The sequence below is a fragment of the Heterodontus francisci genome, chromosome 2, assembly GCF_036365525.1.
Source record: "Heterodontus francisci isolate sHetFra1 chromosome 2, sHetFra1.hap1, whole genome shotgun sequence".
NCBI lineage: Eukaryota > Metazoa > Chordata > Chondrichthyes > Heterodontiformes > Heterodontidae > Heterodontus > Heterodontus francisci.
The window spans coordinates 116,821,660-117,398,375 of NC_090372.1; the positions used below are offsets into that span (position 1 = coordinate 116,821,660).

At 43.7% G+C, this 576,716-nt stretch overlaps 2 protein-coding genes and 1 long non-coding RNA gene across 13 annotated transcripts; 2 read left to right on the top strand and 1 right to left on the bottom strand.

Moving 5' to 3' along the window:
- Window positions 1–1,536: 1,536 nt before the first annotated feature.
- LOC137346436 (serum paraoxonase/arylesterase 2-like) lies at window positions 1,537–71,157 on the top strand. 2 transcript variants are annotated; one of them, XM_068009889.1, is made up of 9 exons: window positions 1,537–1,674; window positions 12,023–12,093; window positions 15,527–15,582; window positions 17,294–17,459; window positions 32,194–32,320; window positions 39,896–40,096; window positions 57,164–57,245; window positions 70,167–70,295; window positions 70,891–71,157. In XM_068009889.1, the coding sequence occupies exons 2-9, from the start codon at window positions 12,030–12,032 to the stop codon at window positions 71,053–71,055; spliced, it is 990 nt and encodes a 329-aa protein (XP_067865990.1). In that variant the 5' UTR covers window positions 1,537–1,674; window positions 12,023–12,029; the 3' UTR covers window positions 71,056–71,157. The 2 variants fall into 2 exon arrangements, with proteins under 2 accessions (XP_067865990.1, XP_067865998.1); XM_068009897.1 differs by lacking the exon at window positions 12,023–12,093.
- Window positions 71,158–74,368: 3,211 nt separating this feature from the next.
- ppp1r9a (protein phosphatase 1, regulatory subunit 9A) lies at window positions 74,369–432,514 on the bottom strand. Of its 10 annotated transcripts, none has more exons than XM_068009859.1 (22): window positions 430,628–432,514; window positions 326,323–326,455; window positions 304,713–304,833; window positions 296,044–296,148; window positions 270,587–270,722; window positions 192,503–192,658; window positions 177,935–177,988; window positions 169,852–170,081; window positions 169,670–169,766; window positions 147,081–147,273; window positions 133,413–133,460; window positions 119,755–119,912; window positions 117,234–117,552; window positions 116,649–116,736; window positions 113,084–113,167; window positions 110,303–110,501; window positions 101,580–101,624; window positions 87,217–87,246; window positions 86,558–86,677; window positions 83,993–84,016; window positions 81,626–81,808; window positions 74,369–78,665 (listed from the first exon to the last, which is right to left on the bottom strand). In XM_068009859.1, the coding sequence occupies exons 1-22, from the start codon at window positions 432,119–432,121 to the stop codon at window positions 78,456–78,458; spliced, it is 4,227 nt and encodes a 1,408-aa protein (XP_067865960.1). In that variant the 5' UTR covers window positions 432,122–432,514; the 3' UTR covers window positions 74,369–78,455. The 10 variants fall into 10 exon arrangements, with proteins under 10 accessions (XP_067865960.1, XP_067865954.1, XP_067865964.1 ...); XM_068009853.1 differs by having other exon boundaries at window positions 133,413–133,463; XM_068009863.1 differs by lacking the exon at window positions 87,217–87,246 and having other exon boundaries at window positions 133,413–133,463.
- A 57,752-nt stretch (window positions 432,515–490,266) lies between these two features.
- Window positions 490,267–506,857, top strand: LOC137379911 (uncharacterized). Its single transcript, XR_010976937.1, has 3 exons — window positions 490,267–490,486; window positions 498,964–499,050; window positions 506,489–506,857. It is a non-coding gene; the product is annotated as an uncharacterized lncRNA (long non-coding RNA).
- The last annotated feature ends 69,859 nt before the right edge of the window (window positions 506,858–576,716 follow it).

The following is a 576,716-nucleotide window of genomic DNA, read 5'->3' on the forward strand; positions in this document are numbered from 1 at the left end:
TCCTCCTCCTCTTCCTTTCCCCTCCTCCTCCTCCTCCTATTCCTTTCCCCTCCTCCTCCTCCTCCTCTTCCTTTCCCCTCCTCCTCCTCCTCCTTTCTCCTCCTCCTCCTTTCCCCTCCTCCTCCTCCTCCTCCTCCTCCTCCTCCTCCTCCTTTCCCCTCCTCCTCCTCCTCCTCCTCCTCCTTTCCCTCCTCCTCCTCCTCCTCCTCCTCCTTTCCCCTCCTCCTCCTCCTCCTTTCCCCTCCTCCTCCTCCTCCTTTCCCTCCTCCTCCTCCTCCTTTCCCCTCCTCCTCCTCCTCCTTTCCCCTCCTCCTCCTCCTCCTCCTTTCCCCTCCTCCTCCTCCTCCTCCTTTCCCCTCCTCCTCCTCCTCCTCCTTTCCCCTCCTCCTCCTCCTCCTTTCCCCTCCTCTCCTCCTCCTCCTTCTCCTCCTCCTTTCCCCTCCTCCTCCTCCTCCTCCTCCTTTCCCCTCCTCCTCCTCCTCCTCCTTTCCCCTCCTCCTCCTCCTCCTTTCCCCTCCTCCTCCTCCTCCTCCTTTCCCCTCCTCCTCCTCCTCCTCCTTTCCCCTCCTCCTCCTCCTCCTTTCCCCTCCTCCTCCTCCTCCTCCTTTCCCCTCCTCCTCCTCCTTTCCCCTCCTCCTCCTCCTCCTCCTCCTCCTCTCCCCTCCTCCTCCTCCTCCTCCTCTCCCCTCCTCCTCCTCCTCCTCCTCTCCCCTCCTCCTCCTCCTCCTCCTTTCCCCTCCTCCTCCTCCTTTCCCTCCTCCTCCTCCTCCTCTCCCCTCCTCCTCCTCCTCCTCCTTTCCCCTCCTCCTCCTCCTCCTCCTTTCCCCTCCTCCTCCTCCTCCTCCTTTCCCCTCCTCCTCCTCCTCCTCCTTTCCCCTCCTCCTCCTCCTCCTCCTTTCCCCTCCTCCTCCCTCCTCCTCCTCCTTTCCCCTCCTCCTCCTCCTCCTCCTCCTTTCCCCTCCTCCTCCTCCTCCTCCTCCTCCTCCTTTCCCCTCCTCCTCCTTTCCCCTCCTCCTCCTCCTCCTCCTTTCCCCTCCTCCTCCTCCTCCTCCTCCTTTCCCCTCCTCCTCCTCCTTTCCCCTCCTCCTCCTCCTCCTCCTCCTCCTTTCCCTCCTCCTCCTCCTCCTCCTCCTCCTTTCCCCTCCTCCTCCTCCTTTCCCCTCCTCCTCCTCCTCCTCCTCCTTTCCCCTCCTCCTCCTCCTCCTCCTCCTCCTTTCCCCTCCTCCTCCTCCTCCTCCTTTCCCCTCCTCCTCCTCCTCCTCCTCCTCCTCCTTTCCCCTCCTCCTCCTCCTTTCCCCTCCTCCTCCTCCTCCTCCTCCTCCTCCTCTCCCCTCCTCCTCCTCCTCCTCTCCCCTCCTCCTCCTCCTCCTCCTCTCCCCTCCTCCTCCTCCTCCTCCTCTCCCCTCCTCCTCCTCCTCTCCCCTCCTCCTCCTCCTCTCCCCCCCTCCTCCTCCTCCTCTCCCCTCCTCCTCCCTCCTCCTTTCCCCTCCTCTCCTCTCCCACAGGCAGTGTCCCTTTAACTGTCAATCTCCAACGTTGAGGCGGTCTCTCCGCCAGTGAGAAGTTGCTTTCGTTTTGTCCGAGTTTCTCACTGATTGGGGATGGGAAAGTGTTCGTCCTGGCCGTTTTTACGGTGATATTCGCCGTGTTGGCGGACCGGCTATTCGAGTTCTGGTAAGTTATGCAAACTGGGCGGAATTGAAAGCGAGTTGACGGGAGACTGGGAAATAAGTGGAGTTTATTTTTATTTTGAATATTTGTGAAGTCCGGTTTCCGATACCAGAGAGGGGCGTGGCCAGCGTCCGACTGTCGCTGTCAGGTTCTTCCTGTCCTTCGCAGCCGCATCACCTTTCCAAAGCCTGAGAGGCGAGTGACTGCCTTGCACACACACACCACAGCCCAAACTCAAACACACCACAGCCCAAACTCAAACACACACACACACCACAGCCCAAACTCAAACACACACACCACAGCCCAAACTCAAACACACACACACACACACACCACAGCCCAAACTCAAACACACACACACACACACACACCACAGCCAACTCAAACACACACACACCACAGCCCAAACTCAAACACACACACACCACAGCCCAAACTCAAACACACACACACACACCACAGCCCAACTCAAACACACACACACCACAGCCCAAACTCAAACACACACACACCACAGCCCAAACTCAAACACACACACACACACCACAGCCCAAACTCAAACACACACACACACACCACAGCCCAAACTCAAACACACACACACACACACACACACCACAGCCCAAACTCAAACACACACACACACCACAGCCCAAACACACACACACACCACAGCCCAAACTCAAACACACACACACCACAGCCCAAACTCAAACACACACACACACCACAGCCAAACTCAAACACACACACACACCACAGCCCAAACTCAAACACACACACACACACCACAGCCCAAACTCAAACACACACACACACACCACAGCCCAAACTCAAACACACACACACACACCACAGCCCAAACTCAAACACACACACACACACCACAGCCCAAACTCAAACACACACACACACACCACAGCCCAAACTCAAACACACACCACAGCCCAAACTCAAACACACACCACAGCCCAAACTCAACACACACCACAGCCCAAACTCAAACACACACCCACAGCCCAAACTCAAACACACACCACAGCCCAAACTCAAACACACACCACAGCCCAAACTCAAACACACACCACAGCCCAAACTCAAACACACACACACACACACCACAGCCCAAACTCAAACACACACACACACCACAGCCCAAACTCAACACACACACACCACAGCCCAAACTCAAACACACACCACAGCCCAAACTCAAACACACACCACAGCCCAAACTCAAACACACACACACACAGCCCACCAAACTCAAACACACACACACACAGCCCAAACTCAAACACACACACACCACAGCCCAAACTCAAACACACACACACCACAGCCCAAACTCAAACACACACACACCACAGCCCAAACCACACACACACACCACAGCCCAAACTCAAACACACACACACCACAGCCCAAACTCAAACACACACACACCACAGCCCAAACTCAAACACACACACACCACAGCCCAAACACACACACACACCACAGCCCAAACTCAAACACACACACACACACCACAGCCCAAACACACACACACACCACAGCCCAAACTCAAACACACACACACACACACCACAGCCCAAACTCAAACACACACACACACACCACAGCCCAAACTCAAACACACACCACAGCCCAAACTCAAACACACACCACAGCCCAAACTCAAACACACACCACAGCCCAAACTCAAACACACACCACAGCCCAAACTCAAACACACACACACACCACAGCCCAAACTCAAACACACACACACACCACAGCCCAAACTCAAACACACACACACACACCACAGCCCAAACTCAAACACACACACACACACCACAGCCCAAACTCAAACACACACACACACACCACAGCCCAAACTCAAACACACACACACACACCACAGCCCAAACTCAAACACACACACACACCACAGCCCAAACTCAAACACACACACACACACACACCACAGCCCAAACTCAAACACACACACACACCACAGCCCAAACTCAAACACACACACACACACACACCACAGCCCAAACTCAAACACACACACACACACACACACCACAGCCCAAACTCAAACACACACCACAGCCCAAACTCAAACACACACCACAGCCCAAACTCAAACACACACCACAGCCCAAACTCAAACACACACACACACCACAGCCCAAACTCAAACACACACACACACCACAGCCCAAACTCAAACACACACACACACCACAGCCCAAACTCAAACACACACACACACCACAGCCCAAACTCAAACACACACACACACCACAGCCCAAACTCAAACACACACACACACCACAGCCCAAACTCAAACACACACACACACCACAGCCCAAACTCAAACACACACATACCACAGCCCAAACTCAAACACACACACACACACACACACCACAGCCCAAACTCAAACACACACACACACCACAGCCCAAACTCAAACACACACACACACACCACAGCCCAAACTCAAACACACACACACACACACCACAGCCCAAACTCAAACACACACACACACACCACAGCCCAAACTCAAACACACACACACACACCACAGCCCAAACTCAAACACACACACACACCACAGCCCAAACTCAAACACACACACACACACCACAGCCCAAACTCAAACACACACACACACCACAGCCCAAACTCAAACACACACACACACACACACACACCACAGCCCAAACTCAAACACACACCACAGCCCAAACTCAAACACACACCACAGCCCAAACTCAAACACACACCACAGCCCAAACTCAAACACACACCACAGCCCAAACTCAAACACACACCACAGCCCAAACTCAAACACACACACACACCACAGCCCAAACTCAAACACACACACACACCACAGCCCAAACTCAAACACACACACACACCACAGCCCAAACTCAAACACACACACACACCACAGCCCAAACTCAAACACACACACACACCACAGCCCAAACTCAAACACACACACACACCACAGCCCAAACTCAAACACACACACACACCACAGCCCAAACTCAAACACACACATACCACAGCCCAAACTCAAACACACACACACACACACACACACACCACAGCCCAAACTCAAACACACACACACACACCACAGCCCAAACTCAAACACACACACACACACCACAGCCCAAACTCAAACACGCACACACACACACACCACAGCCCAAACTCAAACACACACACACACACCACAGCCCAAACTCAAACACACACACACACACACCACAGCCCAAACTCAAACACACACACACACACACCACAGCCCAAACTCAAACACACACCACAGCCCAAACTCAAACACACACACACACACCCCAAACTCAAACACACACACACACACACCCCAAACTCAAACACACACACACACACCACAGCCCAAACACTCACACTGATATGGGATAGTTGACTAAGGCTCTGAAAACATTTAGGATTGTTGTGGCAGAGTTTGTGAACATTGAGGAGGCATTGCTGTTTGTTCGAGTCCTGGAGGTTGCAAGGTGTTAATAATAAACGCTGGTTTTCGGGAACCAGTTTAAAGCTTTTCGAGCGCAAAAAGTGTTTTTAAAATCAATGCGCGGTATGTTGATGCTGTGAGGGGGGCAGATCCCAAATCTCCCAGAGCCAGTGCAGAACAATGTCGCCCCATTTCGAGAGAGAGAGCTGTGTGTGGCATTGGAGACAGGCATGCCAAGATCGTTACTTATTGAGGAGTCACGGTAAATGAAATGAATATGTGGTGGATTTAAAAACAGTAACTTGATCATAGGTAGGTTTTCAGATTTTACTTAAAAGATCTGAAGTTATTGTGTAAGGGAAGCCAATGGCTGTTGGGAGATTTGTCATTCGATTATACGACTTTGATTTCTTTTAAACAGTGCGAATCCTGTATAAGTGAAAAGGGATATTGAAGATAAGCTTATTTGTTTATTGTTAGAGCCCAGGGCATTTGAGATAATTAAAGCTTTACCTCTGGAAAAGGAGGCAAAGATGTAGTTGAATAATTACAATTATATTTAGGGCTCCATTTGCCAGAGAATAGATTTTAGGGGGTGCGGAGGAGGTGAATGGAAAACCGAGGCAGTGCCTCTTTCATTTTGATCTGACTAACAAATTTGAGGACAAGCGATCCCACAACCAACGGATCAGATCTAAGCTCTGCAGTCCTGCCACATCCAGTTGTGAATGATAGTGGGCAATTAAACAACTAACAGAATGAAGAGGCTCCACAAATATCCCCATCTTCAGTGATGAGGGAGCCCAGCAAAAGACTAGGCTGAAGCATTTGCATCCATCCTCAGTTGGAAGTGCCGAGTGGATGATCCATCTCGGCCTCCTGCTGAAGTCCCCAGCATCACAAATGCTAGTCTTCAGCCAATTCGATTCACTCCACCTGTTATCAAGAAATGACTGAAGGCACTGGATACTGCAAAGGCTATGGGCCCCGACAACATTCCGGCAATAGTACTGAAGACTTGTGCTCCAGAACAAGCTGCGCCCCTAACCAAGCTGTTCCAGTACAGCTCCAACACTGGCATCTACCTGGCAATGTGGAAAATTGCTCAAGTATGTCTTGTACACAAAAACAGGACAAATCCAACCTGTCCAATTAATGCCAGACCGTCAGTCTACTCTCGATCATCAGTAAAGTGATGGAAGGGGTCGTCGACAGTGCTATCAAGCAGCACTTACTCAGCAATAACCTGTTTGCTGACACTTAGTATGTGTTCTACCAGGGCCACTCAGCTCCTGACCTCATTACAGTCTTGGTCCAAGCATGGACAAAAGAGCTGAACTCCAGAGGTGAGGTGAGAGTGACTGCCCTTGGCATCAAGGCAGCATTTGACCGAGTATGGCATCAAGGAGCCCTAGCAAAACTGGAGTCAATGGGAATCAGGGAAAACTCTGCTGGTTGGAATCATACCTAGCACAAAGGAAGATGGCTGTGGCTGTTGGAGTGTCAATCATCTCAGTCCCAGGATATCACTACCGGATAGTGTCCGAAGCCCAACTGTTTTCAACTGCTTCATCATAGACCTCTCGCCATCATAAGGTCAGAAGTGGGGAAATTCGCTGATGATTGCACGATGTTCAGCACCATTCGTGACACCTCAGATAATGAAGCAGCTCGTATTGAGGTGCAGCAAGACCTGGACAGCATCCAGGCTATGGCTGATGTATGGTGCACATGTTACTTGCCTCTTAAGTGCCAGGCAATGACCATCTCAAACAAGAGAGAATCTAACCATCTCCCCTTGATAAATGGCATTACCATTGCCAAATCCCCCACTATCAACATCTTGGGGGTTACCATTGAGCAGAAAACTGAACTGGACTGGCCACACACATACTGTGGATACAAGAGTAGGTCAGAGGCTGGGAATTCCGCAGCGAGTAACTCGCCTCCTGACTCCCCAATGCTTGTCCACCATCTACAAAGCACAAGTCAGGAGTGTGATGGAATACTCTCCACTTGCCTGGATGGGTGCAGCTCCAACAACACTCATGAAGCTTGACACCATCCAGGACAAAGCAGCCCACTTGATTGACACCCCACCTTCAACATGCACTCCCTTCATGACCGAAGCAGAGTGGCAGCAGTGTGTACCATCTACAAGATGCACTGCAGCAACTCAAGACTCCTTTGACAGCACCTTCCAAACCTGTGACCTCTACCACCTAGAAGGACAAAGGCAGCAGGTGCAGGGGAACACCTCCACTTGCAAGTTCCCTTCCAAGGCACGCACCATCCTGACTTGGAACTATATCGCCTTTCCTTCACTGTCGCTGGGTCAAAATCCTGGAACTTCCTTCCTAACAGCACTGTGGGTGTACCTACACTTGGGGCTGCAGCGGTTCAAGAATGCAGCTCACCACCACCTTCTCAACGGCAATTGGGATGGGCAATAAATGCTGGCCTAGACAGCAGCACCCGCATCCCATGAAAAATTAAAAAAAAACTAATGAAATCTGATAGGATTTCGACATCAGCTATTTGAACAAACTGATTAAGTTGTAAAAAGTGATATGTGACGACTGCTGGAATATTTTGCCCAGTAATAAAAACAAAAATACTGGCAATGTGGGAGGTCTGTCAACTTTTGTGACGAGAAGATAGGTTAACATTTCAAGTGCAGACTTTAAAAAAAAATCAACAAAGATTAAAAAAGCTCCTAAATTGGGCATAAAAGGAAGAGGGAGATGACATGGATTTTGGAATCCGAAGCAGCTAATGGACTTATAAGCAAGATGCTAATCTGAAAACTGGGAAACTCTGATGGTGCGAAAGATCATCTTAAAGAATAAATTAATGTCAAAATAGCCAGGAAAATAAAAAAGAAAAAATGTCTGTACTATTTATCTTTGCAAATGCTAGTGAACCTGCTGTTTGTTTCCAACATTTTTGTTTCAGATTTCTAGCACTTATGATAAAAAGTGTGCACTTTGTTCATTGGTTATAACAAAGTGATCATTATTATCTGATTGTGCTCTTGCATGTTATTTCGTAATGTGCTTGCTCTATATTTGCTCTGTCATCTTGTTTAAGCTTTGGGAAACAAGTAGCTGTTCCATGGCTAGACTCTGAAACATGACCTGCATTGGGCAACTCTGCATTGTGTTTATTTGCTCTTGGGTACAAATTCCACTGTGGTTCTACCACTATGTTGCAAATGGAAACATTAACATTAAACATTTTAATCTCAGCTGTTTCCACCTGATCAATATCTGTTAAGTAATATTGTATGGTATTTCTGTCCATTATTGATGTGAGAAGTGAACTCATGATTTTTGGGTTTTTGCACTATACTCTGTTTTAGTGTCTCCTGTAAGTAGGCAAAGAACAGTACAGCACGGGAACAGGCTATTCGGCCCTCTAAGCCTGCGCAAATCTTGTTGCCTGCCTAAACTAAAACCTTCTGCACTTCCAGGGCCCATATCTCTCTATTCCCATCCTATTCATGTATTTGTCAAGATGCCTCTTAAACGTCGCTATCGTACCTGCTTCCACAACCTCCCCCGGCAGCAAGTTCCAGGCACTCACCACCCTCTGTGTAAAGAACTTGCCTCGCACATCCCCTCTAAACTTTGCCCCTCTCACCTTAAACCTATGTCCCCTAGTAACTGACTCTTCCACCCTGGGAAAAAGCTTCTGACTATCCACTCTGTCCATGCCGCTCATAACTTTGTAAACCTCTATCATGTCGCCTCTCCACCTCCGTCGTTTCAGTGAAAACAATCCGAGTTTATCGAACCGCTCCTCATAGCTAATGCCCTCCAGACCAGGCAACATCCTAGACCTATGAACATTTTCCTGCCTGAAATGTCATTAAACAATAGCACAACCTAGGGAATCAAAACTGAGAACTAATGTTCCATACAGTACACTGAAACTTCATGTCCTGTCACATACATTCCACTAGACAGTGGATTGAAAGGCACTCTTATCAAGGAAAGGAACATCAAATGGAAATTGGTTTATTTGATCTAAAATCCACACTTTGAATTAGCTATGATGCTTGTTAATTAACATGGCCAGCCAGTTATCAAAGACATAATGAAACCGATACAATATGAATAAATCACAGCTGAGAAGTTTAAGACCTGGTTAATATTTTGAACATTGTTGGGTCGCGATTACTGTTGTGCTCATAGGAATCAGTAAATTTTACAGGTTCATAATAAGGTCATAGTTAATGGTGGTTGGTTCAAACTTGAGAAAGAAATCAATGAGGTCCAAACCCCTGAGAGAATGAGGATGTGGCAGCAGTTGGAGCTATCAGAAAGCAAGGAGTGGGTTACATTCATGAACAGCCATAAAGAAAAGCACTAGAAAAAGCTGTAAGAGAGATTTTAAGCAATCGGTTTCATCAGAAGTGACACTCAGGAAGAACAGTCAATGGCATTAAGGCAGAGAGGATTGGTGGAAAAGGAAATGCTGCCAGCTGAAGATGCTTGCTGTTTGTCATCATGATGGTTCAATGGTGGATTTGTGAATAGTTTCTTTTGTGGAAAAGAATGGGTGGTTTTGCTATCAGCGATGAACTCTGCTTTGAGGTATCCATAATAGGTTTGAGTCGAATGGAAAGTAAAGGGCTCTGGGGTGTCTCCTGGGATGTTGGCAATCTTTGGTAGAAGTAATGAGTTCTTAAGCAGAGTTCTGGTGGTAAATAGCATAGGTAGGTCAAATGATCTTTATAAAGAGCTTGGCTGTTTTGTGGGTAAAGTTGGTTGTCACATGAAGAATGGTTCAAGTAAGTAAGGCAGGATGAAGTTGCCTGAGCTACTATTATGGAGAAGGGAGTTAAGTCTTTTTAAGCAGAGTTGGAGTGCTGTCAAGGGAAAGAAGAAAATACCATAAAGTACAAAATAAATTCAGGTATATTAAAGAAGTGTGTATTTGGAAGCTTTTGAAGATGAGTATAGCTAGGAAGGTGAGAAATGCAAAGTTGGCTGAGCAGAGGGCATGTGTTCAAACTTGAAATTGGAACGGCTCCAGAGGCTGGGTATAGAAAAGTTGCAGAAGGATTTTGAAAATTAAGTCCAGCATTTTAAAGTTTGTGCTGGAGTTGGGGATAAGAAACAATGTGAAGTTTATGAGGAAAGATAATGTACTATAGAAGTCTGGAGTGAGTTGTAATGAAGTCTTGAGTCCATATAAGCTCGAGGGGAGATAGGGCTGGTTGTATTTGGGAACTTTGGCAAATTCTAAAGTAAAATGCATCTTGAATTCAAAACCCTGTAAAACGAAAGGTGCCATTGGGCCCGGGTGTGGGGGTGGTGGGTGGTGGTGGTGTGGGGAAATCCCTGGGTTAAACAAGTCACTTGTTTTGTCGGGCAAACCCCCCATGTATGCCTCAGTCTTGGCACATGATGTTGCCACATGAACATTAAAACTTAAAATTGCAAGCCCCTGGCTGTAAGGATATTTGCACAGTACCAGACAGTATTGAAACAAAGGAACCAGTCCCCACCCTATTACACACGAGAGACCTAGTCAAACCAGTCAGCCATGTGACCACCTGCTGGCCAACTAGGGGAGTTTTAAACTGGAAGAACAGAATTTGAACTCCGAATGCCCTGTGCTCCTGGAACAGAAGCAAGAATTACAGCCTCTCCTGTCTGCCTGCTCATCTCTCAGGGAACTGAATCTTGTAAAGACACGTGAACCTCAAAGAGAGAAAAGTTTCCTATGTGAACAAGGTTAAAGCAGATTACTGGGCCCCAACGAAAAGCAAGAATTGCCTATAAAAGGACTATACCATCAGCGAAGCACAGTAACAAGATATTGCCTCAAACTCTTCCACTTTATCTTTTCTTTTCTGACCCTATCTGCATGTGTATATCACGTGTGCATGCTAGCATAGGTGCGTTGTATATCTGTAGTCTTGAACCGTATTAGAGTTTAAGTAAGTTTAATAAATTTCACTTTTCTTCTTTAGACCAAAGAAAGCCTATTTGTGCTCATTTCTTTGCCTTATAATTGGAAAGCTGTGAACAAGGATTCACAAAGGGGGAGCTCAAAACACTGTGTTTAAAATAAAACCCTGTTACAATAAGACCAGGTAAAGACAGCAAAAGACCCCTAGACATTGCTCACCTGGTCGTAACAGATTATAAACATTAACGTATGCTGGTAAATGCTGATTCTGTGTGAAATTAAATGTGCTACAACTTTGTGTTGGTCTGCTTGAGCACAATGCAGCTACTTTAATACATTTATCTATTGTACACAAGCATATTTAGTGCCTGAAAGACTTGACTGGAAACTGCTATTCCATCTAATGCTGTAGATTTTCAACTTGAGTTGGCATCCTTCCATCTACGAAAGCTAATGGACACTGCAGCAAACAATCCATTGAGGTGGAGTGTCTTGGTGCACCTTTGCTGATGGCTGTGAAGGCCAATCCTTGAGAGGCAGTTTCTGCCACAAGTGCTGCATGTGAAGCTGCCAGTTGATGCTGTGAGTTATTGTTTTTGACATTGGCACCTGTTGCCAAGCTGCTGTAGCAACTGGTCATTGTGGCAGTGCACATTTCCCTCTTTTGCCAGCTAGTGACTCCCAAGTGTGATAGTCGACATTTGGGACCTTCATGCCATGCGTGCAAGCATCCTTGAAGTGGAGGTTCACAACTTGCACATAAAACTGATTTAATCAAAATAAGAATCAGGCTGTCTCCATAGGGGGCAGCTGATCTGCAAAGCCAGTTTTATGCCAGTGCAGCAATTTGAAAATCTACTCCACTGTGTTTTAACAGATTGTTAAATTGATTATGTTGTTTCCATTGGTTTGCAGCAATAAGATGGGTGTATTCAGAGAACTGGATCCAATTAAACCTGCTAATTGCCATCTGATCAAAGGAATTGGTACGTAGTTCCATTGTTTACATGAAAACAGCTGTAAAAAGAGAAGTTACAAAAATTGAAAGGTAAAATTTCATGCAACGAACATGGATTATACCAATATAATTGGTTTCTCTGATGCATTTAATATAGATAGGTGAATGTAGCAGTAGTTGGCAAAAATTGGTTTGAAAAGACTATTTCCCTATTCCCAAGCAGCAGCTCATCGACATAGATAGTGATGCACAGTAGAAAATAAGACAGGGAAATAGTGCATGAGAATAGGGTAGCAGACAAATATAAAAGGGAATCTAAAAGTTATTATAAACGTATATAAATAGTAAGGGTAATCAAAGGAAGAGTGGAATTGATTAGGAACAAAAGAGATCTTGTGGAGACTGAGACCATAGCTGAGGTACTAAATGAGTATTTTTCATCTGTCTTTAATAGAGAATACTGTCAATGTTACAGTAAAGGAGGAAGTACTAGAGAAATTGGACAAGATAAAAATAAAGAGGTACTTCAAAAGTTGGTACTGCTCAAACTGGCAAAGTCACCAGGTCCAGATGGGATGCATCCTGGGTTGCGGAGGGAAGCAAGGGTGGAGGTAAAGGGTCTGGCTGCGTTCTTCCAATTCTCCTAGGATATGGGTGTGGTACCAGAAGACAGCTCTGCTCAATAAAGGTGAGAGAGATAAACATGACAGCTATAGGCCAGTTAGTTTATTGTCTGTGATGAACAAAAGTTTAACAATAAGCATACAAAAAGAACACTTTAAAAAATAATAAACGACAGCTAGCACGTGTTTATTAAAGGCAAGTTTACTAACTTGAGCTTTTTGAAGTAATGGAGTGGGTTGATATAGGTAGTGAAATTGATGTGCATACGATCTTTGAAAAGGCTTTTGATAAAGTACCACATAAAGGACTTGTTGGCAAAATTAAAGCCCATGAGACTAATGGGGAGCTAGTAGCGTGGATGCAAAATTGGCTACAAGACAAAAAGCAGAGAGTAGTGGTGCAGCTTTTTTGTACTGGAGGGAATAATACAGTGCTGTTCCCATAGGGGTTGGTATTAGGACTACTTTGATATTTTTGTAGAGTGTCTTCTGACAACACATAGCGATTGCCAACGTCATCAGTGCGTCTGAACATTTGCCAGTTTGCTCGTATGGGCATGCGCATGTGAGCGCCAACATCACCACGTAATGATGTAAGATGTAATGAAGTCTTGAGTATTGTTTCACCCCTCAATGGCCACAATCGCCACCTCCATCCCCTCCACCAGTAACCCGCTCCCTCCTGCAGTTGGTGCCTCAATCGCCACTTCTCTTCCCTGATCCCTCCTGCAGTTCTCTCCGCATCTGCCTGCTCAAGACTTCTCGCTACTGCTCTTTGTCGCTCGCTTCCTGTCTCACCGCTAGCACACTGCTCACTTTTTTTTCCCCCTGCACCGTCACATCTCCAAGCGGCGAAGTGGGGAGCAAGTGACAGGGTGGAATGGCAAGCAGGAGGGTGTGGGATGCAGCAGTGAGCAGTCTGAAATGGCAGGATGGAGCGTGGATGAGAAGTGGCAATTGCAGGAGGGAGCGGAAAACTGACTGATTGAGGCAGCGATCAGAGAGGGGAATAGAAGTGGCGATCGCGAGAGGGAGCGGGTTACTGTTGTGTGGCGCGAATGTTATTTGCTGCTTATCAACCCAAGCCTGGATATTGTCCAGGTCTTGCTGCATTTCTACATGGACCACTTCAGAATCTGAGGCGTTGCGAATGGTGCTGAACATTGCGCAATCGTCAGTGAACATCCCCACTTCTGACCTTATGATTGAAGGAAGGTCATTGAAGTAACTGAAGATGGTTGGGCCTAGGACACTACCCTCCTGCAGTGATGTCCTGGAGCTTAGATGATTGACCTCCAGTAACCACAACCATATTCCTTTGTGCTTGGTATGACTCCAACCAGCGAAGAGTTTTTCCCCTGATTCCCATTGACTCCAGTTTTGCTAGGGCTCCTTGATGCCGTACTCGGTCAGATGCTGACTTGATGTCAAGGGCAGTCACTCTCTCCTCACCTCTTCAGTTCAGCTCTTTTGTCCATGTTTGAATCAAGGTTGTAATGAGGTCAGGAGCGGAGTGGCTCTGACGGAACCCAAACTGCGTGTCACTGAGCAGGTTATTGCTAAGCAAGTGCTGCTTGATTCCATCACTTTGCTGCTGATTGAGAGTAGACTGATGGGGCGGTAATTGACCGGGTTGGACTTGTCCTGCTTTTCATGTACAGGACATAGCTGGGCAATTTTCCACATTGTCAGGTAGATGCTAGTGTTGTAGCTGTACTGAAACAGCTTGTCTAGGGACGCCGCAAGTTCTGATGGAAGGTCACAGAGCTGAAACATTAACTCTGTTTCTTTTTCCACAGATGCTGCCAGATCTGCTGAGTATTTTTAGCACTTTCTGTTTTTATTGTAGGAGAGATCTGAGTTGTACATGCACAAATTGTTGAAGGTGGCAAGACAAGTTGAAAAACCTTTTTATTAAAAGAAAATTCTGGATCCTAGGCTTTGGTGGTGGGGGGGGGGGGGGTGGGGGTGGTGGGTGGTGTGGGTGGGAGGGAGGGAGGGAGAAAGTAAGTAAGTTGTGCTAAACTTTTATAAACCACTGCTTATGCCCCAGCTGGAGTATTGTATCTAATTCTGGGTACCACACTTTAGGAAGAATGTTAAGACCTTATTGAGGGTGCAGAGTAGATTTAGAATGGCAACAGCGAGACACTTAGTTATGTGCAGAGACTAGAGAAACTGGCGTTGTTCTCCTTGGAGCAGAGAAGGTTAAGGGGCGAGGAGAATATTTTGTCCTACTGGCTCCATCAAGGTAATTTTGAATACCTCTATTTTTTTTTCTCCACTTAACCTTTACTGCTCTAAGGAGAATAGTCCCAGCTTTGTATTCAATGCCAAGTGTCCCATACACTTTCTTAACTGGCATGTCAACTTGTCTTGCATGTCAAAGATTTGTGAATATACACCCCCAGGCTCCTCTGCTCTTGCACCCTCAAAATTGTACCATTTATACTGTCTCTCCATGTTCTTCCTCTCAAAGTGCCTCACTTTGCACTGATCCACATTAGATTGCATCTGCTATATGTCTCCCCATTTCACCAGTCCATCTTGTGTCCTTCCGAAGTCTGCTACGATGCTCCTCACTATTTACTACATTGCCAAGTTTTGTAATAATTCTATGATTCAGTACTGGCTGATGCTGAGCACTCTCTGGAAGCAACTCCTTTGCTCAATGTCTGTTTCCATTCTGCTTCAATTTGTCATCAGATTGGTTCTTTGGAAGAACCCTTTTGATGATTATAGCTGGTAGGTAACATTTTAAAAAAAAGTTCTGGTTGTGGGACTGATGTATCGCTTTCATTGACTGATAGAAACTGCACTGAATATTTTCCATTCCAGAGTATGGTTCCGAAGACATTAACATTCTCCCTGGAGGATTGGCCCTTATCAGCTCTGTGAGTATGCATTTGATATTTATCTAATAAATAATTTTTAAAAAAGTTGTAATTGGCAAACTAAACAGTCTTTGTTCAAGACCTTTTAAGTGCTAGCATGTTTTACTTTTCATAGGGCAACGATTAATAATAGTGCAAATATATTTTAATGTAATGTAGATTTTAATTTGAATGTCCATATAATGTCATTCATTCACTTTATAAAAGTAATGTACTTAAATCTCTAAAGAGATACTGTTTCACTCCAACACCCATAAATTGTAAAACAGTACAAGAGCACCATTTAAAAAAAAAAAATTCTAATCAGGTTTTTACATTAATCTGACATTTGTGAGGGGGCTGGAATCATAGAATTTTACAACACAGGAGGTCATTTAGCCCAATGTTAGCCCTCTCAAATGTTTTTCATTTCGTGCTATTCTCCTGCCATTTCCCTATACCACTTTAAAAAAAAAAAATTCCTTTTGAAAAGTCAATTGCATTGATTTCTGCTGCTTCTGTTTCTAGTAGGACATTGTGTTCCAACATACATATATCCCTTAACTACTCCACGGTTAAGGTCTTAAATTTGAGCAATTAAATTATTGGCTCACTGACCAGTGGAAATAGTTTTCCCCAGCGTGCTTTTCCACAAGGCTGTGTTTGCTGACAATGCAACCACTCGGTGGTGCAGTACTGGTACATGTGTAAATGCAGCCTCGTCCACTGAAACATCATTGACTGCGATGTCTCAGGCAACTGCCAGTAAAAAAAAAGCGCTGCTCAATTTGACACAAAAGCGAGTTAAACCCAAACCCCCTCCCTCCTCAGTGGCCACGATCGCAGCTACCACACCCATCACCAACAATACCCCGCTCCCTGTCTGTCGATGAGGCTGCATTTGCACATGTGTCAGTACTGCGCCACCTAGTGGTTGCATTGTCAGCAAACGCAGCCTATTTGAACAAGTGTATCGAATCCCCTCTTAACCTGAAACAGGATTTCAACATTTCATGTGTCTTGCACTTAAAAAAAAAAATATAGTGGCCAGGAACTATTTTTTTTTCAGTTAGTGTATCAAATTTTTTAAGCCTATTTCAAGATGTCTCTGCTTTACAGCTAAATTGAGGGTTTTATATAAAATTTTTGTAATTCAATTGAAAGTGGTACACAGATCGCCTAGTAGCATAGTTTGAATCTGTAGATCACCATCAATGTTGCCTCTGGGATGTGGCGACACTGCAACCCGCAAGTCCCCACACGGGTGTACATGTCTGCCCCTTAATGTGCCTGTGCAGTTGCATAAACAAATTTAAAGGGGCCACGCACTTAAATATATTACCCATGCCCTCCAAAAAAAAAAGAGGTGTGTTGCTCACCATACTGTGCTTTAACAAAGCTTTGACGTAAGCCTCCGTTAGTTGGTGTAATGTGTGAGCTATGGTGCATTTATACTCCAGATACTGCTTGATACCAGTACCCAGTTTACAGCACCAAGTTACACTGTTACTTGTATCTGTCAAAGACCAGCTAAGTGCTCATGCAAAATGACAAAACTACTTTGTAGTAATGTGTGAAGAGGAACTGTATTTTAAAATTCTGAAAAATACATATTATTGTAAGCCTCTAGTTTAAGTTCCTTATCTTCACAATGAACATGCTTTATTTCTGTTACTGCAAGACAAAACCTGTTCTGTATGGTTCCCTATTTTTGTTTACACTTGCTTTTAAGGGTCTGAAATTCCCAATGGTGCATAACTTTGATCCTGATCGACCAGGGCAGATTCTCCTAGTGGATCTAAATAAACCAGTCCTGACAGCTGTTGAACTGAGAATTAGTCATGGCTTTGATGTGGACTCCTTTGTGCCGCATGGATTGAGTACATTTTTAGATGAAGGTAAGTAGCATGGTAGTTACTGTTTACTTGGGAGAACTCCAGATCAGAGAAGTAATATTGATGTGAGAGTGGAAAATCCTTTTGGTTTGCCAATTAAATGTAGGATTTATTTTGACATTTTCCTGTTCCTTAGCAGTAGGAGCTTTTAACTCTTGAACTAGTAAATCAAACTTTCTGGTGGGTGCGAGAGTGGAAAAAAGGGGCGTAATATCAATCCCAGATGGCTGAGATCGCGTTTGCATGTATATTTTCTTTCTAAGTGGAGTGAGAGTGGGACTAGGTGAGTTGCTGTTCCAGAGAATCAGCACAGTTATGACTCGTTGAGTGGCCTCCTTCTGTGCTATAACCATTCTATAAACTCGCAAAATGTTAGGATTTGATTGACAGTGAAGCAGACTAGAGCTTAATATGGTCATAAATAAAAGCAAAATACTGCAGATGCTGGAAATCTGAACTAAAAACAAAGTGCTGGAAATGCTCAGCAGGTCTGGCAGCATGTGTCGAGAGAAGTAGAGTTAATGATTCAGTGATCTCATTAGAACTGGCAAAGGTTAGAAATGTAATTGGTTTCAAGCAATTAAAGTGGGGGTGGGGAACAAGAGAACAAAAGGAAAGGTGTTGATAGGACAGAGGGTCAGAGAGATTAACTGACTAGGAGGTCATGGGGCGAAGGCAAAGAGTGTGGTGAAAGACAAAGCATTAGTGCAGAGAGGGTATTAAATGACAGAATAATGAACAGCCCTAGCCAAAAACGCAAACATGAAAAACACAGTGGGCAGGCACATGGTCGAAAAAAAAAAGAATGATGAAACAAACTAAAATAAAATAAAAATAAATAAGAAAGGGCAGTCATGTTCTGAAATTATTGAACTCGATGTTCAGTCCAGTGGGCTGCAGTGTGCCTAATTGGTAAACGAGGTGCTGTTCCTCAAGCTCGTGTTGATGTTCACTGGAACACTGCAGCATGCCCAGGGCAGATGTTGGCATGAGAGCAGGGGGGTGTGTTGAAATGGCAAGTGACAGGAAGCTCTGAGTCATGTTTGCGGACTGAGCGGAGGTGTTCCGCAAAGCAGTCACCCAGTCTGCGTTTGGTCTCCCCAGTGTAGAGGAGACCACATTGTGAGCAGCAAATACAGTATACTACATTGAAAGAAGTACAAGTAAATCGCTGCTTCACCTGAAAGGAGTGTTTGGGGCCTTGGATAGTGAGGAGAGAGGAGGTAAAAGGGCAGGTATTACACTTCCTGCGATTGCAGGGGAAGGTGCCGTGGAAAGGCGACGAGGTGTTTGGGGTATTGGAGGAGTGGATGAGGGTGTCGCAGCAGGAACAATCCCTTCGGAATGCTTACAGGGGAAGAGAAGATGAGTTTGGTAGTGGCATCACACTGGAGGTGGCGGAGGATGATCCTTTGGATATGGAGGCTGTTGGGGTGGAAAGTGAGGACAAGGGGAACCCTGTCGCAGTTCTGGGAGGGAGGGAGAGGGGTGAGAGTAGAGGTACGGGAAATGGGCCGGACACAGTTGAGGGCCCTGTCAACTACAGTGGGGGGGGGGAATCCTCGCGTGAGGAAAAAGGAAGACATATCAGAAGCACTGTCGTGGAAGTTGGCATTATCAGAGCAGATGCGTCGGAGACTGAGAAACTGGGAGAATGGAATGGAGTCCTTACAGGAGGCAGGGTGTGAAGAAGTGTAGTCGAGATAGCTGTGGGAGTCGGTGGGCTTCTAATGGATATTAGTGGATGGCAATATGGTCAGTCGAGATCTTATGTTGATTGACTGACTGGGCCAGTTATGCAGTTGCTTGAGTTTGTGGCCTTTGGACTCAACAACCTGTATTTATATAGCACCTTTAGGAAAGTGAAGATGGGAACTGGAGGAATAATGAATGACTTAGTGGGAACAAGGGTGTCCAAAGCAGAGACAGTGGAACAGATGAGATTAATAGCAACAGTGGTGTTGTACTGAGTAGAAGCCAGAGGAGAGAGCGAGCTGGGGGCTTTTGTGAAGCAGTAATGGTGAGGTAGCTTGAGATGGTGAGGTGAAAGGGCTGGCTGTGAGCATGGGTGGAAGAGTTTGTGAAAGTGAGACTGGAAGAGAATTGGAGGGAGCCATGTTGGAGAGGGAGTTAAGGGATTTGGGCCTTGGGTGTTATTGTAAAGGCTGAGAGGGATCTCTGAAGCTGCTGTATAGCAGGGAAGCAGAAAATGATTTTAAATGAGATGAGAGAAGGGTAAGATAGTGGAGTGAGAAGAACATGCCGGAGGAGTAGGTAGATAGCCATATCACCACTATGACAGTTTGCCATGACAATTTGGGGAGGTAAGTGACGATTTGTAGGCGGCCAGCAGAGTTGTGAATGGGGAGGGATTATTGGCTATAACTCATATTTCTGTCGAGGCCAGGTCAACAGTAGATTAATCCATGCTGTTATGGATGGTGAAGGACTTTTTTGTGAATGAGTAAACTTTCTAGAGGGCCGTGGGGGGAGTTGGATCAGTGATTGACATACACTAGCAGGGTTGGGATAATTTAGGATGCGGTTAGCGAGGTTAAACTGTTGGGAATAAGCTGGGTGGGGTGGTGGCCAGGAATGGATAAGATCGTTGAAGTTCTTGCTCTGAGTTAGCCAGAAATGAGTATCATGATGGGTATGGTGAAGAATACAAAAAGAGAAGCAGAGGGTATGGGCTCATTTCAAGAGAAAGCTTAGCATGGAATGGTAAGAGAAGTAGGCTGGGAAATAGTATTAAGTGGGGATTGGAATCAAAAGGAACATATTTCTGAAAAAATTGGAGTTGGAAAGCTGCATAGTTGGATGAGATAAAAATAGCAGAGCCAGACCACTAGCACATGGATACTTCAGTTAAATGAACCAGTTGTGGAGAGTTAGCCATGATGAGAGTGATTCTCAATGAGTTTGAAAGCTGTATAGTATCCTGAGAGGCTGTCTTAAGAGGGTGGTTAATTCTTCGTCTCAGTGCCAAAACTATGTCACTATGAGTTCTGTTTCCTAGAACAGCCACCTTGATCTGAGAATTCCTGTTTAGCGCCAATCTGTGTTGAAACTGCAAGAGGGAAAAGAATTTCCATCAGTCTGTGCCAGAGCAGGACCTAGGTTACTTATTCAAAAATGAACCTTGTGCTGATCTTTGATGCAGGCTCACTTGCTCCACTAGCTTGAAGACTTTGCCAGCTTTTGCAATGGGATTCCTTCCTTTTTAATTGGAATAAGTTACAGGCATTGGAAAAGCCACCTTGGCGCATTCATCTTTGGCAGAAAATCTGGTGAGGCAGAAACTCTTTAAAAACTGCAGATTGCCATAAAGCGGTGGTTGTGCTGGCAGAAAAATGCTGGCTAATTGTTCATGATACACTGAGCTATGTGGGTAGCACTGCTCCCTCTGAGTTTGGAGGCTCAAGAAGATGCTAAAAGCAATCCTCTAGTAAAAGCATTAGTGCCAGCTACATGAAGGAACATTGCTGACTCAGTGAGTGAGTCATTCTGTTCTGTATCTGGCTGTAAGTGAGGTTTATGGTATTAGGAGCAAGGTGAAGGTGAATGTTCTTATCAGTTTTTCTCACATTTCTTGGGTTTGTCGCAAGCTTAGCGGGCAGTATGAAGCCTGTGTGGCCTGTCAGAAAATTACAGCATTTATTGTTCCCAAATTGTCTATTGGTTTCTCGGAAAATTGAGGCTGCTGCATCATCTTGCTACTTTGACCAATTCCTGATGTTGTGATGATCCACTCCAATGATGTAAATGAGAAGGTTACAATATGGGAAGAACTTTCTACTGGAATAGAATCAAAAATCTGCATCAGGCATTTTTGTTCCTAGACTGGCTCCACACAGGAAATTTTAATGCATGAAACCTGGTTAAAGGGTGACTAAGATTCTGGGTTATGGAGCAATTGATTACAATACACTTAATCATTAAAAAAAAAAATAATGCTGGTCACCTTAAGGCATTGATGACTTTCTGACTAGAAAATGAAAAGTTGAATGTGTTCATTGCCATAATAGTCAATCTTTCAACATTCGACAGCTTGTTTTAAGTATATTATATGTTCACTGTGTTACGACCAAGGCGGGAGTAATGCACTGTTAATTCAGTCCCACTACTCCACAGGTCACAGCATATCAAGAAAGTTTTTTAACCTACCAAAGAATAGCCAAATTAGACATCCTATTTGTCCCCCAGAATAAAGCACACTAAAATCTGGTTTCTTTAAACAACAACAGCATTTATTATTTCTTTTCTAATAATTAATTAGTCTAATATATAGATTTATCTCATTATTAATGAAAAACTCCTTATTACCTTAACCCTCATGCACACACACATACATTAAAAAAAATTGGTTAACCAGGGAGAAAGGATCTTGGTTTACCGCTGTTGCTTAGCAATAGAAGGAATAATAAAAATAATTCAGTTTATCATGTTCTGGTAGTATGTTTTCAGTACGGTGAGGTGTCAGAGTCGACTAGTCGGATGCCACTCGCAGTCTCTCCAGGCAAGGTTGATGAACAGTCTGTGATGGATAGGTGTTCACAGCAGTTTAACTGCAGCAGGCATCTCATAAATCTTCCATCGGGGTGTAGCGACAGGTCTGCTTGGGTCAGCAGCAGTCTAGCAGTAGAAGGATTCTTTAGATTTCAGGATTTCTTAGTGCACAGGAGGCAACAGGAATCTCATTGGATGCAGGAATTCTTCGGAGACAGGAGGCAACTGGAATCTGCCATCTTTCAAATGCAGGATTCCTTTTCAAGAGATGCAAGTCTCCTTTACAGAGAGAGGTAACACTTTTCTGGGTCTTCCTCTCTTGCTCTAGGCAGGTCCAAACACAGATTTCAAATGCTTGTCCTTTGTCCAACTCACTGCCTTTTTAAAGGATCCAAAGTTGAAAAAATCTTCCTGAATATGGTCACATGTCCAGACACGGTGTCTTTTGTCATTCAAAAAAAACTGCTCTGAGGAAGGCCAAACTTCCGTGGTTTCCTTGAAATTGCCTGCTTTCCTGTCCTTGTACAAGTTCAACTTCTTTTCAAAGAACTCAAAGTTTAACTTTTGTTATCAACTTCCTTTCAAAACATTGCAGGAATTCCAACTATTTGCAGGCGTCTTCCACCGAGCAAAAACCCTTTACTCAGTTTTTAAAGCACACAGAATTCTACGTTCTGATTACAAAAATAAAACCTCTTGTAACAACTGACACTCATAACTCCAAGCATATCATCCAACAAAATTTGTAACCGAGCCTATCAATGTGAATTTCAAAAGTTTTGATTCAGGTATTTAGTTGAAATTTCTCTTTCCATCTTTCTCAGAGGGGAGGTTGTATCTTGTATTTGTGGGGGTTTGTGGGCCTAGCAGCTTGTGGGGATAGAGATCCAAGAGAATGGTACCCAAACTGTGTTTGCCCTTTTGGACCATCAGGTGTCATCCTCCTACCATATTCCCATCCTTCAACCTCTTATCCTGACCCATCCACAGCTTCTTTGTGCATTCAAGTACCCAATTCCACTTATTCTGCTGTCAGTGATACCTCTTTATATTCCTACATATGAGGGTTAAGAGTACTGGCATATCTTGAGAGCACATGGAAAGAAATTACGAACCACCTGCCTGTATGTTCAATCTGGTAAAACTAATGAATGGGAAATTGCAGGCTTGGGGTTTGCAATTCCCCAGTGTGCATGCTCCCAATGTGCTCTGGTAGCACAGAGTGGAAAATGCATCTCTTTGTACAGTTAAGTTACCTGAAGAACATTATGAAATAATTGCAAAATACTGCGGATGCTGGAAATCTCAAATAAAAACAAGAAATGCTGGAACCACTCAGCAGGTCTGGCAGCATCTGTGGAAAGAGAAGCAGAGTTAGCATTTCGGGTCAGTGACCCTTCTTCGGAACTGACAAATATTAAAAATGTCACAGGTTACAAGCAAGTGAGGTGGGGGTGGGGCAAGAGATAACAAAGGAGGTGGTGTAGATTGGACAAGGCCACATAGCTGACCAAAAGGTCATGGAGCAAAGGCAAACAATATGTTAATGGTGTGTTGAAAGACAAAGCATTAGTACAGAAAAGGTGTTAACGGACTGAATATTGAACAGCAGCAAGTGCAAACATGAAAAAAAAACAGTGGGTAAGCAAACTGAACAAACTAAGATGAAATGAAATAAATGCAAAAAAATGTTGTAAAAAATGTAAAAAAAGAAAAAATAACTAAAAATGAAAGTAAAATGGGGGGCTGTCATACTCTGAAATTATTGAACTCAATGTTCAGTCCGGCAGGCTGTAGTGTGCCTAATCGGTAGATGAGATGTTGTTTCTCGAGCTTGCGTTGATGTTCACTGGAACACTGCAGCAATCCCAAGACAGAGATGTGAGCATGAGAGCAGGGGGGAGTGTTGAAATGGCAAGCAACCGGAAGCTCTGGGTCCTGCTTGCGGACTGAGCGGAGGTGTTCCGCAAAGCGGTCACCCAGTCTGCGCTTGGTCTCCCCAATGTAGAGGAGACCACATTGTGAGCAGCGAATACAGTACACTACATTGAAAGAAGTACAAGTAAATTGCTGCTTCACCTGAAAGGAGTGTTTGGGGCCTGGGATAGTGAGGAGAGAGGAGGTAAATGGGCAGGTATTACACCTCCTGCGATTGCAGGGGAAGTTGCCATGGGACGGGGACAAGGTGGTGAGGGTAATGGAGGAGTGGACCAGGGTGTCGCGGAGGGAACGATCCCTCCGGAATGCTGACGGGAAGGGAGGGGAAGATGCGTTTGGTAGTGGCATCACACTGGAGGTGGCGGAGGATGATCCTTCGGATATGGAGGCTGATGGGTTGGAAAGTGAGGACAAGGGGAACCCTGTCATGGTTCTGGGAGGGAGGGGAAGGGTTGAGGGCAGAGGTACGGGAAATGGGCCGGACACGGTTGAGGGCCCTGTCAACAACAGTGGGGAGGAATCCTCGGTTGAGGAAAAAGGAGGTCATACCAGAAGCACCGTCATGGAAGGTAGCATCATCAGAGCAGATGCGTCGAAGACGGAGAAACTGGGAGAATGGAATGGAGTCCTTACAGGAGGTAGGGTGTGAAGAAGTGTAGTCGAGGTAGCTGTGGGAGTCGGTGGGCTTATAATGGATATTAGTAGACAACCTATCCCCAGAGATGGAGACACAGAAGTCGAGGAAGGGAAGGGAAGTGTCAGAGATGGACCATGTAAAGGTGGAGAAGGGTGGAAATTGGAAGCAAAGTTGATACAGTTTTCCAGTTCGGGGCGGGAGCAGGAAACGGCACCGATACAGTCATCAAGAAAGGGGTGGGGGGAGCCTGAGTAGGACTGGAACAAAGAATGCTTGACATATCCCACAAAAAGACAGGCATAACTAGGACCCATGCAGGTACCCATAGCGACACCTTTTACTTGAAGGAAGCGTGTGGAGTTGAAGGAGAAGTTGTTCAATGTGAGAACAAGTTCAGCCAGGCAGAGGAGGGTGGTGGTGGATGGGGACTGGTTGGGCCTCTGTTCCAGGATGAAGCGGAGAGCCCTCAAACCATCCTGGTGGGGGATGGAGGTGTAGAGAGACTGGACATCCACAGTGAAGAGGAGGCGGTTGTGGCCAGGAAACTGGAAATTGTCAAAATAACGTAGGGCGTCAGAAGAGTCATGGATGTAGGTGGGAAGAGACTGGACCAGCGGAGAAAAGATAGTCAAGATAGGAAGAAATAAGTTCAGTGGGGCAGGAGCAGGCTGACACAATGGGTCTGCCAGGACAGTCCCGTTTGTGGATTTTGGGAAGGAGGTCGAAGCGGCTTTCCGGGGTTGCAGGACTATGAGGTTGAAAGCTGTAGGGGGAAAATCTCCAGAGGAGATGAGGTCAGTGACAGTCCTTTGGACGGTGGCTTGATGTTCGGTGGTTGGGTCATGGTCCAGAGGGAGGTAGGAAGAAGTGTCTGTGAGTTGGCGTTCAGCTTCTGCAAGGTAGAGGTCGGTACGCCATACAACAACAGCACCACACTTGTCTGCAGGTTTGATGACCATGTCGGGGTTAGACGTGAGAGTTCAGAGGGGGACAGGTTAGAGTGAGTGAGGGGGGCAGAGAAATTGAGGTGACCAATGTCTCGCCGACAGTTTTCAATGAAGAGATCAAGAGCGAGTAAGTGGCCAGAGGGAGGGGTCCAGGTAGAGGGAGAATGCTGGAGGCGGGTGAATGGGTCTGCTGGTCGGGAGGAGGACTCCTGGTCAAAGAAGTGAGCCCGGAGGCGGAGGCGACGGAAGAAGAGCTCAACGTCATGCCGAGGGGAGACCAAGCGCAGACTGGGTGACCGCTTTGCGGAACACCTCCGCTCAGTCCGCAAGCAGGACCCTGAGCTTCCGGTTGCTTGCCATTTCAACACTCCCCCCTGCTCACATCTCTGTCCTGGGATTGCTGCAGTGTTCCAGTGAACATCAACGCAAGCTCGAGGAACAGCATCTCATCTGCAGATTAGGCACATTACAGCCTGCCGGACTGAACATTGAGTTCAATAATTTCAGAGCATGACAGCCCCCCATTTTACTTTCATTTTTAGTTGTTTTTTCTTTTTTCTTTTTCTTTTTTACAACATTTTTTTGCATTTATTTCATTTCATCTTAGTTTGTTCAGTTTGCTTACCCACTTTTTTTTCATGTTTGAACTTGCTGCTGTTCAGTATTCAGTCCGTTCACACCTTTTCTGTACTAATGCTTTGTCTTTCAACACACCATTAACATATTGTTTGCCTTTGCTCCATGACCTTTTGGTCAGCTATGTGGCCTTGTCCAATCTACACCACCTCCTTTTGTTATCTCTTGCCCCACCCCCACCTCACTTGCTTATAACCTGTGACATTTTTAATATTTGTCAGTTCCGAAGAAGGGTCACTGACCCGAAATGTTAACTCTGCTTCTCTTTCCACAGATGCTGCCAGTCCTGCTGAGTGGTTCCAGCATTTCTTGTTTTTATTATGAAATAATTGTTGGTTAAGGTCAACTTTTGCAGTTTCCTTATAGAAAGAAAGAAAAAACCTGCACTTATGTAGCACATTTCATGACCTTAGGAGTCCAAAGTGCTTTAAGTGTGGTCATTGGTGTAATACAGGAAAATGTCACAGCCAATTCTCTCACAGCAAGGTCCCTCAAACAGCAATGAGATGCTAAAACAGATTACGGTTGAGGAATACGTATTGGCCAGGACACTGGGAGAACATCCCTGTTCCTCTTTGAATAGTGTTGTGGGGTCTTTTATATTCACCTGAGAGGGTAGATAGGGTCTGTGAAATAGTTCAGAAGTTTTTTTAAAAACTGAATTTGTTACAGACATGTTATGCGTACAAGAAGCGCGAAAAAGAAAAATTCTCGACAAAATCTGAAGTTATAAAAATTGACTTTTTAAAAAAAAAAGTGAACTATGTACTCCAAATGGCCACTGAAGGATAGGACTTGGCCTTTGTATATTCAAACTGACTGGAAAATCTTCAACGCTAAAAGGTGTCAATTGCACCCATCCTACACCCCTCCAGAAATAATCATGAATTGATTGGGTTTTTCTGAAACAAAGAAGGTTTGAAGTGGAAACATCATAACTGGACAAGAAACCCTTTTGCATTGAATGGGTTCTTCTGAAATAAAGAAGGTGTGAAATAGCCATATCCTAGGCCATTATCGATCACAACAGGGAAGAAAATATCTGTCTTTTTCCAGCAGAGGTGAGATGTAATGCATCTTTCTCCATCGGCTGCTTTTTAAGTTAGAGGCGTGCAGAAAACAGCATCCAAGGAGCTTGTTTATAGCAAACCCGAAGGGATGCACCCTGCTGTAGAATTCCACATCTACGCTTTATACAGCAGTGAATTAGAAATGAGTGATCCGCTGTCTTCAACTGAACTTTTAACCAAGAGAGAAATCTACAAACACCTCAGGCAACCAGTGAGAAATTGATTTTCAAGTGAATTCAACAGGTTCACCGCGACCAACCCCCCCTCCCCCCTCCCACTTATCACTTACCCCTTTTTCCTGTGTGCACGTGTGCGTCTGACAATAACACGCCAAGGGATTAAACACTAATAACAAAACACACCTGCTGTGGTCAGGTGATAGTTGAACAGTGGGAACTGCCCAAATCCCTCACCACATGGCCGTAACAAAGAAATGGGGGATTAAAAAAAAAACTATTGATAAACTGTCAATTTGTTGGCTACTTGAGGGAAATAAACTTGCAGGGCTACGGAGGGTAGGGCAGGGGAATGGCATTGATTAGATTGTTCGACAGAGAGCTGGCATGGACTTGATAGCCTCCTTCTCTGCTATTAAGACTCTGTTTTCTAATCATTAACAAAGGAAACACAATCACAGTTATTGCTGATCTGTGAGCATTTCATAACAAAATAGTTGTTAAATTTAAATTTGCTTGAACTAAAGTCATAGAAATCCAGTCAGCTTTGTTTGACTTTTTTTTTTAGTAAAAGCATCCTGTGAAGTTGTACTGTTATGACATGTGTTTAGATATGGTTTTGCCATTATAAACATATGTAGATTTTCAATCCAATCCATTTTGTTTCTTCTCTGTCTACCCATTGCTGGTATCCTAAATCTGGATATCTTCTGAAAATCCATATACACTGCACCTTCCCTCCCTCATAAGGTCAGAAGTGGGGATGTTCACTGATTTTACAATGTTCAGTACCATTCGCAACTCCTCAGATACTGTTCGTGTCCATATGCAGTAAGACCTTGAGATTAGTGGCAAGTAAGATTTGTGCCATGCAATTGCCAGGCACTGCGATCTCCAATAAGAGAAAATCCAACCATCCTTCTTTGACATTCAACAGCATTACCATTGCTGAATTCCCCCACTATCAACACCAATCTTGGGCATCGCTGGCAAGGCCAGCATTTCTTTCCCATCCCTAATTACACTTGAGAAGGTGGTGGTGAGCTGCTGCCTTGAACCACTGCAGTCCATCTGGTGTGCATACACCCACAGTGATGTTAGGGAGTGATTTCCAGGATGTTGATCCAGCGTTAGTGAAGGAACGGCAATAAATCTCCAAGTCAGGATGGTATGTGACTTGGAAGGGAGCTTGCAGGTGTTGGTGTTCCCGTACGTCTGCTGCCCTTGTTCTTCTAGGTGGAAGAAGTCATCGCGGGTTTGAAAGGTGCTGTTTAAGGAGGTGCGGTGAGTTGCTGCAGTGCATCTTGTATATGGTACACTCTGCTGCCACTGTGCACTGGTGGTGGAGAGAGCGATGGATGGGGTGCCTATCAAGCGGGCTGCTTTGTCCTTACTCTCCAGGCAAGTGGAGAGTATTCCATCACACTCCTGGCTTATGCCTTGTAGATGGTGGACAGGATTTGGGGCGTCAGGAGATGAGTTACTCACCCCAGAATTCCCAGTCTCTGACCTGCTCTTGCAGTGACAGTATTTATATGGATGATCCAGTTCAATTTCTGGTCAATGGTAACCCCCAGGATGTTGATAGTGGGGGATTTAGTGATGGTGATGCTGTTGAATGTCAAGGGGGGATGGTTGAATTCTCTCTTATTGGATATCGTCATTGCCTGGCACTTGTGTGGCACGAATGTTGCTTGCCACTTATCTGTCTAGGTCTTGCTGCATATGGACACAATCTGCTTCAGTATCTGAGGAGTCATGAATGGTGCTGAACATTGTGCAATCATCAGCGAATGTCCCCACTTCTGACTTTATGATGGAGGAAGGTCATTGATGAAGCAGCTGAAGATAGTTGGGCCTAGGACACTACCTTGAGGAACTCCTGGAACAATGTCCTGGAGCTGAGATGATTGACCTCCAACAACCACAACCATCTTCCTTTGTGCTCGGTATGACTCCACCCAGTGGAGAGTTTTTCCCTTGATTCCTATTGACTTCAGTTTGGCTAGGGCTCCTTGTTGTTGCACTCGGTCAAATGTTGTCTTGATATCCAGAGCAATCACTCTCTCTTCACCTCACCTCTTGAGTTCAGCTCTTTTGCGAAGTGGCCCTGGTGGAACCCAAACTGAGCATCAGTAAGCAGGTTATTGTTGAGTAAGTGGCACTTGATAGCCCTGTTGACGACACCTTCCATCACTTTGCTGATGATCGAGAGTAGACTGATGGGACGGTATATTGGCCGGATTCGATTTGTCCTTTTTTGTGGACAGGACCTACCTGGGCAATTTTGCCCAGTGTTGTAGTTGTACTGGAACAGCTTGGCTAGGGACATGGCTAGTTCTGGAGCTCTACAGCTGGGATGTTGTCAGGACCCATAGCCTTTGCTGTATCCAGTGCCTTCAGCTGTTTCTATTGCGTGGAATGAATCGAATTGGCTGAACTCTGGCATCCTGTGTTTCTGGGGACCTGAAGGAGGCTGAGGGGGAATCATCTATTCGGCATTTCTGGCTGAAGATTGTTGCAAATGTATCAGCCTTATCTTTTGCACTGATGTACTGGGCTCCCCCATCATTTGAGGATGGGAGATATTTTGTGGAACCTTTGTCTGTTAGTTGTTTAATTGTCCACCATTGATGAGGACTACAGAGCTTTGATCTGATCCGTTGGTTGTGGGATCGCTTAGCTCTGTCTATCGCATGCTGCTTCCACTGTTTGGTACGCATGTAGTCCTGTGCAGCTTCACAAGGTTGACACTTCATTTTGAGGTATGCTTGGTGTTGCTCCTGGCATGCTCTCCTATGCTGCTCATTGAACCAGGGTTGGTCCCCTGGCTTGATAGTAATGGTAGAGTGTGGGATATGGCAGGCCATGAGGTTACAGATTCTGGTTGAATATAATTCTGCTGCTGCTGCTTACGGTCCACAGCACCTCATGGATGCCCAGTTTTGAGCTGCCAGATCTGTTCTGCGTCTGTCCTATTTAGCATAGTGGTAGTGCCACACAACATAGAGGGTATCCTCAGTGTAAAGATGGGACTTGGTTTTCACAAGGATTGTGCGGTGGTCACTCCTACCAATACTATCATAGATGCATTTGCAATAGGTAGATTGGTGAGGACAAGATCTAGTAGGTGGTTCCCTCACCACCTGCCGCAGGCCCAGTCTGGCAGCTATGTCCTGCAGGACTCTGCCAACTCGGTGTGTAGTGGTGCTATTGAGCCACTCTTGGTGATGGACATTGAAGTTCCCCACACACTGCACGTCTTTGATCTGTTCAGTTGATCACTTTGAAAAATCTCGTTAGTCATGACTTTCCTGTTAACTGATTTATGCTGGCTGTCCTTGATTAACCTCCATACTTTTAAATGTTTCTATCTTTGTAATTTGAAATGAAGGTTTCTTAATTTAAGATGTTCAACTTGCTGGTCTATAGTTACCAGATTAATCCATTTCCATCATCTTGAGAAAATATTTTACATAGTTACTCTCCATTCCATCGCAAAATTTTAGTACTTAAGAATTGAATAATTCAGGCCTGAGCATCTGCTATCTCCTCTCTGACTTAATCTAGGGTACATACCATCAAGGACTAGTGACTTGTCTACCTTGGGTTTTTTTTCAGAACCAATTCTTCTACTGTTTCCAACAATTGTTCTATCTCTTCCTTGTGCTCATTTGCACTTCCATTTGTTAAAAACCAATTCCTCACCATACTTTTATCCTCCACAATTCGATTTCCCCCGACGTGTTACGACTGAGGTTGGAGGAGTACAGCGTCTCCCTCTAGTCCCACTGGTCACAACATGTATTTCAGAATATTTTAACCAGTTATGGATATGGCCGATTATATACTTTTATTTATCCATTTTTAGAATACAAATCCACCAACCAGATTTCTTCACTAAACGTCAGAATTGCTAACTTATTATAAAACTAGACTCATTCAATAAAGATGCAAAGTTTATTAATGCACAGGTTGAAACATGAAAGTATAAATATATTCCCTTCTAAATAACCCAGCACACACACACCGGTTAAAGAAAAATAAAGAAGCTTTCTCTGCAGAGATCAACTTTACAAAAACAAAAAATACTTTGGCCAAATACTTGTTAACTCTTGAAGAAAAAAAGATAAGATATGAAATGTTCCAGGTGACATTTGGTCTAGCATCTGTGTACATGTAGACAGCTGTCACTGGAATCTTTTCAGAAGCAACATGCTCAGATGTTGAGGAGTAGTCTTGCAGGATTTTTGGGAGAATTACTGCATCAGTGGATTCAGCTATCACACTGGGTTCTCCAGAAGATTTTTCAACACAGGTGGCAAAGAATGAGTTGGGTGGCTTCTCTCTCTCAGCAGGATACACACCAACTGCCCATTCAAACAGTGCAGAAACAAAACAAAACTTGACCACCATAAATCTAGACATGTGACTTCTCTGTAAACAACTCCAAATAGTTCCATGGTCCATAAGACTCCAGCTGTTTACTTAGCTTAAGACATGTGACTTCCAATAAGTGTTTTTAAACAAAGTCCCAAGTGTCCTTCCAGTGACCCTTTTCAAAAAAAAAAAAGTCCTGCATCTCAGGTATTTTCCACAGTCTTTTAAACACAAGTCCTCAAAAATAGATTAATCTGGGAAGCGTGTTCATGACACATGGTATATTGTATCAAAGTATCATGCAGTGTTTAGAATTCTGAAATTAAACACATACCAATCAGAATTTTAATCATTTTTGTACAACACCCAAATTCTGTCAATATATTTAACGCCTGTGTTCTTCGCTTTACATGGACTCACTAATGCTGTTTCCTTTATTTCTAGATGGTACTGTGTATGTTTTTGTTGTGAATCATCCACGGTATACCAGCACAGTGGAGATCTTTAAGTTTGAAGAGGAACAAAATAGTCTGATTCATTTAAAGACCATCCAGCACGAACTGTTACACAGGTACAACATGAGAGCCTGAAGCTATCTGGTGCTGAATGACAGGCAATTTGATGTGAAGAGAAATTTAAAAAAATGAATGAATCAAAAATTTGCTTAAACAGAAATAATTAAACACATCCAACCATGTAGGCTAATAGTGACAGAAATGTATGAATCATCTAAGTGTTTTGAAGGAGGATGTACAGCCCTCATGGGGGTGGGGGAGACATTAGCGACATATCCTAAATCAATGACCATTATAAATGATTTTTTAATTTGAAGGTAATGGGTACATTGTTCTGTCCACTTGCATATCTTGTCCAATTCATTCTGTAGTTTCTCAGCTGCCTCCTGATTCCACTGCCCCTCCTGGTTTTATATCATCTGCAAATTTGACTACTTGGCAATAATTTCTGAATCCAGGTCATATTGATATAAAATCAGAAACTGTCGCGGATCTAGTACATATCCTGCTCCAAAATTGCTTCTCACACTGGTGTAACTCCTCATGAATACTTGTTTGCTATCCTTCAGCTCACTTCTTATCCATTCTCAGAGTTTACCCTGAATACTCCAACTTCCGATTTCAATTAATGGCCATTTGTGCACAACTTTATCGAGAGTGTTTTGGGAGCTGCAGTAAACCATACCCTTAGGGCTTCCCACAGTCCACATGAATTGTCTTTCTCAAAGTTGGAAATTTAGTCAGGCAGCATCTTCCCTTTCTGAATTGTACTGACTGCTGTTTAAAAATTTTATTGTTTTGATTACTCCTGATAATCAGAGATGTTCAGAGAGAGATACAGCACTGAAACAGGCCCTTCAGCCCACCGAGTCTGTGCTGACCAACAACCACCCATTTATACTAATCCTACATTAATCCCATGTTCCCTACCACATCCCCACAATTCTCCTACCACCTACCTACACTAGGGGCAATTTACAATGGCCAATTTACCTATCAACCTGCAAGTCTTTGGCTGTGGGAGGAAACCGGAGCACCCGACGGAAACCCACGCTGTCACAGGGAGAACTTGCAAACTCCACACAGGCAGTACCCAGAACCGAACCCGGGTTGTTGGAGCTGTGAGGTTGCGGTGCTAACCACCGCGCCACTGTTCCGCCCTATCAGTTCTATGATTTTGCTTGTAACAGACGTAAGATCAATGGGTCTGTAGTTGTCTGTTTTGTCACACGTTTTGAATATGGGCCCTCATTAGTCTGTTTCCAATTTTGTATTTCCAAATGTCCATGGTCTCCTTCAATGATAGCCAGTGCCTCACGGGTATCCTATTTAGTCCCTCACAGCATTCTAGGATAAATACTGTGAAGACTTATTTGGCTTGAACCCATTAAGCCTGTCTAGAACTTCCATTTCATTTATAATGATCATTGATTTAGGATATGTCGCTAATGTCTCCCCCACCCCCACCCCCTCCCCCATGCACCCCCCCCTCAACCTCCCACCGAATACTTGGGGAAAGTTGTCATTCAGAATATTTGCTACATTATGCTCGTCCTCAATTTCAAGCCTGTATGTGGTTTTTAATATTTACTCTGTAGATGTTATGTCCTGAGAATTTCAGCTGCAATGCTTAGCTTCAGCTGCAATGCCTTTTTATAGGCCTGCCTTTGCCCTTTTGATCACATATTAACTTCTAACCAAATCTGTGATTAAAACTGTCTAGAGATGTGTATCACACTAACACTGAATAGATGAGTTTACAGGCTGGATCTATTTTGATGTTGATACGAGCACTTCAGAATGATGAACTTCAAGAGAGTGGATTTTCATTTTGGTTTACCTGTGGCACTTTCAGGAAAAGAACATGTTATTTGGCAGTGCATTTTCTGAAAATGTGAGATAATGGAAACAATAATTTTGCATAACCATATATGGTGGTAATTGATTATTGGAAAGACCACTTTAAATTGATTCACTGTCAGATTGTTGATCAATACACAATGCTAGGTAGGAGGATATGCCTTCCATGCCTATACTTCACGCAAGTTCCTAATGTTCCTGGGGTGTTGGAAGACATCTATAAGAGACTGTCCAGATAAGTTACAGAACAAGAGTAGAGGTCTTGGATTAATGCACGTGCTTGCCCTCTGAGCAGGGGTATTTCATACATTTATTGGTATTGCTTTCTCAATTGTAATGGTATTAATCTCAAAACACATTTCTACAGCAACTCCCCATTTCTTGTATGCTGGTGTTTGGTGGGGGAATGTGAACTGAAACTACTAAAGAATGTGTGGGAAGACAAAAATTATACAAATGTTTTCATTATTTAAATATAGTCCTTCAGCCAAGTTGGAACAAAATTTATTAAAAGCAAATAGCAAGATTAACTAAGAAAATCGTCCTTACCTGCTTCACTCAAGTGTAATTCAGATAAAAATTGACACCAAGCTGGAGGAGATATTAGGAGAGGTGACTAAAAGCTTTGTCAGAGATAGATTTTACGGAAGACCTGGAGAGGTTTAAGGAGGGAATTCCCGGGATTACTGCCTAAATGGTTGAAGGCATAATAAGGTGGGGCAAAAGAAACGATGGATGTATGTGCAGCCTGAGTTGAAGAAATGCAGAGTTCTGAGTTGTAGGTGAAGGTTGCAGAGATGGGGAGGGATGAGGCCATGGAGAGATTTAAATACAAGGATGAGAATTTTAAAGGAGACGGGGAACTGATGTAGATTAGCGAGTACAGGAGTTCTCTACTGTCCTTCCCCATATAACTTTCTTAAGGCTATATCTTCTTTCCTCCCTCAGCCTCTCCACTGAACAACTTATCATCCTCTGATTTCAACCTCCATCTCAACTCATCATGCTCTCCTCACAGTTCACTGCCCTCTTATTCTCCCTAAATTTCTCCCTCTAGGTGAACTCCCCTAACCCATATTCACAGACGCCACCTTCACCTTGCCATCTCATGTGGTCTTGCTAGTTCCATCATGTCAATCAGAGATAAAGCCATCTCTGATCACTTCCATGTATCATTCTCCATCCACATCCCCCTATCTGCCCCTAGAAAAACTAATACCCAATTCACTTACAACTGCACTTTCAAAATTTCAACTCTTTAGTCTTTGGCCCTCCATTCGACACATTTCTGCAGCTACTGATTTGCTGAACCGCACCCTGGCCTCCACCTGTGATGCCCAAGTCCCCAGTAGAACCATTACTCTTTCACCCTGGCTGTTTCCCCAGTACAGCCCTCATCTCCGCTGCCTGAAGTCCAAGAGAAGCAGACTTATGGTGAACAACTGGATGGATCTGGCTGGACTGCCTAAAGCACCATCTGGTCCTGCTCTTGTCTGCTAAAACTGCTCATTATTCCAGGATCATCCTGAAATGTAAAGATAGCCCCCTGCTTTTCTGCACTGAAAACTATCTTCATAAACACTTGTCTCCTCCGCCCTCACTAACCGTAAGTACAAGCAGCTCATGGACGACTTTGTCACCTAAGATTGAGACCATCAAATCAGCTGCCTCTGCTGCGTCCCTCCCTTCCACTAGCCCATTGGGCCAAATTTCCTCTAAAGATCCCTCTGCCCTAGTCCTGAGCTCTCATCTTTCTCTAGTTTCTCTCCTATCTCCTCTCATGCCCTCTCTGAGCTTATCTTGTCTCTGAGACCCACTTCCTGTTCCCTTGACTCTACTCCCACTAAACTTCTGATCACCCAACTTCCCGCTTGTTAACACCCAGCTGTACTGAACCACCATCTCTCTCAACTCCTCCACTGTTGCTAAACTATCAGACTGCTTTTCCAATATTCAGTACAGGATGAGCAGAAATCTTCTCCAATTAAATATTGGAAAGTCCAAAGTCATTGTTTTTAATCCCTGTTCCAAACTGGTTCCCTGGATACTGATTCCATCCCTCTCCTTGGCAACTGTCTGAGATGAAACCAGTCTGTTGCAACTTTGGTGTCATATTTGACCCCGAGATGAGCTTCGTGCCGTCACTAAGACTGCCTATTTCCACCTTGTAACATCGTTTGATTTCACCACTGCCTCAGCTAATGCTGAAGCCCTGATTTATGTTGTTACCACTAGACTTAACTAACTATTCCACATACTCCTGACTGATCTCCCATATTCCACCCTCCGTAAACTTGAGGTCATCCAGAGCTCTGCTGCCTGTGTCCTGTTCACCTATTACCTCTGTGCTTGCTGACCTATATTGGCTTCCAATTCAACAACGCCTTGATTTTAAAATTTTCATCCTTTTGTCTTCAAACCCCTCCATAACCTTCCCACTCCCTATCTCCGTAATCTCCTCCAACTCCACAACTCTCTGATACCTGGGCTCATCTAATTCTGGTCTCTTGAGCATCCTCGATTTTAATCACTCCACCATTGGTGTCTGCACCTTCAGTTGCCAAGGCCTTAAACTCTGGAATTCCCTCCCTATGCCTCTCTACCTCGAATTCCTCCTTTAAGATACTCATTAAAACCTACCTCTTTGTGACCAAGATTTTGGTCATCTGACCTAATATCTCCTTATGTGGCTCAGTGTCATATTTGTTTTATAAAGTTGTTGTGAAGCACCTTGGGATATTATATTTACCTAGCACCTTTAACATAACAACAGTTGCTGTGATGGATGAGTGGGACCTGGTATGGGGGCAGCAGAGTTTTGAATGAGCTGATGCTTATGGATGGTGGAAGATGCGAATAGTCAAATCTGGAGGGGACAAAGGGATGGCTGAGGGTTTTAGCAGATAGACTTGGGTAGGGACAGAGACAGACAATATTGTAGACATAGAAGTAGTTGGTCTGTCCAGTGGATAGAATATTGAGTCAGAACCTCAACTTGGGGTCACATGGGATATTGATGTTGTGAACAGTAGTCTTCAAATTGTGTTAAGTGCTTGGGAGGGGGATAATATGGAGTTTGTGGTAGGAGCTGAAGATGATGGCTTCAGACTCCTAGTGTTTAACTGGAGGGAATTGAAACTCACCTACAACTGGATTTCAGACAAGGCAGAATAGTCCGGAGTCAGGAGAGGTGGAGCAGGATGTAGTCAGTGTCTGTGCAGAACCTGATGCTATGTCTTCAGATGTCACTGAGTCACAAGGGGCAAAGAAACCACAGAGATCTTTGGCATAAAAAAGGTAATAGTGTGGGATGAGAAAAGAAACAATTGCTGGAGATGCTCTGGTTGCAATTTGAATAGGAAGAGTGGAACCAAGTGAAGGCAATTAGGATAATGGCAGAGAGGCATTCAGGTTTGCATAAACAAGGGGAGATAAAGCATCATTGTCATGGAAGATGCCATTTGTGACTTTGTTTGATTAGGACAGTTTCAATGCGATGGGCAGAAACTGGAGACAGTCAATCATGGCCCTGCAGGAAAGATGGCTGCACTTTTGGAAGGTGACAACACATTCAAAGACTTTGCAGAGGAAAGGTTGAAGAAGGGATGATAATTAGGAAGGGTGGGGGATATATTTTTTAGAATGAGGATAATGACAGTAGTTTTGAAAAAGTGGGTAGTTCCTGAGTAGAAGGAACCATTTACAATGTCAGTTAATATTGGGGGTCAGGAAGGAACGTTGGTGGTCAGCAGTTTAATGCAAATGGGTTGAAAGATCAGGAGCTAGGTCTCGTGGACAAGATGAGCTCTTGAGAGAGCATCAGAGGAGATGGGAGGGAAACTAAAATCTTGAAGTAATTGAAGGAGGTTGAAAGAGAAAAAAATCTTCACAAAGTTGAAATTTATAGCATACATGTTTCCTGCTTTCACCTTCAATATTGTGTTTCATTTCCTTGCCTGCCTTTGGACTCTGCCAACTTCCTCATTTCAGAAAAAAACTCTAGTATGGGTAAAGTATCCAGAAAATGAATAGAGCTAAACAATGTGTACAGTGTGCTCTACCCCACCTATACAAACTGAGGATTAAATATATTCTCTTAAATAGGATGTACAGTAAGCTACTATTGCATTTGCTGTGGAAGAAAGTTCAGTTTCTGCCTCCTTATATCTGTACCTTTTTAAAGATTTTTTTTTAACTTTTTCTAATATTTGTTGACAATTCTTTAATTCAAAGATCAAATGAAACGTGTTGTTTGTCACTAACTGGGGCGTAAACCAATTGGGCAAAAACAAAATACTGTGGATGCTGGAAATCTGAAATAAAACAACATGCTCGAAGTGACTCAGCAGATCAGGCCATATTTGTGAAGAGACAAAGTTGATGTTTCAAGTTGATGACCTTGTATTTCTAACTTCATTCAGTTCTGATGAATAGGTTTTAAGCAAGTACAAGGGCAGGGAGGGGAGGATCATTAACCAAGGATTCACCTCCACTGTGGTTGACGGGTCCCTCGATTTGTGTCCGTCCCATTTTCCACGCATACTCTCGCCCTACCCCACCATCCCAGAATCATGATAGAGTTCTCCTAGTCCTCCCCTCCCCACCAACCTCCATGTTCAATGGATCATTTTCTACCACCTCCAGTGTGATGCCAATCACATCTTACCCTCCCCTTTCAGCATTCTCCGCAACACCCTGGTCCACTGTTCAATCGCTGCCTCCTTTCCCACTGCACCTTCACTTGCAAGCACAGAAGATACAACATCTGCCCTGTTCCCTCCTCTGTTCCTACCGTCCAGGTCCCCAAGCATTCCTTCCAGGTGAAATGTGTACCACTTGAAATTTAGTGCACTGGATTTGCTGCTCCTAATGATGCAGTCTCCTTTACCTTGGAGACAAAATGTAAATTGGGTGATTGCTTTGCAACACACCTCCATTCAGTCAGCAAGCTTCCAGCCGCTTTTCATTTTAATTCTCTGTGCTCTCCCACTCTGACCTCTCTTGTTCTCTGCTTTCTATGCTGTTTGAATGAAACTCGAGAAACAACATCTCTATCTTTCGGCTCGGCACTTTACAGCCTTCTGGACTCAACATTTTGAGTTCAATAATTTCAGATCATAACCACTACTCCCCTTTTTTTTTGGACAGCAGTTATTGGTTATGATTCTTTGTCATTTTCAGTTCTTCTGGGCCCAAGTTTGTTTGTTCTCCCATTAGCACCCCATTTTACCTTGAATCTCATCATGTCATTTAATCTCTCCTGCATTCCACCCCATGACAAACCTTCCATTTTAGTTCTGCCCTTGCCTCACCTCTCTACTTGTTTAAAATCTGTTACATTTCTAACTTCTTTCAGTTTCGATGAAAGGTCATTTGGCCTGAAACATTAACTGTTTCTCTTTCCAAAGATGCTGCCTGACCTGAGTATCTCCGCATTTTCTGTTTTTATTAGTAAAGCAATTGGGCATCATTTTAGCACTTTGACCTGAAGAGAAGTAAGCCTATAAATGCTGAGCTCCAATAGCACTTAAAACGTCAAAGCAAACTGTTCTATACTCTGCCCCGTTTACAAGCATTATAGTTCTCCTTACAGTAAGTTTGTGTGCAATGGTGCAAAAAGATATATCCTGTCACTACAATTTAGGCATTTTTGATATTTTGTTCTTTGCAGATTAACACCCAAAAATAGTGCGAAACCAATTGGGGTACAACTAAAAGAATGTAATTTGTTCCCAGTTTTATAAATGCATTTCTTTATTTTTCACTTCTAGTGTGAATGATATTGTAGCAGTAAGCTCTGACAGTTTCTATGCCACCAATGACCACTACTTTTCTCATCAACACCTGAAGATCTGGGAGCTTGTTCTTGGCTTGTCGTGGTGCAATGTTGTTTACTACAGTCCCTCTGAGGTGAAAGAAGTGGCAACAGGATTTAAAGTGGCCAATGGGATTAATGTTTCCCCTGATCGAAGGTACGTTCTGACAGTTTTATTTGTTAACGACTGACTGTGATCAAGGGAATTTTTTGTAACAATCATTATTTTATACACCTACGTGGAGCAAGAGTGCTATAGTTCTTCATTGAGAGTTTACCCAATCACTTAATACTTTCTGTCTGCCCTTTTTTTCTAAAATTGCTAAATAATTGTTATCCTGGCACTAGAAATTATTCCAGCATGCAGTTGCAGCAACTATTTCTCTGACCTGTTACTTTGCTCCGATTAAGGAGTGCTGAAAGAGGAGATTTTGCCTGAATTAGGTGTAGACAGAGTGTGAAAGTGGGAATTTGGTTCATGTGGGAATTCGGTGTTAAGGGGAAAGAGGTGCTCCTTTTTTCAGCCCCCAGTAGTTCTAGACGGCACACGTTGCTTCCCAGAAATAGAGGGTAACCTAGAGACAGCAGCTAGAGTTTGAAGAGCTGGGGTTGAGTCGGTGGGTTCAGAGCATTCCAAAGAAAATTGACGTGTGACATTACATCAAAGATGATATGCAGTTGGTGAACATTTTCTCTTTCTCTTATCTAAACTACGGAATGTTAATTGAGGTCAGTATAACATTACTTGAAATAATCTTCTGAAACTCGGATAATTTATTAAGGTTTTATTCGTAAGCTTTACTAGCAGTAGTAAAACTTATTAGTAGTGGGGTTTATTAATTGTAAGTTAACTAAGAAGAATAAATTAATTAACAATAATAAAGATGGCAAGACAGATGATGTGTTGTGGCTGCAGAATATGGGAGCTCCCAGACACAAGTGTGATCCAGAGCAAACACGTCTGCAGTAAGTGTCTGCTGCTTGAGGAACTTCAGCTCCGGATCATTGACACTGCAATGCATCAGGGAGGGGGAGAATTACCTGAACAATTTGGTGGTTGAAATAAAAATGCACTAAGAGTCACTCCTACTGACCAGTTATTCAAACTTCTTCATTTTGAAGACTGCACCGAGATGGTGATGAAATGTCCTCATTATTAACTGTTAATCACAGTAATCAATTCTCATTTCTTTCAAACTTGGCGATTGTTTACCTAGATGGATATCTGGGAAGTAATCAACTATAGTGCCCTGAGTCTTTGTGTATTCTCGCCTTCCCTATTCCAAGACACAAGGCAGGAGAAATCTTCCCAATTCTGATGAAGGGACATCGACCTGCACCATTAACTCTGCTTCTCTCTCCATAGATGCTCCCAGCCCTGCTGAGTATTTCCAGCACTTTGTTTTTATTGCAGTTCCAGTGTCCATTTTAATGTAGCTAAATGTTGAGCTGCAAATTCCCTTAAAGAAATAAAGCAAGCTTTTTCAATAACAAGAAAACACCAATCTCCTACCTGTCACAAACATACCACATGTTAATCATTCTGGCCAGTTGCTTCCCTTCCCATCATTTTATTCTGCTCCATTTAATTGCTATATTTCGGCTTTATAACACTCCTGTTCCAAACAGGAGATTCTTCCTTCACTTTAAAAAAAAAAGTGACGTAAGTTACGTTGGAGTCTAGTCCACATATCGAGAATCATAGAATGATGCAACACAGGGCATTCAGCCCATTGTGCTTGTGCCAGCTTTTCTAAAGAGCTGTCCAGTTAGTCCCACTCACTTGCTGTTTTTTCAATGTCTGCAAATTTTTCCCCATGTATTTATCCAATTTCCTCTGAAAGTAGTTATTGAATTTGATTCCATCACCCTTTTAGGCAGCATTCCAGATCATCGTAACAGTGTATATTCCTTTTTATCTTCTCCAAACCCCCTGCCCCCCCACCTCATGTTGCCTCTGGTTCCTTTGCCATCAGAATCTGTGTTCTTTGCTTATTGACCCTTCTGCAAGTTTCTCCTTATTTAATCTATTAAAACCTTTAATGAATTTGAACCGATGTCAAATTTCCCCTAACCCTTCTCTGTTTGAAGGAGAACAACTCCAGTTTCTCCATATAACTGAAGTCCCTTGTTCCTTTCTAGTACATCTCTTCTGCACCCTCTCTCTGGCTGTGGGATCCTTCTCACAGGCTTTCTGTAATGTTGGCTTGATCTCTCTGTCTCTTTCTCTCTCTGTCTCTCTGTCTTGCCCTCGCTTTGGTATATTTGGAGTATTGTGTGCAGTTTTGGTCTCCTTATCTGAGGAAGGATGTTCTTGCCATGGAGGGAGCGCAAAAAAGATTTACTAGGTTGATTCCTGGGATGGCAGGACTGTCGTATGAGGAGGGATTGGGTTGACTAGGCCTATATTCACTAGAGTTTAGAAGAATGAGAGGGGATCTCATTGAAACCTATAAAATTCTAACAGGACTAGACAGGCTAGATTTGGGGAGGATGTTCCCGATGGCTGGGGAGTCCAGAACCAGGGGTCACAGTCTCAGGATACGGGGTATGCCATTTAGAACCGAGATGAGGAAATTTCTTCACTCAGAGGATGGTGAACCTGTGGAATTCTCTACCGCAGAAGCAGTGGAGGCCATGTCATGAAATATATTCAAGAAGGAGATAGATATATTTCTTAATGCCAAAGGGATCAAGGGATATGGGGAGAAAGTGGGAACAGGGGACTGAATTAGACGATCAGCCATGATCTTTTTTGAATGGCGGAGCAGGGCTGAATGGCCTACTCCTGCTCCTATTTTCTATGTTTCTGTGTTTTGTTGAGCTGTTTTTAGGTGTTCTTTTGCTACAGGCTTTAAAAGGTCTCTTGCGAAAGATGGATACGTAATTTAGCAGTGAGGTTTCCTCCGTTTGATCCAGGAAGTGTTCTTTAGTCAGTTTCAGGGGGGGCCTGTCATCTCGTGTCCAAAATCTAGTTCAAATGGGCTGAAACCTGTGGATTCATTTGGTGAATCTTTAGTAGCAAACCGGAAGAAAGCTATTCCTTTACCCCAGTCATGGGGGTAATCACAGCAATATGTCCTGATCATGGTTTACGGGTTTGATGGTTTCGTTCCAGAGTCCCTTGAGACTGTGGGTGGTATGCTGAAGATTTCAGCTGTGTTATACTTCTTGGAATGTTCAGGACATGGAATTAGTTCCTTGATTGGATAGAATTTCTTTGGACAAGCTGTATCACGCAAAGTTCCATCAGCCCCTTGACTACAGCTTTAGTGATCATTTTCCTTAAGGGTTTGGCTTCTGGGAATTGGGTGGCCATATCCATGATGGTTAATAGGTATTGATAGCCTGTCCTGGTTTTGGACAATCGATTGGAATTCTGCTGAAAGGTTCCTCGAAAGCAGGAATGGGGATTGGAACAGTTTTGATTGTAGGTTGTGATTTCCCAACAACCTGGCAGTTCTGATAAAAATTTAACCACGTCTTTGTGGATTTGCGGCCAGTAAAAGTGCTGGCTTATGCAGGCCTGGGTCTTTTTTTAACCAAATGCCCAGCTATAGGGATTTCATGGGAAATCCTCAATCTTCCTACGATATTTGGGGGAACGACAGTTTGGTGAACTACTGTCACTGTGCGGGTCCCCACTTCCCCATTAGGATTTCATTTTTTTAAATAGTAACACTCGGGCATTTTCTTTGCTTCTGTCTCAGAATGGGTTGTCTGGGTTATCCTTTTTAAATCCGGGTCTGTCTGCTGGGCTTCAATTAAGCAGGGCCTTTGTATACCTGGTTTATAAGACCTGTATTCTCAGCATCTATGGCTGTGAAACATGGGTGACTGACAGCTACCAGGAAAAGAAGCTCAATAATTTCCATCTTCGCTGTCTGCGGCACATTATGGGTATATCCTGGCAGGGAAAAATCACATGTAGCAGTCCTCTCAAAGGCAGAGCTCCCAAGTGTGTTGGCACTAATCAAACAGAAGCGGCTTCGGCGGATCGGACACGTCCGCAGGATGGAAGATGGTCGCATACCCAAGGACCTTCTATATGGTGAGGTAGCCAGAGCTAGACGAGCAGTGGGCTCCCAAAGCTCTGCTTCAAGGATGCTCGAAAGCATGACATGAAGGCCCTAAATGTCGACTATCACACCTGGGAGTCACTAGCTGGCAAAAGAGGAAAATGGCGACACATCCTGTGGACTGGTGTCCACTACCATGATGACCAGTTGCTACAGCAGCTTGGCAACGGATGCCAACGTCAAAAACAACAACTCACAGCATCACTTGGCAGCTTCACGTGCAGCACTTGTGGCAGAATCAGCCTCTCGGGGATTGACCTTCACAGCCATCAGCAAAGGTGCACCAAGAGAAGACACCCTACCTAAATGGATTGTTTGCTGCAGTGTCCATCAGCTTTCGTAGATGGAAGGATGCCAACCTCCCATTGTATACTTCCCTTAAATCTCCAAAAAAAATGTTTCAGCCAGCCAGACCTCTGAGTCATCTGACTGAGTTTCTGGCTCAGCAGGCTCTGTTGGAGCTAGCTTAGCCATGGATCAGGTTACTACACAGGCAGGAAAGATTCCAGGGACTTCCTCCTGTACTTGTGCTATCTCCCTGGCCTCATTTGGCTTGTCTAGGACCAGTGGAGCTGCTACCACTTTACCTCCAGCCAAATTATTGCCTAGCAGCAAATCTATTCTGGCCACAGGCAGACTAGGAACAATCCCTACTGTAACTGGTCCAGATATGAGGTCACACTGCAGGTGGACCTGGTACAAGGGCACTGACCTGTATCCTCCTTCAATGACTCTCACCAGAACTTTACTACTTTTCTTTGGTACCCTATGGTTCTATTTATAAAAATACAATTTTAAATGGTTTGATCTACTTGCACTTGCATTTTCAAGGAATTATATATTGGAATGCCTCAGCCACTCTTCAACACCTTTTAGATCTTGGGCTAACAATGATTAAGTCTTGCTTTTCTGAAATTTGAGTAATTGACTGTCCTCCAGTTGCTCAGTTATAGATCAATTTAGGGAATTCCTAAGTATATCAATCGGTTAAAGAATATTAATAAGGCATTCATGAGATGTGGGTGTCACTAGCAAGGCCAGCATTTATTGCCCATCCTAATTGCCCTTGCAAGTGCTGGCTAACCATCTTGAAGTGCTGCAGTCTGTGTGGTGTACGTACACCCACAGTGCTGTTCGGTCATGAGTTCCAGGATGTTGACAGTGTCTGTGAAGGAACGATGACCTATTTCCAAGTCAGGATGGTGGGTAACCTGGTCATATGTTCCCTTGTGCCTTCTGCACATCATTGTAAGTGGTAGAGATTGTGGGTTTGGGAGGTGCTGATGAAGCTCTGCTGGAGTGCATCCTGTAGATGGTACACATTGCAACCACATTGTAGCAGTACTGGAAGCAGTGAATATTTTAAGGTGGTGGATGGGGTGCTGATCAAGCGGGTTGCTTTGTCCTGGATGGTGTCGAGCTTCTTGTGTTGTTGGAGCTGCACCCATCCAGGCAAGTGGAGAGTATTCCATGACATTCCTGACTTGCGCCTTGTAGATGCAGAAAGGCATGTCGGGAGGTGGATCACTCGCAGCAGAATACCCAGCCTCTGACCTGCTTTTGTAGCCGCAGTATTTATATGCCTGGTCCAGTTAAATTTTTGGTTGATAATGGGGGATTCGGCAATGCTAGTGCCATTGAATGTCAAGGGGAGATGGTTAGACTCTTGTTGGAGATGATCGTTGCCTGACACTTGCGTGTTGCCAAGGTTGTGCTGCATGCAGGCACAGATTGCTTCATTATCTAAGGAGTTGGTAATGGTGCTGAGCACTGTAATCACCAGCAAGTAGCCCCATTTCTGACCTTATGGAGGGAAGGTCATTAAATCTGCTAAAGGTGATTGGACATAGCACACTGCCTTGAGGAACTCTTGGAGCTGAGGTGGTTGGCCTGCAGCAACCACAACTATCTCCCTTGTGCTAGGTATGGCTTCACTCTGGTGAATTTCTCCCCACTTCCTATTGCCTTAAATTTTACGAGGGCTCCTTGAGGCCACACTCGGTCAAATGCTGCCTTTTAGTCAAGGGCAATCTATCGCACCTCGTGTCTGGAATTCAGCTGTTTTGCCCATGTTTGGATCAAGGCTGAAATGAGCCCAATAATCCTGAGAACCAAACTGAGCATTGGTAAATAGGTTATTGGTAAGAAAGTGCTGCTTGATAGTACTGTTGATGATGCCTTGTATCACTTGGCAATTGAGTAGACTGATTGAATTTGTCCTGCTTTTTGTTGACAGGACATAACTGGACAATTCTCCACTTTGTCTGTGAGATGCCAGTGGTGTAGCTGTACTGGAACAGCTTGGCTCCCAGTGCAGCTAGTTCTGGAGCACAAACTTTAGCATTGCAGTTGGGATATTGTTGGGACCTGTAGCCTTTGTATCCAGTGTGCTTGTCCATTTTTGTTGATATCCTGTGTAGTGAATTGAATTGATTGAAGACTGGCATCTGCTGGTAGGGACCCCAAGAGGAGGCTGAGATGAATTATCCACTCAGCATTTCTGGCGGTAGATGGATGGAAATGCTTCAGCCTTGTCTTTTGCACTCATGTGCTGGGCTGCACCATTGTTGAGGATGGGTATCTTCATAGTCTCCTACTCATGTTAGTTGTGGCAGGACTGAGGAGTTTTGATCTTTTCCATTGGTTGTGGGATTGCTTAGCTCTTTATCGCATGCTGTTTCTGCTGTTTAGCATGAACATAGAACATTACAGCGCAGTACAGGCCCTTCAGCCCTCGATGTTGCGCCGACCTGTGAAACCATCTGACCTACACTATTCCATTTTCATCCATATGTCTATCCAATGACCACTTAAATGCCCTTAAAGTTGGCGAGTCTACTACTGTTGCAGGCAGGGCGTTCCACGCCCCTACTACTCTCTGTGTAAAGAAACTACCTCTGACATCTGTCCTATATCTATCACCCCTCAACTTAAAGCTATGTCCCCTCGTGTTTGCCATCACCATCCGAGGAAAAAGGCTCTCACTATCCACCCTGTCCAACCCTCTGATTATCTTATATGTCTCTATTAAGTCACCTCTTCTCCTCCTTCTCTCTAACGAAAACAACCTCAAGTCCCTCAGCCTTTCCTCGTAAGACCTTCCCTCCATACCAGGCAACATCCTAGTAAATCTCCTCTGCACCTTTTCCAAAGCTTCCACATCCTTCCTATAATGCGGTGACCAGAACTGCACGCAATACTCCAGGTGCGGCCGCACCAGAGTTCTGTACAGCTGCAGCATGACCTCGTGGCTCCTAAACTCGATCCCCCTACTAATAAAAGCTAACACACCATATGCCTTCTTAACAGCTCTATTAACCTGGGTGGCAACTTTCAGGGATTTATGTACCTGGACACCAAGATCTCTGCTCATCTACACTGCCAAGAATCTTCCCATTAGCCCAGTATTCTGCAATCCTGTTACTCCTTCCGAAGTGAATCACCTCACACTTTTCCGCATTAAACTCCATTTGCCATCTCTCAGCCCAGCTCTGCAGCCTATCTATGTCCCTCTGTAACCTACAACATCCTTCGGCACTATCCACAACTCCACCGACCTTCGTGTCATCCGCAAATTTACTAACCCACTCTTCTACACCCTCATCCAGGTCATTTATAAAAATGACAAACAGCAGTGGCCCCAAAACAGATCCTTGCGGTACACCACTAGAAACTATACTCCAGGATGAACATTTACCATCAACCACCACCCTCTGTCTTCTTTCAGCTAGCCAATTTCTGATCCAAAGCACTAATTCACCTTCAACCCCATACTTCTGTATTTTCTGCAATAGCCTACCGTGGGGAACTTTATCAAACGCCTTACTGAAATCCATATAGACCACATCCACGGCTTTACCCTCATCCACCTGTTTGGTCACCTTGTCAAAAAACTCAATAAGGTTTGTGAGGCACGATCTACCCTTCACAAAACCGTGCTGACTATCGCTAATGAACTTATTCTTTTCAAGATGATTATAAATCCTATCTCTTATAACCTTTTCCAACATTTTACCCACAACCGAAGTAAGGCTCACAGGTCTATAATTACCAGGGCTGTCTCTACTCCCCTTCTTGAACAAGGGGACAACATTTGCTATCCTCCAGTCTTCCGGCACTATTCCTGTCGACAATGACGACATAAAAATCAAGGACAAAGGCTCTGCAATCTCTTCCCTGGCTTCCCAGAGAATCCTAGGATAAATCCCATCTGGCCCAGGGGACTTATCTATTTTCACACTTTCCAAAATTGCCAACACCACCTCCTTGTGAACCTCAATCCCATCTAGCCTAGTAGTCTGTATCTCAGTATTCTCCTCGACAACATTTTCTTTCTCCACTGTAAATACTGACGAAAAATATTCATTTAACACTTCCCCTATCTCCTCCGATTCCACACACAACTTCCCACTACTATCTTTGATTGGCCCTAACCTATCTCTAGTCATTCTTTTATTCCTGATATACCTATAGAAAGCCTTAGGGTTTTCTTTGATCCTATCCGCCAGTGACTTCTCGTGTCCTCTCCTTGCTCTTCTTATCTCTCCCTTTAGATCCTTCCTGGCTAGCTTGTAACTCTCAAGCGCCCTAACTGAGCCTTCACGTCTCATCCTAACATAAGCCGCCTTCTTCCTCTTGACAAGCTCTTCAACTTCTTTAGTAAACCACGGCTCCCTCGCTTGACAACTTCCTCCCTGCCTGACAGGTACATACTTATCAAGGACACGCAGTAGCTGCTCCTTGAATAAGCTCCACATTTCGATTGTGCCCATCCCCTGCAGTTTCCTTCCCCATCCTACGCATCCTAAATCTTGCCTAATCGCATCATAATTTCCTTTCCCCCAGCTATAATTCTTGCCCTGCTGTATATGCCTGTCCCTGCCCATCGCTAAGGTAAACCTAACCGAATTGTGATCACTATCACCAAAGTGCTCACCAACTTCTAAATCTAACACCTGGCCGGGTTCATTACCCAGTACCAAATCCAATGTGGCATCGCCCCTGGTTGGCCTGTCTACGTACTGTCAGAAAACCCTCCTGCACACACTGGACAAAAACAGACCCATCTAAAGTACTCGAACTATAGTATTTCCAGTCAATATTTGGAAAGTTAAAGTCCCCCATAACCACTACCCTGTTACTCTCGCTCCTGACAAGAATCATCTTTGCAATCCTTTCCTCTACATCTCTGGAACTATTTGGAGGTCTATAGAAAACTCCCAACAGGGTGACCTCTCCTATCCTGTTTCTAACCTCGGCCCAGACTACCTCAGTAGACGAGTCCTCAAACGTCCTTTCTGCCGCTGTAATACTTTCCTTGATTTACAATGCCACACCCCCCCCTCTTTTACCATCTTCTCTGTTCTTAGTGAAACATCTAAATCCCGGAACCGGCAACATCCATTCCTGTCCCTGCTCTACCCATGTCTCTGAAATGGCCACAACATCGAGATCCCAGGTATCAACCCATGCTGCAAGCTCACCCACCTTATTCCGGATGCTCCTGCCGTTGAAGTAGACACATTTTAAACCAAGCTCTTGCTTGCCAGTGCCCTCTTGTGTCCTTATAACCTTATCCCTGACCTCACTACTCTCAACATCCTGCACACTGGAACTACAATTTAGGTTCCCATCCCCCTGCTGAATTAGTTTAAACCCCCCCCCCCCCCCCCCGAAGAGCACTAGCAAATCTCCCCCCCAGGATATTGGTACCCCTCTGGTTCAGGTGAAGACCATCCTGTTTGTAGAGGTCCCACCTACCCCAGAAAGAGCCCCAATTATCCAGGAAACCAAAACCCTCCCTCCTGCACATCCCTGCAGCCACGTGTTCAACTCCTCTCTCTCCCTATTCCTCACTTCGCTAGCACGTGGCACGGGCAACAACCCAGAGATAACAACTCTAATGTAATTCTGAACTATGTAGCTTCACCAAATGGCACCTCATTTTTTTTTTTAAGTATGTCTGGTGCTTCTCCTGCATTCCTCATTGAACTAGAGTTGGTTCCCTGGCTTGATGGTAATCATAGAGTGAGGGGTATGTCAGGCCATGAAGTTACAGATTGTGGTGGAATGCAATTCTGCTGATGGCCCAGAGCATCTCATGGATATCCAATTCTGAGCAGCTATATCTGTTCTGAATCCGTATAGCACAGGTGGTGCCATAGAGCATAACAAAAGGTGTCCTTGGTGAAGGTGGTCCTTTGAGACAAAGAACTGTGCAAATGGTTGCTAATACCAATATTGTCTTGAACAGATGCATCTGTTACAGGTAGATTGGGGAGGGCAAAATTAATTATGCTTTTTCCTCATGTTGGTTTGCTCACCACCTGCTGCAGCCCAGCTTAGTCAATAGTGGTGCTACCAAGCCATTCTTGGTGATGGACGCCCACCCAGAGTACCTTCGGTGCTTTTTTTCAAGTGGTGTTCAAAATCATTCATCAGCTGAAGAAGGGCAGTAAGTGGTAATCAACAGGAGGTTTCTTTGCCAATTTTTGACCTAATGCCATGAGACTTCATTGGATTGAGGACTCCCAGGGCCATTCCCTTCTGACTGTATATCACTGTCCCACCACCTCTGGTGGAGCTGTCCTGCCAGTGGGGTAGGACATAACTAGGGATTGTGATGGAACAATCTAAAGTGTTAGCCGAAGGTGATTCTTTGAGTGTGACCATGGGGCAGCTCTCAATTTTGGCACGTCCCCAGATGTTAGTGAGGAGGACTTTTCAGGCTTGACTGGACTGAGTGTGCCTTTGTCATGTGCAGTGCCCAGGTTGGTACCAGGTAGTGTCTGATTTTTGCAGTGGTTTTATGCAACTGAGTGTCTTGCTAGGCCATCTTAGATTGCTGTGGGTTCAAAGTCCCACGTAGACCAGACTGGATAAGGACAGGAGATTTCCTTTCCAAATGGGCTTTTATGATGATCTAGTAGTTTCATGGTGACCATTACTGGTGCTAGCTTTTTACTCCAGATTTATTAAATTAACTGATTTTAAATTTCCCACCTGCCATAATTTTTTTAAATTCTTATAACTACCCTAATATCAACTGGATACAAACAGTGTGAAGGGCACAGAGGACATGACATTCTTGAATTGCATTCAAGAGAACTTTTTTAGCTAGCATAACCTGCAAGGCTCAGGACCAGGTGCTGGAAAGTGGGATTAGATTGGGCAGCAAGTTTTTTCAGCTGGTGCAGACATGATGGGCTGAATGGCCTCTTTCTGTGCTGTAACTTTGCTATGGTTCCATGGTTCTTTCATGGGATGTGGGCGTTGCTGGCTAGGTCAGCATTTGTTGTCCCACCCTAGTTGTCCTTGAGAAGGTGGTGGTTATCTGTAGTCCATGTCGGATAGGTACACCCACAGTGCTGTTAGGAAGAGTGTTCCAGGTTTTGGACGCGTCGGCACTGAAGGAACAGTGATTATAGTTCCATGTCGGGATGGTGTGTAGCATGGAGGGGTACCTGCAGGTAGTGGTGTACTGATGCGACTGCTGCCCTTGTCCTTCTACGTGTAGAGGTCAGGGTTTGGAAGGTGCTGTCGAAGGAACCTTGGCAAGTTGCTGCGTTGCATCTTGTATATGGTGTACACTGCTCCTACTGAGCACCAGTGGTGGAGGGAATGAATGTTTAAGGTGGTTGACGGGGTACTGATCAAGCAGGCTGCTTTGTCCTGGATGTTGTTGAGTTTCTTGAGTGTTGGAGCTGTACTCGTCCAGGAAAGTGGGGAGTGTTCCACCACACTCCTGGCTTGTGCCTTGTAGGTGGTGGGCAGGCTTTGTGGAGTCAGGAGGTGAGTTACTCACTGAAGAATTTCCAGCCTCTAACCTGTTCTTGTAGCTACTCAATATTTATATGCCTGGTCCAGTTCAGTTTCTGGTCAATGGTAAACCCAAGGGTGATGTTGGGAGCGGATTCAGTGATGGTACTGCCGTTAAATGTCAAGGGTGATTGTTAGATTCATTCATTCTTGTTGGAGATGGACATTGCTTGCCATTTATCAGCCCAAACCTGAACGTTGTCCAGGTCTTGCTGCACATGGACACCGACTACTTCAGTATCTGAACATTGTGCAGTCATGAGTGAACATCCCCACTTCTGACCTTATGATTGAAAGAAGGTCATTGATGAAGCAGCTGAAGATGGTTGGGCCTAGGACAATACCCTAAGGAACTCCCTGCAGTGATGTCCTGGAGCTCAGATGATTGACCTCCAACAACCACAACCATCTTCCTTTGCTCCAGGTACGATTCCAATCAGTGGAGAGTTTTCCCCCTGATTCCCATGAACTTCAATTTTGCTAGGACTCCTTGATGTCATGGGCAATTATACTCACCTCACCTTGAGCTCAGCTCTTTTGTCCATATTTGGACTAAGGTTGCAATGAGGTCTGGAGCTGAGTGGCCCTGGCAGAACCTAAACTGAGCATCGGTGAGCAGGTTAATGCTGAGCAAGTGCTGTTTAAAAGTACTGTTGACGACACCTTCCATCCATGTCACTGACCCGAAACGTTAACTCTGCTTCTCTTTCCACAGATGCTGCCAGACCTGCTGAGTGGTTCCAGCATTTCTTGTTTTTATTTCAGATTTTCAGCATCCGCAGTATTTTGCTTTTATTCTGGTATCTGTGATGTTGGGGAGGAGGAGGTCGAGATGGATCATCCAGCCGGCACTTCTGGCTGAAGGTCGTTGCAGATGCTTCAGCCTCGTCTTTTGCACTGATGTGCTGGGTTCCCCATCGTTGAGGATGGGGATGTTTGTGGAGCTTCCTCCTTCCATTAGTTGTATAATTGTCCACACAAGAACACAAGAAATAGAAGCAGAAGTAGACCATATGGCCCATCGAGCCTGCTCTGCCACTCAATACGATGATGGCTGATCTTAGACTTCAACTCCACCTTCCTGCCCGCTCCCCATATCCGTTGATTCCCTGCGAACCAAAAATCTATCTATCCCAGCCTTAAATGTATTCAATGATGGAGCATCCACAACCCTCTGGGTTAGAGAATTCCAAAGATTCACAACCCTTTGAGTGAAGTAATTTCTCCTCATCTCAGTCCTGAATGATCGGTCCCTTATCCTGAGACTGTCCCCTGTGATTTAGATTCCCAGTGGAAACAATCTCTCAATGTTTACCCTATCCAGCCCCTTCCGAATCTTGTATGTTTCAATGAAATCACCTCTCATTCTTCTAACCTCTGGAGAATATAGGCCCAGTTTGCTCAGTCTCTCATCATAGGACAGCTCCCTAGAGAACAGGCTATTTTAGATCAAGTATGATGTAATGAGAAGGGGTTAATTAATAATCTTGTTGTAAAAGAACTTTTAAGGATGAGAGACCATAATATGATAGAATGTTACATTATGTTGAAAGTGAGGTAATTCAATCTGCAACCAGGGTGTTCGATTTGAACAAAGAAAATTATGAAAGTATGAGGGGCAAATTGGCTGAGGTGGATTGGGAAAAAACATTAAAAGGTATGACAGTACATTGGCATTGGATAGTCTTTAAAGAACTATTATAGTTTACAGCAACTATACATTCCTTCAAGGCGCAAAAACTCCAAAAGAAAAGGCAGTCAACCATGGCTAACAAAGGAAGTTAAGGATTGTACAAGATTAAAAGAAAAGGCCTATAAAGTTGTCCGAAATTGTAGTAAACCTGAGGATTGGGAGGATTTTAGAATACAACAAAGGAGGGCCAGGAAACTGATAAAGGGAGAATAAAATATGAATGTAAACTTGAAAAACATAAAAACGGACTGTAAAAGCTTCTATAATACATAAAAAGGAAACATTTGGCTAAGAAAAATGTGGGTCCATTACAGGCAGAATCAGGAGAATTTATAATGGGGTTAGAGAAATGGCAGAGAAGCTAAATGATTACTTTGTGTCTGTCTTCACTGAGGAAGATACAAGAAATCCCCCAGAATTAGAGATCCAAGGGATTAGGGAGAATGAGGAATTGAAGGAAATTAGTATTAGTAAGAAGGTTGTATTAGAGAAATGAATGGGGCTGAAGGTTGATAAGTCCCCAGGACCTGATATTCTACATCCCAGAGTGTTGAAAGAGGTAGCCATGGAGACAGTGGATGCATTGGCAATCATCTTCCAAAATTCTATAGATTCTGGAATGGTTCCTGCAGATTGGAAGGTCACAAATGTCACCCCACTATTTAAGAAGGAAGGGAGAGAGAAAACAGGAAGTACAGACCTGTTAGCCTTACATCATAGTAGGGAAAATGCTAGAATCTATTCTAAAGGATGTGATAAATGGACGCTTGGATAATCGGATTGGGCATAGTCAACATGGATTTATGAATAGGAAATCATATTTGACGAATCTGTTGGGAGTTTTTTGAGGATGTTACTAACAGAATTGATAAAGGGGAGTTGGTGGATGTAATATACTTGGAGTTTCAGAAGGCTTTTGATAAAGTCCCCCACAGGAGGTTGGTTAGCCAAATTGAAACACATGGGATAGGAGCTAATATACTGGCATGGATGGTTAACAGGCAGAAAACAGAGTAGGAATAAGTGGGTCATTCTCGCATTGGCAATCTGTGACTAGTGAGGTACCACAGGGATCAGTGCTTGGGCCCCAGCTGTTCACAATATATATCAATGATTTGGATGTGGGGACCAAATGTTGTATTTCTAGGTTCGCAGATGACACAAAACTAGGTGGGAATGTGTGTTGTGAGGAAGATGCAAAGTAGTTTCAAGGGGATTTGGACAGACTTAGTGAGTGGGCAAGAGCATGGCAGATGGAATATAATGCGGAAAAATGTGAGGTTATCCACTTTGGAAGGAGGAATAGATGTGCAGAGTATTTCTTAAATGGTAAGAGATTAGAAAGTGTAGATATACAAAGGCATTTGGGTGTCATTGTCAATAAGTCACTGAAAGCTAACATGCAGGTGCAGCAGGCAATTAGGAAGCCTTTATCGTAAGAGGATTTGAGTACAGGAGTAGCGAAGTCTTGCTTCAATTGTATAGTACCTTGGTTAGACTGCACCTGGAGTACTGTGTGCAATTTTGGTCCCCTTACCTTAGGGAGGATATTATTGCCAGAGAGGGAGTGCAACGAAGGTTCACCAGACTTGTTTGAGGGATGGCGGGACTGTCCTATGAAGAGAGATTGGGGAAACTGGGCTTGTATTCTCTAGAGTTTTGAATAATGAGAGGTGATCTCATTGGAACCTAGAAAATACTTAAAAGGGATAGGCAGGGTAGATGCAGGTAAGATGTTTACCCTGGTTGGGGAGTCTAGAACCAAGGGACACAATTTCAAAATAAGGGGGAAGCCACTTAGGACCAAGATAAGGAGAAATGTCTTTACTCAGAGGGTTGTGAATCTTTGGAATTCTCTACCCCAGAGGGCTATGGAAGCTCAGTCATTTTTAAAGCATATTTAAAGCAGAGATTTACAGATTTCTAAATACCAATGACTTAAAGGGATATGGGGATAATTTGGGAATAAGGCATTGATCAGCCATGATTGTATTGAATGGCGGAGCAGGCTTGATGGGCTGAATGGCCTATTCCTCTTCCTATGTTCCCTCATCCCAGGAGCCAATGTAGTGAACCTTTGCTGTACCACCTCCAATACAAGTATATCCTTTCTTAAATGTGGGGAGCAAAACTGCACACACTACTCCAGATGAGGTCTCACCAAAACCCTTTACAATTATAGCAAGACTTCTTTATTCCTGTCCTCCAAACCCCTTGTAATAAAGGCCAACATGCCATTTGCCTTCCTAATTGCTTGCTGCACCTGCATGTTAGCTATCAGTGAGTTATTGACAAGGACACCAGTATGGTAACTTTCTGCATTCCTTGTACAAGCACACCCAAGCCTCTCTGAACAGCAACACTTACAAGTTTCACACCTTTTAAAAATCTTTGGTTTTTCTATTATGACTAAAGTGAATATTTTTATTTATTTATTTAGAGATACAGCACTGAAACAGGCCCTTCGGCCCACTGAGTCTGTGCCGACCAACAACCACCCATTGATACTAATCCTACATTAATCCCATATTCTCTACCGCATCCCCACCATTCTCCTACCACTTACCTACACTAGGGGCAATTTACAATGGCCAATTTACCATTGGGAGAAAACCGGAGCACCCGGCGGAAACCCACGCAGCCACAGGGAGAACTTGCAAACTCCGCACAGGCAGTACCCAGAACTGAACCCGGGTTGCTGGAGCTGTGAGGCTGCGGTGCTAACCACTGCGCCACTGTGTGAATAACTTCACACTTCCCTACATTATACTCCATCTGCCATCTTGTTGCCCACTCACTTAACCTGTCTTTATCTCTTTGCAGCCTCTCTGTCCTCCCACAGCTTACTTTTCCACCTACCTTTGCATCTGAGTTTGCTGATGATGCATTACTCCATCTCTTCATCTAAGTCATTGATATAGATTGTAAGTAGCTGAGGTCCAACACTCCACTATTCACAACTGGATGTGGCGGGACTGCAAGAATTTGAACTCTTTCTCCGGATCATTGATCCAAGTCTCTGGATAACTAATCCAGTAACATAACCCCTGCTACTGTACCCAGTGCTTTGTGATTTGTGTAGATGTCTCTGTTCCTGCACTCAGTTGAGAGGTTTACTGTTATAGTTTCAGTTCTTTTCCTAAAAGGTGGTACATCATATTTGTCTTTGTTGAAACATATTTTCCATTTATCTGCTTGCTGTCCCATGTCCACCTGCAATTAATAACAAATTGTATTTACATAGAACTTTTTTTTTAAGTGGAAGAATGTCCCGTGGTGATTAGCTTGGTCAAAAGAATGGGTTTTAAGAGGGAGGTCTAAACTTCCTATTTAACCTCCTGGTACTAATACTGAGTGTATGGACCCTATGTTACCAGTTCATTAACCAGTTCAAAATGATTTTTCATTGTTTACTCCTTGTATCTTTGCAACATTTTGGTCTTCCACATCCTTCTTTCAGTTTACCCATATACCAACACAAGTGCTTTTCTCATAGTTAAAAAAAAACAGAAACAGAAAATATCCCATTCTGTACTATATCTTTTCAGTACAAGGTGATTAACACCACAGTTTAAAAGGTTTGTACAGAAAAATGTTTCTCCAATGTAAATTGAGTTCCTTTTTTGCATTTCAGATATATCTTTATTGCAGAAAGTTTAGGTCATAACATCCATGTTATGGAAATACATGCGAACAATACTCTGACTCCAGTGAAGGTAAGGGTATGAAACAACCAAGGTCCTTGAATACTGTAATGACATTGCCTATAAATTTAGACGCTATTTTAGTGTCAAAAATAAAATCTGGATGAAATTTCAAGAAAAATAACTTCAACAGACTTTTAATGCTTCCGAAGAAGGGTCATTGACCCAAAACGTTTACTCTGCTTCTCTCTCCATGGATGCTGCCAGACCTCCTGAGTATTTCCAGCATTTCTTGTTTTTATTTTAATGCTTGAAGTCATTTTGAATAATTCTATAACTGCCATTGCGAGTGTATCTGGGAGATTGAATTTTTCTTGGCTTTTGAATACTTTCAGCTCTCACGCTGGCAAATGAAATGAATGCTAACATTGTAGTAATGCTCAACAAATATCAAAATTGTGCTTTAACTGTTCATTTTAATTAAAATTGAGCAGCTTCCACAATGGGTTTGTACTCTGCCAGATCTCACCAAAGGGTTGATTTTGAACAATAACTACTAGCAGAAAAACATCAAAGCACTTCAGGGGTATAATCAGATTTTAAAAAAACTGAGCCACAGAAGGAGATATTAGCATGGATTTTTTTTTTTTTTAAAAAAAGCTTCGTCAAAGAAGTGGGTTTTGAGGAGAATGTTAAGAGGGGTGGGAGGCAGAGGGCTTGAGGCATGGCATTTCAGAGCCTGGGGTCTAGAGGGATGAAGGCATGACCATCAATGGTGTGTGTGGGGGGTGCATGGGAGAGGCGGGGTAAAGGGTGGCTGGTGAATGCACAAATGACTGGTCAGAAGAAGGGTTCAGATGTTTTGCAGGGTTGGGGGAGGTTGCAGAGATGGGGCAGGACAAGATTATGATGGAATTATAAACAGGAGGAGAATTTTAAATTGAAATACTTTGGTGGCGGGAGTGGGGGGGGGGGGGGGGGTGCGTTGGGTGGAGGTGTACAACGTAGATTATCAAAGACAGGTAATGAGCGAGTGAAACTTGGTGTGGGATATGACACGGGCAGCTGAAGTTTATGAAGGGTGAAGGATGGAAGACCAGGAGAGCATTGACATAGTTGAGTCCAAAGATGACCAAGGCATGTGTTGGATGCGCAAGGCATGTGATGTTATCAAGGTAGAAGGAGGTGGTCTTTATGAAGAGTATATGGAGTCTGAAACTCAGCTGAAAGTCGTATAAAAAGCCAGGGTTGTGAAGTCTGGCTCAGTCTGAGATAATGGCTGAGGAGGGTGGAATGGAATCGGTGGTAAGGTTACTGAGTTTGTTGCAAGTTGCTGGCTTCAGTCTTTTCAGTGTTTAACTGGAAGACATTGTGGCTCATCCAAGACTGAGTGTAGGAGTAGGTAATGGATGGATTGATGGAGGTAGAGCTTGGTGTCTTCAGTGTACATGTGAAAGCTGATCCGATGTCTGCAGTTGACACTGCCAAGAGGGGCTTGTGGACTGGGGGCCCAGGATGGATCGTTGGGATCTCTGGAAGTAATGATATGAGGATGGGAGGCGAAGCTATTGCCAGAGAAACTCTGGTTCCACTCTTATCTGCCCAGCCATAATCAGAGCTGAACCAATGAGGGTAATCCCACTGAACTGGACAATGGAAGAAAGGCATTGGAGGATGGTGTTGACCATGTCAAAGTTTGGAGAGAGTTCAAGGGGGACATTACATTCTAAGTTGATGGGTGTATTGATCCAGTATTGTGACTTATTAAAATTTGTTAGCATTCTAACTGATATTTTTAATGTTGCTTTTAATGGCCAGTTGGTTGGCTGAGTTTATTACTGTTATCGTCATGGAGACATTTATGGCATAGAAGGAGGCCATTTGGCCCATCGAGTCCATACCAGTTCTCCACTGAGCTATGCTGTCAGTCCCACTCCCCGGCTTGATCCACAGAGCCCTGCAAGTCTATTTTTCTCAGTTGGCCATCCAACTTCCTCTTGAAGTGAGTGAGGGTCTCTGCTTCCACTACCCTTGTGGGCAGAGAGTTTCAGGTCATTACCACCCACTGCGTTAAAAAAAAAAGTGCTTCCTCATAGTCCCGCAGCATCTTTTGCCCAAAAACTTAAATCTGTGTCTCCTAATTAATTAATAATTAATGGGATTAATTAATCTCATAGTTAAGGATCCTGTAGGGAAGAGTGACCACAGCATGCTAGAATTTCAAATTCAGTTTGAGAGTGAGAAACTGGAGTCCCACACTAGCATTCTGGAGTTAAACAAAGATAATTACATAGGCGTGAGGACAGATTTGGCCCTAGTGGACTGGGCAGGAAAACTAAAAGGTAGGACTGTTGATGAGCAGTGGTAGATGTTTAAGGAGACATTCAATTCCTCCCAACTAAAATATATTCCAGAGATGAAGAAAGATTCTAAGAGGGGGAATAACATCCATGGCTAAGCAAGGAAGTTAAGGATAACATAAAGACAAAAACTAAGGCATACCATTTTGCAAAGGCCAGTGGCAGGCTGGAAGATTAGGAAACTTCTAAAGATCAACAAAGGGTTACTAAAAAAGTAATAAAAAGAGCAAAGGTAAATTATGAAAGAAAACTAACGCAATATAAAAATGGATAGCAAAAGCTTCTATAAGTATATAAAAGGGAAGAGAGTAGCTAAAGTGAATGTTGGTCCCTTGGAGGATGAGACTGGAGAGTTAATAGAGGGGAACACAGAAATGGCGGAGACACCATCAGTATTTTGCCTCAAGTTTTCTCGGTGGAGGACACTAGTACCATCCCAATAGTAACGGGTAATGCAGAGGTTATAGAAAGAGAGGAACTTAGAAAAATCATCATCACTAGGGAAAAAGTACTGAGCAAACTATTGCGGTTGATGGCCTACATCCTAGGGTCTTAAAGGAAGTGGCAGCGGAGATCGGATCCATTGGTTATAATATTCCAACGTTCCCTGGATGCGGGAAAGGTTCCAGTGGATTGGAAAAAAGCTAATATAATGCCGTTATTCAAAAAGGGAGGGAGGCAGAAAGTAGGAAACTATAGACCAGTTAGTTTTGCATCTGTTGGGAAATTGTTAGAATCCATTATTAAGGAAGTAATAATAGGACATTTAGAAAGTCAAAATGCAATCTATCGGAGTCAGCATAGTTACACTTTATGAAGGGTAAACTATGTTTGACTAATTTGCTAGAGTTCTTCGTAGTTGTGACAAGTAAAGTGGATAATGGGGATCCTGTAGATGTATATCTGGACTTCCAGAAGGCATTTGATAAGGTGCCGCATAAAAGGTTAATACACAAGGTAAGATCACATGAGGTTAGGGGCAATTTATTAGCTTGGATAGAGGATTGGCTAACCAACAGAAAACAGAGAGTCAGGGTAAATGGGTCTTTTTCTGGTTGGCAAGATGTGACTAGTGGGGTGCCACAGGGTTCGGTCCTCGGGCCCCAACTATTTACAATCTATATTAATGACTTGGATGCAGGAATAGAAGGTACTATAGCCAAATTTGCAGATGACACTAAAATAGGTGGGATAGTAAGTTGCAATAAAGAAATAAGAAATTTACAAATGGATATGGATAGGTTAGGTGAATGAGCCAAAATTTGGCTGATGGAGTTTAATGTGGATAAGTGTGAGGTTATCCATTTTGGTCAGAAGAATAGAAAGGCAAATTATTATCTAAATGGAGAGAAACTTCAGAGTGCTTCGGTGCAGAGGGATCTGGGTGTCCTTATGCATGAATCACAGAAAGCTAGTATGCAGGTACAGCAAATAATAAGGCAAATGGAATTTTGGCATTTATTGCTAAAGGAATAGAGTATAAAAGTAGGGAACTGTTGCTGCAACTGTACAAGGCATTAGTGAGACCTCACCTGGAGTACTGTGTACAGTTTTTGTCCCCTTACTTGAGGAGGGATGTCGTTGCATTGGAGGAAATTCAGAGGAGGTTCACTAGTTTGATTCCAGGGATTGGGGGGGTTTGTCTTTTTATTTATTTTTTTTATTTTAGGGATACAGCACTGAAACAGGCCCTTCGGCCCACCGAGTCTGTGCCGACCAAGAAACACCCATTTATACTAATCCTACATTATACCACATCCCCACCTTCCCTCAATTCTCCTACCACCTACCTACACTGGGGGCAATTTATAATGGCCAATTTACCTATCAACCTGCAAGTCTTTGGCTGTGGGAGGAAACCGGAGCACCCGGCAGAAACCCACGCGGTCACAGGGAGAACTTGCAAATTCCGCACAGGCAGTACCCAGAACTGAACCCGGGTCGCTGGAGCTGTGAGGCTGCGGTGCTAACCACTGTGCCGCCCTGCCGTCTTATGAAGAGAGATTGAGCAGTTTAGCCCTGTACTCTCTAGAGTTTAGAAGAATTAGAGCAGATCTAATTGAGATATATAAGATGATTAAGGGGATTGACAAAGTAGACGTAGAGAGGATGTTTTCTCTTGTGAGGCAATCTCGAATGAGAGGTGGTAGTTTTAGGATAAGGGGTAGCAGATTTAAAACCGAGATGAGGAGAAATGACTTCTCTCAAAGGTTGTGAGTCTGTGGAATTCACTACCCCAGAATGCAGTAGATGCCGTGACATTGAGTAAATTTAAGGAGGAGATAGACAGATTTTTAATTAGTAATGGGTTGAAGGGTTTTGGAGAACGGGCAGAAAAGTGCAGTTGAGGCCGAGATGAGATCAGCAATGATCGTATTGAATGGCGGAGCAGGCTCGAGGGACTGAATTGTCCACTCCTGCTCCTAGTTCTTATGTTCTTAATGGGAGCCATCTATGACTCAGCAATGACCACCTATGGCAATTGTGTGAAGCAGAATGCAGACTGGTTTCAATCTTGCATTGAAGAGCTGGAACCTGTCTTAGCCGCTAAGAGCATTGCACTGCTGAACTACAAGAAAGCCCCCAAAGAGTTAACATCCGTAGCACTTAAAGCTGCCAGAAGTGCTGCACAAAGAACAGCCAGGCGCTGCGCAAATGACTACTGGCAACAGGTATAGATAGAGGATCTGGATCGACGCAGGCTTGGAGGGCCGAAGGGCTTGTTCCTGTGCTGTAATTTTCTTTGTTCTTTGTTCTCTTTGTTCTATGCAGTCATATTCAGCTGGCCTCTGACACAGGGAATATCAGAGGAATGCATGATGGCATTAAGAGAACTTTTGGGCCAACCATCAAGACGATTGCCCCCCTCAAATCTAAATCAGGGGACATAATCACTGACCAACGCAAGCAAATGGACCGCTGGGTGGAACACTACCTAGAACTGTACTCCAGGGAAAATGTTGTCACTGAGACCGCCCTCAATGCAGCCCAGTCTCTGCCAATCATGGGTGAGCTGGACATACAGCCAACAAAATCGGAACTCAGTGATGCCATCGATTCTCTAGCCAGCGGAAAAGCCCGTGGGACGGACGGCATTACCCCTGAAATCATCAAGAGTGCCAAGCCTGCTATACTTTCAGCACTCTATGAACTGCTATGCCTGTGCTGGGACGAGGGAGCAGTACCACAGGACATGCGCGATGCCAATATCATCACCCTCTATAAGAACAAGGGTGACCGCGGTGACTGCAACAACTACCGTGGAATCTCCCTGCTCAGCATAGTGGGGAGTCTTTGCTCGTGACGCTTTAAACAGGCTCCAGAAGCTGGCTGAGCGTGTCTATCCTGAAGCACAGTGAGGCTTTCGAGCAAAGAGATCCGCCATTGACATGCTGTTCTCCCTTCGCCAGCTACAGGAGAAATGCCGTGAACAACAGATGCCCCTCTACGTTGCTTTCATTGATCTCACCAAAGCCTTTGACCTCGTCAGCAGACGTGGTCTTTTCAAACTACTAGAAAAGATTGGATGCCCACCAAAGCTACTAAGTATCATCACCTCATTCCATAACAATATGAAAGGCACAATTCAGCATAGCGGCGCCTCATCAGACCCCTTTCCAATCCTGAGTGGTGTGAAACAGGGCTGTGTTCTCGCACCTACACTGTTTGGGATTTTCTTCTCCCTGCTGCTCTCACATGCGTTCAAGTCTTCAGAAGAAGGAATTTTCCTCCACACAAGATCAGGTGGCAAGTTGTTCAACCTTGCCCTTCTTAGAGCGAAGACCAAAGTACGGAAAGTCCTCATTAGGGAACTCCTCTTTGCTGACGATGCTGCTTTAACATCTCACACTGAAGAGTGTCTGCAGAGTCTCATCGACAGGATTGCGGCTGCCTGCAATGAATTTGACCTAACCATCAGCCTCAAGAAAACGAACATCATGGGACAGGACGTCAGAAATGCCCCATCCATCAATATCGACGACCACACTCTGGAAGTGGTTCAAGAGTTCACCCACCTAGGCTCAACTATCACCAGTAACCTGTCTCTCGATGCAGAATTGAACAAGCGCATAGGAAAGGCTTCCTCTGCTATGTCCAGACTGGCCAAGAGAGTGTGGGAAAATGGTGCACTGACACAGAACACAACAGTCCAAGTGTATCAAACCTGTGTCCTCAGTACCTTGCTGTACGGCAGCGAGGCCTGGACAACGTACGTCAGCCAAGAGCGACGTCTCAATTCATTCCCTCTTCGCTGCCTCCGGAGAATCCTTGGCATCAGGTGGCAGGACCGTATCTCCAACACAGAAGTCCTCGAGGCAGCCAACATCCCCAGCATATACACACTACTGAGCCAGCGGTGCTTGAGATGGCTTGGCCATGTGAGCCGCATGGAAGATGGCAGGATCCCCAAGGACACATTGTACAGCGAGCTCGTCACTGGTACCAGACCCACCGGCTGTCCATGTCTCCGCTTTAAAGACGTCTGCAAATGTGACATGAAGTCCTGTGACATTGATCACAAGTCGTGGGAGTCGGTTGCCAGCGATCGCCAGAGCTGGCAAGCAGCCATAAAGGCGGGGCTAAAGCGTGGCGAGTCGGAGACTTAGCAGTTGGCAGGAAAAACGACAGAAGAGCAAGGAGAGAGCCAACTGTGTAACAGCCCCAACAACCAATTTTATCTGCAGAACCTGTGGAAGAGTCTGTCACTCTAGAACTGGCCTTTATAGCCACTCCAGGTGCTGCTACACAAACCTTTGACCACCTCCAGGCGCTTACCCATTGTCTCGAGACAAGGAGGCCAAAGGAAGGAATGGGAACAGCTTTTCCTTGTCTAACTTATCTAAGCCTGTCATAATCTTGTAGACTTCTATTAAATCTCCCCTCAATCTCCTTTGTTCCAAGGGGAACAAACCCAGCTTTTCTAACCTAACTTTGTAACTAAAATCCCTCATCCCTGGAACCATTCTGGTAAATTCCTCTGCGCCCTCTCAAGGACCATCTCGTCCTTCCTGTGGTGTGGTGACCAGAACTGGACGCAGTACTCCAGTTGGGGCCTAACCAGAGCTTTATAAAGGTTCAGCATAACTTCCCTGCTTTTGTACTCAATACCTCTATTTAAAAAGCACAAGAGTCAGAGAAAGTAGCAGATATACAAAAACAGTATTTCGTGCACAGAGTGCATCATAAACAATGTATACATTGAGAGTTTGAGAGTGGAATGGTGAGTCGGTCTCGGTGAAATTTAGAATTGAGCTTTGAACTTAAAACTGGAATAGAAACTGCAGGTTAGTTAACAGAAATTGTCTGTCAGTGGCAGTTAACAGCTAAGTCAGTCAGCTGTAGGTGCCTGAAGAAGGGCTAATTACTGTGTTGGAAGCTGAATGAGCACTTGTGACTTGGATGTGGCTCTGTGTCTTTCAAAGTAAACAGTACCTGCTGACGCACAGTCATAAACTGCATCATAAATGGCATAAGAGTTGGAAATTTGTTAAGGGGGAAGGAGATGCTGCTTTTTGTCTCCAGTATGTTTAGTAGTTCGTGTAAGCTTGAGGCAGTAAGTCTTGAAAATTTTGGCTACCGTTTCAGTTCTTAGTGCATGTAGAAAAAGAAAAAACGTGCAACAAACTAAAAGATATAAATAATCTCCACTAAGATATGGCAGAGCACATTGTGTGCCTGAACTGTAGTTTGTAGACAGCAAGACTGTCATGAGCAGAGACATCTGCAGAAGATATGTCTCAAATCTCTCTGGCTCAGTTATGAAGCTGGAGTGCGAATTGGAGACACTCTGACACATAAGGAAGGGGAAGAAGTATCCAGGCAATTTGCACGACTTTGGTAACACCTCATAGAGATATAGTATCAGAACGGGGTTGGTGTGACTGATAGCGTGCAGCGTAAGAGGAACCCAGGTAAGATAGAGAATGAGAATCTGCAGAAACTGATCCTATCCAACAAGTACAATGTACTTGCCACCTGCAAGGATAAGGGTAAAGGCTATCGGAAGGGCAGCCAGAATGTTGACTATGGCACCTTGGACCAGGTGGCTGTCCGAAAGAGGGAGGAGGAAAGGAAACTTCATGTGGTAGTTGTCGGGGATTCAGTCAATAGGGGGACAGATAGAATCCTCTATAAGCAGGATCAAGTGTCCCAGACGGTATGCTGCCTACCTAATGCCAGGATGAGGGACATCTCGAACAGTTCAAAAAGATAATGGAGGGGCAGGATCCATCATTAAGATCCATGTTGGGACCAACAACATGGGGAAGAGTAGGCAAGAGGTCCTGTTTGGAGATTACTGGGAGCTAAATTAAAGACCAGGACCTCCAGGGCTTCCCTCTAAGTTGCACATCATTCTGACTTGGATCTGTATCGCTGTTCCTTCACTGTCACTGGGTCAAAAACCTGAACTCTCTCCCTAACAGTACTGTGGGTGTACCTACACCACATGGCCTGCAGTGGTTCAAGAAGGCGGCTTACCACTACCTCGAGGGCAATTAGGGATGGGCAACAAATGTTGCCAGCAACGCTCACATCCCATGAAGGAATAAAAAAACATCTCTGTGTTATTACCCAAGCCATGTGTAAATTGACGTAGGGATAAACAGATTCAGGAGGTAAACATGTGGCTGAAGTAGTGATGTGGGAAAGAGGGGATTCATTGCATGGGGCACTGGCGCTAATACTAGGATAGGAAGGAACTGTACTGTTGGACGGGCTGCACCTGAACTGGACTGGGACCAGAGTCCTAGTGGAAAGGATAAAAGGACTTTAAACTAATAAATGTAGAGGGGGACGAGTAGCCTTAACGATTAACGATGAAATCACTTCAGTGATGAAAGATGTGACTAGAGTAAGCAGGCAGTGGAGACTTTATGGGTAGAATTTAAGAAATAGAAAAGGATTTAAAACTAGTGGGAGTTGTGTATGTCTGGTGTTAGTAGATGTGAAGTGGTAGACTGTATAAATGCAGAGATTAGGTGAGCATATAGCAAAGGTAGTGGTTTTGATTTCCATCTGGATTGGGATAAGCAAAGTAGCTCATACCAGAAAGGTGGAGAATTTCTTGTGCGTTCAGGATAGTTTTCTGCAACAATCTGCTCCAGAGCTAACAAGGGAGTACGCCATATTAGATTTAATTAATAGCCTAATAGTGCATGAACATTCATTTAATAGCAATCAAGTTCAACGTAGTATTTGAAAGGGGAAAATGCAAACCACCATTAAGATTCCAGATTTAGTTAAGGCTGACTTCAACACGATGAGGCACATAAATTGGGCAAATCCGTTAATGGGTAAAATGACCAGATCAATGGGAGTTGTTAACACAGAATTTGTGATACAGAACCAGTTAATGCGCCTGAGGGGCAAGAGTTCCACTTGCCAAAAACAGCCATGGGCGATTGAAGAAATAAGACAACATAAAATTAAGAGAAAGCACACAAAAAGCATAGATTCTGGTGAATGGGAAAGTTACAAAGAACAGCAAAGGGTAACAAAACAGATAGTAAGAACTACAAAAGGATTTTGAAAGGAAACTTGCAAGGAATATCAAAACAAATCCAAAAATCTTTACTGCTTTATTAGGGGGAAGAAAAGAGGGTGGTAAGGAGCAATGTGAGCCCCTTGGAAACTGATTATTGTCAGAGAAAAAGGAAAGTTGATTAATTACTTGCAGTAGTATTCACAATAGAGGAAAAGGATAGCACGTCAGACATCCCAAGGAAACTAATATTGAATCAGGGATGTTGGGGGGGCGGGGGGCGGGGGGGGGAGGGTGGTGGGTGCGGGAGGAGGAGAGGTGTCACACCACAATTAACATAAGCAAATCAACAACAATGAAGAAAATAATGGCACGAGACTGACAAATCACCAGGACCCGATATTTCCTTCCTTCCTTCCTTAAAGTAGGTGAATGCATTTCGGGTGCCCTAACTGTAAACTTGCAAAGTTCTTTCAATTCAGGAACTGTTTCTTTAGATTGGGAAAATTGCATTTTTTCACTCTATTTAGGGAAGGTAATAGAGGGAAACCAGAGAATGATAGATCAGTCAGCCTAACAACTGTGTCAGGAAATTACCAGAGTATATACTTGAGGATCAAGTGACTGAACATCTTGAAAATTAGAGATTGCCAGCTTGGATTTGTAAAAGGTATGCCATGACTGATGAACCTAATGATTTTTTTTTTGAAGAGTTGACTGAATTCCACAGGGGAATGTCTATGGATGTTATTTATAAGGACTTCCAGAAGGTACTTGATAAAGTCCCTCATAAGAGACAGTTGGCTAAAGTTGAAGCTCATGGAATTGGAGGCAAGTTATTGAACTGGTTGTAAATTAGCTGAGTGGCAGGAAAGAGTAGGGGTAATGGGCAGGTGATCTAATTGGCAAGATGTGACTAGGAGCCTGCAAGGATCTATTTTGGGATCTCAACTATGCAGCACTGTATTGTTAATGACTTAGATGATGGGAGAGAAAGCCACAGAACAATGTTTGCCAATGAAACAATGATGGGCAACATTATAAACAGCATAGATGGAAGCACAAAATTATAAAGAAAGATTGAAAGATTATGAATGGGCAAAACAGTGGCAAATGGAACTCAGTGTAGGCAAATGTGAGGTCATCTACTTTGGACTTAAAAAGGATAGAACAGGATATTTCTAAATGGTGAAAAGCTAGAAACAGTGGTGGTCCAAAGAAACTGGGGGGGGGGGGGGGGGTGTCTGGGTACACATCAATAAAATGTCTCAAACAGGTGTAGAAAATAATCAAAAAGTTAATGGAATGCCTCCCTTTATTTCTAGAAAAGTAGAATGCAAGGGGGTAGAAGTTATTCTTCAGCTGTACTAAGCCCTAGTTAGACCACACCTGGAGTACTGCAAGCAATTCTGGGCACCACACCTGACAGTCATACTTGCTGAATCTTGCATTACAGCCGATGTTTCAGACCCCTGCATCACCATCCCTGGGTATGCCCTGACCCAGCAGAGGTGGTGGCACAGTGGTATACAGACCCTTGGAGTCTTCAACCTAGACTCTGGACCCCATGAAGTCTCTTGCTATCTGGTCAAACTTCAAGAAAGCCTCCTGCTGATTACCATCTACTGCCCTCCTTCAGTGGATGAATCAGTACTCCTCCATGTTGAACGTCACTTGGAAGAAGCACTGAGGGTGGCAAGGGAACAGAATATACTTTGGGTGGGTGACCTCAATGTGCATCACCAGGAGTGGCTCAGTAGCACTACTGACTGAGCTGGCTAAGTTCTGAAGGACATACCTGTTGGACTGACTCTGTGGCAGGTGGTGAGAGCCAACAAGAGGGAAGAATGTACTTGACCTCTCCGTCACCAGTCTGCCTTTGTCGATGTATCTGTCCTTAATGGTATTGGTAGAAGTGACCACCGCACAGTCCTTGTGGAGGCCAAGACCCGTCTTCACAGTGAGGATACCCCTCATCGTGTTGTGTCACTCCCGACGTGCTAAATGGGAAAATTTTAAGAACAGGTCTAGCAGCTCAAAACTAGACATCCATGAGGTCCTGAGGCCATCAGCAGAAGAATTGTATTAAACCACAATCTAATAATAATGGCCCAACATCAAGCCAGGGCATCAACATTGGTTCAATGAGGAGTGCAGGAGAGCATGCCAGGAGCAGCATCAAGCATACCTAAAAAAGAAAATGAGGTGGTGGTGGTGGGTGGGGTTTGTTGGTGTGGGCATGGTGGGGTCTTTGTACAAATTTAACTGTAAAAGATTACTATATCCATAAAATGCCACCCCAATTATGCAACATCGATATTGGATTAACATATTTGTGCATGGCTCCAAATAGCCAAATTAATACCTTTTTTTTTAGAAATTTGTTTCTCCTTTTTGAAGTTCCATAATTACCTGACAGTTTTTGGATATTTTTCATTGCAAGGCTCAAGTCATATTCAGAGATGTTGATGTCATTTGAAGTTTAGGAGAAAAATTTGTAGCTTAGAAGTGGATTCCATATGTGTTTTAGTTGAATTCTTGAAGGTTAGTGGTATATAGTGGTTAGTGGGGCGGCGCAGTGGTTAGCACCGCAGCCTCACAGCTCCAGGGACCCGGGTTCGATTCTGGGTACTGCCTGTGTGGAGTTTGCAAGTTCTCCCTGTGTCTGCGTGGGTTTCCTCCGGGTGCTCCGGTTTCCTCCCACATGCCAAAGACTTGCAGGTTGATAGGTTAATTGGCTATTATAAAATTGCCCCTAGTATAGGTAGGTGGTAGGGAAATAGAGGGACAGGTGGGGATGTAGTAGGAATCTGGGATTAGTGTAGGATTAGTATAAATGGGTGGTTGATGGTCGGCACAGACTTGGTGGGCCGAAGGGCCTGTTTCAGTGCTGTATCTCTAAACTATATGAGGGCAGAAATTACAATCAGCACTGTTCTGGTACAGATGTTTTAACATAGTTCCTCTTTTGGCACATTTAAATCATTTTCTTTTGAACAGATTGGCATCTGTTAAGAGTGTAGATGAATTTTCTATGTTGAGCATTCATATGACAACAGCAAAAATCATTTTTAGCCTATAATGTACAAGAATACATAGTATTAACCTTGAAGATGTAATTAAATTGCACATGTTGATTATTCTCTGAAGACTTTGCATGTGGGAACTATGCCAGACAATGTAGAGGTGGATCCGAAGACTGGAGATTTGTGGATTGGTTGCTGTCCCTTTTGCTGGAAAATATTCTTCTACAATCCTGAAAATCCTCCAGGATCTGAGGTTTGTTAAAATGTTAAGGAAAAAAGCAGCTGTTTCTTTCTGAAATGACTTAGGTTGCTTTAATTTTAAATTGTCAATCAGGTGCTATTTATTTATTGTTGAATGCCTGCTAGCATAGCCTGTAAATATTTAAGTAAAACTTGTGCCAAGAAAGCACACCTCTGAATTTGCAAAATATAGGCCTATCCAGGTATGTTTGTACTGATTTAATTCAAAAATCTAGGAGAGCATTGATATAAATGTGCAATTATTGAAATAGAGATTGTGTTACAAATGTCATCTGCATTTGTTTTAAAACTTGATTCAAATCTGAGCCTTTCATCGATCGACTTACTTTTGTGACTATTTGTGTCCAAGAGTTACAATTAATCCTGTTTGATTTTAAATGTAGCTTCTGGTACACCTCTATCATTTTAAACTGACATTGGGCTGATGAAAACAATATGAACTTAAATTCAGATTAAAGCCAGAAGGGCCATTTACTTAAGCTAGGCTCATGCCATTATTGGAAAAATAGGCATTTGCTTCAGTTGTCTAGAATGTTTTATTTTGATAGTTGCACTGGATAAGTAAGTACGTCTCTCTTTACACACAGGTAATCAGAATTGAAAACATTCTGTCTAAGGACCCAAAAGTGACCCAAGTGTATGTGAACGATGACTCTGTTCTCCAAGGCTCATCAGTTGCCACTGTTTATGAAGATAAACTGCTTATTGGCACAATCTTCCAGAAAGCTCTTCACTGTGAACTTAGTACATAACCTTGGATAGATGTATACATTTCCAGTGCCCAGTTAAACATGCTTTCACAGTTATTAAAGGTCTGTCTATCCAGTCAGTGAATAAAAGTTTTTGTAATTCTTCCTAGTTCTTAAACAATGGTATTATTGCTAATGCAATGTTTTCAGTAGGTGGTAGTTTTATTTTAGGTATATAATGGCAATAAATGGTGATGTAAATTGTTTTTTACTAAATGACCCCCCATTATAATAGGAGACAGTATTTTTTTTTAAAAAAAGCTACTTGGAATGTACTCTATTGTAGTGGAAGCAAATTCTTTGGATATATTTGTGCAAGTGGCATTGAAAAATGCCGCACATTCTTCATCTCCAGTCTGTCATTTGAATAAGTGCAAGGAGCTCATGAAATGCTGTGTCACTAGGATTGGAACCATTCGCTCAGCTGCCTCTGCCACTTCCTCCATTCTCCTAAACTTCCACTAAAATGACATGCTGCCCTAGTTTCTCTCCGACCTTCCCTCATGCTCTCTCCTGAGCTCATCTTGTCCATGCGACCCACCTCCGCTATCGACTCTATGCCCACAAAATTACTGCCCACCCAACTTCTCTTCATGGCTCCTATGGTAGCTGATACAAACAATTTTCTTCCTCTCTAGGTATTGTTCCTCTTCCCCCCGCCCCCCCCCCCCCCCCCCCCCCACCCCAAAAAAGCATTTGGTCCCTTCATCCTTACACCAGCTCCAAATTCCTTTTCTGTTCCTAAGTCTTTGTGTTGTTGCTTCCTAAAGCTATGCCCATCTTTTCTGGAACTCTGTTTGAAACCATCCCATTGGGGTTTTCCTCCCTCTCGCCCAACCACAGTACCAAAATGGCTCTTCTCAAAGTCACAAATGATATCCTATGTGTCTGTGACAAAGATAAACTATCCTTCCTCATTCTTCTCGACCTGGCTGCAGCCTTTGATGCAGTTGATCACACCATCTTCCTCTAACACCTCTCCCCTGGCATCCACCTGTGTGGGGCTACTCTCCTTGTTCCATCCAATCGTAGCCAGAAATCATGTACAATAGCTTCTCTTCCTGCTCCCACAGTTATCTCTGGTGTCCCCCTCCTCTTTCTGATTTACATGCTGTGACATCATTGGAAAACAAGTCAGTTTACAGACACTGATGACATCCAACTCTACTACTCCACCACCTGTCTTGACCCTGCAACTGTCTCTAAATAGTCAGCAGACTGCTTGTCTGGCATCCAGTACTGGATGAGCAGAAATTTCCTCCAATCAAATATTGGGAACACCGAAGCCATTGTTGTTGGTACTTGCCACAAAAGAGGGAGGTTGGGGAAGCTGGGGAGGGGTGGCTAGGGGAAGATGATGTGCCTTAAAACCTACCTCTTTGACCAATTTTTGATCATCTGTCCTAATAGCGCCTGAGGAACGTAGGAGGAGGCCATTTGGCCTGTGGAGCCTGCTCCACCATTCAAGCTGATCATCGACCACTATACCATTTTTCCCCACATCCCTTGATGTCAATAGTATCCAGAAATCTATCAATTTCTGTCTTGCAAATGCTCAATGATTGAGCTTCCACAGCCCTTACATGGTTTGGTGTCATTTTGTTTTATAATGCCCCTGAGAAGTGCTTTGGGATGTTTTTAATATGTTAAAAGTGCTATATAAATATGTTGTGGTGCTGCTGCATGAATGCTGCTGACTGTTATCTGAAAAGGAAGAATGTGACGAGCAATAGGCAGAAGGCTGGGGTGTGGTACATGGAGAATTGCTCTTTGAGAGCCAGCACAAACATGATGGGCCAAATGGCCTCCTTCTGTGCTGTAGCTATGCTATGATTCCATTCCTGTAGTCTCAACTATGAGTTGGTCAGCAATTTGGTAGTTCACTTGGCAACATACCACAAATTTAATTAAATTTACTGATAATTACTGACACTAAAATATGTTTAATAGGTTATAAAAGCAAAATACTGCGGATGCTGGAAATCTGAAATAAAAACAAGAAATGCTGGAACCACTCAGCAGGTCTGGCAGCATCTGTGGAACGAGAAGCAGAGTTAACGTTTCGGGTCAGTGACCCTTCTTCGGAACTAGCAAATATTAGAAATGTCAAAGGTTATAAGCAAGTGAGCCGGGGTTGGTGCAAGAGATAACAAAGGAGAAGGTGTAGATTGGACAAAGCCACATAGCTGACCAAGAGGTCATGGAGCAAAGGCAAACAATATGTTAATGGTGTGTTGAAAGACAAAGCATTAGTACAGATAGGGTGTTAGCGAACTGAAGATTGAACAGCAGCAAGTACAAACATGAAAAAAAAACAGTGGGTAAGCAAACTGAACAAACTACAATGAAATGAAATAAACAAAAGAAAAAAAATTGTAAAAAATGTAAAAATAACTAAAAATAAAAGTAAAATGGGGGGCCCCGTCATGCTGTGAAATTATTGAGCTCAATGTTCAGTGTGCCTAATTGGAAAATGAGATGCTGTTCCTCGAGCTTGCGTTGATGTTCACTGGAACGCTGCAGTAAGCTTGGGATAGAGATGTGCGCATGAGAGCAGGGGGGAGTGTTGAAATGGCAAGCAACCGGAAGCTCAGGGTCCTGCTTGCAGACTGAGCGGAGGTGTTCTGCAAAGCGGTCACCCAGTCTGCGTTTGGTCTCCCCAATGTAGAGGAGACCACATTGTGAGCAGCGAATACAGTATACTACATTGAAAGTACAAGTAAATCGCTGCTTCACCTGAAAGGAGTATCTGAGAATATGTATTGATACTCCCTTTGTTCCTTAATCTGAAATTGCTTTTGAACTTATCCAAAAGCTGTTATGGAAGCATTCTTCTACTACCCACCTGCCTGGTTCCTCAATGATGCTACAGACACCAACCAATCTTGGTGGCATATTGGGGTCATAAAACTTCTGAACTCACAAAACCATTGTAAGTTCAGGAAATCCTGTCTACAGCCCACAGCTTCAGATGATTTTATAAATTAATACCAACAGGGTTTTTATTCAAATTTCATTGCAGTTTACATTTTAGTTTACAACAAACCATTAAAGTGGGTGCTAGAATTTCTGTGGGATCATCTGTAATTGAGGATGTGGTTTATGAATTAATCTAAATGTAGCACAGGAAATATACATTTGCATAAGTATTCTTGCAGAAGGTAGTGTTAAACAAAGCCATGGCTATTAAAAATAAGATAATTCAGCATTATCCTGGAGTAGAAAGTGGCTGCTCAGTGAGAGTACTATGAATAATGTATTAAGTGGAAAACATCTTTTAAGGATAGTGAAATATAAATGTGAAAGAAACAGTTAAGATTGTTCAATTCTTGTTACTTTTAATGCATTTGTTGTCTGACAACAATGCTACTCATTGGCAAGTTGTTTATTTACATGAACAAACATTAGTTCATCACAGGCATTTTAAATCAAGGGAAAAAAAGACAAACTAGCCATTATAAAGCTCCCATCAGAAACAAACATTGAAATAAAACATTGAGGAATGTAATTTTGTAAACACAACATAGGAATACAGTACATCACTATGCACAGACGACTAGGTTCAGGCATGGCACTAAGGTTTTCATGATCATGCAATCAGAGGAACATTGTGAATCGGTGTTCAAATCAGACACCAAGCCATGCTATTTGTATACATTTTACTCAAAGTAACTTCCTCCACCTTGTATGTGATACAAATAGAAAGTACATCCGAGCTATTTAAAACAATTTCAACATCCTCAGTGCATTTCTTCATTAGCTGCCCAGTCTTTCTTGAGCTACATGTAACTAACTGTATTACTTCAAAATGAATTCACTGTTACACAATGCAGAAAAAGGCAAAATCACCAATACAACACCCTTTAATACAGTTAAATACCAAAAAATCTCATTCTGTGCAGGCGATGCATCATACCTTCCTATTATGGATCATTATCTTCACCTTATGAAATGCTTTCTACATTTATTTATTTTAAAATTAATTGTATGTAAAGTTAATTTTCAGTTTCTTTTCCCTCAGCTTCATTTAACAGGATAATAATTCTCTACAATCAGAAAATGTCCCAAAAAAACTAATTATACCAGACTAGCTGATTGTTATTTACTGCACTGCAGTATAGCCTCAGCAATTTGTTACCTACCCATTTGCAGTTTTCACTTTAGTGGTAAATCTGGAATATTTATCCAGCAGGACTTTCATATAATAGAGGAAGCTATACAGCATTTGCTTGTTTAAAAACATACCAGACAAATTATCTAACATGAGTTATTAAATTCCAGGATTTGGCCCACTTAAACAGTTGCATACACTGAAAACTTAAATGAAGCATGACAAATTACACATTACAATAAATGGGAATGTGAAAGGAAGAGTTTCATCATTACTGCAACTGGGAAAGGCAAATTAATACAGCAGGATAATGCTATTCTGAACTTTACTAGTCTGCTTGGATCAGTAATCCACAGGGAGAGGAGTGACAGCTTTAAAGCTAGTTCATCCCTTTGGCCCAAATAGTTGAAAGGTGGGTGTACAATACACTGCAGAGCATTACTTGAACTGCCACTCCTAACATTAGTTTTCCTTCTCTTTACAAGTTTTAATATTTATCAGTGAGGTGGAAGAGAGAGATTACCTGTCCTGTCAGACACTAAAAGGAAGCCAAGAAGGGGTAACTGAGGTGACATCTTAACAATAAGCAATGGAGAGACACATTGTACCAAATGGGGAATAGAAACAGAGAAGGCCAAACTAACTGTAGTATATAGTAGCCAGAAGATACAAGTGAAATGCAGTATATCATAGCACTTGTCTGAACAGACAAGTAGCCCAAACTGAGTTTGGTGCCAACTGATTTAAATTAGCTGCACTGCGCTCTAAAACTGTTAAGCTTACTATAATTAGTACAGTTTTATGATTGCAACATATCCTCTTTGTGAGTAACCAAGCTTTATTGATAAATCTCTGGATTAAGAGATGAATCAGTCTGGTACACTTTGAATCAAAATCAGTGGTGCATATCCAAAAAACTGAACTGTAGCAACACATCTACAAATTAATGTAGTAAACCTCTTTGATAACAGGAGAAATGGCCTACAACAAATCTACTAAATTAATTTAATTAAATGCCCATACTTGTCTGCTGCTATATTTTAATGCAAGAGTGCATTAGAACCAAGAATTTTCAGCCACAAAAATACCTTCAAAGCAGTAAAATGGAACATAAAACAGTAATGGTGAAAGTGCATAATGCCACATGTCGAGTATATTTCATTATCAAAATTTCATATGAAAATATGTTCAACTTTTTGGTGCTGTTGCAGTCTTTAATTGCTTTAAATAAAATGTGAACTACTGGCTCTAACTGATGACAGAAGCAACTATAAACAAAATAGAGAGACTATACACTGATGGAGAAGACAGAAAACTGATGTGTTTTCAGCCGGTCAGTGCAGAGTTATTAGTTAATGATGCTCACTGCTTCTGCTTAGATTGTATATTACATAGGTGCAAATCTATTTACATAACCCAGAAATAGAGGGAATTGTTTTAATTCAAAAAACCAAGGGCCATACAAATTAAATTTTTAGATACATCGTTCATATCCTAACCTTTATGTATCAAGCACAAAGATACTTTAAAAAATTTTCTCCAGTGTAATAATGTTTCTAAGATTATCTCAATAAAGTTATCTGGCTAACCCCCAAACCACGTGAGATAATATCTGGATATACTAAAAGAAATATTGTTCACATATAAAATACCGGTGTTAGGAAACATACTTCCCTTTATATCTTAACAAATTGGGGTATTGATCAGTATTATCCAAATGAGGAGCCAGATACTTTGCTAAACACAGGATAAGCTGAGTGCTGATTTTGGAAACATGAAAATGGGACAGGTTTCAAATCATGAGACACCCAAATGCATATTTACCATAAAAAATCAATATAGACACCAGCAAACATGTTTCCTTAATTTATGATCAGACCCAAAAGTTTTAATGCAATATCTTCCTACAGATTTTGCTGAATTGGCACATAACTGAATTTATATCACTTAAAGTGTAGAAATTCTATAACCACTGAACAATAGACTGAACAGGTTTTTAAAAAAAAAACATGGCCTTGTTTGATTAACCACCCTTCTCAGATCAAAACACCAAGCCTCTTAGAAATATAAAATCCCACATAAATGTTTTATAGGTTGTTACTCAGTCGGTTAAAACTTGACTTCCATTACAAATTATAAATTAACATATATTTTGGCTCAACCATATCTAATTTGTTTTAAATCTAAACTCCACTTTGGAAAATCTTCAATATGGCAGCTAAACAGAGCGAGTGTGACATGTGACTTTAAAAGGAGTATTGAAACTCTCCGCTAACTTCCATGAAATTTACGTAATAAATATAATACAGAACAATGGAGTGTATTATAACATTCTACCACTTGTGAAAATTACCTTTATATTTTTATGATGGCTTTGTTATTGGTGGAGTAACATGGGTATTCACCCTTACCCACAGCTATACCCTCCACAACATAGTATTACGAGAAGTATTACTTGGGTATAGCTTCCTGCTCAGGAGTTAAAGTCCATTGAATTTCAGTGCAATATACAGGTCTCAGAAATTGCTTATTCTAGGCCCTCTACAGTTGATATCTTTGATTTACAGGATAAAATATATTGATGAGAAAATAATTTGCATATACAGTAATTTTATGCAATGCAGAGACATTGTGAAACTGTAAACCCTTAGGTCTCAAAGATATGAACTTTCTCAGAAAAGCCAGCAGTTCATGAAACGACCAAGGTCCTTTTTTTTAAAAACTAAAAAAATTGGCACCTAAATAAATGACAATAACATTATTTTCATTTAAACTGAGAAATATTCTTGTACAAATACTTAAAAAGGGACAAAGATTAACCACTTCCCATTTTTTTAAAGACTGCATGAAAATAGATAATACATTTGTATGGCCTTAACTTCCAATTCTAACACTTTCTAACCCAGAAAGACGACTGTACTTTGTATGGTCCTTTCAATCTCTTTAGCTGATAACTTGTCAGACAAGTTGTTCTGACAGTCATACATTTGCAGGTCCCTCTAGTAGGTTTCATTCAGTTTAGTGCTAATGCAAGGGGAATCACAAAAGTCTTCCATAGGTGCCAGTTTGTGGAATGGTAAACTAACAGTAGTACAAAACTGCCACTGATTTTAGGTCCTTTTACGATGGCTACCAAAACATCACTAATTCTGAGGTTGGAAAATTTGAGATCTGAAGTGCATTCTTCTCAAAATCTATACATGTCAACAGCTCTGCTGCATAGGATACTGCAGTCTGGGTTAATATTCAAACCCTTTCAGTCTTTCTTAAAAACCCAGAATTTCTACCAGTCTTACTCAGTGTCAGGCTCTGCTGTTGGAAATGACAACTTGCTTGTTTTCTTATTCTTTTTCAGAAGCTGTTCCTGTTCCTTTTTTCTTCGTTTTTCCCTTTGTTTCTCTAACTTCTGTTGTGCTTTACGTGCTTTTTCAACTGATGACTTCAGTTCCTTTAGCTTCTTTTTGATGACTGCCCTATCTTGAGATACACTAATACCTAATGCCTGCAGTGAAGAAATATTTAGAAATGTAGTTAACATAAAGTAAGCAATCATTTTGATTGAGCATCCACCTTAATATCTGGGTACAAAAATATTACTAAAACCAAAACTGCCTGAAGTACACAGTAAGTCTGCCAGCACCTGTAAGGAGAGAAGACAGATTAATATTTTGGATAGAAACTCTGTCAGAACTGAAAAAGGAAGGCAAGTAAGACTTTATAGGACTGACCAAAACTAAAAGGGAGTCAGGAGCAACTGGTAAAGACTGCAGATCAAATATTCTAAACACTCTTGACAGTATATAGTTAATTTATTTTCCCCCCAAGTCAGCTAAATGTGCGACATATACTTCAACTCATCAACACGAAATAAAATTACCGAGAATCATTTAAGTTAAATCGTCATATGCCTGACATGAAGTGAATACTTTCCTCCTCTAGGTACAATATTCATTTACCTATGTCAGAGAACTAAGGTGTAGCTTAGCAAGAGTGATGGCTAAAGAACCTCAAGGGTGTAGAGGAATAGTGCTGAATTTTAACCAGTTAAAACTAAGCAGCTTACCAATAAGAGCACAGGTAAACTTTTGACTACTTGTCCAGTTAGGACTGCCTACACATTTGGGCATTGATTTGCAGTGTTATCTGGAACAGAGTCGAAAGAAACCCAGTCTCCAGTGACAGGTGTACTTCTCCAGGTTCTATCAGTGACTCAAGCTATCTGATCATAGAGTAAGAGAGTCATTTACGGCACAGAAGGAGGCCATCAGCCCATCAAGTCCATGCCAATGCCCTAATGCACACTGGGTCTGCCCAACTCGGTTGTCAGATTACTGAGGCTGCCTCGGAGGATCAACTCAGTTCAATTGTCAGGGCTGTTGCTTTGGATCCTGTATAGTTACTTCCCCAAACCAAAAGCAAAATAAAAACATTGGAGACACTCAGTGGGTCTGATGTCATCTGTCAAGAGAATACAACTGGTCAATACAATGAATGTTTACAGGCCATTCTACTGTTCTAATGTGTGTGGTGATTGGGTGTTTTTTTCTTCTATCTTTTCCTTGTTCTGTTCCTTTTTAAATGTTCTTCATCTATAGTTCCGAGGAAGATGCAGCTAACAAAACATCAACTGACTTGTATTCCCTTGACTGGTGCTGCCTGAGCTACTGAATATATCAAGCATTTTCTGTTTGTGTTCCATTTACCTTTACTCCTTTCTAAAGATGTTAGTTACAAATTGACTATTAGACAACTGAGTAAGGCAAGTTGACCCTCATTTGGCAGAAAACAGGTATCAAAAACTTTACATGATGGCATGAACAACACAACTTACCATAAAATGTGCAAGCACAATACCAACATCCTTCTGATCACAGGATGAACACACCCAATACACCCTCAAACAATGGTTCTAGCAATTGAATGCACAGAGTTTCAGCAGTAACCCCTTGTCTCTTTGTATCCCAATAAAGCTAGGCATCAAACCCTGGATATATGAGCCTGTGTTCACATGCCTGAGCTCTAGGTAATGTCTTCAAGTAGCTGTTCTCCTAAGCCTCAGAACTTTATCATTAACTAAATGAAGGATATCTGCCCTTAGCTTCATGAGAGGAGTTATGCAGTACAGCTTACGATGAGCCACCTTATCATTGAAGTCTAATGTTGTGTTCTAGACTATTGGTGACTAAATGCTTAGTCCAGTGTCTGATATAGGGAGAATTAGTAAAGAAACTTGCCTGTTGTGTTGACTCCTGCTTCAAGGTGGGAAATGACAAGTTGATATAGGCAAATTACTAAAATGCTTAATAGCCAATGAACATGTTATTTTCCTGGCAGACATATGGCAGATGAAATTTAATGCAGAGCAGCGTGATGTGATACATTTGGAAGTAAAATGAGAAGAGGCAATATAAACTAAATGGTACAGTTTTAAAGGGAGTGCAGGAACAAGGAGACTTGGGGGGGCGAGGTGGGGGGTTTCACATCTGCAGATATTTGAAGGCAGCATGTCAAGTCAACAAGGCTGTTTAAAATAAAGCATACAGGATCCTTGGCTTTATGAATAGAGACCTGGGCTCCAATATTCATGGGGAGGGAGCATAGGAGGCTGAAAGTAGCTGAAGAACCCGGCAAGAATGGAACCATGGAGGTTCTGCCACATTTAATTGTGGGAGCAGTGGGTGGATGGGGGGTGAAGAGCACTCCTGGCCTGCAATGAAGTGTCATAAAGGCAGGGAATAATTGGATCAAAACATGCAGATATAATTCAGTTGCTATTTTAAAGTCATATTATAGAATGATACAGCACTGAAGGAGGCCAGTTGGCCCATCATGTCTGTGCCGGCTCTGTCCTTATATTTACACCAACTTTGTTTTTACATTATTTACAGTAAATAAGGAAAACATAGGGTAGAGAAGGAGAGTTCCTAGAAATGCAGGAATTTCTCTGGAGTACAGACCAAGGAGATGGGAAATGCACAAGAGGTGCTATAGCACTACTATTGGTGGGAGGGTGAAATTACAGGCTGGCAAGATTCGACAGTTACCATTATAAATGGGACATAAGGATTTAGAACGTAAGAATAAACAAATGGCATGCATATTCAATATTTAATATATCATAATATATATTAAATATATGAGTGATTTCTCACAGCCATGGGCCCTGGTGCATTCTATTTTCTCAGCAATTTTAGAACTGGCAGAAATACTTCACACACAAATGTTTTGGCAGTTGAGCATGTAGCAACACAAAAAAAAACACATCTTACTCAATTCTTATTTTGATAATTGATTTCTTTACATTTGTAACTATTTTTGGGTTACCTTTCTGAGGCAGCTTGAGTTGCGGACTTCTCCATGTTAGGTATTGACAAGATGCAGTAGATCATTTCTAATGGTCTATGGATATATTTTAATGTGAGCTGAGCTAATAAATAACTTTTTTTTAAAGAATTTCCTTACCTTCAGTCTGCTTCCATCCAGCTGCAGCAGTTGTTCTCCATCAATGCTTTTGGCAGTAAATTGTGGAATATATTGTTCCATGTTTAGTCCCATAAGCCAGTGAGAAACCTGATGGGTGCTCCAATCCAAAACAGCACGAGTCTTCCATTGATTGTGTTTTGGTGATTGTCCTTCATCGAGGATCTTTCAGAAAGTAACAATAGAGAAATTCACAGCAGTGATTGTGATATAAGCAATTTCTTTATAGTATAATTAAACTATCGGTTACCAGCAGAAATTGAGTTCATTACAACTTCTGTTTACCTTCTAAGACAATGTTCTCACCTGGCACATTCTTGTAGGGAGAAGTCCAAATGTGAATTAACCATCACTTACGGAACATAGGAAACAAAGTTTCGGCCCAACGAGCCTCCTTCTCCATTCAACTAGATCATGGATGATCTTCTACCTCAATGCCATTTTCCCGCACTATCCCCATATCCCTTGACAGCTTTAATATCTAGAAATCCATCGATCTCTGTCTTGAACATACTCAATGACTGAACCTCCACAGACCTCTGGGGTAGAGAATTCCAAAGATTCACCAACCTCTGAGTGAAGAAATTCCTCCTCATCTCAGTCCTAAATGGCTTACCTCTTATTCTGAGAGTGAGTCCCCTGGTTCTAGAACCACCCCCCCCCCCCCAGCCAGGGGAAACATCTTTCTTGTATCTACCCTGTCGAGCCCTGTAAGAATTTTGCATGCTTCAATGAGATCACTTATAGAAAGTCTCTAATTTGCCTCTTTGTACTGCAGTATAATTCTTTCACGTCTTAATGCACCCTCAACAAGCTCCAGGGTTAAATGTACTTTTCTGCATTACAGACCCTGATTTTAATTCTTCTCCCCCTCCCCCAACCCCACCTGGCAGAAACCAGGCAGGGGAGGATAAAGCAAGTGCAAGAATTTCCCACTGTGATCCGCTGCCTTCTCGTGGAGCTCTAATATTTACTTCCTGTTTTGAGCAGGCATGCAAGATACCCGCAGAAAGGCAACTGGGTCCTTCTCTAAATATACAAATTGGGTCCTGATGGTGTCTTGAAAGCCCCAAATAGTACTAATGTCTGCAAAAATCATATTTCCCATTGGTTTTAATCAACTTTTTAGCCCGCACTGCCAGGTTTCAGATTCCTCCCCTTGCCATTTCTGTTTTTTCCATCCATCATTTTGGACAGTCAAGATGTTCATTTACTTTGCCAATATATCTGCTTCTGCTCAGTACAATAGAATCAAGCCTCTAAACAAATGCTTTGACTATCAGAAGATGGCCCTGGGCTGGATTTTGATGCAGAAATACCGATGGAGCTAACAGCGCTCACTGTTACTAAAACATAAATAGGAAAGCAACTTCTGGTGGCCACACATGCACAGTTAAATGCAGAAATCAAGAAGCTGCTGTCTGAATTGCCTTGCTCCTCCAAAATCTGCGAGAGACTCAGCAATGAAATACATGGAACAGCATGAAGTTGCACTACACATGATATATCTATATATTTATAGATAGATATATATATATACACACACTAAGCTCACCAAAATAGTTCGGGCTTGTTCATTCCAGTGCAAGTAAATTTTTAACAGTGTGACAAGTTTTAATTACTGCCAAACGTCTCTGGCACTGAAAATGAACTTTTCCAAATATGGAATTTCATTCCTTTAGATTTTAGTTATTGCTTTCAAATTAAAAAAAATAAATTTTCTTTGTCTCCATCTTTCTCAATTCCATCTTTCTTACCTTCTATTTCATTTCCTGTACCTGATTTGACATTGAATTCAATATTCTGACATTTGCTTGTTCAGACTCTGCATTGCTCATTAACTATTCTTCAATCTGATTGGTTAAGGAAATACACCCTTGTTCACACAAAACCCAAATTCCCTGTAGAGGGCATCATGCCATTTGGCTCTCAAAATAAATTCCAGAGCAAAGTTCTGCAAAACGTCTGTGGGCAAGTGTAAGCTGTTCACTTGTTGCTAAGAGTAAAATCCAGCGCAATATATTACAAGCTAATTGAACTTTGAATATCAATTGATAATCATTGGTGATATGTACAATCAAATTAAAAACTAATTGCAAACAAAGTTTGCCAGAAAATGAGTTTGAGCTAAAATAAATTACCTATTGAGTCACAAGCAGTTTATAATTCACTTATATATACATAGTCCCAAGAGTAAAACCACTTGAGCTACTCATTATGTCGAATATCTGACAATATTAGATTACATTTTGATAGGGACGCAACACATAAGATGCTTTAGACAAGGTTAATGATGAGATGGGAAAATTTAAAAAAATAACATGGTGGACATCTTTTCAAGCATCTCACCTTATCATCTATCATATCCAGGCTCTGCCAAGATAGCAACAAGAGAAATGAAGGAAGAATATTTCAGAACACAAAAAAATAACGCAAGCAAATACATTAACAAAACTTATTAGTTCCTAAATGAGTGACAAAAGTAAACTCCCGCCCCACCAATTTAGAATTTTTTTGTTACCAAAATAAAGAACAATCTGTTGCATTGAGTTGTGGGAAAAAAATTGTATGGCTTTTTATAAATTTATTTTGTTGCAACTCAAATTATTTTAGTTTCATTCCAGAATACCAGCCCGACTACTTTCATGTTTCAGCATCTGTTTCTTAAATAGTTCCAGTATACTGAATTTATTTTAGGGATTACATGATATGATGGGAAGATGTCAAGTTTGGTATTCTAGAGGGACGCAAACAAATAGGCTATAGTGCCTTCTTTAACCAAACCTCTCCCGTTATTTTGTGTTTTATTCTGGCCCTCCTATTTGTATCATGGACAGGATGAGACCGCGCAGGTATAATGTGATGGACAACTGATGTCAGTGAAGGGAATGGAAAATATTTCCATATTTGACACCATCAATCAGTCCCAAGTTGAGCAAAGCACAGGCCAAATGCAGAACAGAACACCTTAAGGAATTTGGAAATACAGGTTAACAGAGGTCCTGCCAAATTTAATGGCAGGACCACATTTGGATATTTTTGATCCATTGCCCAGCTGGCAGATTGACAGGCTAGCTTGCTGTTGGGTGGTAGGGCCTGCGCTGGAAGGTTGAAGCTGGGGAGCGGTTGGGTGATGGGGTGGAGAGACTGGATTGTGAGTCGGCAGCAAACTGTGGCGGGTGCTTCAGACTGCAGGTCAGGAGAGATCGCGGAGAAGCCTTTGGACTGCGGCGCGGGGAGATAGCGAAGATATCTTCGGACAGCGGGTCTGGGAGATCGCGGGAGGTTTGGGATTGTGGATCGGGGAGATTATGGAAGACTTCGGATTGTGGGACAGGGAGATTGCGAAGAGGCCTTCGGAATGCAGGTTGGGGGGATCGCGGGAGGCTTTGGGCTGTGTTTCGGGAAGTTTGTGGGAGCCTTCAGACTGTAGGTTGGGAGAGATTGCGGCAGGCGTTGTGATTTGTGGGTGGGGGAGATACTGGGCAGAGGACTTCGGATTGCAGGTCGGTGGAGGCTGGGAAATTGGAAATTGTTCTGATGAAAGGTCACAGACCTGAAACGTTAACTATGCTACACTCTCTCCACAGATAATCCTGCAATTTCTGTTTTTATTTTGGAAACTGCATCACGGGTGAGGGATGCTTATTGCGGGAGGCTAGCTTGCGGGGCTGCAGAAGTACTCCTGCTCCTTCCAGTCCACAGCAGTACAGGAAAGATACTTGTTGGATCCGATCATTCTCGCCTCCCTTTAGCTGCCGGGTTTTCCCTGAGCCTTGGGAAACCTGGCCCGCAGACATTAATTGTAAAAGTCTGTTAAAATCTGAGGCACACAGCCTTATTAGAATATTTAAATTACTGACCTGGCAATCGAGAGCAGTCCCCATAACTTGCCCAGTTAAACCAGCAGTAGGTGCAGTTGCGGCAGGTTGGACTCGGGTTTCAGTTTTTCAGGATTTAATTGTGCCTCGCCACCATCCCCCCCCAACACATCCTGGGGATTAACATTCACTCCAATGTGTCTGAATTTAAGAAAAGCACTCCTTTCTGTACCAGTGTGAAATTTTCCATTTTACACACCTGTCAACCTCATAAGGTAATTTATTGCCAGTTTGAAACATTTTATATGCAGTGGGCTTGCGACCAATTGAGGAAAATGGAGAACATGCAAAATTATTTCACTAAGGATCTTTTCATGTCATCATTCTGTCTGGAATCAAACTCAGGCCTCAGAGGTGAAAGTACAGTGTTGTAACCTAAGACACAACACACTTGCCCAGTCAAATCTAACTTTAGTAGGTCAGGTGTTTTTTTTCCAATGTTCTATAAGTAACATGTTAATTTCATTGGTGGGAAGAAAATGTCACAGCATCTGTAATGCATTATAGAAGATTATTTCCAGCCTGACATTCATGTACAATTCCAGCATTTAGCATGAAAGCACATGGGAATCAATTCAGTTTGCCTCATTAATATTCAAATTCTATTCAATACAATTAAACAGGACCATGAGGAAAAGTACTGCATTCTTAAGGAGTAGATTTAGCTTTTGGCAGAATGATATCGCAGCATACTGGAAAACCTATCACAGCCACCTCATCAAAGAGTAGACAGTGACAAAGGTAGGCACTTCCTGACAGGAATGCAAGGAAATTCAGAGAGAGAGATGGTCACACCAGGCTACTCGCCATCATTAAAAGGGTATTATTGGCAGAGAACTGGAAGCAGATCAATTTCTGGTCTCAGCTGGAATGGTAGAAGGCACAAGGAGATGCAAGAATAACAAAAAAGTGGAGAAAACACCTCTCTAACAAAGGAGAATGTCTTATTCTCAAAGTTGGTCCCATACAAAGACTGACAACAAAACAGACCAAAGTTCTTCAGTTTTACTTTTTCTATTCACAATTTACTTACCTCATCAGAGGAGAGCGCCAATATGTGGGAGCGCCCTGTAGAATTTGGTTCTGCAACCAATCCACTCAGATCAGCAGAACTTGTGCTACTGGGGCTAAAGTCATCAATGTAGGTGAAATTCTGTAAATCAAAGATTCTGGATGGTAACAAGTTCTTTACTGAATGCAACTTGCATTAGATTTAAATGAATACTCAAAGTAATAACAGTATTCATCTTCAAAATGCAGTCTCTACTGAAATCAGTGAGAGATGATGGGAGCCAAGGGAAAACAAATATGTGGTGGAGGTTCCTCTTTTAATGGAAAATGAGAACACATTTGTTTTTTTCAAATTAATTACCTGCTAATGGATCATGTGGTTTTGAAACAGGACTTAGACTTTATTTGTGGGTTATTACAAGAAAAAGTGCATTCTCTCATCATTTGTTACAAGAGGAAATTGGTCTGTTCTTGTTCCAGCAACAACCCTCAGAAATATAGGGTGTTGCTTTGTGGTGAGTCGTCACTCTTTTTTTGCATAAAAACTTTAAAAACATTTTCCAGTTAAAAAAAATTATGACCATGTATTTTTTGTGAAAAATAGCCTAAAACCATCATTCTACAGTATGCCTTGAAAGTATGAACAAAAAGCTATTAACAAAATTATAAAAGGAGATATACCTGCCAGTTTGTCTTTATCATGCTTTGTTTCTGTGTATATGGTGAAAAGCAATAATACAGTCTCATTAATAGCTTGATATTCATAGAATGGCAATAGCCCTCTGTCCCCATTCATGAGGTCCCTGAGACAGAAACTCAAATGCAATTTAATGACTCCATCCCCAAGAAACATTTTCAATGCTTGATTTCCCCTGGTTCCTTCCCCATCTCTTTGCTTAACTATTCTTATCGACATCCCAGGTGGGACTGTGCAAGGAATTTTGAGTTTAAACCCATTCTTTATCATTCTTTGAAACTACAAATATCTAAAGCTATTTAGTTTAATTTGAGGTTGGTCATTTCAACATAGTAACAGGAGTAATCACAGAATAATACAGCGCAGAAGAGGCCCTTCGGTCCATTGAGTCTGCAGCGATGCATTAAAGACACCTGACCTGTCTACCTAATCCCATCTGCCAGCATTTTGCCCATAGCCTTGAATGTTATGACGTGCCAAGTGCTCATCCAGGTACTTTTTAAAGGATGTGAGGCAACCCGCCTCTACCACCCTCCCAGGCAGTGCATTCCAGATCGTCACCACCCTCTGGGTAAAAAAGTTCTTCCTCAAATCCCCCTTAAACCTCTTGCCCCTCACCTTAAACTTGTGTCCCCTAGTAACTGACCCTTCAACTAAGGGGAACAGCTGCTCCCTATCCACCCTCTCCATGCCCCTCATAATCTTGTACATCTCGATCAGGTCACCCCTCAATCTTCTCTGCTCCAGCAAAAACAACCTAAGCCTATCCAACCTCTCTTCATAGCTTAAATGTTCCATCCCAGGCACCATCCTGGTGAATCGCCTCTGCACCTCTTCCAGTGCAATCACATCCTTCCTATAATGTGGCGACCAGAATTGCACACAGTACTCCAGCTGTGGCCTTACCAAAATTCTATACAACTCCAACATGACCTCCCTGCTTTTGTAATCTATGCCTCGATTGATAAAGGCAAGTATCTCATATGTCTTTTTCACCACCCTATTAACCTGCCCTTCTGCCTTCAGGGATCTATGGACAAACACGCCAAGGTCCCTTTGTTCCTCGGAACTTCCCAGTGTCAGGCCATTCATTGAATACTTCTGTGTCACATTACTCCTTCCAAAGTGTATCACCTCACACTTTTCAGGGTTAAATCCCATCTGCCACTTTTCTGCCCATTTGACCATCCCGTCTATATCTTGCTATAATCCAAGACACTCAACCTCACTGTTAACCACTCGGCCAATCTTTGTGTCATCCGCGAGCTTACTGATCCTACCCCCCACATAGTCATCTATGTCGTTTATATAAATGACAAACAATAGGGGACCCAGCACCGATCCCTGTGATACACCACTGGACACTGGCTTCCAGTCACTAAAACAGCCGTCTGTCATCACTTTCTGTCTCCTACAGCTAAGCCAATTTTGAATCCACCTTATCAAGTTACCCTGTATCCCATGTACATTTGCTTTCTTGATAAGTCTCCCATGTTGGACCTTCAAAAAGGCTTTGCTGAAATCCATGTAAACTACATCAACTGCACTACCCTCATCTACACACCTCGTCACATGCTCAAAAAATTCAATCAAATTTGTTAGGCATGACCTCCTTCTGACAAAGCCATGCTGACTATTCCTAATCATATTTTGCCTCTCTAAGTGGAGATAGATTCTCTCCTTCAGAATTTTCTCCAATAGTTTCCCTACTACTGACGTGAGACTCACTGGTCTGTAGTTCCCTGGCTTATCTCTACAACCTTTCTTAAATAGTGGGAGCACATTAGCTGTTCTCCAGTCCTCTGGCACCTCCCCGGTGGCCAGAGAGGAATTAAAAATTTGGGTCAGAGCCCCTGCAATCTCCACCCTCGCCTCCCACAGCATCCTGGAACACAAATCGTCCAGACCTGGCGATTTGTCCACTTTTAAGCCTGCCTAAACCTCCAATACCTTGTCACTCCCTATGACCATTTGCTCAAGAACCTCACAGTCTCTCTCTCTGAGTTCCATATCTACTTTCTCATTCTCTTGGGTGAAGACAGATGTGAAGTATTCATTCAACCAGCTACCAATATCCTCTGGCTCCACCCACAGATTTCCTCCTTGTTCCCTAATGGGTCCTACTCTTTCCCTGGTTATCCTCTTCCCATTGATATACTTATAGAATATCTTGGGATTTTCCCTACTTTTACCAGCCAGAGCTTTCTCATGTACCCTCTTTGCTCTCCTAATTGCTTTCTTAAGCTCCATCCTAGTGGAGTACAGAAAGTGTGGTGCCTGGAATAGCTCACAGCACTCCATGTGTGGTCTTTGATTAGCTGAAATATGATTTCTACCTCCTAGTATTCTATTCCTCTGGATATAAATGTCAGCATTCCATTAGCCTGTTTGATTATTTTCTGTACCTGCCCATGGCATTTTAATATCTATGTACCTTGATTCCCAAGTCTCTTTGCATCTCCAGTTGCTAGCTTTTCACCATTTAGACAGTACCCTGTTCTATCCTTTTTGGGTCCAATGTGGATGAGCCTTAAAAGCAAGAACAAAAGGGAAGGTCTATGATAGGATCAAAGGTTGGAGTGATTGAATGACAAAAGGAATGATGGTGCAAGGCAAAAGGGAGTGGTATTGGGACACGAAAAGAAGCAAAAGATGGGTCCAGAGGGGCCAAAAATAATGAAAACAGAATTATTACCAGCAAATGCTGTCTGGAGAAAAATGGGAGCAGCCCTTATGATCTGCAATTGTTGAAATCATTGTCAAGTTTGGAAGGCTGTTTATATCTCCACAAATGCTGCCTGACCTATGGAGTATGACCAGCATTACCTGATTTCCCACGCCCTCCCCGACACGCCCTCCCCCTCCCCGACACCCCCCCCCCACCCACAGTCCAGCATCAACAATTTGTAATTTTCTAGTAGTCCACTCAAGTCCATTCCATCATCCAACTAGATGATGGATGATCTGTCCCTTGAAATGGAATCCACAGTTATGTGGGACCAGTGGGGGAGCGCGTGCGAGTTATTGTCTGAACAGACTACTTGTCAAATGTTCTGTTAGGGGCACAGACCCTGGTTTCAAAGTTTTTTTTGTGACAGACCTTAACTGAAAGGGAAACTAAAACTGAAACAGAAACTGAAACTAAAACTTCAAGTTTCTGGGCAAACAGAAACTGGTTAGAACAAGATAAAAGAGACACAAAGCCATCCAAGCTCATATCATACAGGAGTGGTGTGCAGGGAGGCTGAAGAAAGTAAAAGCTGGATCCAGGAGCTGTTTCTGTTACTTAAAGTAGCTGATTAGCCAAACTCGGCTATATAGTACATGACTTGTCACTGAAGGACTCCGATAAAGATAATACTGGTGGATCCACGCCATCATGACTGTCCTGAGCAGAGCTGAGGAGGTTCTGGAGCAGTGTGCCGTTATGGGTGAAAGCCATACCTGTGGATGTTGGGTTGAAGGTAAACTGCTGTCGGATGAGAATTAGTGGCTGCTTCTTGGAAGACAGGAGCTGGAGACCTACCTGAGGAAGTTGAAGAACTTAGGAGCTGTATTTGGTGCCATATATGCTCAGTGGACAGCTCAGCAAATCCATGAGATCTATCTTTGTTGTATCATAGTTAATGTGTAATTTGTGATATATATATATATATATATATATATATATATATATATATATATATACTTACACACAGACTGTGGTTTGTCTGTTAATTCATGTGAATTTTATGTTGAATTTGGTTAAAGTAAAAGTCATAAAAGTGAAATCTTACCCATTTGTTTTTTTATTGGGGTTACTCGGTAAATTCACTTTTTTTGGTTTGTTGATCTCCATGATAATCATAAAATTGGGGGCTTGTCTGGCATCAATCCAAATTAGGCTGTGAAATGGGTTTACTGGAATTTTCCAGCATTTAAACAACATTTCACATTTACTTTTGCAGTATTCTGTGGGAAATTATAATGAGTACCTTTGATGCTCAGGCCTTTGCGAAGGGAGAGGATTTGTGTCTTAATGCCTTGGAACGGTTGACAAAAGATAATTTGAAAGCTGTAGCAGGGAACCTAGGGACCAGCTTAAAGTTAGGGGCCAAGAAGGTGGAGATCATTGAAGAATTAGCTTGTCATTTGAGGCTTGAGAAAGAAAAGGCTGTTTCTGTTAGTGCTCAAGTAGAGCTAGCCATAATTGAATTAGCAAAAGGCAGGGAAATGAGACAATTCAAAAGAGAGAGGATGAAATTCGAAGAGAAGTTAGAAAGAGAAAACGAAATGAAAAAAACTTGAAGTTGAAAGAGAAAGCGAGGACAAAGAAAAAGAATGCGCAATGCGGAAACTTGAATAAGAATTAGAAAGAGAAATGAAAAAACTTGTATTTGAATGAGAAAGGAAAAGTGAGAAATTAGAATTGGAAAGGGAAAAGCTCAAAGTCCGTGAATGTGCATTGGAAATGAAAGCTGAGGACCACCCAGAGCAAACTCCTTGTAGTTTTGATTTAGCAAAGAATATTCGCTTGGTACCTAAATTTAGCGAGGAGGGAGTAGAAATGTACTTTGCACCCTTTGAAAAAATTGCCATCAATCTGAATTGGCCTAAATCATCTTCGACAATGCTCCTACAGAGTGTTTTCATAGGGAAAGCTTGCAGATGTACTCATCTTTTTCAGAAGAACACTCATGGACTATGACAAAGTAAAGATTACAGTTCTGAATGCTTGAGTTGGTACCAGAGGCCAACAGACAGAAATTCAGAAATTTAAAAATGAAAAAGGGCCTGACATATGTGGAATTTGCAAGAGAGAATGAAATGGTATTTGATAGGTCATATAGATTGATGAAGGTTGCATAAGACTTTGAGAGCCTTAGGGAACTGATTCTGATGGAAGACTTCAAAAGCAGTGTCCCTTTGGGAATAAGGTCTCACTTAGAAGAACAAAGTTCATAAAATAAAGGAAGCCGCGGTAGTGGCAGATGATTCTGAATTGATTCACAACAGCAGTAGTCACAGGCCTCAATCTGCAAACTTTCAGAGAAACTGGAGAGATAGGAAGTCTGATAATGAAAAAGAAATTTGGTTCTATTGAGAAAGAAAGCAAAGGTAAAGACACAGACACTCCTCAGGTTAGTAAAAGGCATAGTCTGGATGACAAGTTTGGTTCGAGGGAACCAACATGCTATTTTTGTCATAAAAAAGGACATGTGAAGGCTGAGTGTTGGAAGTGGAAAAACAAGCCTGTCGCATTTGTACAGTCAAATGGTGTCCCCCCTGGAAATACTGTCCTAGCGGGTAATGTTCATGACAAGCAGGTAGTTTCTCCAACATTCACTGATAGAGTGAATAAGATTGTAGAAAACTACAGAAAATTTATGTTTGAGGGTGAAGTATCCCCACTTTTGCCCGGTGAAGCAAGCAAGTCAATTAATATCCTTAGAGATATAGGGGTGGCACAGTTACTGATGTTGGCAGGAAACATGTATTTCACGCCCCCGTAGTTTACTGAATGCAAAGGTGTTAATTCAGGGTACTGATGAAAATTATTTACCTGTTCCCTTATATAGGGCTGATTTAAAATGTGACATTATCACTGGTCCTGTTACCATCGGTGTCATTCCTAGTTTGCCTATTGAAGGTGTGGATTTTTTGCCAGAAAATGACTTGGCTGGGGTAAGGTATTGGCATCTCTAGTGATTTCGGGGAAGCCAGCTGATGCTGCTAAAACTGAGGTTTTGCAGGGAGAATATCCCGGACTATTCCCGGATTGTGTTGTGACTAGGTCCCAGGCTCATAGGGTTAAACAAGATGAGACGGATTCAGTTGTTGTGGAGGACAATTCAGATGTTTGGTTGGCTGAAATCTTTTTCAAGAACTTGGATAGAGAATTTCATGTTAAAGGCTCCAAGGCTAACGATAGTGAACTGTTTAGCAGATCTCCCTTAATTGAGGCACAACAGGCTGATCCTGATTTGAGGAGCTTGTCTCAGATGGCGTGTTCTGAGGCAGAGGCTGAAAAGATCCCTGAATGTTATGTCAAGAATGATATTTTGATGAGGAAGTGGAGACCTCCCCAGAGGCCCGCCGATGAGGGTTGGGCTGCAGCCAATCAAACTGTTGTCCCTCCTTGCTACCACAGTGAAATTGAGAATCACCCATGAGATTCCAGTCACAGATCACTTGAGTGTTCGGAAAACTCAGGCTGGGGTAATGGCGCAATTTTAGTGGCCGAAGCTGCATAAGGATGTGGTTGATTTTTGTAAGACATGTCACACGTCAGACGGTTAGGAAGCCACAGCCTTCGATTAAGCCAGCCTCAGTAATACTGATACCTGCATTTAATGAACCATTTAGTAGGGTTCAGGTGGATTGTGTATGATTAGGGCCTATTGTCTTGAGTATCCCCAGGATTGGGATAAAGGGATATCATTCTTGTTATTTGTGACCAGGGACACACCAAATTGGTCCATTGGTTTCAGTCGCTTCAAATTGGTCTATTGGCATGCGGTTAGGGGCCCCTTAAACTCATTAAGGAGAGATTTTTGACACAGGAGGAGGAAAGTACCCTTTTAGATTATGTGTCAAAGTTCAGAGAAAGGCTCTGAAAAACTTGTGCAGTGGCCAGAGAACATCTCAACACTTCGCAGCAGGTGATGAAAGCACAAGCAGATAGAACAGCTAAAGCAGATAGAACAGCTAAACCGCATAGCTTTCAACCCAGGGGTATGGTGCTAATCTTGTTGCCTTTGCCTGGTGAACCATTGAAAGCTAGGTTTAGGGGAGCTTACTGTACCAAAAGGAAACTCAGTGATGTAAACTATGTAGTTAGTACCCCAAACAGACAAAAGAGTCAAAGGGTGTATCATGTGAATGTGCTGAAGAGGTACTATGAAAATGAGTAGAGTCAGCCAGTAGGTGTAGCACAGGTGGTAGAGAATGCAGATGGTGATATTGGCGCGTGTGATGAAACAGGTGATGGGTGTGAGACTGAGAGCTTTGAGATTGAGCCTCCTGCACTGAAGCTGGCGAATACAGAGATTGGAGGGTCTGGATGAGGTGCTACACCATTTACCTGAGCAACAGAAGAAAGACATAGCTGACCTATTGAGGGACTATAAGCCTGTATGTGCAGATCAGCTAGGTCGTACTTCCCTGGCTATTCATGAGGTTGATATCGGGGAAGCTAAACCAATTAAACAAAACCCCTACAAATTCAATCCCAGCAAGATGGTCTCCTAATTGATCCCAAGGCTCAAGGATTGTATTGATAGGGTGGGGAACCTGGCCTTTGTTAGCAAGATTGATTTGCTTAAGGGATATTGACAAGTCCCCTTGACCAACCAATCCAAGGAAATTTCTGCTTTTATGACATCACATGGTCTGGTCCAATGTAAAGTCATGTCATTTGGTATGAAAAATGCACCAGCTACATTTCAAAGATTAATCAATCAAACAATTGCGGGTTGAGCAATTGTGTTGTGTACATCAATGACCTTTTGGTGTACAGCGACACTTGGAGTGATCATGTCAGACATTTGACAGGCTGGCCAAAGCTAACCTTGTCATCAACCTGGCAAAGAATGAGTTTGCCAAGGCCAAAGTTCCTTATTTAGGATATATCGCGGGTCAAGGTCAAGTGTTACAGCAAGAGGTCGTTCAGGCGATAACAGACTTTCCTGTACCCAAGACAAAGAAAGAAGTGTTACGATTTCTGGGTATGTGTGGGTTCTACAGGAAATTTGTCTCTAATTTCAGAACAGTAGTCACTCCATTGACAAATTTGTTCAAGAAAAACGTGAAGTTTGGATGGTCAGAGACATGCCAAATGGCATTTGAGAACATAAAGGCCATTTTGACAAAGGAGCCAATTCTTGCAGCTCCAGATTACAATAAGACATTCAAGGTGGCTATTGACGCCAGTGATGTAGGGCTAAGAGCAGTGCTGCTCCAAATGATGATGCTGGTATGTAACGGCCTGCTAGCTACTTCTCCAGGAAGCTTAATAAACATCAAAGAAAGTACTCGATCATCGAGAAATAGGGTTTAAATCTTGTACTGGCTTTTCAACAATTTGAGGTATGTGTAACCAATGGTCAGGGGGAAATACTAGTTTATACAGACCACAACCCACTTCTATTTCTGGAAAAGTTCAGAACAAAGAACCTCAGGCTGTTTTGCTGGAGTTTGATGTTACAGCCTTTTACATTAAAAATTGTATGTGCTGCAGGGAAAAACAATGTAATTGCTGATGCTCTGTCCAGAGTTAAAGGGTGTGAGAGAGAAGGAAGGCTCTGAGTTGTAATTTTATGATGCATGAATCGCACTTATCATAACTGTCCCATTTCTTCTTCTTCTTTGGTCTCCTTGTCTCGAGAGACAATGGGTAATGGCCTAGAGGTGGTCAGTGGTTTGTGGAACAGCGCCTGGAGCAGCTATAAAGGCCAATTCTAGAGTGACCGACTCTTCCACAGGCGCTGCAGATAAAATTAGTTGTCGGGGCTGTTGCACAGTTGGCTCTCTCATTACACTTCTGTCTCTTTTCCTGGCAACTGCTAAGTCTCTTCAACTCGCCACTCTTTAGCCCCGCCTTTATAGCTGTCCGCCAACTCTGGCAATCGCTGGCAACTGACTCCCACAACTTGTGGTCAATGTCGCAGGACTTCATGTCACGTTTGCAGACGTCTTTAAAGCGGAGACATGGACAGACGGTGGGTCTGATGCCAATGACAAGCTCGCTGTACAATGCGTCCTTGGGGATCCTGCCATCTTCCATGCGGTTCACATGGCCAAGCCATCTCAAGCGCCGCTGGCTCAGTAGGGCATATATGCTGGGGTTGTTGGCCGCCTCGAGTACTTCTGCGTTGGAGATACGGTCCTGCCACCTGATGCCAAGGATTCTCTGGAGACAGCGAAGATGGAATGAGTTCAGACGTCGCTCTTGGCTGACTTACGTTGTCCAGGCCTCGCTGCCATAGAGCAAGGTACTGAGGACACAGGCTTGAAACACTCGGACTTTTGTGTTCCGTGTCAGTGCGCCATTTTCTCACACCTTCTTGGCCAGTTTGGCCATAGCAGCGGACGCCTTTCCCATGCGCTTGTTGATTTCTGCATCGAGAGACAGGTTACTGGTGATAGTTGAGCCTAGGTCGGTGAACTCTTGAACCACTTCCAGAGTGTCGTTGCCGATACTGATGGATGGAGCATTTCTGACGTGCTGTCCCATGATGTTTGTTTTCTTGATGCTGATGGTTAGGCCAAATTCGTTGCAGGCAGCCGCAATCCTGTCGATGAGTCTCTGCAGACACTCTTCCGTGTGGGATGTTAATGCAGCATCATCAGCAAAGAGGAGCTCCCTGATCATAACTGTCGCATTTACTTTGCTGTGTAATTGGTTAATACCTTATGATTTTGTAAATCAGATATGTACAATTGTGGAATATGAAAATGTTACCCTGTATAGTATGTAATAAGCTATTTGTTAAAATGGTTATGATGTATTTCTAATCTGTTGTAAAGAAAACTTTACTACGGTAAAACTTTCTCCCAAGGGGAGAAGTGTGATGGAATCCGCGGTTATGCGAGAGCAGTGGCGGAGTGTGTGTAAGCTGTTGTCTGAACAGATGACTTGTTGAATGTTCTGTTAGGTGCACTGACCCGGGATTCAAAGTTTGTTTGTTTTTCAGAGAGACCCTGACTGAAAGGGAACTAAAACTGAAATAGAACTGAAACTAAGACTCAAGGTTTCTGGGGAAACAGAAACAAACTGGAACCAGATAAAAGAGACACAGAGCCATCCATCTCAGATCACACAGGAGTGCAGTGCAGACAGGCTGAAGAAATTGAAGGCTGAATCCAGGAGCTGTTTCTGTTATTTAAAAGTAACTGATTAACCAGACCCGTTCCTTCACTGTCGCGAGGTCAAAATCCTGGAACTCCCTTTCTAACAGCACTGTGGGTGTACCTACACCTCATGGACTGCAGCTGTTCAAGGGCAATTAGGGATGGCAGTAAAGGCTGGCCTAGCCAGCAAAGCCCATATCCCACAAAAAAAACCATGTTATGAAGAAATTGCCAATAGCAAAAAAAGGATCAAGGAGGGATAATAACCCACCTTCTCATTTGTCTCTGAAACAAAAGCATTTACCACCAAACTGGTGGCCATGGGTGCAGGAGATGTCTATAGTTCTTGTTAAATCAAAAAAGTGGCACTTAGAACAGCACTCAAACCCTAGTACTGAACAACATTGTTCAATTGAGGAAGGCGCATTCAATGACTGGCTGCTCAGATTGAACTGATTTTAATCTTGATTCCGCTGTGGCTACTTAATTATAAGCAATTTTAAATTTTTAATTAACTAACAAACCTTAAAAAGTACATTTTCAAGAGTGGCAGAATAGCGAGCTGCTTTTCTACAAGATATCCTGATAAAGCAATGACAGCTTTATTTTCTGGAATTTCCTGTTTATTTGCATCCAGAGACAAGTGCAATTCAGATGCAAAGCAAATGAGGTAAGGGAAAGTCTAAAAATATTTATTACCATAATAATGCCACCCCTCTCAATTACACAGCCTTATACACAAGTTTGCTGCAAATGTGCTTGGCCAGAAGCCTTCTTCAAATTACGACCAGATTTTCAGATGCAGCAGGAAACAAAATCGATTAGTTTGGCTAACGTTTCAGGTCGGTGATCTTTCATCAGAACTGAGTTCTGATGAAAAGTCATCAACCTGAAACATTAACTCTGTTTCTCGTTCCACAGATGCTGCCAGATCTGCTGAGTATTTCTAGCACTTCCTGGTTTTTTTTCAGTTTTCCAATATCCACTGTATTTTACAATCAATTAGTTTGGTGTTTTGTTGCAAGGTTTTGAGTGTTTTTTTAAAAACATTTATCCTCACTGAGACCTGCACTATATTTTGTTTCATTGAATACATTTTTATGGCATCAGTGTAAGTCACATTAAAAATTGAAAAGCTTCACTAACTGCAGGTTCTTAAATATGCTTGCCTAATGTGCATTAATGTTGGTTAAATGAGTTGAAACTCTAAACTGCAAACTTAAAAAGGAATATCTGGGGCCCAGATTCTTTACGGTGAATTCTGCCCATTTTTGCATTGCTAATGAGACTTACAGGAAATCTGAGTGTAACTGAACATTGGCAGAATAGGCGTGGGAATGGGTGCAATTTTGCGTGCAACTTCCACTTGGCACCCCCACAAAAATTTCAAGCCTATAAGCCATTAATTTTGTTTCTGCTTTAACAGTAAGTTAATAGTTTCCTAATTTACATGTTTGGATGTCACACAGCATACCTTGCCTGCAGAAAGCAAAATTGATAATTTAGTGCCAAGAATCAATCATTTGAATTTTAATCAGAAAAACTAAATTTACCCACTTCACATTGTTGATGCAAATATTATAATGAAAGGTTGGGTGGGAAGAGAAATATACAGCGCTGAATGTTAGCAGAATATATTTTGTTATACACAGGTTTGTAAATGTGAAGGTCAGAGCTGATGTCATCAGGTCATGTACTGTATTGGATCTATTCTGTATGATTAATTATGTGTGATCCATTTGATTTCTTAAGAAGGAATTTGATCCACAGGAGCCAGTGAAGCATGATGGGGACTGGAGTAATGGAAGTCTGGGGCTTTCAGCGGGGAAATAACATGTGTAGCAAAATTTTGAATAAGTTGCAGTTTGTAAAGTTTGCTAGAAGAGCGTTAGAGTAGTGAAGTGTCTACGTAATAGATTATAGAGTCTTGGCAATAGCAGGAAAGAGGTAGAAGCGGAGGCAGATGCAAACTTGCAAAGATTGAAGGTGACATCCTTGGTGATGCAGTTGATTTGCAGGACTTTGCCTAAAGGTGGCTACTGAAGAACTTGAGGAGGTAAGGGTAGAAGTATGCAATTGTTGATAATAGCCTAAAAATGACTGCTTCGACTTCACCACATAAGATCAACCGCAACATCAGTAGAGTGCTGAGGAAGTACTAATACGTTGTCAGATGTGCTGATTTTTGGATGAGATATTAAAAATCAAGACCTCATCTGCCTGTTCAAACATATGCTAAAGATCCTATGGTACTACTCAAAAGAGCATGGAGTTTGTCCAGTAAGCTGGTCAATATTTATCCCTCAACCAGCATCACTAAATAACAGTCATCAGGACATTCATTCATTTGCTGTTTGTAGGACTTTGCTGTAAAAAAACTGGCTGCTATTTTTGCCCACACAACAGTGAATGAATGTCTAAAATACACCGCTGGTTGTCAAGAGCATGAGGATGTCCCAAGAATATGATAAAAGTGCTATAATGTGAATGCAAGTTACATTTCTTTCAGTTTTGTCTAAATCCAGAAATTATCTGACAGGAAGAGATAGGCCGGAATTTTTTGCATGGCCAATGGCAGCCGTCCAATGAAATATCAGTGGCGATCCCACCTCCACCAGTCTGGATTTTACGGTCCCCAGGTCCTTAATTGGTCTTAGGTGGGACTTTCTGCCTCAATGAGGTGGAATTCCACCTCATTGAGGCAGAAAGTCCCACCTACTGCAGCTCCCGGCCAATCAGCGAGTCGACAGCTCTTAGTCTCAGCAGTGCCACATGAAGAGGAAGGACGGCCCCAGAAAAAGGAAGGATTTTGGGGCCTCGCTGGGGGTGATCGATTGTGCCCCGGCGAGGCAAGGGGGGGGGGGGGCGTGGGGGATGGTTGGGGCATCGGAGGCGGCCCTCCGTCAGGCACAGTGTGCCCGATCAGTAGGGCCCCCCCCAAGGCCGTATTTTTGTCAGGTGGCTTTTCTCAGGCCTGGGCCGCCCGCCTGCCAACGGTAAAATCCCCGTGGTGGCGGACGGAGGCCCTTAGGTGGCCGTTACTTGGCCTGGGGCAGGCAGGCCGTTTCCCGCCGCCCTGCGTAAGAACCTGATTCAGTCCTTCTAGATGATGCCACCAAGGGACAAACTGAGCAAGTAGGGAATGGAGCACTTGGATATATCAGCAGAGACCACTCGGGAAGGAGGAAAATCAAAAATGATTTGCAGTCTTCTCATTGAGGCAGATATAAATGGAATTATACGTAAACACTTCCATTAACGTGCACTGTAAAGGAGAGTTATTGGGGGAGGATAGAATAAGCATCAGTGTCAAAGATAGTGGAAAGAATACCATTAGTGTCTTTGACAAGAGCAGTGCCTTTGCTGTGGAGAGGGCAGAAACTAGACTGAAGGGTCTCAAAACAGGGATTGGACGAAGTAACAAGTTATTATGAAACAATAACATCTTCCAGGACTTTGGAGGGAAAGGGAAAATTTGAGGTAAGGTGATATTTTGAGAAGGTGGAAGGGTTAAGGTGAGCTTTTTTGAGGAAGGTGGTGATGCTCGCTGTCTTGAAAGAGGTATGGTTGCTGTCAGAAAATAAAATAGGTTGCTATTGATTATGGAGTTTGGAAAATAACATGAATTACAATTATGAATGAGTAACTAGTTATATGCACTTTCTTAGAATCCAAGAATACCTTTCCAGGTTCAAGATAGTACAATACATAATGGTTACAAACTAAATCATGCTGTTTCTGATAATTTAAATTCTTTCATCAACTAGTTGCTCTCTAATCCAACATATAAACAACATGACTATCCAATTCAACGACAATCTGCACCAAAATTTAAGTGAAAAATAGAAAAGAAAGGGATTTTGTTCCTCAGAGAACTTTAGTTCCTTGTTTTTGATTAAATATCAGTGGTGTTCTGCCAGCTTTGCGCACTTTGTAGATTTTTTACAATTTTGTTGCAAAAATGCTCCTGCATTCATTCACATAGATCTCATTGCATACGAGGGTGGTGGAGGCAAAGATAATCAATGATTTCAAAAGGAAACCTGATGGGCACTTGTGGGAAATAAACTTGCAGGGCTATGGGGATAGAGCAGGGGAATGGGACTGACTCGATTGCTCTACAGAGAGCCAGCAGGAACTCAATGGGCTGAATGGCCTCCTTCTATGCCGTTATCACTCATTATGCTAGTTTGGTTCAAATGAGTATGATTAAGCATACAGTCTAAAAGTTGAATCACATACTCAATGAAAACAGACTAGTTCTTCCCACAACACAAATACATTACTGAACAGCAAGATCATATAAATATTCTGGCATGATTTCAAACCTGGGAACAGTTATTATTATTACTGATAGAAAAAGTTTTAAAGCCAAAATATATTTTCAATAGCTACAGGTTAATCAGATTAATTTCAATGAAACTGATTAAAAGAGATTAAAGGATATCCCACCACAAGTTCAATTATTAGTAATGATCAGCATAAACAAAATGACAACACAAACTAAATGTCATACCACATGATAGGAATAATGGAAGAATGATGGCCATGACCAGTGGGTCTGTTAGAAAGAAACAGCAAAGGGATGAAAATGAGTTCAGCCATAAATAATACCTTGTATACTTCCACAACAAAGTTTACTAAAACCAGAATCAATGAAACAAGACCACACATATCCAATTTAAAGCACAAAGGTTAATGCAGGAGGAGAACATGGTTGCTTGAGAACATGAATCATACTGCATAATTTGATAGACTGTCTCCTGACAACGCAGAGCAATTGCCGACGTCATCAGCGTGTTTGAACATTTGCCAGCTTGCCAGTATGAATCCGCACATGCGCACACCGATGTCACCATGCAATGCCATCCGAGCACTGCCTCCATTCCCCCCCCAACAGTACCCCGCTTCAGCTGCTCGCTCCCGGCCTCGCTGCTTCCCCCACTTGCTTCCCCTTCCGCCCCCGCCCACTCACTCCCGGCCTCGCCGCTTCCCCACCTCTTCCACTTTCTCCCTCCGCCCTGCCGCTTTAGCCGTTCACTCCCCACCTGCTTGCTCCCAGCCTTGCTGCTTCCCTGATTTGGCTGCTCGCTCCCCGCCTTGCTGCTTCGGCCGCTAGCTTTCCGCTCCCCCACCTCCCCTGATTGCTCCCCGCTGCCCAGAGAAGCGACAAAGGTGAGGGGCGAGGAACGAGTGGCTGAGAGTGGAGTGAGTGGCCGAGGGATGACGGGCGAAGCGGGCGGCGAGTAGCTGAGAGGGGGTAGCATGAAGGGCTGCGAGCGAGCGAGTGGGGGAGCGAGCGGCCGAAGCAGCATGTGGGGAATGGTGAGCAAATGGACGTGGGAGCGCAATGGCAGGAGGGAGCTCTGCCATTGTTGGGGTTGGGATGGAGGCGGCGACCACAGCCATTGAGGGGGTTTGTGTTTAATTCGTTTTTTGTGACAAATTGAACAGCACCATTTTTATTACTGGCAGAAGCCTGAGACGTTGCTGACAGTGACGTTTCAGTTGATGAGGCTGCATTTGCGCATGTGCAACCTAGTGGTTGCGTTGTCAGCAAATGCAGCCAATCTGATAATGGGTGTGAGTTTCACCTTGAAAATAAAATAAAGTAAATGTGTAAAATCAGCTATTTTATTTTCTCATTAGCAGAACATCATTTAGTTTATTTTTTTACAAAAGACCTCTCAAGACAGCACAGTAGTAAAGTAAGTTTGATAACCAATGCACTGCACTGTGGTATAATAGGGCACAAGATCATGATTCCCTGCAGTGAATTCATAGGTTGGTTTTATCTTTACCCAAATTTAACAGCCAAATGACAAAAAACAGGATAAAGGCCATTTTTTCTAGAGAAGTGCTGCATTGTGTCTGGCACACCCACTTCTCCCAGCACTTGTAACAACTCTCTGATACTGTTGCTAAGAGGGAGGTGTAAGTTGGCAGAAGTGACTTTTTTGTTGCTAAGAAATAGAAAATGTAGCACTGCTGATTGAAATACTATGCAAACTGTGCAGCCATATTTAATTTGTATGTTTGTTACATACGACACAATAGATATGGTGGAACCTCAGTTATCCACATTCACATTATTTGCACTCTTGATTATGTGTCATAAAATTCATGGGAGCCATGACTTAAGTTTTGCATAAACCAGATAAATTGATTTAAATTGATCCTAAGACTTTGAGAAATCATTGATCCAGTTGTAAAAATAGAATATCCTTGCAGCTCTGATATTAGCTCAGGTCAAGAGACCAATGGTAGTCAAAGCTTCATATCCATGAGGCCAGCATTTATTCACAAGAATACCAAATTTTTAAAATGGAAAATCGTGGATCTTACTTGCACAGATTGGGAACTTGATTCCATAATCTAAATAGACCAATAAGACTAAAAATGCAGCATCAAACTAAGTACTGGGTCCTCAAGATTATACATTGATTCTATTATCCACTGGGGAAAGAGAGGCGTATGCTCCAAAATGGTGAACAGGCGAAGTTCCACTGTTTGAATTTTCATTACACCAAATTATTTAAAATAACACTTCATAACAAAATACATTTGTATCTTAATACTTTTTCCCTCAATGCTATTCTATTGCCTTTTCCTTTCATTTAAAATAACTGGTCAGATCAAAGGCAATTTTCTCTTTAAAATGCATGCTTTAGGGATTTTAAGCATCCATCTTGAATTTTGGAGAGATGGGCTTATATTTATACGGTGCTTTACAGTATTGCTCAAAAGACATACAAAGAATTGCTTTTTGAAAGTGCATTCACTGTTGTATTCTGTAAGTGACCTTTATTACCGATTCCAGATAAAACAGACATTTTGTACATAATGTGATTCCCCCAAACAGCACTGAGATGAATGACCAGCTACACTAATCATAGGACCATAGGACGACCATCAACCAGGGAACTGGAATAACTCCCTGTTCCGCTTTGAATAGTGCATGGGATCTTTAAATTCTATGTGAGCAGACAAATGAGTCTCAGTTTAACATGTCATCCAGGGTTTGACATGTCTGACAGTGCAGCATTGTCTCAGTATTTCAATGGCAGTGTTGATTACACATTGAGGAAAACAATTTTGTATCACAGACCAACTGACTGAAATGAAGCTATTCAAACTATGACCCCTAATAAACAGAGGAATCCATCAACTTCATTCTACTCAGGCTCAGATAATATCCCAGTTGCTAGCTAGCTGGATGAGCAGTGGGCAGCTTATCAAGTTTTCTATACTGCTAAGATGTGCAATTTTACTGGTTATCAGTGTAAACCTGGAGTCCCTAAACCATGACCAACCTGTCCTTAAACTCTTCAGAATAAGATAAATTGGGTATGTCCCAATGGCAGAGCTAATGCACGCTATTGGGCAAATAGGAATTTCTTAGATGTTATTTTCTCAGTAACTAGGATTGGAGACTCAAATATGGTGATGGGTTTCCATCAGAAACCTAGCTGTGAGAAAAATAGAAACACATTTATGTAGCTTTTAATCTTGATCCTAATAATAAAGGTCACTGTTTTAAGCATTGTCCCAAATAGTACAAAGTTCCCTCAGCCACTTTCCAACCTGTTTTCTTCTCACTGTGGGTCATTGACCTTTGGAATAAGTTGCTGGCTTATGCAGATTTGCTGCGCATGTTCAGAAGGAAGCTGGACGAGGCAAATATTACTTTATGCAAAAGATAGCTGAGGTATTGGGTGCGTGCCTCAGTCACAGTGGCCTCCTTCAACTCATTTAATTGCCTTTGAGGGTTGGAGAGGATTTTCCCTTAATTGACCTAGCATTCTATTTTACATCTCTCCCAGGAGATTGCAATGGTTGCTGTTGAGTGGGGATTAAATTAAAACTAACTTAAATACTTAAATAAACTGAAATAAATCTGTACAATTCTTTAATTTCTACTTACACTTAATCTTATACTGAACTATTTTATTCCTGCTTGTGATATAACCTGAGTAAGAGCAGCTGAGAGGTGACTTGCTGGTGAATTGTGGTTTGGGCCTTCATTAAACAAATGGTAAAAAGGTAAACTTCATCAGCAGAGTGTGAAAACAGACAGCTGTGGGGAACTAGGAGATGAACACCTTTGCAGGATCTCAGAAGCCCAGATGTGAGTTAGAGCCGAGACAAAATAACTGGGTGCCAAGGCCATCATGTTTTTCTTGCTTTGGCCATGCACTAGCACGGGAATGTTTAAAAGCTGATAGGTGTTGGAGCGTGGGAAGCCAGAAATCTTGAGAGTTTAACCTGGCTTGGGCGGACAGATAGTTCAATTACATCTTTTGCAATTGGGCTGTTCAAATCAAATGATTGTGCTAAATCGGTCTGTGTAAAGAAAGTATAAGAAGGGATTTCCCCACAGTACAGATTGTAGAGGTATTACGCGTTGCATTGACTGATGTGACGGTACCTGGGGCATGAACAGAAAGTAGTTATGTGGAGATCATGCTTCTGCCTGGGGGTAATGGTAATGCTGTTGTGCTTTTGATATTACTGCTCAGATTTTAGCATGAGTCAGGTCTTACTTATACTTAATACAATATAACCACTGTCACCAATAAAGGTTATCACTTTGAATCATTTCAGAACTTGCGAATAAGGGGATAAAGGGTTAATTGACTCTGATACCCCAAATGTCCAACAATATGGACAGGCTGGTTGGATCAGATGGTCTTTTCCTGTCCATGAGTTTGATATGTTCAAATTGTCTTGTTTTACTGCATTTTGATTGGCTGATCTTTGGTCATGCAAGTAAAGCTGCAGTGCCTTACAACTGTCCTAAAAGTATAAGGTAAATTCAACATTCCCAGCATGGAGCAACACTCAAAAGTGTGGCCTGGAGAATCAGGACTACAGTATTATAACTCCAATGCTGACCTCCCTTCTACCATGGCTCTCTGCTGGGATCATGAGATTGCTAAATATTTTCAGTGTACAGATTACAGTTTAAAGAAAGCTACATGTTTAAATAACAAATTAATACTATTCACCTTGAAATTATACAAGCTTTTCTGGCAGAAATCAATTTCAGGACCACAGCTACTCAGTAATCTATTAGCAGCTCTTCAGCCCCAGATACTTTCCAAGTCAAAGGCAAGGCAATCTGAACATATCAAACTCTTTCTTTTGGGCCTCCTTATCTCGAGAGACAATGGATACGCGCCTGGACAGGAAAAAACCAACTGGTCCATCAAGCCTGACTATACTGTTGGAAATTTGCGGTATTAATTCTTTAACCCCTTATTCTCAAGTTCTGAAATGATTCGAGATGATAACACTTAATGGTGACAAATGGTTATATTTTACTCAGTATAAGACAGACCTGACACATGCTAATATTTGAGCAGTAGTGTCAAAGCGCAACAGCATTACCATTACACCCTGGGTAGAAATGCGATCTCCACATGACTACTCCCCCGTCACATCCCAGGTACCGTTGCATCAGTCCATGCAACACATAATACCTGCACAATCTCCGTGTTCGGGGAATCCCTTCTTGTACTTTATGATACTTCTTTTGTACTTTCTTTATACAGCAAGGGCTATGCAGATCCAGATCAATTTAACCCAATCATTACCTTGCTACTATTTGAACGGACTAAAGCCTTTTGCAGTCAGCAGCAAAGCGACAGTGCTCACCGCTGATCTCAAAGGAAGATACTTTCAAATATCTAGCAATATCTGTGGCATGCATTTCACCTTTTCCGCATTATTTGAATTTAATGCCAAGTCAAGGGGATCCCCAGGTGTCCAGCAATAGTAATGTCGTCAATCATGGTAAGCAGCCATAATAACAAGAAATGCTGGAAACACTCAGCAGGTCTGGCAGCATCTGCGGAGACAGAAGCAGAGTTAACGTTTCAGGTCAGTGACCCTTCTTCAGAACTGGCAAATATTAGAAATGTAAAAGGTTGTAAGCAAGTAAAGTGGGGGTGGGGCAAGAGATAACAAAGGAGAAGGTGTAGATAGGACAAGGTCACAGAATAGCTGACCAGAAGGTCATGGAGCAAAGGTATGTTAATGGTGTGTTGAAAGACAAAGCATTAGTACAGAAACGGTGTTAACGGACTGAAAATTGAACAGCCGCAAGTACAAACATGAAAAAAACAGTGGGTAAGCAAACTGAACAAACTAAGATGAAATAAGATAAAATAAACACAAAAAAAGGAAAAAGAAAATAACTAAAAATAAAAGTAAAATGGGGGACCCTTCATGCTCTGAAATTATTGAACTCAATGTTCAGTCAGGCAGGCTGTAGTGTGCCTAATCGGTAAATGAGATGCTGTTCCTCGAGCTTGCGTTGATGTTCACTGGAACACTGCAGCAATCCCAGGACAGAGATGTGAGCATGAGAGCAGGGGGAAGTGTTGAAATGGCAAGCAACCGGAAGCTCGGGGTCCTGCTTGCGGACTGAACGGAGGTGTTCCGCAAAGCGGCCACCCAGTCTGTGTTTGGTCTCCCCGATGTAGAGCAGACCACATTGTGAGCAGCGAATACAGTATACTACATTGAAAGAAGTACAAGTAAATCGCTGCTTCATCTGAAAGGAGTGTTTGGGGCCTGGGATAGTGAGGAGAGAGGAGGTAAATGGGCAGGTATTACACCTCCTGTGATTGCAGGGGAAGGTGCCGTGGGAAGGGGACGAGGTGGTGGGGGTAATGGAGGAGTGGACCAGGGTGTCACGGAGGGAATGATCCCTTCGGAATGCTGACAGGGGAAGGGAGGGGAAGATGCGTTTGGTAGTGGCATCACGCTGGAGGTGGCGGAAATGGCGATTTTACCGATTAGGCACACTACAGCCTGCCGGACTGAACACTGAGTTCAATAATTTCAGAGCATGACGGGCCCCCCATGTTACTTTTATTTTTAGTTATTTTTTTCTTTTCCCTTTTTTAATATATTTTTTGTGTTTATTTTACTTTATTTCATCTTAGTTTGTTCAGTTTGCTTACCCACTGTTTTTTTTCATGTTTGTACTTGCGGCTGTTCAATTTTCAGTCCATTAACACCCTTTCTGAACTAACGCTTTGTCTTTCAACACACCATTAACATATCTTTGCTCCATGACCTTCTGGTCAGCTATTCTGTGACCTTGTCTAATCTACACCTTCTCCTTTGTTATCTCTTGCCCCACCCCCACTTTACTTGCTTATAACCTTTTACATTTCTAATATTTGCCAGTTCTGAAGAAGGGTCACTGACCTGAAACGTTAACTCTGCTTATGTCTCCGCAGATGCTGCCAGACCTGCTGAGTGTTTCCAGCATTTCTTGTTTTTATTTCAGACTTCCAGCATCCGCAGTATTTTGCTTTTAATGGTAAGCAGCCAATCGCACTGAAGAATTCTCAGACAGCAAACCAGGAGGTAACATGCACTGAATATCCTTCACTGTTTATAAATTTTGCAGAGTGAAATAAAGATTGGGACATACACAGTAGAAGCTGAAATATGAGGAAGACACTTCTAAAAAAATATTAAAAATTATGGACTTATCATAATGTAAAAATATTGACTTTACACAAATACAATATTAGTTTTCCATGGCCAGAGAGATTGTTCAGCATTAGTTACTACTTAGGACACCATTAAAAACCCAGTTACATCCACTCATTAACAAGGCATAACTTTCTTGGCTGTTTTTAATAGCAATATTACAGCGTAAAAGTGGAAGTTCTCATTGGTTCAGGGATTTCCATCTATAGAGAGTTTAATAGTGCACTCTGTGGAGAAGATTAGAATCACTAACAGCAAATTCTAGATTTCCATGTCTAACTGTGTATGTGTGGACTCTGGAAGTTGCTGTCAGTTTCGTCGTCATTACTATTGCAAAATCTTGGTCATAGTTAAAATCAACTTAAAGAAAAAGATAATTGCCTCATAGTTTAAATGCAACAATTGCATAACAGCTGGGTCATGCCAGGATTTTTGGAAGAAATTCACACACAACTGACTTACACTTGTTTTACGTCAGAACCTCACTATGCACAAACTACCTCATTCATTTTCAGTGCACTCAAGTTATGTCCACTGAAATCCCACTTAATTCAAATAGCTCTGCCCCCTCGTAAAAGGCCACAGAAGATGAATTTCCAGCAATTATGTAAATTCCGAGCAGACTTAAATTTATATCTAAAACCGAAGGTGCCACTGAATTTTAAGTCACTATTTCCGGTATTTTAGTAATTTTTATTTTTTTCTTACTGAGACCTGCACTGCACTGCACAGTGGCGCAGTGGTTAGCACCGCAGCCTCACAGCTCCAGGGACCCGGGTTCGATTCCGGGTACTGCCTGTGTGGAGTTTGCAAGTTCTCCCTGTGTCTGCGTGGGTTTTCTCCGGGTGCTCCGGTTTCCTCCCACAAGCCAAAAGACTTGCAGGTTGATAGGTAAATTGGCCATTATAAATTGTCACTAGTATAGGTAGGTGGTAGGGCAATATAGGGACAGGTGGGGATGTTTGGTAGGAATATGGGATTAGTGTAGGATTAGTATAAATGGGTGGTTGATGTTCGGCACAGACTCGGTGGGCCGAAGGGCCTGTTTCAGTGCTGTATCTCTAATCTAATCTAATCTAATTTTGTACATCTTTGAATCAATTTTTATAGTATCAGAATCTTACATTAAAAAGAGAAAACTTTCCATAATTGAATTTTCTTAAATATGCTTTGCCTAAGGTGTATAAATGACAGTTTTATAGCTTCAACCTTTAGTTTTCATAACATCAATAAGATAAAGGGACTTAAAGGAGGAAGACAGGTGTACATTCTGTGCTTGATTTTTTTAATGCTGATTTCACTTTCTTTTACACTGGTTTTTACACAACTGCATGCTTTAAGTTGCTGTTGGCAAGATCGATGTAGAAACTGACGTAAATTTCAGTACTGGTCAGAGAGGAAATTCTGGCTCAATACATATTTAAATGGTACTTTTGGATTAGAGAGAAGGGGCGAAGTGGTTTTTCTTCAGATTTGGATTTATTAATGTAACAGATAATCAACATAATTTGTCTCATTCCAAAAATAAACCTGATCCACCAGACCAAATAATTACATACATATAAATTATAATTTTCACTGATCAAGCGATGAAATTGTATGTTCCTGTTCATTATAAATGCCTCTATCTAATATTGTGCAAACAAATGTTAATTTCTGCTGAATATAACTCAGTAATATATTCTTTTCATCTCTCATTACAAACACCAAAATCAAGTAGCAAATTACCTTAAATCTCTGTTTTTCTGGGCTCAGGCTCTCAGAAGATGGTTCTGTTGAGCTGCTAGGCGATGGCAGATTACTGGAAGAGTTGTATCCTCTAGCACTTTCTCCAAACCAGGATAAAAGTACACACGGTGGAATGGAAGAGGATGGTTCTCCCACTGAAATGTTGCTTGCTGAGCTTTCCAGTGTATCCTTGGAGATCCTGCCAATATAAGTACAAAATGTTATTAACGCAGGCATTCATGACTATTGATATTTTCCAAAGCATCAGCAAAAAAACCTCCCTCTAAAGTTAGTACTTTTATCACAGATAAGAGGTGTCCATTTTGCAGGCTATTTCCCAACATTTAGATGTACAGGGCACCAAATCATCAGGGTTGCTAGGGAATCAGCTATGGCAGCAGCTGATTTAAATTATCTAGGTAAGTAAATTGAATCCTTGATCTTTCAATCAATATTTGACTGGTTTTGTCAATTTTTTTCTACTGGCACCTAAGTTTTCATGAAGCAATTGTTCAGCACTTTTCCCATCCCTCAGCATTATTACTGGTACAGACGGGTTTTCGAACAGTAGTTTCTCTAACTCGACACATCGGAAAAGAAGGATGACCTTTGCCAGTCAGGTCAGATTGCATGAGAAATGCTCTGTACCCACCTGCTGAGATTCCTGCATTTGAAGTCAGAGAGGCAAGACCTCACTTTGGCAAGTGGATGTAGAGGCTTTTCAGTTATGGCATCAGACCCAATGATGCTGTCAGTGAATGCTGGATTAATTGTAATATTAAATTGTTAATCAGAGTGCCCCAGTTACAGTTATGTCCTCAATGGCACTGCATGAAAAAAGGCAAGTTGGGTTGATCAAAAGGCACTGTACCCTGATTGGCCGTACCCACCAATTATATTTTGCAGGCCTTAGTACGACAACTTTCCAACCTGATGGTGTGAACCATCTACATGGATTTTGGATCAGCACAGAGATACAGTTCTACATTACCATGCAGCATATGGATGGAACATCAAATGACAGCAATGATTAGCTGTGGCATTAAAAATGGCTTCACTTCCTTGCAGGCACACTGCAATGCTGAGCTGTAGGGATGCTACTGTGTAGTAACACAATGGCAGGAAAAATTGAGCTTTTTAATGTAGTCCTTGTTGCTGATGTGGAATAATAATCACATTTTAAGGGGAGAAATTTTATTCAAAGTACTCTTTCCCATTTTATGGAGAAAGGTAAGGTGCTCACTAAAATTTGGTCACAGTGTATTTAAAAAAAAAACTTTTTCTTAGTTGCTGGGATCAGTTCACTTTCAGTTTGGCAGCTCCATGTTATCAATGATGGGAGGCATCATGGAATAGCTCCATTGCAAACAATGGGAGCAGGAACCCCATATGGCTGTAGAATCCTGGGAAGTGGCACTGCTATTTAGGGTTGGAAATTTCTCAGCCAGTAGTGCGATTTCATTGGGGCTGTGACTCTAGATCAGTGCTCAGGTTGGTTTACAGTGATTACCATGCTAATTGCAATCAAGCAACTCTGGAATACTTCCCATCAGTGACATCACAAAATATCTTAAAAGGGAGGGAAGGCCCAATCTTGTGTGTTTCTCAGCATTTGAGAATGTTGATATTTCTGTTCAGACAAAACTCAAACATTTTGATCACTACGTAGATTAATTTTAGAAATTAAAGGATACTTTGAACAGAGTGTTTCACCTAAGTTTTCCTTCTCCGTTATTGATTAACTGAAGTATTGACTGAAAAGTGCTGGTAGAAAAATAATTTTTTGATTACCAGAATTTTTTTGAAGAAATATTCATTCTGAAAACATTAAAAAGACATTAAACATAAATAAAATAGTACATCAACTGAGTAGTAAATATAAAGAATAGGATTTAACTTGGCAAAGAAATCATGTTATACTTTGCAAGGCAAGGTAATAGAGAAGAGCCCTGTTTGCCGATTGCGCAGATCAGAGAAGAGGAGGTCTGCCCATTAGATCCGCGGCACATGTGAATTTCGTTCATTAAAAATAATGACTGGAAAACAGGAAGTGCCATGAATTAGGTATACTGACTACCATGCACAATTATCTGATCCATGTTCCAGGATTGAGGTCTCTCTAAATTCACCTCAAAATGTAATAGTTAGCTGTGGTATGTTTAAATAGGGTGATAATGTGAGAATTATTGTTCATTATTTTATAGATGTGAACAGTGAGGAGGCATTGAAGATGAGCATGAAATTTCCAGATGTCTTAAATTACAAGACAAAATCCAATCAAGACTCTTGCTGCAGTGATAGTAACCATGTTTGGAATCTTTAGTACAGGGTGCAAAAATGTATGCATTTTCACTTTTGGTGATCCCGAAAACATTTATAATTCAAAGAAATCACTGTCAGGAATGAATAATGGATTAGCTTTCAAAAATATTTTTCCATTTCCTCGTCTTTATCTCACCATCACCTTAAGAACTGTCCCCTGAATTAAACAATCCTCCTGGGCAGAAGTTGGAACTCTCATCTGCATGGACAGCGCTACTGGTTTGACCAAAATGCAATTTCTTTTTTGAATGAGAGATCAAGTTTTATAAAACTTGGAAGGTGAAAATACTACAAAATCTTTGGTGGATTGCAATGTTCTCTCTAAGCTGCGTGGAGGTTCCTGCGCAGCCTGAGCACAAGTCAGCCTCTAAGCTGCCATGCAAAAAATGTAACTTAAACGAATAGGTCGCACACAATATAAAACAAGAGGGGGTGTTAGCTGATTGTACTGCACTATACCTGCTTCCTGATGAGAATCTATTGGTTTCTTTTTCTTTGTCCTTTTGTTTTTTCCCTTTATTATATATTTTTTGAGATTGAATCCTATAATACATTACAAAATAAATAAGCTGTTATTAGTTCTAAAGATGATAGAACCTGAATTTTCATGATATACAGTTAATAATTCATTAATTTTACAAAATTAGAGTTACATACAAGAAAAATAACCTGATAAATGCATTTTATATGGTAGAGTCTCAGCATTGAAATACAATAAGAAAACAGCTACAGTAGGGATCTAGATTGGTTTTTGACCAGAGCAGAGATCTCACTATCTAAAAAGTAAGTGTCTTTATAGATATGTGTGTGTGTGTGTGTGAGAGAGAGAGAGAGAGAAGAGGGGCAGGGGAAGGGGTGGAAAGAGACAGCAAGTATTGTCATAATGCTCCAGCCATCATGGTGTAGGGCAGACTTGCTGGACCAGCTGATCTTTTCCTGCACATCAATTTCATATGTTGGTAACCTGTGCTGGGCTGGATTTTCCCGCTGGCTTTGGGACCCCGACATTGGGACCAAATGGGAGTTCTGAGCTCACACTTTCCGGCAGCGAGACTGGCAGCACAATCTTCCAGGAGACAGCTTCCTAATTGACCATCTCCGCGCTCGCCATCCATAATAGCAGGCTCTCGATGCTGCAGGCCCAATCAGAGGTCCGGCAACTCTGCAGCCCAATTAGGAGAGGAGGTGTCCTCGGAGGTATTAATGAAATGCAAAAATGATGAGGGATGAAGCTGGTAGGCAGCATTTGACGGAGTATGGCATTAAGGAGCCCTAGCAAAATTGAATTCAATGGGAATCAGGGGGAAAATTCTCCACTGGTTGGAGTCATACCAAGCACAAAAGAAGATGGTTGTGGTTGTTGGAAGCTATCACCTCAGCCCCAGGACACGCTGCAGGAATTCCTCAGAGTAGTGTCCTAGGCCCAGCCATCTTCAGCTGCTTCATCAATGATCTTCCCTTCATCATAAGGTCAGAATGGGAATGTTCGCTGATGATTGCGAAGTGTTCAGTACCATTTGTGACTCCTCAGATAATGAAGCAGTCTGTGCCCACATGCAGCAAGATTTGGACAACATTCAGGCTAGGGCTGGTTAAGTGGCAAGTGACAATCGTGTCATACAAGTGCCAGGCAATGACCATCTCCAACAAGAGAGAATCTAATCATCTCCCCATGAGACTCAACAGCATTACTATCACTGAATCCTCCACCATCAACATCCTGGGGAGACCAGAAACTTAACTGGATCAGCCATATAAATACTGTGGCTACAAGAGCAGGTCAGAAGCTGCGAATTCTGCAGTGAGTAACTCACCTCCTGACTCCCGAAATCCTGTCCACCATTTACAAGGCACAAGTCAGGAGTGTGATGGAATACTCTCCACTTGCCTGGACAAGTGCAGCTCCAACAACATTCAAGAAGCTTGGTACCATCGAAGAAAATGAAGACCGCTTGATCGGCACTCCATTCATCACTTTAAACATTCCCCCCCTCCATCACTGGCGCACAGTGACAGCAGTGTGTACCATTTTCAAGAAGAACGACAGCAATTTGCCAAGCCTCCTTCGACAGCACTCCCAAACTTCGTGACCAGTACCGCCTAGAAGAACGGGATAGCGGATGAATGGGAACACCACCATCTGCAAGTTCCCCTGCAAGTCACTCACCACCCTGCCTTGGAACTATATCGCCGTTCCTTCACTGTCGCTCAGTCAAAATCCTGTAACTCCCTCCTTAACAGCACTGCAGGTGTACCTGAACCAGATGGACTGCAGCAGTTCAAGAAGGCAGATCACCACCACCTTCTCGAGGGTAATTAGGGATGGGCAATAAATGCTGGCCTTGCCAGCGATGTTCACTATCCAAGAATGAATTGAAAAAAAAACTGGCTATATAATGGAGAATTATATTAAAGCAAACTCACTCTGGACTTAGTGGGATCGATGGCACTGCTACAGGGGTTTTCAAAGTTAAATCTCAGGTAGAATTAACTATGAAAAGGGTCTGCATGCAGTTGTAGGCTATGGCCACCAAGCATTACTATGGGCCAGTTTACTTCTCTTTAATTACTGTTCTCATATCCACCAGCCATGCTGTACAGATAATTAAAAGGAGCTAAGTAATTAGGTTTAAAAACCACTGTGTCATCTGCTTTTCACCTGCCTCTCATGCCTTTCTCCCTTACCTTCTCTGCCCAATACTGTATCCATGAGGCCAGTGTGCTGGTCTGCCTGACTTCCAACATCTCCCTTGGACTTTGATAAAGACAAGGTACCTGACTGCAAGCTTCATGGATCCATGCGTTTCCTTTTCATTTAGGTACTCTTGAACAACGTCTAACTCTCCTCCCTGTTGTACAGTTTCACAGTTTTCCATTGCCTTCATTGCTCAGTGGACTGCTCAGTGGAGGTTATTCCTCCTGCCCTCCCCCTGCTACTGTGCTTTGTCTTTCATGGCCGACAGTGAGCAGCATTGTGTCTCAACCCTTGATATTCTCCTCCCCACCTCTCAAAAGCACTGTGCAACTTAAAGGTGCTCGTTCACATCCCCTCTCACAAACATTGCCTTTCTTCCCATCATATAATGAGCAACAGAGCGACATATCCCTGAGAGAATTCTGAGACTTGTTTACCAGTACCACTGACTATCACCTCCACCCCATGGGCACTCTTCTCCATTCAGGAATTTATGACCCCAGTAACTGATCATCATTTTACATTTTCACCCTCAACGAGCAGCCTTACAGCCCCCGTCGGTCACCTACTCAGTAATAATGCACCCACTTCTGCCCTGGCCTCCCTGACTCTGACTTGTGGAAAAATTGTCTAACTCGGTCCATTCCATTGCGCTCCCATACCACAATGACCAGGGAATGCTTCCCTAGAAAATCACCACCAGCACTGACTGAAAGATCTTCCTTCTTTCCCCCACTTCTGCCTCTTTACTTCCAACCTTCGTGCAACCTCCTTTGCCCCATCAGCATTTACCTATCCTTCGCACATTCCCTCTTCCCCTAATCACCCTCCTCACTCCTCATCTGTCAATATACCCTCTCCTCCACCCTCTTCTCTTCCCATCGAGCTCCTTCCATTCACCAATCTTCTCACCAACTGACTTGGTCTTGACACCAGGGGGCAATTTTAAAATTGGGTGATGGTGTAAAATGGGCAATATCAAATTGATCACCTATTATGTACCACAACCGATTTTCCTTTCCACTGAAGTGATTGGAGGAGAAAATTGGGTGGGGTGTATAATGAGTGGCTAATTCAGTATTGCAAGTTTTACACCATCTCCCAAAGTTAAAAACGCACCCCTATATGCAACACCACAGGAAATCAAGTTGTATATAATTACAAATGGGTAAACGGTCCTAACACTCCAAATGTGACGCTGTGAAGGTTTGAATAAACCAGCATAGGATTTTTGTTTTATACTATGTCAATTCAAACGGATAATTTGCATTAAGCAGCTTCAAATTAAGAGCAACATATTGTATTGAGGGATTATAAATAAGAACCTACCCAAAGTCAGCAAACTTCTGCTCTGTGTTCTCTTTCTGGCTCATAGGAGGACTGACTTTCTTTGGTGAAGAAATAGCTCTACTGTCATCTGGAAACAAGAGTGTTATTTTAGATGAAACACAGAAAATGGTCCTCTCTCTTAAAACTACTTTGTTAACATAGCAATAGAACAAAGCAAATTACACCCACTTGAACTTGGTAATTTCAATTATAGGATTGTTACCTATCACCTGCACTATCAGAATCTTTAGCTCCCATTTACTCTTTTCAGAATTGGGTCAATAACACCCATGAAGAAAATGCATATGAACTTGTCAAAAATGGACAACATGGAATTACTGCCATTAAATAGCTTTAAAAATTATAAACCATCACATCCACATTAGATATCTTTAAAATAAAAACTTAACTTTTTAAAATTACTCTGGTCATCTTTATAAAGTAAATATTAAAGGATTGATGCATTATGGACATTTAGGCAGTTACTGGTTTACTCTTAATACATTTGTAATAACTTCTACTATTACAATAACTAGACTACAAAGCAGAGACTAGATAACTAAGAAATTGTGAACAATATCATACCTTCAGCTTTTCTCATTTTGCATTGTTTGTCCACATGATGCAATGGAGGCAATGTAGCATTGTGGCAGGATTTTGAAGGCGATGAGGTTGGGGTCCCTCCCACAGAATCTTGGGAAGGCTGCTCTGATGATTTCAAAACTCGCTGCTTATGTTCTCCCAGAACTGGAGTTTCCACTGTGGTATCAAATGTGAAGACTGTATTGCTGGCTATTGGAGATAATGAAGAAGCTCCAGAATCAGATGCTGGTGAGCACGTCCTCAAGGATGTTGGCAATGGGGATCTGGAAATGTGCATGGGACTTCCATAGCTTTCTAAAGGCTTTTATTTCAAATAAGGGAGAAATACAGAATGCAAATGAGTTTCTGAACAGCATAGAAAATGGCAATCCAAATTGCTGGCATGGTTGGAATGATGCAATTGGGTTCCATGGAGTGCAGAGATACAGATAGAACCCCTCCATTCCACCAAATTCCTTATCATTGCAGCATCACCATAGGGAGGAAAAAAAGAGGGAGAATTACCACATGCTTTTGAGCTGCTAGCTAAGAGTAGCATTGGTAAAGACAGACCATAGGTTGTCCAAAGAGCAGGCACTTTTGGTTCACAGAATCTACCAGGCCTGTTTGGTTTGGAGTTCAATAAAAAGGTAAATTTCACACATTTCAGATTCCTTAAATATTAATGAAATATTATGAAAGCTTATACAATACTGTTGAAATTTAGAGATTATGAACCAGAATTTCCTGGAACATTTCAGCATAAACACATGTTAGACTGACAATGCACTGTCCCTATGACCTACAAACTCCCACTGGAGAGCCGTAGTTTCCTGTGGCACTGGTTCTCCGACATCTCAAGGTAGCTCCTGTCTTTGCTGGTAGATCCTATGCTGAGGGTATGACCTCTGTTGCCTTCCTGCCCCTTGATCCTGTCTGCTGCCCTCCTCATACCGGGGCTCTGCATCTCTTGTGGAGGATGTTGCTCCCCATCGTCAGTACATCCAAAATCTGAGAATCGTGCTCCCGTTATCAGCAATTGCCTTCCTTGTGCTCAGGTGGACTCCCTATAATATCTGGAAGCCTTACCCCCTCCTGTTATGCCCCTGCATTGCCAGGAGGATGACGACACCCTGCACTGCTTGAGAGTGTACTGAACATTCTCCCTGCAAGCTGTGCACCCCCAATGGCACCTGTGTGCCCTTCTCAGAGCGCATCCTTTTACGGGCTCACCTAATATCATGGGCCTGCCATGACTGGCTCCCTGATGTGTTGGTGCCTCTGTGCAACAGGTTTTCCTGACACAACCTGCAAATATGGCCTTTGTTTCTTTAATGTTTTAGTGCTTTTATTGTTTAACTAAGATGATCTGTTCCATGCTTCCTCCCTGTGTTTGTTTGGCTGTTTATTATTTTACTATATAAGTTCCTCTTTGATGATCATATAAATATAAATATGCCTGTCCATCTCAATTTTGAAGAAGGATTCCCACCCAAAACATTGAATGTCTATCCTCTCCACAGATACTGATTTGCCTCTATGTGGTTCTAGTTTCTTCTGTTTTTGTTTAAAGTTACAAGGAATTTTAATATAAGTGTACAGAATTACATGGTTTTGATAAAGTAAATAAGGAAAATCTTTGTCCCCTGATCAGTGAGTCATAACTCGAGGTCACAATTTTTTTTTTTTAAGATCATCTCCCCGAAAAAAGAAAGAGGTTAGGAGATTTTATTTTTTAAATAATTGTTAGGGCATGGAATCATTTACCAGAAACAATAATTCGAACAAAATCCATAAGAGAAGTGGATAAATACTTGTAAAATAAAAATTTTTATGTGTATGGGGAAAGTGCAGCAGAATGGGACAGAGTGGTGAGCTCTTTCACAGAGCCAGGATAGGCACAAAGGCCACCCTGTTTGCTGGAGAATTCTATGAAATTTGTGCACTTCAGTATTCCACTCTTTTTTTCCAAGTGAGGTGTAGATGTGGAATTCTATCTTTTAATTTGAGTTCTGAACATGATCTTCGTCCCTAACTTTTCGCAGTACAGCTTCAGGTTGCTGAACTCTAGAGTCGGGGTGGGGAACCCAAAACAAAAGAACCCTCATGCTCCTATTATCTTAACTGTCATATGAAAGTTGAACTGATGAGCTCAACTGCAAAACATTATGTCTTGTTGATGAAAAATGGGGTTTTTGAATGTTAAATGTACCTGCTGCAAGACATTAATGATGCCATTTTAAAAGAAAATTATTCCCAGAACAATGTTAATAAACATACATTTTTTTTCAATACAGTACTCCAATTCGAGAAATAAAGTCTTGGAATATTTTTACAATCCCACTGGCAACATTGGCTGCAGTCCCAAGACAACAACAGTGTTGTTAAGACAAGATTTTACTGTAAAATGTGGATAAAAGAATAAGTTGAAACTTTTACAAGTCTTACAGTTTCTCGACGAATTAATTGAATTGAAGCCTCATTCAAGAACGTACATGATTCTTAAGAGAGGTGTTGTATTTACCTTCCGCTCAAGACTGTCATCACCATCAGTTGAACTGACACTGTCATGCACCCTAGACCGAGAGGGGCGCTGTCGCTTTGCTTTGCCTGAAACATGAGCTCGTGTCTTTAGTACTTTGCTGTCCAGTCTCTCTGTTTCAGGTACTGCTTCATTAAAATCTGAAAGCAAAGATAAACCTAGTAAAACTACAAATTGTGCCAGTTTTACTGCAAGTAATTAGTAATTGAATACTGATTTTTAATTAACATATAATGACAAATGAAAACCATTTGAATATGGTGTCAACTGTGGCTCCGTGATAGCATTCTCGCCTCTTAGTCAAAAATTTGTGAGTTCACGTTCCGCTCCAGAGACTTAAACACAAAATATAGTTTAACATTCCAGTGCAGTACTGAGGGAGTGCAACACTGTCGGAGTTACCATCTTTCGGATGAGACGTTAAACTGAGGTCCCGTCTGCCCTCTTAGGTGGACTTAAAAGATTCCATGGCACTATTTCAAAGAAGAGTAGGGGAGTTCTCCCCAGTGTCCTGGCTAATAGTTATCCCTCAGCCAACATCAGTAAAGCAATCTTGTCATTTTCACATTGCAAAATACTTCACTAGCTGTAAAGTGCTTCTGATGTCCTGAGGTTATAAAAGCTGCTATGTAAATGCAAGTCCTTCTTCCTTATATCGGAATACAACTCCTTATGGCTTGCTACAAAGAATGAGCAGGAAACAAAAGATGCTCTGGACAACAGAGCCTATCTGGAGACCAGCAGATAGATTTTAATGCAGATAAATGTAGAGATTAGAAGAAATTTCTACTTGCTTCTCCTCTCCCACATAGAGTAGAAGCTCTGTGGAACAGACTCCCAGCAAAAGCAACTGAATGTCATGTTGACTGAGCCCTTCCAAAAAAGTGATAATTCCTGAAGTGAAATTTCAAAGTGAAAGGGGAAAAGTTTAGGGGGGATATGCGTGGAAAGTTCTTTACGCAGAGGGTGGTGGGTGCCTGGAACGCGTTGCCAGCGGAGGTGGTAGATGCGGGCACGATGGCGTCTTTTAAGATGTATCTAGACAGATACATGAATGGGCAGGAAGAAAAGAGATACAGACCTTTCCCTCTTGTTGGCACTCTCTGCACCTGCTGCAGGCCCAGTCTGACAGCTATGACCTCCAGGACTCAGCTAGCTCAGTCAGTAGCGGTGCTACCAAGCCACTTGGTGATGCACATTCATGTCCCCCATCTATTCTGTCCACTTGCTACCCCCAGTGCTTCTTCCAAGAGGTGTTCAATATGGAGTACTGATTCATCAGCTGAGGGAGGGTGTTAGTTGGTAATCAACAGGAGGATTCCTTGTTTGACTTGATGCCATGAGACTTCATGGGGTCTGGAGCCAAGTTGAGGACTCCTAGGGCCATTCCCTCCAGGCTGTATACCATTGTATCACCACCTCTGGAGGGTCTGCCTGCTAGTGGTATGGTGATGGAGGAGTTTGGGACACTGGCTGTGTCATCGAGTTATACAGAACAGAAACAGGCCCTTCGGCCCATCGTGTCCGTGCCGGCCATACAGCACCCAATTATTCTAATCCCATATTCCTGCACTTGGCCCGTAGCCTTGTATGCTATGGCGTTTCAAGTGGTCATCTAAATACCTCTTAAATGTTGTGAGGGTTCCTGCCTCCACCACCTCTTCAGGCAGTGCGTTCCAGATTCCAGCCACCCTCTGGGTGAAAAAATGTTTCCGCAAATCCCCCCCTAAACCTCCTGCCCCTTACCCTAAATCTATGCCCCCTGGTTCTTGACCCCTCCGCTAAGGGAAAAAGGTTTCCTCCTATCTAACCTATCAATGCCCCTCATAATCTTGTACACCTCAATCATGTCCCCCCTCAGCCTTCTCTGCTCCAAGGAAAACAACCCTAGCCTTTTCAGTATCTCTTCATAGCTGAAATGCTCCAGCCCAGGCAACATCCTGGTAAATCTCCTCTGCACCCTCTCCAGTACAACACATCCTTCCTATACTGTGGCGACCAGAACTGTACACAGTACTCCAGCTGTGGCCTAACTAGTGTTTTATCTAGCTCCATCATAACCTCCCTGCTCTTATATTCTATGCCTCGGCTCATAAAGGGAAGTATCCCATATGCTTTCCTAACCACCTTATCTACCTGTGTTGCTGCCTTCAGTGATCTATGGACAAGTACACCAAGGTCTCTCTGACTTTCTGTACTTCCTAGGGTCCTACCATCCATTGTGTATTCCCTTGCCTTGTTAGTCGTCCCAAATGCATTATCTCACACTTTTCAGGATTAAATTCAATTTGCCACTGCTCCGCCCATCTTACCAGTCTATCTTTATCTCCCTGAAATCTAAGGATTTCTTCCTCACTATTTACAACACCACCAATTTTCATGTCATCTGTGAACTTACTGATCATACCTCCTATATTCACGTCTAAATCATTAATGTACACTACAAACAGCAAGGGTCCCAGCACCGATCCCTGTGGTACACCACTGGTCACAGGCTTGCAATTGCAAAAACAGCCCTCGACTATCACACTCTGCCTCCTGCCACTAAGCCAATTTTGGATCCAATTTGCCAAATTGCCCTGGATCCCATGGGCCCTTACCTTCTTAACCAGTGTCCCATGCGGGACCTTATCAAAAGCCTTACTGAAATCCATGTATACTACATCTATTGCTTTACCCTCATCGACACATCTAGTCACCTCCTCGAAAAATTCAATCAAGTTAGTTAGACATGATCTCCCCCTGACAAACCAATGCTGACTATCCCTGATTAATCCCTGCCTCTCCAAGTGGAGATTAATCCTGTCCCTCAGAATTTTTTCCAATATTTTCCCAACCACTGATGTTAGACTCACCGGCCTGTAATGACTTGGTTATCCCTAATACCCTTTTTGAATAATGGTACCACATTTGCTGTCTTCCAGTCCTCTGGTACCTCTCCCATGGCCAGAGAGGATCTGAAAATGTGTCAAAGCCCCTATCTCCTCCCTTGCCTCACATAACAGCCTGGGATACATATCCACTTGTAAGCCCGCTAAAACAGCTAATATTTACTCCCTTTCAATGCCAGTATGTTCATGTATGTCACAATCCCCCTCCCTGATCTCTACACCTACATCGTCCTCCTCCATATTGAACACCGATGAAAAGTAATCATTTAAAACCTCACCTATGTCCTCCGGCTCCACACAAAGATTGCCACGTTGGTCCCTAATGGGCTCTACTCTTTCCCTGGTTATCCTCTTACCCTTAATATACTTATAAAATGCCTTGGGATTTTCCTTTATCTTGCCCACCAGTGTTTTCTCATGCCCCCTCTTCGCTCTCCTAATCAATTTTTTAAGTGCCACCCTCCACTTTCTATACTCCTCTGGTGCCTCCGCTGTTTTCAGCGCTTGGGATCTGCTGTAAGCCTCCTTTTTTTCCTGATCCAATGCTCTATATCCCTTGACATCCAGGGTTCCCTGGGCCTGTTAGTCCTACCCTTTACCTTAACGGGTATATGTTGGCTCTGGACTCTCACTATTTCCTCTTTGAATGACTCCCACTGATGTAGACTTTCCTACAAGTAGCTGCTCCCAGTCCACTTTGGCCAGATCATGTTTTATCATATTGAAATCGGCCTTCCCCCAATTCAGTACCTTTATTTCTGGTCCATCTTTGTCCTTTTCCATAACTACCTTAAATCCCTAGGATTAGGTCCAGTACTGCCCCTTCCCTTGTAGGAATTTCTACATACTGGCTCAAAAAGCTCTCCTGTATGCATTTTAAGAATTCTGGCCCTTTTAAGCCTTTTGCACTTATTACCCTATTATTTTCACACCTCTCAGAGATTTGCCAACATATCTGCTCCTCTATCTCTTCCTGACTGTTTGGAAGCCTGTAATAGACACTCAGCCAAGTGATTGCCCCCTTTTTGTTAAGTTCTACCCAAATGGCCTCATTTGAGGAACCTTCTAAGATGTCACCCCTCCTTACTGCAGTAATTGACTCCTTGATCAACAGTGCCATGCCACCTCCTCATTTACACCCTCCCCTGTTGTGCCTGAAGATTCTATACCCTGGAATATTGAGCTGCCAGTCCTGTCCCTCCCTCAACCATGTCTCTGTGATGGCAACAATATCATAATCCCATGTGCTAATCAACGTCCTCAATTCATCTGCCTTACTAGTAAGACTCCTTGCATTGAAATAGATGCAATCCAACCTTGCATTTTTCCCTTGTGCCTTACCAGGTCTATATTTGCTCTGCCTTCCAGGCTTACTCAGTTTCTGTTCTATATTACCCCCTACTGTACCTCCACTCGGTATCCCATCCCCTTGCCAAATCAGTTTAACCCCCCCCCCCCACAAACAGAACTAGCAAATCTCCCAGCAAGGATGCTTGTCCCATTCCGGTTCAGGTGCAACCCGTCCAACTTGTACAGATCCCACCTTTGCCAGAAACAGACCCAGTGATCCAGGAAAGTAAAGCCCTCCCTCCTGCACCATCTCCTCAGCCACGCATTCATCTGCTCTATCCTCCTATTTCTAAACTCACTAGCACGTGGCACCAGGAGTAATCCAGAGATTACAACCTTCGAGGTCCTGTAATCTGCTACCTAGCTCCCTAAATTCTTGTTGCAGGACCTCATCCCTTTTTCTACCTATTTCGTTGGTATCAATGTGTACCACAACCTCTGGCTGCTCACCCTCCCCCTTCAGAATGTCCTGCAGCCGCTCCGTGACATCCTTGACCCTAGCACCAAGGAGGCAATGTACCATCCTGGAGTCACGTTTGTGGCCACAGAAACGCCTACCCTGTACCCCTTACGATAGAATCCCCTATCACTATAGCACTTCCACTCCTTTTTCTCCCCTGCTGTGCAGCAGAGCCATCCTTGGTGCCACGGACCTGGCTGTTGCTGCTTTCCCCTGGGAGGTCATCCCCCCCAACAGTATCCAAAGCAGTATATTTGTTTGAGAGGAGGATGGCCACAGGGGACTCCTGTACTACCTGCCTGCACCTACTACTCCGCCTGGTGGTCACCCATCCCTTTTCTGCCTGTGCTGCCATTACCTGCGGTGTGACCACCTCTCTAAACGTGCTATCCACAATGTCCTCAACATCACGGATGCTCCACAGTGAATCCACCCGCAGCTCTAGCTCCATAATGCGGGTAGTCAGTAGCTGCAGATGGATACACTTTCTGCACATACGGTTGTCAGGGACACTGAAAGCATCCCTGATTTCCCACATAGTGCAGGAGGAGCATACCATAGGGTTGAGCTCTCCTGCCATGACTTACCTTTAAATTAATTTAGTTACTCACTTTAAAAAATACTAATTACACTAGGGGTCTTGTTCTACTCCAAACACTACCCACTACAATCTAAAGTCCTTCATAAATTACTCTAATTTAAGTAGTACTACTCACCTTATCACTTGAGGTTTAAAAAAAAAACTTTCCCCTTTTTCAAGCAATTTAAATGCACTAACAGCTGTTACTTACCCAACCACTCACCTTGCAGAATTCCCGTGATGTCACTAAGTTTTTCTCCCCTCTTTTTCGAGCCTCGGCGCGCGCTGAGAGACACAGGGAGACTGCCGCCGCTCCGGATCAGGTTCCACACAGATCCGCCAGCCGCCGCTCTGCTCTGCTCCCAGGTAAGTGAGGTATGATTCGGTGAGTATGACCATGTCAGGCTATTGCTTGACCACTCTGTGGGATAACTCTCCCAATTTTAGCACAAGTTTCCAATGTTAATGAGAAGGACTTTGTAGGGTCAACTTGCCATGGTGTGCCTTTGTCATTTCTGTGCCTTTGTTGATGCCGGGTGGTCTGTCTGGTTTTATTATTGATTTTTCTGTAGAAGTTTGATACAACTGAGTTGCTTGCTAGGCCATTTCAGAAGGCAGTTAAGTGTCAATCCCATTGCTGTGGGTCTGGAGTGACATGTAGGCCAGACTGGGTAAGGAGAGCAGATTTCCCTCCCTAAAGGACATTAGTGAACCAGATGGGTGTTTACAACAATTCGGTAGTTTCCTGACCATCATTACTGAGACTAGCTTTTTATTTCAGATTTAATTGATTGCATTTAAATTCCTCCAGTTGCCAGGTCCAGGGAATTTTTCGCCACTTAGTTCTGCTAATTTCTCTAATATTATTCCTTTACTTATACTGATTTTTTAAAGTTCCTCATTCTTACTGGTCCGTTGGTTCCCCATTATTTCTGGAATGTTTTTTGTTATCTTCTACCGTGAAGACAGATATGAAGTCCTTGCTTAATGTCTCAGCCATGCCCTTATTCCCCATTATAATTTCACCAGTCTCTGCCTCTAATGGGCCCACGTTTACTTTCATTAATCTCTTCCTCTTTACATACCTATAGGAACATTTACAATCTTTTTTGTTAGTGGACTCTCATATTCTTTTCTCTATCCTTATCAATTTCTTGGTCCTCCTTTGCTTAATTCTAAAATCCTCAGGCTTACTACTTTTTTTGGCAACTTTATAAGCCTCTACCTGTGATCTAATACTACCTTTAAATATTCTTGTTATCTATGATTAGACTGCTTTTACTGTGTGCTTTTCGTGCCTTATCAGAATGTATATTTGTTGCAAATTTTGTATTATTCTCTAAGTGCTAGCCATTGCTCGTCTACCGTCATATCTTTTAATGTAGTTTCCCAATCTAGTTTAGCCATCTCACACCTCATACCTATGAAGTTTGCTTTGTTTAGATTTAAGACACTAGTTTCGGGTTTATCTAAATCACTCTCAAACTCAATAAAACATCCAATCATATTATGGTCACTCTTGCCTAACGGCGCCTTTACTGCAAGTTTGTTAACTAAACCTTTCTTACTGCAGAATACTATATCCATGTAACAGCCTGTTCCCCAGTTGATCCTTAACATACTGATCTAGAAAACTATCTGGTGTGTATTCCATGAACTTGCCCTCCACTCTATTACTGAAAATTTGGTATGTCCAGTCTATACGAAGACTAAAGTTCCTCATAATTACTGTCTTACCCTTATTACATGTGACTTATAGTGTCCGTTACACTACAACTACTGTAAGGGGGCCTAGAAACAACTCCCACCAATGTTTTCTGTCCCTTGCTGTTTCTCAGCTCCACCCAAACTAATTTTACTTCTTGATTTTCTGAGCTAAGATCCATTTTCTCTGTTGTCTTTATCCATTCCTTTATCAGACTTACCCTCCTCCTTCCCTATTTTGCCGATCTCTTCTAAAAGTTTAAGTATCCTGGAATATTTAGCTCCCAGCCTTGGTCACCTTGTAATCATGTCTCCATAACGCCTATTAGATCAAACCCATTAATTTCTATCTGTACTATTAATTCATCTAACTGGTTAATTAGTTCATTTAATTCATCAATTCAGAGATTATTACCTTTGATTGTTACCTCAGTTCATTGGCTGCTGAAACCCTCATTCCTGCCTTCATTACCTCTAGACTTGACTATTCCAACACACTCCTGGTTCACTAATATCCTTTAGGGAAGGAAATCTGCTGTCGTTACCTGGTCTGGCTTACATGTGACTTCAGATACAGAGCAACATGGTTGACTCTTAAATGCCCTCTGAAATGACCTAGCAAGCCAGTCAGTTGTACCAAACCACAAAAGAAAAATCTAAAAGGAATGAGACCGGACGGACCACCCGGCATTGACCGAGGCAACGGAAATGGCAAACCCAGCCCTGTCAACCCTGCAAAGTCCTCCTTGCTAACATCTGGGGGTTTGTGTCAAAATTGGGAGAGCTGTCCCACGGACTAGTCAAGCAACATACTAGTCATACTCTCAGAATCATACCTTACAGACAATGTCCCAGACACCACCATCACCACTCTTGGATATGTCCTGTCATTGACAAGCCAGACCCACCAGAGGTGGCGGTACAGTGGCATACAGTCGGGAGGGAGTTGCCCTGGGAGTCATCAATGTCTCATGGCATCAGGTCAAACGTGCGCATGGCAACCTCCTGCTGATTACCACCTACCACCCTCCCTCAGCTGATGAATCAGTACTCCTCCACCTTGAACAACACTTGGAAGAAGCAATGAGGGTGGCAAAGGCACAGAATGTACCTTGGGTGGGGGACATCAATGTCCATCTCCAAGAGTGGCTCAGTAGCACCATTACTGACTGAGCTGACTGAGTCCTAAAGGACATAGCCGACAGATTGGGTCTGCGGCAGGTGGTGAGGGAACCAACAAGAGGGAAAAACCTACCTGACCTTGTCCTCACCAATCTACCTGTCGCAGATGCATCTGTCCATGAGAGTATTGGTAGGAGTGACCACCATGCAGATCTTGTGGAGACCAAGTCCCATCTACATTGAGGATACCCTCCATCATGTGTGGCACTACCACCGTGCTAAATGGGATAGATTTCAAATAGATCTAGCAACTCAAAACTGGGCATCAATGAGATGCTGTGGACCATCAGCAGCAGCAGAACTGTATTCAACCACAATCTGTAACCTCATGGCCCAACATATTCCACACTTTATCACTACCATCAAGCCAGGGGATCAACCCTGGTTCAATGAAGAGTGCAGGAGGGCATGACAGGAGCAGCACCAGGCATACCTCAAAATGAGGTGTCAACCTGGTGAAGCTACAACACAGGACTACATGCACGCCAAATAGCAGATGCAGCATGGGATAGACAGAGCTAAGTGATCCCATAACCAATGGATCAGATCTAAGCTCTGCAGTCCGGCCACATCCAGTCGTGAATGATGTTGGATAATTAAACAACTAACAGAAGGAGGCGGCTCCACAAATATCACCACCCTCAATGATGGGGGTGCCCAGAACATCAGTGCAAAAGACAAGGCTAAAGCATTTGCAAAAATCTTCAGCCAGAAGTGCCGAGTTGATAATCCATTTCGGCCTCCTCCTGAAGTCCCCAGCATCACAGATACCAGTCTTTAGCCAATTCGATTCACTCCACATGATATCAAGAAATGGCTGAAGGTACTGGATACTACAATGGCAATGGACCCTGACAATATTCCGGCAGTGGTACTGAAGACTTGTGCTCCAGAACTGGCCACGCCCCTAGCCAAATTGTTCCAGTAAAGCTACAACACAGGCATCCACCCAACAATATGGAAAATTGCCCAGGTATGTCCTGTACAGAAAAAGCAGGACAAATCCGACACAGCCAATTAGCGGTCCTTCAGTCCACTCTCGATCATCAGTAAAGTGAAGGAAGGGATGGTCAGCAGTGCTATCAAGCAGCACTTGCTCAGCAATAACCTGCTCACTGACACTCAGTTTGGGTTCTCCTCGGGTCACTCAGCTCCTGACCTCATTACAGCCTTGGTCTAAACATGGACAAAAGAACTGAACTCAAGTGGTGAGGTGAGTGAGTGTCCTTGACATTAAGGCAGCACTTGACCGAATGTGGCATCAAGGAGCTCTATCAAAACTGGAGTCAATGGAAATTGGGGGAAGATTCTCCACTGGAGTCATACCTAGCACAAAGAAAGATGGTTTTGCAGGTCAATCATCTCAGTCCCAGGACATCACTGCAGGAATTCCTCAGGGTAGTGTCCTAGGCCAACCACCTTCAGCTGCTTCATGAATGACCTTTTCTCCTTCATAAGGTCAGAAGTGGGGATGTTCGCTGATGATTGCACAATGTTCAACACCATTCGCGACTCCTCAGGGACTGAAGCAGCCGTGTCCAGATGCAGCAAGACCTGGACAACATTCAGGATTGGGCTGATACGTGGCAAGTTACATTCGCGTCACACAAGTGCCAGGCAATGACTATCTCAAACAAGAGAGAATCCAACCATCTCCCCTTGATCTTCAACGGCATTACCTTCGCTGAAACCCCACTAACAACATCCTGGGGGTCACCAGTGACCAGAAACTGAACTGGACCAGCCACATAAATACTGTGGCTACAAGAGCAGGTCGGAGGCTGGAAAATTCTGTGACGGGTAACTCACCTCCTGACTCCCCAAAGCCTGTCCACCATTTACAAGGCACAAGTCAGGAGCGGTATGGAATATTCTCCACTTGCCTGGATGAGTGCAGCTCTAACAACACTCAAGAAGCTCGACACCATCCAGGACAAAGCAGCCCGCTTGATTGGCACCTCACCCACCACCTTCAACATTCATTCCCTTAAACACCGATGCAAAGTGGCAGCAGTGTGTACCATCTACAAGATGCACTGCAGTAACTCACCAAGGCTCCTTCAACAACACCTTCCAAACCATGACCTCTACCATTTAGAAGGACAAGGGCAGCAGATGCATGGGAACACCACCACCTGCAAGTTCCCCTCCAAGCCACACCATCCTGGCTTGGAACTATATCGCCGTTCCTTCACTGTCACTGGGTCGAAATCCTGGAATTCCCTTCCTAACAGCACTGTGGGTGTACCTACACCAGTGACTGCAGCTCACCACCACCTTCTCAAGGGCAATTGGGGATGGGCAACAAATGCTGGCTTAGCCAGTGACGCCCATATCCTGTGAAAGAATAAAAAAACTCCTGGCTGGTCTCCCACAATCTACTCTCTGTAAACCTGAGGTTTTTCAAAATTCTGCTACGCGGATCTTAATCACACCAAGTCCCGTTCCCCTATCACCCCATGCTTGTTGACCTACATTGGCTGCCAGTCAAGCAACGTCTTGATTTTGAAATTCTCACCCTTGTTTTCAAATCCCTCCATGGCCTTGCCCCTCCCTATCTCTGTTATCTCCTCCAGTCCCACAAACCTCCAAGATATATGCACTCCTCTAGCTCTGGCCTCTTGTGCATTCCTGATTTTAATCGCTCCACCATTGGTGGCCATGCCTTCAATTACCTAGGCCCTAGGCTCTGGTATACCCTCTTTATGCATCTCCAACTTGCTTTCTTCCTTTAAGACACTACTTAAAGCCTACCGCCTTGACCAAGCTTTTGGTCATCCTCAAACTCTCTCAGCAGAACATCATTTCTAGTTCTCGCTATGTTGTTGGTTCCTACATGGACCATGCCAACCAGATCCTCCCCCTTTCCACTCCAAGTTTTTCTCCAGTCCTGAGATGTCTTTAACTCTGGCACCCGGCAGGCAACACAACCTGCCAGTCTTGGCTTCAGAGAACAATATCTATTCCCTTGAATAAACTGTCCCCTATCACTGCCACATTCTTTTTCACTGTCCTCACTTGAATGGCTTCCTGCACCATGGTGCTAGGGTCAGTTTACCCATCTACCCCGCAGCCCTTGTTCTCATTGACACAGGTAGCAAGTACCTCGTACGTGTAGATCAAAGTCAAGGGCAGAGGCTCCTCCATCACTACATCCTGGATCACCATATTTGCTTGACTCGCAGTCATACCCTCCTGTCCCTGACCTTTTGTGCCTGTGATTGTAGTTCATTATCCCTCCTCATCTTCTTCATGGCATGCCATCTGAGTGAACAGGAGAACTTGGAAATATATTGCCATTCCTTCACTGTCATTGGGTCATAATCCCAGAACTCCCTGTCTAACAGCACTGTGGGTGTATCTACACCACATGGACTACAGCAGTTCAAGAAGGTGGCTCACCACCACCTTAGAGTCATAGAGAGATACAGCACTGAAACAGGCCCTACGGCCTACCAAGTCTGTGCCGACCAACAACCACCCATTTATACTAATCCTACCTTAATCCCATATTCCCTACCACATCCCCACCATTCTCCTACTGCCTACCTACACTAGGGGCAATTTACAATAGCCAATTTACCTACCAACCTGCAAGTCTTTGGCTGTGAGAGGAAACTGGAACACCCGGTGGAAACCCATGCAGTCACAGGGAGAACTTGCAAACTCCGCACAGACAGTACCCAGAGCAGAACCTGGGCCGCTGAAGCCGTGAGGCTACGGTGCTAACCACTGCGCCACTGTGCCTCCACTGCTTTCTGTGGTAGAGAATTCCACAGGTTCACCACCCTCTGAGTGAAGAAATTTCTCCTCATCTCAGTTCTAAGTGGCATACCCCGTATCCTGAGGCTGTGACCCCTGGCTCTGGACTCCCCAGCCATCGGGAACATCCTCCCTGCATCTAGCCTGTCTAGTCCTGTTAGAATTTTATAGATATATAGTAGAAAGTGTTGGAAATTAACGGAAAGGTCAGAATATGTAAAGATAAAAGACAAACAGGGAAGTGACATTCCTGCTCTGTAGAAAAGCCATAGGTCCATAGTTTCAACAACACAGGATGCTATTCTGTCAATCGTGATTGCCAGGTTTTGGCTAGAGCAGTCCAAACCAATCCGATCCTTCTACTCTCTACCCATAGTCCCATTTTAAATTGATGACCCTCTTTTTTACTTCCCAAAGAGAAAATATTGTGTTTCCCTGTTCGTCCTATCAAAACCTTTGATAATTTAAAAAACCTATATTAAATCCCCTCTTATGCTTTTCTGCTCCAGTGGAAATAATCCCAGTATCCCAACTCACTCCTCATAATAAAAGCGTCCCTTCCATGGCTTCATCGCAGTCAGTCAAGGGCTATTAGGGATGGGTAATAATGCTGGCCTTGCCAGTGATGCTCACATTCCATGAACAAATAAAAAAAAATTCCACATGGTCAACATTTGTTTCACCTCTGTGGTCCATTCCTGCAGGACAGCTCTCGCAAGGTTCTACTCCTCCCTGTCACAATGCAGCCAGTGAATTTCCAGCAAAGGCTTCTCCTGTTCCTCCAAAGTCATCTCTAGAGTACTTCTTGGGTCTTTCCTTGGTGGCATTATCCATAGATTTGTTGTCAGTCTCCATATGTATGTTGATAACACTGAACTCTACCTCTTGAACACCTCCCTCAATTTCACAGCTATCTTTGTTGTCAGATTGCCTGTTTGATATCAATTTGTGGTTGAGTCAGAATATTCTCCAATTAAACATTGGGAAGATCATAGTGAGCTATTAAATAGTATGGGCAGGAGAACTTGATTAGTCTAGGTACCACAATTGCAGGACAACAAAAATAGTTTTTTAGACTGAGAGACTTATTTCTCTGCTGTGACATTCTCTGATTCCATAAACTCCTACACCCTATGCTGCTCTAGGCCCCACTCGCTTATCACTTGGTCCTTGCTGACCCCTGTTGTTTCCTTGTTCCTCAATGCATCAAATCCAAAATCCTCATTCTCACCCACAAATCCCTCCACTTCTTCATTTCCACCCTTCAGCTTCTTAAAACCATTTAGTCCCTTGAATCTAGCCTCCCTTTGCTCAATTATCAGGGGCCATAATCTTCAGATCTCTTAGACATACTCTCTAGAAATCCTCCCCTAAACCCATCACCTCATTGCTTCTTTTTGAACATTTAAAAGCCTCCTCAAAACCTATCTTTTAAACCATTCTTTTAGTCATCTCTTCTAACTCTTCCCCTACAGATTGTCTTGTAGTTTTCATCTTTGAAGTCCCTTCAGGGTTATCAAAGTATTTCTCCATTTAAGGGTTATAGCATTATCTTCACTTAAATATCAAGTGGTTCAAGTCTTTTTTTAAGCTCAGTTACCTACAAGGGTGTAGCTTGAAAAGTTTGCACATACTTTCAAGACATTACACGTTTGAGCATAAAGTACAATGAAACACTACTGATAAGATGTAATGATGATAAGAAACTTACCAAAAACCTCATCTGGATCACCTGACTTCATGGTTGAACTTTCAACGTCTTCTGTGAATGATTAAAGGATATATCATTACCAACAAACACACATATATTTATCTGTGAAATCAAAGTGAAATGTCTTCTAAGATAACCTATCCTAAACATTATACAGTTCCAATTAGCCAATGTTCTATATATCTACAGTCATTAGTTATTTGTTCCTTTCTGATACAGTATACAGATACCAGAACTGAGAGTGTCCAACTATAAGGAAAGACTGAACAGGCTCCAGAAAAAGAGACTTAGAAGTGGCCTGATGGAAGTCTTTAAAATTATGAAAGGGCTCGAGAGGGTAGACATAGAGGTGATATTTCCACTTTTGTGGGGAAGTCCAAAACTAAGGACCATAAATATAAGATAGTCACTACTAAATCCAGTAAGGAATTCAGGAGAAACTTCTTTACTCAGAGTGTGGTTAGAATATGAAACTCACTACCGAGTGGTAGAGATTAATAGCATAGATTCATTTAAGGGGAACCTAGATAAATACATGAGGGAGAAAGGAATAGAAGGGTATGTTGATAAGGTGAGATGAAGGTGGGATGAGGCTCTGTGGAGCATAAAGACCTGCATAGGCCTTTTGGGCTGAATAGTCTGTTTTTGTGCTGTAATTGTTTTTAATGTAATTGTGTAATTATGATTTTCAGTGATAAGTATCTGATACATATATTGCATAAGGGTGGGAGATATTAGGCTGAAAGAACCACCAATTGATAAACTAATTGATACTGCGCTGTCATTGGGGAATGATCGGCATACATCTGAAACAAGATGCAATTCATGGGTCTTATATAGTAACCAATAAAGATGCTTGTCTCTCCAAAAACACTGCAAAAGTTTCATGCATAATTTACTTAGGTCATTTATATCATTTTCTTTCTTGATCTGCTTAGAAATACTCAAATGTACAACAAACATATCTCAAAATTAAAATAATTTAACATTTATTGGCTGTTTTCCTATGGTGTTATATACGGGAAATCAAGACGACGAGTACTTTTCAGGTCACGCAGGGTTGGAAGGAGGGAAGATAACTGAACTGTGGTGGGGGAGGAAAGAAGAGGGGAGACAGGTGAGGGAGGGTGGAAGAGTATAAGTGAAGATGGGGAGGTGAACTGCAGATTGGGTGAAAATGGAGGAGAGGTGGGGATGGGGAGAGGAGGTGAAAGGGACAAAGAGAGGAATGTTGGTGAGTGAGTTTGCCTCACTAGAAGGGTAGTAGCTTTTGTCCTGCGACAGGTTGGGGAAAGAAGCTGTAGAAGACCTAACCTCGCTCAGTTCAGGGGAGAGGGGTCAGGAGGTGTTGAGGCCAAAATCTGCTATAGGCTGGGTTGTGCAGAGGGATATGGGTAATGAAGAGAGATTGATTGTTTGGGTGCTGATAATTGATCTGAGGTCAAAATCCTGCTCAATGCAGAGGGGCAGGATTTAAGAAAGCCTTCTCAGTAAGGGGAGGGAGAACATGTCAAATTAAGTTAGGTGTGAAATTCAAACAATATGATTTACAGGTTGTACCCTTCTCCCATTTTGTTGATGCTATTATTTTTCATCAAGATAATAATCGACAGCCCATGTGTTCTGGTTTCTTGTGTAGTACACAAACATGTAACTCAGAACTCACAGACAAGACATAATTTAATAAAAAGACTTGCATTTATCCTGAAGTGCTTTACAGCTAATGACGTTCTGTTGAACTGTAGTCATGAATGAAACATGACAGCCTATTTTGCGCACAGCAAGATCCCTCAAACAGCAATTATAATGACCAAATAATCTGTTTTTGTGGTGTTGAGGCATAAATATTAGTCAGTACACCACTGATAACTCCCCTGCTCTTTTTCAAAATACTGGGGGGAAGTCCCTCTCTCCCTTCTTTGAAATAGTGCCATGGGATCTTATATGTCCACCTGAGAGAGTAGAGGGGGCCTTGGTTTAATGTCTCATTCGAAAGGCGGCACCTTTGGCAGTGCAGCACTCACTCAGTATTCCATGGAGTGTCAGCCTAGATTTTTGTGTTCAATATTCTGGAGTGGAAGTAAAGCAGCAAAGCTGTTCAGGAGTATAGTTCCTACTTCAATCTCGCATAATTTTATATTTTTCCACTGGTTGCAACTTTGGCATCTGAGCAAAGGCCTTTTAGGAACTCAGGAACATACTAACAGGAGTTGGCCATTCAGTCTCTTGAACCTGTACCTCCAATCAGTAAGATCATGGCTGATCTGTACCTCAACTCCATTTAACCACCTTGGCTCCATTTCTCTTGATACCCTTACACAACAAAAATCTATCGATCTGAGTCAATTATCCCAACATCCCCAGCCTTTTGAGGGAGAATTTTCCAGATTTCTGCTATCCTCATTGTAGTACCCTACCACACTAACCTTACCTCAGTGCTTCCTGACCTAGCTCGAATGCCCTCTTGTTCTAGATTTCCCCCCCACCGCAAGAAACAGTTCTTCTGTATCTACCCTTGCAAAACATTATTTCAAACTGTTCAACTAGATTACCCCTCAACCTTCTAAATTCAAAAGAATACAAGCCAAATTTATGTAACCTGTCCTCATGATTTAATCCTTTTAGCCCTGGTATCAATCTATTGAACATGCACTGCACCCTCTCTAAAGCCAATTTATCCTTGTTGCAGTGCCCAGAATTGAACATAAAATTCCCAATACTATCGGACCAAGGTTCTGTAAAATGCAAGCAGAACTTCTTCCCCTTTGTATTCCAACCAAATAAAGGCTGATATTCCATTACCCTTTTTGATTACCAGTGTTTCGTGATTTGTATACCTGGACATCCAAATCCTTTTGTTTATCCACAGTTCACAGTATTTGTTGCATCCAAAGTGGATGACCTCACACTTCCCCAATGTGTTCATCCTCTCCATTTGTCTGTTTTGCTCAATCAATTAATCCATGTCCTTTTGTAACTTCCTACTCCCATGCATACAATTTACTATTCCTCCAAACAGGGCTTATACGGATTGTATTTACTGGGTACTCCAAAAACTTCTGCAAATGTTGTTTAAAAAAAACTTTTCTGAAATGTATTAAACCAGAACAACAGAGAAAATGGCACACACTTGCATGGCCAGAATTAAGGAATAATGGGAGTTCTTTGAACCACATCCATGCACTATCATCTGACTCAAGGAAATCTAAACCAAAAATATTATTCATTAACCCCCGGAATTCAACTTATGTGTGTTGATACTTTGCTTGTGGAATGCTAACTTACAAATTACTGACAGAGAACAAAATATGAGGATTAGAAATGACTCACTCCATATCAACTTAAGCTGTTTTCTTTAACATTTCCGACATCTTCAAAAATAAAATTTGAATCTCCGATAACAATACTTTAAAAACTCGACAAACATCTTCAATAACTTCACATCCTAAACCACCAAAAAATGTTTATTTCCAAATGAAAACAGAGAAGTATCTACAGGACTCCTATTGCAACAGCAGAATTGGTTAAATGTTGGTCCTAACATGTAATTTGAAAAAAAAAAGTACAATGATGTAACAGATTTAAAATATTCGGCAATTTTGGCAATTGGGAACCCAAATAACCGACAAAAATACAAGCGAGGAACTCTTTAATGATTAAAATGTTAATTACCATTGTACAACCCAACAGTCACAACAGTAGGAAATTGATTCACACGCTATTAATTGATTTCACAAGTATGATATAATCAGCATTTAAAAAAAAAACTTTATCTGGTTCAACTCTTAGTTTAAGCAGAAGCAGTGTCATATGCTTCATAAAATTACATTTACACAATGGAGATAAACATAACCATATTACTCAGAACTATTTAATAGTTTGTTAATAATACATGGAAACTTAATGCATCATAAATTAAGAAGCTAGCCAATGCAGAACCCTTTTCTTCCACGGAATCCAATCCTTCCTGCATAAGGTCTTTCACTTGACAATTTATAAGTTCAGTTCATACCAAAATAAGAATATGTTGCCCATCCTAGAAAGGCACTGTTTTCAAAAAGTAGCTCCTGGTTTCAACCCATGCAACTCATTCCAACCATGCAGTCACAGTTCAAGTAGCTCTGGAATTCAAATCTTTGACCTGCTGCAACAGGATAGCTGTTGCTGCAGAGTTTGGCCAATTGAACTAAGTCAGTACAGAGGTTTAAAAATATACAGTTATTGCATTTTTAATTTATGTGTGGATAACCATAAATAAACAAATAGAGAAACATAGAAAATGTGGATTCAATACAAAAATTAATTCCTTAAAGACTGCAGTACAATTTCTGAGACATATTCAAAAGTGACATTAAAGCTTTAGTCATAGAGTCGTACAGCATAGAAACAGGCCCTTCCGCCCACCGCGTCCATGCCGATCATAATGCCTATCTATTCTAATCCCACCTGCCTGCATTAATTCCATATCCCTCTATGCCTTTCTCATTCAAGTACCTGTCCAGATGCATCTTAAATGTTACTACTGTTCCTGCCTCCACCACCTCCTCTGGCAGCTCATTCCAGATGCCCACTATTCTTTGTGTGAAAAATTTACCCCTTTGATCCCCCTGAAACCTCCTCCCTCTCACCTTAAATCTATGCCCTCTAGTTTTAGTCACACCTACCATGGGAAACAGACTCTGGCTATCTACCCTATCTATGCCTCTCATAATTTTATATACCTCTATTATGTCCCCTCTCAGCCTCCTTCGCTCCAGGGAAAACAGACCCATCCTATCTAATCTCTCTTTATAACTCAAGCCCTCCAAAACAGGCAACACCCTTGTGAATCTTTTCTGCACCCTCTCTAGCTTAATCATATCTTTCCTGTAGTGCGGCAACCAGAACTGCAAACAGTACTCCAAGTGCGGCCTAACCAACGTTATGTACAACTGTAACATGACGTCCCAACTCTTGTACTCAATGCCTCGGCCGATGAAGGCAAGCATGCCATACGCCTTCTTCACCGCCCTGTCTACCTGTGTTGCCACTTTCAGGGAACTATGTACTTGCGTAGTTTATTTACTTGCTTTAGTTTATTTAAGAATATATCTACAGATCCCAGGTAATATCAATATTGCTAATGCACCTGTCACCCAAGGTCACACACTCTGATTCTCCTTAGATTTTCTGCAAGAACTCCTTTGCACTTTGTAAGGGCTTTGCACTTACTTGATGGCACAGGCAAGAATCAGAACACATATGAAAATGCAGCACAAACTACATCCTATCACTCTTCTACATATTGCATTACAGTAACCAATAACATTTCAACTCAGCAGAGTTTATGGGGTTTCCTGTTCTCTCAGTTTTACATATTAAACATAATGAAAGAAAAAAAGACTTGCATTTATCACAGAATTGTTACAGCTCAGAAGGAGGCTATTCAGCCCATCGTGTCTGTACCAGCTCTCCGATTGAGCAATTCACTGAGTGCCACTCCTTGCCTTCGCCCTGCAACCCTGCACATTCTTACTTTTCAGGTAACAGTCTATATCCCTTTTGAATGTCTCGATTGAACCTACCTGCACCACATTCTCAGGCAGTGCATTCTAGACATTAATCACTTGCTGTGTCAAAAAGGTTTTCCTCATGTTGCCATTGCTTCTGTTGCCAGTTACCTTAAATCCATGCCCCCTCATTCTTGATCCTTTCATGAGTGGGAACGGTTTCTCCCTATCTACTCTGTCCAGACCGATGTTTTTGAATACTTCTATCAAATCACCTCTCAGCCTTCTCTTCTCCAAGGAAAACAGTCCCAACTTCTCCAGAAGTTCCTCATCCCTGTAACCTTCTTGTGAATCTTTTCTGTACTCTCGCCAATGTCTTCACATTGCTAAAGTGTGGCACCCAGAACTGGCCATAATACTCCAGCTGAGGCTGAACTAATGTCTTATACAAGTTCAACATAACATCCTTCCTCTTGTACTCTTTGCCCTTATTAATAAAGCCTAGGATACTGAATGCTTTATTAACTACTCTCTCAACCTGTCCTGTCACCTTCAATGACTTATGCACATATACACCCAGGTCCCTCTGCTCCTGCACCCACTTTAGAGTTGTACCCTTTATTTTATATTGTCTCTCCATGTTCTTCCTACCACATAACAACTTGATGCAAGTGGGAATTCGGTATAAAGGGGGAAGAAGGTGCTGATTTTTATTCTTAACAATAGTAGCTGATGAGTGTTCTTTTGTTTCCAAGTTAGGAGACTGTAACGTGCTATTATTTTACTAAATTAGTAACTAGTTAACTAATCAAATATATAAATAAGGATAGACAGGCATGGCAGGGCAGGTGGTGCACCGTGATCGAATGTGGGAGTTTGTGGAAAGCTCTGCAATCCCGGACAACCATACGTTAACTGTCTGTGGCTTGAGCAATCTTGGCTCAGAGGTGTTGAGCTGGAGTCCGAGCTGCGGGCATCGTGGTGCATCAGGGAGGGGGAGTGTTACCTGGAGACATGTGCGGCAGCTCACTTACATGGAGGGGGTAATGGCATCCGGCGCCACTGCGCAGGCGCCATTTTTAAAGGGCTTCAAGCCCTGACAGGTAATATAAATTTTTAAAGAGTACTGCACATTGAATTTAAATTCAAACAGTCAATTAAAGATCAACGCCCCTCTTCCACACCCCCCCCCCCGCCCCCCCACAATGACCAACCAAGGTATTCATTCCCCTCCCCGGCTGCAGAACATTCTGAAGGGGGAGGGTGAACAGCCAGTTGTCGTTGTGCACATAGGCACCAATGATATAGGTAAAAAACGGGATGAGGTCCCACAAGCAGAATTTAGGGAGTTAGGTGCCAAGTTAAAAAGTAGGACCTCAGAGGTAGTAATCTCAGGATTGCTACCAGTGCCACGTGATAGTCAGAGTAGAAATGAAAGAATAGTCAGGATGAATGCGTGGCTTGAGAGATGGTGCAGGAGGGAGGGGTTCAGATTTTTGGGACATTGGGACCGGTTCTGGGGGAGGTGGGACTATTACAAATTGGACGGTCTACACCTGGGCCGGACTGGAACCAATGTCCTTGGGGGTGCTTTTGCTAACGCTGTTGGGGAGGGTTTAAACTAATGTGGCAGGGGGATGGGAACCAAATGAGGTCAGTGGAGAGTAAGGATGTAGTAACTAAAGCCTGTAAGGAACTAGATAATGAAGTCCGCGTGACTAAGGAAAGAGTAGGCAGGGAGCAGATGATGAAAGCAAAGGGACTGGTGGTCTGAGGTGTATTTGTTTTAATGCAAGAAGTGTAGTAGGTAAGGCAGATGAACTTAGGGCTTGGATTAGTACCTGGGAGTATGATGTTATTGCTATTACTGAGACTTGGTTAAGGGAAGGGCATGATTGGCAACTAAATATCCCAGGATACCGATGCTTCAGGCGGGATAGAGAGGGAGGTAAAAGGGGTGGAGGAGTTGCATTACTGGTCAAAGAGGATATCACAGCTGTGCTGAAGGAAGGCACTATGGAGGACTCGAGCTGTGAGGCAATATGGGCAGAACTCAGAAATAGGAAAGGTGCGGTAACAATGTTGGGGCTGTACTACAGGCCTCCCAACAGCGAGCGTGAGATAGAGGTACAAATATGTAAACAGATTATGGAAAGCTGCAGGATCTATCCCAGGTTACTGTGGGAAGCGAGAGAGGAAATAGTTGGGGCCTTAACAGATATCTTTGCAACATCCTTAAACACGGGTGAGGTCCTGGAGGACTGGAGAATTGCTAATGTTGTCCCCTTGCTTAAGAAGGGTAGCAGGGAAAATCCAGGTAATTATAGACCGGTGAGCCTGACGTCAGTGGTAGGGAAGCTGCTGGAGAAGATACTGAGGGATAGGATCTATTCCCATCTGGAAGAAAATGGGCTTATCAGTGATAGGCAACATGGTTTTGTGCAGGGAAGGTCATGTCTTACCAACTTAATAGAATTCTTTGAGGAAGTGACAAAGTTGATTGATGAGGGAAGGGCTGTAGATGTCATATACATGGACTTCAGTAAGGCGTTTGATAAGGTTCCCCATGGTAGGCTGATGGAGAAAGTGAAGGCGCATGGGGTCCAAGGTGTACTAGCTAGATGGATAAAGAACTGGCTGGGCAACAGGAGACAGAGAGTAGCAGTGGAAGGGAGTTTCTCAAAATGGAGACGTGTGACCAGTGGTGTTCCACAGGGATCCGTACTGGGACCACTGTTGTTTGTGATATACATAAATGATTTGGAGGAAAGTATAGGTGGTCTGATTAGCAAGTTTGCAGACGACACTAAGATTGGTGGAGTAGCAGATACTGAAGGGGACTGTCAGAGAATACAGCAGAATATAGATAGACTGGAGAGTTGGGCAGAGAAATGGCAGATGGAGTTCAATCAGGGCAAATGCGAGGTGATGCATTTTGGAAGATCCAATTCAAGAGTGAACTATACAGTAAATGGAAAAGTCCTGGGGAAAATTGATGTACAGAGGGATTTGGGTGTTCAGGTCCATTGTTCCCTGAAGGTGGCAACGCAGGTCAATAGAGTGGTCAAGAAGGCATACGGCATGCTTTCCTTCATCGGACGGGGTATTGAGTACAAGAGTTGGCAGGTCATGTTACAGTTGTATAGGACTTTGGTTCGGCCACATTTGGAATACTGCGTGCAGTTCTGGTCGCCACATTACCAAAAGGATGTGGATGCTTTGGAGAGGGTGCAGAGGAGGTTCACCAGGATGTTGCCTGGTATGGAGGGCGCTAGCTATGAAGAGAGGTTGAGTAGATTAGGATTATTTTCATTAGAAAGATGGAGGTTGAGGGGGGACCTGATTGAGGTGTACAAAATCATGAGAGGTATAGACAGGGTGGATAGCAAGAAGCTTTTTCCCAGAGTGGGGGATTCAATTACTAGGGGTCACGAGTTCAAAGTGAGAGGGGAAAGGTTTAGGGGGGATATGCGCGGAAAGTTCTTTACGCAGAGGGTGGTGGGTGCATGGAACGCATTACCAGCGGAAGTGGTAGACGCGGGCACGATAGCGTCTTTTAAGATGTATCTGGACAGATACATGAATGGGCAGGAAGTAAAGAGATACAGACCCTTAGAAAATAGGCGACAGGTTTAGATAGAGGATTTGGATCGGCGTAGGCTTGGAGGGCCGAAGGGCCTGTTCCTGTGCTGTAATTTTCTTTGTTCTTTGTTCTCTCCATCCCACATCCCCATCAAAAATCTTTTGTCGGTCCCGACTATTCAGCCCCAAACTTTATTATCTTTGCTTTTCAACCCCTTCCCACCATCCCCTCGGCCAATCTTGACAGTTTTCCCCACTCCACCGCCCCCCCACCCAAATCCTGAAAACTTCACTCTTCCCCCCCTCCCCAACAGTGTTCCGCCTTGGATCTCCATACCAAGGTCCAAAGGCGTGGGACTTCTGACAACCGGCCGGAATATCAGTGCGGGATGGCCGTCACTACAAGGTAAGTAATTGTTAATTCATTTTACTTTAATCAACATATTTAAATAAAGTCTCCACTGCCTTGCGGCAGGGAGGCCAACACGAATCCTCGCCGCTGCCGGCAAAATGGGGCAGGGCCTTCCCAGCATCAAGGCCCGTGGCAGGCCGCTCCCGGAAGGATATTCCAGGCACCCCTCCCCCCACCCCCCCCCCGCCGCCATGACCCCTGACACTTGTTTCAGTAAGAGTCACACCCCTTCGGTTAAGTAGTACTTTAGAGTTGACCAAAGGTGAGGAACAGGAGGGTGTGACTGAGTCATGCAGGTATAGGGATTCAGGATGTAGTGATGGAGGAGCCTCCGCCTCGGACTTCGAATCACAGGTCTGAGGTACTTGCTGCTGTGTGGATGCGAACAAGGACAGTAAAGTGGATGGGCAAACTGATCAGAGCACCATGGTGCAGGAAGCCATTCAAGTGAGGGAATGGAAAGGAATGTATAGCCATAGGAATGTATAGTCAGGAGGATAGATACTGCTCTCTGTAGCCATGACCAGGAGTTCTATAGGTTGTGTTGGCTGCCTGGTGCCAGAGTCAGAGCCATGTCCTTGTGGCTGTAGACAAACCTGGAGTGGGAGCGGGGAGGATCCAGTTGTCATGGTCCACACATGAACCAACATAGGTAGAATTAGGAATGATGATCTGCTGAGAGTCTTTGAGGAGTTAGGGTCCAAATTAAAACGCAGAACCTCAAAGCTAATAATCTCTGGGTTGACACTTGAGCCACGCGACAATTGGCATAGGGTCAAGCAGATTACAGAATTAAACGCGTGGATCAAAGCGTGGTCTGGGAAGTAGGGGCTTTGATTCAAAGGGTACTGGCATTGGCGAAAGATGGAGCTGTTCAGCTGGGATGGCCTCCATTTAAACCGGGCTGGGATTAGTGTCCTGGCGAACCTTACAACTAGGACTGTGGTTAGGGTTTTAAACTAAGAGAGACGGTGGAGGGGGTCAGGTGAAGGGAGATTTAAAAATCTAGAGAGAAAAGTCGAGGCAATAAAGCAGTGTAGCGATTTGGGTAAAGACAAGCAGAACGTGACAGGAAGGGACAGAGAGTTTAATGGTATTAGTGCATCAACGAATAAGGTCCTTGATAAGATTAGTCAAATAAAATAAGGGCTCTTTATCAGAATGCACAAAGCATTCATAGTAAGGTAAATGAACCAACAGCACAAACAGAGATAAATGGTTTAGATCTAATCGCCATTACAGAGAGATGGTTACAATGTGACCAAGGTTGGGAAATAAATATTCCAGGGAACACAACATTTTGAAAGACAGAATAGAAAAGGAGGAGTAGCCCTGATAGTAAAGGATGACATAAGGACATGATTGAGAAAGGATCTTGGGTCAGAAGATCAGGAAGTAGAATCAGTATGGTGGAGATTAGAAATAACAAGGGTCAGAAAATGCTGGTGGATATCGTTTATAGGCCCCTTGACACTAGTTATACAGTTGTACAGAGCATTAAGCAAGAAATAATTGGAGCTCGTAACAAAGGCAATATAATAATCATGGGGGACTTTAATTTTCATATAGACTGGACAAATCAAATTGGCAAAGGCAGTCTGCAAGAACAATTTGTAGAATGCTTTCATGTCAGTTTTTGGAACAACAGGTGGTGGAACTAATAGGGATAAAGCTATCTTAGATCTAGTATTGTGTAACGAGGTGGGTTTAATTAGTATTCTTCTGGCAAAAGATCCTCTGGAAAAAAGTGATCACAATACAATTGAATTCCATATTAAGTTTAAAAGTGAAATACTCCAGTCCCAAACAAGAATCTTAAACTTGAACAAAACCAATTGCATAGGTATGATAGGAGAACTGGCAAAGGATGATTGGATAAATAGACTTAAAAGCATGGCAGTAAATATATAGTGGGAAACATTTGAAAGAACAATTCAAAACGTTCAACAAAAATACACTCCATTAAACAAAAATTCAGCAAGAAAGATCCATCTGTGGCTTACCAAGGAAGTTAAGGATAGTATTAGATTAAAAGAATAGTAGTAAGCCTGAAGATTGGAAATGTTTAGAAAGCAGAAAAGGGCAACCAAAAAGTTGATAAAAGAGAAAAAGTAGAATGAGAGTAAACTAGCCAGGAGTAAAAAATGATTGCAAGACCTTTTAAGTATATATAAAATAGAGTAGCTAAAGAAAATACTGGTCCTTCAGAGACAGAGGCAAGAGAAATTATCATGGGGAATGAGGAAATGGCAAAGACTTTGGACAAATATTTTTGTGTCTGTCTTCACCGTAGAAGACAAGAATTACATAACAGGAATAAAGGATAACCAAGGAGCTATTAAGAGTGAGAAACTTAAGGTAATTAATATCAGCAGAGGAAAAAGTACTGGAGAAAATTAAAGGAATAAAAGCTGACAAATCCCCAGGACCTGATGGCCTACATCCAAGGATTCTAAAAGAGGTAGCTGCAGAATCTATTATTAAGGAAGTCTTAACAATGCATTTAGATAACCATAGTATGATCAGACAAAGTCAGCATGATTTTACAAAAGGGAAATCATGTTTGAGGAATTTATCAGCCTTCTTGAGGATGTAACCAGTAAGGTAGATAAAGGGGAACCAGTAGATGTAGTATGCTTGGATTTCCAAAAGACATTCAATAAGGTGCTGCACAAAAGGTTAATATGCAAGATAAGGGCGCATGGAGTTGCAGGTAATATATTAGCATGGGTGGAGGATTGGTTAGAGGACAGGAAACAGAGAGTATGGATAAACGGGACATTTTCAAGTTGGCAGGCTTTGATTAGTGGAGTGCCGCAAGGATCAATGCTGGGGCCTCAGCTATTTACCATCTATGTTAATGACTTAGACAGAGACCAAGAGTAATTTATCTAAGTTTACTGATGATACAAGGTTAGGTAGAAATGCAAGCTGTAAAGAGGCTGCAAACAGATGATGGTTGTCATCCTTCCATCTACGAAAGATGATGGACACACAGCAAACAATCCATTTAGGTTTGGTATCTTGGTGCATCTTCGCTAATTGCTGTGAAGGCCAATCCTTGAGGTAGGGTTTGCCACAAGTGCTGCACATGAAGCTGCCACGTGATGCTGTGAGTTGTTGTTTTTGATATTGGTGCCGATTGCCAAGCTGCTGTAGCAACTGGTCATTGTGGTAGTGCACACCAGTCCACAGGATGTGTCGCCATTTCCCTCTTTCACCAGCTAGTGACTCCCAAGTGCAAAAGTCGACATTTAGGGCCTTCATGTCACACTTGCAAGCATCCTTGAAGCGGAGTTTTGGGTGCCCCACCGATCGTCTGGCCGTTGATACCTCACCATACAGAAGGTCCAAAGCTACCAAGGTTTGATTAGTGCCAACACACTTGGGAGCTCTGCCTTTGAGCGGACTGCCACATTTGTGATTTTGTCCTGCCAGGATCTACCCATAATATGCCACAGACAGTGAAGATGGAAATTATTGAACTTCCTTTCCTGGTAGCTGTAAGTCACCTATGTTTCACAGCCATACAGCAATGTGCGGAGAACACAGGCCTTATAAACCATCAGCTTGGACCTAAGGGTCAGCTTCATATTATCCCATGCGCATTTCGCAAGTGGGCCAAAGGTGGTAGTTACTTTCCCTATGTGTGTATTGAGCTCTTCATCAAGGGACAGATTGTCTGTCCCATGGACCCAAGGGTCCAAAGAAATATAGACAGGTTAATTGAATGGGCAATAAGGTAGCAGATGAAGTATAATGTGGAGAAGTGTGAGGTTATTCACTTTGGTAGTAAGAACATAAAAGCAGAATTTTTTTTAAAAGGCACAAAACTTTTAAATGTTGATGTTCAGAAAGATGTGAGTGTATGCATACAAGGTGCACAGAAAGTTAGCATGCATGTACAACAAGCAATTAGGAAAGTAAATGGCATGTTGGCTTTTATTACAATGGGATTGGGGTAAGGAAGTCTTGGAACAATTGTACAGGGCTTTGGTGAGACCACAGTTTTCAACTTTTACTTAGTACTCAAGCTTTCAATTAGAAGCTGAAAATTCTCTATTTTAGAAACTCTTTTCATATCTAATGATGGATCATCAATAATTGCTTTTTTTTAAACCAGTTTCAACAAACTAAGAAGGATTATAATGCTAATTATCCTTTACTTAAATAAGATCTCCCCACCTTCAACTGAACTGTCGAGGTGACACTCCTGCATTCTTGTCACGCTATCAATAGCTTTAAGTGGAGGCTTTCTCTTGGTATCCACACGTGATGTTCTCCTTTCCTGCTCCTCTCCAAAGATGTTGTTATTGTTGTTCACTTGCGTCCCATTGGTCCTGGTTAATTTTTGAAGCTCAACCTTCAGTTCTGTAATCTAGAAAAAGAGAATTTTTGTTAAGGGTAAAACAGATAGTATCATAAACAAATTAGGTTAATTGGTTCAATCTATTAAATAAGGAAGTGAGAGTCTTAAGTTAGCATTAACATCCCTTTGCAAAGCATTATATAGCTTGTTATAACTGTTATAGCTAGGGCCCTACCAAATTCAGAGTCAAATTCTACAAATTTCACAGTCACAGCATTTTAGGAATCGTGAATTTCACTATTTCACATATTTAAATTGTAAATTTCATGGTGTCACAACAAACCATGAAAATGAACTATTTAAAAAGACAAGGGAGATTTCTGGTTTCCAATGGCATTTATTTTATACTCAAAAACTATTGTAAAAAGCTGACTATAAACAGGTCACATTCTTTAGTCATTGAAGTCAGTGGTTGAATGAGAGCATGGCGCAATCTGCAACTGTCTTTTTCTTCATTCCCCATCTCTGCGCTGTGAACACCTATCTATATTTAGACACAGCTCTCTCTGTGTTCACAGAGCTTGTTGGAATTGTCAGACAGCACCGTGCTAGCCTTGCAAGGTGGGGGATTCTGCTTTCCACAGAGTTCCAAAACTGTAGCACAAGAAAAGTACAATCTGTTTCTTTTACAATACTTTTATAAGCAGGAAGCTCCAGCCTACACTTCTTGTCAAAGCAAGAGATCGCATCGAACAAGTTTAAATCCACCATCAACAGGTGCATTTGTGCAGGGTCAAAGATGCACACAACTTTCAGGAATGCCACAGAAGGTTGTTGAAACCTCTGAGCTGCTTTTTCTTCACCGCTTGACTTTTGCCCGTAGTGGTAATATTATTTGAGCTTCTTTGAAAACACCTGTTGAGCACAGGCATTTAATTCAGTGTCATCAGAATGTTTCTCATCTGACTGTACTTCAGCCCAGAACAATACCTCCATTATTTTATTGTAAGCTTTGTCGATTGTGACTTGTCAAGATTCAAAACCAAGTGATTAAATCCATCAGTTGTGTAGAATTCTTGGCAACAAACTGAACTTCCTCATTAAGGTGAGAATCGTTTAGAAGGGTTACAATGTATGTTAGAACCTGTGTTTTCGATGTCAGTGTGATCTCTTCTGAGATGAAGTCTGAGTAGTATTTCAGGTGAGCTACACGATACTGTACTGCCCGAAACCAAGAATTCCAACGTGTAATTACTGGCTCTGAAGGAAGTACGATGTTTTGTTCCCCAATTTCAGCAGCATTTGTAATGTATTTCTTATGTTGAAGCTTACAGCTCGGGCAGTGTTTGAAGATCTTTTCAATGTAGCCAGCCAATTGTCGACTTTACCAAACTTGCTTTTCCACAGCTCACTGACAAGAGAAATCATGGTGCATTACATGTAATGTGGACAGCATTAAGCATTACCCTTGGAGCACAGATTTGAAAGGTTTTGCCATGTAAGTTACATTGTCACTAATAAAAGCAGACACTTTGTAGAAATCTGCACCGTATTTTGAAATGGTTTTGATTATTGCTTAGAAAACTGTGGTGCAATTAACAGCTTCCAAGTGGAAGCAGTCTGTGAGCACTGTTGTTAGCTTTCCTGACTGTACATCTTTGGCCGTACCAGACATAAAATCAAACAAAACCTTGTTATGACCAGGTGAGAAGGAGATCTAGGATTCCCTCTCAGCCTTCACCTGGTCTTACCTTAGCAGGGTTCAATTTTAAACACCCCATTTTTTTTTAGCTCCCCCTTAGTGAATCCTTGTGCACCAACTTCCAATTATAAGGCAAAGAAACTAGCCAGTAACAGGTTTTCTTAGGTTTAAAGAAAAAAGGTTGAACTTTATTAAACTTAAACCGGTTAACGCCTACGGATACGCAATGCGCCCACGCTAGCATGCATACGCAATACACACATGCAGTTAGACAGAAAAGAGAAGAAATAAAGTGGAAAAGTTTGAGGCAATATCTGAAGATGGTTTTGGTTACTGTTCTTCGTGCTCATTGTAAAATGCTTGATGGTAGGTAGGTCTTGCTTTTCGTTGGGGTCCAGTATTCGTCTTAAACCTTCTTCGATGTCGGAGACTTTTCTCTCTTGAAGTTCATGTGTCCTCAGTGGGTCCAGAGGTTTGTGAGAAAGAGATGGAAGCAGACAGGAGAGATCTTCTCACTCCAGGAGCAAACAGTCATTCTGAATGAAAACACTCTGTGGCTAGTTCAAAAAAACCCTGGACCAGCCAGTTAGTCATGTGACCCACTGGTTTAACTAGTCCTGGCTTTTGTGGATTGTATCACCTTAGCAGTCTCTGGAATGCTCTTCCTTGCACCTACAATGTCTGGTGATCAAAATCCACTGTGGGTTAAACATGTCAAGGAATGGTCCTTTTGTCTCCACAAGCACTGTCTGGTAGTATGCAAATATTTTTCAGCTAAGTGTCTGGCAGCCCTTGTTACAGGCCTTCTCTTCTTTCCAGCAAGTTTAAAATCAATGTTCATATGAAAAAATTAATAAGCCTCATTCTTAGCAGGTGGGGGCCTGCATGACACCTCCACACCCAGCAGAATGAAATGCGATTTGAGAAAAGCACTTTTCATTAAAAAGGGTCGAGAGAGAAAATATAAGATACAGGAAAAAGCATGCGTCTCTCTCTCTGTCATTCACATTCATTCAGAAAACCTAAGACTTATTACAGCCTTTCCACACAAAGAACAACACAGTGAATCAGTGGTTTCACCAAATGGTCTGCAAGACTTTCCCAGCTTAATCATACATCTAAATCATTACAATTTAATATTTTTAAAATGTAAAGTGATACCTTCAAGCACAGTTATAATAGTTGTTGGGGTCGTGGACTCCACTGGAGTCGTGTTGAGCCGGTGACCAGCAACACCAACAGCAATGCTCAGCTCCCAGTGGAGGAAAATGGGTCAATCGCTAAGACTCTACATTAATCGGATGGACCTGCATGGCGGCAAGGGACCGGCTTTCCTTGCCAGGCAGCGGATCGTGAGCCAGGATCCCGACATTGGCCAGAGCGCGTTTCCGAGGCCCTAAACCTCTGGATGGCGACCATGAGTGCAGCGTCATCCTGGAGGGCCAGGAGGACGCCGACATCAAGATGGTTGTCCTCACACCTTTCGACCTCGCACCCCCTTCCCCCCCCCCCTCCTCCCTCGCACCCCCACCCCCTCGTACCCCTCTGCATCCCCTTCCCCCTCACACCCCCTTCCCCTCCACCCCCTCCTCCCTCGCTCCCCACTTCCCCCAACACACCTCAACCCCCCACTCCCCCTTCCCCCCAAACCCCTCCCCCTTCCCTCTCCCTCCATGAAATCACACAGTTTACTTGTTCGGGCCCTTGCTCAGGGATAGGAGCTAACAACCCCATTGCCTTGTGGGCGTCTCGGGAGAGACCAAGGCTAAGGGAGTAAACCCTAACAGAAAATCCGGAGCAGAACCACGAAGGCAGTCATGTGTCACCTTTGGCATGTTTTCGGCAGTTCCTGCAGCCATACCGGTGCCAAACGTCGTGCTCTGCACTCCTTTGGACCCCACTAGGAAGGCCGAGAGGGGGGGTTTTGACACTTGGGCAACTCACAACCTCCATACATTCCGCCCAGGCATGCGCCATGGAGAGGTCACGCCATAGTCACCACACAGCAACCAAAACAACACGGAAGGCAGCAGTTACGAGTTATAAGTCCAGCTCAATTGGTGTAGAGATTGGGCGCCACGGGTTGCCTTTGTCAGTGGAAGAGGTCATCGCATCTCAGTGGACAGCTACCGCCCACCTCAAACCGGGCAGCCCCCGGTCAAAAAGGTTCTGTCCCACCACAGTCCACCTACTTCAATGGGTGCTGGGAGCTCAGGGTCATTGCCCGACAAGTGGACTGTAACACTGCACCAAACAACACAACAAAAAAAGGAAAGAAGGTACCAGCCCTTCATTTTGTAAGCTGGAACGTCAGAACTGTGTGCCCTGGCCTGTTGGAAGACCTTACACAAATCAGTGACTCTCGGAAGACCGCCATCATTAACAACGAGCTCAGTAGACTCAATGTGGACATTGCAGCATTTCAGGAGACACGCCTCCCTGCGAGTGGATCTCTAAGAGAGCAAGACCACACCTTCTTCTGGCAGGGTAGGGATCCTGAAGAACCAAGAGAGCATGGAGTGGGCTTCGCCATCAGAAACTCTTTGCTCAGCATGATAGAGCCACCTTCAAATGGCTCGGAACGCATACTGTCCATCCGACTGCTCACTGCCTCTGGCCCAGTACACCTACTCAGTATCTATGCTCCAACACTCAGCTCCCCACCTGAAGTTAAAGACCAGTTCTACGAGGAACTCCATAATATTAGTAGCATTCCTAATATCAAATATTTGTTCCTGCTGGGGGACTTTAATGCCAGGGTTGAGGCTGACCATGACTCATGGCCCTCCTGCCTTGGGCGCTGTGGCATTGGAAGGACGAATGAGAATGGACAGAGACTGCTGGAGTTGTGTACCTATCACAACCTCTGCATCACCAACTCGTTCTTTCATACTAAACCCTGTCACCAGGTTTCATGGAAACACCCAAGATCACTTCGTTGGCACCAGCTGGACCTCATCGTCACAAGGCAAGCCACTCTAAACAGTGTTCAAATAACATGCAGCCTCCACAGTGCGGACTGCGACACCGACCACTCCCTGGTGTGCAGCAAAGTTAGACTCAAACCAAAGAAGCTACATCACTCCAAGTAGAAGGGCGGCTCACGCATCAACACTAACAGAATTTCTTATCCACAGCTGTTACATAAGTTTCTAAATTCACTTGAAAAAGCCCTTCAAAACACTCCCACAGGGGATGCAGAGACCAAGTGGGCCCACATCAGAGACGTCCCATCTATGACTCAGCAATGACCACCTTTGACAAACGTGAGAAGCAGAATGCAGACTGGTTTCAATCTCACTTTGAAGAGTTGAAACCTGTCATAGCTGCTAAGTGCACTGCACTGTTGAACAAAAAAGCCCCCAGCTAACATCTGTAGCACTTAAAAGTAGCCAGAAGCGCTGCACAAAGAACAGCCAGGCACTGTGCAAATGACTACCTGCAACACCTATACAGTCGCATTCAGCTGGCCTCCGACACCGGAAACATCAGAGGAATGTATGATGGCATTAAGAGAGCTTTTGGGCCAACCAACAAGAAGATCGCACCCCCCTCAAGTCTGAATCAGGGGAAACGATCACTGACCAACGCAAGCAAATGGACTGCTGGGTGGAGCACTACCTAGAACTGTACTCCAGGGAAAATGTTATCATTGAGACCACCCTCAATGCAGCCCAGTCTCTGCCAGTCATGGATGAGCTGGACGAACAGCCAACAAAACTGGAACTCAGTGATGCCACTGATTCTCTAGCCAGTGGAAAAGCCCCTGGAAAGGACGGCATTACCACCGAAATAATCAAGAGTGCGAAGCCGGCTATACTCTCAGTACTCCATGAACTGCTTTGCCTGTGCTGGGATGAGGGAGCAGTACCACAGGACACGCGCGATGCCAATATCATCACCCTCTATAAGAACAAGAGTGACCGCCGTGACTGCAACAACTACCGTGAAATCTCCCTGCTCAGCATAGGGGGGAAAGTCTTCGCTCGAGTCGTTTTAAACAGACTCCAGAAGCTGGGTGAGCTTGTCTACCCTGAGGCACAGTGTGGCTTTCAAGCAGTGATCCACCATTGACATGCTGTTCTCCCTTCGCCAGCTACAGGATAAATATCGCAAACAACTGATGCCCCTCTACATTACTTTCATACATCTCACGAAAGCCTCTGACCTCGTCAGCAGACGTGGTCCCTTCAGACAACGAGCAAAGATTGGATGTCCACCAAAGTTACTAGGTATTTTCACCTCATTCCATAACAATATGAAAGGCACAATTCAGCATAGTGGTGCCTCATCAGACCCCTTTCCTATCCTGAGTGGCGTGAAACAGGGCTGTGTTCTCACACCTATACTGTTTGGGATCTTCTTCTCACTGCTGCTTTCACATGCGTTCAAGTCTTCAGAAGAAGGAATTTTCCTCCACACAAGATCAGATGGCAAGTTGTTCAACCTTGCCTGTCTTAGAGCGAAGACCAAAGTACGGAAAGTGCTCATCAGGGAACTCCTCTTTGCTGACGATGCTGCATTAACATCCCACACAGAAGAGTATCTGCAGAGACTCATCGACAGGATTGCGGCTGCCTGCAACAAATTTGGCCTAACCATCAGCCTCAAGAAAATGAACATCATGGGACAGGACGTCAGAAATGCTCCATCCATCAATATCAGCGACCACGCTCTGGAAGTGGTTCAAGAGTTCACCTACCTGGGCTCAACTATCACCAGTAACCTGTCCCTCGATGCAGATATCAACAAGCGCATGGGAAAGCCGTCCGTTGCCATGTCCAGACTGGCCAAGAGAGTGTGCGAAAATGGCGCACTGACACGGAATACTGAAGTTCGAGTGTTTCAAGCCTGTGTCCTCAGTACCTTGCTCTATGGCAGCGAAGCCTGGACAACTATGTCAGCCAAGAGAGACATCTCAACTCATTCCATCTTCACTGCCTCCGGAGAATCCTTGGCATCAGGTGGCAGGACAGTATCTCCAACACAGAAATCCTTGAGGCGGCCAACAGCCCCAGCACATAGACCCTACTGAGCCAGCGGTGCTTGAGATGGATTGGCCATGTGAGCTGCATGGAAGATGGCAGGATCCCCAAGGACACATTGTACAGCGAGCTTGTCACTGGCATCAGACCCACCGGCTGTCCATGTCTCCGCTTTGAAGACGTCTGCAAACGCGACATGAAGTCCTGTTGCATTGACCACAAATCATGGCAGTCAGTTGCCAGTGATCGTCAGAGCTGGCGGACAGCCATAAAGGCGGAGCTAAACAGTGGCGAGTCGAAGAGACTTAGCAGTTGGCAGGAAAAAGACAGAAGTGCAATGAGAGAGCCAACTGTGTTAACAGCCCCGACAACCAATTTTATCTGCAGCGCCTGTGGAAGAGTCTGTCACTCCAGAATCGGCCTTTATAGCCACTCCAGGCGCTGTTCCACAAACCACTGACCACCTCTAGGCACTTACCCATTGTCTCTCAAGACAAGGAGGCCAAAGAAGAAGAGATTACAGCCTGTCTTGGTAGCAGTGTTGCTTTAAACTGTCCTTTTTGGCATCCCAATAAACCTGTGGCTGTTTGTGGAAGTTTTTCTTCTGTTTGCCCATTTCCATGACTGCCTCAGTTCTTTGTTCCTGTTGCGGGGTGGGGGCGGGAAGGATTAATTAGCCCTAAATTGGAATTCTTTTGCTCAGTAGAGTCAGTAGTGGGTGGGTCTAACCTGAACTCCTGAACTGTCTTTCAGTGCATTGCTGAGTCACGCAAAGGCTTTTGACTTCAGGGTGATTCTTTTTTCTGACTGTGGGAGAGGATTCTTTGCTAATCTGTCCTCTGGGACACTCCTGCCTGTGGGTATTTGTGCAAACTCTACTGCGCTCCCCTGTGGAACTTGGACTAGGTGAGGCATCACCCTCACGGTTTCTCTACCCCCTGGAGGTCTTTCTTTGTCTCTGCAGGTTCCTGTAAATGCTGGTCGCAACTCTGGTGGGGTGCTTCTAGTGTCTGCATTTACATAGGAGGATGTGGCTTCTAACTTTTCAAATTTTATGGGGTTGGCTGACTGTACAGTAGGGGTTTTTATCCCGGATTCCTCCTGGACTTTCTTTAATCTTCCCTCTTGGTCGCTTTTTCCCCCTTCCCTTTCTAACCTATTGCCAGCCTTGTGCCTGCCTGTCCCCTTTTGTTCTCAGCGGGGGTCCCTTACAGTTCACCAGCCCTGCGCTGGAGGGTCCTCAACACCAGTACAGGACCTAGGGGTAAAGCCTGGCTCGGGTATAAAATTAAAATTCGACCCAGGTCCAACCTGACCACAGCCATCCCTAACCCGACCCGGGCCCGAGTCCTTTAATTTTTTTCGCGCCTGACCCGACCCGACACGACACGAATATCGTTCATCCGTTCCGGCAGCAGGCTATTCCTGCAGATGGAGTTGTGGGGGATCATGGGTAAGCCTGATCCCTTGACTTCCCGGAAGCAGCACTGTCCAGCCCGACCCAACCCGAACCCAAATGCTGGACTCGGAATACAGACCTGACCTGAACCCAAGACATGTAGTCGGGTCTCGTTGGGCTTGGGTCGGGTAGCCAGGCTTTACTTAGGGTTGCAGGTTTCACTGTAGGTTGGGGCAACTCCTGCAGTACTCCACCACATCTTTGTGGAGGTTTGGCCAGTCAAACAGCTGTCTTATGCGGGCTTTGATCTTTCGCATACCGGCATGTACAGCCACTGTAGTCTCGTGGGCCCTTCTTAATAGTTCTCTCCGGTACCTCTGCAGCACCACTAACTGGTGACCTACTGTCCACCCCTTGCTCTCAGGTCTGTGAGGAGAACTCTATTTCCTCATCAGTACCTCATTCTTTAAACAGTAGCAATCAGGAACTCCCTCTGCTTCAATTTCAGACTGGGCAGCCTGTGCTAACTCGCGCAACACTGGGTCGGCTCGTTGAGCCTCAGCTAGGGAAAATTTATTTAGTTCATTCCCGAGGTCTTCTAACTTGCCAAAGAAAGTCTCGGACAGACAGACCTCATGGTCATTTGCCTGCAGTGCCAATGCAGTTTCCTCTGGGGGTGCTGGTTTGATCATGGCCTGATTCATTACACATTCAGGGAAACTGCAGGGGACTGCTGGGCCTGTTTCTGTGCTGTATAACTCTATGACTGTCTCCTGCCACTGCCCTGTCTCGGGGCAGGTCAACCCTATCTAAAGGCAAACTAGGGACAATCTTTATGGTCACCAGTCCCAAAACTAGGTCACACTTCAGGTACAGGCATACACTGCCCTCCAATTCACCACCATTCTGGTGTTCACTGCACTCTCTGGGGGAAAGGCCAGGCCTTTTCCCAGTAAAAGGGATCGAGTGGCCCCTGTGTCCCTGAGAATTACTATGGGTTTGCTTGCCCCACTGGAGGGGTATGAGGTTACTCTCCCTTCAAATACAAAACCCTGATAGCCTTCAGGAATCCTATTAACTTTTCCTGCACTTGCAGTAGTAAGCTTCCTGGGTTGCACTCTTACTGCAGTTAAAGCTACAGCTTGCTCTGCTGTGCTTTCCATCAGGGTTTCTTCTTCACTGAGTGGATGTGCCCTGATTAACCCTACAGGTTTTCCCTTTAGCTTCCAGCAGTCAGATTTTAAATGCCTTGCCTTGTTACAATGGAAGCACACAGGTCTCCGGTCTCACTCCTGCTCACAGCACCTTCCTTTTTGGCTAGAGGAGGGCCCTCTGTATCTCCTGGTTTTCTTTCTCCCAGGACTGCTTGGGCTCCTATCACCTTCCCACCCTTTGTCCTTTGCAAATTTGTGGGGGTGACTAGGAAAGGTTCTCCCCTGGGAAACCAGCTTATAAATTAAAGCAAACTCATCAGCCAGGACGGCCGCTTGCCGGGCTCTCTGAACCCACTGCTCTTCTACATGGGTCTTTATGGAGAGTGGGAGAGAGTGTTTAAATTCTTCGAACAGAATTATTTCTCTGAGATTCTCACAGCTGAGCTGTACTTTAAGAACCCTCAGCCACTGGTCAAAAGCCAGCTGCTTACTTCTTTCAAACTCCAGATAAGTTTGGTTAGCTTGCTTCTTGAGGTTCTAAACGTTTGGCAATAGGCTTCGGTAACTAATTCATACGTCCCGAGGATAGCATTTTTGGTCTGTTCATAATTTGATGAACTCTCATCTGGCAACAGGGAATAAACCTCCTGGGCTTTTCCGGTTAGCTTGCTTTATAATAAAGAACAAAGAACAAAGATCAGTACAGCACAGGAACAGGCCATTCGGCCCTCCAAGCCTGCGCCGATCTTGATGCCTGCCTAAACTAACACCTTCTGCACTTCCGGGGCCCATATCCCTCTATTCCCTTCCTATTCATATATTTGTCAAGATGTCTCTTAAACGTCGCTATCGTATCTGCTTCCACCACCTCCCCTGGCAGCAAGTTCCAGGCACTCACCATCCTCTGTGTAAAAAACTTGCCTCGCACATCCCCTCTAAACTTTGCCCCTCGCACCTTAAACCTATGTCCCCTAGTAACTGACTCTTCCACCCTGGGAAAAAGCTTCTGACTATCCACTCTGTCCATGCCGCTCATAACGTTGTAAACCTCTATCATGTCACCCCTCCACCTCCGTCGTTCCAGTGAAAACAATCCGAGTTTTTCCAACCTCTCCTCATAGCTAATGCCCTCCAGACCAGGCAACATCCTGGTAAACCTCCTCTGTACCCTCTCCAAAGCCTCCACGTCCTTCTGGTAGTGTGGCGACCAGAATTGCACGCAATATTCTAAGCGTGGCCTAACTAAGGTTCCTTACAGCTGCAACATGACTTGCCAATTTTTATACTCTATGCCCCGACCGATGAAGGCAAGCATGCCGTATGCCTTCTTGACTACCTTATCCACCTGCGTTGCCACTTTCAGTGACCTGTGGACCTGTACGCCCAAATCCCTCTGCCTGTCAATACTCCTAAGGGTTCTGCCATTTACTGTATACCTCCCACCTGCATTAGACCTTCCAAAATGCATTACCTCACATTTGTCCGGATTAAACTCCATCTGCCATTTCTCCGCCCAAGTCTCCAACCGATCTATATCCTGCTGTATCCTCTGACAATCCTCATCATTATCCGCAACTCCACCAACCTTTGTGTCGTCCGCAAACTTACTAATCAGACCAGCTACATTTTCCTCCAAATCATTTATATATACTACAAACAGCAAAGGTCCCAGCACTGATCCCTGCGGAACACCACTAGTCACATCCCTCCATTCAGAAAAACACCCATCCACTGTTACCCTCTGTCTTCTGTGACTGAGCCAGTTCTGTATCCATCTTGCCAGCTCACCTCTGATCCCGTGTGACTTCACCTTTTGCACCAGTCTGCCATGCGGGACCTTGTCAAAGGCTTTACTAAAGTCCATATAGACAACATCCACCGCCCTTCCCTCATCAATCATCTTCGTCACTTCCTCAAAAAACTCAATCAAATTAGTAAGACACGACCTCCCCTTCACAAAACCATGCTGTCTCTCGCTAATAAGTTCATTTGTTTCCAAATGGGAGTAAATCCTGTCCCGAAGAATCCTCTCTAATAGTTTCCCTACCACTGACGTAAGGCTCACCGGCCTATAATTTCCTGGATTATCCTTACCACCCTTCTTAAACAAAGGAACAACATTGGCTATTCTCCAGTCCTCTGGGACCTCACCTGTAGCCAATGAGGATGCAAAGATTTCTGTCAAGGCCCCAGCAATTTCTTCCCTTGCCTCCCTCAGTATTCTAGGGTAGATCCCATCAGGCCCTGGGGACTTATCTACCTTAATGCTTTGCAAGACACCCAACACCTCCTCCTTTTTGATAATGAGATGACTGAGACTATCTGCACTCCCTTCCCTTGCCTCATCATCCACCAAGTCCTTCTCCTTGGTGAATACTGATGCAAAGTACTCATTTAGTACCTCACCCATTTCCTCTGGCTCCACACATAGATTCCCATCTCTGTCCTTGAGTGGGCCAACCCTTTCCCTGGTTACCCTCTTGCTCTTTATATATGTATAAAAGAGGCCAATTCTCAGCTGGCCATTTTAGCTGCCTTGCCAATTTCTCAAAAGACACAAAAATCACTTCCACATCTTCCTCATTGAATTTTGGGATTAGTTGAGATAGCTTTAACAATTCTATACCCAGCCCTGAATTATGCTCCTCCATATTGGCCATGCTTTCACTGGGGTTACGCTGTCGCCCCCCCTAGTTAACTCAAGCCGCTTCAGCTCTCTCTTCGCATTCCTTCTGGAAGGCTCTTTCTTTCTCTCTCTTTCATCAAATTCAAGTTTCCTCTGTTCCAATTGTATTTTTGCTGGCAATACCCTGTCAGAGTCTATTTCTAACCCTGTTTCTGCTTCTTCAGATTCAAGGGAAAAATGGTTGGCTGCTAGCCTTAGGAGTTCAGATTTCCTAGCCTTGCCACATACAGTGATCCCTCACTGCTCAGACATTTTCCTCAATTCCTCCATAGACAGTGCTTTGAATTTATCCCAAGTTACTTCACCCTGGCTTGGGGAGCTACTAGCTTCAGTTGCAGACATGTTAGCATTCAAACACAGACAACCACAAGAAAACCTGGATTGAAATCTTGCTCTTTTTTATTGGGAACAATTTGGCTTCCCACTTCCAATTTCTCTTGTCCGTCTGTGGGTAAAATCCTGGACGGTAGCCCCCAAATTTCTGTTACAACCAGGTGAGAAAGGAGTCTAGGGTTCCCTCTCAGCCTTCACCTGGTCTTACCGTAACAGGATTCAATTTTAAACACACTGTTTTTTTTAGCTCCCCTTTTAGTGAATCCTTGTTCGAAAATTACGGCACAGAAAGAGACCATTCAGCCCATCTTGTCTGTGTGGCCGAAAAAACTAGCCGCCTAATCTAATCCCACCTTCCAGCACCTGGTCCGTAGCCTTGTAGGTTTCAGGTTTCAGCACTTCAGGTGCATGTCCAGGTACCATGTAAAAGAGCTGATGGTTTCTGCATCCACCACCATTCCTGGCTGTGAATTCCAGACACCCACCACCCTCCAGGTGAAAATGTTTTTCCTCATGTCCCCTCTAATCTTTCTACCAATCACCTTAAATCTGTGCCCCTGGTAATTGACCTGTCTGCTAGGGGAAACAGGTCCTTCCTGTCTCCTCCATTTAGGCCCCTCATAATTTTGTACACCCCAACTAAGTTACCCCTCAGCCTCCTCTGTTCTAGGGAAAACAACCTGAGTCAAACCAATCTTTCCTCATAACTGCAACTTTCAAGCCGTGGCAACATTCTTGTAAATCTCCTCTGGACTCTCTCCAGAGCAATTATGTCCTTTCTGTAATGTGGTGACCAGAACTGTATACAATACTCCAGCTGTGGCCTAACCAGCGTTTTGTACAGTTCCAGCATTATATCCCTGCTTTTGTATTCTATACCTCAGTCAATAAAGGAAAGTATACGATATGCCTTCTTCACCACTCTATCTACCTGTCCTGCCACTTTCAGGGACCTGTGGACATGCATTCCAAGCTCTCTCACTTCTTCTACCCCCTCTCGATATCCTCCCATTTACTGTGTATTCCCTTGCTTTGTTTGCCCTCCCCAAATGCATTACCTCACATTTCCTAGGACTGAATTCCATTTGCCACTTTTCCGCCCACTCAAAAAAACCATTGCTATCATTCTGGAGTCCACAGCTATCCTCTTTACTATCAACTACATGGCCAATTTTTGTGTCATCAGCAAATGTCCCAATCATGCCTCCCATATTTAAGTCCAAATCATTAATATATACCACAAACAGCAAGGGACCCAACATTGAGCCCTATGGAACCCCACTGGAAACCACTTTCCATTCGCAAAAACATCCGTCGACTACTACCCTTTGTTTCCTGTCACTGAGCCAATTTTGGATCCAACCTGCCACATTCCCCAGTATCCATTGTGCTTTCATTTTTCTAACCAGTCTGCCATGCGGGACCTTGTCAAATGGCTTACTAAAATCCTTGCAGGCCACATCCACTGCACTACCTTCATCAATCCTCCTTGTTACTTACTCAGAAAACTCAATCAAGTTTGTGAGAAATGACCTTCCCTTAACAAATCCATGCTGACTATCACTGATTAATCCATGCCTAAGTGGCAGTTATCCTGTCTTTCAGAACTGATTCTAATAATTTACCCACCACCGAGGTCAGACTGACCGGCCTATAATCTTTTGGCCAATCCCTTGCACCCTTTTTAAACAATGGTACAACATTCGCAGACCCCCAATCCTCTGGCAGCTCGCCTGTATTCAGTGAGGATTTGAAGATGATCCTCAGCGCATCCGCTATTTCCTCCCTGGCTTCCTTTAACAACCTGGGAATCAATCCATCTGGCCCTGGCAATTTATCCACTTTCAAGGATGTCAGACTCTCTTGTACTTTCTCTCATTATGATTATTGTTTCTAATATTTTGTACTCCTCTTTAACTACATCATCCTTCTGCTTTGTGAAGACAGAGCCAAAAAACTCATCAAGAACCCTGCCCACACCTTCTGCATCCGCAAGTTCCCTTGTACATCTCTGATGGGCCCTACCCTTTACTTAGTTATCCTCTTGCTCTTAATGTACTGATAAAACATCTTTGGGTTTTCCTTGATTTTACCTGCCAATAATTTTCCATGTCCTCTCTTTGCTTTTCTAATTTCCTTTTTTACTTCACCCCTGCACTTTCTCTACTCCTCCAGGCTTTCTAAAGTATTAAGTTTTTTGTGACCGTCATAAGCTTTCTTTTTCTACTTTAACTTACCCTGTATGCTTCTAGATAACTAGGGGCTCTAGATTTGGCCGTACCACCCTTTACCTTTGTGGAGACTTGCCCATACTGTGCCTGCAGAATCTCACTTTTGAATGCCTCTCACTAGTTTGCCACTGATTTTCCTTCAAGTAGCTGAATCCCGTCCACTTTCGCCTGATCACCTCTGCGTTTCATAAAATATGCCTTTCCCCAATTTATAACTTTTACTCCTGTTTTATCTTTGTCCTTTTCCATGATTATGTTAAAACTAACTGTATTATGGTCACTATCTCCAAAATGGTCACCCACTGCTACTTCATCCACTTGCCCAGTTTCATTACTGAAGATTAAATCTAGAATTGCACCCCCTCTCGTTGGGCTTGTTATGTGCTGGCTAAAAAAGTTCTCTTGAATGCAGTTCAAGAAATTTGTGCCCTTCACACTGTTTGTATCCCAGTTAGTATTAGGGTAGTTGAAATCCCCAACTATTATTGCCCTATAGTTTTTGCACTCAGAAATTTACCTACATATTTGTTCTTCTATCTCCCTCACTATTTGGGGGTCTATAGTACACTCCTAATAGTGTGGCTGCCCCTTTTTTATTTCTGAAATCAACCCATATGGCCTCATTTGATGATTCATTTAGTATATCATCCCTCCTTACAGCTGGTATTGATTCCTTAACCAATAATTCTACACCCCCTCCTTTTTTATCCCCCTCTCTATCCCACCTCAAAACTCTATATCCAGGGATGTTGAGCTGCCATTCTTGCCCCTCTTTAAGCTGAGTTTCCGTTATAGCAATGATATCGTGTTGCCTTGTGTCTATCTGTGTCCCCAGCTCATCGGCTTTATCCACAGTATTTGGGTGGCAGGTCCAGTTAGGTTTCTGGTCAATGGCAACAGGAACCCCCCACCCCCACCAGGATGTTGACAGTGGGGGATTCAGCATTGGTAATGCCGTTGAATGTTTAGAGGAAATGGTTAGATTCTCTCTTTTTGGAGATGGTCATTGCTTGGCATTTATGGGATGCGAATGCTACCTGCCAATAATCAACAGGCGCGGACTGCTACGTTATTAGGTTCTCAACATAAAGGTACCAAACACTACGAGAATGATTGGTAAACTAAACAAAGGGTTCTTTATTACAGAATAATAGAATTACAGGAGAGCTCTGAGATACACCTGCTACCTGCTGACTAACACTGTTCCAACTACTGTCTCACATGTAAGCTTGTATCACTTCCCGTGATGATGTATACTAAACTATTTACATATTCAGTAGTATGTTAACTAGTATTAAAGCAGTTAAAACAATACCACAACACAGAATGTTTCATTATCTGAGGAGTTGTGAATGGTACTGAGCACTGCAATCAGCAGCTAACATCCCTACTTCTTACCTTATGATGGAGGGAATGTCATTGATGAAGAAACTGAAGATGGTTGGACAGAAGTGATGTCCTGGGGCTGAGATGAATGGCCTCCAAAAACCACAACCATCTTCCTTTGTGCTAAGTCTGAGTCCAGCCACTGGAAATTTTTTCCCCTGATTCCCATTGACTCAGATTTTACTTGGGCTCTTTGCTGCAACACTTTGTCAAATACTGCCTTGATATCAAGGGTAGTCACTCTCAGCTCACCTCTGGAATACAGTTCTTTTGCTTATGTTTGGACCAAGGCTGTAATTAGGCCCAAAGGAGCCTGGCGGAACACAAACTTAACATTGGTGAGCAGGTTATTGGTAAGTGCCGTTTCATAGCAATCCTACTTCTTCTGGTCTATAAGCAGTATTGGAAAGGCACTCAACTGTCGGATACAGACGTTTTCACCACTATTCAGTTGCCAGGATTCCTGGGAAATCCAGTCCACAGCCATTAAACTTAAAAGACAGCTAAAGTTTGAGCCACACAGCCTCATTAAAATATTTCAGTTGGAAACTGCCTCTGGAGGGCAGGTTAGTCACTCACCACCCAACCTGTCTCCATTAAAAGTCAAGGTTGCTGTGTTAGAGGTTTTCCCAGTTTGAATTTTCCAACACGCACCCGCCCGTCCCGGGAGGTCAAAATTCCTCCCATACATTCTTACAGCATAGAAGGTCGTCATTCAGCCCATCATGCTGAATTTTTGAAAAAGCTATCCATTAGTCTTATTCCACTGCTTTATCCTCATTGACCTGCAATTTATTTTCTTTTTAAGTATGTATCCTGGATAAGTGCAACTCCAATAACACTCAAGAAGCTTGGCACCAACTATGACAAAGCAACACTCTTGATCGACACCACATTCACCACCTTAAACATTCACTCCTTCCACCACCAGTGCACAGTGGCAGTAGTGTATACCATCTACAAGATGCACTGCAGCAACTTGCCAAGCCACCTTTGACAGCACCTTCCAAACCCATTACCTCTACCACCTAGAAGGACAAGGGCCGTAGACACATGGGAACACCACCACCTGCAAGCTCCCCTCCAACTCACACACCATCCTGACTTGGAGCTATATCGTTGTTCTTTCACTGTTGCTGGGTCAAAAACCTGGAACTCCCTCCCTAACAGCACTGCGGGTGTACCTATACCACGTGGACTTTACTGGTTCAAGAAGGCAGCTCACCAGCACCTTCTTAAGGGCAATTAGCGATGGGCAATAAATGCTGGCCTTACCAGTGGTGCTCACATCCTAAGAATGAATATAAAAAAATCCTTTTCAAAAATTACTATTGAATCTGCTTTCATCACCGTTTCAGACACCGCATTCCAGATCATAACAACTCGCTGCGTAAAAAAAAATTCTCATCTTTCTTCTGCTTCTTTTACCAATTATCTTAAATCTGTGTCCTCTGGTTACTGACCTATCTGCCAATGGAAACAGTTTCTCCTGAATTAATCTATCAAAATCCCTCATAATTTTGAACTCCCCCTTAATCTTCTCTGCTCTGAAGAGAATAATCACAGCTTCTCTAGTCTTTCCACAAATTTAAAGTCCCTCATCCCTGGTATCGTTCAAGTAAATCTCCACTGCATTCTCTCCAAGGCCTTGACGTGCTTCCTATAGCATGGAATGAAAGAAGCTTCATAATGACAAGGATAAAAAGTATTTGTATTCGATAAAATCTTTATTCAACTCCACTTCTCATGCTGTATAGAATGAATCAAAGAATAGTTTCAGCACACAAGGAGGCCATCCACATCATCGAGTCCTTGCAACTCTCTGCAAGAACAATTTAACTAGTTCCACTCCCCTGCCCTTACCCCATAGCCCTGCAAACTTTTCCCTTCAGGTGCTTATCCTCCGGGATATCTGTGTTCCTCCAATTTTGAGCTTTTGCAGGCAAAATTTCTGTGATTTCCACCACTCCACTATTGGAACTACCAAAGGCCCTAAATTCTGGAATTCTCTCCCTAAACTTCTTCGCCTCCCTCTCACTCTCCTCCTTTAAGACACTCTTGGACTGAGCTTTTGGTCACCAGTCCTAATGTATCCTTATATGTTTGGGTGCCAGATGTTGTTTGATAACACTCCTAACACTAAATAAATGCAAGTTGTTGGCAAGGTGGATGAGGAAATGTCTAGTTGTGTTGCTTCAGCACCAAGAGTGCGGGGCAGGCTTGATGAATAGAGGAACAGGAGTAAACCAGTCAGCTTTTTAAGGCTGTTTTGCCATTCAATGAGATCATGACTGTTCTGTATCTCAGCTCCATCCATCCACATTGGCTAGCAAGAAGATCTATCGATCTTGGATTTAAAATTATTAAACTGAGCTAGCATCTACTGCTTTTTGTGAGCTCCACACTCTGGGAGTGTAGATGGAGCAGTGTAGAGGGAGCATTACTCTATCCCAGCCGTACTGTACCGACCATGGGACACTATAGGCTGACACTAGTTTTGCCAGTACTTAGATGTGCAGAAAACGTCATTCAGATGGAATCTGTACAAACTCACCAGCTTCTTTCCCTGAATACAGATATCGACAGGACAAGGAATCAAAGGATGATACAGCTTGAAGGCAGTCATTTGGCTCATCCTGCCTCTGCTGGCCCCTTGGTAAAGCCATCCAATCAGTCCCACTCCCCTGCTCTTTCCCAAAGCCCTGCAATTTTTTCCCCCTTGACGTATCCATCCAACTCCCCCTAAAAGTTACCACCGAATCTTCTTCCACTGCCCCCTCCCCCCTCCCCCCCCACTGGCAGTGCACTCCAGACCACAACTCTATGTGCCAAGAAAAGCTCCCCCATCCCCCGTTTTGGTTCCTTTGCCAATCATCCCAAATCACTGTCCTCTGGCCAACGATCCTCTTGCCACTGGAAAGAGTTTCTCTCCATATACTCTAGCAAAACCCTTCATGATTTTGAACACTTTTACTAAATCCCCCCTGAACCTTCTCTGCTCTAAAGAGAACAATCCAACTTCTCCAGTCTCTCCACGTAACTGAAGTCCTTCATTCCTGGAACCATTCTAGTAAATCTTCCTTTAACCTTCTCTGCTCCAAGGAGAATGTCTCCAGCAAGTCACCTTACCTTATGTTCCTACCAATTAAGTTTTGTCCATTTACAGGATATAGTAGTGTTGGAACAGTAAATTTAATTAAAAATTGAAATCTGCAACGTGATTTGTCACTTACTAGAAAATGTTATAACAGTGAAAACCAGGTTGCATTTCATTCTTTAATGTTGGCATTAAATCTATTACAATCCGGAAAAAAGAAGTTACTGAAAAATTAATTATTTTGCACATACGCAGCAATATCAGGCACTCTTAGATTATGTGCACAATTAGTAGATACAAGACAGAGCTCCTTCTGAACTGACCCACCACATTTATCCTACAACAGCAATGTGATATGATTATCACTGCAGCAATTTTTGTTCCTTCTTTCAGTAAGCCTGCTTAATTTACTGTTAAATCATGTTTACTTTTGTGCTGGGGACTTACGCCCAATTGGAACTGGCGCAAAAATACACAAACTCATGGAACTCTCCAGCTTTCAGAGAGGAAATGTTCATCTCTCACCCTGGAGGTGAATGATAATGTTCTAAACCTACTTATTTCAGTTCTTATTACATCTACATAAAATTTCTTTAACCTTTGTAAAAAGCTTGGAAACATCAGTGCTTGTAAAATGCTGTAAATGCTGTCTTACGATTTTAGTACTTTTTAAGTGCAGCCTCTTCAATGCCAAGAAATTGAAAGCACACACATGGCTTCTTTTTTACTGAGTGAAATTGTAATTTCATAGTCTAAATAAATCAAAATCATATTCATTAGATTCAACTAAAATAAAATCTTCCACATGTCCAATATTAGATGCAGGACAAGTTAAGTGAACTGAAGATAGGAGAGCACTTGGGAAATACAGGTCGTACCCTAATTATGATCATAGTGAAAACAGATAAAGAAAAAGAGGTGCCCAAGATAAAAGTGCTGGTAATCAGCTAATTTCAATGGTATGAAAGGAGCCCTAGCACAGATTTAATTGGTTGGAAAAATTTATAGATCAGAGCAGTGGGAAATATTTAAGTATGAGATGGAAAAGGTACAGGTACGTTCCCACTTGGAATAAGATGGCCCATCAAAAGCAGAGATTTCATGAATAAATAGAAGTGTTACTGAAGAAATAAGCTTAAAGAAGAAGGTACATGATCTATACCGGAGATAACACAGAAAAAACAAAGATATAAATGGTTTAGAGAGTGAGGGAATAAAAGATTAGGAAGGGGAAGCAAGAGTATGAAAAAATACTGCTAGTCAACATAAAGGAAACAAAGGCAATGCAAAGCATGTACAGAGCGATCGCGGACGTCATCAATGCTTGCGAACATTTGCCAGTATGAATGCGCGCATGATGTCACCACACAATGAAGTCCTCACCCCTCAATACCTGTCTCCATTCACCCGAACAGTACCCCGCTACCTCCTACCAACCCTGCTTCAATTGCTGCTTCACCCCACTCAATTCCTGCCATGCCACTGCTTTCCCTCAGCCACTCGCTATGCCCGCCTGCTTCCCCCCCTCAGCTACTCGACGCTGTCTGCACCCCCCCCCCCCTCAGCCACTCACTCCAGACCTTGCCACTGCTCCCCCCTCCCCTCAGCCGATCGTTCCCCACTCCCGTACACCCTCCCTCACCCCGCTCTCTGCCTACTTCCCCCCCCTCCCACAGCTGCTAGCTCTAGGCCACAACGCTTCCCTCCTCTTGGCCACTCTCTGCCACGTCGCTCCATCACTCCTCATGGCCTGCCATGCTTCTTCGGGCGTCGTGGCAGGGAACAATCGAACGTGGGAGCGAGTGGACGAGAGGAGGGAAGCGGCGCGGCCTGGAGCTAGCGGCTGGGGTTGGGGGTGGGGTGGGGGAAGCGACGAAGCCAGAGCGAGTGGCTAAGGGAAGGCTGAGGAGACTGAGTGTTGAGAAGATGGGCGCAGGAGGGAGCGGCAAAGAGAAGCACAATGGCAGGAGGGAGCAGGGGACTGTTTCAGTGCTGTATCTCGCTAAAGAATTAAACTGTTGGGGCTGGGATGGAGGTGACGATAGCAGCCATGGAGGGGATTTTCGTGTTGGATTTTTTTGTGATAAATTGAGCAGCGCCATCTTTAATCCTGGCAGCTGCTTGAGATGTCGCAGTGACGTTTCAGTGGAAGAGCCTGCATTTACGCATGTGCTAACTAGTGGTTGCGTTGTCAGCAAACGCAGCCTAAAGGAAAATAACAAGTACGCAGACATAAGATGGAATGGATAATTAAAGGGTGAGATTGCCTAGCGATGAAGATGACTATCTTGCACTTGAAAGTGAAAGAATGGCAAAGATGCTTAATAAGTTTTTTGCCTCAGTTTTTATGAAGCAAGGTGAATGTAGAGGACTGTAACACTATCTGAGAGATGTGAAAGAGCAATGATTGGAGATAAGCAATCAAAAGGGCATTATGGTAAGAAATTAACAATTAAAAACAGAAAAGTCCCTGGTTTGAAATGCTGTGAATTCCAAAATACTGAAGGAGGCTGGAACAATAATCAAAATTTTCCAAAAGTCTCTGGAAGTGGGAATTGGGCCAAAGGACTAGAGGATGGCAATCTTCAACAAAAGGTGAAAAGTATATGCCAGGAAATGAAAAGAAAACTAGTCTTAGCTGTTGGTAAACCTTTCTGCTATTCCACTCACTCTTGTGCCAGGTACGCCAAAAATGCCTGACCTGAACCTGACGCGATTTGTGTGTTCATATCATTAGTATGTCCTCCAGCATTGCCCCATTCTGCCAGGGACCTGCACCCAGAAGTAGGGATGGATAGCCTGTTGCTGCTGCAGCCCTTGGAATGGTAACAGCAGTAATGGCTGCCAGTTATGGGATCTTCTGGGTATTGTGCAAGAACAGAGGGTCTCTAGTCTAGAGAATCCAATGAGCTCCTGTGGAGGAAAAATTCCACTTACCCTTTTAGGTCTTGCTGCTTGCCCCATTATGACCCTCCAATCAGAGGGGGTCCAGGTGCAAGAGCTACCAACAGCTTTTTTGGAGAGTCATTCCAAATGGATGCCCATCTGATCTGCCTGAAGAAAAATGAAACAGGAGGCACTATTAGCACCATCCACCTACCCCCCCCCACCCCTTCCTTTTCATGTATTCATAATTCCTGTGGTTGTCGTTCACACAGGCATTTTGCTCCTCTTAGAGAAGTCCCAGATATGCCAGGGAAATATAAAGGGAGTAGATCACCAGGGCTTAAGGTCTTGGGCTTTTTTTCTTCTGTTTTGACACTGGGAACTAATTTTCCTAAGGCACATAGGAGAGGAGTTTTGGGGTTAGATCCATAATACAAGATACATTTAGTGAATATTTAAATACTTAGAAGTGATATAAGATTTATGATTAAAATGCAAGGTATGTATCAAAATTTAACAGAAAAGTTTTGATTTCTTTTAATTATGTCTGGGAGAATTTTTTTACAAATTGCTAGCTTAAGAAATTAACTCTGTGGCACTTCTTACCCTGCTCTGAAGCTTCTGAATTTCTGCTGCATGTACTTTTTCAACTTCTTCAAATTTCTGTTTTTCAGCATCTTGATGCTTGACAAATTCTATTTCCCTGAAAAATAGAAGTTTCCAGGTTTATTGAGTTACTCTTCAGCTTTTTGTTCATAAGATAACATTTTTAAAATTTAATTTCTTACTTCTGCTGGTAATCCTTAATGAGTTTTTTGGCTTTGTTGTATTTCTTCTCTAAGGCCTGGTATTGGCTTTGGGTCTCTTTCAGATGTTCATTGACAGTATGACATAGGGTCTGTGCCTCAATCCAGTAGCTCTCCAGTTTCAACATCCTTTCTTTGTTCTCTTCAATGTTCTGCTGGAGTTGTGTTTTTTCTAGTTCCCACTGAACCTTCTCATTCTCTGCTAACTGGATCTGAGAAGTACAAGCAAATAATTTCAACAAAAGAGCAGAACTTAACCTTTCAAACTCATTCAAAAATCTTATTTCCTACATGAAATTTATAAGAAAATATATACTTTTCTAAATATTCTAATTGGATGAGATTAGCATAAATGCAGAAGATGTCCTCGCATGCAACTCACTAACAGCACTGGTAGAGGCTTTGGAGTAGTTCAACTGTATATCCACTCAGTTGCAGTTGTTTTAGTTGGGGTGATTTTAAAGGGACATAAGATGCATGAAAAAAATAGAGGGTGACATACTATTTAAAACTGTTTATGACAACAATTAAAATGGTGAAATAAGAAACGAAAATGCTGGAAAGTAGGTCAGCAGCATCTTTTTTTCAATTTGTTCCTGGGATGTGGGCGTACTGGCCAGGCCAGCATTTATTGCCCATTCCTAATTGCCATTGAGAAGGTGGTGGTGAGCTGCCTTCTTGAACCACTGCAATCCATGTAGGGTTGGTACACCTACAGTGCTGTTAGGAAGGGCGTTCCAGGATTTTAACCCAACGGCAGTGAAGGAACGGCGATATAGTTCCAAGTCAGGATGGTGTGGCTTGGAGGGGAACTTCAGTGGTGATGTTCCCATGCATCTGCTGCCCTTGTCCTTCTATGTGATAGAGGTCGTGGGTTTGGAAGGTGCTGTCTAAGGAGCCTTGGTGCGTTGCTGCAGTGCGTCTTGTAGATGGTACACACTGCTGCCACTGTGCGTCAGTGGTGGAGGGAGTGAATGTTTGTGGATGGGGTGCCAATCAAGCAGGTTGCTTTGTCCTGGATAGTGTTGAGCTCCTTGAGTGTTGTTGGAACAGCATCCATCCAGGCAAGTGGAGAAGATTCCATCACACTCCTGGCTTGTGCCTTGTAGATGGTGGACAGGCTTTGGGAAGTCAGGAGGTGAGTTACTCGCCATAGGATCTGTAGCGAGAAATAGATTTAACGTTTCAGGTCGATGACCTTTCTGATGAAGGGTTAACTGTTTCTCTCTCTCCACAGATGTTGCCTGACCTATTGAGTATTTCCAGCATTTTCTGTTTTTATTTCAGACTTCCAGCATCCGCAGAATTTTGTTTTTGAATTAAAATAGTGACCGTTTCCCCCAATATGAAAGATTATGAAAATATTTTTTGTTCAAAATTTGTACTCAAAGAAGAGAAAATTAGCTTGGAAATTGTATGCCTTTTCATTTCAGGCACCAGTGTCAACCATCACCACCAGATTGAGTACTGTATAGCCAACTGCAACATTTCTGTTCCCATGCCAGCTCGCTCTATAGCTTCTTTGAGTAATGATCACAGGAATTTACAGCACAGATGCGGCTATTGAGCGATCCAAAACTAATCCCACTGCCCTGGTTTCTCCCCGGAGCCTATAGTTTCCTCTGATTCAAACTGTTATCCACTTTCTCTTAAAAGAAGCAATGATTATACATTAACTTATCCCTGAAGCAAAGTTTCCGAAGTTCCAAGAACTTTCTGCATTATCAAAACTCTTGCGCTCTTTCCTGACTTTCTAGGTGACTATTTTAAATTGATGCAAATTAGGGGTAGATTTGCAATGCAAGTCTACAAAGAACTGGAATGAGTAAAGGAAGATCAATGTGCGTTAAACTTGAACACAGATTCCAGAACTGAAATAACAGCTTGCTAATCCCTTATGCCATCCAGTTTGTTCATAATGTACAACTATAAGTAACTAAGTGCAAGCTATAGGGTAAACCAAATTATGTGTACCCTTAAAAGTTATACTCCTATTTAGAACAACATAAAGTGTATTTGTTAATAATCCATGCAATCATGGCAATCAAATATTCACAAAAACCCTATTTTATCTACTTAGGGAACTCCAATGAAGACTTTATCCATTTATTGCTGCAATACTGAAAACAGAATCAAATAATAATACGTTACATTTTAGGGTGACATGGGTGGTGCGTTTGTCTAGTGAACCGACCTCTACCTTAAGAGACAAAACGCCACTTCATCCAACCTCCCACAGACCATGACCACACCATCGACCATCAAGCCATCGTCTCCATGTCTGTCACTGACCTCATATCCTCTGGAGATCTTCCCTGCATGGCCTCCAATCTCACAGTCCCCAACCCTGAATAACCCACTTTTACCACCTTCCCAAAATCCACAAACAGGACTACCGTGGTAGACCTATTATTTCAGCCTGGTCCTGCCCCAATGAATTGATTTCTTCCCATCTCAACTCTTACTATTTTTCTCCCCTTGTCAAGTCTCTTCCCACCTGTGACTCTTCTGATGCCGTCACTTTAACAGTTTCAAACTTTCTGGCCCTAACCATCTCCTCTTCACCATGGATGTTGACTCTCGCTAACCTCCATCCCTCACCAGGACTGTCTGAGGGCTCTCCGCTTCTTGCTTGAATGGAGGCCCAACCAGGCCCCATCCACCACCACCCTCCTCTGCCAGGCTGAAACTGTTCTCACATTGAACAACTTCTCCTTTAACTCTACTCACTTCCTCCAAATAAAAATGTTGCTATGGTAACCAACATGGGTCCTAGCTATGCCTGCCTTTTTGTGGGATATGTAGAAAATTCCTTGTTCCAGTCTTAATTAGGCACTGCTGCCTCACCTCTTTTTTTCCGCTACATTGATGACTGTATCGGTGCCATTTCCTGCTCTCGCCCTAAACTGGAAAATTCCACCACTTTGCTTCCAATTTCTAACCTTCTCTCACCTTCGCATGGTCCATCTCAGACTCTTTCTTTCCCTTCCTCGACTTCTCAGTTTCCATTTCTGGGGATAGGCTAAAAATAAATATTCACAATAAGTCCACTGACTCCAACAGCTACCTCAAACCTATCTGGTTCACTAAAGTTCTTTAGGGAAGGAAATCAGCTGTCCTTACCTGGTCTGGCCTACATGTGACTCCAGACCCACTGCAATGTGGTTGACTCTTAACTGCCCTCTGAAAGGGACTAGCAAGCTACTCAGTTGTCAAGGGCAATTAAGGATGGGAAACAAATACTTGCCTTGCCAGCGATGCCCACATCCTGTGAAAGAATTTTTAAAAATACACTTCCTCATACCTGGCTTCCTCTAAGAACTCCATTCCATTCTCCCAGTTTTTCAGTCCCCGTCTTATCTGCTCTGATGATGGAACCTTGCATACAGGAGCTTCCTGTATGTCTTCCTTTTTTCTCAATCAAGGATTTCTCCCCACCATGGTTAACAGGGCACTCAATCGCATCCGTTCCACTTCCTGCACTTCTGCTCTCACCCCTTTATCTCCCTCCCAGAACCATGATAGGGTTCCCCTTGTACTCTCCTTCCACCCCACCAGCCTCTGTATTCAATGAATTATCCTCTGCCATTTCCGCCACCTCCGGCGTGACACCACCACCAAACAGATCTTCCCCTCCCCTTTTAGCATTCTAAAGGGACTGTACCCTCTGTGACACCCTGGTCCACTCCTCAATCACCCCCATCCCATCCCATGCAACAGCAGGTTATACAACAGTTGCCCTTTCACCTCCTCTCACCATTCAAGGCCCCACTATCCCCTCACTGTCTACTCCCCAAACACTCCTTCCAGATGAAACAGTGATTTACATGTACTTCTTTCAATTTAGTATACTGTATTGGCTGCTCACAATGTAGCCTCCTCTACATTGGGTAGACCAAACACAGATTGGATGATGGCTTTGCCGAACAAAGCCATTCAGTCTGCAAGGGTGACCTTGAGCTTCCGGTCGCCTGTCATTTTAATTCTCCACCTCGCTTTCACGCTGACTTTTCTAAACACTGCAGGAGGCAGAGGATAATGAAGCTCAGCGTAAGCTTGAGGAACAACACCTCATCTTCCAGACTCAACATCAAACTCAGGAATTTCAGACTGTAACTTCTTTCCCCATTTTGTTTCCTTTTCTTTGTAGGTTTTTGTTTTTCTCTTGTTTCTGCTTTCAAATGGCAGCTGTTCATCATTCTGCCATCCACACCTCCTCTTGATACATCTTCTGTTTCTGTACTTGTCCCATTACTACTCCTTTTGGACTTGCACCACCAACTCTTCTGTCATTTAATCTCTCCTGTCTTCCACGATATCACAGACCTTCCCTTTTGGTCTTTTTCCCGCCTTCCTCCCTTTTACTTGTTTAAAACCTATTACATTTCTAACTTTTCCCAGTTCTGATGAAAGGCCATCGACCTGAAACGGTAACTCTGTCTCTCTCTCCACAGATATTGCCTGACCTGCTGAGTATTTACAGCATTTTCTGTTTTAATTTCAGATTTTCAGCATTTACAGTATTTTGCTTTTCCTCTAAAAGGCAGTTTCTGGAGCTGTCTCCACTTCGCTGCTAGATTTCCCAAGCCCTGGGAAACCTGGTTGCAAATGTTAAATTTCAATCAATCAGTCTTCCAACTGCATTGAGAGAAACTGATTTAATTACAATGAAGCGTCATGCATCTCCACGAGAAGGCAAATACCCGTCACCATGTAAAGGCCAGGAAGCACATCAGGCACATGCACTCCGATTTTTAGCTTTTAACCACCACCCCCTAACCCTTCTGCATATGTTGTGAAGGGGTTAATATCAACCCCAGTGGCTTAATTATTATTAATCTTCAGCAGGGGGAAATTGCAAATCTTCTGAGACTGGATGTCAGGCAAGCAATCCAAAAGCAGAGACAGTGAAGAAGTTTAAACAGGTGGTGGAGAAGTAGAACTGGGTGTCATTTGTGGAAGCTGGGCCCATGTTTGCTGATGATGTCACCAAGGAGCAGCATTTATGTGAGGAAAAGAAAGGGATCAAGAATGGATCCCTGGAGTAATGCCAAGGTGACAATGTGAGGTTGGGTCAAGAAGCCTTCACTATTGGTGCTTTGACTGTGATTGGATAGGCAAGAGTGAAACTAAGTGAAGATGTGATGATGATGGTAGTTTGGAAGAGAGAGATACTGCCTATGGAATGGAACCATATGGATTGCTAATGGTAATGAGGTTGAGGAAGCTACAGGCATGTCTCATGGATGAAAGAGAAATACTTGCTGTTTGTTAAAGATTAAATGTTACATATCTCTCAACCAACAGAGATTGCAAAAACATGCCTTGCCATGGATTATTCACACATTACAGCCCAACCCTCCTGACATCTGCCGTCTTTATCTCTTTTTTTAAACATCTCATAGCTACCATTTTACCCCATTTATATTGTTTTTAGCTGCACTACTCCATAGGCATCTGCATTCCATAAACCTTTACACACATTTGGTAGAAGCCCCTATTAAGTCATTCCTAAGCCTGGCAAATATGTTTGGGCTAGCAAGGCATGGAAAGGGAACTAAGTCTCCAGTTGTGGTGATAAAGGCAATCTACATGCAAACATGCATCAGCTAATCTTAAAGAACGTGGTAACCTTTTGCACAGATACATTTTGAACCTTTTTGCAGTCTTCAAAATTTAGCTTTTTTAACCATAGAAATAATGTAAGATGAATATAGCATAAGAATATGAGTAATTATTTTGTGTAAAATGGTTGCCTTACTGTTTCTCAATCTTGATCTCTTAACACTAAGTTGGAGGTGATGACTGGTTGGGGGTGGGGGCACAGGCGGCTTGGCTTGGTGCTCACAGGGAAAAGTGGGAAACAGCAAAGCGAGCTGAATGATTGATCTCTAACTAGATGAAGAAGAAATCCATGCACTTCTCACATGTTGACAGAGGTGAAGGTGAATGGACCTCAGAGATGGATATAAAGAGATAGATGGTAGTGGAAAAAATGACCCTGGGGCTAATCATGCAAATATGGTATAGGTTTTAACAACCAAGAAAAGAAAAATAATAAATTTCCACTCATATTCATTTTTACCAAAGACTTCAGTAGCAAAATTAATTTGGTTTTCATTTTCCTCCATTATGTGGAATTACCTAATAGCTGCAAGGAGGTGGGGCTTCCAGTTTAACCTTTCAGTGTAATGACTGTTTTAAATTACTGAATACTTATCAGCTATCCTCTTCTTTCTTCTTCTTCTTTGGCCTCCTTGTCTCGGGAGACAATGGGTAAGCACCTGGAGGTGGTCAGTGGTTTGTGGAGCAGCGCCTGGAATGGCTATAAAGGCCAATACTAGAGTGACAGACTCTTCCACAGGTGCTGCAGATAAAATTGGTTGTCAGGGCTGTTTCGCAGTGGGCTCTCCCCTTGCGCTTCTGTCTTTTTTCCTGCCAACTGCTAAGTCTCTTTGACTCGCCACGCTTTAGCCCCGCCTTTATGGCTGCCCGCCAGCTCTGGCGATCGCTGGCAACTGACTCCCACGACTTGTGATCAATGTCACAAGACTTCATGTCGCGTTTGCAGACGTCTTTAAAGCGGAGACATGGACGGCCGGTGGATCTGCTATACTTATTACAATACACAGTTATTAATTCTTAAAATTAAAACTATCAGCTTTTGAATTTAACAGCCATGTCTGGTCTCGACTAATATATGACAAAGGTTATAAAAAAACACACCAACCCCAAATTAGTGTTAACTCAGATCTAAAATTGTAATTTCTGTTAACTTTAATAATAAGCTACACTACTTCATTTACAAGTTTATAAAAACTAGATTCAAAATCATTTTCTATGCATAAAACTGAAGTTCTGTCAACGTGGAAACCCTATCATATCAAATTAACACCCATGTCTTCTACAGTAGGGGAATAAGTCTCATTGGGGGAGAACCTGTACCTGCACAGGACCAAAAAGTACCAGTTTTCAGGAATTGTCGCCGCGGCCCAAGGGCGCCTGATTTACATCTGATGCACGTGCTCAAGCATTCCTGGTAGCCACCTAAAACAGGTTCCTTGCATATCATAATGAAAGACATAATTTCTGTTTTAGGACCCATCCTGGAAATTTGTTAAGACTGAGCAGAGGACCTGTGGGGCAATTTCCACTCAGCGGCCTAACCAGCGATCTTTGAAGGAACCACTGGAGATTACCCCCAAAAAAAGTAAATATTTTCTTTTAAACTTACCTTCAAGTGGAGCCAGATGAAGCAGAAATGTTCCTCTAGTCTCCACAGCATTACTGCCTAGTCTCTCTCTTGTTGTATCTCCCTACACCAGGACTTAGCAGAGGGCAGCAGCCGGCAAGGCAGCTGGTGAAAATTGGTCCTCTTCAAACCATCGAGCTGCCTCTGGATGCTCGATGGTGTCTACAGCTCATGGGAAATATGTTCAATAGTCTTGAGGTCCAATTTTGGTTGAATGTAGGGCCTCCAGCTTCTGTGACAATGCTGCATCCGGAAACAAGCCAAATTGGATTTCTAAGCCCAATGTTGAAATTAGTACAGGGACATAGGAATATAAAGGATGGGAAAAGACCACTTTAAAAAATGCAGTCAGCTGTAGAGTTCAACAACAAGAACTCTGACTGCACTTTGAATAATGGCCAATTTTAATTTCTAATAAGTAAAGCTATTTTAAGTAATTAGCAGGAATGCTGAATGAAAACAGCCTTTGCCATGGATGCACCCTTACAAAGAAAAAGAATGTTTCGGTCAAATTAAAATAGACACACGTGAGAACCAAAAAGCAATGTTTCTCAAATACTATTCTTAGATTATTCATAACCTATTTACAAAAAGAGATTTTTCTGCAGCAATATTAGAAACCGATCCTTTGCATTCTGCTCTTCAGTCTTGTTTGCTTCAATATTTTAAAGATAAAATACTGAACTGATCAAATTATTTGATTAGGTGTTTATTGAGAAAAATAAGGATAAAATGCAGTGTTTGATGCCCACTGTACTCCAAAGTGCTGAAAAATGTAGAAATATCAGAATAATTAATTTCATATCACCTTACCTTAGTTTTCAGTTTCTGAATTTCAGCTTCAGTTACAGAATGCTTAATCTGTAGCTAGATGGATAAAAATAAACTGGTCAGATAGCAATTCTGCAAACTTAAACAGCCTCTGATTAAAAATGCCCTATTCAACAGTTAAAGCCATTCTCATATTACTGTAGTGCAGTATGTTGTAAATTCAAGGGTGCTGACTCACAATGTCGATCTTATTAAAGTCATACCATTCCTAATGCTTCTTTCTCCTCAGATATTCTCCTCTAAAAATATCAATTAAATTAGGAACGTGAATAGCTACGTCTAAGTCAAAACTATTAGAACTGGAAAATTTTCAGGTTGTAACATATTTCTCTAATAAACTTTGAATAGCCCCAATTGCAGTCATGGTGTCTACACTCTCTTGTTCTAAAAGCAGGTATCAAAAATATACAAGATACTACACAAATCATTTCCTGGAACCATTCTACAGTGAAGGAAAATCAATTATATGCAGAATTTATGAAATTACATTTTTAAGCTAATAACAAAAATAAAGCTCACCTTTAGATGTAGAAGTCATCATTCTTCAAAGAAAGGCTATACTCCACATACCATGGATAAAATCATGCAATAGAATGAAAAAAACTGGAGTGGTACCTAACAATTTGAGGAAGTTTTCATTCAAAACCAATGTGACCATATCCCTTAGGAATGTGCCCTCACATTCAGTTAATATAACTGAAATAGAAATACCAGCATAACTTTCAGAAATGAAACCTTCTTTACCTTATGGTGGAAATTATTTTACTGCTCGGACTTTATTAGTAATCAATAGAATTGGTGGAAGCAGATACAATAATTATTTTCAAAAGGTAATTGGATAAATACTTGAAGGGGAAAATTAGTAGGGTATAATTCCAGAAGTATTATTAAAGCATTATAACAAATTAAAACAAATTTCTATTACCAATATTTTCAGTTGAAGGTGTCAAGAAACACTCACTTTGAACTACTGGCCAAGTGGTAAAGGTCAGAGCTTCATCAACACCAAAATGGAGACTACAATTATTACAATAGAACTTTACAGTTTTGTAAAAAAGTAAACATAATAAGTTCAATACCCCTGAAGCAAAAACTCATAACTAACCAGTTGAATCTAAATGCTTATAATTTAGAGCATTTATACATGAAGTTATGTCGAAGCCTGTGGATATATGAACACCTGCAAGCAAAATAGATGAGCACAGCTGCAAAAATCCACAGACAATATTGTTGCAAACAGAAGCCAGCATATACAGCATGCTGAGTATACCTTTCTTTGAAGAATGTTTTTTTTTACTATACCTAAAGGTGAATCATGTCCAATGCTTTATTAATTTTACTCCTGAGATCAGCTTTCACACCATTTCTTCTTCTTCTTTGGCCTCGTCTCGAGAGACAATGGGTAAGCGCCTGGAGGTGGTCAGTGGTTTGTGGAGCAGCGCCTGGAATGGCTATAAAGGACAATTCCAGAGTGACAGACTCTTCCACAGGTGCTGCAGATAAAATTGGTTGTCGGGGCTGTTACATAGTTGGCTCTCCCCTTGCGCTTCTGTATTTTTTCCTGCCAACTGCTAAGTCTCTTCGACTCGCCACAGTTTGGCCCCGCCTTTATGGCTGCCCGCCAGCTCTGGCGATCGCTGGCAACTGACTGCCACGACTTGTGATCAATGTCACAGGACTTCATGTCGCGTTTGCAGACATCTTTAAAGCGGAGACATGGAAGGCCGGTGGATCTGATACCAGTGACAAGCTCGCTGTACAGTGTGTCCTTGGGGATCCTGCCATCTTCCATGCGGCTCACATGGCCAAGCCATCTCAAGCGCCGCTGGCTCAGTAGGGTGTATATGCTGGAGATGTTGGCCGCCTCGAGGACTTCTGTGTTGGAGATATGGTCCTGCCACCTGATGTCAAGGATTCTCCGGAGGCAGCGAAGATGGAATGAATTGAGATGTCGCTCTGGGCTGACATACGTTGTCCAGGCCTCGCTGCCATAGAGCAAGGTACTGAGGACACAGGCTTGATACACTCGGACTTTTGTGTTCCGTGTCAGTGCGCCATTTTCGCACACTCTCTTGGCCAGTCTGGACATAGCAGTGGAAGCCTTTCCCATGCGCTTGTTGATTTCTGCATCGAGAGACAGGTTACTGGTGATAGTCGAGCCTAGGTAGGTGAACTCTTGAACCACTTCCAGAACGTGGTCGCTGATATTGATGGATGGAACATTTCTGACGTCCTGTCCCATGATGTTCGTTTTCTTGAGGCTGATGGTTAGGCCAAATTCGTTGCAGGCAGCCGCAATCCTGTCGATGAGTCTCTGCACACACTCTTCAGTGTGAGATGTTAATGCAGCATCGTCAGAAAAGAGGAGTTCCCTGATGAGAACCTTCCATACTTTGGTCTTCGCTGTTAGACGGGCAAGGTTGAACAACCTGCCACTTGATCTTGTGTGGAGGAAAATTCCTTCGTCTGAAGACTTGAACGCATGTGAGAGCAGCAGTGAGAAGAAGATCCCAAACACTGTAGGTGCAATAACACAGCCCTGTTTCACGCCACTCAGGATAGGAAAGGGGTCTGATGAGGCGCCGCTATGCTGAATTGTGCCTTTCATATTGTCATGGAATGAGGTGATGATACTCAGTAACTTTGGTGGACATCCAATCTTTTCTGGTAGTCTGAAGAGACCACGTCTGCTGATGAGGTCAAAGGCTTTGGTGAGATCAATGAAAGCAACGTAGAGGGGCATCTGTTGTTCACGGCATTTCTCCTGTAGCTGGCAAAGGAAGAACAGCATGTCAATGGTGGATCTCTCTGCTCGAAAGCCACACTGTGCCTCAGGGTCGACACGATCAGCCAGCTTCTGGAGCCTGTTTAAAATGACTCGAGCGAAGACCTTCCCCACTATGCTGAGCAAGGAGATTCCACAGTAGTTGTTGCAGTCACCGCGGTCACCCTCGTTCTTATAGAGGGTGATGATATTGGCATCGCGCATGTCCTGTGGTACTGCTCCCTTGTCCCAGCACAGGCAAAGCAGTTCGTAGAGTGCTGAAAGTACAGCAGGCTTGGCACTCTTGATTATTGCAGGGGTAATGCCGTCCTTCCCAGTGGCTTTTCCGCTGGCTACAGAATCAATGGCATCACTGAGTTCCAATTTTGTTGGCTGTACGTCCAGCTCATCCATGACTGGCAGAGACTGGGCTGCATTGAGGGCGGTCTCAGTGACAACATTTTCCCTGGAGTACAGTTCTAGGTAGTGCTCCACCCAGCAGTCCATTTGCTTGTGTTCGTCAGTGATTGTGTCCCCTGATTTAGATTTGAGGGGGCGATCTTCTTGATGGTTGGCCCAAAAGCTCTCTTAATGCCATCATACATTCCTCTGATGTTTCTGGTGTCAGAGACCAGCTGAATATGACTGCATAGGTGTTGCCAGTAGTCATTTGTGCAGCGCCTGGCTGTTCTTTGTGCAGCGCTTCTGGCTGTTTTAAGTGCTGAGGATGTTAACTCGCTGGGGGCTTTCTTGTAGTTCAGCAGCGCAATGCGCTTAGCGGCTATGAGCGGTTCCAGCTCTTCAAAGTGAGATTGAAACCAGTCTGCATCCTGCTTCACACGTTTGCCACAGGTGGTCATTGCTGAGTCATAGATGGCATCCCTGATGTGGGCCCACGGTCTCTGCATCCACTGTAGGAGTGTTTTGAAGGGCTTTTTCAAGTGAATTTAGAAACTTATGTAACAGCTGTGGATAAGAAATTCTACTAGTGTTGATGCGCGGGTGAACCTTCTGCTTGGAGTGATGCAGCTTCTTTGGTTTGGGTCTAACCTTGCTGCACACCAGGGAGTGGTCGGTGTTGCAGTCCGCACTGTGGAAGCTGCGTGTGATTTGAACGCTGTTTATAGAGCCTCGCCTTGTGACGATGAGGTCCAGCTGGTGCCAATGACGTGATCTTGGGTGCCTCCAAGAAACCTGGTGACAGGGTTTAGTATGAAAGAACGAGTTGGTGATGCAGAAGTTATGATAGGTACACAACTCAAGCAGTCTCTGTCCATTCTCATTCATCCTTCCAATGCCACAGCGCCCAAGGTAGGAGGGCCATGAGTCATGGTCGGCCCCAACCCTGGCATTAAAGTCCCCCAGCAGGAACAGATGCTCAGTATTGGGATGCTACTAATGATATTATGGAGTTCCTTGTAGAACTGTCTTTAACTTCAGGTGGGGAGCAGAGTGTTAGAGCATAGATGCTGAGTAGGTGTACTGGACCAGAGGCGGTGAGCAGTCGGATGGACAGTATGCAATCCGAGCCATTTGAAGGTGGCTCTATCATGCTGAGCAAAAAGTTTCTGATGGCACAGCCCACTCCATGCTGCCTTGGTTCTTCAGGATCCCTACCCTGCCAGAAGAAGGTGTAGTCTTGCTCCCTTAGAGATCCGCTCGCAGGGAGGCGTGTCTCCTGAAATGCTGCATTGTCCATATTGAGTCTACTGAGCTCGTTGTTAATGATGGCGGTCTTCCGAGAATCGTTGATTTGTGTAAGGTCATCCGACAGGCCAGGACACACAGTTCTGACATTCCAGCTTGCAAAATGAAGGGCTGGTACCTTCTTTCCTTTTTTTGTCCTGTTGTTTGGTACGGTGTTGCAGTCCACTTTTCGGGCAATGACCCTGAGCTCCGAGCACCCATTGAAGCAGGTGGGCTGTGGCGGGACAGAACCTTACTGACCGAGGGCTGCCCGGTTTGAGGTGGGCAGTAGCTGTCCAGTGAGATGCGATGACCTCACCCACCGACAAAGGCAACCCGTGGTGCCCAATCTCTACGCCAATTGAGCTGGACTTATAACCCGTAACTGCTGCCTCCCGTGTTGTTTTGGTCGCTTTGAGACGACTATGGAGTGACCTCTCCATGGCGCATGCCTGGGCGGATGTATGGAGGTTGTGAGTTGCCCAAGCGTCAAAACCCCCCTCTCAGCCTTCCTAGTGGGGTCCAAAGGAGTGCAGAGCATGACGTTTGGCACCGGTATGGCTGCAGGAACTGCCAGAAACATGCCAAAGGTGACACATGACCGCCTTCGGGGTTCCACTCTGGATTTTCTGTTAGGGTTTACTCCCTTAGCCTTGGTCTCTCCTGAGACGCCCACAAGGCAGTGGGGTTGTTAGGCCCCTGCTCAGGGATAGGTGGGAGGAGGTGGGGGGGAAGGGGAAGCGGAGGGGGGGGGGGGGAAAGGGTTGCGGTGGGAAGGGGTGGAGGGAAGGGGGTGCAAGGGGGAGCTGGGAAGGGGGCTGCAGGGGGGGTAGGGGAGCAGGTGCCGGGGAAGAGGGTGCAAGGGGAAGATGGTGCGAGGGGGGAGCTGGGAAGGGGGTGCGAGGGGGTGGGGGGAAGGGAGTGCGAGGGGGTAAGCTGGGAGGGGTGCGCGAGGGGGGAGCGGGGGGAAGGGGGTGGAGGAAGGGTGTGCGGGTAATAAAACATTTCATTAGCTCCCACCATTGTCCTCTAGTGATCTGAATGCTGGTGGGGTACCTTCATTAATTGGTTAGTAGTAATACACTTAAGAAAGGACCTCATCAGGTAAATCGGGCTCTCGGTGAACCCATTCGCTTCCATCTGCATCGTCTTCATCAACAAATGGATCGCGTACCTGGCGAGTAGGCCAGCCCACACCATCACATTTCCCCAAAAAGGAATGAGGGTCCATTTTCCTTAGTTTAAAGGACAGTTACGCTCAGCTCTGCCAAACTGCATGCCTTCTTGTAGTTGAATCTAAGCAGTCATGTTTAGTATCACTGTGTAAGTTACTTGAAGTTATTTTGGAAGGTATCTTGGAGTATCTCTCGCCTGAAACTAGCTCAGGTGTCTACCAATGAAACAGACTGCGGAAGGTCTTGATCTCGTGAGTAAATCTCTGGACATGCTAGCTGACAACAAAACAATAATATAAATGTTGTTTGGACATCAAGGCGTGCAGAGGTTTTCTCTCATAGGATAAAAATGTTTGGAGTGATTATCTACATGTAACAGAAAACTCAAATAATTGATTTCAGACCAATGATGGCAATAATAGCGTCGTATTGTGCAACGAGAAAGGATTAATTGATGACCTCATAGTGAAGGTGGGCAGAGGTAGCAACAATCATAATATGGTTGAATTTTACATTCAGTTTGAGGGAGAGAAGAATGGATCCAAGACTAGTATTTTAAAATTAAATAAGGGCAATTATGAAAGCATGCAAGCAGAGCTAGCTAAAGTGAACTGACAAATTAGGTTAAGGGATAGGTCAATAGAGATGCAGTGGCAGAGATTTCAGAATACACAGAATAGATACATTCTAACAAGAAAGAAAAATTCCAAGGGGAGGACCCACTATCTGTGATTAACTAATAAAGTTAAAGGTAGTATCAAATTTAAAGAAAAATCATATAATTGTGCAAGGATGGGTGGCAGGTTAGAAGATTGGACAGAACATAAAAAACAGCAAAAGATGACTAAAAGATTGACAAGGAGGGAAAAATTAGGAGTATGAGAGAAAGCTAGCTAGAAATATAAAAACAGACAGTAAGAGTTTCCATAGATATTTAAAAAAGAGTTAACAAAGTGAGTCTGGGGAATTAATAAGGGAAAATAAGGAGATGGCTGATGAATTGAACAGGTATTTTGCTTCGGTCTTCACCATAGAGGAAACAAGTAACAGCCCAGTATTAGCTGTAAGTCAAGAAATGGAAGGGAGGGAGGAACTCAAGAAAATTACAATCACCAAGGAAGTGGTACTGAACAAATTGTTGGAGCTGCAGGTTGACAAGTCCCCGGGTCCTGATGGACTTCATCCTAGAGTGTTAAAAGAAGTGGCGAGTGAGATAGTTGATGCGTTGCTTTTAATTTTCCAAAATTTCCTAGATCCGGGGATGGTTCCATTAGATTGGAAAATAGCCAATGTAACTCCTTTATTCAAAAAGGGAGGGAGGCAGAAAGCAGGAAACTACAGGCCATTTAGCTTAACAACTGTCTTGGGGAAAATGTTAGAAGTTATTATTAAAGACATTATAGCAGGGTACTTTGAAAAATTCAAGGTAATCGAGCAGAGTCAACATGGTTTTGTGAAAGAGAAATCATGTTTCACCAATTTAATGGAGTTCTTTGAAGAAGTAACATGTGCTGTGGATAAAGGGGAACTGGTGGATGTACTGTACTTAGATATCCATAAGGTGCCACATCAAAGGTTATTGCAGAAAATAAAAGCTCATGGTGTAGGGGGTAACATATTGGCATGGATAGAAGATTGGCTAGCTAACAGGAAACAGAGTAGGCATAAATAGGTCATTTTCTGGTTGGCAAGATGTAAAAAGTGGTGTGCCACAGGGATCAGAGCTGGGGCCTCAACTTTTTACAATTTATATAAATGACTTAGGTGAAGGGACCGAAGTTATGGTTGCTAAATTTACTGATGACACAAAGATAAGTAGGAAATTAAGTTGTGAAGAGGACTTAAGGAGGCTACAAAGAGATATAGATAGGTTAGGTGTGTGGGCAAAGATCTGGCAAATGCAGTGTAATGCGGGAAAATCTGAAACTACATTTTGGAAGGAAGAATAAAAAAGAAGCATATTATCTCAATGGTGAGAGTTTGCAGAGCTCTGAGATGCAGAGGGATCTGGGAATGGGCGGGCTGTCTTACAAAGAAAGATTGGATAGGCTAGGCTCGTATCCGCTGGAATTTAGAAGAGTAAGAGGCGACTTGATTGAAACATATAAGATTCTGAGGGGTCTTGACAGGGTGGATGTGGAAAGGATGTTACCCCTTGTGGGAGAAGCTAGAACTAGGGGTTACTGTCTAAAAATAAGGGGTCGCCCATTTAAGGCAGAGATGAGGAGAAATTATTTCTCTCAGAGGGTCGTGAGTCTTTGGAATTCTCTTCCTCAAAAGGCGGTGGAAGCAGAATCTTTGAATATTTTTAAGGCAGAGGTAGACAGATTCTTGATAAGCAAGGGGTGGTGAAAGGTTATCGGAGGTAGGCGGAAATGTGGAGTAATCAGTTCAGCCATGAACTTATTGAATTGCAGAGCAGGCTCGAGGGGCCCAGTGGCCTATTCCTGCTCCTAATTCATCTGTTCGTATGTTCTATGTTGATGAGGCAATCGTGTGGGATCAAAGTTTAATAATTCACTTTTACTCCAATCTATCTATTGACAAGATTGATGATGAAGTCTTTAAGTGAATGATCTAACCTCAGATGAAAGGAGGATTTGTTGTCATAAGATAAATCAATGGAAAAAGAGATGAACTACCTGGTACAGAGAACTTAGAACTAAGTCAGCTTTCCTCGACAGTTTAGTGCTTCATAAACTGTACATCTTAATTCAGTCTTTTTGGCATTGTTGAGCCTCTGAGCTAATTTCTTTGAATCTCACTTAGAAATGTTGACAGAATTTGTAGATTTTAACCGTTGTTCAATTTAAAAAAAATACTTGCATCATGGTCCAAATTTTTTCCATGGGGCGCAAGTATTTTGCAGACTAAGAATTTATGAGTTAACTCAAGGCACAAAAGACACAGATAAAATATTTCTTTCTATTGATACCAAATCTGAAGCCAGAAACTGCCACACAGCAAACTAAATTGAGGCAAGGGGAGGCAGGTTTCTGTAAGTGCAAGGAATTAAATCCCCAGAAATTGATGTTGGGTCGGGATCCCCAATGTCATCCCGCCCTTTCCAGGTTTCTGTGGGGCAGAATTGAAGGGAGCGTGGAACCCCCTTGATTTGTCGGATAAGTAACTATGGTAGTTAAGAAGCCAATTAAGCACTGTTTTGACCCTCAATTCTGGATTTTTCAACTAAGGCACCTGTTTTCTGACCTGTCAGGAATGTCAGCGTCGCTGAGGCGAGTGCACACTGGGAAGTGCTTCTTCAGTGAAACTGACAAACTGGGAAGCCTTTGATCAGCAGCGAGCTGAGATAGAGGTACAAATATGTAAACAGATTATGGAAAGATGTAGGAGCAACAGGGTGGTGGTGATAGGAGATTTTAATTTTCCCAACATTGACTGGGATTCACTTAGTGTTAGTGGTCCAGATGGAGCAGAATTTGTAAGGAGCATCCAGGAGGGTTTTCTAGAGCAGTATGTAAATAGTCCAACTCGGGAAGGGGCCATACTGGACCTGGTGTTGGGGAATGAGCCCGGCCAGGTGGTTGAAGTTTCAGTAGGGGACTACTTTGGGAATAGTGATCACAATTCCGTAAGTTTTAGAATACTCATGGACAAAGACGGGAGTGGTCCCAAAGGAAGAGTGCTAAATTGGGGGAAGGCCAACTATACCAAAATTCGGCAGGAGCTGGGGAATGTAGATTGGGAGCAGCTGTTTGAAGGTAAATCCACATTTGATATGTGGGAGGCTTTTAAAGAGAGGTTGATTAGCGTGCAGGAGAGACATGTTCCTGTGAAAATGAGGGATAGAAATGGCAAGATTAGGGAACCATGGATGACAGGTGAAATTGTGTGACTAGCTAAGAGGAAAAAGGAAGCATAAATAAGGTCTAGGAGGCTGAAGAAAGACGAAGCTTTGAAAGAATATCGGGAATGTAGGACCAATCTGAAACGAGGAATTAAGAGGGCTAAAAGGGGTCATGAAATATCTTTAGCAAACAGGGTTAAGGAAAATCCCAAAGCCTTTTATTCATATATAAGGAGCAAGAGGGTAACTACAGAAAGGATTGGCCCACTCAAGGACAAAGGAGGAAAGTTATGCGTGGAGTCAGAGAAAATGGGTGAGATTCTAAACGAGTACTTTGCATCGGTATTCACCGAGAGGGACATGACGGATGTTGAGGTTAGGGACAGATGTTTGATTACTCTAGGTCAAGTCGGCATAAGGAGGGAGGAAGTGTTGGGTATTCTAAAAGGCACTAAGGTGGACAAGTCCCCAGGTCCGGATGGGATCTATCCCAGGTTACTGAGGGAAGCGAGAGAGGAAATAGCTGGGGCCTTAACAGATATCTTTGCAGCATCCTTAAACACGGGTGAGGTCCCGGAGGACTGGAGAATTGCTAATGTTGTCCCCTTGATTAAGAAGGGTAGCAGGGAAAATCCAGGTAATTATAGACCGGTGAGCCTGACGTCAGTGGTAGGGAAGCTGCTGGAGAAGATACTGAGGGATAGGATCTATTCCCATTTGGAAGAAAATGGGCTTATCAGTGATAGGCAACATGGTTTTGTGCAGGGAAGGTCATGTCTTACCAACTTAATAGAATTCTTTGAGGAAGTGACAAAGTTGATTGATGAGGGAAGGGCTGTAGATGTCATATACATGGACTTCAGTAAGGCGTTTGATAAGGTTCCCCATGGTAGGCTGATGGAGAAAGTGAAGTCGCATGGGGTCCAGGGTGTACTAGCTAGATGGATAGAGAACTGGCTGGGCAACAGGAGACAGAGAGTAGCAGAGGAAGGGAGTTTCTCAAAATGGAGAAGTGTGACCAGTGGTGTTCCACAGGGATCCGTGCTGGGACCACTGTACCACTGTTGTTTGTGATATACATTAATGATTTGGAGGAAAGTATAGGTGGACTGATTAGCAAGTTTGCAGACGACACTAAGATTGGTGGAGTAGCAGATAGTGAAGGGGACTGTCAGAGAATACAGTGGAATATAAATAGATTGGAGAGTTGGGCAGAGAAATGGCAGATGGAGTTCAATCAGGGCAAATGCGAGGTGATGCATTTTGGAAGATCCAATTCAAGAGTGAACTATACAGTAAATGGAAAAGTCCTGGGGAAAATTGATGTACAGAGAGATTTGGGTGTTCAGGTCCATTGTTCCCTGAAGGTGGCAACGCAGGTCAATAGAGTGGTCAAGAAGGCATACGGCATGCTTTCCTTCATCGGACGGGGTATTGAGTACAAGGGTTGGCAGGTCATGTTACAGTTGTATAAGACTTTGGTTCGGCCACATTTGGAATACTGCGTGCAGTTCTGGTCGCCACATTACCAAAAGGATGTAGATGCTTTGGAGAGGGTGCAGAGGAGGTTCACCAGGATGTTGCCTGGTATGGAGGGCGCTCGCTATGAAGAGAGGTTGAGCAGATTAGGATTATTTTCATTAGAAAGACGGAGGTTGAGGGGGGACCTGATTGAGGTGTACAAAATCATGAGAGGTATAGACAGGGTGGATAGCAAGAAGCTTTTTCCCAGAGTGGGTGATTCAATTACTAGGGGTCACGAGTTCAAAGTGAGAGGGGAAAAGTTTAAGGGGGATATGCGTGGAAAGTTCTTTACGCAGAGGGTGGTGGGTGCCTGGAACGCGTTGCCAGCGGAGGTGGTAGACGCGGGCACGATAGCGTCTTTTAAGATGTATCTAGACAGATACATGAATGGGCAGGAAGCAAAGAGATACAGACCCTTAGAAAGTAGGCGACATGTTTAGATAGAGGGTCTGGACCGGCGCAGGCTTGGCGGGCCGAAGGGCCTGTTCCTGTGCTGTAATTTTCTTTGTTCTTTGCTCCAGCCATGGCCAGATGAGGCACTGCTGGTCAAAGCACTACTCTCAAAGAGCACTATCACTGCTTGACAGGTGATTGCCAATTTCTTGGCAGGCACTTCACCTATCTAGTACTTTACTCACCTTCAGCTGCACTTCCCTGCTGCCAGCCTTCAACACAGGGGCGGCGCAGTGGTTAGCACCGCAGCCTCACAGCTCCAGGGACCCGGGTTCGATTCTGGGTACTGCCTGTGCAGAGTTTGCAAGTTATCCCTGTGACCGCGTGGATTTTCGCCGGGTGCTCCAGTTTCCTCCCACAGCTAAAGACTACAGCCAAAGACTTGCAGGTGATAGGTAAATTGGCCGTTGTAAATTGCCCCTAGTGTAGGTAGGTGGTAGGGAATATGGGATTACTGTTGGGTTAGTATAAGTGGGTGGTTGTTGGTCGGCACAGGCTCGGTGGGCCGAAGGGCCTGTTTCAGTGCTGTATCTCTAAATAAAAATAAACAGCATGAGAGCAGCTTATGCAGCTGCACCTTTCATCTCTGATAAGGGGCAAGAGCAGAAGCAACACCACATCCAGGAGCAACAGGAGTAACAACAGCAGCAGCACAGCGGACCTCTCCTCACCTGCATGCCCTTCCACAGGGCAGCTGGAAGGAGGCGAGACTCCCAAAACATGGCTTACAGGAAGAGGATCGATCGTCTCTCTCAACATGTCTGAGACCAGTACCTCAGGAGACACATGCTCTCATGGCAGGTCGCTTCTGGCATCTGCAGCTTCCTGCAACAATACGTCCTTCTCAATGGACCAGGTGGGGAGAGGGGGGCAGGGCCTGCCAGTGTCCATTTAACTGCCTGCCATTGGAGGGCCATCACCCATAACACACCACCCCATGCCCTAGGTCTCTGCCTCTCACCAAGTTGTGTGCTCTTTTCTCCTGCAAGGGGAGAAAGCAGAGAGGTGCAAGTGTTCGTAATGACTTACGAACCAGGGAGGGAAGGACGACATTTGTGGAGGGTGACTGTGAAGCATGGATGCGAGAGGGCAATAAGATGAGTGTGAGTCAGAGTGTTGGCTGCTCAGATGGGGATGTAAGAAGTCAGCAGATGAAAGTAAATGTGTGGAGCTGCAAGGTATGCTGTTCTGAGCAGCGTTGTGCAGGATAATGCTGTGAAAGTCAGAGCGTGCTGCTTGGCACCAGAAAGTGTTATGCCACTCACCTTTCCTGCCCTCCAGAAGTCCTGGATCCTTTGAGCACTGTCTCCAGGTTGAAGGGACAACACCCCTGCTGCTCACTTCCTCATTCACTCCCATCCACACCTCTTGGTTGGAGAGACAGTCCTCCTCCTCTTCCCATCCTTGGGAGAGCTCATCTCACTATAGCTCCTCAGTTCCAGCAGCAGGACCTCCAGCTAAGAGTGAGGCCCCTGGGGAGCAGCCTTCCTAAGTTTTCTCTCCATTCCTGTGGCTGCTACTGCAGCCTTAAAAATCCAAGTGCTGGTCAACCCTTGTAACCCATGCTGTGGTCCCTTTAATTAGAAATCCTTCCTTTGATGGAATGGATACACCACCCTGTCCACCCAAAGCTGCCCCCCACCCCCTGTTGGGTGGGGAACCCTGAAGTGGGGTGCTAATGCTGTGGCTCAGGAAGGAGTCTCAGCAAAGCCCCCTTCTTCGCCATTCGGGTTTCCAACCCGCAAATGGTCCCTCAGTTCCAGCATGGACTAAGTGCAGAAGATTTCACCCTTTGTTTTTTATGGAACAAAATACTTGCAATGCAATATTCTTTGAAAGCTTACCGTTCCTTACAAGAACTAATAAGGAAAGCTCAAGTTGGTTAGGTGAAATAGATGAGAAATGACGTGAAGGGACAGGCATCCTTCTATTTCTCTAGTTGAATAACTTTACCGTACCTGTGATATACGTGTATAAGATAATGATGCTTTGGCAAGAAGCTTCCTATAATCTGGTGTGATTGATTTTTCACTTCTATACTTTTGAAATGCTTACATTCATGTGAAATCCAGGACACTTCTTAACAATTCAAGTTCTGTTTAGACAGTAATGCAGCATGACCACTTGGATAGGTTTAATACTAGTTCTGGAAGAATCAGGGCCAAGAATCCAACAGTGAAAATATCCGTATTACTGCTTTGTTATATGTATACTAAATTCAACTTTGGGAGGGAAACTAAGAGGCATTTTAGACCCATTCTAAACTGTAGAACCAGGTTATGAAAATACAAACAGGCTGTTCCAATCATGTATGCATATCAGCACCATTTCCAACAGGAGCATAAAAAGTAATTTTTACATTTTTTTTATTCATTCAGGGATGTGGACGTCGCTGGCTAGGCTAGCATTTATTGCCCATCCCTAATTGCCCTTGAGAAGGTAGGGGTGAGCTGCCTTCTTGAACCGCTGTTATGAAGGGAGTTCCAGGATTTTGACCCAGCGACAGTGAAGGAACGGTGATATAGTTCCAAGTCAGGATGGTGCATGACTTGGAGGGGAACTTGCAGGTAGTGGTGTTCCCATGCATTTGCTGCCCTTGTCCTTCTAGTTGGTAGAGGTCGCGGGTATGGAAGGTGCTGTCTAAGGAGCCTTGGTGCATTGCTGCAGTGCATCTTGTAGATGCATAAAGTTTAAATATGGTGAAGTGTTCTGCAGTTACTGAGAGGCAAATCAACTCTTTATGAAAAGAACATATAATTCCCTACAAAGCTGAGCATAGATAGTATTACTCCTTATGATAAATAGTTAAAAAGGAGAGAAAATACAAGAAAAGGAATGATAAACATTCAAGTGCACTTGTTTCTATCTTTTACCTCATATAAATGTTCACCATTATTCAATTCTTACATCATTACGTAAAGCTGATTCTTTTCTGTGTCTTTTGTACATCTAGAGGGGCTGCATGCAACAGGCCTCTATTGAATTTACTATAAAAATACTTTTGAAAAACATCCGTGTTTTCAGCAAGTCTTTGTTAAGATAATTACTTCAAAGTTTTACTTTCATTCTATGTTGCTCAATTTCTTTTCACGTCTGACTAACTTTTGATTGGTTGGCTATGCAAACATATTCCTGGTTACCTCTTTGAATTTGTGAGCAATCTTGCTGGCGTCCACCTCTGTAGGAGAAAGCATATCATCGGTTTCAGGCAGGTCAAACACTTCAATCGCCATTTCACCACCAGTGAGAACTGAGCCCATTTCGTCATCTTCCTCATCAGTGGCATATTCTCCTGTCTTAACATTAAATTATATTTTTGCAAATATGAATACAAAAGTTATACATATATAAAATACTTTGAAATTATAAAAGACAGGCTTTAAGATGGCAACCAAGTACACATTTGTTTAACTGTAAAGTTAGGTGTGCAACATTTATAGACTCTTATTAGTGTACTATAATTAGTCTCAATCTGAAATATTGTATCTTACTTTTAGGCCTCTAAGTAACATTTCAAAGAAGGAATGAATGAAGAACAGTACTACAAAAGTTACAACTAGAAAATAATTCTGGCTGATTTCATAGCAAAGATGGTATTGAATAACTGTTGCACCTTTCTTCCAGTTGTCACTACTTTTTGTATTTAATGGTGTTATGATCCTGTAGTTTTTCTTTCCAGGAAGAATGCAGCGTGCCTTTAAGGCTGGAAAAAGAGCCATACTGCTTTAAGGCAGCAAGCTCTAAAGACTGAGTCAAAGAACGCATTCTTGTTGCCTTGGATACAGCCATTCGGAGACTGCGATTCAAAGGGTGCATTCTTGTTACCTTGGATACAGCCACTCGGACTGAGTATTGAGAGATACATTTGTTACAATTTAATTTTGAACTTATAGTGCAAACAGCCTGTTCTAACAGGAGACACAGACAGACAGCTGTGTGTTAGCACCTGAAAGAAGAACTCTCAGCCCATTTCAACTAAGGAAGAGAATTTAGACCATTTATTCATTATTCTCACAAAATTCAAAAAAAGTCAAGCCAAAAACATAGATCTCTGATAATTTAAACTGAAGGAAGGGAAATTAGACTGTGACAATCTTTTATCTCTCAAAAATTCTAAAGCCAGATTGATTCTATTGAAAGTGGTTACGAGTTGTTGATCTACTGCGGCCATTGCTGGAGAAGGAAAGCATCACTTACTGCTGGAATTAGACTACGGACTGTTCTACTGTTAAACCTTTTTTCTCCCCCATCGGACAGCTGTGAGGACTTCAAGCAACCTTGGACTTTTTCACCTCTGGCAGGAGTGTAAATTTGCAAAGACTCTAATTTTTGTTTTTATTTTAAATGTTGTTTATATCTTAGTAGTGTTTAAGAATTTAGTTTTTCTAATTAAACAGTTAATTTGTTGATTTAAAGACACCTGGTTTGGATAGCCTCATTCGGGGGTTAATAGATGGTACAATTTGGCTGGGTCTTGCTTTAATTTGGAAAGTTTAAAATGATATGTTAGGCGATCTGGGATTGAATTAACAGTGCATTTGTCCCAGCACAATCAGAATCGTATTTTTTGATTGGGGGCTTTGACTGGGCCAGTCGGTCGTAACAATGGCTACTATAACAGCTGAAAAGCATTTGTACACAAAATAGACACTCCAATAGTTAAAGTAAGAAGAAACAAAAGCTTAAACCACAGACTACGACCTGTATATTTTCTCAAATATTAAATAAATTCATTTATACCCAAAAGCAAAACATTAAATTTGAAAATTTACATCATGATTACTACTCTCCAAGGCTTGTTAAGAACACAACATACCTATATGTTTGAGTAAGCTTAAATGTCTAATTACAGCATGCCTATGAACCTAAATATTTTTAAGTCCAACATGCTGGATTTCTAAAAGTACAATGTTCAGAAATAGAATTTGCACAGGGAGAGTTTTGAAGATTTCCTTTTTTTATACAATGCAATTTCAATAGTTTAATCTTCATCTGTATGACAACTATCTCAATACCTGGAACTCTCATATTTTTCTCTGATTCACTAACTGAAAAGATAGTTATTTTAAATAAGAATCTAGTTTACCTGTTATGGCACTATTTTGCTCCTATTAAAGACCTTTCAGAAAAATACTATTCTTTCTTAGGGATTATCCCTTCTTTTCCTTCACAAGGAGTATGTACTCCCAGGGAAAGAATGGTTTAAATTTATGAATAAAGTAATTCTTTATTGTACCAGGTGGTCTTTCCACAAATATAGACCAGGACTTAATGAAACTTAAAAACAATATGTTAATCAGACTTGCTTTACTTAAAACGGTCATCTTAGGTAATTACATACAACCTACATTAAGCTCCAAGACCTAACTGCAGGTAGAGCTGGGCCGACACCAAAGGAGATGTGGACTTTTCATTCGCCAAAGCATGAACAAGACCAATAAATAATCCAAAGCACTTAAATGGTGACTTTCTATTTGCTGAGGATGAACAAGCTTTTACTTTTATAATACTTAACTCTTCCATTGCTAGAAATACAGTAAAATATGAGGTTACATTCCAATATATATGAGGAATCAATCATTATCCAGGTTACATTCCAATATATATGAGGAATCAATCATTATCCAGGAGTACCGGACATGTTTGTTGCACCTGGTAATTTTACTCAAGTTCCTGAATCATGTTCGTAAAAACTAAATGGAAGATGGTCCTTCACGTGTATTTATCTGTATAGCTAAGGTTCTACACATCATTTTAAAACAATCCTATATGAACATCATTGATCTTGAATCACAAGCCTCCCCATGCATTCTAAATTGTACCTTTACCAGTGTTTTGCATTTTGAGATACATATATCAGGAACTCTATACAGATGCTGAGTATTTCTGGCGCTTTCTGTTCTCATTTGAGTTCCAGAATCCACAATATTTGCTCTTACGTGTAAAATAAATCCTTGCAAAGTCAGAAATCAATCTTGCCAGCGTTACTTGGTTTATTTTGACATTTTATAACACCTGTTGTTTCTCCATTATCTGATCAAGTTCATGATTAAATATATTTTTAACATTACTAAATCTGCTGTTTCATTAGCTGCAAATCATTACATGCTCAAAATGAAAGATAGTTTTACTCTCCAGTTATAACTTCCAAATAACGTTTATGAAAAGTATCTCAAGACTCCACAGGAACAAAAAAAGTAGCAGCTTTACTGCTAAAATGATCATTAGTTAAATGGTCTAGCCTCTCTGCCCCTGCTGATTTTTCTGTAGGTCAGCACATGCAAATTGCATTATGAGAGAAGCATGGCTTCCACAATGCTCCCCAAATCTGCTAGTTCGAAAACTGGATGCAGCACCTGTCTATTAGGCCTGTGTCCAACATTTAAAGACCAATGGGGCTGTATTTTATGGGCTCCCGAGGCGAGGTTGGAGGCGGGTGGGGGGGGGCCCATAGAATCGCAATGGGTGGCGGGGGCAGAGGACCCGTCGCCGCCCCATCGCCAAACAATCTTGCCTGGGGCAGGATAGGCCGACGACGGCCTTTCTAACCAGAGGCCAATCGAGGCCCTTAAGTGGCCTATTAACAGATGGTTGAGGGCCTCTTCCCGCCACCACTGGGATCTAACCAGCAGCAGGGGGTGCCTCTGCCATGCGGAGAGGGCACCTAGTAAAATGAGGCGCCCTCCTTGCGGGCTTGGAGTTGGGTGGGGGGGGGGGTTCCCTCAACTGTGGCCCACGGAGGGCCCTGGCCAGAAACAGTGCACCTCCCAGGACCCCACTCCCCCTGGGCTTTACAACCAACCCCTTCTCACCAGGGCCTTCTGGACTGGCCACAGTGACCTGCCTCACTTACCTGAGGTTCGGGGTTCCAGCCTTGGGCCTGGGTCCAAGGCCTCTGCAATACTGGGAGTGGCCACCGCTCCCAGTGGCACTGCTGATACTGCTGAGCTGCTGGCCCTGTGATTGGCCAGCAGCTCTTAGAGGCAGGATCCCCATCTTTAACGGGACGAGGATCCCGGTGAAGGTCACAACCTGCAAAATACCAGAAGATCTCACTGGCAGTGGCAGGGGGCACGAGAAAGGCCGAGGCAGGGCTCCCCCCCCGTCGTTTTGGTCCAGAGCCGGGAGATCCACCTCCTCCACAATATCCAGCCCACGGAGTGGGCCTTGGAGTTTCACTTGGAAAGGAGTTTGTGCAAGCACTTGCAGAATGCAGTGCCTCTTAAAAAGAGTCGCCATATTCTCCAAAAAAAAAATGTTCAGACACGGTTGCCTCTTCTCCAATTATGGCCTGTCATATGAAGGTACCATCTCCAGAATTTTTCAAAAATGAGAATAGAAAATGCTGGAAATACTCAACAGGTCTGGCAGCATCTGTGGAGAGAGAAAGAGTTAACGTTTCAGTTCTGCGACCCTTCATCAGAATTTTTCAAATTGCTTTTGATCTTTTTATGTTAGAGAACTCAGATCATAACCACTACTCCCATTTTTTTTGTGCACTGCAGGCACTGGTAATGGTTCTGCTGTTGCCATTTACAGATCCTCTAGATCTATCTTTTGTTCTTTTACTTGTTCTATTACCACACTTATGCTTTGCACCATCACTCTTTTTGTCATTTAATCACTCCTGTCTTTCACCCTATCACAGACCTTCTCTTTTGTTCTTTCACCCCTCCTCCCGCCCACTTCTTTCTCTATCTCTGTGCTTGCTTAAAAACTGTTAGATCTCTCACTTGTTCCAGTTGAGACAAAAGGTCATTGACACGAAACGTGAACTCTGTCTCACTCTCCACAGATGCCAACTAACTTGCTGAGTATTTCCAACATTTTCTGCTTTTTATTTCAGACTTCCAGCATCCACAGTATCTTGCTTTTGAATTAATTCAAGTACTCTACAGCTAGTATTACATGCAACATTTTGCACAATAAAAGCTCAATTAGATTGAATCTTTTAAATGTTTTGAGGTTACTTATTTCAGAATTCTTAAAATATATAACCTACACAATAGTCCCACTCACATCAAATTCCTCAACATTAATATATTTTTCTTGTTAAAAAAAATACTCAAAATAGCTTCAATTTGTAATTTTTTGTGATACTATGATGTACAATCCTTACTTTGATCATACAATTCCCCAAAACTGGCAGAAAATGACAAAGTTGTGAAAAATAAGGTACATGCTACAATCAGTGAACTGTACAGTACAGAATGAAGCAACTCGGCCTACCATGCTTGTGCTGGCTCTTCATAAGAACCATCAAATTAGTCCGATGTTGCTTTCCTCATAGCCCTGCAATTTTTTTTTCACTTTTTAAGTATATATCCAATTTCCTTTAGAGAGGAATTATCGAATCGGTTTCTACCACCCTTTCAAGTACTCCAGTCCAGACCATCATAACTCGCTGTACAGAATAAATTTCACATTTCCCCAGTTCTTTTGCCAATTATCTTAAATCTGTGTCCTCTGGGTATCAACCTCCTACCAGTGGAAATAGTTTCTCCCTATCTACGATCAAAACACTTCATAATTTTGAACACCTCAATTAAATCTTCCCTTAACAATCTCTGCTCGAAGAATAATTCCAGCTTCTCCAGTCTCTCCACGTAACTGAAGTCCCTCATTCTTAGCACCAATCCAGTAAATCTTTTTTGCACCCTCTACAAGGCCTTGACGTAATTCCTAAAGTGCAGTGCCCAGAATTGGACACAATACTTCAGCTGAGGACTACCCAGTGATCTTTAAATGTTTAGCATAATTTCCTTGCTTTTGAACTCTATGCGTCTATTTATAAACCCCAGGATCCCATATTCTTTAACACCCTTATCAACTGGTCCTGTCACCTTCAAAGATTTGTTTATGTGAGCGTAACAGGTCTCCCTGTTCCTGCAACCCTTTTAGAATTGTACAATCTAATTTCAATTGTTTCTCCTCAATTTTCCTTCCAAAATGCATGACTTCACACTTCTCTACATTAAATTTCATCTATCGTATGTCTACCCATTTCAGCAGTCTGTCTATGTCCTCCTGAAGTCTACCTCACTGTTCACCACATTTCCGAATTTTGTGTCATCTGCAAACTTTGAAATTATGCCATTTATACCTAAGTCCATGTCAGTAATATACATCAGAAAAAGCAGTGATCCTAATACCAGCCAGTGGGGGACACCACTGTATACTTTCCTCCAGTCTGTTAAATACCCATTTTCCACTAATCTCTGCTTTCTGTCTCATAGACTTTGCTAACATGTTTATTATGTAGCACTTTACTGAACGCTTCTGAAAGTCCATATATACATCACCACACAATACTGTATCTGTTATCAGGGATAGTGTGACTGAACACTTGGACAAATATAAACTGATGAGAGAGCCTGCATGAACCTGAAAAGGGTAAGGCATGTCTAATTAATGTAGCTGAATTTTTGGAACAGGTTGCCAATCTGGTAGATAAGAAGTATCCATGGAGGTTATTTATATAGACTTCCAAAAGGTATTCAACAAGGTTCCACATAAGAAACTGTTAGCAAAATGAAATGAAATTGAAGGCAACCTATTGACATGGGTAGGAAATTGGTTAGGAAGTAGGAGGGAGAGAATAGGGATAACAGGCATGTTTTCCAACTGGCAGGTGGTGACTCATGGTGCCCCCCACCCCCAGGGTTCTGTGCTGGGGCCTCAGTTTTTCACTATATCAATGAATTAGATGAAGGAACAGAGTGCAAATATCCAAGTTTGCTGACAACACTAAGTTAGGTGGCACAGTGCATAATGTAGATTAAAGGCCTGCTTGGGTATAAAATTGAAACCAGACCCGGGCCCGACCCGACCACAGCCAACCCGAACCTGACCCAGGCCCGAGTTCCTTAATTTTTTTTTTCACACCCGAATATCTCAATAAATTTAATGATATCAAACATGTTATTGTGCTCTACCTTTTCCAAATGGTAATACTTGTGATCCTGTTCATCTGTTGCAGCAGCACATTATTCCTGCAGATGGAGTTGTGGGGAATCATGGGTGAGGCTGATCCCGTGAGTTCCCGGAAGCAGCACTGTCCACCCTGGACTCGGAATATTGACCTGACCCGACCCCGACACATATAGTCGGGTCTAGTCGGGCTCGGGTCAGGAAGCCAGGCTTCAGTGCAGATGGGCGTAGAAATTTGTCAAAGCCAAAATCTATTTGGCTAGAGCTAAGAAGCAATAGACATACTATTACACTACTGGGTGTATTCTATAGGACACCAACTAGTGGGAAAGATATAGAGGAAGTAATTTGCAAGGAAATTACAGAGAGGTGCAAAAAATTATAGAGTAGTTATAATGGGGAACTTTAATTATTCTAATATAGACTGGGATAGTAATAGTGTAAAGGGCAGAGAGAATTTCTAGATCAATATATTCCCGACCCAACGAGGAAGGAGGCATTGCTGGATCTGGTTCTGGGGAATGAGGTGGGGCAAGTGGATCAAGCTTCAGTAGGGGAAGATATAGGGGACAGTGATCATTGTATCATATGATTTAGGTTAGTTATAGAAAAGGACAAGGAGAAATCCAGAGTAAAAATAATTAATTGAGGGAGGGCTAATTTCAGTGGGGTGAGAATGGATCTGGCCCAGTTAAATTGAAATCAAAGATTGGCAAACAAAATTGTAACAGAACAATGGGCTGCCTTTAAAAGAGGAGATGTTTAGTGTATCGTCGAGATACATTCCCACAAGGTGGAAAGGTAGGACAAAGCCAAAGCTCCCTTAGATGATGAAAGAATAGAGAGTAAGGTTGATAATACAAGTCAGAACCAGGCTGACTATAGAAAGTTCAGAGTAAAAATAAATAGGAGCAGCAAAGAGTATGAGAAGAGACTGGAAGCTAAGATAACAGGGAATCCAAAAGTCGTCTACAGGCATATGAACAGTAAGAGAGTAGTAAAAGGAGGAGTGGGGTCGATTAGGGACTGAAAAGGGGATCTACGCATGGAGGTAGAGGACATGGCTGAGGTATGAAATGAGTACTTTGCATCTGTCTTAACCAAGGAAGAAGATGCTACCCAGCTCATAGTGGAAGAGACACTAGATGGGCTAAAAATTGATAAAGAGGTGGTATTAGATTGGCTGGCTGTGCTTAAAGTTGATAAGTCACCAGGGCCAGATGAGATGCATCCAAGGACACTGCAGCAAGTAAGAGTGGAAATTGCACAGGCACTGCCATAATCTTCCAATCCTCCTTAGATACAAGGGTGATGCCAGGGGACTGGAGAATTGCAAATGTTACACCTTTGTTCAAAAAATGATGTAAAACTAAGTCCAGCAACTGCAGGACAGTCAGTTTAACCTTGGTGGCAGGAAAACCTTGAGAAATTATAATCCAAATTAACAATTACTTGGACAAATGTGGATTAATCAGAGATTTGTTAAAGGCACATCATGTTTAACTAACTTAATTGTATTTTTTGATGAGGTAATAGATAAAGTTGATGAGGGCAATGGAGTTGATGTGGTATAAATGGACTTCCAAAAGGTGTTTGATAAAGTGCTACATAACAGGCTTGTCAGCAAAGTTAAAGTCCATGGACTAAAAGGGACAGTGGCAGCATGGATACAAAGTTGGTTGAATGACAAGAAACAGAGTGGAGGAAAGTATATATTGGGGTTTCCCAGGTGTCGGTATTAGGCCCACTTTGCTTAATCTATATTAATGACTTTGACTTGGGTGCGCAGGGCACAATTTCAAAATTTGCAGATGACACAAAACTTGGAAGTATTGTGAACTGTGAAGAAGATAATGATAGACTTCAAGAGGACATAGACAGGCTGGTGGAATGGATGAACACATGGCAGATGAAATTTAATGCAGAGAAATGAAGAGATTCATTTTGGTCGGAAGAACAAGGAGAGGCTATAGGATACAATTCTAAAAAGGGGTGCAGGAACAAAGGGACCTGGGGGATATATGCGCACATATCTTTGAAGGTGGCAGGGCAGGTTGAGAGAGTGATTAATAACGCATATGGGATCCTGGGCTTTATAAATAGAAGCATAGAGTACAAAAGCAAGGAAGTTATGATGAGCCTTTATAAAACACTGGTTTGGCCTCAACTGGGGTATTGTGCCCAATTCTGGGCACCACACTTTAGGAAGGATGTGAAGGCATTGGAGAGGGTGCAGAAAAGATTTATGAGAATGGTTCCAGGAATGACCGACTTCAGTTACATGGATAGATTGGAGAACCTGAGGTTGTTCTCCTTACAGCAGAGAAGGTAGAGAGCAGATTTGATAAAGATATTCAAAATCATGAGGGGTCTGGACAGAGTAGATAAGGAAGAAACTGTTCCCACTGGCAAAAGGGTTAAGAACCAAAGGACAGTGATGGCAAGAGAAGTAAACATGACATCAGGAAAAACCTTTTTTAAAAACACAGTGAGTGGTTAGAATCTGGAATGTACTGTCTGAGAGCGTGGTGGAGACAGATTCAATCCTGGCTTTCAAGAGAATTGGATAATGATCTGAATAGAAAAATGCGCAGGGCTACGGGAAAAAGGCAATGGAGTGACACTAGCTGAGTTGCTCTTGCAGAGAGCCGACACGAACATGATGGGGTGAATGGCCTGTAACAATTCTGTAATTCCATGTCTAATGAACCTGACATTCATCGTGAAAGAAAGTTGCATTTATATAGCATCTTTCATGACCACTGGAAGTCTCAAAGTGCTTTACAGCCAATTAAGCACTTTTGAAGTGTCATCACAGTTGTAATGTAGAAAATACAGCAGCCAATTTGCAAACAGCAATGTGATAATGACCAGATCATCTGTTTCTGTGATATTGATTGAGGTATAAATATAAGGCAGGGCACCGGAGATAACTCCCTGCTCGTCTTCAAAACAGCACCAATGTATCTTTTACGTCCACCTGAGGGGGCAGACGGGGCCTCGGTTTAATGCCTCATCTAAAGATGGCACCCCTGACAGTGTAGTACTCCCTCAGTACTGCACTGGAATGTCAGCCTTGATTTTTGTGTTGAAGTCTTGGAGTGGGACTTGAGCCCACAACCTTGTGACTCAGTGGCGAGACTGCTACCAACTGAGCCACGGTCAATATTAAAGCATTTTTCTGTTTCATTTTAATCACAATTTCTTTAGTCATCTAGGGAGCTCTATACTTGGAGGCCCTTCCTTTCACCTCATAGCAGAAATTACAAGAAATTACATATGTTTCTACTTTGTAAAGATGAATGAAAAAGTGACAATGGAGTCAGACTTTTGTGTAGCATTATGACGGTGCTTCTATTTTTTTGTATTTTAGAATTATGAATATTGATTTATTGGGAAAACTGAAAAGGATTCCATGGATGATTTTTCACTGGGGTCATTGAAAGGTTCTTTGGACTTGGTTTGTAAACAACCCTTACTGGAAGTCATCTGTCTTCAGATAAATACCCAGCAGGGACTTTCTGACTCAGGGGAGATGTTTACTGAGAAGTGACAGTTTATGATTATAGGGATCAGGAGGCTTGACTCTTGAGATATTGTTTTTGATTTTGCTTTGGACAGTGTGTTGGGGTGTGAACTGTTTTGAAGGCAGTTGGAGAAAACCAGCCAAGAGAGTAGTCACCATCAGCACCCTCTTCCATCCTGAGCATCAAGTGTAAGAAATAGAGAAACTAATGCTGCATTTCTCCTGGAAAGCCTGCCAAACTGATCCTCAATGTCGTCTGAAAAGAATTGTTCGAGAAAGATCCCAGTGACAGCTATCTATGTGGATTTGGGATGCCAAACCAAAAAGGAACAACTGACATCTTTCCATGTCTTCCCTTTTTTCCTTCAAGAGTTAGCAAGTATTTGGCCAAAGCATTCTTTTTTTGTCTTTTTTTGGTAACAGAGCTCTAAAGAGAAAATCTTTTTATTTTTCGGTTAACCAAGAAAATGCTCAATTTTCCAGTGTCAACATCCTTTTCTGTATTAGGCACAAGAAGTCCCCAAATTTGATTTCCTTATCTAGTGAGAAATCAATTCAGTATTTTAAAAACATTTGTTTTCTGCAGTTTTCGTGAAAACGTAATTGCCAGTTATTTTTTTGAAGTAGAAAAACTCTCAAATATATCCCCCCCACCTCTATTCAGTTTCTACAGAGTAGCTTACTGTGGGCTAGCTGGGTTGTTTAGTAATATTTATGTATTCACACCCAAAATTTCTATGCATTTTTTCTGATCTCGACTGTCAGTAATAGCATCTGTAGCTTAGGAAACCAAAACATGGGATGCAAGAAGGCTATTTAAAAAGTTCCACCATTGTTTTCTTTTTAAAAAAAATGTTGAGGCAATACCAAAATGAACAACGATATACAGTGCCTTTAACATACAAAAATATCCAAAGGCACTTCACAGAGGCTTAATCAGGCAAAAGTGGACACTGAATCAAAGGAGGTATTAAATGTTTGGCAAACAGGTGAGTTTTAAGAAGGTTGTAAAGGAGGAGAGGAAGGTGGTGAGGCAGATGTTTAAAAAGGGAATTCCGAAGTATTGGGCCTAGACAGTTGAAGAAACGCCTGTCAATGGTGGGGTAAAACAAGAGGATACACTGGACACCAAAATCATAAGAATGGAGAGTTCTAGGGGAGATGGTAGGGATGCAGAAGATTGCAGAAATAAGGAGGTGAGGCTATTAAAGGAATTAAACAGAAGAATGAGAATTTTAAATTGGAGGTCCAGGAGGCAGTAAAACAATACAAGGACAAGGATAGTGGGTGAGTAGGACTTGGTGTAGGATAGGATACAGCCAACAGAGTTTTGCAGCAGAAGCAGGCAATGTTATGGAAATGGAAGCAGGCAGTCTTTGTGATGAAGAGGATATGGAATTGGAATGGGTCGAATAGGACCACGAGGCTGCGAACACAATCTGGTTTAACATGATACATTGTCCAAGTCGTGAGATAAAATTAATGACAAGAGTACAGTATTTGTGACAAGTGTGGGAGACAATGGCTTTGGATGGAAGAAATTATTTGGAAGAAATTGTGGCTCATCCAAGATTTGATGCTGGGCAAGCAGGCTGACAGCGCAAAGGCAGTAGACAAGTGATGAGGGGCACAGCTGGGTGTTATCACCATATGTGTAGAAGATGACTCCATGTCTTTGGAAGATGCCACCAAGGGCAGAATGTAGATGAGGAAGAGGGGGGTATCAAAGATAGATCTTTGTGGGTACTCCAGAGGTAATGATGCAAGGAGTGAAGAGAAAATTGTAACGCTCAGACACGTCAAAATTGATGCATTTTATTAGATGTGTATTGTGTAGCCAAATCTCAGTAGCAAGTTAAACTTAGACCGAAGACAGCTTCCAGACACTTTTGGACAAGTCAACAAATACATTATTTTGAAATTAAGTTTGTAAAAGTAAAAATGCTACACCCTAGATATCTTTTAGTTGTTTGATCGTTTATGCATTGAAAGTTACAGTTTTCTTGTAAAACTAAGGATCTTGGATACTTCTAGATTACCAATTAACTTTAGTTCCAACTGGACTATTTAAAATTTGCTGGAGGAATCAAAAATATATCCTGTGTAATTATATTATTTACTATTCAGTACCCTGGAATGCTATATTACATTAAAGGTGCAAGATAAATATAAATCGTTGCTGTTACATATTATCTGCTCCACATAAGCTGATGACACCCAGCTGTACCTCTCCACCACCTCTCCCAGCCTCAGTGCTGTACGTTTATTCCAATGCTCTCCTGGTTGACCTGCACCCTCCATAAACATGAGCTCATACAAAACTCTGCTGCCGGTAGAGTCCCATTCACCCATCATCCCTGTGCTCACTGACCTACACTGCCTCCTGGTCCAGCAATGGCTCGATTTTAAAACTCTCATTCTTGTTTTCAAATGCCTCCATGGCCTTGCTCCTGCTTATCTCTACAATCTCCTACAACCCCTTCCCCACCCGCGAGATCTCTGCACTGCTCCAATTCTGACCTTTTGTACCTTCCCAAGTTTAAATTCTCCACCACTGGTTGGCACGCCTTCAGCTGCCAAGGCCCTAAGCTCTGCAATTCCTCCCTAAACCTTTCCACCTCTTTCCTCCCTTAAGGCAGTCTTTAAAACCTAGTTCTCTGACTATCATCTGTCAGAATATCATAAGTGGCTCAGTTTCAAACTTCATTTGAAAATTGCTCCTGTGGAATGACTTGGGATGTTTTGCGATGTTAAAGGTGCTATGTAAATACAAGTTATTGTCATTGCTGTTGTTGTTTTATTAGTACTAGTAAGATAAGAATGTTGGTAATTTATCATTATGAAGATATTTCACTCGCTGCTGAAATTAAGTCAATATGGCTGAGTGTTGCATGATGTGTGAATTATATTTGATTATCACATGACAGATATATAAATGAAAGCCACTGCCGTTGAAAAAAACATTTTTTAAGCTGACATACCTAATGAACTATCTGTAGCCTGCTATTACTAAGCTTAAACTCAGTGCTTGAATACAAGTACAAAACACAGATTTGGCTAAGATTCACGGTCTCAAACAGCAATGAACTTTTAAGCTGATTGTCTATCAACTGTTAACTTCAGAAGCACACCCATGCTGCTGCACAGCTTGTTCTTTTCTTCATTATCTGTCCTTATGGACACCAGTAAGATTTTCAATCAATACAGCACTATAAATATTTTTGTACTGTGAGACTGCAGTGGAAACTGACAGTGGAAAGAGCAGTGGTGGTGGGGAGCTGCATGGAAAGGAGAGCACATGCAAGGGCGAGAGCATGACTGAGCAGGCAAAACGTGGACCGAAGGCAGATTCAAACCTACAAAGAAAGAAGGAAAACAAGCCACTGTTCCATCTGGTTTCTCCCCTAACAAGTTACATTTCTGGAAACCTCTATTATCTGCTATCATGGAAGGAAAACCGCCACCCCAACTCTTGCTCCATTTCGCATGGATGATACAAATAGCTAGGAAATCAAAAGTCCCTTAATTACAATGCTGATGGCTGCTTTGAATTTTGAATGTATTGCTTCTCCTCACCTGTCAGCCTCTGCAGAATCACTTTCCTTCATGTTCTTTTTCTGCCAGCAAGATAATCTGATCTAGCAGCTTGAAGTTTCCCCACAATGTTAATGAGAGCTTTACATTCAACATATCAGCATTTATTTAAACACAAAGAGTCTCTACTGATTTTAAAATTGGCACCTCTGCTGAGGTCAGTGCTGTGGAAACTGCTGACAAAAAGCAGTGGATGTGCTCCCCCTTACTGCTGACGTCTGAAGTTGGAGGAAGAGAAAGAAGGAAAAAGGGGAGGTAGTTTTCTTTTACCAAATAGGCGTTTTTGGCCAGATCTCTGCTTGTTGGGAGTCTGGCAATTAAAGTCATGGGTGGGTGAATTTCAGTTGCCAAACTAAAATTTGCATATGAGAACAAAGCACTAAAGTCAGTGATGAAAAGAAAAGTACTGGCAGCTCTGACTTCTGGTGGATAATAGGAATGTGAACAATTACAGGTTCCATAATATATAATGCAAAAAAAACTTTAAATTGTTCATCAAACGGTGGCTCAAATGTTAATAAATTAATCTTTTGAAGGATAAAGGTTATTTTAGATTCAGGTTTTGGACACAATTGTATTCTAAAACAAAATTTTAGACATACACTAGTAAGAATAAGACATGGAACATGAAATACCGATAGCATTTGATACAAACAGTACCAGTTTTAGGGGCAAGCAAATGGGGCAATTGCTGAGTCCCTCAGGCCAAGCTAGGCCATATCCGCAGATGATTGTAAAAGGTAAATTTAACTGCATGTTAACTTAAAGTGACATAGTACAGTTCATGAGCTGGACATACAGCCAACCAAATCGGAACTCAGTGATGCCATTGATTCCCTAGCCAGCGGAAAAGCCCCTGGGAAGGACAGCATTACCCCTGAAATAATCAAGAGTGCCAAGCCTGCTATACTCTCAGCACTACATGAACTGCTATGCCTGTGCTGGGACGAGGGAGCAGTACCCCAGGACATGCGCGATGCCAACATCATCACCCTCTATAAAAACAAAGGTGACCGCGGTGACTGCAACAACTACCGTGGAATCTCCCTGCTCAGCATAGTGGGGAAAGTCTTTGCTCGAGTCGCTCTGAACAGGCTCCAGAAGCTGGCCGAGCGCGTCTACCCTGAGGCACAGTGTGGCTTTCGTGCAGAGAGATCGACTATTGACATGCTGTTCTCCCTTCGTCAGATACAGGAGAAATGGCGTGAACAACAGATGCCCCTCTACATTGCTTTCATTGATCTCACCAAAGCCTTTGACCTCGTCAGCAGACGTGGTCTCTTCAGACTACTAGAAAAGATCGGATGTCCACCAAAGCTACTAAGTATCATCACCTCATTCCATGACAATATGAAAGGCACAATTCAACATGGTGGCTCCTCATCAGAGCCCTTTCCTATCCTGAGTGGTGTGAAACAGGGCTGTGTTCTCGCACCCACACTTTTTGGGATTTTCTTCTCCCTGCTGCTTTCACATGCGTTCAAATCCTCTGAAGAAGGAATTTTCCTCCACACAAGATCAGGGGGCAGGTTGTTCAACCTTGCCCGTCTAAGAGCGAAGTCCAAAGTACGGAAAGTCCTCATCACAGAACTCCTCTTTGCTGACGATGCTGCTTTAACATCTCACACTGAAGAATGCCTGCAGAGTCTCATCGACAGGTTTGCGTCTGCCTGCAATGAATTAGGCCTAACCATCAGCCTCAAGAAAACGAACATCATGGGGCAGGATGTCAGAAATGCTCCATCCATCAATATTGGCGACCACGCTCTGGAAGTGGTTCAAGAGTTCACCTACCTAGGCTCAACTATCACCAGTAACCTGTCTCTAGATGCAGAAATCAACAAGCGCATGGGTAAGGCTTCCACTGCTATGTTCAGACTGGCCAAGAGAGTGTGGGAAAATGGCGCACTGACACGGAACACAAAAGTCCGAGTGTATCAGGCCTGTGTCCTCAGTACCTTGCTCTACGGCAGCGAGGCCTGGACAACGTATGCCAGCCAAGAGCGACGTCTCAATTCATTCCATCTTCGCTGCCTTCGGAGAATACTTGGCATCAGGTGGCAGGACTATATCTCCAACACAGAAGTCCTTGAAGCGGCCAACATCCCCAGCTTATACACACTACTGAGTCGGCGGCGCTTGAGATGGCTTGGCCATGTGAGCCGCATGGAAGATGGCAGGATCCCCAAAGACACATTGTACAGCGAGCTCGCCACTGGTATCAGACCCACCGGCCGTCCATGTCTCCGTTATAAAGACGTCTGCAAACGCGACATGAAATCGTGTGACATTGATCACAAGTCGTGGGAGTCAGTTGCCAGCATTCGCCAGAGCTGGCGGGCAGCCATAAAGACAGGGCTAAATTGTGGCGAGTCGAAGAGACTTAGTAGTTGGCAGGAAAAAAGACAGAGGCGCAAGGGGAGAGCCAACTGTGCAACAGCCCCAACAAACAAATTTCTCTGCAGCACCTGTGGAAGAGCCTGTCACTCCAGAATTGGCCTTTATAGCCACTCCAGGCGCTGCTTCACAAACCACTGACCACCTCCAGGCACGTATCCATTGTCTCTCGAGATAAGGAGGCCCAAAAGAAAGAATAATTTTACAACAACTGTTAATATAAAATGCCATCATTACTTTTTAACGGGTGCATAATAATTAGGGCTAGTGACCTTCTTGTTGGTAATTCAGTTTTTTTTAATCTCCATATTTGATTGGTAGCAGCGATTTTTGTTCCCATGCATTCTCTGCAAAGCTTGACAAGCATGCAGTATTGCTTTGTGATGCGACAACTGCTGTTTTCCACCAATTAGCCAGTGTCTGAAAATTCTAGAACCGTGTAGACCGTGACTATAAAACTGCTACCTAGTCATTGCTGGTTAGTTTGTCTGTGGGCTCAATGGTGGCAATGGCAGTGAATCATACTATAGTATGCCAGCATTCGCCAGAGCTGGCGGGCAGCCATAAAGACAGGTCTAAATTGTGGCGAGTCGAAGAGACTTGGTAGTTGGCAGGAAAAATGACAGAGGCGCAAGGGGAGAGCCAACTGTGCAACAGCCTCGACAAACAAATTTCTCTGCAGCACCTGTGGAAGAGCCTGTCACTCCAGAATTGGCCTTTATAGCCACTCCAGGCGCTGCTTCACAAACCACTGACCACCTCCAGGCGCATATCCATTGTCTCTCGAGATAAGGAGGCCCAAAAGAAAAAAGAATACTATAGTAATGAAATGCTTGTATCTCAACAGTGCTCAGCCACAACGATTTCACAGGAAAAAGCCAAACACTTGGTCTAAATTAACCAGTTTGTATCACAACGGGCAGAAAATGCCAAAAGTTCCACCTCTGTTAATTAAAGTGTTTCTTCAACTCAGATAATGGCTTTGAGTTAAGGTGCACTTTCCTACATCACAACAGTGATTACACTTCAAAAAGTACTTCACTGGCTGCAAAGCGCTTTGGGATGTCCAGTGGTCAAGAAAGGCACCATATAATTGCAAGTCTTTTTTAGATTTTGAAGAAACACCGACTAAAACAGTGGAAAATGTGCACACAGAATCAGAGGACCCTGAATCACGTTGGGGGTAGGGGGTCCAAAGAGGTCAGTCAGATGTTTTCTGATGACCTCGCACCATGGCCAGAAAGACTAACTGACATACAAAAACATCAAAAGATGTTCCAAACAAATAATGATAAAAATTCCACAATGCTTTATGAAGGAGAACTACCATATCCACCTGAAAAATAGAGACAATGTTCTCCGACCATGGCTTGTGGTTTCTCAATCTTCAGATATATTTTCCAAAAGGAGAAAAACTAGTGTTGTTTTGAAGGATGGCTTCAATGTATGGAAGCACCTTTGATAAACTCTGAAAAAGCATGAACATTCATTGGCACATTTGCACAACATGGAGGAACTTGGATGTTGGAACTTGAAAGGTAGGACCAGTGGTAATAAAACGATCCACAATGTCAACATGGAATTACTTGCACTAGAAAGGAATTATTGGAGATCTGTTCTAACAAGACTTAGTTGCATTGTTTGTCACTTGGCAAAACAGAACCTGGCACTTTGTGGAATTACAGAAAAAACTAATTGTCGTAACAGAAATTTCCTTGGTCAAGTTGAACTGCTGGCAAAGTTTGAGCCAAGTGTCAGCAACGTGTCCATACACAGACACCAGTGTCCGTGGTAAAAAAAATTTGAGGTTCATGGTTTCCATCCGGCCACCAATACTATGACTTACAGCAGGCTGCCCATGGCTCAGCTTAGATTAACGGCTCTCCTATTAAAGTGTATATCAGATAGACCTGCTTCTGACAGACAGCAGATGCCTGTCTGCGACTGACAGTGAGCTGCCTGGGTAGGATGAGTGCTGATTGGCGGCTCATAATCTGGTGCGCTGGTACTGGACACGCCTGCTATTTTCACGCGATTCTGAGCTGAATGGCTGCAGCAGGGGAGAGGTAGACAGAGGCCTAGGGAAGAGCAGGAGGCAGGCCACACAACCAGAAATGCTGGGTGGCAGGGAGGAGAGGGAGCACACTGAGAGACAGAGGGAACAGATGGACACAGAGTGGGAGTAGGAGATGAACATGGGTGTGTGGGGGAAAGAGGGGGGGAGGACACTGGGGGGCGGGGGCGAGGAGATGGACAGGGAGGGAGATGGACACAGATGGGAGAGAGGGATGGACGGAAGGGGAGAGGGGGATTAGACACAGAAGGGGGAGAGGGGGCAGACACAGAAGGGGGAGAGGGGGATTGGATACAGAGGGGGGAGAGGGAGAGGGGGCGGACTCAGAGGGAGAGCGGGGAGGGGAGAGGGGGGAGAGGGGGAAAAGGGGGCGGTCACAGAGGGGGGAGGGGACAGGCACAGAGGGGGGAGAGCGGGCGGACACAGAGGGGGGAGAGGCGGCGGAAACAGAGAGGGCGGACACAGAGAGTGATGGGGGCAGGGGGCGGACAGAGGGAGGAGAGGTGGCGGACAGAGGGGGGAGAGGGGGCGGACACAGAGGGGGCGGACACAGAGGGGGGAGAGGGGGCGGACACAGAGGAGGGGGGAGAGGGGGCGGACACAGAGGGAGGAGAGGGGGCGGACACAGAGGGAGTGAGGGGGCGGACACAGAGGGAGTGAGGGGGTGGGCACAGAAGGGGGAGAGGGGGTGGGCACAGAGGGGGGAGAGGGGGCGGACACAGAGGGGGGAGAGGGGGCGGACACAGAGGGGGGAGAGGGGGCGGACACAGAGGGGGGAGAGGGGGCTGGCACAGAGGGGGAGAGGGGGCTGGCACAGAGGGGGAGAGGGGGCGGACACAGAGGGGGAGAGGGGGCAGACAAGGAGGGGGCAGGGGGGCAGACACAGAGGGAGGAGAGGGTTGGACAGAAGTTGAGAGCGGGACGGACACGGGGGGGAGAGGGGGCGGACACGGCGCGAGGGGGGAGAGGGGGCGGACACGGCGGGGGTGGGAGAGGTGGCGGACACAGATAGGTGAGGGATGGCCATGGGGGATTGGGAGGCTGGATACTTAGAGGGGACAGGGGTTGGGCATGGGTGGGGAGAGGGGAAAGGGTATAGAGGTGAGAGGGGGATGGATTCAGAGGGTGTAGGGGTGGGGGGGAGAGTGGGAAGGACATAGAGAGAGGTGATGCACACAGGGAGGGGGAGGAGGAGAGATCACGATCACTCTCCAAATTCTCTGCATCATTATATCAAATGGCTGAGTCAATAATTTTGTCAAATGTCGGTGCCTCTCCCTGGTTTGATCCCATATTAACTTAACATCTGAGGCTAACTGTAAAAAGAGAACTTGCTCATCATTACCTCAAAATGAATTGATTGCCTGAATATCTTCCTGTATGGCACGACGTTTGGTTTCAAATCAATTGCACGAGCACACTGCCACATAGCTCCAATGTAGTTTGATGCCATTAAAAATTAAATTCATGCAGTGCTTACATTTCTGCAAGATTGGAGATAAAACAGTTTCTTAACAGCTCATGTTTCAGCACAGGAAATCGTAGACCAAATGGGCACTGAGACAACACTTTTTGATAAGAGAAGCTGGAGGAAAAAATATAGATTTGAGAATGAATGTCCAGATGATAACAGCAAAAGCTTGGAGGAGAGATTTAAGCAAGATTCTTTCTTTCCATTAGTTGATACAGGGGTAACCAGCCTGAATAAATGATTTTCTCAGCTGGAACTCTTCTACAGTTTGTTCTTAACATCAAAGAGATGGGGATGGTCATAAACTTGAAGACCTTCAGTGACAGTTGCAAACATGGTCTAAAAATCAATGACGCCTCGCTGTTGGAGATGTTAAACTATATATATTTACAAGAGAAATCTGTTGGATCTCTATTTTCATTGTGCCTGTAACTGTGGCATCAGGAGAGAAAAGCTTTACACGTTTCAAGTGAATCAAGAACATATTGCCTTCAACAATGTCACAAGAAAGTCTGAATATCAGATATTGAGCATGATATTTGTTGCAAGTTTGATTTCACAGAATCACAGAATTGTTACAGCACAGAAGGTTTTTCGGCCCGTCGTGTCTGCACTGGCTCTCCGAAACAGCAATTTACCGAGTGCCACTCCCCAGCCTTCTCCCCATAGCCCTGCACATTCTTCCTTTTCAGATAATAATCCAAATTCTTTTTGAATGCCTCGCTTGAACCTGCCTCCACCACATTTTCCAGCAAGTTAGTTAAACATGATTTGGCCTTCACAAATCCATGCTGGCTTTCCCTAATTTGATTTGATTGAGGTACAGACTTGATAGAGGTATTCAAAATAGTGAGGGGTCTGGACAGAGTAGATAGAGAAAAACTGTTGCACCTCGTGGAAGGATCAAGAATGGGAGGACACAGATTTAAGGTAACTGGTAAAAGAAGCAATGGTGGTACGAGAAAAAACATTTTCATGCAGCGAGTGGTTTGGATCTGGAATGTAATGCCTGAGAGTGTGGTGGAAGCAGGTTCAATTAAGGAATTCAATAGGGAATTAGATAGTTATCTGGAAAGGGAAAATGTACAGGGTTACGGGGAGATGCTGAGGAAATGGCACTAAGTGATTTGCTCATTCGGAGAGCCGGTGCAAACACCCTGGACGAATGTCCTCCTTCAGTGCTGTAACAGTTATGTGAATTAACCCACATTTGCCCAAGTGACTATTAATTCTGTCCTGAATTATCATTTCTCGAAGTTTCCCCACCACTGAGGTTAAACTGAACAAGGGTGTAACATTTGCAATTCTTCAGTCATCTGGCACCAACCCAGAATCTAAGGAAGACTGGAAAATTATGGCCAGTACCTCAACAATTTCCACTCTCACTTACCTCAGTATCCATAGATGCATCTCCTCCAGTCCTGGTGCCTTTTAAACTTTAGGTACAGCTAGCCTATCCAATACCTCCTCATCATCAATTTTAAACCATCAAGTGCCTGAATTACCACCTCTTTCACAATGACCTGTGCAGCATCTTCTTCCTTGCTAAAGACAGATGCAAATTATTCATTTAATAACTCAGTCATGCTCGCTGCCTCCATGTGTAATTCCCTTTTTGGTCCCCAATCGGCCCCACCTCTCCTTACACTACCCTTTTACTAGTAATATGCCCATAGAAGACTTTTGGATTCCTTTTATATTAGCTGCAAATCTCTTTTCATACTCTCTCTTTGCTTCTCTTCTTTTCTTTTTCATGTCTCCTCTGAACCACCTATATTCTGCCTGGTTCACTATTATATTATATTAGGGTAGGCAGTGGCGTAGTGGTATTATCACTGGACTAGTAACCCAGAGACTCAGGGTATTTCTCTGGGGACATGGGTTCGAATCCCACCACAGCAGAAGGTGGAATTTGAATTTAATTAATAAATCTGGAATTAAAAGCTAGTCTAATGATGGCCATGAAACCATTGTCGATTGTTGTAAAAACGCATCTGGTTCACTAATGTCCTTTAGGGAAGGAAATCTGCTGTCCTTACCTAGTCTGGCCTACATGTGACTCCAGACCCACAGCAATGTGGTTAACTCTTACATGCCCTCTGAAATGGCCTAGCAAGCCAGTCAGTTGTATCTAACCGCTACAAAGTCTATAAAAAGGAATGAAACCGGACGGACCACCCGGCATCGACCTAGGCACAGGAAACGGCACCGGCAAACGCAGCCCTGTCAACCCTGCAAAGTCCTCCTTACTAACATCTGGGGGCTTGTGCCAAAGTTGGGAGAGCTGTCCCACAGACTAGTCAAGCAGCCGCCTGACATAGTCATACTCACGGAATCATACCTTACAGACAATATTCCAGACACTGCCATCACCATCCCCGGGTATGTCCTGTCCCACCGGCAGGACAGACCCACCAGAGGTGGTGGCACAGTGGTATACAGTAGGGAGGCAGTTGCCCTGGGAGTCCTCAACATCGACTCCGGACCCCATGAAGTCTCATGGCATCAGGTCAAACATGGGCAAGGTAACCTCCTACTGAGTACCACCTACTGCCCTCCCTTAGCTGATGACTCAGTACTACCCCATGTTGAACACCACTTGGAGGAAGCACTGAGGGTGGCAAGGGCACAAAATGTACTCTGGGTGGGGGACTTCAATGTCCATCACCAAGAGTGGCTCGGTAGCACCACTACTAAACGAGCTGGCCAAGTCCTAAAGGACATAGCTGCTGGACTGGGTCTGCGGCACGTGGTGGGGGAACCAACACGAGGGAAAAATACTTGACCTCGTCCTCACCAATCTGCCTGCCGCAGATGCTTCTGTCCATGACAGTATTGGTAGGAGTGACCACTGCACAGTCCTTGTGGAGACGAAGTCCCGCCTTCACATTGAGGATACCGTCCATCGTGTTGTGTGGCACTATCGCCGTGCTAAATGGGATAGATTTCTAACAGATCTAGCAATGCAAAACTGGGCATCCATGAGGCGCTGTGGGCCATCAGCAGCAGCAGAATTGTACTCATCCACGATCTGTAACCTCATGGCCTGGCATATCCCCCACTCTACCATTACCATCAAGCCAGGAGACCAACCCTGGTTCAATGAAGAGTGCAGGAGGGCATGCCAGGAGCAGCACCAGGCATACCTCAAAATGAGGTGTCAACCTGGTGAAGCTACAACCCAGGACTACTTGCATGCCAAACTGCGTAAGCAGCATGTGATAGACAGAGCTAAGCGATCCCATAACCAACGGATCAGATCTAAGCTCTGCAGTCCTGCCACATCCAGCCGTGAATGGTGGTGGACAATTAAACAACTAACTGGATGTGGTGGCTCCACAAATATCCCCATCCTCAATGATGAGGGAGCCCAGCACATCCGTGCGAAAGATAAGGCTGAAGCATTTGCAACAATCTTCAGCCAGAAGTGCCAAGTTGATGATCCATCTCGGCCTTCTCCTGAAGTCCCCAGCATCACAGATGCCAGACTTCAGCCAATTTGATTCAGTCCGCGTGATATCAAGAAATGACTGAAGGCACTGGATACTGCAAAAGCTATGGGCCCTGACAATATTCTGGCAATAGTATTGAAGACCTGTGCTGCAGAACTTGCCGCACCCCTAGCCAAGCTGTTCCAGTACAGATACAACACTGGCATCTACCCTGCAATGTGGAAAATTGCCCAGGTATGTCCTGTACACAAAAAGCAGGACAAGTCCAACCCGGCCAATTACCGCCCCATCAGCCTACTCTCAATCATCAGTAAAGTGATGGAAGGTGTCATCAACAGTGCCATCAAGCGGCACCTGCTTAGCAATATCCTGCTCACTGACGCTCAGTTTGGGTTCCGCCAGGGCCACTCAGCTCCTGACCTCATTACAGCCTTGGTTCAAACATGGACAAAAGAGCTGAACTCAAGAGGTGAGGTGAGAGTGACTGCCCTTGACATCAAGGCAGCATTTGACCGAGTATGGCATCAAGGAGCCCTAGCAAAACTGAGGTCAATGGGAATCAGGGGGGAAACCCTCCGCTGGCTGATGTCATACCTAGCGCAAAGGAAGATGGTTGTGGTTGTTGGAGGTCAATCATCTCAGCTCCAGGACATCACTGCAGGAGTTCCTCAGGGTAGTGTCCTAGGCCCAACCATCTTCAGCTGCTTCATCAATGACCTTCCTTCAATCATAAGGTCAGATGTGGGGATGTTCGCTGATGACTGCACAATGTTCAGCACCATTCATGACTTCTCAGATACTGAAGCAGTCCGTGTGGAAATGCAGCAAGACCTGGACAATATCCAGGCTTGGGCTGATAAGTGTCAAGTAACATTCGCGCCACACAAGTGCCAGGCAATGACCATCTCCAACAAGAGAGAATCTAACCATCTCCCCTTGACATTCAACGGCATTACCATCGCTGAATCCCCCACTATCAACATCCTAGGGGCTATCATTGACCAGAAACTGAACTGGAGTAGCCATATAAATACCGTGGCTACAAGAGCAGGTCAGAGGCTAGGAATCCTGAGGCCAGTAACTCACCTCCTGACTCCCCAAAGCCTGTCCACCATCTACAAGGCACAAGTCAGGAGTGTGATGGAATACGCTCCACTTGCCTGGATGGGTGCAGCTCCAACAACACTCAAGAAGCTCGACACCATCCAGGACAAAGCAGCCCGCTTGATTGGCACCCCATCTGCAAACATTCACTCCCTCCACCACCGACGCACAGTGGCAGCAGTGTGTAACATCTACAAGATGCACTGCAGCAATGCACCAAGGCTCCTTAGACAGCACCTTCCAAACCCGCGACCTCTACCAACTAGAAGGACAATGGCAGCAAATACATGGGAACACCACCACCTGCAAGTTCCCCTCCAAGTCACACACCATCCTGACTTGGAACTATATCGCCGTTCCTTCACTGTCGCTGGGTCAAAATCCTGGAACTCCCTTCCTGACAGCACTGTGGGTATACCTACCCCAAATGGACTGCAACGATTAAAAAAGGAAGCTCACCACCACCTTCTCAAAGGCAATTAGGGATGGGCAATAAATGCTGGCATAGCCAGTGACGTCCCCATCCCATGAATGAATAAAAAAAAAAAATTATCTACCTGGCATCTGTCACGAGCACACTTTTTCCTTCTGTGGCCGCATCTCAATCTCTTACATCATCCTTGGAGCTCTGGATTTGTTTGCCCTACCTTTCCCCTTTGTGGGAATATACCTTGACTGTTACCCAAACTATCTCTTCTTTAAAAGCAGCCATTGTTCAGTTACCATTTTGCCTGCCAACCTTTGATTCCAATTTATCTCGGACAGATCCATTCTTACCTCACTGAAGTTGACTTACACCCAGTTCATTATTCTTATTGTGGATTGTTCCTTGTCCTTTTCCATTGCTAACCTAAAGCTTATGATAAATAACCAGCGTTCCCTAAATACTCCCCTACTGATACTTGATCCAATTGGCCCACCTCATTCCCAAGAATCAGGTCTAGCTGTGCATCCTTGCTCATTGGACTGGAAACATACTGTAGAAAATTCTCCTTAACGCACTCTAGGAACTCTTGCCCCTCTCTGCCCTTTACCCTACACTACTACTATCCCAGTCTATATTTGGATAATTAAAGTCCACCATTATAACCATTCTATAATTCTCATACCTTTCTGTAATTTGCTTGCAAATTTGTTCCTCTACATCTTTCATGCTGGTTGGTGACCTATATATACAAGCAACGTAATTGTACCATATTTGTTCCTCAGCTCCAGCCAAATAGATTCTGTCCTCAACTCCGCTGGGACATCCTCGCACTCCAGTACTGCAATGTTCTCCTTAATCAAAACTGCCACTCCTCCTCCTTTCCTTTCTTTCCTGAACATCTTGTATCCAGGACCTTGAGGCAGGTCTCCACTATCCCCACTTCATCATATTTCCAGTTGGCTACCTGGGTCTGCGCAGCTCACCAACCTTATTTACCACACTCTGCGAATTCACATACATGCATAGTAACCCTTACTTAGGCTTTATTACTTTCCCTCTTACTCTGACCCCACCTAATAACTTACTTCCTATTCTAGTGCAAACTCTCTCTCCCAATTCTCTGTGCACCTTGGTGTTCCTCTCTTGTATTATCTCCTCGTTCCCACACCCCTGCCAATGTCGTTTTAACCCCCCCTATTAGCACTGGCAAATTGCCCCGCAAGGAAGTTTGTCCCAGCTCTGTTCAGGTGCAATCCGTCTGGCCTGTACAGGTCCCATCTACTCCAGAACTGTTCCTAGTGTCCCAGGAATCTGAAGCCCTCCCTCCTGCATTCATCTATTCGATCCTCCTATTTCTACACTCATTTGCATGTGGTATTCCAGAGATTACTACTTTGAGGTCCTGCTTGCTAATTTCTTACCTAGCTCACTAAACCCTTTCTGCAGGACCACATCCCTCTTCTTAACTATGTTGTTGGTACCAATGTGGACCACAACTGCTGGCTGTTCACCCTCCCCCCTCAGGGTGCTCTGCAGTCATTCATTGACATCCTTGACCTTGGCACCAGGGAGGCAACGCACCAACCTGGATTCACGTATGCGGCCACAGAAAGACCTGCCTATTCCCCTGACTATTGAACCTCCTAACACTATTGCTCTTCCAGTCTTCTTTATACCCCCCTGTGCAGCTGAGCCAGCCATGGTGCCATGGCCCTGGCTCTGGCTGCACTCTCCAGATGAACTCCCAAGTGGGACTCCATGATGGTATGTTGCCTCCCTGGTGCGAAGGTCAAGGATGTCTCAGAGCGGTTACAGGACATTCTGAAGGGGGAGGGTGAACAGCCAGTGGTCGTGGTACACATTGGTACAAACGACATAGGTAAAAAAAAAGGATGAGGTCCTAAAAGCAGAATATAGGGAATAAGGAAGTAAGTTGAAAAGTAGGACCTCAAAGGTAGTGATCTCAGCATTACTACCAAAGCCACGTGCTAGTCAAAGTAGAGATATCAGGATATATCGGATGAATACGTGGCTGAAGAGATGGTGTGACGGGGAGGGTTTTAGCTTCCAGGGACATTGGGACCAGTTCTGGGGGAGGTGGGACCAGTACAAACTGAACTGGTTACACCTGGGCAGGACCGGGACTGATGTCCTAGGGGGAGTATTTACTAGAGTGGTTGGGGAGGGTTTAAACTAAAATGGCAGGGGGATGGGAACCTTTTCAAGGAGTCAGAGGAGGGGGGATCAAGGACAAGAACAAAAGACAGTAAGGGGAATAAGAAAAGTGATAGGCAGACAAATCAAGGGCCAGAATCAAACAGGGCCACAGTGAAAAATAGTGGGAAGGGGACAGGTAATGTTAAAAATGTTAAGGCTTCGTGCCTTAATGTGCGGAGCAGTTGCAATAAAGTGGATGAATTAATCGCACAAATAGATGTAAACGGGTATGATATAGTCTGGATTATGGAGACATGGCTGCAGGGTGACCAGGGATGGGAAATGAACATCCAGGGGTATTCAGTATTTAGGAAGGACAAACAAAAAGTAATAGGCGGTGGAATTGCATTGCTGGTTAAAGAGGAAATTAACACAATAGTGAGGAAGGATATTAGCTCTGACGATGTGGAATCTGTATGGGTAGAGCTGAGAAACACTAAGGGGCAAAAAGCGTTAGTGGGGGTTGTATATAGACCCCTAAGCTGTAGTGGTGATGTTGGGAATGGCATTAAACAGGAAATGAGAGACGCATGCGATAAAGGAACATCTGTAATTATGGGGGAATTTGATCTGCATATAGATTGGGCAAATCAAATTAGTTACAATACCGTAAAGGATGAATTCATGGAGTGTATACGGGATGGTTTTCTGGACCAATATGTTGAGGAACCAACTAGAGAACAGGCCATCCTAGACTGGGTATTGTGTAATGAGAGAAGAATAATTGACAATCTAGTTTTGCAAGACCCTTTGGGGATGAGCGACCATAATATGATAGAATTCTTCATCAAGATGGAGAGTGACGTAGTTGATTCTGAGACTAGGGTCTTGAATCTTAATAAAGGAAACTACGAAGGTATGAGGCGCGAGTTAGCTATGATGGATTGGGAAACGTTACTTAAAGGGATGATGGTGGATAGGCAATGGCAAACATTCAAAGCGCGCATGGATGAACTGCAACAACTGTTTATTCCTGTCTGGTGTAAAAGTAAAACGGGAAAGGAGGCCAAACCATGGCTTACAAGGGAAATTAGAGATAGCATTAGATCGAAGGAAGAGGTATACAAATTTGCCAGAAGAAAACAACAGACCTGAGGATTGGGAGCAGTTGAGAATTCAGCAAAGGAGGACCAAAGGATTGATTTATGAAGGGGAAAATAGAGTACGAGAGTAAGCTTGCAGGGAACATAAAAACTGACTGTAAAAGTTTCTATAGGTATGTGAAGAGAAAAAGATTGGTGCAAAATGTAGGTCCCTTACAGTCAGAAACAGGGGAATTTATTATGGGAACAAAGAAATGGCTGGCCAACTAAATGCATACTTTGGTCCTGTCTTCACAAAGGAGGATACAAATAACATACCAGAAATGTTGGGGAACACAGGGTTTAGTGAGAGGGAGGAACTGAAGGAAATCAGTATTAGTAGAGAAATGGTGTTGGGGAAATTGATGAGATTAAAGACTGATAAATCCCCTGGGCCTGATAATCTACATCCCAGAGTACTTAAGGAAGTGGCCCTAGAAATAGTGGATGCATTGGTGGTCATCTTTCAAGATTCTATAGCCTCTGGAACAGTTCCTACAGAATGGAGGGTAGCTAATGTAACCCCACTATTTAAAAAGGGAGGTAGAGAAAAAACAGGAAATTATAGACCAGTCAGCCTGATGTCAGTACTGGGGAAAATTCTAGAGTCCATTATCAAAGATTTTATAGCAGAGCACTTGGAGAACAGTGGTAGAATCAGACAGAGTCAGCATGGATTTACGAAAGGGAAATCATGCTTGACAAATCTACTAGAATTCTTCGAGGATGTAACGAGTAGGGTTGATGAAGGGGAGTTAGCGGATGTGGTTTATTTGGACTTTCAGAAGGCTTTCAACAAAGTCCCATATCAGAGGTTAGCTTGTAAAATTAAAGCGCATGGGATTGGGGGTAGTGTGTTCCAATGGATAGAAAATTGGTTGGCAGACAGGAAACAAAGAGTAGGAATAAACAGGTTTTTTTACCGAATGGCAGGCAGTGACTAGTGGGGTACCGCAGGGATCGGTGCTAGGACCCCAGCTATTCACAACATATATTAATTATTTAGATGAGGGAACTAAATGTAATATCTCCAAATTTGCTGAGGACACAAAACTGGGTGGGAGGGTGAGTTGTGAGGAGGATGCAGAGAGGCTTCAGGGTGATTTGGACAAGTTGAGTGAGTGGGCAAATACATGGCAGATGCAGTATAATGTGGATAAATGTGAGGTTATCCACTTTGGTGACAAAAACAGGAAGGCAGATTATCTGAATGGCTACAAACTGAGACAGGGGATTATGCAACGAGACCTGGGTGTTCTCGTACACCAGTCGCTGAAGGTAAGCATGCAGGTGCAACAGGCAGTAAAAAGGGCAAATGGTATGTTGGCCTTCATAACGAGAGGATTTGAGTACAGGAGCAGGGATGTCTTGCTGTAATTATAAAGGGCCTTGGTGAGGCCAACCTGGTGTGCAGTTTTGGTCTCCTTAACTGAGAAAGGATGTTCTTGTTATAGAAGGAGTGCAGCAAAGGTTTACCAGACTGATTCCTGGGATGGCGGGACTGACGTAAGAGGAGAGATTGAGTTGGTTAGGATTATATTTGCTGGAGTTAAGGAGAGTGAGGGGGGATCTCATAGAAACCTATAAAATTCTAACAGGACTTGACAGGGTAGATGCAGGAAGGATGTTCCCAATGGTGGGGGAGTCCAGAACTAGGGGTCATAATCTAAGGATACGGGGTAAACCTTTCAGGACTGAGATGAGGAGAAATGTCTTCACCCAGAGAGTAGTGAGCCTGTGAAATTCGCTACCACAGAAAGCAGTTGAGGCCAAAACATTGTATGCTTTCAAGAAGGAGTTAGATATAGCTGTTGGGGCGAAAGGGATCAAAGGATATGGGGGGAAAGCGGGAACAGGTTACTGAGTTGGATGATCAGCCATGATCATAATGAATGGCAGAGTAGGCCTGACGGGCCGAATGGTCTACTCCCACTCCTATTTTCTATGTAGGTTTCTATGTTTCTAGGAACCATCATTTTCCTCAGTATTCAGAACTGAATACCGGTTGGAGAGTGAGACACACTCAGAGGACTCCTGTACTACCTACCTGTTTCTTCTTGGCTGCCTAGTGGTCACCCATTCCCTCTCTCCCTGCATACACTTAAGCTGTGGGGTGACCACATCTATAAATGTGCTATCCACAAAACTCTCAACTTCATGAATGCACCGCAGTCATGCCAGAGGTTGTCAAGTTCCAAAACCTGGAGCCCGAGCTGCTGCAACTGACGACACTTCCTGCACATATGGCTATCCGGGACTGGGGAAGTGTCCTGGAGTTCCCACACTGCACAGGACTGTGCACTCCAGAGGTAGGAGCAGCCCTGCCATTCCTCTATCTATTAGGTAATAAACCCTACTACTACTAATAAACTTTGCTGCTCCTAATAAATACTCAAGTTTTGAGAGAGAAAAATATCAAAAGAAAGTTTAAAAAAAAGAAAATGCTCGCCCATCAATCACTTACCTGCTTCCCACTGACATCAGACTCGATTTTCTTTCAAATACTGTCGGTCAGCTCAGAACCAACAGACTACCCTCAATGGCCCGCTCTTTTAAACTCTGCCGCTCTGGCTCTGCTTCCGCACAGGCCTGCTCTTTTAAACTCCGCTGTGCTGGATCTGCTCCCTCATAGGCCAGCTCTTTTAAACTCTGCTGTGCTGGCTCTGCTCCTTCACAGGCTCGCTCTTTTAAACTCCGCTGTGCTGGCTCTGCTCCCTCACAGGCCCGCTCTTTTAAACTCCACCACCCTAGCTCTGTTCCCTCACAGCCCACCAGGGCGGCAACACACCAAACTGGATTCATGTCTGCAGCTGCACAAATGCCTGTCTATTCCCTTGACTATCAAACATCCTATCACTATTGCTCTTCCAGTCTTCTTTGTGCCCCCCTGTGCAGTTGATCCAGCTGTGGTATCCTGGCCCTGGCTGCACTCCCCAGATGAACTATCACTTTCGCTCTTTTAAACTCTGCCGCTCTGGCTCTGCTCCCTCACAGGCCGTTCTTTTAAACTCTGTTGCTTGTTTAAACATAACTGACTATTTTGCATCCACAAAAGCAAGAACGAAGAATCAATTTCTGGGGTGAATATGTTTCAAGAACACAAGTAATAGCAGGAAAACAAGTCATACAGCCCATCAAGCCTGCTCTCCCATTCAAAGCGATCATGGCTGATCTTAGGATTCAACTCTACTTTCCTGCCCGCTCGCCTTGATTCCTTGAGTCAAAAATTTATTTACTGTTACAACGGTGGCAGCAGCAACGCACTGTCAATTCAGTCCTATCACTCCACAGGTCGCAGCATATCATTAAAGTTTTCCCACCCAACCGGAAAACAGCCAAATTAAACACTCACGTAAACCCCAGAATAAAACGGGCCAAACCAGGTATTAAAAAACTAGATCTTAAACACTATTAAGATAAACTTATGTCTAACGACCATATAACTTCTTATGTTAACCTAATTCCCCCATACATTCAAAAATCACGGATAACCAGTTTCTTTTAAAAAATGATTGTTTTTAAAATTAGCTGTTTCTTAAGAATAAATAAATAAGTCTTTATATATTATGTTCCTAATGGGTGAGGTATTCTAATGTGAAAATAATCAAATGCTACTCGAAGTCTCCACACAGATCTGATGAGATAGTCTGTTCTTAATAGGCATTCAAAACACTTCAGCTGCAGCAGGCATCAAACAATTCTTTCAACGATCAGCACAGCAATAGGTCAAGTTGAATTTCAAAATCAACAATTTCTCAGTCAACACTTTACTTCAAATTCCAGCAAACACAATCAATCAGTCAAGAGAGATTCAATCTTGAAGCAAATACTTCCTACCATGGAAGTAAAGAAAACGAGTTTTGCTACCTTCAGCAATACAAAAAGGTCTCTTCAAAAAAAAAGGCTTATTTTCTCCTTAGGCAATTAACTCGGCCTGTAGTTCCTTGTATAATTTCTGTTGGGAGAGAATAGGCAGCTCTCTTTTCTACAGTAGCATGCCTTCCTGGAGAGTCTCTCAAAAACTAACTGGTTCAGACCATTTTTTGCCAGTTTTACACACAGTCAAATCGAAACATTATACCACGTGACAAATATATGAATAGGAAGGGAATAGAGGGATATGGGCCCCGGAAGTGCAGAAGGTGTTAGTTTAGGCAGGCATCAAGATTGGCGCAGGCTTGGAGGGCCGAATGGCCTGTTCCTGTGCTGTACTGTTCTTTGTTCTTTGTGACCTCTCTCTCTCTCTCCTCTGTCGCCTAGGTAACAAAATGCAGCTGTGGCACACTGTGCTTCAGAAATCCAAAACTTCTCTCCCTGTCTTCAAGGTACACTGTTTTTAACAGAGTCTTAAAGGCACACTGTTTTAGTCCGAGGAGAAAATAAATACGATTCCATGACGTTGTCCCAACTTTAAATGTATTCAATGATGGAGCATCCACAACCCTCTGGGGTACAGAACTCCAAAATTTCCCAGCCCTTTAAGTAATTTCTTCTCATCTATGTCCTAAATAATCAGCCCCTTATCCTGAGACTGTGCCCCCATTCTAGATTCCCCAACCAGTGGAAATAATCTCTCTGTCTCTACCCTATCCAGCCCCTTTAAAATCTTACACGTTTCAAGGAGATCCCCTCTCATTCTTCAAAACTCCAGAAAATACAGTCCCAATTTACTTAGCCTCGCATCATAAGACAAACTCCTCATCCCAGGGGCCAATCTAGTGAACCTTCGCTGTACCACCTCCAATGAAAGTATATCATTTCTTAAAGGTGGAGACCAAAACTACACACAGTACTCCAGATGTGGTCTCACCAAAACCCTGTACAACTGTAGCAATACTTCCTTATTCCCGCACACCAATCCCCTGCCAATTCTGATGAAAGGTCACTGACCTGAAACGTTAACTCTGCTTCTCTCTCCACAGATGCTGCCAGACCTGTTGAGTATTTCCAGCATTTCATTTTTATTTCAGATTTCCAGCATCTGCAGTATTTTGCTCTTACCTTTGTGCAAGTGCCTTTTCAAGTGGCGCTACAAGGATTTATGTCAATTGACTGGAGCAGGTAGCATGGGAGCCCTCTACCTGCTGAGTCCATGTTGCATTCTTCATTGAAATTAGTGAGGAACACAGTGCAGGCCACGCAAGCAGTGGCCTGTGGCGCTGTCTGCCCCCAGGGAATCGACTTAAATCTGCGCAGCGCTGCTTTATGTGAACAAATTTTTTTCCCCCTTACGACCCAGTATATTTTTTTAATGATTTTTTTTGGGAAATTTTGCACAAAAAACAAAAGTTTTAAATCTGCAGCATTATCTATTTAGCACTCAAAGGTGTAAAAGGAATGATGTGTATCGAAATGAAGCTGCTAATTTTGTTAGCATCTAGTATAGTTCTATTGTGCATGGCAAACTGTTATATGCTGTGGTAAATTAATTTTCAGATGGCTAAATTATTTAAGTTTTCATTTATTACTATATACCATTTAGAGAAACTATTGCTGTTCAAGAATAATGCCAATGCAGAAATTTATTGTAGATTCTGATTAACTCTTCAGTTTTTCACTAAAGGTCCCAAGAAGCTTTTTTCTGTCAAAGGACAGTTCTATGCAAATGATTTAGACTCTGAATCAGAAAGACATATAAAACACCAAAGCTTTGGTGGCTGAATTCAAACCCATCTAATTAGCCACTTGAAACTACAGCCTGTCCAATATTCAATGAAAAGTACAGCTGTCTCAGAAATCAAGAATGCTTGCACCTTTAAGACAGACATTGCATTCATGGCAGCCATGCCTTCTCTGAAAATATCCCAGATATTTAACTAGTGGCTTTGATCTCAATTGAAGTCATGCTCCAGATCAAGAATTTTTTTTATTTGGAATGTTTTAAAGGTGTTCCTGATCTCGTGAATCTTTAGTGGACCTGGACACTCATTTCAGTTCATGCATCAAACCCAATGATGAAAGGTCATCGATTTGAAACTTTAACTCTGTTTCTCTCTCCACAGATGCTGCCTGACCTGCTGAGTATTTCCAGCTTTTTATGTTTTATACCAATGATTTAACGGTCATCTAGTTTTTCATCATAGTAGTGGAGGTTTGTTTATGTATGTGATGTTTAACCAGAGTGATTCTGAGCCTTTACAAATTGGATTAGATCTTCACAACCATTTGATTCTCATTTTCTTCAATAATCCATAGAAATGTTGACAAAACTTAAACAAAATAGCAATATTCTAAAGGACGGTATTCCTCCTGACCAGTAACAATCTTATCACTCAGATATAATCAGATTAAATACTTAGTTGAATAGAAAAAAATGCTCTTTATACAAATAATTCAAGGTCAAGAGGCAAAAATAGAAACAGCACTACCTTATTTAAGCAGTGCAAATATAAGTGATGCAGACAACAGGACAAGAACATTGAAAGTTATAACCGCACTGTATATATAGAAGCATCGTTTGGGAAGTCACGTGGTTTTAGTCATAATGGGGTAGGCCCTCCTTTATTTTCCTCTTTTGCATGTTGCCTTTATCCATGGTACGGGGAACAACTAAACAAATATTTTGAAATAAAATAAATTTCATAGCTCAACAAATGCTCAACACTCAAAAATATTATATATATCACAAATACCAATAGTTTTGCCTTTATAAATGCTGGAATATTAGAATCATGTTTTCTACTTCTAACATCTACATTGAGAAAGAATAGCCAGAAATATGACTTCTCTAAAAGATGCTAGTACCTACCATCAAGGAATGTACTCTGCAAGAAAAGAGAATTTATTCACTGAACATAAATGAAGAAATAATACAGTTCATAACAGTCTTAGCAAGTAGTCCTACATATGGATTTTCAAGCTAACAATGAAACATTAGATTGCACTGCACAATCTACATGCTAGTCAGTAGTAGTTAATTGCGCCAGCAAACAGCACAGATATACAAAATCAGATTTCCTGCAAAATAACAAACCTTCTTAAAGGAATAACTGTGGTTATTGTTGCGGTTGCTTCTGGTTCCATGAAAATCATGCTCTGTGTTCTATAAAATGGTTGACAATAGATAATCGAGGAATTTCAGCTACATAAAACTTTCATAATCTAGCCTAATATAGCTATCTATGACTACAGACATAAACTGATTATTGCCTATTTAATGAATTGATTCAGTAATGATAAAAAGGTACCATGAAAATCCACCTTAATTTTGTGTAGAGAAACAGGTCCCAATTTCAGTTTGAAATGAATTTGTGGATGTAAGTGTGCTCTAAGTTCATGGGACACTGGCACCAGTAGTGGGACAAGACAGAGCTATATTGCTAGGATGGACTGCACCTGAAACAGGCTAGGACCTTTCTTTTGGGCCTCCTTATCTCGAGAGACAATGGATACGCGCCTGGAGGTGGTCAGTGGTTTGTGAAGCAGCGCCTGGAGTGGCTATAAAGGCCAATTCTGGAGTGACAGGCTCTTCCACAGGTGCTGCAGAGAAATTTGTTTGTTGGGGCTGTTGCACAGTTGGCTCTCCCCTTGCGCCTCTGTCTTTTTTCCTGCCAACTACTAAGTCTCTTCGACTCGCCACAATTTAGCCCTGTCTTTATGGCTGCCCGCCAGCTCTGGCGAATGCTGGCAACTGACTCCCACGACTTGTGATCAATGTCACACGATTTCATGTCGCGTTTGCAGACGTCTTTATAACGGAGACATGGACGGCCGGTGGGTCTGATACCAGTGGCGAGCTCGCTGTACAATGTGTCTTTGGGGATCCTGCCATCTTCCATGCGGCTCACATGGCCAAGCCATCTCAAGCGCCGCTGACTCAGTAGTGTGTATAAGCTGGGGATGTTGGCCGCTTCAAGGACTTCTGTGTTGGAGATATAGTCCTGCCACCTGATGCCAAGTATTCTCCGAAGGCAGCGAAGATGGAATGAATTGAGACGTCGCTCTTGGCTGGCATACGTTGTCCAGGCCTCGCTGCCGTAGAGCAAGGTACTGAGGACACAGGCCTGATACACTCGGACTTTTGTGTTCCGTGTCAGTGCGCCATTTTCCCACACTCTCTTGGCCAGTCTGAACATAGCAGTGGAAGCCTTACCCATGCGCTTGTTGATTTCTGCATCTAGAGACAGGTTACTGGTGATAGTTGAGCCTAGGTAGGTGAACTCTTGAACCACTTCCAGAGCGTGGTCGCCAATATTGATGGATGGAGCATTTCTGACATCCTGCCCCATGATGTTCGTTTTCTTGAGGCTGATGGTTAGGCCAAATTCATTCAGGACTGCACCTGAAACAGGCTAGGACCAATGTCCTAGGAAAAAGTATAAATAGGACTTTAAACCAGTAAAGGAGAGGGATCAGGTATAACTAATAGGAAGATAAGAAAAAGGGACAAGAATAAAGGTTGGAGTACAAAGAGAGATAAAAAGAAAAAAAAAGACTTAAGTTTATACAGCGCCATTCACGACCACCAGACATCTCAAAGTGCTTTACTGCCAATGACATAATATTTGAAGTGTAGTCACTGTTGTAAGGCAGGAAACATAGCAGCCTGTATGCACGCAGCAAACTCCCACAAACAACAATGTGATAAGGATCAGATAATCTGTTTTTGTGATGTTGATTGAGGGATAAATATTAGCCAGGACACCAGGGATAACTCCTCTGTTCTTCTTCGATATAGTGCCATGGGATCTTATCCATCCATCCGAGCATACAAACGGGGCCTCGGTTTAACGTCTCATTGGAAAGACGGCGCCTCTGACAGTGCAGCACTGGAGTGTCAGCGCTGATTTTTATGCTCACGCCCTGAAGTGGGACTTGAAACTGGAACCTCATGTTTCAGAGGCGAGAGTGCTATCAACTGAGCCACAGTTGACACTGAAGGTAAATATTCAGGAAACCGGAAATGTTATAGGAAGTAATAAAATACTATTTAAAAATAAAGCAAGAGTAATTAATAATTATGGCATATTAAATTGTCTCTATACCAATGTACAGAGCAAATGCACCAGGAGAACTGGAGATAGTTGGAGTTGAATTGATTAGCACAGGGATCACAATGCGTGATTAACCTGTATTCGTTTGTACTGCTTGCTCATTTCAATAATATCTACATGCAGCCAGCGCTCCCTGCACTGTTCACTCGCTGCATGCATTAGCAAGGAGTCTAATATTGTTATTGCCTAGCACTATTTAAAGCTAGTCTGCACCTCTTAAAGAGGAAATGGATTGTGGTTGGATCAGGTGCTGAAATTTGTTCTACAAGTGAATCTGACCTGGGAAAGAGTAAAGAATGGCTGACCATAGGAGAAAGCAAGCATCTAGGTTTTCAGAATGCACTGGGGAGCTTGGTGGAAGAAGTGTAAAGGAGGAGAGAAGCCTGTATCCTCAAAGGGGCAGGAGTCTCTCCAGATACATGATGTGAAGGCAGTAAGAACAGATAAACACAGAAGTCAATGCCACAGATATAGCCCAAGGACCTAGATGCAGATCTGGAAGAAGTTTAGTGATCTCACATAAGCGGTCAAGGTTAGTGAATGCATCTTCAAATGCCATACCCAACCAACTGCATCACTAGTTTGAGCCACTGCCCAATTCACAACACCCCCATCACTCAGCTACCAATAATTTCTATTAATCAGGACTCAACCTTAGTCTTCACATACTTTACTTCACCCACTGCGAACTGCTGCAAGCCACACACACGCATCTCACAGACTGCACACAATGGCAGCTATTCAACCGTGACAGCCACATCACCCACAGAGATTGCACAACACTCAATGACACAGTTCTCTCTCTTGCAGAAGGAGGCGCACAACTAGAGGAAGCAGGAACCGACCAGCGGGGGAGAGCAGCACCTGCATGTTCTAACCCCCATGAAGGGGATGGTGCTAGCCATTATGGGGAGGGACATTGTTGAGCCATGGCCACTGACAGGGCTGAATCCATTGAAGATGATGGTAATCCTCACACCTAATCCTCCTCCTCACATCTCACTTCTCTCTCATTGTTCAATCTCTTGTGATTTAAAAGCTACAGATGGTATAAGAATGCACTTCTTACTTTCTCTTCTCCCCTCACCACAACCCTTGTCCCTTTTTCATTTCAGATACCCAAGAACTGCCCAGGCAGTGGTGGAAGAGCAAGAAGACAGTGACGTTGAAAACATGCTACCACTCGATTTCATGCTAGCAGCCACCAGCTCAGATACTGAAAGTACATGTAATTTAGTGGGTAGCATAGACGTGGGATCCATACATGATGAGACACCGTGCACAAGTGTGCTGCAGCCAGGGCATGGGGCAAGGATAGCACGGGTCTCTGCTCATCAGAGGATGAGATAGCACAATAGTTCTGCTGCAGAGGACTCAGATGAGCCAAACTATAGAAAATGGCTGGTGGGTGTACACACACAAGTGCTTGGTGCATTGGGAAGCCTACCAGAAAGCCTGATCCATGCTCCCTGACATTGAAAGAGTTAAGCACCAGCTGGGCACAGAGTTTTGTGCAGAGCTTGGAGCCCATCTTTTCCAGCATGGAATCGGACGTCATCTCCATCAACACATTTGTGGAATCAACCATGATGCAGCACAAGATGGCTGATATCACAGCTTCCAATGCAGCACAAGCAGCAGCCACCCAATGTCTGAGTGCCACAGTAGAATCTCAGACTGCTGCCATCATGACTCTGGATGCCAGTGTGCAAAGGGACTTCCAGGGCATGAAGGCAGTCCAACACAATCTGTTCTCGAATAGATTGCCGAGGCACCTCCCCAGAAATGTGCCAGTGGCTCCATGGAGCACAAACTTGCTGTACACTCTCAGGAGACGGCATTCCTGCTCCCATTCGTGCCACTTTGCCATTCCCCTTGCTGTTGCCTGCCAGCCAGCTAGCCCAGATTACTGCTGCCCACGCTGAGATGGTGCAGTTTGACAGTCAGCCAGCCCAGAGCTGCCCCCCCTCTCCCCCCCCCAAAGCGATTTGCAATCTACTCCACTATTGTAAAGTCAGCAGCCTTCCACCAGCTGTACTGCAGCCACTGGGTAGCATCGTGTAAGAGCAATAGGACAAACAGATGAGGCACTAAGGGTCTGCTCAAGGGTATGCAATATGGCATGATTTAATTTATAAGTTGGGTTTGCAATGTGTATTTGATACTGGCTTTTATATTTGCATTGTGGGCAACAAGTCGATGTGATGGTTAGTAACAGAGGGAAGGTAATGACTGTGGGACTATAGGTGAATGGGGCATTGGGGTTGAGGTTACTGGTATCGCATGTGAATTAGTTCTTCACATAGAACCAGGGCAGAAAGCAGCTGTCTAGTTTATAGCCTCCCTTTCTCTTCCATTTCTCGCCTGATAGGCAAGGGCTATTCCCTCATGATGGCGAAGTTGGGCAACATGCCACATCCCATGACAAATCTCGAGACCTGCTGAGTTGAGTACAGTAAGGCTCCTCCAGAGTGGTGCATCAGGACACTAATGGTATACTCTATCAGATTGTTTTGTGGCAGCATGGTTCTTGTTGTATGCCTGCTGCGCATGTCTGTGTGGGTTGGGGACCAGAATCTTGAGCCATGTCATCAGCGGATAGCCCTCACTGTCCAGTCGCCAAACTTGGATTTGCTGTGGTGGTCGATAAACAACTGGCATGGTGGAGAGTCACAGAGTGAAGGCATCGGGACTACTGCCAGGATATCGGGCATTGACTTGGATAATGCTCTGCTTATGGTCACACACCAGCTGCATGTTGAGGGAGTGGATTCCCTTTCAATTCATGTACATGGCAGAGTTGACATGAGGCACACACAAAGCAATGGCAGTCAATGGCACCGTGCACCATGGGGAAGCCTGCAGTCCTGGAAAATCCTTGTGCTTCATCTGCCTGCTTCTCTCTGGCAAGAGGAAATTAAATGGTTATCTCCCTTTGCATAAAGAGCCTCATTTAATATCCTTATACAGCAGTTCACCATAAACTGCAAGATATTGTGATTATCTCTAGTAGCAGCCTGGAAGGATCCAGATGCATAAAAGTTAAAAGCCACTGTCACCTTGACAGCCACTGTCAATGCAGAGTTGCCCTTCTCTGAGGTTGGAGTTGTGGCTCCACCAGTTAGCAGATTTCAGTGGCAAACTCCTTAGTGAAGCATAGGCATCTCAAATATTGGTTGTTGCTGAAGTTCAGGTAGGAGAATCCCTAAACACTCTCTGTGAAAATGGCCTCTTGCTGAAAGCCCTTTTCCTCTCTCACATGTCGAACCCCCGCCCAACCACCAGCCAAGAATGAGGCATATTAATTGCCATATAGACATTAAATTTCAAACTGTTGTTGAAGTGAATAAAGGACTTGCTTAAAAAAAATCACTAGGCTCTTGGCTGGATAAACAGTTTTTGCATTCTAACAGCCAGTGCTTGGACGGACAAAGGGGCTATTCCCTGCTCTAATTTAACCACAATGGAGTTTGAGACATTCCAGAGTCGGCTAAGACCAGAGAATCCACAAATAGACGTGGTCAGACCAGCTAGTCACATGACTAATCTGCTTGGTAACCTGGGTTTTTCTGAATTGTACAAACTGTTTAAACTCAGATTGCATGTTTGCTCCTGGAATGAAAAGACCTCTCCTGGCTGACTCGCCACAGCCTCGCCTGTCTGCTCCCATCTCGTTCTCACGGAGCTCCAAATCCACTGAAGACACACAAACCCCAAGAGAGAAAGGACTCCTACAGCAAAGAAGTTTTAAGAAAAATACTGGGCCCCAACGAAGAGCAAGATCTACCTACAATCAAGGACTCTACAGTGAGCTTGAAGAACCATAACAAAAACCCTCTTCAGCGATTGCCTCAAACTTTTCCACTTGATTTTTCTTCTGCTCTTTTCTGTCTCTATCTGCAGAGGGAGGAGATTACTGTATTTAGTTAGCATTGAATATTTATAGTAGGAATCCAGCACTAGGGACCATATAGTTAATTATAACAATTTAGTCAGGATTTAATAAGTATTTATTTATTTTAAATTAATTTATTAATTAGTGCTAGAAATGTCAGTTAGAGGGGTCAAGTGCTTCACCTGTGAGATATGGGAGGTCCGTGACACTTCCAGCGTTCCGGACGACTACATCTGCAGGAAGTGTACCCAGTTGCAGCTCCTCACAGACAGCATGGATCGGTTGGAGCAGCAACTGGATGCACTTAGGAGCATGCAGGTGGCAGAAAGCGTCATAGACAGGGAGTTTTAGAGAAGTGGTTACATCCAAGGTGCAGGCAGATAGATGGGTGACCGCTAGAAGGGGCAGGCTGTCAGTGCAGGAATCCCCTGTGGCTATCCCCCTCTCTAACAAGTATACCGTTTTGGATACTGTTGGGGGGGATGGCCTATCAGGTGAAAACAGCAGCAGCCAGAGCAGTGGCACCACGGCTGGCACTGTTGTTCAGCAGGGAGGGACAAAGCGCAGAAGAGCAATAGTTATAGGGGACTCTATAGTCAGGGGCACAGATAGGCGCTTCTGTGGACGTGAAAGAGACTCCAGGATGGCACGTTGCCTCCCAGGTGCCAGGGTCAAGGATGTCTCTGAACAGACAGGGGGCACTCTGAAGGGGGAGGGTGAACAGCCAGAGGTTGTGGTACACATCGGTACCAACGACATAGGCAGGAAGAGTGACGAGGTCCTGCAGGGGGAGTTTAGGGAGTTAGGTAGAAAGTTAAAAGACAGGACCTCTAGGGTTGTAATCTCGGGATTACTCCCTGTGCCATGTGCCAGTGAGGCTAGAAATAGGAAGATAGTGCAGCTAAACACGTGGCTGAACAGCTGATGTAGAAGGGAGGGTTTCAGATATCTGGACCATTGGGATCTCTTCAGGGACAGATGGAACCTGTACAAGAAGGATGGGTTGCATCTAAACTGGAGGGGCACAAATATCCTGGCTGTGAGGTTTGCTAGCGTCACACGGGAGGGTTTAAACTAGTGTGGCAGGGGGGTGGGAACCAGAGCAGTAGGACAGCAAGTGACATAAATGAGGGGGATCTAGTAAATAAGGCCAATAAGACTAAGAGGAAGAGCAGGCAGGGAGATGTTGCGGAGCACAGCGGGACTGGTGGTCTGAAGTGCATTTGTTTCAATGCGAGAAGTATAACAGGTAAGGCAGATGAACTTAGAGCTTGGATTAGTACTTGGAACTATGATGTTGTTGCTATTACAGAGACTTGGTTGAGGGAAGGACAGGATTGGCAGCTAAATGTTCCAAGATTTAGAAGCTTCAGGCGGGATAGAGGGGGATGTAAAAGGGGTGGGGGAGTTGCATTACTGGTTAAGGAGAATATCACAGCTTTACTGCGGGAGGACACCTCGGAGGGGTCATGCAGCGAGGCAATATGGGTGGAGCTCAGGAATAGGAAGGGTGCAGTCACAATGTTGGGGGTTTACAACAGGCCTCCCAACTGCCAGCGGGAGGTAGAGGAGCAGATATGTCGACAGATTTTGGAAAGATGTAAAGGTAACAGGGTTGTAGTGGTGGGTAATTTTAACTTCCCCTAGATTGACTGGGACTCACTTAGTGCTAGGGGCTTGGATGGAGCAGAATTTGTAAGGAGCATCCAGGAGGGCTTCTTGAAACAATATGTAGATAGTCCAACTAGGGATGGGGCTGTACTGGACCTGGTATTGGGGAATGAGCCCGGCCAGGTGGTCGAAGTTTCAGTAGGCGAGCATTTCGGGAACAGTGACCATAATTCCATAAGTTTTAAGGTACTTGTGGAGAAGGATGAGTAGTCCTGGGGTGAAGGTGCTAAATTGGGGGAAGGCTAATTATAACAATGTTAGGCAGGAACTGAAAAATTTAGATTGGGGGCGGCTGTTTGAGGGTAAATCAACATCTGACATGTGGGAGTCTTTCAAACGTCAGTTGATTAGAATCCAGGACCAGCATGTTCCTGTGAGGAAGAAGGATAAGTTTGGCAAGTTTCGGGAACCTTGGATAACGCGGGATATTGTGAGCCGAGTCAAAAAGAAAAAGGAAGCATTCATAAGGGTTGGAAGGCTAGGAACAGACAAATCCCTTGAGGAATATAAAGACAGTAGGAAGGACCTTAAGCAAGGAGTCAGGAGGGCTAAAAGGGGTCATGAAAAGTCATTGGCAAACAGGATTAAGGAAAATCCCAAGGCTTTTTATATGTATATAAAGAGCAAGAGGGTAACCAGGGAAAGGGTTGACCCACTCAAGGACAGAGAAGGGAATCTATGTGTGGAGCCAGAGGAAATGGGCGAGGTACTAAATGAGTAGTTTGCATCAGTATTCACCAAAGAGAAGGATTTGGTGGATGATGAGCCTAGGGAAGGGAGTGTAGATAGTCTCAGTCATCTCATTATCAAAAAGGAGGAGGTGTTGGGTGTCTTGCAAAGCATTAAGGTAGATAAGTCCCCAGGGCCTGATGGGATCTACCCCAGAATACTGAGGGAGGCAAGGGAAGAAATTGCTTGGGCCTTGACAGAAATCTTTGCATCCTCATTGGCTACAGGTGAGGTCCCAGAGGACTGGAGAATAGCCAATGTTGTTCCTTTGTTTAAGAAGGGTAGCAAGGATAATCCAGAAAATTACAGGCCGGTGAGCCTTACGTCGGTGGTAGGGAAATTATTAGAGAGGATTCTTCAGGACAGGATTTACTCCCATTTGGAAACAAATGAACTTATTAGCAAGAGGCTGCATGGTTTTGTGAAAGGGAGGTCGTGTCTCACTAATTTGATTGAGTTTTTTGAGGAAGTGACGAAGATGATTGATGAAGGAAGGGCAGTGGATGTTATCTATTTGGACTTCAGTAAAGCCTTTGACAAGGTCCCCCATGTCAGACTGGTACAAAAGGTGAAGTCAAATGGGATCAGAGGTGAGCTGGCAAGATGGATACAGAACTGGCTCAGTCATAGAAGACAGAGGGTAGCAGTGGAAAGGTGCTTTTATGAATGGAGGGATGTGACTAGTGGTGTTCCACAGGGATCAATGCTGGGACCTTTGCTGTTTGTAGTATATATAAATGATTTGGAGGAAAATGTAGCTGGTCTGATTAGTAAGTTTGCGGACGACACAAAGGTTGGTGGAGTTGTGGATAGTGATGATAATTGTCAGAGGATACAGCAGGATATAGATCGGTTGGAGATTTTGGCAGAGAAATGGCAGCTGGAGTTTAATCCAGAGAAATGTGAGGTAATGCATTTTGGAAGGTCTAATGCAGGTGGGAATTATACAGTAAATGGCAGAACCCTTAGGAGTATTGACAGGCAGAGAGATCTGGGCGTACAGGTCCACAGGTCATTGAAAGTGGCAACGCAGGTGGATAAGGTAGTCAAGAAGGCATACGGCATGCTTGCCTTCATCGGTCGGGGCGTAGAGTATAAAATTTGGCAAGTCATGCTGCAGCTGTACGGTACTTTAGTTAGGCCACACTTAGAATATTGCGTGCAATTCTGGTTGCCACACTATCAGAAGGACATGGAGGCTTTGGAGAAGGTACAGAAGAGGTTTACCAGGATGTTGCCTGGTCTGGAGGGCATTAGCTATGAGGAGAGGTTGGATAAACTCGGATTGTTTTCACTGGAACGACGGAGGTGGAGGGGCGACATGATAGAGGTTTACAAAGTTATGAGTGGCATGGACAGAGTGGATAGTCAGAAGCTTTTTCCCAGGGTGGAAGAGTCAGTTATTGGGGGCATAGGTTTAAGGTGAGAGGGGCAAAGTTTAGAGGGGATGTGCGAGGCAAGTTCTTTACACAGAAGGTGGTGAGTGCCTGGAACTTGCTGCCGGGGGAGGTTGTGGAAGCAGGTACGATAGCGACGTTTAAGAGGCATTTTGACAAATACATGAATAGGATGGGAATAGAGGGATACGGTCCCCGGAAGTGCAGAAGGTTTTAGTTTAGGCAGGCATCAAGATCGGCGCAAGCTTGGAGGGCCGAATGGCCTGTTCCTGTGTTGTACTGTTCTTTGTTCTTTTGTATGTATCGCATATACATGCTAGCGTGGGTGCATCGTATATCCATAGGCGTTAACCGAATTAGAGTTTAACTTTAATAATGTTCAACCTTTTTTCTTTAAGCCTAAGAAAACCTGTTTGGCTAGTTTCTTTGCCTTATAATTGGAAATTTCTGAACAAGGATTCTACAAGGGGGAAGCCCAATCAAAAACGGCAAAATTTCAATACAGTTTTTCTTGTGGTTGTGTGTGCTTGAATACGAACGTGTCTGCAACTGAAGCTAGTAGCTCCCTAAGCCAGGGTTGGGATAAGTTAAAAGCACTGTCTATGGAGGAGTTATTTATTTTATTTAGAGATACAGCACTGAAACAGGCCTTTCGGCCCACCGAGTCTGTGCCGACCAAGAACCATCCATTTATACTAACCCTACAGTAATCCCATATTCCCTACCATCTACCTACACGAGGGGCAATTTACAATGGCCAATTTACCTATCACCTGCAAATCTTCAGCGGTGGAAGGAAACCGGAGCACCCGGCGAAAACCCACGCGGTCACAGGGAGAACTTGCAAACTCCGCATAGGCAGTACCCAGAATTGAACCCGGGTCCCTGGAGCTGTGAAGCTGCGGTGATAACCACTGCGCCACTGGCTGAGCAGTGTGGGATTACTGTCTGTGCCAAGGCTAGAAAGTCTGAACTCCTAAGACTAGTGGCGGACCATTTTTCCCTTGAACCTGAAGAAACAGAAACAGGATTAGAAGCAAACTCCGACAGGCTATTCTTAGCCAAAATACCATTGGAACAGAGGAAACTTGAATTTGAGGGAAGGGAAAAAGAGAAAGGCAGGAGAGTGAGAAAAAGAGAGCCTTCCAGAAGGAACATGAAGAAAAAGACAGAAGAGGGAACAGGAGAGGAGCGGGAAAGAGAGAGACAGGAGAGAGAAAAAGAAAGAATATTCCGGAAGGAATGTGGGAGAGAGAGCTGAAGCGGCTTGAGTTAACTTGGGGGCGACAGAGTAATCTGAGTGAAAGCATGGCCAGTATGGAGGAGCAGAATTCAGGGCTGGGTACAAAATTGTTAAAACTAGCTGAAATAATCCCAAAATTCAATGAGGAAGATGTAGAATTTTTTTTGTATCCTTAGAGAAACTGCCAAGGCTGAGACCTGGCCTCTTATTACACAGCAAGCTAACCAGAAAAGCCCATGAGGTTTATTCCCTGTTGCCAGATGAGAGTTCATCAAATTATGAACTGACAAAAAATGCTATCTTTGCAGCATATGAATTAGTACTTATCGCCAAAAGTTTAGAACCCTCAAGAAGCAAACTAATCAAGCAAGCTTATCTGGAGTTTGAAAGAAGTAAGCAGCTGGCTTTTGACCAGTGGCTGAGAGCTCTTAACGTACAGCTCAGTTATGAGAATCGCAGAGAAGTAATTCTGTTAGAGGAATTTAAACACTCTCTCCTACTCTCCAATAAGGCCCATGTAGAAGAGCGGCAGGTTCAGAGAGCCCGGCAAGTGGCCGTTCTGGCTGATGAGTTTGCTTTAATTTAGAAGTTGGTTTCCCAGGGGAGAACCTCTCCTAGTCACCCCCACAAATCCAAAAAGGACAGAGGGTGGAAAGGTGATAGGAGCCCAAGCAGTCCTGGGAGAGAAAGAAAAGCAGGAGACACAGGGGGTCCTGCTCTAGCCAAAAAGGAAGGTGCAGTGAGCAGGGGTGAGCCCTGGAGACCTGTGTGCTTCCATTCTAATAAGGCAGGCCATCCAAAAGCTGACTGCTGGAAACTAAAGGGAAAACCTGTAGGGTTAATCAGGGCACACCCGCTCAGTGAAGGACAAGTGATGCTGATGGAAAACACAGCAAAACAAGCTCTGGCTTTAACTGCAGTAAGAGTGAGATCCAGGAAGCTTACATCCGCAAGTGCATGAAAATTTAATAAGATTCCTGAGGGTTATCAGGGTTTTGTGTCTGAAGGAAGAGTAACCCCATACCCTTTGAGTGGGGCAAGCAAGCCCACAGTAATTAGGAGAGCTAAGAGAGGGCATGAAAAATGCTTGGCGGGTAGGATAAAAGAAAACCCCAAGGCCTTTTACGCGTATGTCAGAAATATGAGGATGACTAGGGGGACCGTAGGTCCGGTCAAGGACAATAGCGGGAGACTGTGTGTTGAGCCGGAAGAGATAAGTGAGGTTTTGAATGAGTACTTCTCTTCGGTATTTACGAATGAGAAGGGGTGTATTACTGAAGAGGACGGTGTGAAACAGACTGGTAAGCTCGAGGAAGTGCTCGTTAGGAGGGAAGATGTGTTGGGGTTTTTGAATAACTTGAAGATAGACAAGTCTCCCGGGCCTGACGGGGTATATCCAAGGATGTTATGGGAAGCAAGGGATGAAATTGCAGAGCCGCTGGCAATGATCTTTTCATCTTCTCTGTTGACGGGGGTGGTACCAGGTGATTGGAGGGTGGCAAATGTTGTGCCCCTGTTCAAGAAAGGGAATAGGAACAACCCTGGGAATTACAGGCCAGTTAGTCTTACTTCGGTGGTAGGCAAGTTGATGGAAAAGGTGCTGAGGGATAGGATTTCTGAGCATCTGGAAAGACACTGCTTGATTCGGGACAGTCAGCACGGTTTTGTGAGGGGTAGGTCTTGCCTCACAAGCCTGATTGAATTCTTTGAGCAGGTGACCAAGCAAGTGGATGAGGGTAAACCAGTGGATGTGGTGTACATGGATTTTAGTAAGGCATTTGATAAGGTCCCCCATGGTAGACTTATGGAGAAAGTCAGGAGGCATGGGATAGTGGGGAATGTGGCCAGTTGGATTAAGAATTGGCTAACTGATAGAAGGCAGAGAGTGGTCTTAGATGGTAAATACTCAGCCTGGAGCCCAGTTACCAGTGGCGTGCCACAGGGATCAGTTCTGGGTCCTCTCCTGTTTGTGATTTTTATTAACGACTTGGATGAGGAAGTCGAAGGGTGGGTCAGTAAATTTGCAGATGATACAAAGGTTGGTGGAGTTGTGGATACCGAGGAGGGCTATTGTCGTCTGCAAAGGGACTTGGATAGGTTGCAGTGCTGGGCTGAAAAGTGGCAGATGGAGTTTAACCCTGAAAAGTGTGAGGTCGTCCATTTTGGAAGGACAAACACGAATGCAAAATACTGGGTTAACGGTAGGGTTCTTGGGCATGTGGAGGAGCAGAGAGACCTTGGGGTCTATGTGCATAGATCGTTGAAAGTTGCAACTCAAGTGGATAGGGCTGTGAAGAAGGCATATGGGGTGTTAGCGTTCATTAGCAGAGGGATTGAATTTAAGAGCCGTGAGGTGATGATGCAGCTGTACAGGACCTTGGTAAGGCCTCATTTGGAGTACTGTGTGCAGTTCTGGTCGCCTCATTTTAGGAAGGATGTGGAAGCCTTGGAGAGGGTGCAGAGGAGATTTACCAGGATGTTGCCTGGAATGGAGAATAAGTCTTACAAGGAAAGGCTGAACATTCTAGGCCTCTTCTCATTAGAACGGAGAAGGATGAGGGGTGACATGATAGAGGTTTATAAGATGATCAGGGGAATAGATAGGGTAGACAGTCAGAAACTTTTTCCCCGGGTGGAGCAAAGCGTTACAAGGGGTCATAAATTTAAGGTGAAGGGTGGGAGATATAAGGGGGATGTCAGGGGAAGGTTCTTTACCCAGAGAGTGGTCGGGGCATGGAATGCCTTGCCTGGGGAAGTTGTTGAATCAGAAACTTTAGGGACTTTCAAACGGCTTTTAGATAGGTATATGGATAAAGGAGAATGATGGGGTATAGATTAAATTGTCCTTGACAGAGGACAAAGGATCGGCACAACATCGTGGGCCGAAGGGCCTGTTCTGTGCTGTATTTTTCTATGTTCTATGTTCTAATCCTCAGGGACACAGGGGCCAATAGATCCCTTTTACTGGGAAAAGGCCTGACCTTTCCCCCAGAGAGTGCAGTACACATCACACACCAGAATGGCGGTGAATGGTATTGGAGGGCAGCGTATGCCTGTACCTTTACACCGGGTGCACTTGGCATGCGACCCCCTAGTTTCGGGACTGGTGACCGTAGGGATTGTCCCTAGTTTGCCTGTGGACGGGGTTGACCTGCTCCGAGGTAATGATCTGGCGGGGATGAAGGTGGTAGCTTCCCCAGTAGTGAAAGAGAGACCGCAGGAGGTCAGAGAAACAGGGCAATGGCAGGAGACTGTCCCTTGCAGTCTCCCTGAATGTGTAATGAATCAGGCCATGATCAAACCAGTTCCCCCAGAGGAAACTGCATTGGCACTTCAGGCAGATGACCAGAAGGTCTGGGTATCTGAGACTTTCTTTGGAAAGTTAGAAGACCCAAGATATGAGTAAAATAAATCTTCCCTAGCGGAGGCTCAGCGAGCTGACCCAGTATTGAGAGAGTTATCACAGGCTGCCCAGTCTGAAAATGAAGCAGAGGGAGTCCCTGATTGCTACTATTTAAAGAATGAGGTACTGATGAGGAAATGGAGTTCTCCTCACAGACCTGAGAGCAAGGAGTGGACAGTAGTGCTGCCGCAGAGGTACCAGAGAGAACTATTAAGAAGGGTCCATGAGACTACAGTGGCTGTACATGCTGGTATACGAAAGACCAAAGCCCACAAAAGACAGCAGTTTGACTGGCCAAAACTCCACAAAGATGTGGTGGAGTACTGCACGAGTTGCTGCATGTGCCAGGTTGAAGGGAAACGCAAACCTACAGTGAAACCTGCAAACTTAAGTCCTGTACCGGCGGAAGGAGGACCCTCCAGCAGAGGGCTGGATAACTGTAAGGGACCCCCGCCGAGAACAGAAGGGGACAGGCAGGCACACGGCTGGAAAAAGGTTAGAAAGGGAGGGGGAAAAAGTGACCAAGAGAGCAGGTTAAAGGAAGTCTGGGAGGAATCCTGGATAAAAACCTCTACTGCCTAGTAAGCCAACCCTGAAAAATTTGAAAAGTTAGACCCCACATCCTCCTATGTAAATGCTGATACTAGAAACACCCCACCAGAGTTGCTAACAGCATTTACAGGAACCTGCAGAAACGAAAAGACCTCTAGGGGGCAGAGAAAACATGAGGGTGATGCCTTACCTAATAAAAGTGCCACCGGGGAGTGCAGTAGAGTCTGCACAAATACCTGCAGGCAGGAGTGTCCCAGAGGACAAAGGGGAGATTAGCAAAGAATCCTCTCCCACAGTCAGAAAAAAAGAGAACCACCTATCCTCTGAAGTCAAAGTCCTTTGCACGACTCAGCAAAGCACTCAGAGTTCAGGATACCCACTACTGACTCTCCTGGGGAAAAAAAATCACAATTTCGTCTAATTAAATCTAAACCCCTCCCATACTTTGCAGACCTCAGCAGGAACAAGGACCCTAGGCAGTCATGGGAATGTGCTAACAAAAAAAGCTTCCCCAAAAACCACGTTTATTGGATGCCAAAAAGGGGGCAATTAAAGCAGCACTGTCACTAAGAAAAGACAGGCAGGATTTATGAACAAATGGGAATGAATGAGAGAAATGCATGTTTTTTTCCTGTATCTTATATTTTCTCATTTGACCCTTAATGAAATACGCTTTTCTCAAACGGTATTTAATTCCACTGGTTGTGGAGGTGTCATGCCGACCCCCCACTGGCCAAGAATGAGGCATATTAATTTTGCCATAGGAACATTAAATTTCAAACTGTTGCTGAAGTGAAGAAAGGATTTGTTTAAAATAAAATCACCAGGCCCTTGGCTGGAAAAACAGTTTTTGCATTCTAACAGCCAGTGCTTGGAAGGACAAAGGGGCTATTCCCTGCTCCAATTTAACCCACAATGGACCTTGAGCACCAGGTATTGTGTGTAAGAGACATTCCAGGGTTGGCCAAGACCAGAGAATCCACAAACTGACGTGGTCAGACCAGCTAGTCACATGACTATCCTGCTTGGCAACCTGGGTTTTTCTGAATTGTACAAACAGTTTGAAGTCAGAGTGTCTGTTTGTTCCTGAAATGAAAAGACTTCTCCTGGCTGGCTCATCACAGCCTCTCCTGACTGCTCCCATCTGTTTCTCATGGAACTCCAAATCCACTGAAGACACATGAACCCCAAGAGAGAAAGGTCTCCTACAGCGAACAAGGTTTAAGAAGAATACTGGGCTTCAACGAAAAGCAAGATCTACCGACAATCAAGGACTCTACAGTGAGCTCGAAGAACCGTAACAAAAACCCTCTTCAGTGATTGCCTCAAACTTTTCCTCTTTATTTTTCTTCTGCTCTTTTCTGTCTCTATCTGCATGTATGTATTGCGTATGCATGTTAGCGTGGGTGCGTCGCATATCTGTAGGCCTTAACCGAATTAGAGTTTAAGTTTAATAAAGTTCAACCTTTTTTCTTTAAACCTAAGAAAACCTGTTTGGCTAGTTTCTTTGCCTTATAATTGGATGTTAGTGAACAAGGATTCACCAAGGGGGAGCTAAAAACACGATGTGTTTAAAATTAAACCCTGTTACGGTAAGAACAGGTGAAGGCTGAGAGAACCCTAGACCCCTTTCTCACCTAGTCATAACACCCTCCTTCTCCACCCTCTTCTAGCATCTTGTCCTGCTTTGCGTGGCCTCTACTCATTCTGCCAGTCATACTCAATGCCAAGAAGGCGGCCTACTAATCCACCAATGTGTGGACGCAACTGGTTTGTGCAGAAGCCTTGAACTGAGCAGAAAAGTACTTTAGCACATGTCACACAACTCCCCCTAGACTAATGAAACTTTAAACAGCTACATAAAGCATGAAAAATGTGCAAAATTGCAGTAGCAGCCAGAAGAAATAAACCAACAATGAGTCTGTCAATAGTTGATGATCCCATTAAAATTAGTGCTGGTGGGGGGATGCTGCTTAACATTGTGTTCAACAATGCAAGGTTAAGAAAGGGCATATGCTGGAACATCAAGGTCCAAAATGGAAGTGCTGGCAGAAAATCAGCATTGCACGCTGCTGATGTCATGTTCTGCCTGGGCTGCATGTTGCTCGTGGGGATTGTTAGTTGCGTATATGGTAATCGCTATGTCAATATGGCTTCCACATGGTTCGCGTCAGTACTGTGTGTGCAGATGCCATTTTGGGACTTTTAAGTAGCTTCAGAGCATCCAAAAAGCAGGTGCTACCGAGTCCAATTTCACCCCACAACAATTAGAAGTGAGGAAACAAATATAGTAGGGATAATGGTGACATGGTTACAAATGGGACAAGATTGGCAGTTAAATATTGCAGGTTACAGTGTACTTAGAAAAGGAAAGGAAAGAAGAAAGGATGGGATGTTAATGTTAATCAGAAATAGCAATGCCAGTACGAATGCACCTAGCCAAGCTGTTCCAGTACAGCTACAACACTGGCATCTATCCGACAATGTGGAAAAATGCCCAGGTATGTCCTGCACACAAGCAGGACAAATCCAACCCGGTCAATTGGGCGGCACAGTGGCGCAGTGGTTAGCACCGCAGCCTCACAGCTCCAGTGACCTGAGTTCAGTTCTGGGTACTGCCTGTGGGGAGTTTGCAAGTTCTCCCTGTGACCGTGTGGGTTTCCGCCGGGTGCTCCGGTTTCCTCCCACAGCCAAAGGCTTGCAGGTTGATAGGTAAATTGGCTATTGTAAATTGCCCCCAGTGTAGGTAGATGGTAGGGAATATGGGATTAATGTAAGATTAGTATAAATGGGTGGTTGTTGGTCGGCACACTCTCGGTAGGCCAAAGGGCCTGTTTCAGTGCTGTATCTCTAAATAAATAAAAAATAAATAAATTATCACCCTATCAGTCTACTCTCGATAATCAGTAAAGTGATGGAAGGAGTCATCAACAGTGCTATCAAACGGCACTTACTCAGCAATAACCTGCTCACTCATTCAGCTCCTGACCTCATTACAGCCTTGGTCCAAACATGGACAATAGAGCTGAACTCAAGAGAGTGACTGCCCTTGACATCAAGGCAGCAATATACCGAGTGTAGCATCAAGGAGCCCTAGAAAAATTGGAGTCAATGGGAATTGGGGGAGAACTCTCTACCGGTTGGAGTCATACCAAGCACAAAGGAAGATGGTTGTGGTTGTTGGAGATCAATCATCTCAGTCCCAGGACATAACTGCAGGAGTTCTCCAGAGTAGTGTCCTAGACCCAACCATCTTCAGCTGCTTCATTAATGACCTTCCTCCCATCATACGGTCAGAAGTGGGGATGTTCACTGATGATTTTGCACAATGTTCAGCACCATTTGTGACTCCTCAGATACTGAAGCAGTCCGTGTCCATATGCAACAAGACTTGGACAACATTCTGGCTTTGGCTGATAAGTGGCAAGTTACATTTGTGCCACACAAGTTCCAGCAAAGACCATCTCTAACAAGAGAGAATCCAACCATCTCCCCTTGATAATCAATGGCATTACCATTGCTGAATCCCCAACTATCAACATCCTGGGGGTTACCATTGACCAGAAATTGAACTGGACCAGCCATATAAGTATTGTGGCTACAAGAGCCACAATGAGATTCAATGAAGAGTGCAGGAGGGCATGCCAGGAGCAGCACCAGGCATACCTAAAAATGAGGTGTCAGCCTGGTGAAGCTAAAACACTGAACTATTTGCAGGCCAAACAGTAGAAGCAGCATGCAATAGACAGGGCTAAGCGATCCCACAACCAACGGATCAGATCTAAGCTCTGCAGTCCTGCCAGTCATGAATGGTGGTGGACAATTAAACAACTAACAGGAGGAGGAGGCTCCACAAATATCCCCATCCCTAACGATGGGCAGCAGGGGGGGGCGGTGTTGGCAGCACATCAGTGCAAATGACAAGGCTGAAGCATCTGCATCAATCTTCAGCCAGAAGTGCTGAATGGATGATCCATCTTGGCCTCTTCCTGAGATCCCCAGCGTCACAGATGCCAGTCTTCAGCCAATCCGATGCACTCCACGTGATATGTGGGTAAAATGTTGGAAAAGGTTATAAGAGACAGGATTTATAATCATCTTGAAAAGAATAAGTTCATTAGCGATAGTCAGCACGGTTTTGTGAAGGGTAGGTCGTGCCTCACAAACCTTATTGAGTTTTTCGAGAAGGTGACCAAACAGGTGGATGAGGGTAAAGCAGTGGATGTGGTGTATATGGATTTCAGTAAGGCGTTTGATAAGGTTCCCCACGGTAGGCTATTGCATAAAATACGGAAGTATGGAGTTGAAGGTGATTTAGAGCTTTGGATCAGAAATTGGCTAGCTGAAAGAAGACAGAGGGTGGTGGTTGATGGCAAATGTTCATCCTGGAGTTTAGTTACGAGTGGTGTACCGCAAGGATCTGTTTTGGGGCCACTGCTGTTTGTCATTTTTATAAATGACCTGGAAGAGGGTGTAGAAGGGTGGGTTAGTAAATTTGCGGATGACACGAAGTTGTGGATAGTGCCGAAGGATGTTGTAGGGTACAGAGGGACATAGATAGGCTGCAGAGCTGGGCTGAGAGATGGCAAATGGAGTTTAATGCGGAAAAGTGTGAGGTGATTCACTTTGGAAGGAGTAACAGGAATGCAGAGTACTGGGCTAATGGGAAGATTCTTGGTAGTGTCGATGAACAGAGAGATCTTGGTGTCCAGGTACATAAATCCCTGAAGGTTGCTACCCAGGTTAATAGGGCTGTTAAGAAGGCATATGGTGTGTTAGCTTTTATTAGTAGGGGGATCGAGTTTCGGAGCCACGAGGTCATGCTGCAGCTGTACAAAACTCTGGTGAGACCGCACCTGGAGTATTGCGTGCAGTTCTGGTCACCGCATTATAGGAAGGATGTGGAAGCTTTGGAAAGGGTGCAGAGGAGATTTACTAGGATGTTGCCTGGTATGGAGGGAAGGTCTTACGAGGAAAGGCTGAGGGACTTGAGGTTGTTTTCGTTAGAGAGGAGGAGGAGGAGAGGTGACTTAATAGAGACATATAAGATAATCAGAGGGTTAGATAGGGTGGATAGTGAGAGTCTTTTTCCTCGGATGGTGATGGCAAACACGAGGGGACACAGCTTTAAGTTGAGGGGTGATAGATATAGGACAGATGTTAGAGGTAGTTTCTTTACTCAGAGAGTAGTAGGGGCGTGGAACGCCCTGCCTGCAACAGTAGTAGACTCGCCAACTTTAAGGGCATTTAAGTGGTCATTGGATAGACATATGGATGAAAATGGAATAGTGTAGGTCAGATGGTTTCACAGGTCAGCGCAACATCGAGGGCCGAAGGGCCTGTACTGCGCTGTAATGTTCTAATTCTAATTCTAATATCAAGTAATGACTGAAGGCACTGGATACTACAAAGGCTATGGGCCCTGACAACATTCCAGCAATGGTACTGAAGACCTGTGCTCCAGGACTAGCTGCGCCCCTAGCCAAGCTGTTCCAGTTCAGCTACAACACTGGCATCTACACGACAATGTGGAAACTTGCCCAGCTATGTCCTGTACACAAAAAGCAGGATAGATCCAACCCAGCCAACTACCATCCTATCAGTCTACTCTCGATCATCAGTAAAGTGATGGAAGGGGCCATCAACAGTGTCACCATGTGGCACTTGCTTAGCAATAACTTGCTCAGTGATGCTCAGTTTGGGTTCCGCCAGGGCCGCTCAGCTCCTGACCTCATTACAGCCTTGGCCCAAACATGGACAAGAGCTGAACTCCAGAGGTGAAGTGAGAATGACTGCCCTTGACATCAAGACAACATTTGACCGAGTATGGCATCAAGGAGCCCGAGCAAAACTAGAGTCAAAGGGAGTCGGGGGGAAACTTGCCATTGGTTAGAGTCATACCTAGCACAAAGGAAGATGGTTGTGGTTGTAGGAGGTCCATCAATTCAGTCCTAGGACATCACTGCAGGAGTTCCTCAGAGTAGTGTTCTAGGCCCAAACATCTTCAGCTGCTTCATGTTATGGAAGTGATTCTCCTTTTTTGTTAAAATACTTTTTGAGGAATTCATAGTCAAACTGAATAAATGTGGGGCCAGTTTTTTTTCAAGAGGGTACTGAAAGAACTAGTTTGGCAACAATGTATTGGTTGTCACATGACTCAAGTTAAAAATAGAACTGAAACCCTGGTAACAGGAGACAATGTGGGCAGAGAAGTCAGTAGTGCCTTCTGACTGAGCAAACCCAGCAGCGCACACGAGAGAGAGCAGAAAACTCGCAGGCTTTTGTTTGTAGCAGTCAGTGTGGTTTTTGACTTTCTGGATAAAGTTAGCCTGCTGCTGAAGAAGTGTCAAGGAAGGAGAGAAGACCACAACCCAGCTCATTTTCTAGTATCTCTCTAAAAGACCCTGAGAAGTTCACTATGTCAATTCATCTCATCTCCTGTCTTTGAAAAGACTGCTAAATTAGTTTTCAACACTGCCTGTAAAGACCTGTTCTAAATGATCCCAGTGGCCTGTCTACATGTACTCGGAGGCTAGACTGTATGCCAGTTTTGGAACAACATATCTCATCTGCTGTTTGCTTCAAAAATGAGCAAATAATCAGCCCAAGTGATTTTTTTTTGTCTGTAACAAAGCTCTGAATTTTTAAAATCACTTTTATTTTTCCAGTTAACTGGTGTATGTAAGTGTGTGTGTGTGTGTGTGTGTGTGTGTGTGTGTGTGTGTGTGTGTGTGTGTGAAGGGCTAAGATAAAAAGGGGACTTTAATATTTAAAATCTGTGTATTTATGCATTACCTCATAACTACTTAAGACTTGTTCTATAATAAACTGATAATTTTGTTGTTCATTCAAGAAACCTGGCAAGTGTGCTCTATTCTGGGAAAAATAGGGTATACGACTAACTGTATAACTAAATGGGAAAATTTAAAATATATGTTGTGACCTGTGGAGAAGTGGGACTAGAATAAGCAGAGCATTCCTCCCTCCTCAGTCGTAACATTCATCAATGACCTTCCCTCCATCATAAGGTCAGAAGTGGGGATGTTCGCTGATAATTGCACAATGTTCAGCACCATTCACGACTCTTTAGATACTGAAGCAGCCCATGTCCAGATGCAGCAAGACCTGGACAACATGCAGGCTTGGGCTGATAAGTGGCAAGTAACATTCACGCCACACAAGTGCCATGCAATGACCATCTCAAACAAGAGAGAACCTAACCATCTTTCCTTGATGTTCAATGGCATTACGATCACTGAATCCCCCACTATCAACATCCTGGGGGTTACTATTGACCAGAAACTGAACTGGATCAGCCAAATAAATACTGTGGCTACAAGAGCAGATCAGAGGTTGGGAATTCTGCGGCGAGTAACTCACCTCCTGACTCCCCAAAGCCTGTCCACCACCTGCAAGGGACAAGTTAGGAGCGTGATGAAATACTCTCCACTTGCCTGGATGGGTGCAGCTCCAACAACACTCAATCAGCTCGAAAACACCCAGGACAAAGCAGTCCACTTGGTTGACACCCCATTCAACACACTCAACATTCATTCCCTTCACCACTGATGCACAGTGGCAGCAGTGTGTACTATTTACAAGATGCACGGTAGCAACTGACCAAGGCTTCTTCAACAGTACCTTCCAAACCTGCGACATCTTCCGCCTAGAAGGACAAGGGCAGCAGATTCATAGGAACACCACCACCTGAAAGTGCCCCTCCAAGCCACAAACCATCCTCACTTGGAACTATATCGCTGTTCCTCCCCTGGGTCAAAATCCTGGAACTCCCCTTCCTAACAGCATTGTGGGTGAGCCTGCACCCCAAGGATTGCAGCGGTTCTAGAAGGCAGCTCACCACCACCTTCTGAAGGGCAATTAGGGATGGGATATAAATGCTGGCCTAGCCAGCGATGCCCACACCCCAAGAGTGAATAAAAAAAAGGAGCAGGTCAGATGCTGGGAATTCTGCAGCAAGTAACTCACCTCCGGTCTCCCTAAAGCCTGTCCACCATTTACAAGGCACAAATCAAGAGTGTGATGGAATACCCTCCACTTGCCTGGATGAGCACAGCTCCAACAACACTCAAGAAGCTCAACAGCATCCAGGACAAAGCAGCCCGCTTGACTGGTGCACCATCAACCACCTTCAACATTCACACCCTCCACCAACGACACACAGTGGCAGCAGTGTGTACCACCTACAAGATGCACTCACTGCAGCAACTCACCAAGGCACCTTTGACAGCAACTTCCAAACCCATGACCTCTACCACCTAGAAGGACAAGGGCAACAGGACATGTAGGAACACCGCCACCTGCCAGCTTCACTCCAAGCCACACACCATCCTGACTTGGAACTATATCGCCGTTCCTTCATTGTTGCTGGGTCAAAATCCTGGAATTCCCTTCCTAACAGCAATGTGGGTGTACCTACACCACACAGACTGCAGCAGCTCAAGGCGGTGGCTCACCACCACTTTCTCAAGGGTAATTAGGGATGGGAAACAAATGCTGGCCTAGCCAGCAACACCCATATCCTGTGAAAGAATGAAAAAAACAAACTAACTAATAAAGGGAAACAGAATCCACATGAGGCAAAAGATTGGTTACACTATTAGGGGGATATTACAGACTACCAAATAGTGGAAAGATAAAAGGAGGGAGAAATATGTAGGCAAATCTATGAGCTCAGTAAAAGATGAAAGAATCATAAGTTGAATTCAACTATTCCCTAATAAACAGGCAGAAGGAAAGGTCAGAAGGGGATTGAGATTTTACAGTGTGTACACGACTCTTTTCAGATCCAACAGGGATGAAGCACTGCTAGATCTAGTAACTGTAGATGAATTGGAACAGCTAAGAGGAGTAGCGAGAACACATAATGTGCAATGATCACAATATATGAAGATTTGAGAGATTTGGATAGTACAAAAACTGAAGTAATAGATCAGGAAAAAAACAAATATGCGGGAATGAAGATGGGGTTAAATACTGAGAAAGAAGTAGAATAGTGGATGATATGTAAAAGGAAAGATTTATAAAGAGTGCAGGAAAAATATATTCCACTGAAAAAGAATAAACTTGTCAAGAATGAGATAAAAAGGTGCGAATATAATTGAATGGAAAGAAAAAGGCATATTTAAAGTGCATAAACAATAAAGGAGAGGTTTATAAAAAGGAGTATGATGAGATTAAGAAATGTAAAGACAATTAGGGAAGCAAAGAGGAAATATGAAGTAAAAATATCACATAATATAAAATCATTCCATAATCACATTAGCGATAAAAAGAGAATTGAAGATAGAAATATGGCAACTAATGGATGTGCAAAATAAGCACACAGATGACATTGAAATTGCAGGAATACTGTAAAGATATTTTGCCTTAGTTGCCACTGATGAGGCAAAGAAGGAGGAACTGACAGAAGAAGAAATTAAGACAGCTAAAACAGAAAGAAAGGAGCCAAACTTGAGAATAAAACCCTCCGTACAGATGAATTGCACCTGCAGATCGGGAGAAGACACTTACATCCAAATATAAAAAATCAATAGGAAAAGGAACAGTACCAGAGGACTGGCAGATAGCAATTATAATTCCTATATTCAAAAAGGTGGGGCTAGAAATATTCCAGGAAACTATCGACCAATCAGTCTAACAGCAATGGTAGGAACAATACTAGAATATGTGTCAGAAGATGAGATTTAAAATATCTAAATTGAAAACATGCAACAAAAAGCAGTCTCCATGCATTTTTAATATTGAGTTCTAATGAGGAAGGTCATGATTAACCTAACTTACTGATTTTTTTTGGAGTTGTAAAAGAAAGAGCGAACAAGGTAAATTCAGTGCACATGGTATACATGGATTTTCAGAAGGCCTTCGATAAGGTGTCACATAGGAGACTCAACAAAATTCAGAAAGTGTTCCAATGAAGGGTCACTGACCCGAAACGTTAACTCTGCTTCTCTTTCTACAGATGCTGCCAGACCTGCTGAGTGGTTCCAGCATTTCTTGTTTTTATTACAGAAAGTGTTCGGTCTGGGATCAGGTAGCAGGTTGGACTGAAAGATGGCTACAAAACAGAAAGTACAGTGAAACCTGTAAATTAGGGACAACTAAGGGACTTGCACATCAGGCGGCCTTTATTTGCTCGTGTACTTCTTTTCAAAATGGTCTCTGTGAACCACATGAGCCAAATATCCCAGGATCAGCTGTATCTCCTACAGTGTTCATTCTTCTTTTTGCCCTCACCTGTGACTGTACCTAATTCTGGAACCCTGCCAGCAAGATGTCATTTCAGTTTATTTTCTGTTTGTTTGGCTTCAGTTCGTTGCCATTGTGGGGTTCTTTTCTATTGAGGGAACAGGTATTCTGATCTTGGGATCTATTCCACAGGGCGAGGGGGCTTTGGTAGGGCCAGAGTGCCTGAGAGATCCCAATCAATCTGGGGAGCATTAACGTCCTGCAGACCCTTATCTGGGAGCTTCTCTCTCTGAATGATGCAGTTGCCAATGTTTGAATTGCAGCGGGTTGGATACGGAGGCTGTTAGCAGCTCATCACTACCTGACATATTGGTGGAGTAGGGTTACAAACTCTGGTTAGAGGCATTCCTCGAGGTCTGACCATGTATCGTCAACAAATCTTCATGGATTTATCTTAGAAAGGTTGGGTACCTGTAGTTAAGAATCACTTTTATTTGGTTTTGTACCAGCAGCTACTGTGTAAGTAATTCCAAGAACCAAGTCATCCATGAACAGGTGGACAGGGGAAATCATTCTCTCCATCTCTCCCTATAAAGCTCCCAGTCCCGAGCCCCATTCCCCAGTCTTTATCTCTTCCCCCGAGCCCCCATTCCCCAGGCTCCCTCTTCCCCCAAACTTTTGACCCACCCATGATTTCAGCCTCCCCCAAAGCAATTTCAGGGCACTCAATTCCCAACTTTCTTTCCCCCATTACAGAGCAGTCAAAGTTCTCTATGGGTAATGGCACTCAGCGGTAACCATGTTGAGCTCTGTGGAAAAGGCAAGAAATTATTCTGTTTAAAGTTAATGCAGTTTAAACTCAGTCCAAATCCTGACACTGGGCTAACTGTCATTATTTATTTTATCTCACACAAGTCACTGTTTTCATGTGGGTGCATTGTTGCAAGAAAATAAAAGCACTCATCTTCCATACTGCTGGAGCTGGCATTTGGGATACGAACTCCCGATTCCGGGAAACTATGGTGCGCAATGTGATATTGCACCATGCAAATCCTGGCTATTGAGGAATTTGGAGCTTTTTTACCCAGCATTCACAACAGCAGAGAAACAACTTTATCCTGGTATAGAGATGTGCAAGCATTCAATCCCAGAGGTGCAGCGGTTTCTCTGCCACTGTGGATGCTGAGTAAAGAGAACTCCGTTCCACAAAAGCCTTTTCTTTCACACGCTGCCACCTCGCACTGACATGTGTTATCCTGTTTTTTAAGTTAACTCACTTGATTTAATAAAAGGAGTCCATAGATTGTAATTTGTGTGTTCCTGTGGTTTCAAGGTGCAATTTGCATCTATTACAATGAAAATTATTAGAGATAGTCAGTAAGCATCCAATTTTTGTAGATATCCGTTTTTTGGGGTGTCCATTTGTACAGGTCCCACTGTAGCAATTAAGAGATACGGAAAGTTTCTTGGATTTTCAAAAAGTGATGGGGTGTCCCACCTGCGGGGACCTTCACGAGAGTGATGGAGGAAGATTTAAACAAAATTAGCAGGGGGATAGGCACCAGCATATAGAAGTAGATAAGGGGAATAAGGTGCATAAAGTGTGAGTGTTGGATAGTACTAGAGAAGGATGCAGTACCATAACAAATAGAACAAAGAACAAATCTGAAGTAGAACTTCTCAATTGGAAGAGGGCTAACTTCAATGGGATCAGAGGGGATCCAGCCACAGTAAAATGGAACCAAAGATATAACAATGGGTGGATGAGTTTTAAGGAGGAGATAATTCAGGTACAGGCTAGTTACACTCTAACAAGGGCAAAAGGTAGGGGAACCAAAGCCAGGGCTCCATGGATGATGAGGGTGATAGAGAATATGATGAAGCAAAAAATAATGAGGGTGTATGATGCATGTCAGGTGAATTCTTCAAGCAAGAACCGGGCCAAATACAACAGGTTGAGAGGGAAAGTGAAGAGGAAAATAAGACTGGTAAAGACAGAATGAGCGTTTACTAAGTAAGAGAATGCTGATAAAATATCAGAAGAAGCGGAGATGGTAGAGGTAATGGATGGGGGTGAAAACTGACAGGAAAGATGTACTGGAAAGGCTGGCTATGCTTAGAGTGAATAAGTCACCTGGTCTGGATGGCTTGCATCCTAGGTTGCTAAAGGAAATGAGGGTAGAGATAGCTGAAATAAAAACAAGAAACACCGGAAACACTCAGCACGTCTGGCAGCATCTGTGCAGAGAGAAGCAGAGTTAACGTTTCAGGTCAGTGACCCTTCTTCAAAACTGGCAGATATAAGAAATGTAAAAGATTTTAAACAAGTAAAGCAGGGGGTGGGGCAAGAGATAACAAATGAGGTGTTGATAGGACAAGGTCACTGAATAGCTGACCAGAAGGTCACGGAGTAAAGGCAAACAATATGTTAATGGTATGCTCAAAGACAAAGCATTAGTACAGATAGGATGTTAATGGACTGAAAAGTGAACAGCCACAAGCCCAAACATGAAAAAAAAACACCGTGGATAGGCACAGTAGAAACAAACTGAACAAACTAAAATAAAATAAACGCAAAAAATATAAAAAAGAATATTAAAATGTAAAAGTAAAATGGGGGGCCAGTCATGCTCTGAAATTATTGAGATATTGTCTTAATATTCTATTGTTGTAGAGATAGCTGAGCTTGCCATAATCTTCCAATCTTTCCTTGATATTAGGGAGTGCCAGAGGATTAGGGAGTGGGAAATGTGACACCCTTATTCAAGAAAGGTGAAAGAACATTCCTACAGGCTGGTCAATGTATCAGTGGTGGGTATGGTTTTAGAAACAGTAATCAGGGAAACAGTCAATGGGCACTTGGAGAGGTCTGAGTTAATTAAGGAGAGCCAGCATGGATTTGTAGAAGGCAGATTGTGTAAACAGTGAGGCTGATAACAATCGACTACAACAGGATAAAGATAGGCTAGCAGAACAGATGGAACACAAAGTGGCAAAAACTAGTGGCAGATGGAACACAAAGAAGTGCGAGGTGATGCATTTTGACAGAAGGGACAGGGGGAGTCATTACAGACTTAATGGCACTTTAAAGAGCGTACAGGGACAGAGACCTGGGGGTTCATGTGCATTCATCTTCGAAGGTGGCAGGACAAATTGACAGTGCATTTAACAATGGGAACTTGGGCTTCATAAATTGAGGTATTGAATGCAAAAGCAGGGAAATTATGCTGAATCTTTATAAAGCTCTGGTTAGGCCAAAATTAGAGTATTGTGTCCAGTTCTGGTCACTACACTTCAGGAAGGTGTGAGGGTCCTTGAGAGGGTGCAGCAGAAATTTGCTAGAATGGTTGCAGGAATTAGAAATTTTAGCTACGAGGTTAGTTTGGAGAAGTTGGGATTGTTCTCCTTGGAGCAAAGGAGATTGCGGTAAAGATTTGACAGAGGTGTACAAGATTATGACAGGTTTAGATAAGGTAGAAAAGGAAAACCTGTTCCCATTAGCTGATCATACAAGGACTAGAGGACAAAGATTTAAGCTTTTGGACAAAAGATGCGAGGGGGTTGGGGGGGGGGGGGGATGTGAGGAAGAACTTTTTTATGGAACACATGGTAATGACCTGTAACTCGCTGCCTGTGAGGGTGGTGGAAGTGGAGATGATCAATGATTTCAAAAGGAATTGGCTAGGCACTTGAGGGAAATAAACTTTCAGGGCTACAGGGATAGAGTATGGGAATGGAACTGATCAGATTGCTCTACAGAGTTGGCATGGACTCAATGGGCCAAATGGATTCCTTCTGTGCTGTAATGACTATAACACAGGGACCTGTGCTGAGACCACTGCTGTTCACCATATACATAAATGATTTAGCGTCTGGAATTGGAGGTATGGTGTCAAAATTTGGAGATACCACCAAATTGGGGGTATAGCTAATAATGTGGAAGACTGCACCAAGATACAGGAAGACAAAGAGGCTTGCATAGTGTAAGACAAATTCAATATGATGAAGCATGAGGTGGTTTATTTCGATAAGAGGAATAAGAAGCCTATTTATACCTTGCATGGAACAAAACTAAATGTGGTAATGGGGCAAACACATCTGAGAATACATACATCATGCCTGACATCCATTACTGAATGAGCAGAAATTTCCTCCAACTAAACATTGCGAACACGGAAGCCATTGACTTCAGTCTCCGTCACAAATTCTGTTCCTTAGTCACCAACTCCATCCCTCCCCAGGCAATTGTCTGAGGTTGAACCAGACTGCTGGCAACCTTGGTGTGATAATATGATCCCAAGATGAGCTTCTTTTTTTTATTCATTCATGGGATGTGGGCGTCGCTGGCTAGGCCAACATTTATTGCCCATCCCTAATTGCCCTTGAAAAGGTGGTGGTGAGCTGCCTTCTTGAACCGCTGCAGTCCATGTGGGGTAGGTACACCCACAGTGCTGTTAGGAAGGGAGTTCCAGAATTTTGACCCAGTGCCAGTGAAGGAACGGCGATATAGTTCCAAGTGAGGATGGTGTGCGGATTGGAGGTGGTGGTGTTCCCATGCATCGGCTGCTCTTGTCCTTTGAGGTAGTAGAGGTCGCGGGTTTGGAAGGTGCTGTCTAAGGAGCCTTGGTGCGTTGCTGCAGTGCATCTTGTAGATGGTACACACTGCTGCCACTGTGCGTCGGTGGTGGAGGGAGTGAATGTTTGTGGATGGTGTGCCAATCAAGTAGGCTGCTTTGTTCTTCATGGTGTCGAGCTTCTTGAGTGTTGTTGGAGCTGCACCCATCCAGGCAAGTGGAGAGTATTCCATCACACTCCTGACTTGTGCCTTGTAGATGGTGGACAGGCTGTGGGGAGTCAGGTGGTGAGTTACTCACCACAGGATTCCTAACCTCTGACCTGCTCTTGTAGCCACGGTATTTATGTGGCTACTCCCGTTCAGTTTCTGGTCAATGGTAGCCCCTAGGATGTTGAAAGTGGGGGATTCAGTGATGGTAATGCCATTGAATGTCATGGTTAGATCCTCTCTTGTTGGAGATGGTCATTGCCTGGCACTTGTGTAGCGCAAATGTTACTTGCCACTTATCAGTCCAAGCCTGGATATTGTCCTGGTCTTGCTGCATTTCGACACGGACTGCTTCAGTATTTGAGGAGTCACGAATGGTGCTTAACATTGTCCAATCATCAGCGAACATCCCCACTTCGGACCTAATGATTGAAGGAAGGTCATTGATGAAGCAGCTGAAGATGGTTGGGCCTAGGACACTACCCTGAGGAACTCCTGCAGTGATGTCCTGGAGCTCAGATAATTGATCTCCAACAACCACAGCCATCTTCCATTGCGTTAGGTATGACTCCAACCATCAGAGAGTTTTCCCCAATTCCCATTGACTTCAGTTTTGCTGGGACTCCTTGATGCCATACTCAGTCAAATGCTGCCTTGATGTCAAGGGCAGTCACTCTCACTTCACCTCTTGAGTTCAGCTCTTTTGCCCATGTTTGAACCAAGGCTGTAATGAGGTCAGGAGCTGAGTGGCCCTGACGGAACCCAAATTAAGCATCACTGAGCAGGTTAATGCTGAGCAAGTGCTGCTTGATGGCACTGTTGATGACACCTTCCATCACTTTACTGATGATTGAGAGTACACTGATGGGGCGGAAATTGGCCGGGTTGGACTTGTCCTGCTTTTTGTGTACAGGACATACCTGGGCAATTATCCACATTGCTAGGTAGATGCCAGTGTTGTAGCTGTACTGGAACAGCTTGGCTAGGGGTGCGGCAAATTCTGGAGCACAGGTCTTCAGTACTATTGCCGGAATATTGTCAGGACCCATAGCCTTTGCAGTATCCAGTGTCTTCAGTCGTTCCTTGATATCACACGGAGTGAATCGAATTGGCTGAAGTCTGGCATCTGTAATGCTGGGGACTTCAGGAGGGGTCGAGATGGATCATCAATTCGGCACTTCTGGCTGAAGATTGTTGCAAATGCTTCAGCCTTATCTTTCGCACTGATGTGCTGGGCTCCCTCATCATTTGAGGATGCGGATATTTGTGGAGACACCTCTTCCAGTTAGTTGTTTAATTGTCCACCATCATTCACGACTGGATGTGGCAGGACTGCAGAGCTTAGATCTGATCCGTTGGTTATGGGGTCACTTAGCTCTGTCCCTTGCATGCTGCTTATGCAGTTTGTCATGCAATTAGTCCTGGGTTGTAGCTTCACCAGGTTGACACCTCATTTTGAGGTATGCCTGGTGCTGCTCCTGGCATGCCCTCCTACACTCTTCATTGAACCAGGGTTGGTCTCCTGGCTTGATGGTAATGGTAGAGTAGGGGATATGCCGGGCCTTCACGTTATAGATTGTGTTTGAGTACAATTCTGCTGCAGCTGATGGTCCATAGCGCCTCATGGATGCCCAGTTTTGCATTGCTAGATCTGTTCGAAATCTGTCCCATTTAGCACGGTAGCAGTGCCACACAACACGATGGACGATATCCTCAATGTGAAGGTGGGACTTCGTCTCCACAAGGACTGTGCGGTTGTCACTCCTATCAACACAGTCATGGACAGAAGCATCTGTGGCAGGCAGATTGGTGAGGACGAGGTCAAGTATGTTTTTCCTTAGTGTTGGTTCCCCCACCACCTGCCACAGACCCAGTCTAGCAGCTATGTCCTTTCGCACTCGGCCAGCTGGGTCAGTAGTGGTGCTACCGGGCCACTCTTGGTGATGGACATTGAAGTCCCCCACCCAGAGTACATTTTGTGCCCTTGCCACTCTCAGTGCTTCCTCGAAGTAGTGTTCAACATGGAGGAGTACTGACTCATCAGCTGAGGGAGGGCGGAAGGTGGTAATCAGTAGGAGGTTACCTTGCCCATGTTTGATCTGCTGCCATGAGACTTCATGGGGTCCAGAGTCGATGTTGAGGACTCCCAGGGCAACTCCCTCCCGACTGTAGACCACTGTCCTGACACCTCTGCTGGGTCTGTACTGCCGGTGGGACAGGACATACACGTGGATAGTGATTGAAGTGTCTGGGACATTGTCTGTAAGGTATGATTCCGTGAGTATGACTATGTCAGGCTGTTGCTTGACTAGTCTGCGGGACAGCTCTCCCAACTTTGGCAGAAGCCCCCAGATGTTAGTAAGGAGCACATATTCATGCCATCACTAAGATCACCTACTTCTACTTCCATAACATTACCCGACTCTGCCTCAGTTCATCTGCTGCTGAAAGCCTCATCAATGCCTTTTTTACCTCTAGCCTCGACTTTCCAACACATTGCTGACCAGCCGCCCATCTTCTCCACGCCATAAACTTGAGGTCAACCAAAACTCTGCCTCCCGTATCTTAACTCACATCAAGTCCTGTTCACTCATCACCTCAAGTGCTGGCTGGCCTACACTGGCTCCAAGTTAAGCAAGGCCTCGATTTTAAAACTCTCATCCTTGTTTTCAAATTCCTCCATGGTCTTGCCCCTCTGCCAGCCCCACGACCCTCTGAGTTATCTGTGCTCCTTCAATTTTGACCTCTTAAGCATCCGCGATTTTAATCGCTCCACCAGTGGTGGCCGTGCCTTCAGCCACCAAAGTCTTAAACTGTGGAATTCCCTCCCTAAACGTTTCCAATCTCTTTGTTCCTTTAAGATACTCCTTAAAACCTACTTCATTGACCAAGCTTTTGGTTATCTGCCCTAATATCTCCTTATGTGGCTCTATGTCAAATTGTGTTCGATAATGCTCCTGTGAAGCCCCTTGGAATGTTTTACGACAGTAAATGTACTATATAAATGCAAGTTGTTTTCGTAGAAGAAACAACACTAGCTGGTAATGCTGTAAATAGTGCAAACAAATTACTGGAGTTAATTTCTACAAGAATAAAATGCAAAAGCAAGGAGGAAATATTAAATTCAGCCTTGGTTAGACCACACTTGGAATATTCTAAATAGTTCTGGTCTCCATAAAAAAAGAGTGTTGAAGCAGCAAATAAAATGCAGAAAAGATTTACAAGGACATTATCAAAATTAAGAGGATGCAACTATCAGTTAAGATTCGGAAAGCTGGAGTTTCTTTCTCTGGAAAGGTGAAGACTGAGAGGAGACCTAACAGAAATCTTTAAAAGTAAGAACAGGCTCAACAGGGTGGATGTGAAGAAACTGAATCCTCATATGGGTGAGTCCTAAACAAGTGGACATAAATATAATATAGCCACAATCAGATCAAATAAAGAATTTACAAGGAATTACTTTTCACAGAGAATGATGAAAATATGGAACTCTTTCCAACATGGAGTGAGTGGTTGAAGCAGATAGCATTAAGACTTTTAAGGAGAGGCTTGTTGCACACATGAGGCAGAAGGAACAGAGGGGTATGGGGGGGGGGGGGGTGTGGTGAGAAGAGATAATTAAACTAGGTGGTATGGTGTCAAGTGTGAACACTAACATAGGCCACCAGGTGGGATAAATGGCCCATTTCTGTGCTGTAGATTGCATGTAATACTATGCAAAACATTTGACAAATCTTTTCTCATATGTGCTTTAGTCATATGCAAGAATTTTTACAGTTCACAGTACATCAAACACACAGTATATCAAAATGAAGTGAATGAAATGCATGAAAGTATTTCCCTGTCATACAGAATTCCTCTGTATACTATTGTGATACTATGTGGCAATTCCAAACAGTTCAATCTGAGTTGCAAACTACATTTACTTAGCATAATAATGAAAAATTTTTGATTAACAGAAAAAAAAAATCATGATTAGTCACTTCAACAAAATCCAGTTTCTTCATTTGAAGTGGTTCTCACTTTTTCAAAGTCTCCACCCAATGTCAGAACTCTTGGAGGCAGGCTGCTGAACCTCTTGGTCCTCTGCTGCCACTGCCAGATATTAATTCCTGATCAACATGAGCAGCGCTTTCTCCAACAATCTAAGCAATGCTACTTACTGTAATATAACAGCAAGCCAATAAGTAGCAATATTCCTTCAATTGCTGCCATCATAAGACCAGTCAATACCAAGGCTGTTTTAGCATACCAAAGGATATTCCACAACTGCTTTGGTGGCCTTATGTAATTTTGGGCTGTCTTAACCTAGTGTCTAGTAGGTATGAATCCAGAGCAAAAAGTTGCACAGTAATTGGCAGCTTCAGCTAGGGAGCCCAAAGATTGTTAATGTAGACCGTCTCCCACTGTTACAGCAGCAAGTAAGGCACATTGCCGGGATACAGTCGAAATTTCTCCTGACATCTAAGCAGTACAAGCAGTTGTGGAATGATCAATTTTAAAAGCTAAAAGTAGAAAATATTCAGATTCAGCACTAAAATCTCTCAGATCTTGAACATGAATTAACAAAAAGTTAAGGCAAAAAATTCAAAACAACCATCATTCTGAGCCTGAACTGACAAAAGAGAAATTGTTCCACCTCAGTTAACATAATCAGGTGGAACATTTGTAGGAATTAGCATTTTGGGACAGACAGAACCCTCATTCTCTAACTTATCGTTGCTGTGATGTCTGATTATGGTCTGACTTTAGTTTCTATTCAGAGTATTCATTGTCCAATTGAACGATGTTTGGATCTTGTTTACTTATGTGCCAGGTTTTCTAAGTGCTTTGGGCCCAAGAACAACTTGTTGCTTATATGAGTCTCCCAATCTCAAAGGGAAGCATCCACAAACAAATCACAAAATTGTTTCAATGTTAAGGAAAAATCAAAAGCAAATCCAGTTCATGGAACCCCTTCAGAATATTCTTCATGCTTTTTTAGCCCAACACTGGGAAGTATTAGCATGATCTTCATGTTGTACTAGCCCATGCTAAGTATCCTGAAGATTACTGCACCAGGAAGTTCAGCTCAACTCGACATAATCTTATCCATCCAACTTGAGAAAGCTTTCTGGCACTCGGTGTAAATTCTCTGGTATCCATAAGGCCATGATCTTGATGCAATCACTCCTAATAAGCACATGAATGGGAAAGGACCCCGTTCACAAGTGAACAGGCATTCTGGAGAGAGATACAGAGGGGAACAGTGACAGCCGATTCATTGGTAGAGACCACAGGGTCAACATTGGAAGGAGTGAGTGGCACAGGAAGGAGATTGGTAAGATCAGCCTGCAACAAACGTTGGGTGGAAAGATCAGTGAGAGTAGGGTGGTGCGGTTCGGGTTGCTGCTTGTAAGAAGGCAGCAACAAATGTGTTGGTGGGCTCTTTGGAGAATGTGAAGAAAGGCTCAGAGGGAACTCGTAGGCTTATCTAAGATGAAGTCATGCCTGGGAAAGCAGCAGGAGTAGGAATGTCAAGGAGTACTGAAGGGTTGAGGTAGGGGTTTGAGAGGTCGAAGTATCCGAGAAAGAAGAAACGAAAGGAGGAATGATGACAGGAGAGAGGACTAAAGGAGCAGTAAAGAGAAAAGAAAAAAAATGAGGAAGAAATACCAGGAAATAAAAGCATTGGGCTGGATCCAGAGAAACAGTTTCTCTAAAATCATAAGACACTATCAAATCTTAGAACACTAAAAGCCTAGACTCAATATAACCATGAGCAAATAAGTATCAAATCACATTTCTGTTTAACTCAGCAGACATCATTAATGTCCGTTAATAAAACTGGCACACATGAACAAAAATGCTCTTATTATGTTTTTGTGAATGATGACCTGCACTAAAGGAACAGAAAGGCTTCACACAGAGTCATAATGGCAGAAAAGGAGGCCATTCGGCCAACTAAGTCCATGCCAGCTCTCTAGAGCAATCCGTCAACCTCATTCCACCACTCTATCACTGCAAGTTTAGTTCCCTCATGTGCCCATCAATTTCCTTTCGAAATCATTCATTGTTTCCACTTTCACCACCCTTGTCGGCAGCGAGTTACAGGTCATTATCACTCGCCATGCATCTCTTGCCCAGAAGCTTAAATCTCTGTCCCCTAGTCCTTGTACCATCAGCTAATGGGAACAGCTTTCCTTTTTCTATCTTATCTCAAACTATCATATTCTTGTACACCTCTATCAAATCTCTTCTCAATCATCTTTACTCTAAAGAGAACAATCCCAGATTCTCCAACCTAACCTTGTAGCTAAAATCCCTAATTCCTGGAACCATTTTAGTAAATCTGATCTGCACCCTTGAAAGATCCTCACATCCTTCCTAAAGTGTGGTGACCAGAACTGGATGCAGTACTCTAGGTGTGACCTGACTAGAGTTTTATAAAGGTTCAGCATAATTTCTCTGCTTTTGTACTCAATACCTCTATTTATGAAGCTCAAGATCCCATATGAATTGCTCACTACTCTCCCAATATGTCCTGCCACCTTCAAAAATCTATGCACATCAACCCTCAGGTCCTCTGTCCCTGCACACTCATTAGAATTATGCCATTAAGTCTATTGCTTCTCCCTATCCATTCTGACAAAATGCATCATCTCACACTTCTTTGTATTAAATTCCACCTGTCGCTTGTCTGCCCATTCTGCTAGCCTATCTAGGCCCTGTTATAGTCGATTGGTATCATCCTCACTGTTTGCCACACCTCAAAGTTTGGTATCATTGACAAATTTTGAAATTTTACTCTGTATTCCAATCTTCCAAGTTATTTATGTAGATCAAAACAGCAATAGTACCAGCACTAAGCCTTGGGAACACCACTGTCTACCATCCTCCAGTCTGCAAAACTACCATTTACCACGTCTCGCTGTTTTTTGTCCTTAAGTCAATTTTTTTTTTATCCAAGCTGACACTGACCCTCCTATTCCATGAGCCTCAATTTTGTTAACCAGTCGTTTAAGTAGTACTTTGTGAAACACTTTCTTAAAATCCATAAAGACAACAACCATTATATTCCCTTCATCAACCTTCTCTATTTCATTACAAAATTCAATTACATTAGTCAGGCACAATCCATCCTTTACAAATCCGTGCTGACTCTCCTTAATTAACTCAAATCTTTGCAACCATCTGTTGGCTTTTTCCCTGATTATTGTTTCTAAAATCTTATGCACCACTGATATTAATCTGGCTGGGCAGTTGCTAGGAACGTCCTTATGCCCTTTCTTAAATAAGGATGTCATATTTCCCACTCCCTAATCCTCTGGCATCTTCCTAGCATCTAGAGAAGATTGGAAGATTATGGCACGCCCTTCCACTATCTCCATCCCCACTTCCTTTAGTATCCTGGGATGCAAGCCATCCAGACCAGGCGACTTATGCAATAAGCATAGCCAGGCTTTCCAGTACATCCTGCCTGTCAGTTTACACCCCATCCATTACCTCTACCGATATTTTATCAGCATCCTCTTCCTGAGTAAACACCGATACAAAGTACTCATCAAGTATTCTACCCTTGTCCTGCACCCCTAAGCACGCATCACCCTCTTTGTCTCTAATTAAGACTCATCCCGCCTCTTACTATCTGCTTACTAGATACATACCAGAAGATGATTTTTGGGTTCCCTTTTGTGTTGACTGCCATTCTATTCTCATATTTTCTCTTTGATAGTCTTATTTTCCTCTTCACTTCCCCTCTCAATTTATTGTATTTGGCCCGGTTCTCATTTCCCCTCTCAATTTATTGCATTTGGCCTGGTTATTGCTTAAAGAATTCACCTGATAGGCATCATTTACCCTCTTTTTGCTGTTTTGTCACATTCTCTGTCTCCTTCTGCATCCACGGAGCCCTGGCTTTGGTTCCCCTATCTTTTGCCCTTGCTGGAATGTACCGAGCCCGCAGCTGAAACATCTCCTCCTTAAAGATCATCCATTGTTCTGTTCTCGTTTTTCCTGTCAGTCTTTGGTTCTATTTTGACCTGACTAGATCCCCGCTGTTCCCACTGAAGTCAGTCCTCTTCCAATTTAGAAGTTCTACTTTAGATTGTTCCTTGCTCTTCTCCATTACTAATCTAAACCTTATGATATTGTGATCTCTCTAACTCAAGTATTTACAGACACTTGGTCCACTTGGCCCACCTAATTACCCATCAACAAATCCAACAGTGCCTTCTTCCAGTTGAACTGAGAATATACTGGTCAAGGAAGTTCTCCTGAACATATTTCAGAAATTCCTCCTCTTCATTTCCCTTTACTCTAACATTATCCCAATCGATACTAAGGTAATTGAAGTCCCCCTGTATCACCACTCTATAGTTCTTGCACATCTCTATGATTTCCCTGCAGATTTGCTCCTCTTTCTCTCTCCCTCTATTCTGAGGCCTATAGAATACCTCCAGTAACGTGATCATACCTTTTCTTGGTTCTCAACTCTTAATCAAATGGATTTTGTCCTTGCCCTCTCACGCACATCCTCTCTTTCGAACATCACAATGAATTCCCTAATCAGCACTGCCAACCTACCTTTCTTTTCTCCTTCCCCATCTTTTCTGAACATGTTGTACATGAACATCCTTGAACATCAAGCGCCCAGTCCTGACCATTTCTAAGTCACATTTCCGTTATTGCTACTATGTCATATTCCCACAGTTATTTGTGCATATAGCTCACCAACCAAGGAATTTTCCTCCACACAAGATCAGGGGGCAGGTTGTTCAACCTTGCCCGTCTAAGAGCGAAGTCCAAAGTACGGAAAGTCCTCATCAGAGAACTCCTCTTTGCTGACGATGCTGCTTTAACATCTCACACTGAAGAATGCCTGCAGAGTCTCATCGACAGGTTTGCGTCTGCCTGCAATGAATTTGGCCTAACCATCAGCCTCAAGAAAACGAACATCATGGGGCAGGATGTCAGAAATGCTCCATCCATCAATATTGGCGACCACGCTCTGGAAGTGGTTCAAGAGTTCACCTACCTAGGCTCAACTATCACCAGTAACCTGTCTCTAGATGCAGAAATCAACAAGCGCATGGGTAAGGCTTCCACTGCTATGTCCAGACTGGCCAAGAGAGTGTGGGAAAATGGCGCACTGACACGGAACACAAAAGTCCGAGTGTATCAGGCCTGTGTCCTCAGTACCTTGCTCTACGGCAGCGAGGCCTGGACAACGTATGCCAGCCAAGAGCGACGTCTCAATTCATTCCATCTTCGCTGCCTTTGGAGAATACTTGGCATCAGGTGGCAGGACTATATCTCCAACACAGAAGTCCTTGAAGCGGCCAACACCCCCAGCTTATACACACTACTGAGTCAGCGGCGCTTGAGATGGCTTGGCCATGTGAGCCGCATGGAAGATGGCAGGATCCCCAAAGACACATTGTACAGCGAGCTCGCCACTGGTATCAGACCCACCGGCCGTCCATGTCTCCGTTATAAAGACGTCTGCAAACGCGACATGAAATCGTGTGACATTGATCACAAGTCGTGGGAGTCAGTTGCCAGCATTCGCCAGAGCTGGCGGGCAGCCATAAAGACAGGGCTAAATTGTGGCGAGTCGAAGAGACTTAGTAGTTGGCAGGAAAAAAGACAGAGGCGCAAGGGGAGAGCCAACTGTGCAACAGCCCCAACAAACAAATTTCTCTGCAGCACCTGTGGAAGAGCCTGTCACTCCAGAATTGGCCTTTATAGCCACTCCAGGCGCTGCTTCACAAACCACTGACCACCTCCAGGCGCGTATCCATTGTCTCTCGAGATAAGGAGGCCCAAAAGAAAAGAAAGCTCACCAACCTTATTCATCACACTTTGTGCATTTACATACATGCATTCTAAACCTATCTTTACATTCCTCATAGTCCTTCTTAGTCTGCTCCTGTCTAATATGGTACTTCTTCCTTTATTTTTTCCTCAGTTTTAAGGAGTGATAGGCAACTTCTAGTTGATATGTATGATTTCTTTGGTGGTGCAGAAGCTATAGTCTAGATTTCCCATCTGCACCTCTTAGATATTTTAGCTGATCTGAGACAGGCAGAGCTAGAAAATTTCTTGGGGATACATTCCATTACATTCTCATTTCCTACCCAATCCAATTTCCCACTCCCTGGATCCATCATACTTACCATTATTTGTTTCTTTTGAATGATGGATGTGATTGATACAAATTAGGCCCAGATGTTCAGTGTTCTATTGATAGCATGGGAGACCCAGAATATTTATTTTGCACCAGATCCTGTGCAAGCATTCACACTTGTCAAAAAGGCCCCAAATTAATTTGTTTTTAGTTAAATGTTTCCAGTCCATAGTGGGCTGTCACATCAAAACTCAGCATTCAGTAGCAACTCTCAATTGATGCTGGGGAGCCCACCTCCAAGGCCAGAAAGTTAGCAGGTTACAAGTCCTGTTTCCCCAATCCACGGAGATGCACACCAACCAAAGGAGGACTGAAGATCCTGACCAATGTGCTTGGAGCATCCATGACATCAGAAGGTACGCATTACCTGTGTGCCTATGGTACCTTTGAGTCCATTTCTATAGTTCATAATTAAAATTTTTTTGAGAGAGAGATAGATTGGACTATGGACATTTTATGGTAGCTAAATTCAAACCTCTGCTCTTAGAAAGTAAAAAAAAATTCACTACCTATTCCCAGAAACTCTCCAGTTTTTTTTTTTGCAGGGGGAGAAGGAATCTTGTAAGAATCACTGCAATTTTGAGGAAATATCTTATTTATTATAATGCAAAATGTATCAAAAAGTATAACATTATGCCTATACATAACATGATTTCCGCCCTACTTGGAGTATTGTGTTCAATTCTGGGCACCACACTTAGCAGCTTTGAAGAGAGTACATAAGAGATTTACTAGAATGGTTCCAGGAATGAGGGATTACAGTTACATGGATAAATTGGAGAAGCTGCGGGTGTTCTCCTTAGAGCAGGGAAGGCTAAGAGGACACTTGATAGTGGTGTTTAAAATCATGAAGGTTTTTATGGAGTAAATAAAGAGAAACTGTTTCCAGCGGCTGAAGGGTCGATTACCAGAAGGCACAGATTTAAGATGGTTGGCAAAAGAATCAGAGGCAACATGAAGAAAAACTTTTTTTTATTTGCACAGCAGGTTATGATGATTTGAAATGCACCTTCTGATGGTGGATACAGATTTAATAGTAGTCTGCAAAATGGAATTGGATAAATACTTGGAAAAAAAGAACTGCAGGGATATGGGGAAAGGACAGGTGTGTGGGATTAACTGGATTATCCTTCAAAAGAGCTGGCACAGACTTGATGGGCTGAATGGCCTTCTTCTGTGCTGTACTATTCTATGATTCTTTAATGGTCTTAGAATACAATATCTTGGTTGTCATTTTTTGTTGTTGCAGAATTTCTCACCTAATTAACCCCATTATAATGTCAAAATATGGAAAACTATCAATACAACATGAACAAGGATAGTAAAATCACTGTCCAAATTTATAACATGCATTGATCAATTTCAAATTTCTATCAGGTAAAATACCGTTAAGTGATTCACAGAAACTCAAAGAAATGCTATTTTTAGGAATACCTGTATCCAATGTAATTTTGACATGCTGGGTCTGATCAGTTATTTACTACAATTTCTTTAGTTTTAAGTTTCTACCTGTCTTACTATTTACCCAGTAAACTGCAAATTAAGAATATACACTATTAACCAAAAAGCAACTCAAATGCTGTAATTAAATGAAAGGAAGGCAATTGGAACACTTCATTAGTGGCTAATGTGCTTAAAAGAATATTAGTGCAGATTAGTTATGCAATTAGTCTAAGCACATACTTTCCTGTAAGAGGAAGCTTGATTAAATATTGCAATTTCTTTGTTAACTATTGATAGATATAGTAAGATGCTACCATTTGGTAGCTTGGTTTTTTTAAAAACTGTTTCCACTATTGAACATCACACTTGTATGAAGTTTGCTCTTACATCACACTTACATTTTCACCATAAAGCTGCAATACCTAACTGGATCTACTTATATTGTAAAAATTAAGTGAACAAGTTTAGTAGGTACACTTTCGTACTTAGAATAGTTTGGATCCAGGATTGTACGTAGGTAGAAGAAAACTTTCTTTTAATAATTATCAAAATGAGACAATTCTGGAACTGTATTATGTAAATAGGGTGTTTTTAGTTTACGAGATGTCAAAGGCAGACTACACAATACCCAGGAACAAGGATACTAACACCCTTAACCCATATGTTCATAAAATCCCTTCAGTTGTTGCATCCTACACTGACATACCAAGCTTTACACAGGCAGAATTTTGCCCAATCTGACAAATTCTCACTACATTTGAAGGAAGCTGTTGCATGTTACATTTCATTGGAATCAGCCCTGGAAAAATAATTGCAGTACTGAGACAAAAAGGAAGCAATTCCCTAAAATTTAACCAGCATTTGTTTGTATATTTACTACAGTATAAAAATAGAATTAAGTTGTGAATTTCAAAAGAAAAAAATATAAATAGAATATTCTTCTTTGGCCTCCTTGTCTCGAGAGACAATGGGTAAGCGCCTGGAGGTGGTCAGTGGTTTGTGAAGCAGCGCCTGGATATACCAGGAAATTAAAACAATGGAAGCATGAGATAGCGGGAAACAAAGTAAATCATTTCATCTAACATTAAACTTTCTCAAATTCTATTTTTGACACAAGAGTTGACTGCCCAGGTGTGACGGCAGAATAGTTCTAATCACGCCTCTTAAATGACTTTGTGCGAGTGTGAATGTAATATTCACCCAATAATGTAAACAGATGTTGCGCAATATAGAATCAGCATAAGACATTTTCCTGGAATCAGACGAAGCCCGTGTAAAAAAAAAAGCTCCAATTGCCTGTGAAGCAAGTGTATTTATAACCCTGCTTTCTGTTCCTGGGTGTGCCCAAGGGCAATGTACCTACATATACCACTCCCTAGGGAAAGCTACAATTATCACTTTTGTGAAATAAGTGAGAAATACTGAATTGTTTCAATTGAATGCACCGTTTGTGACGTTCATTTTTACCTCATCATCATCTGCATCATAATGAGCATAGTGCTGTTCTAGCAGCTCTCTTTGATGTCGCTCCTGCTCTAGAGTTTGGCTGATCAGCTGAGCAACTTCACTGCTCTGGCCAGGTTTCTCTCGCCCAATCAGGAATCTGCAGAACAAACCATTACCTGTTTACTTTCTAACCATTATTACTTATGATAATTGAACAATGGCAATATTAGAAACAATGAAACTGAGCTTGTGGACTGAACTTATTCAAATTGGGCATTCAACACAAAACTGAACATAGTTCCACAAAATTTTACAAGGAAAAAATGCTTTATGCCTCTACTGTTTTTGTGCCACTTTATAAAGCATAATGGAATACTTGACACTCACTCATATCGAATTCCATATTAGGAGCATAAAATAAATCATCCCCATATTGATTAAATTATGAGGAGAGATATAGAACACTGACCAAAATCTTTAGGCTCCAGAATAACAAATATCAAAAAAATTCTTGAATTACCTGAAACTCTATTTCGAGCAACCTCTGATACACAGGCTTATATTTTTTTCAACTGCACATACATAATAAATAGAAGGCGAGAAGAAAGCATTAAATCAGAAAAGGCTAGAATATTGCGTGCAATTCTGGTCGCCACATTACCAGAAGGACGTGGAGGCTTTGGAGAGGGTACAGAAGAGGTTTACCAGGATGTTGCCTGATCTGGAGGGCATTAGCTATGAGGAGAGGTTGGATAAACTCGGATTGTTTTCACTGGAACGACGGAGGTGGAGGGGCGTCATGATAGAGGTTTACAAAGTTATGAGCGGCATGGACAGAGTGGATAGTCAGAAGCTTTTTCCCAGGGTGGAAGAGTCAGTTATTGGGGGCATAGGTTTAAGGTGAGAGGGGCAAAGTTTAGAGGGGATGTGCGAGGCAAGTTCTTTACACAGAAGGTGGTGAGTGCCTGGAACTTGCTGCCGGGGGAGGTTGTGGAAGCAGGTACGATAGCGACGTTTAAGAGGCATTTTGACAAATACATGAATAGGATGGGAATAGAGGGATACGGTCCCCGGAAGTGCAGAAGGTTTTAGTTTAGGCAGGCATCAAGATCGGCGCAGGCTTGGAGGGCCGAATGGCCTGTTCCTGTGCTGTTCTTTGTTAGGGATGCGACATTCATTGCTGTGGTGCCACTGGAGGCACGCTATGGAGGCCTTGCACCACATTGCAGGGGTATGATGTGCCACCGCCTGCTTTTACATGACCTACGTGGTGTTCAATCAGGAAAAAGATGCACTCATGGGTGTCCCCAGCACATGCTGGAGGTTGTGAACCTATGCTATTTTCATGTCACATAGCCCAACCAGCTGATGCAATACCAGGATACCAAATTTGGACCACCCAGATCTAGGCAATGCATTTGTCAATTACTCAGCAAACAAGCAGCATTAAGGTACAAAATGGGTCCTGCACTAGCATTCTTTAAAGGGCCAGACACCCAAATTGCAGGTCAGGTAATTTAAAAGATTTTTTTTTATTGCAAAGCATCTGGAAGTACTCTGGAGTGTTGTTGGAGATGTTGTGGATTTACCAGAGAGCGCTGATGCAGTATCATAGGAATGGCAGAGGATTTGGTGAGCTGTCCACACAAAGGCTATAAGTACGAGAGCAGCAGTGGCAGTGCCTCTGGGTCTGCAGCCCGACAGGGAGCTGGAGCAGAGGCTGTGGAGTGAGCAGTGCGGTGTTCTCTGCCAAGTTGGAGACAGACTCCACCATGCTCCCTACCAGTGACAGGAGGCTGTCCGGCAGGCCAGCCAATGCACCCAACATCTCGGTGTGCATGCTCATCAGTGCTCTCCTCTATGCCACCCCATCAAGGTCCTCATCTGAGTCCTCTGCAACCTCGCCCTCCCATGAGCTGGTGAACGAACAATCCTTTTCCCCCCTGGCCTGGCTGCAGCCCAACTGTGTGCAGATGCCTCACCACATGCTGATCCCAACTCTAAACTTGCCCCCAAAGTATTGCAGTGGCAGTATCTGAACTGGTGGCTGCAAATCAAGTGACGATGCCTCTTCATTACTGCTGTGCTGTTGCTCTCCCTCTTCCTCCTTGGGCTACTATGTGGCTGGGCAGGCAGCATTTCTTAGGTGCCTGAGAGCAGGAAATCAGTAGGGGAAGGTTGGATTGGGGGAAGGGTGGTGGGAAGCAAGAGGTCCATGGTCACACCATCAGCAGCTTGTTCATCATGCCAGATAGCAGGATGAAGGTGAGCTGGGAATTGAGAAGAGGCATTTGGCAAGAACATACTGTCATCCTCAATGTTCTCAGTGACACTAGATGCCACGGGCCCCGTGATGCTGAGAGCTATCTCCCCCATATGGCTCAGGAGATGCAGGCATGCTTGTCCCCTGTTCTCTGCTATTGCATGCCACCTTGTCCTGCAAGAGGGCAGAATGTTAGCGATCGTGTAGTGCTTTGTTTGGATGATGTGCATACCATAGCTGAATAGCTGGAGGTATGTGGAGGCAGCAAGAGGTGGGAGAGAGGCTGGCAGCATTGCTAGGTGAGAGAGAGTAAGGTGGCCTGTCCGGATGTTGTTAGGTATGAGCCCTGAGTGCCAGAGAGTATTCCTGGGTGAGTGATCTGAGTGTGGTACATTGAGCAGCATGAAAGGTTGGTAGTGTGGTGGGTTGTAGATGTCATATGAAGATGCAATCACTGATCATGATCACCCCTGTGAGATCATTAGTCTTCTTGTGGCACTGCTGCAGGGTCCTTGTGTCCAGAGAGTTGACCTCCCTGGCCAGCTGCTCCCTTCTGATGGTGGTCCTTGGCCCCTGCACAGTACCATGGTAACTCTCCTCCTGCTCACCTGCACCACTAATGGCTTTTCAGCATTGCATCTGTCACCCTAGAACCCTCCCTTGGCCTTGGCATTTCATTTTAAACTTTTGAATTCCAGATTCCCTGTAAAAGGGGCAGCCTGCCTTCAAGAAAAGCAGGCTGGCTACATCATGTGACCTCAGAATGCTTTTCAGCTCCCTTTTGACAGCAGAATCAGCAACAGATCCACCTAGCCCCACGCTATCGCCAAGTAAATGAGGTTAAAACAGCAAGTTTGTGTGCTGCTCACTTACAATGGAACCGGTGAGAGCAGGTCGCAAATTGCAACCCCTGTGCCAAAAAAAGGCAAACAAATTTTTAGCCCTATTCATCCCATAAAGTCCATTGCATTACAGAAAATGTGCAACCCAGAATTGACTCCATTCCATTTATTTAATCTCCAGGCGCAAGGTTCTGTAAAATTTCTCCTTAATTTGCCGTAGTTCTAAATGGTTACAAACTCAGGCAAACTGTGGCTGAATGGTAATGTGCCAAAAGCACTCAATTCTCTAGGGCAAGCTCATTTGAATTATTATTCACAGCATCAGATGCAGACTTCGATACATTTATGGAGCACACTGGTAATGTGAATGGAAATTTGCACATAATGAAATTTAACGAGATGCCGATAATTAAACAGGAGTGCCATAATAGGGGAAAACTTCAGAGCTTGTAAAAGCATATCTCCTTATAAATAGCCTTCGATAAATCTGAAGTGAAAGGAGCCAGAGAAGGGAAATGCACCTTTAGGTGCAGGCATAAGACTGCAGGCAATTGACGATGCAATCAAGCAACCACTCAACAGATGAAGTCAAGGTCATGCTATATGAGGTGCTTCCAAGGAAAGTTGTGCTCCATGCCACTATGTAGAACATTGCAAGAGGTTTGAAGACTTTTCAGGTCACAACCACCTATTACTGCCCCTGTATGTGCTGAATGTTGCATAATAGCTGCAGGTGTCCTTGCACAGATGGCACAGCTCTACATCTAACTCTCGAATGACTCAAAACCATCTGGGCACCTGATATTATCAATAGGCTGAACAAGGGTTTTCTGTTCAATCTCTGGCCTCCTTACAGATTATCTACATGTTGGGTTGGTAAACATACACTCTAGATCAGCTGTAGGAGTGGTAGGATATTTCAAATGGAGAAAAACAGCTAGATAGCAAAATCAAAAAACACCTAACTAGGCCCTCTTCGAAGTATGTGACAAAGACAGAGTCGTATTTAGAGCATTTCTTCTCTAGTTAATTATCTTCCATTCCCTCCTTTCCTCAAGGTTTTTCCTCCTTGTGAGTATACATCTCCATGGGTGCCAGTCATCATTTACTGCTGAGTTTATTGAGCACTGGCAGACTTAGCAGAAACCAATCCTCTCCCACCTAGGGCTGAATTTCCGTTCCAGGGTTAGGAACCCGACGGCCAGAACATATCTAGGTCCAGACACTGCGCCGCGTCAAAACCCTGTTGCGACATTATTTTCAAATGAAAAGGTCCCAACTAGCCTGGGGGCAAGTTTGATGCCCAATTAGAGGCACCGGGAATGCCCTGGAGGCAGAACCTGCAAATTGAGGGCGATTTTAAAAGGCTAACGGCAGCCATGACTGGGCTTGCTATTGCCCGAAGGTATGAAACAGCAGGGACTTCAGCGGGCCAGCGCAGGCATGGGCATGTGTCCCCACAATTTTCTGATGCCTCCCTTGAGGAATTAACGATGCAGTGTCAGACATGAGAGATTTCCTGGCGTCCAGAAAGAGAAATCCACCAAGAGAGACCAAGACGGCATGATTGGAGGTGGCCATGGAGGTCAACAGCCAGGGAGTAACAAGTAGGACATGGGTCCAGTGCAGGAAGAGATTCAATAATCTGATAAGTTTTGGTAAGGTGAGTGGCCAGTGGCATCCAGATGATAGGTCACCACCTCTGTAAACACCAGCATGCATATGAGCTGACCTCACAGAACGTCCACAGTCCTCCCTAACATTGTCAGATCAAATGTCCAGTCGCATCACTGAGACGGCAGCCACCCTCACATATAGGGTGCTATTTTGAAGGGGACGTCACTGAGGGGCACATCAGCTCACGTGTATGTCATGCTGGAAGAGATGTGGGAGGGCAGCCTACTCATGAATCATTCTCCTCTCACCCTGCAGCAGAAGAGAGCCCACTACGCTTGGGACATGGCCAGAATGGGTGGTGTGACCCAACTCCATATTCTTACCCCAATGGAGGAGATGGAGATGCTGGAGATCGCCATGGTGCCCAAGATTCAGTTGGTGGAGCATGGCAAGAAGGAAGGCTGTGAACAGCAGGGTCATTTGACTGTGCTCAATTTTGAGGTGAAGGGCATGGAGAAGATTCCTGCCCAATGCACGCTGTGCCGCCTCAACCGCTATCATCTAAGGGGACGGGGAAATTATTGAGTAGGACAAGTTCTCATTTCCACTTTCTTGTGTTTCCCATAGGATCAGTTGCAGAGGGGGTGCAGAGTGCACAATCACAATCAGCGGTGCCCTCCTCGATGGGGGAAAATTCACCAGAACCAGCATCAACACATCGTGCCTCGGCACCTTCCACCAACACAGACACACTCACCTCAGTTGGGCCACAGATTAACATAGAAATGGGAGCACTGGGTGAGCCTCACATGATTTTTTTTATGATTTAGATTTAGAGATACAGCACTGAAACAGGCCCTTCGGCCCACCAAGTCTGTGCCGACCATTAACCACCCATTTATACTAATCCTACACCAATCCCATATTCCTACCACATCCTCACCTGTCCCTATATTCCCCTACCACCTACCTATACTAGGGGCAATTTATAATGGCCAATTTACCAATCAAACTGCAAGTCTTTTGGCTGTGGGAGGAAACCGGAGCACCCGGAGGAAACCCACGCAGACACAGGGAGAACTTGCAAACTCCACACAGGCAGTATCCAGAATTGAACCCGGGTCACTGGAGCTGTGAGGCTGCGGTGCTAACCACTGCGCCACTGTGCCGCAGAGTCAACGGTGGGAAGTCCCCCTTGGAGGATGGAGGACACATAAAGTGATGCTTCGCTGGGCAAAGATGCTGGGCCTCAGGTTTCACAGACAAGGAGGGCCTTCCTCGAGGGCCAAAGTTCCCATTGGTCGGAGTTCCCTGAGGCCTTGAAGAGCCATGGGCATGCAATGGAGCAGTCCATGCAGTGATTATGCAATGTCTTGACTCAGGAATTTGATCGTATGAGCTCCTCCATTGAGATTGGGTAACCTCTTGCAGAGACATTTGCAGCACCACTCTGCATGGGTGTAGGCACAGCATACTGATATGCACAGAAAGAATGAGACTCTCTGTAGCATCGACCGCTCAGTGTTGCTGATGGCGCAGAGATGCTCAGAGTGGGTGTCAGCTGCATACCAGTTGGTGGCCTCATCCAGCATTCAAGGGCTTCAGGAAAGGGCTAAGATGCTCTAAGTGGCAGATGAACAGGCCACCCCTCAGGGGGCACAGCATCAAGCTTCGGCCCCTCGCCCCTTCGACTCAGGAACCATCTGTGTACCAAGGCCCTGTGACTGATGCAGGTGCAGCAGCCTGTGGAGGAGCCCCCATGGGCACCTCTAAGACCAGGATGGAAGTCACAGGCAGCTCACACAAAAGCTAGGGAGCAAGCTGCCTCCACCTCAGAGGGAGAACCTCAGAGAAAGAAAGGTACAATGCCATTAATTTCACTTGTTGAGTCACCTGGGTGCTGTTCTCCACATTTGTAAGCTCTTCTGTTATCATTGCAATATCACTTGTTTGCGTTATCAATCACATATGTGTGTTATTGATGTTTCATGCCAAAGGGGGACGGAGTATTGCGGGATGGGTGGGGGTGCCATAGGGCCCTGGGATTGCTGCATTTCCATGCTTTGTGATGTTGGACACTGTTAGTGATTGAAACCTCTTTCTCTACGGTCAAGACTGGCAATGGGACTTTACAGATCTGCGTCTTCGAGGAGTGATAGCTCTCGATGCTCGAAGGTGAGTTCACATTTAAGAGCTCGGAGACGATCAGGTGAAACACTGCTGAATCAGCGTGGCCCTTGCAACCGTGCCTGCCTGCAGTTCACCTTGAGGTCTGGGGCAGCATCGCTGGGTGTCCTCCACTGCCTGGTCACCGGCCACCTCTTGAGCAAACACTACTCCATCTCTTTATCTTCCTCCAAGTCCTCCTCAGAGGTGGGGTGACATTCGAGGTCCTCCTCCTCATTTACCTCCAGGCCTCTTGGTATTGTCATGTTGTGCAGGGTCCAGTAGATGACCAAGATTCGAGACACTCTGATTGGTTCGTATTGGAGGCCACTATCTGACCAATCAAGGCAAAGAAGAACATCTTCAAGAGGCCAATAGTCTGTTCAATGCAGGTCCGTGTTAGCAGGTGGCTCTGGCTTAGTGTCTCTCTCCATCCGTGCCTGGGTAGCGGTCGGGCATCAGGAGCCATCACTTTAGGGTATAACCCTTACCTCCAGCACCCATCCACAGATTCTGCATATGGGCTGAAAAGGAGCAGCACCTGGGACTCTCGCAGTATAAAGGAGTCATGACAGTTGCCTGGGAATTGGGCATAGACATACAAGCTTTGCTTCCTGTGGTCACAGACTAGCTGGACATTCAACAAGTGGTAGCCCTTTCAGTTCTGGAATCTGACTGGCTGGTATGTTGGTGCCTTGATGGCTATGTGGGTGCAATCAATGACCCCCTGGACCTGAGGGAATCCATTGATGGCGGCAAAGCCCAATGCCCTCTGTGCTTGCGCTGGCCCATCTGTGTCAAAGTGGATGCAGTCCCCCGCCCTCCGGAATATGGCATCCGTGACCGGCCTGATGGCATGATGAACTGCTGACTCCGAGATGCCACCAAGGTCCCTGGAATGACCTGGTTGCATAGAAATTCATGGCAACGGTGGCTGCAGGCAAGAGACTGCCATGGGAGCTACGAGGCCTCAGGTCGTTGTGGATCAGAGCACACAGGTCCGAGACCAGCTGCCTGGACAGGCGTAGCCTCCTATAGCACTGGCGCTGTCATTTGCAGGTAGCTGACTCTTGGGCTGTAGACCCGATGTCTTGGGTAATGCCTTCTTCCCCTTGCAGCCTCCTACTGTGCTCTTCTGGCCTCATCCTGTCTAGGAGTTTGCATCTGCTAAAGTTCATCCTGGATGCTCTGTCCAATGTAGCCTGTTCCCATCTGACCTCCCTCAGTTGGTGCACGTTCACTCACGAGGCCTTCCCCTGACAGCCTCTGCTGCCCAAGTGCCAGCAGCCTCACATCCCTCCCCAGATTCCAACAGCTCACCGTTGCTGAATACGTCTTTCAGTTCAGGCAATGGCTACTCTGTGGTGCATTTTAAGCAGCTGAGCTTTATTCTGGGCTTCTACAATATTTTAAACAACCCTTCCAATAGTTCACTTTACACCTGCCACCCCACACCCCGCCCCAACCCAACAGTGTACACAACTTCTACACCCTGCTGTGTTCCAGACATGGCGTTTTCCCCATGCACTCCTACTGAAACTTATAAAACTGTTTCTGACAAGCCTTTCAATCAGCTCAACTGCCAATTAACTGGAGGCGTTCAGACCCCATTCCCTCCCTCCTGGCATCCTTTTAAAAGTTGCTTCGTATTCCGGAGCCAGTGACGACCTCCAAGAAAGTGATTTTCAAATTACACGCACGCTCACTCCCACACCACTGGGATTTCAAAATTCAGCCCTTAATGTCCATCCGATGAACGGTTCAGCAGCAGTTGCTGGGTATTGATCAGGAATGGGGCATCTCATCATATTTGCTCCCCCCTTATCAGAAATGCTAAGATAAACTGTAGCATCCCATCGCCAACATGAGTAAAATCAGCTAACAACATGGACAGGACTGACCAAACTCAACATCTTGCTAGTCAGTGTGTCTCATATACTCACTGGGTACCCAACTGAGCTAATATGGAGAAGTGGAGAGGGGAAGCTACAGAAAGCACTTTTGAAATAATTTTATATTGCACTGAGTACCACATTAAGCTGGCAATAGCTTGCTACCACACGGAAATGGGAATTTTTAGTGACAGCAGCAATTTAAAGTCCGATTTTTAATAAAATCACATCGTAGGGACTTGCCAACCAGATTCACGGTCATGGGGCTGGATTTTGGAAGCCCGCCAGAGGCAGGACCGGTGGTGGGCAGGCCTGGAATTTCCTGGCACTTCCTGGTGTGCCGGTTTGCTGACATCTTCCCGCCTCTGGGCCATTTTTAAGAAAGCAGATCAGATGGGGTGACAGCTACCAACCTGCAAGCAACAGGTAGCTTGTTAACAAAATTAAAAGGCCTATTAAGGCCTTTTCTGATCAGAGGCAGACTGGAATTTTCCAATCAGTCTGTGGACCCCCCACGGCCCTCCCCTCGGCTTCCGGAGCCCAACAGATGCCTGGAGATGGCCTCCAGGCAGCAGACGAGGGGTCCAGCACTCCAGAATCAATTTGAGGCACCCCCCTGCATGCACCATACATACATGGCCACAACGGTGGACGCAGGCTGCCTGTGGAAAGTTTTGCAGCTGTTACCATTTCTTTGTTAAAAATTTATAAAAAGTGCTGAGAGGATGCCTCCATCTTGAGCTGTCCTCTCTCTCTTACCTGCATCGGTAGGCTGCAGCTCTTTCATTGCTGGCAGGCTTCCTACTGGCCCTCCAGCTTCCAAAGCCCTTAACTGGACAGCGAGCGAGCCCCTCTAGCCTTTAATTGGCCTTTCATTCAAAACCGCGGCATGCATGTCACTCTGATGCCATGCAGGTCGGCATCCTGACCCAAAATGAAAATCTAGCCCCTGATTTCCGAAAGGCTTAGTTCCACACAACTAGATTTTATAGATTGTAAGTTACCTACGTTACACAAATTATTCACAAGCAGTTAATTTGCAAGTAGTATGCTGCTAGTCAATTGTAGTTGTCCAACATGGTAGTGTCCAAGACACAGGCTGTGAGTTGAACTACTTCAACCTGGCCTGCAGTTCATTTGTTTGTGCTCAGTGGGTCAAATACCCCAGGCCTTGAAGACTAGAATAGCTGCTACTTGATTGGTGCATTTAGACCAGTGAAGCAGCAATCAGGAAGCAACTTTCAAGCCATAGATGTGTAGAGGTTGGTAGAGCTTCTATAAGAGCAACAATAAGTGATGAACCAGCTCAGGCTGCAAGGTTTTCTAAATGGGGAGAAGGCAGGAACTGAGGAGCAACTGAGAGATTTAGAGGTCCGTCTACAGAAATCCCTCAAATGTTAGTGGACAGGTACAAAAAATAATTTAAAAGGCAATGAATTGTTGACCTTTCTCTCAAGGGGATGAGAATACAAAGGGGTAGAAGTTATGCTACAGTTGTGAAAAGCTCTGGCCAGACTCCATCTGCATTCAGTTCAGTACTTCAGAAAGGATATATTGGCCTTAGAGCAGATACAGTCCAGATTCAACAGAATGATACCAGGGCTAAAAGGTTAAAATAGGACAGGTTGTGTAAACTGTGCTTGTATTCCCTTGAGTATAGAAGATTTGGGGTTAATCTAATTGCAGTATTTAGGATGATTAAAGGAATTGATAGTGTTACGAAAGTGCTTCTTTTTTTGATATTCTATTTTTTACCAAGGAAAAAAGAAACCACCCAGCTCACCTCCTTCTCTACCACTTTGAAGAAATCCTGCACAGATTCCATGTGGGAGAGCTAAAATCCCTGGTGCTGCACAGCTCGTGAGAAGTTGAAAAAATCTTGCGATTCAAGTGCGCGCTGGTGGAAAACCCTGATGCCACATTTCTTCTGGAAAGCGTATGAGAACATTCTCAACATCTCCAGAACCGACTGCTTCTGAAACAATCCCAGTGACCCATCTCCGTATACCCGAACGCCAGACCAAAAAAGGGACAACTGACTTCCTTCCACATCTTCCCTTTTTTTCATCAAGAATTAGCATGTAATTGGCCAAAGTAGTCTTTTTTTGTCTCTTTTTTTTTTTTGCAACAGACCTCTGCAGAGAGAACTTCTGTATTTTTTTTTCAGTGTGTGTGGTGAGTGTAATTGGGGAATTTTTAAAAAGGGAACTTTCATATCTGAATCTGTATGTTAATGCTTTGCTTTGTAACTAGTTAAGTCTTGTGTTATAATTCGGTTGTTCATTAAAGAAACCTGGTTGATGTATTTTATTCTGCGATTTTAAAAAAATAGAGTGTATGATTGGCTATACCAGTAACCGGGTAAACATTTAAATATATGTTGTGACCTGTGGAGAAGTGGAACTAGAAAAGACAGTGCACTCTTCCTGCCTCGGTCATAACATATAACTGGGGGGCTCATCGTCCAGGATACCCAAAGCCGACGGCGTGCAACTGTAAGTTGGGTAATACTAATTGTAAAGAGAAAAAGTTAAAAAAAAGGTTTCTTCTGCATTAAAGTACACTAACAGAATGTCTTTGTCAGTTGTTACAACCTTTCAGGGGAAGGAGGATGTATCCCTGAGTGATTTGAGAAACTTAACCAAGGTTAGACTAAAGGAATTGGCAGAAAAGTTGGCATTAGAATTAAAGCCAGGAGCTAAGAAAGCAGATATAATTGAGGTAATAGCACACCATTTGAAATTGGAAGAAGAAAAAGGCGAACCAGATGGTAGTACAGTTGAATTAGCTAGGATTCAGTTGCAATTGGAAAAACTTAAGCTTGAACAGGAAAGAGTAGACAGACGAAGTGGTCGAAGGAAAGCTGGACACTGCCTATGCAAAACAGGCTGATGGCCAGAGCTCATGAAGTTTATGCCATGCTTCTTGAGGAGGCTTCAACAGATTATGAGATGGCAAAAAAAAGCTATTCTCGCTGATTATGCGTTAGTACTTGAAGCGTACAGGCAGAGATTTCAGAACCTCCGGAAACAGCCTGGTTAGAAAGTCTTCTCTGATCAAGGCTCAGCAAGTCAATCCAGAGTTAAATAAAGTGGCACAATCGGTTCTAACTGAAGCTGAGGCAAAGGGAGTTGCAGAAGGCTACTATATTAAAAATGGCATTCTGATGAGGAAATGGAGACCTCCTCACAGACCTGCAGATGAAGAACGGACGTCGTTCATTAGATAGTAGTACTGCCCAAGTATCGTCAAAAAATATTAAGGACAACTGATAAAATTCTTACAGTGGGACACATGGGGATCCAGAATACCCAATCACGTATTGGCTGACATTTTTACTGGCCAGGTCTTTCCAAGGACATGGTGCAGTTTTGTAAAACGTGCCATACGTGCCAGATTGTGGGAACACCGCAACCTGCCATAAAACCAGCACCTTTAATTCCCATATCAGTTTTTGGGGAACCATTTAGTAAGATGTTGGTAGATTGTGTATGACCTTTACCGAAGAAAAAAGTGGGACATCAATATATACTCACTATCATGGATATGGCTACTCGGTTCCCAGTGGCCATTCCCTTGAGAACAATTTCTGCTAAGGTATTGGTAGAAAAGTTAACCCAGTTCTTCACTAGATATGCATTACCAATTGAGATTCAGTTGGATCAAGGTTCCAATTTTATGTCCAAAATGTTCCAGGAAGCTATGAATAATTTGGATATAACACAGTTAAAGTCTTCAACCTACTACCCACAGACACCAAGAGCTTTAGAAAGGAACCATCAGATCCTCAAAATGATGGTCAGGGCATAACGTCATTAATATCCCCATGATTGGGATAAAGGGCTAGAATTTCTTTTGTTTGCCACTAGGGATTCACCTAATGAGTCTTCCAGTTTTATCCTTTTGAATTAGTTTATGGACATGAGATAAGAGGTTCTCTAAAACAAATTAAAGAAAGGTTTTTTTTTTAAGAACAGAGGGACGAATCTTCTGTGTTAGATTATGTGTCCGTGTTCTGGGAGCGGCTCACAAGAGGCTGCAATGTGGCTCAGGAACACTTGAAATCTTCCCAAACAGCCATGAAGAAATGGGTAGACAAGCATGCTAAGACCTGAACATTTCAACTGTTAGTATTACTGCCTTTACAGGGTGAACTGCTGAAAGCACGGTTCAACGGTCCATATAAAGTGGTCAAAAGAATTGGTGATTAAATTATTTGATTAACACCGCTGGAAAAATAATTGGCTGTGTCACATCAATAGGTTGAAGCAATATCATCGCCAGGAGGAGAATAAGCAAGCACACGCATGTCAGATAGTAGGCACAGTGAAGGATGAAAGGGATTGTGAGGATGAGGCAGAAGCAGGCCTAGACAATTCTCAAATTGAACCTCCTACTATCCGGTTAGGTAATTCTGAATTGCTAGCAAGATTGAACACTATGCTTTCATATTTAGATGCAGAACAATAAGAAGACCTAACAAGGCTACTCACAGCATTTAAAGAAGTCTGTAGAGACAAGCCAGGGCAGCTGGAGTTCCCCAGTCATGTTAGTGCCTAAACTTGATGGTTTAACTAGATTCTGCATAGACTACAGAAAGGTTAATGTAGTAACGAAGGCAGACTCTACCCAATTCCTCGCTTGGAAGACTTCATTGACAGAGTGGACAGTGCCACATTTCTTACCAAAATAGATTTGTTGAAGGGATACTGGCAGGTTCCTTTCACACCCCGATCTAAAGAAATATCGGCTTTTATCACACCAGATGGTCTTTTCCAATGCCGAGTGATGCCATTTGGGCTAAAAATATACCAGCCACTTTTCAGAGACTAATGAACCAAGTGGTAGCCGGTGTTTCTAACTGTGTGGTTTACCTTGACGGTGTGCTGGTATGCAGGGACACTTGGAAGGACCACTTGAACAACTAGAAACTCTGTTTAGAAAATTACAGTCAGCTGATTTAGTGATAAACCTTGCCAAAAATTAATTTGCAAAAGCGAGAGTAACCTACCTCGGGCATATAGTTGGGCAAGGACAAGTGTTGCCAAGAACAGCAAAAGTACAAGCATTGGTGGAGTTCCCTACCCCTAAGACTGAGTGAGAAATCATGTGGTTTTTGGGGATATGTGGCTTCTACCACAAGTTTGTACCATATTTTCAGTACTATAGCTGACAGAATTGCGACAAAGGAAGAAAACTAAGGTAGTGTAGTCAGGGGAGTGCCGAGCATCCTTTGACAGGCTGAAAGCCATTTTGATTAATGAACCAGTGCTGGCTGGTCCAAATTTCACTAAGCCCTTCAAGATGGCAATTGGTGCTAGTGACCTAGGAGTCAGTGGAGTCGTGTTACAAGATGATGAATCAGGCATAGAAAGGCCAGTGGGATACTTTTCCAAAAAACCAAATCGACACCAAAACAGATAGTCAACCATCAGAAAAGAAACCCTGGGCGTATTACTAGCTCTTAAGCATTTTGAAGTCTATTTCCTGGAATACCAGACTATTCCGACGGAATTTACTATTACAACCTTATTACTTAAAGATTATCCACATTGCAGGAAAAAATAATGTAATTGCGGATGCTTTGTCTAGAATCTAACTTTCCTTTGAGTTATCTGAGTGCAAAGATGGTATAAAGCCGAATCGTATTAGCTACAGGTAAAGTGTGAATGAGGATGAGTGTGTAAATGTATTTAAATATTTTTCATATTTTTTTTCACTCTTTGTAATGAAATGAGTTTAAAAATAGCGTTTCATTCCTCCAAGGATGGAGGGGTTACAAAAGTACTTCAATTTAAAAAAAATTTTTTTGAGGACTTGCATTAAAAGTGAAAATATTCCATGGATTTTTTTTTTTGACCACGTTCACCTCACCGAAAGGAATTTTGACATGTTGTATGAAAATGGTTATAGAGAAGTTACATGTCAAGGTTTATGGAGGTCAGGAGGTCGACTCTCTGTTTTGGGGTTTGGATATTGTTTTCAGTGCAGTTGGGGTGTGAATTGTTTTTGAAGACAGTTGGCATTTGCCTGCCAAGGTAAAAAGAAACCACCCAGCTTACCTCCTTCTCTACCGGACTGAAGAAATCCTGCAAAGATTCAGTGTGGGAGAGCTAAAATCCCTGGTGCTGCACAGCTCATGAGAAGTTGAAAAAATCCTGCGATTCAAGTGTGCGCTGGTAGAAAACCCTGATGCCACATTTCTCCTGGAAAGCCTACCAGAATAATTCTCAACATCTCCAGAATGGACTGCTTCTGAAACAATCCCAGTGACCGGTCTCTGTATATCCGGACGCCAGACCAAAAAAGGGACAACTGACTTCCTTCCATATCTTCTCTTTTTTTCTGTCAAGATTTAGCAAGTATTTGCCCAAAGTATTCTTTTCTGTCTTTTTATTTGGAACAGACCTCTGCAGAGAGAAATTCTGTATTTTTTTCCATTGTGTGTGTGTGTGAGTGTAATTGGGGAATTTTAAAAAAGGGGACTTTCATATTTGAATCTGTGTGTTAATGCTTTGCTTCGTTATTGGTTAAATCTTGTGTTATAATAAACTGATAATTTGGTTGTTCATTAAAGAAACCTGGTTGGTGTATTTTATTCTGGGATTAAATATAAGAGTGTATGATTAGCCATACCGGTAACCGGGTAAACATTTAAATACATGTTGTGACTTGTGGAGAAGTGGAACTAGAAAAGACAGTGCACACCTCCTGCCTCGGTCGTAACAATAGGGTAGATAAAAAGAAACTGTATCCTCTGGTGGGGGTGCCCAGAACAAGGGACACACCTTAAAATTAGAGTTAGGCCATTCAGCTGTGATGGCAGGAAGCACTTCTTTCCACAAAGGGTAGAAAAATCTGGAATACTCTCTCAACATGTTGAGGCTAGGTCAGTTGAAAATTACAAAACTGAGATTGCTAGAGTTTTGTCTGGCAAGGGTATTAAGGATTATAGAACAAAGGTGGGTGGATGAGAGTAGAGATGCACATCAGCCGTGATCTAATTGAATGGAGAACAGGCTTGAAGGCCTTCACCTGATCCTATTTTCCTCGGGGAGCAGACCAGGTTAAGAAATGGAAAAAGGTAAATAATGTATTGAATCTTTCACGGGCGGAGAAGGGGCATTGATTTCTGCTGAAAGATAGGTAGGGTGGGGGCTGTCCAGCAGAAAGAATTTGGAGAACACGGCATCAATAAGCTTATGGATGAGTTTACTATTTTTTTCAGAACTGGTAAAATCTTCTACAAGCTTATGTTCGAAAAGTTATTTGGAGACATATATATTGGAGTCAATGAGAAATCAAAATGGATGCTAAAAGGAGTTTTGCTTTTAAAAAAAGGGGGATTTGTTTGACTGCATATGTGGCGTTTCCTGGTTGCTTTTTGTTTTTATTTTTATGTAGGTATCAACTCTGCTTTTAAGAAGATAGCAAAAAATTATTTTTTTCCCAAAAGGTTCTGATGAAGGGTCGTTTACTTGAAACGTTAACACTGTTTTTCGCTCCATAGGTGCTGCCAGACCTGCTGAGTATTTCCAACATTTTCCATTTTTATTGACAATTTTCTATTGTTTTTGTTGCAGCTGGTAATTTGATGCCTCAGATGCTAGATTTCCTGGTGGAATGCAGAAATCTGCTATTTTGCCCATGGATGGAATAAAAATCTGGAACAGAAACAGAAGTCCACCCTTAAGTCCACTCCTGTTGGGTCCTCCATAGAGTTCAAAGACATACCTGAGGGCATTACCCTTGGAGTTTTTCCTACCACATCAGTAAGCCCAGTGGAACTCACAAATATTAAGAGCAAGGCCGGAATTTTACGCTGGGCAGACGGGAGCCGATCCCGCACCCGCCCAGCCTGGGGATCCGTCCCGTATTTCACGGATCCCCAGGCTTTAATTGGACCGAGGCGGGACTTCCACCCGCTTGAGGGAGTAGGTCCCGCCTCAGTGAGCTGCTGGCCAATCAGCAGGCCAGCAGCTCTTAGTCTCAGCAGCGCCACCGGGAGCGGTGGCCACTGCTGAGACTGCAGCCCAGCCGACGGAGAAGGAAGCAATGGAACCGGGACAGAAGGTAAGTTCGGGCAGCCTCACCGTGGGAATCGGTCGTGCCCTGGTGAGGCTAGGGTGGTTGTTTGGGGAGAGGGGGGCGTCTTGGATCCTGGGGTTGGGTTGGGAGGCGGGGGCGGCCCTCAATCGGTCACCCTGTGCCCGATTGCCAGGCCCCCACCCCCGGGGTGCGGAAAGGCCGACAGCTATAGCTGGGTGGCCTTTCAGGTCCCCAGCACACCCGCTTGCCACGGGTAAAATACCCGTGGAGGTGGGCGAGGGCCCTTAAGTGGCCACTTAAGGGTCTTGATTGGCCTTGGGCGGGCGGGCCACTTCTCACCCCACCCCCCTGCCCCCGCCGGACCTCCGTAAACTTGGTCGGAGGCAGATTCGGGGCGGTTAGGCCTCCTGGAGCCTGCCGCTCAATTTTCCGCCGCCCCCCACGCCACCATGCAACCCGCTCGGGCGGCGTAAAATTCCGGCCCAAGTGTGAGCTTCCAAAAGGCCCTAAAATTTAAAAGATTAAGCCAGTTGGCCAAATATTCCCAAAGAGGTCCAAAATAATTTTTGCAGAATACAATGTTCAGTCTGACGAGGGCCTTGGACTCCTCCCTGAAAGCAATTGAGTGCTTCTCCAACTTTTTAGCACTGGATCAGATTGGGTTGTCTGTGCTGAATAACAAAATTATCCCTTCCACAGGATCATGGCAAAGCAGAAGGAAGTCTTGCCCTGCCCACACGTTGTCCCCATAAAGTAATCAGCAGGATATCAGGCCCAAAACCCTTAATGTTATCTATTTAGATACAAAAAACTTTTACTAAAAACTTATAAACTCTATCACCATGTCACAGATACTATTTTCCAGAATTTTCTCCTTTTAATTTCAGATTGCCAGCATTCTCAGTTTTTCTTTTCATCTTGATTCAAAATTGTATTACAGTACATGATAATATTCTCTCCTCACCAAATTAAAATGTTTGCAAGACACTCAAACAAAAAACAAACATCATTGAGAAAAAGTGTGATTGGCAGGGAAAAGTAAAAGCCATTGTAAAATGCATCCTTCCAAATAAAGATCCTACCGTAATATATTGCTCGTAAGTAGACCAACATAAAATCAACAAAGAAACTGTTATGAATAGGGCCAGTTTTCAGTTTAGCTAACTGATGTGCACTTGCCTTACAGTCTACAGCCAAAAACATTCCAGTCCAATGATTTGTATTGTAAGATGCATCAAGGCCATAGCACTTCTGAATGAAAATATCACAATACATGAGCATTTTATCTGGTTTAATGAACATTATGCAGAGAAATTACAATTATTTGTACCTTCACTAGGCTACCCAACTCAGTACATAGCGCCAAAAGCTATTTTTTAGTTCTTTATCTGAGAATTTAAGTGAAAAAAAAATTTCATTGTTGCAGGCATTTTAAAATCATATATATAGACAGATAACACAACAGCCACACAGAAACTGCTTTGAAATACAAATTTAAATTAAATTAACCAGACCAAGAAAGACAATTGACAATGACTCACTGAGACCTATAATACAATTCTTCTAGTGCTCAAATAAATGCTGCATACATGAATTCAACCAAAACTGCATGCACTACCTGTTGGAAATCAGACAGCCAGACTAAATCATGAATGTGGAAGTGATAATGACACCAAAACATCAGTGGAGGAGAGTGGGAGAGAGTCAGTTATTGCAATGAAACACTTAACTGCAAGAAGGGTATAGACAAATGATTTTATCTCATCTGAAAAGCAGAAGGGTAAAAAAAATGTTGCCAGTCATTTAAGGCTGAAAGTGTTTACACTTTAGGTTATACCTCTTCGTGTAGCTGACTCAATAATTGAAAACTATATGTATTTTCAACAAATGTCAAAAAGCTTCTCTATGGTAAGCCCCACCTATAATAGCACCATTAATTTTAAGAGCCATCATATTAAAACATTAGGTGCTTCAAATTCCAGTTAACTTTTTTTTAAAGTGTACTGATTAATGCACTCATAAAATGTATATGTATGCAATTTTATCAGTCAGCAACACATTTGAACAAATTAACAATTTTATTAAACTTACATTTATATAGCACCTTTTAAAAATAAAAACCGTCCCAAGGTATTTAACAGATAAAGGCTGCAAAGAGACTGGGAGGTGACTGGAAGGCTTCGTTGAAAAGAAGTATTCTGTGAATAGAGTACATAAGAATTATATATGAATGCGTTAATCAATCCACTAACAAATGTTATCAGTGGAATTTGGTGACGAAAGAGGGAGAAAGATAGGAAGATTGTGTGAAAAATTTCCATACTCATGGTTAGAGTCCAAATGCAGTAAGAATATCTTTCAAAGAGGAACAAAATTGATGGATATTGCAGAGAAACTATTTAGAGGTGGATGTAGCTACTTTTAAAAATACAGCCTGTGTGAATGGATCACAAAGATTAAAATTGTATTGGAAAAATATATTCACAGATCATGTGATGTACATACCCTTTCCACTAGAAACACAGCTACTGTTTCGAGAGAGAGCCCTCTAACATCATTTCACCAATTCTTGATGGAGAATATCTATGAGTCTTTGAAAGACAGCAACCACAGAATGATCAAATGCAACAGGATTCAGGTTTCAAAAATACCAAGAATCAGGAGCCAGGCAGGAAAATTTGAAACTCAAGGGAAAATTAACTTTTTCAACTGACTTGTTTTGGAATAGTGCAGTTACATAGGAAATAGGAGCAGCAGTCAGCCATTCGGCCCCTTGAGCCTGCTCCGCCATTCAACTAGGTCATGGCTGATCTTCTACCTCAATGCCATTTTCCTGCATTATCCCCATATACAAAATGCAACAAGACAAAAAGCTCAAGACTATCCAGGACTGAACAGTCTGTTTGATTGCTACTGCCACTGGATTTATTACCCACTGCCTCCACTACAGGCATACTGTGGCTGCAACATATTCCAGCTACAGAATAAACTGCTATAACTCACCATATTTATTTCCACAGCATCTCCCAGTCCCACAACCACTATCATAGTAAAGGGTAAGGGTAGCAATGTCACGGGAACACATCTAAATGCCCCTCCAATTCCCCATCCTGGCTTGGGCATATACTGCTGTTCCTCCAACATGATGGGTCAAGATTCTGACATTCCCTACCAACCACCATTGTGAAAGTACAATTCACTCAATAACTCCAGCTGTTCAGGGTAAAGATCCTCCAATGCCTTTCCAATCCAACTATAAGCGCAGTCTGGTAGCATCGCCCACATCCCAACAACAAATAAAAAAACTTCACTGGAAAATAAATGGAATACAAAATACAATGCTGCCTATGTGGGATAAATGCATAATCAAAATTAACAAGAGTAGACTAAACAAGCTAAATGGTTCAAGTGTCAAGCATAAAGCATTATGTCATCACAAGCAGAAAGTTCACAACACACACACACATAAAGTGGCTGTTGCCCTGAACATATTGGTAGAACTTCATCTTCTCGCACAATCCTTTCTATATCTGCATGCAGGAAAAATGCTACACTTAACGGGAAGTAGTACCTGCAAATAGGATGGGGTTGCCAAAGTAAAAATCCTGGACTCCTATAAATGCTGGTCGAAGGGGTTGGCAGCAGTGTTTTACCAAAGTGAGGATCCTTAATGTCTATGAAGAAATGGTCAACGGTGTAGCCACAGAGGCAGCAGAGGGAGTGCAGGTGGGGTGGAGTATGCCAGAGGCTGCTCAAGTGGAAGACACAGTAGGCAAGAATAATCTTACATGGCATGTCAGACCTACACTGTAACAATCCCCATTATCAGTCCAAGCAAAGGAATTGCTGCTCGAGGATGCCAAGTGTGTTCCATTATGACCCTCTCAGAATAGTTCTTTTCATCAGGCAATGCATTGGTATTATTAGTAAAGTTGTAGCTTACATTCTGTTCTTATGTTGCAGATCACCTGGAATATAATGAAGTGATAAGCCTTTTTATTGGTGCTGTGTTCAGACCAGGGGCATATATGGGCATGTGTGCAGTTAATCATGTCTAGCATTTGTGGGAATTCTGCCATGTGGTAGAAGTGGCAAGATAAAAGTGGAAGACTCCTTCTTGCTGCTAGCTGCTTTCCACAGGGAATTAAAATCTCTGATTCTGGAAACAATTCACATTTATAAATATGTTAGATATCACCCATGCTTTCCTGGAGAAAGCTAGTCACATAAAAGTTCAAAGCAGCTGTAAGCTTAACAGCTTTCCATAGAGCCATCATATCCTGGAACTTGTCCCCAAGTCTGGTTGCAGAGTTTGCAAATTTCAGTGATGGTTTGCTTCAGGAACCTTAGTACTGACAGGTATCAGACAGATCCAGGTAAGTTACAAGATGTAAACACAAGGATGCATCTAAATGGAGCATTTCAGGTGCAACCTCGCTTGTCTGGAACGCCTCCTCTGATCCATCTCATCTTAACTAAATAGTTAATTTACAGAAATGGCACACTCTTACTATGATGCCAATGCAGTAAACATTTGGATTTTTACTTCAAATTTTGGGTGTAGACATGGATCTTAAAAGAATATGTCTAAATGGGGTATTTATCGTGTAAAAACATCAGTCTGGAATGCCTCCTGTTATTTTTCTTCTCCACTTCTAGATCTGCAAATATAAGTACCTATTGCTGAATGCTGACAAGCTCCCTGACAACTACAACTGTACAAAATGTGACTGGCAAAAGTAGCTTTAGAGTAGATTTCTGAAAGGCTCCAACATTTTTCAATTTTCAAAAAGATTAAAATGGCATGGAAATAATTAGTTGCAGCAAAAACAGCAATGCACTTGTAAACAAGACAAAACTAATTGAAAGGAACAGATTCTTAATCTATTAGGCGCTACTCATGTCTCCTGCTTATATTATGAGTAGGATGCCTCATTCACACAAAATTGTAAGCTGCAATGAGTTTGATGCATTGCTGAACAGACTTCTGATCTACCAGATGACATTTTGACAAGGCTCTGAGAAACTGAATATAATGTTAATACATATTTCAAATATAACGTCTCTGTTGAAATAGCAAACAAAACTATTTTATATGATTGCATTAAGAGCTTACAGAAATTAGTGCCATTTGTGTGGTTTAAGTTTAAATAAAAATTGAACTTAAAATTTATCTCTGTAATTTTGATTGAGCAATATCAGTCAGGATAATTAGAGTCATTAATATTTCTGTGTTCATTTTCTGAGCACTGTTGTATTTGAAAATAATCAAAGTAAATACAGATGAAGGAGGCCATTCGGCCCATTTTGACAAATCCATGGGGGTCGGTGGGGAATTGAACATTTCACGAATGGCTGACCCTAGGGCCTCCCCCCCGCATCATGTCATCTAATCATATCTTGAATGAATTTGGCACTGACATGAGGAGCAAAATAGCCTCTTTCTGTGCTGCTACATTCTGTAGTTACATAAATCAAAGGTTTTCATCCCTACTACTCTACCAGGATGACAATTCCAATGAGTGTCCTAGGGATTAACATTAACACCTTGGATTCAGAAACATAACACAAATAGGTTAGTTTTGCAGATGATGCTTAATAACAAGGATTAGAAATGTCTGAGGAGGCAGCCACAAATTTATGAAAGGAGATAAATTGTCAAATAATGACAGTTAAAATTTTAAATACGGCTAATCGATGCACTGCACTTTGGAAGAATGGGTGCAACAAATACAATGTGAATGGTGTAGAACTAGCTAAAGGTAAAGCAGAAAGAAATCTTGAGAGACATTTAACATATCAAACTACTATAATGAAATAACCAAACTGAATGAAATGCTGACTTATATTACTAAACTGTAAATTAGAAAACTTATTTCAAATTATATAATATGCTGGTTAGACTATACCTTAAGTACAGTTTAATTTTGGATACCAAGACACATGGAAAGCATTCAAGCATTGGTGACGGTAGAGAAGAGCACTGAAGTTAATCGCTAGTCCTTGCACTTGAGGAATATAAAGACAGTAGGAAGGAACTTAAGCAAGGAGTTAGGAGGGCTAAAAGGGGTCATGAAAAGTCATTGGCAAACAGGATTAAGGAAAATTCCAAGGCTTTTTATATGTATATAAAGAGCAAGAGGGTAACCAGGGAAAGGGTTGGCCCACTCAAGGACAGAGATGGGAATCTATGTGTGGAGCCAGAGGAAATGGGCGAGGTACTAAATGAGTACTTTGCATCAGTATTCACCAAAGAGAAGGACTTGGTGGATGATGAGCCTAGGGAAGGGAGTGCAGATAGTCTCAGTCATCTCATTATCAAAAGGGAGGAGGTGTTGGATGTCGTGCAAAGCATTAAGGTAGATAAGTCCCCAGGGCCTGATGGGATCTACCCTAGAATACTGAGGGAGGCAAGGGAGGAAATTGTTGGGGCCTTGACAGAAATCTTTGCATCCTCATTGGTTTCAGGTGAGGTCCCAGAGGACTGGAGAATAGCTAATGTTGTTCCTTTGTTTAAGAAGGGTGGCAAGGATAATCCAGGAAATTATAGGCCGGTGAGCCTTACGTCAGTGGTAGGGAAACTATTAGAGAGGATTCTTCGGGACAGGATTTACTCCCATTTGGAAACAAACGAACTTATTAGCGAGAGACAGCATGGTTTTGTGAAGGGGTGGTCGTGTCTTACTAATTTGATTGAGTTTTTTGAGGAAGTGACGAAGATGATTGATGAAGGAAGGGCAGTGGATGTTATCTATATGGACTTCAGTAAAGCCTTTGACAAGGTCCCGCATGTCAGACTGGTACAAAAGGTGAAGTCACACAGGATCAGAGGTGAGCTAGCAAGATGGATACAGAACTGGCTCGGTCATAGAAGACAGAGGGTATCAGTGGATGGGTGTTTTTCTGAATGGAGGGATGTGACTAGTGGTGTTCCGCAGGGATCAGTGCTCGGACCTTTGCTGTTTGTAGTATATATAAATGATTTGGAGGAAAATGTAGCTGGTCTGATTAGTAAGTTTGCGGACAACACAAAGATTGGTGGAGTTGCGGATAATGATGAGGATTGTCAGAGGATACAGCAGGATTAGATCAGTTGGGGACTTGGGCGGAGAAATGGCAGCTGGAGTTTAATCCGGACAAATGTGAGGTAATGCATTTTGGAAGGTCTAATGCAGGTGGGAGGTATACAGTAAATGGCAGAACCCTTAGGAGTATTGACAGGCAGAGAGATCTGGGCGTACAGGTCCACAGGTCACTGAAAGTGGCAACGCAGGTGGATAAGGTAGTCAAGAAGGCATACGGCATGCTTGCCTTCATTGGTCGGGGCACAGAGTATAAAAATTGGCAAGTCATGTTGCAGCTGTACAGAACCTTAGTTAGGCCACACTTAGAATATTGCGTGCAATTCTGGTCGCCACACTACCAGAAGGACGTGGAGCCTTTGGAGAGGGTACAGAGGAGGTTTACCAGGATGTTGCCTGGTCTGGAGGGCATTAGCTATGAAGAGAGGTTGGAAAAACTCGGATTGTTTTCACTGGAACGACGGAGGTGGAGGGGCGACATGATAGAGGTTTACAAAGTTATGAGCGGCATGGACAGAGTGGATAGTCAGAAGCTTTTTCCCAGGGTGGAAGATTCAGTTACTAGGGGGCATAGGTTTAAGGTGCGAGGGGCAAAGTTTAGAGGGGATGTACGAGGCAAGTTTTTTGCACAGAGGGTGGTGAGTGCCTGGAACTTTCTGCCAGGGGAGGTGGGGGAAGCAGATACGATAGCGACGTTTAAGAGACATCTTGACAAATACATGAACAGGAAGGGAACAGAGGGATATGGGCCCCAGAAGTGCAGAAGGTGTTAGTTTAGGCAGGCATCAAGATCGGCGCAGGCTTGGAGGGCCGAATGGCCTGTTCCTGTGCTGTACTGTTCTTTGTTCCTAGACAGAGGTATAAGAGATTTGAGAAATTGCAGGTCTTTAGTTTGGGAAGTAGGCAAATAGGGGCATCTTTACAGAAGTGTATAATGGCAAAGAGTTAAATCCAGATCAATACTTTAAGGTAAACCAAGGCAGAAGGACAAGAGGCACGAACTAAAGCTGTTGAATTTAAGAGAGATGGCACGAAGAAATTCAAAAGAGTGATCAATGTCTGGCATAGTGTTTGCCGTTAGTCCTATAGAGGCAAAAACATTACATTCATTCAAGAGCCTTGTGGGCAGTGGGTTCCATATTATTGGGCACAGAGGTCTACTACATACCTGATGTGGATAGTACGTCGAAACGTCATCTGGTAGAGTATGCAAACCAGCAAGATGAGATGGATCAAAGGAGGCATATATGCATTTTCCAAAGACAGAACTGTGTGCATTTGGAATTTATTTACTCTTCTAACAGCTCATTGAATTTCATCCCATAGCCATTATCAGTGTGATTTTCACATTAGCATCAGGACACAAACTATCTTTAGTAAAGACATTTTCATAATTAATATAGTATTCTGAATGTTCTAATTTATCATTCTAAACTATAACGATTGCAGGGCTAAAAGCTTCCACGTTCAAACATACTACAACTTCTAGATGCTCCCGAGCAGAATACTACAAATAATAAATTTAACATTTTAAGGTCTTAAATGGCTAAATGAAACATTTCCTTACCTCACACTGCCTTTAGTTGTTCTCAGAACAGTGGCAGCAAAGCTTTGGGTAACACCCACCAGACTGATTCCATCCACTTCCACAATCTGATCATTCACCTGGATCCTTTATGAAAAAAGGGTCAGAAACAAAATTGCAGTAATTACAAATTATAGCACATACTAACAAGAGAGAAAAAATCTCTAACTTTCATAGCAGTGCTTTTGGCAATAACATGGCTAAAGCTCCTGGAATGACTCTCATAGGATATCTTCAATTAACCACTTTAGTTCCTTATTGATATTTCCAGAACTGCTCTTACTTTCTATACAAAGGATTTTGTATACATAGCATAATATACTAACAGTAAATAAAGCAATATGCTATATCCATATGGAAAACCAATCTGAAGATAACATTATACAAGAAACTGGGGTGGACTTGTATTGGAAGGACTGGTTAATCATTATGTTTTCAGTTTCACCTCTATCTTGTAATCAGTGTCAGTAAATAATTAGAATTGCATGATCGGGCACTGTCATACATTAGATCAATTGCTACATTTGTTTTCTCAAATATACTTCTGTTAGCTATTAGTAATAGTGTACCAGGCTTCACTTTTAGTTACAAATATTATGCCTAGTGCAGTATTACTTACCTATAGACATTTCAGCAAGTCCTTTTTTAAAAAAAAACAGGACTATGTGCCTTGTATCAAGTATTAAGAGCATGATATTTCAGTGAGCCAGATGGATGACTAGTACTAAACTGGCATGGAAAATATATAATAAAGCTAGCTGAATGACAAATAATAATACTTAAATTACAAAGACTGTTCTGTTCATTCCTCTATGAACAATCTATTGCCAGAGATGATTATTTATTACCTTTCTCATTGAATATTAAATTATCCAACAGGCGAATGCATTGAAGTTACAGCTAGCTTGTGAAGGTGTCACACTGAATATTGTTTCATCTGCTGTGGCTATACAGATACTCTACACAACAGTTGATTTCTTGATTCCTGTCATCCTGCTGACATTTTTTGGAAGCAAAGGTAGGTTGTCAATGGGGAGGTTAAAACATAATCCTACTTGGTGGAGCGGGTATGGAAAGTGCAAACTGGCAAGAAGCAGGAAGTTTGAGGCAGCAGCTGGGAATATTGTGAATAAGCCCAATTTTAACAGATCTCAAGCGGGCAGCACTGTGGACCACAGGCTCCATCTACCTTGGAGGAAGAGGTAAGTATAATAAATAGACTTGTTTGAGTGCTACTAATAGGCATGACAGAAACCGCAAGGAGTATTACAGGCACCACTTCTCTTTTCCAGATTTTGCTCTAGAATTGGAGTGGTGAGAGACCAGGAACAAAGCTGAGAGGTACAGGGTTAAACAGACACAAAAGAATAGTTGGCCAGATGCAATGCTGCCCAAAACGAGGAGTCTGAACTGGGAACCACAGTTAGCACTGTTCCATCAGCCCACCAATTATTATGGCAAAGCATTCTTATAAATTTTCTTTGCTTATTAGCCAACCTCCACCCCAGATTCTCCATGGGAAATGATACGTTTAACATTTTTCTTTGGCTCTCCCCCCACATTTCCCAACAGAAACAGTATCTATTATTATTTTCCCATCAGCCAGCTTCACCCACAGGTTCCTGGCCATTATCTGGGAACAGACTTAACATTTCTATCTGGCATTCAGTTGACAATGCCTACTGGTTGCCCCACCAAAAATAATGCATGAAATATTTATTTGGCCATTCATTGGCCTCACTCACAGATTCATAGACATCAGCTGGGAATAATATTAAGAATTTTCTTCAGCTGTCAACTGGTCTTGTCCCAGAGCTGGTTTTTCAAAGTACACTTCTGTTCTTTTTACTCCTGCACCTCATGTTGGTCTTTTTCAGTCCACACATCCTAAAGATATCCCCATTCCCAAGAGTTCCCTCCCTCCTCAATACTTATAAACATATTAGCTTTAGTCTCACCTTTTCCTTAGCATTCCATCATCATTGAGGTCCTCACTCTCCACATTCAAATTTTATCCCACTAGCAACTTTTGTACTTACCATTCACTACCATCAAATTCTGTGAAATTCATATCTTTCGACTACCTTATCTCTGTCTTCCCATCTCCTCTATCCCTTCCCTTACCCTGGCTCTCTACACACCTTCCCTCCCTCTCCCCTTCTCCAATCTTCTTCTCCCCTCCACTACATCTTTCCCTTCTTCTCCACCTCTCCCCACCACACTTATCCCCATTCTCTGCCCTCCCTTCTCTCCTCTCCCCCTGCCATTCAAGCCTCCCCCTTTTTATTTCCCCCATTTTTACCTCCTCCTCTCCTCACGCCCTTCCCTCATCTTCTCTTCCCTCCCAATCTTCACCTCCTCTGTCCATCCCCCACTCGTCTCGTCCCCACCCATAATTTCTCTGCCCTGCCCCCATTCCTCTTCCTCTCGATCACACCTCCGAGTTCTTCAGCTCACCACCTGCCCCTGCCTTCCCCTCCAAAATTTGCTGCCCCATCCTCCCCTCTGCCCCCTCAGACCTCCAGTTTTTCCCTCCCCCTCTCCCTCTGTCCTCCCCTCTTCTCTGCCCACCTCCTCCTTCTTCTATATTAACCCCCTCTCCTCTATCTCCTTTCCCCTCTGCTATCCTCATTTTTTGTCCTCTTGCTTTCTCCTGTTCCTTTATCCCACCCACTTCTTTCTTTCTCCTACTGTCATAGGAACAGAAATAGGTCATTCAGCCCCCCAAGCCTATTCTGCTATTCAATCAATCACGACTGATCTGTAGCTCTTCTCTATTTACCTGCTTTTGATCCTTATCCCTTGATATCCTCAATCTCAGTCTTGAAAACTTAAATTGACCTTGCATCCACAGCTCTTTGGGGAAGGGAGCTCAAGATATCCACTACGCTGTGAAAAAACACTTCCTGATTTTGTTCCTAAATGGCCTAGCTCTAATTTTAAAATTGTGCCCCCTGTTCTGGATTCCCCCAACAGTTTATTTATACCTCCTCTATTCAGCCCCTTTATCATTTTAAACATTTCAATCTGATCACCCCTCAACATTCTAAATGCAGGAAAATACAAGCCAACTTTATGCACCTTGTCTTTGCAATTTAACCCTTTAAGCCTTGGTGAATTTGGTTCTGCTCTGGTGAATCTGTATTGTATCCCACCAAAGCCAATCTATTCTTTTGAGGCACGGTGCCCAAAGCTGAATTCTGTTCTCAAATGGGGTCTGACCATGGCTCAGTACAATCAAGCCATAACATCTGTCCCTTTGCATCCCAACCCCCTTGAAATAAAAGCCAACATTCCTTTATCAGTTTTCATTACTTTTTGGACCTGTACAATAAAAAGGGTTTGGAAGAAGAAATATTGTAGAGATATGGGGAAAGAGCAGGAGAGTGGGACTAACTGGATTGCTCCTTGAAAGAGATAACACAGATTTAATATGGCCTCCTTCCATGCTGTACTATTCTATAATTCCATGACTAGCTTTTAGTGGTTTGTTTACAAGGACACCCAAAGCCCTTTGCTCTTCGACCGTTACGTCTCTCGTCATTTCAAAAACATTTGATTTTTCATTCTTGGATCCTAAGTTGGCGACCTCACATTTCCCCATGTTGAACTTCATGTTATACAGTTTTCACACTCACTTAATCTATGATCTTTAGCAAATTACTGCTCCCACACTTGCTGTGTCTCCAATCTTGATTGAATTTGCAATCTTGGATCTACAACTCTATTCCTTCATCCAAGTCATTGATATATATGGTGAAAAAATGAGGCCACCGTACAAATAGTTCTCTGGTAATGCTATTTGTTACATCCTGCCAATCAGTAAATCCCTATTATCACTCCAAGTCACAAGGTTACACTCAATTCTGTACACTTTTATTTTTGTTAATAATCTCATGTGTGGGACCTTATCAAATGTCTTCTGGAGGTCTATATAGATGACATCCATAGAGACTGTCTTATTCACCAGATTAGTGATTTCCTCAAAAAATTCAACGAGATTAATCAGACATAACTTACCCATCACAAATCCATGTTGATTCTGTCAGCTCATACTTCTCTAAGCACTCAGTCACTCTGTCGCCAACAACAGATTGCAGTAACTTCCTCACAACTGATGTAAAAACTAACAGGTCTTTAGTTTCCTGGTTTCTCCCGCCATTCCTTCTTAAAAACTGGAGTGATATTTGCAATCTTCCAATCCAAAGGCACAATGCCCAAGTCTCAAGAGTTTTGGAAAATTATGACTCCTGCATCTGCTATTTCCTTAATTATTTTAATACCCTGGAAACCATCAGGTCCTGGAGATTTTCCTATCTTAATTCTGATTCTGTTCTCTATTACCATTTTTTAAAAAACATATTAATTTCAACAAATTCTTGCCTTTGATTATTTTTAGGTTTCCTTGTACCCCTGGTATTTTGGCCAATCTGCTCATTACAGCCTCACATGCATCTGAATTTGATGGGCCCAGATTCCACCTGACACTGTCTTTTTCTTAACATATTTCGAAAAACCTTCACTGTTAGCTTTAATGTTCCTTGAAAGATTTTAGCAGCTAGATTGTCTTAAAAACCCAACAAGTTCACTATGCCCTTCAGGAAATGGAACCTATCATCCTACCAAATCTGGCCTCCATATGATTTCACTGTCACAATATTCAGCAGACTCTTAATACCCTCAGAAGTGACCTAACAGTTGTAAAACAACCACGATAAAACAGGACACTGAGAAATATCAGCAACAACCCAGGTATCGATCACAGGCAATCCCAGCCCAGTTAACAATCCAACATCTGGAAACTGGTAGTCAAGATGGAAAGCAGGCCCGCTGGCTAATCATGCAACAGACTGACACAGTCATACTCAGTCATAGCTGCCAGCCAACATCCCAAGCCCCTCCATCACCATTCCTGGATATGTCCTGTCCTAGTGGCAGATCCACCGAAAATGGAGCAATTAAGTATACAAACAGCTGCTTGTGGCCCAGAGAACCTCCAATATTGTTTCCGGATTCCATGAAGTCTCGTGGATTCAGGTCAAACAAGATGAAGAAAAACTCCTCTGATTACCAGTAACACTCCCAAATTACAAATCAGTATACCTCCATGATGTACACCATTTGAAAGAAGCACTGAAGGAAGCAAGTATACATACGAACATACGAATTAGGAGGAGTAGTAGGCCACTCGGCCCTGCACCGCCATTCAATAAGATCTTGGCTGATCTGATTGTAACCTTGACTCCACATTCCTGCCACCCCTGATAGCCTTTCACCCTCTTGCTAAAAAGAATTTCTCTGTCTCTGCCTTAAAACATTTTTTAAGTCTCTGCTTCCACTGCCTTTTGAGGAAGAGAGTTCCAAAGACTCACAACCTTCAGGGAAAAAAATTCTCCTCATCTCTGTCTTAAATGGGCAACCCTTTATTTTTAAACAGTGACCTCTAGTCTAGATTCTCCCACAAGGGGAAACATCCTTTCCACATCCACCCTGTCAAGACCCCTCAGAATCTTAATCAAAAGCAAAATACTGCAGATGCTGGAAATCTGAAATAAAAACAAGAAATGCTGGAAATACTCAGCAGGTCTGGCAGCATGTGTGCAGAGAGAAGCAGAGTTAACGTTTCAGGTCAGCGACGCTTCATCAGAACTGGCAAATATTAGAAATGTAATAGGTTTTAAGCAAGTAAAGCAGGGGTGGGGCAAGAGATAACCAAAGAGGTGTTGATAGGACAAGGTCACAGAGAATAACTGACCAGAAGGTCATGGAGCAAAGGCAAACGGTATGTTAATAGTGTGGTGAAAGACAAAGCGTTAGTGCAAAGAGGGTGTTAATTAACAGAAAAATGAACAGCCTGGCCCCAAGCACAAACATGAAAAAAAACAGTGGGTAGGCACAGTAGAAACAAACAAAAAAGAAAAATATAACTAAAAATAAAAATAAAAAGGGGGGACCGTCATGCTCTGAAATTATTGAACTCAACATTTAGTCTGGTAGGCTGTAGCGTGCCTAATCAGTAAATGAGTTGCTGTTCCTTGAGCTTGCGTTGATGTTCACTGGAACACTGCAGCAATCCGAGGACAGCGATGTGAGCATGAGAGCAGGGGGGGGGGTGTTGAAATGGCCAGCAACCGGAAGGTTGGGGTCATGCTTTCCGACTGAGCAGAGGTGTTCCGCAAAGCTGTCACCCAATCTGCATTTGGTCTCCCCAGTGTAAAAGAGACCACATTGTGAGCAGTGAATACAGTATACTAAATTGAAAGAAGTACAAGTAAATCGCTACTTCACCTGAAAGAAGTGTTTAGGGTTTTGGATAGTGAGGAGAGAGGAGGTAAATGGGTAGGTATTACACCTCCTCCGATTAGAGGGGAAGGTGCCGTGGGAAGGGGACGAGGTGGTGGGGGTAATGGAGGAGTGGACCAGGGTGTCGCGGAGGGAATGATCCCTTCAGATTGCTGACAGGGGAAGGGAGGGGACGATACATTTGGTAGTGGCATCACGCTGGAGGTGGCAGAAATGGCGGAGGATGATCCTTTGGACGTGGAGGCTGGTGGGGTGGAAAGTAAGGATAAGGGGAACCCTGTCGCGGTTCTGGGAGGGAGGGGAAGGGGTGAGGGTAGAGGTGCGGGAAATGGGCAGGACACGGTTGAGGGTCCTGTCAACCACAGTGGGGGGGAATCCTCGGTTGAGGAAAAAGGAAGACACATCAGAAGTGCTGTCATGGAAGGCTGCATCATCAGAGCAGATGCGTCGGGGACGGAGAATCTGGGAGAATGGAATGGAGTCCTTAAAGGAAGAAGGGTATAAAGAAGTTTAATCGAGGTAGCTGTAGGAGTTGGTGGGTTTATTATGAATATTAGTAGACAGCCTATCCCCTGAGATGGAGACAGAGAGGTCGAGGAAGGGAAGTGTCAGAGATGGACGATGTCAAGGTGAAAGAAGAGTGCATATTAGAAGCAAAGTTGATAAAGTTTTCTAGTTCGGGACGGGAGCAGGAAACGGCACCGATACAGTCATCAATGTACCGGAAAATAAGTTGGGGGAGGGGGCCCGAGTAAAACTGGAACAAGGAATGTTCGACATATCCCACAAAAAGACAAGCATAACTAGGACCCATGCGGGTACCCATAGCAACACCTTTTACTTGAAGGAAGTGAGTGGAGTTGAAGGAGAATTTGTTCAATGTAAGAACAAGCTCAGCTAGGCAGAGGAGGGTGGTGGTGGATGGGGACTGGTTGGGCCTCTGTTCAAGAAAGAAGCAGAGAGCCCTGAAACCGTCCTGGTGGGGGATGGAGGTGTAGAGAGATTGGACGTCCATAGTGAAGAGGTGATGGTCGGGGCCAGGAAACTGGAAATTGTCAAAATGACGTAGGGCGTCAGAAGAGTCACGGATGTAGGTGGGAAGAGACTGGACCGGGGAGAAAAAATAGAGTCAAGATCGGAAGAAATTATTTCAGTGGGGCAGGCTGAAACAATGGGTCTGCCGGCAGACATAACTACCTGACTAGACCTGCATCAGGTGGTTAGGAAATCACGGGAATAACCTTCCTGACCGCATCCTCATCAACTTAACTACCGGTCACAATATACAATTCTGCTACTGCAAATGGCACATGGCATGTCAGATGCCCAGCTTTGGGCTTCTAGAACTTTCTTTCCTCTGTCCCATTTCACACAATGGCCACACTCTATGATAGGGTGGCCTCACTGTATTGTCTTTGCAAGGACTATGTAGATCTTCCTGTCTATGGTAGCATTAGTCGGAGTGGCCACTGCACTGCTTCTGCAAAGTCAAAACTCTTGCCTTCACTGAGGAGATCCTTCATCACGATCAAAGTCTTAAAATGGGACTAAGGACAGATCCAGCAAACCTAGCTGGGCATGTATGAAATGCTGTGAACAATCAGCAGTTGCAAAACCGTATAGCACCAGTATCGATAGCTGGATACCCCAACCCATCCTCCATCAAACTGGGGAGTCAACTCTGCTTCAGTGGAAAGTGTAGATGGACATGCTAGGAACACGAACAGCCATACCTTAGAATTAGCCACTAACTTAATGAAGCTACAATACAGAGCTAGCTGAGCGCCAAACACCAACAGGAAAAGATTACAGGCAGGTGTTAAATGTCCCCACAACCAAGGGATCAGAAGAAAGTTCTGTAACTCTATCATATCCAGTTGAGAAGCAGGCAACTGGCAGGGCAAGGGGTAGGTCCCATAAACATATCCATCCTCAACCATGACAGAGCCAGCACACAGGTGTTTTCAAGCATTTTCAGTCAAAAGTGCCAAGCAGATGATCTTACTCATGAGGTCCCAAACCTCATAGATGCCAATGTTCAGCCAATTTGGTTCACTTCACATGATGTTAAGAAGCAGCTGAGAACTTGGCAACTAGCAAAATGACAGCAACCACTGTTTCATAGTCAATAAGCACTGAACTCACCTTACTGTTTTGTGAACTAGTGGGTAACCATAGCTACTTATGATTGATATGTAATTTGTGACAAACTAACAGCTGGGTTAAACTTGTCATTTATTTCGTACCTGAAAGTTATTCTAGACCTATCACGTTTCTAGACAAGAAAAATACTGCAATATCTATAAACAATGCAAAAATATGGCTTTTTCAACTGCAATTTTTCTTACCTGCAATCCCTTTGAGCTGCTCCTCCCTCTGTAACAGTCTTGACAAAAATTCCTAGTTTTTCTAATCCTGCATCTGCTCCAACTCCCATTCCTATAATACTGATGCCAAGACCATCCTCATCTGCAGAGTCAGAGAGTAAAGAATTAATTTAGCATGGGGATGAGCTCATAATACACTGAAAACATGAGCCAATACTGTAGCACTGCAACATCTAATATATCAGTTACCTTTAACTATGACACAGAATAGGACAAATAATAATAGAGAACTCAGCAACCAGGCAGAACTACACAAACATTCTGTTGGGAACAAATCCAAAGGGGCAAGTGGCTATGAACAAAAACAACAAATGCAACTTGCATTTATTTAACACCTTAAATGTACAAAAATATTTCAAGACACTTTACAGAGGCGTAATCAGACAAATATGGTAACTGAGTCGGAGGAGGTGATATTAGGAGGTGTGACCAAAATCTTGTTTATTGATGTGGTTTTAAGAAGAATTTAAAAAAGCCACTGCTGGTGATGGACAGACCGCTATTGGTTGGATCAGAGTGAAATCACACAAGGGCAGTCCACTCAGCTGGACAATAGAGTAGAGCCAATTGTTTGTCTACCATTTTGAAGGCTGCAGACAGGTCGAGGAAGATCAGGATAGAAAATGCAACATGGTCACAGTCAAGAGGATTTCATTTGTGAATCAGGGCTGTTTCAGTGCTATGGAGACTGAATCCTGTTGATAGATTCAAACATGGAGTTGTGGAAAGATGGGCACAGATTGAGGAGGCAACAACATACTCAAGGAATCAAGAGGGAAGGAGGGTAAGAGATGGGAAATAAAAGCAAAATACTGCGGATGCTGGAAATCTGAAATAAAAACAAGAAATGCTGGAAATACAAGAACAGAAGTGTAACGGGTGAACTTATTGAGGGAGGGGCAGTAACAGCTATTTTGAAAGCAATAGGAACAATATCTTTAGAGAGGTGAACCATTTCAATGTCAGCTCGAATAGGAGCCAGAGAGGGAAGTTGGGAGGTCAGCCATTTAGTGGGTATAGGCTAAAGGGAGGAGGAGGAGGTGGGTCTCATGGACAAGATGTGCTTAAGAGGAAATAAGGCGGATATTGAAGAGAAATTAAAGAAAGATGCAATATCAGGGTGAGAGCAGGCGAAGCAGGTGGATGCTGTGAATCCTGGATCCAGGGGACTGGGTGGTTTAGGGAGGGAAGAGTGAGGTCTGATATTACTTGACATGATCCAGCCAGATGTGGTGATAAGTCACTAAACTTCTAGATATGCACAAGACTGCATCCCTTGGATTTGAAAGGACAAAGATGGGGCCTGTACCACAGGGAAATAAGGGTTTTTCTGGGGTCAAGGGCATCAAAGGTGAAGGTAAGGGAGTGACTGAGCTGATCGACTGCTGAAAAAACAAGTCAACTGACCAAGCTGGCCGAGACCTAAAGGACATAGTTACTAGACTGTTTGCGGCAGGTCGTGAGGGAACCAACAAGAGGGAAAAATATTCTTGACCTCATCTTCACCAATCTGCCTGCTGCAGATGCATCTGTCAATGACAGTACTGGTAGGAATGACCACCGGGCAGTCCTTGTGGAGACAAAGTCCTGTCTTCACATTGAGGATATCGTCCATAGTCTTGTGAGGCACTACCACCGTGCAAAATGGGATAGATTTTGAACATATCTAGCAATGCAAAACTGGGTATCCATGAGGCGCTGTGGGCCATCAGCCACAGCAGAATTATACTCAACCACAATCTGAAACTTCATGGCTTGGCATATCCCCCATTCTACCATTACCATCAAGCCGGGGTACCAACCCTGGTACAATGAAGAGTGCAGGAGAGCATGCCAGTGGTAGCACCAGGCATACCTCAAAATGAGGTGTCAACCTGGTGAAGCTACAACCCAGGACTACTTGCAGGCCAAACAGCATAAGCAGCATGCGATAGACAGAGCAAAGCGATCCCATAACCAAAGCATCAGATCTAAGCTCTGCAGTCCTGCCGCGTCCAATCATGAATGGTGGTGGACAATTAAACAACCAACTGGAGGAGGTGGCTCCACAAATATCCCCATCCACAATGATGGGGGAGCCCAGCAGATCAGTGCAAAAAATAACGCTGAAGCATTTGCAACAATCTTCAGCCAGAAGTGCCGAGTGGATGATTCATCTCGGCCTCTTCCTGACTTCCCCAGCATCACAGATGCCAGTCTTCAGCCAATTCGTTTCATTCCGCGTCATATCATGACTAAAGGCACTGGATACTGCAAAGGCTATGGGGCCCTGACAACATTCCAGCAAGAGAACTGAAGACTTGTGCTCCAGAACTTTCCGCGCCCCTAGCCAACCTGCTCTGGTACAGCTACAACACTGGCACCTACCCAGCAATGTGAAAATTGCCCAGGTATGCCCTGTACGCAAAAAGCAGGACAAGTCTAACACAGCCAATTAGCGCCCCATCAGTCTACTCTGAATCATCAGTAAAGCGATGGAGGGTGTCATCAAGAGTGACATCAAGCGGCACTTGCTTAGCAATAACCTGCTCACTGATGCTCTGTTTGGTTTCTGTCAGGGCCACTCAGCTCCAGACCTCATTACAGCCTTGGTTCAAACATGGACAAAAGAGCTGAACTCAAGAGGTGAGGTGAGAATGACTGCCCTTGACATCAAGGCAGCATTTGACCAAGTATGGCATCAAGGAGCCCTAGCAAAACTGGAGTCAAGGGAATCAGGGGGAAAACTCTCTGCTGCTTGGAATCATACCTAGCGCAAAGGAAGATGGTTGTGGTTGTTGGAGGTCAATCATCTGCGCTCCAGGACATGATTACATGAGTTGCTCAGAGTAGTGCCCTAGGGCCAACCATCTTCAGCTGCTTCATCAATGACCTTCCTTCAATCATAAGGTCAGATGTAGGGATGTTCGCTGATGATTGCACAATGTTCAGCACCATTCGCAACTCCTCAGATACTGAAGCAGTCTGTGTAGAGATGCAGCAATATCTGGACAATAACCAAGCTTGGGCTGACAAGTGGCAAGTAACATTCGCATCACTAAAGTGCCAGGCAATGACCATCTCCCCTTGACATTCAATGGCATTACGATTGCTGAATTCCCCCACTATCAACATCCTGGGGTTACCACTGACCAGAAACTGAGGGCGGCGCAGTTGCTAGCACCGCAGCCTCATAGCTCCAGCAACCCGGGTTCGGTTCTGGGCATTGCCTGTGTGGAGTTTGCAAGTTCTCCCTATGACCGCATGGGTTTCCTCCGGGTGCTCAGTTTCCTCCCACATGCCGAAGACTTGCAGGTTGATAGGTAAATTGGCCATTGTAAAAATTGCCCCTAGTATAGGTAGGTGGTAGGAGAATTGAGGGAAGGTGGGGATGTGAGAGGGAAAAAATGGGATTAATGTAGGATCAGTATAAATGGGTGGTTGATGGTCGGCAAGGACTCGTTGGGCCAAAGGGCCTGTTTCGGTGCTGTATCTCTCCATGAACTGGAGTAGCCATATAAATACCGTGGCTACAAGATCAGGTCAGAGGCGAGGAATCCTGCGGTGAGTAACTCGCCTCCTGACTCCCCAAAGCCTGAGTGTGATGGAATACTCTCCACTTGCCTGGATGGGTGCAGCTCCAACAACTCTCAAAAAGCTCGACACCATCCAGGACAAAGCAGCCCGCTTGATTTTGCACCCCATCCACAAACATTCACCCCCTCCACCACTGACGCATAGTGGCAGCAGTGTGTACCATCTACAAGATGCACTGCAGCAACCCACCATGGCTCCTTAGACAGCACCTTCCAAGCCCGTAGAAGAACAAGGGCAGCAAATGCATGGGAACACCACCACTTGCAAGTTCCCCTCCAAGCCACACACCATCCTGACTTGGAACTATATCACCGTTCCTTCACTGTCGCTAGGTCAAAATCCTGGCCATTACGGAGACTTGGATATCACAGGGGCAGGAATGGATGTTGGATGTTCCGGGGTTTAGATGTTTCAAAAGGAATAGGGAGGGAGGTAAAAGAGGTGGGGGAGTGGCATTGCTAATCAGGGATGGTATCACAGCTGTAGAAAGGGAGGTCGTCGAGGAGGGTTTGTCTACTGAGTCAGTATGGGTGGAAGTCAGAAACAGGAAAGGAGCAGTCACTTTATTGGGAGTTTTCTATAGACCCCCCAACAGCAACAGAGACACGGAGGAACAGATTGGGAGGCAGATTTTGGAAAGGTGCAGAAGTAACAGGGTTGTTGTCATGGGTGACTTCAACTTCCCTAATATTGATTGGAACCTCCTTAGTGCAAATAGTTTGGATGGAGCAGATTTTGTCAGGTGTGTCCAGGAAGGTTTCCTGACTCAATAAGTAGATAGGCCGACTAGAGGGGAGGCTATGTTGGATTTGGTGCTTGGCAGCGAACCAGGCCAGGTGGCAGATCTCTCGGTGGGAGAGCATTTCGGTGATAGTGATCACAACTCCCTGACCTTTACTATAGTCATGGAGAGGGATAGGAGCAGACAGGATGGGAAAATATTTAATTGGGGGAGGGGGAATTACAATGCTATTAGGCAGGAACTGGGGAGCTTAAATTGGGAACAGATGTTCTCAGGGAAATGCACGACAGAAATGTGGAGGTTGTTTAGGGAGCACTTGCTGCGACTACTGGATAGGTTTGTCCCGATGAGGCAAGGAAGGGATGGTAGGGTGAAGGAACCTTGGATGATAAGAGATGTGGAACAGCTAGTCAAGAGGAAGAAGGAAGCTTACTTAAGGTTGAGGAAGCAAGGATCAGACAGGGCTCTAGAGGATTACAAGGTAGCCAGGAAGGAACTGAAGAATGGACTTAGGAGAGCTAGAAGGGGACATGAAAAAGTCTTGGCGGGTAGGATTAAGGAAAATCCCAAGGCGTTCTACACTTATGTGAGGAACAAGAGGATGGCCAGAGTGAGGGTAGGGCCGATCAGGGATAGTGGAGGGAACTTGTGCCTGGAGTCGGAGGAGGTAGGGGAGGTCCTTAATGAATACTTTGCTTCAGTATTCACTAGTGAGAGGGACCTTGTCGTTTGTGAGGACAGCGTGAAACAGGCTGATATGCTCGAACAGGTTGATGTTAAGAAGGAGGATGTGCTGGATATTTTGAAAGACATGAGGATAGATAAGTCCCCGGGGCCAGACGGGATATACCCAAGGTTATTACGGGAAGCGAGGGATGAGATTGCCGCGCCTCTGGCGATGATCTTTTCGTCCTCACTGTCTACTGGAGTAGTACCAGATGATTGGAGGGTGGCAAATGTTATTCCCTTGTTCAAGAAGGGGAATGGGGATAACCCTGGGAATTACAGACCAGTCAGTCTTACGTCGGTGGTGGGCAAATTATTGGAGAGGATTCTGAGAGACAGGATTTATGATTATTTGGAAAAGCATAGTTTGATTAGAGATAGTCAGCATGGCTTTGTGAGGGGCAGGTCATGCCTCACAAGCCTTATTGAATTCTTTGAGGATGTGACAAAACACATTGATGAAGGAAGAGCAGTGGATGTGGTGTATATGGATTTTAGCAAGGCGTTTGATAAGGTTCCCCATGGTAGGCTCATTCAGAAAGTAAGGAGGCATGGGATACAAGGAAATTTGGCTGTCTGGACACAGAATTAGCTGGCCCATAGAAGACAGAGGGTGGTAGTAGATGGAAAGTATTCAGCATGGAGCTTGGTGATCAGTGGTGTTCCGCAGGGATCTGTTCTGGGACCTCTGCTCTTTGTGATTTTTATAAATGACTTGGATGAGGAAGTGGAAGGCTGGGTTAGTAAGTTTGCCGATGACACAAAGGTTGCTGGAGTTGTGGATAGTGTGGAAGGCTGTTGTAGGTTGCAACGGGACATTGACAGGATGCAGAGCTGGGTTGAGAAGTGGCAGATGGAGTTCAACCTGGAAAAGTGTGAAGTGATTCATTTTGGAAGGTCGAATTTGAATGCAGAATACAGGCTTAAAGACAGGATTCTTGGCAGTGTGGAGGAACAGAGGGATCTTGGGGTCCACGTCCATAGATCCCTCAAAGTTGCCACCCAAGTTGATAGGGTTGTTAAGAAGGCGTATGGTGTGCTGGCTTTCATTAACAGGGGGATTGAGTTTAAGAGCCGCGAGGTTATGCTGCAGCTCTATAAAGCCCTGGTTAGACCACACTTGGAATATTGTGTTCAGTTCTGGTCGCCTCATTATAGGAAGGATGTGGAAGCTTTAGAGAGGGTGCAGAGGAGATTTACCAGGATGCTGCCTGGACTGGAGGGCATGTCTTATGAAGAAAGGTTGAGGGAGCTAGGGCTTTTCTCACTGGAGCGAAGAAGGATGAGAGGTGACTTGATAGAGGTGTACAAGATGATGAGAGGCATAGATAAAGTGGATAGCCAGAGACTTTTTCCCAGGGCGGAAAGGGCTATCACCAGGGGGCATAATTTTAAGGTGATTGGAGGAAGGTTTAGGGGAGATGTCAGAGGTAGGTTCTTTACACAGAGAGTGGTGGGTGCGTGGAATGCACTGCCAGCGGTGGTAGTAGAAGCAGATACATTTGGGGCATTTAAGCGATTCTTGTATAGGTACATGGATGATAGTAGAATGAAGGGTATGTAGGTAGTTTGATCTTAGAGTCGGTTAAAGGGTCGGCACAACATCGTGGGCCGAAGGGCCTGTACTGTGCTGTACTGTTCTATGTTTATGTTCTATGTTCTAACAGTACTGTGGGTGTACCTACCTCACATGGACTGCAGCGGTTCAAGAAGGCAGCTCACCACCACCTTCTCAAGGGCAATTAGGGATGGGCAATAAATGCTGGCCTAGCCAGCGACGCTCACATCCCATGAACGAATTTAAAAAAGTGGACGGCCAAAGGCTCGGCAGGTGGAATTTAGAAAGTACAGCTATAAGTGACTTTGCAAGGAGTTTTTCGAAGGGCAGATGGAGAAGGAAGTGTGGGGTATGTGTTTTTTTATATTCATTCTTGGGATGTTCTTATTGAAACATATCAGATCCTGAGGGGACTTGACAGAGTGGATGCTGAGAGGATATTTTCCCTTGTTGGGGAGTTTAGAACTAGGGGACATAGTTTAAAAATTAGGGGTCTCCCATTTAAGACAGAGATGAGGAGAAATGTTTTTCTGTCAGAGGATCATTAGTCTGTGGAATTCGCTTCCCCAACAGCAGTGGAAGCTGGGTCATCGAATATAATCAAGGCCGAGTTAGATAGATTTTTGATGGACAAGGGAGTCAAGGGTTACAGACGCAAACAGGAAAGTGGAGTTGAGGCTGCAATCAGATCAGCCATGATATTATCGAATGGCAGAGGAGGCTCGAGGGGCCAAATGGCCTACTCCTGCTCCTAATTCTCCAGAATTCCTTACTGTCGTGTGGCAAGGTTATTGCCCATCCCTAATTGCTCTTGAGGAGGCAGTGGTGAGCCCCCTTCTTGAACCACTGCAGTCCATGTGGTGTAGGTACTCCTACAGTGCTGGTAGGGAGGGAATTACTGGATTTTGACCCAGCAACGGTGAAGGAACAGCAATATAGTTCCAAGTCAGCATGGTGAGTGACTTGGAGGGGAACTTGCAAGTGCTGGTGTTTCCATGGGTCTGCTGCCTTTGTCCTTCTAAGTGGTAGAAGTTGTGGGTTTGGAGGGTGCTGTCAAAGGAGCCTTGGCAAGTTACCGCAGTACATCTTGTAGATGGTACACACTGCCGCCACTTTACGCCGGTGGTGGAGGGAGTGAATATTTAAGGTGATAGATTGGGTGCCGATCAAGTAGGCAGCAATGTTTTGGATGGTGTCAAGCTTCTTAAGTGTTGTTAGAGCTGCACTCATCCAGGCAAGTGGAGGGTACCCCATCACACTCTTGACTTGAGCCTTGAAGATGGTGGACAGACTTTGGGGAGTCAGGAGGCAAGGTACTTGCTGCAGAATTCCCAGCCTCTGACCTCAATTGTAGTCACAATTTTTCTATGGCTCATCCACTTAATTTTCTGATCAAAGGTAATCCCCATGATGCTGATGGTGCCAGAGTCAACGACGGTAATGCTATTGAGAATGTCAAGGGGTGATGGTTAGAATTTCTCTTGTTGGAGATGGTCATTGTCTGGCACCTCTGTAGCACAAATATTACCTGCCACATATTAGCCCAAGCCTGAATGTTGTCCAGGTCTTTCTGCACGTAGGCATGGGCAGCTACAATATCTGAGGAGTTGTGAATGGTGCTGAACACTGTGCAATCATCAGTGAACATCCCCACTTCGGACCTTATGTTGGGGGGAAGGTCATTGATGAAGCAGCTGAAGATGGCTGGGCCTCGGGCACTGCCCTGAGGAAATCCTGCAGGAATATCCTGGGTCTGAGATTATTGGCCTCCAACAACCACAACCATCTTCCTTTGTGCTAGGTATTACTCCAGCCAGTGGAGAGTTTTCCTCCCTCGATTCCTATTGACTTCAATTTTGCTAGGGCTCCTTGATGCCACACTCCATCAAATGCTGCCTTGATGTCAAGGGCAGTCACTCTCACCTCAACTCTGAAATTCAGCTCTTGATGCCACACTCCATGTTTGGACCAAGGCTGTAATGAGGTCTGGAGCTGCGTGGTCCTGGCGGAACCCAAACTGAGCATTCGTGACCAGGTTGTTGCTGAGTATGTGCCGTTTCCATCACTTTGCTGATGATTGAGAGTAGACTGATGGGGTGGGAACTGGCTGGATTGGATTTATCCTACTTTTTGTGGACAGGACACACCTGGGCAATTTTCCACATTGTCATGTAGATGCCTGTGTGGTAGCCGTACTGGAACAGCTTAGCGAAGGGCACAGCTAGTTCTGGGGCACAACTCTTCTGTACTACAGCCGGGATGTTGTTAGGGCCCATAGCCTTTATCCAGTGCCTATAGCTGTTTCTTAATATCACGTGGAGTGAATTGAATTTTCTGAAGCCTGGCAACTGTGATGCTGGGGACCTCCAGAGGAGACCGAGATGGATTAGCCACTGGGCTTCCCCAATGAGCATGAGGATGTTTATGGAGCTTTCTGCTCTGGTTAGTTGTTTCATTGTCCACCACCATTCACAACTGGATGTAGCAGGACTGCAGAGCTTTGATCTGATCTGTTGGTTGTGGAATCGCTTAGCTCTGTCTATAGCATTCCTATTTCTGCTGTTTAGCATGTTTGTAGTCCTATGTTGTAGCTTCACCAGGTTGGCACTTCATTTTTAGTTTTGCCTGGTGCTGCTCCTGGCATGTTCTCCTGAACTCTTGACCCAGGGTGGGTCCCCTGGCTTAATGGTAATGATATAGTGAGGAATATGCTGGGCCATGAGGTTAAAGATTGTGGTTTAATACAATTCTGCTGCTGCTGATAGCCCACAGCACCTCATGGATGCCCCATTTTGAGCTGCTCGCTCTGTTGAGTCTATCCCATTTAGCACAGTGGTAGTGCCACACAACAAGATGAAGGGTGTCCTTAGTGTGAAGACAGGATTTCGTCTCCACAAGGACTGCGCAGTGCTCACTCCTACCAAAACTGTCATGGACAGATGCATCTGCAAAAGGTACGTTGGTGAGGTCGAGACTGGATAGGCTAGGGTTGTTTTCCTTAGAGCAGAGAAGGCTGAGGGGGGACATAATTGCAGTATACAAAATTATGAGGGGTATGATAGGACAGACAGCAAGAAACTTTTTCCCTTAGCGGAGAGGTCAATAACCAGGGGGCATAGATTTAAGGTAAGGGGCAGGAGGTTTAGAGGGGAGTTGAGGAAAAAAAATTTCACCCAGAGGGTGGTTGGAATCTGGAACACACTACCTGAAGGGGTGGTAGAGGCAGGAACCCTCACAACATTTAAGAAGTATTTAGATGAGTACTTGAAACGCCACAGCATACAAGGTTACGGGCCAATTGCTGGAAAATGGGATTAGAATAGATAGGTGCTTGATGGCTGGCACAGACGCGATGGGCCGAAGGGCCTGTTTCTGCGCTGTATAACTCTATGACTCTAAGTAGGTTTTTTTCCTCTTGTTGGTTCACTCATCACCTGCTGCAGGTCCAGGCTGGCAGATGTATTATTAAGCACTCAGCCAGCTTGGTCAGTAGTAGTGCTACCAAGGCTCGCTTGGTGATGGACATTGAAGTCCCCCACCCAGAGTACATTCTATGCCCTTGGTACCCTCAGTGGTTCTTCCAAATGGTGTTCAACGTGGACGAGCATTGATTCATCACCTGAGTGAGGACGGTAGGCGGTCATCAGCAAGAGGTTTTCTTGCCCGTGTTTCACCTGACGGCATGAGATTTCATCGGGTCCAAAGTCAATGTTGAGGACTCTCAGGGGCCACGCCCTCCCGACTGTATACCACTGTGCCGCCACCTCTGCTGGGTCTGTCCTGCCAGTGGAACAGCATATACCCAGGAATGGTGATGGAGGCTGTAAGGTATGTTTCAGTGAGTATGACTATGTCAGGCTGTTACTTGACTAGGCTGTGGGACAGCTCTCCCAATTTTGGCACAAGTCCCCAGCTGTTAATGAGGAGGACTTTGCAGGGTCGACTGGGCAGGGTGTGCCTTCGTCGTTTCCAGTGCCTAGGTCAATACCAGATGATCTGTCCGATTTTATTCCTATTTAACCTTTCTGTAGCAATTTGATATAACTGATTGGCTTGCTAGACCAGTTCAGAGATCAGTTAAGAGTCAACCACATTGCAAGGGATTTGGAGTCACAAAAAGGCTAGGCCAGGCAATGACAGCAGATTTCCTTCCTTGTTTGTGAATCAGATGGGTTTTTACAACAATCTGACAGTTTTATGATCATTAATGAGACTTGCATTTTATTGCAGATTTATGAATTAATTGAATTTAAATTACCCCAGCTGCCATGGCGGGATTTGAACTCATGTCTCTGGAGCCGAGTCCAGTAACATTACCACCAAGCTATTGTCCCCATGCTGAAGGATGCAAGGAATTGAGATGATGGCCATGTACATGGGTTGGAGAGTTTATATGGACGGAAAGGTTGTGGGAGAACAAGAAGGAAATGAAAGCAGATCAGAGAGGGCAAGGTGAGTTGAAATGTAGATTGAAATCACAGAGTCATTCAGTGCAGAGGCTGAGGTAGGAAGGGAGGGAACATATCTCAGGAAGAAACATGGGAAGGGAGAAACAAATGTCATGAATACCCTATATGCCAAATGAGAAATATTAATTTCTTCGGTTGGAAACTTACATTACTTTTAATGGAAAAATCCTACAGTAATTATTTAAAAACCAGCAGTCAAGATGGCCACTGCAATTTACAGCTGAAATACCAGGAGACTGAACTGGAGTCAAAAGTCTAACAAGAAGCCCAGCCAGGACAGTGACTGAATTATCTAAAAATGGCTTAATTAGCATGGCAGTCAAGGCAATCCCTACATACTGACTTTGAAAGAGTAAACCCCCTCCAAGTATAAACTGACACCCTGGGGCTTGTGGAACCTTGAATTTCATTAGAAGGTTCCAGAAAAACCTGAAGCAACCATGTAACCATCTGTTGGGCAGTTATTACAAAGACAAAGAGACAAGCAGTTACTGAGTGGGCAGCAGCAGAGAAGGCTGCAGGCTTCCCTTTCTCTCTCCCCAGAAAACATCAAGTGTGAAAACTGTCTGTGACTGGGGGACCCTCCAAGCCTACAGACTGCTACAGCCAGCAAACGGGGAAGAGAGCTAAATACAATTCTGCCTTCAGGAAAACCGTGAGCAAAGCAAACCAGCCAAAGTGCACTTGACCAGCAAGGACTTCAAGAATACTGCTTTAGCCGAGAACTACTGGATCATCCACTTCACAGATTGCGTATTTGAGTTCCATTTATTCTGGACTTTAATCCAACCACCGAATCTATTTTTCCCCTCTGTAATCTATTTGTGTGTGTGATTCTCATGTGAATGTGTGCGTGAATGTGTAACATATATTTTAATGTTTTTAAATTGGGGTTAGAGTGTTAAATATAACAAACTTACCTCTTTCTTGTTGAAACTCAAGAAAACCTATCCGATTGGCTCTTTCATGATCACAGTAAAGGTAAACAAATGGTAAAACACTCACAGAGGTGGTGAACACAATCACTGTTTAAAAGGAATAAACCCTGTTGCGGTCAAATAAGAGTAAGGGCAAGAGGGTAGCCTGAGACCCCCTCCTCACCTGGCCATGACACAAAGAACAAAGAAAATTACAGCACAGGAACAGGCCCTTCGGCCCTCCAAGCCTGCGCCGATCCAGATCCTCTATCTAAATCTGTCGCCTATTTTCTAAGGGTCTGTATCTCTTTACTTCCTGCCCATTCATGCATCTGACTAGATACATCTTAAAAGACACTATCATGTCCGCGTCTACCACCTCCGCTGGCAACGCGTTCCAGGCACCCACCACCCTCTGCGTAAAGAACTTTCCACGCATATCCCCCCTAAACTTTTCCCCTCTCACTTTGAACTCGTGACCCCTAGTAATTGAATCCCCCACTCTGGGAAAAAGCTTCTTGCTATCCACCCTGTCTATACCTCTCATGATTTTGTACACCTCAATCAGGTCCCCCCTCAACCTCCGTCTTTCTAATGAAAATAATCCTAATCTACTCAACCTCTCTTCATAGCTAGCGCCCTCCATACCAGGCAACATCCTGGTGAACCTCCTCTGCACCCTCTCCAAAGCATCCACATCCTTTTGGTAATGTGGCGACCAGAACTGCACGCAGTATTCCAAATGTGGCCGAACCAAAGTCTTATACAACTGTAACATGACCTGCCAACCCTTGTACTCAATACCCCGTCCGATGAAGGAAAGCATGCCGTATGCCTTCTTGACCACTCTATTGACCTGCGTTGCCACCTTCAGGGAACAATGGACCTGAACACCCAAATCTCTCTGTACATCAATTTTCCCCAGGACTTTTCCATTTACTGTATAGTTCACTCTTGAATTGGATCTTCCAAAATGCATCACCTCGCATTTGCCCTGATTGAACTCCATCTGCCATTTCTCTGCCCAACTCTCCAATCTATCTATATTCTGCTGTATTCTCTGACAGTCCCCTTCACTATCTGCTACTCCACCAATCTTAGTGTCGTCTGCAAACTTGCTAATCAGACCACCTATACTTTCCTCCAAATCATTTATGTATATCACAAACAACAGTGGTCCCAGCATGGATCCCTGTGGAACACCACTGGTCACACGTCTCCATTTTGAGAAACTCCCTTCCACTGCTACTCTCTGTCTCCTGTTGCCCAGCCAGTTCTTTATCCATCTAGCTAGTACACCCTGGACCCCATGCGACTTCACTTTTTCCATCAACCTACCATGGGGAACCTTATCAAACGCCTTACTGAAGTCCATGTATATGACATCTACAGCCCTTTCCTCATCAATCAACTTTGTCACTTCCTCAAAGAATTCTATTAAGTTGGTAAGACATGACCTTCCCTGCACAAAACCATGTTGCCTATCACTGATAAGCCCATTTTCTTCCAAATGGGAATAGATCCTATCCCTCAGTATCTTCTCCAGCAGCTTCCCTACCACTGACATCAGGCTCACCGGTCTATAATTACCTGGATTTTCCCTGCTACCCTTCTTAAACAAGGGGACAACATTATCAATTTTCCAGTCCTCCAGGACCTCACCCGTGTTTAAGGATGTTGCAAAGATATCTGTTAAGGCCCCAGCTATTTCCTCTCTCGCTTCCCTCAGTAACCTGGGATAGATCCCATCCGGACCTGGGGACTTGTCCACCCAGGATTTTATAGGAAAGGCAAGCTATGGCACTGAGGGTGCAGAGAGGGAGAGATATGGGAGCTGAGATGATGTCTTGGGAATCTGAAAAAGCCGAGAGGTGGTGCTGGATATTCCAGTGGTGAAAGCTGGCTTTGGTGTAACAAAGTATTTGGAATCAAAACCAGCTCTCATGTTTGCCTCAGTCGGTGGCAAGCAAAAGAAGATCATTGTGACTTAGGTTACAAACTAGGTATATTAAAAGTACTAAGAAACACTATCGGAAAGTGAATAATACAGATTTCAACTTATTTTAGTACTTTTAATCCACACCTCTATGGGTACACAAATACAAAGCAACAATTTGCCCTTATATACTAAACCTGAGCCTGCACCCTTAACGCAACTTATATATGCATGTTTTTTTCCCCATAGAAGAGTTTCCACATTTTCAATGGGCTCAGAACAAAATGGCAGCAAACAATCAAATATATAACTCTGCCTGGACAAGGAGTTATCAATCTGCTCCAGAGACACCCTGTGAGAGCTCCAAGTCAACAGAATTGGGTTATGTGAGATCAGTGCAGCTTTTTGGGAATGAAACAACAAAACATTGGCATCCAGTTGGCTATTGTACAAAACAAAATGATTCTGATAGCCCAGGTATTAGGAACTATATTTATTTCTAGTATTTAAATCTTTTAATATTCTTCGACAAACCTGAAGTGATCAGGTGAAGAATCAGAACAGTTGAGCAGTTTATTTAATAATCATCCAGTTTAACATCAGGCAGACCACTCCCCACTACGCACTCACAGATACGTGAGGAAGTGGATTTTCTCCCAGATAAATTAGCCTTTTTGTCCATCTGTTATCATTTCTTCAAGCCACATGCCCAGGCCATCTTCATTTGGCTTCTTTTATCTTCTGAATGGCATCCTTAACTCTGGTTTTCTGGTGTATTTCATTACATCTGATTTTATCACGAATCGAGATGTTTAACATTTGCCTTTCCATTGCTCTCTGAGCTGTAAACAGTTTTTGTTCCATATATTTTGTAGTTGTCCTTAATTCCGTCCCATGTCATGATCGGTAGCACACACTGATCACAGACCCTCCCCTCAATGCCACTGGTATTTTCTTAGCGCACGGAATATCTCTATCACCCGAAACAACTCCATCCTGCCCTAATCCTACTCAGTACCTCTTAATTTGCACTTCCTCAATGAACATTTGGCCCAGATATTTGTATGCAGTCACTTTTTCAATTTCTTCGTCTTCAATTTGTATGGTATCTTCTGTCTTAAAGTTAGTCATATACTTTCCTTTGTGCATTCCAATATTTTTACTCCCTTTATTTAAGTTATTTAGTTGTCCTTCCAAGTCTTGAACAGATGAAGTAATTTGTGTGACATCATCTGCAAATCCCAAGTTTTTAGTTGTTCTCCATCAATATTTAATCCTCTCTCCTCTAAGGGTATTTCCTTGAATATGTCTTCCATTTCTGTGGTGAATATTTTTGGTGAGATTGTATCCCCTTGTCTCACTCTTCTTCCAATATTTATCAACTGTGTTACGTCTTGTTGATGTGCATTCTGGCCGTTGCAGCATTGTAAATGTCCTCCATGATCTTCACATATCCCTCATTTATTTCTGTTTTCCTTAAAGCTATAAATAAATCAGTTAATAAATCCAATGCACAGGTTCAACTGATATTTGTTTGCTTTCTCAATGAGTTGGTTCATTGTATCGAGATGGTCTGTTGTAGAGCCTCCTTCCCTAAACCCGCCTGTTTCTCTTCGTTGGTGTTCTTCTAAAATTGTCTTTTTCCTATTTTGAATAATTTTGGTTAGAATTTTGTACAACGGAGATGATAGACTGATGGGTCGGTAATTCTTTATATCTGCACTGTCTCCTTTTGTAAGAATAAAAATTTTTGATTCTTTCCAACATCTTGGTATCTTTTGTTCCTTGAATATTTGGTTATATAATATAGTGAGCTGTGTGATTGTCTCATTATCTCCCTCCTTGAGTATATCACTTGTTAGTTCATCCTCCCCTGGGGCCCATTTCTTTTCATCTGTTTCAATGCATTTTCAACTTCTGCCTCTGTCACACTTGGTATTTTGTTTGTCTGATGACACTGTCTTTATCTTCCGATCCTTCTGCTTTGGAACTGTATAAGTCCTGGTAAAAGTATGAACATACCCTGAGCACTTCTGCCCTATTTGATGCAAGGTTGCCATCTGCTTATTTTAATTATTGAACTCTTGTTTTTGGTCTGTTTCATTTAGAGATTTATTTTGGTCCTCTTCCTGGTTCTAGTATTGTTTTAATTTGCTCCTCACTTCTCATCCTGTTCTTTTGGTGTCACTTTTTTCTCGTTATTATAACCACTTCAGCATATTTAATTTTCCTCAGAGATTGCTTTGTGTGGTATTCTCCTGCGTACCTTATGTTTGCATCAATAGTATCAATTTATTTGTCCTTGTTGGTTTTTTGACTGGTTGTCTTGCTTGGCAGTGGAATTTTTGTAGCTTCTTCCATTATTATTGCAATGACTTTGTTACATCTTATGTCAAGGTCCACCTCTGACTTCTAGACCATCAAATCTATTTTTGAATCTGAGTTGGAATGCCTTCCGTTGTTCTCTAACCATGAAGAAATTTGGCTGCTTCTTTTTCTTGTTGATAAATTTCAGTCTTGCTAGATTTTTATTGATGCTCAGTGTTGTTCTCATCATCCTGTGGTTACTGACAATATCCACCTTAGTGATGACTTCACTGTTTTCCACTATTCCCCCTTGACAGCTCAATATCAAAATCAGTTTGATTCTTGAAAGTTCAATTTGAACCTTCCCATGTTCGCTAGTTAGGCCACAGCTGGAGTACTGTGTACAGTTCTGGGCACCACACTATAGGAAGGATGTGATTGCACTGGGCAGGGTGCAGAGGAGATTCACCAGGATGGTGTCTGGGTTGGGCATTTCAGCTATGAAGAGAGACTGAATAGGCTAGGGTTGTTTTCCTTAGAGCAGAGGAGACTGAGGGGGGTCATGATTGAGGTATACAAAATTCTGAGGGATATTGATAGGTTACATAGGAAGAAACGTTTTCCCTTAGCGGAGGGGTCAATAACCGGGGGCATAAATTTAAGGTAAGGGGCAGGAGGTTTAGAGGGGAGTTGAGGAAATTTTTTTTCACCCAGAGGGTGGTTGGAATCTGGAACACACTGCCTGAAGAGGTGGGAGAGGCAGGAACCCTCACAGCATTTAATAAGTATTTAGATGAGCACTTGAAATGCCATAGCATACAAGGCTACGGGCCAAGTGCTGGAAAATGGGATTAGAATAGTTAGGTGCTTGATGGCCTGCACTGACACGATGGACCGAAGGGCCTGTTTCTGCGCTGTATAACTCTATGACTCTAATATTGGTTTTTGTTTTTCTTGAAATATGTGCTTGTGATAACAAGTCCATGCTGAGCTGCAAATGCAATCAGTGTTTCTCTTTTATTTGGCTCCAACTCCAAATTTTCCTAAAACTGAATTCTGTCCTGGTTTGGATTTTTCTATCTTAGAATTGAAATCTCCCATGACAATTATATATTTTGATTTCTGTTCTTCTATTGCATTCATAACATATTAATAGAATTGCTCGACTTTCTCCTCTGTGTGATCACTGGTTAGCTTTCAGCATCAGATTGTTTCAGTAAATATTAGCTGGAACTGATTTTTCATCTTGCGAAGTATTTTAATAAAATGTGGTTCCTTCTCAATAGTGCCTGCTTTACAAAAAAAACCTTATGCCTGGTATGCAAAGAGCAAGGAGGAGACACTTCAATCCTACATCTGTATTGACTGACTTGGTCTCAGCTAGATTAGTACAGAGATGCTAAAATTACTCTCATAATCCCCAGGCTGGGAAAGAGTGAAGAAAACAATCCACCAGCATTTCCAGTCATAAATTACATCCTCTGTAATTGCGACCACAATGCACTATCCCTTCTTCATCTATCTACAGCATCTGATATGGTCAACACCTCTCCTCTGTTGTGTAGCTCAGTGGAACTGCCCCTGCTTGGTTTCACTCTTACCTATCAAATTGTAGCCAGAGCATCTCCAGCATTGGCTCCTCTCCATGCCTCCGGATTGTTAACTCAGAAGTCCATCAAGGATCTATTCTTGGCACCCTTTTCTTACTCATCTACATGTTGTCCCCTTGGCAACATCATGTGGCATCATGGCAACATCTTCCACATGCAAATTGACTACACGTGCTTCTACTCCATACGCTTGCAACCGACTCCAATTCCCTCAGCCACTGTTTCAGGCAGATTCAGACAGTTCACAACTTTGGTATTCTATTTAACCCCCAACTGATTTAACAACCCCATATCCTCTCCATTAGAAAGGTCATCTAATTCCACCTCTGTAACACTGCTGTTCCACCTCAGCCCATCTGCGACTGAAGCCTACATCCATGCCTTGGTCTTGTCCAAACTCAACTATTCCAAAGCTCTCCTGGCTTGCCTGGCATTCTCCACTCTCCGTAAACTTCAGCTTCACCAAGACTCTTTTGCCTGTATCCTATCCTACACCAAGACCATGCACTCATCATTCCACTCCCCCAACGCTTCTAATTAAAAATATTATCCATGTGTTTAAATCTCTATGTTCTTGCTCCTCCCGTCTCTGTAACCTCCTCTCCCTCACCCATCTCAGAAATTTTAATTCCTGTAACTCTGGACTCTGTGCATTTCCCCTCTCTTTCCTACGTCGCTATGCTTCAGCCAACTAAGCCCTACATTCTAGAATTTCCTCCCTAAACTTATCCTGATTTGCAACCCGCTTTAAAACCTAGTTCTTTGACCGTGCTCTTTTCACCCCTCTTAATTTCTTTTTCTTTGGCTCAGTGTCCATTTTTGTCCTGATTATGCCTCAGAAGAACCTGGGAACATTTTCCCATGTTAAATGCACTATATTTATGCATGTTTTTGTTGAAAACAAAGACTGTTTAAACATACTGCAAGTTGCAGAAGTGGGATATAGCAGAAAAACTAGTGAAGAAAAAAATTCTCCCTTTATTCCCCTCTCTGGTTTTATTCAGGCTATGCACCAAAGGTGGGTAAATTTACTCTTGTACTTCTGCTAATATTGTTTTGTTCTATAACTGTGCACGAGAAGATGCACGAGAATAAGAGTTTCTGGTCTTTAATTGGCACATCCCACTAACTGTGATATGGTACTCACTATGTGATTATCTTGCCATTCTACAGAAGTAGATCATCTAATTTACTGATATCTCTTGTTAACATGATGACTGAAGTCAAATTGTATTCCACTCTATCATAGACATTTCCTTTTGCTCTTTCCTCCCCAACCCACATTCCCTGCTTCGGTACTTGCTGAAAACCTGTTACATCGCTAACTTTTTCCAGTTCTGATGAAAGGCCATGCACCTGAAACACTGGGCTGAATTTTGCCGCTAGCTTACCAATCCTGATATCAGGATAAATTCCAGATTGGGAACTCAGAAGAGCAAGTGGCAGGACATCAGATGCTATCTTCCCAGAGGTGGCCAATTAAGAAGCCTCCTCCGGGAGCCCTCTCCAATTAGGGATAGCAGCTGGGTTCCAGTGTCAGGAGTGCAATTAACACGGTCCTTTGAGATGGCCACCGCCCGCCTTTGCAGTGTGGGCGATGCCTGACCATCAGCAGGAGCGGCAGTGGCGCTATGGAGGCGCCTTTAGTGGGAGGGAAGTGGCTGCCAATGAAATAGGGCAGCAATTAGCGGAGACATCAGTCTCTATGAAGTGGCTGCAAGGGCATGCCTACTGCTTGTGGATAGACCCCTTTTGCGAATTACTGCCGGCAAATAAATGCAAACTGACAATTGCGTCACAGCTCGGAGATCCCAATGGAAAGCTGACTCCGATCCATTGCTGGGCTCCTGACATATCAGAGGGCCCATGTGACTCAGGGAAAATCTCTTTTGGTTTGGAAAATTGCAGATAAGTGGCGCATGACCAGCCTTAAGTCGCTTACCACTGCTGCCAGGCGGGTTCCCGTCGTACCCACGAGTCCACCACTGGGAAAGTCACCTGGAGGCGGAACAGTGTCAGGGAGCTAGAGGCCTGCTTTAGGTTGGGAAAAAGAACCCGACCAAACCACAGCGGGCCCAAGTCCCTCCGATTTTGCCCCAAGCCCGACTCGAACCCGCCACTACTGGGCCCGACCCGACCATCCCTTTACTTACCTTCCTGACATCAAACCTGCAATAAGCTGCAGCGCATGCGTGATGACGTCACAGTGACGTCACTCTCTCACTGCGCAGACTCAGTTTCGTCCCGGACTCCCAGCTCAGGTAAGTTTTTTTTATTTTTAATACTTACCAGCAGAAGACTTACCGTGTGTGTCCAGCCCGACCCGACTCGATCTGGACTCGGCCCGAGCATGAAAGCCAGCCTTGGAATGGCCCAACCCGACCCGAACCCGACAGATGTCGTCGGGTCCCGTTGGGTTCGGGTCAGGTAGCAGGCCTCGACAGGGAGCCATCCCAATAGAGGTTGCCCGCTTCTTTCCTGCCACCACCCACCCCCCCACACCCCGTCTCCACAGGATCGTAAAAATTCAGCCCATTGACTCTGTTTCTCTGTCTACAGATACTGTCCGACTTAAGTATTTCCAGCGCCTTCTGTTTTTACTTCAGATTTCCAGCATCTGCATTATTTTACTTTTGCATTTTTATGACGATATTCTTGGATTTTTACTGGTGATCTGGAGATTGAATTTCACAACTCTCAATGATTAATGATTGGATATGAAAACTTTGCCTATGTATTTAGTTTTTAATCCCATGCCATTTCAGAACTGAATACACAAAATTGTTCTGCAATTTGCACCAACTGGAGGTCAACAGCTAATATTGGGGATTGGAGTTTAGCTGCACTTCAGGGCCATCCTGGGCTTTGGCAGAACATGGTGGTGGGGTGGGGGGAGCAGGGGTGGGTGGGGGGGGAGGGAGGGGAGTGCAGTTTGACAGTACTGCATTGCGAGTGTGAATGTATGTACATAGACATCGTTTGCTTCAAAATTCACTTTTTTCTTTCCCGGTCTTCCCCTAACCCTGAAAAATGAACTCAATTACAATGAGAAAAGACACCAGGGTGAAACTGGATAGCGCCAGCCTGCTGACACAAACTGGGCACTGGAAATGATCCCTGCGGCGGAACAACTGGACCCAGGAAATGCTCAATATTGGGCCTCAGGGCCCTATTCAATTTTGACTGATGAGCAGCATCTATCTTCTGTGCCTCCCCAGGCAACACACCGGCAAAGTGCATTTAAATTTAAGTGGCGTCTGTGTTCAGGGCTGTCCAATTTCAGCAAGGAGTCAGCAAATTACTATTTCAGGCATGGGGCCTGGACATCTATACTTCAACATCTACCAATTAAGTGAGCAACTCACTTCCAGCACAGAATGTGCATGTGGCACCACCCGCCATATTTGACAGTTAGGCACCCATATCCATCTCCTTCTCCTCCTTTAAGACCCTCTCTAAAACCCACCTCTTGCACTAACTTTTGGTTACCCCTTCTAATATCTCCTTCCCTGGCTCGGCATCCATTTTTGTTACATCTCTGTGAACTGCTTTGGGTCATTTTATGGCTTTAAAGGTGTTTCATAAATGTAAGCTGCTTGTGTAGTCTGTGGTGAATTTCCCATAACTTTCTTTTGCTCTAGGGAGGTACTTAGCCTCTATTCATCACCTTCTCTTAAAAGATAAGCTCAGATCAAGAAATTTCAGAATGAACCTAGGTTCTTATTCCTACCTTTCTCAAGTTCAACAGGGAAAAGATCCAGCCTTTCTACACGTTTTTCCAGTTCATACTCAGCAGATGCAGCAACTGGATCTACGTCATCATTTCTCCTATCATAGTCTTCATTCGAGTATGTATGGAAAACCTGTAAAAACAAAATCTGTGTCACTGTAATGGCTCATTTATAAAAGTCTAAGACCAATCTAAACCAATCTATCAATAATAATATATAATAAACAGCTCTGCACAAAGGTAGCGATGCTAACATGAAGCACAGTTAACTGAAAGCATCCAAAAATATTATTCATATATATGAATAAAAGTCTGAAAGTTTTTTCAATAAAGAAAATTGAGCAAGGTGGTACAGTGGATTCAACAGTGGCCTTTCATCTCTGGAACCATAAGTCAAATCCAGCCCCGACTGATGGGACAAATCAACTTGAGCAGATACAATCCAGTTCTTTGTAGACATGGGCCTATAACTCAAAACTGTCTGTAATCCAGTACCAAGTGGCAACCTCAGGGCATACTAACATCCTTCACCATAAAATTTTAGAAAGGGGAAAATATGACTATGCTTTTAACAGACCTGTATATCATACAGGCTACAGAATGGCTATCTTTGGAATACTTCATATTTTAGAGAATCTTTTTGCCCACCATCTGAGGGATGCCTGTCCAACGAGATGACTCAATGCTGACAACCAGATTGTGTATCAAAAGCTTTCAAGTATGTTGTACTGAATCCCAACTCCACCCATACCCTCAGAAGAGAGATCTTATATTTCACACGCAGAAATTGGAGGTCGATTTGTTTCCCCCTGTTCAACGTTGGATTTTCTCTTTTGGCATATCTGTATGTTGGATTGGACATATTTCAGTTAAGAATTATGTTTTATAATAATGATATCCTTCTGATAGTTCTCATGCTTCAGCAATAATATTTCAACCATGTCAATGACTCTGTTGAAGTAAACTCATCAACCTCCTTTCCATCTTACTTGCCACTCGCCTCTGGATCTGCTAACAGATCAACAATCACTGCTGAGATATTAAGTTGTGTGAACTTCAGTTTGATTCTGTTTTTAGTCTAACTATGTCAACATGTAGAACCAGTAACAATTTAAATAAATTAAGTTTGAGATATTAAAATGCAAAGTTTATTTCTATGCTGCTCAACACTCAAGCTTACTAACTGCCATATGGATCAGAGGCAACCCTGGCAAAACTTGCATAGCCATACCCAACCAACAGAACTGCTATTTTATAAGGCACAATCCATTTTAACTTAATTTTCATTTATTTCTGTTCTAATGTGAAATGAATATTTATGATTGCATATTTATGCTAAATGTACCCTTTTGCTTATGGTGCATATCGTGACATTACTATTCTTATACGGACACAAAAGTCCGAGTGTATCAGGCCTGTGTCCTCAGTACCTTGCTCTACGGCAGCGAGGCCTGGACAACGTATGCCAGCCAAGAGCGACGTCTCAATTCATTCCATCTTCGCTGCCTTCGGAGAATACTTGGCATCAGGTGGCAGGACTATATCTCCAACACAGAAGTCCTTGAAGCGGCCAACACCCCCAGCTCATACACACTACTGAGTCAGCGGCGCTTGAGATGGCTTGGCCATGTGAGCCGCATGGAAGATGGCAGGATCCCCAAAGACACATTGTACAGCGAGCTCGCCACTGGTATCAGACCCACCGGCCGTCCATGTCTCCGCTATAAAGACGTCTGCAAACGCAACATGAAATCCTGTGACATTGATCACAAGTCGTGGGAGTCAGTTGCCAGCATTCGCCAGAGCTGGCGGGCAGCCATAAAGACAGGGCTAAATTGTGGCGAGTCGAAGAGACTTAGTAGTTGGCAGGAAAAAAGACAGAGGCGCAAGGGGAGAGCCAACTGTGCAACAGCCCCGACAAACAAATTTCTCTGCAGCACCTGTGGAAGAGCCTGTCACTCCAGAATTGGCCTTTATAGCCACTCCAGGCGCTGCTTCACAAACCACTGACCACCTCCAGGCGCGTATCCATTGTCTCTCGAGATAAGGAGGCCCAAAAGAAAGAAAACTATTCTTAGCTAGAATGGAGAGGAATGGGTAATTCCTCAGTAAATCACACCTGGAGATTGCACTGATATTAAGTGGCTAAGTTTGATTTTACGCACATAATGGCTCCGATATTAATATGAAGATGGCGTCTAAGTTGGGGGGGGGGGGGGGGGGGTGGAATTGTATGGATGAAACCCAGAAGTCAACTAAGTGGGTCGGAATCAGTTGCAGCTCAATTGAACCAATTAATTGTGACTTCTGTATTTCGCGTCTCTAAGCTGTGCAGCAGGCATAATGGCACCTTCATGACATGATCTCAGCTCTATTTAAAGGGGACCAATGTACTAATGGAAATTGGAGATGCTCATGATGGATGGAGCACAGAGAGAGCAAGGGCAGCACCCAGATTCAGTGACACTTTACTGGAATTACTGTTAGGTGCAGTCTTCAGCAGGAGGGACATGCTTTTCCCCAGCAATGGGAGGAAGAAACCTGCGGCTCTCACTAAGAAAGCGTGCTTGGAGGTAGCTGAGGAGGTAAGCAGGAAGAACAATGCGCCCCGGCCTTAAATGCAACGTAAGCAGCTAAATAAATCAATTACATCTTGTGGTTTAAGTCCCCACCCACTTTCATTCTGTCTTGTTAGCATTCTCCTTCACATCACTCCTCACACACACTTTTAACAGCATCCAGTCTGCACTTTCTATGCACTTCATCAGCTTTCTGCTTATCCATTCACCATTGCCACTCACCCCAATCCCTCTGCAATGTAATGCATCTTTCTCAGTCACCCTCACTGATTGTCCTGTATCCATGAGATGAATACCTGACCTTCACTCACTCAGGCCTGTTTTTCCACCCTTTATAGAAGAGAGTGAAAAATGCAAGGAATAGGGACAGGACTAGAAGTGGCACACCTCAAGTTGTACAGCTCACTGATGCAGAGGCAGCGACCTTGGAGATACAGAGCATATCTGCGCGCCTCTCAGTCAGAGATAGAGAAACCTGGCATTCGGAGATAGCTGGTGACAGAATTACAAATACCTCTGATGCACATATACTGACTTTTCTTTATCAATGTTCATCTGTTTTCACTGTGGAGAACGACGATGTAGGTGCAGAGGTCAGGGAGGGGGACTGCAATATACTTGAACATATTAACATTGAAAGGAAGGAAGTATTAGATGCTTTAGCTGGCTTAAAAGTGGATAAATCCCTAGGCCCAGATGAGATGTATCCCAGGCTGTTATGTGAGGCAAGGGAGGTGATAACAGGGGCTCGGACACAAATTTTCAAAGCCTCTCTGACCACGGGAGAGGTACCAGAGGACTGGAAGACAGTGAATGTGGTACCATTATTGAAGAAGGGTAGCAGGGATAGACCAGGTAATTACAGGCAGGTGAGTCTAACACCAGTGGTAGGGAAACTGTTGGGAAAAGCTCTGAGGGACAGGATTAATCTCCACTCGCAGAGGCAGGGAATAATCAGGGATAGTCAGCACGGCTTTGTCAGGGGGAGATCGTGTCTAACTAACTCGATTGAATTTTTCGAGGTGACTAGATGTGTAGATGAGGGTAAGGCAGTTGATGTAGTCTACATGGACTTCAGTAAGGCTTTTGATAAGGTTCCGCTTGGGAGATTGGTTAAGGTGGTAAGAGCCCATGGAATCCAGGCCAATTTGACAAATTGGATCCAAAATTGGCTTGGTGGCAGCAAACAGAGGGTAATGGTCGAGGGTTGTTTTTGCGAGTGGAAGCCTGTGACCAGTGGTGTTCCACAGGGATCGGTACTGGGACCCTTGCTGTTTGTAGTGTACATTAATGATTTAGACATGAATATAGGAGGTATGATCAGTAAGTTCACAGATGACACGAAAATTGGTGGTGTCGTAAATAGTGAGGAGGAAAGCCTTAGCTTACAGGACAATATAGATGGGCTGGCAAGATGGACGGAGTTGTGGCAAATGGAATTTAATCCTGAGAAGTGTGAGGTGATGCACTTTGGGAGGACTAACAAGGCAAGGGATTATACAATGGATGGTAGGACTCTAGGAAGTCTAGAAGGTCAGAGGGACCTTGGCATACTTGTCCGTAGATCACTGAAGGCAGCAGCACAGGTAGATAAGATGGTTAGGAAGGCATATGGGATACTTTCCTTTATTAGCCGAGGCATAGAATATAAGAGCAGGGAGGTTATGATGGAACTGTAGAAAACGCTAGTTAGGCTGGAGAACTGTGTACAGTTCTGGCCACCACACCATATGAAGGATGTGATTGCACTGGAGAGGGTGCAGAGAAGATTCGCCAAGATGTTGCCTGGGCTGCAGCATTTCAGCTATGAAGAGAGACTGAAAAGGCGAGGGTTGTTTTCCTTAGAACAGAGAAGGCGGAGGGGGGACATGATTGAGGTATACAAAATTATGAGGGGCATTGATAGGTTACATAGGAAGAGACTTTTCCCCTTAGCGGAGGGTTCAATAAAAAGGGGGCATAGATTTAAGGGTAGGGGCAGGAGGTTTAGAGGGGATTTGAGGAAAAATCTTTTCACCCAGAGGGTGGTTGGAATCTGTAATGCACTGCCTGAAGTGGTGGTAGAGGCAGGAACCCTCATAACATTTAAGAAGTATTTAGATGAGCACCTGAAACGCCACAGCATACGACTATGGGCCAAGTGCTGGAAAATGGGACTAAAATAGTTAGGTGCTTGATGGCCGGCACAGACACGATAGGCCGAAGGGCATGTTTCTGTGCTGTATGACTCTATGACTATTGTGTTACGACCAGGTGAGCAAAAGATCTAGGGGTCTCTTGCTGTCTGCACCTGGTCTTATTGTATCAGGGTTTAATTTTAAACACACTGTGTTTTGAGCTCCCCCTTTGTGAATCCTTGTTCACAATTTTCCAATTATCAGGCAAAGAAATGAGCACAAACAGGCTGTGATTTAAAGAAGATAAAATTTATTAAACCTTAAACTTAAACTCTAATACGGTTCACGCCTACGGATATACAGTGCACCCACGTTAGCATGCACCTGCGATATAAACATACTAAAATAGGGACAGAAAAGAGAAGAAAAGATAAGTAGAACATTTTGCGGCAATATCTTGTTATTGTTTCTCGAGATTGCTGTAGTCCTTGATTGAAGATATGGTCTTGCATTTCGTTGGGGCCCAATATTAGTCATAAACCTTGTTCACGTAGGAAACTGTTCTCTTTTGAGTTTCACATGTTTTAGATTTAGATTTAGAGATTACAGCACTGAAACAGGCCCTTCGGCCCACCAAGTCTGTGCCGACCATTAACCACCCATTTATACTAATCCTACACTAATCCCATATTCCTACCACATCCTCACCTGTCCCTATATTCCCATACCACCTACCTATACTAGTGGCAATTTATAATGGCCAATTCACCTATCAACCTGCAAGTCTTTTGGCTGTGGGAGGAAACCAGAGCACCCGGAGGAAACCCACGCAGACACAGGGAGAACTTGCAAACTCCACACAGGCAGTACCCAGAATTGAACCTGGGTCGCTGGAGCTGTGAGGCTGTGGTGCTAACCACTGCGCCACTGTGCGCGTTTTTACAAGATTCAGTTCCGTGGGAAGAGATGAAAGCAGGCAGACAGAAGAGGAGATGTTCTCAGTTCCAGGAGAGGTCTTTACTCCATAAGCGCACGGCTTAGTCTGACCTCAAATCCCTTTGTTGGGAGTTCACATTCAAAAAAACTCCCGTGTTGCCCAGCAAGTTAGTCATGTGACTAGCTCCTTATATGTGTCGTAGTCCTGTAGTTTTTTTTTCCTCTGGGGAATGTGTGGTGTGTCTTTAAGGCTGGAAAAGGAGCCACACTGCTTTAAGAACCAGCAAGCCTCAGCAGTTAGAGAAAATGCATTTTGGTTGCCGTTGGATACAACCATATGGAGGGGGAACGAACCAGCTTCACAGAATGCATCCTGGTTACCCGGCAACAGCCATTCAGGGACCTAGGACCGGATATTCAATGTTACAATTCAATTTTGAACTGGCTTTTTAGTTGAAGACAGTCTGTTCTAATGGCGAACATAGACAGCTGGTCTTAGCACCTGACATTTAGACTGAAGGTAGATAATTTTGTCTGTTTAATTATTATCTCTCAAAATTCTAAAAAAAAGTCAAGCCAAACCAGAGATCTCTGGCAATTTAAACTGAAGGAAGGAAAGTTAGACTGTGACAACCTTTTATCCCTCAAAAACTCTAAAGTCAGATTGATTCTATTGCAAGTGTTTGCAAGTTGCCGTGGTATGAAAGGAGCGGAGAGCGAGGCCCAACACCAGAAGCGGCGGCAGCAGCGGTGAGAGGAGCCGTGGTATAAAAGGAGCAGACAGCGAGGCCTGACACTAGATGGGGCGGCAGCGGAGAGAGGAGCCGTGGCATAAAAGGAGCGGAGAGCAAGGCCCGACACCAGAAGCGATGTCGGTGAGAGGAGCCGTGGTATAAAAGGAGTGGACAGCGAGGCCCGACACCAGAAGCAACGGTGGCGGCAGTGAGAGTGCTTTGTTCTGTTCAATGGAACTACTTGACCAGCAAAAAATCGAAGTGTGACGTCACAGGAGGGCTGGTAAGTGATTGGTGGGTATTTCTTTACTTCTTCCGTGTCTCGTGTTGTTTTTTTCAGTTTTGGCCAAGTAATTGAAATCAGGCAACGTCATTACACATTAAGAGTACACTTAAATAGTTGTTTTTTCTCAAATACTGTGATCCAAATTAATTAATTAAATCGAATAGAGATGGCTAGGCAGGCGGTGTTGCAGCTGTAGTATGTGGGAGCTGGTGGATGCCGGTGCGAGCCACGGTGACCACATCTGCAACAAGTGTCGGCTGCTCGAGGAACTTCGGCTCAGAGTTGATGAGCTGGAGTCCGAGCTGCGGACACTGCGACATATCCTGGGGGGGGGGGAGTTACCTGGACACACTGTTTCAGGAGACAGTCATACCCCTTAGATTAATTACATTCAATCTGGACCGTGGTCAGGGACAGGAGGGTGTGACTGCGAGTGAGGTAGGTATGGGGATCCAGAATTTAGCTTTGGAGGAGCCTCAGACAGTGCCCTTATCCAACAGGTACGAGGTTCTTGATCCCGGAGTGGACGAGGGTACAGGCTGCAGGGAGGATGAGCAAACTGACCACAGCACCATGGTCCAGAGCGCCATTCAAGTGGGGGGAGAAAAGAGAAATATAGTTGTAGTAGGGGATAGCACAGTTAGGGTAATAGATACTGTTCTCTGCAGCAAAGATAGAGAGTCCCGAAGGCCGTGTTGCCTACCTGGTGCCAAGGTTAAGGACATCTCTTCTGGGCTGGAGAGGAACTTGGAGTGGGAGGGAAAAGATCCAGTTGTCGTGGTCCACATAGGTACCAAAGACATAGGTAGGACTAGGAAAGAGATTCTGCTGAGGGACTATGAGCAGCTTGAGGCCAAATTAAAACGCAGAACCACTAAGGTGGTTACTACCACAAAGGCAGTAATCTCCGGATTACTACCTGAGCCACGTGCTAATTGGCATAGGGTAAATAAGATTAGAGAGGTAAATGTGTGGCTCAAAGATTGGTGTGGGAAAAATGGGTTCCGTTTCATGGGACACTGGCACCAGTACTGGGGAAAGACAGAGCTGTTCCATTGGGATGGGCTTCACTTGAACCATTCTGGCACCAGCGTCCTGGCGAATCGTATAGAGTTGTAGATAAGGCTTTAAACTAAATAGTGGGAGGGAGGGTTCAGTTGAAGGGAAGTTTAAAAAGTCGAATAATGAGAGAGCAGAGGTGCAGGGTAGTGAAGGAACATACATTAATCAGAGAGTGACAGGAAGGGACAGAGAATACAAGCACAAGAGTACAGCAGAAATTAGAACCAGAGTAGGTAAAAATGGTAAAAAGTCAAAGCTTAATGCTCTTTATCTGAGTGCCCATAGCATTTGTAACAAGATAGATGAGCTGACGGCACAGATAGAAATAAATAAATATGATTCGATAGCTATCACTGAGATGTGGTTGCAGGATGACCAGGACTGGAATCTAAATGTTCAAGGATATTCAACAATCCGGCAGAATAGGCAGAAAGGAAAAGGAGGTGGGGCAGCTTTGCTATTAAAGGAAGGGATCAGTGCAGTTGTGAGTAATGATATAGGTGTAATAGATCGTGATGTAGAATCAGTTTGGGTGGAAATAAGGAATAGCAAGGGAAAGAAATCACGGGTGGGAGTGGTCTATAGCCCCCGAAGAGTTGCCTCGCTGTAGGACAAGATATTAACCAGGAAATAAATAGAGGCGTGTAAGAAGAGCACTGCAATTATCATGGGTGATTTTAATCTGCATATAGACTGGACAAATCAAATTGGCAAGGGTAGCATGGAAGACAAATTTGTAGAGTGCCTCAGGGATTGTTACTTAAAGCAATATGTTGCAGAACCTACCAGGGAACAGCCTATTTCAGATTTGGTATTGTGTAATGAGGGAGGATTAATAAGAGATCTCATAGTTAAGGATCCTTTGGGGGAAGCGATCATAACATGGTAGAATTTCAAATTCAGTTTGAGGGTGAGCAACTCGGGTCTCAAACCAGTGTCTTCAACTTAAACAAGGGCAATTACAGAGGTATGAAGAAAGAGTTGTCTAAAGCGGGCTGGAAAGATAGACTTCAGGGGAAGTCAGTAGATGAGCAGTGGCAGACGTTTAAGCAGATATTTCATAACACTCAGCAAACATTTATTCCAGTCAGAAAGGAGGACTCAATGAGAACGATGAACCACCCGTGGATAACAAAGGAAGCTAAGGAGGGTATCAAATCAAAAGCAAAGGCGTACAATGAGGCGAAAAAGAGTGGTAGGCCAGAGGATTGGGAAGTTTTTAGAAACCAGCAGCGGATGACTAAAAAACTAATAAAGAGGGAGAAAATTGATTATGAGAGTAAATTGGCAAGAAATATAAAAACAAACAGTAAGAGCTTCTGTGGGTATATTAAAAGGAAGAGAGTAGCTAAAGTAAGTGTGGGGCCCTTAGAGGATGAGAATGGGGAATTAATAACAGGGAACAGGGAAATGGCAGATAATTTAAACCAATATTTTGCATCAGTCTTCATAGTGGAGGACACTATAAACATCCCAACAATAATAGATGAACAAGGTGTAAATGGGAGAGAGAAACTTGTAACAATCTCTGTCACGAGGGAAAAGGTGCTGAACAAACTAATGGGACTAAAGGCAGACAAGTCGCCAGGACCTGATGGCCTGCACCCAAGGGTTTTAAAAAAGTGGCTGCAGAGATAGTGGAGGCATTGGTCATAATATACCACAACTCACTGGATTCCGGTAGGGTACCAGCGGATTGGAAAACCACTAATGTGACACCCCTATTCAAGAAAGGAGGGAGACAGAAAGCAGGAAACCATAGACCAATTCGCTTAATATCAGTCACTGGAAAATGCTTGAGTCGATTATTAAGGAAGAAATAGCAGGACATTTCGAAAAACAATGCAATCAAACAGAGTCAACATGGTTTTATGAAAGGGAAATCATGTTTGACAAATTTGTTAGAGTTCTTTGAGGATATAACAAGCAGAGTGGATAAAGGTGGACCAGTAGATGTTATGTATTTGGATTTTCAAAAGGCGTTTGATAAGGTGCCACATAAAAGGTTATTGCACAAAATAGGAGCTCAGGGTATTGGGAGTAATGTGTTGGCATGGATTGAGGATTGGCTAACATACAGAAGGCAGAGAGTCGGGATCAATGGGTCTTTTTCAGGTTGGAAAGCGGTAACTAGTGGGGTGCCACAAGGATCGGTCCTAGGGCCTCAGCTATTTACTATCTACATTAATGACTTAGAGGAAGGGACAGAGTGTAGTGTATCCAAATTTGATGATACAAAAATAGGTGGGAAGGCATGTTGTGATGAGGACACAAAGAATCTGCAAAGGGATATAGATAGGTTAAATGAGTGGGCAAAAACTTAGCAGATGGCGTTCAATGTGGGAAAGTGTGAGGTAATCCACTTTGGTAGGAAGAATAAAAAGGCAGATTATTATTTAGATGGAGAAAGACTACAAAATATGCAGTACAGAGGGATCTGGGTGTTTTTGTGCATGAAACACAAAAGGTTAGCATGCAGGTGCAGCAAGTAATTAGGAAGGCAAATGGAATTTTGGCCTTTATTGCTAGGGGATTAGAGTTTAAAAATAGGGCAGTCCTGTTACAACTGTACAGGGTGTTGGTGAGGCCACACCTGGATTACTGCGTACAGTTTTGGTCCCCGTATTTAAAGAAGGATGTACTAGCATTGGAAGCAGTTCAGAAAAGGTTCACTGGGTTGATTCCTGGGGTGAAGGGGTTGTCTTATCAAGAACGGCTAAACAGGTTAGGCCTTTATTCATTGGAGTTTAGAAGAATGAGAGATGATCTTATAGAAACATGTAAGATTTTAAGGGGACTCGACAGGGTAGACGTTGAGATGATGTTTCCACTAGTGGGGGAATCTCAAACTAGGGGACATAATTACAGAATAAGGGGGCACACATTTATAACTGAGATGTGAAGGAATTTCTTCTCTCAGAGGGTGGTGAATCTCTGGAATTCTCTGCCTCAAAGTTGTAGAAGCTAGGTCACTAAATGTATTTAAGGAGGAGGTAGATAGATTTTTGAAATCTCGGGGAGTTGAGGGTTAGGCAGAGCAGGCCCGAAGAGAAGTTGAGGACTGGGACAGATCAGCCATGATCTTACTGAATGGCGGGGCAGGCTTGAAGGGCTGAATGGACTACTCCTGCTCCTATTTCTTATGTTCTTATGTTCACTGTTGAAATCCATCGCTGAAGGAAGGAAAGCATCACTTACTGCTGGAATTAGACTACAGACTGTTCTATTGCTGAAGCACCTTTTCTCCCCCATCGGACGACTGTGAGGACTTCAAGCAACATTGGACTGTAAATTTGCAAAGACTCTAATTTTTTCTAATTTAAATGTTGTTTATATCTTCACAGTGTTTAAGAATTTAGTTTTTTTAATTAAACAGTTAATTTGTTGATTTAAAGACACCTGGTTTGGTTAGCCTCATTCGGGGCTTAAAAGATGTTACAATTTGGCTGGGTCTTTCTTTAATTTGGAAAGTTTAAAATGATATGTTAGGCGATCTGTGGAGGGACAGGATTGAATTAACAGGTCGTTTCTCCCACCACAATCAGAATCGTATATTTTGATTGGGGACTTTGACTGGAGCAGTCGGCTGTAACAGTTTTAAAAAATCCTTTGATCTTTCAACAAGGCCTGGGCCAATAGGCCAGTGGGTACAGGGAGGGAACCACGCACTTTGGGCAGAGGAAAGATATAGCGGCCAGGATGGCTGCAACAAGAGGTGGGGCTGCAACAGGCAGAGCCAGTCGATGAGGATTGGGCCCACTGTGGGTCAGGCTATTGTTAGAAAGGGCTCAAGAACTACTGGCTAATTATTTGTTTAAAAAAAAGAGACCTAGAGCAACAGTGGACTGAGGCATGGGGAGAGATGGTGAGATGTCAACCACATCACACATCAAGAGACAGCAGATAGGGAAGACATGGAAATAACTCAGCTAGACACCATGCCAAAACCTTCTTTTAAATTGATATACTTAATTACCTTACAGATCTCCCAACACTAGGTGACAGTGTTATGTCACTTAATGTTTGTCTCCAAGCCAAACCTTTGCAAGGACAACACCAGTAAGAATTCCCCTGCTTTGCTGCCCTCTCTCCCCACCTTCAAGCCTGTTCCCTCATTCCTTTTTGTTTTCTACTCCTTCTTCCCAGTCCCCACCATCTTCCCTCAGCCTGCCCCCGCCCACCCTACTTACCGAGGTCAAACTCCAGCCTGCACCCATGTCACTCTATCTTTATTGGGTTTTCTGCCTGGCCTCAGACTTTGTTTTTAATGCATTTTCTCTCTCTTCCATTCTATGACAGTTACTATCCGCAGCAAAAGGAACAGGCAAGTGATCTCCTTCAAAGCTTCAGTCAACACTGCTCTAAAATCAACTTCTATAGGGTGCATGTGGAACATCCTGAATGTGACTCTCTGCCCCCTGTAGGAAGTCCTTACCTCTAATTGAGGGACATGGCTAAGGAATTTAATGTGCGAGAACTGCAGTAACAAATGCACATCACATTCCATGGTGAAATACTTCAGCACTCCACTACCCTGTGCAACTGTGACTCTAATACGCATCATAATGAATTACTCTAGAAGGAAAAATTTTCACAATAACTGAAGCTTATTTTTTTCACGGCAATTTGCTGGAATAGATTAGTTCCACATTTCAGATGTCAATATTCCTCTATATATTGTAAAAGTCGATCTCGTGTAAAAGTCGATTCATGACTTTAAGCCAAAAAATCTTGAATTTTTCCCAGACAGAACATTCTAATCATGCACTAGTGCAAATACCTGAATGTTCAGCTAGGACCCCCACATTGTTTCAATATGGCACCAAGGAAGAACAACAAATACACAGTGCAGTTTAAACTAAAAGTCGTTGCGTGTGCAGAGAAGGAGAATAATTGTGCAGCAGCAAGAGAATTCAAATTACCACAGGAGCATAGAAATTAGGAGCAGGAGCAGGTTATTCGGCCTCTCAAACCTACTCCGCCATTCAACGTGATGTTATGACCGAGGCAGGAGAACTGCACTGTTTATTCTAGTTCCACTTCTCCACGGGTCACATCATATATTTAAATATTTTCTCACTTACCGATACGGTCAATCATGGACTCTACTTTTAATCCCAGAAAAAAACACACCAACCAGGTTTCTTTAACAAACAAAATTATCAGTTTATTATAAAACAAGTCTTAACCAGTGACGAAGCAAAGCAGAAACACACAGATCGAAATATAAAAGATCCCTTTTCACCTTAGCTCTCCCCCCACACACATCGGTTAACCAATAAAGTGTAGATTTACTCTTTAGAGCTCTAGCACAAAAAAAACCAAAAAAAAACACCATGGCCAAAATACTTGCTAATTTATTTATTTATTTAGAGATACAGCACTGAAACAGGCCCTTTGGCCCACCGAGTCTGTGCCGACCAACAACCACCCATTTATACTAACCCTACAGTAATCCCATATTCCCTACCACCTACCTACCTACACTAGGGGCAATTTACAATGGCCAATTTACCTATCACCTGCAAGTCTTTGGCTGTGGGAGGAAACCGGAGCACCCGGCGAAAACCCACGCGGTCACAGGGAGAACTTGCAAACTCCACACAGGCAGTACCCAGAATCGAACCCGGGTCATGGGAACACCATCACCTGCAAGTTCCCCTCCAAGCCACAGACCATCCTGATTGTTCCTTCACTGTCGCTGGGTCAAATTCCTGGAACTCCCTTCCTAACAGCACTGTGGGTGTACCTACCCTACATGGACTGCAGCGGTTCAAGAAGGCGGCTCACCACCACCTTCTCAACGGCAATTAGGGATGGGCAATAAATGCTGAGCTAGCCAGCGACGCCCACATCCCACGAATGAATACATTTTTTAAAAAGGAAAAAAAAAAGAGAAGATATAAAAAGATGACAAAAGTCCTTTCTGTTTGTTTGGCGTCCCAAATACATATAGACGGCCATCACTGGGATGTTCCTCGAACAGTTCTTGACAGGCGACTTTGAAGATCAGTTTGGGTAGGCGTTCCAGGAAAAATGCAGCAACAGGAGTTTCAGGCAGTTTCTTACATTTGCTTCTCATGAGATGGAAAACTGGCAGGCTTTTCAAAGAGCTGCAACAGATTGAGCTGGGGGTTTGCTCTCTTGGCAAGCTATCTCCAATTGTCTTTTCAAACCATTGTCCATATCCCAACTCACTATCCAAAGCAAAACCAAAACCAATATCACAAGAATCAAGCCCCCTGATCCCTATAAATTTTGACCTGTCATCTCTCTGTAAACATCCTTCCCCAAGTCAAAAACAACCTCTGCTGGGTAATTATTTGAAGACAGGTGCCTTCTAGTAACTATTTACAATTCAAACCTCTCAATGACCCTTGTTTAAAAAAAAAAATCCATGGATTCATTTTCAGTTTTAAAACACAAATCTTCAAAATTTAACAAAAAAAGGAAGCACTTGTAACATAGATCTTCTACCTCAATACCATTTTCCCACACTATCCCCATATCTAGAAATTTATTAATCTCGGTCTTGAATATACTCAATGACTGAGCCTCCACAGCCCTCTGGAGTAGGGAAATCTGAGGAATCACCACCCTCCGAGTGAAGAAATTCCTCCTCATCTCAGTCCTAAATGGCCTACCTCTTATTCTGAGACTGTGTCCCCTGGTTCTAGAAACCCCAGCCAGGGGAAACATCCTTCCTATCGAGCTCTTTAAGAATTCTGTATGCTTCAATGAGATCACTTCTCATTCTAAACTCAAGAATATAGGCGTAGTCTTCTCAATCTCTCCTGATAGGACAATCCAGCCTTCCCAGGGATTATATATAAATAACAGTACTAGTTAAGATGACCGGCCACGAGGAGGTCAGATTCACTGTCGTACTTTCTTGTATATCTGACAGACTTGGAGGGGAACTTGCAGGTGGTGATGTCCCCATGCATTTGCTGACCTTGTCCTTCTAGTTGGTAGAGGTCACAGGTTTGGAAGGTGCTGTCTAAGGAGCCTTGGTGCATTGCTGCAGTGCATCTTGTTGATGGTACACACTGCTGCCACTGTGCGTCCGTGGTGGAGGGAGTGAATGTTTGCGGATGGAGTGCCAATCGAGTGGGCTGCTTTGTCCTGGATGGTGTCGAGCTTCTTGAGTGTTGTTGGAGCTGCACCCATCCAGGCAAGTGGAGAGTATTCCATCACACTCCTGACTTGTGCCTTGTAGATGGTGGACAGGCTTTGGGGAGTCAGGAGGTGAGTTACTCGCTGCAGGATTCCTAGCCTCTGACTGCTCTTGCAGCCAAGGTATTTATATGGCTACTCCAGTTCAGCTTCTGGTCAATGGTAGCCCCTAGGATGTTGACAGTGGAGGATTCAGCAATGGTAATGCCATTGAATGTCATGGGGAGATGGTTAGATATACGGTTATATATATTTAGCGGAAATACCTTGTGAACAAAATGAACTTTAACAAAAAAGTAAAGAACACAATCTTAAATGCTACAAACATACACGTCTGACAACGTCACCATTGATTTAGTTTGGTAGTTCTTAAACTGGAGTCCGCGAACTCCTAGAGGGCCGTAGCAACTTCCCAGGGGATCCGAGAAATAATGTGAAAGTGCTTACCGAGCACTAAAGGGAAGGTGCAGTGGCAAGAGGCAGATTTGGTGCAAGCCAAAAGGTGGGAGTGGCACGCAGCCACATGTGCAGGGAAGAGTAAGCTGGCTGTCTCACCTAGGAGAGGAGCATGCAAGGATAGCCAAACTCTGCAGTGAGAAGCAGGAACGCTCATCTCACTGATATTTGTAAGAAAATAACTGTTTTCTTCAAAACATTATTAAAACACTCTTTACATGCAGCATTTTCATCTTATGAGCATTATATAGCATTATAATTTAGATGGAAGACAGGTCCATGAGTAGGAGTACCAGTCTGCCCACTGTTTTTTTCATGTTTGTGCTTTTGGCTAGGGCTTTTCATTATTGTGTCATTTAACACCTTCTCTGCACTCATGCTTTGTCTTTCACCACACCATTAGCACACTCTCTTTGCCTTTGCCCCATGAACTTCTTGCCCGTTAATCTCTCTGGCCCTCTGTCCTATCAATACCTTCCCTTTTATTCTCTTTTACACCACCTCCGTTTTAAACCTAATACATTTCTAACCTTTGCCAGTTCTGATGAAAAGTCACTGACCTGAAACATTAACTCTGCTTCTCTCTCCACAGATGCTGCCAGACCTGTTGGTTAAAATGTTACCTTGAATCCTGTTAACAAAACTTGATGTTTCTAATCAGAGTATAAGGCAAGTATTAATGGCATCAGGTGATAAGAATCAGGAAAAAGGCAAATTGTCTTAAAGTTACAAGAACAATTTGCTCACTCTACTTCTCAAAGGTTAAAAATCCTGCTAAGGGATACAGATGTAGTTGATGAAGGGTATACAAGGCCAACAGAAGAAATTAGTGAGAAATGTGAAATCTGTAAAGGTATCGCAGGATGCTGCCACATTCCATTGTAAGCCTTTCATTGCCACGTGACTAACAAGATAGTTGCTATGGATTTAAAGGTATGCGATAAAGACAAATATTTTCATTCTACATTTTCTAGACCTGGTGACCCAATTAGTCTTTTTGCAATACTACTTAGCAAGGGCAAAAGGGGTTTATAGAGAAAATCGTGCAAAAATCTATAAGAAACAGACTAGGAACACCAGGAGGGGAATTTTCCAATGACAACTTCAGAGACATGCGTGAAAACATGAACATCATGGTCATGAATAACGCAGCTGAAAGTCCTTTCAGCCAGGGACTCTGTGAAAGGAATCACATGGTGATTAATGAAATGTTGCTTAAAGTTTTAGCTGATCAACCAGACTGCACATTGACAACTGCCTCGGTATGGGAGGTTCATGCAAAATATTCACTCCAGATGGTCAGAAGGTATTGTCCCTATCAATTAGTCTAAGGGCGAAATCCCTAATTGCCTTCTGTGCTGTGCAATAGCCCTCAATTAGTTTCTTTGTGCACATCTGAATGCTTTACATGCAAGGAGATGGGCTTTCATCAAGGCTTATCTCACAGAAAGTTCAGAAAACACTCAGGCATCATATAAGACCATCTGAGACAGAACTTAATTCAGGATTTCTGGTGTATTATGAAAGAGAGGGTCATAGGGAATGGCAAGGCCCTTGTTAGGTAATAGGTCATGATGGTAAGGCAGTACTTATCTAACATGGCAATCAAACTGTTAAGGTTCATTCCTCACAATTAATCTGAATTAAATACAAAATCTCAGATTCTGAACAGCTGACAGAAGTAAATGAGGCACTCTGTATCTCAAATGCTCATTATTTATTTTATTATATAGAAATACAGCAAAGAAACAGGCCCTTCGGCCCACCGAGTCTGTGCCGACCAACAACCACCCATTTATACGATATACCATATTCCCTATAACTTACCGACACTAGGGGCAATTTACAATGGCTAATTTACCTATCAACCTGCAAGTCTTTGGCTGTGGGAGGAAACCGGAGCACCCGGCGAAAACCCACGCAGTCACAGGGAGAACTTGCAAACTCTGTACAGGCAGTACCCAGAATCAAACCCGGGTGCCTGGAGCTGTGAGGATGCGGTGCTAACCACTGCGCCGCCCACGTTTTGTGATGAAGATCCTGAGGAACAGAATATGGTAGATCAAGGGCTAGGTAATGATAATGTGAGCGATCATGATGCACAGGACAGAGCGACACATCCAAAGGCCAATTGCTCAGAGTGGATACTCGGTGACTTGCATTCCAGTGGGGGTCTAGTGAATGGAGGGATACAACAATTGAGATGTGCAGGAAAAGCTATTGGCAAGTTTAAAATATTGGATGAATCTTCAGGATGACGGCCAAGAAGTGAGGTCCATGGACTGACAGAATGGGGTGAAAGTGTGGAGCGTAACAAAGTGTAGTGCAAACACTGATAGACTGATAGTGAGTCTGAAAGTGACTGTTGTGTAAGAGAATGATCATTAACCAGAGAACGACTTTCTGATGGTGCAAAAGGGTGAACTTGCAGTAGTAGTCCTGACAGAAAAAAATTCAAGTAGAGGCCGTAACATGAACAGATTAACCAAGAAAATAAATGCCACAGAACAGTCTCAGAACAGAAATAAAAACAAGAAATGCTGGAAATACCCAGCAGGTCTGGCGGCATCTGTGCAGAGAGAAGCAGTTAACGTTTCAGGTCAGAGACCCTTCTTCAGAACTGACAAATATTAGAAATGTAAAAGGTTTTAAGCAAGTAAAGCAGGGGTGGGGCAAGAGATAACAAAGGTGAAGGTGTTGATAGAACAGGGACACAAAGAATAACTGACCAAAAGGTCATGGAACAAAGGCGAACGGTATGTTAATAGTGTGCTGAAAGACAAAGCGTTAGTACAGAGAGGGTGTGAACGACTCTAAAGCACAGAGCACTCCAAGCACAAACATAAAAAACAGTGGGTAAGCACAGTGGAAACAAACTAAACAAACAGAAAAACCTAAAATAAAATAACAAAATAAAAAAGGAAAAACAAAAAACTAAATAATAACTAAGCATAAAAAGGGGGACCCGTCTTGCTCTGAAATTACTGAACTCAATGTTCAGTCCGGCAGGCTGTAGTGTACCTAATCGGTAAATGAGATACTGTTCCTTGAGCTTGTGTTGATGTTCGTTGGAACACTGCAGCAATCCCAGGACAGAGATGTGAGCATGAGAGCAGGGGGGTGTGTTGAAATGGCCAGCAACTGGAAGCTTGGGGTCATGCTTACAGATTGAGTGGAGGTGTTCTGCAAAGCAGTCACCCAATCTGCGTTTGGTCTCCCCAATGTAGAGGAGACCACATTGTGAGCAGCGAATACAGTATACTAGATTTAAAGAAATACAAGTAAATCGCTGCTTCCCCTGAAAGGATTGTTTGGGGTCTTGGATAGTGAGGAGAGAAGAGGTAAATGGGCAGGTATTACACCTCCTGCAACTGCAGGGTAAGGTGCCATGGGAAGGGAACGAGGTGGTCGGGGTAATGGAGGAGTGCACCAGGGTGTCACGGAGGGCACGATGCCTTTGGAATGCTGACAGGGGAAGGGAGGGGAAGCTGCATTTGGTAGTGGCATCACGCTGGTGTGGCAGAAGTGGCGGAGGATGATCCTTTGGATGTGCAAGCTGGTGGGGTGGAAAGTGAGGACAAGGGGAACCCTGTTGCGGTTCTGGGAGGGAGGGGAAGGGGTGAGGGTAGAGGTGCGGGAAATGGGCCGGACACAGCTGAGGGCCCTGTCAACCACAGTGGGGGAGAATCCTCGGTTGAGGAAAAAGGGAGACAGATTGGAAGCAGATTGGTGAGTAATTTTACTTTCTAGTCTCCAGTTTAAAGTAAATAATCTGAAAGAAAGCTTAAGGCATGGCAGGACAGCTCGGCTGCATGGAATGCCCATCCTGTGATGTGGGGAGTCGTGGCCACTTCACCTGGCCTGGACAATCACATGTGCAGGAAGTGTCTCCAGCTGCAAAAACTTGAGCTCTGCATTTTGGAACTCGAGCGGAGGTTGGAGTCACTGTGGTGCATCCATGAAGCTGTAAACTATGTGGATAGCACGTTTAACAAAGTGGTCACACCGCAGATTAAGAGTGTGCACACAAAGACCACTAGGCAGTCTAGAAAGACCTGGCAGGAGTTGAGTCTCTCACTCACTAATCAGTTTTTCGTTTTGGATACCGGGGATGGCGATGGTTTGTCAGAGGAATGTAGCAAGAGCCAAGTTTGTGGCACCACAAGTGGCTCAGCTGCACAGGTCGGGGTAGGGGAAGAAGAGTGAAAGGGCAATAGTGGTAGGCGATTCAATAGTTAGGGAACAGACAGGCATTTCTGTAGTCCTAGACATGGCTCCAGGATAGTATATTGCCTCCCTGGTGCCAGGGTCAAGGATGTTATGGAACGGCTGCAGGACATTCTTTTGAGGGAGGGTGAACAGCCAGAAGTTGTGGTCCACACTGGCATCAATGACATAGGTAGAAAGAGGGATGAGGTCCTGAAAGCAGAATTTAGGGAGCTAGGAAAGAGATAGAAAAGCAGCACATCTAAGGAAGTAATCTCAGGATTACTCCCGGTATCATGTGCTAATGAGTATAGAAATAGAAAGGTTGAGTGAATGAACATGTGGCTGGAAAATTGTGCAGGAGGGAGGGTTTTCGATTCCTGGGGCAGGTGGGATCTTTACAAGATGAACAGATTACACCTTAACAGGACCAGGACTGGGGAGATTTGCAAGTGCTGTTAGGCGGGTTTAAGCTAGCTTGTCAGGGGGGTGGTAACCTGTGAAGGAATTCAGATAAGAGAAAAACAAAGCTGGTTATGGGAAGTAGAAAAGCTGTGAATGAAAGTGGAAAGCAGCAGAATGCTAGAACCAACCAGGATCAAAATACATAATAGTGTTAAAAAGGCAGAATTAAAGGCACTCTATCTGAATGCACGCATCATTCACAACAAGGTAGGTGAATTGATGGCGCAAGTAGAAGTAAACGGGTATGATTTAATTGCCTTTATGGCTGCAGGGTGATCAAGACTGCGAACTGAATATTAAAGGATATTCAACATTTAGGAAGGACAGGCAAAAAGGAAAAGGAGGTGGGGTAGTGCTGATAATAAGGGATAGGATCAGTGCATTAGTGAGAGAGGATCTTCAATCGGAAGAACAGGATATAGAATCTGTTTGGGTGGAGCTAAGAAACAGAAAGGGGCAACACTTATTGGCAGGAGTGGTTTACAGGCCAAACAGTAGTGGTAATGTAGGGCATGGTATGAATCAGGAAATTAGAAGTGCATGTAGCAAAGGCAATGCAGTAATCATGGGTGACATCAATCTACATATAGACTGGGTAAATCTAATAAGCACCAAGGCTGTGGAAGAGGAATTCCTGGAATGTGTCTGGAACGGTTTTCTGGAGCAATATGTTGAGGAACCAATTAGAGAACAGGCTATTTTGGATCTAGTATTATGCAATGAGAAAATGCTAATTAATGAAGCGGTGGTAAAATAACATTTCAGGAAAAGAACAATGAACAAAGAACAGTACAGCACGGGAACAGGCCATTTGGCCCTCCAAGCCTGCACCGATCTGGATGCCTGCCTAAACTAAAACCTTCTGCACTTCCGGGGACCGTATCCCTCTATTCCCATCCTATTCATGTATTTGTCAAAATGCCTCTTAAACGTTGCTATCGTACCTGCTTCCACCACCTTCCCCGGCAGCAAGTTCCAGGCACTCACCACCATCTGTGTAAAGAACTTGCCTCGCACATCCCCTCTAAACTTTGCCCCTCGCACCTTAAACCTATGCCCCCTAGTAACTGACTCTTCCACCCTGGGAAAAAGCTTCTGACTATCCACTCTGTCCATGCCGCTCATAACTTTGTAAACCTCTATCATGTCGCCCCTCCACCTCCGTCGTTCCAGTGAAAACAATTCGAGTTTATCCAACCTCTCCTCATAGCTAATGCCCTCCAGGCCAGGAAACATCCTGGTAAACCTCTTCTGTACCCTCTCCGTAGCCTCCATGTCCTTCTGGTAGTGTGACGACCAGAATTACACGCAATATTCTAAGTGTGGCCTAATTAAAGTTCCGTACAGCTGCAGCATGACTTGCCAATTTTTATACTCTATGCCCCGACCGATGAAGGCAAGCATGCCGTATGCCTTCTTGACTGCCTTATCCACCTGCGTTGCCACTTTCAGTGATCTGTGGACCTGTACGCCCAGATCTCTCTGCCTGTCAATACTCCTCAGGGTTCTGCCATTTACTGTATACTTCCCACCTGCATTAGACCTTCCAAAATGCATTACCTCACATTTGTCCAGATTAAACTCCAGCTGCCATTTCTCCCCAAATCTCAAATCGATCTATATCCTGCTGTATCCTCTGACAATCCTCATCATTATCCGCATCTCCACCAAACTTTGTGTCGTCCGCAAACTTACTAATCAGACCAGCTACATTTTCCTCCAAATCATTTATATATACTACAAGCAGCAAAGGTCCCAGCATTGATCCCTGTGGAACACCATTAGTCACATCCCTCCATTCAGAAAAGCACCCTTCCACTGCTACCCTCTGCCTTCTATGACTGAGCCAGTTCTGTATCTATCTTGCCAACTCACCTCTGATCCCATGTGACTTCACCTTTTGTACCAGTCTGCCATGAGGGACCTTGTCAAAGGCTTTACTGAAGTCCATATAGACAACATCCCACTGCTCTTTCTTCATCAATCATCTTCGTCACTTCCTCAAAAAACTCAATCAAATTAGTGAGACACGACCTCCCCTTCACAAAACCATGCTGCCTCTCGCTAATAAGTTTGTTTGTTTCCAAATGGGAGTAAATCCTGTCCCGAAGAATCCTCTCTAATAATTTCCCTACCATCGACGCAAGACTCACTGGCCTGTAATTTCCTGGATTATCCTTGCTACCCTTCTTAAACAAAGGAACAACATTGGTTATTCTCCAGTCCTCTGGGACCTCACCTGTAGCCAATGAGGATGCAAAGATTTCTGTCAAGGCCCCAGCAATTTCTTCCCTTGCCTCCCTCAGTATTCTGGGGTAGATCCCATCAGGCCCTGGGGACTTATCTACCTTAATGCTTTGCAAGACACCCAACAGCTCCTCCTTTTTGATAATGAGATGACTGAGACAATCTACACTCCCTTCCCGAGGCTCATCATCCACCAAGTGATTCCAGCATTTCTTGTTTTTATTTCAGATTTCCAGCATCCGCAGTATTTTGCTTTTATTTAAGTCCTTCTCTTTGGTGAATACTGATGCAAAGTACTCATTTAGTACCTCGCCCATTTCCTCTGGCTCCACACATAGATTCCCATCTCTGTCCTTGAGTGGGCCAACACTTTCCCTGGTTACCCTCTTGCTCTTTATATACTTATAAAAAGCCTTGGGATTTCCCTTAATCCTGTTTGCCAATGCTTTTTAATGACCCCTTTTAGCCCTCCTGACTCCTTGCTTAAGTTCCTTCCTACTGTCTTTATATTCCTCAAGGGATTCGTCTGTTCCTAGCCTTCCAGCCCTTACGAATGCTTCCTTTTTCTTTTTGACTCGACTCACAATATCCCGCGTTATCCAAGGTTCCCGAAACTTGCCAAACTTATCCTTCTTCCTCACAGGAACATGCTGGTCCTGGATTCTAATCAACTGACGTTTGAAAGACTCCCACATGTCAGATGTTGATTTACCCTCAAACAGCTGCCCGCAATCTAAATTCTTCAGTTCCTGCCTAGTATTGTTATTATTAGCCTTCCCCCAATTTAGCACCTTCACCCCAGGACTGCTCCTATCCTTATCCACAAGTACCTTAAAACTTATAGAATTATGGTCACTGTTCCCGAAATGCTCGCCTACTGAAACTTCGACCACCTGGCCGGGCACATTCCCCAATACCAGGTCCAGTACGGCCCCATCCCTAGTTGGACTATCTACATATTGTTTCAAGAAGCCCTCCTGGATGCTCCTTACAAATTCTGCTCCATCCAAGCCCCTAGCACTAAGTGAGTCCCAGTCAATATAGGGGAAGTTAAAATCACCCACCACTACAACCCTGTTACCTTTACATCTTTCCAAAATCTGTCTACATATCTACTCCTCTACCTCCCGCTGGCAGTTGGGAGGCCTGTAGTAAACCCCCAACATCGTGACTGCATCCTTCCTATTCCTGAGCTCCACCCATATTGTCTCGCTGCACGACCCTTCCGAGGTGTCCTCCCGCAGTACAGCTGTGATATTCTCCTTAACCAGTAATGCAACTCCCCCACCTCTTTTACATCCCCCTCTGTCCCGCCTGAAGCTTCTAAATCCTGGAACATTTAGCTGCCAATCCTGTCCTTCCCTCAACCAAGTCTCTGTAATAGCAACAACATCATAGTTCCAAGTACTAATCCAAGCTCTAAGTTCATCTGCCTTACCTGTTATACTTCTCGCATTGAAACAAATGCACTTCAGACCACCAGTCCCGCTGTGCTCCGCAACATCTCCCTGCCTGCTCTTCCTCTTAGTCTTACTGGCCTTATTTACTAGATCCCCCTCATTTATTTCACTTGCTGTCCTACTGCTCTGGTTCCCACCCCCCTGCCACACTAATTTAAACCCTCCCGTGTGACGCTAGCAAACCTCACAGCCAGGATATTTGTGCCCCTCCAGTTTAGATGCAACCCGTCCTTCTTGTACAGGTCCCATCTGTCCCTGAAGACATCCCAATGGTCCAGATATCTGAAACCCTCCCTTCTACACCAGCTGTTCAGCCACGTGTTTAGCTGCACTATCTTCCTATTTCTAGCCTCATTGGCACGTGGCACAGGGAGTAATCCCGAGATTACAACCCTAGAGGTCCTGTCTTTCAACATTCTACCTAACTCCCTAAACTCCCCCTGCAGGACCTCGTCACTCTTCCTGCCTATGTCGTTGGTACCGATGTGTACCACAACCTCTGGCTGTTCACCCTCCCCATTCAGAATGGCCCTTGTCCGTTCAGAGATATCCTTGACCCTGGCACCAGGGAGGCAACATACCATCCTGGAGTCTCTTTCACGTTCACAGAAGCGCCTATCCGTGCCCCTGACTACAGAGTCCCCTATAACTATTGCTCTTCCCTCCCTGCTGAACAACAGTGCCAGCCGTGGTGCCACTGCTGTTTTCTCCTGATCGGCCATCCCCCCCAACAGTATCCAAAATGGTATACTTGTTAGAGAGGGGGATAGCCACAGGGGATTCCTGCACTGACTGCCTGCCCCTTCTGGCGGTCACCCATCTATCTGCCTGCACCTTGGGTGTAACCACTTCTCTAAAACTCCTGTCTATGACACTTTCTGCCACCTGCATGCTCCTAAGTGCATCCAGTTGCCGCTCGAACCGATCCATGCGGTCTGTGAGGAGCTGCAACTGGGTACACTTCCTGCAGATGTAGTCGTCCAGAACGCTGGAAGCGTCACGGACCTCCCACATCTCACAGGTGAAGCACTTTACCCCTCTAACTGACATTTCTCGCACTAATTAATAAATTAATTAAAAATAAATACTTATTAAATCTTTACTAAATTGTTATAATTAACTATATGGTCCCTCGTGCTAGATTCCTACTATAAATATTAAATGCTATCTAAAAGTGGCCATCGTATGATAGAACTTTCCATTAATTTTGAAAAAGATGTCGTTCAATCCGAAACTAGAGTCTTAAATCTAAACAAGGGCAATTATGAAGATATGAGGAGCAAGTTGGCCGTAGTGGATTGGAAAAATACATTCAAAGGTTTGACAGTAGATAGGCAATGGCTAGTATTTAAAGAATTAATGCATTGTTTTCAAAAAACATACATTCTTTTAAGGCAAAAGAACCCAATAGAGAAAGCGAGTCAGCCATGGCTAACAAAGGAAATTAAAGATAGCATTAGATCAAAGGGGAGTCTTATAAAGTTGCCAAAAAAAGTCGTAAGGCAAGAGATTAGATTTTAGATTAGATTAGATTAGAGATACAGCACTGAAACAGGCCCTTCGGCCCACCGAGTCTGTGCCGACCATCAACCACCCATTTATACTAATCCTACACTAATCCCATACTAATCCCATATTCCTACCAAACATCGCCACCTGTCCCTATATTTCCCTACCACCTACCTATACTAGTGACAATTTATAATGGCCAATTTACCTATCAACCTGCAAGTCTTTTGGCTTGTGGGAGGAAACCGGAGCACCCGGAGAAAACCCACGCAGACACAGGGAGAACTTGCAAACTCCACACAGGCAGTACCCACAATCGAACCCGGGTCCCTGGAGCTGTGAGGCTGCAGTGCTAACCACTGCGCCACTGTGCCGCCCTTAGAGGATTGGGACAATTTTAGAATCCAGCAAAGGAGGACCAAGAAATTGATTTTTAAAAAAGAATATGAATGTAAACTAGCAAGAAATATAAATACGGATTGTAAAAGCTTCTACAGGTTTGTCCCAAGGAAAAAAATTAGCAAAGACAAATGTGGGTCCATTACAGGCAAAGACAAAAGAATTTATAATGGGAAATAGAGAAATGGCAGAGAAGCTAAATAATTACTTTGTGTCTGTCTTCACAGAGGAAAGTACAAGAAGTCTCCCTGAAATACTTAAGATCCAAGGGTCTAGTGAGAATGAGGAACTGAAAAAAATTAGGATTAGTAAAGAAGTAGTATTTAATGGGACTGAAAGTTGACATATCCCCAGGACCCAATGATCTTCACCCTGGAGTGTTGAAAGAGATGGTTGCAGAGATAGTGGATACATTGGTGATTATCTCTCAAAATTTGATAAATTCTGCAATGGTGCCTTCAGATTGGAAGGTTGCAAATGTAACCCCACTGTTTAAGAAAGGAGGAAGAGAGAAAACGGGGAACTACAGACCTGTTAGCCTGACATCATTAGTAGAAAAATACTCAAACCTATTATAAAGGATCAGATTACCAGACACTTGGAAAATAATGGTCTGATTGAGCAGAGTCAACATGGATTTATGAAGGGGAAATCATGTTTGAGTTTTTTTGAGGATGTTACTAGCAGAGTGGATAAGGGTGAACCAGTGGATGTGGTGTATTTGGACTTTTAGAAGGCTTTTGATAAAATTCCACGTAGGAAATTACAAGAAAAATTAAAGCATGGGATCGGGGATCTTATACTAGCATGGATTGAGGATTGGGTAACAGGCAGAAAACAGAGAGTAGGAATAAATGGTTCATTCTCAGGTTGGTAGGCTATGACCAGTAGGGTACCACAGGATCAATGCTTGGACCCCAGCTGTTCACAATCTATATCAATGATTTGGATGTGGGGACCAACGGTAATATTTCCAAATTTGCAGATGACACAAAACTAGGTGGGAATGAGTTGTGAAGCGGATGCAAAGAGGCTTCAAAGGGATTTGGACAAGCTGAGTGAGTGGTCAAGAACATGGCAGATGGAACATAATGTGGCTAAGTGCGAGGTTATCCACTTTGGTAGGAAGAACGGAGGTGCAGAGTATCTCTTAAATGGTGAGAGATTAGAAAGTGTTGATGTCCAAAGGGATCTAGGTGTCCTTGTTCATAAGTCACTGAAAGCTAGCATGCAGGTGCAACAAGCAATTAGGAAGGCCATCAGTATGTTAACCTTTATCACAAGAGGATTTGAGTACAGGAGCAAAGTAGTCTTGCTTCAATTGTATACCGCATTGGTGAGGCCGCACTTGGAATATTGTGTGCAGTTCTGGTCCACTTGCCTGATGAAGGATATAAGCAAAGAAGTAGTATTGGAGAAACTTAAGGATATAAAATCTGACATTTCATCACGGGGGCATGGCTTCACTGGCAATACACCAATGCAACCTCACTGTTTGTTCCAATGCTAGGCCCTGCTGCAGCAAGAGGAAGAAATTTTCACTGCAGCCTAAGAACCAGGTAAGGACAGATTTTCTGGTGCAGTCAGCAGCAAACGCTGCCGCTTCGTCACCAAAAGGAAAATCCGAGCCAATATTTTACATTTTAAAGTAAGAGTCAACAGAAGTGGCAGATGTCAAACTTTGCAACACTATGGGAAAAAGGCAGGGGAGTGGGACCAGTGAGTTGCTCTTGCAGAGAGCCAGCATAGACAATGAACCACTGGGCCTCACGGGTTATTGAAGCTTCTGCCTGCAGATGACTAAATAGCGACCCAAGCACAGCCAGAGTCTGGACAGGGAAAGGCAGACCTTATGGCAGAGGCCAGATCCATAGGTCAGGATACAACTTGCCTGGTTAGCCAACAACATCCCTCCCCAGAGGAGACCTGGACTTACCTAGAAGTCACGGCTTTATCGTCTCCAGGGCAGGTGCAAGAACTATCCCCTTGTGCCGCTAAGTGTCTCCAGGGGCATCCTTCAGCTCCGAGAGCTAGTTTATAACAGGTCGCTTTTTTCAAACATTGCGCCGCTGCTGATAGTTTGCAATAGTTATCCACTTTCCAGTAATCTCACTGTACCACATGCGTGCTGTGGCGACTTGACAATGGTACCGCCATTTGTCATTAGGGCAATAAAAAAGTATTACGTCCCCCTACATATTGGCAGACCCCTTGAAACCTTCTTGCGGATGTCAAGGTGTCCACAAACTCCAGTTGAGATTCCCTGCTATAGAGGTACCTTGTAGTGGTAACAACACCTCTTACACCTGCTCTTTTGATTAACAAAGAGAGACTAAGAAAAGCTGCTAATTCTACACAAAAAAAAAAGCTATGCTTCTGAATGACCCACATGTTGGAGGGACTAGTCCCTTTGTTAGTCAGTCAAAAAAGTCAGTTCTGAAATAATCTTCAAACAGATCATTTTTACAGTCCCCCACCCCATACCATAACAAGGTTACTTCCAACAAAGGGAATCACACAAAGATGAAGGCTCATGACCTGATCACGACATGTTACGTGCTTCTTCCCTGAACCTGAGCTAGGGGTAATGACTTTATAACTTAATATTAAAAGCCTGTTTTAATTATGTGCCTATAACTCAATTCAAGAGCTAAACTCAATACTGTACAGGTATCCTCAGGCAGTTTAAAGTATCCCCTTTACAAATTTCAAGGCAACCTTTCCGGCAACTTTATGGGGCACTGTTCCTACAAAACCAATCCTCAATTTACTGTGGGGCAGGAAAGTCGAAACAAAGACCCACATGTAGACAATCAGGTTTTGTTAGATGTCAGGAAGATGATTCACTAACGTGGCCTGTTCTTCATTTCGTACCATTATGCAAAGTTTCAATTCAACAAAGTAAATCTGATCATAACTGTTGCTCTCTAGACAGTCCAGCTCACAAGGTAATATTATTACTCTGTCCCTGGATTGGGTCAAAGTGTAATACAAGTAAATACAAGGCAGTGAGAGTCAACTCCCATAAAAGTAAAATGTCAGACTGCTCACAGGAGAGACATGTCAATGAACACCAGAAGATAACTATGGTGAACACTAATTTAAAACAGCTATAATGGAACATAAATAGGCAGGTATTGTCATTGGAACACTAATGGTTCAAATTTTAAATAGGACAAGATGAAAGTAACCACTAAAGTTAAACAAGGAGAGTCTAAAGAGCTCCAAAAAGCAAAAAAAGGCAAAAGATGTGTTGTAATTTTAATCTTTCCAATTTATTGCTATTTTAAGCACAATGTATCCATTATCTAATCAAACAGGACCAATTGCAACTAATATGAATATGGTGGTATGTTGAGTTTAATTAGAGTTTAGGACGGAATACAACATACTAGTTGTACAGCAAAAACATACAACCATGACAAGTAGCGAGCACCAGTCCAGGTCAGACAGGACGGCTGGCATGCACAAACAGCTCTTGCACGTCTCTTTTCGACTTCCCGACCCACCCAAAAGCAATAGACTGGAATCTTCAAGAGTTCTTCTCCATTGCTTATTTGTCATCAGGTATTTTTAACTGGCCAAATTGGGGAATTAGTTGTGAAAGTGCCAGTACAAATAACACCCTGCTTTAACAATTAATCAATAGTTGATCGGACATATGGTCTGCTCTCCTCCAGAATGGAGATTTGCTTCACTTAACGGTGAGGGGGACCATTAATCTCCTAATCGCCCATCATGTTACCATGATCATGCTTGGATTTAGCAAAAACGTCCTAAAATGTACAAATCAATTGGCTAACCATTGGGGTCCATTATCTGAGGGAGTCCCTTGAATCTCTTTGGCTTCAATGATTCTGCTCAGTCAGTTCAACACAGACCAACTCCCTTGGTTCTGCTGGTGGACAGGAATCTTGTGTGCATTTCTTCCCCAGGTTATATGACTATCCATGATCAAAAGGATATCCTCGACAGTGATGCGCTGCTTAAATACCTCAAAAAGAAAAAAGGAACTGCAAAAATGCTCATGTTGCAGTCTCCAAATGTATCAAACTTGATCTGCTTCTTTTGAAATTTATTATTTTCAGGCAAGAGCTCAAAAGCTAGGCAGATAAATTTTATTGGGATGTGATCACTGCTAAGTGGATTCCCAGCATTAAGAAAATAAAATTGCATCACCTTTCATTATACATAATTTCAAAAACAGCAAGACTGAGGATTGGGAGCAGTTTACAAAGAGGGGGAAATTAAGTGGGGGAAAATAGAGTATGAGAGTAAACTTGCGGGGAACACATAAAAACTGAATGCAAAAGTTTCTATAAATATGTGAAGAGAAAAAGATTAGTGAAGACAAATGTAGTCAGAAATGGGGGAAATTATAATGGGGAACAAGGAAATGGCAGAACAATTAAACACATACTTTGGTTCTGTCTTCACAAAGGAGAAAACAAATAACCTCCCAGAAATGTTAAGGAACCAAGGGTCTAATTAGAGGGAAGAACTAAAGGAAATCAGTATTCGTAAAATAAAGTGCTGGGGAAATTGATGGGGTTGAAGGCAGACAAATCCCCAGGGCCTGATAATCTACATCCCAGAGTACTAAAGGAAGTGGCCCTCGAAATAGTGGATGCACTGGTGGTCATGTTCCAAAATTCTATAAACTCTGGAGCAGTTCCTAAGATTGGAGGGTGGCAAATGTAACCCCACTATTTAAAAAAGGAGGGAGAGAAAAAAACAGGAAATTGCAGACCAGTTAGCCTTACATCAGTAGTGGGGAAAATGCTAGAGTATATTATAAAGGATGTCATAGCAGAACACCTGGAAAGCATAAACAGGATTGGACAAAGTCAGCATGGGTTTACGAAAAGGAAATCATGCTTAATAAATCTACTGGAGTTTTTTGGGGATGTAACTAGTAGAATAGGTAAGTGGATGTGGTGTATTTGGATTTTCAGAAGGCTTTTTATAAGGTCCCACATAAGAGGCTAGTGTGCAAAATTAAAGCACTGAGATTGGGGGTAATATACTGGCATGAATTGAAAATTGGTTGACAGATAAGGAAACAGAGAGTGGGAATAAACAGGTCTTTTTCCAGGTGGCAGACAGTGACTAGTGGGGTACCGCAGGGATCAGTGCTTGGGCCCCTGCCATTCACAATCCATATTAATGACTTGGGTGAGGGAACTAAATCTAACATTTCCAAGTTTGCAGACGACACAAAGCTGGTGGGGGGGGGGGGGGGGGGGGTACATGAGCTGTGAGGAGGATGCAAAGAGGCTCTAATGTGATTTGGACAAGTTGGGTGAGTGGGCAAATGCATGGCAGATGCAGTATAACGTGGATAAATGTGGGATTATCCACTTTGGTTGTAAAAACAGAAAGGCAGATCATCTGAGTGGTGATAGATTGGGAAAGGGGGAGGTGCAATGAGAACTGGGTGTCCTTGTACACCAATCGCTGAAAGCAAGCATTCAGGTGCAGCAAGCAGTTAGGAAAGCAAATGATATGTTGGCCTTCATTGCAACAGGATGAGAGTACAGGAGCAAGGATGTCTTACTGCAGTCCAACTAGGGATGGGGCCGTACTGGACCTGGTACTGGGGAATGAGCCCGGCCAGGTGGTCGAAGTTTCAGTAGGGGAGCATTTCGGGAACAGTGACCATAATTCCATAAGTTTTAAGGTACTTGTGGATAAGAATAAGAGTAGTCCTGGGGTGAAGGAGCGAAATTGGGGGAAGGCTAATTATAACAATATTAGGCAGGAACTGAAGAATTTAGATTGGGGGCAGCTGTTTGAGGGTAAATCAACATCTGACATGTGGGAGTCTTTCAAACGTCAGTTGATTAGAATCCAGGACCAGTATGTTCCAGTGAGGAAGAAGGATAAGTTTGGCAAGTTGCGGGAACCTTGGATAACGCGGGATATTGTGAGCCGAGTCAAAAAGAAAAAGGAAGCATTCGTAAGGGCTGGAAGGCTAGGAACAGACTAACCCCTTGAGGAGTATAAAGACAGTAGGAAGGAACTTAAGCAAGGAGTCGGGAGGGCTAAAAGGGGTCATGAAATGTCATTGGCAAACAGGATTAAGGAAATTCCCAAGGCTTTTTATACATATATAAAGAGCAAGAGGGTAACCAGGGAAAGGGTTGGCCCACTCAAGGACAGAGATGGGAATCTATGTGTGGAGCCAGAGGAAATGGGCGAGGTACTAAATGAGTACTTTGCATCAGTATTCACCAAAGAGAAGGACTTGCTGGATGATGAGCCTAGGGAAGGGAGTGTAGATAGTCTCAGTCATCTCATTATCAAAAAGGAGGAGGTGTTGGGTGTCTTGCAAAGCATTATGGTAGATAAGTTGATGGGATCTATCCCAGAATACTGAGGGAGGCAAGGGAAGAAGTTGCTGGGGCCTTGAATGAAATCTTTGCATCCTCATTGGCTACAGGTGAGGTCCCAGAGAACTGGAGAATAGCCAATGTTGTTCCTTTGTTTAAGAAGGGTAGCAAAGATGATCCAGGAAATTATAGGCCGGTGAGCCTTACGTTAGGGTAGGGAAATTATTAGAGAGGATTCTTCAGGACAGGATTTACTCCCATTTGGAAACAAACAAACTTATTAGCGAGAGGCAGTATGGTTTTGTGAAGGGGAGGTCATGTCTCACTAATTTGATTGAGTTTTTTGAGGAAGTGACAAAGATGATTGATGAAGGAAGGGCAGTGGATGTTATCTATATGGACTTCAGTAAAGCCTTTGACAAGGTCCCCCATGGCAGACTGGTACAAAAGGTGAAGTCACACGGGATCAGAGGTGAGTTGGCAAGATGGATACAGAACTGGCTCAGTCATAGAAGACAGAGGGTAGCAGTGGAAAGGTGCTTTTATGAATGGAGGGATGTGACTAGTGGTGTTCCACAGGGATCAATGCTGGGACCTTTGCTGTTTGTAGTATATATAAATGATTTGGAGGAAAATGTAGCTGGTCTGATTAGTAAGTTTGCGGACGACACAAAGGTTGGTGGAGTTGCGGATAGTGATGAGAATTGTCAGAGGATACAGCAGGATATAGATCGGTTGGAGACTTGGGCGGAGAAATGGCAGATGGAGTTTAATACAGACAAATGTGAGGTAATGCATTTTGGAAGGTCTAATGCAGGTGGGAAGTATACAGTAAATGGCAGAACCCTGAGGAGTATTGACAGGCAGAGAGATCTGGGCGTACAGGTCCACAGGTCACTGAAAGTGGCAACGCAGGTGGATAAGGTAGTCAAGAAGGCATACGGCATGCTTGCCTTCATCGGTCGGGGCATAGAGTATAAAAATTGGCAAGTCATGCTGCAGCTGTACAGAACTTTAGTTAAGCCACACTTAGAATACTGCGTGTAATTCTGGTCGCCACACTATCAGAAGGACGTGGAGGCTTTGGAGAGGGTACAAAAGAGGTTTACCAGGATGTTGCCTGGTCTGGAGGACATTAGCTATGAGGAGAGGTTGGATAAACTCAGATTGTTTGCACTGGAACGACGGAAGTGGAGGGGCGACATGATAGAGGTTTACAAAGTTATGAGCGGCATGGACAGAGCGAATAGTCAGAAGCTTTTTCCCAGGGTGGAAGAGTCAGTTACTAGGGGACATAGGTTTAAGGTGCGAGGGGCAAAGTTTAGAGGGGATATGCGAGGCAAGTTCTTTACACAGAGGGTGATGAGTGCCTGGAACTTGCTGCCGGGGGAGGTGGTGGAAGCAGATACGATAGCGACGTTTAAGAGGCATCTTGACAAATACATGAATAGGATGGGAATAGAGGGATACGGTCCCAGGAGGTGCAGAAGGTTTTAGTTTAGGCAGGCAACAAGATCGGCACAGGCTTGGAGGGCCGAATGGCCTGTTCCTGTGCTGTACTGTTCTTTGTTTGTTCTTTCGTTATACAGGACCTTGGTGAGACCACATCTGGAGTATTGTGTGGAGTTTGGTCTCCTTATCTGAGGAAGGATGTTCTTGCCATGGAGGGAGTGCAAAGAAGATTTACCAGGCTGATTCCTGGGATGGCAGGACTAGGGTGACTAGGCCTATATTCACATGAGTTTAGAAGAATGAGAGGGGATTTCATCGAAACCTATAAAATTCTAACAGGACTAGACAAGCTAGATGCAGGGAGGATGTTCCCAATGGCTGGGGAGTCCAGAACCAGGGGTCACAGTCTCAGGATACGGGGTATGCCATTTAGAACCGAGATGAGGAGAAATTTCTTCACTCAGAGGGTGGTGACCCTGTGGAATTCTCTACCACAGAAGGCAGTAGAGGCCAAGTCATTAAATATATTCAAGGAGGAGATAGATACATTTCTCAATGCCAAAGGGATCAAGGGATATGAGGAGAAAGTGGGAACAGGGTACTGAATTAGACGATCAGCCATGATCTTTTTTGAATGGCGGAGCAGGCCCAACGGGCCGAATAGCCTATTCCTGCTCCTATTTTCTAAGTTTCTGTGTTTCTTTGTTAATTAATTTATATTTTGAAATGAAACTTCTGCCAATTTTCAACAGGACCTTCTTGCAACTGAGTCCTACCTAACTAGAAATGTGCATTGCAGAGGTCCACAACCTCTGGCCTATCTTCCAGGCCCTCATCACGTGTCTCAGATAGCTTGAAGGTTCAGAAAATTGACATTTGTTGTCCCAATCCAGTTGATTCAAGCTTGATTATAAACCAGATAACCTTCACTTCCTAAGTGCCAAAATGAAGCCCAAGAATTCTCTCCACAGAGCCATATTTCATTCCATGGCTCGCAACAGGAAGGGACTCCATATACTTCTGTGTACTGAGGTGTCCTCTTCAGCCTTCAGTTCCAATATGTGACATTTAAGACTGAAACATTGAATGTTGGGCACCAAATTTTCCAGTCCCATATGCCTTTCAATTGGATTGAGGAAGTCCGCGTTACAAAACTTTTAATTTCTGATTTCCAATCAAGCATTCGTCAACTAGTTACACCAACAAATGTTGACTATCTTGTTCAAAAATTAAACATCGTACTGTACTGCATCCAATGCTAGGTAAAAAAAAAATCTTTGTTCATGATTTAATGCATGTAAATTTCAGTTTATTTTCTTTTAAATATGCATTTATGGAACACAGAAGATCGTTAAAAGCAAGCATAGAGTTGCACCTCTGGTTTTAGAAGGGCAAACCTTCAGCAAGTTACTGCTCGAGATTGGACCTCTCAACCAAGTTCGTGAGTAACCTGGATGTGGCGTTACTCAAGTTTCTAATCTGCTAAGTTCATTTTTTAACATGTTTCTAATTGGTATCCTGTGGTTTTTGAGGTTAATGTCATCGGGAGATTTTCACAATGAAGACTATAATTGTGGCATGTATAATATTGCATGCTATTTTCAGTCCCTCCTTCAATAAGAACACAGAAGTGACGGAAACCACTGCAGGAAACTTATTATAAATACTTGAGAACGAACACTATGAAAACTTTGTTGTACCAAAGATATCTTACCCTTATGGTTTGGAATGATGTTTTTGCTCTTCTCTACTACCCCCCTTTTATCAGCTACTCATTTCCAAATATTTTCTTTGTTATTCAGTCAGAGTCCATTACTAATGCCACACACAGAAAGCGTGATTTTTTTTTTAAACAAAGGTTTAGTACTCTGACTTTTAGTTGCCTTACAATCTCACTTCATCCACTGCAGAGTATTCATTCAGCCTTCATATCCCTACACTCAAATTCTCTTCTTGAAACCCTCCAACCTGTTATATCTCTTCCCACCTTCAAAAGTCATTTCAAACTTTTCTCTCTAATCTTGCCTTTAGCCACCTGCACTACTGTCCCCCTAGTTTTTGCTCACTTTCCTTCCTGTTTGAAAATTTGCTAGGTTAAAATGGTACTATGCAACTGCAAACTGTTGTTACAGGACATTGCAAACACTTGTGCTGGTCCAGTTAAGAGCAATATTGTGTAAAAGTGATTTTCAAATAAAACTCTTTTCAAGTTGAGTAAAAAAAATGGTGAATTTTGAAGCCTTGCAACAAAAACCCAAGTTTTTTTTTCCTAAACCCAATTATTTATTTTTTTTAGTTTGGAACAAAATGGCTTCAGGTCATGTGGTTTATGGATTCAGTCAACGCAACACTGCTTTGCTGAGCACTAATCATCAATAAATATCTCCTGCACTCAAACACTATCCAATGGTGTTCTGCTGAAAAGTGCACACATGGATGTTCAACAATGACTGAATCTGACTCACTTGTGACATCACACACAATCATACAGCAAATAGTGCTCACTGCCATGGTAATGAAAAATGACTTCTTTGATGTGCTACTAAAGAGCTGCTAGCACCAGTGTATGGCAGTGCATTCATTCAAGAGTCACAACGTTCAGGACAGCATAGGAGGAAGTGCACTAGCAGGTGTTTAAAAAAAAAAGAAAATATAAAGTAAAAAAACTGTTAATAGATATGATTATATTTTTAAGCCATATCAACCTGTTACAACAATTAGAGCAACAACTGCTTTCACAAAAGGATGCACTGGCTGTCTGCCATCTATAAAGTAGTACTTCATGCAGCACAATGCTTTTTTTTTAAACTAGGTAACTGAGCAATTACATAGATGGTATACAATTGTGATCAAGCTTACAGTCCTACAGTATTAGACAGTAGTGGCCACTTTCTAAAACATTGCCGAGAGGCTCTGGAGAAGTTGATGGTTGATCTTCTCTGTTGTCTTCTTGAACCACTGCAACGTGCACGGAGAACCTGCTCCCACAATGCTGTTAAGTAGGGAGTTCCAGGATTTTGACTCAGTGACAAGTCAGAATTGGTGTGTGACTTGGAGGATAACTTGGAGGTGATGGCATTCCCACATATCTGCTGCCCTTGTCCTTTTAAGTGGAGATCAAGTTTTGTAGGCGCTGTCGAAGAAACCGAGGTGAATTGTGGCAGTGCATCCTGTAGATAGTAGATACTGCAGCCACAGTGTGCTGATGGTGGATGAAATGGATTTTTAAGCCAATGGATGGTACACCAATCAAGTGGACTACTTTGTCCTAATTTGACTCCCAATAATGATTCAATATCTTCAGAACAAATCAAGAGATTTAATTTTAAATGGTCGATCTTTTAGCTCTTACCTACTCTTAAAAATAGTTTTGTATTCAAGCTGTTGAAAATAGCTACAATTTCTAACTGAATTCTAGTATATTTGCAGAAAAAGCTATTACAATTATTGCATTTTATTTCTGGCAGAAAATGCATAAGTATGCTTACAATTTAGTAGCGTAATAGATATATACAATGATTTTATTGTGCATCTGGCACAAATAAAATATTTGAATTTCTGTTTATTATGTAACACAAGCCATTAATAAGATCTAGGTAGGGAACTAACTTTTCAGTCTATGTACAACTGTAATAAGTAGTTGTACGAATATCATGGAGTGTGTTGCTGTAGTGTTAATGCACGTTTGCTTTTACAATGTTCTCCGACGGTCATAAAAAGGATTTTAGCATCAAACTTTTTATCAAAATGTTCCATGAATAATTAAAGATCAACTACAAAACATTATTCTATATGAAACATTTAGTAATTAATCATCTCAAATATGTGACTCAACAATGGGAACGATTTTGAACTAGAACTATTAAAACATCCAGTTAATTATATGCCAAAAGCAGATTTGGACATCCAGTTGACATCAAGTGACTTGATATCTGCAAACATGCTACCAAGTTAGATTACATTTATGAATGATAACTACTAACTTATGGCAAGAACAAGATGAACATCCAGAATTATTTGTGATTTTCACACAAGCCCCAATTACCTTTCACACTAGGAAAATGCAATGACAAACCTAAATTAAGGAGGCTGGCAATGCAGTTCTAAATTGAAAAACAGAGAAAGAAAACAGGAAAAGAGAGAGAGATTACAAAGAGAGTGAAAGAAAAAGGATAAACTTACATTTATATAGCACCACAGGCATCTCAAGTCATATTATAGGCAAAGGGGTACATTTTGAAGTGTAACTACTGTTGTAATATAGGAAAAGTTTGATTTCCTTCCTCATTTGGGATGGGAAAAGTAATTTTAAACTGGAAGGTTTGTAATGTGTTTAACTGTATTCCAAGACAAGAGATGTCCTGATGTTTAATACCCCAGTTGTAGAACAGAAGTACTGCCAAAGGAATATAACCATAATCTGATGATACTGCAGGATCTAAGTTAGGCTTCACCACAAAAAAAGCTTTGACTGTGGTGTTCCAGTTGTACTGCAGAAATGTACTTCTAACATCAAGTAATATCAATGAATTGCTTGAAAAGGTTTTCACTTCTACCCCTTACGGACAACACAGCAATCATTCTGATTACATAGTTATGTAGCCAAGTTATGGATCAACAAGTCTCTCATGGATGGCTGGAAATAGCACAATTTAGAACTTTTTTGGGCGGAGGGCCGCATTACGACTTCTGCTCAGCCCAGGGGGCAGGTGAGCAAATTTTGAAAGATAAAGGCATTAATAAATTATCTTACTAATTAAAACAAATATGCATTTTGGTGAAGAAGCTTTAAATGAGAAGACTAATTTATTGACTTACTTTCTCATCCCTACATTGAAAACTGATTTAGTGACACACCTGGCACTGTTTTTGCTTGCATAAGTAGTCAATCTCTGCCCACAGACTTGATGTAGCGCTGCAGAGTATTCTGGATAGATGTCCATCTGTCAGCACAGACCTTGATTTCTCTCCCCTCTCTCCCTGCGGTGTGTCTTGTGTGTCTCATTCTCTCTTCCACCCACTGCCCCCATCCCACAGGTTGAAGGTTTTGTGCAAAAGATGCAGGGGGAATATAAGGAAGCACATTTTTACGCAGTGGGTGGTAATGACCTGGAACGCGCTGCGCACAAGGGTGGTGGAAGTGGAGACGATCAATGACTTCAAGAGGAAGTTGGATGGCCACCTGAGAGAAATAGACTTGCAGGGTTATGAGGATTGAGCGAGGTAGTGGGACTGCCTGCACATGCCTGCAGAGAGCCAGCACGCCTCAATGGGCCAAATGGTCTCCTTCTGAGCCATAAGTAAATGACTCTGACTCTCTCTCCCCACCCTCCGTCTGTCTCCCTTTCACCGTTCCCACCCCTTCTCTCTCCACCCCCCATGTCTCCAGCATGCCCTGCTCAGACTTCCCGCTTCGCCACTTAGTGTTCCCCACAGTCTGTCCCCTCTCCCTCCCTCCATCCTCACTCACCCCTCCCTCCTCCTTCCTCCCTCTCTCTCCGTGCCCCCCTCCTTCCATCCCCCCCTCCGTCCCTCCTCGCTCCCTGTCCCCCACCCCCCTCCCCCAACCTCCCACCCTCCCCCACCCTCCCCATCCCCCCTCCCCCACCCACCCTCTGTCATGCCTCCCTCCCCCTCCCTCCATTACCCCCTCCCTCGCCCTCCCCCTCTCCCTCCATTTCCCCCTCCCCCTCCCTCTATTCCCCCCCCCCACTATTCACCCCTCCCCCTCCCTCCATCCCCCCTCTCTCTCCCTCCATTTCCCGCTCTCTCTCCCTCCGTTGCCCCCTCCCTCTCCCTTCATTCCCCAATTCACCCATCCCCCTCCCTCTCCCCCCGTCCCCCCTCCCTCCCTCTCCCCCCGTCCCCCCTCCCTCCCTCTCCCTCCGTTGCCCCCCTCCCTCTCCCTTCGTTGCCCCCCTCCCTCTCCCTTCGTTGCCCCCCTCCCTCTCCCTTCATTCCCCAATTCACCCATCCCCCTCCCTCTCCCCCCGTCCCCCCTCCCTCCCTCTCCCCCCGTCCCCCGTCCCCCCTCCCTCCCTCTCCCCCCGTCCCCCCTCCGCCCCCTGTCCTCCGCAGGCCGGATGCAAACCTTTGGTGGGCCGTATGTTGGACAACCCTGCTTTGGACGAACAAACCTTTAAGGATTTGAATTTGTTCTGGGTCTAAAAAAAAATCAAAACACGTTTAAAAATAATTGGGCTGTTTTCCCTCCAAATTTGTGGGGTCTGGAATCAGAATTTCAGTTTCCAACATTTAAGGTATCCCATCATATAATTTGTATACATCACAACATTACAGTAAACCGTTGTACCTAAATATGGAAATTAAAATGCTATACCTATTCAACATAAAGCAATAACAATGTTATAACGGGAAATATAGTTTTGAGTAACAGGAAGAACCAAAGTAGACATATGACTTCTTATGGCTGCCAAAATCAAGACTAAAAGATGTCATCTGTCACAAAGCTTGACCCATAAACTGTCATATAAAGGTGTCTTCTCATTACACCAGCTACCAACATACATCCCCATGTCAAGAAAAATGGGAGGCTTGGCTACACTTTGAACAAAGATTACAAACACAAACCATACAAGAGCAAACAGAATTCACATTGCACTATATGATCAAAGCTTATAAACTGACCAACACATGACAAATAATAGTTGTTACGATCAGGAGAGGAGGGGCCAAAGGGTTCCCCTCTTTTCCCTCTACTTGTTTGACCACTACAGGTTTATTTCTTTTTTTAAGTGGATATACTTGCCAATTCAGTGAGTTAAACTGTTTATGCGCTGTGATCATAAAAAGAGCCAATCGGACAGGTTTTCTTGAGTTTAACAAAGAAAGAGGCTAGATTTATTTATTTATTTAGAGATACAGCACTGAAACAGGCCCTTCGGCCCACCGAGTCTGTGCTGACCAACAACCACCCATTTATACTAATCCTACATTAACCCCATATTCTATACCACATCTCCACCATTCTCCTACCACCTACCAACACTAGGGGCAATTTATAATGGCCAATTTACCTATTAACCTGCAAGTCTTTGGCTGTGGGAGGAAACCAGAGCACCCGGCGGAAACCCACGCAGACACAGGGAGAACTTGCAAACTCCACACAGGCAGTACCCAGAAATGAACCCAGGTCGCTGGAGCTGTGAGGCTGCGGTGCTAACCATTGTCCCACTTTGCCGCCCAGTTATATTGCACTTAAAGCAATCTAAGTAAAATAAAATACGCTCCAATTTTCACACACATACAAAAATAGATTACAGAGTGGGGAAGGATAGATGGGTCAAATTAGAGTCCAGAGAAATAAAAAGGAATATACAGTCTGTGGAGGTTGATGACTCAGCTGGCTTCAGGCTGAATTTGGTGGTCGTGTGATTTTCCTTAGGTGGTCCTGAGGCTTCCAATTTGAAGACATGGATGGTGATTCGATAGTTCTTCGGGAGGCAGCAATGCGGTTGATTTTCTTCGGGGGGTGGGTCTCTGTCCATTATTTCCGGAAACTTCTCTACCCACTAGCACCACACTCAGGTTTAACTAATTGAGCACAGTGAGCATCGATCAGTCAACAGAGTAACATAAACATAGATCAATTAAACCACAGAACACTACAGCGTGCAGCAGGGAATATGCCTCTGTGCAGGCAGAGTTCAAAGCTTGCAAGGTTAGTGATTCATCTCTACCAGTTTAATATTCAGGTTTCCAGCCGGTGGATTAAAAAAAATCATCATTCGACGTAGCATGTTTTCGAGACACCCCCACACCTTGCGCAATAAAATGCGATGACAGGAGCATTTCATTATAAGGTTGTAAATAAAAAAAACTGTACACACACACATTCATCCTCAAACACTCACTTGTCAAGCTCACGCTGCCTTCGATGTGCTCTGGTCTAGCTTTCATCCGGGATGATTCTGTGCTGAGTTAGACTCTGGGTAAAGCATCAGCTATCACATTGTTTTTCCCTGCATTGTGGTAAGGTAAGGTCTTTAGGTGGTAAGGTTGCAAAAGCAGGCTCCATTGAAATAGCTTTGCATTCTGGATTTTGAATTTCTCCACAAATGTCCAAGGATTGTGACTGGTATAAGCTACGATCTTTCTATATCAGGGTTGCCCAACCTTTTCAGGCAGAGAGGTGCATTACGATTTCTACTCGGTCCAAGGGGGCGGTGAGCAAATTTTGAAAGATAAAAGCATTAAAAATTTATCTTGCTAATAAAAACAACAAATGTGCATTTTTGTGAAGAAGCTTTAAATAAGACAAATTTATTGACTTACTTTCTCATCACTATATTGAAAACTGATTTAGTGACATACCTGGCATTGTTTAGCTTGCATAAGTAGTCAATCTCTTCCCACACATTTGATGCAACGATGCAGAGTATTCTGGATAGATGTCCATCCGTCAGGAGTGATCTTGATCTCTCTCCCCGCGCTCTGTGTCTCGTTCTCTCTTCCCGCCCTTCTTGGACTAGGGGGACACAGATTTTAAGTTTTGTGCAAAAGATACAGAGGGAATATGAGGAAGCACTTTTTTATGCAGTGGGTGGTAATGACCTGGAACTCGCTGCCCACAAGGGTGGTGGAAGTGGAGACGATCAATGACTTCAAGAAGAAATTGGATGGTCACCTGACAGAAACAGACTTGCAGGGCTACGGGGATCGAGCCAAGGAGTGAGACTGATTGCATAGCTCTGTGGAGAACAGGCATGGGCTCGATGGGTCGAATGCCCTCCTTCAGTACCATAGTAAATGATTCTTCGACTCTCTCTCCACAGTCTCCATCAGTCTGTCTCCCTCTTCCCCACCCCCCCCATCGCTCCCTCCCTCTCCACCCCCTGTATCTCTAGTGTTCCCTGCCCACTGTTCTCCACTCAGTGTTCCCAGCTCTCTCTGTCCCCTTTTCTCTCACACAGTTGCAGAGAGTGGAACGCTCAGCAGATGGTGGGTCAGTTCTTTTGTAAAAGATGGCTGTCAGTTTCACAGCTGACAGCTGCTGACATCAGGAACAGCCATTTCCCAACAGACTCGGGGTTTTCTGGCGGACCTTTTAAAAAGTCAGAACCCGCTGGAAACCCCCGAGTCTGTTGGGAAACGGCTGTTCCCGATGTAAGCAGCTGTCAGCTGTGAAACTGACAGTGCAATAGTTTAAAAGCTGGTGTGACAGAGGGAAATTTCTCATCTCCTATCACAGGTGAGGATGCTGAACGGCCCCGGGAACAGTTTACACCTGCAGGTTGGATAGAAACATTTGGCAGATCGGATCCCAGCCTGTGGGCCAAATGCTGGACAACCCTGCTCTATATCCATTTCGGACACATACTTCAAAGTGCTTGAGAGCCAGTAACAGTCCCAGAGTTTCCTTCTGATGTCTGTTTAATTTTTTGGAGAAATACCTAACCGGGTCTCTCAATGCCTGACTCATTATCTTGGAGGACAGCACCTACCCCTCAGTCACTAGCGTCAACTGCCATTTTAAATGGTTTGTTAAAATTTGGAGCTGCTAGCACCAGCTCATTGGTTAAGATGGCTTTCAGCCTCTCAAAAGCTGTTTGGCACCTCCCTGCCCACACTACCTTCGCTGTTTTCTGTAACAAGTCTGTCAATGGGGCACCTATAGTGCTGAAGTGAGAGATGAACTTGCGGCAAAACACACACATCCCCAACAATCCATTTGTTCTTGGGGACAGGAAAATCCATCAATGCCTATACCTTCGGTGCTCTGGGCAGCACCCGACTTTGACCACAACAGGCCCTATATGCAGGTTACATGAGCTTTAGCGAACTCGCTCTTTGCAAGATTTACCACTAGGTCAGCTGACTGTAACCTTTGGAAGAGAACTTCTAATTGGTCTAGGCGGTCCCCCAAGGTGTCACTGTATACTAATAGTTCATTTAGGTACACTGCACAGTTGGGTAGGATAGCCACTACCTGGTTCATCAGCCTTTAAAAGGTGGCTGGGGCATTTCTTAATCCAAACAGTATTACCCGGCACTGTCTGGGCTAACAAAAGCAGAGATCTCTTTAGTTTGGGTGGTTAAGGGAACTTGCCAGTATCCTTTTAACAAGTCTACTTTTGTTATGTAGGTGGCATTTCCTACTCTATCAATAGTCTTCCAGGCGGGGAAATGGGTAGGAGTCAGTTCTAGTTACTGCATTAACCTTCCTGTAACCAATGCAGAGCCTTATTGAGCCATCAGGCTTGGGTGCCAGCATAACTGGGAAACTCCAGCTGATCTGACTGGGCTCAATCAGCTTGTACTCCAGTATGTACTGAATTTCCTCCCAAACCTGGGTCAGTTTCCCGGGACCCAGGTGATAGGTATTTTGCTTTATGGGAGGGGTCTCTCCCACACCCACATCATGAAGGGCTAGGGTTGTGCACACTGGTTTGTCCCTGCAGATCTCTTTAAGTGCTGTGAGCAACGTTGTTAGGTCACCTCTCTGTTCTGCATTTAAATAGGACAGCACGGTGTCTAATTTCCCTAACATTTCGGTGTTAGCTAACCGGACGATAGGGAGTTCAATTTGGAAATCCTCCAGGCCTCCCTCTAACATGTCCTCATTGTCCCTTTCACCCTCCCCTTTCCTGACTGCCTGACAGACCTGTGCTTGTCTGTCCCCTTCCCAGCTGTGATACTGCTTTAACGTATTGATGTGACATAGCTTTTGCTTTTCCCTACAGTCCAGGGTGTCAATTAAATAATTCACCTCACTAATCCTCTTCACTACTCTGTACGGGCCACTGAACCGGGCTTTCAGTGGTTCACCTTGTATTGGTAGGAACACTGACACATGGTCTCTGGGCAGAAATGTTCCAACTTTGGCATGTTTATCTGCCTGCCTTTTCATTGCTGTCTAGAAGGTTTGTAGGTGTTCCTGAACCACTGCACAGGCTCTCGTGAATTGCTCCACATGGAGATGTAGTTGAACATGGAAGGTTCGTCCTTGTGTCCTAAAAACCTCTCCTTGATTAGTTTAAGAGGATTCTCACCTCGTGTCCATAAACATCCTCAAAAGGAACTAAAGCCAGTGGACTCTTGGGTGAGTCCCTGGTAGCAAACAGAAGAAATCCCAGCCATGGGGTACTCATAGCAGTATGCCCTGATCATTGTCTTTCGGGTCTGTTGGTATCGTTCCAAAGTCCCTTGTGACTGTGGGTGGTCAGCTGAGGACATTAGCTGAGTTATGCCCAGATTACCCATGACTTTTTGAAACAAATTGGACATACAATTCACGCCCTGATCCGACTGGATCGCGGCAGGCAGCCCCCATCAGGTGAAGAATTGAGTTAGCCCCTCCACCACTACCTTGACAGAGATAATTATTAGGAGGATGGTCTCTGGAAATTGGGTAGCCACATCCCTCATGGTGAGAAGATACTGGTAGCCCCTTTTTGTTTTTGACAGGAGCCCCACGCAAGCCACCACCACTCTGTTGATTCCCAAAAGCCGATATAGGAATTAGGGGCTCAGGTTTTATCGCCAGCTCTGGCTTCCCCACAACCTTGCATGGGTGGCAAGTCTTACAGAATTCCAACACATCCTTGCGGAGTTACGGGCCAGTGGAAATGCTGTCTTATGCGGACTTGAGTTTTTCAGATACCAACATGGCCAGCCATAGGAATTTCGTGGGCGATTCTCAATATTTTTATTCGTTCATGGGATGTGGGCGTCGCTGGCCAGGCCAGCATGTATTTCCTATCCCAATTGCCCTCGAGTAGGTAGTGGTGAGCTGCATTCTTGAACCGCTGCAATCCTTGCTGTGTAGGTACGGCCACAGTGCTGTTAGGAAGGGAGTGCCAGGTTTTTGACCCAGCAACAGTGAAGGAACGGCGATATAGTTCCAAGTCAGGATGGGCGTGTGGCTTGGAGGGGAACTTGCAAGTGATGGTGTTCCCATGCATCTGCTGCCCTGGTCCTTCTAGGTGGTAGAGATTGCAGGTTTGGAAGGTGCTGTCGAAGGAGCCTTGGGGAGTTTCTGCAGAGAATCTTGTAGATGGTGCACACTGCTGCCACTGTTCATCAACGGTAGAGGAAGTGAAAGTTTAAGGTTGTGGATGGGGTGCCAATCAAGCAGACTGCTTTGCCCTAGATGTTGTCGAGCTTCTCAAGTGTTGTTGGAGCTGCACCCATCCAGGCAAGTGGAGAGTATTCCATCATACTCCTGACTTGTGTCTTGTAGATGGTGGACAGGCATTGGGGAGACAGGAGGTGAGTCACTCACTGCAGAATTTCTAGCCTCTGACCTGCTCATCTCTCAGCATTTATGTGGCTGGTCCAGTTCAGTTTTTTGTCAATGGTAACCCCCAGGATGTTGAAAGTGGAGGATTCAGCGATGCTAATACCATTGAACATCAAGGGAGATGGTTAGATTCTCTCTTGAGATGTCATTGCCTGGCAGTTGTGTGGCACGAATGTTACTTGCCACTTAGCAGCCCAAGCATCGATGTTGTCCAGGTCATGCTGCATCTGGACATGGGCTGCTTCAGTACCTGAGGCATCGCGAACGGCGCTGAACATTGTACAATCATCAGCAAACATCCCTACTTCTGACCTTATGATGGAGGAAAAGTCATTGATGAAGCAGCTGAACATGGTTGGGCCTCGGACACGATTCTTAGGAACTCCTGCAGTGATGTCCTGGGACTGAGATGGTTGACCTCCAGCCACATTCCTTTGTACTAGGTATGAATCCAACCAGTGGAGAGTTTTCCTCCTGGTTCCCATCGACTCCAGTTTTGCTAAGGCTCCTTGATGCCATACTTGTTCAAATGCTGCCATAATGGCAAGGGGAATCACTCTCACCTCACCTCTGGAATTCAACTCCTTTGTCCATGTTTGGACCATGGCTGTAATGAGGTCAGGAGCTGAATGGCCCTGGCAGAACCCTAGGTACCTCGGCGGCACCATTACACCACAACTGTCTACTCTTTCTCTGCAGGTCTGAGAGGAGGTCTCCACTTTCTCATCAGAAGCTCATTCCTTAAATAATAGCACTCTGGAACTCCCTCTACTTCAGCTTGGGCAGTCTGTGCTAACTTTTTTAACACTGGGTCAGCTTGCTGAACCTCGACTTGCTGAATACTTCCTTGGGCTCCTCTAAATTCCCGAACAAGTTTCGGATAATCAGACAACAGGGTCATCCGTCTGCAGTGCCAGTTCAGCCTCCTTTGAGCTTGTTTTACCATGGGCCGGGTCACCACACAGTCAGGGAAAATGCCAGGGACCTTCTCCTGTAACTGCTCTGTCTCCCTGACCTCATTCTGCATCTCTATGACTGGGAAAGCTATCACCTTTGCCCCTGCTAGGCAATTACCAAGGAGCAGGTCGACCCCGTCCACAGGTAAACTGGGGATAATCTCCAAGGTCACACTCCAGGTGCACCTGATAGAAAGGTATGGGCATATACCTTCCCCCGATACCATTCACTAATACTTCGGCATTCAATGTACTCTCTGGGGAAATGGTCATGCCTTTGCCCAGTAGGCGGGATTGGGTGACCCCCATATCCCTAAGTATGACTAGGGCTTACTTGCCTCACTCGAGAGGTATGGAGTCACTTTTCCTTTAGACACAAAATCCTGGTAACTCTCAAGAATTTTGTTAAATTCTCCCGCACTCTCAGCTGTACGTTTACAGGGACTTACTGCTGCAGTTAGAGCCACAGCCCAGTCTGCTGTGCTTTCCATAAGGGCCCCTTTTCCTGCACTGGTCTGATGTACCTTGACTAAACCTATGGGTTTTCCCTGTAACTTCCAGTGGTCAGTTCGAAGGTGACCTGCTTTGTTTCAATGGAAACACAGGCTTTCTCAGCACCTTTCTTTCTGGCCTGAGGAGGGCCCTCTCTCTTTCCAGCTTGCCCGTGGCTGTTCATCCTCCGATCACCCACCTTCCATTCCTTTCAAGTTTTTGAAGGTGACTAGGAAAGGGTTTCCCTTAGGGCAAGGGCTTGTGAACAAGTTCATAATCATCAGCCAGCTGCTTGCCTGGCTCTTGGAACATTTTCTTCCTCCACGTCGATTTTCATGGAAAGGGGACGGGAGTTTTTGAACTCCTCGAGGAGATCACCTTTCAGGTTTTCAAAGGTAGACTCTATCTTAAGCGCCCATATCCATCGGTCGAAAGCGAGCTGCTTAACTCTTTCAAACTCGATGTGTTTGTTCAGGCTTTTTGTTTGTTCAGAGGGTTCAGCTTATTTTTTTTTTTAATTCATTTATGGGATGGGGGCATCGCTGGCTCGGACAGCATTTATTGCCCATCCCTAATTGCCCTCGAGAAGGTGGTGGTGACCTACCCCACTTGAACCACTGCAGTCTCTGTGGGTAGGTACACCCACAGTGCTGTTAGGAAGGGAGTTCCAGGATTTTGACCTAGCGACAGTGAAGGAATGGCGATATGGTTCCAAGTCAGGATGATGTGAGACTTGGAGGGGAACTTGCAGGTGGTGATGTCCCCATGCATTTGCTGCCCTTGTCCTTCTAGTTGGTAGAGGTCACAGGTTTGGAAGGTGCTGTCTAAGGAGCCTTGGTGCATTGCTGCAGTGCATCTTGTTGATGGTACACACTGCTGCCACTGTGCGTCGGTGGTGGAGGGAGTGAATGTTTGCGGATGGAGTGCCAATCGAGTGGGCTGCTTTGTCCTGGATGGTGTCGAGCTTCTTGAGTGTTGTTGGAGCTGCACCCATCCAGGCAAGTGGAGAGTATTCCATCACACTCCTGACTTGTGCCTTGTAGATGGTGGACAGACTTTGGGGAGTCAGGTGGCGAGTTACTCGCCGCAGGATTCCTAGTCTCTGACCTGCTCTTGTAGCCACGGTATTTAGATGGCTACTCCAGTTTAGTTTCTGGTCAATGGTAGCCCCTAGGATGTTGATAGTGGGGGATTCGGCGATGGTAATGCCATTGAATGTCATGGGGAGATGGTTAGATTCTCTCTTTTTGGAGATGGTCATTGCCTGGCACTTGTGTGGCACAAATGTTACTTGCCACTCATCAGCCCAAGCCTGGATATTGTCCAGGTCTTACTGCATTTCTACACAGACTGCTTCAGTATTTGAGGAGTTGAGAATGGTGAACATTGTGCAATCATCAGTGAACATCCCCGCTTCTGACCTTATGAGTGAAGCAAGGTCATTGATGAAGCAGTTGAAGATGGTTGGGCCTAGGACACTACCCTGAGGAACTCCTGCAGTGATGTCCTGCAGATCAGATGATGGAACTCCAACAACCATCTTCCTTTATGCTAGGTATGACGCCAACCAGCGGAGAGTTTTCCCCGATTCCCACTGACTTCAGTTTTGCTAGGGCTTCTTGATGCCATACTCTGTCAAATGCTGCCTTGATGTCAAGGGCAGTACTCTCACCTCACCATATATGCTCAGGATAGCATTTTTGGTCATCTCAGTTTAATAAACTCTCGTCAGACAATAGGGAATAAACCTTGTGGACTTTTCCTGTCAATTTGCTTTGCAGTAACAGGGTCCAGCCCTCCGTTAGCCACTTCAACTGTTTTGTAAGGTTTTCAAATGAGATGCAAAAAGCTTCCGCATCCCCCTCATTGAACTTTGGTGTCAATTGGGAGAACGTTAAGAGCTAGGGGTAGTTCCCTCACTAGTGGTGCCTTCACTAGGGGAAGACCCAATGTACCCATTCAGTTCGAGATGCCTTACCTCTCTTTCTTGCTTCTCCTTCTGGAAATCTCTTTCTTTCTCCCTTTCTTGGAACACTCTCTCTCTCTTCCCTCCTTCCATTCCTGTCTCTCCCTTTCCTGGAATTCTTCCCCCTCCTTCTGTTCCATTCTCTCCCTTTCTTTTTCTTTGAATTCTAGCTCTAGTCTCTGCTGTTTGGGCTGTATCTTGGCTAATGTTATTCTTGTCTGTTTCAGATTCTATGCCTGTCTCTGGTTCATCAGTATCAATTTCAAAATGGTTGGCCACAAGTTTTAGGATTTCAGTTTTCCTAGCTTTTGGACGGATATTTATCTCTAAATGCCTAGCTAGAGTCTTTAACTCTTCAATGGACAGGGCTCTTAAAGCATCCCAAGTTACTTCACTCTAGAAGATACTGGCCTTGAATGTGGACATTTTAGTACTGTAGCAGTGAAAACCACAAAAAAACCTGTATTGAAGATTTTTAAAATTGCTAGGGATCAATTTGATTTTCCGCTTTCAATTTCTCATTTGTCTTTGGGTATGATAGCTTACATAGAGCCCCAAATTTCTGTTATGATCAGGTGAGGAGGGGTCGAAGGACTCCCCCTTCCCCCCCCCCCCTCCTTATTTGACCACAACAGCTGTATTTCTTTTTTTTTTAAGTGGATATACTTACCAATTCAGTGAGTGTTTAACTGTTTATGTGCTGTGATCATAAAAAGAGCCAGACAGGTTTTCTTGAATTTAACAAAGAGGCTATCTTTATTGTACTTAAACCGATCTAAGTAAAATAATAAAATATGCTCCAACTTTCTCACATATACACACCTGTACAAATAGATTACAGAGTGGGAAAGGATAGATTGGTGAAACTAGAGTCCAGAGAAATAAAAGGAGTATACAGTCTGTGGAGGTTGGTGACACAGCTGGCTTCAGGCTGAATTTGGTGGTCTCCCGACTTTCCCTTGGGGTCCTGAGACTTTCAGTTTGAAGACATGGATGGTGATTCAGTGGTGCTTCAGGAGGCAGCAATGCGGCCGATTTCCTTTTGGCGGTGGCAGGGGGGAGGTTTCTGTCAGTTCTTTCCAGAAACTTCTCTACCTACTGGCACCACCCTCAGGTTTAAGTAATTAAGCACAGTGAGCATCAGTGCACAGACTAACACAATCAAACAAAACACTGAACACTACAGTGTGCAGCAAGGAATATGCCTTGGTGTTCCGGGTCAGCAGGCAGAGTTCGAAGCTTGCAAGCTTTGAGTGGTTTGACTCCACCAGTTTAATATTCAGGTTTCCAGCCGGTAGATTTAAAAAAATCATTCAACCTAGCACATTTTCGTGACAATTACTTGCATATTTAACATAGCAATTTAACTGCTCCACTTTCAACCATAGTAACAGTTTCCATGGATGATTACATTTGGAATTAATCATTTTAATTTTTAAGAGGTGTGCCATTTATGTGGTTTGTTTCATTTTTTCTTTGTGGTTTCTTTATATTGCACACTTGAAACAGTTCCATAACTATGTTTGAAGTTCCAGGTGATGTGAAAACTGCAACATTTATATTGCATAGTGGTTTCTACAATGTAAAAATTTACAAAGTAACAAAAACAATTGCGCATGCACTAGCTTGCAAGTGTGCAACTCTTAAAAGTCACCGTGGCTTTGTTTCTAGCAAGAGAAAAAAAAATCACTGTGTTAGATGGGTTAAGCAGCACAACCAAGCAGTAGTAAAATTGTTTGGCTGTCTGTATAACCTTCAGCACAGTTTATATCAGTTAGGAGCATAGGCAGTCTCAAACCTCTGTACATTCTGTGAAGAGAAATAAATGTGTTTCAGCCTTCAGTGATTATAGGCCAACACTGCACAGGGGTCTTTTTAAACCCTCATGTATTGCGTCTGATTAAAAGAGACAGCTGTCTTCAGATACCAAACATCCATTCCTCCCAAAACTCCTGGTTCAAATCTCTCCCTGGGTAATAAAATAGCTCCAGTTATAGTAACAAACAGCATCCTATGTAACTGGGATACTATCCTTCCTCACCCCATTAGCCTCTCCAGTGTGATATGGTTGGCCATCCTTCTCCAAAGCCTGGCACCATTCTTGCATTGTTCCATTTCTCCGCATCCAAATGCTGCCAGTACATCTCCAATAATGACTTCCCTCTCCAGCACTTTCACCTCCAAGGTCTGACATGAATCTGTCCCTGGCCCCTCAACCTTACGACATGCTGTCCCTCAGTAACATTATCTGTAGGCATGGGATCAATCTTCACACATGCCCGGCCCTACTTCTCTATCCATTCTCTTTATCCCTCATCTGTCTCTTTTCTTTAAGACTACTTGTCTGAATTATGTCCTGAATGTGTCCCAACTTACTTGCTTAGAATGAACCACAATGCTTGCAATCTTGGTATCCTGTTTAACCTTAAACTGAACTTTAAAACCCACATTATAGGAATGAAGTAAGAAAGCAGCCCCTTGAGCCTGCTCCACATTCAATTAGATCATTCTTGATCTGTACCTTAACCCTATTTACATACTTTTGCTCCATATCCCTTGATACCCTTACCTAACAAAAATATATCAAGCTCTGTCTTGAAAATTTCAATTGTCCCAGCATCCACAGCCACTTCAGGCAGAGATCCAGATTTCTACTCCCCTTAGTGTGAAGGAGTGCTTCCTGATTTCACTCCTGAATGGCCTGGCTCAAAAAAATTTAGTCCCTTGTTCTGCATTTCCCCACTACAGGAAACAGTTTCTCATGATTTTATTTTGAATCCTGTTATCATTTTAAACACCTCAATTAAATCATCCCTTAATCTTCAACACTCAAAAGTGAATACAAGCCAAGTTTATGCAACGTATCCTTATAATTTAACATAGGGGTATGAATAGTACAGTGGTTATGTCACTGGACTAGTAATCCGGAGGGCTGGACCAAATGAGTTCAAATCCCAAAGCAGCTTCAAATTTAAATTCAATTAAATAAATTTGTAATTAAAAAGCTGGCATCAGAAATGAGACCATGTAACTACTGGATTGTCCCAGTCTGGCCAATATGCCAGAATTTCACACAACTCAAATCTGACAAGATAGAAGCCATTCTATTCTGCCCCCCACCAGAAACACTGTAGCCTAGCATTTGAGCCAATTGCCTTTCCCAAAAAGCTCAAACTAATGCTAAGCTGCCCTGGTATGCTGCTCAACCTTAAGCTGACCTTCAAACATCACATTCAGTTCATCAACAAGACTGGTTACTTCCACTTCTGAAATACTGCCCAACCTAATCCTATTTCTGGTGAAGCCATGTATTTAATCACCTTCAGGTTTAAACTTTCCTGATGTGCTTCAAAGCATATCGAGATCCTTGCCTGGTCTTCAAATCACTTTAGACACTCACCCTTTCCCAAATTTGTTACTACCTCCTGCTTCAAGTCCCAACCTGCACATGATGCTTTGGTCAACTACAAGCACATACCCCCACTCCATCATTAGTGGCAACGCCTTCAGGAATCTTCATTAATACTCTGAAGTCTCCTCCCTAAACCTCTGTCTTGTTCCATCTTTCCTCACTTTCAAAATCCTCCTTAAACTTACCTTTTTGACTATGCTTTCCAATTACTTAACTCTCCTCCTACTCTGATCTGAGAGCCAAGTCATGGGTGTCTTGACCACTTTGCCACTTTAAAGGTGCCAAATAAATGCAAGCTGCTATTGTTGCTATTATGAGATCCAGGTGTGAAGAAAAAAGTCTACACAATTGAGATAAATGGACCCTATTTCCAGTGGAACAGCTTTTTCTTTTTTATTTTAGGCCCTCACAACTAAATTCCTTTTATTTTTAAATAACAGGAGACAAAATTAATTTTGAAAAGGAAGAAAATCTTGTGTTAAAGCAAGAGAAGCACCTTGGGATCAATTAAATGTATATATCTGGGTTGTCCAACATATGGTTCACGGGCCAGAATCTTTCCTGCCAAGGATGATAGATTTCTGCTGGAAATCCGCCATTGGCTTCTTCCAGCCCACCAAAACTTTCTGTGACTGACAACAGCTGCACCTCCTTTACTGAGATGGCAGAGAGGCCTCACTTGTTACCAAGATAGCAGACGCTCTTCAGTATCTGATGTGCTGGCTCCTTTAGTAAGATGGCGTCGCTCGGGCTGTCAGCCAGTGTTTCCCATCCAAACTCCATTCTCAGTTCAACCTTCCCAGCCTAGAGCTCAGACCCTAGGCCCACCATGGGCTCTACCTGCCAACGGACCTGGCCTGGGCCTCGAGTTCTTCATCTCAACCACCATCACGGAGGAGGAGCTGCCCGAGGAAGCAGAAGGGTGGGACAGGGAGGGAGGGACAGAGGGCAGGGCAGAGAATAAGAGGGGGAGAGGCGGAAAGTGAGTGGGGAGGGACGGAAAGTGGGAGGGACGGAGGGGCAGGGAGAGAGAGAGAGAGAGAGGGAGAGAGAGAGAGAGACTCACAGAGAGAGGGGGAGGAGAGAGAGAGACAGAGAGAGGGGGAGAGAGAGAGAGACAGAGAGAGAGACAGACAGACAAAGAGGGGGGGGGGAGAGAGAGGAGAGAGAGAGGGGGGGGGGGAAAAAGAGAGAGAGAGAGAGAGAGAGAGAGAGAGAGAGAGAGAGAGAGAGAGAGAGAGAGAGAGAGAGAGAGAGAGCGGGGGGGGGGGGGGGGGGGGGGGGGGGGGGGGGGGTGGGGGGGAGGGAGAGACACACACAGAGGGGGAGGGAGAGAGATGCCTGGTATGTCACTAAACAGGTGTTCAACATAGTGGCCAGAAAGTAAGTTAATAAATTACTCCCCTCATTTAAAACTTGTTCACAAAAATGCACATTTTTTTTGTTTTAATAGTAACATAACTTTCTAATACCTACATCTTTCCAAAATTTGCTCACAGGCTGCCTCTGTCAGACAAAAATTATGTGGCCCCTCATGCAAAATGGTTGGACGATCCTGGTATATATTGTCATATAGGATGAAAATGTTTCCATATTTTATTCAGAACTCCTTTCCATATTTTTCCATAAGGATTTAGCACAGAAAAGTAGCGGAGACGTGCAATAAAATGGACACTCAATTCTGATCAACCTCAAAAATACACATGAATAAGGACACAGTTTGCACATGGGGTGTGGCAAGTGCAAACTTTCAGAGTGGGCAACTTGCATAGCCAGGAAATCAATAACACATGTCCAAGTCCAACCAACACAAATGCAAATAAGCTCTTCAAAAATTAAAATGTTCGCAGAAAAGTTGGTCAAGCATTCAATATTTGATAAAGAACTGCCTCCTTCCCTCTTCAGTAAGTTCTAGGAATATAACTTTTGGGTAGGCAAAATAGTACGCGTATACACAATTATCTTTTGAAAAAACCATTACTTACTCCTGAAGTTCAATTAATACTGCATTTATGCTGTGGCATGGTCTGTTGACTATTGCAGAAATAATGGCATAGTATCTGTGACTAAATCAACAGCTGAAGGGGGTTCTACCTCCAATAGCAAGGGTGCTACCACAAAACCTCAAATCTTTTGGTAGATTGTCATAAACGTATAGAGTCATAGAGAGATACAGCACTGAAACAGGCCCTTCGGCCCACCGAGTCTATGCCGACCAACAACCACCCATTTTTATGCTAACCCTACATTAACCCCATCTGACCAACAGCCACCCATTTATACTAATCCTACACTAACCCCATATTCCCTACCTCATCCCCACTTTCCCTCAATTCTCCTACCACCTACTAGGGGCAATTTACAATGGCCAATTTACCTATCAACCTGCAAGTCTTTGGCTGTGGGAGGAAACTGGAGCACCCGGCAGAAACCCACCCGGTCACAGGGAGAACTTGCAAACTCCGCACAGGTATGTAAGCAACTTTAACATAATTTTTGCACTAGCATCCAATGCTGACAAAGCTTGAGTTCTGAACTTAACCACACACAATTAAAAAAGTATCACTGCCTTTTTTTAAAAAAATGAAAAAATTACTGGCCTAATATCTACTTGTGTTCATTTTTGGACATTTGCTCCAGGTGCCATGAAATAATTGGCGATACTAACTTAAATCACAGGAAATGTAATTTGCCTTGCAATGTAGTCTCAAGTGCAAGTGTACCATCCAAGACATGTTTTAGTATAAATAAGGAGTGCACATCTCTCTAGGCCAGGAGAACAGATAAGCTACGTTTACATTGTTATTGTTAGTATCACAAGCTTAAGAATCCTACTGTCTCACACAGCCTGTGGTAATGCAAAGTAAACTTGTTAGATTTGTTCAAGACCAGTGATTTTGACAGACTATCAGGAATAGCAAAGCCAGCAAGTTTACATTGCCATCAGCTGCTCAAGATTGGTGCTTTAGGAGCTAGCATCACTAACAGCAACATTTCCATGTAAAAGCATTTATTAAGTGGTTTCAGAGGCACAGCACTAACTGTGCAAGCTGTCACTAGCTGTCATTTATACTGACCAGTATTGCTGTTTTTGCACTACCGACCTATATAAATATTCCCCAACATCAGGAAAGATCCACAGCCCATTTGCTCCAGGATTGCTACTCATACTGTGAATCTGGAAAACAGGAATCAATAGCAGGCTTACAATATTGTGAACCCACTTGTGTTTCTGCAGAAGAACTGTTCTGAAGAACGTACTCCCTGCTTTCCTTCCTAAGCCTCTGCAATGAGCAATTCTTCAGCCCTGATGATTTCAACTTACTCTTCAACTTCCCTTGCCCTCTCTCCTCTGACCTCCTGTCCTCCTTAATCCTCTCCTTCCATATCAACTCTCCCACGCATATTCTTGGACCTTCCCATCGCTGGTGGCTTCTCTACACCAATGGTCTCTTATCACAGACAAAGCCATCTCTGACCATTACTTGTAACCTTCACGACCTACATCCTAACCCAATTTCTTTCCATGTCCGTCTTTGAAAACCACCCCACCCCAAAATCACTTACAACTACGCTTTCTAAATCCCAAATGTCTAGCCTTTGGGCCTCCATTCACCACAATACTTCTGCAGGCATCTACTTCTCAACTCCAGCCTTCAGCTAAAACTTTACTCTCTCCCATTCCAATTGATCCTCCTGTACAGCCTCCATCTTTGCTCCCTCAAGTCCAAGGGTGCCAATTTCAGCATATCTAGCACACTGATGGTTTAATCATCAGTTACTAGATCCATCTGGACCATTTCAAGGGCCATCAGGCCTCACACTCCTTTGCTAAAACTGCACACTACTTCAGGAACATTCTGGAGAACATCTCCTTAAATGCCTCTGCCCTGCCCCATCCACATTCAATAACAAAAATAGCTCATAGACTTCTTTATCACTATAACTGAAACTGTATGTCCAGCTGCCTCAGTTGCACCCCCACCCCCCCCCCCCCCCACCACCACAGCCCCCTTTCCTCTTGCTCATCAAGTTAAACTTCTCACCCAGGGTATCCCTGCCTAGCAGTGATCCCACTTTCTTCTCCAGTTGCTCTCCCATCCACCCTCACCTTGTCCATGAGACCCATCTTCTATTCCCTTAACCCTATTTCACAGAACTGCAAGCCAACCAATTTCCCTTGGCTCCCATGTTTGCTGTCATTGTAAATTGTTACATCCCTTTATGTACTGTCACATCCACAGTCAAAACAGCAATCACTACCCCAATCCTCAAAAAGCAATTCTCAACTTCTCGATCTTTGCAAACTACCATCCATTCTCCAACCTCAGTTTCCTCTCCAAAACTTCCTCCCTCTTCTTTGGAGTTGCTGCTCTCCAGCATCCAATCATTATTATGGTCACAGAATCACAGAATAATACAGTGCAGAAGAGGCCTTTCGGCCCATCGAGTCTGCACCGATGCATTAAAGACACTTGACCTGTCCACCTAATCCCATTTGCCAGCACTTGGCCCATAGCCTTGAATGTTATGACGTGCCAAGTGCTCATCCAGGTACTTTTTAAAGGATGTGAAGCAACCTGCCTCTACCACCCTCCCAGGCAGGGTATTCCAGATCGTCACCACCCTCTGGGTAAAAAAGTTCTTCCGCAAATCCACCTTAAACCTCCCGCCCCTCACCTTAAACTTGTGACCCCTCGTAACTGACCCTTCAACTAAGGGGAACAGCTGCTCCCTATCCACCCTGTCCATGCCCTTCATAATCTTGTACACCTCGATCAGGTCACCCCTCACTCTTCTCTGCTCCAGCGAAAATAACCCAAGCCTATCCAACCTCTCTTCATAGCTTAAATGTTCCATCCCAGGCAACATCCTGGTGAATCGCCTCTGCACCCCTTCCAGTGCAATCACATCCTTCCTATAATGTGGCGACCAGAATTGCACACAGTACTCCAGCTCTGGCCTTACCAAAGTTCTGTACAACTCAAACATGAGCTCCCTGCTTTTGTAATCTATGCCTCGATTGATAAAGGCAAGTGTCCCATATGCCTTTTTCACCACCCTATTAACCTGCCCTTCTGCCTTCAGAGATCTATGGACAAACACGCCAAGGTCCCTTTGTTCCTTGGAACTTCCCAGTATCAGGCCATTCATTGAATACTTCCGTGTCACATTACTCCTTCCAAAGTGTATCACCTCACACTTTTCAGCGTTAAATTCCATCTGCCACTTTTCTGCCCATTTGACCATCCCGTCTATATCTTCCTATAACCCAAGACACTCCACCTCACTGTTAACCACTCGGCCAATCTTTCTGTCATCCGCAAACTTACTGATCCTACCCCCCACATAGTCATCTATGTCGTTTATATAAATGACAAACAATAGGGGACACAGCACCGATCCCTGTGATACACCACTGGACACTGGCTTCCAGTCACTAACACAGCCGTCTGTCATCACTCTCTGTCTCCTACAACTAAGCCAATTTTGAATCCACCTTATCAAGTTACCCTGTATCCCATGTGCATTTGCTTTCTTGATAAGTCTCCCATGTGGGTCCTTGTCAAAGGCTTTGCTGAAATCCATGTAAACTACATCAACTGCACTACCCTCATCTACACACCTGGTCACAGGCTCAAAAAATTCAATCAAATTTGTTAGGCATGACCTCCCTCTGACAAAGCTATGCTGACTATTCCTAATCAAATTTTGCCTCTCCAAATGGAGATAGATTCTCTCCTTCAGAATTTTCTCCAATAGTTTCCCTACCACTGACGTGAGACTCACTGTTCTGTAGTTCCCTGGCTTATCTCTACAACCTTTCTTAAATAGTGGGACCACATTAGCTGTTCTCCAGTCCTCTGGCACCTCCCCCATGGCCAGAGAGGAATTAAAAATTTGGGTCAGAACCCCTGCAATCTCCACCCTCGCCTCCCACAGCATCCTGGGACACAAATCATCCGGACCTGGAGATTTGTCCACTTTTAAGCCTTCCAAAACCTCCAATACCTTGTCACTCCCTATGACAATTTGCTCAAGAACCTCAGTCTCTCTCTCTAAGTTCCATATCTACATCCTCATTCTCTTGGGTGAAGACAGATGTGAAGTATTTCAACAACTGACCAATGTCCTCTGGCTCCACCCACAAATTTCCCCTTTGGTCCCTAATGGGTCCTACTCTTTCCCTGGTTATCCTCTTCCCATTGATATACTCATTTTCAAAGTTACCATTTTAAGTGCTCCATTTAGTTTGGACAGAAATAGCTGTGCTTACTGTGATAGTGGATGACTGAAGTACACATGAAAATAAATATCTCAATTTTATTATTTTAGTTATTTTATTATGCACAAATTTATCTCAAGTCAGAATTACACAAAGGTAAACACTATACACCCTTCGCAGCACCCTCTGTGTAATATGCTGGAAAACTAATTAGTGCAAAAAAATCTAAGAAATACCTCTGGATTCTAATCTGATGCCATGTGCAATGATATAATTCATTTCCTCTGCCATGGTGAGGGACATGCCTGTCGTTATTCAGATTATGTATCACTGTTCAGTATTCATTGCTGTATAATATACAGCTATGTTTCCCATGTGCAACAACAAAACGATAGCAAAAAGATGACTTTGGTCCAATTTTGATTAGGGCATTACAGAGATGGGTCCTTGGGGCTGGACAGGGACATCTCCAGAGAAGGGGGAACATTGTAAAGAGCTGAAATACCCAAGTCTTTGATCAGGTCTATGGATCTGGAAGTAAGGAGACTCATTCAGGTAGCGACTGATGGAGCCACGAGTGTCAGTGAGCTATATATATATATACACTTTACCACGTTACAAAGGACAAATCCCATCTGCACAAACACACCGATGGGGTGGGGAATTTACTGCAGGAGTGTTGCACTGTCAGTGCTGCTATCTTTCAGAAGAGACATTAGACTGACACCAATTTTCTCTCAGGTGAATGTAAAACATCCTTGGCATTATTTAAAGAACATCACTTGAGTTCTGTCACTGTCCTTTCCAACATGCAGCCAGAAACTGGCAGGATAAAATGCTGGCAGGAATGGTACGGAAAGGGTCCAGTGATCCATCAAACACGATTTTCGACCCCCTGTTAAAATCAATACTTGTTTCAACATCCTATATTGTTAATTGCAATAGTGAAATTGTTGCATATGGTATTAGCTTAAGTATACTTTTCAATGTCTTGTAAATTGCTAAATGAAAAACAGTACGTCACTTCCAACAAAACCTATGTTTTTGCACTTTGCCAAAAAGTCAGGATGATCTTATAGTTCAGAGTATTTTAACAGGTTATGTTTTAGCATATGACCTCACCCTTAAAAATACTTTCTTGAAAAAATGCCCCAATGCCAAAAACAGTTCATTTGGATCATTTTCCTAACCAGCAACAGGATATTGCGATTCAAACTGCCAAGTAATTTAGAATTAAACATTTTATCAGCTTTCAGTGCAAAACTGAAACTTCTTTGGGATGTGGATTATAAATAGTACAGTAGATATGCTGAAAACAACCTCAAAAAATAATAGCATACCCCGAACACAATGTTGTGAACCTTCAGATTGATGATTACACTTGGTCACAATAATCTCAAATTAAATTGTTTCAACTTTACAACCACATATGGGCATAGATGGCAATATTCCTTACCAGTACTTAGTAATAAGACATTAGTACACACAGCAGAATAAAACCCCATCAGCTGTGCCCATTTTTAGTATATAGGTTGGAAAGCATTCAGAGGATGCAGATAATCATTCACCATTGTTTAATATAGGATAGCATGCAAGATTGAATATATGAACAGACACATTGGCATACAATACTTTTAGAAAGCATATAATTTGAGTAAAACCTGCACAGGCCCTTAGTTCATGCATTAGAACCCTGGTCAGATGTCAAAGTCACAGCCCATCTCCTGTACACCACATAGCAATGTACTGTATGAAAGTCCTGTCAGCCATGACGGCCCCTGTAATGGGATATGTCAACGTCATAAGTTGACCAATTTCTCCAAATACTTCAGGTTGAAGACTCTTGTTACAGATGCAGTAAACAATTGGGTAAAATCTGAAGCATCACTGAGACAGTCCAGGACAGTCAGCTGAACTAAATAATCAGTTCCTGTGACAGTAACCAGTCACATTGAATGACACAGGATAGGAACCCATGATGCCTTTGTCAGCTCCTTGAAAGAACTATCCAATTAGTCCCACTTTTTGCTCTTTCCCCATCGTCATCCGAATTTTCCACTTCAAATATTTATCCAATTCCCTTTTGAAAAATTTTATTGCATCTGCTTCCACCACTCTTTGAGAGATTACATTTCAGATCATAACTCACTGCATTAAAAAAAAAATCACATCTTCCCTCTGCTTCTTTTGCTATATACTGTAGTTCAAATCTCTAGTTGCCGACCCACCTTTCAATAGCAGTTTCTCCCTCTCTATCAAAACCCTTCATAAAGTTAAATTTCCACTTAACCTTCCATGCTGCAAGGGGAACAATCCCAGTGTCTCTAGTCTGTCCACATAACTGAAGTCTCCCATCCTAGAGTATTAGTAAATTGCTTCTACACTCTCTCTAAGGCCCTGACATCCTTCCTAAAGTGTAGTGCCCAAAAATGGATATAATATTCTAGCTGAGGCCTAACCAGCGATTTATAGTGCTTTACCATAACTTGCTTGCTCGCGTACTCTATGCCTCTATTTTTAAAATCAAGGATCCCGATCCCACATGCTTTTCTAACAGCCCTATCAACTTGTCCCGCTACCATCAAAAATTTCTGTACATAAACACCAAGATCTCCTTGTTCCTGCACCCTCTTTAAAATTGCACCATTTAGCATATATTGCCTGTCCTAAATTTTTCTTTCAAAATGCATTATGAATGAGAGCAGTCAGAATACAACAATGTCAGTATATTACATTAAAATCATACCTATTAGAACTCAGTTTCAACAGGCAATCAATCTGATCTCTGACAGGATGAAATTGGAAATAGCAGAGTGGGGTGATTGAAAGTTAGCACGGTTGTATTTCTTGTCACTATTGATGAGCTTTTTAAGTTGAAGTGTTTAGTTACAGGACTACAAAACACAAAAATATCAAACACATGCTGAGTCTCATCAACAATTTGTATTCATATTAATGCAGTTAAAACTCCCATGGCACTTCAAAGGAGCAAACAAAATTTGACAAGCTAAATAAGGAGATACTAGGACAGGTCAAAGTAGTAGATTTTATGGAGCATTATAAAGCGAGAGAGAGAGCTGGAGAGGCAAAGTGGTTTAGGGAAGGAATTCCAGAGATTTGGGCATAACCACCAATGGTGGAGCAATTAAAATCAGGGATGTGCAAGAATTGGGGGAGCACTGGATTACGATGATGCCATCAAGATGAAGCGCGTGATACTTTATCAATTCCATAAAAAGAGGACAAGAGGGTGTTATTAATGCATTGCAAATCACATTAGTTGCTTCTATTCTCTTTAATTTTGCTAATAAAAAGGTTTTTGACAAAAGTGCTCTGCCAAAAAAACAAAACAATATATATTCCAAAAGTAAACTTCACAGAAGTACAAGCAAGAAATAAGAAAGGCATGTGGCAAGTTACTAGGGATAGGAGAACAGGAATAAAGCAAAAAATGTTAAGTACCGACTTAAGAATATATTTTAAGAAAGCACAAAATGCCAGGATCATCCATAAGACACTGCATGCCAGGTTGCAAAAATATTTCATGTGTAACACATACTGAGAGCATATACAATACACAATGACATGGAATATTTTTGCTAAATGAAACTAGCTGTAACTGGTATCTGGTTTTGGTGCTGTTACTAATTCAAACTGTTGTGGAGGGCCTCAGTAGCAGGCCTTAGAGGAAGAACAGTCTGGACCAGAAGAGGTAAACAAGAATCAAAGGATGCCAGAAAACAAAGAGGTAGCAATAGCAGTCGAAGCAAGATATAAAAGGGGTAAATTTTTCACACAAAGAATAGTGGGTATCTGGAATGAGCTGCCTGAGGAGGTGGTGGAGGCAGGAACAGTGGTGACAGTTAAGAGACATCTGGACAGGTACTTGAATGAGCAAGGCATAGAGGGATATGGAATTAATGCAGGCAGGTGGGATTAGTATAGATAGGCATTATGGTCGGCATGGACGCGGTGGGCCGAAGGGCCTGTTTCTATGCTGTACGACTCTATGACTCTATAGTTCAACAGGGAATGGGAATGAAGATCCTGGAACAATTAAGTCATTCGCTATCAGGGTTTCAGCTTTTACACCGGATGTTTAGTTTTCCTTACTCCATGAATTGGTTTTATTTCTCTAGCTGATGACTAAGTGAATAAATTTTATCTTCAAATTCATGTTAAATTGAAAAAGAAAACTGCTGCAGAATTCAGATATGTGGGGCCCATTCTTTTAGGCGCTGCAGGTGGCTTCAGTGGTCCAAAATGGCGTACTTAGTTTTGGTGAGAGATGAGCACATGCACAGTGAGCATCTGCCAGAAGTATGCACAGTAGGCAGATCATGATGTCAATCAGCGCGCAATGTTAATTTGATGCCAGCAATGCCATTTTGAAGCTCAACATTCCAGCTAGTGCCCTCTCTTAAGCATGCACAGCTGGAGACATGTTAAACTGCAGAAAGCACCACCCCACCAGCAATATTTAAAGGGATCGACTACTTGGTTGCAAGTTAGTTGCTGATTAATTTCTGCTGGCCGTTGCAACAATTGTACAAGTGTTTGGTGCTTTTAGAGTTCTTTAAAGTTGCCAACATCCAAAGGGTGTAGTTTGGCAAGTGCTGAAGGGCTTCTGCATGAACCTGTCGATCCCAGACATGGTTGCAGTAGTAGGGACTCCTTTAAATGCAGCATGACTGGGAGATGAGCAAAGATGACTCAGAAAAGGGAAAATTGCCAGAGGACAAAAGGAGTAAGAGAGGCAGATAGGCTCTGAGCGGGGGGCATATTCATTCAGCAAGCAATTCTCCTGCCTGAACCTCAGCAAGGAACACTGTGTCAGACATCTGCACTTCAGTAAGGACATCCAGCAGGCATACAACGAAAGCCATGCTACCACACAAAATGTGACAGAGCAGATCACTGGCATGCTGAAACAATGATTCTACTGCCAGGACCACTCCGAAGGGTGGGTGTCAAGATTCGTGGTGATCTGTTGCATGCTGCACAACTTTTCCAGCATGAGGGCATAGCCACTGCCACAAGCTATACAGCGAACAGCTGAGGAGAAGCAAGTGGAAGGGCAGGAGAGGAGCAAGGGCAAGGGAGGAGGCAACCTAGACAGCCTATTTCTGGTCAGCTGTTCAAGATCAACTGATCTGACTGTGATACCAGTAAACGCAACCCCAATTCCCGATTCACTAACAGTCCCACACCTCACCTTCCCTCAATTACTAACCATCACAATGTGGGCCTGGCCACAATGAAAAAATAAAAGCCAACACAAAATAAACATGCCAAGCCAAAATTATAAATCAAGACATGCTATATTTCACACAAACAAACATTAACTAATCACCCTTGTGCATTTCTTTAGTGCCCGTCTTCCATGTGCCTTTGCCTGTCCTAGTACTTCTCCATAGTGCTACCCCACTGCAGCATGGCTGGTGGAAGGCTGCTGACTTTCAGTGGAGATTACAGATGATCTTGGAGCATGACTTCAAGCAGCTCTGGGCCAAGAAGACCCGGCTTCAAGCTGCACCGTCTTGACATGGGCAGCAGCAGTCTGGACTGGCTAGAATACAGGCAACAGCAAGGACACTGGCAGAGTGGCAGTGGTGGGAGGATGAATGCTATCACCATGAGAGAGGAGCCACTGCCACTCCCCCAGTGTGGCACCTCAGCAATCTTACTGATCTGTTGGAGAACAGGTTGTTGGACTGCAGTGACACCCTGCAAACCCCTTTCATCAAAGGTATGCACAGCCATGATGGCAGTAGTCTGAGGTTACATGGCAGCAAGCTGACCTTGTATGGCACAAATCATGACATCAGGTGGCTTCTGTTTGTGCTGCAATGGAAACTGAGACATCAGTCATCCGACGCTGCAGCTTGGTTGGGACCAAAGGTGTGCTGATGGAGGACACCACTTCCATGCTGGACTCTAAGTTCTGTGCATAGTTGGTGCCAAACACCTTCATGTTCATTGCATGCAGGCTTTCTGGCAGGCCCGTCATAGCATACTCATCAAACCTTTTCTGCAGCCTACCCCATTCAAGTTCTCGCGGGTCCTGTGCAACAGAACTCGTGTACAACCTCACCGTTTGGGGAGCTGGCACCTATGCTATTCTTGCCCCTTGCACTGGCTGAAGATCACTGGTGCCCAGTATCTTATGTGCATATCCCACCTCTAAATTATGCACAATGCCGGTATCTGAGCTGGCAGCTGCCAGTGTGAGATCAAGTGACGGTGCTTTTTCATCCTCATCACTTGTCTTCTAGCTCTTGTACCACTGCCTGGCCAGGTGACAGTTCTGGAGGATGTGAAAGGTGAAAGGAATAATTATAAGGTTGTGGTGAGGGTGGGTGCATGCTTACATCATCTGCAGCTTGTAAGTCAGAAGAGATTGTGGGATGAGGCAGATGTGGGATGTATGAAGGAGGATTAGGTATGAGAATACCATCACCTTCTATGTTTTCAGCCGCACAGCTGGTCAATGCCTCAGCAATGGGCATTCCAATGATAGTGATCAGCATCTCCTCCATAGGGGTAAGAACATGCAACTGCATCTATCCCCTGCCAGTTATGCGCCATCTGGACCTACAAGGGAGAGGGAAGTTTACAGTGAGTATTGTGCAATCTGTCTGGGTGATATGACTGCCATGGCTGAATAGCTGGCTGTGCGTGCAAGCTGTGAGATGTGGATGTGAGGCTTGCAACAATGCTAAAAGTTTGAGGGTGAGGTGAAGGCATAAATGTTAGGTAGGAATTCTGATTGAGAGAGATTGTTGCTTGGTGAGTGATGTGGCGCATTGAGCACTGCGTGAGGTCAGTGGTGCTGTTGGTGAGATATGGCATTTGAAGATGCATTCACTGACTTTGACCACTTGTATGAGATCCTTAAACTTCTGACAACATTGCATCCAAACCTACTACAATTGTACTGGGCTTTAGCGAGACCACACCTGGAATACTGTGTGCAGTTTTAGTCTCCATAGTTAAGGACAGATAGACTTGCATTGGAGGGGTTATACAGTGAAAGGTTACTAGATTGGTTCCTGGGATGAAAGGATTGTCCTATGATAAGAGGCTGAGTAAATTTAGCCTACACTCCCTAGAGTTTAGAAAAATGAGAGGTAACCTCATTGAAACAGACAAGATTTTGAAGGGGCTTGACAGGGTAGACACTGGGAGATTGTTTCCCCTGGCTGGGGAATCTAGAACACAGGGGCACACACAGTCTGAGGAAAAGGGGTTGATCATTTAGAACAAAGTTGAGAAGAAACTTCTTCATTCAAATAGTTGTGAACCTTTGTTTTTTTTTAATCTACCCCAGAGGGTTGTGGATGCTCCACTGTAGAGCTGGGACAATTAAGGCTGGGAAAGTGAAGTTGAGGCAGGAAATTAGCCATGATCGTACTGAAAGGCAGAGCAGGCTTGAGGGTCCAAATTGTCTACTCCTGCTCCTATTTCTTATGTTATGCTCTTATTCAGGTCCTCAGGACTTGACTTCTGGCATTGACTGCCACGGCTATCTGGTCACACTGCGTCTTGACCCCGTGGATACAAAACACCTCTCCTCAAAGAACAAAGAACAAAGATAATTACAGCACAGGAACAGGCCCTTCGGCCCTCCAAGCCTGCGCCGATCCAGATCCTCTCTCTAAACATGTCGCCTATTTTCTAAGGTTCTATATCTCTTTTCTTCCTGCCCATTCATGTATCTGTCTAGATACATCTTAAAAGACTCCATTGTGCCCGCATCTACCACCTCCGCCGGCAATGCGTTCCAGGTGCCCACCACCCTCTGCGTAAAGAACTTTCCACGCATATCCCCCCTAAACTTTTCCCCTTTCACTTTGAACTCGTGTCCTCTAGTAATTGAAACCCCCACTCTGGGAAAAAGCCTCTTGCTATCCACCCTGTCTATACCTCTCATGATTTTGTACACCTCAATCAGGTCCCCCCTCAACCTCCGTCTTTCTAATGAAAATAATCCTAATCTGCTCAACCTCTCTTCATAGCTAGCGCCCTCCATACCAGGCAACATCCTGGTGAACCTCCTCTGCACCTCCTCAATAAAGGCCACCAGTAAAGCGTCAGAAAATCTTGGAGCCCACCCTCTCCCATGTCATGCCATTAATGAGCATTTCTCAGGTCAGAATTAGTTTTGGAATGACTTCCAATACCTGCTCCAGTTGCAATGCACCTCCCCTTTAAGTGCTGCAGGCTGGCTTTAAGTACTGCAGTCTAACTTTAACTGGTGCTAGCCTCTCATGATTTTGGGCCCCTTGCTAAGGCATACAGCCGCTTCATAGAGTGAGTCGCGTTGGCTGCACACTAAACTCATGGCAATGAACAGGCAGCACGAAGCTGGCATGCTTGTTTCCAGGGGCTATTGAATTTTGCCCTCAACATCTTTGCAACAACTGCAGGTCTTCCTCATTTGTACAGAAGATGCAGTAAAAGTTGTGTATGAGCAAGTCAAGTGCAAATATTACTCAGCTAGGATTTCAGCTGTGATCAAGTCTGGTGTGACCAACAGGGAGCATGCAAATATATAAAAATAGACCAGAACAAGATGTTCTGTGGCGATACTAGCAAAATTACTTGCGCTTTCAACAAGTTTTCTGAAGTGTTAGGTACATTGTATTCGAAATACAGTAGAAGACCTGTATCTTTCAGTATCAGTAAAGTGCATAATTCTTATACTTCATGAGTTATGTACTCTTATTGCTTCAATAAATTTCTCACCTGTAGAATTGGGAAATTCACCGTCACATTGAAACTACCATAAGATAGAGGTAAACATCAATAACCTCAGTAGTGCAAAATACAGGAGTAATTATATGGGAGATCTACAAATATAATTATAAAAACAATTAAGTGAGCGACAATCAAAAGCTGTTATCTGAACCCTATGTTTGGATTACATCTGCAAATTGGTCAAGTTTCATCCTTTGATATGGGAGGTTATTTGAACTCCACTACATTACAGTCATGTAACATCCTTGTGATACAGCTATTTCTCTTCTTGGAAAATTAATCAAAATTAGTCAGACCATTTACTTACATTCACTTGTAGAAATCAAAATGTGCTACAATTTAGAAACAGGAAAAAAAATGAAGTACTCAGCTGGTCAACAATTTACTCAAGCAACATTGGGAGTAGTCAACAATAGATTCAATGGCACTTTAACAGTGAACATTTATAGCTATATGACCCCCTCTATATTTTTTGAACTTTTTTTTTAAATGATTGAAAAATATTTTACCCATCATGCTGATAATATTCCAATATACAATTCTTTCATTTTTTTCCCCTTTAAATTGACTTAACTTTGTCCAAGTCAAAAGTCTTGAACATGGTCATTTTGTTTTTAACTTTACAGTATTCATTAGATTTATGCATATTATTCTGTACTCCAGGGACAGAGGTCATTTGAAGTACAACTGTAGTACAACAGAGCAGCAAAAGACCATTAAAATAGATTGCATTCTGATAGGCATTTGTTCAGATTTAAAATTATAATAAAACTATGTTAGTATTCGCTTTTAAAGCACCATGTGATTTTTTAAAATGTTGGCAATTCTATAATTTGCCTTTGCTGCATTGGCATTCAATTACTAGATTCTGGAATACAATTTATGAATTTGTTGCAATAAAGGTCTCTGGGCCTAACAATATGCTTTTTCAAACAACCCAGCTCGATCTAGGCAGTGATAATAAACTGGAAATCATTTAAAAAGATGCATAGTTGAGATTTATATCAATCTTAATGTGTTGGTCCTCCTGCCTACATTACAGCCTACAGATGGGGAAATGTCACGAGATTTGCTGCAACATGCTGGCCTCATCTCCAGAGAATACTACGGGTATTGTATGCTGTCCAATGGTCAATGTCATTTTTCTGCAAGCATCACATTTCCAATGATCCAACCTTTTCCTTTCTGATAACAGCAATATAATAATGACATTTTTTTTTTAAAAAACAATTGAAGGCTGTTTACACTCATTGTCATTTCATAGCATGATCAATTATAATAGTTTATTTCCAACTGTCATTGTATTTTGTATTCAGACATACAAGAGATTGCATATAGAAAAACCAGATCATGATTTGCTTTGAAATTATGTACAAACAATATAGTACGGACAGATGTCTTTCACTGAACAACTGCATGTCCAAAGAGGCTATTAATTCTCATTCAACGGGCAGCACAGTGGTGCAGTGGTTAGCACCGCAGCCTCACAGCTCCAGCGACCCGGGTTCAGTTCTGGGTACTGCCTGTGCGGAGTTTGCAAGTTTTCCCTGTGACTGCGTGGGTTTCCGTCGGGTGCTCCGGTTTCCTCCCACAGCCAAAGACTTGCAGGGTGATAGGTAAATTGGCCATTGTAAATTGCCCCTAGTGTAGGTAGGTAGTAGGAGAATTGAGGGAAGGTGTGGATGTGGTAGGGAATATGGGATTAATGTAGGATTAGTATAAATGAGTGGTTGTTGGTCGGCACAGACTCGGCGGGCCGAAGGGCCTGTTTCAGTGCTGTATCTCTAAATAAAATAAATAAATAAATAGAACCACTAACCATCCTTTCCTTGAAGTTTAACATGACCTTTTCTGGCCTCAATATAAAACCAAACAGTTACTGATTTTTAGTATTAGTTTTTTTAAAAAGGCCACCGTCTCTCATCTTGGTGTCCGAATGATTCAATATGCTGGTCAACAGAGTTTTTAAACAAAAAGATTTTAATGAGTTCACATGTACAACACTTATGAAGTATTCTACAAAAGCAAACATTATCTTGCCATTTATCATAGTCCATGCTATTATTTTTGATACTTTATGAAAATGCGAAAACTGAGACGATGGTATCAAGAAAAAAGTGAAGCTACACTAACTATTCTGCAATCCATTTGGGAATGCAGTTTGATTTAAAATATTCCCATCCTATTCTTATTAGAACTTCAACCTCCCCCCTCAGTGCTCTGAATGAGATACTTCATCAGTAACCTCGGTAAACATACATACCCATCCCCAAATACACAATGGTTCTGTGCAGACAAAACATGCCTGTTTTACTAATTGTTACTGCAATATTAAAAGAGAAGCAAAATCTTGTCTGGGGAGCATATTCTTATCCAAAGTACCATCTCATTATAGGCAAAAATATACACCATAAATTTAACAGCAAAATAGTGCAGATGCTGGAAATTTGAAATAAAAGAAAATGCTGGAAATACTCAACAGGTCTGGCAGCATCAGTAGAGAGCAAAATGGAAGAACCGTTTCATATTGATGATCTGATAATTCAGTTTCCCTCAATACCAAAACATGTAGTTAATGTTTTTTTATATGTACTTAAGGCAATCAACAGCAACTTGTATAATTATCATGCCTTTAATTCGATGAAACATCCCACTGGCAGTATAAAACAAAATGACAGAGCCACAAAAGGAGATATTAGGGCAAATGATCAAAAGCTTGGTCAAAGGGGTAAGGTTTAAGGAGTATCTTAAAGGAAGAAAACGAGGTGGACAGGTGTAGGAGGGTATTCCAGAGCTTAAGGCCCAGACAACACAAGGCACGGCCACAAATGATGGCGCAATTAAAATCAGAGATGCTCAAGAAGCCAGAATTAGAGAAGCACAGATTATTTGGAGGGTTGTGGGGTTGGAGGAGATCACAGGGATAGGGAGAAAGCTAGATTAGCATATGAGGGAGAAAGGAATAAAAAAAAGGATATGTTGATGGGGTTAGGAGGAGAAGAGTGGGTGCAGGCTCATGAGGGTATGCACTGAGAGCTGCTGAAACTGGCAAGTCTGGGGAGAAGGAGTTTCCAGGATTAATTTCTATCTAAAGTTAGTATTTTTCCTTCAATTTAGCAATTAACTAAAAATTACTCCTTAAGTTAAGGCAAGTAAAGTTTTATTTCAGCCTTAAAACAGGGGTACACAAGCTGTCTGGATGAAGCTGCAGCTGGTTTAAACTGGTTTCAGAAGGCTGAATCAGTTGTTTTTCACAAAGTATAAAAGCAGGGCTTCCTCAGTGCCGCTTTGAGTGCACAGAGTGTAAAGTGGGAGTTTGGTGAGTGAGGGAGTTCAGTGAGGGAGCTGCTCCTTTCTTCTATTTGTACCTTTTTTCAGCCTCCCATAGCTGGTTCTTACTTCAGTACCGGGGAAGAAGCGGATAGAATAACTTACCAGTCACTCACCAAATTGAAATAAATAACTTTTAAAGTTACGATATGACAGGTCAGCTTGGCCAAGCTAAATGTACATCCTGCAGTATGTGGGACGTCATGGATGCACCATGTGTCCTAGATGAACACATCTGCAGGAAGTGTCAATGGCTAGAGTCACTGTTAGTCTTCCGCCTCGCGGTTGCACATGTGGATAGCACGTTTAGGGAGGTGGTCACACCGCAGGATAGGAGCATGCAGGCAGAGAGGAAATGGTGACCACCAGGCAGCTTATGCAGGAGTCCCGAGTCTATCTTGCTTGCTAAACAATTTTCCATTTTAGATACTCAGGGGAGTGCTGCACTAGAACAGCTTGGCAAGAGGTAGAGATAGACTCTGGAGCACAGGTTTTCAGCACTTTAGCAGAGATATTATCAGGACCCACAGCCTTTGCTGTGCCCAGTGCACTCTGTCTTTTCTTGATAACATGCGGATCGGATTGAATTGGCTGAAGACAAGCTTCTGTGAGAGTGGGGATCACAGGAGCAGGCAAAGAAGGATCATCCACCTGGCACTTTTGGCTGAAGAGGGCACCATCATTGAGGACAGGGATGTTCATGGAGACTCCTCTGTTCTTTAGTTATTTGCAATTCGATGTGGCAAGACTGCAGAGCTTTAACCTGATTCACTGTTTGTGGGATTACTTAGCCCTGTCTATAGCATGCTGCTTTCACTGTTTATTTGACAGGTAGTTCAGTGTTACAGTTCCAGCAGGTTGGCACCTCATTCTTAGTTACGCCTGGTGCTGCTCCTGACATTCTCTTCTATGCTCCTCCTTGAACCACAGTTTATCATCTTACATGATGGTGATGGAGGAATGATGGATATGCTGGGCCATGAGGTTACAGATTGTGGTGGAATACAATTCTGTTGCTGCAAATGCCGCACAGCATCTCACAGATGCCCAGTTTTACACTGCTTAATTTGTTCTTAATTAATCCCATTTAGCACAATGGTAGTGCCATATCAGGCTCCACATGATAGGTAGAATTTGTGCGGGTAACATGCAGATTCACTAAGCAGCTGCCTGGTGCGTGAAAATGAAAATTAAGATTTAAAAAACTTTTAGTTAGAGCAAGATGATAGGATAAATAGTCGTTTGGTAGTACAGAACTTGAGTATTGCTGAAAATAGAGACATGTTGTCGAAGCTTTTCATCTTGCACTCATCAGGACAATCCACAAGAATACCAACGTAAGGGAAACAACTTTATAATGTATGAGAAGAGTGCGCTGATCGGGTGGCAAGTGAACTCTGATTGGTAGAGGCATTGCTATGGTAAATGCACCAGTTTATGGTGACTGACAGTTAACTGCCAAGCTTTGTTTGAAATTTAAACCAGGCAGCTTGACTGATTGGTCAAGGCATTGTTCTGAGGAATGAACCAGCAAATTGCTGTCACTTATTTTGTTTAGCTGAAACAGGTGCAATGTTTGTACATGTTCTTTCTGTCTGCAAAGAACAGGGCCCTGTGTATTAACATATGTAGCTACCAGTATGTGCAGATGCGTCACACTGCAAGGCCTACTGACAATCTTAAATTTGTTGTCAGTGTAATTCTTAGCACACTGAGGATTATTTAGCAAATGTTGTCCGATCGCAGAATCACATCTAATGTTGGACACTGAGTTTCCAAGCATGGGCTGGTTGGGTATGGCCTGTACCTTGCCCGTTGTGAACAGCAGAAGGGACATGTTGTTTGATGCAATCTACCAGTCTTTGGGAAATACAGCCTATATACCTAGCATCTTTCTTTTGGGCCTCCTTATCTCGAGAGACAATGGATACGCGCCTGGAGGTGGTCAGTGGTTTGTGAAGCAGCGCCTGGAGTGGCTATAAAGGCCAATTCTGGAGTGACAGGCTCTTCCACAGGTGCTGCAGAGAAATTTGTTTGTTGGGGCTGTTGCACAGTTGGCTCTCCCCTTGCGCCTCTGTCTTTTTTCCTGCCAACTACTAAGTCTCTTCGACTCGCCACAATTTAGCCCTGTCTTTATGGCTGCCCGCTAGCATAGGATTATCCTAATGCGTGCAAGACAAAAAGCTTTGACAGCATGTCTCTATTTTCAGCAATTATAGGATAATGTGATAGAAGTGTTTCAAATTATGGAAGGATAGGACACACAGGGTAGACAGAAACAGACGGATTCCAGCAATTAAGGGGTCAAAACCAAGGGGCCCTATATAAGTTTAAAGAGATGCAGAACAAACAGTAGGAAAACATCTTTACACGGACTTGAGTATATAACATCCCCAGCCGAGAGCTGCTCCAAATCTACCAAACCCAGAAAGCCACATTATAGGCAAGGAATGCTGGTTTCCTCACCATTGATTGCAATGAATCTGCTCCAGAACACATGGGACACTTACTAAAAAGTCAAAGAAATTAACAGCATCAGTGTTTTCACATAATAAGGGAAAGAAATTTACTTTGATTAAACTTTACAACGCATCAGGTGAAATATTAAAAATGGGGTCATAATTTCTTGGGAGATATGAGCAGTGTAATGCTGTACTAACTTACCTAGATAGACTGAATACAAGAGCCAAGTTACAGAAATTTGTATCCCACAATTAGAATTGGGAAATTGCCAAATTGTTACCAAGTTTCAAGGGCAGTTCACAAATGGGTTTTAAATCATATATAGAGTAGTTATACCATGTATCCTCAATCACTTTTAGTTTATACTTCACGCACCAGTCGTCATTTTATTACAATATGGATCAACAATAAACTTTGGATTTTCACAAGTTTAGTTATGATCAGTAAAGGACTGGTGCACTGTGTTCCACAATTTACAAATTCTATGTACAATAAATAATCTCACTAGAGACAGCCAAAAATGTTTTCTTCTTTAATCAGGACTTTTTTTTTTAAACCAGAGCATTATATTAATTTTTAAAATTTTAAATGAAACACTGGCATGTCCAAGCACAATACTCACTCTCAGCTTGTGCCAGTTGCACAAGCTAAATTGCATTTGTTTGTAAAGTTAAACCCTACCTGTAGAGCTTCTTTGCAATGAGCACCCTAGGGAATGTTCTCAATTTTTGCACAAAGGCTAGGTTATTTTCCACATAGTGAGTTACTCAAATCACTGAAGCATCACCCAGTCAACTGCATGATGGCATTGACCTGGCAGCAGGTCACCTGGAAAACGAGAAGGCCTAAAATAGATTTTTAAATTTGTAGAAAGGAACACTACCCCTTGGGGTAGCATATTTTCAAATATGCCTCCAAGGCTTTTCCAAGGTTACACTCTTGTACAATGCCAGAGAAACTGGGTCAAGCAGCATTTTGGTAAATGCATGATGGGGTGGGGAGGGTAGGAACGGGAGATGGTGATAAAGGAAAATATAACATTCGAACGCCTAACACCAACTTAAACTCCAAGATTATGTACTCGGTGATGAAACTACTTAAATATGCAAAAACATATGCAAGACAATACAGAATATATTTTCATAAATAGCTTGCTGTCAGGCAAGCCTGCCAAGAATGAGGAAAATTAATTTTGCCACATGAACATTGACTTTAAACTATTGGTGAAGCATGAATTTGCTTTAAAAAACAAATGGAGACTTTGGCTGGAGAGAGACATTAGCATATCAACAAACAGTACTTCAAAGGACAAAGGAGCTATTCCCTGCTCTAATTTAATCCACAGTGGACGTTTGATTGTCAGACATTGAAGGTGGAAAGGCTAGCATTCTAAGTTAACTGCTAATATGGCTGAATACACAAACAGACGTGGTCAGACCAGTTTGGTCACATGACTGGCTGACTTGGAGTTTTTTTTTAATTTGAACTTCCAACAGGGATTTTGAACTCAGAAAGCTGTTTTCTCCTGGACTGAACACCTCTCTCCTGTCTGCTCTCATCTCACTCTCACCAGCTTGGGAAACCATTGAAGACACATGAACCCCAAGAGAAAAGTAAAAAAGGTTTAAGAAGAATAGTGGGCCCCAACAAAAAGCAAGACTACTTACAAAAGGACTACAGTGTGCTCAAAGGACAGTAAACAAGAAACTCGTCTCATATTGCCTCAAACCTCTCCATTTTATTTTTCTTCTGCTCTTTTCTGTCCCTATTTGCATGGGTGTATCACGTGTGCATACTAGCGTGGACGCCGACATATATCCGTAGGTGTTAACCGTATTAGAGTTTAAGTTGAAGGTTTAATAAATTTAATTTTTCTTCTTTAAACGCAAGAAAGCCTGTTTATGCTCATTTCTTTGCCTTATAATTGGAAAGTGGTGAATAAGGATTCACAAAAGGGGGAGCTCAAAACACAGTGTGTTTAAAGTTAAACCCTGTTACAATAAGACCAGGTGAAGACAGTAAAAGACCCCTAGACACCTTTCTCACCTGGTCATAACACTTGCAAATTTACTGTTAACTGGATCTAGGTAAACCAGCTCCCTAAAAATGTATGTACTACTCGTCTGAGTTTTCATCAAGTGCAATAGTAGAAATCCAATATTTAAAGAATAAACTATCTAGCCAGCATCTTGGTAGATAGTTATGACTTATTAAAAGGTTTACAAAAACACCACCCAATTTGGAATCTAAGCACCACTATAATAAAACAGATAATAGTATTGCTCAATGGCAAAGACATTAGCAATGCCAAGTAACAGGTAGAATTATTTCTTTAAATTAATAATTATCAGCCTTGCTTTGTCAAAGACTTTCACCCAGTTCTTCCAAACCTTTTATTCAAGGGAGGATGCTAAACCTATTTTTGCATATTTACTTCTTGATGTCAATTCCAATGGCTTGGTAATTTTACATTTGCTGTTTGTACACTTGCACCAAATGAAGGACGAAGATCATTCAGTTACATTTCAAGTGACAAAAGCTAACTCCCTTGGAAAAGACAAAAAATTCCACATTAAAAACATTTACAAACTGCACCAATATGAATCTTGCACCACTGCTTCCAGATATGCACTTAGGGGAAACTAGTAGTACAAGCTTTAAATGATGCTATTTAAAACATGTCCAGTACACTAAAGACCTCCAAAAAATTATAATACTTTCTGAACTGAATTCAGTGTTTTATTTCACACAATTCTAATTTTAAACTGAAAATCAGAGTACCAAATTCTGAATTAAGTACTTGGTACACAATGGAGCACACTGGTTTACTGTCAAGGAAAGACGTAATGATGATCACATGGGTGAACGTGATTTACAAACTTGGTTTCTGATAATTTACTTTTCCATAACGTCTTTAGCATCGAATTTATTGCCAAATAGTTAAGGAATTCCCGTTTATTTGTGGCAGTTAAAAGATTATTAGCCTTTATCAAAGCCCAATTTACTGCCTTAACAGGACATCTGAACTATTTTAGTGACATCAATAATAAACCAAGACATATATAATTTTTGTATTTCTTTAGGGAGCTCTCTGCTTTTGTTTTCCAGAATGCAATATCAAGACTTTTTCACAGACCACACAACTATAAAATATAAGAGCAATTCTGTATTGTGAGGTAGTTAAGAGGTTACACTTTTAAAAAGGAGAACTTGCTCACAAAATGTTTTAAGTGTCTTGGTTCAGTTGGTATGAGTCCCTCCGCTAAATCAGAAGGTTGTGGGTTAAAGCCCAACTTGAAAACATGACCATATAATCCAGGCTGACATATCAGTGTATTACTGAGACATCACCTTCAAAATAAGATGTCAAATTGAGAGCCTATTTACTGCTTAGACAGATGCAAAAAGATCCCAGAGTACCATTCTTCTTCAACCAAACCAAAATTACTGTCAACACAAGAAAAAAAATGATCTCATTTGCTCCGTCTCATTTGTCTTGTGGACAAATTAGTGAGTGCATATACCCCCAAAATAACAGTTAACAGTCTGCACTGAGTTCTGCTTGTCTGCACAGAGCGTGAAGGAGGGAATTTGGTGACTGATGGGATTTTAAGAGTTAATCTCTAATGTCTAGTTTTTGTTTACATTTAGCAATTAACTAAAATTACTGTTTAAGTTAAGAGGCAAGTTAAGTTTCTTCCAGTTTAAAACAGGGATATACAAGCTCTTTGAGAGTAGCTGTAGCTAGTTAATTAGGTAGCTAGCTTAAATGGTTTTTGAGCTCCAGCAGAGCTGACACACCATTGTTTTTAAAGAGTACAAATTCAGGGGTCTCTGATTGCTGCTTAAGTGCACAGAGTGCAAAGGAGGGAGTTTGGTGACTGAGGGAGTTCAGTGAAGAGGGGAACTATACACTAAGAAAAATAAATTTAATTTAACAGAAGATGGCAGGATAGGTGATGTGGGAGCTCCCGGATGCCATGGCAATGCACGGGGGGGGTGGGTGTTTGTTACCTGGTCACTGTTTCAGAAGGTAGTCACACCCTGTAGGATAGGGTCATCTGATTTGTTCAGGGACAAAAGGATATGACTGCAAGTCAAGCAGGTCAGGGGATCGCGATGATGGGAGTAGAGCAGCCTCAGCCCTTGCAATTGAGCAACAAGTTTGAGGTTCTTGCAGCTTGTATACAAGAGCAGGGGCTGTAGTGTGGATGTGCAGACTAACCATGGCACCATGGTGCAGGAAGCCATTCCAGTAGGGGGTGCTAAAAGGAATGTAGTGGTAGTAGGGGACAATATAGTCAGGGGGATAAACACTGTTCTCTGCAGCCGAGAATGAGTCCAGAAGGTTGTGTTGCCTGCCCAGTGCCAGGGTTCGGGACATTTGCTCAGGGCTGGCGAGGAACTTGCAGCGGGAGGGGGAGGATCCAGTGGTCGTGGTCCACATAGGTACCAACGACATAGATAGGACAAGGAAATACGTTCTGTAGAAGAAGTATGAGGAGCTAGGCAATAAATCAAAAAGCAGAACCTCAAAGATGGTAATCTCTGGATTAATACCTGAGCCACGTGCAAATTGGCCTAGGGTAAATAAAATTAGAAAGATGAATGCATGGCTCAAAGACTGGTGTGGGAGAAGCGGGTTCCAGTTCATGAGGCACTGGCACCAGTACTGGGGAAAGTGGAGGCTGTACCGTTGGGACGGACTTCACCTGAACCGTGCTGGGACCAGTGAGTCGTATAACTAGGGAAGTAGAGAGGGCTTTAAAGTAAGTCGAGGGGGAACGGGATCATGTCGGGGAAGATTGAGTAAATTAAAGGCAAATTACGAGGCAATAGATCAAGGTAGCAATAAAGATAATGATATTCAGAGTATGGCAGGAAGGAACACAGAATGGCAGAATATGAATCACAGTATACATCACAAAATTAGAGGTGCATGTAACTAGGGTAATACAGTAATCATGGGGATTTTAATCTATTGTTACGACTGGGTGAGAAAGGGGTCCCAAGCACCCCCTTGCCCCTTTCCTGGATTAGCCGTAACAGGGTTTAACTTTTAACAGTGATTTTAGCTTGCCACTTCAGTGAGTCCTTGCTCACTGCTCTCTAATTATAATTGAAAATTAACCAGACAGGTTTTCTTAGGTTTAGACAAGAAAGATTAAGTTATTTTAGCCTCATCATTCTAACTTGATTAAAATTGCTAAAATATGCGATGCAACCACGCTAGCATGAATACGATATAAACATACACACAAATAGATACAGAGGAGGAGAAAGAATTAAGAGGGAGAGGTTTGGAGTAGTAAATGGAATTTACTTACTCCCTTTTGTTTTACTGTCAAGTCCTTGGTTGAAATTGCAGTCTTGGAGTTCTCACTGGGGCCCAATGCACACTTTCAAACATGCTTCTCTGGTACCAAAAGGCTGAAGAGGTCCTCTGTCTTCAGGCTAAAGCTGCTGCCGTGGGTCCCTGGGAGTTTGCTTGAGAGAGAGACAGAGAGAGCGGAGACCTTCCTCCCTTGAGTTCATTTGCAGTCTGTAAAACCTTTGTGTGGCACAGTTCAAATCAGTCCCCAGTTTGGCCAAAAGGGGGCGGGGGGGTGGTGGCTGCTGGACTTCAAAGCTTACCTGACATACTCGATTGGGCGGGGGGGGGGGGTGGAGTGCGGGCTCTTAGACAAGATGTAGATCACTGCTGCACAGACCAATCTTATTAATTGAATCAGTGAGCAATTCCATTGTCTCTCTATTAACTGTCTCTCAGAAGGCAAATGTACAACCATGTTTTCAGTCGGTCAGTTGTTGTTTCTTTTTAAACAAGTTCTGTGCACCGTCCAGCAAAAAAAGTTCAAGTAGTGTCCCATATGACAGGTGTGATTTCTGTCACACTACATATAGACTGGGTAAACTTTATTCGTACTAATGTTGTGGAGGCTGAATTCTTGGAATGTATGCAAGATGGTTTTCTAGAGCAGTATGTTGAGGAACCAACAAGGGAATGGGCTATTTAGATCTAGTATTGTGTAATGAAAATGGACTAATAAATAATCTTGTTGTAAAGCAGCCTTTAGGAAAGTGACCATAATATGATAATTTTACATAAAGTTTGAAAGTGATGTAATTCAATCAGAAACTAGGGCCTTAAATCTAAGCAAAGGAAACTATGAAAGGTATGAAGGGCAAATTGGCCATGGTGAATTGGGAAACTATGTTAAAAGTATGAAGGTAGACAGGCAATGGCTAACATTTAAAGAACTAACGCATAGTTTACAACAAAAATATATTCCTTTAATGCACAAAAACCCAGCAAGGAAAGTGTTCCAACTGTGGCTAATGAAAGAAATCAAGGATTCTATTAGAGCAAATGAAGAGGCGTATAAAGTTGCCCAAAAAAATAGGATGCCTGAGGATTGGGAGCATTTCAGAATTCTGCAAAGGAGGACCAAGCAAATGATTAAGAAAGGGAAAACAAAATGAGAGTAAACTCACAAGAAACATTAAAACCTACTATAAAATCTTTTATAGGTATGCAAAAAGAAAAAGATTAGCAAGACAAATGTGGGTCCATTACAAGCAGAGTCACGAGAATTTAAAGTATGGAATAGGGAAATGGCAGAGAAACTAAACGAATACTTTGTGTCTGTCTTCACGGAGAAACATACTAAAAACCTCCCAGGAATAATGGAAAATCAAGGGACCAGTGTAAACGAGGAACTACAAGATATTATTAATATATAAAAAAAGGTACTCGAGAAATTAATGGGGCTTAAAGTAGATCAATCCCCTGGAACTGATGATCTACATCCTAGAGTGCTGCAAGAGGTGGCTGTAGAGACAGTAGATGCACTGGTGGTCATCTTTCAATATTCTGTAGACTCTGGAATGGTTCCTGCAGATTGGAAAGTGGCAATTGTGACCTCACTATTTAAGAAAGGAGGGAGAGAGAAAACAGGGAACTACAGACATGTTAGCCTAACATCAGTCGTAGGGAAAATGCTGGAATCTATAAATAAAGGAATTGACAGCAGAACACTTAGAAAATAAAAGGTAGGATGGGGTAGAGTCAACATGGATTTATGAAAGGGAAATCATGTTTAACAAACCTGTTTGAGTCTTTTGAGGATGTAACTGGCAGAATAGATAGGGGGGGAAACAAGTGGATGTGGTATATTTAAACTTTCAGAAAGCTTTTGATAAAGATCCCACACAAGAGCTTAATAAATTAAATTAGAGCACATGGGATTGGGGGGGGGAAATATGCTGGCATAGATTGAGACTGTTTAATGGACAGAAAACAGTAGGAATAAATGGGTCATTTTTGGATTGGCAGGCTGTGACTAGTGGGGTACCACAAGGATCAGTGCTTGGGCCCCAGCCATTCACAATCTATATCAACGATTTGGAAGTGGGGATTAAATGAAATATTTCCAAGTTTGCAGATGACACAAAACTAGGTGGAAGTGAGAGTTGTGAGGAGGATGTAAAAATGCTTCAAGGGGATTTGGAGAGGATAAGCAAGTGGGGAAAAAAAATGGCAGATGGAATACAATATGGAGAAATGTGAGGTTGTCCACTTTGGTAGGAAAAACAGAAATAGAGTACTTCTTAAATGGTGAGAGGCTGGGAAGTGTTGAATTTCAAAAGGGACTTGGGAGTCCTTGTTCATGAGTCACTAAAAGCTAACAAGCAGGTACAAGAAGAAATTAGGAAGGCAAGTGGTATGTTGGCCTTCATTACAACAGAATTTGAGTACAGCAGTAAAGATGGCTTACTGCAGTTATGTAGAGCCTTGGTGAGACTGCACCTGGAGCATTGTGTAGAGTTTTGGTCTCTTTACGTAAGGAAAGATATACTTGCCATAGAGGAAATGCAACAAAGGTTCACCAAACCAATTTCTAGGATGGAGGGGTTGTCCTATGAGGAAAGATTAAATAGACTGGACCATTATTCTCTTGAGTTTAGAAGAATGAGATGTGATCTCATTCAAACATACAAAAGTCTTACAGGGGCTCGACAGGGCTGATGCAGGAAGGATGTGTCTCTGGCTGGGGTGTCTAAAACCAGGGGCACTGTCTCAGAATAAGGGGCAGGCCATTTAGGACTGAGATGAGGAGGAAGTTCTTCACTCAAAGGGTGGTGACTCTTTGGAATTCTCTGCCCCAGGGGGCTGTTGAGGCTCAGTCGTTGTTTATGTTCAAGACTGAGATCGATAGATTTCTACTTATTAAAAACATTAAGGGTTACGGGGATAGTGCAGGAAAATGGTGCTGAAGTAGAAGATCAGCCATGATCTCATTGAATGGCACAGCGGGCTCAAAGGACTGAATGCTTACTCCTCCTCCTATTTCTTGCGCTCTTATGTAACTGCACTTCAAAAAGTAATCCATTAATCGTAAAGTTCTTTGGGACATAAATAGAAGTAAAAGTTCTTTCTTACCAATCTCCATAAATCGCTGGTAGTCTGTGAACTTCCTTCGTACTAAGTAAATAATTTAATAATTCCTCTATACTTCTATATTTGGTTCCAAGTTAAAGGGTCCTCATTTGGAAGCTGCAAACATGACAGGTCTGTTGATTGCCAAACAGAGCACACAGCGAATGACAATGAACTTACTCATTTCATTTATTGAGGGCATCAATTCAGATGATATGGCTAGTGCGTTTACTTTGGAACAGGGTGCGGCCATCATTGATCGCAGCGGGAACAAGAATAAAGTTTACAAAACGGAATGCAACGTTGTTCCTTTTGAGACTATTGCAAACTATCAAAAGAATGATAGCATAGAGTGATGGAGACAGCTGTATCCACACTGGCTATCAAGTGGCTTTGTGCTTACTGTCCTCTCAAGATTGTCCTTGGTCACTTGGAAAACTACAGATGTGAGGGAAAAAAATCACAAGCAGCAACTTAATGTCAGATTACACCACATGGACATACGAACACACTGCAATTTTCTTATGCATGTATTAAGTGCCCCAATTAAGGGAAATTCTAAATAAAAATAGCAGAATGTAGAACAGAGTCTTTGCATTGGAATTCTTCTGAGTGCTCTTCTTGAAACTTTCTTGCCACCACAATATAAATGTGCATGAGACTCATAGCAGCTCCTCTGGACTTCCAGTGAGATACATTTGATGAAATATATATCAGGAGCTAAAGAAACAGAATTAAGGATCAAAATGGAAAAAATAAAAGGGAGAACTCTATAATTAATGGAGTGAGCAACTAATTTTACTGGGCATCCAGAGGGATTGCATTCCTTACCCCTCCCATCCCCTCCCCCTTATTTTGTACGTTTCGATGTTTTTAAAGGGGAGACAGTGGTAATGTCACTGGACTAGTAATTAAAAGGCCCAAGCTAATGTCATGTGGACACAGGCTCAAATCCCACCACGGCAACTGGTGGAATTTAAATTCAATTAATTAATAAAAATCTGGAATTGAAAACTAGTCTGCCGTTCTTACCTGTCTAGCCGACATGTGATTCCAGACCCACAGTACTGTGGTTGACTCTTAACTACCCTCTGAAATGTCCCAGCAAGCCACTCTGTTGTCAAGGACAGTTAGGGATCAGCAACAAATATTGGCCTTGCCAGTGATGCCCACATCCCATGAAAGAATGAAAACAAAAATTATTTTTAAAACATTTTCCTGTTTCTGTTGATCTGCCCATCTCTGGCTGAAAGAATGAATGGACAACCCAAAGAGGTAACAGAGTTGTCCAAGAGAATGACTCAAATTACATTCATTTTTTCCTTCCTTTCTTTCTTTTCTCACCATGCAACAGTGCGGCTAAGATTTAGAGGTAAATTGAGCACTACTTCAAACAAAATATTGTCAATGTGACATTCAAAGTGGTCAAAAGCAAATTCAGGTCTCGAAGTTTTTATTCCCACATTGATTGACTTATGGAACCGACCTTCAGGTAGCATATTGCAGATAAAAACCATGGAATCATTTTCGAAACAGTTGAATATTGTCATGGGGGAGGACCTGATCAAATTTCTAAATGGGAAAACTAAAAATGGAACAAATTGCTTTCCTAATCTGTGTTTTATTTTGTAATCTGACTCCCTAACCAGAAAAAGAGTATTTTCCAATTCACACTATCAAAATTCGTCATAGTTATAAACACTCCTATTAAATCTCTTCTTAGCCTTCTTTGTTCTAGTATAAATAGTTCCAGCTCCTCAAGTGTCTCCTCATAAATGAAGTACCACCTTGATAAATGTAGACTCACTATGGGTTAAATATATTTTCTATAGTTAGGTACAAATGCTACACTGTACTCTGGCCTACCCATTGCCTGCATAAATTTGTCAATACTGCTTTGGTCTTGTAAACTGTACTATTTGTAAAACACAAAATGCTACGACTTCTTTTTAAGGAGGACCTTACAGGTGCCAATTATAGACGGCCACTTGGTTGGAAGAGAAAGGAACCTTCTTGCCTTTATAGAAGTTTCAATAAAAAACTAAAGCGTCAAATAAAGATTGTGCACAAATTGCAGGGAGGAAAATAGTTCAGCTGCTTGAAAGTAATAAAATTGTTTTAGGAATTAAATCATTTTTATATTTTATCAAAACACACTCAAGTGCTTAAACAGCATACAAGAAAAATGAAGTAGAACAGCAAGTGTGTAAAGAGCCTGTGAACACTACACATTTAAAAAGTATCCATAATAAGTAGTATGCAAAAATGGTACAGTAAAATGGCATGAAACTGAACAAATCCCAAATCAATAAAAAAAATTGTTGAAGGCTTATCAAGTCAGTTTGGATTGAATCCAATCCATTCATAGACAAAGGTTTTGAACTCTAATTACTTATACCAGAACAGCAATTAATAGAGCAAGAGTACAGTAGTGTAGCAGTGATCTTACTGGACTGGTAATCCAGAGAATTTGAGTTCAGATCCCACCAGAATTTGAATTCAGGTTATTTTTTTAAATCTTGAAAAGTAAGTGACCTTGAAAGTGTTGGACCGTCATAAAATTCAACTGGTTCACAAATATCCTTTACAGTTTCTCTGTGCAGTCAGTCAGCCCATTGTTCCTCCAACTTCTAACTATGATGTATAGTAGCATATGCAATCATAGAATGACTCCCATTTCAAATCCACCACACCACAGGACTACCAGATGGAGGACAACATTACAATGTATGCTTAATCTTGGTGGCTGCAGTCGGGGAAAGACCACCTCCCTGCTGCAAATGCACCAGAGAAGGAACCAATTACATTACAGAGAAAACTGCAGTCGTACTCTATCAGAGACCTACCAACAAGAAACTTCAGTTCAGTCACCAAAAGGAGAGAAAAACAACAGATGAAAATCGACAGTCTACTCATGGGATAGAAAAAATATCCTATGCATGACAGTTACAAGTGAGTCAAGTGTCAAATTGATTCAATAGCACTCTCACCCCAAGTTCTTGTTATAGTTAATACAACACTGATCATATTTAAAAGATATTTTCCTCACAGCAAGTATCAAGGACATTTCCATAAAGTAGCTCACACTCCCCATAAACTGGAATATCACTTTATGCACACAATATTTGATAGCATGATGCCCACTGGTCAAAGTGTTTCATTTATAGAACTAGCTAACCCACTCGATAGAATGGAGTTGTTCTCCTAAGAGCAGAGAAGGTTAAGGGGAGATTTAATATAGGTGTTCAAAATCATGAAGGATTTTGATAAAGTAAATAAGGAGAACCTGTCTCCACCAGAAGGGCCAGTAACCAGAGGACACAGACAAGCTAACTGGCAAAAGAACCACAGGCAAGATGAGAATTTTTTTTTTTACTCCATAAGTTGTCATGATCTGGAATACACAGCCTGAAAAGGTGGTGGAAGCAGATTCAATAGTAACTTTCAAAAGGAAATTGGATAAATACTTGAAGGAGGAACATTTGCCAAGCTACGGGGAAAGGGCAGGTGAATGGGACTAATTGGATAGCTCTTTCAAAGAGCCAACACAGGCACGATGCGCTGAATTGCCTCCTCCTGTTCTGCATCAAAAAAAACTTTTGTATTCTCCTTGTCTTCAGATAGCAACACTATTAGACTTTTCAATTTCAGCTATAAACAAAGCCAGGTTTTTGAAAATAGAAAGCAGTGGAAAACCAATGCCCCAAATTCCATTTTATTACAGAACCTCGATTTAAAAAAAAATAAAGTGCAACATTTCACTAACATTATCACTACTACTATACCTAGACCAATATGTGTAACTTGAAATTTGTAAAGTAAGCATTTTTTTTAAAGCAATCATGGGGTCTCCAGCCTCCAACTCATGGACTAAGAACTGAAGAGCTGGGTGCGTGCCCCTAGCAACATAAATCTTGTGCCCTTTGAAGTTCAATCTGGGATACAAGAAATCAATACGCCTCTTTCATAGTTGAACAAAACTTAGGAAATTAAAGTGATGGGTTTCTGAGCTTTGATTAAGTGCTGGACACAACTCTATTTGAATGTACCATCAACCTCTCCACCTAGAATATATTTTCAAGGAAGTGTAAGCAATTTTTGTTAAGTAATTTCTACTTGCCTTGCCTCCCAAGTTGAGTATGAAATACCATGATCATCTGGTGATGGCATGAATATTGCAACTCAGCCAACTACTGAAGAAATACTTGAAAGTGATAACCCACATATCAGATATTAAAGAGACTTTACGATTTAAAAGGCAATGAGATCTCCCCATCCATCATGAGTTGAATATCAGTGTATATCATGGAGATGATGATGAATGTATTTGCAAAATTCACATTTAACTTAAATATTATACATGAATAACATCACTTACCTTCCAGGAGCGGAGCGGACCTGTGGGGAGAACGCCGAGCGAGAGAAAAGGATAAACTAAGCCCGCGGATCGAGCCCAGTCACTTACCTTCCAGGAGCAGAGTGGAGAGCAGTCCAGGCGCGCCAGAGTTTGGAAAGAAAAAGTCAACAGTGACATCACAGGAAAGCTGCAAGGTGATTGGTTAGTGACTAACCGCAGTTAGTGCCTGGAAATAGCTTTAAAAATCAGGGTAAGTTCTTTTTTTAAACAGACCATACGTGATAAGGTTAGTACTACTAAAATGCTTTTTTTTTTAAAATATAAAGTGTAATTTATTAAGGACTTTATATTGTAGTGGGTAGTGTTTGGAGTAGAACAAGGCCCCTAGCGTAATTAGTATTAGTTAATTAAAGGGAGTAACTAAGTAATCTAAAGGTAAGTCATGGCAGGAGAGCTCACACCCGTGATATGCTCCTCCTGCGCTATGTGGGAAATCAGGGACACTTCCAGTGTGCAGGAAGTGTATCCATCTGCAACTACTGGCTACCCGCATTATGGAGCTGCAGGTGGATTCACTGTGCAGCATCTGCGATGCTGAGGACGTCACGGATAGCAGGTTTAGCGAGGTGGTCACACCGTAGGTAATGACTGCACAGACAGAAAAGGTATGGGTGACCACCAGGCGGAGTAGTAGGCGCAGGCAGGCAGTGCAGGAGTCCCCTGTGGCCATCCCCCTCTCAAACAGATATATCATTCTGAATACTGTTGGGGGGGCGGGGGAGATGGCCTGCCAGGGGAAAGCAGTAACAGCCAAGTTTGTGGCACCACGGATAGCTCTGCTGCACAGCAGGGGAGGAAAAAGACAGAGAGCCATAGCAATAGGAGATTCAATTGTAAGTGCAACAGACAGGCATTTCTGTGGCTACAAACGAGACTCCAGGATGTTAAGTTGCCTCCCTGGTGCTAGGGTCAAGGATATCTCAGAGCGGCTAAAAGATATTCTGAAGGGGGAAGGTGAACAGCCAGTGGTCGTGGTACCTGCCGCTACCAACGACATAGGGAGAAAAAGGGATGAGGTCCTGCAAGATAAATTTAAGGAGTTGGAAGCTAAATTAAAAAGCAGGACCTCAAAGGAAGTAATCTCAGGATTACTTCCTGTGCCATGTGTTACTGAGTATAGGAACAGGAGAAGAGATCAGATGAATGCGTGGCTGGAGAAATCGTGCAGGAGGGGGGGGGGATTTAGATTCCTGGGACATTGGGACCAGTTCTGGGGAAGGTGGGACCTGTACAAGCGGGACGGGTAACACCCAGGCAGGACCGGAACCAATGTCCTCGCAGGGGCGTTTGCTAGTGCTGTTGCGGAGGATTTAAATTAGAATGGTAGGGGGATGGGAACATGAGCAGGGAGACTGGGGAGGAGGAAACAAGGATAGAAACGAAAGACAGGAAACAAAAAGGCAAAAGTGGAAGGCATAGAAATCAAAGGCAAGAAACAAATTGGGCCATAGTGCGAAAAAATGCTGAGATGACTAAGAATGTTAAAAAGACAAGCCTAAAGGCATCGTGTTTCAATGCGCCGAGTACTCGCAATAAGGTAGGCGAATTAACCGCGCAAGTAGATACGATATAGCTGCGATTACGGAGACATGGCTGCAGGGTGACTAAGGATGGACAACTGAACATCCAAGGGTATTCAATATTTAGGAAGGATAGGCAAAAAGGGAAAGGAGGTGGAGTAGCGTTGTTAGCAAAAGAGGAAATCAATACAATAGTGAGGAAGAAAATTAGCTCAGAGAATCCTGATGTGCAATCTGTATGGGTGGAGCTAAGAAACACCAAAGGGGTTGTATTATACATCACCACTACTGTTGGGGGATCGAGTATGACATTAAACAGGAAATTAGAGACGCATGCAATAAGGGTGCAACTGTAATCATGGGTGACTTTAACCTACATATAGATTGAGCAAACCAAATTAGCAATAATACTGTAGAGGAGGAATTCCTGGAGTGCATACATGATGGTTTTTTGGACCAATATGTTGAGGAACCAACTAGCAAACAGGCCATCCTAGACTGGGTATTGTGTAATGAGAAAGGATTAGTTAACAATCTTGTTGTGCGGGGTCCCTTGGGGAAGAGTGACCATAACATGATAGAATTCTTCATTAAGATGGAGAGTGAGAGTGTTGATTCCGAGACTCGGGTCCTGAATCTAAATAAAGGAAACTATGAAGGTAGGAGACGAGAGTTGTCTATGATAGATTGGGGAATGTCACTTAAAGGGTTGACAGTGGATAGGCAATGGCTAGCATTTAAAGAGCGCTTTGGCTGAATTACAATTGTTCATTCCTGTCTGGCGCAAAAATAAAACAGGAAGGGTAGCTCAACCATGGCTTACAAAAGAAATTAGGGATAGTATTAGATCCAAGGAGCAGAAATATAAAATGGCCAGAACAAGCAGAAAACCTGAGGATTGGGTGCAGTTTAGAATTCAGCAAAGGAGGACAAAGGGATTGATTAAGAAGGGGAAAATAGAGTACGAGAGTAGGCTTGCAGAGAACATAAAAACTGACTGCAAAAGCTTCTACAGATTTGTGAAGAGAAAAAGATTAGTGAAGACAAATGTAGATCCCTTACAATCAGAAACAGGGGAATTTATAATGGGGAACAAAGAAATTGCAGACCAATTAAATACACACTTTGGCTGTGTCTTCACAAAGGAGGACACAAATTACCTCCCAGAAATGTTGGGGAACATAGGGTCTCGTGAGAAGGAGTAACTGTATGAAAGCAGTATTAGTAGGGAAATGGTGTTCGGGAAATTGATGGGATTGAAGGCCGATAAATCCCCAGGACCTGATAATCTACATCCCAGAGGACTTAAGGAAGTGGCCCTAGAAATAGTAGATGCATTGCTGGTCATTTTTCAAAATTCCATAGACTCTGGAACAGTTCCGACAGATTGGAGGGTAGCTAATGTAACCCCACTATTTAAAAAAAAAAGAGGTAAAAAGTGTTGCGACCTCCCCTCCGTCCAGCTGGATCTGTGTTCATCCCCTCAGCCCTGTGGAGGGGCATGTGGTTGAGGAGAAGGCAGCTGATGCTACTGTTGGTATTACTCCTACTGCTGTCGGAACTGTTGGCAAAGGTGTGGATTCTGCTCTTACCCCTCAGCAGAGGTGCAGGTTGAGCTGCATAAGCTGCTCCCACGCTGTGTTGAAGGCTGTCAGCAGGGAAGTGCAGCATCTTCCAAGATGTTGGCAATCACTTGTGAAGCAACGATAGCACTCAAAGAAGAAGTGCTTTGAACAGCAGTCTCTCACCTGGCCATGGCTGAAGCTCTTCAGTGTAACTGATCCAAGTCTTCCCAGCTCGTCAGTTTCACAGAAGAAGCACTTCCTGCTGTGCACTCACCTCAGTGGCCCTGCTGAGGTGCAAACACAGTGTGGAATAATGCACTGCTGGGAAAGAAGGAATCTAGGGCTAGAAATGCTGTTAATTGCTTTTTTAATTGGCTCAATTGCTTTCCCATCAGACTCTCAGACTGGAGGGAGGCGGGGGGAGTGTTCCCACCGGACTCAGAATTCGCCCCAGGGAAAGCTGGAAGACTTTGGGATCCAGACCCAATGTCAATTTCAGGGACTTTAACCACAGCATACACACCAGATCCTGCCGCCACTTAGCTGGGAAAATACTGCTCTAAAGCACTGCCAACTAAGTCAAGCTAATATCAGCTCACCAAATTTAAACCTGCACCAAACCAAACTGTAAACAGCAAACAAAGACCTAATTTAACTACATAAATGGAGCTAATGGGATGTGCAAAAGCTCTTTACAGAAAACAAAAGCCATATAAACTCTTGACAAAACTTTGTCCTTTGAAATACTGTCACAGACCAAGCTTTCAAATTGTCAGCATACTGCATTCCATCTTCGCTGCCTCCGGAGAATACTTGGCATCAGGTGGCAGGACCGTATCTCCAACACAGAAGTCCTCGAAGCGGCTAACATCCCCAGCTTGTACACACTACTGAGTCAGCGGCGCTTGAGATGGCTTGGCCAGGTGAGCCGCATGGAAGATGGCAGGATCCCCAAATATACATTGTACAGCGAGCTCGCCACTGGTATCAGACCCACCGGCCGTCCATGTCTCCGCTATAAAGACGTCTTTAAACGCGACATGAAATCCTGTGACATTGATCACAAGTCGTGGGAGTCAGTTGCCAGCGTTCGCCAGAGCTGGCGGGCAGCCATAATGACAGGGCTAAAATGTGGCGAGTCGAAGAGACTTAGTAGTTGGCAGGAAAAAAGACAGAGGCGCAAGGGGAGAGCCAACTGTGCAACAGCCCCGACAAACAAATTTCTCTGCAGCACCTGTGGAAGAGCCTGTCACTCTAGAATTGGCCTTTATAGCCACTCCAGGCGCTGCTTCACAAACCACTTACCACCTCCAGGCGCGTATCCATTGTCTCTCGAGATAAGGAGGCCCAAAAGAAGAACTGCAATATGTTCAATTCACCTGATTTTAATCTGCAGAAAGTTACAAATCAGATTCTTTATACAAAACTGTAGCAAATCTTTCCAATCAAAAAATCCAAAACTCTCCTTTTACAAAATATTTTCTCAGATGGAAAGTGTTGAGTTCACAGATAATAATGGGTCATCATAAACAAAGAGCCATTTGCTGCCCTAAGTCAGAGTTTCAACATACTTATAATATATAAAGGCATTATACAGTGATCAAACGTACCTGTGGCTAAAAAAATGTACACAGCCAGTCATTTTTGAATACTTATGCACTAAAAATATTTTCACTGTTAGTTTTCAGCAACTTACTACAGTAATTGCAGCAGGTTCTTGAAAAAGATAGAACATCTGGATGCATGAAAGTATTCTTCATAGTTTCGAAACAAGTCTTACAGAGGCTGCCAAAAAGAATAATCATTTTAACCTGGCAAAGAACTTTGTGATAAATAATAAGGCAAACAACTATTATTAAAACACCACCTTTGGCATGATTAAAAACTATGACCTTTAGCACAAACCTTGTCTAACTTGATTAAGAAATCTTTCCTTCCTCCATTTACAATACACAAGTCTTCCAGAAGTGGACCAGTTTACACGTTTTTCCTCAGCATACTAAGCCATCTTTCTTCAGAGTTGAGAATACAATAATCTATGATGATTTATTATGCAAACAGAACATTTTCCTGGTGAGATCTAGGAACAATTACCTGTAATAGAAGTGTAACATTTGACGTATTCTAAGGACGGTATCAACAATTTTATTTTTAAAGATCTATAGCTACCACTAAGATCAGTTAGGAAAACAGTGCATAGAACAGCAGTTTCTAATTATGAGTTTCCACTGTCAAAATTAAGTGCACAGTTCTTTTCAGTAAACAAGGTTTCAGCTTCAACTTGTGAAATTCTATAGTCAACCTTGACTCCAATTAATCTATCACGCTTACTTTTCCAATGAATATTAAAATGATATACTCTAAACACACAAAAGCAAAAACCACATTGTGTTTAGTAGCAACCATGACACTATTATAGACCAGATCAGGCTGTTCCTACCTCTAGCAGAGACTGTCTGAAAACTCCCCAAAGAGGAATCAATGGCCTTTTAACTACTGAGAACCTCAACAAATAAAATATCAAACCAACTAAGAATTGTAACCATGAATACTTCTATTAATGCAGGCACTGAATGCAAATATTCACCATTGTTTTTAGTGACTATAATTTTGAGTGATCTAGGCACTGGGATGGGTGGCGGGGGTGCTGGAGGAGTTGTGGGAGGAGAAATTATTACCTTTGAACTGTTGCCATTTCAACTCCATATTAAGGGTTTGGTTCCTAGGCAAATTCAGTGCAGATTCAAATGTGTACTGAAATTTGCGGTACAAAAGTATTGTATATCATCATTGCGCTCCCAGTAGTTACAGAAACATAGAAAATAGGAGTAGGCCATTCGGCCCTTCTCCGCCATTCAATAAAGATCATGGTTGATCATCTAATTCAGTACCCTCTTCCCACTTTCTCCCCATATCCCTTGATCCCTTTGGCATTAATATATCTATCTCGTGCATATATTTTATGACTTGTCTTTTTAACATTGTTAGTCATCTTAGCTTTATTTCAGTACTTATTAGATTTATAACGCAAATAGATATAAACGGTTATGATTTAGTAGCGATTACGGAGACATGGCTACAAGGTGACCAAGGATGGGAACTGAACATCCAAGGGTATTTAGAAAGGAAAGGCAAAAAAGGAAAGGAGGAGGGGTAGCGTTGTTAGTAAAGGAGGAAATCAATGCAATAGTGAGGAAGGATATTGGCTCAGAAAATCATGATGTGGAATCTGTATGGGTGGAGCTAAGAAACACCAAGGAGCAGAAAATGTCAGTGGGGGTTGTCACTAGGCCCGCAAACAGTAGTGGAGATGTAAGGAATGGCATTAAACAGGAAATTAGAGACGCATGTAATAAGGCTACAACTGTAATCATGGGTGATTTTAATCTACATACAGATTGGTCAAACCAAATTAGCAATAATACTGTGGAGGATGATTTCCTGCAGTGGGTAAGTGACCTTTTTTTAGACCAACACGTTGCGGAATCAACTAAAGAACAGTAGACTGGGTATTGTGCAATGAGAAAGGATTAATTAACAATCTTGTTGTGCGAGGTCCCTTGGGGAGGAACGACCAGAACATGATATACTCTCCATCTTAATGAAGAATTCTAATAGTTGAATCCAAAACGAGGGTCCAGAATCTAAATAAAAGGAAACTATGAAGGTATGAGGCATGAGTTGGCCATGGTAGATTGGGGAATTTTACTAAAAAGGTTGTCAGTGGATAGGCAATGGATAATATTTAAAGAACATGTGCATGAATTACAACAATTATTCATTCCTGTCTAGAGCAAAAAGAAAACAGGAAAGGTGGCTCAACCATGGCTTACAAAAGAAATTAGGGATAGTATTAGATCCAAAGATGAGGCATATAAAATTGCCAGAAAAAGCAAGTCTGAGGATTAGGAGCAGTTTAGAATTCAGCAAAGGAGGAGAAAGAGGTTGATTAAGCAGGGGAAAGTGGAGTATGAGAGTAAACTTACAGGGAACATAAAAATTGACTGTCAAAGCTTCTATAAATATGTGAAGAGAAAAAGATTAGTGAAGTCAAATGTAGGTCCCTTACAGTCAGAAATGGGGGAATTTATAATGGGGAACAAAGAAATGGCAGAACAGTTAAACACATACTTTGGTTCTGTCTTCACAAAGGAGGACACAAATAACCTCCCAGAAATGTTAGGGAACCAAGGGTCTAATGAGAGGGAGGAACTGAAGTAAATCAGTATTAGTAAAAAAAAAAAAAATAGTTCTAGGGAAATTAATGGGGTTGAAGACTGACAAATCCCCAGGGCCTGATAATCTACACCCCAGAGTACAAAAGGAAGTGACCCTGGAAATAGTGGATGCATTGGTGGTCATCTTCCAAAATTCTATAGACTCTGGAGCAGTTCCTACAGATTGGAGAGTGGCAAATGTAACCCCACTATTTAAAAAAGGAGGGAGGAAAAAAACAGGGAACTACAGACCAGTGAGCCTTACATCAGTAGTAGGGAAAATGCGAGAGTCTATTATGAAGGATGTGATAGCAGAACGCCTGGAAAGCATAAACATGATTGGGAAAAGTCAGCATGGGTTTACGAAAGGGAAATAATGCTTAACAAATCTACTGGAGTTTTTTGAAGGATGTAACTAGTAGAATAGATAAGGGAGAACCAATGGATGCAGTGTACTTGGATTTTCAGAAAGCTTTTGGATAAAGGTCCCACATAAGAGGTTAGTGTGCAAAATTAAACAACATGGGATTGGGGGGCTAATAAACTGGCATGGATTGAGAATTGGCTGACAGACAGGGAACAGAGTAGGAATAAACGGGTCTTGTTCCTGGTGGCAGGCAATGACTAGTGGGGTACCGCAGGGACCAATGCTTGGGCCCCAGCTATTCATAATATATATTAATGACTAGGGTGAGGGAACTAAATGTAACATTTCCAAGTTTGCAGACGACACAAAGCTGGGGGGGGGGGGGGGGGGTAGTAAGTGAGCTGTGGGGTGGATGCAAAGAGGCTCCAATGTGATTTGGACAAGTTGGGTGAGTGGGCAAAAGCATGGCAGATTCAATATAATGTGGATAAATGTGAGGTTATCCACTTTGTTTATAAAAACAGAAAGGCGATCATCTGAATGGTGATAGATTAGGAAAGGGGGAGGTGCAACGAGACCTGGGTGTTCTTGTACACCAGTCGCTGAAAGCAAGCATTCAGCTGCAGCAAGCAAATTAGGAAGGCAAATGGTATGTTGGCCTTCATTGCAAGAGGATTTGAGTACAGGAGCAAGGATATCTAACTGCAGTTATAGAGGGCCTTGGTGAGACCATATCTGGAGTACTGTGTGGAGTTTTGGTCTCCTTATCTGAGGAAGGATGTTCTTGCCATGGAGGGAGTGCAAAGAAGATTTACCAGGCTGATTCCTGGGATGGCAGGACTGAAGTATGAGGAGAGATTGGGTTGACTAGGCCTACATTCACTAGAGTTTAGAAGAATGAGAGGGGATCTCATAGAAACCTATAAAATTCTAACAGGACTACACAGGCTAGATGCAGGGAAGATGTTCCCGATAGCAGGGAAGTCCAGAACCAGGGGGTCACAGTCTCAGGATACGGGATTTGCCATTTAGAACCGAGATGAGGAGAAATTTCTTCACTCAAGGTGGTGAACCTGTGGAATTCTCTACAGCAGAAGGCAGTGGAGGCCAAATCATTAAATATATTCAAGAAGGAGATAGATATATTTCTTAATGCCAAAGGGATGAAGGGATATGGGGAAAAAGCAGGAACAGGGTACTGAATTAGACTATCAGCCATGATCTTTTTTGAATGGCAGAGCAGGCCTGAAGGGCCTACTCCTATTTTCTATGTTTCTATTTTTGCACTATGGCCCCATTTGTTTCTCACCCTTGTTTTCTCTGCATTCCACTTTTGCTTCTTACCTTTCTGTCTTGCATTTCTATGTTGTTTCCCCCTCCTCTGTCTCTCTGCTCAGATTCCCATTCCCCTGCTATTCTAGTTTAAACGCTCCCCGAAAGCACGAGCAAACACCCCACACCTCCCAACCCCCACCCGCACCCCGCCCCCCGCCGAGTAAATTGGTCCCTGTCCTGCCCAGATGCAGCTTGTACTGGTCCCATCTTCCCCAGAACCAGTCCAATGTCCCAGGAATCTGAATTCCACCCCCCTACACCATTTCTCCAGCCACATATGCATCTGACATATCCTGCTATTTCTGCTCTCGCTAGCACATGGCACTGACAGTAATCCTGAGGTTACCACCTTTGAGGTCTTACTTTTTAATTTACACCCTAACTCCCTATATTCAGCTTGTAGGACCTCTTCCATTTATTTGACTTATGCCATTCATACCGATATGTATCACGACAACAGGGATGTGGTAGGAATATGGAATTAGTGTAGGATTAGTATAAATGGGTGGTTGATGGTCGGCACAGACTCGGTGGGCTGAAGGGCCTGTTTCAGTGCTGTATCTCTAAACTAAACTAAACTGGCTGCTCGCCCTCACCCCTCAGAATGTCCTGCAGCCGCTCAAAGACATCCTTGACCCTCGCACCAGGGAGGCAACATACCATCCTGGAGTCTCTTCTGCGACTGCAGAAACGCCTGTCTGTTCCCTTTACGTTGAATCCCCGATCACTATAGCCCTGCCACTCTTCTTCCTGCCTTCCCAAGGTGCCATGAACTTGGCTCTTGCTGCTTTCCCCTGAGCCATCTCCTCCAACAATATCCAAAGCGGTATATCTGTTAAGAGAGGGGATGGCTACAGGGGACTCCTGCACTACCTACCTTCCTCTACTCTGCCTGGTGGTCACCCATTCCCTTTCTGCCTTTGCAGCATTTGCCTGCGATGTGACAACGTCACTGAACGTGCTATCCACAAAGATCTCAGCATCGCGAATGCTCCACATTGAACCAATCCGCAGCTCCTCGCAGGGAGGGAGGGCGAGAGAGAGGGAGGGGGCGAGAGAGAGGGAGAGAGGGCGAGAGAGAGAGGGCGAGAGGGCGAGAGAGAGAGGGCGAGAGGGCGAGAGAGAGAGGGCGAGAGAGAGAGAGAGAGGGGGCGAGAGAGAGAGAGAGAGAGGGCGAGAGAGAGAGAGAGAGAGGGCGAGAGAGAGAGAGAGAGAGGGGGCGAGAGAGAGAGAGAGAGAGGGCGAGAGAGAGAGAGAGAGAGGGCGAGAGAGAGAGAGAGAGAGGGCGAGAGAGAGAGAGAGAGAGGGCGAGAGAGAGAGAGAGAGAGGGCAAGAGAGAGAGAGAGAGGGCGAGAGAGAGAGAGAGAGGGCGAGAGAGAGAGAGAGAGGGCGAGAGAGAGAGAGAGAGGGCGAGAGAGAGAGAGAGAGGGCGAGAGAGAGAGAGAGAGAGGGCGAGAGGGCGCTGCCACTCCGGTCCTCAGGTGGGCAAGGGCCTCGCGACCCATCCTCTCTTTCTACAGGACCCGCCTCCTCCCAGGTCTGCCTGCCGCCGCTCCGGTCGTCAGGTACATAAGGGCCTCGAGCCCTGCTCTCTATACAGTTTGCAAGTTGGAACCAAAAGACAACTTGTGTCTTTTGCCTATCTCTAGATGATGTCTCTTCCCTGCTGTCCATCCTATGCATCTATGTGACTAGATTACATAATCTCTCTCCAGTTATTATATAAATCCAGTAGGTATCGGCTTTATCTCATTCACTAAGCACTGGAGTAAGCAATCTAAGCAGTTTTTCTCTATTCTAGAGAGATATAAACGTATAAACATGTGCCAAATAGTCAACTGCTTGTAGTGTATATGTGTGGAAAAAGTATGACAGCTGTGTGAGATAAGGATTAATTCTGGAAATCCAACTCCTGTCAAGATATGTTGGCAACGCACCAAGGCTCCTTCGACAGCACCTTCTCAACCCACGACCTCTACCACCTCGAAGGACAAGAGTAGCAGACGCATGGGAACACCACCTGCAAATTCCCCTCCAAGTCACACACCATCCTGACTTGGAACTATATCGCCGTTCCTTCACTGTCGCTGGGTCAAAATCTTGGAACTCCCTTCCTAACAGCACTGTGAGTGCACCTACCTCACATGGACTGCAGCGGTTCAAGAAGGCAACTCACCACCACCTTCTCAAGGGCAATTATGGATGGGCAATAAATGCTGGCCTGGCCAGTGACGCCCACATCCCATGAATGCATAAAAAAAAAGTAAATCCAATATTACAAGAATCTTCTGTGGGTAGCAATTCAAATTGGTGTAGTCCACAAATTTCACAGAATGTGAAAACATTTATATTGAACCCACAGCCAAACATATTAATGTTTTTCACAGACAATGCCTATGCTGCATTTCCATTTAATCATTTAATAGCTACAAAACCATTAACTTCTGAATGCTGAATTCTATATAGTAAAATACCCAAGAGCTTCCACAAGAGGATACTTGATACCTAAATACTGCATGCTGATAATAGAACAGGAATGTTCAGTAAATAATGTTTGATGGACAATGAAAAAAAAATCAAAACAAAACCTCCCAGTGGAACTCAAGACTGGCATAATTATAAAACTTTGGTAGAAAAAACAGACTTTCCCACAGACACACAAAGATTTAAAGAACTGCCAAAGAATGAAGGCACCAAAAGAACTCTGCTTCATAGAAAGGATCAGCAGAGTTTGTGGCACTGATTAGACATATGGCAATTCACTATTTCACACTATTCCATAAGCAACATCAACATTTGTAACAACACCTGTCTTAACAAACCAAAAACACTGGCAAGGACTTTACATATACCCACAGGCACAGTACTTCAGGCATTCCTACACTCTGCAGTACTGGTGCACTTTTAAGTTGTCAACTTTACATTTATCAAAGGCATCAGATATAGCTAGGTCTGGGTCTATTTGCTAAAATATTTCAAACATGCTTTTTTAACAAAGTCTGGCATTTTTTAATTATCATGATGTGAATTGGATAATGCTTCATGTGTCCAAAAATGCCTATGGGGCTACAGTTGAACTTGCACCCAATAATTCCCAAAGGCATCCCTACATATTTTAAATGAAACTGGAATAAATATTTGAAGCAAAAGAGGATGCAGGGCCATAGGGAAGGAGTAGGGCAGAGAGATTAGTTTTGGGCTGCTCTAGAAAAGATGTGATGGGCAAACTGACTGCCTTCTGCACTACTTCTCAACTGACAAATATTAGAAAAGTCACAGATTATAAACAAGTGAGGTGGGGGTTGGGCAAGAGATAACAAAGAAGGTGCAGATTGGACCAGGCCACATAGCTGACCAAAAGGTCACGGAGCAAAGGCAAACAATATGTTAATGGTGTGTTGAAAGACAAAGCATTAGTACAGATTAGGTGTGAATATACTGAATATTGAACATCAGCAAGTGCAAACCTGAAGAAAAACAACCTGAAAAAAACAGTGGGTGAGCAAACTGAACAAACTAAGATGAACTGAAATAAATACAAAAAAAGATTGTAAAAAATGTAAAAAGGAATGCCAAAAAAAAAATAACTAAAAATGACTAAAAATGAAAGTAAAGTGGGGGGCTGTCATGCTCTGAAATTATTGAAATTTTTGGCATTCCTTTTTACATTTTTTACCATCTTTTTTTGTATTTATTTCAGTTCATCTTAGTTTGTTCAGTTTGCTCACCCACTGTTTTTTTCAGGTTGTTTTTCTTCAGGTTTGCACTTGCTGATGTTCAATATTCAGTATATTCACACCTAATCTGTACTAATGCTTTGTCTTTCAACACACCATTAACATATTGTTTGCCTTTGCTCCGTGACCTTTTGGTCAGCTATGTGGCCTGGTCCAATCTGCACCTTCTCCTTTGTTATCTCTTGCCCAACCCCCACCTCACTTGTTTATAATCTGTGACTTTTCTAATATTTGTCAGTTCCGAAGAAGGGTCACTGACCCGAAACGTTAACTCTACTTCTCTTTCCACAGATGCTGCCAGACCTGCTGAGTGAATCCAGCATTTCTTGCCTTCTGCACTACAATGGTTTTAACTACTCTCCGTAATCAAAGATCATCTACTTATACCACCAGCCACTGCACTATACTGGTGGCATTCCAGTGACAAAGTGTTATCAGATATCAAGTGATGGTAACAGCTGCCAAATCATAACTGTGAATATAAATTTGTAGGCTTATGCAGGTTCTAAATGGTTCAAACACAGGCAGATTTGGAAGCCCTGTAGCAGATTAAGTAGCATAGTTGATTATGGAACATCTCCACGACATCCATCAGATCATGATGTCAGTGAATCTAACATCAACAAGCAAGGAAGAATGAAGTATGTGCTGGGAAGCATTTGACCAGTGACGCTAATGAAATTCTCACGAGAGATATCATCTTACTGCACTGTAGAAATACCAGATCCTTGCAAGCTACCTCAACTGGTGCTGAACAATACAACAAACAGGATTTTACAAGAATGGGTCTTCCACTGTTACACTCCACACCCCTCTCCCCCTCCTTACCCCACACTCCCAACCTAATCACGCAGGGAGACAATGTTATAAATTTATAGCTGCTCCACCCTTTTGAAGCAGGGAACAAGACAAAACCATGAAGTGGGCAACAATAAAAATCCAGACAAAGAAGCTGTATCCATCATACATTAAAAAATCAACGTGCTCCAACCACATTGCCTCCTTTGTGCTTCTTGGCATGGTATGCTCTGATCTTCTGTGTCTTCGTCTACTGTATGGTTTGTTCAACCACATTATGGTCTCTGCGGTTTTTTTCAAGTCCTCTCTGCACCTGCTGACTTTCACTGTTATCCTGTTTCAGCCTTTTTAATTCCCTGGACCCAGAGACTACTTCCTGATGGGCGCATTTACACCAATAATGATAAGGCAGTATATAACCAATCAGGAAGCAACTGTCAACTTCTTTGGGACAGAGATGTTAAAACCACTCAGCCAAATCTTCCTTACGCACAAGCTCCCAAAGGAACTACAGGATATGTTGACTAAATCATGCATTGAATTTGATTCATTGGCCAATGGCCACAAGTTGCATACAGTTGCTTTAAAAAAAAGGATATGTTAACTCTGGATGTGTTATCTTCAGGGCCACTGATTTATAGCAACTGAATAAGGCAAACTATTATATTGAATCAGTTTTTTTTTTTTTAATCACTGCTTTGAGAATTGACTATGCTTATCTTTCTGCGAAAACTATCATTCCAATAGAAATCAGGTGGAAAATATTTTATTTCCATTACTAAAATAAAATAGTAAAAGTACAGGAAGCATGTGGACATCTTTATAGTTTGGATAGAGCCTATCCATTCAAGTGTCTGTTGCTTCCCCATTACTGTTGTCCACCAAGACAAACATCCTCCTAGTTCCCATCTTGCCTTAGTCCAAAACCCCCATCCCTCCCTTGCTTCTTGCGCAGTATAAGCTCACATTATCCTTGAGCTACACCTGCTTCGTCTTCAATCTTATTCCCATTAAACTGCTGACTACTCAACTTCCCTTCTCACGCTCTATGTTGGCTAATATTTTTAAAAATTCCCTCCCCTCAAAAACATCATTGTTACTCTCTCCTAGAAAAAAAAACACCTTTGACCCCTCTGTCCATTGCAAGCTCCAATCCCAGCTTCAGCTACCTTTTCCTCTCCAATATTCTGTAACATGCTGTTGCTCCTCAAATTTGTGCACACCCTTCCTGCCATCCCGTCTGAATCACTCCAATGAGATTTACATTCCCAACCAACCATCTATCCCACCCCAACCCAACCCCACAACAGCACCAAAACAATACCAACCAAAGTCACAATTGTCACAACCAGGTGAGAGAAGTATCTAGGGGTATCTTTCAGCCTTCATCTGGTCTTATTGTAACAGGATTTAAATTTTAAACACACTGTGTTTTGAGCTCCCCCTTGGTGAATCTTTGTTCACCGCTTTCCAATTATAAGGCAAAGAAATGAGCACAAACAGGCTTTCTTAGGTTCAAAGAAAAGTGAAATTTATTAAAACTTAAACTCTAATTCAGTTAACGCCTACGGATACACCAAAATGAGGAAGCCAATGACAGTCTCTGATCCACAACTGTTTTATTGTCAATTCATAGTTCAGTCCAAACATCAGTTCCCACTCTCATTTTCCTTCTGGACTAACTCTGTCCAGAGGCAACTCCCCCACTGGGCAAAAACCCAGTCCTTAAATGCAAAACTATAATGAGCATCACCTGCTCTCTATTAACACTGAAATGAGTCCTGTTTAATTAAAGGGACCAGCATTTTCAATATTGTCACCAAGTCCTGCTGACCTGTCAGCCAGCCCTTGTAACTCAGGTTGACTCTCAACCCACCAATGCCTCCAATTTAAAATTGTCAGCTTCATATTAAAATCCCTTCCCTATCTCTGCAACATTCTCCAGCCCTATATCCCACAACTCTCTATTTCTTAGATCCTGGCCTTTTGCACTTCCCCTCTTCATTTCTTACCACCATTTGGGACTGTGCCTGCAGTCGTCCCCAGATCCCACATTCTAAAATTCCCTGCCTAAACCCCACACCTCTCCATCTGTCTCTCTTCTTTTAAGCCCTTCTTAAACCCACCTCTTTGACCAAGCATCTGACCACCCCATTCATCAGCTTTAGCTCAGCAATCATTATCATAATGCTGTTTGTGGGAGCTTGCTGTGTGCAAATTAGCTACTGTGTTTCCTACATTACAACCAAGACTACAGTTCAAAAGTATGATTGCAAAGCTCTTTGGGACATCCGGAGGTCATTATTAAAGGTGCCATATAAATACAAGACTTTCATGGTGTTCACTGTGGCTCAGAAGGTAATACTCTTGCCTCTGGGTCACAAGGTTGTGCGTTCAAGTCCCACTCCTTTGAGCACAAAAGTCAAGGTTGACATTCCACTGCATTACTGAGAGATGGCTGCACTGTCTCCCTTGCCCTCTTAGGTGGATGAAAAGAAACCCCCACCCCCCCCAGCACTATTTTGAAGAGCAGGGGAGTTATCCCCAGTGCCCTGGCGAATATTTATCCCTTAATCAACACCACAGAAAAATGTTATCGGGTCATTATCACATTGCTGTTGGTGGGACTTGCTGTGCACAAATTGGCTGCCACGTTTCCTACACTACAACAGTGATTAAACTTCAAAATAGTACTTGATTGGTTGTAAAGCGCTTGGGGACATCCGTGGTCATGAAAGATGCTATACAAATGCAGGACTTTTTTTAATTGCTATTTTTGTCTGTGGCTCTGGGAAGCACCTTGAAACATTTATGTTAAAAGAGCCATGTAAATGCAAGTTGTTATTGTGTGTGATGTGAGAAGCTGAGACTAGCTTTAAATATATGAAATTTTAAAATGAAATATATAATGAGGAATTTAGTGCAAGTAAATGTTTAGGCCAAGGCCAGACTTTGGACACATACTTGTTAATTCATGTAGATGTCACTTGAGGTTGAAGATTAGAGGTTAGTTCTACACAGCTGAGGTACGCTTTACGGTTCATTTCCAGTCACACCGCCATCAGACATTTTCCTCATTTTACAAACTATTAGTAGCTACAGTGGGTTTAAATTTAATTTCAACACTTATGTTTTGTTTTCACAGCAACAAGTGCAGTCGCTATGTTACACATTAGGAACTGTATGGACTGAACAGCTCACGCAGCGAAACCTGATTCATTGTAGGAAAAGTAACAATTACCCATTCATGTTCTACTTCAAAGATTGCAGGTAAAAAATTGAAAACGCATCCAAATATCCATATTTTCAACTAAGAAAATGGAATTTTACCCACGCATCAAACAGATGCATTCAACATCTCTAGATGCAGAAATCAACAAGCGCATGGGAAAGGCTTCCACTGCTATGTCCAGACTGGCCAAGAGAGTGTGGGAAAATGGCGCACTGACACGGAACACAAAAGTCCGAGTGCATCAGGCCTGTGTCCTCAGTACCTTGCTCTATGGCAGCGAGGCCTGGACAACGTACGTCAGCCAAGAGCGACGTCTCAATTCATTCCATCTTCGCTGCCTCCGGAGAATACTTGGCATCAGGTGGCAGGACCGTATCTCCAACACAGAAGTCCTCGAGGCGGCCAACATCCCCAGCTTATACACACTACTGAGTCAGCGGCGCTTGAGATGGCTTGGCCATGTGAGCCGCATGGAAGATGGCAGGATCCCCAAAGACACAGGCTCGCCACTGGTATCGCCACCGGCCGTCCATGTCTCCGCTTTAAAGACGTCTGCAAACGCGACATGAAATCCTGTGACATTGATCACAAGTCGTGGGAGTCAGTTGCCAGCGTGCGTCAGAGCTGGCGGGCAGCCATAAAGACGGGGCTAAAGTGTGGCGATTCGAAGAGACTTAGTAGTTGGCAGGAAAAAAGACAGAGGCGCAAGGGGAGAGCCAACTGTGTAACAGCCCCGACAAACAAATTTCTCTGCAGCACCTGTGGAAGAGCCTGTCACTCTAGAATTGGCCTTTGAAGCCACTCCAGGCGCTGCTTCACAAACCACTGACCACCTCCAGGCGCTTATCCATTGTCTCTCGAGATAAGGAGGCCAAAGAAGAAGACTTCAGGGAATGTCTTACAGTCACAACCAAGTTATTTATAACTTTTGAAGTAGTAAATCATAAGCCAAGAGGAAAGGGCTGCATTTTCCTGCTGCATTGCAAGTCCAGATTCCTGTATCCCACCCATATTATGTCATACCTTCCCATTTGAAACATTCTACAACAGCAATGTAACATGATTTCCATCTAGATCTACCTACTGCCACTGTCGCTGGTGAAATAGGCATCATTAATTGAAAAAAGTATGTCCACTTCACCATTCAAACTGCATTGAAAATAATCTAAATTGTGTCTTTACAATCAGCTCTGACTAGATTTGTACACAAGCCTAACTTAATTTAGATTTTTAAAAGCCAAAAATAACTACACATCTAGTTAAAAAATTATAAATAAAATTAGCTATTCTGTATTAAGATATGTCAACTGTATTTCTAAAGGATATACGACAGGTTTATTTGTTAAGATGCCATAACATGCTCAGCCATTGCAATACATTACTGATTCACTTACTTTTATGGGAGCTGTGCTGAACTTAACTTTCCTCTTGGTAGGAATATTATCTTCATCGGACAATCCTGTTACTTCTGTACATTCCACAACTGGTTCAAAATTGTTTTCATCGCTATCCACTTGCTCTTCGGAGTCCTCATAAGTGTGCTCCCAACCAGCTTCATCTCCTGATTCCACACTGCAGCCCTCAGTCTCCACATTTTGAACGTTCGATTCTGTTTTGGGAAATTCCTTCCCACTACTTTTGTCAGCTGATCGACTTATGACTGGAGTCCCGGCATGTTCAGCTGTACTTTCCTCGGAGGAATTTTCGCTAGCTGTTGAACCTCGCTTACCTGACACTTTTCCAGCTGCAACAGTATTGCTTTTTAGCAAGTTTGAAACATTGGATTGCTTCACCACCATAGCAATATTTGCGTGTTTCTCCAAGTCATAGCTAGTAGATCCTTGTTCCTGATCATGATCGTATACACTATCATTGACCCCACGTTTAACTTGCCTTACCTCCACTGCACTGTTCTGGTTAAAAGAAACGTCTGTTTTTACGATCTCCGCTGGAAAGGTCACGTGGTTTGCGATATTTAGCTGCTTTTCACTTGTTCTAGGTGAACCTACAGCATCTTGGTTTACAAAATAAATCCCATATTGACCTTGCTTAGTGGATGTTTTGGAATCCGGCTGTTGCTCCTCGTTCAGCCGTTCAGCTATTTTAGACGAAGCGCTTGGGGCAGCGGAGCCGTGTCCACTCGCAAAGTACAGCCCGCTTTCGCCAGCTGCCAGATTTTGCTGCTCGGTGTTCTCAAAGACGGCACTGAGCTGGCTGACGGTGGGAGACACGGTCTCCGTCCTGGGACTGGTGCTGTCCAAAGACTCGGTGCTACCTCTATGGGAGCGGAGGCCATCAATCCCTTGCAGTTCGTCTAGTAGCTGATCCTGGGAGCCCTTCCTCTCCCTTTTGGGGGAGCACTGGTGGGAAGGGACCATGGACTCGCGAGTGCTCTGCTCGAACAGCTTGCGAGTCTCCGAAAATTTGGAGTAGGTCGATGGCCCGTCCCGCCTGGAGTCGATGCGACTTGTCCGATCAGACACGTTGGAAGCCAGCTTAACACGGGCGCCTGCTGCAACCTGCGCCACATCCCGGGCTCGGACTCTCCGGTGCGGGGACGAGGAAGCCCCTCTGCCGCCTTTGCTGCGGGCAGAAGCCCCGTTGTCTTCGCCGGGCCCTATGCCCATCTGCATGAACAGCATGTTCTTGATTCGGTTAACATTGGAGCCGTATTTCCTTCCCCGGGTTTGCTGCTGCATCGTTGGTGGTTTTTCGCAGCCTTCCCTCGCCTTTCCATCGCCTCCGGTGGCGGCCGCTGCCACCCCCGCGCTGCCGGCGGTTTTACTGAATGATGTTTTGAGAGCCTGGAACTCGGTCCTGTAAGCGTTGCGGTGTGGAGAGGCGCTGCGGAGGGTCGATCTCTCTCCTGAAGCCTCGGTCTTCATCATGTTTTACAGTCAACTACAACAGCAGCCACCGATAAAGATGATGAACGGATTGTGAGGCGGCTGTTTGAAAAAACGGTTCCCACACCTCACAACTGCTTCCTCCAAATAAATAAATTCCTGGAGCTCCGCGGGGGCTCTCACGCGGCCGCTGACACGCCGGGAGGAGTAGGAGAAGCCTGGGGGCGCAGCGGGACAGGTGCCCCTGAACCCAAAGCACAATAGCAGCTGCCCGCTAACATGCCGGCAGAGCAGCTCGGCCCCGGACTCCACTCAAGCGCGCCCTCTCCCTCGCCGCTGCCTCGCGGACGCGGTCGTTACTCTAACAGTGTCTCGCGCTCTCACTGAAACAAAACGCCTGGGCACCGCGCGCCCCTCACGTCATCGCGCGTCACCGCGCGTCCGGCAACAGAAACATCGCAAGGTCCGGTGTGGGAGCGGGCAGCACGTGGGGTTATTGCAGCCTGGAGGGTGGTTCAGGCGTATCATAGCAGAGTAAAGTCCAACACTGGGCAACGCATGTCAACACACACTGTGACTATATTCTGCAACCATCATTGCAATAAAGGCTGGGATTAGTCGGTATCTGTGGCGAATGCAGTCATGTTTCGGCTGTGGACCCCTCCGCATTAGGATCTTAACAGACGCTGACTACCTATTTGAGCATTTGCCGAGTTTGTTTCAGATTTCCAACAACTGCAGTTTTTTTTTTTGCTTTTCTTTATATGATTATTGTAGGGTCAGCTTCCCTACCATTTCGTCACGAGAAGTGCTAATATTTGGAATCACAGTAGTACATACGCTAGTGTTTTTATTTATTTAATTTCTCCACATGAGCTTTCTAATATAATGTCAGGACCAGATGTGAGTCCAAAAGAGTGGCGTAGATTATAAACCTATGGAGTTAAGTTTATTTTCGGAAATAGATACCTCAAACGGACTTATACCAAATAAGTGATTGTGCCTCTTAAAATGTTGAAGTTTATTCTATTAATTTAAAAATTTTTACAGGCCGTTGTATTTTTCATAAAAATGTTATATGAAATATGCCATGGTTCTTGAATTTCAATGCTTCAAATATATTAATGATAAAAATGTAGATTTTATTTACTTATAAATCCACTTCATGCACAATGTTTCATTTCATGCAGCGATTTCGTATTTTCCATGGTATGTTTAATTTTATTTCAACAAATTCGTACTATAATTGTATTTTAAGTAGGAAAACAATGGATAATTCCCTTCCAAAGGTTTTTTTAAATGAAACAAATAATTTGCATATGTATAGCAACGTTCACATCCTTGGGACATACCAAAGTGATTCACAACCAATAAGGTACTTCTGAAGTGTAGTTACTGTCATACTGTAGGGGAGACACAACTGGCATGTTACAGACAGTGAGGTCCCACACATAGCAATGAGATAAATCATCAAATATTCTGTTTTCAAGGTATTGGTTAAGGGATTTTTTTTTTGTCCAAGAGACCTCTCCTTCGCCTAAGAGGGGAGCAGGGCTTCACATTTCATTAAAAATGCAGATATTGATGAGTGCTGCACTTCCTCAGTACTGCACTGAAGGGTCAGCCAAGTTTAGGGGCACTACAGACTTTGGACTGGTGCTTCAAACCTTCTGACCCTGATGCTACAGTGCTACACACTGAGCTAAGGCTGGCACTTTAATGACTTAAAGTAAAATTGTCATTATTTTAATACACTTACAACAATATATTTCAGTTCACCCCATACTGTCTTCGGGCCACAAAGAGTGACAAATGCAGTAATGAGCCCATCCTGTCTGTCACTCTACCACGTACTGCTTGTGAAGCAAACATAATTTCTTTAGCTCGTCCAAATAAGTGCTGGCTAAAACAGACTAGCAGGAAAACTATTCACAGTTTTTTTACTTAGCTTTTTCTGGTGATATCTTGTCCTTATGAAGGGTGAGTGATAAGTACCTACTTGTGGTACCCTGTGACAACTTCAACTGTATACAGTTCAGGTCTCACCTGGATTCTCTAAAACCTTGAACAAGTACCTCTACCTGGCTAACTGGCAGAATTCCTGGGGAATATTCCAAATGTTATTTTAATGTTAGGTGAAGTTCGGATAACATGTATAGATTATGCAGACATCTTTATGAACAAGGGTTCCACTGTGAATTAAAGTGGTTGGTTTGGAGGTGTTGCTGGTACATCTATTAAACAAGACATTTTTAGAGCCTGAAATAGCATTGCTAATGTACTGAGACTAAATTTTGTAAAATATTTGGGGGAGTGATGTGTGGGCTGAAGGCACAAAGTGTTTTTTGAATGTGATCTTGTACATTGGGATTGAAATTTTAAACTGTTCCTACTTATCTCAGAAACAAACATGAGCTGGGTGACACAAGCTCCAAGACATCATCTCTCCCTAAGTAGCACTTGCTCTCAGTCTTTGTGGCTCCTCTTTTACTGAGACTGAGTGCTCACATTTTCAGGACTGTAGTGGTTGGTTTCACAATAGCATTGACATAAATCTGTCAGTACCTTGCATTAATCCTCATTGCTTGGGATGAAATACATTGCAGGGACGTCTTACAAGGGAGCAAAATAACAAAGATCCGAGCATATGACAAAAACTTGAAAACATTTCTCAATTTAGATAACGCAAAGCAAAATGTTGTCATTTATTTTGTCTTCCCAATTATTTCTAATGATAAACAATCCAACGAGTAATGTTTAAAATATCACAGTGATAGGAGTTGTACCAGCTGTTCCAATGTCAATTTAATCACAACAGTATATGTGATTCTATATTATTTTGCTGAGTTAACCCAAAATTTATAGATAGCTGTGATAAAGGATGGAGATAGACAACATATTTTGGATATCTTGTGGAAAAAGCTAGGAAAACAGATCAGCGAGACCTTGGATGTGGAACCAGGAGATGGAGCTGAACAGTTGGATAATCCTGAGTACAGAGAATGGAGGTGAAAAGGACACACCAGAAATTTGACAGGGACAAGAAAAACAAAAATGACTTGAGTTTATAGAATGGCTTTAACATAGAAAAACATCCAAAGGCATTTCACAAAGGCATCTGGAAAAAATGGACACTGAACCAAAGAAGGAGATATTAGGAGACGGTGAGCAAAAGCCTAGCCAAAAAATTTAGGGGTGGCCTTAAAGGAAAATTCAATGTGAAGGGGCTTTGGGAAGGAGTTCCAGAGTGTAGCACCTAGTAGCAGAAGGTAGAGCTACTAACGATGGGGCAAAGGTTGGGGATGGAGTGGGAAACAAAAGAGGCTGGAAGAGGTGGGGTTGTAACACTGGAGAAACGTATACAGACAAGATGGGGTGAGACCTTGGAAGTATTTAAAGACAAAGATAAGAATGTTATAGCTGAGGTGTTGGGAGATTGGGAACCAATATAGGTCAGCAAGAACCAGGGTTATAGGTCAACAGTACTCGGTGTGGGATAGGATACAGACAGTTGAGATTTCAATGAGCTGAAGTTTACCAAGCTTGAAGGAAGGGAGTTCTGCCAGGAGAGAATAGAACATTTGTTTGGAGACTTAGCCTGAGACAGCGACTGGGAAGATGAATAGAATCAATGAGTTTGTGGTTGAGGCCAAACACAATGGCTTAAATCTTCTAAAAATTTACTTGGAGGTGGTGGCGTAGTGGTATTGTCACTGGACTAAAAGCCCAGAGACCCAGGTTATTGCTCTGTGGACATGGGTTCGAATCCCACCACAGCAGAATTCAATTAATAAATCTGGAATTAATGATGGCCATGAAACCATTGTCGATTGTTGTAAAAACCCATCTGGTTCACTAAGGTCCTTTAGGGAAGGAAATCTGTCCTTACCTGGTTGGCCTACATGTGACTCCAGAGCCACAGCAATGTGGTTGACTCTTACATGCCCTCTGTAAAGGCCTAGCAAGCCACTCAGTTGTATCTAACCGCTACAAAGTCAATAAAAAGGAATGAAACTGGTCAGACCACCCAGAAATGACAACGGCAAAAAATGACAACGGCAAACCCAGCCCTGTCAACCCTGCAAAGTCCTCCTTACTAACATCTGGGGGCTTGTGCCAAAGTTGGGAAAGCTGTCCCACAGACTAGTCAAGCAACAGCCTGACATAGTCATACTCACGGAACCATACCTTGCAGACAATATCCCAGACACCAGGTATGTCCTGTCCCACCGGCAGGGCAGACACAGCAGAGGTGGCGGCATAGTGGTATACAGTCGGGAGGGAGTTGTCCTGGGAGGCCTCAACATCGACTCTGGACCCCATGAAGTCTCATGGCATCAGGTCAAACATGGGCAAGGAAACCTGCTACTGATTAGCACCTACCACCCTCCCTCAGCTGATGAGTCAGTACTCCTCCATGTTGAACACTACTTGGAGGAAGCACTGAGGGTGGCAAAGGTACAGAATGGACTCTGGGTGAGGGACTTCAATGTCCATCACCAAGAATGGCTCGGTAGCACCTACTACTGACGAAGCTGGCTGAGTCCTAAAGGACATAGCTGCTAGACTGGGTCTGTGGCTGGTAGTGAGGGAAAAACATACTTGACCTTGTCCTCACCAATCTGCCTGCCATAGATGCATCTGTCCATGACAGTATTGGCAGGAGTGACCACCACACAGTCCTTGTGGAGACAAAGTCCCGCCTTCACATTGAGGATACCCTCCATCGTGTTGTGTGGCACTATCACCATGCTAAATGGAATAGATTTCAAACAGGTCTAGCAATGCAAAGCTGGGCATCCATGAGGTACTGTGGGGCATCAGCAGCAGCAGAATTGTACTCAACCACAATCTACAACGTCAAGGCCCTGCATATCCCTCACTCTACCATTACCATCAAGCAGGGAGACCAACCCTGGTTCAATTAAGAGTGCAGGAGGGCATGCCAGGAGCAGCACGGGCAGACCCCAAAATGAGGTGTCAACCTGGTGAAGCTACAACAGAGGACTACTTGCATGCCAAACTGTGTAAGCAGCATGCGATAGACAGAGCTAAGTGATCCCATAACCAACGGATCAGATCTAAGCTCTGCAGTCCTGCCACATCCAGCTGTGAATGGTGGTGGACAATTAAACAACTAACTGGAGGAGGTGGCTCCACAAATATCCCCATCCTCAATAATGGGGGAGCCCAGCACATCAGTATGAAAGATAAGGCTGAAGCATTTGCAACAATCTTCAGAAGGATGTGCCGAGTTGATGATCCATCTCGGCCTCCTCCTGAAGTCCCCAGCATCACAGATGCCAGACTTCAGTCAATTCGATTCACCCTACCTGATATCAAGAAACGCCTGAAGGCACTGGATACTGCAAAGGCTATGGGCCCTGACAATATTCCAGCAGTAGTACTGAAGGCCTGTGCTCCAGAACTTGCGGCACCCCTAACCAACCTGTTCCAGTACAGCTACAACACTGGCATCTACCCGGCAATGTGGCAAATTGCCCAGGAATGCCCTGTTCACAAAAATCAGGACAAGTCCAACCCGGCCAATTACCGCCTCATCAGTCTACTCTCAATCATCAGTAAAGTGATGGAAGGTGTCATCAACAGTGCCATCAAGCAGCACTTGCTTAGCAATAACCTGCTCAGTGACGCTCAGTTTGGGTTCCGCCAGGGCCACTCAGCTCCTGACCTCATCACTGCCTTGGTTCAAACATGGACAAAAGAGCTGAACTCAAGAGGTGAGGTGAGAGTGACTGCCTTTGACATCAAGGCAGCATTTGACCGAGTATGGCATCAGGGAGCCCTAGCAAAACTGGAGGCAATGGGAATCAGGGGGAAAACTCTCCACTGGTTGGAGTCATACCTAACGCAAAGGAAGATGGCTGTGGTTGTTGAAGATCAATCATCTGAGTTCCAGGACATCACTGCAGGAGTTCCTGAGGGTAGTGTCCTAGGCCCAACCATCTTCAGCTGTTTCATCAATGCCCTTCCTTCAATCATAAGGTCAGAAGTGGGGATGTTCGCTGATGATTGCACAATGTTCAGCACCATTCGTGACCCCTCAGATACTGAAGCAGTCCATGCAGAAATGCAGCAAGCACCCCATCCACAAACATTCACTCCCTCTAGCACCGACGCACAGTGGCAGCAGTGTGTACCATTTACAAGATGCACGACAGCAACGCACCAAGTCTCCTTAGACAGCACCTTCCAAACCCGCGACCTCTACCAACTAGAAGGACAAGGGCAGCAAATGCATGGGAACACCACCACCTGCATGTTCCCCTCCAAGTCACACACCATCCTGACTTGGAACTATATCGCCATTCCTTTACTCTCGCTGGCTGAAAATCCTGGAACTCCCTTCCTAACAGTACTGTGGGTGTACCTACCCCACATGAACTGCAGCGGTTCAAGAAGGCAGCTGACCACCACCTTCTCAAGGGCAATTAGGGATGGGCAATAAATGCTGGCCTAGCCAGCGATGCCCACATCCCATGAATGAATTTTTAAAAATTTGTAGCTTGTTCAAGACTGCATAAAGGATTGAGAAAGGTTGTGGAAAGTTAGAGCTGGATGTCATCAGCATACATGTGGAAACTGATCTCATCTGCAGATGAAGTTATCAAGGGGCAGCATGTATTAAAGGCCTGCTCCGGTATAAAATTAAAACCCAACCCGGGCCCAACCCAACCACAGCCAAATCGAACCCAACTGGTGCCTCCGTCCTTTCATCTTTTTTCATGCCCGACCTGACCTGGATATTGCAATGAATTTAGTAATATCAAACATGTTACTGAAACAGAAAAAAAACATGAAGCCAGTACAATCCAGCCCGACCTGACCCGAGCTTGAATGCTGGACATAGAATATAGACCTAACCCCACCTGAACGAAACACACGTAGTCAGGTGTAGTCAGGTTCCGGTCGAGTAGCCAGGCTTTCTATGAGGAATATGAGAGAATGAAGGGAGTTGGGAGACTATCAAGGTTATGGTGCTGGGTAAGAAAAGAAGCCATTGCTGGAGATGCTCTGGCGATGATCAGATATGTAAGTGGAACAAGTGAGGGCAATCCCACAAAGCTGTACATTGGAGTACAAGTGTTAGAGAAGTTGTGGTTGACTGTCAAAAGCTGCTGAGGTTATGGAGAACAGAAAGGATAATGCGCCATAGTCACTGTCATTGGTGACTGGTTTTGGCCTCTTCGGTGCTCTGCAAAGGATGGAAACCTGATGAAAGGGATTTAAACAGGGAGTTTTGCAGGACAGATGGGCATGGATCCAGGAGACAACATGTCCAAGGACTTTTAGAGAGGAAAGTGAGTTTGATGATATGGTTATAATTTGTAATGACTGAGGGGTCAAGAGCGTTTTTTTTTTAGGGTGATATGATGATGACTGTTTTGAAGGGGATGTGGACAGTGCCTGATGAAAGGGAGCAATATACAGTGTCAGCTAATAGGTGGCCAGTTGGATGGTCAAGAGATTAGTGGGAATAGGGTCAAAGGCATTAGTGATGGTGGTGCCAGAGGACTGGAGAATTGCAAATGTTATGCCTTTGTTCAAAAGAGCATATAAGGATAAGCCCAGCAACTACAGGTTAGTCAGTTTAACCTCAGTGGTGGGATAAATTTTAGAAATGATAATTCAAGACATAATTAATAGTCACTTGGACAAATGTGGATTAATTAAGGAAAGCCAGCATGGATTTGTTAAGGGCAAATTGTGTTTGGTGAGGTAACAGAAAGGGTTGATGAGGGTTATGCAGTTGATGTGGTATCCACGGAGTGCCACACAACAGGCTTGTCAGCCTAGAATCAAAGTAGCAGCATGGATACAAAGTTGGCTGAATGACAGAAAACAAATTGTAGTGGTGAACAGTTTTTCAGACTGGAGGAAGATATATAGAGGGTTCCCCAGAGGTTGGTGTTAGGACAAATGTTCTTCTTGATGTCTATTAATGGCTTGGACTTTGGTGTACAGAGCACAATTTCAAAATTGCAATTAACACATAACTTGGAAGTATTGTGAACTGTGAGGTGGCTAGCGATAAATTTCAAGAGCATTTAAGCTGGTGGAATGGACGGACAAGTTGGCGACTTGAGGAAAATCTTTTATTATGCAGCGAGTGGTTAGGATCTGGAATGCACTGCCTGAGAGTGTGTTGGAGGCAGATTCAATTGTGACTTTCAAAAGAGAATTGGATAATTATCTGAAGTGGAAAACTTTGCAGGGCTATGGGAAAAAGGCAGGGGAGTGGGACGAGTGAGTTACTCTTGCAGAGAGCCAGCACAGACATGATGGGCTGAATGGCCTCCTTCTGTGTTGTAACTGTACTATGATTCTATGAATTCACATATAATGAGAGCCATGGAGCCACCCAGGAACATCGTGGAGCAGACCATCAGCATGCTCAAGCAATACTTCCAATGCATGGACCATATGTGTGGGGGGGGAGGGGGAAACCATCCAACACATGCCAGATTGACTGACTAGGTTCATGGTGGTCTGCTGCACCCTCCATCGCCATCATGACAGTGCCACCAGGAATTCATATGCCACCTTGGGAGGAGGAGGGAGGGAGGATGCATTCTCGATCCCTTCGATCTGAACTGGCTGTCCGAGAGTGCCTGCTCTTGACTCCAGTTTCCATAAAACTACTTACTTTTATCACCATGGATCCTCTATTCCCAATCTGTTTGGGAGAGAAATGCAATACTGTACTAATGTGCCTCCTGGCTTGCCATAGTCATGTGACATCTACCATGAGGCACTCTGCAGGCATTCATCAGAAAGCAGTTCAATAAAGACACAGTACAAACGAGACTGTTGTCCTGTGAGCTTGTAACATGGTGTCAGAGTGGAGCTGAGATTGAGTGTTGAAGAGCTGTATAGAAGCACAGCTACTAAAAGAGGAACACAGGAATGTTCAGAGGTGCTGAAAGCTGCTAAATGCCACAGGAAGCCACAGAAAAGGAACAAAGAAGCGCTGAAAGCACTGGGTAAAACACAATGGCTGCAAATCTTCCTCTCCTGGTGCCAGTTGAAATGAAAGGTAATATGAAGCAGAACTGGCAGTTTTTCCTGTCACAATGGCAAAATTACGAAATTGCACCAGATGTAATTAGCAAACCAGAACAGCTATGAGTAGCTACACTTTTATCACTTGGGGAGAGACTGTTACAAAATGTATTCTTTCCTAAATCTCTCTGAAGAACAAAAAAATAAAACAGACAGCAGAAATTTTGAAAGCCTTGAAGGCACACTTTGAACCCAAGCAAACATAACTTATGAACCTTATGTGTTCAATATTAGGGCCCAAGGTGAAAAAGAGGCCATTGATCAATATGTGATTACATTAACACAGCTCGCAGAATCCTGTGAATTTGTGCAACAAAAAGATGATCTAATTAAAGATAGGAATGTATTATGCATAAGAGATCCCGTAGCGAGAGCATGTTGTCAGGAAAACCCTATATGCCAAATGGGAAATATTCATTTCATCAGTTGGAAATTTATGTTAGACTTTTAATGGAAAAAACCTACAAGTTAATTACTAAAACAAAGCAGGCAAGATGGCCACTGAAATTTACATTTGAAACATCGGGAGAATGAACTGGAGATGAAAGGCTAACCAAGCCCAGCCAGAACAATGGCTTGGTCTCAGTGATTGAATTACCTAGAATGGCTTTATCAACACGGTCGTTAAGGCCATTCCCATCCATTGACTTTGAAAGAGGCAACTCCTTCAAATGTGGATGGACACCATGGCGGGGTGGGGGGGGCATGTATCACCTTGAATTTCAGAAAAGATTCCAGAAAAAACCTAATTAAAAACAAAAGGGTCTGATAGAACCTCGTGAATGCTTGTGCAGCTCTGATGAAATTGTAAGTTTTGTCACACAGACAGCAGACAAGCAGTAACTGAAAAGCCAGCAATGAAGCAGGCTCTCTCTCTTTCTCTTCCTCCCCCCAGAAAATATCAAGAGAAGATCTGGCTGCAACTGGGACTCCCCCCCACCTCCTCCCCCCCACCACCCCCACCGCAACCCCCACCCCCCCACAGGCCTACAGACCACTACAGCCAGCAACCGGGGAAGAGAATCCACCACCCTTCTGCCTTCAGGGTGCACTTGGAGCGCAACCTAGTTTCGAGACTGATGACCGTGGGGATTGTCCCGATTTGGCCTGTGGATGGGGTTGACCAGCTCCTGGGTAATGATCTCAAGGGGCAAAGGTGGTAGCTTCCCCAGTAGTGGTAGAGAGACTGAAGGGGGTCAGAGAGACAGGGCAGTTGCAGGAGACAGTCCCCAGCATTTCTGCTGCCTGTGGTGGCTCGGTCCATGGCCAAACCAGTTCCCTCAGAGGAGACTGAACTGGCACTGCAGACAGTGACCCTGCTATCTGGTTGTCTGAAACCCTCTTTGGGGAGTTAGAGGACCCAAGCAATGGGTTCAACAGATCTTCCCTAGTTGAGGCTCAGCAAGCCAACCCAGTGTTAATGAAATTGGCACCGACCGCCCAGATTGAAACTGAAGCCGAGGGAGTCCCTGAGTGTAACTATTTAAAGAATAAGGTGCTGATGAGGCAGTAGAGCCCTCCTCACTGACCTGTGGACAAAGGTGGACAGTGGTTCACCAGATAGTGGTTCCACCGAGGTACCGTAGAGAAATACTAAGAATGATCCACGAGCTTATAATGGCTGGACTATACAAACATGAGAATTAGGAGCAGGAGTAGGCCACTCGGCCCTTCAAGCCTGCTCAGCCATTCAATAAGTTCATGGCTGAACTGATTACTCCACATTTCCACTTACCCCTGATAACCTTCCACCCCCTTGCTTATCAAGAATCTATCTACCTCTGCCTTAAAAATATTCAAAGACTCTGCTTCCACTGCCTTTTGAGGAAGAGAATTCCAAAGACTCACAACCCTCTGAGAGAAAAAATTTCTCCTCATCTCTGTCTTAAATGGGGGAACCCCTCATTTATAAACACTGACTCCAAGTTATAGATTCTCCCACAAGAGGAAACATTCTTTCCACATCCACCCTGTCAAGACCCCTCAGGATCTTCTGTGTTTCAATCAAGTCGCCTCTTACTCTTCTATGTTCCAGTGGATACAAGCCTAACCTGTCCAATCTTTCCGCGTAACACAGCCCGCCCATTCCAGGCATTAGTCTAGTAAACCTTCTCTGTACTGCCTCCAATGCATTTACATCCTTCCTTAAATAAGGAGACCAGTACTGTACACAGTACTCCAGATGTGGTCTCACCAATGCCCTGTATCGCTGAAGCATAACCTCCCTACTTTTGTATTCAATTCCCCTCGCGACAAACAATAACATTCTATTAGCTTTCCTAATTATGTTCTGTACCTGCATATTAACCTTTTGCAATTCATGCACTGGAACAACCAGATCTGCATCTCAGAGCTCTGCAATCTCTCATCATTTAGGTAATATGCTTTCTTATTCTTCCCGCCAAAGTGGACAATTTCCCACTTTCCCACATTACACTCCATTTGCCAGGTCTTTGCTCACTCACTTAACCTATCTATATCCCTTTGTAGCCCCGTTATGTCCTCTTCACAAGTTACTTTCCGACCTATCTTTGTGTCATCAGCAAATTTAGCAACCATACCTTCGGTCCCTTCATCTAAGTAATTTATATAAATTGTAAACAGTTGAGGCCTCAGCACAGATCCCTATGGCACACCACTCATTACATCTTGCCAACCAGAAAATGACCCATTTATGCCTACTCTCTGTTTCCTGTTAGCTAGCCAATCTTCTATCCATGCCAATATGTTACCCTGTACACCATGAGCTTTTATTTTCCACAATAACCTTTGATGTGGCACCTTATCAAACGCCTTCTCGATATCTAAGTGCAATACATCCACCGGTTCCCCTTTATCCACAGCACATGTAACTCCCTCAAAGAACTCAAATAAACATGATTTCCATTTCACAAGCCCGTGTTGACTCTGCCTGATTACCTTGAATTTTTCTAAATGCTCTGCTATAACATCTTTAATAATAGCTTCTAACATTTTCTTTAAAACAGATGTTAAGCTAACTGGCCTGTAGTTTCCTGCTTTCTGTCTCCCTCCCTTTTTGAATAAAGGAGTTACATTTGCTATAATCTAGGAAATTTTGAAAATTTAAAACTAATGCATCTACTATCTCACTAACCACTTCTTTTAACACCCTCGGATGAAGTCTATCTGGAGCCGGGGACTTCTCCAACAATTTGTTCAGTACCACTTCCCTGGTGATTGTAATTTTCTTGAGTTCCTCCCTCCCTTGCATTTTCTGACTTACAGCTAATACTGGGATGTTATTTGTATCCTAAATTGTGAAGACCGATGCAAAATATCTGTTTAATTCATCTGCCATCTCCTTATTATCCTTTATTAATTCCCCAGACTCACTTTTATCCAGACAAATGCTCACTTTGCTAATTCCTTTTTAAACATTTATAGAAACTCTTACTATCTGTCTCTATATTTCTAGCTAGCTTTCTCTCGTACTCCAATTTTACCTTCCTGATCAATCTTTTAGTCATTCTTTTCTGTTTTTTATATTCTGTCCAATCTTCTGACCTGCCTCCCATCTTTGTGCAAAAATAGTCTTTTTCTTTAAGTTTGATACTATCTTTAACTGTTTTAGTTAACCACAGATGGCAGGTCCCACCTTTGAAATTTTTCTATCTCGGTGAAATGTATATATTCTGTGTATTCTGAAATATCCCCTTAAATATCTGCCACTAGGGGCTGGATTTTACCTTAGGTGGACGGGAAATCACCACCGACGTAAAAGTCGGTGGCGAACCCACTTCTGCCTAGCCCGGGTATCAGTCTCACATTTACAGGTCCACGGGCTTAAATTGTCTTGAGGTGGGACTTCCACCCATTTGAGGGAGGAGGTTCTGCCTCAGTGAGCTGCCAGCCAATCAGCGGGCCGGCAGCTCTTAGTCCCAGCAGCGCCACTGGGAGCGGTGGCCACTGCTGGGACTGTAGCACAGCCGACACCAGGAAGCCTAAGTTGGGCATGCCTCACCAGGGGGATTGGTCCTTCCATGGTGAGGCTAGGGTGGTCGTTTGGGGGGAGGGGGGGCATCTTGAGACCGGGGGGTGAGTTGGGAGGCGGGGGCAGCCCTCATTCGGGCACCCTGTGCCCAACTGCCATGGCACCCCCACCCCCCCCCCCCCCCCCCCCCAGGGCACGGAAAGGCCGGCAGCTATCACTGGGCGGCCTTTCATGTCCCCAGCATGCCCACTTGCCATGGGTAAAATACCCATGGAGGCAGGCGAGGGCCCCTTGAAGTGGCCACTTAAGGGCCTTGATTGGCCTCGGGCAGGAGCGGGGTGGGTAGGCCTCCCAGAGCGTCCCGCTCAATTTTACGCTGCCCCCCATGCCACCATCTGACCCGCTGTGGTGGCGTAAAATTCAGCCCTACATCTCTATTGGCCTATCCCTTAATCTGATTTGCCAGTTCACTTTAGCTAGCTCTGCTTCCATGCCCTCATAATTGCCCTTATTTAAGTTTAAAATACTCGTCTTGGGCCCACTCTTCTCTCCTTCAAACTGAATGTAAAATTCAATCATATTATGATCGCTGCTACCTAGGGGCGCCTTAACTATGAGGTCATTAATTAAACCTATCTCATTGCACAATACCGGATCTAGTATAGCCTGCTCTCTGGTTGGCTCCAGAACATACTGTTTCAAGAAATTATCCCGAAAACATTCTATGTACTCCTCATCTTGGCTACCTTTGTCCATCTGATTTTTCAAGTCTGTATGTACATTAAAATTCCCCATGATCATCGCTGACATGTCGGTGTACAAAAAACCAAAGCCCGCATAAGACAGCATTTTGACTGGCCAAAACTCCACAAAGATGTGTTGGAGTTCTGTAAAACTTGCCACATATGCCAAGTGATGGGGAAACCCCAACCTGCAGTAAAACTTGCACCCCTAATTCCCATTGGGAACCCCTCAGCAGAGTGCTGGTGGATTGTGTGGGACCCTTGCCAAAAACAAAAGGGGACAGACGAGCACAGGTCTGTCAAACAGTTAGGGAGGAAAAGGACACTGAAGACAGGTTAAGCGAGGGCCGGGAGTCTTCCCAAATGGCACCCCCTACTGTCCGGTTAGCCAACCCTGAAATGTTGGAAGAGTTAGACCCCACACTCTTCTATGTAAATGCAGGTCAAGAAGCACCCTACCAAGGCTGATAACAGCATTTACAGAAACATGCAGGGACAAGGAAAGTTCCTAAAAAGGCAAACCAACAGTGAGGGTGATGCCTCACCTAGTCAAAGTACCACAGGGGAGTGCAGTGGAAGCTGTACAGATACCTGTGAGCAGGAATGTCCCAGAGGACATGGGGTGATTATTAAAGAGTCCCTCCTCACAGTAAAGATAAAAGTGAGACAAAAATGCCCCAAAGTAAGCAGCACTTCTGTGAATCACCAGAATGCTAAACGTAAGGTCAGGGTGGATCTACTCCCCGCAGAACCCAATGACCAGGGCCCAAGCCCAAAGCTAATCAAATCCAACAATTTCACTTCAGACTCAAGCAAGAACAAGGGCCCAGAGGAAATTTCATACACCTCACATGGACTTAAAACCAATACCACTTTAGGGAGAAAAATTGCCAAGGTACAGGAACCTGAATGGTTAAAACCACATGTTGCAGAAACAGCAGTTGAGGGGTTAAAGCCTGTACCTACAGGGGAACTGGCCTTAAACAACACTGGAAATTTGCAGACCCCAAGCTTCCCCAACGACCACATGTTTATTGAGATGCACCTCTCCAAGGTATCACAAATTGATACTAAAGAAACTTTAGCCCCACTTGACAACACATAACCATCCCAGACAAACTCCAAGAAAAAAGGGAAATTAAATCAACATTGCTCTGCAGAGAATAACCAGCTGCAACAATTCTAAGATTCATGAGTGAATTTGGAAGTGAATGAAAATGAATGTGTGTTTTCCTCTTTTTCACACCTTTAATGAAATGCTCCCATCATCGTATTTCATTCTGCATGGTACGGATGTGCCAGAAAAACCCTATAGGCCAAACGGGAAATATTAATTTCATCAGCTGCAAACTTGCATTAGACTTTTAATGGAAAAAACCTACAAGTTAACCTTTGAAAAAAAGCAGCCAAGGTGGCCACTGCAATTTACATTTGAAACACCGGGAGACTGAACTGGAGACAAAAACTCTAACCAAGCCCAACCAGAACAATGGCTTGCTCTCAGTGATTGAATTACCTAGAATGGCTTTATCAACATGGTCATCAAGGCCATTCCCACCCATTGACTTTGAAAGAGGCAACCCCTCCAAGTGTGGATGGACACACCATGGGGGTGGGTGGGGGGGGGGGGGGAGGGGGTATGTAGCAACTTGAATTTCAGAGAAGATTCCAGAAAAAATCTTCATTAAATACAAAGGAGTTTTCAAAAAAGATCATGGCTGATCGTCTAATTCAGTACCCTGTTCCCGCTTTCTCCCCATATCCCTTGATCCCTTTGGCATTAAGAAACATATCTATCTCCTTCCTGAATATATTTAATGACTTGACCTCCACTGCCCACTGCAGTAGAGAATTCCATAGGTTCACCACCCTTGGAGTGAAGTAATTTCTCCTCATCTTAGTTCTGGCATACCCCGTATCCTGAGACTGAGACCCCTGGTTCTGGACTCCACAGCCATCAGGAACATCCTCCCTGCATCTAGCCGGTGTAGTCCTGTTAGAATTTTATAGGTTTCTATGAGATCCCCTCTCATTCTTCTGAAGTCTAGTGAATGTAGGCCTAGTCAACCCAATCTCTCCTCATGCGTCAATTCTGCCATCCCAGGAATCAGCCTAGTAAATCTTCTTTGCACTCCCTCCATGGCAAGAACATCCTTCCTCAGATAAGGAGACCAAAACTGCACACAATACTCCAGATATGGTCTCACCAAGGCCCTGTATAACTGCAGTACAACATCCTTGCTCCTGTACTCAAATCCTCTTGCAATGAAGGCCAACATGAGGCTATATGGTGGCACCATACTAGTGCCGAGAGGACAAATTACTCTGAGAGCCCAATGCAATGACAAGAACGAAGATCTGGAGTTCCAGATCATAGACAGCAAGCAAAAGCCACAAATCTCAGCTGGAGCAAGTCTAAAGCTTGGATTGCTAACCCTCAACACGCCAAAGGAGACGTGCAACCTGTCACAACACACTAAACCATTGACCGCGGAACAGATCCTAGAGGAGTACAATGATGTGTTTACAGGTTTAGGATGTCTTCCTGGAGAATATCATCTCAAAGTAGATGAGAGGGTAAGACCAATTCAGCATCTGCTGAGGAAAGCTCCCAATGCCCTCAAGGCTGACCTGAAAGACAAGATAGAAGAGCTGGAAAAGAAGGGAGTAATCAAGAAAGTGACAACCCCTACAGAATGGATAAGCAGCATGGGAGCGGTGAAACAACCTGGAAAGCTGCGAGTATGCATCGACCCAAAGGATCTAAATAAAGCTCTGAAGAGATCTCAGTACCACATACCAACCATTGAAGGAATTTTGCCACGACTTACAAAGGCAAATTTTTCACTACCCTAGTGACGGTGCAAAGGATGGTTACTGCCAAGTGAAGCTGGGTGAAAGCAGCAGTTTATAACTACATTCTGGATGCCGTTCGGGAGATACAGATGGTTGCGCATGCCATTTGGCATTTGCACGGCTCCAGAGCAGTATCAATGCAGACAGCATGAGATAGTTAGTCATCTTCCTGGAGTGGAAGCTACAGTGGTAGTAATCTCTGGATTACTCTCAAGGCCACGTGCTAGTGAGTATAGAATTTGGACAATACGCCAGATGAATGCATGGCTGGCGAGATGGTGCAGGAGGGAGGGCTTCAGATTTCTGGGGCATTGGGACCGGTTCTGGGGAAGGTGGGACCTGTATAAGCCAGACGGTCTACACCTGAACAGGACCAGGATGAATATCCTTGCAGGAAGTTTTGCTAGTGCTGTTAGGGATGGTTTAAACTAGATTAGCAGGGAGATGGGAACCTGAGGGCAGTTTCAGATAGGACAAATTCAGAGCAGGAAATGGGAGGCAGAAAATTAGTGAGTGGCTCTGAAAGACAGAAGAAGCAAAGGTTAAAAATGTACAGCACAGGAATTTGGCAGTATTAAACAGTATTTATTTAAATGCAAGAAGTATAGCAAATAAAGCCGATGAGCTGAGGGCACAGATAGACACATGGCAGCATGATATAATTGCTATAACAGAACACTTGGCTTAAAGAGGGGGAAAATGGCAGCTCAACATCACTGGATATAGAGTTTTCAGGCAGGATAGCGAGGGGGATAGCATTATTGGTTAAAGAATCAATTACAGCTGTGAGGAGGGATGTTATGCAAAATGAATCATCAAATGAGGTCATATGAGTTGAGCTCAGAAATAGAAAACGGGCAGCCATATCACTAGGAGTGTACCATAGACCCCCAAATAGTGAGAGGGAGATAGAAGAACAAATATGTAGGCAAATTTCTGAGTGCAAAAACAATAGGGCAATAATAGTTGGGGATTTCAACTAACCAAATATCAACTGGGATACAAACAGTGTGAAGGAAACAAAGGGCACAAAATTCTTGAACTGCATTCAAGAGAACCTTTTTAGCCAGCATGTGACAAGCCCAACAAGAGGAGGTGTAATTCTCGATTTAGTCTTAGGAAATAAAGCTGGGCAAGTGGAAGTAACAGTGGGTGACCATTTTGGAGATCATGACCATAATACAGTTAGAGTTAGCATTATTATGGAAAAGGACAAAGATAGAACAGGAGTAAAGTTCTAAATTGGGGAAGAAACATTTTACGAATCTGAGAGGCAAACGTGGACTGGATACAGCTACTTGAAGGAAAATCAGTGGCAAACCAGTGGGAGGCATTCAACAGTGAGATTCTACAGGCACAATGTAGATATGTCCCCACAAAGAAAAAGGGTGGTACTGCCAAATCTAGAGCCCCCTGGTTATCGAGAAGCATACAGGGTAAGATAAAGCAAAAAAAGAAAGCTTATGACGATCACAAAAAACTTAATATTTTAGAAAGCCTAGAGGAGTATAGAAAGTGCAGGGGTGAAGTAAAAAAGTAAATTCAGAAAGCAAAGAGAGGACATGAAAAAATATGGGCAGGTAAAATCAAGGAAAACCCAAAGATGTTTTATCAGTACTTTAAGAGCAAGAGGATAACTAAGGAAAGAGTAGGGCCTATCAGAGATGTACAAGGTAACTTATGCATGGATGCAGAAGATGTGGGTAGGGTTCTTAATGAGCACTTTGTCTCTGTCTTCACAAAGGAGAGGGATGATGCAGACTTGTAGTAAAAGAGGAGGAGTGTGAAATATGAGATACAATAAGAATAATGAGAGAGGAAGTACTAGAGGGTATGACATCCTTGAAAGTGGATAAATCGCCAGGGCCAGATGGATTGTAAAACCAGGCTGTTAAAGGAAGCCAGGGAGGAAATAGCACTGGCATTGCTGTCACAAGGTGCTTGATTTTAGTGAGACTGCTTCTTGTTCTGTGCCTCAATACCCCTGCACGTCCTTGGCAGTGAGTTGGTGGAATGATTCGCAATCTGACGACAAATCGGGCAAGAATTTTGCTAAATAGTTGACGAAATCAACAAATCGTCGCACTGCTTTTACATCTGTTGTTCACTGTATCGCGACGATTGCTCTCACCTTTTCGGGATCCGGGCGAAGACATTTTGCTGTCAGTACATGACCTATGTACTTGACTTTGGGCATCTTTAATTGCAATTTTTTCTTGTTCAGCTTCAAGTTCATCTGGTGTGCTCTATCCTGCAGTCACACTAGATTTTGATCGTGGTCAGCAATGGCTTTTTCCATTGTGTCTCCACATCCGTAAACTAGCAGATGGAACCATAGAAAATTTACAGTACAGAAAGAGGCCATTCATCTCATCCTGCCTGTGCCAGCTGAAAAACCTAGCTGCCCATACTAATCCCACCTTCCAACACCTGGTCCATAGCCTTGCAGGTTACAGCACTTCAGGTGCAGGTCCAGAGTTGAAGGTTACTGCCTCCACCACTGATCTGGGCAGTGAATTCCAGACACCCACCACCCTCGGGGTGAAAAAGTTTTTCCTCATGTCCCCTCTAATCCTTCTATCAATCACATTAAAGCTCTGTCCCCTGGTAATTTTTTAAAATTCATTCATGGGAAGTGGGCATCACTGGCTATGACAGCATTTATTGCCCATCCCTTATTGCTCTTGAGAAGGTAGCAGTGAGCTGTCTTCTTGTACCGCTGCAGTCCATGAGGGGTAGGTACACCTACAGTGCTGTGAGGAAGGGAGTTCCAGGATTTTGACCCAGTGACAGTGAAGGAACGGCGATATAGTTCCAAGTCAGGATGGTGTGTGACTTGGACGGGAACTTGCAGGTGGTGATGTCCCCATGAATCTGCTGCTCTTGTCCTTCGAGGTGGTAGAGGTCACAGGTTTGGAAGGTGCTGTCTAAGGAGCCTTGGGGCGTTACTGCAGTGTATCTTATAGATGGTACACACGGCTGCCACTGTGCGTTGGTGGTGGAGGGAGTGAATGTTTGTGGATGGTGTGCTAATCAAGCGGGCTGCTTCGTCCTGGATGGTGTCGAGCTTCTTGAGTGTTGTTGGAGCTGCACCCATCCAGGCAAGGGAGAGTATTCCATCACACTCCTGACTTGTGCCTTGTAGATGGTGGACAGGCTTTAGGGAGTCAGGAGGTGAGTTACTCACCACAGGATTCCTGGACTCTGACCTGCTCTTGTAGCCAAAGTATTAATATGGCTACTCCAGTTCAGTTTCTGGTCAATGGTAGCCCCCAGGATGTTGATAGTGGGAAATTCAGCGATGGTAATGCCATTGAATGTCAAGGGGAGATGGTTAGATTGTCTCTTGTTGGAGATGGTCATCGCCTGGCACTTGAGTGACGCAAATGTTACTTGCCAGTTATCAGCCCAAGCCTGGATATTGTCCAGGTCTTGCTGCATTTCTACACGGACTGCTTCAGTATCTGAGGAGTCGCGAATGGTGCTGAACATTGTGAAATCATCAGCGAACATCGCCACTTCTGACCTTATGATTGAAGGAAGGTCATTGATAAAGCAGCTGAAGATGGTTGGGCCTAGGACACTACCCCGAGGAACTCCTGCAGTGATGTTCTGGAGCTCAGATGATTGACCTCCAACAACCACAGCCATCTTCCTTTGCGCTAGGTATGACTCTAACCAGCAGAGAGTTTTCTCCCTGATTCCCATTGACTCCAGTTTTGCTAGGGCTCCTTGATGCCATACTCATCAAATGCTGCCTTGATGTCAAGGGCAGTCACTCTCACCTCACCTCTTGAGTTCAGCTCTTTTGTCCATGTTTGAACCAAGGCTGCAATGAGCTCAGGTGCTGAGTGGCCTTGTCGGAACCCAAACTGGGTATCACTGAGCAGGTTATTGCTAAGCAAATGCTGCTTGATGGCACTGTTGATGACACCTTCCATCACTTTGCTGATGATTGAGAGTAGACTGATGGGGCAGTAATTGGCTGGGTTGGACTTGTCCTGCTTTTTGTGTACAGGACATACATGGGCAATTTTCCACATTGCCAGGTAGATGCCAGTGTTGTAGCTATACTGGAACAGCTTGGCTAGGGATGCAGCAAGTTCTGGAGCACAGGTTTTCAGTACTATTGCCAGAATATTGTCAGGACCCATAGCCTTTGAACTATCCAGTGCCTTCAGTCGTTTCTTGATATCACGTGGAGTGAATTGAATTGGCTGAAGTCTGGCATCTGTGATGCTGGGGACTTCAGGAGGAGGCTGAGATGGGTCATCAACTCGGCACTTCTGGCTGAAGCTTGTTGCAAATGCTTCAGCCTTATCTTTCGCACTGATGTGCTGGGCTCCCCCATCATTGAGGATGAGGATATTTGTGAAGCCACCTCCTCCAGTTAGTTGTTTAATTGTCCACCACCATTCACGGCTGGGTGTGGCAGGACTGCAGAGCTTAGATCTGATCTGTTGGTTATGGAATCACTTAGTATGAGGTGTAACATTTGGGGAGGGCAAACAAAGCAAGGGAATGCACAATAAATGGGAGGATATTGAGAGGGGTAGAGGAAGTGAGAACCCTTGGAGTGCATATCCACAGATCTCTGAAGGTGGCAGGGCAGGTAGATAAAGTAGTGAAGAATGCATATGGAATATTTTCCTTTATTGGCCGAGGTATAGAATACAAAATCAGGCATGTAATGGTGGAACTGTATAAAACGCTGGTTAGGCCATTGCTGGAGTATTGTGTGCAGTACTGGTCACCATATTACAGAAGGACATAATTGCTCTGGAGAGAGTACAGAAGAAATTTACAAGAATGTTGCCAGGGCTTAAAAATTGCAGCTATGAGAAAAGACTGTATAGGCTAGGGTTGTTTTCCTTCGAACAGAGGAGGCTGACGGGTGACTTAATTGAGGTGTACAAAATTATGAGGGGCCTAGATAGAGTAGACAGGAAGGACCTGTTTCCCGTAGCGGAGAGGACAATCACTAATGTCCTTTAGGGAAGGAAATCTGCTGTCCTTACCTGGTCTGGCCTATATGTGACTCCAGACCCACAGCAATGTGGTTAACTCTTACATGCCCTCTGAAATGGCCTAGCAAGCCACTCAGTTGTACCTAACCGCTACGAAGTCAATAAAACGGAATGAAACCGGATGGACCACCCGTCATCGACCTAGGCACCGGAAATGAGAACGGCAAACCCAGCCCTGTCGACCCTGCAAAGTCCTCCTTACTAACATCTGGGGGCTTGTGCCAAAGTTGGGAGAGCTGTCCCATGTTGAACACTACTTGGAGGAAGCACTGAGGGTGGCAAGGACACAAAATGTGCTCTGGGTGGGGGACTTCAATGTCCATCACCGAGAGTGCTCGGTAGCACCACTACTGACCGAGCTGGCCGAGTCCTAAAGGACATAGCTGCTAGACAGGGTCTGCGGCAGGTGGTGAGCGAACCAACAAGAGGGAAAAACATACTTGACCTTGTCCTCACCAATCTGCCTGCCGCAGATGCTTCTGTCCATGACTGTATTGGTAGGAGTGACCACCGCACAGTCCTTGTGGAGACAAAGACCCGTCTTCACATTGAGGATACCGTCCATCGTGTTGTGTGGCACTATCACCGTGCTAAATGGGATAGATTTCAAAGAGATCTAGCAATGGAAAACTAGGCATCCATGAGGCGCTGTGGGCCATCAGCAGCAGCAGAATTGTACTCAACCACAATCTGTAACCTCAAGGCCCTGCATATCCCCACTCTACCATTACCATCAAGCAGGGAGACCAACCCTGGTTCAATGAAGAGTGCAGGAGGGCATGCCAGGAGCAGCACCAGGCATACCTCAAAATGAGGTGTCAACCTGGTGAAGCTACAACACAGGATTACTTGCATGCCAATCTGCATAAACAGCATGCAATAGACAGAGCTAAGTGATTCCATAACCAACGGATCAGATCTAAGCTCTGTAATTCTGCCACACCCAGCTGTGAATGGTGATAGACAATTAAACAACTAACTGGAGGAGGTGGCTCCACAAATATCCCCATCCTCAATAATGGGGGAGCCCAGCACATCAGTGCGAAAGATAAGGCTGAAGCATTTGCAACAAGCTTCAGCCAGAAGTGCCGAGTTGATGACCTATCTCAGCTTCCTCCTGAATTCCCCAGCATCACAGATGCCAGACTTCAGCCAATTCGATTCACTCCACGTGATATCAAGAAACGACTGAAGGCACTGGATAGTTCAAAGGCTATGGGTCCTGACAATATTCCGGCAATAGTACTGAAAACCTGTGCTCCAGAACTTGCTGCATCCCTAGCCAAGCTGTTCCAGTATAGCTACAACACTGGCATCTACCTAGCAATGTGGAAAATTGCCCAGGTATGTCCTGTACACAAAAAGCAGGACAAGTCCAACCCAGCCAATTCCCGCCCCATCAGTCTACTCTCAATCATCAGCAAAGTGATGGAAGGTGTCATCAACAGTGCCATCAAGCAGCATTTGCTTAGCAATAACCTGCTCAGCGATACCCAGTTTGGGTTCCGACAAGGCCACTCAGCACCTGAGCTCATTACAGCCTTGGTTCAAACATGGACAAAAGAGCTGAACTCAAGAGGTGAGGTGAGAGTGACTGCCCTTGACATCAAGGCAGCATTTGATGAGTATGGCATCAAGGAGCCCTAGCAAAACTGGAGTCAATGGGAATCAGGGAGAAAACTCTCTGCTGGTTAGAGTCATACCTAGCGCAAAGGAAGATGGCTGTGGTTGTTGGAGGTCAATCATCTGAGCTCCAGAACATCACTGCAGGAGTTCCTTGGGGTAGCGTCCTAGGCCCAACCATCTTCAGCTGCTTTATCAATGACCTTCCTAAAGTCAGAAGTGGGGATGTTCGCTGATGATTTCACAATGTTCAGCACCATTCGCGACTCCTCAAATACTGAAGCAGTCCGTGTAGAAATGCAGCAAGACCTGGACAATATCCAGGCTTGGGCTGATAACTGGCAAGTAACATTTGCGCCACACAAGTGCCAGGTGATGACCATCTCCAACAAGAGACAATCTAACCATCTCCCCTTGACATTCAATGGCATTACCATCGCTGAATTCCCCACTATCAACATCCTAGGGGCTACCATTGACCAGAAACTGAACTGGAGTAGCCATATTAATACTTTGGCTACAAGAGCAGGTCAGAGTCTAGGAATCCTGTGGTGAGTAATTCACCTCCTGACTCCCTAAAGCCTGTCCACCATCTACAAGGCACAAGTCAGGAGTGTGATGGACTACTTTCCCTTGCCTGGATGGGTGCAGCTCCAACAAAACTCAAGAAGCTCGACACCATCCAGGACGAAGCAGCCCGCTTGATTAGCACACCATCCACAAACATTCACTCCCTCCACCACCAATGCACAGTGGCAGCAGTGTGTACCATCTACAAGATGCACTGCAGCAACGCCCCAAGGTTCCTTAGACAGCACCTTCCAAACCTGTGACCTCTACCACCTCAAAGGACAAGAGCAGCAGATTCATGGGAACATCACCACCTGCAAGTTCCCGTCCAAGTCACACACCATCCTGACTTGGAACTATATCGCCGTTCCTTCACTGTCGCTGGGTCAAAATCCTGGAACTCCCTTCCTCACAGCACTGTTGGTGTACCTACTCCTCATGGTCTGCAGCGGTTCAAGAAGACAGCTCACTGCTACCTTCTCAAGGGCAATTAGGGATGGGCAATAAATGCTGTCATAGCCAGTGATGCCCACTTCCCATGAATGAATTTTAAAAAATTACCAGGGGACAGAGCTTTAATGTGATTGATAGAAGGATTAGAGGGGACATGAGGAAAAACTTTTTCACCCCGAGGGTGGTGGGTGTCTGGAATTCACTGCCCAGATCAGTGGTGGAGGCAGTAACCTTCAACTCTGGACCTGCACCTGAAGTGCTGTAACCTGCAAGGCTATGGACCAGGTGTTGGAAGGTGGGATTAGTATGGGCAGCTAGTTTTTTCAGCTGGCACAGGCAGGATGAGATGAATGGCCTCTTTCTGTACTGTAAATTTTCTATGGTTCCATCTGCTAGTTTACGGATGTGGAGACACAATGGAAAAAGCCATTGCTGACCACGATCAAAATCTAGTGTGACTGCAGGATAGAGCACACCAGATGAACTTGAAGCTGAACAAGAAAAAATTGCAATTAAAGATGCCCAAAGTCAAGTACATAGGTCATGTACTGACAGCAAAATGTCTTCGCCCGGATCCCGAAAAGGTGAGAGCAATCGTCGCGATACAGTGAACAACAGATGTAAAAGCAGTGCGACGATTTGTTGATTTCATCAACTATTTAGCAAAATTCTTGCCCAATTTGTCGTCAGATTGCGAATCATTCCGCCAACTCACTGCCAAGGACGTGCAGGGGTATTGAGGCACAGAACAAGAAGCAGTCTCACTAAAATCAAGCACCTTTTGATGGCAATGCCAGTGCTGAAACACTATGATGTAAATGGTGACATCACCCTGCAGTGTGACGCCAGTGAGACAGGATTTGGAGCAACCCTAATGCAGCAAGAACAACTGGTTGCGTTTGCATCCAGGGCACTAACGCAAAAGGAATGACACTATGCTTAGATTGAGAAAGAGCGCTTGGCCTCTGTCTTTGCTTGTGAACACTTTCATCAATACTTACTTAGAAGAGACAAAGTGAAAGTCGAGTCCAACCACAAGCCACTTCAAAGCATTTTCCTCAATTGGTTACTATCTGCTCTAAGACGTCTGCAAAGAATTTTACTCCAGTTACCGAGATATCATCTGGACATGACATACAAGCAAGGGAAGCAGATGTACATCGCTGACATGCTGTCGAGAGCAGCACTCCCTATGAAAAAAGTAGAGGATGCTATGAGAGTGTGAAATCTTCCAGATTCAACATGAAGCTGCAGCTCGACATGCTCTGGAAGTCATCAACCCAGCACCGACAAGTGCCTTGCTCAATCCAGCAAACTACCCAACAAGATGCAACTCTCCAAGTGTGCACAAAGTAGTGATGAAAGGATAGTCTGAAAGCATCAAGGACACTCCTGCGGTCACAAGAACGTATTGGGCATATAGAGATGAATTGACAGCCCAACATGGCATCTTGTACAAAGGAAATAGAGTCATTATCCCAAAAGAGTTGAGAGGAGAGATTTTCAAGCGCATCCATGCAAGCCACTAAGAAATTGAGTCGAGTCTGAGAAAGGCAAAAGAAGTGCTCTAGTGGCCAAACATGAGCAATGAGATAAAGGACCAAATCAACCAGTGCAGTGCATGTAACGAGTACCAAGCTAAGCAAGCTAAAGAGCTGCTGATGACACATGACATCCCAGACAGACCATGGATGAAGCTGGGAGTAGACCTCTTCACTCTCGCAGGAACCGATTATCTTATTATCATAGACTACTATTCTGACTACTGGGATGTAGACCAGCTAACTTCAAAGACTACCGGTGAGATTGTAGAATGCCTGAAAGCACACCTCAGCTGTTACGGCATTCCAGACATAATAATGAGTAACAATGGCCCTCCGTTCATGAGTGAAGAATTCAGCTGCTTCATAAAGGATTGGGAAATTCAACACCATACATCATCTCCACACTATCCCCAGTCAAATGGAAAGGCTGAGGCGGCAGTGAAAATCGCCAAAGGAATCATAAAGAAATCGAGCAAATCCAGCACAGATGTATACAAGGCAATTCTCAAGTGGAGAAGGCATGGAAACTAGTCCAGTACAAAGGCTAATGTCATACCACACCCAAACCATTCTTCCAATAGCAAAAAAGCTACTGAAGTCAGAAGGGCACTGGTGGAGTGGCATGGTGAGACTTCAATGTTGTCATCCTGAGAGACAACAGCACTGGGGGCAGCACCTCAACAATCCTGGTAATCTGCTCGAGCACAGATTGATGGACTGTCGCAAGAGCCTGCATGCCCCTTTGAGCACTGAGGTCCGCAGCCATGATGGCAGAAGTCTGAGCCTGCATGGCAGCAAGCATGGATTTCATGACCTCCATCTGAGATTCCAGTGCAGCACTGAAACTTTGGTTTATTTCTGCCTGTGCTGCAGTGGAATTGAGACAGTAGCCATCAGATACTGCATCATGGCGGGATCTGCTAGTGCTGTCATGGAGTTGGCCAGCACTTCGAAACTGGAAAGGACGAGTTCCAAGCTCTGCCACATTGGAGCCTGACTCCTCAAAGCCCCTTGACAGTGACAGGAGTTCCCGTAGCAGAACTCATCTGCAACAATGCCCTCCAGTGAGCTGGTGCACAAAGCATCCTTTCCCCCTAGCCTGGCTGCAGCCCACTCAATCAGTGACTCATCACGTGCTGATCCCACACCTATACTAGCCTCTAAGTATGCACAGTGCCAGTATCTGAGCTGGTGCTGCGAGTGTCAGATCTGTCAGATCAAGTGATGGTGCTTCCTCTTCACTGTTGTGGGTTTTCTTTTTCGTTCATGTCATGTGGGTGTCGCTGGAAAGGCCAGCATTTATTGCCCACCCCAACTGCCCTGGAGAAGGTGATGGTGAGCTGCTGCCGCCTTGAACTACTGCAGTCCTTCTAGTGTAGGTACTCCCATAGTGCTATTAGGGAGGGAGTTCCAGGATTTTGACCAAGTGACAATGAAGAAACGGTGAAATATTTACAAGTCAGGATGGTGTGTGATTTGGAGGGGAACTTGCAGGTGGTGATGTTCCCATGTGCTTGCTGCCCTTGTTCTTTTAGCTGGTAGAGATCGTGAGTTTGGAAGGTGCTGTTGAAGGAGTCTTGGTGAGTTGCTACAGTGAATCTTGTAGATAGTACACACTGCTGCCACTGTGTGCCCATGGTGGAGGGAGTGAATGTCTAAGGTGGTGGATGGGGTGCCGATTAAGCAGACTTTATTAGCACCCTCTCTTCCTTCTGGGGCTGCTGTGGCTGGGCAGTTCGCCTGTATACTTAACAGCGTAATGGGGAAATGAACTTGGTGTGATTATTAGCTTAGGGAGGAAAAAGAAATCAGCCAGTATTCTTCCTGGATCTTTATAAAATGACCCCTGCTGCATTACTGATAACAGCTTTATTAACTAGAACAGATAATAAAACTGTTATCAATAATTTCTTCTTGTGGTGTTATGGGTATCTACCTGCATTTCCCAGGCGCACAATGCTCTGTTGGCCACTTCCTGTGCAGCCCATGCGCTGGATTGCAAGGATAAGGATACTTGCAGGTATGTCTCCTGCGTGCGCCAGAAGACATTGATTTGGCACTAACCTGATGTCAGACAGCCCAACCAGCTGATGTGATGTCAGGATCTCAAATTTGGCCAACAAATGTGCAGGCAGCATCTGTGTTGTTTACTCAAGGAAAAACAAGTGTGAAGCTGCAAGATGGGCCTGCAGGAGCATTATTTAAAGGGCCAGGCACCCAAATTGCAGTAAGGTAATGTTCTGGAACTTTTTCTATTGCAGTGTCTGAAAATACTCATTTGTCAGTTAACCACTTATTTAGGTAACATCAATACATATTATAAAATTCCTCTCCAAGTAATTTAGGAATAGTTTGAAGGAGCCAAGATAGTTTCCTGGTGATCTGCAGTATTCTGCTTTTATAAAAACTGAGTTTTGTCTTTTTCCCATTAGCTTCTATTGTACATCAGAGTTTCTATGTTTGGATACAATAGAAGCATTGTGAAAGGGGGAGGTAAACAGCATCCTTTGCCTTTCATTCTTTATTTGCTTTTCCACTGGATTATTAGGCTGAATTTTATTTCAGTGACGGGGGTTCTGGCCGGAAGGCAGGGGGTGACTCTGCCTCGGACGTTTATTTGGACCCCCAGCTTAGTTCAATGGTAGTAGGTAATTAACTGTTAAGATCCCACCACAAGAGCTCCCGGCCAATCAGAGGGCCAACAGTTCAGCAGTACCATAGAAACATAGAAAATAGGAGCAGGGGTAGGCCATTCGGCCCTTCAAACCTGCTCTGCCATTCATTATGATCATGACTGATCATTCAACTCAGTAACCTGTTCCCGCTTTTCACCCATATCCTTTGATCCCTTTAAACCCAAGAGCTATATCTAACTCCTTCTTGAAAACATACAATGTTTTGGCCTCAACTGCTTTCTGTGGTAGTGAATTCCACAGGCTCACCACTCTCTGGGTGAAGAAATTTCTCCTCATCTCAGTGCTGAAAGATTTACCCTGTATTCTTAGACTATGACCCCTGGTTCTGGACCCCCCCACCATCGGGAACATCCTTCCTGCATCGACCTTGTTAGAATTTTATAGGTTTCTATGAGATCCCCCCTCACTCTTCTGAACTCCAGCGAATATAATCCTAACCAACTCAATCTCTCCTCATATGTCAGTCCCGCCATCCCAGGAATCAGTCTGGTAAACCTTCGCTGCACTCCTTCTATAGCAAGAACATCCTTCCTCAGATAAGGAGACCAAAACTGCACACAATATTCCAGGTGTGGCCTCACCAAGGCCCTGTATAATTGCAGCAAGACATCCCTGCTCCTGTGCTCAAATCCTCTCGCTATGAAGGCCAACATACCATTTGCCTTTTTTATCACCTGTTGCACCTGCATGCTTACCTTCAGCGACTGGCGTACGAGAACACCCAGGTCCCGTTGCATATTACCCTCTGTCAGTTTACAGCTGTTCAGATAATAATCTGCCTTCCTGTTTTTGCTACCAAAGTGGATAACCTCACATTTATCTACATAATACTGCATCTGCCATGCAATGCCCATTCACTCAACTTGTCAAACTCTGTGGCCATTGCTGGTGTTGCAGGAGGCCCACTGCAGCGAAGATGGAGACAGGTCCGAGCGAGAGGATGGGGTTGTTGAGGGCGGTGGGTCTTGCCGTAGGGGCAGCCATCGCCACTGGAGAGCCCTCCGTGGGCCATGAATTGCCCCCAGAGAAGGGAGCACCCCCAAGACTACTAGGAGGTCGCTTTGCCTCACCTGTCAGTGCCTCCACGTGACGACGGGCCCTCTGATATTGGCTAAATGCTAGCGAAGGCAGGAGACGGCCATTAGGTGGCTTAATTGGTCTCCCAGTGGACTTCCCATCTGTCACAGTTCTCGCCGGAGACAAAATGGCATGGGGGCAAAATAATGTCGGATACACTGCCCCACGCCACCCCATGCCATTTTATTCACGCCCTGCCTTCCAGCCTATTTCCAAGGTCCTGGCAGATAAAGCTTTGTTTCAAGTAATGTCTTACCTTTACAAAAACAACTTGCATTTATATGGTGCCTTTAATATTGTAAAAACATATTTCACATTACAGGCCCTGAGACCAGCTCAATGCCAGTGCACAGTGCATATCACAATACAAGTATAGGCAGCACCAAGAACCTCCAGATAGCTCATTAAGGCTCTTAAAAATATGGACTAAGCTTCACAATAACATTAATATCAATTTAAAACAAGGGCAGTTTATTCATTCATCTTGGCTGTTCAGTCTTACATTGACCTGATTCCTTTGGACATATTCTAAGCTACATGATGTATGCATGCTGTTTTGCAGCTTTGCCAGAAGTAATTTCACTCAGACAGATTTTGTGAATTTGCACACTCGGTGTGGAAGATTGATCTATCTATCTCTCCCTCCCTCTCTCTTTTTCCAAATTCAAGGGAGACAGCGTTAACGTATTCCGTAACCTCCATCCAGGCTCTTGTAACAGTATCCTTGCCTAGAGAATGCTCTTGCACTTCATAAAGACCCATTCTTCTCCCAAGCAATGTCAAAGAAGCATCTTGGAATAGTGTTGATTTGCCTTCATGCCTTATTGTTCCCATTTTGCAAAATTGGATCACTATAATGTGAGGTCAACCTATTGTACTACAGGTGATTGGGTGCATGCAGAACCCAAGAAACAACAGTTTCAGTGTCTTTCTATATTATTGAGCCTCAGGAGCTTTAACCTCTTTAAAAATCTCAAATGTGGAACATTGTATGAATTTTCACTTTCTTTACATGTGTGGGACATTGTTGCAAACTATTACAAGCACAATTGAAGTTTCCAACATAATCAGATAATCACTTCGGTATCTACTAATTTGAACTTAATTGCATCAGGTTTTAAGATGCTGAACTTTACTGCTACCTATTAATATAAATATAAAAGAGCCAAAAGAGACAAAAAGATAAGACCTCCCTTGCTAATACACATTCAGCATTCATGTCAGCATTCAGATCTCAGCTTGTCTCAGTTAGTAGCCTCTGGGTCAAAGGGGTTCCAGATTCAAGTCCCAGTCCACTTGAATACATAAACTAGACACTCCAGTACAGTTCTGAGGGAATGTTGCACTGCTGGAGATGATGATCTTTGAATGAGATGTTAGCTGAGGTCTCATCTGCTGTTAAAGATCACGTAGTACTATTGAAGAAAGTCAAGGAGTTCTGCTGACCAACATTCCCCCCTCAATCAACACAATTTAAAAAAATTAACTTGTTATTTGTCCAAATGCTGTTTGGCGAAATCTGCATGGTCCAGATTGTCATATTTGCCTGCCTAATATTTGTTGCTGCATTTCAAAGTATACCACCTAGCGAACAGAAGGGCACCCAGCAAGTAAAGCCTGGCTACCTGACCTGAACCCAACTATGTGTCAGGCTCGGATCAGGTTGTGTCTGTATTCTGCGTCCAGCATTTGGGCTCGGGCAGGGTCGGGCTGGACTGTACTGTTTTGTTTCGTATTGTTTTTGATTTTAATCTATGATATTTTTCTGTTTCATTTATATGTTTGTTATTTTCGGGTCGGGTCAGGCATTTAAAAAAATTAAAGGACTCGGGCCCGGGTCTGGTTCAGGTTGGCTGTTGTCAGGTCAGGCCCGGTTCAGGTTTTAATTTTATACCCAAGCCAGGTTTTACTGGCAAGGACGGAATCCCAGCCAAACTGCTCAAGCATGGTAAGTCCCATCTATTGCCACACCTTTATGACCTTCTCGTTCTCTGCTGGAAAGTAGGCTCTGTTCCACAGGAGATGTGTGATGCCAAAATCATCACACTGGACAAAAACAAAGGCAACAGAGGAGACTACAGCAATTGCAGGGGCATCTCACTCCAGCATCACAGGGAAGACCTGGATCATACTTAAAAGATTCAATTTACTTGCAGACCGAAGCACAGTACGGTTTCCGTGCCAGCAGATCTACTGTGGATATGATCTTCTCCATGCGCCAGCTACAAGAGAAGTGAGGGAACAGAGTATACCCCTTTACCTTACTTTTGTAGATCTCACTAAGGAATTCAACACCATCAGCAGAGCAGATCTCTGCAAGATTCTGGGAAAGATTGGCCGTCCGCCAAAGCTCCTCAATCTCATCCACTCCTTCCAAGACAACATGCACTGCACTGTACAGTTTGATGGCTCCACTTCCAACAGTTTCAGAGTGAAGAATGGAGTGAAACAGGGTTGTGTCCTAGCCCCCACTCTGTTTAGCATCTTCTTCTCCATGCTCCTGACCTTCGCCTTCCCTGCAGATATGGAAGGAGTCTGCTTGCACACTAGGTCAGATGGCAAGCTCTACAATCTATCAAGGCTGAAAGCGAAGACAAAAACACATCACATCCTGATCAGAGAATTCCTCTACGTTGATGATGCTGCGCTAGTCACTCACATGGAAACTCAGCTACAAAGACTCATGGACTATCTCTCCCGTGCCTGTAACTTGTTCTCCTTGACTATAAGCATCAAGAAAATTGTGGTCATGGGACTAGGTGTTGCATCTCTGCCCCTGATCACACTAAATAACACCCCACTGAAAGTGATTAGCAAATTCTGCTACCTTGGGTCCACGGTGACAGACAATCTGTCCCTTGATGCAGAGCTTGATACACGCATAGAGAAAGATGTTAACACCTTTGGCCAGCTTGCAAAACGCACATGGGATAACACCAAGTTCACCCTTAGGACCAAGCTGATGGTTTACAAGGCTTGTGTTCTCAGCACCTTGCTGTATGGCTGTGAAACATGGAGACTTACAGCTACCAGGAAAAGAAGCTCAATAATTTCCATCTTAGCTCTCTGCAGCGCATTATGGGTATATCCTGGCAGGACAAAATCACTAATGTGGCAGTCCTCTCAAAGGCAGAGCTCCCAAGTGTGTTGGCACCAATCAAACAAAGGCAGCTTTGGTGGGTCGGACACATCCGCAGGATAGAAGATGGTTGCATACCCAAGGACCTTCTGCATGGTGAAGTAGCCGGGACCAGAAAACCAGTAGGGCGCCCAAAGCTCCGCTTTAAGGATGTTTGCAAGCGTGACATGAAGGCCCTAAATGTCGACTATCACACCTGGGAGTCACTAGTTGGTGAAAGAGGGAAATGGTGACACATCCTATGGACTGGTGTGCACTACCACGACAACCATTTGCTACAGCAGCTTGGCAACAGGTGCCAACATCAAAAACAATAACTCACAGCGTCACTTGGCAACATCACTTGCTGCATTTGTGGTAGAACCTGCCTCTCAAGGTTTGGCCTTCACAGCAATCAGCAAAGGTGCACCACGAGAAGACACCCCACCTAAATGGATTGTTTGCTGCGTGTCCATCATCTTTAGTAAATGTAAGGATGCCAACTATTCCAAAGTAATACATTATATGTGAAGCAATTTGGAATGGTTCAATGAGGTGTGATTATTTCATGTGGAAGTCTGGGCCACTGTCATTGCCACTCCCTAAAAACCTAACAAAAGTGTGCTTTTACAGGATTCAATAGGAACCCCTGCTTTAAATATACACATTCTTGCGCATGCTCTGTGCGAAGTACTATGCCTAGTTATTTGGTTGAGATTGTTAATGATTTAGCTGTAAAGTTAACTATGTTTGTATTTTAGTTCAGGCTGGAATTCACACATAGGCCCTTAGTTTCAAGAATTTTAAGAGCCCATTTAAGCAAATTGTTAAGAAATCTCTATTTGTTCCCAAGTTATTAAGTAATAACATGTACATATTTAGATAATTTATTTTCTAAATTATGACACTGGACTATAAGAGGATTCCATTCCATTTCATCACAAATAATCATATTACTCCTAACTAATCAGAAGCAGAATTATACACATACAGAAGGTTCTCTTGTAGGATGTGAGATGTCTGGCGTGTACACTCTCAACCAGATATCATTCTGTTACCATAGCAACTCTTTAATTATGCTGTGTTGAACTCAAATGCTAGCTATTTTTTCCTCGTAACAAAATGCATAACTGAAGAAAAGTAAAATGTGTCATCATTGGAACAGATTTAGAATTGGAATTTTGGTGAGAGATGTCTTGTACTTAAATCCTTCAAACTGAAAAAAGAAGGAACCAAGAATGATTGAAATTGGAGCAAAGATGACTCAGAAGTCAAATTCATCAGAAAGGGAATAATTCTGTCAGAAGCAGAACTGTGTTGGGTTTCAAAATTGAATTCTCTGTTTGAAACCCAGTGGAAGCAAAATTAAATAATAGAAAAATCAGAGGATTTATTGAATTTTAAAATAAAATAAGCCCTATATTTTAAGAAATTTTTCCACACAATTACCAAACAGAAAATTGATGTTTAGGTTGCATTACTACTGTGCCATAGAGTGACAAATAATTAGTGCAAATAAACTAAAAACACCAGTTTAGCCAATTATTAATGGAGCAGATGCTTTCAGTGCAGGGAGAATTGATTAAGTACATTTCACTCAGCAAGCCTGCTGTCCATCTGTTAAGAATTGAGCCTTCCATAATCTAAGTTGGATTCCTTTCAAAAGAATGTACTGGCTGCGTAAAAAAACTATTTAAAATGACAATATGATTTTTAGAGGGCATACTGCTTTAACAATTTAATTGTTGAAAAAAATGACCCTTACTAAAGTTTGACTGTGACCATAGTGCATAATCCCTCTTCAACCTCTCTGTAGCCTTTTATATGGTAAATCACACCATCCTTCTCCAACACCTCTCCTTCATTGCCCAACTCAGCGGGATTGCCCTCACTTAGTTGCACTCTTAAATATCTGATCATAGTCATAGATTCCCTTCATCTTACTGTTACCTCTAGGTTCCCCACAGATCCATTCTTGGCTCCTCTCACCTTCATCTATATGCTGCTCCTTGGTGATATCATTTGCAGACATAGAGTCTGCTTCCACATATACACTGAAAATACTCAGCTCTACCTCTTCACCTTTCCACTGTGTTATATACATATATGTTGTTATACTATCGGTAAAGTGTTAGGAACTAATTAGCTAGGAACTAGTTGTTATGTGTAAGTGTTCCAGTGAGGGGCCTCATTCACAGCTGCACTGGGGAGTCATGTTATATGTAACACAAGAACCAATTCAACAGCACAAGCATGGTGTTGAAATAAACAAGACTGACTCCAGCCTTTTCCAAGTTTCAAGTGTGATTCTTTCCAACATCTGGGAACCAGAAACAACATTGAGATGAAACATGGTGGCAGTGAGTGTCTGTGAGTAAACTTACAACATTTTTAAAAGCATCAGATTGAGAAAAGTGACCCAAATTAGTGACAGAGAGAGAGAGACAGAAAAACTGAGTGACTCATGTGAAAACTCCAAAAAAAAAGATAGAAATGTCAGCCGGGACAGGAATGAATGCACTGCTACAGCCCATAATGAATTGGGGAAATGATGATGTCATAGAGGCATTTGAGAAGTTTAAACAAGAGTGCAATTTGTCATTCAGTAGTTTCCTAAAAGGCACTAGTGAAGAGGACAGGGTCAGCTATATCCTTTTGTGGGCTGGAGATAAAGGATTAAATTTATTTAACAGCTGAGGACAGCAGAAACCCAGACAAAATTTTTGAAAGATTCAGCACCCATCCCCAACCAAAATAAAATCATTGGATATACCGATATGAATTTCAAGGCCTCAGACAGGAACTAGGTGAGCCTATTGACGATTTTGTATCAAGATTGAAAAATGCAGCCAGAAAATGTAAATTTAAGGACACAGATGAACGGCTGATAGATCAGCTCATTTGGAGTTCTGCACATCCTGAAGTACAGAAAGCTCTAATCAGACAGGACAAGCTCACAATATTGCAGTCTGTAGACACTGCCAAAGCACATGAAGCCACGAGCAGACAGATGAAGACTCTGACCTCCCAAATGGCTAACCTTCAGTTAAGCCAAGAGACAGGCAGCAGGGTTAATGCAGTGAAACAACAACTAAAGAATGTACACCAAACAGAGAGAAAGATGTGCAGGAGCTGTGGACGACCACATGAATTGACAGATAGAAGGAAATGTCCGGCATATAGATCAATCTGCAGAGCTTGCGGAAAGACCAATCACTGGGAAAAAGTGTGCAGAACAATGGAACAAGGTGGTAGACGAGTCATCAGAGCCAGAGTAACAGGGTGAAGGAACAGTGAAAGAAACCAAAACATCCATACCCTGGAAGATGGCGATGGGTTTGAGAACATGATAGATATAGGAAACATAGAATTGTATGAAATGTCTGGATGTGACAGTCCCCAGAGAAAAGAAATTCACACAACCATTCAGATCAGGAAAAAGCTGAGAAATGAGCCCACAATAATAAATCTGAAGGTGAAAGTTGATACTGGAGCGCAGAGTAACATCATCCCGCTCAGACTATACCAGCAGATCTTTCCTGAAAATTTGGAGAAAAATGGTTATCCAAGGGAAGGTGCTCTGAAACCAAACAAGGTCATGCAAACAGCATACACTGAGGATTGAAGATAGTACACCCGTTGAAAAGTGCCCTCCGATAAGAAGCAAAGAAGATCTGGTACAAATGTACCCAGAGTATTTTGATGAAACGGTTGGATGCTTCAAAGATTTTGAGTATCACATCACTATTGACCCAGCAATGAAACCAGTAATTCATCCCCCACATAAAGTACCAGTAGAACTGAAAGGAAAGCTTGAAAGAGAGCTCTGAGAAATGGAAGAAAAGAAGGGGATCACCAGAGTCACAGAACCTACAGATTGGGTAAATTCCATCATGGTGAAAGAGAAGCCAAATGGATGGCTACGAATTTGCCTGGATCCCAAAGATCATAACCAAGCAATAAAGAGGGATCACTACTTTATTCCCACATTGGAAGAAATCACACTAGCACTGGCAGGGGCCAAAGTTTTAATCAAGCTTGATGCCAGAAATGGCTACTGAAATATGAAGCTAGATGCAGAATCTTCTCTTTTGACAACATTCAATACACCCTTTGGAACGTACAAATTCCTGCCTCTACCCTTTGGCCTCAAAGTGAGCCAGGATGTGTTCCAACAGAAAGTAGACGAGACATACAGGGGATGCAAAGGAGCAGTCGGCATAGCTGATGATATCTAGATATATGGTGTAGATGGAAAAGATCATGACAACCATTTACATGAAGCCATGGAGAGAACCAGGAAAGCTGGGATTAAGGTAAACGCAGCCAAATGCATTGTGAAAGTGACAGAATACCAGTTCTTCGGAATGGTGTACACACCTCACGGAGTTAAACCGAGCCCTGAAAGAATCTCAGCTATCTCAGGGATGGAAGCCCCAAGAGATAAGTGAGAGTTGAAAAGTTTCCTTGGTTTGATACAATACGTGAGCTCCTTTATTCCGCACATGTCGGAACACACAGCGAACCTGTGGGAGCTGATGAAAGAAGATGTAGAATACCAGTGGTCAGAGTCACATGACAGGAGTTTCAACAAACTCACAAAGGAAGTATGCAAGGAGACAAGTCAGTCATACTACGACAGAAAGAAACCTGTCACTCTGCAAGTAGATGCTTCCACAAAAGGAGCCCTGGTACAAGAGGGAAAGCCAATAGCATTTGCGTCCAAAGCTCTGACATCAGCTGAGGCAAGATATCCCAACATAGAGAGAGAGAGGTTTTGGCAGTCGTGTATGGATGTGAGAAGTTCCACACATATCTATAGAGGAAGTTCACAGTGGAGAGTGATCATCATCCACTGGAGCAGATCTACAAGAAAAATCTATGTAAAGCACCAGCAAGACTGCAGAGGTTACTCTTGAGGCTTCAGAGTTATGATTTCACTCTGAAATATAAACCAGGAAGAGAAACGGTGCTGGCAGACGCCCTATCTTGGTTGTCACCACAGGAGAAGATCTAGGCATAAAGATTCATCACCTACTGAACGTAACACCACTGAAACTGAGTCAAATTAGAGATGAGATCAGCAAAGACAAGGAGTTACAGATGCTCTCTCAGCAAGTGATCCAGGGATGGCTTGATAAGATACAGCAAACAAAGCCAGCAGTATGGCAGCACTGGTCTATCAGATGACATCTCACCAGAAAATGGTGTCCTGCTGGCCGGATCCAGAATAATCATACACAAAACAATGCAGGAAGAACTTCTCCAAAAGATACATGAAGGCCACATGGGAATGGAGAAGTTTAAGCTCAGAGCCAAATCAGCTGTGTACTGGATAGGCATATACAAAGATATTGAAAATATGGTGTCTACATGCAACGTATGCCAAAAGTACAGAAACACACAACAGAAAGAGGAGATGATAGCTACTGAAGTACCGCCCAGACCATGGCATACTGTAGGAGTCGATTTATTCACACATAATCAAGACTGGTATCTCATAGTCGCAGACTACTACTCAAAATTCCCTTTTATCCAGAAGATGAAAGATTTGAGAGCCACAACAATAATCTCTGCAGTACGAGTTCTGTTCGTTGAGCAATGGATTCCTGAAAGGTTAATATGTGATAAAGGCACCCAATTTACATCCAGAGAATTTAAGGAATTCGCTGACCAGTATGGGTTTAACACCATCACCCCATCAGCACACTACCCACGGGGACACGGATTTATAAAAAGACATGTCCAGACGGTCAAAAGAACACTTGTGAAATGCCAAGAGACGAAGCAAGATCCAAACCTGGCCTTATTATCACTCCGATCCACACCTCTCAAGGCTGACCTGAAATCACCTGCACAGCTGTTAAATGGAAGAAAATATAAGAACTCTGCCAAGAAAAATACATCCTTCAAGTGACCAGGTGGAAGTGAGACAACAACTGACTGAAGCACAGGTAAGAGGAGAGCAACACTTCAACAAGTATGCTAAATCCCTAACCGAACTGTTGAAAGGACAAACTGTACATGTTACAGGATCCAATCATGAAAACCTAGAACCCAGCAAAAGTTGTTGGTGAAGCTGAGACTCCAAGGTCATATATCATTGAGACCGAAACCGATAACCAAATGAAAAGGAACAGAACCCATATTCGACCTACACCTGAGCTGGAACAACAGAAAAGACCATCAACAACACCCAAAACATCACTATCCAGCGAGACAACATTAACATCACCAGCAAGTGACACAACATCGCCTGTACGGCGTGCCAACTCACTACTGAGAGCAACAAATGCCAAATCTACAAGATGGAGGCACAACATCTTACCACCCAAGTGATACCGTGAATAATATTTTTTAAGAAAGAAGACACGCTATAAAAGACTCTAAAAAGGGGTTCAGATTATTTCCACAAGTTGGATGATAGTCATCTTTATTTATATAGACAGTTATATTGATATAGGGGCATTATGTTTTAAAGAAAGAGGGATGTTATACATGTATATATTGTTATACTATCTGTAAAGTGCTAGGAACTAATTAGCTAGGAACTAGTTGCTCAGCATAGTGGGGAAAGTCTTCGCTCGAGTCGCTTTAAACAGACTCCTGAAGCTGACTGAGAGTGCCTACCCTGAGGCACAGTGCGGCTTTCGAGCAGAGAGAACCACCATTGACATGCTGTTCTCCCTTCACCAGCTACAGGAGAAATGCCGCGAACAACAGATACCCCTGTACATTGCTTTCATAGATCTCACCAAAGCCTTTGACCTCGTCAGCAGTCATGGTCTCTTCAGACTACTAGCAAAGATCGGATGTCCACCAAAGCTACTAAGTATCATCACCTCATTCTATGACAATATGAAAGGCACAATTCAGCATAGCAGTGCCTCATCAGACCCCTTTCCTATTCTGAGTGGCGTGAAACAGGGCTGTGTTCTTGCACCTACACTGTTTGGGATCTTCTCCTCACTGCTGCTCTCACATGCGTTCAAGTCTTCAGAAGAAGGAATTTTCCTCCACACAAGATCAGATGGCAGGTTGTTCAACCTTGCTTATCTTAGAGCGAAGACCAAAGTATGGAAAGTCCTCATCAGGGAACTCCTCTTTGCTGACGATGCTGCATTAACATCCCACACAGGAGTGTGTCTGCAGAGACCTGCAGAAACTCATCAACAGGATTGCGGCTGCCTGCAACGAATTTGACCTAACCATCAGCCTCAAGAAAACGAACATCGTGGGGCAGGACATCAGAAATGCTCCATCCATCAATATCGGCGACCACGCTGTGGAAGTGGTTCAAGAGTTCACCTACCTAGGCTCAACTATCACCAGTAACCTGTCTCTCAGTGCAGAAATCAACAAGCGCATGGGAAAGGTGTCCGCTGCTATGTCCAGACTGGCCAAGAGAGTGTGGGAAAATAGCGCACTGACACGGAACACAAAAGTCCGAGTGTTTCAAGCCTGTGTCCTCAGTACCTTGCTCTATAGCAGCGAGGCCTGGACAACATATGTCAGCCAAGAGCAACGTCTCAACTCATTCCATCTTCGCTGCCTCCGGAGAATCCTTGGCATCAGGTGGCAGGACCGTAACTCCAACACAGAAGTCCTTGAGGCGTCCAACATCCCCAGCATATGCGTACGTCCTGATGCCCAGTACATACTGAGCCAGCGGTGCTTGAGATGGCTTGGCCATGTGAGCCACATGGAAAATGGCAGGATCCACAAGGACGCATTGTACAGTGCGCTCGTCACTGGTATCAGATCTATCGGCCTTCCATGTCTCCGCTGTAAAGACGTCTGTAAATGTGACATGAAGTCCTATGACATTGACCACAAGTCGTGCGAGTCAGTTGCCAGTGATTGCCAAAGTTGGCAGACAGCTATAAAGGCGGGGCTAAAGAGTGGCGAGTCAAAGAGACTTAGCAGTTGGCAGGAAAACAGACAGAAGTGCAAGGAGAGAGCCAACTGTGTAACAGCCCCGACAACCAATTTTATCTGCAGCGCCTGTGGAAGAGTCTGTCACTCCAGAATTGGCCTTTATAGCCACTCCAGGTGCTGCTCCATAAACCACTGACCACCTCTAAGCGCTTACCCATTGTCTCTCGAGACAAGAAGCCCAAAGAAGTTGTTATGTGTAAGTATTCCAGTGGGGGGCCTCATTCACGGCTGCACAGGGGAGTCATATTATATGTAACACAAGAACCAGTTCAACAGGTTCTACAGCATAAGCCTGGTGTTGAAATAAACAAGACTGACTCCAGCCTTTTTCAAGTTTAAAGTGTGATTCTTTCCAACAGCTGGGAACCAGAAATAACATAAAGACGAAACACACTGACTCTGTGTAATCAAACTAGTCTTGGATGAGTCTCAGTTTTCCCCCAGTTAAACATTCGAACAACTTAAGATATTTGGGGGAATCTTAATGGAATAGACTCGTACACAGCAGCGGGTCAGGAAGCCATTTGCAATTGAATTGGGCTTTGCCATGGCTCTTTGACTCAGCCACGGCATTAGAATCTTGCGTCCAGGTTTTCTGGCCAATCACAGAGTGCGGGTATGACAATGACCTACACTCTGTCAGTGAAGGCTGTGTATTTAATAGGACTCTTTAGTGGTCAGAATGGCTGCAAAAAAGCTCATTTCTGAAGCAAGCTGAAAGCAAGAAGATGGAAGGAAGACATGGGAAGGCTACTCCCGGTTCTCTCACTCTTGGTGTAGGAGGGAGAGTTTTGGTTTCCTGGATAATTGGGGCTCTTTCTGGGGTAGGTGGGACCTCTACAAACAGGATGGTCTTCACCTGAACCGGAGGGGTACCAATATCCTGGGGGGGAGATTTGCTAGTGCTCTTCGGGGGGGTTTAAACTAATTCAGCAGGGGAATGGGAACCTAAATTGTAGTGCCAGTGCACGGGATGTTGAGTGTAGTGAGGTCAGGGATAAGGTTACAAGGACGCAAGAGGGCACTGGCAAGCAAGAACCTGGTTTAAAGTGTGTCTACTTCAACGCCAGGAGCATCCGGAATAAGGTGGGTGAGCTTGCAGCATGGGTTGGTACCTGGGATCTCGATGTAGTGGCCATTTCGGAGACATGGGTAGAGCAGGGGCAGGAATGGATGTTGCAGGTTCTGGGATTTAGATGTTTCAGTAAGAACAGAGAAGATGGTGAAAGAGGTGGGGGGGGTGTGGCATTGTTAATCAAGGAGAGTATTACAGCGACAGAAAGGACATTTGAGGACTCGTCTACTGAGGTAGTATGGGCCGAGGTTAGAAACAGGAAAGGTGAGGTCACCCTGTTGGGAGTCTTCTATAGACCTCCGAATAGTTCCAGAGATGTAGAGGAAAGGATAGGGAAGATGATTCTCGACAGGGGTGAGAGTAACAGGGTAGTTGTTATGGGGGACTTTAACTTTCCAAATATTGACTGGAAATACTATAGTTCGAGTACTTTAGATGGGTCAGTTTTTGTCCAGTGTGTGCAGGAGAGTTTTCTGACACAGTATGTAGACAGGCCAACCAGGGGCGATGCCACATTGGATTTGGTACTGGGTAATGAACCCGGCCAGGTGTTAGATTTAGATGTAGGTGAGCACTTTGGTGATAGTGATCACAATTCGGTTAGGTTTACCTTAGCGATGGGCAGGGAAAGGTATATACAGCAGGGCAAGAATTATAGCTGGAAGAAAGGAAATTATGATGCGATTAGGCAAGATTTAGGATGCGTAGGATGGGGAAGGAAACTGCAGGGGATGGGAACAATCGAAATGTGGAGCTTATTCAAGGAGCAGCTACTGCGTGTCCTTGATAAGTATGTACCTGTCAGGCAGGGAGGAAGTTATCGAGCGAGGGAGCCGTGGTTTACTAAAGAAGTTGAAGCGCTTGTCAAGAGGAAGAAGAAGGCTTATGTTAGGATAAGACGTGAAGGCTCAGTTAGGGCGCTTGAGAGTTACAAGCTAGCCAGGAAGGATCTAAAGGGAGAGCGAAGAAGAGCAAGGAGAGGACACGAGAAGTCATTGGCGGATAGGATCAAGGAAAACCCTAAGGCTTTCTATAGGTATATCAGGAATAAAAGAATGACTAGAGTTAGATTAGGGCCAATCAAGGATAGTAGTGGGAAGTTGTGTGTGGAATCAGAGGAGATAGGGGAAGCGTTAAATGATTATTTTGCATCAGTATTTACAGTAGAGAAAGAAAATGTTGTCGAGGAGAATACTGAGATTCAGGCTACTAGGCTAGATGGGATTGAGGTTCACAAGGAGGAGGTGTTAGCAATTTTGGAAAGTGTGAAAATAGATAAGTCCCCTGGGCCAGATGGGATTTATCCTAGGATTCTCTGGGAAGCTAGCGAGTAGATTGCAGAGCCTCTGTCCTTGATCATTATGTCGTCATTGTCGACAGGAATAGTGCCGGAAGACTGGAGGATAGCAAATGTTGTCCCCTTGTTCAAGAAGGGGAGTAGAGACAGCCCTGGTAATTATAGACCTGTGAGCCTTACTTCGGTTGTGGGTAAAATGTTGGAAAAGGTTATAAGAGACAGGATTTATAATCAAAGTGAGAGACATATAAGATAATCAGAGGGTTAGATAGGGTGGATAGTGAGAGTCTTTTTCCTCGGATGGTGATGGCAAACACGAGGGGACATAGCTTTAAGTTGAGGGGTGATAGATATAGGACAGATGTCAGAGGTAGTTTCTTTACTCAGAGAGTAGTAGGGGCGTGGAACGCCCTGCCTGCAGCAGTAGTGGACTCGCCACCTTTAAGGGCATTTAAGTGGTCATTGGATAGACATATGGATGAAAGTGGAATAGTGTAGGTCAGATGGTTTCACAGGTCGGTGCAACATCGAGGGCCGAAGGGCCTGTACTGCGCTGTAATATTCTAATTCTAATTCTAATTCTTCCCTGATGTCATGCTGGAAGTGGTGAGGGCCAGAGGGAGGTCATCTTCCCTGTGGATAGGAGGAAGAGGCCAGCCACCCAAACATAGCAGGTATGGCTGAAAGTAGCAGAGGCTGTTAGCGGCAAGAATATGGTGCCCAGGACCTGGATTCAGTGCCCGAAAAAGTTTAATGACATCATTAGGTCCGGAAAGTCATACCACTCTCAGGTGGCATCCATCACTGTCTGACCTCCCGAGCACTCTCCCACACAGCACTCCTCTGACCAAAACACCTTGCAGTTCCACACATTCTTTTCTCTTCAGGTACCTCCTCAAATCTCTATCTGAAGAGCCAACACTCACACTCACCTCATTCTATAGCCCTCTCATACCCATCCCTCATGGTCACCCTCCTCAAATATTCTCATTCCATCCTCAACACACATTCCACTTCTCACATTCATAACTCACTGCCTTCTCTCATTGCAGGAGAAGAGAGCACACAACTCCAGGAAAAGGCAGAGAGCCAGGGTGGACCTGCAGTCATAGCCATCCTAACTACATTGGAAGAGCACGCCCTGGAGATCAGCAGGGTGGCACATACACTAGGTGCCAGTGATGGAGAAATGGGGTTGGCCCAGAGACCTGGTGACAGCATTACATCATGCACTGTTACTTGGCACTAACTCACATTGAACTCATGTCACCACTAACTGAAAGGTCACAATAAACACTATGTTGAGTTTGTAGCCTTTCTCAATGTCAGCACTAACTCTTGTCTTCGATTTCCCACAGGCTCTTCACAGGTGACAGAGGAACTGATGAGGACCAGGTCGAGGAGGGTGAACACTCTGAGGATGCACCACTAGATAAACATGTGCACCCTTCACCAACGCAGATACACAAACCTCGGTGGGTACTTGACTCGAGATCGGCAGGCGGTCACATAGTGGAGTGCACATCACATGCAAGTAGGAAGAGATACTGGAGACAGGGACACCATTGGAGAGTCCCCATCCGAAGGCACAGAACACTCTAAGCTCTGCTCAGCTGGATTTAGGTGCTGAGCCTTGGGGGTCATCCATGAATTGGGAACTTGTGGAGCAACAATGGGAAATAGGTATGCTTCTGTCTGAATTTCCAGAGGCACTGTGCACCCTTGGAGAGAGATTGGAGGAGTCCATCTCAAGCAAAGATGGGAGGCAGGTCAGAAGATTGGACAGAATATAAAAAACAGCAAAGAATGACTAAAATATTGATAAAGAAGGTAAAATTCGACTATGAGAGAAAGCTAGCTAGGAGGATGCAGAGATGCTTCAGGGTGATTTGGATAAGTTGAGTGAGTGGGCAAATGCATGGCCGATGCATTACAATGTGGATAAATGTGAGGTTATCCACTTTGGTAGCAAAAACAGGAAAGCAGATTATTATCTGAACGGCTACAAACTGAGAGAGGGGTATGTGCAACGGGACCTGGGTGTTCTCGTACACCAGTTCGCTGAAGGTAAGCATGCAGGTGCAACAGGCGGTAAAAAGGGCAAATGGTATGTTGACCTTCATAGGGAGAGGATTCGAGTACAGGAGCAGGGATGTCTTGCTGCAATTATACAGGGCCTTGGTGAGGCCACACCTGGAATATTGTGTGCAGTTTTGGTCTCCTTATCTGAGGAAGGATTTTCTTGCTATAGAGGGAGTGCAGCGAAGGTTTCCCAGACTGATTCCTAGGATGGCGAGACTGACGTATGAGGAAAGATTGAGTCAGTTAGGATTATATTTGCTGGAGTTCAGAAGAATGCGGGGGGATCTCATAGAAACCTATAAAATTCTAACAGGGTAGATGCAGGAAGGATGTTCCCGATGGTGGAGGAGTCCAGAACCAGGGGTCATTGTCCAAGGATACGGGGTAAAGCTTTCAGTACTGAGATGAGGAGAAATTTCTTCACCCAGAGAGTGGTGAGCCTGTGGAATTCACTACCACAGAAAGCAGTTGAGGCCAAAACATTGTATGTTTTTAAGAAGGAGTTAGATATAGCGTTTGGGTTTAAAGGGATCAAAGGATATGGGGCGAAAATGGGAACAAGTTACTGAGTTGGATGATCAGCCATGATCATAATTAATGGCGGAGCAGGCTCAAAGGGCCAAATGGCCTACTCCCGCTCCTATTTTCTATGTTTTTATGTTTATATAAAGACACTTAATAAGAGTTTCTATCGTTATTTAAAAAAGAAAAGAGTTAACAAAGTGAGCATTGGTCCTATAAAAAGTGAGTCTGGGGAATTAATAATGGTTAATAAGGAGATGGCAGATTTTGCATTGGTCTTCACTATTGAAGATCCAAGTAACATCCCAGTATGAGCTGTAAGTCATGAAATGGAAGGAAGGGAGGAACGCAAGAAAATTACAATCACCAGAGAAGTGGTACTGAACAAATTGTTGGAGCTGCGAGCTGACAAGTCCCCGGGTCCTCATGGACTTCATTCTCGGGTGTTAAAAGAAGTGGCTAGTGAGATAGTTGATGGGTTAGTTTTAATTTTCTAAAATTCCCTAGATTCATGGAAGTTTCCATTAGATTGGAAAATAGCGAATGTAACTTCTTTATTCAAAAAAGGAGAGACAGAAAGCAGGAAATTACAGGCCAGTTAGCTTAACCTCTGTCTTTGAGAAAATGTTAGAAGCTATCATTAAAGATGTTACAGCAGGGCATTTAGAAAAATTCAAGGTAATCAGGCAGAGTCAACATGGTTCTGTGAAAGGGAAATCATGTTTAACCAATTTATTGGAGTTCTTTGAGGGAGTTACATGTGCTGTGGATAAAGGGGAACCGGTGGATATATTGTAGTTAGATTTCCAGAAGGCATTTGATAAGGCACCATATCAAAAGTTATTGCAGAAAATAAAAGCTCATGATGTAGGGAGTAATATATTGGCATGGATAGAAGATTTGCTAGCTAACAGGAAACAGAGAGTAGGCATAAATGGGTCATTTTCTGGTTGGTAAGATGTGGTGTGCCATAGGGATCTGTGTAGAGGCCTCAACTTTTTACAATTTATATACATGACTTAGATGAAGGGGCCGAAGGTATGGTTGCTAAATTTACTGATGACACAAAGATAGGTAGGAAAGTAACTTGTGAAGAGGACATAATGGGGCTACAAAGGGATTTAGATAGGTTACTTGAGTGGGCAAAGACCTGGCAAATGGAGTATCATGTGGGAAAGTGTAAAGTTGTCCAGTTTGACAGGAAGAACAAAAAAGAAGCATATTATCTAAATGGTGTAAGATTGCAGAGCTCTGAGATGTACAGGGATCTGGGTGTCCTAGTGCATGAATCACCAAAGGTTCGTATGCAGGTACAGAACATAATTAGGAAAGCTAATAGAATGTTATTGTTTATCGCGAGGGGAATTGAATACAAAAGTAGGGAGGTTATGCTTCAGCTATACAGGGCATTGGTGAGACCACATCTGGAGTACTGTGTACAGTACTGGTCTCCTTATTTAAGGAAGGATGTAAATGCGTTGGAGGCAGTACAGAGAAGGTTTACTGGACTAATACCTGGAATGGGCGGGCTGTCTTATGAGGAAACGTTGGACAGGCTAGGCTTGTATCCACTGGAGTTTAGAAGAGTAAGAGGTGACTTGATTGAAACATATAAGATCCTGAGGGGTCTTGACAGGGTGGATGTGGAAAGGATGTTTCCCCTTGTGGGAGAATCTATAACTAGAGGTCACTGTTTAAAAATAAAGTGTCGCCCACTTAAGACAGAGATGAGTGGAAATTTTTTCTCTCAGAGAGTCGTTAATCTTTGGAATTCTCTTCCCCAAAAGGCGGCGGAAGCAGAGTCTTTGAGTATTTTTATGGCAGGTGTAGATAGATTCTTGATGAGCAAGGGGGTGGAAAGTTATCGGGAGTAGGTGGAAATGTGGAGTAATCTGTTCAGCCATGAACTTATTGAATGACGGAACAGGCTCGAAGGGCCGAGTGGCCTACTCCTGCTCCTGATTCGTATGTTCGTATGTATGTTCGTTTGTTGGTCTGAGTGCCATGATGTCTCAGGCATTTGCTGCGATGTCCAGCTCCATCGAAAGAGTGGCCACCTGCCTGGAAGGCAGGCCACTGAATGCATGCTGGCCCAGACCAATGGCCTGCACACTCTGTATGCAACTTTACACAAGATGGAGTAAAGCCTTGCCTTGGTGGCTCAATGCCTCATTGACGTGCAGCAAAGTGCTTTCCAGCTCTTGGCTAGCAGACAAGTGCAGGTGGGTCATGAGTGGAAAGATGGAGATAGGACACATGGCAGTGGGGACTCTCGTCAAGGCAGTCCCACTTCTGACCCCTTGCCCCCAACCCCCCACCCCAGACAGAGTCCCACATTCTACCTCCTGCCCTGACAATCAAGTCTGCCCCTGCCCCGGTGCAGGTGGTGCCGTCTTTGGCAGTGCCTTCACAGGCTCCAAAACCCAGAAGAGGTCCACTGCCTTAATCTAATGTCTTAAAGCAGGAGAACTATCAGCCTGCCTCCAGCTCAACTGAAACCACAGGGGTTACATCACGTAGGAATAAGAGGAAGCAGATTAAATAGACTTAATAGTTGCATAAGGATGCATATAGCAATGATAATGGTGTTATGCTGATGTTTATTTTGATGATTGAAACACTTTATTTGTACTCCTCATTCTCCTGACCTCTACTTTGCTGCATCCCCTATTTTTCAGCATAGGCTTCTCTGGCAGCCAGGCATGCAGCTTCAGGCACCATGACCACTTTTGGCTCCTCCTTGTCTTCCTCTTCCACCTTCATCTTCTCTTCCTCATAGGGTCCCAGTTGTTCTGCACCTTCCTCTTGCTGCAGCTCTACTCCTCTCTGCAGCACAATGATGCGAAGGACACAGCAGAGCACAACCATTCTGGAGAACCTTGATGTGGCATACTGAAGGGCTCCTCCAGATCTGTCGAAGTACCTGATGCACATTTTCAGCAACCCAATGACTTGTTATTTAATGCCCTTTATGGTCATGTGGCTCCTGTTGTATCTCTCCTCTGGTGAACTGGTAGGGTTCCTTACATGAGTCATCAGTCAGGTCTTCAGAGGGTAGCCTTGTCTCCCAGGAACCAGTCGCTGATGTTGTGTGGAGGAGCAAAAACCTGTGGGAGATGTGATTGCCGCAGAATGAATGAAGGAATCATGGCAGCTGCCTGGATATCTAGCACGAACATGCATGACAACCTTCCAGAGGTCACACACAAGCTTAACATTGAGAGAATGGAATTCCTTGCAATTGATGTAGATTTCTGGCTGATCTGAGGGCACCTTGATTGCCAAATGTATGTAATCAGTGACTCCCTATACCTATTGGAGCCCGACACTGTAACAAAGCCAACAGCCCTCTGTGTTTGAGTGGCCTCATCCATGGCAAAGTGGACATGTGGCAGCCTTCGCTACCTTGGCTACCAAGACATTGGTGATCTGCGAGATGCACCTAGGGCAACAGATTGAGCGTTGCTTGAGAGATGTCACCGGTTGATCCCTGACAGGAGCCAGAGCAGAAGAAATTTAGGGCTGTGGTGATCTTAATGAACACTGGCAATGTGTGCCTGCCTCATTGGTCTTCTTCCAGGATGCTGCAACATCCTGCAGCGAAAGCCTGAATCTTCTGAGGCACTGTTGATCTCCTCCTCCTCCTTCAAACTGCAGCTCTGTGTCCATCCCCTCTGTCATCTGGCATGTGGCTACAAAGAACGAAGCTGCTCTTGCTGTTGTTGCTGGTCCTGATGCTGCTATTGCTGCTGCTGCTGGTGTTGCTACTACTAATGAGTTGTAGACAGCTCGAGAAACCTGTGTGCTGACCATTAAATCCAGAATGCTGGGTTAAATTCAAAGTTAATTGCCTCCTTGAATATTGTATTGACTTGCCAGACAGCTGCATGGGGGTTCCATACTTGCTGCAAACCCGCCCAGCTTAAACCCAGAAGTGGGCAAGATCATGTTGAGTTCCTGACCCGATACCACTTTTTGGGAATTTAAACACCTCCCGCAGCCAAACCTTCCCCAACTTGGCAGTTAAAATTCTGCACATTGTTTTCAGCCCCCAGGAACAAACTTCATACCTTTGCAAAATTCCATCTTCATGTCCAGCTACTGTCTCAGATTGATCCAGACTGTTTGTAACCTCGGTATCCTGTTCAACCCTGAGCTCAGCTTCCAACTCCTTATCCTTCCTATCACAAAGACTTCCCACTGCTACCTCTGTAACATCACCCATCTCTACTCCTACCTCAGCCCATGTACTACTTAAACTCTCATCCATGCATTTGTCACTTCACAACTCGATTATTCTAATGCTATCCTGGCTAGGCTCCTATCCACCGCCCTTCATAAACCTCAGCTCATTCTGCCTTCTTGTTATCCTGTAGCAAGGGCGGAATTTTCAGGCCCCACCCACGTCGGGAAGAGAGGTGGATGGGGCCCGAAAATCGCACAGCCAACCAGATTGCCAGTTTTCCAACCTGGTTATGGCCGATGCTGGTTCAGAGCCCAGGAAAGTCACCTCCATGTGGTGGGCAGGCAATTAAGCTCATTAAGAGCCTTGTTAACCAGGGATTAAGGAGGTCAGCTGGAGTATTCCAGTCAGCCTCCTGTTTCCCGACACGACGGAGGAAAGGTTAATTACCTGGAGGCGGACACCAAGCAGCAAGCTGTTTTTTTAAATTCATTTTATGGGATGTGGGCATCCCTGGCAAGGCCAGTATTTGTTGCCCATCCCTAATTGCCCTTAAGAAGGTGATGGTGAGCCGCCTTCTTGAACTGCTGCAATCCATCTGGTGTAGGTACACCCACAGTGCTGTTAAGGAGGGAGTTCTAGGATTTTGACCCAGCGACACTGAACAAACAGCGATATATTTCCAAGTCAGGATGGTGTGTGGCTTGGATGGGAACTTGCAGATGGTGATGTTCCCGCGCATCTGCTGCCCTTCTCCTTCTAGATAGAAGAGGTCGCGGTGCTGTCGAAGGAGGCATGGTGAGTTGCTGCAGTGCATCTTGTAGATGGTACACACTGCTACCACTGTGCACGGTGGTGGAGGTAGTGAATGTTTAAGGTGGTGGATGGGGTGCCAATCAAGCTGACTGCTTTGTCCTGGATGGTGTCAAGCTTCTTGAGTGTTGTTGGAGCTGCACCCATCCAGGCAAGTGGAGAGTATTCCACCACACTTGTGCCTTGTAGATGGTGGCAGGCATTGGGGAGTCAGGAGGTGAGTTACTCGACGCAGAATTTCCATCCTCTGACCTGCTCTTGTGGCCACAGTATTTATATGGTTCAGTTCAGTTTCTGGTCAATGGTAACTGTCAGGATGTTGATAGTGGGGGATTCAACGATGGTAATGCTGTTGAATGTCAAGAGTAGATGGTTAGATTCTCTCTTGTTGGAGATAATCATTGCCTGGCACTTGTGTGCCAGCACTCCAGGCAGGCCTACAGGCCCTCCCTACCTGGCCGAATGGGGGTACAACCAAAGGTTACCCTGTAGAGCTGCTTCCCCACCTCAATAATTCCAACCTGGCTGCTTTCTGTATTTTCAAATTAAAATTTTAACTAAGTGGTTGAGGAGGCACCTTCTTGTTGAGGTGCCCTCTCAGTTCCTTACCTTTTACTGCAGCTGGGTGCTCATCTGAAGCTGGAAGGCCTCTGATGGCCCCCCAGCTTCAAGAGCCCATCTGCTGCCTTATTTGGACAGGGGACTTGTCCATGCTAATTAAGGAGGCGTCCCAGTCAAAATTCCAATGAGTGACCTTTTCGCCCTCCCCCCCCCGGAGTTCTTCAGGATGCAGAAACAGTCCTGGCTACTGTTTCCCACCCCCAAGGCAAAAATTCAGCCCCAGGTCCTGCTCATGCATCACCCTGTCCTTGATAATCTACATTGGTTCTCAGTCACTCAGTATCTCAAATTTAAAATGATAATCCTCTTGTGCTCCCCCTCCTCCTTTATCTCCACTGTTGATGGCTATGTCTTCACCTGCCTAGGCTCTGCACATTGGAATTCCCTCCCTATACTCCTTCACCTCCCTCTCCTCCTTTCAGGCATTGCTTACAACCTACCTCTTTGATCAAACATTTGGTCATCCCATTAATATCTCCTTTTTTGGCTCGGCATCTATTTTTTGATTATCTCTATATAAATCCAAGCAGTTGTGCTGTTGAATCTGCAAAATGTGAAAGAACAATGTTAGGAGTTCAGATGCCAGCGATCCATAGGATTGACAGTTTGTGTTACCTACAGTTGTGCACCACAGTTTCTATGCCATCCATGCCTGCAATCTATTCCAAGTTATGAGTATGCCTAGTGCACGATGATGTTATTAAACATGTGATCTGGTCATCTTGGTGTCTGTCTTTCTTTAATTACAAGTTTCTCCCAATATTTATCAGCAGCAGAGACTGTGATGAACAAAATAAGCTAGCTCTGGTAACCTGCCAGCTAGGATGGTGAAGATTTTTCGACAAGATTGTGTTGGGTGTTTTGAAGATGCTTCTATATTTTTTGTTAAGTTTTTTTGAGGTCTCATATTTAAATTATGGTGATGGATTCATTGGAAGGCTAAAGATTTCATAAATGCTGAACTTTGTTTTGTTGTTGACAGTTCACTGAAAGGACACTGAGATGTTGTTTGACAAAAACCTTTGCTGGAAATCATGTGCTTTAAGCTCAATAAACAACAGAAACCTTGGTGACCTGGGAAAGATGTTTACAGAGAAGCCACGTGTCGAGGTTTATGGAGGTCAGGAGGTTGACTTTCTGTTTGTGGTTTCACTTCTGAGATATTGTTTTGGTTCATTTGGGCTGTGAAATGTTTTGAAAACAGTTGGTGATCAACTTGCCAAGGGAAAAACACCCAGCTCACCTCTTTCTCTACCTCTTTGAAGAAACCCTGCAAAGATCCCGTGTGGGAGAGCTAAAATCCATGATGCTGCATCTCTCCTGAGAAGATGAAAAAAACTGCCAGATGAATCCTCAGTGCTGCCTGAAAAGACCTGCTTTAGAAAAGATCGCAGTGACCTGTCACCGTATACCCAGCCAACTGACTTCCTTCCATATCTCCTCTTTTTTTCTTCAAGAATTAGCAAGTATTTGGCCAAAATATTCCTTTTTTGTCTTTTTTTTTACAACATACCTCTGCAGAGTGAATATCTGTATTTTTTTCAGTGTGTGTGTGAGTGGGTGTGTGTGGGCAATTTAAAAGGGGAACTTTCATATTCTGTGTGTGATCGCTTTGCTTTGTTACCTGATAAGTCTTGTTTGATAATAAACTGATAGTTTTGTTGTTTATTAAAGAAACCTGGTTGGTGATTTTATTCTGGGATAAAGAGTAGAATATATGATTGACCGCAGTGGTAACTGGGTAAACATTTAAATATATGTTGTGACCTGGGGAGAAGTGGAGCCAGAAAAGACGGTGCGCTTCTCCCACTTCGGTCGTAACATGGGCCTCATTGTTTCTGAAAACAATGTGGCTGCACTTGGTTGAATGGATTCTGCAGGGTCCTAGTATCCATCTTGTTCAACTACTGACAACACTGCTTTTGGTGAATTTGTGATGATTAAGCTGACTTAGCTTTTGTTTACTGGGTCACTGTTACATATGAAAATAGGACAAAATGGCTGCACCCACAGTATACATCGGAAGGCTAGGAGTGTATGATAGAACTTGAAAACCATTCAGTTCATACATTGAAAGTATGGACATGTTCTTTAGAGCTAATAATGCAATGTCCAATATAAGGGCAAGTCCCTCAAGTTACCCATTGTTGTAGCAAGGTGTGTCAGCAAATCAACGTTTAATGGGCAAAGACTGGCTTCGTAAGCTGAAGTTAGATTGGAAATTTGTTTTCCATGTTGAGATAACTGAGAAGCTTGATCAGATATTGAATAGTTATAGGGACATTTTAGAGGATAGCTATGAAGGTATAAATCGGTGTGAAAGTGCACATCCAAATTAGGCATGATGCAAAACCAGTATATTGCAAAGCTTGGCGGGTTCTTAATGCTCTCAAACCCCAGGATGAAGAGGAACTAAAGAAGCTAGAGAAGAAAGGTGTGCAAGTGAAAACTGAATCATAGTGATTAGGCAACACGAATTGTAGTAGTGCCCAAGTCAGACAAAACCATAAGAATTTTATTTTGTGACATCTCTGTTGTTAATTTCTCCTGCCCTGTGCCCTATCACATACTTCTTCTTCCCCCTCCCCCCTTTCACTTGCTCAAAGCCCATTACATTTCTAACTTTTGCCAGTTTTGATGAAAGGTCACCGACCTGAAACATTAACTATGCTTCTCTCTCCACAGATGGTGCCAGAGCTGCTGAGTATTGTTTATGTTTAGAGATACAGCACTGAAACAGGCCCTTTGGCCCACCGAGTCTGTGCCGACCATCAACCACCCATTTATACTAATCCTACACTAATCCCATATTCCTACCACATCCCCACCTGTCCCTATATTTCCCTACCACCTACCTATACTAGTGGCAATTTATAATGGCCAATTTACCTACCAACCTGCAAGTCTTTTGGCATGTGGGAGAAAACCCACGCAGACACAGGGAGAACTTGCAAACTCCACACAGGCAGTACCCAGAATTGAACCAGGGTCGCTGGAGCTGTGAGACTGCAGTGCTAACCACTGCGCCACTGTGCCGCCCAAACTTCCAATTTCCAACACTTTCGGTTTTTATTTCAGATTTACAGCATCTGCAGTATTTTGCTTTTAAAATATAAGACTATGCAGGGACTGCAAAGTCACAATCAACCAGGCAGTGGATGATGAGCAGTATCCACGACTGACCTTTGAAGATTTGTATGCGGAGTTAGCGGAATCTAAATTATTCAGGAAGTTAGATTTGTCCCATGCTATGCAGAACTCAATGTGGATCACGAGAGTCATCAGTATCTCATAATAAACACACATGAGGTTATACACCTACATGAAGCTGCCCTATGTTGTGAAGTTTTTGCTAAAAATCTTCCAAGCTACAATGGATAAGATTTTGCAAATAGTGCACATTGCTTGTGTAATCAGGATACTGTGTTGATTGCGACCGCAGCAGAGGAAGAGAATCTTCAAGTGTTGGACGAAGTGTAAAAAGGCTCAATGATCACAATGCGATGTTGAAAAGGAGCAAGTGTGCTTTCATGCAATCTGAGGTAGTGTACCTTGGCTTGAATATCAATGAAGAAGGATTACAGCCAGTGAAAGCAAAGATACAAGCATTAGTCAGTGCCCCAAAGGGAAAATATGTGTCTGAGTTTAGATTTTTTTCTAGGCATGGTTCAATACTACTCATGATTTCTGCCTGACCTTGCAACAGTATTAGCTCCTCTACAAGTTGCTGAAGAAAGATGTGAACTGGGAATGATCTAAAGCACAACAAGATGCTTACGATGCATGTAAGAGAAGCTTGACCAGTGATGCACTACTCGTTCATTATGACACAAATCGTGTCCTGAAGCTAGCATAAGATACTTCAAACTATGGAGTTGGAGCAATGATTAGTCATGTCATGGATGATGGTCAAGCATTTGTGTCACATGAACTAGAAACTCAGAAAGACCTAATTCTAAAAAGAATCCAAAAACAGACTTTAAATGGTTGGACAGAGTTTGACTGGTATACAGATGAGGAACTGAAACTGTTCCACAGTCAATGTAACGAGTTATTATGTGAACAGGGTTGCAGTAAATGGGGTCACAGAGTGGTAGTACCTTGTTCTTTGTTAAGAGTGAACGTATCTATGCACGGATAGAAAAGGAAGTGCTTGGAATCAACTTCCAAATCAAAGTGTTTCACCAGTTTCTGTTGGGTAGAAACTTTCGCTAGTTACAGATCATAAATCCCTCGTGTCTACTCTGGGTCCAAAGTCTGCAATATTGACAATGGCAGCATCAAGGATGCAGCAATGGACTGTACTCTCTCAAAGTACACCTGTGACTTGAAATATCATAGCTCAAAGGAGAATGCTATAGCTGAGGCATTGTTACGTTTGCCACATGAAACCTCTAAAGTAAACTGCGAAGGTGCAATCTGAGTTGTGGATGAGGACTTTCCAGTCACTGCAATTACAGCTGAAACTCAGAAAGACCAGTTGTAAAAAGAGTCTACAAACAGAATAGTCGGACAGAGTTTGACTGGTATACAGATGAGGAACTGAAACTATTCCACAATCGATATAACAAGTTGTCATGTGAACAGAGGATTTGAGTACAGGAGTAGTGAAGTCTTGCTTTAATTGTATAGAACCTTGGTTAGACTGCACAGTTTTGTGTACAGTTTTGGTCCCCTTACCTTAGGAAGGATATTATTGCCATATAGGGAGTGTAACGAAGGTTCACCAGACTTGTTCCCAGGATGGCAGGAGTGTCCTTTGAAGTGAGATTGGGGAAACTCGGCCTGTATTCTCTCGAGTTTCAAAGAATGAGAGGTGATCTCCATTGAAACCTACAAGATATTTAAAGGGTTAGACAGGGTAAATGCAGGTAAGATGTTTCCGCTGGTTGGGGAGCTTAGAACCAGGGGACACAATTTCAAAATAAGGGGGAAGCCACTTAGATCAGAGATGAGGAGAAATTTCTTTACTCAGAGGGTTGTGAATCTTTGGAATTCTCTACCCCAGAGGGCTGTAGATGCTCAGTCATGAGTATGTTTAAAGCAGATTGACATATTTCTAAATATCAATGACATAAAGGGATATGGGGATAGTGTGGGAAAAAAGCATTGAAGTGGATGATCAGCCAAGATCGTATTGAATGGTGGAGCAGGCTTGATGGGCTGAATGGCCTACTCTTGCTCCTATATTCCAATGTTCCTATTAAATGGGGTCATAGAGTGGCAGTTCTTTAAGAGACACGATTCTGGCAGAACTTCATACTGAAAATACGGGTATGTTTAGCATGAAATCTATAGCCAGAAGTTTCTAGACAGTGATCTACAATCATTAGTGAGCAAATGTACCATTTTGTCAAAACTGCAGGAATAAGCTGCCAAAAACTCATTTACAACCATAGTCATGGGCGACTCGCCCATTTCCAAGAGTTTCCAGTGAGGGATGATCCAAAACTTGATCATGCCCTACTTGATAGTGAGCTTTTGCCAGAGTGTGAACCAGTTCAGACCTCGGTGTCTGAAGTACCAGTTTCAAGAAAAGAAACAAGATCTTCTGTAAGTCCTGAACTGAAACCAAACAGTCCAAAGCCTGACTCTACACCAAAACCTGTGAGAAAATCAGGAAGATTTTGTAAACCAGTTGTTAGACTTGATTTATAGATATTGTTTGAAGAAAAAGAGTCAGTTGTTACTTTGCCGATTGTGCATATTCTCAAAGATTTGTTTGTTTTTGAAGTTGTATGGTTCGTGTAAATTTTTTATTTTTTTTAAAGGGGGAAGCAGTGGAATATATTCCTATGTTATGAGCATGCCCTGTGCGTGTTGACATTATTAAACCTGTGATCTGGCCACCTTGGTGCCTGTCTTTCTTTACAAATTCCTCCCAATATATAACAATGCCAAAGGTATTATTTATTGTGAAAATAAGAATATGCACTATATAGAGTATTAAGTTTTAGAAGCGGCTCCAGATCATATTCCCTCAGTTCCACTGACCTCTAAGTTATTGGAGCCTATTAAATGTACTTCTTCACAAATACTAAGTATACAGATCTGGACTACCAGTTGCTTGTTGCTTCCTTTTATTAAATGCAAGATTATCCGATAAAGAAAAAGAATACAGGTGTTAGAGCCGCAAATTCACCGTGCAGGAATCTTATATGGCAGCAAGGTATGTTAGTACTATCACTGTCACTACGTTATGGTTGGAATGGTTGGGTCCTCCTTCACCATACTTACACTTGTACAGCAGACTCTCGGGAATTTCGGAGCCTGAACCTTTAAATAAATAAAAATTATTTGCATTCTAAAAATACAGAGTAAGTGATATATGATTAATACCATCAAGTATCTCGTCTGAAATAATTCTGTTGGTATCATGTCAGATCATTCCCTTACATCTAGGGATTTGAGTTATGCAGATTATGCTAACTACTTTAATACCAGTTCCTTTCTATTAGAAATGTCACTGGAGGTTGGTAAATTGAGCTCAGTGCACGTGATTATGAACACACAGGGCTCTACCTTCCCTGGCATAAGCACAGCTATCACTAATGCTAATGCTGCAGTAGGTGGGGCAATAAAGTATAGTTTGGTTTCACAATTGCAGGACAATGTAGGTAAAACCCTCATCACTACCATGTGCTTAAAATTTGCAGATTTTTTTCTAAAGTTTAATGGCAAAAGTTCAGGGGACAGTAATCTTTAGTTAAGGTGCCTCTGCCAAAGTAAGGCTAAAAAAACTCTTTTTATTAAAAATATGGTTGCTAGCGACACGGCTGGGGGAGTGTGGTTTCAGGCTGGCTGACTACAGGCGTCTGACTGGCAAGCTGCAGATTAGTTGCTCCAGGCTTCCGCTTCTGCTTCTACTACTGTTTACTGCTGTCTTTATCTCAGCTCATGATCTGCTGCTGTCTGTCTCCACAATTCAGTTGCTGCTCTCTAAACATGTGCCATTTTTTAAATCTGAAAATTGTTACTGTTACAGTTTTCTTAAATTGCAATTATGTGTGGACCACTTAGTAATGGGCTGCAAAATTCACTTTCTCTTGCGGCAGAACTTGTTTGGGATTGCTGCATTAATTGGCTTGGGGTGCTTCATGTGACCACAGAACTCTTTAGAAAAGATGACTGAGGTACTGTATAAACTTTTTTAAAAACCCTTTAAAAAAGTAGTTATAAGCCACTGGCTGTGTTTATGTATCTGTGACCATGTCCTGTTTTCTGCGATGAACCTTCAGATAATTTCACAGTAACTAAAACTAACCAGAATATGATACTGAGTCAGCATTTCCTGCTTCCCTTTTTACATCCTGTAGTACTAGAAATATGTTACAGTAGTACGTCCTGTGATTAAAGTGCCTTTTAAGAGAGTTTCTGATTGAATAAATTCAATCGCAAATGTTCAATATTGCAAGTTGTTTGCGATTACTTTAGTTTACAGTATGTTAGATCTGTATTTTGTTCTTCATAATGGATCTTTAGTTTATCAAATTTGCCATAAACCTAACTGATGGTAAAAGTAAAATGAATTTATTTTCTAAAAATCTCATATGGTGCCTTTGGAATGAAAGCCCAGCCTATTCATGTCAGCCATGTATCTGTTGCTAGGGGGCCATGATGAACTCATACATTTCTCCACACGACATTCCAAAGCGGTAACAACCAGTTTATTTGTTTATGTGACTGTTTGGGGGCCTATTGGGCTGGTTGGGCAGCCCATTAGCGCCTGCAGGGGCGAGAATGGAAGTGGGACTGAAAGATTCAAACCAACCACAGCAGCCATTACTCTGGCTGCAATTTCATGAAATAATTGCTGTATTTTTGATGGAGCAGGAGAGGGAGAAGGCTGGAACCTGGGGCAAGGCAACCCCTTGTTTTGTGGATGCGGATCTGGAGGTCCTCCTGGAGGCAATGAGGGACAGAGGGTAGGTCCTCTTTCCAGAGGGTGGCAGAAGAAGGCGCCCTCCCAGACCAAGCAGGCCTGGATCGAGGTGGCGGAGACTGTGAGTAAACTGAGTGTGGTCTGGGAGAACTGGGTGCAGTTCAGGAAGAGGTTCAATGACCTTATTCACTCTGACAAGGTGAATACAATGCCAGACCCTCATGAAAGGCCTCTGGGTATTTACCCCCCAGCAGAAACTCCAGCTGAGGAACCTAAGAGAACATGCTGCTCCTGAATATGGGAGGAGTGTGTATGGGTACTTACTGACTCCTCAGCATGGCTCAAAGCCCTAGTACTGTTGAGGACCTGCCAGTACTGATACATGCAGCTTCCTATGTCAAAGAGCCACTGGCATTGGCCATCAAGGCCAGCGGTGCCTTCTGTCTCTCTCTCTTCTGTCCTTGCAGTAGAAACAGGCTCACAATGCTCGCGAAAAAGCCCAGACAGGAGGAGGGTTCCCATCCTGTACATCATCAACACCATGGACAGGGAGCACTGAAGATTACCAGGGCTGCTGACCACGAGCAAGTTGGGGAAGGTGAAATGGGTATACCTGGTGGAGATGGTGAATAGAAACTGGAATGCGTAGATTAAGGGGTTGCATTGCGCTCCAGCCTGTCTGACAGGATGTCAAAGACCTGGCTGCATTGGAAAACCTCAGCACTGCAGAGGCTTCTACTCTCCAATGTTAGTTCTCATGATCTCTTGTGTCTCCCACAACTTCAAATGTTGAGGCAGAGGGCAGGTTCTTGTACCTGCACCAGACTAAGTACTGCCAGAGGAGACCTCAGAGCTAGCACCATCACACCTTACAAGTGCACCATCCACCTGCTCAGATACAGTCCCTTCGGTGGGTCCTCGCGTGTGCATAGATCGGGTGGCACTGGGTGATGAGCATGGCACGAGTGTGCAGGAAGAGTTGAGAGATGCAGAGGTAGCTGTGGCAGACCCCCTCAGAGGTCAGAGGACAGACACAGACCTGCTTAGCTGGGCACAGATGCAGAGCCTTAGGAGTCATAGGAAAGGAGGCTCTACTTAGACCAGCAGCAACAGATGCGTTCCCACATGTCAGAATTCCCTGAGGCAGTGCAGGGTCATGGGCTGAGAGGAGTCCATTCAGCTCATGTGCACCACCATGGCTCAGGAGTTCGAGCACAAGAGCTTCTCCATTGAGAAAGTGGCCAACCTCATGGAGAGCCATATACGGCAGCACTCGGACTGCATGCAGTAAATGCACACTGATGTTCACAGAGTGCATGCCACACTCTGTAGCATGGACTGGTCAGTGGCGCTGATGGCACAGAGATGTTTGGAATGGATGCCAGTTGTGCTCCAGCTGGTGCTCCCTTCCGGCCATCCAAAGCGCCAGCCAAGGGCTGAGGCTGCCACTGAGGAAGATGAGGCTGCCACCCCTCATGTGGTGGCATCATCATCATCAGCCTCCTTGGCCCCTCTGACTGAGGGGACCATCTATGCAGCAGGGGCCAGTAACGGAGGCTGCTTCTGCATTGATGCCACTGCAGCACCCTCTGGAGGTGCCCCTATTGGCACCTTCATGATGAGGACAACAGCCATGTGCCTCTCAGCCTCAACTACAGCTAAGTTTGCAGCCTGCCTCCACCTCCTTCAAGGACACAAGGAGAGCACCGCAAAGCAGTGGCTGTGAGTGGAAGCCACCTCGTCAGGCAAAATACTGGTCTGAATTTTACCAGCTCCTCGACACCTTGGGTCACGGCGGGGGTGCCCGTAACATTCAGCATGGAGAGGCCCGCCTCGACCCCCAATGTTGACAAGGGCTCTCCGCATATTACTGGTGGCGGGGTGCCGCACTGAGGTTCCTCCGCCGCCTGGCGGCAGGGCCTGCATCTAAATATTCAACTTAATAAAAATTAGATTTAAATGAACCTACCTGCTGGCGGCAGCCGGCCCACGCCAATCTTACGGCTGTCGAACACAGCTTGTGCGCCTTCAGAGCTCTGTATGGAGTTCCAAGGCGAGAACTTGGTGGGGAGGGGGGAGGAATAAACTTTTCACGTTGGGTAGGGTGGGGGTTTGGGGAAAACAATTTTTATTGGCTGTGGGGATGGTGGGAAGAGGTTGAAGGGCAAAAGTTAGAAGGTTGGGGGGTAAAGTTCGGGTAGGGAATAAGGTAGGTTTTGTAAATATTGGGCAGTGAAATGACCATTGGTGGGGTTAGGGAAGGCCCGCCATCTCCTAGTTATTTATTAAAAACATATTAAGTATAATACATCTTTAAACATTTATTGCACACTTTAGCAGATCGGGCGGGTTCTTGGGGTTGGTCACCCCTGCCCTGATGATACTTGCTGGCGGCGGGAACAGAGACGGGAAACTGGCATGCCAGCTGGTGCCGGTATTTTCATCACCCACTCGCTTCCATTCTCATCCCTGGCGGGTCCTAAAAATCCAGCCCTTTATGTTCCTTGTGCTTGCGCCTGGTGAGAGACTATGCTCTCTGGTTTCTTCTACCTATTCTTATGTTCCTTCAAAGTGTTACCTCAGTAGAAGGACTAGCTGCTACATTTCAATGGGAGCCTTCTCAGAATTTGGTCATGACATGGCCCTTAAACTACTGTCAATATTTCAGCACTTAGACTGGATGGCTGTTTCTTCCTGCTACTTGTGACTTCTACAGTCCTCTCATTGGGGGGCTGCTGATGGGTTTAGTGCATGTGGCATCACCCTAAAAGAGGCAGGAGGACCAATTTGGTTTGGTTCTTACATCAGCCTCATTAGGTATGTCCAGCATGTACTGTGCCTAGTTCACAACCCAATTGGGACACAATCCAATATATAGACCAATGCCTCTGTTTCTACCTTTTTTTGTCCTAAGGTTTGGCAATCTTTATTTCAGACTACTGCAGTTGAATAGTTGCCCCAACATTTACTGCGGTGGGATTCCAAGCTAGGGTGGGAAAAGTTAACACCGTGAAGTTTTAACTTCATGACGTGCATGTTTTTTTAACTGGTTCCTTGCCCTGAAGCTAGCCTGAATGACATGCTTGGCTCCTGGCTGGATGGAGAACTCTGTAGAGAAGGCCATAGCCCAGGAACATCTAGCTTTCCTGCTTCTCAGGGTAGAGATCACAAGGGAATGCATGGATACAGCTTGATATGGAGGGTCTGGGATGATCGTGGAGTTGAGAGAGAGATCTGGGCAGAAATGGGGGAAGGGCAGTCAGAGAGAGATTAGGGGGAGTTTGGAGAGGGATTGGAGGAAGTGATGGGCTCTGTGATCAAAGGGGTGGGTCTGATCTCTGGGGAGATGAATAGCTTTGCTTGGTGGGCCAGTGGAAAGTACTTCTTCTCCTCTTAGCCCTCATGTAGTGCTGGAAAGATACTTAGTTGTTCTATGCAACAGTCGTCACCTCCCTTTACCTGCCAGGTTTTCCAAAGTCTGAGAAACCCCGCTGACCAGTGTTAAGTTTGAAATACAGATATTTCTGTATAAATCGCAGTTGTATTAAATATTTAAATGAGCAACCTGGGAGTGGACTTGTTGCCTACCTTTCCATCTCGCCTACCGAAATGGGCGGGTTCGAAGAGGATTGTGTTCGGGTTTGAGATTTTTCACATTTTAACTTCCCATCTGACCAAATCTGCCCATTTTGGGGGTTAAAATTATCCACCTAATATAAACTACAAACAACATGGACATACAAACCAGTTGAATATTAGCAAAGTCCATTCTTATTGATTTTCTAAGTATTCAACAAAAATTATGTTTTATAATAAACTTATAAAGCTGAATATGCTTTCAGCTGTCTGGGCTTAAGCTGTGGAGTTCCCTCCCTAAACCTCTCCATCTCTCTCTCTCTCCACCTTGAAGACGCTGCTTAAAGTCTACCTCTTTGATAAAGCTTTTGGTCAACTGTCCTAATGTTGCCTTATGTGGCTTGGTGTCAAATTTTATCTGACCATGCTCCTGTGAAATGACTTGGATTATTTTTATTTCACGACATTAAAGACACTACATGTATGCAAGTTGTTGATGTTGATCAGCCTTTGTTTGACTAGGTGAGGGAAAGCCACAGTTTTGCAAGTAATGTCAGGACTTTAATCCTTCAGCAATCAGTTAGTTCCCAGTCAGTAAATCAAGCATGTATTTGGTTTGCAGAAATAAAGGAAAGAAATAAAAGGAATGTCTTGACTTAATCACTGGAAATCCTTATTAGGCAAACTCTTCAGCCTTGAAGAAAGAATGCAAACTCTTTTCCAACACCTAACAGCTGGGCATGACCTAAGCAGTTGTGACTTACAGTGTAAGGCAATGGACATAAACAGCTGGGTGTAAGAAAGCCTTTCTGACCATGAGAGGAAACAGCAGGGTAAGACACACCACCAACCCCCCCACCCCCCCCCCCCCACCCCAACCCACTGTACTGTTTGGTAATTAGTTTGACAATAAACTCCTTAAAGTAGACTTACAGTGAGCCAGTGTAAATTACTCAGATTCAGGGTAATTCACTTCTCTGATTATAAATTTAATTGTTGTGTGATCTTATATCTGCATTCTTCACACAGAACAATACCCAAAGCTTAAAAGGTATTAATATAATGGCTGTTTAATTAGGGTAGCAGGGTCATTTGAACCCTCAGGGCATGGTCGTCCTTGCCATTTTGTGAGTTGCCTTAGGCCCAGGTAAGGGTCTCATGCTCAGGGTTACGAGCCATGGCCAATGGTGGAACCAGCAAGCTTTCGGTGATGATGGCGGAAGAGCTAAAACCTCGAGGGACAACGGCTGCTTACAGGTGGAAGATCTTTTGGGAAGAGGACTTGTGTTGTCTTTAAAGCAAATTGAGGAAGGCAATGGGAAACCACTCCAAGTACATTTTCCCTAGACATGTTACTCATTTCTCATGGAAGTTAAAAAAAGGGAGGCTCTTACGAGCAACTGAAGAGAAAAGCACAGGACCATGAGGCATGGAGAAATGAGCAGAGGACCTGCCTTTGGGCAGATCACCACTACATATTTGATGTACCATTGTGTGAGAAATGCCATCTCCATTGTGGTGTTTTCAATTTTATACTCAGTAATTGATAAAACTTGCACATTTTTATTAAATCTTCATAAAAGGTTTAATAAATGCATGTTTACTGGGAACTTCTTTAACATACGAACATGCGTACATGCGAATTAGGACCAGGAGTAGGCCACTCGGCCCCTTCAGCCTGTTCTGCCATTCAATAAGATCATGGCTGATCTGATTGTAACTTCAACTCCACATTCCCACCTACCCCCAATAATCTTTCACCCCTTTCTTTATCAAGAATCTATCCACCTCTGCCTTAGAAATATCCAAAGACTGCTCTCACCGTCTTTTGAGGAAGAGAGTTCCAAAGACTCACGACACTCTGACGGAAAAAATTTCTCCTCATCTCTACTTCCTGAACCTTTTGTGATTCATGCACTAGGATACCCAGATCCCTCTGCATCCCAGAGCTTTGCAACTCTCACCATTACCAAAATGGACAATTTCACATTTTCCCACATTATACTCCATTTGCCAGATCTTTGCCCACTCACTTAACCTATCTATATCCCTTTGTTTACCCCTATGTCCTCTTCACAAGTTACTTTCCTACCTATCATTGTGTCATCATCAAATTTAGCAACCATACCTTCGGTCCCTTCATCCAAGTCATTAATATAAATTGTAAAAAGTTGAGGCCCCAGCACAGATCCCTGTGACACACCATTTGTTACATCTTGCCAAGCAGAAAATCATTCATTTATGCCTACTCTCTGTTTCCTGTTAGCTAGCCAATCTTCTGTCCATTTAAGGTTTCCTTTTTTTAAGCTTTTTATTTTTCATATATTTTTATATTTTTGTTTTAACTTGATGCTACTGTTAAATGTTGGCCTAGCCAGTGACGCCCATATCCCATGAATGAATAAAAAAAAATAAAAATGATGGTATATTATTTTTGATTCATTCATTTAGTTTTTAGTAAGAAATAGTTTTTATGTAACAGTTTTGCAAAGTGTTTATTAAATGTGGGCTAGAAATTTGATCACGACCGAGCATACGCCTATTAGTATAGACTCAGGTAGCTCACAATATTTGTGCTGCCTACTGATTATATTCACACTGCCATTTCTTCATACCTTATCTTCTATTTTCCTTCTGACTTCTATCTGACCCATACACTCTGTGTGACAAGCTGCCATTGACAGAGCCATAGTGCTGCTGAGGCACAGACCCAGGAGAATGGCCATGGCTCCGTGAGAACATAAGAACATAAGAAATTGTAACACGAGTGGCCGATATGGCCTCTCAAGCCTGCTCCGCCATTCAATACGATCATAGCTGATCTGCCTCAACTCCATTTTCCTGCCTGCTCCCCATATTCCTTGATTCCCCGAGAGATCAATAATCTATCAATCCCAGCTTTCAATATGTTCACCTATAGAGCATCCACAATCCTCTGAAGTAGACAATTCCAAAGATTCACGACCCTCTAAGAAATTTCTCTTTATTTCAATCCTAAATTATTGATCTCTTATCCTGAGACTGTGCCTGTGTTCCAGATTCCCCAGCCGGGGGAAACAACCTCCCAGTTTCTACCCTGTCAAGCCCTTTCAGGATCTTATATGTTTCAATGAGATCACCTCTTTTCCTCCAAACTCCAGGCAGAATAGACCCAATTTACTGACACCTGCTGTCCTCATTCAGGATGACAGCATGACTGCTCTTCCGCCATTCAATTCGCCACTGCCCTTGGTGTAATATTACTTGTTCCTTTGGTATGTTAACTATTGTAAGATTCACAGGACTACAAGTAATATCCAAAGAATATGTAGATTTTTATTATAAATTTACTAGAATATATATATATACATATACACAGCTACTACAGGAGCACATCTACACATGTCTCACTCTGTCAGACTACACCCACAACTCTATGGTCACGTGTGACGAAATATCACTTCCTTCAGTAGCCTTCACTTACAGTCTCAAAGCGATCCCACAACACTTGGTAGAACCACACAGCTAGCTCAGCCACACCAACATGGTGCAGTCTAAAGCCAGGCACGCTAGGCCCAGAGCTGCTCGAGGCTATTCTCCCTGGCCATCTGATGTGTTCTCAATGGAAACTCAACAGCCTTCCACCTCCCAAACTATAGTTTAGATTAGATTAGAGATACAGCACTGAAACAGGCCCTTCAGCCCACCGAGTCTGTGCCGAACATCAACCACCCATTTATACTAATCCTACACTAATCCCATATTCCCAACAAACATCCCCACCTATCCCTATATTTCCCTACCACCTACCTATACTGGTGACAATTTATAATGGCCAATTTACCTAAAAACCTGCAAGTCTTTTGGCTTGTGGGAGGAAACCGGAGCACCCGGAGAAAACCCACGCAGACACAGGGAGAACTTGCAAACTCCACACAGGCAGTACCCAGAATCGAACCCGGGTCCCTGGAGCTGTGAGGCTGCGGTGCTAACCACTGCGCCACTGTGCCGCCCTAAATTACTGGGGAAACATTTTGTAGGGGCACCAGGATAGGAGAGGAGCACACAAGACAGACACAAAGGTTATTAGTAAATTTTTGGCTAGCTAAGCCATCTACTGTGCTAGTATTTGTTTGATAAATTTGTTTTTTTGTTCTGGATTTATCTTTGCAGTGAAGAGAAGGCTCATAAGGCTGGGGTGAAGGAAAGCAATCAGGTGGTGGTAGTAAGGACGGTGATGACAATGACTGTATTGAAAATGTGAGTGCTGATTTAGATGAAACACTCCTCGATAAGCTGGTCTCCAGGAGTTCTGGCAGTTTGGAGCAGTGGTGGTCTCTCCTCCTCCCTTTATTCCTCCTCTTGCACTTGTTGCTGCCCTGGCAGTGATAGGGCTCGTCCATTGTGATGGCAAAGTTGTGCAACATGTAGCAGACAACCACAAATCTGGATACTGACTGAGGTGTGTACTGCAAAGCTCCTCCAGAATGATCCGGGCAGCAGAAGCTTGTGCACACCAATTGTTCAAAGATGTTTCTGGAGGTAACATAACCTTGTTGTAGATCAGCTCTGCAGCTGTATCTGGGTTCCAGACAGGAATCATAAGCCATTTCCAAAGGTGAAAGTCCTTGTTGCCCAGTAGTCAGCCTGTAAGTTGCTAGCCTGGCTTGAATAAAGGTGACACAGAGGACTGGCACAGGATGAAAGAATAATGGCTGCTGTTTGGATAGTAGGCAGAGGCAGGTTGGTAGGTAAATTGGCCATTAGAAATTGCCCCTAGTGTAGGTAGGTGGTAGGGAAAATATAGGGACAGGTGGGGATGTGGTAGGAATATGGAATTAGTGTAGGATTAGTATAAATGGGTGGTTGATGGTCGGCACAGACTCAGTGGGCCGAAGGGCCTGTTTCAGTGCTGTATCTCTAAACTAAACTAAAAACTAAAAGAACTGCATTGTCAAAAAGCAGCTGCACCTGACAGATCACAGCCCCTTATGATTGATAATGATGTCAAGCTGATAATATGAAGGATGCATGATAATTTTCTGCAGTCTGTGGCACCCTGCTCTCTGGGGAGTTCTACCAAGCAGGTCAAGCCAAGTGCTCTCCAGTACTGCGTCATTTTGCTCATAGGGAAGAAGACATAGGTGTTCCTACTAGTGTAGTAACCTCCTAGATACAGCAGTGAACTTTGAACTGTGAAATGTCACTGATGTCAGCAGCTACAACTTGGAAGGAACCCATGGCATAAAAGTTGAAATCTCTTCATGTTCCATATCATCTGCTTTTCTCCCACAGCTACTGTGAAATGTGTTCAGGATTTACTGGTAGGAATTCTAGGGGTTAAACAGGGCTGTTGGCACTGGACAAATCCTAGGTATGAGATTTCAACAGCATATTATAGAACAGAGATGCATGTAAAATATAAACCGGGAATGATAGCATAGTGGTAAAGTTACTGGGCTAGTAATTCGGTAGGACTGGACCAATGCTCTTGGCACAAGTTCAAATCCCACCACGGCAGCTGGGATTCAATTCAGAATAAATTCAATCTGGAAAATAAAAGCTAGCCTCATTGATAGTGGTCATGAGGCACTGGATTGTTGTAAAAACCTATCTGGTTCACTAATGTCTTGAAGGGCCATCTTTACCCAGTCTGGTCTACATGTGATTCCAGATCCACAGTGATGTGGTTGACTCTTAAGTGCTCTCTGAAATGGCCTAGTAAGCCATGCAATTGCATCAAAACTGTGACAGAAAAGTCCAATAGGAATAAAACCAGATGGACCACCCGACATCGACTGAGGGATGCGATATGATATAGGCACCCTCAGCTCAATCAACCCTGCAAAGACCTCCTCACTAACATCTGGGGACATGTGTCAAAATTGGGAGAGTTGTGCCACAGACTAGTCACGCAACAGCCTGACATAGTCATACTCACAAAATCATACCTTTCAATCACCATCAGAGGTGGTGGAAGGGAGCCCTCAAAATTAACTCGGGGCCCCATGAGGTCTCAAGGCACCTGATTATCACCTACTGCTGTTCCTCAACTGATGAATCAGTACTCCTCTATGTTTAATACCATTTGGAAGAAGCACCACGAGGTGGGCGGTCTTTCATGTCTATCCTGAAGGAAATATCTGCCAGACTGGGTCTGCAGCAGATGATGAGAGAACCAATAAAAGGGAAAAAGTTATTTGAACTTGTCCTGATCAGTCTACTTTCTGCAGATGCATCTGACCATGAGAGGAGTGGTAGGAATGACCAACGCACAGTCGTTGTGGAGACTAAATCCTGCCTTCACACTGAGTGCACCTTCCTTCGTGTTGTGTAGCACAACTGCCATGCTAAATGGAATAGATTCACATCAGATATGGCAACTCAAAGCTGGGCATCCATGAGGCACTGTGGGCCATCAGCAGCAGCAGAATTGTACTCCACCACGTTATGTAACCTCATGACCCAGCATATCCCTCACTCTACAATTACCATTAAGCCAAAAGACCAACTTTGGTTCAATGAGCAGTATAGGAGAGTATGCCAGGGGCACCACCAGACATACCTAAAAATGAGGTACCAACCTGGTGAAGCTACAACACAGGTTTGCAGTCAAGTGGTCCTGGTGGAACCCAAACTGAGCACAAGGTGCAGGTTATTGCTGAAACATGCTAAGTAGGGAAGCAGAATGCTATAGACAGAGCTAAGCGATCCCACAACCAACAGATCAGATCACAGCTCTGCAGTCCTGCCACATCCAATTGTGAATTGTGGTGGGCAATTAAACCACTAATGGGAAGAGGAGACTTCACAAATATCCCCATCCTCAATGTTGAGGGAACCCAGTATGTGGGTTCAAAAAGACAAGGCTGATGCATTTGCAACCATCTTCAGCCAGAAGTACCAAGTGGATGATCCATCTCAACCTCTTCCTGAGATCCCCACCATCACAGATTCCAATCTTCAGCCAATTCAATTCACTGCACATAATATCAAAAAACTGTTGAACGCACTGGATATAGCAAAGGCTAAGGCCCCCGATAACATCCTGGCTGTAGTGCTGAAAACTTGTGTTCCAGAACTAGATGTGCCCCTAGCCAAGTTGTTCCAGTACAGCTACAACACTGGCATCTACCCAACAATGTGGAAAATTGCCCAGATATGTCCTGTCCACAAAATGTAGGACAAATCCAATCTGGCCAATTACCGCCCCATCAGTATACTCTCAATCATCAGCAAAGTGATGGAAAGTGACATTGGCAGTGCTATCCAGCAGCACTTATCCAGCAATAACCTGCACCTTGATGCTCAGTTTGGGTTCCACCAGGACCACTTGACTACAAACCTCATTACAGCCTTGGTCTAAACATGGACAAAAGAGCTGAATTTCAGAGGTGAGTTGAGAGTGGCTGCTCTTGACATCAAGGTAGCATTTGACCAATATAACATCAAGCAGCTTGAATAAAATTGAAGTCAATGGGAATCGGGTGGAAACTCTCCACTGGCTGGAGTCATGTCTAGCACAAAGGTAGATGTTTATGGTTGTTGGAGGCCAAACATCTCAGTTGCAGGACATCGCTACAGGTGTTAATTAGGGTAGTGTCCTAGGCCCAACCATCTTCAGCTGCTTCATCAATGATCTTCCCTCCATCATAAGGTCAGAAATGGGGATGTTCACTGATGATTGCACGTTCAGTCCCATTCACAACTCTTCAGATACTGAAGCAGTCTGTGCCCACATGCAGCAAAAACTGGACACCATTCAGGCTTGTGCTAATAAATGGCAAGTAACATTAGCCTCACACAAGTGCCAAGGAATGACCATCTCCAACAAGACAGAATCTAACCATCTCCTCTTGACATTCAATGGCATTACCATTGCTGAATCCCCCACCATCAACATCCTGAGGATTACCATTGACCAGAAACTTAACTGGACCAGCCATATAAATGCTGTGGCTACAAGAGCAGGTCAGAGGATGGGAATTCTACAGCGAGTAACTCACCTCTTGACTCCGAAAGCATGTCTACCATCTACAAGGCACAAGTCAGGAGTGTGATGGAATACTATCCACTTGCTTGGATGAGTGTGGCGCCAACAACACTCAAAAAGCTTGACACCATCCAGAACAAAGATGTCCGCTTGATCGGCACCCCATCCACCACCTTAAACATTCGCTCCCTCCACCACTGGCGCACAGTGGTATCAGTGTGTACCATCTACAAGATGCAATGCAGCAACTGGCCAAGGCTCCTTCAACCACACCTTCCAAACCCTTGACCTCTACCACCTAGAAGGACAAGGGAACAGGTCAATGGGAACAATGCCACCTGCAAGTTTCCCACCAAGTCACACACCATCCTGACTTGGAAATATATTGCCGTTCCTTCACCGTCACTGGGTCAAAATCCTGAGATTCCCTTCCTAACAGCACTGTGGGTGTTTTTACACCAGAAGGGCTATTAGGGTTGGGCAATAAATGCTGGCCTTGCCAGCAGTGCTAACATCCCATGAATGAATACAAAAAGCATCACTATCAGTGACAAGCTGCACTTGCTAAATAGGCCCCAAGGATGGTCAAGTGCCATTCATGCATATTTCTCCTCAACTCCTCTCATCACTCCTGTTTCTTAATCTTTTTGTCCTGCCTTTGTTTTATTTTCTCTGCTTCATTTCTTCTGTTTTTATTTCTCTTCACAGCCCATCTGTCTAAGGGATTTTACGTTAACTCACTGGAGAGTGAGAGAAAGTGAGAGATAGGTGTCAAAGCAGGATTAATCCAGCATTCATAGCAGAAGCACAAGCCCTTTTAGAAAACATAAAAATGTGGTGCCAGCCACACTCACAGCATTCTCTTCCTGTCCAGTAAATGAAAGCTGACAATATGCTGGTAATTGCAAGTACAGTGCAAACACATAAAAGATTGTGACCTGTGGGAGGAAAGAGATTGCAATCTCCACATAAGTCTCTGACTGAGTGTTGGAGACTTGGTTAGATGCTGTTGAAGCCTGGGTAAATTCACAGTAAAGTTATGGTTAAGTCTTGTGCTGAGTTTCTTTTCTGTACAGAGATTAGAATTTTCCCTGAATAAAAGGCTATTGCAGGGAGAATCCTCAGGCTGATTTACATACCCCCTGAGTAGCTGGCCGAGAGCAGGACTGGTGAAGGCCTGACAGCAGCTCAGCATACAGTGTGTGTTTAGGACACCAGACGGACTGCAGAAGAGGAGATTTCCTACCCCCACAGGAAATGAAAAAGACTGAATATGCTTAACATTTTCTTCATCCTTTATAAATAATAAAGATCAACCTCACTAATAGAACAAATATGAAAATATTTTGCAAATTATTATATTATACAAATTAATCCATCTGCTAAAATAAGACAAGAGAGCTTTGTATGAAGGGGCAAACATTCGACCACTAATATCTCTCCAACAGTAATTTCTGGAGTCTTTTGTTTTAAAAAGCATTTCATGGTTGATCTCAATCCAATTCACAGAATCACAGAATTGTTACAGCGCATAAGGAGGCCATTCAGCCCATCATGTCTGCACCAGCTCTCCGAGTGAGCAATTCAGTTAGTGCCATTCCCCCGCCTTCTCCCCATAACCCTGTACATTCTTCCTTTTCAGGTAACTATCTAATTCCCTTTTGAATGCCTCAATTTAACCTGCCTGCACCACACTCTCTGGCAGTAAATTCCAGATCCTAACCATTCGCTGCGTGAAAAAGTTTTTCCTCATGTCGCCATTGCTTCTTTTGCTAATTACCTTAAATATGTGCCCTCTTGTTCTTGGTCCTTCCACAAGTGGGGACAGTTTCTCCCTATCTACCTTGTCCAGACCCCTCATGATTTTGAATACCTCTATCAAATCTCCTCTCAGCCTTCTCTTCTCCAAGGGAAACAGTCCCAACTTCTCCAATCTATCTTCATAACAGAAGTTCCTCATCCCTGGAACCATTCTCATGAATCTTTTCTGCACTTTCTCCAATGCCTTCACATCTTTCCTTAAATGCGGCGCCCAGACTGGATGCAATACTCCAGCTGAGGCTGGACTAGTGTCTTAAACAACTTAAACATAACTTCCTTGCTCTTGTACTCTATGCCCTATTAATAAAGCCTAGGATATTGTATGCTTTATTGACCGCTCTCTCAACCTGTCACCTTCAATGACTTATGTGCATATACACGCGGGTCTCTCTGCTCCTGCACCCCCCTTAGAATTGTACCCTTTATTCTATATTGTCTCTCCATGTTCTTCCTACCAAAATGAATCACTTCACATTTCTCTGCATTGAACGTCATCTGCCACTTGTCCATTCCACCAGCTTGTCTATGTCCTTTTGAAGTTCTACACTATCCTCCTCACAGTTCACAATGCTTCCAAGTTTCGTATCATCCACAAATTTTGCAATTGTGCCCTGTATACCAAGGTCTAAGTCATTAATATACATCAGGAAGAGCAAGAGTTCCAACACTGACCCCTGGGGAACTCCACTACAAACTTTTCTCTAGCCCGAAAACATCCATTAACCATTACTCTCTGTTTCCTGTCACTCAGCCAATTTTGTATCCATATTACTACTGTCCCTTTTATTCCACGAGCTATAACTTAACTCATAATTCTGTTGTTTGGCACTGTATCAAATGCCTTTTGGAAGTCCATGCACACCACATCAACAGCATTGCACTCATCAACCCTCTCAGTTACCCCTTCAAAAAACTCCAGCAAGTTCGTTAAACATGATTTTCCCTTAACAAATCTATGCTGGCTTTTCTTAATTAACCCACATTTGTCTATGTGACTATTAATTTTGTCCCAAATTATTGTTTCTAGAAGTTTCCCCAACACCAAAGTTAAACTGACTGGCTTGTAGCTGCTGGACTTATCTTTGCATCATTTTTTGAACTAGGGTGTAAAATTTGCAATTCTCCACCCCTGAGTCTAAGGGAGCCTGGAAAGTTATGGCCAGTACCTCTGCAATTTTCACTCTCACTTCCCTCTGTATCCTTGGATGCATCTCATCCAGTCCTGATGCTTTATCAAATTTAAGTACAGACAGCCCATCTAATACCTCCTCCTCATCAATTTTAAATCCTTCCAGTGGATAAAGACAGATCCAAAGTATTCATTTAATACCTCAGCTATTCCCACTGCCTCCATGCATAAATCCCCCTTGTGGTCCCTAATCATCTCTACTCCACCTTTTACCACCCTTTTACAATTAATATGCATATTGAAGACTTTGGGGTTCCTTTTTATGTTATGTCATACTCTCCTTTTGCTTCCCTTACTTGCTTTTTCACTTTCCCTCTGAACCTTCTAAATTCAGCCTGGTTCTCCATTGTATCATCTCCCTGACATCTTTCATAAGCACACTTTTTCTTCCTCATCTCTATCTCTTTTATCATTGACGCAACAAAGCACAGGCACTACTCATTGCATTGCTATCATGACTTTCAGACTATGCTGATTTTACACCATTGCAAGATCATGCCCTTCTTTATTAAATTCACTTCATGAATCACTCTCAAACATGTCAGTAGCAATTTTTTTTATCATGCCATAAAGCCAGGAACTCACAGAAAGGAAAAACTGGAGAATTAAAGTCATATATCAGGGAAATGCCCATTACCATATTTATATCTTTGGATAAAGGCTTTCTAAAAATAACTAATTAATTTATCTTCTAGGCCAAGGGTCGGCAATCTGCAGCTCTGGAGTCACATGCAACTCTTTAACATCTCATTTGCAACTCCCAACCTTTTCCAGTTGAATCACATTATCATAAAAAAAAACTAAAATATTAAGTCAAGAAAAGGACAAATCAAAGAACTGGATGGCAACGCAATTTTCCGCTTCTATTTGCTTAATTAAAAATTTAGTTTCTATGCTGGCAGGCTTCAAAAGTTGTACGGCACTTGAATAGCCTTAACAATCAATATCACAAAATGCAAAAAAGAAATACGTGTTTTAATGTGTATATACTGTTGTATGATTGCCTTTAAGAGTGATGTCCCTTTAAGATCTCAGTATGCTAATGAGCTGAGTACCAGGACGTAGTCTTGTGACTTGAAGCCAGAGTCACTCAGCAACTGTAACACCCAGATGAAGGTTATGTAAATAGTTTGCTCTGTACTGTATATAATAGTTGAGCTGTTAATAAACCTGTTTGAGATCTTCAGCAAACTGGACTCCACAAATCTCATTTATGTTGCATCAGACTACATAAAGAACACATTACATATACCTCTGATTTTAAAGAAAGGACTCCTGTGTGTCTGATATGGAATGAAATGTTTCATGTTAACAAAAAACTGAATTCTGCCTGGCAATTGTTTGCAAAGCTCAAATCCTTATCCAAAAATATCCACTTAGAAGTGAAAGTTATGATTCTCCAGAAAAAAGTTAATAAAGTCAAAGACAAATTTAAGATTTGGGTAACATTAAGATTCAACTTTTAAAACAAAAATAACAGTTTTTCCCGATTCCTGGGATGTAGAATCTGGATTTTTGCCGACCTATATACAAGATTGAAATTACATGAATTCAGTAGTAATTGCAGTCATTCTTTTAAGCATCAGAGAGAGGTTAAAGCAAATGACGTTTACAGCATCAAATAAATTCCTTAGATTTTTGATAAACACATTTTCCCCTTTAAGGTATGCTTTTGCTTTTACTCTGTTCTTTAATTTTTTCCATCTTGCGGCTCCCGATAGTTTTTATTTCAGGCAAATTTTTTAGAAAAGTCTCTTCACGTCAAAAAGATTGCCGACCCCTGTTCTAGGCTGTTAACAATGTGACAACATTTAGATATCAGAACTGTTTGCTGATTGTACAGTGGTGTGCCTTCTAGCTAGCCAGCTACATGGATGATTATTTCCACATATTACATCGTGAACATCATCGCAAGCTCGAGGAGCAGCAGCTCACCTTTCGATTAGGCACTCTACAACCTTGCAGACTCAACCTGGAGTTCAACAATTTTAGAGCATGACTGGCCTTTTTTTCATATTTTTCTTTTTTTAAATTTTTTTTAACCACGTGCCTGTTTTTCATGTGGACAAAGCTGCTCATTACTCTGCCACTAACACGCTCTCTGGACTAATCCTTTGTCTTTCACCACAAGCATTAACATGCTCTTTTCCTTTGCCCCATGACAGCTTTGTTATTTAATTTCTTCTGCCCTCTGCCCCATCACACACCTTTTCTTTTGTTCTCTTCCCCACCAAACTGCCCACCCACCTGTACCCCACCCCCTTCACTTGTTTAAAACCTAATTCTTTTCTAACCTTTGCCAGTCTGATGAAAGGTCACAGACCTGAATCGTTAACTCTGCTTCTCTCTCCATAGATGCTGCCAGATCTGCTGAGTATTTCCAGCACTTTTTATTTTATTTCAGATTTCCAGCACCTGTAGCATTTTGCTTTTATTTTAGTGTTTAATTCACTGCCACTTTTCTTCCAGGAATGCTTACTTTGAAGAACTTCTGCTCTTCTCTCCGATGGGATTTCTGTTTGTCTCTTTTACCTTGTTCACCTTCATTGCTTTCTATTTCCCTCCTGGTGTTTGATAAGGTGTCTACCAAAACTTGTTTTCAAAGCCACATCTCCTTCCTCAGTGACCGTCTCGGGCTCTAGCTTATTCCACGTGGATTCCAACTGAAGAGCCATCCATCACGTTTTGTGAGCTGTTTGGTGAGTACCTGGTAAGCTATTCTACTTTTAATAAATAATCTGTAAAGTTAAGCTATGGCAGGGCAGCTCTGCCAAGTGGAATGTAGAGCCTGTGGCAAGTGGGAAGTCATTCATGCACCATGTGTCCTAGATAAACACTTCTGCAGGAAGTGTCACCAGCTGCAGAAGCTTGAGCGCCAGGTTTTGGTACTCGAGCGGGGGCTGGAATCAGTGTTGTACATGCGCAAGGTGGAGTACTACATGGATAGAACATTTAGGGAGGGGAGTCACACCACAAGTTGGGAGCCTGTAGACAGATAGGGAATGGGTGACCGCCAGGCAGTCTAAGAGAACCAGGGAGGTAGTGCAGGAGTCCCCTGATATGATCTCACTCACTAATCGGTTTTCCATTTTGGATACTGGTGAGGGTGAGGGTTCCTCAGAGAAGTGCAGTCAGAGCCAAGTTTGTGGCAACACAGGTGTCTCAGCTGCACAGAAGGGGAGGAAGAGGAGTGGAAGAGCAGTACTGATAGGGGATTCATTAGTTAGGGAACAGACAGGTGTTTCTGTAGCAGTAAACGTGACTCCAGGATGGTGTGTTGTCTCCCTGATGCCAGGGTCAAGGATGTCACGGAGAGGCTGCAGGACATTCTTCTGGGGGATGGTGAACAGCCAGAGGTTGTGGTCCACATTGGTACCAATGACATAAGTAAGAAGGGGGATGAGGTCCTGAAAGCAGATTTTAGAGAGCTAGGAAGGAGATTAAAAAGCAGGACCTCAAAAACAGTAATCTCAGGATTATCCCAGTCCCACGTGCAAGTAAGCATAGGAATAGGAGAATTGAGCGATTGAACAAGTGGCTGGAGAACTGGTGTAGGAGGGAGGGCATCAGATTTTTGAGACATTGGGACTGGTTCTGGGGCAGGTGGGACCTGTACAAGATGGGCAGGTTGCATCTTAGCAGGACTGGGACGAATATCCTCGCAGGGAGATTTGCTAGTGCTGTTGGGGAGGGTTTAAATTAAATTGTCAGGGGGATGGGAACCTGAGAGAGAGCTCAGAGTGGAGGGAAGCAAAACTGGTAACTTGTCTCAAGTGTGGGAACCAGGAGCAAGTATTAGAGAGGAATCCCAAGGTGCACAGAATACGGGGGGAGATAGCACGAGAGAAGGGAATAGTACTTTATTAGGTGGGATCAGAGTAAGGGAGAAAGCAATAAAGTCTGAATCAGGGTTAATGTGCACGCATATGAATGCATGGAGTGTGGTTATTAAGACTGGTGAGGTACAGGTGCAGATTGCCATGTGGAAATATGATGTTGTGGCTATAACAGAGACCTGGCTCAAAGAAGGGCAGGACTGGGTGTTAAATATTCCTGGATACAAGGTGTTCAGGAAAGATAGGAAAGGGAGAAAAACGGGAGGGGTGGCGGTTTTGATTCAGGAGAGCATTGCAGTGCTGGAGAAAAAGGATGTCCCAGAGGGGTCGAGGGCAGAATCAATTTTGCTCGAGCTAAGGAACAAAAAAGGTGCAGGTACATTGCTTGGTGTTGTCTATAGGCCATCAGCTAGTGGGAAGGACATGGAGGAACAAATTTGCAAGGAAATTACAGAGAGGTGCAAAAGTTATAGGATAGTTATAATGGGGGACTTTAATTATCCAAACATAGGTTGGGATAATAGTAGTGTAAAGGACAGTGAAGGGCAAGAGTTCCTAGAGTGTGTTGCTAGTATAACGAGAAAGGAAGCACTGTTAGACCTGGTTCTTGGGAACGAGGTGAGCCAAGTGGATCAAGTGTCAGTAGGAGAGCATTTAAGGGATAGTGATCATTGTATCATAAGGTTTAGGCTGACTATGGAAAAGGACAAAGAGCAATCCAAGGTAAGAATAATTAACTGGGGGAAGGCCAACTACAATGTGGTAAGAATGGAGCTGGGGCGAATAAATTGGAGTCAAAAGCTGGTGGAAGACCCGTAGATGAACAATGGGCTACCTTCAAAGAAGAGACTATTTGGGCACAGTCAAGGTATGTTCTCTTGAAAGGAAAAAGTAGGGCAAACAAATCCAGAGCTCCCTGGATGACAAAAGAGGTAGAGATTAAGATAAAGAAGAAAAAGTGTGCTTATGACAGATACTAGTCAGAAAATACTATTGAGAACCAGGCTGAATATAGAAGGTCCAGCAGGGAAGAAAATAAGAGAAGCAAAGGGAGAGCATGAAAAGAGACTGGCAGCTAGCATTAAAGGAAATCCCAAAGTTTTCTATAGGCATATAAACGCCAGTGTGATGCTAGGTATATAGGCCGTATGTCCCAAAGACTGGCGGATCATATCAAACAACATGTTCCTTCCGCTGTTTGCAATGGGTAAGGTACAGGCCGTGCCCAACCAGCCCGTGCTTGCAAAACCCAAAACACAGTGTCCAACATTAAACGTGATTCCGCGATTGGACAACATTTGCTAAATAATCCGCAGTTTGCTAAGAATTACGCTGACAGCTAATTTAAGATTGTCAGTACGGCTCGCAGTGTGGCACATTTGCACATACTGGAAGCTAGATATATTAATACACTGGGCCCTGTTCTTTGCAGACAGAAAGAACATATACACACATTGCGCCTGTTTCAGCTAAACAAAATGGTTCATTCCTCAGGGCAATGCCTTGACCAGAGTTTAAATTTCAAACAAAGCTTGGCAATTAACTGTCAGTCACTGTAAACTGGTGCATTCTCCATGGCAATCCCTCTACCAATCAGAGTTCACTTGCCAACCAATCAGCACTCACTTCTCATGCAGTATAAAGTTGTTGCTTTCCCTTACATTGACATTCTTGCAAATGATCCTGATGAGTGCAAGATGAAAAGCTTCAACAACATGTCTCTATTTTCAGCAATTCTCAGGCGTATAAATAGTAAAATGGTGGTAAAAGGAGGAGTGGAGCTGATTAAGGACCAGAAAGTGAACTTACACACGGAGGCAGAGGCATAGCTGAGGTATAAATTAATACTTTGCTTCTGTCTTTACCAAGAAAGAAGATGTAACCCAGGCAATGCTGAAAGAGGAGGTAAGTCAGAAACTAGAGGGGTTTAAAATTGATAAAGAGGAAGTATTAGATAGACTGTCTGTACTTAAAGTAGATAAAGCACGAGGGCTGAATGAGATGCAGCCAGGGATATTGAGGGAAGTGCGGGTGGGAATCGCAGAGACATTGTGTTACGCACTGTTAATTCATCCCCATCACTCCACAGGTTGCAGCATATTTATTAATTTTTACCAAGATCAGAAAAACTGCGAAATTAAACACTCTAGTATCCCCAGAATGAAACAGACCAAACCAGGTATCTTTAGACAACAACGAATTAACTATTTATTTAAAAAAATCTAAATCTTAAACACTATTAAGATAAACCTATGTCTAAAGATCTTATAACTTCTTAGGTTAATCTAACTTCCGCATTCACACACACATTCTAAAAGAACAGTCGTCCTGTTTTAAAGGTGGAGTTTTTAAAAATTAGCTCTCCCTTGAGGATAAAATAAATAAGTAAGTTTTTTTTCATTTTACATTCTTGGTGACTGAGGTCTTCTGATGTGAAGATAATCAAAGTTCACTTGAAGTCTTCTGTTAGGCCAATAGTTCAGCTGCAGTAGCATCAACAGTTCCTTCCATGATAAGCACAGCAATACAAATAATTTGTTAAGAAAGAAAAGCTTTTCTTATTTACTTAGGGTTATGTACAACTTTTCTTGAGAGAATAATACAGCTGTTTTCTCTTCAGTTCCTCGCTGGCAAGTCTCACAGAACCAATTGCTTCAAACTGGTTTCTGCTAGCTCCTCACACAGTCAAAATGGACACATCATCCCATGTGGCCTCTCTCTCTCTCTGCTACTGTTGCTCGGTAACCAAAATGCAACTTTGCTACACTGTCTCTCCAGAATGTTCTCTTCCCTTAAAGGTGCACTGCTTTTTTAACAGTCTTAAAGACAAACACTTTTTTAAATTCAGGGAGAAAAAAAATAATTCAAGTCCGTGACACCTCCGCCCTTGGCAAAATGAAACGCCATTCCCGAAATGTTTTTCATTACAGTGCAAAAATAGAAAATGGAAAAGCACTAACTGTTTTTTCAGTCACGTACCATTCACTCTGCTAATAATTTACAGCATTTTCTTTATACCGTAGCCATCTATATGAGTTAACATAGTTAAATTCATGACAAAGCATCAGCGATAACATTATTGTTCCCTGAAATATATACAATTTTCTAAAATGATAAGACTACAACAATAAATTCCATCAAAACATTTTTGGCTTTAAATTTTACAAAGCTTGTCCCAATTAGCCCATTGCAAACTTCCAAACATAGTCTCCCAATTGTTTCATGTCTTTCTTTCAAGCCAGGTGAACTGCACAGGTAGGAACACTAGCCACTACTGGGTTCACTATTCTCTGAGAAATTTCTCTAGTACCCCTTAACCTGTGTGGCATCACTTGATACTGAAAAGCCCCGTCCAGTGTAACGGAAGCTGACTTTTTCCTATCTTGAGGTGTCAAAGAAATTTGACAGTATCCCTCTGACACATTTGTCTCTGTAAGACACATGGTGTTGCCCATTCTGTCCATACAGTCTTCTAAATGAGAATTTGGGTAGGAATCTGTCTTCATTACTGCAGTGATGTTTCTATAGTCTATGCAAATTTGAGCTGACCCACCAGGTTTAAGCATCAAGACCACCTGCAAATTCCAGCTGTCCTGACTAGGTTCAACTAAGCTATCCTTCAGCATGCATTGGCCTTTGCTTTCACTTGGGCCTGTTTGTGTGGGCTGAAGTGGTAAGGATGTTGTTTTAAAGGAATGGTTCCCCCTATACCCACATCATGTGTAGCTAAGGTTGTACATCCCAGCTTACCCATTCAAACTCTTTTAAATGTTGTGAAAAGCCTGGTTAGGTCTTCACATTGTTTTGCCTCTAAGCGCAAAAGCATATTGTTCAATTTTCCTAGGCATTCTGTTTTCGCTAATCTGATAGTTGGAGCTTCAATCTGAGAATTTTCTAGGCCTGCATCTGCCTCATCCTCACTACCCTTTTCCTTCTCAACAGTACCAATTACCTGACATACCTGTACTGGCTTATCCTCCTCCTGGTACAGATATATGCTCCCTGCCAATTCAATTAACTAAAACGTTAGCGTTCAAGGTGCTCTCTGGTGGAAACGTTATATCTTACCCCAGCAAGAGCTTTTAGGTTGCTCCTGTATCCCTGAGTATAATGATAGGTTTTCCTGCCTCACTTACAGCATGTGGATTTACTTTCCCCTTTGACAAAAATTCATTATAACTTTCGGTAATTTTATTCTTGACCTCTACTCTTTTTTTTTGTATCTGGTTTACAGCTGCTGTGAAAGCTGTAGCCTGGTCTGCTATACTCTCAGTCAGAGCCTTTTCCTCTGCATTAGCTTTGCGTACCCTAACAAGTCCTATGGGTTTACCTCACAATTTCCAGCATTCTGAATGAAGATGACCTGTTTTGTGACAATGATAACACTTTGGCTTGCGAACCTCACTTCGACCCGCAGCACCTTCCTTTCTGGCCTGAGGAGGTGATCCTGGGGCATTTCCAGCTATTCCTTCTTGTCCCTGGCTACTTGCCTTCCTTTCACTCTCCCACCTTCTATCCTTCTCAGATTTATTGGGGTGACGGACAAAAGGTTTTGGCTTATTCACAAGCTTGAAATCATCAGCAATTTCTGCTGCTTGCCTAGCTTTCAAAACTTTCAGGTTATCTACATGAGTTCTCACTACTGAAGGAATTGAGTTTTTAATTCTTCCAAGAGAATCAACTCTCAAAGGTTCTCATATGAGGTTTCCATCTTCAATGCCCATATCCAACGGTCAAAATTAATTTGCTTCACCCTCTCAAATTCTACATCTGTCTGCCCAGCCAATCTCCTGAAGTTCCGAAACTTCAGATGGTAAACTTCAGGGACTAACTCATATGCAGCGAGAATAGCCTTTTTTACCACCTCATAATCTGCAGAAGCCTCTTCAGGAAGCATGACATAAACTTAATGAGCTCTGCCTACCAATCTGCTTTGCATAAGCAGTGTCCAGCTTTCCTTCAGCCATTTCATCTGTTTGGCTTTTTTTTTTAAAGATATGAAAAATGTCTCTACGTCCCTTTCCACAAACTTAGGAAGAGCTTGGATAAATTTAAACAGCTTTTTGCTGGGTCCTGAGCTGAATTCAGAGTCTTCCTGACCCGAATTTTCCCTGGACTCAAGACTACCCCTTTGTCTTAGTTCCATCTCTCTTAACCTAAATTCCCTCTCTTTCTGCCTTTCCTCTTTTTCAAGTTCAAGTCTTCTTAATTCTTTTTCAGCCTCAAGTTTTCTTATTGCTATTTCTTTTTCTGTTTCCTATTGAAGCTCCAGTTGCCACAACTGTAACTGAATTTTAATCAATTCTACTGCATCATTCTTTGACTGACTATCTTCTTGTTCCTTGTCGTCTTCTTCTTTTTCTCATTCCAGATGTTGGGCTATTAGGTCAATTATCACTGCTTTTTTGGCACCTGATTTCAATTCTAACCCCAATTTTGCTGCCAATTCTTTTAGTTTATTCTTAGTTAAAGTTATCAAGTTACGGAGGGTTACATTCACCTGACCCAGAAACTCAGCTGCAATTGCTAATGCCATTACAATGGTATAGACTGTACCTTATTATACAAGAAACCTGATTCCTTTTAGTTTTGTAATTGGCATTAGATTTGGATACCAACAATCGAGTTTCCAATTAATATGATCCCAGACGCGAGAGCAATTAATATGATGACAGACGCAAGACCCCAATTTATGTGTTATCCCAGAGATGAGTGGCGCAGTGGTTAGCACCACAGCCTCACAGCTCCAGCGATCCAGGTTCAATTCTGGGTACTGCCTGTGTGGAGTTTGCAAGTTCTCCTTGTGTCTGCGTGGGTTTCCTCCGGGTGCTCCGGTTTCCTCCCACAACCAAAAGACTTGCAGGTTGATAGGTAAATTGGCCATTATAAATTGCACCTAGTATAGGTAGGTGGTAGGGGAATATAGGGACAGGTGAGGATGTGGTAGGAATATGGGATTCATTTAGGATTAGTATAAATGGGTGGTTAATGGTCGGCACAGACTCGGTGGGCCGATGGGCCTGTTTCAGTGCTGTATCTCTAAAAAAAAAAATTCCAAATGTGAGCCCCCAAATTAGTCTGATTCTGATCCCAGACAGGAGCCAACTAATTAGATATGATCCTGATCATGGACAAGAGTCCCCAATTAAATCTGTTACGACCGAGGCGGGAGCAACGAACTGTTAATTCAGTCCCGTCACTCCACAGGTCACAGCATATTTATTCATTTTTACCCAAATCAGAAAAACTGCCAAATTAAATACTCTAGTATCCCCAGAATGAAACTGACCAAACCAGGTATCTTTAGACAACAACAAATTAACTTTATTTAAAAAAAACTAAATCTTAAACACTGTTACGATAAACCTATGTCTAAAGATCTTATAACATCAGGGAGGGGGAGAGTTACCTGGACACTGTGTTTCAGGAGACAGTCAAACCCCTTATATTAATTACATTACATTTGAACCATGGTCAGGGACAGGAGGGTGTGGCTGCGAGTGAGGCAGGTATGGGGAACCAGAATTTAGCATCGGAGGAGCCTCAGCCAGTGCCCTTCTCCAATAGGTATGAGGTTCTTGCTCCCGGTGTGGACAAGGGCACAGACTGCAGGGAGAATGAGCGAACTGACCAAAGCACCGCGGTTCAGATCACCATTCAAGTGGGGGGAGAAAAAAGAAATGTAATAGTAATAGGGGGTAGCATAGTTAGGGGAATAGATACTGTTCTCTGCAGCAAAGACAGGGAGTCCCGAAGGCTGTGTTTCCTAGCTGGTGCCATGGTTAAGGACATCTCTTCTGGGCTGGAGAGGAACTTGGAGTGGGAGGGGAAGGACCCAGTTGTCGTGATCCATGTAGGTACCAACAACATAGATAGGACTAGGAACAAGGTTCTGCTGAGGGACTATGAGCAACTTGTGGCTAAATTGAAAAGCAGAACCACAAAGGCAATAATCTCCGTATTATTACCTGAGCCACGTGCAAATTGGCCTAGGGTAAATAAGATTGGAGAGGTAAATGCGTGGCTCAAAGACTGGTGTGGGAGAAATGGGTTCCAATTTATGGGGTTCCGAAGTTCCGAAGAAGGGTCACTGACCCGAAACGTTAACTCTGCTTCTCTTTCCACAGATGCTGCCAGACCTGCTGAGTGATTCCAGCATTTCTTGTTTTTGTTTCCAATTTATGGGGCACTGGCACCAGTACTGGAGAAGGAGAGAGCTGTTCCATTGGGATGGGCCCTATTTGAACCATGCTGGGACCAGTGTCCTGGTGAATTGTATAACTAGGGTTGTAGGTAGGACTTAAACTAATTAGTGGGGGGGGGGGGGGGTGGTTTCAATTGAAGGGAACTTTATAAAATCAAAAAGAAACAAGAGAGCAGAGATGCAGGGTAGTGAAGAGGCCAACAGTAATCAAAGTGTGACAGGAAGGGTTATAGCAAGGGAGGAACTTGGAACAATCATCATCACTAAGGAAAAAGTGCTGAGAAAACTATTGGGATTGAAGGCAGACAAGTCCCCAGGGCTTGATGGGTCTTAAAGGAAGTGGCAGTGGAGATAGTGGACCTATTGGTTATGATATTCCAAAATTCCCTGGATGCAGGAAAGGTTCCAGTGGATTGGAAAAAAGCTAATATAACGCCCTTATTCAAAAAGGGAGGGAGGCAGAAAGTAGGAAACTATAGACCAGTTAGTTTAACATCTGTTGTTGGTAAATTGTTAGAATCCATTATTAAGGAAGTAATAACAGGACATTTAGAAAGTCAAAATGCAATCCATCAGAGTCAGCATGGTTTTATGAAGGGTAAATCGTGTTTGACTAATTTGCTAGAGTTCTTCGAAGCTGTAACAAACAAAGTAGATAATGGGGATCCTGTAGATGTAGTATATCTGGACTTCCAGAAGGCATTTGATAAGGTGCCGCACAAAAGGTTAATACACAAGATAAGATCACATGGGGTTAGGGCCAATTTATTGACTTGGATAGAGGATTGGCTAACCAACAGAAAACAGAGTCCAGATAAATGGTTATTTTTCTAGTTGGCAGGATGTAACTAGTGGGGTGCCACCGGGTTCGGTCCTCGGGCCCCAACTATTTATAATCTATATTAATGACTTGGATGCAAGGAAAGAAGGTACTATAGCCAAATTTGCAGATGACACTAAAATAGGTGGGATTGTAAGTTGCAATAAAGAAATAAGAAATTTACAAATAGATATGGATAGGTTAGGTGAATGGGCCAAAATTTGGCAGTTGAAGTTTAACGTGGATAAGTGTGAGGTTATCCATTTTGGTCAGAAGAATAGGAAGGCAAATTATTATCTAAATGGAGAGAAACTTCAGAGTGTTTTGGTGCAGTGGGATCTGGGTGTCCTCGTGCATGAATCGCAGAAAACTGGTATGCAGGTGCAGCAGGTAATAAGGAAGGTAAATGGAATTTTGGCATTTATTGCTAAAGGAATAGAGTATAAAAGTAGGGAAGTGTTGCTGCAACTGTACAAGGCATTAGTGAGATCACACCTGGAGTATTGCGTACAGTTTTGGTCCCCTTACTTGAGGACGGATGTAGCTGCATTGTAGACAGTTCAGAGGAAGTTCACTAGATTGATTCCAGAGATGAGGGGTTTGCCTTATGAAGAGAGATTGAGCAGTTTAGGCCTTTACTCTCTTGAGTTTAGAAGAATGAGAGGAGATCTAATTGAGGTATATAAGATGATTAAGGGGATTGACAAAGTAGACGTAGAAAGGATGTTTCCTCTTGTGGGGCAATCTAGAACAAGAGATCATAGTTTTAGGATAAGGGGTAACGGATTTAAAACAGAGATGAGGAGAAATTACTTCTCTCAAAGGGTCGTGAGTTTGTGGAATTCACTACCCCAGAGTGGAGTGGATGCCGGGACATTGAGTAAATTTAAGGAGAAGATAGACAGATTTTTAATTAGTAATGGGTTGAAGGGTTATGGAGAACGGGCAGGAAAGTGGAGTTGAGGCCGAGATGAGATCAGCAATGATCGTATTGAATGGCGGAGCAGGCTCGAGAGGCTGAATTGCCTACTCCTGCTCCTAGTTCTTATGTTCTTACGTATGGGGCAGAAAATATAAGCAGAAGAGCGCAGCAGAACTTAGAACCAGAATAAGTAATAATGGTAAAAAGTCAAAGCTTAAAGCTCTTTATCTGAATGCATGCAGCATTTGTGACAAGATAGATGAGTTGACAGCACAAATAGAAATAAATGAATATGACTTGATAACTATTAGAGATGTGGTTGCAGGGTGACCAAGACTGGGAACGCAATATTCAAGGGTATTCAACATTCCAGAAAAATAGGCAAAAAGGAAAAGGAGGTGGGGGACCTTTGTTAATAAAGGAAGGTATCAGTGCAGTGGTGAGTAGTGATATCGGTGCAATAGATCGTGATGTGGAATCAGTTTGGATGGAAATAAGGAATAGCAAGGGGAAGCAGTCATGGGTGGGAGTCATCTATAGGCCCCTGAAGAGTTGCCTCACTGTAGAACAAAGTATAAATTGTAAAATAACAGACGTGTGTAAGAAGGGTGCTACAATTGTCATGGGTGATTTTAATCTGCTTATTGACTGGACAAATCAGATTGGCAGACTGTCTCAGGGATTGTTACTTAGAACAATATGTTGCAGAACCTATCAGGGAACAGGCTAGTAATTTAGATCTAGTAATGTGTAATGAGGTAGGATTAATAAGAGATATTGTAGTTAAGGATCCTCTAAGGGGTAGTGATCAGAACATGGTAGAATTTCAAATTCAGTTTGAGGGTGAACAACTCAGGTCTCAAACCAGGGCGCCTTAAACAAGGACCATCAGAGGTATGAAGAAAGAGTTGTCTAGAACGGGCAGAGAAGATAAACTAAGGGGAAGGCCAGTGGATGAGCAGTGGCAGACATTTAAGCAAATATTTCAGAATGCTCAGCAAAAATTTATCCCGGTCAACAAGAAGGACTCGATGAGAAGGATGAACCACCTGTGGTTAACAAAGGTGGTCAAGGAGAGTATCCAATCAAAAACTAAGGTATACAAAGTGGCGAAAGCTAGTGGTAGGCCAGAGGATTGGGAATTTTTTAGGAACCAGCAACAGAAGACTAAAAAGCTAATGAAGAGTGAGAAAATTGATTATGAAAATAAATTGGCAAGAAATCTAAAAACAAACAGCAAGAGCTTCTACAGGTATATAAAAAGAAAAAGAGTAGCTAAAGTGAGTGTGGGACCCTTGGAGGAAGTGACTGGAGAATTGATAACGGGGAATAGGGAAATGGCAGATAATTTAAATCAATATTTTGCATCAGTCTTCACGGTGGAGGACACTATAAACATCCCACAGATATCAGATAAGCAGGGAGCTAATGGAAGGAAAGAGCTTGTAACAGACTCTATCACGAGGGATAAATTATTTGATAAACTAATGGGACTAAAGGCAGACAAGTCGCCAGGACCTGATGGCCTGCATCCAAGGGTTTTAAAGGAAGTGGCTGCAGAGATAGAGGATTGGTTGAAATGTTCCAGAACTCACTGGATTCCGGGAGGGTCCCAGCAGATTGGAAAACCACTAATGTGTAGCCCCTGTTCAGGAAGGGAGAGAGACAAAAAGCAGAAATCTATAGGCCAGTCAGCCTAACATCGGTCGTTGGGAAAATGCTAGAGTCCATTATTAAGGAAGAAATAGCAGGACACTTAGAAAAGCTTAACGCAATCAAACAGAGTCAACAAGGTTTTGTGAAAGGGAAATCATGTTTGCCAAATTTGCTAGAGTTCTTTGAGAATATAACAAGTAGAGTTAATAAAGGGGAACCAGTAGATGTAGTGTATGTAGATTTCCAGAAGGCATTCGATAAGGTGCCACATAAAAGATTATTGCTCAGGATAGGAGCTCACGGTATTGGGAGTAATGTATCAGCATGGATTGAGGATTGGTTAACTCACAGAAGACAGAGAGTCGGGATTATTGGGTGTTTTTCAGGTTGGAAAGACGTAACTAGTGGAGTGCCACAAGGATCAGTCCTAGGGCCTCATTTATTTACTCTCTATATTAATGACTTGGAGGAGGGGGCAGAGTGTAATATATCCAAATTTGCTGATGACACAAAAAATAGGTGGGAGGGCATGTTGTGATGAGGACTTAAGGAATCTGCAAGGGGACATAGATAGGTTGAGTGAGTGGGCAAAAACTTGGCAGATGGAGTTTAATGCAGGAAAGTGTGAAGTCATGCATTCTGGTAGAAAGAATCAAAAGGCAGAATATTATTTAACTGGAGAAAGACTCCAAAAAAGTGCAGCACAGAGGGATCTGGGTGTTCTTGTGCATGAAACACAAAAAGTTAGCATGCAGGTGCAACAAGTAATTAAGAAGGCAAATGGAATTTTGGCCTTTATTGCTAGGGGGTTGGAGTTTAAAAATAGGGAAGTCTTGTTACAACTGTAAAGGGTGTTGGTGAGGCCGCAACTGGGAGTACTGTGTACAGTTTTAGTCCCCGTATTTAAGAAAGGATATACTGGCATTGGAGGCAGTTCAAAAGAGATTCACTAGGCCGATTCTTTGGATGAAGGGGTTGACTGATCAAGAACGGCTAAACAGGTTAGGCCTTTATTCACTAGAGTTTAGAAGAATGAGGGGTGATCTTATTGAAATGTACATTATTCTGAGGGGGCTTGACAGGGTAGATGTCAAGAAGATGTTTCCACTAGTGGGGGGAATCTCGAACCAGTGGACATTGTTACAGAATAAGTGGACACTCATTTAAACTGAGATGCAAAGGAATTTCTTCTCTCATGGGGCATGAATGTCTGGAATTCTCTACCCCAGAGAGTTGTGGAGGCTAGATCATTGAAAGTATTTAAAGAGGAGGTCGATAGATTTTTGAAATATCGGAGTTGAGGGCTATGAGGAGCTGGCATGAGAGAGGTGTTGAGGTCTGGGGCAGATCAGCCATGATCTTATTGAATGGCGGGGCAGGCTTGAGGGGGTGAATGGCCTACTCCTGCTCCTATTTCTTATGTTCTTATGTAACTGCTTAAGTTAATCCAACTCCCGCATTCACGCACATACATTCAAAAAGAACAGTCATCCGGTTTTAAAGGTAGAGTTTTAAAAAATTAGCTCTCCCTTGAGGGTAAAATAAATAAGTAAGTTTTTTTTCGTTTTACATTCCTGGTGACTGAGGTCTTCTGATGTGAAGATAATCAAAGTGCACTTGAAGTCTTCACTTGGATTTGATGAAAAATATTCGGTTCTTGATAGGCAGATAGTTCAGCTGCGGTCGCATTAGCAATTCCTTCCACGATAAGCACAGCAATACAAATAATTTGTTAAGAAAGTAAAGCTTTTCTTATTTACTTAGGGTTATGTACAATTTTTCTTGAGAGAGAACAATACAGCTCCGTTCTCTTCAGTTCCTCGCTGGCAAGTCTCACAGAACCAACTGCTTCAAACCAGTTTCTGCTCGTTCCACACACAGACCTCTCTCTCTGCTACTGTTGCTCGGTAACCAAAATGCAGCTTTGGTACACTGTCTCTCCAGAATGTTCTCCTCCCTTAAAGGTGCACCACTTTTTTAACAGTCTTAAAGGCACACACACTTTTTTTTAATTCGGGGAGAAAAAAATAACTCAGGTCCGTGACAACTGGCCATAATTTTCAGTTTTCCTTAGACTCGAGGCTGGTGCCAGAGGACTGAAGAATTGCAAATGTTACACCCTTGTTCAAAAACAGGTGTAAAGATAGCTCAGCAACTACAGGCCAGTCAATTTAACTTTGGTGGTGGGAAAACTTTGAGAAAAAATAATTCGGGTCAAAATCAATACTCACATGGACAAATGCGAGTTAATTAAGGAAAGCTAGCATGAATTTCTTTTGGGAAAATCATACTTAACGGCCTGTTGGTGTTTTTTGAGGAGGTAACAGAGAAGGTTGATGAGGGCAATGCTGTTGAAGTAGAGTACATGGACTTTCAAAAGGCGTTTGATACAGTGCCACACAACAGAAATATAAGCAAACTTGTAGCTCATAGAATAAAAGGGACAGTAGCAACATGGGTACGAAATTGGCTGAGTGACAGGAAACAACGAGTAATGGTTAATGGGTGTTTTTCAGGTTGGAGGATAGTTTGTAGTGAAATAAAAACAAGAAATGCTGGAACCACTCAGCAGGTCTGGCAGCATCTGTGAAAGAGAAGCAGAGTTAACATTTCGGGTCAGTGACCCTTCTTCGGAAGAAGGTTTCCGAAGACGGGTCACTGACCCGAAACGTTAACTCTGCTTCTCTTTCACAGATGCTGCCAAACCTGCTGAGTGGTTCCAGCATTTCTTGTTTTTATTTTAAGATTTCCAGTATCCGCAGTATTTTGCTTTTAGTTTGTAGTGGAGTTCCCCAGGGTTCAGTGTTGGGTCCCTTGCTTTTCCTGATCTATATTAATGACCTAGACCTTGGTGTACAGAGCACAATTTCAAAGTTTGCAGCTGATACGAAACTTGGAAGCATTGTGAATTGTGAGGAGGATAGTGTAGAACTTCAAAAGGACATCGACAAGCTGGTGAATGGGAGACAGGTGGCAGATGACGTTCAATGCAGAGAAATGCGAGGTGATGTATTTTGGTAGGAAGAACACGGAGAGACAATATAGAATAAAAGGTACAATTCTAAAAGGGTGCAGGAGCAGAGGGACCTAGGTGTATCTGTGAATAAGTCATTGAAAGTGGCAGGACAGGTTGAGAGAGCGGTTAATAAAGCATACACTGTCCTGGGCTTTATTAATAGAGTACAAGAGCAAGGAAGTTATGTTGAACTTGTATAAGACACTAGACCACCTCAGCTGGAGTAATGCGTCCAATTCTGGGCGCTGCACTTGAGGAAAGACATGAGGGCATTGGAGAGAGTACAGAAAAGATTCACAAGAATGGTTCCAGGGATGAGGAATTTCAGTTATGAAGATAGATTGGAGAAGTTAGGACTGTTTTCCTTGGAGAAGAGAAGGTTGAGAGGTGATTTGATAAAGGTATTCAAAATCATGAGCGGTATGGACAGAGTAGATAAAGAGAAACTGTTCCTACTCGCGAAAGGATCAAGAATGAGAGGGCACAGATTTAAAGTATTTGGTAAGAGAAGCAAAAGTGACATGAGGAAAAACTTTTTCATGCAGCGAGTGGTTAAGGTCTGCAATACACTGCCTGAGAACGTGGTGGAGGCAGGTTCAACTGAAACATTCAAAAGGGAATTAGTCAGTTATATGAAAAGGAAGAATGTGCAGGGTGATGGGGAGAAGGCAAGGGAATGGAACTGAGGGAGTTGCTCTTTCAGAGAACCAGTGCGGATATGATGGGCTGAATGGCCTCCTTCTGCGTTGTAATAATTCTGTGATTCTGTGTATCCACCCAGGATTACAGGTATCTCCGAGATATATAATGCTCTCGTGCATCCGGAGATCCACACTCAGTGCCGTACGTCGGCACATGTATACACTCGGCCTCTCTCTCCAGCAGCGCCGCCTCATCTGATCTCAAAGTTGTTCTGCTCCGCAGTTTCATTTCATCCTTCATTTTATCTGATGCATTAACAAAAAACTTTTTCTCTTCCTTTCAGGTGTTAAGGAACACAACCTCCAGCAGCTATTGGGTACCAACGCCCCTCCAGATCCTTCTTCCCCTTCACTTCTCTCTGACCCCATCCCTTCTCCTAATCTGACCCCTTGCCGTGTGTTCACAATACCCTCTGACCTTCCCATCTCAGACACTGAACGATCTGTACTTAAGAAAGGATTCAATTTTTTCCCCTTATGCCCCCACCTCAATGAATTTTGTGCTCGGCATGATATTGAGCTCTTCTTCTGTCATCTTCGCCTCTGGGCTCAATTCTTTGACCAGGAGTCCTCCCCTCAACCAGAGGACGCTTTCACCTGCCTCCAGTATTCTCACTCCATCTGGACACCTCCATCTGGCCTGTTACCCACTCTTAACCTTTTCATTGAGAACTGTTGGCATGACATCGGCCATCTCAATTTCTCCGCTCACCTCACTCCTCTAACCTGTCTCCCTCCGAACTTGCTGTATTCCATTCTCTCAGGTCGAACCCCAACATTTTGATCAAACCTGCTGATAAGGGTGGTGCTGTTGTTGTCTGGCGTACTGACCTCTACCTTGCAGAGGCTGAGCGCCAACTCTCAGACACTTCTTACTACCTCCCCTGGACCAATACTCCACCACCGAACATCAATCCACTGTCTCCAGGACTGTCACTGAACTCATCTCCTCCGGAGATCCTCCCTCTACAGCTTCCAACCTCATAGTCCTGCAAGCCTGGACAGCCCGCATCTACCTCCTTCCCAAAATCCACAAATAGGATTGTCCTGGTAGATCCATTGTTTCAGCCTGTTCCTGCCCCACTGAACTTACTTCTTCCTATCTTGACTCTACTTTTCTCCCCTTGTCCAGTCTCTTCCCACCTACATCCGTGACTCTTCTGATGCCCTATGTCATTTTGACAATTTCCAGTTTCCTGGCCCTAACTGCTTCCTTTTCACTATGGACGTCCAATCCCTCTACACCTCCATCCCCGACCAGGATGGTCTGAGGGCTCTCCGCTTAGATTAGATTAGAGATACAGCACTGAAACAGGCCCTTCGGCCCAACGAGTCTGTGCCGACCATCAACCACCCATTTATACTAATCCTACACTAACCCCATATTCCTACCAAACATCCCCACCTGTCCCTATATTTCCCTACCACCTACCTATACTAGTGACAATTTATAATGGCCAATTTACCTACCAACCTGCAAGTCTTTTGGCTTGTGGGAGGAAACCGGAGCACCCGGAGAAAACCCACGCAGACACAGGGAGAACTTGCAAACTCCACACAGGCAGTACCCAGAATCGAACCCGGGTCCCTGGAGCTGTGAGGCTGTAGTGCTAACCACTGCGCCACTGTGCCGCTTCTTCATGGACCAGAGGCCCAACCAGCCCCATCCACCACCACCCTCCTTCACCTGGCTGAACTTGTTCTCACATTGAACAACTTCTCCTTCAACTCCACTCACTTCCTTCAAGTAAAAGGTATTGCTATGAGTACCCGCATGGGTCCTAGTTATGCTTGTCTTTTTGTGGGATATGTCGAACATTCCTTGTTCCAGTCCTACTCAGGCCCCCTCCCCAACTCTTTTTCCGGTACATTGATGACTGTATCGGTGCCACTTCCTGCTCTCTCCCTGAACAGGAAACTTGATGACCATTGTTTCCGATTTCCACCCTTCTCTCATCTTTGCATGGCCCATCTCCGACACTTCCCTTCCCTTCCCTTCCTCAACTTCTTTGTCTCTATCTCTGGGGATAGGCTGTCTACTAGTATTCATTATAAACCCACCAACTCCCAGGGCTACCTTGACTACACTTCTTTACACCCTGTTTCCTGTAAGGACTCCATCCCATTCTCCCAGTTTCGCCGTCTCTGACGCATCTGCTCTGATGATGCTACCTTCCATGACGATGCTTCTGATATGTCTTCCTTTTTCCCTCAACCGAGGACTCCCCCCTCACTGTGGTTGACAGGGCCCTTAACTGTGTCCAGCCCATTTCTCGCACTTCTGCCCTCACCCCTTCGCCTCCCTCCCAGAACCGTGACAGGGTTCCCCTTGTCCTCACATTCCACCCCATCAGCCTCCATATCCAAAGGATATATGCCATAAAGAAATATGCCATTTCTACCACCTCCAGTGTGATGCCACCACAAAATACACCTTCCCTTCCCCTTCACTGTCAGCATTCCGATGGGATGGTTACCTTCACTACACCCTGGTCGACTCCTCCATCACCCCGACATCTCGTCCCCTTCCCACATTACCTTCCCATGCAATCGCGGGAGATGTAATACCAGCCCTTTTACCTCCTCTCTCCTCACCATCCAAGACCCCAAACACACATTCCAGGTGAAGCAGCAATTTACTTGTACTTCTTTCAATTTAGTATACTGTATTGCTGCTCACAATGCGGTCGTCTCTACATTGAGGAGACCAAACGTAGATTAGGTGACCACTTTGCGGAACACCTCCACTCAGTCCAAAAGCAGGACCCCGAGCTTCTGGTTGCTTGCTATTTCAGCACTGCCCCCTGCTCTCATGCCAACATTTCTGTCCTTGGCCAGCTGCAGTGTTCCAGTGAACATCAATGCAAGCTCGAGGAGCAGCACCTTATCTTTTGATTAGGCACTCTACATCCTTGCGGACTCAACATTGAGTTCAATCATTTAAGAGCACGATTGGCCTTTTTTAATATTTTCCTTTTTTAATTATTTTATTTATTTTTTAGCCATGGGGACAGAGCTGCTTATTATTCTGCTATTAACACTCTCTCCGGACTAATGCTTTGTCTTTCACCACAAGCATTAATATACTCTTTGTCCCAGGACAGCCTTGTTATTTAATCTCTCCTTCCCTCTGACCTAACACACATTTTCCCTTTTGTTCCAACCCCTACCCACCCCCCCTTTCACTTGCTTAAAACCTAATTCTTTTCTAACCTTTGCCAGTTCTGATGAAAGGTCACTGAATTGAAACATTATCTCTGCTTCTCGTTCCACAGATGCTGCCAGAGCTGCTGAGTATTTCCAGCACTTTCTGTTTTTATTTCAGATTTCCAGCATCTGCAGTATTTTGCTTTTATTTCCATGTATTCTGTTCACAAAGAGCACATTAATAATTGTTTTTAAAATATCTGTCAGTTTGAAACCATTAATTGTACATGTTTTCCTCCTGCTTAGTTAACTGTCATTCAACCACATGTGGATTAATCCCAGCAATTTAATGCTTATGGTCAGGTTAAGGAGTCCAATCTGAGACAGTAACTAATTAGCGCGCAGCCTGTGCTACATAATGGGAGTTATGTCATAAGATCATTTGACCTTCAGCACTCCCTATATATATCACATCTTTATCCATTCTAACTTTGAAACAGTAGAACTGTACCTGCATAGAAATTACATTAGTCCTTCAATTGAATCCTAGTGATATTATTGTAGCGACAGAGTATTGTCTTGTCTGAGTGCACTAGACACTGTCCCTGCTCCCAAAGAACATTTTCTTACTGGCTGTAAATTGAGATGGTTCTAGGTATTTGCAATTTATAGAAACCATCACCAATTTTGAGTGATTTGTGTAATTCGTTAGCTGCTGAATCTACGTGTGACTCACAGCCAATTTAAACATGAGTTATTCTCCTTTTGTTGTCCATAGGCCATAATTGTTTACATTACTTTTACCACCACCACTACATCAACTGTCATAGATCTCCTTGTGACATAGAGAGGATGTTTCCTTTTGTGGGACAATCTTGAATGAGAGGTCATAGTTTTAGGATAAGGGGTAGCAGATTTAAAATAGAGCTGAGGAGAAATTACTTCTCTCAAAGGGTCGTGAGTCTGTGGAATTCACTACCTCAGAGTGCGGTGGATGCCGGGACATTGGGTAAATTTAAGGAGGAGATAGACAGATTTTTAATTAGTAATGGGTTGAAGGGTTATGGAGAACGGGCAGGAAAGTGAAGTTGAGGCCGAGATGAGATCAGCCATGATCGTATTAAATGGCAGAGCAGACTTGAGGGGCTGAATTGCTTAGTCCTGCTCCTAGTTCTTATGTTCTTATATTGTGCTAATACCACTCCAAATTTCAAGGATAATAAATTATGCTTCAAACTCATATCCAGAATGATTTGCTTTCTACTGAAAACTACATTCAATAACTTCAGTATTTTTTCATGGTTTTGACATTTAGCATTACACCTGTTACTTGATATTTTTGTTTTCACTATGGAAAGCCAAAACTTTACAAACGTTGGCTGGACTACTTCTGCTCACTTCCAGTGTGGCCTGCATGGTGTGTCCTGACTGTAAGGGTGCTAGCGTGGGCGTGCCGTGCAATGCATTGGAAGCATGCAGGGTCGGAGGATTATGATTTCAAACAGCATCTAATGCTGATTTGGGACACAAACTGCCATTTTGGAACTTACAGGTGCTGTTAATGTTCTCTCATTCACTCACAGCCGAACATGCATTCAGCTGCATAAAGGACCCCCTCCACTCCCACTAGTGTTATTTAAAGGGATGGCGCTTCCAGGTGAAGTGCTTTTGACTTTCTTCTGCTGCTGCAGAGTGAGTGGAAGTACTGTGTTGAGTGTTATTGGTGGAGTTTGGAAAAGCTTTTGGATTCACAAGGGAGTGGTGCTGAACTTTTACAAGGAAATCAGAGTAGGTGGAAGACCTGTCAAGAAAAAATCTGCTTTCAGTAATGGGGGCTATATTTGCCGTTCCTCTTGACTGCAATATGACAGGGAGATGGAGCACAGGCAGCAGAGAGGCAAAGCTGTGCACGGAAGGAGGAGGAAGGGGGGTTCTCAATAGAAGGCCGTATCCAGCAAGGCTCTTCAGAGAACATTTCTCTTAACTCCACCTCAGCCAGGAGGCAATGTCTGAGGCAACTACATTTCAACAAGGAGATGTTCCTTGAACTGTGCCACCTCCTCCAACCAGACCTGCAGCCACACAGTAGGCCGAGGGTGACACAACCACTGGCAGTGAAGATCACTGTGGCCCCCACTTTCTACACCTACAGATCCTTGCAGGTGACAGCAGGTGATATTTCCAATATTTCAGTTTGCCTTGCATCAAGGCATCAGGGAAGTGATAGAGGCCCTGTACAGAAGGAAAGGGGCTTCACAGTCTTCTCTCTTACCAGAGAGAAGAACGAGGAGACAGCACATGACTTTGCCAGACTAGCTGGACTCCCAATGGTTCAGGGAGCCATCGACTACTGGCAGATGGCTCTGTGGGCTCCATATATTAATGAGGAGACGTACCTCAACCACAAGGGCCACTGCTCCACGAATGCACAGCTGGTGTGTGTCCATGCAGAGAGAATCATGGAAAGTTGGTGCAGGAGGGAGTGCTTTAGATTCCTGGGACATTGGGACCGGCTCTGGGGGAGTTGGGACCTGTATAAGTCAGATGGGTTGCACCTGAACAGAGCTGGGACTGAGTACCTTGCGGGACATTTTTCTAGTGCTGTTGGGGAGGGTTTAAACTAGTTTGGCAGGGGGATGGGGACCTGAGGGTAGACTCAGTTAGGACAAAATCAGAAGGCAGAAAATTATTGGATGAGTCTGGAAAACAGAGGAAACAAAGTGAAAATGAAAAAAAAGAGTTTGGCAGTGCTCAAGGGAATGCAAGGAGTATAACAAATAAAGCAGATGACCTGAGGGCACAGATAGACACGTGGCAGTATGATATCATAGCTATTACAGAAACATGGCTTAAGGAGGGACAGGAAAGGCAGCTCAACATTCTTGGTTACATGGTTTTCAGATGTGATAGGCAGGGAAGAGGAGTGGCAAATTTGGTCAAGGAAACTATTACAGCTGTGATATGTTGGAAGGTTCATCAAATGAGGCCATATGGATTGAGCTAAGGAAAAAAAAAAGGGGCAATCACACTGCTGGGATTGTACTATGGACCCCCAAACAGTCAAATGGAGATAAAAGAGCAGATATGTAAGCAAATCTTTGAGAAGTTCAAGAACAATAGGGCAGTAATAGTAGAGGATTTTAGCTACCCCAATATTAACTGGGATAGTTTTAGTATGAAAAGAATTGACGGAGCAGAATTCTTGAGGTGCATTCAGGTGCCAGTATGTAGCAAGTCCAACAAGAGAGGGTGCAGTTTTACACTCAGATTTTAGGAAATGAAGCTAGGCAGGTGGAAGCAATGGTAATGGGAGAGCATTTTGGTGGTAGTGATCAGTCAGTTTTAAAATAATTATGGAAAAGGACAGAGATAGAACAGGAGTTAGAGTTCTCAGTTGGGCTAAGGCCAATTTTACTAAGATGAGGAGTGATTTAGCGAAAGTGGACTGGATACAGCTACTTGAAGGTAAATCAGTCTCAGAGCAGTGGGAGGCAGTCAAATGGGAGATTCAAGGAGTTCAGAGTAAACATGTCTCCACAAAGAGAAAGGGTGAGACAGGCAAATCTAGAGTCCCATGGATGTCAAGGAGCTTACGGGGTATGATAAGGCGGAAAAGGAAAGCTTATGTCCGACACTGAGAACTCAATACTACAGAAAGCTGAGATGAGTATAAAAAACGGAGGGGTGAAATTAAAAAGGAAATTAGGAAAGCAAAGAGAGGGCATGAAAGAATATTGGCAAGCAAAATCAAAGTGAACCCAAAGATATTTTATCAATACATTGAGAGTAAGAGGATAACTAAGGAGAGAGTAGGGCCCATAAAAGACCAAAAAGGTAAGCTATGTGTAGGAGCCGAAAATGTTGGTATCGTTCTAAATGAAAACTTTGAGTCTGTCTTCACAAAAGAGGGGGATGATGCAGATATTGTAGTTAAGGAAGCGGGGTATGAAGTATCGGATGTGATAAACTTAGGGAGAGAAGTATTAATGGGATTAGCATCCTTGAAAGTTGATAAATCACCAGGGCCAGATGAAATGTACCCCAGGCTGTTAAAGGAAGCAAGAGAGGAAATAGCGGAAGGTCTGACCATCATTTTTCAGTCCTCACTGGCTACAGGTGTGGTGCTGGAGGATTGGAGAATTGCTAACGTTGTACCTCTGTTTAAAAAGGGAGCAAGGGATAGACCGAATAATTACAGACCAATCAGTCTAACCTCAGTAGCAGGCAAATTATTGCAATCTATTCTGAGAGACAGGATAAACTGTCACTTAGAAAGGCACAAGTTAATCAAGGATAGTCAGCATGGATTTGTTAAGGGAATATCTTGTTTGACCAACTTCACTGAATTTTTTGAAGAAGTAACAAGGAAGATAGATGAGGGTTGTGCAGTTGATGTGGTCTCCATGGATTTTAGCAAGTCTTTTGACAAGGTCCCACATGGCAGACTGGTTTAAAAAAAAATCCCCTGGGATCCAGGGAAATGCAGCAGGGTGGATGCAAAATTGGCTCAGTGGCAGGAAACAAAGAGTAATTGTTGACGGGTCTTTTTGCGACTGGAGGGCTGATTCCAGTGGTGTTCCACAGGGTTCGGTACTGGGTCCCCTGCTTTTTGTGGTATATATTAACGATTTAGAAGTAAATGCAGGGGGCTTGACAAAGATGTTTGCAGACAGCACAAAGATTGGTCATGTGGTACATAGCGAGGAGGGTAGCTGTAGGCTGCAGGAAGATATTGATGGTCTGGTCAGATGGGCAGAAAAGTGGCAAATGGAATTCAACCGGGAGGAGTGTGAGGTGATGCATTTGGGGAGGTCAAACAAGGCAAAGGAATACACAATTAATGGCAAAATACTGAGAAGTGTAGATGAAGTGTGGTACCTTAAAGTGAATATCCACAGATCCTTGAAGGTAGCAGGACAGGTCGATAAGGTGATCAAGAAAGCATATGGAATCCTTTCCTTTATTATCCGAGTTATAGAATGCAATAGCAGTGAGGTTATGCTGGAACAGTATAACTCATTGGTTAGGCCACAGCTTGAGTACTGTGTGCAGCTCAGGTCACCTCATTACAGAAAGGATGTAACTGCACTAGAGAGTGATGAGATTTATGAGGATGTTGCCAGGACTGGAAAAATGCATCTACGAGGAAAGATTGGATAGGCTTGGTGTCATGCAGGCCCCCACCTGCCAAGAATGAGGCACATTAATTTTGTCATGAACATTAATTTTAAATTGTTGCTGGAGCGAGGAAATGACTCATTAAACAGATCAGCAGTGGCTGGAAAAGAAATTTGCATGTTAACAGACAGTGATTGGAAGGACAAAGGACCATTCCCTGACACATTCAACACACAATGGACCTTGATCACCAGGTATTGTGTGTAAGAGGAGCATTCCAGAGACTGCTAAGCTAATACAATCCAGGACTGGTTAGACCAGCTGGTCACATGACTAACTGGCTGTTCCAGGGTCTTTTGAACGAGCCACAGAGAGTTTGAATGGAGAAAGACTGTTTGCTCCTGGACTGAGATGATCCCTCCTGTCTGTTCCCATCTTTTTCTCACAAGCCTCTGAATCCACTGAAGGCACATGAACCCAAGAGAGAAAAGTGTCCATCAGTGAACAAGGTTTAAGAAGAATACTGGGCCCCAACAAAAAGTAAGATCTACCTACAATCAACGACTCTCCAGTGAGCTTGAAGAACTGTAACAAAAATTCTTCATATATTGCTCAAATTTTCCACTTTATTTTTCTTCTGCTCTTTTCTGTCTCTATTTGCATGGCTTAGGACGCGTCATGTATCCGTAGGCATCAACCAAATTAGAGTTTAAGTTCAAGCGCAAATAAATTTCAACTTTTCTTCTTTAGACCTAAGAAAACCTGTTCATGTTGGGTTTTTTTTTGCCTTATAATTGGAAAACAGTGAACAAGGATTCACCAAGGGGGAGCTAAAAACATGGTGTGTTTAAAATTAAACCCTGTTATTGTAAGACCACGTGAAGGCTGAGAGGGAAACCTAGACCCCTTTCTCACCTGGTCGTAACACTGGAGTTGTTCTCCTTGGAACAGAGAAGGCTGAAGAGAGAGCTGATTGTAATGTATAAAATTGTGAGTGGCTTGGATAGCGTGGAGGTGAAGGGTTTATTTAGCTTAGCAGAGAGGTCAGTGACTAGGGGGCATAGATTTAAAGTGATTGGGAGAAAAATTAGAGGGGAGATGAGGAAAAATATTTCCCCGCAGAGAGTGGTGGGGGTCTGGAACTCACTGCCTGATAGGGTAGCTGAGGCAGAAACCCTCAACTCGTTCAAAAGAAATCTGGATATGCACCTCAAGTGCTGTAATCTGCAGGGCTATGGACCAAATGCTGAAAGGTAGGATTAGAATGGGTGGATCGTTTTTTGGCTGGCACAGAGAGGCCAAGTGCCCTCTTTCTGTGCCTTAAACTTTCTATGATTCTATGAATGAGAAATTTCACTTCTTCTTTCCAGACCAGTCAACTTAAAAAAAATTCACAGTTTCAGTTTCACAGCTGACAGGCTCTGAGAACAGGAACAGCGACTTCCGAACTCAGGATAAGTTTGTGTTTTTCCAGTGAGGTCCAATTTTTTTTTTAAAAGCCCACTGAAAATCACAAACTTGTCTTGAGTTCAGATGCCGCTGTTCCCGCTCTAAGAGTCTGTCAGCTGTGAAACTGCAGGCTGTGAATTTTTTAAAAACTGTCCAAACACAAAGCAGCTCTGGGGAGAGTGCCTGCTCTCTGCAACTGTCAGAGAGAGGGGGAGGGGAGAGAGGGAAAGCAGGAGATGGGAAGTGAGGAGAGAGAGGGAGAGGAGAGACAGAGGGAGAGAGGGGAGAGGGATAGACACAGAGGGGGCAGAGAGAGATGGGGGAGAGGGGAGGGAGATGGATGGACACAGAGGGAGAAAGTGTGAGAGAGAGAGAGAGAGAGGGAGAGAGATGAATACAGAGGGGAGAGAGAGGGGAGATAGATGGACACAGAGAGGGGAGAGAGATAGATACAGAGAAGAGATAGGGATTGACACAGAGAGGGGGAGAGAGACCGAGAGGGGAGAGAAAGATATCAAGATCACACCTGACAGTTGGATATCTCTCCGGATTCTGCGCATCACTACATCAAGTGTGCGGGCAGACATTGACTACTTGTGCAAGCAAAAACAATGCTAGGAATCTCACTAAATAGGGAGAAATCGGATTGTGTTTTGATGGCATTCAGCTGGCTATACGCTTTATATACAGATTAATTGCCCTCATCTCTGTGGCTGAGTCAATAATTTTACCAAATGTCCATGGCGTAACATGTTGGTGCCTATCCCTGCTTGTCAGGTGAAGCATCAGTTTTAAGAATATAAAAGAAAACAAATTTTATACATTTGAGGTATCCTAAAACCTTTTGAAGCTTTTCATTTATATATGTGCTTTAATACTACTTTGAAAGCTTTTTTTTAATGTAAGTCAAAGTCATGAAGATCCGCTTCGCTTAATGCCATTATATTAGCAGAGCAGGCCACCTGAAAATAAGTTAGTCAGCAACCTTTAAGGTACATGATGAACTAAAATTGATTTAAATTTTAAAAATAAAAAAGACTACACAAAACATTGGAATCAATTTTTGCTGTTCACTTTATTTACTGGGCCTGATTTTAATAGCAGTGATTATCTCTCTGCCAGACTTTTACTGTGAAAGCTCAGTGACTTCACCTCTGGTGGATATCATGTGATTTTTTGTTACTAAGGGAGATGCTGCTGGAATGCTAGAAGAGTTTGCTATTAATGCAGTGTTTCTATTTTAAGGTTTGTTATTTTAAAAAGTGTCTTTTGTTCTGAAGTTCAAGGGTCGATTTTAATTTGTAGCAGGAATTGCGGATCACGGGTGAAATGAGGGAGGCAAACTGTCCACTCTCCTGGAGCGTGCAGCTCAGGAAATTTTAATTTCCAGATGCCATTTACATGCTCTGAATGACCTTTGCCCAAAGCCAGTGGGAATAATTTCACTAACCGGAGCTGGGAATGAAAATTCATGGCACTACTGGGAACCCGAGGAAACGGGATGTCGTCATTCTGTGACAGTGCAAGTTAAATTTGGTCTCCACTTTTAAGGAAACAAAAATAAAAAAGCTCAGAGTACAGTGGAGATCCAGGATATGACTGTTGCTGTGAATTTCCAATCTGCTCTGAACCCCATAATTGTAAATAGAAACAGAAATTTTAGCATAACAGGAAGTGTTTTGGCCATTCTTCCAGTGGATGATTTTAAACAGTCCCATTGTCCTGCTTTGTTGCTTCAAAATTCTTAGTTAAGTAATTCTATAGTAACATTTTGAATGCTATAATCAATCTTAGGATTGGTCAGTGCCTGTACCAAAGGAATTCAAATTCAATAACTTCTCTTGTAAAACAATTGCTCCTAATCGATCGCATCTCTGCTTTTGCATACAATGCCTCTCCGTTATAACGAAAATCCTATTTGTCTTTCTTTAATGGCTTTTTTTAGCTGTCCACCCATTTGTTTAATTCTGCTCCACCACTGCATTGGGAAATTTACTGTCTAAGATATATTCTGTTCTTTATTCTTTTGCCCAATTTTGCCTCACATTTTAATTTATAAACTGCACTTATTTGATTCCAAGTCTGGTTATGTTGCTCTGTAGTCTTCTGCATTTTTCTTCGCAGTTTCCGACTCCTCACAGCTTGGTATCATCAAAAGCTTTGGTAGCCACCCTTTTATGTCTATATTAGGCCCAACACAAATCCCATTGGCATCCTACTGACCACTAGCTGGCAGCCTGAGAAACATCGATTGTTTGTCTTTAAGCACATCTCTAGTCATGCTGCCATTTCCCTGTTTATGTTGTGGCTCCTAATTTTTGCAATTTCATATCGAGTCATAGAGCTTTACAGCACAGAAACAGGCCCTTCGGCCCAACACGCCTGCGCCGACCATCAAGCACCCGTCCTAACTAATCCCATTTCCCCGCACTTGGCCTGTAGCCTTGTATGTTATGGCGTTTCAAGTGTTCATCTAAATACTTCTTGAATGTCGTGAGTGTTCCTGCCTCTACCATCTCTTAAGGCAGTGTGTTCCAGATTCCAACCACCCTCTGGGTGAAAAAAAATTATCTTCAACTCCCCTCTAAACCTTCTGCCCCTTACCTTAAATCTATGCCCCCTAGTTATTGACCTCTCTGCTAAGGGAAAAAGTTTATTCCTATCTATCCTATCAATGCCCCTCATAATTTTGTATACCTCAATCAGGTTCCCCCTCAGCCTTCCCTACTCCAAGGAAAACAACCCCAGCCTATCCAGCCTATGCTGAAATGTTCCAGCCCAGGCAATATCCTGGTGAGTCTCCTCTGTACCCTCTCCATTGCAATCACATCCTTCCTATAGTGTGGTGCCCAGAACTGTACACAGTACTCCAGCTGTAGCTTAACCAGCATTTTATACAGCTCCATCATAACCTCCCTGTTCTTATATTCGATACCTCGGCTAATAAAGGCAAGTATCCCATATGCCTTCCTAACCACCTTATCTACCTGTGCTGCTGCCTTCAGTGATCTATGGACAAGTACACCAAGGTCTCTCTGACCTTCTGTACTTCCTAGGGTCCTACCATCCATTATATATTCCATTGCCTTGTTAGACCTCCCAAAGTGCATCACATCACACGTCTCAGGATTAAACTCCATTTGCCACTGCTCTGCCCATCTTACCAGCCCATCTATATCGTCCTGTAGTCTAAGGCTTTCCTCCTCACTATTTACGACACCACCAATTTTTGTGTCATCTGCGAACTTGCTGATCATATCTCCTATATTCATGTCTAAATCATTAATGTACACTACAAACAGTAAGGGTCCCAGCACCGATCCCTGTGCTACCCCACTGGTCACAGGCCTCCATTCACAAAAACAGCCCTCTACCATCACCCTCTGCCTCCTTCCACTAAGCCAATTTTGAATCCAATTTGCCAAATTGCCCTGGATCCCATGAGCTTTTACTTTCTTAACCAATCTCCCATGCAGAAACCTTATCAAAAGCCTTACTGAAGTCCATGTAGACTACATCAACTGCTTTACCCTCATCTACACATCTAGTTACTGCCTCGAAAAATTCAATCAAATTTGTTAGACACAATCTCCCCCGACAAAGCCATGCTGACTATCCCTGATTAATCCCTGCCTCTCCAAGTGGAGATTAATCCTGTCTTGCAGAATTTTTTCCAATAATTTCCCAACCACTGATGTTAGACCCACCTGCCTGTAATTATCTGGTTTATCCCTACTACCCTTCTTGAATAATATGTGGCATTTTATCAAATGTTTTCTGGAAGGGTGTACTAACTACATATACTGCATTGTTTTTCTCCCTCCCTGACCTGTAGTTTGTATCTAGACTTTCCATTATTACTATTCTCCTTCAAATTCTATCAAATAAGCATAGCCTGATTTACCGTTCAAAAAATCCATGTTGATTATCTCTGATCTGTCAATGCCCTTCTAAGTAATTCATTTATTTATCCCATACATCTAGTAATTTTTATGCTACTGATGTGAGGCTAAATGCTCTGTTGTTGCCTGGCTTATCTCATTCCCCTTTTTTGCATTTTACATCCTTCAGTCTTTTAATCATAGCTATGTCTGTAATGAATTTGAGGAAAAAATATGGTTAGTCCTTCTGCTACTTCTTCATTAGCCTCCTTTCAGTTTTCCAGCATGTATAACCTTCTGGTTCTGGAAATTTATCAATTTCTAACATCCCATCAGAACCATTTCTTTAATAATGGATATTTCTGTTAGCTACCCTTTTACTTTCTCATCCACATGGTTTGATGACTTCCTTCTCTTCCCTCTAAATACTGAAGCAAATTATTTATTAATCAACTCTGCTATTTCCTTAGCTACGATAATAATCTTCCCATGTTTATTTTTGAGTGGTCCCACCACTCCTTTAATTATTCCCTTTTTTTAAAATGTGTTTATGAAAACCTTTCGCTATTCATTTTGCATTTGTTAGAAGTCTTTTCATACTTCCTCTTAACTCTCCTTACCTCGTTTTGCTTCTGTTTGTAGACTATGGTATTTCACATGACACTCTTCTGTCTCTAGCTCTTTGTAATTTTTTTTAACGTTATTTTCAGCCTAATCAAACGTTGTACCCACAGAACCACACCCCAGATGCCGTTCATTCTTTTTTATTGCTTCGAAATAATCTTAGAGCCGAGAATCCTGCAATGCTGTGCTCCATTGCAAATGTGATATTTTCCAAACCCTGGAAAAACAGCACGAACAAGGGCTGGAAATGGATGGCAGGTACATAGCTCTAGTGCAAAAGCAAATTACTGGGGTTGTTGGAAATCGTAAATGGAAACAAAAAATGTTGGAAATACTCAGCAGATCAGGTGGCATCTGTGTGGAGAAAAAGAATTAACGTTTCAGGTCTGTGACCTTTCATCAGAACATAGCCCTGTGATTGAGCACAAACTTCCTAATTGGGTCATTCAGATTCCCTTTCTTTACATGAGCGCATTTGATAAGATTGCTATTTAGGTGAAAGTCAGAATAAATCAAGCAGCTGAGAGATGAGAATGGGGCCACTTTGCTTTCTGTATACAGACCTGCATTTAGAGCAGCTCAGATTACTATAAATTAGGACGGAGTTCTTTAAAGTTAAAAGAAAATTATTTAGTACCAGTCCAAAAGAAAATTTTACCTCAGAAGTTTTTTATACTGAAGGAAATTTTAAATGCCAAACTTATCCAAGCATCGTGATAAGGCCATTGACAGTTCCTTTGGATAAAGGGACACTATGATTCTTATATGATGAGAACATGACATTTTCTATAATATTTTCGTGATACTTTGCCATTCCAGGGCTTCTTTCCTGAGCTTCACGGTATCAGGGCAGACAAAGAGGAGTGAGAAATTAGAATGATGGATACTGGGTATTGGGGCAGTATTGTGCCAGTTCACCAGCACAGTGCCATGACGAGGGGCATGGCTCAATCCAGTGTGAAGTGAATGAGCACCAGGTTTACAGAGCAAGCCTTAAGTGACCAGCAGTGTCCACAACCCCCTGTTGTTCTCATGTCTATGTACACATGGGCTACTCTCAGACTGACAGCACAGGAGGAGAATGCAAGCCTGTGCAGTGATCACGTACACACATGAACCACAGTGGGTGGCATCATAGCCATTAGCGACACCAAACCAGCAATAATGCAGATGTGAGTGAGCCACTAAGCAGTTAGATGGTCCCTCAAGTAAATGTTTACCAGGACCCTGTACAAGTGGGGTCTGGTAGAAGCCCATGTCTTCTCCAACAGTGAATGGTTGGAAACAAACATGAAGCCATTCACAGAAAAACGAACAGAACTATGGATCATGATCCTAACCATGAATAAAGATCCTTATATCTAAGGCAATAAAAAGGTATTTAACTTACTGAAACAATGGTCCTGTAATTGGCCTTTAATTAGGGCTGTTTTACAATTGTATATGACTTATGCGTTGTTAGCTTTCATCAACATTGTGAAGCTCTTTGCCAGCTTTTCTGCGTTTTTTAGGTTAGCATTTATGACAACTTAAATTTCTTAATTTCAACAACACCAAACAAATTTTATCTGTATCTGGTTTCCTTTTCATTCTTTTTAATTTCCTTATGCATGTATATTATTTTATATTTCAACCAATCTTATTTGAAAGCTTAACTCTAGTCTGGTTTGGATCACTTTATATGGTTGGCTTTCTCTCTCTCTGCAGTCACTCTGTCTCTCCAACCTTTCTTGGCTGCATGTGTCTATGTGGGTTTCAAGCATGTCTGATTCTCCATGGCTTCATAACTGCCTCTGTTTTACTTCCTCCCTGATCTTATTCTCTTCCTACTTGGTTCTCCTGTCCAATTTCTTTCTGCTCCTTCATTTCCATTTCTCCCCATTTTCATTTATTTATTTCCATTCAATTCCTTTCCTTTTTCTTTCTCATTTATTTCAAGCCATTCTAACACTATTATTTACATATTTATTTGCACTTGTTTCATGACTATTTGGGTACTGCTCTCCACTCCATGCCTTCTTCTATCCATTTCAGTCCCCGTTTTCTCTACCAAAATAAAAGCAAAATACTACAGATGCTGGAAATCTGAAATAAAAACAAAAAATGCTGCAAATACTCAGCAGGTCTGGCAGCATCTGTGGAGAGAGAAGCAGAGCTAACGTTTCAGGTCATGACCTTTCATCAGAACACTCTGAACAGAACAATTCTGATGAAGGGTCACTGACCTGAAACGTTAACTCTGCTTCTCGTTCCACACATCCTACCAGACCAGCTGAGTATTTGCAGCATTTTTTGTTTTTATTCCCATTTTCTGTACATTCTTTCATGACTATTTAGGCACTGCTGTCCACTCCATGGCTTCTTCTATCCATTTCAGTCCCTGTTTTCTGCACATCTGAAGCTGGATCTTTCAGCTTTGGCCTCTCTTTCTTTGTATTTCTACATAGCTCCTTCTATTTGTGTTAGCCCTGCTACCTCTCCACATCTCTGTATCCATTTATCCACCTGAATCTGCTCCTCTTCATTTATATTTGTTTCAAATCACAGGCCTTGTCATTGTACACCTTGCTTCGCCAACTCTTCCACTCCCTAATGCTCACTATCCCCCAAATGGCCACTACTATTCCAGATACCCACTGCCTCCTTAAATACCCATTTTGCTCCCAAAACTCACGATTCATCATTCAAACTTCTCAGTCATCTTCGGCTGCCCTCTCCCACTTCCTGCTTAGTGTCCTCCAATCTCTAGTAAAATGCCTTGGAATATTTGTTATGTGAAAGGCACAATGAAGGGAGTAGGTTGTTGGTTACAATTCTCCAGAATCCTCCTCCAGAAGTCCCCAGCATCACAGACGCCAGTCTTCAGCCAATTCGATTCACTCACGTGATATCAAGAAACGACTGAAGGCACTGGATACTGCAAAGGCTATGGGCCCTGACAACATTCCAGGAATAGTACTGAAGACCTGTGCTCCAGAACTTGCCCTGCCCCTAGCCAAGCTGTTCCAGTACAGTTACAACACTGGCATTTACCCGGCAATGTGGAAAATTGCCCAGATATGTCCTGTACACAAAAAGCAGGACAAATCCGGCCAATTACCGCCCCATCAGTCTACTCTCGATCACCAGTAAAGTGATGGAAGGTGTTGTAGATAGTGCTATCAAGCAGCACTTGCTTAGCAATAATCTGCTCACTAACATTCAGTTTGGGTTCTGCCAGGGCCATTCAGCTCCAGACTTCATTACAGCCTTAGTCCAAACATGGGCAAAAGAGCTGAACTCAAAAGGTGAGGTGAGAGTGACTGCCCTTGACATCAAGGCAGCATTTGCCTGAGTATGGCAAAACTGGAGTCAATGGGAATCAGTGGAAAACTCTCCACTGATTGGACTCATATCTAGTGCAAAGGAAGATGGTTGTGGTTGTTGGAGGTCAATCATCTGCGCTCCAGGACAACACTGCAGGAGTTCCTCAGGCCCAACCAATCAAGCAGGCTGCTTTTTCCTGGATGGTGTCGAGTTTCTTGAGTGTTGTTCTAGGCCCAACCACCTTCAGCTGCTTCATCAATCATCTTCCTTCAATCATAAGGTCAGAAGTGAGGATGTTCCCTGATGATTGCACAATGTTCAGCACCATTCGCAACTCCTCAAATACTGAGGCAGTCCATATAGAAATGCAGCAAGACCTGGACAATATCCAGGCTTGGGCTGGTAAGTGGCAAGTAATATTTGCACCACACAAGTGCCAGGCAATGACTATCTCAAAGAAGAGAGAATCTAACCATCTCCCCATGACATTCAATGGCATTACCATCGCTGAATCCCCCACTATCAACATCCTGGGGTTACTGTTGACCAGAAAGTGAACTGGAGTAGCCATATAAATACCATGGCTACAACAGCAGGTCAGAGGCTAGGAATCCTGTGGCGAGTAACTCTACTCCTGACTCCCCAAAGCCTGTCCACCATCTACAAAGCACAAGTCAGGAGTCTGATGGAATACTCTCCACTTGCCTGGATGGGTGAAGCTCCAACAACACTCAAGAAGCTCGACACCATCCAGGACAAAGCAGCCCGCTTGATTGGCATCCTATCCACAAACATTCACTCCCTTTACCACCGTGCACAGTGGCTGCAGTGTGTACCATCTACAAGATGCAATGCACCAAGGCTCCTTAGACAGCACCTTCCAAACCCATGACCTCTACCATGTAGCAGGGCAAGGGCAGCTGTTGCATGGAAACACCACCACCTGCAAGTTCTTATCCAAGCCACGCACCATCCTGACTTGGAACTATATTGCCGTTCCTTCACTGTTGCTGGTTCAAAATCCTGGAACCCCCTTCCTAACAGCACTGTTGGTGTACCTACCCAACATGGACTACAGTGGTTCAAGAAGACAGCTCACCACCACCTTCTCAAGGGCAATTAGGGATGGGCAATAAATGCTATCCTAGCCAGCGATACCCACATCCCATGAATGAATAAAAAAATTATTACTATTTATTAGAAAATGATCTTCCTATACAAAGTCATTTCTAAATCATAAATTTTGGAATTTTAATGAAGAAAAACACAGTACATTCAATTTTTGGTCAGTCCATACATGAATGTAAGAAATTGTTACCAGGGACTCAATAAGGAAAAGGTAACATTTTTAAGACCAGAAACAAACCTGATAGTCTATTTTTATAGTTTACATCCCTCACAAAATGGCTGCTTATATCATTAGATTTTGGTGCATTTTAAAATTACCATATTTTTAAACATTGAATAATTGTATGTTTGTGATATTGTATCAGCCAAAAGGATTCATTGCCATGTCAATAATATTTGAACACATCACGTGCACACCTAGAAGGTGTAAACATGCCATCTTTTCCATCAATGATTACTTTTAAACCTTTATAAATACTTCAGTATCTGCTAAACAGCTATTTGCGTTCTCCTTGTAGATATACCAGTCCTCCACTGCTGTAGAAGGTAATTGTTTGTAATTACAATGGGAGAACTTGGCTTCTCTCCAAGCACAATCTAAAAAGCAAAAGTAGATTAAAAGTCTGTCTTTAAATTGTGCACCAGGCTTTGCCAAATCACTAGATGTAAAGCATCTTATTTGTCCATCGACACAATTGCCATGAACATGTACACTGCTGTTGCCATGGCATGATTTTATTTCAAGGTTTATATAATGTCTCCAAGCAACAGAAAATAGTGCAGGGGAAAAATGTTCAAAGAAATTCAACACAGTCAACTTGTTTTGATGAACAAAGGTGTTTTGCTAATGTATTTTTTCAATTACATAATTTAACTCTATTTTAGATGCATATAGATTGTTACGACCAGGTGAGAAATGTGTCTAGGGGTCTTCTGCTGTCTTATGCAGGCTTTGGTGTTTCGTATACCGACATGTACAGCTACTGTAGTCTCGTGGGCCCTTCTTAATATTTCCCCCCGGTTCCTCTGTGGCACCACTAACTGGTGAATTACTGCCCACTCCTTGTTCTCAGGTCTGTGAGGAGAACTCCATTTCCTCATCAGTACCTCATTCTTTAAATAGCAGCAATCAGGCACTCCCTCTGCTTCACTTTCAGACTGGGCAGCCTGTGCTAACTCTTGCAATACTGGGTCGGCTTGCTGAGCCTCAGCTAGGGAAAATCCATTTAATTCATCCCCGGGGTCTCCTAACTTTCCACAGAAAGTCTCGGACAGGCAGACCTCATGGTCATTTGCCTGCAGTGCCAATGTAGTCTCCTCTGAGGGAGCTGGTTTATCATGATCCACTACACATTCAGGGACTCTTCAGGAGACCATCTCCTGCCACTGCCCTGTATCTCTGACCTCCTGTGGTCTTTTTTTCACTACTGGGGTGTCTACCACCTTCACCCCTGCCAGATCATTACCTAGGAGCAGGTTAACCCCGTCCACAGGCAAACTAGGGATTATCCCTATAGTCACCGGTCCGGAAACTAGGTTACAGGTACAGGGATGCACTGCCCTCCAGTGCCAGTCACCACCATTTTGGTGTTCACTGCACTCTCTGGGGGAAAGGTCAGGCCTTTTTCCAGTAAAAGGGATCTAGTGGCCCCTGTGTCCCTGAGAATTACTATGGGCTTGCTTGCCCCACTTTAGGGATATGGGGTTACTTTCCCTTCAAATACAAAATCCTGATAACCTTCAGGAATCCTATTAACATTTCCTGCACTGGCCGTAGTAAGCTTCTTGGGTTGCACTCTTACTGCAGTTAAGGACACAGCTTGTTCTGTGTTTTCCATCAGGCCCTCGTCTTCAATGAGTGGGTGTGCCCTGATTAACCCTACCGGTTTCTCCTTTAGTTTCCAACAGTCAGCTTTTAAATGCCCTGCTTTATTACAATGGAAGCACACAGGTCTCTGGGTCTCACTCTTGCTCACAGCGTCTTCCTTTTTGGCTGGAGGACAGTCCCCTGTGTCTCCTACTTTCCTTTCTCTCCCAGGATTGCCTGGGCTTCGATCACCTTCCCACCCTTTGTCTTTTTTAGATTTTTGGGGGCGATAGGAAAGGTTCTCCCCTAGGAAATCGACTTATAAATTAAAGCAAACTCATCGGCCAGAACAGCCATTTGCCGGGCTCCTTGAACACGCTGCTCTGCTACATGGGTTTTTATTGAGACTGGGAGAGAGTCGTTAAATTCCTCTAACAGGATTACTTCTCATAGCTAAGCTGGATTTTTAAAGCCCTCAGCCACTGGTCAAAAGCCAGCTGCATACTTCTTTCAAACTCCAGATAGTTTGATGAGCTTACTTTTTGAGGGTTCTAAACTTTTGGAGATAGGCTTCAGGTACAAATTCATATGTCTCGAGGATAGCATTTTTGGTCAGTTCATAATTTGATGAACTCTCATCTGGCAACAAGGAATAAACCTCATGGGCTTTTCCGGTTAGTTTGTTTTGCAATAAAAGAGACCAAGTCTCAGCTGGCCATTTTAACTGCCTTGCCAGTTTCTCAAAAGACACAAAAAATGCTTCCACATCTTCCTCATTGAATGTTGGAATTAATTGAGTGAGTTTTAGCAATTTCGTACCCAGCCCTGAATTGTGCTCCTCCATAATGGCCATGCTTTCACTGGGGTTACTCTGTCGCCCCCGAGCTAACTCACGCCGCTTCAGCTCCCTCTCTCTTTGGATTCTTTCCAGAATATTCTTTCTCTCTCTCCTGTCTTTCATTTTTTTCATATTCCTTTTGGAAGGCCCTTCCTTTCTCCCTCTCCTGCCTCTCTCTCTCTTTTTCCCTTTCCTCAAATTCAAGTTTTCTCTATTCCAATTGTATCTTTGCTAACAAAACACTGTTGGGGTCTGTTTCTAACACTGCTTCTGCTGCTTCAGATTCAAGGGAAAAATGGTTGGCCACTAGCCTTAAGAGTTCAGACTTCCTTGCCTTGCCACGTACAGTGATCCCACACTGCTCAGCCATTTTCTTCAACTCCTCCATAGACAGTGCTTTTAACTTATCCCAAGTTACTTCACCCTGGCTTGGAGAGCTACCAGCTTCAGTTGCAGACATGTTAGCATTCAATCACACACAACCACAAGAAAACCTGTATTGATCTTTTTCTCTTTTTTTATTGGGAACAATTTGGCTTCCCACTCGTTCGCCTGTGGGTAAAATTCCAGACGCTAGCACCCAAATTTCTGTTACCACCAGGTGAGAAATGTTTCTAGGGGTCTTTTGCTGTCTTTACCTGGTCTTATTGTAGCAGGGTTTTATTTTTAAACGCACTGTGTTTTTAGCTCCCCCAACTTTTGTGAATCCTTGTTCACAACTTTCCAATTATAAGGCAAAGAAACCAATACACCAGGTTTTCTCAGGTTTATAGGAGAAAGATGAAATTTATTAAACCTTAAGCTTAAACTTAAACTCTAATACAGTTCATGCCTACGGATATATGATGCGCTCATGCTAGCATGCACACGTGATATACACATGCAGATAGGGACAGACTTGTGAGGAAACTTGTAGCTCATGGAATGAAAGGGACAGTAGCAACATGGATACAAAATTGGCTGAGTGACAGGAAACAAAGAGCAGTGATTAATGGATGTTTATCGGGCTCGAGGAAAGTTTGTAGTGGAGTTCCCCAGGGATCAGTGTTGGGACCCTTGCTTTTCCTGATATATATTAATGACCTAGACCTTGGTATACAGGGTACAATTTCAAAGTCTGCAGATGATAAGAAACTTGGAGGTATTGTGAACTGTGAGGAGGATAGTGTAGAACTTCAAAAGGACATAGACAAGTTGGTGGAATGAGCAGACAGGTGGCAGATGAAGTTCAATGCAGAAAAATGTGAGGTGATGCATTTTGGTAGGAACAACATGGAGAGACAATATAAAATAAAGGGAACAATTCTAAAGAGGGTGCAGGAGCAGATGGACCTGGCTGTATCTGTGCATGAGTCATTAAAGGTGGCAGGACAGGTTGAGAGAGCAGTTAATCAAGCATACAATATCCTGGCCTTTATTAATAGGGGCACAGAGTACAAGAGCAAGGAAGTTATATGTTGAACTTCTATAAGACACTAGTTTGTCCTCAGCTGGCGTATTGTGTCCAATTCTGAGCGCCACACTTGAGGAAAGACGTGAGGGCATAGGAGAGAGTACAGAAAAAATTCACAAGAATGGTTCCAGGGATGAGGAATTTCAATTATGAAGATAGATTGGAGAAGTTAGGACTGTTTTCCTTGGAGAAGAGAAGGCTGAGAGGTGATTTGATAGAGGTATTCAAAATCATGAAGGGTCTGGACAGAGTAGATAAAGAGAAACTGTTGCCACTCACGAAAGATTCGAGAACGAGAGAGCACAGATTTGAAGTATTTGGTAAGAGAAGCAAAGGTGACATGAGGAAAAACTTTTTCACACAGTGAGTGGGTAAGGTCTGGAATGTGCTACCTGAGAGTGTGGTGGAGGCAGGTTCAATTGAAGCATTCAAAAGGGAATTAGACAGTTATATGAAAAGGAAGAATGTGCAGGGTGATGGGGAGAAGGCAAGGGAATGGAACTGAGGGAGTTGCTCTTTCAGAGAGCCAGTGCAGACATGATGGGCCGAATGGCCTCCTTCTGCGCTGTAACAATTCTGTGATTCTGTGAAAATAGAAGAGGAAAATATAGCAGAGAGGAGTTTGAGGCAATATCAGAAGAGTTTCTTGTTTACTGTGCTTTGAGCTCACATGATTGTAGGTAGTCTTGCTATTCGTTGGGGCCCAGTGTTCTTCTTAAACCTTGTTCACATAGGAGACTTTTCTCTCTTTGAGGTTTATGTGTTTTCACAAGACTCAGTTTCATGGGAAAGAGATGGAGGCAGGCAGACAGGAGAGGAGGTAATTCTTGCTTCAGTTCCAGGAGCACACGGCTTTCTGAGTTCAAATTCTGTTTTTCCAATTTAAAACTCTTCTACAATAAAAACAAGAAATGCTGGAAATACTCAGCAGGTCTGGCAGCATCTGTGGAGAGAGAAGCAGAGTTAACGTTTCAGGTCAGTGACCCTTCTTCAGTTGGCCAGCAGGTGGTCATGTGACCGACTGGTTTGACCAGGTCTCTTCTGTGTATTGGGGCAGGGACTGGTTCCTTTGTTTCAACACTGCCTGTTACGATGCAAATGTCCTTCCAGTCGGGGGCTTGCAATTTTAAATTTTAATGTTTATGTGGCGAAATAATGTGTGCCTCAGTCTTGGTAGGTGGGGGGTGGGGGTGGGCTTGCCTGACAAGATGCATATAGTACATATATGGGAATGTCACAAATGGTTCATGATGAAAAACTGGAGTCCAATTTCTGAAATAGACTTCTGAAGTTAGTTTTATGCAGTAATATGATATACATAACACTGAAGTTGCAAGATGATGCATTGAATTTGAATCATATATTAAGCTACAACTTGCATCAGATTTCGACTTTACCTCAGACAGAGGCACAGAAATGCTCCAACCAAAGCCTCCTGCTCACGAGGACAACCATTGAGCAGACCACCGGGCTTCAGAAAATGCGATTTCGGTGCCTCAACCATTTGGGTTGAGGAGTGTAACCTCGCATTACACTCCTGCAAGGGGTTTTTATTCTCCACTGGCACTTAGGTTCTGATCAGTCTTTGTATCAATTGTTTTTTTTTACCTGCCCAGCAATTTTTCTGCCCCCATTGGATATACATACAATTGCATTGGATCTACAGAGCAGGCCTTTGCACTCCATACACACCACTTCCTGCTCCTCTTTAGCTCACCCTAGCACCATATCCATCTATTCCTTTCTCCCTCATGTGCTTATCTATCTACCCTTTAAATGCATCCCAATGGGAATCCACCTATTGAAGTGTTTGGAAGAAGAGGAGGAAGGCCAACGGAAGGTTGCTAGGTCAGGCTGCACCAGAGATTCTCTATATACCTGTTGGTGCATGCACACTCACATCTTTGGCAGACAATTAGAGCAGGCAGAGGCTTCAACCAGAGAGAAGCAGGAGCAGTGAGTATGTGGTTTTGCTAGGATTACAGGCTTCCCCATGGTGCAGAGTGCCACATGTCAACTCTGAGCTGGTGTGCGACTATACGCAGCATATCATGCACATCAATGCCTGGTATCCTGGCAGAAGGCCTTCATTCCGCAGCAGTCTGCTGTGCCATCTACATTTGAGCCACCAAGACAAACAAGAGAATGGCTATATTATATACTATATAAGAGAATGGCTACTGGTTGACAAGGGCTATCCTTTGATGACATGGCTTATGACTTCAGTGCACAACTCACACATACGTGGCCATCATGCTACTGTGAGAAACGTGATAGAGAAGACCATCGGCGTGTTGAAACAATGATTCTGCAGACTGGATCACATTGGAGGAGCCCTGTGATACTCAACAGAGCATGTATCAAGATTTGTGATGGCCTGTTGCAGGCTGCAGAACTTTGCTAATGTGAGAGAACAGCCCTATTTGGCAATCAGCTGATGTGAAGGAGGAGGATGATGGTAGCACAGTAGTAATGCTACTGAACTAGTAATCCAGAGGCCTGGACTAATGCTCTAGGGACATGAGTTTAAATCCCACCACAGCAGCTGGGGAATTTAAATTCAATTAATAAACCTGGAATAAAATGCTAGTCTCATTATTATTAATCATAACTACTGGATTGTGGTAAAAATCCATCTGGTTCACTAATGTCCTTTAGGGGAGGAAATCTGCCATCCTTATCCAGTCTGCACTACATGTGACTCCAGACCCACAGCAATGTGGTTGACTCTTGACTGCCCTCTGAAATGGCCTAGCAACCCACTCAATTCAAGGGTAATTAAGGATTCATAATAAATGCTGGCCCTGCCAGCAACACCCACATCCTAAGAAAAAATAAAAAAAGTGAGGAAGGCAGAAGGCAACTTACATGAATGAATCGCAGAAAGCGAGTATGCAGATACAGCAGGTAATAAGGAAGTCAAATGAAATTTTGGCATTTATTGCTAAAGGAATAGAATATAAAAGTAGGGAAGTGTTGCTGCAACTGTACAAGGCATTAGTGAGACTGCACCTGGAGTATTGCATACAGTTTTGGTCCGCTTACTTGAAGGAGGGATGTAGTTGCAGTGGAGGCAGTTCAGAGGAGGTTCACTAGATTGATTCCAGAGATGAGGGGTTTGTCCTATGAAGAGAGATTAAGCAGTTTAGGCCTTTATTCTCGAGTTTAGAAGAATGAGAGGAGATCTAGTTGAGGTATATAAAATGATTAAGGGGATTGACAAAGTAGACGTAGAGAGGATGTTTCCTCTTGTGGGCAATCTAGAATGAGAGCTCATAGTTTTGGGATAAGGGGTAGCAGATTTAAAACAGAGATGAGGAGACATCACTTCTCTCAAAGGGTCGTGAGTCTGTGGAATTCACTACCTCAGAGTACGGTGGATGCTGGGACATTGAGTAAATCTAAGGAGGAGATAGACAGATTTTTAATGAGCAATGGGTTGAAGGGTTATGGAGAACGGGCAGGAAAGTGAAGTTGAGGCCGAGATGAGATCAGCCATGATCGTATTGAATGGCGGAGCAGGCTTGAGGGGTTGAATTGCCTACTCCTGCTCCTAGTTCTTATGTTCTCATGTACAGAGCCCTTTTCTAGATGGGCTGTCTGTGAATGACTCATCCAATTACAATACCAATAAACACAACCCTATTCCTCAGTCCCACAACTTACTTCCCCTCTGTCGCTGACAGTCACAGGGTCCACTTGACCATAATGTAAAAATAAAAGCCAACATAAAATAAACGTTCCAAACCAAGTTTATAAATCAAGCCATAGCATATTGGATACAAACGTCAACTAATTACCATTGTGCATTCCTTTAGTGCCTGTCTTCCGTATGCCTTTGCCTGTCCTAGTGCTCCTATGTATTGATACCCCAGTGGCTGCAGCAGGCCTGGTTGAAGGCTGCTGACTTACAGTGAGGGAAACAGCAGATGACCTTGCAGGAATCCCTTGAGCAGCTCTGGCCTTAAGGGCTTGGCATGGGACTGCTTTAATTGGGGGTGGGCGGCAGCAGTCAGGGCTGGCTGGCACATGCAATAATAAGGGCACTGGCTGATTGGCAGCGGTGGGAGGATGAATGCTGTCATTCTGAGAGAGTACAGCAGGTTCTTGCTCCATGGAACCACTGCCACTCCCCTGGGCAGCACCTCAGCAATCCTAGTAATTTATTGGAGGACAGATTTTTCACTGCTGTGACACCCTGCAAAGTCCCTTTGAACACTGGTGTCCACAGCCATGATGATAACAGACTAAGCTTGCATGGCAGCAAACTGACCTTGCATGGCTTTAGTCTAAGCTACTCAGCACTCAGACGTTGGGTGTCTTCTGTTTGTGCTGCAATGGAAGTTGAGATTTCAGCCACCAAACACTGCATCATGGTTAGGTCTGCAAGTGTGCTAATGGAGTTGACCACCACTTCCACACTGGAAAGGTTGGGTTGCAAGCTCTGTGCAAAGCCCTGTGACATGTTAATGACAGACTCATTTGTGCTCCTTGACATTGGCAGACCTGCCTGAAAGCACAAAAGTAGAGTTAGGGTGAGGGGAGGTGGGGCAGAGCAAGAGGTGCATTCTTACACCACCTGCAGCTTGTAAATCAGAAGAGATTGTGGGATAAGGGGGAAGAGAAGGAGGATTAGAAATCAGCATTACATCATCTACGATGTTTTCGCCCCTACCGCTGGCCATGGTCTCAGCAACGGTGCTCCAATGATGGCGACTACTGCTCCTCCATGGGAGTAAGGACATGCAATCTTGCTTGTCCCCTTCAGGTTAGGTGTTGTTCCCTCTGGTTATGCCAACTTGTCCTGCAAGAGAGAGGGAAGTGTTTCATTGAGTGTGGTGTAATCTGTTTGGTGATGTGGCTGCCATGGTTGAATAGCTGGAAGTGTGTGTAAGCTGTGAGATGCGGGTGTGAGGTTTGAGCAGTGCTAAGTTTGTGAGGGTGAGGTGAAGATATGAATGTTAAGTATGAGTTGTGATTGATAGAGATTGTTGATAGGTGAATGATGGGGGTGTGGTGCATTGAGCAGTGTATGAGGCTCGTGGTGCAGTTAGTAGTGCATGGCATTTGAAGATGAATTCACTGACCTTGACCATTTGTGTGAGGTCATTGAACTTTTTGCGGCACTGTATCCAGGTCGTTGGGGCTTGACTGCTGGCATTGACCACAACCGTTATCTGTTCCTACTACCTTTGCTGTTTGTCTGGAGGGCCTTCTGGACCCTTGTCGACAGAGCACCTCTTCCCTCTGCTCCACATCCTCCACCAACACATCCAGTGCAGCATCAGAGAACCTTGGAGTACACTCTGTCCTCTGTTGCACCGTAATTTACTCTTCTTCCTGCTCAGACTCTCTTCCACAAACAGATCCAGCACCTGTTTCAGCCATAATGCATTTCTGTTTTAAACGATGCAAGCTAGCTTTAACTAATGGAGACTAGCTTCAAGAGGTGCAAGCTAGCTTTAAGTAGTGTAGGCTCGCTTTAAGAGATGCAGGCTAACTTTAATTAGTGCAGACTAGCTTTAAGAGATGCAGGCTAACTTTAAGTGATGCTTGCCTCACACAAAATAAGGCCCCCTGCTGGGTGTGCACCCACTCAACAATGCATTTAATGCTGGCTGCACATAGCAATCATACAATTTAGCAGGCAGCATGAAGCTGGCACTCTGCCTGCATTGCAAGCAATAAGTGTGGGTTAATACTGCATTGCGATCTCCACGCCTGTTTTGAGGGCTATTGAATTTAGCCCCCATTGTCTCAGCAAAGCACAAGCTGCTGGAATCACTTCCATATTGATTTGATGTGTTCCGAAGTCTGGCTTGTCTCAGTGATTCCAAGTATTCAGAAATACGTATTGCAGCATTTCCACTGTCAAGTGTTATTGCCGTTCGTCAATTCATGCAAATTAAAACAAATTAAAACTCTCATCTCTCATATCCTTGTTGTTAAAATCTGAATAGCCATGAGTTTTAGATCATGAGCGGCATCTTTAGAAAGGGTTTTGGAACTTTGGAGAACGACTGTTATGCCCTCCGTAGGGACAGTTAACTTTAAAACAAAAGATATGAGCTCCCCAGACCGATTAAAGAATTACACAAGATTTCACGTTTTAAGACTTTTACTATAACAACTAAACTAAAAATCAACATTAACTAAGCAGTACTTAGTAGCTGCGAATAACAAAGAAATATATTTCCCATTAACTTATGAACACACTTGAAAACCCCACGCCACATTTATACATTACACAATGTTCTCATCAACTAGGTGTCCTTCTAGTTAAAAGTCCCAAACTCCACCCAGTTGCAATGGGTTGAATCTCCCTGTATCCTTCTCAAAGTCAACATCCTCTTTGCTTACTTTTTCCAAACACATTTGACTGGACTTCCATTAATAAGGCAATCTCTGGTCGCCTTGTTGGTCTTTACTCCTCCACAAACCTTGACTTCTGAACCGGGTTCAAATCTTAGTAGCTTTTTGCTGTATCGATAATCTGAGAGCATCTGTTTTAGGCTGCACAGCTCTGCTTTTCTTCCTTTCTTCCTTTCAGCCTCCAGATCTGGGAAAGCCTTTCCAGTTTATCCAGTTCAAAAGTCAATAGTTGTTTATCTTTTACAATTCTCAGAGACCATAAATCTAACCAGAGCAAAAACTACCTGGGTCTTTCTTTGTTTCCAAGTGTTAAAAATTGCAACTTGAGGGTAGAATTTAATGTGGCCATTTAAGACGGGAATGATGGCATGGGGGGACGGAGAATCGCATTGGAACCGTCGCCCGGAAATCCGGCGTCATGACATCGGTTCCATATTTTGTCAGCGGCGAGAAAGCACCATGGCGCATTGACGCCCCAAAGTGACGGGAAGCTATTTTGAATTGCTGAGCAGTTTTTAAAAATACATTTAAATCAAATTATTTCTGAGTTAATGATTGGCCTTTGATTTAGTAGACGGCGGGCAGCACTCACATGCCTTCGCATTCATGGCACTGAAGCAAGAGGCCTCATTGCTGCTGCATAGGGGAAGAGGGGCTTTGGAGACCATTGTCGGACTATGTTGCTGTGTGCTCTGTAAGGGGGTTTGGGTCTCAGGGGCTGTGCAAGGGGGTTTGGAGTCTCAGGGGCTCTGCAACAGTGTTCAGGAGCTCTGCAAGGGTTTAGTATGGGTTTGGTGGGGGCTGTGTTGGGTTACCAAACTGCTGTGTGATATGTTTGGTCGCTCACACTACTGGAGGACAGAGTCGGCCATCAGCAAGGTTGGGCTCTGAGGTCCATCAGGAACTCAGCCGAGAGAATTGTCAGAACCTCAGTTGCCAAGACCAGGTCCTCCCTGCATTGAGAGCGATCTGCAGGCCCACAAGTCACCTGACATGGGTCTCATATACCCTGTATCTTTAAACACCTGTGGTGTGATGCACGCCTCCGACGGAGGGAAGGCCAACTGGCTGCTGCGCCTGACCATGAAGCTCCACGAGGAAAGCAATAGGAGCCATCCATGACAAGAAGGGCCCACCTGCGTCAGAGAGTGTATCGGGCTCGGATCAGTTACCTCAAAATGTCCGAGCACCATTGTCAGCGAAGACTGTCTCTACAGGGATGTCATCACCAACTTATGCGCCCTGCTGCAGGACAAGTTGGGACCTATGGGATTTGGGGGTCACTCTAGCCAGAGGCCCTGAAGATCACAGTGGCACTAAACTTCTACACATCTGGATCTTTCCAAGGATCTACCAGGACATGTGTGGGATCTCACAGGCAGCAGCCCACTGCTGCACCAAGAAGGTGACCAATACCCGATTCAAGAGGGCTGGCAACTATGTCTGCTAATGGACCGACCCCGACAGTCAGGCCTGTTAAATGGATCCAAGTCAAACAGTAAAGAATGAAACTAAATGCAGATCCTTTTCTTGATAGTTGTTTATTCACAGAATTCAACATTACATGTCCTCCCTTGCCCCAGCACGTTCTCCTTAAATTTGCTCTGGGGCCTGAATTAAACAATGCCCTTTACCTGTTTATCTTGAATAACATAATTAACCTACCATTAACAAGGCCAAGAGGGCCTTCGGGTTTGGGGCTATCGCTGGATTTCTCCAGGTGCAGGGTGTGATAGATTGCACGCATGTGGCCATTACGGTTCCCACAGACCTGCCAGCTGCCTTTATGAACAGGAAGACAGGACAAGACATGAAAAGACAGGACCTCTAGGGTTGTAATCTCAGGATTACTCCCTGTGCCACGTGCCAGTGAGGCTAGAAATAGGAAGATAGTGCAGCTAAACACGTGGCTGAACAGCTGGTGTAGAAGGGAGGGTTTCAGATATCTGGACCATTGGGATGTCTTCAGGGACAGATGGGGCCTGTACAAGAAGGACGGGTTGCATCTAAACTGGAGGGGCACAAATATCCTGGCTGCGAGGTTTGCTAGCGTCACTCGGGAGGGTTTAAATTAGTGTGGCAGGGGGGTGGGAACCAGAGCAGTAGGACAGTAAGTGAAATAAATGAGGGGGATCTAGTAAATAAGGCCAGTAAGACTAAGAGGAAGAGCAGGCAGGGAGATGTTGCGGAGCACAGCGGGACTGGTGGTATGAAGTGCATTTGTTTCAATGCGAGAAGTATAACAGGTAAGGCAGATGAACTTAGAGCTTGGATTAGTACTTGGAACTATGATGTTGTTGCTATTACAGAGACTTGGTTGAGGGAAGGACAGGATTGGCAGCTAAATGTTCCAGGATTTAGAAGCTTCAGGCGGGATAGAGGGGGATGTAAAAGGGGTGGGGGAGTTGCATTACTGGTTAAGGAGAATATCACAGCTTTACTGCGGGAGGACACCTCGGAGGGGTCATGCAGCGAGGCAATATGGGTGGAGCTCAGGAATAGGAAGGGTGCAGTCACAATGTTGGGGGTTTACTACAGGCCTCCCAACAGCCAGCGGGAGGTAGAGGAGCAGATATGTAGACAGATTTTGGAAAGATGTAAAGATAACAGGGTTGTAGTGGTGGGTGATTTTAACTTCCCCTATATTGACTGGGACTCACTTAGTGCTAGGGGCTTGGATGGAGCAGAATTTGTAAGGAGCATCCAGGAGGGCTTCTTGAAACAATATGTAGATAGTCCAACTAGGGATGGGGCCGTACTGGACCTGGTATTGGGGAATGTGCCCGGCCAGGTGGTCGAAGTTTCAGTAGGCGAGCATTTCGGGAACAGTGACCATAATTCCATAAGTTTTAAGGTACTTGTGGAGAAGGATGAGTAGTCCTGGGGTGAAGGTGCTAAATTGGGGGAAGGCTAATTATAACAATGTTAGGCAGGAACTGAAAAATTTAGATTGGGGGCGGCTGTTTGAGGGTAAATCAACATCTGACATGTGGGAGTCTTTCAAATGTCAGTTGATTAGAATCCAGGACCAGCATGTTCCTGTGAGGAAGAAAGATAAGTTTGGCAAGTTTCGGGAACCTTGGATAACGCGGGATATTGTGAGCCGAGTCAAAAAGAAAAAGGAAGCATTCGTAAGGGCTGGAAGGCTAGGAACAGACGAATCCCTTGAGGAATATAAAGACAGTAGGAAGGAACTTAAGCAAGGAGTCAGGAGGGCTAAAAGGGGTCATGAAAAGTCATTGGCAAACAGGATTAAGGAAAATCCCAAGGCTTTTTATACGTATATAAAGAGCAAGAGGGTAACCAGGGAAAGGGTTGACCCACTCAAGGACAGAGAAGGGAATCTATGTGTGGAGCGAGAGGAAATGGGCGAGGTACTAAATGAGTACTTTGTATCAGTATTCACCAAAGAGAAGGACTTGGTGGATGATGAGCCTAGGGAAGGGAGTGCAGATAGTCTCAGTCATCTCATTATCAAAAAGGAGGAGGTGTTGGATGTCTTGCAAAGCATTAAGGTAGATAAGTCCCCAGGGCCTGATGAGATCTACCCTAGAATACTGAGGGAGGCAAGGGAAGAAATTGCTGGGGCCTTGATAGAAATCTCTGCATCCTCATTGGCTACAGGTGAGGTCCCAGCGAAGCGAGGAATAGGGAGAGAGAGGAGTTGAACACGTGGCTGCAGGGATGGTGCAGGAGGGAGGGATTTGGTTTCCTGGATAATTGGGGCTCTTTCTGGGGTAGGTGGGACCTCTACAAACAGGATGGTCTTCACCTGAACCAGAGGGGTACCAATATCCTGGGGGGGAGGTTTGCTAGTGCTCTTCGGGGGGGTTTAAACTAATTCAGCAGGGGAATGGGAACCCAAATTGTAGTGCCAGTGTACAGGATGTTGAGAGTAGTGAGGTCAGGGATATGGTTACAAGGAAGCAAGAGGGCACTGGCAAGCAAGAACCTGGTTTAAAGTGTGTCTATTTCAACGCCAGGAGCATCCGGAATAAGGTGGGTGAGCTTGCAGCATGGGTTGGTACCTGGGATCTCGATGTAGTGGCCATTTCGGAGACATGGGTAGAGCAGGGGCAGGAATGGATGTTGCAGATTCCGGGATTTAGATGTTTCAGTAAGAACAGAGAAGATGGTAAAAGAGGGGGGGGTGTGGCATTGTTAATCAAGGAGAGTATTACAGCGACAGAAAGGACGTTTGAGGACTCGTCTACTGAGGTAGTATGGGCTGAGGTTAGAAACAGGAGCGGTGAGGTTACCCTGTTGGGAGTCTTTTATAGACCTCCGAATAGTTCCAGAGATGTAGAGGAAAGGATAGCGAAGATGATTCTCGACAGGGGTGAGAGTAACAGGGTAGTTGTTATGGGGGACTTTAACTTTCCAAATATCGACTGGAAATACTATAGTTCGAGTACTTTAGATGGGTCAGTTTTTGTCCAGTGTGTGCAGGAGGGTTTTCTGACACAGTATGTAGACAGGCCAACCAGGGGCGATGCCACATTGGATTTGGTACTGGGAAATGAACCCGGCCAGGTGTTAGATTTAGATGTAGGTGAGCACTTTGGTGACAGTGATCACAATTCGGTTAGGTTTACCTTAGCGATAGGCAGGGACAGGTATATACCGCAGGGCAAGAATTATAGCTGGGGGAAAGGAAATTATGATGCGATTAGGCAAGATTTAGGATGCGTAGGATGGGGAAGGAAACTGCAGGGGATGGGAACAATCGAAATGTGGAGCTTATTCAGGGAGCAGCTACTGCGTGTCCTTGATAAGTATGTACCTGTGAGGCAGGGAGGAAGTTGTCGAGCGAGGTATCCGTGGTTTACTAAAGAAGTTGAAGCGCTTGTCAAGAGGAAGAAGAAGGCTTATGTTAGGATGAGACGTGAAGGCTCAGTTAGGGCGCTTGAGAGCTACAAGCTAGCCAGGAAGGATCTAAAGGGAGAGCTAAGAAGAGCAAGGAGAGGACACGAGAAGTCATTGGTGGATCGGATCAGGGAAAACCCTAAGGCTTTCTATAGGTATATCAGGAATAAAAGAATGACTAGAGTTAGATTAGGGCCAATCAAGGATAGTAGTGGGAAGTTGTGTGTGGAATCAGAGGAGATAGGGGAAGTGTTAAATGAATATTTTGCGTCAGTATTTACAGTGGAGAAAGAAAATGTTGTTGAGAATACTGAGATTCAGGCTACGAGGCTAGATGGGATTGAGGTTCACAAGGAGGAGGTGTTAGCAATTTTGGAAAGTGTGAAAATAGATAAGTCCCCTGGGCCAGATGGGATTTATCCTAGGATTAGATTAGATTAGATTAGATATACAGCACTGAAACAGGCCCTTCGGCCCACCGAGTCTGTGCCGAACATCAACCACCCATTTATACTAATCCTACACTAATCCCATGTTCCTACCAAACATCCCCACCTGTCCCTATATTTCCCTACCACCTACCTATACTAGTGACAATTTATAATGGCCAATTTACCTATCAACCTGCAAGTCTTTTGGCTTGTGGGAGGAAACCGGAGCACCCGGAGAAAACCCACGCAGACACAGGGAGAACTTGCAAACTCCACACAGACAGTAGCCGGAATCGAACCCGGGTCCCTGGAGCTGTGAGGCAGCGGTGCTAACCACTGCGCCACTGTGCCGCTCTGGGAAGCTAGGGAGGAGATTGCAGAGCCTTTGTCCTTGATCTTTATGTCGTCATTGTCGACAGGAATAGTGCCGGAAGACTGGAGGATTGCAAATGTTGTCCCCTTGTTCAAGAAGGGGAGTAGAGACAGCCCTGGTAATTATAGACCTGTGAGCCTCACTTCGGTTGTGGGTAAAATGTTGGAAAAGGTTATAAGAGACAGGATTTATAATCATCTTGAAAAGAATAAGTACATTAGAGATAGTCAGCACGGTTTTGTGACGGGTAGGTCGTGCCTCACAAACCTTATTGAGTTTTTCGAGAAGGTGACCAAACAGGTGGATGAGGGTAAAGCAGTGGATGTGGTGTATATGGATTTCAGTAAGGCGTTTGATAAGGTTCCCCACGGTAGGCTATTGCAGAAAATACGGAAGTATGGGGTTGAAGGTGATTTAGAGCTTTGGATCAGAAATTGGCTAGCTGAAAGAAGACAGAGGGTGGTGGTTGATGGCAAATGTTCATCCTGGAGTTTAGTTACTAGTGGTGTACCGCAAGGATCTGTTTTGGGGCCATTGCTGTTTGTCATTTTTATAAATGACCTGGAAGAGGGTGTAGAAGGGTGGGTTAGTAAATTTGCAGATGACACTAAGGTCGGTGGAGTTGTGGATAGTGCCGAAGGATGTTGTAGGGTACAGAGAGACATAGATAGGCTGCAGAGCTGGGCTGAGAGATGGCAAATGGAGTTTAATGCGGAAAAGTGTGAGGTGATTCACTTTGGAAGGGGTAACAGGAATGCAGAGTACTGGGCTAATGGGAAGATTCTTGTTAGTGTAGATGAGCAGAGAGATCTTGGTGTCCAGGTGCATAAATCCCTGAAGGTTGCTAACCAGGTTAATAGGGCTGTCAAGAAGGCATATGGTGTGTTAGCTTTTATTAGTAGCGGGGTCGAGTTTCGGAGCCACGAGGTCATGCTGCAGCTGTACAAGACTCTGGTGAGACCGCACCTGGAGTATTGCGTGCAGTTCTGGTCACTGCATTATAGAAAGGATGTGGAAGCTATGGAAAGGGTGCAGAGGAGATTTACTAGGATGTTGCCTGGTATGGAGGGAAGGTCTTACGAGGAAAGGCTGAGGGACTTGAGGTTGTTTTCGTTGGAAAGAAGGAGGAGGAGAGGTGACTTAATAGAGACATATAAGATAATCAGAGGGTTAGATAGGGTGGATAGTGAGCGTCTTTTTCCTCGGATGGTGATGGCAAACACGAGGGGACATAGCTTCAAGTTGAGGGGTGATAGATATAGGACAGATGTGAGAGGTAGTTTCTTTACTCAGAGAGTAGTAAGGGCGTGGAATGCCCTGCAGCAGTAGTAGATTCGCCAACTTTAAGGGCATTTAAGTGGACATTGGATAGACACATGGATGAAAATGGAATAGTGTAGGTCAGATGGTTTCACAGCTCGGCGCAACATCGAGGGCCGAAGGGCCTGTACTGCGCTGTAATATTCTAAAAAAAAGACTGGAGAATAGCTAATGTTGTTCCTTTGTTTAACAAGGGTAGCAAGGATAATCCAGGAAATTATAGGCTGGTGAGCCTTACTTTGGTGATAGGGAAATTATTAGAGAGGATTCTTCGGGACAGAATATACTCCCATTTGGAAACAAACAAACTTATTAGCGAGAGACAGCATGGTTTTGTGAAGGGGAGGCCGTGTCTCACTAATTTGATTGAGTTTTTTGAGGAAGTGACAAAGATGATTGATGAAGAAAGGACAGTGGATGTTGTCTACGGGATCAGAGGTGAGCTGGCAAGATGGATACAGAACTGGCTCAGTCATAGAAGACAGAGGGTAGCAGTGGAAGGGTGCTTTTCTGAATGGAGGGATGTGACTAGTGGTGTTCCGCAGGGATCAGTGCTGGGACCTTTTCTCTTTGTAGTATATATAAATGATTTGGACGACACAAAGGTTGGTGGAGTTGTGGATAGTGATGAGGATTGTCAGAGGATACAGCAGGATATAGATCGGTTGGAGACTTGGGCGGAGAAATGGCAGATGGAGTTTAATCCGGACAAATGTGAGGTAATGTATTTTGGAAGATCTAATGCAGGTGGGAAGTATACAGTAAATGGCAGAACCCTTAGGAGTATTGACAGGCAGAGAGATCTGGGCATACAGGTCTACAGGTCACTGAAAGTGGCAACGCAGGTGGATAAGGTAGTCAAGAAGGCATACGGCATGCTTGCCTTCATTGGTCGGGGCATAGAGTATAAAAATTGGCAAGTTATGTTGCAGCTGTACAGAACCTTAGTTAGGCCACACTTAGAATATTGCGTGGAATTCTGGTCGCCACACTACCAGAAGGACATGGAGGCTTTGGAGAGGGTACAGAAGAGGTTTACCAGAATGTTGCGTGGTCTGGAGGGCATTAGCTATGAGGAGAGTTTGGATAAACTCGGATTGTTTTCACTGGAATGACGGAGGTGGAGGGGTGACAAAGTTATGAGCGGCATGGACAGAGTGGATAGTCAGAAGCTTTTTCCCAGGGTGGAAGAGTCAGTTACTAGGGGACATAGGTTTAAGGTGAGAGGGGCAAAGTTTAGAGGGGATGTGCGAGGCAAATTCTTTACATAGAGGGTGGTGAGTGCCTGGAACTTGCTGCCGGGGGAGGTGGTGGAAGGAGGTACGATAATGACATTTAAGAGGCATCTTGACAAATACATGAGTAGGATGGGAATAGAGGGATACGGTCCCCGGAAATGCAGAAGGTTTTAGTTTAGGCAGGCATCCAGATCGGCGCAGGCTTGGAGGGCCGAATGGCCTGTTCCTGTGCTGTACTGTTCTTTGTTCTTTGAAGGTCTTCCATTCCAGCAATGTTCAGTTGGTCTGCGACCACCAAAGATTTTCTTACAGGTGTCTGCCCACTTCCTGGGAAAAAACCACGATGCCTACATACTTCAACAGTCCCAGATGCCACAGCTTTTCAGGCCCCCTGCTTGCATTCAGGGATGGATTCTCAGGGACAATGGATAGTCATTGAAGACATGGCTTCTTATGCCTGTGAAGAACATTTGCAATGCTGCTGAGGAGAGGTACAACACTTGCCACGGCTCCACTCAAGTGACAATCGAGCAGGCCATTGGACTATTGAAGATGAGATTCCACTACCTTGGTTGATCTGGTGAAGCCCTGCTAGGGCTTCCCGTATCATGGTGGTCTGCTGTTCTCTGCACAATCTAGCACTACAGAGGGCGGAGGCCTTATACGCCGATGAAATGCCTGAGCAACACTCATCCACCGATGAGGAGGATGCAGTGGAGCGAGAGAGGCAAGCAGCAATGGTAAAGACCTTGCACTGGAGGCCAGGCAGATTAAGTGACATGCCAAGAGACAACCTCATAATTACCCGCTTCCAGCCACCCTGATGTCCACTCACAGAGATTCCAATAAAGGCTAACCTTAAAGTATGTAGTCTGAAGCCTCTTTTCCATTTGTTTTTCCTGACGTACACCCAGCTGCAATGCGTACTAATGCCCAGGAGATAACATATGTTAATGAGGGCTGTGGTCACATTGGCAATGCATTAAGGGGGAAGGGGGAAGTTAGCAGCTCACAATTAAGGTATAATGTAACATGGCTTTCAGACAATGATGGCTAATGATTTGCACAAAAGAACTTTTAATTAATCATTATATTCCATATTTCCTGCACCTTGAGTCCCAAAGTGTGGTTAGGTGTTCTTTTTAATATGTTTGTGAGTGCTCCTACACAGTGTGATCCCTGCGACAGCAGCTGGCTGGAGGCAGGCTACTGATCAGACTGTCTCTTGGCGTGTGATGATTTGGCAGGCATTCTCTGGTTGCCTGAGGCCTGAAAAGCCCCAGCTGCCTGAGGGTTTCCTGCACTGGTGCAGGACTCTCCTCAGGCTTCGCAGCTGCTGGAGCTGGGCTCACTGGCGGAGGAGCTAGTGTCCACACTTGGAATGCCCTGAGGGGAGCCCCCAGATGTGGAGGTCAGTCTCTCCTCCTCCCTTTCGAGGCTCAATTGTACCTCCCTGCTCACCAAAGAAGGACAAGGAGCAGAAGATGTCCCCGGGCTCCTGTTTCCTTTCTCGCATTGCTACTGCTGCATTGAGCTCATGGCCAAGGGGAGGCCGTGCAGGTCTGCGCACATCTGTGGGATTTGGTTCTGCATGAGGGTTTCCAACCTCTTGATGGAGGAAGCCATGTGCTTACATGCCTGAGACATGGCAGCAGTTATGGCATGGATGGAAGCCCTCCATCATTCGCTCATGGCTGCACATTGCCTCTGGCATCTCCATCAGATGTTACATAATCTGTCTCTGCAACTCCAGCATTCCCTGTACTGTCAACACCAGAGGCTTGTCATCAACCTAGGGTTCAGCATCGGCCTGGCCATGCACCTCAGCTGTCTCAGCCTCAGCCAGCTGTTTGGGCGTGTGTGTGGTGCTCTCACCAGCTTGTGACACTGATTCTAAAGCCGAGCAGTTACCCACCGAGGTGAAAGTATCTGCGCTGGTGGAAGGTGCAGGAGAGTCATGGGATGGTGCATCCTCTGAGCGGTCCTCCTCCCAGAGGTTGATGGCTGTCCCCTGCAGCTGCAGTCTCCTGTGCATGCTGACTTGCATGTGAGAGCACAAACATGCGTAGGTTAGGCTGTGGAAATCTCGTTAAGACAACCATGCCTGATATGGGTCTCCAAAAGTAATGAGTATGTCGATGGAAGTCGATCCTTTCTCTCTTGCGCAGGGACTCCAGACTCCCCATCCGAGATTGTGTGGCCACCCTGGGCCCCCACCAGTTCCAAGGCCTCTTGCTCAGCAGTGTGAGAGGGCACAGATCAGGAACTCCTCCATCAGTCTGGGCCATCTCCCTCCTGTTGTAGGCTCTCTTGTTCTGCACGGGGAAGGATGGAGATCGTCAAAATTGGCAAAGAAATCAATACGACAGTTCCGCTAATGTAAGCCCTACTGGGGGATCTGATATCTCTCATGCTGCCACAGGCTGTCAGGGGATTTAAAGGGGGTGAGCTATGAGGGACAGTGGAGTAACTACTGTACTGATGTTAGGAATGAACTTTTGGTAGAACCAACGCCTAGGAATGGTAGTATCTCCTTTTTTGGTTGGGAACAGCAATGTCTATTATGGCCTGAACCTTAGTTTCTCTAGGCAACACTTGACCTTGACCTTGACCTTGACACACTATATGCCCCAAATAGGTGACCTTAATCTTGGCAAACCCGCTCTTTGCTAAGTTTAATACCAAATTGGCTTTCTCTAAACTTGTCGAACAGAGCTTTAAAGTGTTCAATATGATCTTCCCAAGAGCCACTGTATACCAATAGTTCATTAATATGCACAACACAATTGCTTAGTCCAGCAATCCCCTGGTTAGTCAATCTTTGAAGCGTGGCTGGTGCATTTTTCATACAAATGGCATGACTTTACACTGAAATAGGACAACTGGGGTCACATAGCCGGAAACTTCTTTGGCTTGGTCGATTAAGGGGACTTGCCAATATCCTTTCAGCAAATCAATCTTGCTAATAAAGACTAAATTCCCCACTCTGTCTATACAATCCTCAAATCATGGGATTGGATAAGAATCTGTTTTAGTTACTGTATTGACTTTCTGATTATCAATACAGAATCTTTTGGAACCGTCTGACTTTGGTTACAGCACAGTTGGAGAACTCTAGCTACTTTGAGTTCAATTATATCATTTTTTGCAGATGTTGAACTTGTTCTCTGACCTGAGCCTATTTATCAGATTGAGTTAATAAGGGCTCTGTTTAATGGGTGTAGCTGTCCCTGCATCAACCCCATGAATAGCCATAGGAGTTCGACCTGGCTTATCTGCACATATTGCTTTAAACTCTTTTAACAGCTGAAATATGTCCTTTTTTGTTGTTCAGAAAGATATTATAGAACTGTATCTAAACTTGCTAACATTTCAGTTTCACCCCAGGGGGTTCAGTTTGAGAATTCTCAGTCTCTGCCTCTTCATCCAGCTCATTAAAAGTCACACTATCCTCATTCTCATCTTCTATCATTTGGCATACTTAGGGCCTCAGTTGGCCTGTGGGCTGGAAGGACGTCTTCACCCTTTCCTACCCTCAACTTAATCGTGGTGTGACAGGATGGCAGCGAGCCCTCTGTCCCCTGCCTCTTGATGCAATTCTATGGGCCTCACCCTGCCTCCTAGCCCATCTCTGGAGGTCCATTCAATAGATTCAATAGTAACATTCAAAAGAGAATTGGATAAATACGTGAAGATTTACAGGACTACGGGGAAAGAGCATGGGAGTGGGATAACTCTACAGAAGAGCTGACAAGACATGATGAGCCAATAGTCTCCTTCTGTACTACATCATTCTATGATTCTATATGTTTCTAACAAAAAACCACTAGCAAAGACAATCAACTAGAGGACAGCCAACTTTTATAGGGTAAATGCAATAACATTGACAGATGTCAGATGATCAGATGATGTCATGTGACCAAACCTCCAGGAGTGTCTTCAACCAGATTTCACAATTCCAGCTGTAGTGTAGAAAAGTTCAAACTGTGTGGTGTTAAGCAAGCGCTGTATTGTTTCTTTACAGGAAGTTAAAACCCACAACATAAAGTTTGTGTTGAAAACATTTCCACAGAAACATTTTTCAATATCTGCCATTTTGAAGCAAAGACACACAAAACAAATATAAAAGCAATCAATCACTAAAACATTTCAAAAAAATGAAAGAACAGACCTTTTGAAAATAACTAGAATGTATTCTGTGCTGTGCTATTGCTGCTAAATGTAACCTTTTCTGATCCAGTCATAACGTAATGGCATTGCTATAAAATACTATGCTTTGTGTGGTTACGTTAGGGAAGAAAGGGTCTCAGCTCATCAATTTGATTGCATGTGCTGCAGTCAAAAAATGATATGCTGACCCGTGTGGGAATGCTTGTTGCTTTGCTCCAGCCTTGTGCAGTGACCTCCTACAAAGCAACTGTGGAAACCAACTAGCAATTAACAACATATTCTCACGTTTGGCTGGATTCCTGCAATGTATTGAAAGACAATCTCCAGCATGAAGGCCGCTATTAGCCTACCAGTGGCCTGAGGGCAATGCAGTGCTGGTGATTGCAGTAATAATTTGATATGGTTTATTTAATAGACTTGTAGGACATCTGGTAGTTTATGAGTTATGCAGTTTTTTAAAACAATTTTTAAATGTTTTATGAATTGTTTGCAGCCATGCAATAAAAAGTTTGTGTTTCTGGATGTAGGTTAGGCCTGATCCATGAGTCACATGTATATTTCTAGCTGTATGTCACTCTCCAGTGAGGGAAGCTAATGCAGAGCCAAAGTACGTAAAGCATCTCAGATATGTGGTTTCACACTCATCAAAGGAGGTTAGGACAGCATGGAACCAGAAAAGACCATCGCCGTCCCAGTGTCCAGGAAAAATCATAAGTCTTGACTACATTTTTCTCCAGGTACTTGTTCAATTGTGTCTCCAATTTGTTGAGACAAATTTGGTGGCACAATGGTTAGCACCATAGCCTCACAACTCCAGCAACCTAGGTTCAGTTCTGGGTACTGCCTGTGCAGAGTTTGCAAGTTCTCTCTGTGAGTGCATGTGCTTCTGCCGGGTGCTCCAATTTCCTCCCACAGCCAAAGACTTGCAGGTTGATAGGTAAATTGGCCATTGTAAGTTGACCCTAGCAGGTGGTAGGAGAATTGAGGGAAGGTGGGGATGTGGTAGAAAATATGGGATTAATGTAGGATTAGTATAAATGGGTGGTTGATGGTCAGTGTGGCCTCAGTGGGCCAGAGGGCCTGTTTCAGTGCTGTATCTCTCTATGACTCTAATCAACCCTCAGTGCCTCCTTTGGCTGTACATTCGCCACTCTCTGTGTAAAGTAATTAAATCCAGACAGTATTTTACCTCTCCCTCTTCCAGATTTCAAACTTGGTACTCTTGTTGTAGAATCTGTCACCATGTTAAACATTGACATTTATCTTGTCTATGTTATTTAGAATCTTGTATATTGTTATACCGCAATGGTAGGCACAAGCCTGTTCAGAAGTATTCTAGCTAGGATTTTCCCAGCAATAGAAAGGAGGGCGATCCGACAGTAGTTGGAGCAGTCTGATTTTTCTCCGATGTTTTTGTACAAGGTGATGATAACAGTATCACGAAGACCCCGTGGAATCCTACCCTGTTCCTAGCAGGCCACGAAAAACTCATGGAGCTTGGTGTATAGGGCAGAGCCACCATGCTTCAAGGATTCAGGTGGAATTCCATCAGCTCCGGGAGCTTTGTTATTCTTCATCTGGTTGATGGCGGTCACAGTTTCCTCCAGAGTTGGGCTCTCATCCAGTTCTTCTTTGACAGGCTGTTGTTGGATGCGATTGTTGGCAGGATCATGCACTGTGCACTTGGCACTCAAGAGAGTTTCAAAGTGCTCCGACCAGCGATCCACGACTGACTCCTTGTCGGTGTGTGGGGTCTTGCCATCGGCGTTCCTCAGGGGGTTTTGGGTTTGATGTGCTGGTCCATAGACAGATTTTAGTGCTTCATAGAAACTTCTTATGTTGCCAGTATCAGCGTACAGTTGAGTGATCTCCGCAAGTGCAATCCACCAGTCATTTTGGATCTTCCTTAGTTTACACTGGCGGGTGCTGCATGCTTGACGGTTGGCTGTCTTTTCTCTTGGCTGACCAGCTGATCCAGGTGAGCCTGGTGAACTGACCTTTTTATCTCCAGCAGATCTTGAATTTCCTTGTCATTTTCATCAAACCAGTTCCTATTCTTCTTGGTGCTGGGTCCGATGACCTCATTGGAGTTTTGATGTGTTCCCAGAGTTCTTCTGGAGTGGAATCAGCAGTGAGATCAGGATGTTCCAGTCTAGTCTGTAAGGTTGCTTGATATCTAGCTCTGCAAGATGAGGTTTGCAGGTTGCTGACTCGAAATTTCTTTGATGGGTTGTCTCTAGGCCTGTTCTTGGGCTGAGGCTAAAAGTGGAAGCTCAGCTTTGAACAAATGAGTCGGTGGTCTGTATTACAGTCAGCACTGGGCATGACTCAAGTATGCAGGACATCCTTTTGCGTGCACCTACCATTGCGGTAGAAAACCTCCCAGAGAGCCTGTGTGATTTCAGAGCAAATAGAGGCACCACAGACATGGTATTTGCACTCAGACGATTACAAGAAAAGAGCAAAACAAAGGCCTGTATGTCACTTTTGTAGACTTCACCAAGGTATTCGACACTGTGAGCAGAGATGGACTTTGGAAAATCCTTGAAAAACTTGGATGCCCACCCAGGTTCCTGGCCATGGTGAAGCAGTTTCATGAAAATCAGTACAGACAAGTCAAGCAAAATAGTGACCTCTAGAGTCCCTTCCGTATCTCCAATGGTGTGAAGCAGGGATGTGTGCTGGCCTCGACACTGTTCACCATCTTTTTCAACATGATGCTGCAGCAGGCAACGGAAGACCTTAAGGAGGGAGTTTACGTACACTTCCAGACTGAGGGAGGCCTTTTCAACCTTAGGTGTTGTCAGGCTAACACAAAGACACAAGAAAAACTCATCTGTGAACTTCCTTTCGCCAATGACTGTGCTCTCCTGGCCCACAGTCAGTCAGACCTGCAACGTATAACAACACATTTTTCTGAGGCAGCACAACTCTTCGGACTAAAAATCAGTTTAAAGAAAATTGAAATCCTGCATCAGCCTGCACCCCAAGAAGAATATAGACCACCAAGCATTGTCATCGAGAGAACTGAGCTGAATACCATCAAGCAATTTACTTATTTGGGGAGCGTCATCTCGTTTGATGCCACCATAGACAAGGAAGTTGACAATAGGCCCTCAAAAGCAAACAGTACATTCGGCAGACTCTACAAACGAGTGTGAAGCAACCACAGTCTCAGAACACAGACCAAACTCAAAATGTACAAAGCCAGAGTCCTCACCACCCTTCTGTATGGCGCCGAGTCATGGGTCCTATACCACCGTCATGTACGCCTTCTAGAGCACTTCCATCAGTGCTGCCTCCACAGCATCCTCAAGATCTGCTGGCAGGATCGCATCTCAAACATTGAAGTCCTGGAAATAGCCAACATCACCAGCATCGAGACCATCCTCCTGCAAAGCCAACTGCGTTGGGAGGGTCACATTGCCCAGATGGATGACAGTCATCTGCCCAAGATCGTGTTGTATGGAGAGCTGACCACAGGTAAAAGGAACAAAGGGGCCCCATGCAAACGTTTCAACGACTCCCTGAAAAAGTCCCTCTCTGTGTGCCACATCGACCATCGCCAGTGGGAAGTGCAAGCCATAGATCATGATGCTACGTCAGGAGGGCTACAGACACCTTTGAGACAGAGCGAAGAACCAGCATGAAAGAGAAAAGGAGAAGGATAGATCCATCTCCCCCCAGCAGTGACTACACCTTCACTTGTACCTGCTGTGGGAGAATCTGTCGCTCACAGATAGGCCTGACTAGCTCCCAGCAGCCTGCAACTTTCCCAAAATCTTTGTCCACGAAGAAGTGGCAAGAAAAAAATATTGCTATAAGATCCACCATGAGACTACTCTTCTCCAGTATAACATTCCAGCTTCTGCAGCCTTTCCTCATTACTCAGGTGCCTAATTCCAACTACCAATTAAGCTGTTCTTTGCTGCACCTCACAAAGGCCTGGATGTCCTTCTCATGACATTGACCAGAAGCGTATACAGTACTCTGGGGGCATTAGACCAGCACCCTGTACAACAACAAGAGCAAACGTATTTATATAGTGCCTTTTACTTAATAAAACGTCCCAAAGTGCTTCACAGAAGCATTATAAAGCAAAATTTGACACAAGTCGCTCAAGGTGATATCAGGCAGATGATCATAAGCTTGGTCAATGAGGTAGGTTTTAAGGAGTGTCATAAAGGAAGAAAGAGAGATAGAGAGATGGAGATGTTTAAGGAGGAATTTCCAGAGCTTAGGGCTCAGGCAGCTGAAGGCACAGTTCCCCCAATTGTGGAGCAATTAACTCGGGGATCCTCAAACCCAAACTCAAACTACAAACTCAATCTCTTCTTCTGACTACACAATCCAAGATCCTAAAAAAAGAGGGAGAAGTTAGAACATGAGAGTAAACTAACAAGAAATATAAAAACAGACATTACGAGCTTCTACAAGTATATAAAAAGGAAGAGAGTAGCTAAAGTAAACATTGGTCCCTTAGAGGATGAGACTGGGGAATTAATAATGATAAACAAGGAAATGGCAGAGACTTTGAATGGGTATTTTGTATCTGGTTTCACAAAAAAAGACACAAAAAATCCCAAAAATGGTAGAAAATCAAGAGGCAAAGAGAGGGAGGAATATAAAACAATCATTATCACTAGAGAAAAATTACTAGGAAAACTAATGGTCCCCTGGACCTGATGGCCTGCAACTGCATCTTAAAGGAAGTGGCTGCAGAGATAGTGGATGCACTGGTTGTAATCTTCCAAAATTCCCTAGATTCTGGAAAGATCCCAGTGGATTGGAAAACTGCAAATGTAACACCTCTGTTCAAAAAAGGAGGGAGACAGAAAGCAGGAAATTATAGATCAGTTAGCCCAACATCTGCCATTGGGAAAATGCTAGAATCCACTATTAAGGAAGTAGTAGCAGGACATTTAGAAAATCAAAATATAATCAAGCAGAGACAACATGGTTTTGTGAAAGGAAAACCATGTTTGACAAATTTATTAGAGTTCTTTGAGGATGTAACAAGCAGGGTAGATAAAGGGGAACCAGTAGATATAGTGTATTTGGATTTACAAAAGGCATTCGATAAGGTGTCACATAAAAGGTTATGGCAGAAGATAAGAGCTCATGGTGCTGGGGGTAATATATTAACATGGATAGAGGTTTGGACAACTGACAGGAAACAGAGACTTGGGATAAATGGGTCATTTTCAGCTTTGGCAACTGTAACTAGTGGGGTTCCACAGGGATCAGTGCTGGGGCTTCAACTATTTACAATCTATATGAATGACTTGGATGAAGGGGCAATGGTATTGTAGCCAGGTGTACTGATGATACAAAGATAAGTAGGAAAGCAAGTTGTAAGACGGATACAAAGGCCTGTATTTTACATTGCCGCCGCTGATGGTGCAGACTGCACACGCAGACTGCTCGCTGTGGACTGCCGCGATATTAAACACAGCAGCTCATTTAAATGGCCGGGGCGGATGACCCCCCACCCCCACCCCGATGATGTGGAAGGTGCGGGTGGTCTGTCCCCAGCAATGGCGTCCGGAGCCACTGCACAGGCACCGACGTCATTTTTAAAGGGCTCCGAGCCCTTCAACTTAGTTTAAATATTTAAAGAAATAGCAATGTTAAATTTAATTAAAAATATTAAATTAATGTTTCTAGCCCCTCTCCCACCGCCCCCAATAACCAGACAGGTCATTCCTTGCCCTCTCGCCCTCCCCCCACCCCAAAATACTTACTTCGTGTATCTGACCTTCACCCCTACGAAGTTTATTAACTTTTACCTTCAACCCCTTCCCACCTTCCCCTCGATCAACCAGAATAGGTTGACCCCGCTCCCAACACCCACCTCCTCGCCGCACAGAGAAACTTACCTGCTCCCCCCTCCCCACCAGTGTTATGCCTCGGATCTCCAAGCGGAAATCCGAAGGCAGGGGAGTGCCAGTCACTGGCGCGAATATTGGTACAGCATGGACGTCGGGAGTGAGACGCTCATTAATGCAGGAATTTAAATAAATTTGCTAATGTAAATTCTGGTCCAGTCGCCGAGCGGCGGGGGGTGCTGCCATGAAGCCTCACTGTTGCCAGCAATATCAAGTCGGGCCTTCCTGCCGTCGAGGCCCATGGCGGGTCTCTCTCAGAGGCATTTTTCTGCTTCCCCTGCCACTACCCCCAATATCTGGGGGGTCATAGAGTTACAGAGTCATAGAGCTATACAGCACAGAAACAGGCCCTTCGGCCCACTGTATCTGTGTTGGCCATCAAGCCTATCTATTATAATCCCATTTTCCAGTACTTGGCCAGTAGCCTTGTATGCTATGGCGTTTCAAGTGCTCATCACATACTTCTTAAATGTTGTGAGGGTTCCTGCCTCTACCGCCCCTTCAGGCAGTGTGTTCCAGATTCCAACCACCCTCTGGGGGGAAAACAAATTTCCTCAAATTCCCTCTAAACCTCCTGCCCCTTATCTTAAATCTATGCCCCTCATTACTGACACCTCCACTAAGGGAAAAAAGGTTCTTCCTATCTACCCTATTTATGCCCTCATAATTTTCTATACCTCAATCAGGTTTTTCCTCAACCTTCTCTGCTCTAAGGAAAATAACCCTAGCCTATCCAGTCTCTCTTCATAGCGGAAATGCTCCAGCCCAGGCAACATCCTGGTGAATCTCCTCTGCACCCTCTCCGTTGCAATCACATCCTTCCTATAATGTGGTGATCAGAACTGTACACAGTACTCCAGCTGTGGCCTAACTAGCATTTTATACAGCTCCATCATAACCTTCCTGCTCTTATATTCTATGCCTCAGCTAATAAAGGCAAGTATCCCATGTGCCTTCCTAACCACCTTATCTACCTGTGCTGCTGCCTTCAGTGATCTATGAACCTATACCAAGGTCCCTCTGACCCTCTGTACTTCCTAGGATCCTACCACCCATTGTATATTCCCTTGATTTGTTAGTCCTCCCAAAATGCATTACCTCACATCCTCAGGATTAAATTCCATTTGCCACTGCTCTGCCCATCTTACCAGCCCATCTATATCGTCCTGTAATCTAAGGCTTTCCTCCTCACTATTTACAACAAAGCAGAAGGGCCACCCGCGCATCAACACGAGCAGAATTTCTCACCCACAGCTGTTACACAAATTTCTAAATTCACTTGTAACAGCCCTTCAAAACACTCCCACAGGGGATGCTGAGACCAAGTGGGCCCACATCAGAGACGCCATCTATGAGTCAGCTTTGACCACCTACGGCAAAAGTGCGAAGAGAAATGCAGACTGGTTTCAATCTCATAATGAAGAGCTGGAACCTGTCATAGCCGCTAAGCGCATTGCACTTTTGAACTACAAGAAAGCCCCCAGCGATTTAACATCCGCAGCACTTAAAGCAGCCAGAAGTACTGCACAAAGAACAGCTAGGCGTTGCGCAAACGACTACTGGCAACACCTATGCAGTCATATTCAGCTGGCCTCAGACACCGGAAACATCAGAGGAATGTATGATGGCATGAAGAGAGCTCTTGGGCCAACCATCAAGAAGATCACCCCCCTCAAATCTAAATCGGGGGACATAATCACTGACCAACGCAAACAGATGGACCGCTGGGTTGAGCACTACCTAGAACTGTACTCCAGGGAGAATGCTGTCACTGAGACTGCCCTCAATGCAGCCCAGCCTCTACCAGTCATGGATGAGCTGGACATACAGCCAACCAAATCGGAACTCAGTGATGCCATTGATTCCCTAGCCAGCGGAAAAGCCCCTGGGAAGGACAGCATTACCCCTGAAATAATCAAGAGTGCCAAGCCTGCTATACTCTCAGCACTACATGAACTGCTATGCCTGTGCTGGGACGAGGGAGCAGTACCCCAGGACATGCGCGATGCCAACATCATCACCCTCTATAAAAACAAAGGTGACCGCGGTGACTGCAACAACTACCGTGGAATCTCCCTGCTCAGCATAGTGGGGAAAGTCTTTGCTCGAGTCGCTCTGAACAGGCTCCAGAAGCTGGCCGAGCGCGTCTACCCTGAGGCACAGTGTGGCTTTCGTGCAGAGAGATCGACTATTGACATGCTGTTCTCCCTTCGTCAGATACAGGAGAAATGCCGTGAACAACAGATGCCCCTCTACATTGCTTTCATTGATCTCACCAAAGCCTTTGACCTCGTCAGCAGACGTGGTCTCTTCAGACTACTAGAAAAGATCGGATGTCCACCAAAGCTACTAAGTATCATCACCTCATTCCATGACAATATGAAAGGCACAATTCAACATGGTGGCTCCTCATCAGAGCCCTTTCCTATCCTGAGTGGTGTGAAACAGGGCTGTGTTCTCGCACCCACACTTTTTGGGATTTTCTTCTCCCTGCTGCTTTCACATGCGTTCAAATCCTCTGAAGAAGGAATTTTCCTCCACACAAGATCAGGGGGCAGGTTGTTCAACCTTGCCCGTCTAAGAGCGAAGTCCAAAGTACGGAAAGTCCTCATCAGAGAACTCCTCTTTGCTGACGATGCTGCTTTAACATCTCACACTGAAGAATGCCTGCAGAGTCTCATCGACAGGTTTGCGTCTGCCTGCAATGAATTTGGCCTAACCATCAGCCTCAAGAAAACGAACATCATGGGGCAGGATGTCAGAAATGCTCCATCCATCAATATTGGCGACCACGCTCTGGAAGTGGTTCAAGAGTTCACCTACCTAGGCTCAACTATCACCAGTAACCTGTCTCTAGATGCAGAAATCAACAAGCGCATGGGTAAGGCTTCCACTGCTATGTTCAGACTGGCCAAGAGAGTGTGGGAAAATGGCGCACTGACACGGAACACAAAAGTCCGAGTGTATCAGGCCTGTGTCCTCAGTACCTTGCTCTACGGCAGCGAGGCCTGGACAACGTATGCCAGCCAAGAGCGACGTCTCAATTCATTCCATCTTCGCTGCCTTCGGAGAATACTTGGCATCAGGTGGCAGGACTATATCTCCAACACAGAAGTCCTTGAAGCGGCCAACATCCCCAGCTTATACACACTACTGAGTCAGCGGCGCTTGAGATGGCTTGGCCATGTGAGCCGCATGGAAGATGGCAGGATCCCCAAAGACACATTGTACAGCGAGCTCGCCACTGGTATCAGACCCACCGGCCGTCCATGTCTCCGTTATAAAGACGTCTGCAAACGCGACATGAAATCGTGTGACATTGATCACAAGTCGTGGGAGTCAGTTGCCAGCATTCGCCAGAGCTGGCGGGCAGCCATAAAGACAGGGCTAAATTGTGGCGAGTCGAAGAGACTTAGTAGTTGGCAGGAAAAAAGACAGAGGCGCAAGGGGAGAGCCAACTGTGCAACAGCCCCAACAAACAAATTTCTCTGCAGCACCTGTGGAAGAGCCTGTCACTCCAGAATTGGCCTTTATAGCCACTCCAGGCGCTGCTTCACAAACCACTGACCACCTCCAGGCGCGTATCCATTGTCTCTCGAGATAAGGAGGCCCAAAAGAATTTACAACACCACCAATTTTCATGTCATCTACGAACTTATTGATCATACCTCCTATATTCACGTCTAAATCATTAATGTACACTACAAAAAGCAAGGATCTTAGCACCGATCCCTGTGGTACACCACTGGTCACAGGCTTCCAATTGCAAAAACAACCCTCGATCATCACCCTCTGCCTCCTTCCACAAAGCCAATTTTGGATCCAATTTGCCAAATTGCCCTGGATCCCATGGGCTCTTACCTTCTTAACCACTCTCCCATGTGGGACATTATCAAAAGCCTTACTGAAGTCCATGTAGACTACATCAACTTCTTTACCCTCATCTACATACCTAGTTACCTCCTCGAAAAATTCAATCAAATTGGTTAGACATGATCTCCCGCTGACAAAGCCATGCTGACTATCCTTGATTAATCCCTGCCTCTCCAAGTGGAGATTAATCCTATCCCTTAGAATTTTTTCCAATAATTTCCCTACCACTGATGTTAGACTCACTGGCCTGTAATTACCTGGTTTATCCCTGATACCCTCTTGAATAATGGTACCACATTCACTGTCCTCCAGTCCTCTAATTAGAAAATCTGTGTCAGAGTCCCTGCAATCTCCTCCCTTGCCTAGGATACATCTCATCTGGGCCTGGGGATTTATCCACCTTTAAGCCCACTAAAACCGCTAATGTTAGTTTGTTCAAGTATATCACAATCCCCCTCGCTGATCTCTACACCTACATCGTCCTTCTCCATAGTGAACACAGATAAAAAGTAATCATTTAAAACCTCACCTACATCCTTCGGTTCCACATACAGATTGCCACTTTGGTCCTTAATGGACCCTACTCTTTCCCTGATTATCCTCTTGCCCTTAATATACTGATAAAATGCCTTGGGATTTTCCTTTATCTTGCCCGCCAGTGTTTTTCATGACACCTCTTCACTCTCCTAATTACTTTTTTAAGTACCCCCTATACTTTCTATACTCCTCTAGGGCGTCAACTGTTTTCAGGGCTCTGAGTCTGCCATAAGCCTCCGTTTTTTCCCTTATCCAATCGTCTATATCCCTTGACATCCAGGGTTCCCTGGACTTATTGGTCCTACCCTTCATCTTTATGGGAACATGTTGGCCCTGAACTCTCACTATTTCCTTTTGGACTTACTCCCCCTAGTCTGATGTAGACTTTCCTACAAGTAGCTGCTCCCACTCCACTTTGGCCAGATCCTGTTTTATCATATTGAAATCGGCTTTCCCCCAATTCAGTACCTTTATTTCCAGTCCATCTTTATCCTTTTCCATAACTACCTTAAAGCTTACAGAGTTATGGTCACTATCCCCGAAATGCTGCCCCACTGACACTTCCACCACTTGTCCAGCTTCATTCCCAAAGATTAGGTCCAGTACTGCCCCTTCTCTTGTAGGGCTTTCTACGTGCTGGCTCAAAAAGCTCTCCTGTATGCACTTTAAGAATTCTGCCCCCTTTAAGCCTTTTGCACTAAGGCTATACAAGTTAATATTGAGGAAGTTGAAATCCTCTACGATCATTAACCTATTATTTTTACATCTCTCTGAGATTTGCCTACATATCTGCTCCTCTATCTCTCCCTGACTGTTTGGAGGCCTGTAGTACACTCCCAGCAAAGTGATTGCCCCCTTTTTGTTTTTAACTTCTACCCATATGGCCTCATTTGAGGAACCTTCTAAGATATCATCCCTCCTTACTGCAGTAATTGACTCCTTGATCAAT

Coding starts and splice junctions, on each gene's coding strand:
- LOC137346436 (XM_068009889.1), top strand. CDS start 12,030: ATGGGTGTATTCAGAGAACTGGATCCAATTAAACCTGCTAATTGCCAT. Junction 32,321..39,895: donor CAGCACGAACTGTTACACAG/GTACAACATGAG, acceptor TTTCACTTCTAG/TGTGAATGATATTGTAGCAG. Junction 70,296..70,890: donor AAAATCCTCCAGGATCTGAG/GTTTGTTAAAAT, acceptor CTTTACACACAG/GTAATCAGAATTGAAAACAT.
- ppp1r9a (XM_068009853.1), bottom strand. CDS start 432,121: ATGATGAAGACCGAGGCTTCAGGAGAGAGATCGACCCTCCGCAGCGCC. Junction 270,723..296,043: donor ACAACTAAAGGCAGTGTGAG/GTAAGGAAATGT, acceptor TTTGTTCTGCAG/ATTCCTGATTGGGCGAGAGA. Junction 86,678..87,216: donor TGATAAAGACAAACTGGCAG/GTATATCTCCTT, acceptor TTTGATTTACAG/AATTTCACCTACATTGATGA.